Source organism: Lepidochelys olivacea, assembly GCF_965140295.1.
Source record: "Lepidochelys olivacea isolate rLepOli2 genome assembly, chromosome: 1".
Lineage (NCBI taxonomy): Eukaryota > Metazoa > Chordata > Testudines > Cheloniidae > Lepidochelys > Lepidochelys olivacea.
In genome coordinates this window covers 329,460,018-329,874,954 of record NC_140411.1, presented here as the reverse complement: position 1 = coordinate 329,874,954, position 414,937 = coordinate 329,460,018, and the positions used below count along the sequence as shown (strand labels likewise).

Here is a 414,937-nt window from a genome sequence, read left to right as displayed (position 1 = left end):
ACCTGGTTGTCTGTGATCCACTTCAAAGAGTTATTTTCTACCAGGGTGCGGTTAGATACCTGGTGAAAGGAAATGCCTTCCTTGCTGAAACTCAGGCAAAAGGCCCTTCTTTGGAAAGAGTCTTTTCAAGTGTAAATTGACTTACACCTCGGGAGGCATTAGTCAGAGCCAAGGTGGGCTTGCTGGTTCAGGCTGGCTTATCTTGTAAGCAGGTATATTTAGATTGCAGATGCACTAAAACCACACAAAGATAGGCCTCAGTGAACAGGCAGTCACTTGTTATGGCACCATTAATGTGACACTCTACCTTCTTTTCTGTTGTTTCTTAGTAGCCTAGTAGGAGGCAATGATGATGTGTCTTGTCCCTGGAGCCCTCCCCAGGGCTGGGGAGCAGCAAGAGGAACTCTTCGCTATGTGGGGCGCAGGCATGGAGAAGCAACAGCATACCTGGGAGTGGGTACCGTAAAACAGAGGCAGGCACAGGCATGCCAGGTAGAGAGGGGGAGACTTGGCCCTCAGCACGTCGCTTCATGGTGCTTTCAGGTCTGCATGTGCTGCCTTGCTTATGTGCCCTACACAGTCAGCAGCGGTGGAACAGAAAAAAAACTTCAAAAATTGACTAAAGGATTTACCACGTCATTGCGTCTGTAGGTGGAGCTGGACACGCAATGAAAGAGCAGCGGCTGAAGCTGCTGCCTGGAGTATGTGTAGGCAGCACAAGGGGATGCCAGAGATTCCGCTGCCTTCAGCAGTTTGGTGGGGAAAGTGCTATACAGGGAGTGGGGAGGGGTTACAGGGACTAGGAGTGGCTAGAGATGGGGATCATGGCAGTTACAGATACCCCAGTGCCTGCACTCAGAGCTGTTTAGTCCTTCCCCCTGCCCCCATCCCCTTCCCACCTGACCTCAGAAGTTCACACCCTTCCCCCCACCAAACCTTCCTTTACCCTGTCAAGCGTTGGCTGGAAATCACTCCCCTACCCAACCAGGGCCCTGCTTCTTCTTGAGTCAATAGTTGCAGAGGTGGCACTGGTAAAGCCAAGGTTGGTTACAATCCCCGCTCCCGCCACCCCATCTCTACTCCCCTGCTGCATCCTTGCTTCCACATCATCCTCCCACCCCCAGGGCCCTGCTTCCTTCATCAGCATGATGCCTCCCCATCCCCATGGATCCCTGATTCCTCCCCAGCATTACAACCTTTCCTCCCTTCCAAGTCCCTGCTTCCAGTCCCCACCATGCCCGCCCCTTGGGGGGTCCCAGCTTAGTACAACTACGGGTGCATCTAGGTGCCCTAGTTGTGGATCAGGACCCCAAAGCCAATCCTTGGCCTGAATAACAAAAAGGAGGTGGTAACAGCTAACTGGCCAGTCAGAAACTAATTTCAAACATCTGTGTTGTCAGCATCCCTTTAACAAGTAACTGTTCCCCTGCAGTGTGTGCTCCCCAGGTACTGCAGTGTTGGCTAGTGTATGGAAAACTTTATTCTGGTTGTAGGGACATGAGATGTAAACAAAGACCAACATAAAAAAATAAATTATGTACAGTCTGCGGTGGCTGTTTAGACTGTAAGCTCTTTGGAGCAAAGATTCGTTCTTACGGGTTATTGATCACCTAATACAACAGGGCTCTGCTTTTGGTTGAGGTCTCTATGTGCTGCCACAATACAAATGCAAAATAATAAAGTAAATTAAAATTTTAAAATCCTTTATCTGACTACAGAACAGTGGTGTTTGTACGAGAGGTACACAAGTTTGATTCTCAAAACTGAAATTTAATCTGAGGCCATCAAACCACATATTGAGTGCAGCCGGCGGAGAAAGGAAAAGGAGAGTTCTCAGCCCCACTGCTGTTCATAATTCACGATGCTCTGTCTGCGTGGGCATGTGCACTCTAAATCACCAGGATACGTTGTAAAGCCAGCCCCTGGTCTACTGCTTCCCCTTGTAAGTGCCATTGCTGATGCACAACAGGGTGACAATAGAGGGCCTGCATAGTATCACCCTGCATAGCACTTAATTAAAACCACATCAGTCATTGGTGTCCCCTTAATCTATGTATTTTTTTGTCTGGGAACAAGGGGTGTTGAGGTGGAGCAACACTGATAGTTTGAAATGGCAGGTGTATAAAATTAACAAAAGCATGCGATGGGGTTCAAATTCCTGAAGAAATTGTCAAAGCCCAGGCGTTCGTTAACTGTTTTAGTCAAAGGGGACACCTATTGTTTTGAGTCCCACTGCTTTGTTCCTTGATTGGTACTGTTCTAGGACCAGTCTTACAATTAGCTCCACACAGACCTATACTACCACAGGGATTTGCACTGACTTAAATGGAACGCCATGCAGCAGCAGAAGTGTATGGTACGTTTTGCAGGATCGACTCCATAGATTTTTCTGCTAATTTTTCAGTCTCTTTGGTTCCCTCTATCTTCCATTGCACTGGCTCTCTCAACTCTGTAATTTCATATCACTGAAGGTAAAAATCTCGCCCTTCATGTTTAAAATTATTTAGCCTCCTAAAGATCCAGCTAGGTGTCCAGAAGGATTTTCAAAAGTGTCTGTGCACATAACTCCCATCAGTGGTAGTTAGGCATCAAGGTGCCGAGTAGGATTTTCAAAAGCCCCAAGCTGTAGCTTTAATGATCTGGCCTTAAGTAACGTGGATAACTACATTTTTAGAATGAGAGGCCTGAATGTGCAATTAATTCAATGTATGTGCAAGTGACCATTTGAAGATACAAATACATTATTTGCATATGCAGTTGGGGGGGTGCTCATACCAATATTTGGCCTTGATATGAACTAATTCTGTGGGGTGCTGAATTCCCAAATTTTTGTGAGAGCTCAGGATGCTTCTCCCCTCATGGGGGCAAGCCCTAGTCAGACCCTCTCGATAAATAAGACCACCGCACAGCTTCTCTATTAGTTACATATCATGAAAGTATAAATACTGCTTTGCAAGCTGTACAAATGCTGCTCAGGCCTGGAAGATGATGAACTCATCTGAAATTTCACTAGATTGATTTAGCACCTGAAAGCTCACTAAACAAGCTAGCAATTTCATTTCTTTGCACAGTATTTGTGAATGTGGGCAGCAGTACTGCTGCTAAGAAGATTTGGAATAAACTCTTCACAATTCAACTTGAAAATCTGCTTTATTAAATGACTATTTTAGAAACAGGAACTTGCCATTTCATTTTTACACTCTCTGCTGAAGAAAACTTGAAACACAGAAGATGTTATGCAGCTTCTTTGTTTTCATTCCGGTACAAGGCTTTAGCTTTTTCAGGTCCCGTTTTGGGTTTCTTGTTATGGGGGAGTACACCTCCACCGCGATCATACCCAAGCCATGAAGGCGGGTCGGCATCATTATATTCGTGCTTCTCTAGCTTGGCTGAATATTTCAAAACAGCTTGTCTGAAACAAAAATGAAAATGAATACCGTTGCACAAGCAATTTCTACCAAGAACATTTGTAAAAAATATGAACCCTCAGGGCCAGATTCCCAGGGTGACCATATTTCCTACCCCACTATGCCTTTTGAGAAGCAGCAGTTGATATAATAATGGTCTTAGCCTCAAATTCTGTCCCAGGACAAAGTAACTGTTTCACTCTGTATGAAACATGCAGTACAGTGGGTGGCTCTATGGTTCATGCTGTCATTTGGACATCTCCAGATGAGTTGGGGGTGTTACTGGGAGGTCACAGTCTCAGCTGCTAGTGGGGAGCAGACCTGGGGTAGTGCCGTCACGCGACAGCTCTAGCGGATGCTGAGCTAGCCTGGATGGTTCCTTTCCTTGGCCACAGCGAAAATTCCAAGGACATGGCCTTTGGTTTGGGGTTATGGAAGGGGGGTGGGGGGTGGGAGGGAAAGGAATATGACATGCACCACTACATTTTTCAGTACAGGGTATAGACAGTTAGTCTGTATAGAAGGGTTGGCCAAACTTACTGACTCTCTGAACTGCATATGACATTCTTCAGATGTTTGAGAGCCGGGTCGCACCTGCCGCAGCTAGGAGCTTCAGCCTCGCAGGAGGTGCCTGCCGGGGCTCAGGGCTCCAGCCCTGCTCCTGCTGAAGCCCCGAGCCCTGGCAAGTGCACCCCACTGGGCAGAAGCCCCAAGACCCCCTGTCCCCAACCCACTGGGCAGAAGCCCCAAGACCCCCCACCCCATTGGGGAGAAGCCTCTATCCCACCACCCGCTGCAAGGCAGAGGTCCCAAGCAGGGACTGTCTCCTTGTAGAACGCCTTGCACATGGGGCCCCCAATATGATTGGGGTCTCTGAGTGCTCTCCCCATATTAAGATGTTTAACACAGAAGGCAGAACCATCTATGCCCAAAAGAGCATTGACTCTAAAGGGACAAACACAGGGAAATGTTTACGCCCTACAGGCAAAGAGATCAGGGCGGTGGTAGGCGGATTACATTATTTTGTTTGGTTTTCAGTTGAATACAGTAACCCCTCTCTCCTGCCCCATTCCTCACAACCACCTCCAGCTTTACATCCAGGATCCTTATGCCTTCGCCCACCATTTACATTTCTTCCCTCCCATATAAAAGAGCCATTCTCTCATACGATAAACAAGTATAATAAATAAGATGGTGATATAGGTGCATGTTTTTGTGTTAGGTTTTGGCTTCAGGCAGGATTTGAATGTGGAGAGGGCCAATGGGTTTCTTCACCAGCTCAGGGAAGGAATCCCATACATGGGGGGAAACATGGAAGGAAGTGGGAAGATGGCTGTGGAAGAAACAGGCAAATGCAGAATCGTGAGTGGTATCATTAGCAGCAGAAAAGGGAATGGGTGGCTGATGCAATAAGAGACGAGGTTGGCTAAGCAGGAAGAATTCCTTTCTGACCACAAAAGCAGATTTTAAAGATCCAACATTACATCATTTAGTTGTTAACACATTCCTGTTAACAAGATGAACACAATAGTTTACAAGTGTTTTTATACAAGCAAACCTATGATACAGATGAACCCATGTGCAGATGTATATGGTGGGTGATCGGCTATAGCTATCTAGTACAAATGCCACTTGTCCAGGTCTACTTTCCCTTTGCTTATGGAAAATTGCTTTCAATGGATAATGTCTAAAAAGTGGGTCTTATTGCACTATAGTAGCTATTACTACTTTTTTGGAGGCTTATGCTGCTCCGTGACTGGAGCCAAAATCGACCAGATTGCCAGAAGTGGCCATTATTTATCTGTCAGCATGTAAAAAACATATGGGTTAAGGAACGCTGCATTATATTACATTGTAGTTATATATCTAGAGCCTTGGAGCCAACACTCTGGGGAGGGGTAAGAGGACACTGCAAGAAAACAAATAATCAGCATTAATGCAATTAAAACAACTGGTATTCCTCAGTCAGAACGAAGCTTTTGACCTTAAGAAATGGGAGTGTGCAGCAAGGAGAGGGAGAGAAAGGGAAAGGTAAGAAGGAACCTAACCCAGCACACTGCAAACCTCCTCTATGATGTAAGAGCATTTGGGTTATATAAGCTCTCATCTTTTCTGAGCCTTGTCAGCTGCAAAGCTGTATTATTTTATGACTCTACAGCTCCTGCAAACATAGTCCCTGTGGGCTGAAACTTGGTGCTCAAGGAGCATCAGTCCAGAAATAAGCTTCTGTGTGCATCACATTTGAAAAACAGCAGTGTACAGTGGCTAGAAACAGATTTGTATGTTGTTAGATATTTTTAATTGCTTCTGAAACTGCAGACTTCTGCTTAATCCTTAATCCAGTTTATGTGATCACTTTGTGCTGCCTTGATTTTTGAGCCTCACGAATGTGTGGGAGGCCCAGGCCCCTCGTCCTGTCACTCATATGTACTAAACACACGGAAAATATTAATGAATGTTTCCTTTATACAAAACAGCATTAGTCCTAAGTGAATCACAGCTAATATCCCTATGCCGCCTATGCTGCCATACACTGAGGACTATTCCTCCTCTTTCACGTCCAGTAGTTGAAGCAGGCTGTACCAGTGTCACGCCTACATGGGGATTCTCTGGGGCACTCAGATGTGATTAGTTAACTGGTTGTTAATCTCTATATATGGCCCTATGCAGCAGGCCATATTTATTCCAAAGTATGGGTATTTTTATTTTAACATTTGCAGAAACCTGCATCATGTTATTAGACTGACAAATGTCATCTCTAACCGTATCTGAGATTGGAAAGGATGGACCCTCTATTTGCTTGTAACTGCTTACTAGAGAGCTCAACGGGTTTGTAGCTGTCAAGATTTCATGATTGGTTTGTTTTTTTTTAAATCTAACAATAAAAATAAAATTGTAAAAAGGATGTAACCTAGTGTCATAAAATGTGCCTGAATGTTTATATGGCTGGGTCTGACTGCTAAGTGAAGTCTGGTAGGCCCGGGCAGTGTTTAATAAATAACAGAGGAATTCTTTTAGCAGCATGAAGTGCACATGGCTTATAGATGTCCCTGGCATCTTTAAACTAAAACCATATTTCTTCTATTATTTATTTAATATTTGTAGAGTGTGCAGGAATAGCCTGTTTTGTTCTGTAGACTAATCTCACTTTACACAGACTCCATCCTCTCAAACGCTAGTAATAGTATTTGAAATGTGAACGTATCTAGGAAATGTAGAAAACAGACATCGCACACTTTGAAAAACAGCCAGGCTTTGCCCCTGTTTTTGTAAACATTGGGGTTGAATAAGCTCCTTAATGATAACAGTTGGTTAGTATGGAGAAAGAGAATTTGGGGCTATTTGTGAGTGGTATATTATGTATGACAAGTCTCTGCTTATTATTCCTTAGCTGAAATTATGGAAGTGGTGAATGAAATGCATGGAACCCTAAAAATAGTCCATGAAATTCAATGATAACACTATCATTCTTCCTACTGTCACTGCTGAAAATCTAAATTACGATTAATAAATGTAGAATCGTTGTTATATTGTGACTTCAACCCTGATGAAGCTTGGAAAGCCGAATGGAGTTCACAAGAAGTCACAAACAAACACCTTGTGAAAGATCCACCACAGAAAATCCCTGGCTTCAATCTTCTGCAAAGCTTATTTGCAACCCTAAACCACATTGGCACACGCCATGGCAGATGCGGATACTTGCTGCAAAAATGGAAATTAAAAACTCTCCAGTGTGTGACTGTGGTCACCCAGAACAGACCAGGGAAAATATAACAACTCAATGCCCAATTCACAAATACAAAGGATGCATCACAGCAAATACACTCAGCTACTCCAGATGCAATTATCTGGCATAACCATCTAAATGTCAAATTATAGTAGTTGATCTACATCTACATCAGCCATATGAAGAAGAATTGTTGTATACTCTAATGATGATTTTGCTGTGATTATTGCCTAGAAACTGAATGTAGCTTTTTGTCAGCTTCCCAGTACAGGTATTGAAATACAACATTAAGTTTAAAAAAAAAGTGGAACTATATTGTGACAGAGTGGGATATGTCTGTACCAAACTGTGAACTCAGTTTTGTTTCGTTACTTCCATTTTTATACTCTGTCCTCTATCCTGTCTTCCATTTTGTGTTCTGTGTTGAATAAATAAAACAACCTGACTTGGACAAGGTCATTCTCTTCCAGACCCTATCTTGCTAAGGGGTGTGTGGGACTCCTCAAAGAGGACTATCAAGATATGTCGTAAGGGCCATCAACTTGAGTGACTCTCAATGACTGGCCAATCTCAGGGGACAATAGTTATCTTCATGTGGGGCTTGCATGACAGGGGCTAGAATTTCCCAGCCTGCATATGGCAAAACAGGGTCAAAGACTAGAATAAAAAGGGGGCTTATCTGAGAAGGGAGGCCATCCACCACCACAAGCCAGAAGACCAGGCTGAAGAGAAAGCAGGAAGGCCTGCCTTGCCTGAAACGCTGATGAGACCTCTGAGTCACAGATGGGGTAAAATCAGACTAAGGGTGGACTTAGCAAAGAACTAACTCTCTAGTGGGTTCTTCAGCATAAAAATGACTGTGGTTACGAAATTCCTTGGCTAAGCCTGTATTCCTTGCTAGGCTGTCATGTTGTCCCTGAAAGTGTTAATCAAGAAGCTCAGAGTGCCCACAGTGAGGTGGGACTCTAAAGGAACATGTATACACACCTGGAGGCTCAGGAGGTCTGAATCATTGGTTTCAGGGTTGAAGGTGTCCGGGTTGTGGAGCCCCATGTTCCAAGGAAGGGTGGCAGACATGAGGTCTGGATCTGGGAGTGTGCTTCTGAGGCCTCAGAGCTAGGAACAAAGACATGGCTCTTCCCACGAGTGGTTGGGGCCACTCACACCAAACTGGTGTCCATCCAGAGGGGGAGTGGACCAGGTTGTAACATAGATCACTTTACATTTCAATTCCAATTTCATAAAACAACCCATGTTTTGGCCTACACTTAATTAAACTAGAGGTGACAATGATATTTGTACTCATTCAAAGTTTACACTGATCTCTCAAGTTTGGCCCAGGAAGCAACATCTTACTTGGTAATATTTCTGCAGTACAGCATCTTAAGAATCCGGAGTTGCGTACAACCTTTCGAAAGGTATTTTAGTGTTTTGTCAGTAAGACGTACACAGCCTGAGATATCCAAGAAGTGGAGATAATGGCAGACTCCAGACAAATACTGAATACATAAATCCGTCATCTGTAAATCCAGCAAAAGAAATACACATACAGAAGTTAGAAGATTGCTGGAGATTCCAAAGAAAAACCAAAACACAACAGCCTAACTCAAAATTTTGAAGTGTATCATTTCAGGAAGATTATGTTGAAAAGTACCACATAGGACATGAAATGTATGGAACAGATGAATTCTGACTATCCGAAATAGGAGACGAAAAAGACTGTGAGTAACAGTTAAATGTTGGGAGTATATTTGGTGTCAGTCAAATATGATTCCAGTACATTCCAAAGCATGTAGGGATGTTTCAGCTAATCATAAGTCTGAAATAGCTCAATACTCCCAACCCCATAATTTTGCATATAACATATCTCGTGTGGTAGGATTAACTGTTCTCAGATTATTCCATTTAAACTGTTAGACTGATCCATTTTAGAGTTAACTACAGGGAGAAAGAATTTTAATTTTAATAACACCTATTTCATATTTCGGTACTGTATCATAAATGTGTGTTGTCTTGTGACTGCTTTTGTTTATAGCCTAAGGTGTCTTTCAGTTTGTCCAAGACAGAACTATTCAGCGTCACTTTACAGTTCTATAGTCTGATCTGGAACTGATCACCAGTAATGCAAACTGAAGTTTGCTTTGGGCACCATATAAGGCCTCATTTCTGCAAGGTACTTAAGTGTGTGTGTAACTTTAAATATGTGAGTAGCCCCATTGACTTCAAAGGGAATACTTATGCCTAAAGTTATGTATGTGGCTAAGTACCTTGTTTAATTGGGGCCTAAAATCTAAAGGAAACTTGATGAACGCAAAAAAATCCTATCATAGGTATTCAATCAAGCCCAGATTATCCATGGCCCGAATGGAATGGAATGAGGAGTAGCCTTCCCCACCCTTGTACTTCTTGTGCAAGGGCCAGGAACAATCTCAGTCCCTGTGATCATGGGAGTCTAACAGGGGCAAGGAGGAGACGAGATTGTAACTGTCTCCCCTTCACATTGACAGTAGCCCACAAAGCTGGACAGCCAGTGCACTATCCCTTCGCACAGTCCCTCCTGGAGCTCCACCTGGAGAGATGCAGTTCTATAACAGGTTTCAGAGTAACAGCCGTGTTAGTCTGTATTCGCAAAAAGAAAAGGAGGACTTGTGGCACCTTAGAGACTAACCAATTTATTTGAGCATGAGCTTTCGTGAGCTACAGCTCACTTCATCGGATGCATACCGTGGAAACTGCAGCAGACTTTATATATACACAGAGAATATGAAACAATACCTCCTCCCACCCCACTGTCCTGCTGGTAATAGCTTATCTAAAGTGATCATCAGGTGGGCCATTTCCAGCACAAATCCAGGTTTTCTCACCCTCCACCCCCCCCCCACAAATTCACTCTCCTGCTGGTGATAGCCCATCCAAAGTGACAACTCTTTACACAATGCATGATAATCAAGTCTGGCTATTTCCTGCACAAATCCAGGTTTTCTCACATCCCCCCCACCCCCATACACACACAAACTCATTCTCCTGCTGGTAATAGCTCATCCAAACTGACCACTCTCCAAGTTTAAATCCAAGTTAAACCAGAACATCTGGGGGGGGGGGGTAGGAAAAAACACCTTTCCTCAGGGCTGTCATCAAGTCCTGTCATCAAGACTCAGAACAGGCCTGCTTCTGTATTGAAGTAAACAGAAGTTTGGCTAAATAGATGCAGGATCGAGCCCTATTCAAGGAAATCTATTTTAGTCACATACACCAATCCTGTTCATGTCAGAGGTCATCTTTCCATTGAATTGTATCTTTAGAAATTCATCATTTAACTGGATTAGTCATTCAATCAGCGATTCATTTTCAGCCCTCACTATTTTCTCTCATTCATGTGGTTTGCTGCCCACAACAATTACATTATTTCTTTCTTCAAATAAAACTATTTAACAATTATTTCTGGAATTGGCTTTATGAACTCACAAATTACACAGGAGGTGTGGTTGTGCTATGTGCAAACTGCATGCCGAGGTTTTTTGTGAAATGAGCGATGTTTGGAAGATGATTGCTCTACATGTCCTAGAAATGTGTGTATGGAGATATAGATGACAGGGAGCCCAACTGTGCTCTCACTAAAGTCTATGGTTTTTCAATATGAAAAGGATTACAGTGGTCAGCTGTGCTCGTTTTCTGGGAATGTCCGAATTTCCAGAGCACATCTCACAACACTTTTACTGGGAAGTGAATTTCCTAAATTATAGTTCCTATGTTTTCTCTTTATGGCCTTTTTGTTTATTCAGTTATTTTTATATAGCTGATATTGCAGGCCAAGACTCTGCCAGGCATACTAACTTGTCCCTTTTAGAACAGGAGATTAGATCTTGCTTTAGTCTTTTTCTGATCATTTTTAAATAGTGTCTGAGTGGAAAATATTTCCTACTTGGCAGCTAGATACACTGTATTTATGCTGAAGATTGCCAAAGGCCCCCCCAGCTGATAGGACTTTATAGAGTTTCAAACTGGGTTAAAGCCAACAGAAGCGCTTGCAAGATCCAGGATGGATTTGTCTGAAAGATTCTTGATGCTGGAGACCAAATATTCTAGACTGTGAACAGTTAGCAGATTTACTTCATAATCTTTTTAAGAAGATATATAGACACAGAGTGGGGAGAGGAGAAATGTGGTGGGATGCAAGTGTTTATCTTCACTTAGTATGGAAAGATCTCTTTGCCTGTAGATTGCCCTGTATAGCATTATTGTTCATTATTATTATTATTGAAAAGTTAATTGAACATTTAAAAGCAGGAAAGAAATGTGAGAGACCTCTGGAACTGACATTTTGGCCATTGCATTTAATTGCTAATGGCTGAGGGTGGCTTTTAAAAGGATTCAGCATCAACCATTGACTTCAGTGGGAGCAAAATTAGGCCAACATGAGTACTCTTAAAAATCTCACCCATAGAAGCAGGACTCTTTCTGCAGAGGGAAATATTTGCGGACACAAACTTTTTTTAAAATTTACATTTGCTAGAATGCAGTAAATAGTTCTTGTTATTACTCAAGCAAGCAAGCATATGTGATTGAACAGATACAGGGAGCAGATGTGCTAAGTAAGTAAGTACTGGGACAAATGAAAATGACCTAGGCATTTATGTTAGCAGTAAAATGGAAACGGAGCCCATGTTCAGTTGGTGCAAAACAGACAATTGCGATGCTAGGGTCTAACTAAAGAGGTACTATGTAAAAGATATGGAAAATTGTCACAACACCGTACAAGGTAATGATGAGGCTGAATGGCATTACATCAGTGATGAGTCATTATTTATTTAAACAAATTAGTAACTGGAAATAATTTTCATTAAAATGTGTAAATAACTAGAAATACAGAACAAAAGTAATTCAGCAACTTCACTGAAGCAAACGTCGATATCGGAGTACGTGTAACAACACACAACATTCCATTGTCAATGGATCAGATGCAACGGAGCCCACAACTGTAACACCTATGACTCCGGGGGGGTTCTGCGGGACTGTGTGCTCACAGAACACGACTCCCCCGCAGATTTCCTGGGTTGCCCTACGGAAAATGGCAGGGAGGCCCAGGGAAGCCGTGAGTGGGGTGGTGGTGATGGAGGGAGGGCCAGGGGTGACCATGGACGCAGTTTTTTGGGGGGAGGGATTGCCCCCCTCCAAACAGAGGTGAGGCATGGGGGGCACACGGGGTTACATGCCACTGCCCCCCCAATTCTGCAAGGGCAGAGCTGCCCAGCTGAAGGAGGCTGTCTCCACTCCGCTGACTCTGCAGCTGAACGCTGCCTCCTGGGTCCTAGTGCCAGTCGTGCTCCCCTTCTGCGTGCTGGGAGCCTTCCAGTTTTCTATCCTGTGCAACACACAGTGGAGCTGGGTATGGGGGGGGGGGGGGGAGATGAGGAAAATGGGGGAACGGGGGATGAGGGGGGAAGAGGCAGTGGGGAAGGAAGGGAGGTGGAAATGGGCAGGGGGAGGGGACTGTGGGAGTGAGGGGAGGGGAATGGAGAAGAAAAGGGGATAGGGGAATTGCGGGAGGAAGCAGGAGCCCAGCATGCGGCTTCCCCTCAGCAGCAGCTGGGGCTCCCCTGTTAAGCAGGCACATCAAGCTCTCACCCTGACAAGCCCTACCCCCCCTACACCTGGACCTCTAATGAGCCCCCCACACCAAGACCCCCACCCCACTGATCCCCAACCAGCTGCACCTGGACCCCCACCCCATCAAGCCCCACTCCCCCAGTACCTGTACCCAGCATCCAGCCCCCCACCCGAGCCCCAACCACCTTCCTGCATCCCCTGCAGAGTCCCATTGCCCCTGAACCCAGAATATCCCAGTTAGTCTCTGTGCATCCAGATCTCCCACTGAGCTGCCCACACTAAGACTGCCCCACACAGAAACCTCTTACCTCACACCTGGATCCCCCCACACTAAGTCCCTTCACACTTGGATCCTGCTGGGATGAGCCTGTCCACCCACACCTGGTACACCTGGTGCTGAGGGACAGCGCCCAGGGCATTTCTGGGGCAGGCCCAGCCCTTGCATTGTGTTAGGGTCAGGTGCAGCCTCACTGCCGAGTCTCTGTATCGGGGGAGGTGTGGGCTTCAGGGTGATCTCCCACCTCAATGCAGCCAGTGGCCTGTGCTCCCCACTGCCAAGCTTGAGCCACACTTATTTATTGACAAATAAAATTTGCAGAATTTTGCAGAATTTTAAAATATTGTGTGCATAATTGAAAATGTTTTGGCACAGAATTCCCTCACAAGTAACATATGCACACACAGATAATAATATACTAACTATACGTACATTTTTCAAAATGTTTAAGTGACTTAGGTGCCTATGTCCCATTTACAAATGTGACTTGGGCACTTGGGAGCTTAATTCGTATGGAAAATCAATGGGACCATGGCTCCTAAATCATTTAGGTGCATTTGAAAGTTTGTGACCAGATCAATATTCCAAAGGTCACTGTTAGTTCACTGGTTTTAATTATTGGTGATTATTATATATAACATAGTTAATTTTTTTAATGTTGAAGAATAAAGCTATAGGATGGTTGCAAAATGTGGACATCAGCAAGTCAAATGTCTCAATGATACATTATTTCATTTTATGTAATAGAATTTCTAGAACTACCCTTCCCAGCTCTTGTACCTACCTTGTGGCATCCAGCTATGTTGAGGGATGTAAGTTGGTGGCAGTTAAAGGCAAAAGCTTTGACAGTTTCATTTGTCAGCTGAAAGCAGTAAGAGACATCACAGTATTGTAGATCTTTTGCATCCTGGCAGAACCTCTGAAACACAGTTACAAACACCCAAATCAATCTCATGTACCTTTTTGGATGCTTACAGTTCTATAATACATTCACACTAATCTTCTGATTTACTTCAATCACTGTAACTGATTAATTTATTATTTTTCTCATATTGAACATGTGGAATAAGATACATATTATCAATGAGATTACTCAGTTGCATTCCATAACTCCCAACAAAAAAGGAGGAAATGCACCAGGTGACTATTTTTCATTTCTGACACTGGTAGATCACGAAGTGTGTTCTTCAGATCACACATAGCCTCTTTCATTTCATTTAAGTTTCATCGCACTTACTAAGATAGAAAAAAGACTGAGTTTGTGTCTTTTGCAATGAACATATCCAAACATTAAGGGTTACATTTCCAAGTGGGCCACAAAAATACTCTGTTCTCTATTGTGGCTTCAGATATCCTTGCTGTACATATTAAAAGGCATTTGGCAAGCAAAATAGGCAACAGTGTCTGGGCAGATTAATTGGAAGGGAGTATGGTCTAGGTGTTTGATCTGAAAACTGCAACTAAGGAGGTCTAGCTTCTTGCCCCAATTCTGCCACTAACCTGCGGTGTGACCTTGGGCAAGTCATGTAAAATCCAGCTTTTCAAAAGGCCCTCTTATTATGGGTGCCTTAGTTTTTTGAGGGTTCAACAAACTTACAGTCTGGTTTTCAGAGCTAGTGAACACCTGAAGATCCCATTCACTTCAATTTCAGCACCTCTGAAATTCAGATCTAGTTGTTTAAAGATGGGTTTCAGAGTAGCAGCCGTGTTAGTCTGTATTCGCAAAAAGAAAAGGAGGACTTGTGGCACCTTAGAGACTAACCAATTTATTAGAGCATAAGCTTTCGTGAGCTACAGCTCACTTCCTCAGATGCATATCGTGGTCAGTTTGGATGAGCTATTACCAGCAGGAGAGTGAGTTTCTGTGTGTATGGGGGTGGGGGGATGTGAGAACCTGGATTTATGCAGGAAATAGCCCAGCTTGATTGTCATGCACATTGTGTAAAGAGTTGTCACTTTGGATGGGCTATCACCAGCAGGAGAGTGAATTTGTGTGGGGGGGTGGAGGGTGAGAAAACCTGGATTTGTGCTGGAAATCACTTTAGATAAGCTATTACCAGCAGGACAGTGGGGTGGGAATAGGTATTGTTTCATATTCTCTGTGTATATATAAAGCCTGCTGCAGTTTCCACGATATGCATCTGAGGAAGTGAGCTGTAGCTCACGAAAGCTTATGCTCTAATAAATTGGTTAGTCTCTAAGGTGCCACAAGTCCTCCTTTTCTTTTTGTTTAAAGATGGACACCCATAAAAGGAAATATCCAAACTTAGAGGCCATTTTTTTAACATTTGGATGTTAGCCTCTCTGTGCCTTAGCTTTCTTAACTCAAAAATGAAAATGATGGTTGTGAGCCTATTAATTAATATTTAAGAACAGAACACAACATAAGAACATAAGAATGGCCATACTGGGACAGACCAAAGGTCCATCCAGCCCACTATCCTGTCTATCGACAGTGGCCAATGCCAGGTGCCCCAGAGGGAGTGAACCTAACAGGTAATGATCAAGTGATCTCTCTCCTGCCATCCATCTCCACCCTCTGACAAACAGAGGCTATGGGCACCATTCCTTACCCATCCTGGCTAATAGCCATTATTGGACTTAACTTCCATTAATTTATCTAGTCCTCTTTTAAACCCTTTTATAGTCCTAGCCTTCACAACCTCCTCAGGCAAGGAGATCCACAGGTTGACCGTACACTGGGTGAAGAAGAACTTCCTTTTGTTTTAAATCTGCTGCGCATTAATTTCATTTGGTGGCCCCTAGTTCTTATATTATGGGAACAAGTAAATAGCATTTCCTTATTCACTTTCTCCACACCACTCATGATTTTATATACCTCTATCATATCCCCCCTTAATCTCCTCTTTTCCAAGCTGAAAAGTCCTAGCCTCTTTAATCTCTCTTCATATGGGACCCGTTTCAAACCCCTAATCATTTTAGTTGCCCTTTTCTGAACCTTTTCTAATGCCAGTATATCTTTTTTGAGATGAGGAGACTACATCTGTACGCAGTATTCAAGATGTGGGCGTACCATGGATTTATATAAGGGCAATAAGATATTCTCCATCTTGTTCTCTATCCCTTTTTTAATGATTCCTAACATCCTGTTTGCTTTTTTGACTGCCGCTGCACACTGCATGGACGTCTTCAGAGAACTATCCACGATGACTTCAAGATCTTTTTCCTGATTAGTTGTAGCTAAATTAGCCCCCATTATATTGTATGTACAGTTGGGGTTATTATTTCCAATATGCATTACTTTACATTTATCCACATTAAATTTCATTTGCCATTTTGTTGCCCAATCACTTAGTTTTGTGAGATCTTTTTGAAGTTCTTCACAGTCTGTTTTGGTCTTAATTATCTTGAGCAGTTTAGTATCATCTGCAAACTTTGCCACCTCACTGTTTACCCCTTTCTCCACATCATTTATGAATAAGTTGAATAGGATGGGTCCTAGGACTGACCCTTGGGGAACACCACTGGTTAACCCTCTCCATTCCGAAAATGTACCATTTATTCCTACCCTTTGTTCCCTGTCTTTTAACCAGTTCTCAATCCATGAAAGGATCTTCCCTCTTATCCCATGACAACTTAATTTACGTAAGAGCCTTTGGTGAGGGATCTTGTCAGAGGCTTTCTGGAAATCTAAGTACACTATGTCCACTGGATCCCCCTTGTCCACATGTTTGTTGACCCCTTCAAAGAACTCTAATAGATTAGTAAGACATGATTTCCCTTTACAGAAACCATGTTGACTTTTGTCCAACAGTTTATGTTCTTCTATGTGTCTGACAATTTTATTCTTTACTATTGTTTCAACTAATTTTCCCGGTACTGACATTAGACTTACCAGTCTGTAATTGCCAGGATCACCTCTAGAGCCCTTTTTAAATATTGGCGTTACATTCCAGTCATTGGGTACAGTGCTTTGCAAAGTACTTTGGAGACTCCCAGATGGAACGTGGTATAGAAGAACAAAGTATTATTATTACTAATAATATAGTCTAGTTTGCTCGCAGGTTCTTGCAGTATCTGGACATTTTTGCAGGTACATGTGTTGCACTCTCCTTTGAAAATGGGGTCTGAAGAGACCAAAGAAAGAAACCTGACTAATTTAATGTAGTGTATACGACACCTTACATTTAACCTTTGCATCTACGATGGCCAAGAATGTGAACCAGAATGTCTGACAAGCTGCAGGTTAAATAATTAATTTAAAATAGACTGTGCTTCACAGCTGCCCAATTCACATAAAACCTTACTTTGCATGAAACAAGGTAAGATGGATCTACATACTGTGGCATGTTTGAGTCTTTGCAATGAAGCTGCTATAAACAGACAAACCAATTCAGAACCACAATATGACACTTTCCACCTTCCCCCTCTGCATCTTCAGAAATCCTTTGGCTTGAATCTTTTTCAGGGGTTAAAGCTGTTTATTTCAGAACCTCTCTCTCTCTCTAAAGGGAGATGGAGGATGTCCCAGCACCTCTATCAGTGCAGGCAACCAACTGGACGTTGCCAGCTTTTCTCCACCATTCAAGCCCCCAGCCCAACTCCTTTTTGGGATAGCTCATTGTGGAGCTAGTGTCCTCTCTGCAGGGCCCACAATACAAATGTAAATGACCTAAAATAATATTTTATACATCAAAATATCATGATTTTCATTTCCAGACAAGTGTCTCTGAATCTTTCATGGCTAGAAGAAAGTGCTTGGCCCTATTGGGAATCTCCCCTTTACAATGATTTGTAGCCCTGAAGGGTGGTAAGACATCAAATCTTAAACTTGTCACTGGTCCAGCCTTCCAGGACTGTTCAGCGTGGGCCTATCGCAAGTGTAATTTAGCATGGGATAGAGTGGCAATTCTACCTGTGTGAGGGAAACAAGAAAACATTTATGTGGCAGACTGAGTTAAAAAATGGTGGCTGCTTGAAGCTGCTCAAAGGTTTCTAGTAATAGAAATAGTCCTGAAATACAGGGATTAGTGAAAAGAGTGGCAGGTAAAGGTGCATGATGAATGCAATTAATCACAGAGATACCACCTCCATATATGTGGTACATACTATCAGTAATAAAACATATCACATATACAGCTGTCACCCTAAAAAACAGTATTTACCAATAATTACCTGATTATTGTATCTGAGACACAGCAGTATTCTGCTTAACTTAAAATATGAATTCACTGTAGTATCTCAGATGCTTTGATGTGGTAATTGCTGGTAAATGCTGACTTTTGGATGACCAATGTATGTAAGTGTGAACTGCATGTGTGTGTGGGTATATATACAGCCAGACCTGCACACACTTTATAATTTCAACTTTATTTCATTAACCAGCTTTTAAATCTTACCATCTGTGTCTAGCGCTGCAGTTTGCTTTTTGGATCAGTACGGTTATGATAGGTCAGCAACTGCTGTTTTTAAGTACAGTATATATCTGGCTGTGAATGTTTTACTTTAAGACACTTTTGTTTTACTTTAAGAATGGAAATACAGAAATTATAAATGTTAGCTAGTATGGCTTTCATATTTTAATGCCAGTTTTGCAGGGTGTTAACTGCAGTGCAGAAAACTTCTAAACCCCCAGTGACTAAATTTTTTTCTCCTCATGTAAGAGAAGCCTAATTATCTTCAGCATTAGATCCCCACATGTGATTAAGTCATTACTACATTCCCAGTGAGGGTATGTAGTACAGGCTGCAGCCAGGATTTCAGTGTTTGTGTGATATGCTTAGATCATTTTTACTGGAATTGTCAAGCTGCTACAGTCTGTCATATGTACAGATTTAAAATATCCATAAAAAATTAGGTACTGAAGCTGCTCCTACCATTAAAACTCCCCACTAACTGTGAATACCACCATTACCCCAAACATAGCTTTTTACAAGTTATCAGCTTAAGTCCTGAAAAATCATACAACAAAGTATTTTTATAACCTGTTGAGGAGTGCTGGGGAACTTAGTGCTGCCAAGAATTATTTTCTTTAATGAAAACAATAACTGGCATATAACATGAAAAATGGCATATAACAGAACATCTGAATATTTTGTTATGCGGTAATCCTTTGTGTAAATTACATTTTACTTTAATAGACTGAATCTTTTTTGGGAGATAATCTATACAAGGCCTCCAAGTCAACACAAAAGGCAAAACAACCTTGCCAGCATGCAATTCCCATTGAATTTCATATTCAGTGAGAGGACAAAAATAACTGATAATGATTAAAGCAAATTAAATGTGAGCTTGAAAGGTAATGTTGTGACAAAAAAATGCAGTTTTGGGCTGTATACACAGAGTTATCACGCCACAAACAAGGAAGGGGACAGTCCCATTTTAAATAGCACTGGTTGGATTGCAACTTGACTGAATTTTCTCTGGGCACTTCAGTGCAAACACCGTGTTAATACTAGAGCTGTACGAATCATCATTTTTTTAGTTTGCTGGCTGAACTGAAAAAAAATGTGCTTCACATCAAATGAAATGAAAACTTGTTTGGTTTCTTAGTGAAAGAAAAAATGATTTGGGTAAAATAAAATATTTTGTTTTGAGTGGGGGGATTTTAGCTGCTTTTTTATTAAAATAAAAGGAAATGTGGAATGCCATTCACAAAAACCACCGGACGAGGAGGTGATAGTGCCCCCGCCCCATGCCCCTGTGGTAGAGCACTTTCATGGGATATGGGAAGAGTCCTCACTCTGCCTAATTTGGAGCAGGAGTTTGAACAGAGATCTCCCATACTGCAAATGAGTGCCGGGCTATAGGGTATCCTTGGTGGATCTTTCTCAGTCTCGCCTCTTGAAGCTGTTCCTCTTCGTATAAATAATTAAATATTCACTGCACCATGGAGAGCACTCTAACATGGGGTTAGGACACTTGCCAAGGCGGGAGTGCCAGTCCCTGTGTCAAATGAATATTTAATTATTTATACAAAGTGGAACAGCTTCAACAGGAAATACTGAGAGAAAGCCACCCCACAACACCACATAACCCAAAACTGCAGCTTTCAGCAAATAAACTGTTATTCTGAAAACATTTGCCCAGCTCTAGTCAGCACATTGGAGGGAATTGAGAGAAGAGGAATGGTCTTAGGTGGAAAAGTACTATATATATAGTTTAGCACTAAGGAATGGGTAGGAAGGGGGAAATAGAATAACTGTCTACAAGTCAGTGATGAGCTGCCAAAACCTTAACAACCGGTTCCCTCCTCACCCCACGAGGGGGTTGTGGCTCACCCCGGCCCCCCGGGACTCTTGCCCCATCCAACCCCCCCATGTTCCTTGATGCCCCCCCGGGACCTTTGCCCCAACTACCCCCCTCCTCTGTCCCCTGACTACCCCCAAAACCAGGCAGGAGGGGCTCGTGGGCCACTGTAGTGGCTGCCCACCCCACCCCTAAGAGCCAGAGGCACCTGCCGGGGTGAGGTGGGGAGTCCTGGCGGTGCTTACCTGGGGCAGCTCCCAGGAAGCATCCGGAAGGTCCCTCTGGCTCCTAGGGGCAGGGGAGCGTAGCTGGGGGGGAGCAACAGGAGCGGCCACTCCCCCCACTGATCACATCAAAAGTGGCGCCTTAGGCGCCGACTCCCTGGGTGCTCCAGGGTTGGAGCACCCATGGGGAAAATTTGGTGGGTGCAGAGCACCCACCGGCGGCTCCCCGCCTCGCGCCAGGCCCCAGCTCACCTCCACTCCGCCTCCTCCCCTGAACGCGCCACCCCACTCTGCTTCTCTGCCCCCCCCTCCGGTTTCCCGCGAATCAGCTGTTCGTGCGGGAAGCCAGGGAGGGCTGAGACACAGGCTGCGGCTTCACGCTCAGGCCCAGGGAGGTGGAAGTGAGCTGGGGCGGGGAGCGGTCCTCCTGGGCCCCCCGCCGGGTTACCTGCTGTGGCGTGGGTGGCCCTCCTTGTGGACCCCCGCCCCAGCTCACCTCTGCTCCGCCTCCTTGGGCCTGAGCGCGAAGCCGCCACCTGCTTCTCAGCCCCCCGGCTTCCTGCGCAAACAGCTGATTCGCGGGAAGCTGGGCCGGGGGGGAGGACAGAGAAGCAGAGCGGGGCGGCGCGTTCAGGGGAGGAGGCGGAGGCGGAGTGGAGGTTAGCTGGGGCTGGGCGCGGGGTGGGGAGCTGCCAGTGGGTGCTCTGTATCCACCAAATTTTCCCCATGGGTGCTCCAGCCCCGGAGCACCCATGGAGTCGGCGCCTCGCAGGACAACCGGTTCTAAAAGGGCTTCTAAATTTAACAACCGGTTCTAGCCAACTGGTGCGAACCAGCTCCAGCTCACCACTGCTACAAGTATTTCATAATATGATAGGTCTAGATTCCCTAGATAGGAAAATCCTCTAACGGGGACAGGAAATTTCAATCTCTGCAATAATTTCTAGCCTGTCCACTTCACAATCATTCCTTTTTTCTTACCCCTCCAGCTTTCTTGGCAACATGGCTCCTATAGTTGCTATGTACCCAGGAGCTCCCTACTGGCAGCTGACCTACAGGGGAGTTTCTCATGGCATAATTGCAGAGGTAGTGAGAAAGTTTTTATTTTGAGTCAAGATGCTGATTTATCTTGTGAGCCATGTTCAATTTTAGGGAGCTGACTTTATATATGTAAGCAGTGTCAGGATGAGCTCCACCCTGACATCTGGTGGTGAGGTGTGGCAAGTTGTGGAAAAGAACTTCAGGGGCCGATCTCATTTGCATAGGCACACCCACCACGCCTAGAATGAGACCATAGCTGCCCAAATGGTCACTTTGGCTGCTGTGGGATCCCCAGTGTCTCTGTTATTGGGGCAGGAAGAATAAATTGCTATTACCCTGATTATGGGAACTGTGCTTGGAACTGTACGTGGCCTTTTGTTATGATGGAGGGATTCACCATCAACTAAGTAGCACTCGCTAGGCAAGGGTCATGGGTTCCAAAACTGTGTGAATGGAGAGAGGCTGGGGACAAGTATTAATACTTGGTGGCATGGGCCCCTTGGTGAGGGCCTTACATGCTGATTGCACTTCCTCCTCTCTCCACTGTGGAATATCAGAGCTAATTTTGATTTCATTAGAAGTCTAGTTATAGGCTGCTGAGCTCACTTTGGGCTGACAGTGCACCAGCACTGGGGCTCCCCTACTATAAGCTGAATTCACCTAAGAGCTGAAATCACTGAGTGTTGTGTTAAGTAGTGGGGGAGCCTGAAGATATATTGTGGAGCAATTTGCGGGACGGCTGGTGAAGCAGTTCGACGCGGAGCAGTGTGTGGATGGCAGGAGCTGCTTGTGGGCCGTGGAGCTGAGTGAAGGAGTTCATGGGGTGGCTGGCGGAGCGGAGTGCAGCTGAGTGAAGGAGTTCGTGGGGCGGCTGGCGGAGCGGAGCGCAGCTGAGCGAAGGAGTTCGTGGGGCGGCTGGCGGAGCGGAGCGCCGCTATGGAGCTATGGGGCGGTCAGCTTCAGATCACGTAAGGTGCCTCTTACCCCTGTCCCATTTCCACCCAGATTGGGAGGTAAAGCTCCGCCGATAAACTTTCGAACTCTGGGGCTGCCCTGACCAGGGACAGAGACTTTTGGGGCATTGGACTTTTGGGACTTTGGGTGATTTGGGGTTGCTGGACTCAAGAACCAAAGGGAAAAGGGCATGCCCCAATTTGCCTGGGGTGGGGTTGTTTTTGCTCATGGGTTGTGTTATGAATCCTGTTGGTGGTGTTTCCCCAACATAATGCCACATTGTTTCTCTCTGTTATTAAAAGACTTTTGCTACACTCAGACTATGTGCTTGCGAGAGGGGAAGTATTGCCTCTTGGAGGCGCCCAGCGGGGGTGGTATATATTGGTCCCAGGTCACTGGGTGGGGGCTCGAGCCGGTTTGCATTGTGTTATTGGAATGGAACCCCTAGATATTGAACCCGGCCCTTGTTGCTGCCAACTCTGACGGGCAGAAGGGTTACATTTTTGGGGGCTCGTCCGGGATCGCCTGGGTCAGTACCCCTCGCAAGCACCTGTTGAGTGATCCACTACATTGGGAAACAATTTATATTTTTTTTTGTTTGTGCTTATATTTTGAGGAAATTACTGTTTGTATAATGGCTAATATGTCAGGTTTGTTGGGCCCTGGCTCAGCAGCTTCTAGCTCAGAGGCTGCAGCCTCGGCTGATGATTGGACAAAAGCTCTGGGGCAAATATTGGAAAAGGTTGTGCTTCCCCATGCTGAGTCAGACTCTTGTCGTAAGTTAAGATTATTTGCTGGGGAGGAGGAGTTTGAACCCTGGTTAGAGCATACCACTGAAATGCTGCAAGAGTGGGCCGTACCAGATGCAGAAAAGTGAAGATGCCTTATAGAGAGCCTTGGCGGCCCAGCATTAGATGTGATTCGCACCCTGAAGCTCATTGACCCTGGGGTCAGTGTGAAGGACTGCCTAGAGGCCCTTGAACACAACTTTGGGAGCGTAGAGGGCCCTGAAGACAGCTACTGTAAGTTCCTTAATTCCCGACAACAAAAGGGCGAGAAGGCTTCAGCCTACATACAGAGACTGGAGAGACTGCTTCAGAGAGCTGTCATGAGGGGAGCAGTGACTGCTGAGCAGATGGATCAGACCAGACTGGCTCAAATTGTAAGAGGAACTCAGTATCAGAACCCGATTCTACTTCATCTCCGGCTAAGAGAACGACGGGAACATCCCCCAAGTTACTCCCAGCTGATAAAAGAGGTCCGAGAGGAGGAAGAAAGGCAGGCTGCCAGTGAGTTTTGGGAAGCCCAAACATCGGAGCCAGCCAGCACAACACCACTGCAAATGGCCAGTGTACTGATGGTGAGCACCAGAGAGGAACTTGCCCAACAAATGCAGGTCCTGACGGAACGGATAGCTGAGCTGCAAAGTACCGTTGACCGAGTTAAGACTTCTAGGAATAAGAAGCCTCAAACTGTGGCGATTGAGAAGCCCGCACTTAGAGCCACCATCCCCCCCAGGCGAAGGGGGAAAGGTCAATTCTTCTGCTACCGATGTGGTCAGGATGGACACAGTGCTGCCAAGTGCCGTAATGAAGAAAACCCCTCCTTAGTGTATGGAAAGCTGAGGATCAGTTGGGAGAGATCCGGTAGCTGCCAGAGGGTCTGGGGACGGGGACCCCCCAGGTCTGCAGGATTTGAAGATTCCCCCAGAAAAGACTGTCCAGCTGGGATCCCTGCAGGACTGATAGGGCCTCGAGCAGAGGTCATGGTGAGGATCGAAGGGGTGGAGTGTAAAGCAGTGCTTGACACTGGATCTCAAGTGACTATTATATTTCAGTCATTCTACCAACAGATGCTTAGGCACCTGCCTATACAGCCACTGACTGGCCTTGGCCTATGTGGCCTCAGCATGGATGAATACCCCTATCAAGGGTATGTCATAGTGCACCTGGAATTCCCAGAGGAGGTTGCTGGGGTAAGAGAAGAGGTAGACACAGCTGCCTTAATATGCCCTGACCCTAAAGGGACTTCTGATGTGTCTGTGCTGATAGGGACCAACTCCAGTCTCTTCAAGGTACTCGCGGATTACTGCAGAAGGCGGGCTGGGGACCAGTACCTGAATACCCTGATGATCCATACGCTTTGTGCTGAAGCCTATAGGAAAATTGAGAGCGCTAAAAGGGACACATCTGAGCTACCGCTTGGGGCACTGAAGTACGCGGGCACAACCCCCTTAGTAGTGCCTGCAAGGACGGAGCAAGAAGTGCTTGTCATGAGTACCTGTCTGAAAGGCAGTAAAGGGACGTTAGCAATGATAGAGCAGCCGATGGGAGGAGAGCTCCCTGAAGGAGTGCTGGTCCCCAGTGGAGTCATAACCCTACCTGCTGAAGCCCAGGAAAGGGTGACTATATTGATTGCTAATGAAACGAGTCGTGATATTTTTGTGAAGCAAGGACAAAAGATAGCAGACCTCTTTGAGCCTGAGTCGATTGTAAAACCCCAGTATGAAACTCCAGTTTCGGCAATAGACCCAGCAAAGTTTGACTTTGGAGATTCACCAGTGTCCGAGGACTGGAAAGATCGCCTGAGGAAGAAACTTTGTGAAAGATCCAAGGTGTTCTCACTGCATGAGTGGGATGTGGGATGTGCAAAAGGAGTAGAGCACAATATCAGACTACATGACTCTCGACCTTTCAGGGAGAGATCTAGGAAGATTGCTCTCTCTGAGATGGAAGATGTGCGACATCATCTTCAGGAGCTGGCTGCGAATGGCATCATTACAGAGTCCCGCAGCCCATACGCCTCACCCATTGTGGTAGTCCGCAAAAAGAATGGGAAAATCCGGATGTGTATTGACTACCGCACCCTAAACAGCCGTACTGTGGTCGACCAGTACACTATGCCTCGAGTGCAAGACGCCTTAGACTGTTTGCTGGGAAGCCAGTGGTTCTCTGTGTTGGATCTTCGAAGTGGATACTACCAGATCCCTCTGGGAGAAGAAGATAAGGAGAAGACAGCCTTCATCTGCCCATTAGGGTTTTATGAGTTTGAACGCATGCCCCAAGGGATTTCTGGAGCACCTGCCACCTTTCAACGTCTCATGGAGAAAGTTGTGGGAGACATGAATTTACTGCAAGTGTTAGTTTATTTGGATGACCTGATTGTGTTTGGAAGAACCTTAGAGGAGCATGAAGAAAGACTTCTTAAAGTGCTTGATAGGTTGGAGGATTATGGTCTGAAGCTTTCAATTGACAAATGCCAGTTCTGCAGAACCTCAGTGAAGTATGTGGGTCACATTGTGTCCCAAGAAGGTGTGAGTACTGATCCTGATAAAATAGAAGCACTCACTACATGGCCACGTCCAAGTAACTACAGAGAACTCAAGACCTTCCTTGGATTTAGTGGCTACTACCGCAGATTTGTGAAAAACTATGCTACGATTGTAAAGCCTCTGAATGATCTTACCAGGGGACATCAGTTCAGCAAGAACAAATCTAAGTCCAAGAATAAGGGGAGGTCCCCAAAGCCTCCTGTGCAGAGACACAATGGCCCCTTTGCACCATTTGGGCCACGGTGGGATGAGAGATGTGAAAGGGCTTTTCAAGAAATCATTACTTGCCTAACTCATGCTCCAGTCCTAGTTTTTGCTGACCCAAGCAAACCATTTATCCTGCATACTGATGCCAGTTTGGAGGGTCTGGGAGCAGTCCTGTACCAGGAAGTGGAAGGCAAATGTAAACCTGTAGCCTTTGCCAGCCGAGGATTGTCTGATAGTGAAACTCGCTATCCCACCCACAAGCTGGAGTTTTTGGCCTTGAAATGGGCCATCACTGAGAAATTTCGAGACTACTTGTATGGTGCTCAGTTCCAGGTGTGGACAGATAACAATCCACTGACTTATGTGTTAACAAGTGCTAAGCTGGATGCTACAGGGCAGAGATGGGTGGCCGCCTTGGCTAGCTATGAGTTCAGCATTCAGTACCGATCAGGGAGAAGCAATGTAGATGCAGATGCATTGTCCAGGCGTCCGCAGGCTCCAGAAGTTGCTGTGATACCCACAGATGGAGTGAGAGCTATTTGCAGTGTGAGTCGCCGAGAGCCAGAGGCCCGTGAAGACTTTCAGGGATGTGTTGCAGAAGCTTTGGGCCTGCCCCCTGAATGCATGCCTTCTGCTTCGGTGAACTATATTGCATTAGACCAATCTCCTTTGCCCATGCTCAATGCGGCTGACTGGCAAGAAGCCCAGCGGCAAGATATTGACATTCGTGATACACTACTTGCCAAAAGGGAGGGGCGAAGCCCAACTGCGGTTGTCCCACCTAACCCGGAGGGTAAACTACTATTGAGAGAATGGACCAAACTAAAACTGATTCAGGGAGTGCTACACCGAATGACCACTGACCCTTTACAAAAACAACGAGCACAACTAGTACTGCCAAAAAAGTACAGAGCCCTGGCCATGAGGGCCCTGCATGATGACTTTGGGCATTTAGGGATGGAGAGGACCCTGGAACTTATTCGTAGTAGGTTCTATTGGCCCCGAATGGCTGAAGATGTTCGCAGGAAATGTGAGACTTGCGCTCGATGTGTTCAAAGGAAAACTCTGCCCACGAGGGCTGCATATCTCAAGAACATCACCAGCAACAAACCTTTGGAGTTGGTATGCATTGATTTCTTGTCTGTAGAGGTAGACAAGAGGAATGTTGGAAACATTCTAGTAGTGACTGACCATTTTACACGGTATGCACAAGCATATCCCACACGTGATCAGAGGGCCACCACCGTTGCTCGAGTATTGTGGGACAAATATTTCTCAGTCTATGGATTCCCGGCTCGGATACACTCTGATCAGGGGCGGGATTTTGAGAGTCACCTTCTGAAGGAGGTGCTGAAGATAGCAGGAATTAAAAAGTCTAGGACAACGCCTTATCACCCCCAAGGTGATCCTCAGCCAGAGAGGTTCAATCGAACCCTATTAGATATGTTGGGAACTTTGCGACCAGAGCAGAAGGCAACCTGGAGCCAGCATGTCGCATTTCTGGTGCATGCCTACAATGCCACAAAGAACGATGCTACGGGAGTCACCCCATATCTCTTGATGTTTGGGCGAGAACCAAGATTACCCATAGACTTGTGCTTTGGTGTATCAGAGGACGGAGATAGCTATGAAACTCATCAGCAATATGTATCCCGACTAAGAGAAAAGCTGCGGGATGCTTATCGCTTAGCTACCGCTGCGGCTCGGAAGAACGCAGACCGCAACAAACATCGATATGATGCTAGAGTGCGTTCGCAGGAGCTCCAGCCGGGGGACAGAGTCCTGCTGCGAAATTTGGGTATTGCTGGCAAACACAAGATAGCTGACAGATGGAAGGCAATACCTTACCTGGTGATGGAAAAGCTGGGAGATCTGCCGGTCTACAAGATCAAACCTGAAGACGGTCCAGGGCAAATAAAGACGGTGCATAGAAACCTTTTGCTCCCTGTGGGGGAATTGGTAAGCACCCCTTGTGAGATGGGCCACGGCAGGGCCGCCGGGCAGAACAGAGGTGCTAGACCAAAGCCGCCATCCAACACAGACAGTGGGCCCCCTGCAGCTAACTTACCCCTATTCTGCACATCTGAGAGTGAGTCTGAGGAGGAAGACACAACCCTGGTGTATCCTGGGATGGAGACAAGATTTCAGTCTCGATCAGCTGAACCAAACGAGAGTTCTCCCTTTTCCGCCCTAAACCCATTGGCGGAACTATTTAGGCCCCTTTCTGATACCCCGGTGCTGCTGATGAGACCCCCCTGTGATGACAAACACAGGTTATTGGACAATGGGGACAGACAGGTAGAGGATGTCCTGGGCACCTTGGACCCTCCAGCGTTAGAACTAGGAGTGCAGGGGCCTACGCCAGTAGCCGAGGGACCCTCCAGGGAAGCCTCTCCATCCGTCACTCAAGAGGATGTTCCCCTTACTTCGGCAACAGAGATTCTCAATAGACGAGACAGGGTGATAAGACCAGTGAAACGGTTAACTTATGATGCACCTGGGGTGACTAGTGAGGAGCCAATACATTTAGCACACAGGCTTGTGGAAGCTAAAGTGGGCTTCCTGAGGCCCTTTGGAGGAAACCAATGAGTTGGTATAAAGGGAGTGTGATTTGTCGGGACGACAAAGTCTCGGCTGCGGGGAGGATGTAAGCAGTGTCAGGATGAGCTCCACCCTGACATCTGGTGGTGAGGTGTGGCAAGTTGTGGAAAAGAACTTCAGGGGCCGATCTCATTTGCATAGGCACACCCACCACGCCTAGAATGAGACCATAGCTGCCCAAATGGTCACTTTGGCTGCTGTGGGATCCCCAGTGTCTCTGTTATTGGGGCAGGAAGAATAAATTGCTATTACCCTGATTATGGGAACTGTGCTTGGAACTGTACGTGGCCTTTTGTTATGATGGAGGGATTCACCATCAACTAAGTAGCACTCGCTAGGCAAGGGTCATGGGTTCCAAAACTGTGTGAATGGAGAGAGGCTGGGGACAAGTATTAATACTTGGTGGCATGGGCCCCTTGGTGAGGGCCTTACATGCTGATTGCACTTCCTCCTCTCTCCACTGTGGAATATCAGAGCTAATTTTGATTTCATTAGAAGTCTAGTTATAGGCTGCTGAGCTCACTTTGGGCTGACAGTGCACCAGCACTGGGGCTCCCCTACTATAAGCTGAATTCACCTAAGAGCTGAAATCACTGAGTGTTGTGTTAAGTAGTGGGGGAGCCTGAAGATATATTGTGGAGCAATTTGCGGGACGGCTGGTGAAGCAGTTCGACGCGGAGCAGTGTGTGGATGGCAGGAGCTGCTTGTGGGCCGTGGAGCTGAGTGAAGGAGTTCATGGGGCGGCTGGCGGAGCGGAGCGCAGCTGAGTGAAGGAGTTCGTGGGGCGGCTGGCGGAGCGGAGCGCAGCTGAGCGAAGGAGTTCGTAGGGCGGCTGGCGGAGCGGAGCGCCGCTATGGAGCTATGGGGCGGTCAGCTTCAGATCACGTAAGGTGCCTCTTACCCCTGTCCCATTTCCACCCAGATTGGGAGGTAAAGCTCCGCCGATAAACTTTCGAACTCTGGGGCTGCCCTGACCAGGGACAGAGACTTTTGGGGCATTGGACTTTTGGGACTTTGGGTGATTTGGGGTTGCTGGACTCAAGAACCAAAGGGAAAAGGGCATGCCCCAATTTGCCTGGGGTGGGGTTGTTTTTGCTCATGGGTTGTGTTATGAATCCTGTTGGTGGTGTTTCCCCAACATAATGCCACATTGTTTCTCTCTGTTATTAAAAGACTTTTGCTACACTCAGACTATGTGCTTGCGAGAGGGGAAGTATTGCCTCTTGGAGGCGCCCAGCGGGGGTGGTATATATTGGTCCCAGGTCACTGGGTGGGGGCTCGAGCCGGTTTGCATTGTGTTATTGGAATGGAACCCCTAGATATTGAACCCGGCCCTTGTTGCTGCCAACTCTGACGGGCAGAAGGGTTACATATAGATGAGAAACTGAATATTTTGCACTGAAGACAAGCTTTGCGTCTAAACATCATGTGACAGTCCTCTTGATCCTTATATAAAAACCCAGATGGCTATATACTGGCTTTCATAAATTAGAAGAGATATTTCTGTTCTGACATTGTTTATGTTTCAATTACATGGAACATGTAAGAAAGTCCAATCAGAATTGTTCTCTAAGGCATCAGTTCTGCCAGTGGCTTGTCTGTAGATCTTTGTGTGTATGCAGAGTAAAAAAATTAAATCCAGATGCATCTCCTGGGGTGTAGTAGGGACTGACTCATTCCTATAATATATGGCTTTAAAGTTATGGATGTGGAGTCCTATAATGGAAAAAGCTGTGGGAGTCAAAGACTGGGGTTACACAATGGCAATGCCAACACCTGCAGCCATGGGGTCCCCCGCTGCTTATGGCATGAGTGTGATGATCGCCAGTGAATAGGAGATCTCAGCATTTCTCTGTCACATGTAGTCAGGAGTGTTTATCAGGTGCAGTTTAAAGTATAAACTGCAGCTGCTGTTTATATCCTACTCCAACTATTGTTCTCATTTGAAGTAAGATATAAATCCCACCTCATTGCCCACTGGCAATGAGAACAATCTTAAGTTCCTGATTAGTGTTGATTTATGTCATTGTGATATGGAAAGGAAATGTATGTCTCCATACTGATTTTTAGAAAATGTGGAGAAGGTAAATAACATGACATCTTTATAGTGTCAGCAAATCAAATATTATAGTAATCACATCACCTTCTTTATGATAAATGAATAAAACACAGGCCATTTTCTTTCCAATACAGGTGTTTGCTCGTTAACTAAATCTGGGATAGAGGTGAGCATGGGAGTTTGTCTTATTAAGAATTAAGGTCAATTTCAGAAGATCTCTATTTTCAAGCATCTCAATCCTGACACTCATCTCATCTGCACACCCAATGGCCCAATTTCTGTTGCAAATCCAGACACTTTCTCTCTGTTGTCTCTTTCATCAAATTCAAGCTCCTTCAAGACCTTCCACAAACAAGCTTCTTCCTACCTCTCTGGCCTTGTCACCTTTCACCTCCCCAAACTCTCTCTTTGCTTGATGCTCATCTAACTAACCTCTCTATTTCCTTCTCCCACACTCACATCAATACTACCGCTGGTCAAAAAAAATGGATTCCAATTATTTTTTGTAGAAAAATGCAGTGTTATTGAAATTGAAATGTTTCAGAAAATGTTTGATTTCAATGACATTTGATTTTTCAATACTTTTTTTAAACAAAACAAAATTTTCAATTCAAATTGAAACACATTTTTATTTCATTTCAATTTTTTTATAGGAAAACCGAAATTTTCTGTGAAAATTTTCAAATGAAATCATTGGCAATTTTTCACACAGGTAAAACTTGAGTTTTCAACCAGTCCTACTAGATAGCTTCTTTTATGCCTATCTGACTTGTCTGCCACACTTCCCCCCATCCTTCTTTAAATCCCGTCTCAAAATCATTTCTTCAGGGAAGCTTATCATCTTTAGATAGTTATATTAATAAATATATCAATACGGGGAAGAGGGATAACTTAGTGGTTTGAGCATTGGCCTGCTAAACCCAGGGTTGTGAGTTCAATCCTTGAGGGGGCCATTTAGGGATCTGGGGAAAAAATTGGGGATTGGTCCTGCTTTGAGCAGAGGGTTGGACTAGATGAGGTCCCTTCCAACCCTGATATTCTATGAAATCAATACAGCAACTCCATAATCTTATTGTCTTTGCCATTGTTCTCTCAGAATTTGTCATTTCCTCCTGTTTCTCTTGTCTTAATTTAGGGCCCAATTCAGCACATGATTAACCTTCAGAACAGTAATCCCATCCTACTCAGAAAAGCAGGTAAGCATGTTCTTGAAGTAAATAACATTTACTCATGTAATTAAGTATTTTGCAGAATTAGAGTGTTAGAGTCTACAGGCAGAGACTTAGGTGGAAACGTTTAAAGGTCTTTGTGGAAAAGTGTGATGCACTTTTGCATGTGCAAAATGCTCAGTGTGCACATGTAAATCATGCTTGAACATGTACAAAGATATTTGCTTGCACAAGTTATCCTCTATTTGTAATCGTACTTTAGGCGCTCTTCATGCACAACTTGTGAATGCATAAAAGTGTATGCACATATATAAAGTCGAGGCCTTAGTTGTGTATTGTTTCCAAAAGCACCATGAAGATCTACGATGCTATATCAATGACAATTAAAACAATAAAGACAGAAACAAAATGATAAATCAGAATTTCAATATGCAAGTAACCTTTACAGTCATACTGTCAATGTGACAAATCTTCAGCTGGAAAATAACATCACTGATAATAATTAAAAACAGATGCTGCATGCGTCAGTAAATCCGAAACTTAAAACAATTCATCAAACGTGCTGTTCCAGTGAAATACTGAGCTGAAATAAAGTATTTTTATGACAATTGCTAGACACTTTGAAGTAAAAATGTTTAATTACTGTATAACTTTATTTAGAGGTCAGAGTTTCCAATGAATGCAAATAGTTCCCTCTTTAGTAACTTCAAACTGCGGGTGGCTTCAAAACAAAGGTTGTTTCTATACCATGTAATTACTTTCCCTTTCTGATCGCATTGTAAAGATATAGCTGCTGTTAGATTGGTTGTTAACTGAGGACACCTTCTAAACAAAGATATTGGATATGTTTTCTTTCTAAACTACCACTACACAGAAACATATAAAGCAATATCTTAAAGAACACATCTCATGGTCACAACTGTAACCAAACAGCATCTTTATGTTGTATACAGCCCAACATTACAACTTCAAAAGTGCAGAATAAATCAATCATTTTAGAAAGGAAAACATTTATGACATAAAAATGTTTATGATGAAATTCACTAAGGTCGGATTGAGATGGAGAATAGGTGGAAATAGAGACAAGTTATAAGCAGGAGCAGAGTGATGAAGGTTTTTTGAAAGTGAGGCTTATGAATTTAAGACTGATACATAAAAGCCAGTGAAGGGACTCCATGAGTGGAGGAGTGTCACAGTTAATGCAATGTTACAGGAAGATATTTAGCTGCCGTATTTTGGATTGACAGAAGAGGAGAGTGGGGAGGCTAGAAAGGAGAAGGTTAGAATAATTGATATTTAGGAAGGTGAGTATTTTAGAGATAATATAGAGGGAGAAAATTTAAAATTCACTGATGGCCATAATATGCTGGGAAAAGGAAACAGAAAAATCAGTGATATCACCAATGCTGCAGGATTGGGTGATGGACAGTGATTGAGAGGGTTTTAAAGCAAAATAAGCTCAGTTTTTGACATTGTTAATTTGAGAAAGCAGAGGGACTTCTACGAGGACATCTGTCTATATCCCTATAAAAGGGTCTGGTTGATCTTACCTGAATTCCCATATCAGTGATCTTCCTACATTCAGATACAGAAAGTTCCTTCATTCTTCTAGTGTGGGCCAGGGCTGCCAAGCTCTGAAAACACATCAAATAAATTTCAACTTTATATTATAATAACACATCTGTGAAATAACATTTTGTTAAGATAGATGATAATAATGTCCTAAACTTACAGCATCTCGCACCTTCCATCTGAGGATTACACCTTTTAAAGACATTAACTAACTTACCCAAACAATACCTCTGTGAGATATTATCTCAGTTCTACAGAGTAAAGTGAGGCCCAGAGATGTTGAATTAGTGAGCTGCCTGAAGTCATATAAAGAGTTCAAGATAGAGTGAGGTCTCCTTCCTCTGTTCTATCCTCCAGAAAATGATCCCTTTATGTAGCCATCCTCACATGGTCCAAAGTAACATCATGTTGATTTGTACTCTTTTCTTTAGAGCTAGAAATAATTTTCATTACATACCAGCTCCTTAAATTAATTAAATTCAATTAATACTTCTGAGTTCCTTAGGGAGAACTGCCATCTGATGTGGATTTCCTATCTGTATCCACTCATGTTTGGAAATCAACAAATGTATGGCTTTTCTGCAGATCTCTTCACTCCAGCCAAGTTAGATAAAAATTGCTGTGTGGTCTTTTAAAAAATTGTTTGTTGAAAAAACAACAACCATGAACTTTTTCATATAAGTGAGAAAAGGAAGTAGAGAAAGCAGAGATGCATGGTATGTTTTCACTTCCAGTAAACAAATTAGCATTTTCATAAAGTGAACAATTTCACCGATTTGCTTCAAAATTTTGGACTGAAACAAGAGCTTTTCACAAACAAGTCTACATTAACTATGTGGGCAAAAAACAAATATTAGTTGCAGTTCTTCAACCAAGCTTTATATTCAATTATTTTACATTTAAATTATGCCTCAAATCAAGGGCCAAATGGTTCCTGTTAAGCACAAGCCAGAGGTAGTATACAGTCAGACTACCCTAGCAGGAGCTCCAGGGGACATTGTGCCTGCAGGGAGCAGTTCCTGTTTTCAGGAGTGCAACTATGGCAAGTCCCAATGTTGGGAATAGAAGATAGTTTGAATTTTCTTTTCCTTGTGCACTGGGGGCAAGGACCAGCACAAACTGACCATCGTTCTCAAGCCCTAAGGAGAATGAGAGTTTTGATGTTTAAAAGTTTATACTGATGCCAAATGTCTGGGGACTTGCACGCTTTACAGTAGTAAAACCAAAACAAAGTACAAAGTGAGCCTTCAGAAAACAAATTTTTCATTTTCTTCTATATGAGTGGTGTGTGAACATTTTGACCAGCAAATTATCTGCTATCTTTCAGAACAGCCATGCTGCTCAAGAAGGAAACGTGATAAAGAAAAATAAGAATGTGTAAAAATAGTCTGGGATCCAGATGTGGATACTATTGTGCTGATGACAGAAGCGTAGATTTTGCCAATTCTGGAAACCTAGACCACTGAAAAAAATAGGGTTGGCAGAATTCTTTTTGTGTGTGGTAAATTCGACAATTAATATTGATTATTATTTTTAATCTTTTTTTCTGGTTTTTATCGTTTAGAATAAATTTTCAGAGTTTCACAACGGGACTGCTGGATGCTTTCAGGTACAAGAGGCGGCAAAGGATGCAGTCCTGGCAGGGTACAGCAGATACTTCTAGCCAGAACCGCAAAGAGGAGGACTAGGCCTGGCTGCCTGGCCTGCTGAACAGTTCCTACCTGGAGGCAGCCCCTCACTCCCAACTGGTGAGTGAGCCTGCAGAGAGCTCCCTACACTGCCACGGAGTCAGTGACACTGGATCCCTGCAAGCACAAGGTGCAGGCCGGGCTGCGCTTGCCCACTGTTCATGTATTTTTTTTGTTGATTTCAGTGTGTCAGGTGAAATCAACATTTACTGAGTAACTATTTAAATCAAATCCTGCCACACCTAAAAATAGTAATGAAAAATATAAGATCCTTCATCCTGACCCCAGCTGAAGATAAAGAAGATTTAAAACAAACAAAGGGAAGTATTTCTTCACACAACGCACAGTCAACCTGTGGAACTCTTTGCCAGAGGATGTTGTGAAGGCCAAGACTATAACAGCGTTCAAAAAAGAACTGGATACGTTCATAAAGGATAGGTCCATCTGTGGCTATTAGCCAGGATGGGCAGGGATACAAACCCATGCTCTGAAGTGTCCCTCGCCTCTGTTTCCCAGAAGCTGGGAATGGATGACGGGGGATGAATCACTTGATGATTACCTGTTCTGTTCATTCTCTCTGAAGCATTGGCCACTGTAAGAAGAAGGCCTGGGTAGGGACCGTCGAATCGTGGAAGTCAATGAATGGCTATGCAGGTGGTGTCGGAGAGAAGGCTTTGGATTCTTTGACCACGGGATGGTGTTCCATGAAGGAGGAGTGCTAGGCAGAGACGGGCTCCACCTTACGAAGAGAGGAAAGAGCATCTTTGCGAGCAAGCTGGCTAACCTAGTGAGGAGGGCTTTAAACTAGGTTCACCGGGGAAGGAGACCAAAGCCCTGAGGTAAGTGGGAAAGCGGGGTACCGGGAGGAAGCACAGGCAGGAATGTCTGTGAGGGGAGGGCTCCTGCCTCATACTGAGAATGAGGGGCGATCAGCAGGTTATCTCAAGTGCTTATATACGAATGCACAAAGCCTTGGAAACAAGCAGGGAGAACTGGAGGTCCTGGTGATGTCACGGAATTATGACGTGATTGGAATAACAGAGACTTGGTGGGATAACTCACATGACTGGAGTACTGTCATGGATGGTTATAAACTGTTCAGGAAGGACAGGCAGGGCAGAAAAGGTGGGGGAGTAGCACTGTATGTAAGGGAGCAGTATGACTGCTCAGAGCTCCGGTACGAAACTGCAGAAAAACCTGAGTGTCTCTGGATTAAGTTTAGAAGTGTGAGCAACAAGAGTGATGTAGTGGTGGGAGTCTGCTATAGACCACCGGACCAGGGGGTTGAGGTGGATGAGGCTTTCTTCCGGCAGCTCGCAGAAGTTACTAGATCGCACGCCCTGGTTCTCATGGGTGACTTTAATTTTCCTGATATCTGCTGGGAGAGCAATACAGCGATGCACAGACAATCCAGGAAGTTTTTGGAAAGCGTAGGGGACAATTTCCTGGTGCAAGTGCTAGAGGAGCCAACTAGGGGGTGGGGAGCTTTTCTTGACCTGCTGCTCACAAACCTGGAAGAATTAGTAGGGGAAGCAAAAGTGGATGGGAATCTGGGAGGCAGTGACCATGAGTTGGTTGAGTTCAGGATCCTGACACAGGGAAGAAAGGTAAGCAGCAGGATACGGACCCTGGACTTCAGGAAAGCAGACTTCGACTCCCTCAGGGAATGGATGGGTAGGATCCCCTGGGGGACTAACATGAAGGGGAAAGGAGTCCAGGAGAGCTGGCTGTATTTCAAGGAATCCCTGTTGAGGTTACAGGGACAAACCATCCCGATGTGTCGAAAGAATAGTAAATATGGCAGGCGACCAGCTTGGCTTAATGGTGAAATCCTAGCGGATCTTAAACATAAAAAAGAAGCTTACAAGAACTGGAAGGTTGGACATATGACCAGGGAGGAGTATAAAAATATTGCTCGGGCATGTAGGAATGAAATCAGGAGGGCCAAATCGCACCTGGAGCTGCAGCTAGCCAGAGATGTTAAGAGTAACAAGAAGGGTTTCTTCAGGTATGTTGGCAACAAGAAGAAAGCCAAGGAAAGTGTGGGCCTCTTAATGAATGAGGGAGGCAACCTAGTGACAGAGGATGTGGAAAAAGCTAATGTACTCAATGCTTTTTTTGCCTCTGTCTTCACTAACAAGGTCAGCTCCCAGACTGCTGCGCTGGGCATCACAACATGGGGAATAGATGGCCAGCCCTCTGTAGAGAAAGAGGTGGTTAGGGACTATTTAGAAAAGCTGGACGTGCACAAGTCCATGGGGTCGGACGTGTTGCATCTGAGAGTGCTAAAGGAACTGGCGGCTGTGATTGCAGAGCCATTGGCCATTATCTTTGAAAACTCGTGGTGAATGGGGGAAGTCCCAGATGACTGGAAAAAGGCTAATGTAGTGCCAATCTTTAAAAAAGGGAAGAAGGAGGATCCTGGGAACTACAGGCCAGTCAGCCTCACTTCAGTCCCCGGAAAAATCATGGAGCAGGTCCTCAAAGAATCAATCCTGAAGCACTTACATGAGAGGAAAGTGATCAGGAACAGTCAGCATGGATTCACCAAGGGAAGGTCATGCCTGACTAATCTAATCGCCTTCTATGATGAGATTACTGGTTCTGTGGATGAAGGGAAAGCAGTGGATGTTTTGTTTCTTGACTTTAGCAAAGCTTTTGACATGGTCTCCCACAGTATTCTTGTCAGCAAATTAAAGAAGTACAGGCTGGATGAATGCACTATAAGGTGGGTAGAAAGTTGGCTAGATTGTCGGGCTCAACGGGTAGTGATCAATGGCTCCATGTCTAGTTGGCAGCCGGTATCAAGTGGAGTGCCCCAGGGGTCGGTCCTGGGGCCGGTTTTGTTCAATATCTTCATAAATGATCTGGAGGATGGTGTGGATTGTACTCTCAGCAAATTTGCGGATGATACTAAACTGGGAGGAGTGGTAGATACGCTGGAGGGCAGGGATACGATACAGAGGGACCTAGACAAATTGGAGGAAATCTGATAAGGTTCAATAAGGATAAGTGCAGGGTCCTGCACTTAGGACGGAAGAACCCAATGCACAGCTACAGACTAGGGACCGAATGGCTAGGCAGCAGTTCTGCAGAAAAGGACCTAGAGGTGACAGTGGACGAGAAGCTGGATATGAGTCAGCAGTGTGCCCTTGTTGCCAAGAAGGCCAATGGCATTTTGGGATGTATAAGTAGGGGCATAGCGAGCAGATCGAGGGACGTGATCGTCCCCCTCTATTCGACATTGGTGAGGCCTCATCTGGAGTACTGTGTCCAGTTTTGGGCCCCACACGACAAGAAGGATGTGGATAAATTGGAAAGAGTCCAGCAAAGGGCAACAAAAATGATTAGGGGTCTGGAACACATGACTTATGAGGAGAGGCTGAGGGAACTGGGCTTGTTTAGTCTGCAGAAGAGAAGAATGAGGGGGGATTTGATAGCTGCTTTCAACTACCTGAGAGGTGGTTCCAGAGAGGATGGTTCTAGACTATTCTCAGTGGTAGAAGAGGACAGGACAAGGAGTAATGGTCTCAAGTTGCAGTGGGGGAGGTTTAGGTTGGATATTAGGAAAAACTTTTTCACTAGGAGGGTGTGAAATACTGGAATGTGTTGCCTAGGGAGGTGGTGGAATCTCCTTCCTTAGAAGTTTTTAAGGTCAGGCTTGACAAAGCCCTGGCTGGGATGATTTAATTGGGGATTGGTCCTGCTTTTGAGCAGGGGGTTGGACTAGATGACCTCCTGAGGTCCCTTCCAACCCTGATATTCTATGATTCTATGATAAGACAGGATACTGGGGTAGATGGACTATTGGTCTGACCCAGTATGGCCATTCTTATGTTATGTAAAGAAATTGAATTTTCCCCAGTGGACATATCTATCTTTGAGGGTCAATCATTACTTTCAAGGGAGTCACAAACAGCTAGAAGGTTTCTCATTTTTGCTCACCAAAGCATCCCTTTTCAGGTCAGCACATAAGCATGTGTTTAAGGCCCAAGTGGACGTAAGCTTGTGCTTAAAGTTAAGGATATGTTAAGTGTTCTCCTGAAAAGGGGTGGCTTTAAGCATGTGCTTAAATGCTATCCTGAATCAGAGCCCAGGCGTTTGGTGGTAGGTTCAGACTTGTGGAGTGGCCTTTTTTTCAGTACCATTTCTATACTGCCATTTAGAACCAACATTAATCTACTTTACCCAGTAGTGAATTACTAACGTTCGTTAAAGATTTTTTACTAAACTATAACTAAAATTGGCATTACTTCATATCTAAACTACAACTATTTTGTACAACTACAGTAATATTGGGTCCTAGTATATAAACCACCCATTTACAAAATGAACACCAAAGTCTCAGGTACTATTCCTTATTGGGTTTTTTTACATCTGAAAACTTTATAATCCCTTCTAAAAATGTTACAAGTACCCATTAACCTAGAATAGATCATCCAAGATGCTCTGGATCTGAAATCTGATGAACACATCAGAGTCCACTATGTAAGAACTATTCTCTATTATTATTTTCACTACAATAGAGCCTAGGGATTGACAAGAATGAAGCCCCATTGTGCTAGGCACTTCATTAATAATATGTTTGGCAAAACAAGGAGCGCAGGCTATTTAGGGGGAAAGAATTTTGAGAGGCACTAAATCTCATAGTTACATAGCAAGACTATTATGCCTTCAGTTTGTAAAGCACAAGACTGTACAGCCAAGTTCCACTAGAGTAGCAATGCAGCAAGTCTAATCCACCTGAAGTGGTCCAAGAAGTCATTGGGAGTCACAGTTATTCTTACCACAATGTATAAAATAGCCTATACTCATAGGAATTTTTACATCTATTGGTAGATTTTGATTTTGTGGATGATTTGATTCTATAATATCACCTGGTGAGCAACTTGGAATAATTGGGAATATGATGAACCGGCTCCAGTCATACATGACAGAATGGTCCGTTAGTATCACTTGGTGAATCTTCATTGGTATAGTCTGGAATCATATATGGTGCTGTGCTCCCCAGAATTCTCTCCTGGCTCTGAATCTCCTCATTCTCTATATCAGGGCCCTGGAGATTTGTGGAAAATATGATCTAAACTATCATTGTCACGATGACAGAATCTACTCATCCACTTGTCGATATTTATCACAGTTCAATCACAATGCCTTGCTGCCATATGCATTTGAAAGAAATGCTGTTCTACATTGAAGTTGCTGCTTAGCATCTGCTTATCTTTTAATGGTGCCCACTATCCAACATGCTTATCTCATTCATAACTCTGAAGGGGATATGTGGTTTCAGAGCACCTTACTAAAAATACCTAACATGAAACTGGCTGAGATTAAACCTCAGTAAAACTAAAGCTGTGTTGATTGTATCAGGTAGGAGGTGTGAAAAGAACAACATATACTTTCACCTCCTAATCAATACTAGGGAACTCCTTAAGAGAGCTGCATTAGCCCGTTCTTCCAGCACCTCCATTCTACAAGGGGCAACAGTCTATGCATCTGTACTGGTGGATCTCCCAGTTTTCCCTTCCCCCAAACTCCACTGTGCAAGTCCAAGCAGGAATCTGCTGCAAAGTAGTGCTAGGCAGCATGCAGAGCATGTGCACCCACTGCCTGGGCTCTCGAAATTCTATCTGTCTTCTTACACAGTGAAATCATATCAGTTCCATTGTGTCTGGGAACCCCAATGGCCACAGAGAAGGGGCAGAATGTGTCCCCAAGTCTTTGGCACAGCATACGTATTAGTTAGCTCCCTTAGAGTTCATCTTTAAATCCTTCTTATTCTGTTCCAATCTATCACTGTGACCTAGATTTATTTTTTTAACCAATTTATTTTAGAAGGTTTTAAAAGAGTGTTTCATTTACTTTATTATTGGGATGGACAAGCATCTATTGAACACAGTTTATTATTGTTGTTTTGCACAGGCTTCTAGCAGAATAGAAAGTGACCATTTACTCTGATTATTGAGAGAGGATCTTCACTTGCTAGAGCCAAAAGTCATCTGAGGCTATAGCAGGAGGCAATACCAAAGGACAACTTTTTATTATGTATGCCCACACACTGGAAGTCTATGCCCTCAAATCCTTCAAATACAGGCTGATATGAGTTTACTGTTTCTCACTAATAATAACCATGTGCCACTTTATTTTCAACTTGTGCTGAGACTTTGATCCACATATCTCTTTATACGCTTAAAGGTCAACAGCTATAACGTATGTTGGTTTGCTTTTGTACAAATAGTATCTCTCATTTAGAATTTTGCTTTCCTACATTTTCTGGTGTGCTTTAAAATAAGTCAAAATATGTTCTGATTAGTCCAGAATTTCTACTGTTGCACAAAGCATTACTGTTAAAGTTCTAGAGCTTGATCTTACAAATCCTTACTCCTAAGAGTACCCCCATCAAAATCACACACACTGCCTGTGTGACTGAACAAGCCACTTAGACCAAAATTTTCAAACTGAAGTCAGATACCAAATTCCATATTTAAATAGTGACATGGCTTTTCAGAGATGCTGAAGTCAATGGAGATTGCAGGGGCTCAGCAATTCTAAAAGTCAGGCCACGTGTAATCCCTAAACATCGATTCAGGTGCCTAACAATAGGAAATGAAGTTTGAAATGTTTGGCCATTGTGTGATTAGCCTGAGGTTACAAAAAACATCTATTCTTTTATGTAGGTATAAACAAGTGTCAGAGTAGTTTTCCTCTAGTCGAAACCAGACTTACGAGCATGTCAACTATGTGATGATAAATTACTAAATACAGGTAATTCCTTTCCTGCTCTTGATGTTTTCTTTCTTTAGAATACCTAGGGAAAGTTATATTTTTTGCCTTAAATTATTATAGAAAATTTATACAATTAACTTTCATTGTACAATGCTCATGGTAATTGCTGCATTACAGAATCTCTGCTAATAATGAACCTGTTTAGAGATGGTTGCAGTATAACTATCTGCATATCATGCCAAAAAATAATCCTATTAGAATCATAGAATATCACGGTTGGAAGGGACCTCAGCAGTCATCTAGTCCAACCCCCTGCTCAAAGCAGGACCAATCACCAACTAAATCATCCCAGCCAGGGCTTTGTCAAGTCTGACCTTAAAAATATCTAAGGAAGGAGATTCCACCACCTCCCCAGGTAACGCATTCCAGTGTTTCACCACCCTCCTAGTGAAAAAGTTTTTCCTAATATCCAACCTAAACCTCCCCCACTGCAACTTGAGACTCCTCGTTCAGTCATCAGCTACCACTGAGAACAGTCTAGATCTATCCTCTTTGCAACCCCCTTTCAGGTAGTTGAAAGCAGCTATCAAATCCCCCCTCATTCTTCTCTTCTGCAGACTAAACAATCCCAGTTCCCTCAGCCTCTCCTCATAAATCATATGTTCCAGTCCCCTAATCATTTTTGTTGCCCTCCACTGGATGTTTTCCAATTTTTCCACATCCTTCTTGTAGTGTGGGGCCCAAAACTGGACACAGTACTCCAGGTGAGTCCTCATCAATGTTGAATAGAGGGGAACGATCATGTCTCTCGATCTGCTGGCAATGCCCCTACTTATACATCCCAAAATGCCATTGGCCTTCTTGGCAACAAGGGCACACTGCTGACTCATATCCAGCTTCTTGTCCACTGTAACCCCTAGGTCCTTTTCTGCAGAACTGCTGCCGAGCCATTCGGTCCCTACTCTGTAGCGGTGCATTGGGTTCTTCCGTCCTAAGTGCAGGACTCTGCACTTGTCCTTGTTGAACCTCATGAGATTTCTTTTGGCCCAATCCTCTAATTTGTCTAGGTCCCTCTGTATGCTATCCCTACCCTCCAGCGTATCTACCTCTCCTCCCAGTTTAGTGTCATCTGCAAACTTGCTGAGGGTGCAATCCACACCATCCTCCAGATTGTTTATGAAGATAGTGAACAAAACCGGCCCGAGGACCGACCTTGGGGCACTCCACTTGATACCGGCTGCCAACTAGACATGAAGCCATTGATCACTATTAATAGAGCCTAAATCTGAACCGTTACTAAATTACTCCCTTTTTCATACATTATCTAAATAAAAAATAATGATTAAACAACACATACAGGACTCAGTCAGTTATTACAGAGTGGTTGTTTATAACTTTTTTTTAAAGTAAAGGTTGTTTCATCTTTTCTATTCTCAGCTCCATTTTTAATAGATTTAAACTTCATCTGCAATAGTTTGCTCTGGGCAGAAAATTGGAAAACTAGGATTAATCACAAATTTTTATGAATATTAAGGTCAACAGGGACTGTAATGATTAGATAGTCTGCCCTCCTGTATATCACAGAGCAGAGACTGTCTCTCAATAATACCAGCACTAAACCCAATAAGTTATGGTTGGACTAAGCACAATTTGAGAAGCACATTTATTCTTGATGTCTAGTTGAGACAGCACAGTGTCTGTTGTAACAAAAAATTCTTGAAAAAACAAAACAAAAAAACTGGGCCCGACTTTCCAAGTTACTGAGTAACAGCAATGCTCATTGACTTCAGTAGGAATTGTAGGTGTTCAGCACTTCTGGACCTTTATGCACCTTTTCATAACTGTTCTTCTTTAAGATGTGTTATGTATGTCCATTACATAGCTGGGGTGTGTGCGCGGCCTGTACACCAGTGCCAAAGAGTTTTCCCTAGCGGTACCTGTAGGGGTGGCCCTGCCCACCTCCTATCTTCATGCTTCAAACAAGACCTTAAATGGTAAAGCTGCCCTGACCCTCCTTCAGCTCCTGTGCCTCAGAAGGGGAGAGATAGCTCAGTGGTTTGAGCATTGGCCTGCTAAACCCAGGGTTGTGAGCTCAATCCTTGAGGGGGCGATTTAGGGATCTTCGGCAAAAATTGGGGATTGGTCCTGCTTTGAGCAGAGGGTTGGACTAGATGACATCCTGAAGTTCCTTCCAACTCTGATATTCTATGATTCTAAGACAATGATAGACTATGATGCACTGGGTCATGTAGTGGACATATGCAATACATCTCAAAGAACAATAGTTGTAAGATGAGTAACCATTTTTCTTCTTCAAGTGCTTGCCTGTGTCCAAGCTATTACCCCAGGCAGTGGGGCTCAGAGTTCACCAGAAGTGCGACTGTAAGACTGCTTTTCCTGCATTTGCATCCTCCCTTGCTTCAGCAGTCCATGTATAATATCTGGCGAATGTATGAACTGAAGACCATGTCACTGCCCTGCATATGTCCACAATAGGGACATGTGCCACAAACACTACCTAGGCTGAAAGGGCTCTGGTCAAGTGCACTATCAGCTTGTCTAGAGGCTTTATTCCTTTTAGCAGCATAAATCATAGCGATACAGCTGGAGATCCATTTTGAGAGTCTCTGCCCTGGTCTATACTTAAAACTTAGGGTAACCTAGCTACATTGCTCAGGTGTGTGAAAATGAGTTAAGTTAAACCAAAGCCCTGATGTAGACAGTGCTGGGTTGACAGAAGAATAATTATGTTGATCTAGCTACCCCCTCTCGAGGGGGTGAATTTACTACAGCAACAGAAAAACCCCTTATATCGCTGTACTGAGCGTCTAGCACAGTAGCACTTTTAGGGCAGACATACCCTCTGTGTTATAACTGACTGTCCTCTCATACACTCTGCAAATGAAACAAAAAGAAACCCAAATGTCCTGTGCAAGTAAAACGCCAAAGCTAGGGTATCGAGCCCTTGCTCATACACATGAGCATGCAGCTTCAGAAGAAAAATCGGTAAGTATATAGACTGATTCAGGTGAAAAATCAGACACCCCATTTGAAAGACAAATTCAGACTGGAAATAAGGTGTAACTTTTTAATGGTGAGAGTAAACAATCGGAACAATTTACCAAGGGTTGTAGTGGACTCCATCACTGACAATTTTAAAATCAAGAATGGATGTTTTCCTAACATATGCCTTAAGAATTATTCTGAGGAAGTTCTATGGCCCATGTTATACAGGAGGTCAGACTAGATGATCACAATGGTCTCTTCTGGCCTTGGACTGTATAAATCTATGACTCATCCACCGGCTCAGAGATGATAACACTCCATCTGGGATACACACAAATTTGTTCTGATGGTAACTATGAGGATGACATACTGATTTCAGCCACATCTGCAGATGCAGTACTCTCAGGTGCAGCCTGGCATGAGGGCTCCCGTGCAGCCATGTGTGACCTAAGTGCCTCAGGCAATTCCTCACAGTGGTTTGTGGGTGATCCTTGAGGGACACACACAGATCTTGTACAGCCTGGAACTTGTAAAGAGGCAGAAATTCTGTCAGAGGTTGAATGCAGGACTTCCTCAATGAACTCTGCTCTTAGTAGAGGTGATAACATTGACTTTTCTTTGTTTATTTTCAGGCCCAGGAAGCTGAGCAGATGGAGAGTTTGATGGAAAGAAGCCTCCACCTGATGTCTGGATTGACCCTGAACCGACCAGTCACCCAGGTAAGGTGGACACCTCTTTGGCGGAGGTAGGCTACCATCACCACCATGTACTTGGTGAAAACTTGGTGCAAATGAAAAACCTAAGGGTGAATTGATAACCATCTTTTCCAATCATGAACCTTAGAAACTTCCTGTGACCAGGATGGATCTCCACATGGTAGTGTGCGTCCTGTAAGTTGAGGACAGCATACCAGTCCCCTAGACCTAGGGCAGGGATGATCATAGCAAGGGGCGCCATATGGAACTTTATCTTCTTGATGTACTTGTTCAAGTTCCAACAGTCGAGGATGAGCACCAGTCTGAGACCACCTCTGGCTCTGGGTATCTGGTAGTATCAGGAATAAAAACCTGTCTTGATGAAGAGATGGCACCTCTTCTATAGCTCATAAATAATATAGAGTCTACACTTCTCATCTTAGTGCAGACTCGTGAGAGGGGTCCTTGAAGAGGAACTGCGTAGAGAAGGGGAAGGGGGTGAGACAGAAAATGTGGGGTATATCCTGATTCCACCATGCTAAGCACTCATTTGTCCAAAGTAATAGACTGCCACACATGTAGGAAATGGGATTACTTGTCCTAAAAAGGGGGGAAAGGCCAATGAGATCATAGCTGGACTGCATACTGTCCTTGACATAAGAGTCAAATGGACTGCTTCAAAGCCTGGAGACACCTAGATGAAGGGCCTGAGGAAGTACAAGGTATAGGTCTCCCCCTCTGTGATCTCTACTTTCTCATATACTGGTCAGGCTGCCAGAAGGGCTAATATTGCTGCCTAGTCTGGTAATGAGGGTGATATTTTGTTCTCTTCGTAGCTGGAGTATAGAAGCCCAAGGACTTTAGAACCACTCTCAAGTCCTTTAGGGTGTGTAAAGTCTCATCAGTTTTGGATGAAAATAATTTACATACTTCAAAGGAAAGGTTCTCAATAGTCCGTTGCATCTCCATAGGAATCCCTGAATACTACAACCAGGAGGAAGGAGTGCATACTAACAGCCATCACCATAGCCCTGGCTGCAGAGTCCACTGCATCCAAGGAGGCCTGCAGAACCAAATGAGAGATGATGAAGTCGAAGAAGGTGGTACCTGGCTTATAGTTGATGGGTCCAGAATAGAGAGTCCCAGTGCAGACAATCTCAACACCTGCCAGTGCTAGATGACAATCTTCACCCAGCCTCCATCAAGTTGTAACAAAGGTGCTCTTCCCTCAGCCTTTTTGTCCTGGTCTGGAAGCTGAGACAAATGGAGCTCCTGTCTCTATGTCACTCTCACCTAAGCACTTGAGGCAGCATGAACGAGGGCCACTGACAGTCATGGGCTTCTGACAACCCAAGTAGGTTTGAAACCCAGGAAACTTGGCATAGGCTACCTGGTACCAGGCAAGGCCCAAAGGTCCATCTGACTGGAAAAAATGCAAACTTAAACAAAATGTAAAAAATAAAATATGAAACAAAGAAAAAAATAAAAGGAAAATTTTAATAGAAAACGATGAAAAAGAATATTACTAGGTGAATAACCTAGGAGTAATAAGATGGTTCACAGAGAACAAAGACACTGCAACTGCCAGCCACACAAGGAAAGAAGGAACTGAAGGAGGGGCAGGACGGCTCTGCCCTTTATATCCTCTTTGGAGCACAAGGAGCGAGGAGCTGGCCAGGGTCAACTCAATGGGCACTGCTAAGGAAAACTGTCTGGCACCAGAGCACAGGACACACACACCCCCACACAGTGTAAGGGACATATGCAAGCATTCTAAGAAGAACTGTCAGTTCTCTCTCTCCATCTGGATCTGGCATTCATTTAATTTCTTTTAACATTTCATCTTCTTGGAAATACATGTCTGTTGTGTAATCTGTCACGCACTTTCCTTTGAGATCACAGGGCCAAATGATTCATTTACAGTACATTTCTGATAATGTTTACTGGTTCTGTTAATAAAATTCTCTTCTCATCCCTTACAAGCCATGCTCTCTCTTTGGCCCCATTTTCTAACAGACTTTAAAAATGCAGCACCAGATCCTGATTTCAAATCATCATAAATTTAGAGTAACACCACTAAAGCCAAGGGAGTTGCTCTGGATAGAAACCTATGTAAATGAAATCAGAATCTGGCCTGTATTTTTTATCATAACCTCTTTAGCAATTTATTGTCACATTATTATTTATATTGCAGTAGGATCTTGTAGCCCCAGTCTGTTGTGTACAGACAATAGCAAGAGAAAGGAAGATTATATGATTACATGGGCAAGCTACTGTAATGCTCCTGATGGATACAAATCATCCTAGATTTGTAGGTGTTTTTATTTTTTAAATTGGCTACCCCTGACTGATACAATAAATTTGTCATCGGCTGGCTGACCAGCCAATTGGTAGGTACCACAGGAAAGGTGGCTCTTGTGGTGCAATTTGAAGGAGGAGAGAGCAGTAGCCTTACGGATTAGGTCAGGGAGTGTGTTCCATGCATAAGGGAATATGTGGGAGAAGTTGTGGAGACAACTGTAAGAGAAGTCTTCTTTTTATTCTCCATTTTGCTTTTATCTTTAATCTTTAAAATAGACTACAGTTCTTTTGTTCCAAGTCTTGAGGCACTTTACCTGTTTTGTACTCCAGATTGCTTTCTTGCCTTTCATCACCATACTACATGTATTTGGTCATATCCATTGGAATTATTTTAAGTTTCACAGAGTCTAAGTTGGGACATTCTTTGGTCCTATTGTTTTTATTGATAGATGGCATGTGTAACCCAGGAACAAATTAATTTCCTGTTGGATATTCCAGCTATTTTCCTTATATGCTTTTTCCCTCTGCCTGAATCCCACTTGCTTTCAGAAACGTCCTTCATTCTACCAAATCTTGGTGCACTGAATCTTAATAGCTTTATTTTTATGTTCCCTTAAGATGGGTGGTTCTCCACATATGCAGTAGCGCCCTGTGTAAGAATGATGAAAATCACGCAGCTGCATGTTTTCAGACTCTTAGACTTAGAACAGAGCTCCCAGAAGTACATTGAAGAGACATCAAAAAAAAATTGAGTCATTTTAACAAACTTGTGGGGAGCATGAGAGTGATGCTTAGGGCCAAATACTACTCATCTAACTCACATGAGCAGTTGCATTGACATCATTAGGACAGTTTGGGGGAGTTAGGTATGCTTACGCAACAGTGGCTACAGCAGCCACTCTTGCACCATAGCATACAGGCTTCCTATATTGATGCAAGTGGTTTTCCCATCAATGTAGTTAATACACATCTCTGAGAGGTGGTAGTTAGGTCAACAGAAGTATTCTTCCATCAACCTAGCTGTGTCTACAGTAGGGGTTAAGTTAACCTAACTACAGACCTGATTGAGGTAGCTAGGTCAATCTAATTTTTAGGTGTGTAGACCAGGACTTTTAGGCAAGTAGATTTTGGCCCTAAGTACACATGCTTCAGCTCAATAATGGAAGCTTGAAAGGCCTACAAATATTTTTCAAATGTATTTACAATCTTATCAAAAAGTATTTATTATTTTATCATCTTTGCAGTGCCAGAGGTGTGCATGATACTTTGCAAACATACAAAGAACAAGACCATCACTGCCCTGAAGACCTTATGAGAGCAAAAACACATGGAAGCTGATCAGTAGCAGAAGGCTAGCCCCCCAAAAGGAGTTTTTAAGGAAGATTTTTAAGATCATATTTTCAAGGACTGTGTATTTTTACAATATTGTTGTGTTTATCCATGTTTTAGAGGAATTAATGGCCACTGCCATAGTAAACTCTGAATAACCATTTCCATTTTAATCCCCTGGTTTCAGTTGTTTAAAAAAGATGGTTACTTACCTGTACTGTAACTGCGGTTCTTTAAGTTGTGCGTGCAGACATATTCCATTCAGGTGTGCGTGCACCAAAGCCAGAGAACTTTTCTTAGCAGTACCCATCAGGATGGTGCTCATGCCCTCTGATCCTCATAGCCCCTCCCATAAGGGTGACACCTCCCCAACCCCCCTTAGTTCCTTCGCACCAGAATCAGAAACTGAAGACTCCCATGTAGAGGGACACAGGGTGGATCATAGAATACCTGTCTGCACCCACATCTAAAAGAACAATCATTATTGTACAGGTAAGTAACCGTCTTATCTTCTTTGAGTGGTTGCAGAGATGTATTCCCTCACTCAGGTGATCCACAGGCAGTACTGGTAGGAGGTGGAACTCAGAGCCTGCTTAAATTATGACTGAAGAGCTGCTTCCCAAAAATTGTATCTGACCTAGCTACTGTGGCGAACACACAATTTTTGGCAGAAGTTTGTACAGAAGCCCATATAGCAGCCCTACAAATGTCCAAAACTGCAACATCGCTGAGAAATGTGATCAATATTGCTTGAGCCCTTGTTGAATGAGCCCATAAAGTCTGTGGGGGTGTGGTCTGAACTACTCCATAACCTGTGGTAATGCAGGAAATTATCCACCTAAAGATTGTTTGTGCAGATACTAGCTGACCTTTCATAAAGACAAAAAGCTGAGAACAAAATGATTTAGTTCTTTCCAGACAGAAAGCCGGGCACCACCTCACATCTAATGTCCGATGTTCCCGTTCATCTACATTCAAGTGTGGCTTAGGAAAGAATACAGGTAAGTAAATAACCTGGTTAAGGTGAAACTGTAGCCTCAAGGACACTTTGTCTTTGAACAGCTGAGTAAGGGGAGGCCCTGCCATAAGGTTCTTCACTTCGCTGACACTTTTTGTGGAAATTATAGCAACAAAAAAGGCTGTGTTTTGGGAAAGGAGAGACAACGAGCAAGTTGCTAGTGACTCAAACAGAAAACCCATGAGGGCAGCCAGTACAGTATTAAGGTCCCACAATTACAGGTGGAAGCAAGCAGACAATACCGTTCAGAAATCTCACTACCACAGAGTTTGGAAAAACTGATTGCCCTTGGACTGAAGGATGGAACACTGAGATTGCTGCCAAGTGAACCCTCGATCAGCTACGAGGCAGACCCAAGGACTTCAAATGTAACAATCTAAAATGTCCTGAACATAAGATAACATCAGTGGAATTACCTTAGATATTGACCAAATTGAAAAGCTTCCATTTGGCCTAACAGGTAGTCTTAGCAGATGGCTTCCGACTGTTAAATAGGACACTCCTATCTACTCCCAAACATTAACCTTCCTCTTCATCTAGCCACACACTATCCATGCCATGAGATATAGACTGCTCAGAGCTGGATGTGCAACTTGGCTGTGGTGCTGAATCAGTAGTTCGGGAAATAGAGGAAGAGATCTGGGAGGTCAAATAGACAAATTGAGAAGCTAAGAGAACCAACACTGTCTTGGCCTAGCCAGCGCAACAAGAACCAATTTGGCATGGTCCAACTTCTGCTTGAGGATAACCTGAAAGATGAGAGGAATAGGAAAAAAAGCATATATCCAATTCAGATGAGTGAGCACGTTCTTTCCATTTCTGGCCAAAGAGTTTTGTCATGGGATCGGCGCAGCGCATTTTCGGTCTGCCCAGCAGTCGCTTGTGGTCTCTGGGGATCCAGTCACTGAATGTGCTTTCCACCTATTGTCTTGCCTGCGGACTACTTGACCCGTCCATCTTTGCTTTGCATCGTACATCACCCGCACTACATTGGTCACCTCTGTACGGCTTCTGATCTCCTCATTCGGGATATGATCACGGAGCGATATCTTACACATTCGCCTTTCCATTGCTCTCTGGGTGACAACAAATGGGTTCACGGTGTTAAGGAAAAGTTAGCACATGTGACTCCATTTTGGTTTGGGGCCCACCATTGTTTAAATGCCAGCACATCATACACCAGGAGGAGTGATCCTTAGATACTGAATCCCTGTGAAAATCCTCCTCCTTGTCTCCAGCCTGCCTTGACTCCCAGTATCTGGTTTTTGTCAGTCTCTAACTCCCTGTCTCTTGGCCTTGATGTGAGGCCTCCCATCCTGATAATAAAGGTTACTGATGCATGGCTTTAGGACCATGCTGTGTAATTAACATACTGGTATAGCACGAGGAATGGACCAAGCAGGGATAGGTGGTAGATAACACAAGGGTTTGTTTATTGGCTAAGGTTTCCGATGCACGAAGGCAACATGCTTTGCTAAAAAGTATATAACCTTTGTATAATCTGTATTCAAGGTCCCCTCCTGGCTAGCAGGGGGGCACCACGCTTGAGCATAATAAACGTAGTGTCTTTTGGGAACTCTGCAGTTGTGGACTTTGTTTATGTGCCTCAGCCTAGATTCGAACTGTGCGTGACCTATCAGGTATAATTCGCAGCATTTGTGTGCATGTCCTACCAGGTGTAATTCGTAGCATTTGTATGCGTGTCCTATCAGGTATAATTTGCAGCATTGGTGTGCGTGTCCTACCAGGTGTAATTCGTAGCATTGGTGTGCGTGTCCTACCAGGTATAATTTGCAGCAGTTGTGTGCGTGTCCTACCAGGTGTAATTCGTAACAATGGTCACCTTTTAACTGTTGGGATATAAATCCTAAGGAGTGTAACGTGGCCCTGGAGTCCTTAAAAGAATGTAATGTCTCATCTTTCTTTTTAGAAAACAAAGACCATCCATCAAACAGTAAGTCTTCTATGGTCTGTTGCATATCCGGAGGAATGCCAGAGTTCTGCAGCCAAGAAGCCATCCTCGTTGTTATTGCCAAGGCCATAATCTGAAATGAGGTGTCCACCACATGGAGCGCTGACTGCACCGATGTCTATGCCACTAGACAGCCCTCTGCCAGGAAAGCCTTGAAGTCTTCCCTGAGATCCCCAGGTAACTTACCAAGTTATATTTAGACAAGAGTGCCTGCTGATCAGCAATGCACATCTGGAGGGAAGATGTAGAATAAACCTTCCTCCCCCTTAAATCCGATTTCTTGGCTTCTTTATCTTTAGGCGTGGATTTATATCTGCCTTGATACATTCTCTCATTAGCAGCAGTCACCACAAGCGAATTGGGAGTTGGATGTGAGTAGAAACACTTAAATCCTTGAACGGGGACATAGTGACATTTGTCAGTACATTTCAGTGTAGCAGGCACAGACACTGGTGTATGCCACAGGAACCTTGTCAGCTCCAAGACAACTTCATATATAGGGAAGGCTGCTCTTCCTGGGGCTGAAATCTGCAGAATGTCCAGCAATCCATGGGTGTTCTCTCAGACAAACTCAGTGTGGAGACCCTATGCTGCAGACATCCTCCTTAGAAAGTCCTGATAAGCCTTAAAGTCTTCCAGAACCAGGAAGGATGAGTCTGGGGCTAGGGAATCATCTGGTGAAGAGGATGACAGAGGTGGAGGAGCAAGAACCTCCTTCTGAGGCAGAAGTTGTTCCTCTTGCTGTACTGGAAATTCAGCAGGGGCAATATGGGTTGGGCCTCCCGTCTAGGCCGGGCAGGAGATGAAGCAACCAGACAATTCAGTGATCTTGGCCTAGAACGAGCAGTTGACTGGGGTCTTGAAGAATGTGAGACAGTCCACGGATCACAAGGAGGCCAATTTGGAAATGAGTAGGGTTCCAGAGGCCAATGAGCCAAGAACTCCTATCCTCCAGTCACTCTCATTATCAATAATGCTCCTTCATAGAAGATCTAAAAGATTTGCAACACCAGATCCTGGAAGGAGATAGGGAAGAAGCAGCTGATCCTGACCTCAAGTATGAAGAGTCCCCTGAATAGCTGCCAGTAATCAAGGGGCCAAACCTGCTAGGGCTACCAAACACTCTGCTCTGACTAAAGTCCAGTGCTGCATTGAGATCTCAGCCAGAACTGTAGCCACTGCCATCATATACTGGCAACTCGAAGCTGCAATAACATTCGTTATCAGGAAGCCCATCGTTACCAGAGTCAAAGCTGGTACTGAGGAAGAGGTTGGTGCTGGATCAGGAATTGATCCCAGGTTAGCAAAGGCTTGGGCAATGAAAATGGTATTGGCACTAAAAAAGGATGTTTCAGTCTGAATAACGGGACTGGGTTCACCTTTCTGGCACATCTCAATGAAGTAACTGAAACAGAGGAGAGTCCAGGACCAAAAGGGAGAGTAAATCAGATGCTTTCTGGTAAGCCAGTGGGTTCAAGACTGTCAGTATAAAAAGCAACGTCAGTACTGAATTCAGTGGCTCTTCAGCGGATGGTGCTGGAGTCGACGGTATAGTGCCAATCTGATCTTGCCTTGGTACTGGAAAGTTAGTCTCCTTTTTAAGCCCTTTCCGAACATCCTGACTGTTTTGGCAAACCTGGGCATTTGTCGTGTTTGGGCATAGTCCAATAGTTTCACCTCTGGTTCTGAGCCAAAAGTACTCACACACACTTGCACCCTCACACCTTGCTTTGCTGTCCAGATCGCAGCCCATACCCATTCCTTTTCCTCCCTGCCCTATCTCTGCTACTTGGCTCAGTTGGGAGCGTGGCAAACATTCAGAGGAAGCTTGGGCCAGCCCCATGTGTCCTGTTTTAGGTTTAGGGAAATATGGTCACCTAACGGAAAGTGGATAGACAACCTGGCTCTATCTAAGGCATTGAGAGAAACATGGTGGTGTTCCACCTTCCTCCTAGAAGAGAAGGGAGAGTCTCTCTGAGCTCTGGAATGGCTCCAATTAGTTTTATGAATCCTCTTCCTTGGGGAACCAGAGGAAGGGAACAGTCTGAATCTGGCAGCCTATCTGGGGTCAGCATCAGCTCCAAAGACTGATGGACCTGGCAATCTGCAGAGAGCCCCAGGGCTCAATCCAGCCTCATGGCCGTTCCATGAGGTGCTGTATTAAATGTAAGCCCCTGAGTCCTTTTCTTAAAGGAGCAGAAAATGGAGCACTTTTCTTTAATGTGCCCCTCTCTTAGACATAACAAACACCACGTGTGGAGGTCATTATTGGGGATACCCACCCCACAAAAAGGACTGTACTTAAACCCTAGTGAGGGCATATCCATGTTACACTATAAAGAGAACTAATTTCTAAACTAAGTACTAACTACAAAGGTACTACTTACTAACTTTACAGACAGTCTCACTGTTGTCATCAGAAACCGTGAGGTAAAATCTGTACAGGAAGTTCGGACCCAAGCTGCAAGCAGTGAGAAGGAATGAATCATAGAATCATAGAATATCAGCGTTGGAAGGGACCTCAGGAGGTCATCTAGTTCAACCCTCTGCTCAAAGCAGGACCAATCCCCAATTAAATCATCCCAGCCAGGGCTTTGTCAAGCCTGACCTTAAAAACTTCTAAGGAATGCAGGGGAGTCAGGGCAGCACCGCACTTATACGGACCAGCATGGCCCTTATATAGCCAGGGGAAGGGCTATGAGAGCCAGAGGGCACAAGTGCCACCCTGATGGGTACTACTCAGCAATGTTCTCCAGCTTCAGCCCACACACACCTGAGTGGAATACATGTCTGCAAACACTCAAAGAAGAACATTCCAAAACTTTAATCTTTAGGCTGAAATTTCTCAGACTTGCTTGCAGCCAGAAACTGCTGGAGAAATTTTTTGGAGAAATTATGAGCAACCATTTTGGAGTATGAGGGGAAGAACAACAACATCTTTGTTACAAAAACATTTTGTGACTTTTTAATACATGTTATTTATCAAAATCATTTTGATTATTAATAAATAAGGAAATTTATTCTGGAATGTAAAATTGAAAAGAGAAAGATTCCCCTCGGAGAGGTATTAGAATATAGGCTATGTCCTTGCTCATATCCCATTATTTTCAGAAGATTGTACAGTATATGTCTTTGGGCTGAGATATGTCTGAAACTTGCTTGTTCCTAGACAGATCAAAAATCGTTATATCCTTTTTAATGAAAACATTAGACACAAGAATGTTAGGTTATAGCTTATGTTTCCATTAAGTGTAGTTATGACCTGTGTATCAAGGCAATAAAAAGGTAGCATAGACATAATACTGGATCCCATCTCCCATGGATGGAAGGCAGGAGTAACAGAAATGAAGGGATTTACATTTTTAAAGTACAGCAGATGTACTTTGGAAATACTGCAGACAGGAAATTGCTTGAAAATGTGAGTATCAGGTACTTCCTTGTTACTATCATAGTACGTTTTAAGTCTTGTAAAAGGGGGATAAAACAATTTCCCAAAAGTAACATACACTGTAACTGAATGGAAAGTGTATTAAACATTAGTCAACTTGATGGTCTTCTATTAAATGAAAATAAGTGAATACACTCAAATTTTCCTTTGACATTAACAATATTTTTTGATGTTCCCAGTTTGGTGCCTGATCCTGCAAACCTTTATTCCTGCGCTAGGTTCCACTGCAGTCGGTGGCTCTATGGGAAAGAGTAAACACTATGGGCCTGATCCAATGTCCACTGAAGTCAATGGAAAGACTCCTATTGACTTAACTGAGTATTGGATTAGGCCCCATGAGAAAGCAAGGGCTTATAGGATCAGGCTCACAAAAACACAATAGGTACAGGGAATAGAAATTTCTCCTATCTGCTTTATAGAATCAAAACTGTAGTAAACCATCAGGAAATCTCAATTATTTCAGTTAAGTTTTTAATCACAAAATTATCTGGAGCTAGGTTCTGTCATTCTGTCTCAGGCTAACTAGAACTTCAAAAGTAATCCTATTGATTTCAATGGACCCAACTGCACCGTCCTTATTCATGTTAGTGAATACTTACTCATGCAGGTGGTCCCAACTGGACTACTCTTGTAAGTGCTCCATACTGTGACCAAGAGTAATACAGTTGGGCCTCAGGTGAGTGAGAGCAACAGTCTGAAACCTACTGAGCAAATTAAGATAAGTTCCATAGGAATGGTGCCACAATATCATTATGAAATGTAACAAAGCAAGCAAAGGTATCATATCAGCTTCTTGTATTCATAAATCCCATGTCCTCTTAATGGGAACAGGCTTGGGTTTTGTTCATCACGAATCTTGGGCCCTGATTCAGCAAGATACTTAAGCAAGGGTGAAACTGTAAGCATGTGTGGAATCAGGGCCCTATTCATGAGTTTACTTGCTGAGTTTTGTAACAAATTAAGTATTGTTTCCCTGCATAGAATACACATACTTTTGCTAAGAATAATACTGCTGCTTGAATATTTGCAATGATTATTTTTTGTTATATTTCCATTGGCACTCTTCTTTTGTTTTGACTAACTGGCCTAACATCTGGAAAGAAAAGCTTAGAAAGAAGCTTAGCCCCTTCAAGCACTACAAGGCAATGATTCTAAAACTGTCACAGGCATGGGACAGAGTGGAAATGAATTTGCTATGAGCACTACAATATTCATTACAGTTGGTCCAATGGGGATCCTGAAATATTCTTCTATATAAAATCTAATTCCAAGGGTCAACAAATTTATCCATACAAGCAACAGGTCAAGTGTCCTCTTTATCCAGAATGGCAATTTTTTTCTCTTAAAATTATGCTTCTATATCTATATTTAGGCAATGGAAGCTGTTGGGTGTTGCCAGTTTTGAAAACCAGGCAAATCCCTAAATATGGCAGTTGGTGTTTGAATTTAGGCTCCTATTTATGAAATCTCAGCCCAGTAATCCAATCAAAACATTTTGAGAGATTGCATATGATTTTTAACAACTATATAAAATGTATTATGTATGTATGCAGTGGAGCAATTTTAACCTCCATCATTAGGACAGCTAATGGCTCAGGCCCCAAATTTAAAACAAAATTCTCTTCTGCAGTGCAAAAGCATGTTGCATATTCGGCATGTTTCAAACCTACTGAACTCCCTCTGACAGAATACTTGAAAAATATGCAATAGAGATCCGCCGTGCAGAGTGCAGAAAAGAATTTGGCCTTCATGGTTTCTACTTGTTAGCACCATTTAATGGTGTTGGATCCACTGGGCTTGAAACCTGATGACCTTAACTACGGTATTCAAAACTAACTTCTGCACAGTACTTACAAAGTCTAAATTACAAGTGTAAATATCTATCTTCTTTGAACTTCATTTAAATTATTATAAAAAGTGCATAAAATAAGTTTATATTAATCCCTCTTTCATCAAAAACTCAAAGCACATACAAATTAAATAATAGATGGTTAGATGACTTTTCATATCATGTCTCAAGATGTAAGGATATGATGTATACTGTAGGTACAGTATATAGCACAGAGAATGACAGTGTAATGGCCACTGTTAGCAGTTAGTTCAGAAATTACTACAATGATGAATGACAAGATGGGTGAGATAATATATTTTATTAGCCCGATTTTTGTTGGTGAGAGAGACAAACTTTCAAGTTTGAACTCTGACGAGTAGCGCTTTAACGTGGCTGTGTAGCTGCGGCACCAGCGCTGAGAGAGAGCTCTCTCAGCACTGTAAAAACACCCACCCCCACAGGGGGAGTAGCTACCAGCGCTGGGAGCATGGCTACACTGCCACTTTACAGCACTGAAACTTGCATCACTCAGGGGGGTGTTTTTTCACACCCCTGAGTGAGAAAGTTTCAGTGCTGTAAAGTGGCAATGTAGACAAGGCCTGATTACATTTTCCAGACCTAAAGAAGGTCTGTGTAAGCTGAAAAGCTTGTGTCTCATCAACAGAAGTTGGTCTAATAAAAGTTATTACATCGCCCACCTTGTCTCTCTAATATTCTGAGACCAATGCAGCTACAATAACACTGTATACTACAATGATGAATGGTAAATTTCAGGGATAACTTATCTGTCTTGTGGGAGGAGGGAAAACTGAATGTCTGAAAAAAACACATGTCTGAATGCTGTTGTGTCAGCAACAGAGTTTGGATGATTGCCTGCAGCATGGGGCTCTGCTGCACGTAAATGAGAATAAGAAGCAACATACAGTATCTTAATTGGCTAACTGTGGTCAAAAAACAGGAGAAAATCTAAAGAAAATTCTTATACTTACATTCTTGGCCACTGTCAGAGGACAGGATACTAGGCTTGATGGACCTTTGGTCTGACCCTGTATGGTTGTTCTTATGTACTATTATAAAACTTTACAGTTTACAGTTCCAAGAATTCCAAATCTCACATAAAATATACTAAAAAAATACCAACAGTGATTAAATTATATTTTAAATTAAATTAAAATCCCTTGTTTCTCCCCCATTTGTGTTATCTGGGTTACTCTTTTCTTTTCTAGGCCTCCATCAAGGATAAGGAGTTTTTAATTGCTTTTGAACAAATACTGCTTTAGAGCCAAACACCGATTTTCTTGCTCACAGGTTTGCATAAGCAGGGTCTGAGTCAACACTGAAGGGCATATCTCCTATACTAAAACACACAGTAAGGAGTCCAGGGGAAAGAAATTGCTGCAGAGGTTTCTCTCGCAGTTTCTTCCAGACTTCTCTTTCAGGAGAGCAGGGTTTGGACTCCTATTGAAGAAGCAAATGACCTGGCTCCTAGCACTGTGGATCTTGGAGGATCTGCCAAGAGCCATGAACATCTGTGTCGAAGACCCACGTATCTAACTTGGCTCCAAGGCCCTCTACGGTTGTTTCCTGCTCCTGGCAACTTGACATCTTTGAAGCTACCTTGCCAGAGCTTCTTTCATTAGCAGCTATACCTTGGAGCACAATGTAAGGGGGCCTCTCTATTATAGCTGTTACAAATTTTTGTACATAAATGTGTTTTCAATGGAAAATGCAGTGTTCACACATTCAAAATTTCCTTTGGCAAATTTTGATTCTGTCTAATTTTTTAATTTTCCCTCAAGCTTAATCAACCTGAGTCAAAACATTTCCATTTGTCAAACCGTACTGAAACATTTTTGTTTTGGATCAGTTCAACATAAATCTGTGTGAGTTTGAGCTGCAGCCAAGCCTCATGGGAGTTGTATGTAGTTTGAGTGTCTCATGTCTCCATTCTCCTTCATGGGCTGGGTTCCCTGACTGGACTACATCTCCCATGATGCACAGTTTCCTCCACTGGTTGAACAACCATTAGTGCAGCATAGGAGCCATCTGATCATGTGTGTCTTGGGGAACACACTATGCCTGGGAAGCCTGGCAACTTAAGACATAACAGTTTAAATCAGTTCAACAATCAAAAATTAAATATTTTGATTTGGGAATATCAAAACTTTTCATTTCAATATGCAATGTCAAAATGAAATGTTCCAAATTGAAATTTTTTTGGCAACTTTCCATTCCATAAAACATTTCAACATTTTCAACTTTTTGTCTTGATTCAGGATGAAAAGAATTTTTACAATATTAGAATTTTCCACAGGATGAAAATTTTGATTTGCAGCCAGCTTAATTCTCCCTGGAAAAGGGCTACAGAATGAGAAATTCAACCCTGGTCTGTATTACCTTTACAGCAGAATTCCCTCCGGACCCTGGGCAATGTGTATATCCCTCATCCAGCTCCTGGCCTTCCCCTGGATGCTCCAGGGTCTGAATCAAAGAGGGTTGGGTGCTGAAGGGAGAAGGTCACTGCACAGCCCCTTAATAAGGCAGTTTGGGGGCAGGGCCACTGAGTTCACAATTATGTGGAAATTTCCAATGTCCCAGAAATCCTGCATGGCAGCTGCAGAGAGGCATGGCATGGAACAATGAATGTCAAGGGTCTGAATTACAACTCCTTGGCTTGCCTGCAAGTCAGGGGGTTGAATTCCAAACCCCCACAGAGATCCCTTCACAAAGCCCAATTACTACACTGCCCTTTCTTAAGCTAAAACACTACTGCGGTTATGAAACTGTTTTTGAAATGTATCAAATTCATCAGTACAAAATAGTCTGCAAAGCTTTATGGAATATTTTAAAGATATGGTAATTTCACTACTTAATATTTGTGTGATTTTTTTAAATGGGGGTGTGGGTTACAAAGGAAAAATATCTAGATAAGAAACGTATTGATTTTCTTTTATGGGGTTTTTACCATATCTGAGACAGTGGTTCCAGAAATATCAATAGACATCAATGAGGTCATGTTTCCCAGTGCCTCAATCCCAGCATCAGTCACACTTTCACAGTAACGAATATTCAGGTAGGTCAGATTTTGGCACCTAAATTAAAACACAGAAATGTGAGCTTTCCACTTCTTTATGGAAATGTTTTATGTTATGTACATTTTTTGTAATACCTTTGCTGGGATTTTCAAGGTAGCCTAAGAAATCAGGCACCCAGCTCCCATTCAGTTTCAGTAAGATTTGGGGACATGACTTGCTGAAAAATACAAAATTATGTATGAGCTACAAAAATTAGAAACCAACAAATACTACAACCAAAATATGAAGAACAAACAGCAATCAAACACTACCCAAAATCAGAAACTTGGACTGCAATTTATCTACTTACACTTGCTTACACGTCCAAATAAGAAATAGAACCTAATTCTGAAACACTTACTGCCAGGAATAGTGTTCAGTACTGTAAGTAGCTATTTTGTCCAATGGGGCTACTCACAATTCTAAACATTTACACAGAGAGTATGTTTGAAGATGAAATCTAATTATAGAACACACTGCCAATTTGGGGCACCTGAGGTAGGCATTCAAGGTTATGAGCTACTCCAGCCAGTGGCAATAAGATCATGTAATCAAGACATAAGATTATGTAATAATAGCCTCAAAATATCCAAACTCTACAGAATATTTACTATTCTACATAGTGTAGGTTTTTAATAAAAACATTGATCCAATGCAAAGGTTAAACTACCGACAATATCTGTTTCAAAACATATATTCTTAAATAACACTGTAGCCAAGTTTTCCTTATATTTGAACATCAAAACTACATGTCAGTTCTTTTGGGCCTAGCTCATCCTGATTCTGCACTATGGATGAAATCTACTATTTCATGCATGGTTTTTTTTTGGAAAAATAATTCTGTACATTTTAAACACATTAAATAAGAATAATCCAATAATTCTCTTTTTGAATAAACTATGTTGTGCTAGACCCCCTCTTTGCTTGGTAGGTGCATTACAAGAGAGAAAAGTATTAAGAGCTTCTTCCTCATATACAGTCAGCAGATAGGAACCCTTCTAGTGCTCAAAAGAGCAGTAGGGGTACACCCAGCTAGTGCCCTAGCCCACACTCCATGGCCTCAAAGGAGTCTTGTCTGCCAGCTAAAAGACACAGGCATCCCCCAGTCTGCTAACATGCATGTTACTGTTAGCAGCAAACACTGTCAAATCATGAAAGTTGCTCCTGCTCAGAGGAGTAACTAACAGTGGCCTGCATTATGCCATCTTGTCCTGCAACTGCAAGATGACTTTTTGGTAGATATACAGCAGGCACTCCTCCAGTCCCCTTCCCGGTGTTCCTATTGAAGGTTAGATTTATAACTTGATGTGGAGGGGGTTTGCCATGCAGCTCTCATTAGTTTGTGCAACCATGGTTATGCATATTTATTGAGTTAAGAAAAATTAAAGACAGCTCTGCCACCTGGCAACAAGCTTTTAACCAGTTATACTTTGCTGAACTTCACTTTCCAGTTTTTTGAATGAGTAGAGATGAACTCTCAGTCATAGCGATCATTTTCATAGATTTTGAAGGCCAGAAGGTACCAATAGATTAGTCTGACCCCTGTAAAAACACAAGCTACAGAATTTCACCCAGTTACCCTTGTGTTGAGCCCTATAACTTGCCAAATTAAATTTTCTAAAAAATAATATTTTAAGAGAATAATTGCTAATTACCACCAGATTAATACTGGTGTCACAATAATACAGTACCTTTGGGCTATTTTCATGAGAGAGGCATCAGTGACATGGATACAGTTAGTGAAGTTCAGTTCTCTTAGCTTTGTCCCTGAAGATCCTTCTAAAAATGGACGTAAACCTGCATCACTGATTCTAAAATATAAATACAAAAACATATTCACACACACACACACTTTCATAATCCACATGATTCAATATATAATTTGCATCTGATGACTGGCATTACAGATGAACAGTGACTGAAACTGGTAGTTGCCCAACATCATTTATTTTAGCCGAATTTGAATAAGTAGCCAGGGGAAGAATTTGACAGTTTGGCTTATGAAAAAGAAGCCCTCTAATGGCACAGGTGCAATGGTAGAATGTATGAGTGGATACTGCATTACCTATACCAGCAAAATAGTCCTCCAGCAACAGTCCCACAGTGCCACTATTCCAGCAACAATGACCGCTCTAAACTTTGCTGCCCAGGCATCAAACAGACTGGAAAGCTGACCCTCTTCCCCTCCTCCCTTTGGAAGACCCAAGCATATTTTTGAAGTGCCTCCCTTCCGGTTCGCCCCCATTGGCAAGCACACCTTTGTGACCACATAGTTATGGTTCTCCACAAAACTCCAGCTAAACTTCAAGCTGCTGCCTGGTTCAGGAAAGAAGTCCTGGATTTCCTCAGCTTTTGAAGAGAAGGAACAGTGCAGAAGCTCCAGTCCCCCTGGGCAGTGGCCCCAGCTTGGGCTGCAGCCATGTGCTGCCTGCCATCCCGGTGCTCTGGGACTGTGGGAGAGGCTGTGGCTGTGCACCGCCTGCCCTCCCAGCATTTCAGGGCTGGGGGCAGGGTGTGTGGCCATGCACCGCCTGCCCTTCTGGTGCTCCAGAATTGGGGGGGGCTAAGGCTGCGCTGCCAGCACTCTAGGGCTTGGGGAGCTAGCCTGGGGCAGGGACCAGTGGTTGCGGATGGGGGGGTCTCTGGCGGAGGGGGAATACGGAAGGGGTGTGGCCTCAGGTGGAAGGGGCGGGGCTGGGAGCTAGCCTCCCCCAGTCAATGGTTCATGTGCCACCCATGGTGGAGGGGACAGAAATGCATCTGTTGCACCGAGAGTCAAGGGAGACCAATAAAAAATCTAGGGCTAGCCCCTACATCTATCACTTCTATGCAGAGCCGGATGCCATACTTGATGGGGACACCACCTCCATCACCCCAGAAATTACCATGGACACCTCACAAGACCTGAAGGAAAGAACCCCAACAGTGACCAGCGATGGAGAGCTTGTTGAGGAGGGTGCATGTGAAGAATGCAGACAATGTGGAGAGCCAGGAGTGTAAACCAAATCTAACCCAGATGAGCCTGGAGGAAAAATTCACTGCTACCACTTGTTTCATGGCTTAAAAAATAAATTGCTCACATCTCGCAAAAATCCTTCCTACGCACACTCAAAATAGCATCCAAAAGTGCATGGGGAGGAACCAAAGGAATTGCATTTCAAAAATGTTGGTTTATTTTAACAACATGCACTGGCAGTCATATGCAAAAAGAGAGCAATGTCAATAAAAGCATTGCAAGCAGAAAAAGAAAAACACTGATCCTGAAATCTGAGCATTCAAATAAAAACACATAGAAAATTTCAAATAATTCTTGCAAGCAATCCAGGAACTGCTCATTCAGACTACCTGATTTTCTATGGCTAACAGTATACAGTAAACACGTATTTTAAACATCAAAACATGCAGAGCTTTGGTTTTCCAATCCAAGAGTCTAAGCCCAAAACAAATTATTTGCATGCTGTAATTGGATCCGGAGGTAGAAAGAGTTTGTTTTTGGCTCTGTGGATCTTGGCCTTTAATTAACCTGCACGGCTAAGGAGCAGTAACCACTCTCCTCCTCTTTTGGAGTGTTGTGTTGATCTTGTCACAGATCTCCCTGTTATCATCTGGCACAACCTTGATAAAGTTTTAAAGGAGTTATTTTTTAAGTTTTGCCTTGAGATTTCTTGGAAGGGTTGCTTTTGTTCTTCCCTGGTATAGGAAACTTTCCCATGCCACTCTTCAATGAATTCTGGCAGCACCATCACTGCAAAGAGGCTAGCAGCATAAGGGCCCAATGGCTTTGTGTTGCCTTGAGCAGTTGCCTTCTCTTGGCCTTTGACTACTTCATGAGTGATATTTTCAGCGAGAATCACCATTGCCTGTAATAAATGTTGCAATATTTACTGCACTATCTCTATATTTATTACCAAGACCATCACCCTCTCACTGCTATAGGCTCTGAAAAGTGCCCACATTATATTAATCATACTGGGAGCTGCTGAATTGTTCTAATACAAGCAGCCTGGAAAGTCTGACCCTGTTCATATTTTTATGAATTTTTAGGGGAACTTTTGAGGGAATTTTCTCATTTATCTTTTTCTGGAGGCCAAGCCTTTAATTCTAACAATGTCTGTCTGTCTTGTTGTTTATCAGTGACCTTACCTAAGGTATCCTTGAGAGGCACCCACACACACACCTGTTGAAAAGACTAACTTTGATCAAAAGGAAAAAGAAACAGTCACTGGAGGACATGTTCTCAGATCTCTTCAGGACCTCCAGGTTCAAGATCCACAAAACAAGGGAGTTTAGAGAAATCACTTGCTGGAGGAGAGGCAGAAGGACTAGGAGGTGCATAGTGAAGTCCACCAAGACATCATGCAGCTCCTGGAACAGCATATTCAGATAAAAAGCTCCCAAAAACTTTCACTCCAGCAGCCATTGCAATGCTTGGACAATTGTAGGGTTCCAGGACCTGGCCCATAGGATCCCCCCCCAGTCTCCCAGCATAGTGTGTCACACTATCCCTTCCACTCAACCCCAGTGAGTGAACCTACTCTGATAGGTGATTCATACAGGAAAACTCAGCACCTTTTTTTTAAATGGTTTTAAATGGGGTTTTGTTGAAGTGTTATTGTTTATAACCGTTCAGTAAAGTTTGGTTTGTGAAAATCAAGATTTATTTTGTCTTATAAGACATCCATGTGACCCGCAAACCAATATCCTCTCTCCAGATTCAAACAGTATATTAACAATTCATTTCTAATTATTCAGATACAAGCAAACTACAATTGAATTACAAAGTGATACAAATAAACACAAAGCAAAATACTGGCTTACTACAGAACATCATCTAAAATGTGCTCTTAAAGCCTCCTTCAACTTTCCAGCACTTTGGTGTGCTCTTGTAATTGCCCCTGGGTTTGGATGTTCAAAATCAGACAGATTTTCCAGTTCCCCTCCTCCATCTTGTTTGTAATGTTTCTCCATTTGCCTCACAAATATGATGTGTCACACATTGCAGCAATAATAGGAATATTTGGCTCACTGAGATCCAGTGTAGTTATGAGACAATTCCACCATCCTTTCCATCTACCAGATGCACATTCAACAATCATCTTGCACCCAGCTCAGAGGATAGTTATATCTTTTCTTACTGTTGTCCATGAGCCCAACATGTGGCTTCATAAGCCAGGGAAGCAAAGGGTAGATTGGGACCCCCAAGAATCACAGTTGGGATTGCAGTCTCGCCACTGTGAAGGTGCTGGTCCAGGAAAAATCTCTGTGAATGCAGCTTGTCATCAAAGTTGTGGTTCCTGAAAATGCAAGTATCATGCACCTTGCCAGACAGCCCAATGTTAATGTCAGTGAAGCATCCCCAGGGATCCACCAGTGTTTGCATAACCTGGAAAAGTATTCCTTTCTGTTTATATATTCAGAAGCAAGACAGAATCAGGATATGTCTCTCATAGTGCAGCCTGGGAAGCCCACAGCACTCAATCCATCTATTATTTCCTGCACATTGTGCAGAGTCACAATCCTGCGTAGCAGGACATTTTTAATGGTATTCCACACCTGGATGACAACAGCCCCTACTGCGGACTTCCCAACATGGAATTGATTGTCTATAAATGGATAGCAATCCAGTATTGCTAGCTTCCACAGCATGATTGCCACCTGTTTCCCCACTGTCAAAGCAGCTCTCATTTTGGTGTCTCTGTGCAGGAGGACTGGGATAAGATCTGCACACAATTCCAAAAATGTGGCCTTCTGCATTACACACTTACACTGGTACCCCAGATTTGCATCATGATGTGATCCCACAATTCAGTGCTCATTTCACGGGCCCAGAAGCACTACTCCACCATGTGCAACTGGTGAATGTCTGCAGTACCTGGCGATTTTTGTTCCCTGTCTGCAGCATCCACTCCTGCTCAAATTTCTCATTTTCACTGCTGCATGCCTGGCCACTGTAGTAGCTCTGGGGTTCTGCAAATACAGAAGAATCAGGCCCAGCTGCCCTATTCCTACAACAGACACAAGAACTCCAGCATTCTGTTCACCATTTATGCTTCTGCCAGTGAGATGGCAGAGAGATCGAAAACTGGTGCAAATAATTGTGGGAATTTTAAAAAATACAGCACAAAAATATAAGATCATGGGATGGAGACTGGAGTAGAGCAAATTGTGGGAACTTGAATCTAAGTTCCCATACGCTTTCTTGACAGGAATGCTGACATCCCACAATGCACTTTCTAAATGTCCCACAAGGCAATGTGCCAGATCATGCAGTGCACACTGGGAAACCTACCCACAGCAATGTGTGTCTTGCCAATACAACTTCTCACAGTGTAGACAGGAAGCACCAGCAAAGTGTGCACACAGCGCAGCAACGTTACAATGTCAACAGCCCTATGTAGGTAAAAATGTTACTGGTAAATCCTTCTAGTGTAGACATGGCGTAAATGTTAAAGCAGAAAATTCAGGCAGCTGTCTCCACTGTCATAATGTCATGCCACTACAGTAGCACATCTCAACACAACATAAATTATATTTACATGCATTGTTATCACATTGTGATGCAGCATCAACAAGCCCAAAAGTGATTTAATTGCTTGTGAATCATCATCACCATCATCATCATGTTCCCATTGTTTAGGGCCGTGATGAAGCTCTTCCACTCCTGTCTGTTTCTGGCAAGTCTTTCAATGGTTCCCCAGCAGTGCCCCAGGTTTTTCAGCTCAGCTTCCACAGTTCTTTGCCATGTTGTTTTCAGGTGGCTTTGTTTTCGCTTGCCTTCAGATGTCCATCTTATTGATATTCTGGTGATGGAATCAGTTTCCATCTGAAACACAAGGCCAATCCATCTCCAACGCCTCCTGGCAATGATGGTGCTCAGATCCTCTTGGCTGCCCTGTGTCGATAGATCTTGGTTTGAGATTGTTCTGGGCCAAAAGATACAGAGGATTTTTCTGAAATGAAGACAGTTTGGACATGTCATACTTTCTCATTCCCCAGCATTCTGCACTATAAAGTAGTGTTGAAAGTACGCAACTCTGATAGATCTTGAGTTTGGTTTTGGTGTTGTATTTTGATGATTTCCAGACTGTTTTTAACCTCCTAAAGGTGTTCCTGGTTTTACTAATTCTGTTCCGGATGTCCTGGCTTATTCCACCATCCTGGCTGATGGTGCTGCCCAAGTATGTGAACATTTCTACATTGGTGAAAACATGATCCTCTATCTGTACTGGTGATGAGGCAATATTAAAGGTAATGATATCTGTCTTATTGTGGTTGATCTTGTCCTCTGGTGTCCGTGCCTTGTCGTGGCAGGACAGCTTGCATGCTCTAACAATCCCCAGAGTCTGTGTTGGTGGGGGCTTTTTGCTCCTGGCAGGTTCAACCATGCTGGACTGGTCTGTGGGGGAGGGGCCAGACAAAACAGACACTCTGGTCCTCCAGGTTGGGGATTAGGCACAGGGCTAACAACCCTATCCTGTAAAAAACAAAATATGTTACGAAAACAGCAGCGGAGAAATCGACCATTCCTGTGTGTGATGGCCTTCAGGAGTCAATGACCTATATGATTGCCAGTGGTGAAAGCCAAAAGGAAGCCAGTGGCATGAAGGCTGACGTGCTCAACACTAAGACAAAAACCAAACTCATTTTTTGGAACATATGGACAATGTACGAAACAGGGAAGCTAGCTCAGGTCACAGCAGAGACGAGATGCTCCAGCTTACACATCCTGGGTGTCAGCGAGAGCAGATGGACAGGATCAGGAAGATTAACAACAGCCTTGGGAGAAACTTTACTGTATTCTGGACGGGATGATGGACAATACCATGAGAGCGTTGCCATCCTTTTGCTTGTGAATGTAGCCCCTTAAAATTAGGATGACCCTAGAAATCTCAAGATAAGTAGCAATCAAATTGCATGGCATTATTTAATGGGCCACTGCCAAGATTTAAATAATTTTTTGCACTCATCCCTCCTGACACATCCACTACACCACAAAACCTAGAATGGGGACAGTTTTAGGGTTCTTTTGTGCTGTTCTGGAGCATGGGCCAGGATCTGGTCCATAATCTATTTGTTATTTGGCTTTGTTTCTAATAACGTAATACAAATTTAAATTTGAAAACAGATTTTACATCAAATCTATTTTTCTGCAGTAACGCAACTTGCTGCTTTTATGCTGATAACTGTGAAAAAGAAGGTAATTTTGTTAATGTCCTAGTACTTCCTAGTCCGAATACATTATCTCCATCTTCAAGAAGCTAATAAAACAAGCTTAATCTCTAATTTCCCTGTCCCACTGTACATTCTATTCTGTTTCGTACTATCCTCACTATGGCCTGAATCCAGCAGAGTACTTAAGTACATGCCTGGGACTACTCATGTGCTTAGAGTTACATGCGTGCTTAAGTGCTCTGCTAGATATGGGTACTAATCAATATTTATATCCAATGTATTTTTCAAAACATGCTACAGAAAAAAACCCTATTTTTATTTGGTACATATTTGGTATATTTGGAACAAAAATGTACCAAATATGCAATACTTTAAAAAATAAATTAATACTATATTTATTAGCACAGTCAGAGCATTTAAATCTGAAAGCAATTCACCTTAAGAGGAATATAAATGATTTAACTAAAATAAATAGATCACAGAAAACTGGATGTAATTTATTACCTTACACAGTCTGCTAAATTCAATACAAGAATATACTTCAACGGAGAAATTGTCTTAAGACTGACATCTGTAATCTTCTGGCAATCAGCCATATAAATGTGCTTAATTTGTGGGCAGGATTTGCTCATCAACTGGAAACTTAAATCAGTAATCCGATTATTCCCTGTTGAATTACATGAAGGTATAAATCACATATTAGCCATGCATTAAGGACTTGATCCAAATCCCCACTGAAATTAATTGAAATGCTCCTACTGATTTCAAATGAGCCAGATCAGACTCTAAAAGCATAAATTAATAATTCTACTGAAATACTGTAAAGTCACTGACCTTCAATTCTGACCTTGACAAGTTTACATTCAGCAAGGGCTTTAAAAGCTACATCAGAAAGATGTGGAGAGTCCAGAAAAACAACAGACATAATCTGTTGGCATTTTTCAACTAAAGCCTTTGAAAAGAAAACAAAAAAAGGATGATTAAACAGAACATCCACATTTGTGGTATGTCACATAGCCAAAAACTAACTAATATTTTGTTCACTGATCTAATAACAACCATTGTGTTTTCTGTAGCTCACGAAAGCTTATGCTCAAATAAATTGGTTAGTCTCTAAGGTGCCACAAGTACTCCTTTTCTTTTTGCGAATACAGACTAACACAGCTGTTACTCTGAAACCAATGGTACAGATATTCAACTTAAAATCTTGTATTTTTTTATTATAATTTAAAACATAAGGGGGAAAATATCAGTGACCCGAGGGATGCTGGGAGGGCGGGGGGCAGAAACACAAGAGTATACATCTAGTATAACAATTAGATTTGCAGAAGCTTGAATTTTTTTTTACCATATCTGTGGCCCTATTGTACCTTCAGTTTTAATGCAGAACTCTTCATTGAAGTCAACAGGAAGTTCTCTGCAAAAAATCAGCAGCACAATATTGGCTTGATATTCTATACTAATGGCCAGCTAAACTTTGATTTAATACAAAATAAAGCCAAATAGGTCTTATTTATAAGATAGGAGATTATGCTTTGATTGTGCCAATGCACAGGTGGGAAAAGATGGAACAACTGTTGAAAGTTTCTGAGAGTAATCAAGTGTTAAAAGGACTTGTAAATCTGGTCTGGAATAAAATTGATCTAATTTGTTTGGTGATTTTTAAAAATATATATTCTTGTAAAAAGTGTTTAAAGGGTAAAATTCTCCTATTAGACTGCATGTGCGTAGCTCCCTTTGAAGTCAATGTGAAAGGTACACATGTATTCAATGGCAGAAATTTCCCCTAAATGCAAGGTTGTTTTCAATTTCTTACTTGAATACATTTGTCTGTAAGAGTTGGCATATCATTGATTACCAAGTGCTTAATCCCACTGCAGCTGTTAGCAATATATCTGAAGCCATCAACAGAGATCTAATTAAAAAAAAAAGAAATCAGATTTTATAAAGCATTTACAGGAAACTCAACAAAGAAAAAACAGTTACTAACCTTTCTGTAACTGTTGTTCTTCAAGATGTGTCGCACATGTCCATTCCAACGTAGGTGTATGTGCACCCCAAGCACACTTGCTGGAATTTTTTCCCTAGTGCAGTGATTCCCAAACTTGTTCCGTTGCTTGTGCAGGGAAAGCCCCTGGCGGGCCGGGCCGGTTTGTTTACCTGCCGCGTCTGCAGGTTCGGCCGACTGTGGCTCCCACTGGCCACAGTTTGCTGCTCCAGGCCAATGGGAGCTGCTGGAAGCGGCACCCAGGACGTCCCTCCACCCACGCCGCTTCCAGCAGCTCCCTTTGGCCTGGAGCAGCGAACCGCGGCCAGCGGGAGCCGCGATCGGCCAAACCTGCGGACGCGGCAGGTAAACAAACCAGCCCGGCCCGCCAGGGGCTTTCCCTGCACAAGCGGCGGAACAAGTTTGGGAACCACTGCCCTAGTGGTATCCATCAGGTCAGCTCTGACACCCTCTGGTGCTGCACTCATAGGGCCCTGCCAACCCCACTCCCCTTCAGTTTCTTCTTACTGACTGACTCAAAGAAGAGGGGATAGAGGGTGGGTTTTGGCATGGACATGTGCAACACATCTCAAAGAACAACAGTTAAAGAATGGTTAGTAACTGTTTTTTGTTCTTCAAGTGGTTGCACATGTCCATTCCAATGTAGGTGACTCACAAGCAGTTGTACAGGAGGTGGGCTTGGAGTTCATACAGCTGGCTATAAGACTGCGTGGCTGAAATTGGCATCATCTCTAGCTTGCTGGGTGATGGCATAGTGCAGAGATAGCAAAACGTACTGACCCTCCAAGCCGCATATGACAATCTTCAGAAGTTCGAGAGCTGGGCGCACCTTCCAGGGCTTGGGGCTTCTGCCCTGAGGTAGGGTGGTGGGGGTAGGGGCTTCAGCTGGCGCCTCCCCTGGGGCTGAAGCCCTGGAGACCCAGCAGGCACCTCTGTGGGGCTGAATCCCCTAGACCAGGAGATGGCAAACTTTTTGGCCCAAGGGCCACATCTGGGTGGGGAAACTGTATGCAGGGCCATGAATGTAGGGCTGGGGCAGGAGGTTGGGGTGCGGGAGGGAGTACGGGGTGTGGGAGGGGGTGCAGTGTGCAGGAAGGGACTCAGGGCAAGGGGTTGAGGTGCAGGAAGGGTGTGTGGTGTGGCAGGGGGCTCAGGGCAGGGGATTGGGGTGCGGGGTGCAGCAGGGGGTCGGGGTGCGAGCTCCAGCCTGGCACCACTTACCTCAAGTGGCTCCAGGGTGGCAACAGCACGCAGCAGAGCTAAGGCAGGCTCCCTGCCTTCCCTGGCCCCATGCCGCTCCCGGAAGTGGCCAGCATGTCCGGCAGTGGCTCCTAAGGGTGGGTGGGTTGCCACTTGCCTGAGGGTACCACTCCCATGCGCTGCCCTTGCCTGAGGATACCACCCCCGAAGCTCCCATTAGCCATGGTTCCCCATTCCCAGCCAATGGGTGCTGCGGGGGGCAGTGCCTGCAGGTGAAGGCAGTGCATGGAGCCCTCTGCCCCTCCCTCCCCCAGGGGCCGCAGGGACGTGGTGCAATCCCGTGGGCCGGACTGAAAAACCTGACTGGCTGGATCCAGCCTGCGGGCCGTAGTTTGCCCTCCCCTGCCCTAGACCCCCATCCCTGCTGGACAGAAGCCCCTTGCCCCACCATCTTGCTGCAGGGCAGAAGCCCTGAGTTCCCCTCCTCCCCCGTCACAATCTGGTAGGTGGAGAATGGGGAGACCTGGGGAGCTACATGAGCCACACTTTCACTGTAAAAGAGTTACAAGCTGCAAGCTGCTGTTTGGCCATTCCTGGCATAGTTCACTGAGAATGTGTGCACTGATGACCAGGTCACTGCTCTGCAGATGTCCTGAATAGGGACTTGCACTAGGAAAGCAGCCAAGGAGGCCTGCAATCTTGTGGAATGAGCAGCCAGGTTAGCTGGGGGAAGAAAACCTGCAAGTTCATAACACGCCTGAATGTATGAAGTAATCCAGGATGAAATTCTCCGGGTGAAGATGGAAAGGCCCTCGTCAAGGTTCCTCCCCCACTCTGAACTCTAGGGTACAGATGTGGGGACCTGCATGAAAAACCTCCTAAACTTATCTTTACCAGCTTAGGTCAAAACTTCCCCAAGATACAAAATATTCCACCCTTTGTCCTTGGACTGGCCGCTACCACCACCAAACTAATACTGGTTACTGGGGAAGAGCTGTTTGGACGCGTCTTTCCCCCCAAAATACTTCCCAAAACCTTGCACCCCACTTCCTGGACAAGGTTTGGTAAAAAGCCTCACCAATTTGCCTAGGTGACTACAGACCCAGACCCTTGGAACTTAAGAACAATGAACAATCCTCCCAACACTTGCACCCCCCCTTTCCTGGGAAATGTTGGATAAAAAGCCTCACCAATTTGCATAGGTGACCACAGACCCAAACCCTTGGATCTGAGAACAATGAAAAAGCATTCAGTTTTCTTACAAGAAGACTTTTAATAAAAATAGAAGTAAATAGAAATAAAGAAATCCCCCCTGTAAAATCAGGATGGTAGATACCTTACAGGGTAATTAGATTCAAAACATAAAGAACCCCTCTAGGCAAAACCTGAAGTTACAAAAAAGATACACAGACAGAAATAGTTATTCTATTCAGCACAGTTCTTTTCTCAGCCATTTAAAGAAATCATAATCTAACATGTACCTAGCTAGATTACTTACTAAAAGTTCTAAGACTCCATTCCTGGTCTATCCCCGGCAAAGACAGAATATAGACGGACACACAGACCCTTTGTTTCTCTCCCTCCTCCCAGCTTTTGAAAGTATCTTCTCTCCTCATTGCTCATTTTGGTCAGGTGCCAGCGAGGTTACCTTTAGCTTCTTAACCCTTTACAGGTGAGAGGAGCTTTCCCCTGGCCAGGAGGGATTTCAAAGGGGTTTACCCTTCCCTTTATATTTATGACAGCCCTTCATTCTCTCTGCTATCGCTATGAACAGCTGAGTTGATCTGCAGAATGGTTTGGCCCTTTGTACATAGAAAGCTAGAGCCTATGTAACATCCAAAGAGTGTAGGCACTGTTCCTCTCTGTTTGTATGCGATTTAGGGTAGAATACAAGCAGGAAGATTGGCACCCGCCCCCAAGGTCCCTGGTTGTGGTGGCCACCAATGAAAGAGATCAACAAGGTCAAGTGGGATCCATGCCCAAGGCGAAAGATCCAAAGAAATTGGACCTTTTCGGCAGAAAGGCCTACTCCATGGCGGGTGTGGTGGGGGGGGCGACGACACTACAGCTCCACATAGCGAACCAGCAAGCCTTGCTAGGCTGCTATGATTTTAGTATGTGGGAGTCCATGCTAAAATGTAAGGACTTGCTCCTCCAGGAGTCTAGACATGAGTTCTCTTCTTTAGTTGAGAAAGGGAAAACAGTGGCAAGGGCCTCCCTACAGGCAGCTCTGGATGCCGCTGATTCCATGGCCAGACCAATGGCCACAGCTGGTAACCATGCACAGTAGCTCGTGGTTGCAATCCTCGGGATTTCCTCATGAGGTGCAACCAATCTTCCAAGTCCTCCCCTTTGAAGGGTCCTTGCTCTTTTCAGAGAAAACAGATGCTAGGCTCCATGTTTTTAAAGACTCTATGACGACTTTAAAATCTCCAGGTTTGTATACCCCTGCAGTATCCAGAAAACACTAGAGGTCCCAACAGATTGGCTGCTACTTTGCCCCGCCAGCCAGGCAAGATCAACAGAGGAGGAAGATCGGGGGTTCAGGTGTAGCCTCCTCTGCCAACCTCTTCAACAGAACCATGCAGACTGATCCCAGATACTCAGGGAGCTCAAAGCACTCATTTTGACAAGATGCATGAGGTCGACCTTACAATCCCCTCAACACCTGATCCTGCTACTCCCTTGTTTTCCAACTGACATTCCCGCTTCCTCAATGCCTGGACCCACATTACCTCAGATCATTGGGTTGTAAGTACAGTAGAAGTGGGATACACCATCCAATTTTTGTCTACCCCAACTTCCCACCTGCTCTGTATGCTTCGCTGTAGGAGAGAGGGAGGCAGGGGTTTGCCACAGTGCCCTGGCTGGGTCAATAATGGTCTCACTGAGTGGTAAAGCCACCCTAGAGGGAACCGCTGCTGACAAAATATCTAGGAATCTATGAGTTGTCTCCTTGACAACCTCTGCCTGTATACCCAAGTTCAAAGCCACCCACTTTAACAAGTCCCAGTAGTCCTTGTGGTCAGGCTATGACTGGCTGAGGAGCTTCTGCCACTTCCTCTGTATCAGCAGAGACCTGCAGGACTTATTCCAGAGGCTCAGGACCGGGTTCGGTACCAGAGTCTGGGTCAGTGGTCTCTCGACACGGTACTGGGGGTGCTACTTTCCAAGGCCACAGAGTATGGTCACCTTGAGAGGGTGCCATGGCCAGCAGAAACCCCCATTGGTTCCAAAATGGCAATTGCATAGGAGCCGGTCCCCATGCACCTGGTGACCAAGCATTCAGCAGCTCCCCTGTATTTGGGGTCACAGTAGTATAGGAATGGCCTGTGGAACAGTGCAGGCAGCTATGACGACAGGAAGAATAAGACCCCATTTTGGACTCTGATGAAGAAGACGACCTGTGACGGGGAAACCAAGGCAGTGCCGTTCCCCTCCGTGCCGGTTCTTGGCATCATGGAGAAGATTGTGCAGATGCTACCAAAGTGGGTTTTCACCTTGAGGGCGGTTGCGGTGCCAGGCAAAGTCCTGGAGATGGCTCTCTGCCACTCAGCGGTACCAGCGGTGCTGAGTCTTGAATCTTCGGGGACACAGGTACTGGTAGGGAAAGTAAGTCCCTGGCCACTATAAATGTCTCCAGAGTCAACAGTACTGCAAACTGATCTGTATGCTGTCTGCCCGAAAAAGATGCCTTCTGTGCTGGCATCAGTGGAACTTGAGGAGGTACCGAAGCTGAAGGCAGCTGCTCTTGCAGTCCCAGGGAGGAAGAGTGGCTCAATGCAGGCTCTATCATGGTCCCCGTGCCTACTTGTCTTTGGCACTGGAGATTAACTCTTCTGCTGCTGCTTTCTATGTTTCTTCTTTGGCACCGGAGATGAAGATCAGTGCCAGGAATCATGACCGTTATGAGGAGGGCTCCGCACAGAAGCTGAGGTGCTTGGTGCCGAGTCCAAGAAACACAGTTCTGAAGTGGGACTTAGGGCTGCCTCCATGAAAAGGACCTTCAATCTTGCTCTCCGATCCTTCTTGGTACAGGGTTTGAAGATCTTGCAAATCTGGCAGCAGTCTTTCCTGTGAGATTCCCCAAGCACTTGAGACAACTCGAGTGCAAGTGACTTAATGGCATTGACTTGCCACAGAAAGTGCAAGGCTTGATGCCCAATGACTGAGGCATGCCCTGGCTCTGGGAAGGCAAACAACCTTGCTAACGAAGAGCGGAGGCGTCCGAAACAATCTATTAAAACTATTCAACTATTTGAACTAACTACTAACTATCAAACTACAGTAACTATTTACACTAAAGAAATAGAAAAAGCCACTAGGAGGAATTGCCTAAGCAATGAAAGGAGTTCCAGCCACTGTCCTGGGCGATAAGAAGGAAATGAAGGGGAACGGGTTCAGCAGAGCCCTTTATACCAGTGCTATGAATGCACAGCACCAGACAGTGCTGGAGCCGACCTGACAGATATCACTAGAGTAGAAAATTCCAGCGTCTGTGCTTGGGGCATGCAAAACCCCATACTGGAATGGACATGTGCAAGCACTCAAAGAAGAACAGTACGGTAAGAGCTAGAGGTATGTTCCAATATTGCAGAATTGCTTGTACCTCCATACTGAGTGAACTATAAAACATATCAATTCAAACTACTAAACAAGTAAAGAACATGTATATAGTATTAGTGTAACAGACTACTTATAACTGTAAAGGCTTGAGATGCTTGACTTGGCACTTTAAAGAACTAAACAGTGGTTCATCTAGCACAGGGGTGGGCAAACTTTTTGGCCCAAGGGCCACATCTGGGTACGGAAATTGTATGGCGGGCCATGATCGCTCATGAAATTGAGGTGTGGGGTGCAGGAGGGGGTGAGGGCTCTGGGGTGGGGCCAGAAATTAGGAGTTCAGGGTGTGGGAAGGGGCTTCGGTCTAAGGCAGGGGGCTGGGGTGCGGGAGGTGGGGGTGAGAGTTGCAGCTGGGGGTATGGGCTCTGGGGTGGGGCTGGGGGTGCAGGAGGGTGCTCTGGGCTGGGACCAAGGGGCTCAGAGGGCAGGCGGGGGATCAGGGCTATGGCAGGGAATTGGGGTGCAGGAGGGGGTCAGGGGTGCAGGCTCCAGGCGGTGCTTCCCTCAAGCAGCTCCCCAAAGCAGCAGCATGTCCCTCCTCTGGCTCCTACGTGTAGGGACAGCCAGGGGGCTCCACACGCTGCCCCGTCCGCAGGTGCTGCCTCTGCTGCTCCCACTGGCCGCGGTTCCTGGCCAATGGGAGCTGCGGGGATGGCGCTTGGGGCAGGGGCAGTGTGCAGAGCCCCTGGCTGCCCCTACACATAGGAGCCTGAGGTGGAACATAGAATCATAGAATATCAGGGTTGAAAGAGACCTCAGGAGGTCATCTAGTCCAACCCCCTGCTCAAAGCAGGACCAAACCCCAACTAAATCATCCCAGCCAGGGCTTTGTCAAGCCTGACCTTAAAAACTTCTAAGGAAGGAGATTCCACCACCTCCCTAGGTAACCCATTCCAGTGCTTCACCAACCTCCTAGTGAAAAAGTTTCTCTTAATATCCAACCTAAACCTCCCCCACTGCAACTTGAGACCACTACTCCTTGTTCTGTCATCTGCTACTAATGAGAACAGTCTAGATCCATCCTCTTTGGAATCCCCTTTCAGGTAGTTGAAAGCAGCTATCAAATCCCCCCTCATTCTTCTCTTTTGCAGACTAAATAATCCCAGTTCCCTCAGCCTCTCCTCATAAATCATGTGCTCCAGCCCCCTAATCATTTTTGTTGCCCTTCATTGGACTCTTTCCAATTTTTCCACATCCTTCTTGTAGTGTGGGGCCCAAAACTGGACATAGTACTCCAGATGAGGCCTCACCAATGCCGAATAGAGGGGAATGATCACATCCCTCGATCTGCTGGCAATGCTCCTACTTATACAGCCCAAAATGCTGTTAGCCTTCTTGGCAACAAAGGCACACTGTTGACTCATATCCAGCTTCTCATCCACTGTAACCCCTAGGTCCTTTTCTGCAGAATTGCTGCCTAGCCACTTGGTCCCTAGTCTGTAGCCGTGCATGGGATTCTTCCATCCTAAGTGCAGGACTCTGCACTGTCCTTGTTGAACCTCATCAGATTTCTTTTGGCCCGATCCTCTAATTTGTCTAGGTCCCTCTGTATCCTATCCCTACCCTCTAGCATATCTACCACTCCTCCCAATTTAGTGTCATCTGCAAACTTGCTGAGGGTGCAACCCACGCCATCCTCCGATCATTAATGAAGATATTGAACAAAACCGGCCCTAGGACCAACCCTTGGGGCACTCCGCTTGATACCGGCTGCCAACTAGACATGGAGCCATTGATCACTACCCACTGAGCCCGATGATGACATACCGCTGCTTCCAGGAGCTGTGCCGAGCCACGGCATGGGGCGGGGCAAGCCCCGGACTCTGCTCCCCAGCAGGAGCTTGAGGGCCGGATTAAAACATCTGAAGGGCTGGATGTGGCCCCTGGGCCGTAGTTTGCTCACCCCTGATCTAGCTCTTCAGCGGAGGGGTATTTCAAAATCTAAATCCTGGTATGAATTTTACAGCCTTCTCTTATCTCTACAATGGACCTAACCCAAGCCCTGAGACGCTTGGAATCCAGATCAAAATTTTATGGCTCAAGCCCATTTTTAAAATAAATATTTTTGAACAACATAAACCATTGTATAATAAACATGTTTTCAGTTTCTTCTGAATTTAAGTGCTGTCTTCTGAGAACTGGTTCATCTAATATTATAAATTAGAGAACTTCAAAAGAATTTGTAGTAGTGATGATAATAATACCTAGGTCTTATATAGTGCTTTACATCAGTAGATCTCAAAGTGCTTCACATTCTTTTTATATATTAATCCTCACAACACCCCTGAGGCAGGGCAGTGCTATTATCACCATTTTGACACATGGCGAACTCAGGCACAGAGAGGCTAAGTGACTTGCCCAAAATCACACAGGAAGCCAGTGGTGGAGCAGGGAATTGAACTGTACTTTATTAGTTCATGTAATTTCCAATGATGCTGGTTTTTCAGCCTGATGAGATTCTATCAAGGTAAAGTTAAAGTCATACATAATGATAAATCATGCCTTCCATGGGTACATCTACACAGCAAAGAAAAACCTGTGATGAGATCGCCCTCTCACTCATGATTCCGTAAGAGCAATGAAGAGTCTGGGTGATTTCCTAAAGAGTTTTGTTCTCTGAAAAAAGAACTCCAATGCTCAATGCACAGCCAATGAATGGAGTCTCTGTTCCTTCACGGTGCTCTGAGGCTTAAGAAAAAACACAGGCAAGCTTATGGACTGATTTATGTGGAAATAGGAATGTACAATGGGGACAAATTTAGGGTGGATATATAAAAAAATCTGATCCTTATGGAATACAGTTTATGGTGGGTCAGAATGATGCATTGTGCCTCAAAGTAGCACCCTGTAACCCCCATATTCATCATTTGTATATGGTTGTGATATTTCATACAAAGCATGTCTTGTAAGGTACCACATGAAGGTCATGATTTGCTGAAACTCATTGTTCTGTCAAAATGTGTATGTCGTTATTGTGTATGAAGTTATGAGCTTTTGTCATGTGATTGTTATTGAAATATGTTGTGATTCTGGGCGATGCCCACTCTCCAGTGGCAACAAAGGTGGTGACCCACACCCTGGTGGGCGTTAAATGACCACTGACCAGCAGGGGAATTGTAAATGAGATTTACAATTCAATAAGAGAGAGTTGAGCAAGCACCACACAAGGGGAATTGCTCAACTCTGTGATTGAGCAAGGTCCACCAGGACATGTCTGGGACAATATTTTTTCAGGCACATGGACTGAGGGTTTAATATAAGGGACAGTGGCACCATAAGAGCACCTCTCTCCTCCCACACCTACTCTGAAGGCAACAAGAACTAGGGAGATTGGTCCCAGGCTGAGAAGGAAATTCAGCCTGTGTATTAAGAACTGTAACCTGCCTGTAACATCCAGTAGGGTGAGAAAAGCTGTTTGATTCAAATCTTGCTTAGTCTGAAAGTTGAGGATTTAGAATGTGTGTTTAGTTTTTATTTTCTTAGGTAACTATCTCTGACCTTTATGTTTACTGCTTATAATCACTTAAAATCTATCTTTCTGTAGTTAATAAACTTATTTTAATGTTTTATCCTTACCAATGAATTTGCCTAAAGTGCTTGGAAAATCTACTCAGATTACAAAGATTGATGCATGTCCACTATCCTTTGACAAAGTGGCGAACTAATTAATGAGGTTGCATTGTTCAAGAGAAGGTCTTGAGCAGTGTAAGACAGTACATTTCTGGGATGACAGGCTGTGGGCTACAGAGATTTGCTGGTGTTTCCCTGTGTATGGTTCATGAATGTCTTAAAGAGCATTCATGCCACTTAGCATTTTGTTGACATAGGCTGATTGCTGCTAAATGAACCCAAGAGAGAAATACCTGATGATTTCAAGGTAAGTGAACAGTTTAAGATGGTAGGGATTCCTGTTTCCTCCTAGGACATGCAGTGAAGTCTAGCCCAATACTCCTGGGGCAATTCTGTGCCAGAATTTGCACAGAATTAATGTTCTGCACAGAATTTCATTTTCCCCCGCAGAATTGGACCTGACAGAGCCCGGCTCCCCAGCTCGCAGTGCACATGTGTGGGAGGCATGGGAGAGCTGCAGTTCTCGGATTTGCCAGCCCTGCTCGGTCACATGGTGTGGCTAGGCTGCCAGAGCTGGCAGGTTGTGCCCCGCAGGGAAAGGCAGGAGAAACAGCTCGGAGCTGTAGGGAGGGGAGACTGAGGGTAAGAGGGGGCTCTTGCCAAGGGGCGTTAATTGAGCTGTTCTGAGGGCAGCCAAATCTTTAATTTGCACCCCCCCAATATCAGCAGGTATGAATCATCTCTGCCCGGCAGGAAAGTAATGAAGCTGTGTGGAGCTTGGGGGGGCCCTCGGGGCCTGGGGGTACCCCGTGATTGGGCTGTGGGGAAAGGAGGTGCAGGTGTCTGGTCCCACAGCTGGGCTCTGGGGAAGAGGGGATGTAGGTGGTTGAGCTGGGTAGGCCTCACAGCTCCCTCCAGTATTCCCCCAAATATCCCCTCCAATACCCACCAACGGTACTCCCCATCCAGCCCCTCCTCCCCTTCCCCACCCCCAGCAGTGTCATCTGTTTGGAAACTTTAAATTTGGTAACCCTACAGGGGCAGGACAAAAAAACAAGAATCAACTAAAAGACCAGCGGAGCAGAGTTTTTCCCCAAGATGTGCCCAGCTGGCAACTGTGACACACCCAGACTGCAGCGCCCCCCAAAAGCATAATAGAGAAACAAGAACTGGGTTGTCATAGGGGTTTCTTTAACTCTCTACACAGGGAATCTTTTTGTTGTCAATATTGTTACACATATAGAATCACAGGACTGGAAGGGACCTCAAGACGTCATCTCCTCCTGTCCTCTGCATTCATGGCAGGGAAGGGAAGAACACCAACAGGGAAGGGAAGAATACTTGCTGACAGGTATTTTGAAATAAATTACCAAAATAATTGAAACTGGCATGATTCTACTGGGTTATTTTGACAAATAAAATATGCAGAATTTTGCAGAATTTTAAAATACACTGTATTGTGCGCAGAATTTTGGTGCAGAATTCCCACAGAAGTAGACCACATCAGGAGCCAGTGACAGACTGGGACAGGTATGGCCCAGATGAACAGTCATAGGAAGCTGAAGAACACATACATGACCCAGATCTCCTGCACACCTTTCACCATGCTTACTCTGAGAAATCAGGCCCCTAAGCAGCACCCTTGAGGTAGGGGTTCCTGTGAAGAATCAGGCCCCAGAGCAGAACTAATCTCCAGGCAGCCTGGTCTGTATCGCGGGCCTGCAGTAGGCTGCCTAATTGGCCATACCACCTGATTAGCTGTGGGGGCCAGCAGCAGTTCACTGGCTGCTCAATGCTAACATCCACCTCTGTGCCTGCTTTCTGTGCTACCTTGTTCTGGCTGCCCCTGCCTTGCTCCCGGACTTGCATCTGTCCTGCCCTTACTCTGAACCCCTGCTAGCCTGCTATCTTCTGTTACTGCTCTCTGGTTTGACCCTAGGCTTCAGCTTCTGACTACCGATTTCAGCTCGGACTCTAGTTGTCAATTCTTGATGCCCCTTCTCACCACTAGGCTAGACTGCTTTCAGCCAGATCAGCTGACACCCCCACATTAAAACAGAGATGGAATTTTCACCAATTACTGCCCTTCAGCAAAGAACTTCCACCTGCATGGAAGATATGAGCAGCGAAGGAAAGGGCCGGTGTCTGCCTTCATCCGTCACTGGCAGGAAGGGGGAAAGAGGATATTAGGAGAGGTGAACCTATTGTAGAGAAGTCAGAAAATCAGCTGGGCAATGAAGGTTTCGTAAGGACAGCAAAGGCTGATTTGGGGAAGAGCTGGAAAAGTGGTAAACTGACAAGCAGTCTCCCTTAAAGGATGAAGAGAGGCTATAGATGATGGACATAAGGACTGAAAACTCATACAGTACTGATGAAAACAGCAAGTGAAGAGGGTTGTAGCAACAAGGGATGTGCAGCAGCTGGGAAGGGACTGTGATTCAGAACAGGGTATGAAGGAGTGGAGAAAGTGCTGACCTGAGAAGTGGACACTAATGGTAAAGAGACACAAAAAGGATTGCAGAAATTAGGCATAGTCGTAAGGGGCATTCAAATTTAGCTGTGCAGATGGGTAGGAGCAGCATGGATGTAGCCCACAAATTTCTGGAGTTCAACAAACTTTTCACTAAATTAAACTATTACTGAAAAGACTTTTAATCTATTTCTCTGGAAAAACATTGTTTTCTGAACAAGGGCAAACTGATACTACAAATAGCAGCAGTTGAGTATACTACTCAATACAAAGCCAAAAACAATTATGCTGAGCCAGCCAATAAGATCACTGTCCAGAACTTTTTTTTTTTGGGGGGGGGCAAAATCTGACAAACTATATTTTTAACTGTGGAATAACAGCTCTAAGGCACAAAGCTGAGGAAATTCAGCTGTGAAACGGGCTTTAAAAGGAGATTAGAATAATTTAGTTAGTCCACTTTTAGGGCCTGCTGCAATATTATAATATATACTCCTTTTGCCTTATTTTCATAAATAAGTATGTCAGATTAATCTTATTTTTGGACAGTATCTGCCAACTATGTAGTGAAAAGGTACCTTTTATTACAGAAGAACCAAAATCTGGTGGTCACTCTTTAGAGACAGACCACTATGTGTGGGAAATGTTGTATAAAGAGTCACAGAACAATTGCATAGTCAATTTATTTTGAATTTCAATGTCTTTAATAGACCCCCTTATGTTGGAGATTCTTCAAGAGCCTGTAACTGGAACTTAATACTGCATTTCTTAGCTGCAGCTGCCATGCTGAGAATTCCCTTGTGGAAATGGTGGGAGTAGTAGAGGGGGAACTTGTGCAGCCAACTCTTAAGCCAACACGCTCACCCCCACCTTAGTGTGCAGCACAGCATGCTGGGGAAGGAAAGGATGATGTTGACTAATTCTCAGATGGCATATGATCTCTTAGGAACTACAGCCAACCACTGTAAGTTAAAACAACCCCTAGGCTGTTCTAACTTTCACTATGGATAAGGTAGTTGCAGTTTGAGAATCAATGAGTTATTCCTTGACATGCCACCTTCTTTTCCCCACATGCTGACCAGATCTTGGCAATTTCTTGAAAATCTTCTTGCCTCTTATTTAACTGAAAATATTTTTTCTGAGTTGGCTAGCTAAATCAATCTAATATGATAATTAATGACTTTCAGATCTTTTGTACATTGCCATTTCTGCAATACTGAGCCTGATAGTGAAAAATCTTCCTACCAAAAAACCACTGATTGGTTTGTGGGAGCAGCAGGGAGAAGAAATCTTTAGCTTCATGGACTCCTCATTTCTTGCTTTCTAAGCTCCAAAATACAGCTGTCAGCCACATGGAAGTCTTTGGACTGTGCCAAAACTATCCCAGGGTGACTGATCATCAGTCAGCCAGAAAAGAAATGCATCCAGTATTGCCCTGAGACTCAGTGAGTTTTCTGACTTCTTTTTCCATGACTTTATATCTGACAACCGGCCTGTATGGAATCTGTAATTTTGCTTGTGGGACAGGAGTAGTTTTGGGCAGTCACACAGTGCCTAAAACAGCAAAACAATACACTGCCAAGGGCATGTATCCCTAAGGAATGGGTGTATAATCCACAACTGCATAGCCAAGAGGCCCCAAAATGTTTTATAGGCTAGCAACCATTGAGTATGCTTTCTGTTAGCTCTCCCTTTTCTTAAGCAACAAATGTTCTGTATTGTAGCAAGAATTTGCTCTGTGATTTTTATGAAAGTGTAAAGATCCTCTGACGAAGATTTTTGTGTTATTTTGGATAGCTATTGAGAAACAATACATATTCCACTTATTATTCCCTCCCAAAAATAATTTGCTGTAGGATATTTCCATATCTTGTACAACAGATTTCCATTCTCTTCTCTATTTTTTTTTCATTTACAGTACTGCTGCTTTTTTAAGCTAACAGGTATCCAGTATGCGGTACATGCCATTTTGTAATGAATGAGTTTAACTTTTAGGTCAGTGGTAGATCTATTGGTGTTCTGCACAACTTGTTCCACAGTTTGCTGTTAGCAAGGCAGTCTTACTCTTTACTCCACGCTTCCCTTAATTTGCTTGGTGGACATTAGCTGATATAAGGAGAAAGCAACAGACTGTTATCTTTGTTAATATAGCAACATATACCATTAACAAAGTTTGGCTGGGAATGTCAGTTCATTAATTAGTGATGATCTGTTCTATTATTTGCCTTACTTGCAGATATTATTCTGGCTTCTTTCCCAACTGTGTCTTTTTGAACTTTGAAAATGAAAGAAAGCTTATTCTATGGAATAATTGATTTGTATACTTCATTCCTTTTATTATTTAATTGAGTGACAAGATTTTTCTCTAAAGAACATCAATTATATTTTATATTTATGTAAAGCCTCTTATCCCAAAGCAATTTATCAACTATATACATACAGGAACCTCTGGAGTGGGAGTCAGTGGAAACACAGAACAATGGGATGGAAGGACAAGTATTAATCAGGACACAACAACAACAAAACCCCTAAGCTTTTATTAAAAATACCATGAAATCTTTAAGATCCATATACAGGAGACAGGACCTTAGTTTTTAAGGTCTCATGCAGACACTCAGCTAGTAAACTGCAAGGAACTCAATTAATCCACCTCAGAAAGATGAAGGCCTCCATAAATCTTTCCAGGTTTCATGGATTCCAGAGTTAAGAAGCGACTATGTGAATGGATCAAATAAAGAGTCTCTAATTCATCAGTATCATTAAAAAAATACATTTTTTCTTGCCTAGAGAAAAGCAAGCAGTATTCCGTAATTAACTATTTAGCAAAATATCCAAGCCCCCTTCCTCAGTTCATAATCCTGGAATATCTGAGGTCTACAGCCACAACCTTCAAGTTTTTTCTAAGAGAGCAGGTTTTCTATAGAATTCTACTATCCCCTCACCAAATTTTCTTATAGTGTAACAGCAACCCACTTGCAGTTTCTCCTAATAACAAACCACAATCTCCAATATGTCTAATCTGTTATGTCTTCATTTAGGTCTGTATCAAAAAGATCTCATCTCAGGTTAAACATAATACACATTTGGGCTGATGCCACGTATTGCAGGAGCACCTCACACTAACCTCAGGAGGCCCATTTTACACTGCAAATGAGAAGGCCTATTTATGCCTCCAAATGAGGAGAAGAAAGAGAGAACTCTCCATACTCATACATGCTCACATAGGGAAGGTGGTTAGCACTCCTGTTTTCTTAAGCAAAACAAAACCAAATCCTCATAGTAATATGACTTTCCAGCTACCCTAGGGGAGGGAGAGAAAAGCAGGTCTTCGTCCTCCTCCTATCCCTCTCCAGGACTCCACTTTCAGGGATTCACCAACATCACCACAGTTCGTAATTACAAAGTATACCAAAGCGCAGTCCACAGATTCAATTCAACTGTCCCTAAAAGTAAACTTCTGCTCCATCTTTTATCCCAATATCAGAAAAAAATTTGGAGAAAGAGGAATTTATCCCTTCACATTTGGAATCTATGTATTTCAAACCTGTTATTTAGACTGCCCTGCAGTTCTAAAGACACTGAGTTCACAGTTTTCCCTAAAATGTTAAGGAAGGTGCAGGCAAGCCAATAAACAGTTTCTATGTGCACCCTGAGAGTAGATAAAATCTGGAATTGTTAAATTATTACTTTTGGTATTAATTTGGATGAAGTTAAGGTGAGTAGATAGATGCTTTCAGAGAAGGGAATATATAGGTGCAGAAATAAAAAATGTACACCATTCTTTTTAAGGTAATCCTGGAATTATCCCTAGTTGTGGTATTCCCAAGAAGAAATGAGTTAATTAGTTCTTCAGAAAGTGCTTTCCAAGTTTTCATAGTGCTTTTGATTAGGGTTGCCACGCATCCGGTTTTTGACTGGAACGTCTGGTCGAAAATGGACCCTGGGGGCTCCGGTCAGCACTGCCGACCAGGTCATTAAAAGTCCGCTCGGCAGTGCTGCGGGTCTAAGGCAGGTTAGTCCCTACCTGTCCTGGCTCTGCACTGTGCCCTCAAAGTGGCCAGCAGGTCCGGCTCCTAGGCAGGGGGGGCCAGGAGCACTGCCCCCACCCTGAGCACCAGGTCTGCACTCCCATTGGCCGGGAACCGCATCCAGCGGGAACTGGGGGGCGGGAGGGGCAGTGCCTGAGGGCGAGAGCAGCGCACAGAAATTTAAAATGCATTGATGGATCAGGGTCTGTGGTCTTTGGCACATTAAAAGTTTCAATCTGATAAATACAATCTATAGCGATATTTTGATATGGGTATTAATTCTGATTCAATGTAAGAATTTTACATTTTCTAAATCTAACTTTTTTTTAATAGTGCCTACTGCTTCAAGGCATATCATCTCCATTACCTACCTTTTTAATTAATTTTTCCCATCCTATAATTCCTTTGATATTACTATCTTGCCTTAAAGCTATGCCTGAGAGAACAGACAGTCTGGCTGTTATGGCAGTAGACTGGAAGATGTGGGTTTAATTCCTGGCACAAGCATCCTGTGTAATCTTGGACAAGTTACTTTCTGTCCCTCAGTTCTCCATTTGTAAAATGGGGACAATAATCTCCTGATTCACAAGCACATTATTTCTTAGACGCTACAGTGACGACGGCAATTTAAGTACCCAGATGGATAGATAGGATGGTTCTATTAAAATATTGAGCCATGAAGGAAAGAGTAGGCAACCACATCATATAGGGGAGAATTTATGTGAAGGCCCTTTGTTAAAATATTGGTGGTATATTACTGCTCCATCATCTAACATTTTACCATGCTTTAAGAAAAGATAATCAGGATATAGCATAAATTTGAAAGTGTTCGAAATACTCAGCACTTGGTACTAAAAATTTTAGTAGGAAAATAAAATAAACTCTCCAAGTTATTAGCCATTTTTAGATTGCAGAATTACACATTATTTTAATTTTCATTTGAAACTTACTTTGTAACTGTATTAGAAAGCTCACTGGTAGATTGATTTCCTTTTCAGGAAATTCTGTGCAAGCTCTCCCATAAAGATTTTTGTTTGTTGATATCTTGGTATAAACTGTATTTTCAAGGCTCTGGATTTTCAATTTCACATTGTATACATAGTAACACAACACAAATTAGTCTATTTTAAGTCTGCAAAAAACAATGCTTGTTTTCATTATGCAATTAAGTACTTTTTGTTTATAGACATGACACTATGCTGGACATGAGCCAAAGCCTATATTGCTAGTCCTCAGTAAAAATGTAAGCAGCTGTGGTCATGTAATTTAAAACCTCTGAAAAGTTTGCTGCAGAGCTTGTACTACTTTAGTATACCATGCGTGCTGGATGCAGCCAGTCATCGAAAGGATTCCTTTCCTCACAGCATGAAAGAGAAGTGAAATACAAACCTGAATGCAACCTGAAAGGTCTAAATAGATGAGCTTGTGACATCCTTTCCCAGATCCCAGGTACTGTAAACCTTTGTCGGTGAATTTTCTGCAGTAAGCTAAACTCAGATATTGTAAATTGGAGAAGCTCCTTTACAAAAGAGGGAGAAAAAACAGTTACTACAACAATAGGCTACAGAACACAGATACAATCAGATTCCACAGCTAACATCTTTCTAAAAATTCTGTGAAGAAGGGATGCTAGATTTTAACTGAGATTCTCTCCTTGTTGAAATTTAAAAGAATTTCATTTCCTTGTTTCAAGTATTGTAACTTGTTTGGAAATAGTACTATAGTACAGTATATCATGTCATCCTTAACTATATTCAAATAAATATTAATTTATGGATAATTTACTTAATTGCAAAAGCACACATTTTTGTAATAAGTTGGGACAGAATGTGTATATTTTGGAAGCCAAGAGACCTTTGAGGGCAAGGTTACAGGATTTACTTTGCCATTGATTTTACAAGCTGTCTCTCTTGGAAATGAAAACCAGAACTCTATCAAAGAATATTAAAAGCATATAGGGATTAAACATACTGTTAAACCTTCTGTGGTCATGTAATTGTTTCTATTCACATTTTTAAAACATGCTATTAAAACAAATTTAAAGTGGAAAGAGATACAAAACTAATGCATATCATAGAATTCAATCTTCTCTAAATGAAGTTTAAATCAGTTATTTTTTGAAAATACTTGATTATTTACACCAAATATTAGATAAAGGAACAGTGGCAAACTATGTACATGGAAAATTTAAAGTGTATTGTATGAATTTGTACTCTCTAAATCTATTCAAGTTTTTATTATGCAAACTTAGGCATATAATATATCAAAGACTCTAAATTATAGTGAACTAAATTTCTAACGGAAATAAATAAGTATTGCAATACCATAATTACCAGAAGTGAAAGCTTACAGAAAAAAACAAAACATATAATTAGGATTAGGGCATACTGCTCTGTAAGAGATTTAGATTTAGGGATATACTCAGGCCAGTTTGGCAAATCAGCAAAAACTAGGCATTTTGAAGGGAGGCAGGAATACCCACTCTGGAAGTGATTACTTAAGGAGTGGTTCACAGCATTGTTGTGGGAATTCACTTTATGCTTTGAATGTCTATTGAGAAAACATACTGTTAAATCAAACTGGGCAGAAAAAAGGGGGATAGGAAGTTGGAAAGCAACAGGAAAAATGATAATGTAATTGTTCAAAAACATTAAATACATGCTAAAATTAAATTTCATATTAAGAAAAAAGGCAAATAAAACAATCAAAAAGAGACAATAGAAATAAATTCAGAGATCTTTTTAAATGGAAGATATTTCTTTCTATATTTAATAAAGAAATGTAAGCATTGCCAAGTTACTTTCTAGAAGCACAAGCCTTTCTGCATTATATTGGAGTAATCTGCATCAGCAAGTAGATTAGATATGCTCAACATTGTTGATCAGCTTTTCAGAGGATACACTCCTAGGCATAGTCTTTATGAAACACACTGCAAGAAGAGAATGTTTTTGAAGTTCTCTGACAGTTTTGTTTTGATCCATCTATAGTGTTGGTTGCCTAAGGCAGAATGAGCTCAGACAGGCACAGAGAAAGCTTCCGCTCCATTGTATTTTGAAGACTGGGAATCAATGTCTTCAACGAGCAGGTAGCAGCTCAACACTTCTTGTAGGCACCCTAACTTTCTTTACAGATTGCTAGGTAACGCTTTCTCTGCCCTCTATTTTTATGATCTGTGTGTTTCCTGCTCTCTTCAGACATTTTCAAGGTGACAACTTTCTTAACAGCACAAAACTAAATCACAGATCTTTAACTTATAGCAGGGATTTACAGTTGCCTGTGTGCTGGATCCTATTTTATGGCTGAATCTGACATGGATCCTAAAATCTTGGCTTTTGTGACTTTGAGTCTATCATTTGGCATCAAGAACTTAACACAGTGATGTTTTAAAACAATTTGCCAGAATAATCCTTCATAGTTATTCTTGATAGACAGGCTTCATGTATATTGCAAGGTCTGTAAATAACTTCATCGAAGGAGAAATACCAAGTGGAATTCCATCTTGTCACAACATCTTAAATCAGCTGTGTAACTCAGAGGCTGAATTCTCTTGATAGAGTGAAAGAGTGGAAGAGGAACATGTGAAATGGCCAACCAGCTTCCAGCTCATCAAGAATACAGTCCCTTTTGATGTTTTTTCCAATAATGGATCCTTGATATGGAGCAGTAAGATGTATGGGAAGCACTGCAAGATGCATATATTTCCATCGCTAACAGTGCTTATGTTAGCTACATTGTCTCAGAGAACTACAAAGAAAGTATCTGTTGTGAGCTGCCACTTTTTGAGCATCCCTAGAAACACTGCTGAAATTTGAGTGCTATCAAAAGCCTCATGCTGTTAATCTCAGAAAGAACTATAGTATGCTTTACATCCACATGTCTTCAGCAAAAAAGTGTAGCATTTAGTAGTTTCATTCAGAATGATCATTTGCTACTGACATTTTTCAAACATTTTTGGAAAAACACCGTAAGCAAGGCAAGAGAAAGCCATTAATGAAACTCTAGTATTTTATTGACTCGAACAAAGAGGAAATTTTACCTTATTTGTAAATTTTGTTTCTCATATTGGAGACATCCACCAATTTGGCTGACCCATTCCTGTGTAGGTCTTGCCCACACATTAACAGAAGCAGTTGGCTCTAATTTTTTGGTGGCAACAGGAAACCAGGGTAGCCAGGATAACGTAGGCTGGCAGGCACTCCAGAAAAACCATTCCAAATTTAAACATGAAGAAATTGAAACTAAAAGAAGGCAAAAATTATGCCAATATGGAGAAAAAAACACACGCTTTTCCATAAATGATAGAAAGAATAATACTGGTGCAGGGATGCAGGATGGAAGACTACCTGAAGCAAGACTAGAATCTGGCACTGGACTGGTACATTCCCAAGACATCACTCTACTGCAGGGCAAATCCAAATGTCCAACATATACTATGCGAACAACAGAGAAAAACACACTCCAGGAATATGTGGCACTGCTGTGAAAAGTCAAATTTTGTTTTCTCAAGGGGGAGAAAAGTAGTGTACAACTACCATCAAAGAAGGAGACAGCTCTGTTGGAATAACTCAGCTTTCTTTTACTGCTTCTTTTGATAAGTGGACTGGACCTACCCAACAGTAGGTCCTCCAGCCCTCCAGTTTGGTGGATGAACACACATCTCCCACAACAGGAATGGATGTTCATCTAGAACTATTACAACACAGTTCACCTGGATAGTATGAATTCTTTGCATTTGCTTTCAAACCATCCTTTGGGCAGCTCTTTTTTTTTTTTTTTTAGTAGTTCTCCAAGAAATATTTGGTTCAGGAAATATGGCTACTTTAAATACACAATTCTCTGTGGTTTTTTGCGTATTGTCAGACAAAGTGCCTTATTTCTACATGTGTCTGCATGACTGTTGTAGACTAACGAGACCCAGAGTATGCTCAAGAGATCAATGGGAATTTGCAAACTTTGCTGGATTCAAGTCAAAAACTGAAAAAACCCCTCCCTCTGAACTTCTTTAAACCCACTACTATGCCATAAAGAAAGTCAAAACGGATAGCTTCAAGCAAAACCATGCCTTACTGACTGTTTTGAGGAAATATAGGACAAAACAGGAACTTGGTAGAGTAAGCAGGACAAATAATCACAACATTGCTTGACTGTGTATCTACTTTTTAAACCACTATCCAAGCAATTCTGAATACATCTCATTCAATAGATATGCATGTAGGGTGACCAGATGTCCTGATTTTATAGGGACAGTCCCAATTTTGGGCTCTTTTTCTTATATAGGCTCCTATTACCCCCCACTCCCATCCCGATTTTTCATATTTGCTGTCTGGTCACCCTATATACATACAGAACACATCTAAACTAAATATTAGTCCTCTGCCTAATTATAACTATCAACACTAGACTACAATGCTACTGAGGTATCGGAAACTTTACCCCCAAAAAATCTGTACCAAAAAAAAAAAATCTCTCCTCGGTGAATAGATAATTATAAAGAAAATGGTAGTCAGTATAATAAATTCACTTATAGTTCCTTCTTTTCTCCAGGAGTCTGTCATACATATTCAGAGCAGATAATCACCCCCTTTTAAAGCCACTGATACCCAAGACCTTACACCACAGTCATTAACCTTCCTGCTGAAGTGACAAGGCTGCTTTCAGAACCTGTCAACAACATAATCATCCAAAGTGGCTGGTGATATGCTACATGAAGGGCTGAATGCCTTTTGTCAGGAGGTGTGCATCTAATGCATTCACATTTGGCCTGGGAGGTGACAGCCCAAGATGAAAGCTTAAACTTTATTCTTCTACTTGCCATTGCAGTGCATCACCACTAAGCCATTGAGATGGGTGAAAAAACCGACTCCACACGGTGTACTGACAAATTCCTCTTTCATACACTGGCGGCAACTTTACCAGTTACTAGACTGCAAAGCACAAATCAGGGCTTATGCTTTAGCTCAAAACTGCACATTCAGTTTTGTGAGTTTTCCTCTCCAGCCAAAGAAAGCAAAGGCTTACTATACTTTATAAACCAGAAAGTTGCTGCTTTTCTGATTAGTGATCTACAGAGGGTGACCATATTTCCCTATGCTGAATACGGGACACATGGTAAAATTACTCATATTCAAGCAAGTTCAATGGCAATCCATCAGAACGATGCAGTACAAATGTTAAAATTAACATCAAGTTGACTGAGCCCCTCTTAAAAATAAATACTGTGTGGCTGAATTCTTTTTATTTACCTTCTTATCTTTAAGGTTTTAGTGTTCACATAGGGAGGGGTGACACACACACACACTCGCGTACACCTCTCTCACACAGGGAGTGTGACTGACCGAGCCGACCGTTCCTGCCTGGTGCTCTCTGCCCTCCTTGCCTAGCTGGGCCCCTGAGGTGGACCTGCCTCTCCTGGTACCTGGCGCTGCAACTTCCTGAGGCAATACATGGGGAGGCACGCAGGGTCACATGCCCCCCTCCCCAGATTCCTGTCAGAGTTCACACCAGAATGTGGCTAGCAGCAGCCTTTTGGCGCTGTGCAGGAGGGAAGGGACGGGAGCTGCTTCCAATCACAGAGGAGGTGGTGGAAGAGGGATGACCTGGCCCATGTCTTTGCAGAACTCATCTCTTCTCCCCTATTCCCCAGTGGCTGGAAGAAGCTTGTCCCTTCCTGCCCACACAGTGTCAAAAGACAGCTAACACCTCCAGGTTGTTCCTGGCCACTGACATAACCCAGCTGTCTCCTGTCTCCCGGGTACAGTGCGGGCAGGAAGGGGTTAAGTTCTAAGCATGCATTGTGCCCAGGGAACCTGACTGCAGGGGCTTCAGCAAACCTGGCCAGAAATGTGGCTCAGCAGTGGAGGGTGCCTACAGGATGGAGCAGCCCTGCGCTCCCTGGGGGCAGGACCCAGGTGGGGGAGGGTGGGTGAAGAGGGTGCTAAGCCCCTGCCCGGGAGGCTGCTGTGGAGCCTGCAGGGTCGGGACACAAACCAGCTGGAAATCGCTCCCCTCTGCTGCCACCCCAGAGCTTAACTGACAGGCAGAGAGGCTTCCCCATGCCAGCGCTGCATGGGGCTTTGGCACATGCAGGGCTTAGCTCCTCCTGGCCAGTGCCCCAGGCCGAAGGGTCTTGGCCTTTCCCAGGGCACTGGCCCAGCCAGAGGCAGTGGGGGAAGGAAGGAGACTGCCAGCCAGGCTGTTGGTGAGCTGAGCACTCCGACCAGGGGCTGGTTCTCTGCACAGCGCTGGGAGTGGGACGCGCCCTGCCGGGGGAGATACAGAGGAGCAGTAGGGCTGGGGCGATGGAGTGAAGGGGCAAAGCAGGGAGAGGACAGTGAGAGGGGGAGCACGTAAAGAACCAATGGGTGGGGAGCAGAGGCGACGTAACCAGCCGCTGCCCATATACACCGGTCTTCACAGCTCACAACACGCAGACAGTGCTGGCTGGAAACGGGATCAGGGGGGTGGGGCCCTGCTGGCACACAGCCAGCACACAGCGGGAGCTGCACTCAGCACCAGCAAGGGGAACGGCTGGCTCCACATGCTGCATCTTCACCCTGCCACTAGCCTTGCATACCCACCCCCACTGTCAGCCACTGGACCCCACACTCACTGCTGGTGGGCAGGTGGCTGGAGAGCAGGGATCCAGTCAGCAGCAAGACCTGCCAGTACTGATGCAGGGGAGACAGCAAATATGGGACAATTCGCCTGTTTTTAAGAAAAAGTCGAGACACCTGTGGGAGGGCTTAAATACGGGACTGTCCCTTTAAAAGCAGGATCACCCTAGATCTACATAATCATCGCAAACTTGCAAGTTAGTTGCACAACAATGAGCAACTGTGCTGCTTGTCCAAAGGAACTTTGTTTGACTAGCAAACTCACAAGTTTCTGTAAACTTAGCAAGACCTATAAACTAACCCAGTATAAATGTTTTACAACACTAAAAGACAAACAAAGGAGAAAAATCTTAAGAACAATATATATTGCTTTTTTCAGTTCTTTACAAAATAAAAGGAATCCTGTAAAATACTCAGAGAAAGTTATATTTTCTTGCAATGATAACTAAAACTCATATTTTCGTAGAGCACATATGACTTCTGTTCCTTACTAATCTAAATGTAGGAGGAGATATTTTTACCTTGATAACAGTTTTAGTGTTCCATTAGTAATATCTGTGTATGACAGATTTAAATAGAGAAGAGCTGGACAACCTTCTGATATAAGTCTCATTGATTCATCCTGAATAATAATAAAAAAATCACTTGTCAAAGTATGTCAAATTAGAATTTGTTTGTATTTTAGTGTACCTAAAACCTAAAGTTTCCTCTATACTATAGCAGAAAAACTGAATTAATTTAGTAAAAGTATTAAACACAAAAGTATTGATCAAAAACATTTTCTCTTAAAATGCTCTAAAGAAAATATTATATTATAATGTTTACGGAACTATTTTTGTTGATTGTAAACATGACTATTTCTATGCCCCCACTTCAGGAAGGCACTAAGAATCAAGTAGTCCTAATGAAGTCAATGGGACTATTCACATGCTTAAGTTCTTTGCTGAATTAAGACCTAAATTAGCAGATCTATAGACTATAATATAAGACAACTCTCTAAAATCCACGGAGTTTGCTTTATTAATTAGTCATACCAGTCCATCAATTATAGAATGCTCACTGTCCACAAGATTTCTTTTTAATTTGAGTCAGTTCCTTTCTTTAATATTCTTTGACAGTGGCACTATCTATCTTGTTCTATGTATCTATATGATAACTACATTAGAATAGACATATGGAGGCAAATCTTGAAACATTGGTGCAAGCGGCTGTTCCCGAAAAAGTATATGTAAATCCATTTGAGATGCAAAAACCCGCACTTTTGTATGCAAATCAAATAACTGTGTGGAAATCAGTATCTTATATTTTTGCCCAGATCCTCACCAGGTGTAAATTGGCATAACTCAACTAACTTCAAAGGAGCTATACCAATTCACACCTGCTGAGGAGCTGACCATTTTTGTTTACAAATGTCCATTTCCTTAGTCAAATGCAATGGACATGCTCACTCACATCGTTAGTTCTTACATCGTCATGAGAGTCTCCTGGTAGGGTTAAAAGGTGTTTTATAACTATTGCAGACACCAGGTTATCAAAATATTGATATTAATTTACATTTAAATCCAACAGCAGTGAAACTGAGAGAAGTCTGTAAAACTTATCACGTGCTTTTAAAATACATGATTACACCATATAATTTGAAAAATAGTAACAACAACAGTCTAGCCAGAGACTGTTCCACCACTGGAGACAACCACCCAGTTCAGTATTAGAGGGCTAGGAATGTTATCAAGTGTAATCAAGCAGTTCAATTAGCTGAATATTCCTTCATTGATCTCATTGTTTTATTATTCTATTCATATCTCTGCTATTCAGCTCACTTAAGAAATAGCTAGAATAAAATGAATATTTGCTTTTCCATCTCAAAGTATGTCTTAATGCAGCTGAGAGGTAACGATAGCAGTGTGCGCACATCTGAACTATTAGACTACACTGGTTTTCACCACTCTCAGATCCTCATTTTTCAGTGGAAATCTTTTAAAATAACTATTAAAGAGTAAAAAGATAAAAGTAAGCATCTTTACAACTCATGTCTTTAAAAAAAGGTAAAATCAGAGCTAAAGAAATTTTAAACCCTGAACTCCTAAAAAGAAGTAATTTTCATTGTTCTGTCAAGGTATTATACCTCATAGATTCACACTAACTAATATGTTGAGTAAGTACTTTCTCAAAGTTTCCAGAAATTTCTTCTTGTTGGAGTCAGGATTTCTCATAAATTATTACTTGTTAGTTACAAAATATCTGATGTTTTCGATCTAAGCCATCAGGAGGTACTCTAACTTTATAACCATAGTAAAAACAAACCTCTTGAGAGAAAACAGGTAGGTGAGTAAACACGAAACTAAAATGTTTTTACCACTAGGCTGCTCCTTTTGAAGAACACCAATTATACATTTCATACTAGTTTTCCAAAGGTAAATAATCCTGCATAAAATCCCTTCTCCTGAGTCTAATATTCCAAAACCAGAAAGATAATTCAATCTGACAAGATGTCAGGTTAGGTAAGGACCTGAATGTGCAATTGCATATTAAAGATAATAGTGTCAGTATGATTCTCTTACATGCAGCATGATTAGATATGCCATTGTCACAGGAAACTAAACCTAAGTGATATTTTTATGCTCCAACCAGTTAGTGTAACGAGACCTCTGCAGGATATTCTTAAAAGCAGGAGGAAGAGACTTCTCATATCACATGGTAGACTTCTCATATCATGTCAGAGAGGAATTTTGGAAGAATATACAAAATCAACGTCTTATAAAATTAAGAATTGAGGGGTTAAATTGCAAGAGCTCATATTTAATTCTAAAAATTAAGATTATTGATAGAAGAATAGGACCTTTTCAATGACAGACTTTGTACCACTGGTGATGATCAGTAAAGGATATTTTATAGTTGCAATCAGACCACTTCTAAGCGGTTCTTGTTTACAAATAAGACCAGATCCTCAGCTGCTGTACACAGGCATAGTTCCATGTAAATCAACTGAGCTACACCAATTCACACCATCTGTGGATGATGTGGCCCACAGATTACTTTATCCAATGCAAATGAAGTACTATAAGAAAACTTCACCTACACATACTAAAATATCTGTATAATACAGTATTAATAAACTATGCAATATACAGAAAATATTGGCCTTGTTTTCAAGATAAGAAAATACAAACTGGCATAAAAATAATCTTGTTTCAAACTCAATCTTATGCAGAAAGTATTTTTCCTCAGAATGGGGTATTGAAAATGTCTAACAGGAGCCAATTAGATTTGAAAATGATTTAGGAAAACTAAAAGACAAAATGTATTTCCCATGAACCACAAGGAATGCTCCTCCTCCAGACAACAGGAAAAAGAAGGGATTGCCTGGAGGCTAAGTAGTGTTTATATAATACACACACCTTTCCACTGGAGGGTTTCAGAAATGTTTAGAAACTTTAAGAGGACACTTCCAACTCCATGCAATAATGGAATAAGAATCTTAGAGAGAGTATCTATTCAGGATTACTTAATTTTGAAGAATATTAACTGTACTTATCTTGTCAATTTAGGCAAAACAATTATAAAAAATACCCACATGCATTATCCCGTAAATTATTAGAAAGCGTAGTTGTAAGTAAATATTTGGATACTACAAAATGGCTTGGCATTTCTTGCCAACTTTAAACACACAGTAAACCATGAACCTTTCCCATAACTGATAAAGATTTAAAAGCCATTGTTAAAAATAATCCATGTCTGATAAACCATTTTTTCTGGCACTGTATAAAACAAAATTAGAACCCTAATTTAGTCTGACTAAAATCTGACTATTATTGAAGTCCACAGTTGCATTTTCAAATGCACCTAAGTAAATTAGGAGCATAAGTCCCACAAAACTTGTATTCCTAATTCATTTAGGCACTTTTTTGAAAATCCCATCCCCACCTCTATATAATTTGAATTTTGTGACAAAAATTGGTAGTACTTACATTTAATCCCTGGCATTCAGAGACATTCAAGTCTTGCAAATTTTTACATTCACCTAAAATAAAAAATAAACTTAATATTAGAGTTAAAGATTAACAGTTGGAATTGTCTGGATCAGACCAGCAGTCCATCTACCTCAGTGTCCTGTCCCTGACAATGGCCAGTACCAGATAATTCAGGGGAAAGTCCAAGAAACCAGGCAGAAGACATTTATGGAATAACTTACTCATCAGAAAAGTTGTTTTCAGCCCCCTATCAGTTAGTGGCTGGCTTATGTCCTGAGGCATGATGATTCATGTCCCATACTACATTAAAATATCATGTTAAAAAATGATAAGCTTATAAAGTCAAGGACTCAAAAGTTAGGAAATGCCAGAATTAAGGTTACCTATCCAATCTTAATTCAGCTCTCTTGTGCATATGCATTATGATGCAATATTTAACTACATGATTATATACTATGTTTTCCACAGGAACATTGAGAGCACATGGAAATAGTCTCCCTGATCTCAGATCCTCAGACCGCAGCGGCCCCTGGCAGCCAAAAGGAGGAACTGCAGAAAAAGTCCTCCTCATCCCCTAAGGCATGTAATCTTCAGAAAATTTAGCTGCCAAACTCTAACAAATCTCTTCTAAGAATGTGTGAACTATGATTTTTTCAGAGGCTTAAAATTTGGCCAAAATCAGGTTGATTTTCACAGGAACAGCAAAAGGCACATCTCTGATATAAAGACAACTCTCCTGCCAAATTTCAAGTCCCTGCTCCAAAGCATGGAGTTGCTGGAGCTTCTCAATTAAATAGTTGTAAGATTTTTTTCAACAAGGGCAAACAATGTATTTTTCCTTGTTCTCATTCTCAGAAATGGCTGATCTGATTCTGATTTTTAAAATACATAAATAAATAAATTCAGCCTGAGGCAGACACTTGATGTGGGAGATTCAATATGAGATGTTTATATTGACCACAAAAATATTTTGAAAATCTTTTAAATAATTCTCACATAACACAACTGAAAAAGGGGCTACCAAACATATGCTTTTACCTGCGGTCAAAAATTAATCCAACATTACGTCTCTACATTCCTCTCTAGGAAAACAATGACTTCAACTAAAGTCTTGGTATACTATCTTACTCAAAGCCCTTTGAAAGAATAAAACACAATGCTGTTAAGAGGGACCTGCCAACTCAAAAAATTCCATCCAGTTAAAATTAGCTCCATGATTGCTAAGCTACAGGAATGTCATGCCACCTGTATGCCCCCCTATATCCCAATCCTAAAACCACAATACACCTCGCCTCTACAGATGGCCGGGGGAAAACAGAACCTGAATTAAGGTATGCTGATACTTCATATTAGTTGCCATCATTGGCTACAGAATCTATGCCTATATTTTAAAAATTAAATCTCTAGACTTTATGGTTGCAAAGAACCTTTTAAATGGGAATTGAGTGTAAACTGACGCAGTGACATCTCCTTGCGTCTGCAGACAGTTTGAAAAAAATAGCTCTGAGCAGTGTGAACTGCTCCATTTCATCTAAACAGAGTGTTAACTCCAGAGCCTAATTAAAACAATTAAAATGTCAACATTTGATATACAGGCCAAGAAAGATAAAACATCATGTCAGGAAGAGCTGCACAATCTATTGAGAATAGGATCTCATGTTGGTGCCATAACAGAGTGAAGTTTAGTATGTAGGCAGAGCTTAGTACCACTACAGACACTCTCCGACTTACGCAATCGTTCTGATTCAGAAAGTTTTGCATTACTCAAATTTTGCGTAAGTCAAAAACGTATACCTGAACGTTACGCAAAAAACAAAAACAAAAAAACCCTCCTACTTCTAGCTTACAGAACTTTTTCCATAAGTGTGAATTTGCATATGTCGGGTCTTGCGTAACCCGGGGAGAGTCTGTGCTGTTTTTCCCCAATTCAGCCCAAGGGGACTGAAGGGAAATAGACAGAGTACTCAGATAAATCACATTTCTTAGCTATCTTCTCCCAGATTCCTCTTTTGTCCATTTAGGACTTCCCTTGGATTTGCCAGTATCAGAGACCTTCTGGAGCTTGTGTAGCTCAGTTCCAAATAATACAGAGCATCCCAGTTGTAATAGCCATGATTAGAACAATCAGTCAGAGTTAGGGTTGCCAATGTTATATTTAAAAATACAGGACAGACTTCAGATGTCCCCAATCTTGACTTGAACCTCTGGGGACAAGTCCCTTTTCCTCCACCCCCAGGTTTCCTAGGGTTTCTCTCTCTCCAGCTCTGGATGCAGCAGAGAACCCAGGGCCTCCGGTGCTGAGCCAGCAGCTGCTGTGACTCCTGTTCAGGATCTGCTTGGGTGCCAGGAGCTGAGTTGGAGGCTGCAATTGCTGGTTTTTGCCTGCTACAGTGCTGTGCATCCTGTTGGGGACATTGGCAGAGACCCTGCCAGACAGAGCCCCTTCCTGATCCTGATTCCTGATCCTTCAGTACAGGTCCAGGGCACATATCCCCATCCACTTGCCCTGCCGGAGCTTGCACAGGGAAAGTAGATGGGGCTGCGCTCAAGAGCTGGAGTCGACAGAGGAACCTGTCCAGAAGGGGGCAGTACTCACGGTGCATCTTTCCACTCCCCTCCCAATCCTGGCCCTTGAGCATGGCCCCATCTGCTTTCCCCATGCAGCACTGAAGGGCCAGGGAGGAAAGTGGAAAGATGCACCCATGAGTACTGGCTCACCGCTGTTGAAATGTGGGATAAAAAGCGTTCCATACTGATTTAGTATGGGACAGGCAACTTTCTATTTAAATTAGGGACGTACCTTGTAATATGGGACTGCTGGCAACCCTAGTCAGAGTGAACAACATCTGATTCCCAAAAACTAATAAATAAAATTCCTTTTATTTTTCACAGAATGTAATGGACAAAAGCAGTAATAATAATTGGAGCCCTATGTATTTCGCAAATGCAAAATAAAGAAATAAAACAAAAATGAACATAAAAATGACATAAAATGAAACTCAGCCTGCAGTGGCAGCTCCTCCCCTATAGGGTTGCACCCAGCTCCCTCCTCCAGGTGCTGTGACCTGGCACACGGGGTCACAACGCTGCTCAGCTTTGGCGTGGCCACCCCTCCATCATAATGGGAGGGCAGGTTGGTCAGATTTGGAATTGCAGTGCCACTCACTCAAATTTGGCCCAGTTGCCCCTCTCTCATCAAGACAGAGGAGCCAAACGTGAGTGTACTGTAACCTCAAGGGCCAGCTGGAGTGGGGAGCCAGGTCCTGCCCTGCAGGATAGGAGCTGCTGTTCCAGTGTGAATGTGGGGCTGGCTTACTCTATAGCTTCCCCCCCAGGGCCTCCCACCCCTCAGGGGCAGGACCCTGACTTTCTCATGGAAGAGGCTAATGGTGGGAGGGTTGGGGCTCAGTGGGGAAGGAGAATAGGAGAGGTGTCCCTGGGACCAATGGGGGATGGGGTTATGGTGCACAATGGGTGAGGAGGAATATTTAAGGGATAATGGGGAGGGGTTTCTGGAGCTTGGGGAGATTGTGGTTCAATGGGAGAGGCGAAATATATAAGGGGCCATAGAGAATCCTCGGGATACAGAGGGGGATTGGGGTGGGGGGACTAGTGAAGGAAGTCATAGGGGTTGGGAAGATCCGGGGTGTTCCATGAGGTTTGTGTCAGTGAGTGGGCATGGAGAAGTTGGGTTATTTAGAAGCTGTAGTACTAGGTAAATTTCAAGAGAGGAACCCTAAGGAGCAGTCTGGGATATTTTGGGGTGGCTAGCTGTCATGGGGGTTGGTGAGTGTCTCAAGGCATGGAATAACGAGTAATGTTAATAAAATGTGTTGTATAGATAAACTGTGATTTATAAACTGTTTTGATTTATATATGGGTATGTGACTTTTTTATTAATGTAAATGTAATAAGAAATAAAACAAAATTTTTATTGGATAAAACAAAACAAGAAATTCACAAAAAAATGATAAAAAATAAAAAGAATGTCACAGGGATCTAGTTATAATGTTCATTTGTTAAAGATATTTATGTGTTTTACTAGAATGTTGATACGAGGAGTGAGCTGTCAGGTGCAGAAATAAAATGGAGAAGCTATTCAGAGGCTTTGCCAACAAAATAATTATATCCAGGAGCAACATAAATCTTTTTTATTTTAGCAAGAAACAACTAAATTATACTTTTAAAGACAACCTTTTTCATTTTCTATTATAAAACTAAGTTTTAAACTTTGGATTTCTGATCTAAATAAAGAAAAATTACAAATAAGTCAGTGATAATGAAACAGCCATTTATTCTACCCTTCAAAGATTGTACTTTTTGGGTGCATCCTCATTAGCAAAAAAGGAGAGTTCTTCACTCAAGTTAACTAGCACAAGGTAAAATCTTATTGAAGACCAGACTGTTTGTAGTTTTAACATGAGTTAGCAGGTCAAGGTACATTACAGGCTTTCCCATAGTCTTTATCTTCACCTGCTAACTCATGTATAAACTACAAACTGCCTTCAATAGAATTTTACCTCATGTTAGGTAACTTGTGTTAAGAACACTCCTTTTTCCTAGTGAAGACAAGGCCTTTGAGACCACAATGATGGATTGGTGGTACACAAAACTACTATACAATGGTATGTGTTGAAAACTGGGATTTGTTCAAAGTTCTCAGACCAAAAAGAACTCTGCATCCTGCAGAGACACCGTGCACAGGCCAAGGGAATCATGCATTGCCTGCAGCTGACTCATAAACAATACTGAACAGGATCCAGAGGAAGTCACATCCGGCCCTCTTTGGCCAGCAAACAGCTGGAATCATGTAAGAGGAGTAAACGGCAGATTTTGATAGAACCTCAGGGTTTAATGAGTCCCTGCCAAAACAGGATTTTACGACATTGTATACTCAGTACACAGCCCTGAGTAGGGACCATACAAAGCTGCATCACCCCAAAGGGAACTCTAGGAGGGATTATGCCTCCACAGAACACATGGGAAATTCACATGCTTTACCATCCCTTAAGAATGAGGGCATTCTCCACTCTCCCCAGCTGGCCAGTTCCTCTGGGATGATTTGCACTCCTTGTGTGCTAGGAGGGGAGAGTCCTTGCATGCCCATGACACCAGGGACTGGGACTGTGCTTTATTCTTCTGCAGAGGGCAAATGGGGCAAAGGAATCCTTGTGCCCTTCCCCTGAATCTGTATGTGCACCTAAACGAAAGCCAGCTAGAATCTAGCCTTGTATTTTGAAAGCTTGCTAAATTTAATCAAAGTGAATGAAAGTGGATCATAGAGAGCATGAAAACAATTAAACCATAAGAAGTGACCTTAATGTCCCTGTCTGAGAAATTTTCAAGTTCTGAGTGAATCAGGTGTAATGGTTTTGTAATGGTTCATTTTAAGTACCAGTGTCTGTGAAAATGTCTATTTTACACTTTCTAATATTCCTCTTTTCTTCCAACACAGGGATTCCACATACACCAGCTGTACCTCCTCGATTCGGAACAGTATTAGCTCCAAACTCAGATTTCAAAGGAATACTGTGACTGTTCCAGCTGTCACAGAAAGTAATTAGGGCCAGCTGGATGTCAGAATGAAAGTGGCTACTATTATACTACTCCTTTTATTTTGTAAAGCAGCCTACTTTAGGAAGACAAGGAACGGGAGTTTGAGAAACAAAGCAAATAATGGAAGGACAAACAGCTTAAGAAAAGCATCGAGTACTGTTAAGCGTTATGCCCCAGGCCTCCCCTGTGATGTGTATACTTATCTTCATGAGAAATACTTAGATTGCCAAGAAAGAAAACTGACTTTTGCGTCTCCTGATTGGCCTGAGGATTTAAGACACATGCTGCTAGCAAGAAACAGGATTCGCAAACTGAAGAATAATATGTTTTCCAAGTATAAAACACTAAAAAGTCTGGATTTACAACAGAATGATATATCAAAAATTGAAAGTGAGGCTTTTTTTGGTTTAAACAAACTTACCACACTCTTACTTCAGCATAACCAGATTCAGATTTTATCAGAGGAAGTTTTTATTTATATGCCCCTTCTAAACTACCTGCGTCTTTACGATAATCCTTGGCATTGCACCTGTGAGATGGAAACTCTTATTACAATGTTGCAGGTTCCAACAAACAGGAATTTGGGAAATTATGCCAAGTGTGTATACCCAATAGAACTGAAAGATCAAAAGCTAAAGCAGATAAAAGCTGAACGTCTATGTAGTGAAGAGGAAAGACTGGACCCCAAAAATATAGCAGCAGCAAAGCCTGAAGTTGTCAAACCAGAATTTGATTCCTCCCTCTGTCATATTTATGTATTTCCCAAACAAACATTGGATTGCAAAAGAAAAGGTTTGTTTACTTATTTTTAATTCAGTGACAAAGTTTAATGTTCTTGCTCCTTTGCTGTTATACTTCTTCTATAGTTAAGTAGGTTATAGAAAATCAGTACGGTTCTAGAAAGTTTTTGCTTTAATGTCCTTTAAATAGTACTAACAACTTCTTTGTTCTTGTGATTATAAAAAGAGTGTAATTAGAATTCTTGCAGTATTTCACCTCCATTTTATAGCCCAATTCTGCAAAAACTCCTGCATGTATTTAATTTTATCAGCATGAATACTCCAATTGAAATCAATAGGAGTGCTCCTAGTAACAAAGTTAAGCACATACTTAAATTATTGTAGCAGCAGAGCCTAGTTTTGACTGATTTTACTCCAGTAAAGCTACTTTTACATATGCCAATAAATCTATAAACAAAATTAGAGTGGTTTCAAAGCGACTGCACTGACAGAGGGAAGAGCACAGGGAGCTCTTCCCCCTCTTCCAGTGCACAAGGGTAGCCATAATTTGACAGCAGGGAACCTCCAGCAGCACTCAGAGGCCCCAAAAAGGGCCCGACTGGATGGAAAGGCATTGGCGTCCCACCCTCTGTGTACCAGCTTTCCTGCATAATGGAAAGTACCAGCTGTTCCTTTTGAACAGCTGTAGCAAGGGTACTCTCCCTGTTCTTCCTCCTAGTGCCCAGGAGGCATTTCAAAGTCATAATGCTTCCAGTTACTGCTACTCGAAAGAGTGCTTCCTCCCTTCCCCAAATACATCTTAGGAGCCATAAGTGAACCCTAAGAATAAATAATAGCCCATCTGGGAGATGCGAACATACAAGTCCAGGTTTGTCTATGCTTTTTATTTCCCATATTTTATCCCAAGAGAACTACCAAAGAAAAACTAAAAAAAAAAAAAATTCTGATGAGAACTGTTCTCTGGTTACACCCATTGCAAACTGCATTCAGTTCATACTTCAACTTTACAAAACATAAAACAAAAAACAGTACAAAGCTGTGGAAGTAGTCTACTTAGAGAGGATTTTGCCCAATTCTTGCAAATTACAACCTGTAGTGTGACCGTTGTACTATGTTAGCTATTTTTATCTTGTAACATGCTTGCCAAACTGCTGTGCTATTTTCTTCCATTTGCCTTACTGTGACTGTACATTTATATAACTGCTTTTATTGTGTTCCTGTCCCCTACCCTTGATTCCAGGGAGGCTCTGTCTTTGCTGCTCTCTGTGTCATCTAAAAGGAGGATAGACAAGCTCAGAAGTCAGTATAAGGAGACACGAAATGTACATAAATTAAAGGCTTCAGCCTGTGACCACATGGTGTACCCAATCTGTATGTCATGTGAGAAATCCTCTGTCCTCCCACTTCCTTTTCCCCAGTGCTCACTCCTGCTCTTCTTCCTCCTCCCTCCCCCACTCTTTCCCTATAAAGCTACTTCCTCCTTTTGATTTTCCCTATTACCCTTTCTTCCTGGCTCATTTTTATTCATTCTCACTTGCCCTTGCAGTATAAGATATCACAGAGTCTTAACTGTGCCATCATTACTCTTTATGGCTCCAGTAAACATTACTACTGAACAAAGACAGGCACCTGGTATAAATATACAAATATGAGGAAATCAGAGTGAATGCTGAACTTCCAGGCTGATACTTTAGGCCATAGCATCCTCTCTGTATAAGTCATGCAGAGGGGAGCAAATTTGATTTGAGATGATTTTATCTGAGTTGAGTATCTGCTTGAATGGACTCAAAATTCTTAGGAACAGGAGAATACAGGCACCATGGCACTGTGACTTCTTCCTTCAAGCTGCCTGAAGCCTCGCAGTATGGTCAACTCGTGGTTGGGGTTTTGTGGGCTTTTTTGGCTATTTAAAAATGTGTGTTATTATATCCGCCCCTCCATAAGCATGTAGCAGAAGTACACGGAGTTCTGTGGATTTCTACCCAAATGGTTAGTCAAATTCAGGGTTGTTCCAGTTAGGATGAGAAATTGCTAATAGAGTCAGGTATTTCTTTAATGCAGTCTTGTTTATTTATAAAGACTGTACATAGCCCTGCTTCTCTGGACACAGGAGGAACTAAACGATAAGGGTCAGTTTCTTTGCTGACGGTTCCAAGCCTCTTTATTCAGCACTTGACTCAGAAGCCGCCTCTGTAGGCTTCTTTCAGATTCAGACACGTTGCTCGTCTAGGCTCCAGCTGTGTCCTTCTCTGTGTAATGTTTCCTGCTTCTCTTATTTAAACACACACTTATACCTCTGGTCAGGCAATACCTAGCAAGCCCCTCTGCCCAGTTCATTGAAATTTCTGGGCAGCCATGCATTTCTCTTTATTTTAGTAGCAGACACCTGCCTATGATTTGGGTTTGGAGGCTGCTATTATTTCAGTCACTTTCTTACATTCATCCTAAATGAAAGACCGAAGTTACGCACAAACCCTAACGAGGTTTAACCCAAACAACTTACAACAGGTGGGTAGGCTGACTAGCAATGCCAGGAGTGCTCCACACCCCAAAGAAGGCATGAATACATTAGATGAGGCCTGGACAGGTCTCTGCCCCTTAGAAAAGTGCCTTAAGGCCATTGATGGAGGAAGCGCATGATGAAGACTTTGTAAAATGTGTATATAGTCAGGGTCTTTTTTCCTAAACAGACACTCACCAAATCAGTGATATACTGGATTTGTCAACTTTTCAGAGTATAAAACTGAGATTCCTCCTGGTTGCAGCAACATGTCATCCTATGTGATTTTGCATTATGTTATTGTAAAATAATCATGAGGTTCTTAGCTATCTAAGTATTTAAGTGGCCAGTATTACCCAAGTCTTTCCTTTAAAAAACAACAACAAACAAAACAAAACCCTTTGATGCATCAAGTCTCCAAATAAATTCTGTCTGTGGCTTCACATGAAAATCAGGAGTCTCCAGACTAAATTGGGAGTGTTTGTTTCTATATGCTGACCTACTAGATTATAAAGGCTCCAGGTTGTGTCTTGCTTACTGTCTTTAGTGTAAGTCATTTCACAAGAGAAGGAGTTGTGATATCACGCATAGACAAATTACTGGTATCTGAAAGGTACTGTCTTCAGGCAGCTTTTCAAACAATAAGAGAAAGGACCTCATTATCCTGCTATACCAGATGGAAATGGGCCTACTTCATTCTTAACATCCCAACACATTTTGGGTGCTTTTTGCAATACACAAACAGCTAGAAAGTCCAGACCCCTCCCTTTCTAACCTCTCTTCTTGCTGTTATATCCTCCTCTCCAAATTTCCCCCGACTCCATGCAAGGCTACTAGTAGGAGCAATATATTACTTTTTATCCTTAATTTTCATATTTAAAGTTGAAATTTCCCTCACAGGTATTGAGAAAAGGCTATATCATTACTTCACCCAAAGATCACAGAAAATAGCAGTCAGAGAAGGATTGACAGAGTCATATAAAAAAGGACTCTGAGGTTTACTTCAGATCAAATGGGTGTAGGTCATATCTGCAATAAATATGCACAATGCTGTTAGGGTTTTGTTTTTGTTTTTCACTCTCTTTATCTCACTGATTTTAAAGTTAGTGCTGTTGAACTCAGACACAAACTGGTTCAGTGTCAAAGTATGATAAGAAAACATTTTTCCATGTAGATGATCAAATTTCAGTGGAAATTTTGGAGATATTACAAAAACCCACTATAATATGGATCTTAAAATGTTGTTAGAAATAGTGATACTACAGTATCTCAATAGAACTAGATAAATAAGTCTGATATGATACAGTTCTTCCATTAAACACTCAAAAACAGTCTCTGGGAAACCATAAGAAGTAAGCTGAACCTCTGGGTTGATAAACCATTAAGAAAAGTAAGGACACTGGAGCAGATCCTTAGCTAGTTATACTGTCAGAGCTCCAAAGTCAATGGAACTCTAACAATTTACATCTGCTAAGGATCTGCCCCTAGGCATGCACAGTGGCTACTTCTTAAACAACGTCATCATGTCTGCCGAAATAAAATGTTTTTTCCCCAAAAATATATACAGAACCAGCTTTTGATAAAAAAAAAATCCAAAGTGCCTGCCAACAAAGGTATATATTTTAAAAGTGCATCCTCTAGCACTACTAGTTGTCTATGCCTCAAAGGCACATTGCTAAATCTTTTCTTGGGACACATTATTTCCTTCTCACTCTATGTAGTGTATTAGGTGTTAAAGCTATAGCTTTGGATCTTCCTTGCACAGCCTCCCCACAATTTTTTGGGGTACCATGTAGCCAGCCTATACTCCTTTGAAAGCAGGGTTTGAAATTCCACCTGCTCATTACGTGGGCTATGCAACAGCTCTTAAAAGAAGTCAGGGAGTAAGAAGTCTGTCTAAGCAGAATTTAGCTCATTGAAGAAAGGACACTCTAGTGCCTAGGGCACTAGCCCTGGACTTGGTAAATCCAAGTCCAATGTCCTTTTCTGACACAGCCTTTCTATGTGCCTTTGGGTAAATCACTTGGACTCTTTGTCACTTAGTTCCCAATCTGTAAAACAAGATTAATAGTACTTCCCAACCGCATAGTGGTGTTATGAGGATAAATGTATTAAAGATTGTGAGATGCTCAGGTAACATAGTAATGGTGAGCCATATATTTTGCATAGATAGATATAAAAAGCCTAGAAATGCCTCAGCACTTTACATAAGGGTAGTAACTACAGTATTTTCACTGCTGTTAATACTTAGAACACATCTACTTTTGGTAGCGTGGAACAAATGGTACAATACAGTATACTAGGGTCTGATTCTGGAACACTTTCTCAAAGTGGTGAACACCTACTCACACAAGTAGCCCCACTGGTTTAATTTAGGTGAGGAAGTGCACTACAATCAAGGCCTTAGTTTGTATGGCATTGTAACTGCATTATTTAGCTGTATACAAGTTAAAATAAAAATTTAAAGCATAGGAAGAGATATTACTATGTACTAACATAAAGAAGAGAAATTATTTCAGATGAAATGTAAAATAGACAGTCATGTTAGGCTCTTCCAGTCAACAGGAGCTGCATGAGAAATAACTTTCACATTAACAGTGTGAAAAGACTGAGACTGGATCGGGGGTGGTCAGTGCTAGATGAACAGAAGGAGCAGAAAAGGAAGTAGAAAGATGCAAGATATATGTGGTATTTCTGTTTTCCCAGATGCTTAGTAGGTACTTTCCAAATTTTATTCTTCTGAGAGTTACACCCCGATCTATCTTTAAATGCAAGGAACACAGGTCATCTTTACATCCTGGCACAAATTGCTCTTACAGTGACCTGCAAGCGGTAGAAATAATCTACAGATGATAAAACATCCATCTTTTAATTTTTTTTTTTAAGAGTTAAAGAAAGTTCCAGGTAACATACCTCCAGATATTGTTAAACTCGATTTATCTAACAACAAAATCAACCAACTACAAGCCAAGGAGTTTGAAGATGTTAATGAACTGAAGATATTAAACCTTAGCAGTAATGGAATAGTTTACATAGATCCTGGTAAGAACAACTTTATATATTTATACAAATAGTAAACTGTGTGCCTTATTAATTATTAGCATTGGCTACGTCTTTATCTTATATATAGATTTTTCTCATTTAGAAAAATCTAGAAGATCAGAAAACTTAACAGGTTGGGCCAAATTCTGCCCTCAGATGCATTGATTTTATAGAGCCAAACTGTGCGGACATGCATCTTGGGCAACCCCAATGAAGTCAATGTAGCGAGCATGGTTTTTGGTGTACTCTTAATTTTAAGCAGAAAAGGGGCAAAAAATAGAATTTTTGGGACTGAAGACTAATCAGTCCCCAAATGTTATGTAATTAAATATATCTTTAAACACTACTTGCCAAATCTGACCAAATTTGACTTAAGTTTATATGGCTGCTTTTAAATTATAGGAGTCACTATAATATAGAAACTGAAAAAGTTAATGAAATTTGATACTTTGTTATATTATTAGATCTCAAAATGGCTTTGATATAATGCAAAATATTGTAGGCTATTTGTTCAGTATGTGTGTATATTTTTATATGATGAAAACAGTCAGAATCAGGCAGGAGACAGAAGTAAGGAACACAAACAAAGAGTAGGCTGCTGTAGCATTCTGGAAGCTTAGTAAGAGTGAACAATAGTGACATCTATAAAATAGTGTTTAAGAGGTCAAAAATAATACATTGCTAGACTCCTTAAACTAAGACCTGTGCTATATAATGACCACAAAGTCGGTTTATTTAAAGGGTGGGCTTTTCTCTGAAATGTGCCTCTATAAAAATGGCCATGTTTATTGTCTCTAATTGGCTCCCTATCAAATTTACTCAGTTTATAAATAGTTTTTTTTTCCTAACTAGCAGCCTTGCAGACTTAACCTGGGTGGGAATTAGCAGTGAAATTAGATTATCTTTCTCATAATTATTACCAGTAATAGATAGGCCAAATCAGGCATTTACTGATATCTCCACAACTCTACTGTTTTGCCTGCCTACACACAAAAGTTGTACAGCTCTACTGGTATAAAGTGGTACAACTCCCCCTAGTGTGGGCAGAGTTATACCAGTATAAAAGTGTTTTGCTTATTTCCTTATGAAAAGGGGCATAAATTATACCAGCATAAAGCACCTTTATACCAGAACAACTGTGTCCACATTAGGAATGCTATTATAACCAGTATAGCTATTTCAGCCCCCAAAATATCATACTCCTAGCCAAAATAAGAACAGGAGTACTTGTGGCACATTAGAGACTAACAAATTTATTAGAGCATAAGCTGTAGCCCACGAAAGCTTATGCTTTAATAAATTTGTTAGTCTCTAAAGTGCCACCAGTACTCCTGTTCTTTTTGCGGATACAGACTAACACAGCTGCTACTCTGAAACCTAGCCAAAATAGTTATACCAGCACAAAATCTGTGTACAGACCAGTCTCCATTTCACTTGGGCAGCCCTGTTGCCAGTATAGTTAAAGCTGTACAACCTTGTGCGTAGTCAAGGCCTGAGTACAATTTGAAGACAATGGAGTTGCAGAGATGTCAGTGAATTTCTGATTTGGCCTGCAGAACCTATATTACTGGTAATAATGGATGTGGCACCGATCTAACTGATTACTGGAACAATTCTCTCATGATGCACAATTAGATTCCAGCTCACCGGCTCTTTGCTGTGTTATCTCTACTGTGCTAACAGGAGCAAACAAGCAGAGAAAATTTATATTTCTCAGTAAATTAAGTGCAAGTGACTTTGAATACACCAGAACCGTTGTGAAGGTTTACATGCCACTTCTCAGAGTGGATCCACACTTTTATGTTTCAATTTACAAGAAGCCTTTATTGTAGCCTTTTAATAAAAAATATAAACCAGTGATTTTTGACCAACGTATATAAGAATACTGTTTAATCCACATTAATATGAGAATGTTTTCCCTGTTACAAGCATATTTTTCTCTTTTATTCTATCAATTCTACATTTCAATAACTTGTTTTTTTAATTGACCAGCTGCTTTTTCAGGACTCTTTAACTTAGAGGAGCTTGATTTATCAAACAACACACTGCAAAATTTTGAATATGGAGTATTAGAAGACCTATACTTTTTGAAAATATTATGGCTGAGAGAGAACCCTTGGAGATGTGATTACAACATTCATTACCTTTTCTACTGGTTAGAGCATCACTACAATGTTCACTACACGGGCCTAGAATGCAAAATGCCCGAGGAATACAAAGGGTGGTATGTTGGAAAATATGTCCGAAGTTATTATGAGGAGTGCCCAAAAGACAAGCTGCCAATTTATCCAGAAACATTTGAGCAGGACAAAGATGATGAGGAATGGGAACGACACAAAGAACAATCAGTTCAAACAGTAAAGAAGCACGGTGTAATTGTCACTGTAATAGGTTAATTTGGGAATTTTTTTTTATTACTAGATTCAAATTTTTCATATTTTTATGTCAGAAAAAATCCTGTTTACATTTTTGTTACTTGTGTTGTTTGTCTATAAGGAAATATCTGCCTACATAGATTTTTTTAATTGAAGTTACTAACTACATGATGGTATCAGTTATACATCATCTTTTATAAAAAGAATTTACTGTTTCTTACCATTTGTTTTGGGTCCCCCTTGCTATGTGTTTGGGTAACTATTTGAACCTACAAAATATAAATGGATAGATATAGATCTATAATGGAAACAAGTCATCTTATGTACAGCAAGGCATGATCCTGCAGTTTGCTCAGCATGGGCAGACCCTGCATCTGCATGGAACTCAATGTGGGACTGGGCCCAAAGCTCCTCTGTATTGAATGTATTGCAATTTCTTTATATTTATTGGCTCCTTGAATTGTTCCCAGGAAAAGTTCTGTACATTTTATGCAGCAGTTTTCTTGTGTGCGATACTTATACCAAATAATCAAATTGCAAACTGAACTAGAACAGGGTACAAAGTCAATGGGAATTGCACATGGAGTAGAAAGAAAGGACACTCCAGTGATCAGGGTGCTAGCCTGGGCCTTAGGAGACCCAAGTCCAATATCCTGTTCTGACACAGACTTCTTGTGTGACATTGGGCAAGGACCACTTAGTCTCTCTGTGCCTCAGTTCCCCGTCTGTAATAGGAATAATAGCACTTCCCTACCTCACATGGATGTTATGAGGAAAAATACATTAAAGGCTGTGAGGTGTTCATATACTCTGGGAACAGCGGCCATATATGAACCTCAGATATATGGTCAGTACCCCTCAGGGCAAGGATCCTTACTGCCCAATATTCCCAATAAAGGGAATGATCCAACACTCATTTACATAGCAATACTCCCACTGACTGATAACATTTAGCATCTATCCAGTATTTCCTTTTTTAAAGTTTTCATCAGTTAATGAAATCAGTTAGCCAGTCTGAACACTTCCCCTTTGAGGTAGACATTAGCATCCTTTCTGGGGAAATGATGACAAAGAAGGGTTAAGTGAGTTGCCCAAGACCACACACCAGATTGGTGGCAGATCTGAGATCAGACTCAGATGTCCCAGCTCAAACTCCAGATCACTCTTTCTCTCATACATCACTGACAGTTGTGTAGGAAGCAGAATCAGGCTCTGCATTTGAAATGTCTGACAACACATGCAAGCAACTGACCATGGGAGAAGATCTGGAAGGCTGTATGGAGGAAAAAAAAATGTAGCTTTCAAACTTTACACAGCATTCTAGTGGCTGTGGATCCCTCCCTCCTGCCCAAAAGCTCACATATGTTGTTTTGCATTAAAAATGTAATCCAGAGCATTTGGTAACAGTTTTTTCTAATATAAAACATTAAATCAGAGAGAAATTCGGGACATGGTAAGAGTGTGAGGAAGTGCCAAAGAATCCTTTAGGAGAAAATGTGCTGTGATCGAAGGCATTCTTTCACACCCCAATTACTGTAATAAGTAATGACAGGTTTCAGAGTAACAGCCGTGTTAGTCTGTATTCGCAAAAAGAAAAGGAGTACTTGTGGCACCTTAGAGACTAACCAATTTATTTGAGCATGAGCTTTCGTGAGCAGTAGCTCACGAAAGCTCATGCTCAAATAAATTGGTTAGTCTCTAAGGTGCCACAAGTACTCCTTTTCTTTTTGTAAAAAGTAACTCACTTACAGCTGCTATATTGCCACACTGAAGAACTTAGACAGTTTTGCACACCCTCTGAAGAGTTGTGTAGCAAACCCACTGTTGCATTACTCATCACTATCCCCAGGCCCAGAATTATCTTAAACATTAAAGATTAGCTTGGGAGGTTGGAAGACCTTCTCACTGGGCCAACAAAATTTATTTTATCAGGTGGTACCTCTTAGAACATTTAAAAGCTCCAGAAAGAAAAAATCTCTTGCAGACAGTAGCCAGCATCAACTGAACTACCCCCTCTTCTCCAAATCTTGGGGCTTTTGCCAGCACAGAGATCCTCAGTATGGTAGGGAAGAGGACAACTAAGAACAGCAGAACTAATGAGAAGGGATGAAAAGGACAGATAATGGACCCATAAGAGAACAGCTGTTTTGGGCAGTAGAGCTAGTGAAGAAAAGCTGAGGAGGAAAAAGTGAGTTTATAAGCCACCCCGTGTCAACTGTTATGGACAAAAAGCCAGCACTGCACCTAGAGAGGCAGTATTTTAAAAAGAGCAGCTGGGAAAAGCCAGAATCAGGTCCAGAAGAGACAACTTACCAGCCAGGAGCAGAGCATAGGTGGGAGGCTGTGTCGAAGGTCTGTAACCACTAAGAGTTAGCATCTCAAGGAGCTGAGTGGGTGAGGTTAGAATCTGAGAAGTGGCTGAGTTGCTGCAGGTGACAAATCTAAAGGTTACAGTGATACTGAATCATCGAACTGTCATTCAAGTAATCACACCAGGGCCAAGGTCCTTGGGAGTAGCAGTGATACATGGAAAACAACTGATTAAGAGGCATTAACAGTTAGGTGGACCAGCCCTTCATGCTCTTCAAAGAAATAGTGGCATGAGAGTATGCTGCTGCTACAAAAGAGTTCCAGAGACTGGAAACTATCATAGAAGACAATTAAGAGTAAGAACTTCTTAAAGAGACAAAGCTGAATACACTGCCTATCCTTGAACACAGGAAGTAGAGCCCAGTAAAAAGAGGACATAACAAATTGAGGTTCAGGGGGATGTGGTTTGATAATTGCCCTGCAGGAGGAGACTTCAAGCACGGACACCACTACATTGAAGGAGATAAGAAAGACTCCTGAAACAGTACCAAAAGAAAGAAAGGAAACTTGCGGTGGAATCTATCCAGATCTCTGATACTGAAGGGGGGAGAAAAAGACTTTGCCCTCAAAAGAGGGATGGACTGGAAGGTGTACCCCAGGCCTGAAGAGTTTCTAAGAGCAGCATTAACAGTGTGCCTTTTCTTGGACTGCTTCAAGGGGTTTAAACTAGTAATTACAGCATGTATAACTAACTACAATAAGCTGTAATCCTTCATGCCTAGGGTAACTGCATTATTTTCCTTATGCCAATGGCACTAAAGAACCTTTATATAACAGACATGTGTGCAAGTGGTTATTGTGAACCCACAAGGTTCTAGAACTCTGGAAAAACTGACAATCTACCAGGAACATGTCAGAGTTTGATGTACCTTAATATTTGTAGTGACCCAAAAAGGGAGGTGGTGGGAAATAAAGGTTTGTTACAATAGTAAGAATAGAAATGGGGCTGGGGCTAAAAGGATCACAACAGTGTGGAACCAAACAACAGAAGAGGGCAGCCAAATTAAAAAGCGAGAGAAAGAAATGTATAGAAAAGAGAAAGGGATATACAAAAATGGAAGAGAAGAAATAGCAGATCAGGGAAAAAAAGAAAAGCTGTAGAATTATAGGGGAGTTGTTTATTTATTAAAAGAGTTGATCTGCCATTTGCTATAAATCAGAACATGTCCTCCATTGAAACACCACAACCAGAAACCACACTTGCATTTTGAAATTTCTTCTTCTGTACAATTTAATTACAAATGCCCCCAAGAGTATTTCTGAATCCAAATGATGTTAGAAAATTTTGGGCCAACCCTCCTAACTCCTACAGCCCCCTTACTCTCTTTTTTCCCCCTATAACCTCTCCCTTTTTATTACATTCCTTTCTCCTCCAACTCCAACAAACAGTTGTATCTGAGAGCTTTTCTCTTCCTCTTAATGAGTGTAGTGCTGGGGGGGGTCCCTAAAAACTGTAATTATTATTAAAAACAAAACTGTCACAACATGTGGATGCCTTCTAAAATGCATTGACCTCAGGAATCAGCAGAACACTCCTTGCCAAATCTTCAGTTCCAGTGCTGTGAATACTAATAGCAGCAAGCTCTACATGCAACTCCCAGGCACATTTGGAGGTCAAATAGTTCTCCAGGATCTCTCCCCTGTTACAGATCACTGGATGGGTGGACTAATACCACAAACAGTGAGTTATATTTTATCCCTCCAACATGCTTATTTTCCTTTTGGCACAAAGTCAGTTTGAGTTTGTCAGTTTGGAAGAATATTGTAACTGCAGAAACAAAAACAAACTGCTACAATATACATATCATGCACATACCTTACCCACCAAAGTAGTAATACATGAATGCATAAACGCAATTAAAACCCCAACATTTTGCAACTGATTCATTCAAGATAGCAAATACAAAACTTGTTTAGCCAGCCAACAAGCCCTAAAAAACAGCCAAGGTCAATGCTGTTCTATTAACAATAAACAATTAAAAAAAAAAAAAAAAGGTTGCCAGAAATCTATTAATCTTGGATTCATCTTGAATGAGATCAGAACTGTGGTTCATGGCAGTTAGAGTGGAAAGCTCATAACATCTTTAGGCCAGTGGTTTTCAAACTGCAGGTCATGACCCAGTACTAGGTCATGGATTGTAAGGCTCTAGGTCATGGCAGCTCTGATCAGCACCACTGACAGGGCCGTTAAAAATCCCGTTGGCAGTGCTGCCTGGCTAATGCAAGCTAGTCCCTACCAGTTCTGTCACCGCACAGAAGCGGCCAGCAGCAGGTCCGGCTCCGAGGCGGTGGGACCACAGGGCTCTGCACGCTGCCCCCACCCTGAGCACTGGCTCTGCACTCGCATTGGCTGAGAACCGGCCAATGGGAGCTTGGGGGCAGTGCCTGCAGGCGAAAGCCACACGGAGCCGCTTGCACACCTCTGCCTAGGAGCCAGACCTCCTACTGGCCGCTTCCGGGGCGCAGCACAGTCTGTGGTGTCAAGACAGGCAGGAAGCCTGCCTTAGCACCCCTGCTGTGCCGCTGACCAGGCGCTGCCTGAGGTAAGCCTACACCCCAACCCCATGTCCCAATCCCCTGCCCCAGCCCTGAGCCCTCCCCCACAAACCCAGAGCCTCTTCTTGCACCCCACTCTCCTCATCCCCAGCCCCACCCAAGAGCCTGCACCCCTAGCCCAGAGCCCTGACCCCCTCCCACACCCAACCCCCTGCCTGAGCCCTGAGCCCCCTCCAAACCCAGAGCCCCCTCCTGCACCCCAAACCCCTCATCCCCAGCCCCACCCACAGTCCTCACCCCAACGCGCCTCAGCCCTGAGCCCCTCCCAAACCCCTCATCCCCGGCTCCGTTGAGTCGCAGGTATCAACAATTTTCTTCAACTGGGTCACCAGAAAAAAAGTTTGTAAACCACTGCTTTAAGCTATACTTGAACAGACAATTCAATTCAGTTTGTTCAATTCAATTCAAGAAAAACCTCTGAGTGGCGGCGCTCTGATATGATCTTCAGCAATCTGAAAACAGCAGGATGGAAAAATAGGCCTGCAGTAATTTTAAAACCATTGTATCTTACTCTCTGCTTCAATCAAGCTTCCATAACAGTTCAAAGGTCATGCACAGGCAGGCTGCGTGCCCAATATCAGTGGATTTGTAACAGAATAAATTATTGCTACTAATTTGAATAGCAAAAAACCACTGATTGAAATGTCTTTCACTCTTAAAGTGGATCACTGAATATCCATAATTAGAACAAGCTGTTTCAGATATACACTTCTTTAAGATTCTTTGCAATCACACAGACACTTGAATCATGAATCACTTTTAACAAATGACAGTGAACAGTTAAAAATGGTTATAATCTTTGATTTTGAGCCCGCTCAAGATACAGAATTTCAGCAATTATAGAAAGATATATAGTTTGTAGATATAATGTGCGGTCATATAGAATAACATTTAGTGTCTTTGATGTGCAGGTTTAAGATAAACAAAAGTGCATTTTAACTTATAAGTTGCATTGATCTAGTTCTAGGTAATCAACACTATACATTAGTGGAAAATAGTATTTTTACAAAGAAGGTGAGTAAAAACAATTAAAGACATACAACTTTATGGGTAGGGGTAGCAGTAAGTATTCTTCATAAGGTTTCAGAGTGGTAGCTGTGTTAGTCTGTATCAGCAAAAAAAATGAGGAGTCCTTGTCGCACACCTTAGAGACTAACAAATTTATTTGGGCATAAGCTTTCATGGGCTAGAACCCACTTCATCAGATGCATGGAATGGAAAATACAGTAGCAGGTAAATATATATGTAAGCAGTGTCAGGATGAGCTCCACCCTGACATCTGGTGGTGAGGTGTGGCAAGTTGTGGAAAAGAACTTCAGGGGCCGATCTCATTTGCATAGGCACACCCACCACGCCTAGAATGAGGCCACAGCTGCCCAAATGGTCACTTTGGCTGCTGTGGGATCCCCAGTGTCTCTGTTATTGGGGCAGAAAAAATAAATTGTTATTACCCTGATTATGGGAACTGTGCTTGGAACTGTACGTGGCCTTTTGTTATGATGGAGGGACTCACCATCAACTAAGCAGCACTCGCTAGGCAAGGGTCATGGGTTCCAAAACTCTGAATTGAGAGAGGCTGGGGACAAGTATTAATACTTGGTGGCTTGGGCCCCTGGGTGAGGGCCTTACATGCTAATTGCACTTCCTCCTCTCTCCACTGTGGAATATCAGAGCTAATTTTGATTCCATTAAGAGTCTAGTTACAGGCTGCTGAGCTCACTTTGGGCTAATGGTGCACCAGCACTGAGGCTCCCCTACTACAAGCTGAAGTCACCAAAGAGCTGAACTGATTAAGAGCTGAAATCACTGAGCATTCTGTTAAGTAGTGGGGGGAGCCTGAAGATATATTGTGGAGCAGTTTGTGGGATGGCTGGAGTGCCTTGTGGACAGGCTGGTGGAGCAGTTCATAGGACGGCGGGAGCAGCTTGTGGGACGTGGAGCAGTTAGTGGACCAGCTGGTGGAGCAGTTTGTGGGACGGCGGGAGCTGCTCGTGGGGAGCGCAGCGGAGCAGTTCATGGGGCGGCTGGCAGAGCGGAGCGAAGGCCTATGGAGCTGTGGGGCGGTCAGCTTCAGATCATGTAAGGTGCCCCTTACCTCTCTTCCCCCCCACCCCCCATCTCCACCTGGGTTGGGAGGTAAAGCTCTGCAGATAAACTTTTGAACTCTGGGACTGCCCTGACCAGGGATAGAGACTTTTGGGGCATTGGACTTTTGGGACTTTGGGTGATTTTGGGTTGCTGAACTCAAGAACCAAAGGGAAAGGGCATGCCCCAATTTGCTTGGGGTGGGTTTTTTGCTCATGGGTTGTGTTACGAATCCTGTTGGTGGTGTTTCCCCAACATAATGACACATTGTTTCTCTCTGTTATTAAAAGGCTTTTTGCTACACTCAGACTATGTGCTTGCGAGAGAGGAAGCATTGCCTCTTGGAGGCGCCCAGCAGAGGTGGTATATATTTGTCCCAGGTCATTGGGTGGGGGCTCGAGCCAGTTTGCATTGTGTTATTGGAATGAATCCCCTAGATATTGAACCCGGCCCTTGTTGCTGCCAACTCTGATGAGCAGAAGGGTTACATATACGTAGTACGTGAAAAGATGGGAGTTGCCTTATGCATCTGATGAAGTGGGTCCTAGCTCAGGGAAGCTTATACCAAATAAATTTGTTAGTCTCCAAGGTGCCACAAGGACTTCTTATTGTTTTTATTCTTCATAAATATACTATTCAAAAAGGGCTCTCATTATTACTAAACAGGGAAGAACTGTTATAAATGATCTAATGCTTAACAGAGATATAAAGTTGCTTATTTGCCTGCAGAGCTGGATTTGGAATACAGCTTTTTAATATCACAAGGAAACAGTGCCCCAGTACCAGGAAGAGCAATGGATGGCACCCCCAAAATGGAAATATTGCAGAGGCTGATCTATGTTTTCACCCATGCTCAGCTCGGTTTCCCCTCCAATTTCACCCACACCATCCACTTCCAGTTACTGCTTCCCCATTAGCTGACTGTTTGGAAGCTGAGAGCCAATCAGGTTCTGGCCAGCTCCTACCCCTCGACCCACCAGTGGGCAGGGTGGGGCACACCTCCGCCAAAGGGGAGGCAGTAACTGTGTGCAAGTGGAGGGGAAGAGGTGAGAGCAGGACTCAGAAGGGCTAGCACAGCTGCCGTGGTGCCCAGGACAGGGCACTCCTACCCCTCTACCCCCACCTTCAAGGTGCACCTCTGCTGCAACCAAAAAGAAAAAGGAGTACTTGTGGCACCTTAGAGTTTTAACCAATTTATTTGAGCATAAGCTTTCGTGAGCTACAGCTCACTTCATCAGATGCATAAAAGTGGAAAAGGCCGTGAGGATGTTTTTATACACACAAACCATGAAAAAAATGGGTGTTTAACTTCAAAAGGTTTTCTCCCCCCACCCCACTCTCCTGCTGGTAATAGCTTATCTAAAGTGATCACTCTCCTTACAATGTGTATGATAATCAAGGTGGGCCATTTCCAGCACAAATCCAGGATTTAACAAGAACATCTGAGGAACGGGGGGGCAGTAGGAAAAAACAAGGGGAAATAGGCTTGAATAGAGACTGGGAGTGGTTAAGTCATTATGCAAGGTTACCTAAGTTAATTGTATCCAATTTGCAAATTAATTCCAATTCAGCAGTTTCTCACTGGAGTCTGGTTTTGAAGTTTGTTGTAAATATCAACTTTCATGTCTGTAATCGCGTGACCAGAGAGATGGAAGTGTTCTCCAACTGGTTTATGAATGTTATAATTCTTGACATCTGATTTGTGTCCATTTATTCTTTTACGGAGAGACTGTCCAGTTTGACCAATGTACATGGCAGAGGGGCATTGCTGGAACATGATGGCATATCACATTGGTAGATGTGCAGGTGAACAAGCCTCTGATAGGGTGGCTGATGTTATTAGGCCCTGTGATGGTGTCCCCTGAATAGATATGTGGGCACAGTTGGCAACAGGCTTTGTTGCAAGGATAGGTTCCTGGGTTAGTGGTTCTGTTGTGTGGTATGTAGTTGCTGGTGAGTATTTGCTTCAGGTTGGGGGGCTGTCTGTAGGCAAGGACTGGCCTGTCTCCCAAGATTTGTGAGAGTGATGGGTTGTCCTTCAGGATAGGTTGTAGATCCTTGATAATGAGTTGGAGAGGTTTTAGTTGGGGGCTGAAGGTGACGGCTAGTGGCGTTCTGTTATTTTCTTTGTTGGGTCTGTCCTGTAGTAGGTGACTTCTGGGTACTCTTCTGGCTCTATCAATCTGTTTCTTCACTTCCACAGGTGGTTATTGTAGTTGTAAGAATGCTTGATAGAGATCTTGTAGGTGTTTGTCTCTGTCAGAGGGGTTGGAGCAAATGCGGTTGTATTGTAGAGCTTAGCTGTAGACAATGGACTGTGCGGTGTGATCTGGGTGAAAGCTGGAGGCATGTAGGTAGGAATAGCGGTCAGTAGGTTTCCAGTATAGGGTGGTGTTTATGTGACCATCGCTTATTAGCACCATAGTGTCCAGGAAGTGGATCTTTTGTGTGGACTGGTCCAGGCTGAGGTTGCTGGTGGGATGGAAATTGTTGAAATCATGGTGGAATTCCTCAAGGGCTTCTTTTCCATGGGTCCAGATGAGGAAGATGTCATCAATATAGCGCAAGTAGAGTAGGGGTATTAGGGGACGAAAGCTGAAGAAGCGTTGTTCTAAGTCAGCCATAAAAATGTTGGCATACTGTGGGGCCATGCGGGGACCCATAGCAGTGCTGATGATTTGAAGGTATACATTGTCTCCCAATCTGAAATAGTTATGAGTGAGGACAAAGTCAAAGTTCAGCCACCAGGTTTGCCGTGACATTATTGGGGATAGTGTTCCTGATGGCTTGTAGTCCATCTTTGTGTGGAACGTTGGTGTAGAGGGCTTCTACATCCATAGTGGCCAGGATGGTATTTTCAGGAAGATCACCGATGGATTGTAGTTTCCTCACAAAGTCAGCGGTGTCTTGAAGATAGGTGGGAGTGCTGGTAGAGTATGGCCTGAGGAGGGAGTCTACATAACCAGACAATCCTGCTGTCAGGGTGCCAATGCTTGAGATGATGGGCGCCCAGGATTTCCAGGTTTATGGATCTTGGGTAGTAGATAGACTATCCCAGGTCGGCGTTCCAGGGGTGTGTCTGTGTGGATTTGATCTTGTGCTTTTTCAGGGAGTTTCTTGAGCGAATTCTGTAGTTTCTTTTGGTAACCCTCAGTGGGATCAGACTCTGAAGTCTGCTGCGACCACATATTTTAAAACTGTACCAAAACTAGAGAAATTTATATTAAAAGCTATGCACAGATAAAGACCCACAAAATATAGAAGTTGCTACTGTACTACGATTGACTGTAGGTGAAGCAATTGGCACTGTTAATGGGAAGTGTGGGGAACCTTCATAATAATCAGACCCTGTTTTCACTTGCTTATAACTTTGACAAACTAACCATTTAGGCTGAAATTTTCCATGCCAGGTGTCTGTCTCAGGCTGATGATTTTTTTTTTTTAAAATTTAAGTCAAAATGGTTCCGCTGATTCCGAGAACAAAGCCAGGGGAAAACACATTGGTATTTACTTATTATTATTAGGGCTGTTGATTAATTGCAGTTAACTCACACGATTAACTCAAAAAATCGAATTGCAATTAAGATTAAATCGCAGTCTTAATTGCACTGTTAAACAATGGAATACCAATTGAAATTTATTAAGTACTTTGAATTTTTCTCTACATTTTCATATATATTGTATTTCGGTGTTGTAATTGAAATCAAAGGGTATATTATTTTTGCTTATAAATATTTGCACTGTAAAAATGATAATAGTATTTTTCAATTCCCCTCATACAAGTACTGTAGTGTAATCTGTCATAAAAGTGCAACTGACAAATGTAGATTGTTACATAACTGCACTCAAACACAATGTAAAACTTTAGAGCCTACAAGTCCACTCAGTCCTACTTCTTGTTCAGCCAATCGCTAAGACAAACAAGTTTGTTTATATTTACAAGAGATAATGCTGCCCTCCTTATTTACAATGTCAATGTCACACCCCCCCCAGACGTTCTTGTTAAACCCTGGATTTGTGCTGGAGATGGCCCACCTTGATTATCATACACATTGTAAGGAGAGTGTGATCACTTTAGATAAGCTATTACCAGCAGGAGAGTGGCCGGGGGGGTGGGGGAGGAGGAAAACCTTTTGTAGTGGTAAACACCCATTTTTTCCATGGTTTGTGTGTATAAAAAGATCTTCTGTACTTTCCACAGTATGCATCCGATGAAGTGAGTTGTAGCTCATGAAAGCTTATGCTCAAATAAATTGGTTAGTCTCTAAGGTGCCACAAGTACCCCTTTTCTTTTTACCAGAAAGTGAGAACAGGCATTTGCATGTTACTTTTATAGCTGGTATTGGAAGGTATTTACAAGCCAGATATGCTAAACATTCGTATGCTCCTTCATGTTTCAGCCACCATTCCAGAGGACATGCTTCCATGCTGATGATGCTCGTTAAAAAAATAATGCATTAATTATATTTGTGACTAACCTCCTTGGGAGAGATTGTATGTCCCCTGCTCTGTTTTAGCCGCATTCTGCCATATATTTCATGTTATAGCAGTCTTGGATGATGACCCAGAACATGTTGTTCATTTAAAGAACACTTTCACTGCAGATTTCACAAAACAAAGAATGTACCAATGTGAGATTTCTAAAGAAAGCTACAGCACTCTACCCAAGGTTTAAGAATTTGAAATGCCTTCCAAAATCTGAGAGGAACAAGGTGTGGAGCATGCTTTCAGATGTCTTAAAAGAGCAACACTCTGATGCACAAACTACAGAACCTGAACCACCAAAAAAGAAAATCAACCTTCTGCTGGTGGCATCTGACTCAGATAATGAAAATGAACATGCATCGATCTGTACTGCTTTGGATTATCATCAAACAGAACCGGTCATCAGCACGGGCACATGTTCCCTGGAATGGTGGTTGAAGCATGAAGGGACATATGAATCTTTAGTGCATCTAGTGCATAAATATCTTGTGATGCTGACTACAATGGTGCCATGAGAATGCCTGTTCTCACTTTCAGGTGACATTGTAAACAAGAAGCCAACAACATTATCTCCTACAAATGTAAACGAACTTGTTTGTCTGAGCAATTGGCTGAACAAGAAGTAGGACAGAACTTGCAGGCTCTAAAATTTTACATTGTTTTATTTTTGAATGCAGGTTTTGTTGTACGTAATTCTACATTTGTAAGTTCAACTTTCATGATAAAGAGATTGCACTACAGTACTTGTATGAGGTGAATTGAAAAATACTCTCTCTTTTGCTCTTTTACAGTGAAAATACTTGTAATCAAAAATATAAAGTGAGCACTGTACACTTTGTATTCTGTGTTGTAACTGAAATCAATATATTTGAAAATGTAGAAAACATCCAAAAATATTTAAATGAATAGTATTCTATCATTGTTTAACCGTGCAATTAATCATAATTTTTTAAATTGCTTGACAGCCCTAATCATCATCATTATTGTTACTGAGCTGCGAAAAATGTTTCTCTGCAGTCTGGACCTTGACCATATCTTGACCAAGAAATTTGGACCTTGACAAAAAATAATTGACTACCCCTGATCTAAAGGTTCCAACCCTACAGTTGACTCATGTAGGTGTCAATATGATGTCACATGCAGGAATTTGTTTTTTCAGTTTGGTTTTTTTTTTTTTTCCCTTTTTAAAAAAACCTAAAAATTACACACAAAGGTTAGGAAATGCCAGAATTCAGGTTTCCCAGGCAACCTTAATTCAGTCCCCTTGTGTGTTCTTTAATTACATTATCAGGGCTGGCTTTAGGCCGATTCCCCCAAATCGGGCCCCTGTTAAGTTTTACTCACCTGGTGGCGCTCTGGATCTTTGGCAGCATGCAGTATTCAAGGTATGGGCATACTATATGGATTTATATGGTAGCATTATGATATTTTCTGTCTTATTATCTATCCCTTTCCAAATGGTTCCTAACATTGTTCGCTTTTTTGACCGCTGCTGTACACTGAGCAGATGTCTTCAGAGAACTATCCATGATGACTCCAAGTTCTCTCTCAAGTGGTAACAGCTAAATTAAAACTCCATCGTTTTGTATGTACAGTTGGGATTAAGTTTTCCAATGTGCAATACTTTGCACTTAATGAATTTCATCTGCCATTTTGTTGCCTAATCACCCAGTTGTGAGAGATCCCTTTGTAACTTAGTCAGTTTTGGACTTAACTATAAGTAATTGTGTATCATCTGCAAATTTTTCCACCTCATTGTTCACCTCTTTTTCCAGATCATTTATGAAAAATTAAACTGCACAGGTCCCAGTACATATCTTTGGGGATCCCTGCTATTTACTTTTCTCCATTGTGAAAACTGACAATTTATTCCTACCCTTTGTTTCCCCATCTTTTAACCAGTTACTAATCCATGCGAGGACCTTTCTCTCTTCTGCCATGACTCCTTACTTTGCTTAAGAACCTTTGGTATAAGACCTTGTCAAAGGCTTTCTGAAAGTCCAAGTACACTATTTCAACTGGATCACCCTTGACCACATGCTTGTTAACACACTTGGACAATTCTAATCTATTGGTGAGGCATGGTTTCCCCTCTACAAAAGCCATGTTGAATTTTGATTCAACCTATTGTGTTCATCCTATGTATCTGATAATTCTATTCTTTACTAGAGTTTCAACCAATTTGCCTTGTACTGAAGTTAGGCTTACTGGCCTGTAACTGCCAGGATTGCCTCTGGAACACTTTTTTTTTTTAAATCACCACATTAGCTATCCACCAATCATCTGATACAGAAGCTGATTTAAGCAACAGTTTACATACCACAGTTAGTTGTGCAATTTCATATCCGAGTTCTTTCAGAACTCTTGGGTAAATACCATCTGGTTCTGGGATCTTATTACTGTTTCATTTTGTTCCAAAACATCCTCTACTGACACCTCAATTTGGGACAGTTCCTTAGATCTGTCACCTAAAAAGACTTGCTCAGATACGCAAATCTCCCTCACATCATCTATAGAATTTACTTAGCTTCTCTGCAATGGATTTTTCTTCCATGAATGCTCCTTTAGCATCTTGAGCACCCAGTGGCACCACTGATTGCTTGTCAGTCTTCCTGCTTCTGATGTATTTTTAAAAACATTGCTGTTAGTTTTTGTGCCTTTTGCTATTTGCTCTTCAAAATTCTTTTTTGGCCTGCCTAATTATACTTTTACACTTGACTAGCCAGAGTTTATGCTTCTTTCTATTTTCCTCACTAGGATTTGACTTCCAATTTTTAAAAGGATGCCTTTTTACCTCTGTCTCTTTTACTCTGTTTAAACATAATGGCACTTTTTTGGTCCTTTTTTTTATTTGGGGTATACATTTAGTTTGAGCCACTATTATGGTGTTTTTAAATAGTTTCCACGTAGCTTGCAGACATTTCACTCTTGCGACTGTTCCTTTTAATTTCTGTTTAACTAGCTTCCTCAATTTTGTTCTCCTTTTTTAAGTTAAATGCTACTACAGAGGGTTTCTTTGGTATTTCCCCCCCATAGGATGTTAAATTTAATTACATTATGGTTGCTATTACTGAGCAGATCAGCTATATTCCCCTCTTCGGCCACATCCTGTGATGCACTTAGAATTAAACCAAGAACTGCCCCTCCCTTTGTGGGTTCCAGGACTAGCTGCTCCAAGAAGCAGCCTTTAATGGTATTTAGAAATTTTAACTCTGCATCCCTTCCTGAGGTGACGTATACCTGGTCAATATGGGGCTGGCTGAAATCCCACATTGTTATTGGGTTTTTTGTTTTTGTAGCCTCTTTAATCTCCCTGACCATTTCACAATCACCATCGCCATTCTGGTCAGTAGTATATTCCTGCTGCTATATTCTTATTATTCAAGCATGGAATTTCTATCCACAGAGATTCTATGGTACAGTTTGATTCATTTAAGATTTTTATTGTATTTGACTATATACTTTCTTTTAAATGCCACACCCATGAACACAACCTACTCTGTCATTCCTATATATTTCGTATTACTATGTCCATTGATTATTATCATTCCACCAAGTTTCAGTGATACCTATTATATCAAAATTCTCATTTAATATCAGGCAATCAAGTTCACCCATCTTAGTATTTAGACTTCTAGCACTTGTACGCAAACACTTATAAAATGAGTATTTAGTAAGTATTTAGTTGTGACGTAACTGAATGGGGCTGTTTTTTGTTCAACTGTTTCTCTTCAGTTCCTACCTGTACATCAACTTCTATCCTATCTTCTTTACTAATATACAGAGTCCCCCCTTCAGCAAATTCATCCCTATAAGATGTTTCCACCCAAACTGCATGCTCTTCCACATCTGTTGGCTTTCCCCCAGCCCTTAGTTTAAAATCTTCTCCGCAACCTTTAATTTTACATGTCAGTAATCTGATTCTGTTTTGGTTTAGGTGGAGCCCATCCTTTCTGTATAGGCTCCTCCTTTCCCAAAAGTTTCCCCAGTTCCTAATAAGCCTAAATTCCTCCTCCCAATACCATTGTCTCATCCATGCATTGAGACCCACACACAGGGTCAGTCAGACAGGCAGAACTGCAGGAACTGGAAGCATTTCATAGGATGCTACCATGGAGGACCTGGATTTTAATCTCTTACCTAACAGCCTAAATTTGGCCTCCGGGCCCCATGTCATTGTTACCTACATGTACCATGACCACGGGCTCTTCCTCAGCACTGCACATAAGATAATGTATGTATATAACTAATGCTGCAGTAACTACCGTAGCATAATTACTTGAGGTTTATAAGTATTAATTTGGTAATAATTGTACTTTGGGCTTATAAACAGAAACCAACCTTCAAGTTATCATCTATCTAGTTATTAAGGGGAAACCAGTTCCCAATTATCAAAACTCCAGTGGAATCCCTAGCTTCATTATACCTAAGGTTGCAGGAGACTGTGTCAAGTTTGGGAACTAAAGCTTTGGAACTATTTAAAAACTAGTATTCTATATAGCACCAATGACTTCACTAGCTCCTATTACTTGCTCTGCAGGGGAAACGGCCAGTGGATCTGCATAAAGACATTCCCAATAGCTAAGCCCCAATCCATGCTTGTCCCCCAAAATCGCACTGCACAGCAGCCCCCCACAGAACTAAATTCAGTGGCATGAATGGGTGTGGCTCCTATTTACAAGCTCCTCACCTCCTGCCCCCAGTACAATGGAACCACAATATTAAGCTGCTAATGAGGCCTTCCACAAATACGGATTAAGAGACAGGATCTAGATTCCCAGCATGAACAGGTTGGAGACAATTTATTGAAAATGTTCACTCAAAAATTGTATTATTAATTGTAAATACAGATCATACTGGATATACAAAATAAGATATATTATTAAATATCAGGTAATTACAATTGTTGCCCCCTTTTACCCAAGCAGTTAGCCATTAGTCAGAATCTTGTGGGCTGTTTCCACTAGGAGGAGAAATTAATGAAACGTCAAATATTTCCTTGACACAATCCTGTTTATTTACAAAGAATGTAGATAAAGTCCTGTTTCCCTGAACATAGTTGGAAACACACACACGATACAGTTTCCTTGTTCAATATTCTTACTTTTTCCAGCCACTACTCTACCCCAAAATCTCTGTCTTGTAGCTTTCTCTCAGGGTCAGGCTACAAGTGTTTCTCTGAGGGCTTGTCTTTACTGTAACCGTAGCTTAAGTTAGTACACTCAAGGTAGACTAAGTCTACACTAGACATCTTACTGTGGCACAGCTGTACCACTGCAGATGCACTGCTGTAAGGACTCCTGTGTAGCCACTCTACGGCAATTGACATAATTAAACCACCCCCAATGAGCAGTGGTAGCTATGTTGGCAGGAGAGCATCTCCTGCCAACATAGCACTGTCCACACAAGCACTTCTGTCAATATAACTTATGTCAGTCAGGGGTGTGTTATTTTTCACACCCCTGACCAACAAAAGTTTTACAGACAAAGTTGATAGTGATTATTTCACTCGAAACAGCCTAGCATGAGTGAGAGCAACTGCACATCGAAACAACACTGGATTTACACAGATTTCAGAGTAGCAGCCGTGTTAGTCTGTATTCGCAAAAAGAAAAGGAGGACTTGTGGCACCTTAGAGACTAACCGATTTATTAGAGCATAAGCTTTCGTGAGCTACAGCTCACTTCCTCAGATGCATATCGTGGAAACTGCAGCAGGCTTTATATATACACAGAGAATATGAAACAATACCTATTCCCACCCCACTGTCCTGCTGGTAATAGCTTATCTAAAGTGATTTCCAGCACAAATCCAGGTTTTCTCACCCTCCACCCCCCCACACAAATTCACTCTCCTGCTGGTGATAGCCCATCCAAAGTGACAACTCTTTACACAATGTGCATGACAATCAAGCTGGGCTATTTCCTGCATAAATCCAGGTTCTCACATCCCCCCCACCCCCATACACACACAAACTCACTCTCCTGCTGGTAATAGCTCATCCAAACTGACCACTCTTCAAGTTAAAATCCAAGTTAAACCAGAACATCTGGGGGGGGGTAGGAAAAAACAAGAGTGATTTGATTAGCAATGCAGAGTGCTTGGATTAATTGCTGATGGGTTGTAACATGAGCTGCTGTATGTACCAGAAAAAAGATAACAAAATCTTAAATAATGTGTTCTTTTAAGGACACTGATGTAAAGAGGAAAGATTCAGCTACTGTTGTACAAAACTAAATCACTTAAAATGCCGCCCAGAAGTTCCTAATGCAAGTGCCGACTACTAAGTTCAGGAGTTACTTACATCAGTCTACTCCCAGAGGCTTCAGGACACCTCCACGCACTTGTCTACACTCTGAGCTTCTAAAGACAAAGTAATCTTCATTCTAAATACTAAGTGTCATTATTATATCTCAAGCAGCACCCTCTATTCACTTTTTTTCTTATTGGGGCCATACAGTATCCTTTATTTCCTCTTAGATATAAAAACTATAAATATAAAAATGACCCAAAAGGCTTGAGAAGCTCAAAGGTTCCTGCCAAGTTGGTTTGGGCTCTATAGCATTTCACAGTCCCTTAATCATAGCAACAATACCTGGACATATAGCAAGTGACCCTGGCTTCAGTTACTGATGGGCTCTAAGATACCATATGATCATCAGACAAGTAATTTACATTGCAGTAATGTCTAGATGCCCCAGTCAGTGATTGGTTACTCAATGTTTGTTGCTAGGCACTGTATACAGATATGCAATAAATAAATAAATAAAATAAATGTGAAAAGAACATTAAGATTGCAAAGTCAAGCACTCAAAGGTTAGGAAATACAAAACTTAAGGGTGCCTGTCCATATCCATCATGATTAAGGGTACATATTATTCACGGGTATTTTTAGTAAGAGTCATGGACAGGTCACGGGCAGTAAACAAAAATTCACGACCTGTGACCTGTCCATGACTTTTACTATATACCACTGAATAAATCTTGGGGGGAGGGAGGGGTGGCCCAGGGTGCCGCAGGTACTTGGGGGATGGCCTGGGGGGGCACTGTAGGTGCTCAGGGGGAGGCGAGCAGTGGCATGCAGCCCAGGACCCCCGCTGGTGCTGGGAGTGTGGGTTGGCAGGCTCCCTACCTGGCTCTGCACCTCCCCAGAAGCAGCAACACCCCCTCCCTCAGCTCCTAGGCAGAGGTGCGGCCAGCAGCTCAGTGCACTGCCTTCGCCCTGAGTGCTGGGTACCACAGCCAATGGGAGCTGCGGGGGTGGTGCCTGCAGTCAGAGGCAGTGTGCAGAGCTGCCTGGGCACGCCTCCAGAGCGGAGGGAGAGGGATGTCACCACTTCTGGGGAGCCCCCCCGAGGTAAGGGTTCTGGGCAGCACTTACCCCCTCCTGTGCCCCAACCCCCAGCCTTGAGCCCCCTCCCACACCCAAACTCTTGCTGCTGCTGAGGGAGGGGGGCATGGTGGCCCAAGACTGACCCAGCAGTGGCTGGCTCAGGGACTGCCTGAAATGCTCAGGCAACCTCTGGGCCAACCGCACCAGCTGCTGCAGAAGTCACGGAGGTCCCGGAAAGTCATGGAATCCATGACCTCCATGACAAACTTGCAGCCTTAATCATGATACAAAACTTTAATTACAAGATCGCATACTAATTTTTCCACAGGATCCTACCTTATTCAGTGCATGGATACTTATTCATTACTTACTGTGACCTTAGACCATACGCCATCCAAACCCTACACTGAATACAGAAATAATAATTTCCTTCTGGGCATTCCTATGGTGCTTTCACCATAGTATCCAAGTACTTCACAAACAAATTCATTAATGTTCACAATACCCCTGTAAGAATAGGTGGCATTTTTATCCCCGTTTTACAGATGTGGAGCTGATTAAAGCCCAAATTGTCAAAAATGTCCACTAATTTTGGGTGTCCAACTCAAGTCACCTAGGACCTCATTTTTCAGAGTACCTAGCACTTTAAAGAGTAGCTCCAGTTGACTTCCATTGCAGTTGTGAGTGCTCAGCACTTCCACAAATCAGAAGAACATACAATTAGTGGCCATCACTGAAAGTACTGGTTTAAGCAACTTGCCTAGCATCTCACAGGAACTCTGATGCAGAGGAAGAAATAGAATCCATTTTCCAGCCTGACATTCAACTTCCCTAAACAAAAGGATCCTTTCTCTTTCTGTAATCCCCTCCTTAACCAATTACACACCTTCCAAATTCCTCAACAAATGAGACCATGATGCTATGGACAACAGCTTCATTCACTACACAGTCCTGATTTCTAGCTCTTCACAGTAGACAAAAGCACATACAATTTCCACTTTCCTAACTGAAGCTCCTCAGTCCAGGTGGGGACTGTGTGCTCAATTTTATTTTGGTCCCCCAGAAGGAGCTCCTGCAACTGAGGCCAAAATTACCTCACTCACTATAAATTTGAAAGATGGCAACTAAGTGTCATACAGACATTGGAGGTGGGCAAGGGGAATTCAAAAATCAAAAGAAATAATATTTTGTTTCTTGATCTACTTTTATCATGATTTTTGAGGGTCACTCATGATTTTTGCACTTTTGCAGTTAGCAATATTATACGTGGCCTGATTCAATTTTTCAAAATCTGTTCAGCAGAACAAAAACTGAAGCCCACCTTAAACTCAGAACATTGTTTTCATGGTCTTTTGTGTGTTTCTATATGTATCAGATATGGCAGTTTCCTGCTTATCCTTGGAAGACTTTACTGAATTAAGTTTAAGTATCTTGGTGGGCCATGAGGGGGAATGCAGGTGCAGTTGCCCTGCACTGTGGCACTAAAGAGCACCATAGCAAGAAATATTTGAACAGGCACTAAGGACGTTATGGTTTTATTTTGCATTATTGGCAGGCGTGCACGGTTATAGTTTTCCTTACAGTGTCCTAAACATAAAAAAACTGGACAAGTCTTCATTAGTGTGCTCCCTGCCTCCATTTTTAACTGTTTGATGCTAGAAATCAGGATTTCTCAGACATTGAATATTGTGACTTCAACTTTAAATGATAATACATCACAGTATTGTGTACATCTGAGTTTTGTTTTAATTACCTCAGTGCAGTTGGTTCTGGCATGTACATTTAAGCACAAGTTTGCATTCCAGCCTCATTTGTCAGACTATACTCACAGTATCTCAAAACATAATAAAAGTTATTCTATACAACTCTAGTACTGCTAAGCTATAAGGCTATTACAGTGCCTAGAAACTGGGAGTAGTGGCGAAAAGCAATTTAAAGGAGCCTACTGATCCCATATTCATTCTGTTTTGCCATGGCTGTAGTTGTAGGGAAGCTCATATGCTGCAGAGCAGAAAAAAAAAAAACCTAGTGACAGAGTGAGGCATCTGATAAAAAGAAAAAGATGCAAGAGAGGGAAAAGAAGAGATAGAAATAAAAGAAATATTAAAATACTTACTAATACTTTTAAAGCTTGGCCAGTGAAGAGAACAACCACGAAGATTCAAACGTACCACATAAGGACGCCATTTCTTCAGAATATTTATTACTGTTTTGTCCTGCATCTTGTGCTTTACTGAAGAAAAATCAATCTAAAGAAATTCAACAATTCAGATATCAGGTATCAAAGTTGTTATACAAACAAAATAGACAAAATTATTAAAAAGTACTAAGTGTTAGAAATTTGCTGTACAATCTAAGACTTTGACTATGCAAATGCTGAAACACATTCTCATCTTTACATACAAACTGTACTAGACTACTTAGTAAGAATACTCACATGCATGAAGTTAAATATGCACATAAGTGTTTGCAGGATTGAGGCCTAAACTTTATTATGCACAGGCTGGCATACTAACCAATCCACAGGGAGGAAACATACATAAGTGACCAACAAAGAAAAAAAAAAAAAAAAAACACCACACAGTATTGGCTTTTTCCATTTTTGATTTTTCCTTTATGTTGTCTAAAGACCTAAATTATTGTAAAGGATTTTTAAGATTATTTTTAACCTTAGATATATCAGGAATATAAAGTTTTGTCTTCCCTCTTTTGCTGAATGATTACAGACCTGGACCCAAGTTAAGCTAAAGAACTAGGCATGGATGAATCTTTAAACTTCCTTCCCTCCCATTCCCTGCAGAGTTAAAACTCTGAGTTAAATATGTGTTAACAAAAAGAAGAAAAAAAAAGTTTCAAAAACAGTCTAAGAAGTTTTCTAGCAAACATGGGAAAGTCAAGACCTGATCTCTAACAACAACAACAAAACACAAAACAAAAAACCCCATCTAAAAATCCCTCCTTTTTTAAGATAAAAAATGAACATGCAAGCCTTCTTCAAACTTGTTCTTCATAAAAAAACAAGAAAGATCACAAACATATCTTTCCTTCATAGGTCACCTTTAAAAGGGTAACTTATGTTACACCCACCATACTAAATCTATCCATTTTATGCCATATGTGCTCTACTTCAAATCATTATGAAGAGCAATCACCATTATTTTAATTCAGAAGGAGGGTGAGAGTAGGTCAGTCATTAGAGCACAAGATTGGGATTCTCACAGAGGGCCTGGTGATTCCTACACTGAAGTCAACTGAAGTTTTGCCACTAACTTCATTAAGAGCAGGATTTCACCCTAAGCAATCATGCTCAAGTCACTTAATTTTTCTGTGCATCAGTATAAAAGTAGACGCTACCACCTTACAGGGGTTTTGAGAGACTTTAATGTTTGGATGAAATGAAATGTGCAATACAGCATCAGTGCAAAAGTACTGTAACACATGTAGTAAATATATCATTTCATAGACTTCAAACTCAGAAGGAACCATTAGATCATTTAGTCTGACCTTCTGCATAACACAGATCACAGAATTTCATCCACTTATTCCTGTATTGAGCCCAATAACTTGTGTTAAAGAACATCTTCAAGAAAAGCACCCAGCCTTGATTTGAAACACATGTATTGCTATAAACTATATTTGAGATGGAGAAGGGACTCCCAACAAAAGGGAGTCACAACCAGTACAGAACCTGTCAACTCATTAACAATTTAGGCTAACAGCACAATAAATAAAGTGATAACAGGTTTCTTCAAATTTGATGGGCAGTTAAAAACAAACATCTTCTTTTGGAGATCTCCACATTTGACTATACTCCTACCTGGAGCAGTATGTTCATGTACTGGAGGCTCTCCTTCCAGTTAGGGCTGTTTTTTAAAAAACAAAGTTGACAAAGCCTATTCTAGCCACTATTTTACCAGGGAGTGCTCTAAAAATCTTCACACTTCTACCATTTTTGAAGACCGCAAAGCTACAGAAATCTCTTTATTGTAACATTTTAAATGCATTTAAAATTAAAAGGTTAAAAAAAATTTCCACTGGTGCTCCCACCAGTGCAGTTCCACCAGTGGTAGTTACATAAGGAGCACTAGTATATAGACTAGCTTTCTGCAATTTACCTGCCATGTCATCTACCTACCCCTGGTCAAGGCAGGTCCAGACAACATGGTGACTAAAACTCCATCAGCCATTTGTGCTATGTCCACAGCATGTCTGACTATTGTTTCCACCAGTGGAGATACAACAGTGGGAAATTTTAAGTCTAATGCAGACAAGGCCACAGGCTCAAGACAAGCTACATATTTTGTTCCTTTTCAATTTATGAAAGTATTAACCATACCAAAATAAAAAACAACTGAACGTTGAACAAACGTTAACAGGTAAACCACATCAAAGGGGTTCCAAGAAACTACCCCCTTGGACTCTCCTCGCCCACACATATAAGCTTTGCATGAGACAACCAAGGCTATATTGAAAACTGGATTATGTGCAGTTGCTATCATTGGCCTGGCATTGCTTCCTGTGGGAGTGTTGCCACCACTCCCAGAGGACATGACCCTCTTACTGCTAGATGCTGCTGAAGTGGTCTTGCCACGTACATCTTGGAGACAGCTTGCCTCTGCAGCCCAGTCAAAGGTGGTGTAGAATCATAGAATCATAGAATATCAGGGTTGGAAGGGACCCCAGCAGGTCATCTAGTCCAACCCCCTGCTCAAAGCAGGACCAATTCCCAGTTAAATCATCCCAGCCAGGGCTTTGTCAAGCCTGACCTTAAAAACCTCTAAGGAAGGAGATTCTACCACCTCCCTAGGTAACGCATTCCAGTGTTTCACCACCCTCTTAGTGAAAAAGTTTTTCCTAATATCCAATCTAAACCTCCCCCACTGCAACTTGAGACCATTACTCCTCGTTCTGTCATCTGCTACCATTGAGAACAGTCTAGAGCCATCCTCTTTGGAACCCCCTTTCAGGTAGTTGAAAGCAGCTATCAAATCCCCCCTCATTCTTCTCTTCTGCAGGCTAAACAATCCCAGCTCCCTCAGCCTCTCCTCATAACTCATGTGTTCCAGTCCCCTAATCATTTTTGTTGCCCTTCGCTGGACTCTCTCCAATTTATCCACATCCTTCTTGAAGTGTGGGGCCCAAAACTGGACACAGTACTCCAGATGAGGCCTCACCAATGTCGAATAGAGGGGAACGATCACATCCCTCGATCTGCTCGCTATGCCCCTACTTATACATCCCAAAATGCCATTGGCCTTCTTGGCAACAAGGGCACACTGCTGACTCATATCCAGCTTCTCGTCCACTGTCACCCCTAGGTCCTTTTCCGCAGAACTGCTGCCTAGCCATTCGGTCCCTAGTCTGTAGCTGTGCATTGGGTTCTTCCGTCCTAAGTGCAGGACCCTGCACTTATCCTTATTGAACCTCAGATTCCTTTTGGCCCAATCTTCCAATTGGTCTAGGTCCTTCTGTATCCTATCCCTCCCCTCCAGCGTATCTACCACTCCTCCCAGTTTAGTATCATCCGCAAATTTGCTGAGAGTGCAATCCACACCATCCTCCAGATCATTTATGAAGATATTGAATAAAACCGGCCCCAGGACCGACCCTTGGGGCACTCCACTTGATACCGGCTGCCAACTAGACATGGAGCCATTGATCACTACCCGTTGAGCCCGACAATCTAGCCAGCTTTCTACCCACCTTATAGTGCATTCATCCAGCCCATACTTCCTTAACTTGCTAACAAAAATACTGTGGGAGACCGTGTCAAAAGCTTTGCTAAAGTCAAGAAACAATACATCCACTGCTTTCCCTTCATCCACAGAACCAGTAATCTCATCATAAAAGGCGATTAGATTAGTCAGGCATGACCTTCCCTTGGTGAATCCATGCTGGCTGTTCCTGATCACTTTCCTCTCATGCAAGTGCTTCAGGATTGATTCTTTGAGGACCTGCTCCATGATTTTTCCAGGGACTGAGGTGAGGCTGACTGGCCTGTAGTTCCCAGGATCTTCCTTCTTCCCTTTTTTAAAGATTGGCACTACATTAGCCTTTTTCCAGTCATCCGGGACTTCCCCGGTTTGCCACGAGTTTTCAAAGATAATGGCCAGTGGCTCTGCAATCACAGCCGCCAATTCCTTCAGCACTCTCGGATGCAACTCGTCCGGCCCCATGGACTTGTGCACGTCCAGCTTTTCTAAATAGTCCCTAACCGCCTCTATCTCCACAGAGGGCTGGCCATCTCTTCCGCATTTTGTGATGCCCAGCGCAGCAGTCTGGGAGCTGACCTTGTTAGTGAAAACAGAGGCAAAAAAAGCATTGAGTACATTAGCTTTTTCCACATCCTCTGTCACTAGGTTGCCTCCCTCATTCAGTAAGGGGCCCACACATTCCTTGGCTTTCTTCTTGTTGCCAACATACCTGAAGAAACCCTTCTTGTTACTCTTGACATCTCTGGCTAGCTGCAGCTCCAGGTGCGATTTGGCCCTCCTGATAACATTCCTACATGCCCGAGCAATATTTTTATACTCTTCCCTGGTCATATGTCCAACCTTCCACTTCTTGTAAGCTTCTTTTTTATGTTTAAGATCCGCTAGGATTTCACCATTAAGCCAAGCTGGTCGCCTGCCATATTTACTATTCTTTCGACTCATCGGGATGGTTTGTCCCTGTAACCTCAACAGGGATTCCTTGAAATACAGCCAGCTCTCCTGGACTCCTGTCCCCTTCAAGTTAGTCCCCCAGGGGATCCTGGCCATCCGTTCCCTGAGGGAGTCGAAGTCTGCTTTCCTGAAGTCCAGGGTCCGTATCCTGCTGCTTACCTTTCTTCCCTGCGTCAGGATCCTGAAGTCAACCAACTCATGGTCACTGCCTCCCAGATTCCCATCCACTTTTGCTTCCCCCACTAATTCTACCCGGTTTGTGAGCAGCAGGTCAAGAAAAGCGCCCCCCCCCTAGTTGGCTCCTCTAGCACTTGCGCCAGGAAATTGTCCCCTACGCTTTCCAAAAACTTCCTGGATTGTCTATGCACCGCTGTATTGCTCTCCCAGCAGATATCAGGAAAATTAAAGTCACCCATGAGAATCAGGGCATGCGATCTAGTAGCTTCCGTGAGCTGCCGGAAGAAAGCCTCATCCACCTCATCCCCCTGGTCCGGTGGTCTATAGCAGACTCCCACCACTACATCACTCTTGTTGCACACACTTCTAAACTTAATCCAGAGACACTCAGGTTTTTCTGCAGTTTCTTACCGGAGCTCTGAGCAGTCATACTGCTCCCTTACATACAGTGCTACTCCCCCACCTTTTCTGCCCTGCCTGTCCTTCCTGAACAGTTTATAACCATCCATGACAGTACTCCAGTCATGTGAGTTATCCCACCAAGTCTCTGTTATTCTGATCACGTCATAGTTCCTTGACATCACCAGGACCTCCAGTTCTCCCTGCTTGTTTCCAAGGCTTTGTGCATTTGTATATAAGCACTTGAGATAACCTGTTGATCGCCCCTCATTGCCAGTATGAGGCAGGAGCCCTCCCCTCACAGACATTCCTGCCTGTGCTTCCTCCCGGTATCCCGCTTTCCCACTTACCTCAGGGCTTTGGTCTCCTTCCCCCGGTGAACCTAGTTTAAAGCCCTCCTCACTAGGTTAGCCAGCCTGCTGGCAAAAATGCTCTTCCCTCTCTTCGTAAGATGGAGCCCGTCTCTGCCCATAGATTTAAGCCATGCCTCCTGTTGTCATGTAAACCCTAATTCTCCTTTTCTCTAGAGAATCCTTGCTTCTGCCCTAGATGGGCATCCTCCTCCTCCACTGAACATATTGGTAAAATGAGTCTTTCTTCTATCACAGCAGGACCTGTGTAACTGGCTAACTTAGGTTCTTATTCACAATGTGTGCCCACATTTCCACACATATCCTCCATAGGATGCCAGTAGTAAAGGCCTTGATAGTACTCATCACCATGTATTTTTGACAGGTTTCAACACCCCTTTAGGATTTATGTCCTGCATTCCCACCCCGTTTCCATTGGTGCCAAAATTTGGTGCCGTCGGCCATTTTGAAAAAAATTTTGTGCGTGTTTGAATGGGGGAAGTGTGTTTGGATACATTGAGAGCAGTTTAAAGTTTGGGTAAGGTTTATTGAAAAAAGGTGTGTGTAAGGAGAGCTGTTGTTAAAGGGAAGGTTATTAAAGAAAAGAGGCTGGTAAAGGTATGCTATAAAAGAATAGAAAATGTGATACCCAAACATCTCACTCTAATCTTTCAGTGTAAGGTTATTGGAAGTGATTGAGTAAGGAGATTTGTTATTAAACAATAGAGAATCATAGAATATCAGGGTTGGAAGGGACCTCAGGAGGTCATCTAGTCCAACCCCCTGCTCAAAAGCAGGACCCATACCCAATTAAATCATCCCAGCCAGGGCTTTGTCAAGCCTGACCTTAAAACTTCTAAGGAAGGAGATTCCACCACCTCCCTAGGCAACACATTCCAGTGTTTCACCACCCTCCTAGTGAAAAAGTTTTTCCTGATATCCAACCTAAACCTCACCCACTGCAACTTGAGACCATTACTCCTTGTCCTGTCCTCTTCTACCACTGATAATAGTCTAGAACCATCCTCTCTGGAACCACCTCTCAGGTAGTTGAAAGCAGCTATCAAATCCCCCCTCATTCTTCTCTTCTGCAGACTAAACAATCCCAGTTCCCTCAGCCTCTCCTCAGAAGTCATGTGTTCCAGACCCCTAATCATTTTTGTTGTCCTTCGCTGGACTCTCTCCAATTTATCCACATCCTTCTTGTAGTGTGAGGCCCAAAACTGGACACAGTACTCCAGATGAGGCGTCACCAATGTCGAATAGAGGGGGGACGATCACGTCCCTCGATCTGCTCGCTATGCCCCTACTTATACATCCCAAAATGCCATTGGCCTTCTTGGCAACAAGGGCACACTGCTGACTCATATCCAGCTTCTCGTCCACTGTCACCCCTAGGTCCTTTTCCGCAGAACTGCTGCCGAGCCATTCGGTCCCTAGTCTGTAGCGGTGCATGGGGTTCTTCCATCCTAAGTGCAGGACTCTGCACTTGTCCTTGTTGAACCTCATCAGATTTCTTTTGGCCCAATCCTCTAGTTTGTCTAGGTCCCTCTGTATCCTATCCCTACGCTCCAGCATATCTACCTCTCCTCCCAGTTTAGTGTCATCTGCAAACTTGCTGAGGGTGCAATCCACACCATCCTCCAGATCATTTATGAAGATATTGAACAAAACCGGCCCCAGGACCGACCCCTGGGGCACTCCACTTGACACCGGCTGCCAACTAGACATGGAGCCATTGATCACTGCCCGTTGAGCCTGACAATCTAGCCAACTTTCTACCCACCTTATAGTGCATTCATCCAGCCCATACTTCCTTAACTTGCTGACAAGAATACTGTGGGAGACCGTGTCAAAAGCTTTGCTCAAGTCAAGATACAATACATCCACTGCTTTCCCTTCATCCACAGAACCAGTAATCTCATCATAGAAGGCGATTAGATTAGTCAGGCATGACCTTCCCTTGGTGAATCCATGCTGACTGTTCCTGATCACTTTCCTCTCATGCAAGTGCTTCAGGATTGATTCTTTGAGGACCTGCTCCATGATTTTTCTGGGGACTGAAGTGAGGCTTACTGGCCTGTAGTTCCCAGGATCCTCCTTCTTCCCTTTTTAAAGATTGGCACTACATTAGCCTTTTTCCAGTCATCTGGGACTTCCCCCATTCGCCACGAGTTTTCAAAGATAATGGCCAATGGCTCTGCAATCACAGCCGCCAGTTCCTTTAGCACTCTCGGATGCAACTCGTCCAGCCCCATGGACTTGTGCACGTCCAGCTTTTCTAAATAGTCCCTAACCACCTCTTTCTCCACAGAGGGCTGGCCATCTATTCCCCATGTTGTGATGCCCAGCGCAGCAGTCTGGGAGCTGACCTTGTTCGTGAAGACAGAGGCAAAAAAAGCATTGAGTACATTAGCTTTTTCCACATCCTCCGTCACTAGGTTGCCTCCCTCATTCATTAAGGGGCCCACACTTTCCTTGGCTTTCTTCTTGTTGCCAACGTACCTGAAGAAACCCTTCTTGTTACTCTTGACATCTCTGGCTAGCTGCAGCTCCAGGTGCTATTTGGCCCTCCTAATTTCATTCCTACATGCCCGAGCAATATTTTTATACTCTTCCCTGGTCATATGTCCAACCTTCCACTTCTTGTAAGCTTCTTTTTTATGCTTAAGATCTGCTAGGATTTCACCGTTAAGCCAAGCTGGTCGCCTGCCATATTTACTATTCTTTCGACACATCGGGATGGTTTGTCCCTGTGACCTCAACAGGGATTCCTTGAAATACAGCCAGCTCTCCTGGACTCCTTTCCCCTTCATGTTAGTCCCACAAGGGATCCTACCCATCCGTTCCCTGAGGGAGTCGAAGTCTAGAGTGTTTATGTTACTGAACACATGCAGAGCAAAACATCCTACTCCACTGACTGTTGGTAGGGAAATGACAGCTGTTCTGGACAGCGCTCCTGGGAGCTAGCCCCTCCTTTTGGTGGGCCAATCAGAGGCAGTTTTACAGCTAGGTCACAGAATGCTCTTGTTGAACCAATCCTGTAGTCTCAAAATTTAGAGAGGATCTTTACCTTACATTAAAAGCTATAAAAACAGGATTAAGAACGAAATTTAGGAAGCACATGATAAAAAAAGTGAATTAAAGCATTAAACAATATTAAAAACTAAGGCAAAACCTGTTGAGTAAGCACATGGCCAAAACCTGGCTTAAAAACATTAAAATCTAGGTTTAAAAAGTAACTTTAGTAAGCACATGATAAAAAAGTGAATAAAAAAAAAACATTCAGTATCAGGATAGGTTGAGAAAAAATGTTGAAAAAAAAAAGGGCAAGAAAAGGGAATTTAGTAATCACATAAAAAAAGTGACTAAAAAAAGCATTCAGTAATGGGAAAAATAGAGAGCACATGGCTAAATTGGAGAGAGAAAGATCTTTTCTTGCCCTGTTTTTAGGGAAGGTAAAGGGGGAAAATAGAGAGCACATGGCTGCAGAGCCTGTTTAGTAAGCACATGATAAAAAAAAAAGCATTCAGTAAGAGCATAGATTAAAAGAAAGAACAGAGGAAAGAGAGCACATGGTTTAATTGAAGACCAAGAGAGATTTTTACCTTGCCTATCTTTCTGTAAAATGAGGCAACTACACAGAAAGTTTAGTCCGAAACTTTCAGACTTGTTATTCCCACCTTTGGATTGGGCCAATCAGAGGTTGTTCTACAACGGTGTTGGAGTTTATTTTCCTGAACCGATTCTATAGGTTCAACACCTCCTCCCCTTTAACTGCCTTATTCTGATCTAAAGAAACAGACCCCCAGCATTTTACCCACCATGTAGCTTTTTAGAAGGGGGTTTTCATAAAAGTTAAAACCATAAGCTTTTAGTAACAAACAATTTTTAAAAGTTTTTTTTCCTAGGTTTTAGGCTAGCACTGGTTATTTTTTTCAGTAAGCCCAATATAAAACAGGCTTTCAGCTGATAGCTGTGATTAGAAAGAAGGTTGCTTTTTTTTACCTGCTTTAACAAACACAAGTTAGTTCCATTAAGCTTTGTAATGGAATAAAGCTCTGCTTTATATTGACTTGAAAAGACACAGCCCTTTATTTACAGGGGTGTTTCAATAAAATAGAGCAGGCAGAATTACCCCAAGTTTCTAGTAACAGTTTATATATTTCCCTTATTCTGTTAACTCCTGGATCAGAGAGAAGAAGCTTGTTTCTTTTTTCACTTTTTAACAAAAAGAGAGGTGAAAGTCTAGTAAAGGAATAAACCCTCGAAAAGATACCTTTTATTAAAACACTTATGCCAATGGGACTAAATAAAGGAGTGTAAGCCTGCAGAAACAGTTCAGGAATTAAAAACAAAAAGTTTTAGACTAACATGGTCAGTAATAACAATGTGAAAAAAGAAGCCATTGTGATCAGAAATAAGAAAGCCCAAGGTCTGCTTTTAAAACAAAATGATACCAAAGACTTGTACTAAAAAGAGTAACTTTAACTGTAAATAAGCTTACTATATAAAATAAAAACTTTTTAACCATTAAAGCTAAAGAATGTAGCTCCGAATTCCTGCCCCCCCTTTCCCCCCCCCTTTTTAAAAAAAAAAAAAAAAAAAGCGGCTGCTTGCTCTGCTCTCATCAAAACAAACAGTACCCTGTAACAAAAGGTGACCAACACACACACTATAAACAATTTAAAAAATGTGTTTATTTGTAAAGTAATGCCTAAAATCCCCTCTTTTCTAACTTATTAAACAAACACTTTAAAAAGAAAAACCCACCTAAAGACACATCCCTTTACTTACAGGGGTGTTCCAATAAAAAAGCATCCCAGAGCCTAAACCTTGACTAAGAAAGTTTTTCCCCAATGTTTTTAGTGAGAAAAACTTGCAACAGCCTTTTGAAGGTAGTGGATTAGAAAAGTCAGCCTTGTTTTTCAAAGAGGTCATCTGAAGACAATTTTTCATTTAACCCCCTTGGCATAGGTGTTTCAACAACACGTGAGTCTGCAGAAACAATCCAGGGTTAAAAAACACAGAAAACCTGTTATAAAAGTAATGTATAGCGATAAAAATGTTTTCCCCCTCTATTTTTTTTAGTAAGGACAGTTTGAAACAGCATGCTTTTGCAGCTGTTAGCAAAACCAGCCTCTGTAAACCAGTGGATCAGAGATAAGAAGGCTGCATCTTCACCTGCTTTTTAACAAATACAAGTGACAGTTATATTAAGTTTTGTAAATGAATAAACACTTTAAATAAAGGGATCTGTCTTTATAAAAATGTTTAAAAGACAAACCTATATGCAGACTTTTTCCTAGCTTTTTAAACGCTGCTAAAGTTTTAAAAATGGTGAGACTGCATTGAAAGATACTTTTGTGAAAGTTTTAACAAGTATTTTATTCCATTTACTGATTGTAAAAGACAAAAACCGTCGCTTTGTGACTGCATGAAGCTTAGAGATGGCCTATCTGAAGCCCTCCCCTTCCCCCCCACATTCTTTTCTATTGTTTAAAACCTAAACCAAGGATAAACAAATTTTAAAAAAAGCCACAGAGATCAGACCATGGGGGTAAGAAAGCAGTCCTGAGTTTTAGGGGGCATGTTGATAACTCTTTTAGTGAAACGGTTTTGTAGGCAGCCATTCTGTGTTAGTTGTTATGCTTTAGCATGGGCAAGCGTTTCTCATTCGGAAGCACTTTTCCACTTTGAGGTATTATCTCCCCTATCCTACGGCCTATTAGAAATATTAACAACAACAACAACAAAAATGTAAAGATACTTTGTAGCAGTGCCTGCAAAGCAACAATTACAATTTTGTTGATCGTTGTTTTGTCTAAGCCCCTAGAGAATATATTTTTGTAAAAAAACACTTATGCAAACTGTAACCCTAGATGATGTACATCATTAAATAATATGAAGCAGTAGACAAGAGACCTGAGACATTGTTGAAATCAGAGAGGCTATGATTAATTCCTAATGCAGAGGGCCTGGGGTGGAAAATGAAAAGGTACAGCCAAAGCGGAAGATGGTATGATTTAAGAGGGGTTCTGGGGCTGCTCTGCAATGGTCCATAGGGAGCCTATAACCCTCATGCATAAGTGCCCGGGCTAGGTGAGGTGGGTGGGCCTTTGTTAGAGGAACAGGCCGCTCATATACACCTCTTGTTGTTGTTGACAAACTGTACTCTGAAACCAGTTAGATTAACAGCCCTGTTAGTCTGTATTCGCAAAAAGAAAAGGAGTACTTGTGGCACCTTAGAGACTAACCAATTTATTTAAGCATAAACTTCCATGAGCGATGAAGTGAGCTGTAGCTCACGAAAGCTTATGCTCAAATCAATTGGTTAGTCTCTAAGGTACCACAAGTACTCCTTTTCTTTTTGTAATCTAACGGCATGTATACTACGGAGGCAACCTACTGACCCTTTGACAAACTCCACACCCCTTGAACTCCATAAAAACACGCTTTACACAGTTATTTTCAACTGACATTTTATTTTACAACACACCCCGTTTAGTTCCCAAAACATGCTCTAACTGTTAGTGTTGTTTTGTAGCAAGATTTTGTAATTTGCTGAACAAAAAAAGGCGTTCAACATTTTGCATTAAACATTCATCTGTCGGTTTGATGATTTCGTTTAAAACACTATTTGGGTCCTCGGCCTCTGTCACTTTGTCCACCACTTCTGCCCCTAGAGCTAAATGCAGGCATCACGGCTATTGGCTAAGAGTATCATGCACCCTCCCTCTAAGTAAAGAGGAGCTTCTATTTAAACTGTCTGATAATTAAAGTTTGCTTTTTTTATTCACTTTATCATGTGCTTCCTAAATTTCCTTCTTAATCCTGTTTTTATAGCTTTTAATGTAAGGTAAAGAGCCTCTCTAAATCTTGGGACTACAGGATTGGTTCAACAAGTGCATTCTGTGACCTAGCTGTCAAACAACCTCTGACTGATCCATCAAAAGGAGGGGCTAGCTCCCAGGAACGTTGCCCAGAACGACTATCGTTTCACTAACAGTCGGAGGGGTAGGATGTTTTGCTCTGCATGTGTTCAGTAACATAAACACTCTATTCTTTAATGACAGATCTCCTTACTCAATCACTTCCAATAACCTTACCCAAATGTCTCTCACTCTAATCTTTCAGTGTATCACATTTTCTATTCTTTTATAGCATATCTTTACCAGCCTCTCTTTTCTTTAATAACCTGCCCTTTAACAGCTCTCATTACTCAGTCACCTTTTTTCAAAAAAGCCTTACCCAAACTTTAAACTGCTCTCAATGTATCCAAACACAACACTTCCCCCATTCAAACACGCACAAAATTTTTTTCAAAATGGCCGATAGCGCGAAACTTAGGCGCCAATGGAAACAGGGTGAGAAGGCGGGACATAAGCCCTAAAGGGGTGTGGAAACCTGTCAAAATGCATGGTGATGAGTACTATCGTGGCCTTTACTACTGATGCTATTTAAATTGATTGGCCAATCGTGAAAGGGGAAAAGTCTAGACAAGGAAGAGGGAAATGGAGGGGCAACATGTACTTTGAACCCTTCATTCCACATGTCTATTGCAGGGAGTTCTGTAAGTTGTGACTCCTAAAGGAACAAGTAGAACATTTTGTAAAAACAAATGGAGCCAAGTGCCACCCAAAAAAGTCCCCTACTCCATACACTAGACCTGAACTCCCATAAGAAATTCAAAATACTCTGGTCAAAGTAAAATGTGTTCTTGTTGCATAACATAATGTTCTTGTAGCTATCTTTCAGTTTCACAAAAAGAAAGTCTAGTTCTCTTAAGTGGAATAATAACCTCAGTGAAATTTTCTTGAATTTTCTACGGAAGTGCTTGCTTCTGGACATAAGAGCAGTAATCAGTGAGACCTCCTAATGTTTCTGATACTAACATACAGCTTCACTAAAATTCTTCCTACAGTACTTATTATCTTACAGAAAGAAGAGATGCTAATGATGATTGTTTCTTAACTTTGATAGTTTGCTAACAATTAGACAAAATGAAATACACACATTACAAACATATTATCCCCATGTATTTTGTCAGACAATGACACTAAATACTCTTTGAAATAAATAACCTGATGTTCCTGAAATAACCAGAAGGTTCAGAATTGTGTGAGACAGTACAAATTCTCTATTTTGCAGTTTCCAGAATGTAGTAAGTGGTGTTTTACTGAAGAATAATGAAATCAGACTTCAGAGTTTGTTATTACTGTCAGTGTTCTACTGGCAGACAAGCAAAACTTTAAATTGTAATTTTCAACAACAACAAACACACTGTGCATCATGTTCATAACTTGACTATTCTTTTAGTTATGATAGTAACATACTTGATATATTTTATTTGGATTTTAGCCTTCAGTTTCTGGATTATTATTTTGGATTTCAGTGTTTAGTTTTCTTAAAACATACTTATTATATTTTGATAGTCAGTAGTAGAGGACTATTGCCGATTTTAAGATAAGTGTATAGATCAATGTCCTGAATGTAAGAAATTCAGAGAAACTCACTGAATGAATACAAATTGTACAAGAAAGTATAAGGATCTGATATTTGTATACCTACTATGAATTCAAGTTGTAAATATATACATAGTGTGATTCTCCTTTCACTTATACCAGTTTTATAGTGATGTAACACAACTGATTTCACTGGAGTTACTCCTAATTTATATTTATATAATTGAGAAAAGAGGTGAAATCCTGGGTACATTGAAATTAAAAGGAATTTTGCCATTTACTTCAGTGGCATTAGGATTTCACCCCAAGTTCTTATAACTTTTTAAAAAGTAACCTACTGGCTTGGTTTATCCTTTTTTTTAAAAATGAAGTTGAAGTAAAACATTAAACCTCTTATTATGTCATAGTTGCAAGCAGTCTTACTTACATCAGTCCATATTGAACTAGCCTGTGTTAGCAACATCCAGGTTCGGCTAACTTGAGCACATCTTGCCAGATCAATTAAGTTGATATAATGGAAGATCTAAGATAGAAAAACAGAATGTATGAAAATAGAAACTATTGCTTAATAAATACCACTAGACTAAAAAAAAAACCCCACAAAACAAAAACGACAAAATACATTCAAACCCAAAACAGACTTAAAATGCTTCTGTCAGCTATTTTATATGACAGAAGTATGTTATGCTGAAGTAGGATCTACTTTCCCCTCTAGAGCCATGTGATGTCAGATAAGGCATTATACACCCACTTATGATCAAGTGCCTGATATAGCAATCAAGGGATCAGTTTTCTCAGCTAACAGAGTCATGAGAGGAAGATTTTTAAAGGAGGAGTCACAGGAATGAGGATATCAGATCACCTTGTCTGTAGCACCTTTCACAGGACTAGCTCAGCTAGGGCAAAGTTTGCTATGAAATTTACCCCACAGATCTCTGTAAAGAGCCTGATATTGCTTGATGCACTGTGTTAGTAAGCTCCACAAGCTAAGTGATTTGGTCGCAATCTGTATCCTAGAAATATAATTGTGAATTTTCTTTTCCACATCCCTCTTACATTATTGCTTCCCAAAAATTACATCTCCACAAACATTTTGGGAGTAGCAACTTAGAATAATCTTTCAAGAAGCAGCTTGTCCTCTGCCTACAGTTAGTTACTTCTCCTAGAACATAAGGGAAATGGGATTAAACTGAATATATATTTCAGCCCTCGCATATTCTATTTTTAAATATGAAATGACATACTAGAACTGAAAACTTAAAAAGATTCCATATATACATAGATGGATTCATTACATTTCCCAGATCAATAGAGCTTTTTTCCTTTGATGGATTTTAAAATCCATTGCTAGGCACCCACTGTAGCAAATTAGTTTATTTTATCATCTGTTTATTCATGTGCTGTCTGTCCTGACCACTGGCTACATGTTGTGCATAAATCCTGAGAAGTACAAGAGGAACTACAAACAACCTATGAAAAATGGGGCACCCCAATATTCATGGGGTCTGGAAATACAGATAAGGGAAAAGAGGGTCGATATCTTCATGCACATACGCAGAATGTTAAGTGTAGTCAGAATCACAAAATAAAAGAGGGCTCCCTGGTTGGGTAAAATGGAATGCCTAGGGGCAAAACCCCAACAGGAATCATCCCTTTATTGATGATCAATAGGTGAGGAATCCATCAGGAACGAAGAATATTTTTGAGACTGTGAGTATGACTATATTTATAATTTGTGCATTGGTATTTGTAGGATTTATGTGCGCTTAGGTAATCATAATCTTGCTTGTGATTAATAAAACTTGTAAAACAGACTAGATGTACTTGTGAATGTATGTGTGGTCACTATTATTGGTCTTCGTGTGTTCCTAGAGTCTCTGCTACTTGTCTCAGATTTAGAGGTGACTTTCACCCTGTTGAATACTGAGGGAACTCCTGCTTGAGCCCCTCTGTTGATCTTTACGGTAGCAGTAAATCACAGAGAAAGAGGTGATCCCTCAGGTAACCCTGGTCCAAACCATTAAGGGCTTCACTGATAAAGTCAACTCCTTGAATCCTACTTTGAATTACCTTTATAGCAGTTTTTCAATTAAATTCTTTATAATCCCTTGAATTTAACAAGTTAGAAATCAAATCCTATTGTATTAAAGGCCTGATCCTGAGCACTTCCAACTCCCATTGATGTTAAAATGCGAGTTGAAAGTAGTCAGCATCTAGGAGAATCTAAAAACCTATTAAAACCCTAAAGAGATAACATTTCAAAAGAGCAAACAAAGAAACCCAGACAAGCAGTTCTGTATCTGAGACAATCATTAGTAAACTATAGACTGCAGGCATGGATCTTTCCAGCCCACCAAGTTTGCCCACAGTCCACTTAGAGCCAGATCTATCAAGCTTCAATTCAGGAAAACACTTAAGAATGTACTTAAGTCTATCCCCTATTCAGGGCAGTACTTATATGTATCGGGGGTAGCTGTGTTAGTCTGTATCCACAAAAACAAGGAATCCAGTGGTATCTTAATAAATTGCCCTGTTCTGTTCACTACCTCTGAAACATTTGGCACTGGCCATTGTCAGAAGACAGGACACTGGGTTAGATGGACCGTTGGTCTGACTCAGTATAGCCATTCTTACGTTATGATTGTCTTTGTAGGTGATGTGGGCATGGTAAGAACCCCTAACAGATAAGTGATGTCAGGACATTCTAGGGAAGCAAGACCCATTGGTCCTGAGAGTGCCTGCTTGGAGAGTAGACCTTACACAACTAGGCTTGCAGGCACTGCAAGTGAAGCCTTGCAAATGGGTTATGCAGGTACATGTGGCCGTATGACTTAGCAGTACCAGGTCATCACCTGAGGGCTGAGTCAAACCTGGCTGATAAGGTCACTCATTGCAAGGAACCTGTTTTCATGTAAGTAAGCTCTTATCTTCATTGAGTTCAGAGTCATTCCAATAAATTCCATATTTTCTGAATTTACCTGAAGTCCCAACGCATGAAATAGGTCAAGTGAGGAGGTGACCAGTGCTTGTACTTCCTGATACTACCATCCTGTGACCAACCAATCATCTAGGTAGAGAAATATGGGGCTGCCATGTCTGCAGAGGTATGCTGCTATCATGGACAATACGCTCATAAAAACCCTCAGGGCCATCGAGAGGCTGACAGGGAGCACTTTGTATTGAAAATGCTCTGGGCGCACCGTAAAATGTGGAAGTCTCCTGTCCACCGAGTGAATGTCTATATGAAAATAGGCATCCTTCAAATTGAGGAACGTAAACCAGTCACCTTCCTTCAGGGAAGGGATTTTTGAGGCAAGGGTGGTCATCTTTGTGGCATTATACTTCATAGTAATATTATTATGATAGGAGTATGGCATAATTATGATGTATTTTGTGCAAAATAAGACATGTGAGATATCACTGAAAAGTTTATGATTTACTGAATATGATTATCCTACCTGTAAGCATGTATCATTTTGGTATCTGAAGTTAGGAATATTGTCTATGCATCTATTAGAAGTGTTTACACACCTGGGGAATGCCCACTAGAGAGAATGCAATCAGTCTAGATGGCTGGCTGGGAAGGCCCATTAAGGAAAACAATAGGTCTTTGAAGTTGCTAATCTCCCACTGAGGAGCCTTCCTGGGAAGCCTTCTTGGGGCTGCTGCAAACAGCCTCTGAGTCATGGCTGCAGTGGCCCTACAGGGACATGGGACCAACTCACCTGTACTGGAGTCCATGATAATACTAGTGTTTCTCCACTGACCAGGTGTGGGAATCAAACTGAGAGACAAAGGATTCCTGACATATGCAAAAGCTATTTAAGGCAGGGGAGTGACATCATCATGGTTCATTCCTCACTGACTCCCTGTCCAAGAAAGGAGACTGCTGGAAACCCCTGAGAAACAAAAGACTGAACTAGGGTAGAAGGGCTGAACCCAGGCTAGAGGGTTGTCTAGTCTGTGAAAAGACTAACTGGAGTTTTAAGCTGCAAACAAGTGCAGTTTGCCTTCAAGAATTTCTGCAATCTGCTTAGAACAACATTTAGGGTGAGAATTTGCTACTTATACCTAATTTATTTAATATATTAAGCTTAGATAGCATTTTGTTTTATTTGCTAGGTAATCCTCTTAGATTTTAAGTGATTATAAGGGATAGCAAATAGATCAATCTTTTGTAGTTAATAAACTTGTTGTGTCTTGTCTAAGACCAGTGTGTGGAAATCATTACCGGTGGGGGGAGGGAGAAAGGAGGGGGCAAAAAGCTGTTGCCTATCTTCCTCCACATTGAGAGAGGTGGCAAATTTCATTAGCTTACGCTGTACAGATCTGTGTGCAGCGCAAGACCTTATAATTGTAGGTTTACACTCCGGGGGTGGGGGTTCTTAGGAACCGGAAAGTGCCTTAGCTGAGCTTTCCCATGCAGAGTTGATCTCAGCATGTGTGTGTGTGGCTGCAGCTGGGTGTGTCCCTACCTGTATGTGTGCTGGTGGGGGCCTGAGGGCCTGTCACACCAGTACAGCGTAAAGGGAGCACAGGCTGGTGGGCTCAGTGGTATCCCAGTTCCAAGTGGCACCGCAGGGGGGAACCAGTCACAGTGATCAGGGCGATTTGCACAGCTTGTTGCTATGAGACACTTGTGGTGATTTTAAGCAAGTTTTAAGTGTGTTCGCTAGAGATCAGTCAAAATGGTTACCAGTTTGTTATTTTCTGTTTTCTGTCCCTACTTTCCTTACCTGAAATAAGCAAAGTAACAAGATGAGTGAAAACAGTGAAACAATTGTGAAACTGAAGCTTTTGAGAATTCAGGCAGAAGAAAGAAGAAAAAAAGACACAGAATTAAAACAAATGGAGATTAATGCGCAAGAAGCTGCACACCGAAGAACCATAGAAGCAGAGAATGCCAGGCAAGAAGCTGCATGCCAGAGAGCTATGGAATTAAAACAGATAGGGGCTGACAAAGAAATTAAGATCCAGAAGTTAGTCATGTAGGAGAGAGAGAGAGCGCGAGCACACCAACTGGGCTTGCTAGAGAAGCAGAACCAGATGAAAGATCTAATGGGAAAAAGGATTGAAAGCTTTAAAGAAATGTTTGACCTTGTTGAGTATTATGCTGGCATTTGCTCCAGGGGGGAAGGGAACATTTTGCCTGTCTGAGAAAACTGTCCAGGTTCCTGGCTGACAGCAGCTTGCAGTTAAGCAAGGGACAGACCTCACTCTAGAATGTATAGGAGGATGTGTCCTAGGTGGAAGCCCAAAGGAGGGGGATGGAATCCGAGAGAGACCGAGGTGGGTGAGAGTTCCTTGGGCTCTGTAGCTGGAGACAAGCCCAATTCAAAGAGGGAGGAGGGTGTAGCGCTTACCAGTGACAGGACTGTTCTGGCTGTTAGCGGTGAGCCCATGGCCAAACAGGGTGTGTCTTAGAGGGGGGCCCAGAGAAGGAAGTTCAGAAGGAATTTGGGAGAGTACAGGAATGTCTCCTCACTGATTACAGATGTAACCCTTCTGCCCGTCAGAGTTGGCAGCAACAAGGGCCGGGTTCAATATCTAGGGGTTCCATTCCAATAACACAATGCAAACCGGCTCGAGCCCCCACCCAGTGACCTGGGACAAATATATACCACCCCCGCTGGGCGCCTCCAAGAGGCAATACTTCCCCTCTCGCAAGCACATAGTCTGAGTGTAGCAAAAGTCTTTTAATAACAGAGAGAAACAATGTGGCATTATGTTGGGGAAACACCACCAACCGGATTCATAACACAACCCATGAGCAAAAACAACCCCACCCCAGGCAAATTGGGGCATGCCCTTTTCCCTTTGGTTCTTGAGTCCAGCAACCCCAAAAGTCCAATGCCCCAAAAGTCTCTGTCCCTGGTCAGGGCAGCCCCAGAGTTCGAAAGTTTATCGGCGGAGCTTTACCTCCCAACCTGGGTGGAAATGGGACGGGGGTAAGAGGCACCTTACGTGATCTGAAGCTGACCGCCCCATAGCTCCATAGCGGCGCTCCGCTCCACTCCGCCAGCCGCCCCACAAAACTCCTTCGCGCAGCTGCACTCCGCTCCACCAGCCGCCCCACGAACTCCTTCGCTCAGCTGCGCTCCGCTCCACCAGCCGCCCCACGAACTCCTTCGCTCAGCTCCACGGCCCACAAGCAGCTCCTGCCATCCACACACTGCTCCATGTCGAACTGCTTCACCAGCCGTCCCGCAAACTGCTCCACAATATATCGTCAGGCTCCCCCACTACTTAACACAACACTCAGTGATTTCAGCTCTTAGGTGAATTCAGCTTATAGTAGGGGAGCCCCAGTGCTGGTGCACTGTCAGCCCAAAGTGAGCTCAGCAGCCTATAACTAGACTTCTAATGAAATCAAAATTAGCTCTGATATTCCACAGTGGAGAGAGGAGGAAGTGCAATCAGCATGTAAGGCCCTCACCAAGGGGCCCATGCCACCAAGTATTAATACTTGTCCCCAGCCTCTCTCCATTCACACAGTTTTGGAACCCATGACCCTTGCCTAGCGAGTGCTACTTAGATGATGGTGAATCCCTCCATCGTAACAAAAGGCCACGTACAGTTCCAAGCACAGTTCCCATAATCAGGGTAATAACAATTTATTCTTCCTGCCCCAATAACAGAGACACTGGGGATCCCACAGCAGCCAAAGTGACCATTTGGGCAGCTATGGTCTCATTCTAGGCGTGGTGGGTGTGCCTATGCAAATGAGATCTGCCCCTGAAGTTCTTTTCCACAACTTGCCACACCTCACCACCAGATATCAGGGTGGAGCTCATCCTGACACTGCTTACACAGAGAAGGGTTTGCCCAGAACTGAGCAGCTGTTCCAGCATCTGTGCTCCCAGGCACCCAACCTGTGACTCAGGTTTTAAGAGGGAACTGTGTAACTGACGTCCCGGAGGGGAGCAGTCATACAACGGACCTCTTGGGAACAGGGAGAGGGGTGGCAGACGATGCCCCAATCCAGGTCCCACTTTTGCAAAATGCTGTTCCTAATGTACATGTGAAAACTAATTCTGTCTCTTTAAGACAGAATGTGAATACTAAAGATATGAGTGTCATTGATAATACTGATGACATGCATAATTTTTGAAAAAAATTTGTACATGCTAGGAGTGGTATTCCTATAAGAATACTGCTTCTCAGCTAATACCTGTAAACGAGCTTAGAGCTTGGCACAGCAGAAAAAGCATAATAAACCTAGACTGCTGTGTGGAAGGGGAAACTGAGGTACTTCATCTCATGGCATTGGTGGCTACACTCTAGAGGATATTGATATTGGCACTGTGTTAACAATGCTGCACACTAGAATGCTTTCAGACAACTTGGAAAAAGAAACACAGAACTTCGCAAAAAAGCCTATGAACAACACTCACCTTACCACTCTTGTTACAGTGTGTATGGTAACACTCATTGTTTCGTGTTCTCTGTGTATATAAATCTCCCCACTGTATTTTCCACTGAATGCATCCGATGAAGTGAGCTGTAGCTCACGAAAACTTATGCTCAAATAAATTTGTTAGTCTCTAAGGTGCCACAAGTCCTCTTTTCTTACTACAATGCTTGTTAACACTTGGAAGTTGTGTAACCAAGACCTACGGAGGACATTAGGCACACTGACTTTGAATTAGTCAGTGAGTAACCCTCTGGCTGTAATCTAAGGGGAGAGGTGTGGCATTATGCCCCATATTCTCCACAGTAATATTATTATGAGTATTGCCTAATTATGATGTATTTTGTGCAAGATAAGGCATTTGAGATATCATTGGAAAGGTTATGATTTACTAAACATGATTATCCTACTTGTAGGCATGTATCATTTTTGTATCTGAAGTTAGGAATATTGTCTATGCATCCATTACAAGTGTGTTTACACCTGGGGAACACTCACCGGACAGAATGTAATCAGTCTAAATGGCTGGCCGGGAAGGGGCATTAGGAAAAATAGGTCTTTGAAGATGCTAATCTCCCACCAGGGAGCCTTCCTGGCAACTCTGTGAAACAGCCTTTGAGTTATGGCTGCAGGATCATGTGATCAACTCACCTGATACTGCACACCATGATAATACTAGTATTTTTCCACTGACTGGGGTGGGAATCACCCTGGAATACAAAGGATTCCTGCCATATGTAAAACCTATTTAAGGCATGGGAGTGACATAATCAGGGTTGGTTCTTCACAGAATCCTCACCGAAGAGGACAGCTGTAAACATCTAAGAAAAAAGATTGAATGAGGGGAGAACCAGGCTGGAAGGTTGTCTAGCCTGTGAATGAAGTATCTGAAGTTTTAAGCTGCAGGCAAGTGCAGCTGGCCTTTAAGAATCTCTGCCACCTGCCTAAAACAACATTTAGGGTGAGAAATTACTACTTGTAACCAGTTTCTTTAGTATTTTAAGCTTAGATTGAGCTTTCTTTTATTTGCTGGATAATCTGCTTTGAGCTGTTTGCTATCACTTATAATCACTTACAATCTCTCTTTTGAAGTTAATAAACTTTTTTGTTTGGTCTAAAACCCAGTGTGTGGAATTCATAACTGGGAGGCAAAAAGCTGTTGCAGATCTTTCTCTACATTGAGGGAGGAGGCTGTAGGGGCAAGGTTGCGGAAGATTGGCGAGGAGCTAAGTGGTGGACTGAGTATGTGACTGGATGTAAGCGGAGGATGCAGGCAGTTTTAATGAACTTTGTCCGACAGACCCTGCCAAAAGATATTGTAGCACAGCTCAGCATATTTTTGCCTGTAAACAAGTTAATGTAATAAGCATTAATCATACATATAAGAATATATTCTTACATATAAGAATATAGCACTGCAGAGGACTCCCCCCAGCAGAGTCCTGCCTGGTCAAATGTCCCAAATGGCCAGAGTCCCCTGCAGCCCTTCCACATGTCCTAGGGGCTCCCCACAAAGATTGGAGCATAAGTTCTTCCTTCCTTCAGTAAAGCATAGTTTACTATTCTTAGGCCTGAGCGTCCTCCTTTCGCTTGTATCTCCTCCCCAGCCCTTGCAGGCACAGAGGCAAATTTCATGAGCTTACATTATATAGTTCTCTGTGCAGCACAAGACAGTAGAATTATGGGTCTACCCTCTAGAGGCATGGACTTGAGTCCTGGGCAATTCCTTAGCTGAATCTTCCCATGCAGAGCTGATCACAGCATCTCTGTATGTTTCTGCAGCTGCATGTCCCCCTACTTGTATGTGTGCTGGTAAAGTGCAGTCTGAAGCCTGAGGGAAGGCTTGGCTGGCTTCCCTCAGCAATAGTGTGAAGGGAACCCAGGCTGGTGTGTCAAAGGGCTCAGTGGTACCCCAGTTCCAAGTGGCACCCCAGGGGTGAGAAGGCCATTTCACACACCCATAAGCATTTGTAGGCATGAGTCCTTAGATAATATGCTAAAACATATAGGCACTTACATATGTAGGGTGGCAAAATACCTTGTTCGCCTCAGTAGGCTCAGTCCTTTTTAGCCTTGGAGATTCAGGTTTGGGGCAAGGTGAATCCTTATAGGTGGCACAGGGTCCTGCTACTCCTCTCCTCAGTCAGTCCCTTGTGCTTGTTTTCCTTCCCTTCTGGGGAGCAAGTGCAGCCTCCCTACTAGGGAGGTTTGGTGTCTTGCTGTAAGCAGCCTACTAGTAACTTCCCTACTCCCCTCACTCCTACCAACCAGGGGAGGGTTTAAAAAGGTCCCAAGTAGTTGGAGTCAGCTGAACCTAATTGGTTCCCTAGCAACCCCTTTTCCAGCTGAACCTTATTGCCCCATGGTTGTCTCTCCTCAGTGGATAGGGAGGGGCCTTTTAATCCTCTGGGATTAATTACTACCCCCCTTTTGTAGCAGTTTGTCCTGGGTTTACCACAATAGGTATAAAAAACTAAAACACCCGCTACAAACCTGAAGACTTTTTTGAAGCACATGTAAATGAGACACAAAAACAGTCTAAAAGAACTAGACCACTAGTCCAAAAAGTCTTCAAGTCTCCTAAAGCAACTAGCACATGAGGAAGAGATAATGCCTGTTATGCACCTACTGTAATTGTGCAAAAATATACTAGATGCAAAAAAATGCATTCTAATTTCAACCAGAAGTATGCAATTACACCTAGAAGTATGATAATTGATAGGATAAATTAGAAAAGCTATCTATTGTAATGAAATATTCTGCTGTTATTTATATAAATGCCTCAGAAACCTATTACGGTATTCATCTCAATAATAAGCTCTGGGAGTGAATTCCAAAGACTAGTTATATGTTTCATAGAAAAATATTTCCATTTTATTCATTTACAATTTTCAGAAAACAATATACACAATACACTGTGTTTCATTAAGTATGACAAAGTGAGTGAGGTAATATCTTTTATCGGACCAATTTCTGTTGGTGAGAGAGACCAGCTTTCAAACTTACACAGAACTCTTCTGCAGGTCTGGGGAACATACTCAGAGTGTCACACCTAAATACAAGGAGGAAGAGATTGTTTTTCAGCATAAGTAGTTAACACACATTTCAAGGGACCATTCCAGGTAACATGGCATCAGTCAGAGGGGGGGACGGGAGAAAGGGTGGGGAGGCAGCTGGCAGGGAGTTGTTAGTGGGTTATACAGATTGTTATAAAAAGCCATAAATACAGTGGCTCTATTCAGTCCATGATTTTTAGTGTCTTGCAAAGTTATGAATTTAAGCTCCCAGGTTTATTTTCTCAAAGTGTTGTGTACGTTTCCTTTGAGGATAAAGACTGATCAATCACTCTATACCTGATCTCTTTGTGAAAAATGTTCACCCACAGATGATATGGTGTTTTTGGTTTTTATCGTTTTCCTGTATGAGTTCATTTGAGACCATAGAGATTGTCTAGTTTCACCAACATACTGTAGTTGTTATCGGGGCATTTAGTGCACTGGATGAAGTCACCACATGTTGTGATGAGCATGTGTAGGACCCATGGATCTTGAAAGGTGTATTGTGTGGGGTATTGATCATTGTAGCAGTGGAGATACATCTGCAGGTTTTGCATCTGTTGTTCTGGCAGAGTCTGGTGCTGCTTGGAGTTGGTGTGTCCTGGTCTGTGGGGAGCTTGCTTCTGATGCTTGGAGATGCTTCTCAGCTTGGAGATCACTCTATATCTGACCAATCAGTGCTCATCCTCAAAGGAAAGTTGCACAACACTTTCAAAAGTCAAGCCTGGCTGCTTAAATTCATAACTTTGCAAGACATTAAAAATCATGGACTGAATTGAGACACTGGATTTATGGCTTTTTATAACAATCTATTACTCACTAATAACCCAGCCAGCTGCCTTCCCCCACTCCACCCCCCACTTCCCTTCCCTCCTATGACCGAATGGGTATTAATGCACCACTTCACCATAAATGGTCCCTTGAAATATTTGTTAACTACTTATGCTAAACAATCTGTTCTACCTTGTATTTTGCTCTGACACTTTGAGTACGTTTCCCAGATCTGAAGAAGAGCGCTATGTAAAATCAAAAGCTTGTCTCTCTCACCAACAGAAGTAGGTCCAATAAAATGTATGACCTCACCTACCTTGTCTCTCTAATATCCTGGGACAGACAATAACTATAACAATATTGCATTAAGTATGTCATTATATGAAGTATGATTTCAGTTTGATATTAAGTATGTTCCAACAAGGTGTATGCATCCCCAAGTATTATAATTACATCTATAAAGGCAAGCATTCATAGAAGATAATTAACAAACTTATTAACATAATTTTTAAACTTGTGCCCCATTTTGATGTGAACACAGTGTGAACCCTAAAAAGGTTCGAAATCTGTCTTATTTTAAGACAGATTTTTGATCTGTTATAGCCAAATGAAATTGACATAAAACAGGCATAAAGATTAACAAGTCCTTGCTTGAGCAACTATTCCAAAAGTTCTCAATGCTGATTTGATTTGTGTGTTACCACCTAATAGACACAACCATTTAAAATTACTTAATCAGAAAATAAAATACACTCCTTAAATCAGTGGTCCCCAAACTGTGGGGCGTGCCTACCTAGGGGGGTATGGAGGAACATTTATGGATGGGTGCATGGCGGGGCCCAGGCCAGCCCCCACGGAGGGCAGGGAGGGAGCACCACCCAGCCCCACTCTGGCCCCAGCCACAGCTCCACTCTGCCCCCTGCTCTGCTCCCAGCCCAGCTTCAGCCCTAGCTCCGCTCCTCCCCCCAACCACAGCTCCATTCCACCCCCGCTCTGCCCCCAACCCAGCTCCAGTGTTAGCTCTGCTCTGCCCCAGAGCCAAAGCTCCACTCCTCAGCCCTCATTCCCTCTCCACACCCAGGCCAGCTCCACTTCTAGCCCCAGATCCATTACTGGTAAGGCAGGGCATGACAGGAAAAGTTTGGGCACCAATGCCTTAAATTGAATTTTGATAACTTGTTCATCACCAACTCCAGTGTTTGACACTTCTATATCATTTTAGTTATTGAAAATACAACATAATAGAGAAAAGATCTTCAATACACATTTTGCCAAAGAAACTAATATCAAACTGCATTCAAACTCTGTTATCAAACGTTTGATCAGAAAGTGTACAGAGAATACTTTATTTGTGAGAATAGGAAGTGTGTGGATTAGCAAAATGCAGATTAGCCAGGCTCTACTGTACTTTCTTTTATGGTAAAAGTAATAAAAGTCTAACAACAACAAAATAGAGAACTAGAATCAACTAGGCATGATTTAGCAATATGAGCTAGCTGTTCTTGTGGGGACAAAATCCATCCACTAAACTATAATTTTGCTTTTACAGCATAGGAAATTGTAGGATTAGTAGTTAGTGGTTGTGGAGTTTTTCACATCAGAAAAATTTATGTAACATTATTATTTAATACTTTATGGGAAAAAGAAGTGATATTCCTACTAAAGAGTAACATTGTACTTCCTACGGTATTAAACAATATAACAACTTTAAGTCTTCTTAATACAGCTGTATTTTTCATCCAGAAGAGAGTGCACGCTTGCCAAATTCATCAACACATGATTTCCTTCCGTTGTGTTTCCTGCCAGGACTACATGGAACAAAATCAATATCCAAGTTATCTGGCAGGGAACCTGAGTATCACACTTATTGCAAAGACCTTTGTCTGTGACTGCTAAGCTGATTATCTGTACCAGCTGGTAACTAAGAAGGCTTTGAAATTTACATATTACTTAACAGATACAATATACCCACTTAATTAGCCTGTTAAATAACGCCCTAATACTTTGTTTTCACAAGCTGATGTAACAATATAAAAATGCAGTAAATACAAACCTATAATTATATATCTAGTAAATTATGCCTAACATCAAATTGTCTCAATTTCCAAACTGCTGTTTCTAATTATATCTCTTGAAAACATTAGTCTGCTGAATTGTATAAATCTCAACATATTGCAAAGTAATTATTTCCAGGGTTCAAAAAATGAAATCTAGTAACATGTTGAAAAGTTAATCTAGCATTTGCCTTCCTTTAAAAACATCAGTAAATTCAGAAAAATAGTTAGACAGATAGGAAATACAGAAGTAACCTATCTGATGCATGATTTAATTGCATAAAAATATGCTATTAGCCATTTGAGTCAATAAACAGACATTCATATTTCAGAGTAATATAGGGTCCCAGGCTGGAAGAAGACCCAGCCTATGAAATTGCCTACAGATTATGGTGAGACAGACCCTTTTGCTTTTAAACCTATTCGCTTGTTAAAGTTAGGAAATAGCTTGCAATTTTACCTTTTTATTTCTTTTGTAACCAATTCTGACTTTTATGCCTTATCACTTGTACCACTTAAAATCACAGAATATCAGGGTTGGAAGGGACCTCAGGAGGTCATCTAGCCCAACCCATTAACTACAGAAGTCTCTCTTTCTGTAGTTAATAAACATGTTTTATTGTTTTACATAAACCAGTGTATGCTTGGACTGAAGTGTTTGGGAGTCTCTACTTGAGAAAACAAGGCTGGTGCACAATCATTTTCCTTTGATGGAATGATGGACTTTCTATGACCTTGTACTGTCCAGGAGGGTATTGAGCAGTATAAGATGCACATTTCTGGAAAGCAAGGCTGGGACTAAGAATATGCTGGTGTTACCCTATATGTAATTCATGAGTGGCTAGCGAGGAGCACTCATACTGGGAGCAAGTTACGTACTAGAGGCTGTGTGTGGACAGGACCTGGAGGGGTGGTTGTTCACGATCAAAGTAGCGTAAAGGGCATCCCAGGCTGGAGAGCTGAGGGGACACAGCTGTTCAACAGTCCAGATGCTACCCTGGGGAGTATCACAGGGGGACATGAAAAATCCTAGTTCCACTAATGAAAACATAAGAAATCGCTTAGACACTAGCCTCCTTCAAGCAGGCATAGATGCTATATTGTATGTTCAATGCTCTTTATCTTACAACTGCATAGCCTGGGGAAAAGAGAAAGCCACAGCTCTCTACTACAGGAAAACAAGACTGTTTATGGATGGTACCTTATTTTCAGTTAATTGCCACAGATCACTGAGGAAGGGAAGGTGAAATAAAGATTCAGTTTATTAAGTAGATGTGAATCTTTTAGAAGATCAAATCCCAAAAAACAGAATCAAAAGAACTGTAACCTCCTAGGAAAATCTTGCTGGCAAATTGTGCTCACAATCTGATAAGGGGCTGACTTTAGGTAATATGTGATAAAAAGATGTAACTATATAAAATAAGGATAAATACATGAAACTGATCATTTTTCTCACTATGGTATCATATTTGTATGTACCATGTTTCAGCAATAGGACCTGAAAGTTCCAAGAATCACCCAAGTTTCTATTTTTTTAGTTCAGCAGTCTATTGACTCCAACCCAGCAACAGAATCCTCACTTTGCACTCCATTCTTTCCATAAAAAGACAAAATTTACAAAGTGATGTAAGCAGTCTCTGTGCCAAGCCATCTCATGTCCCAGCTCCAGACCTCAGAGTTGGTATTTCTCTATAAATGGATGCATTCAGTAGCTGCTAAGTGTTAACTGTATTGGTGATCTATATATGCTATAAAATCAACAAAAACTGAATAAAGAGAAAAATTATACAATGGCTTTGTTTTATAACCAATGTATAATGAGATCTAAAACAAAAAGAACCATTATTTACCTTAAATTAACGGTGGTTCTTTGAGAGGTGTTGTCCACATGGATTCCTCTCTTGATGTGCATGCATACCATTTACATGATCTTAGATCTTTTGGCCAGCAATATCCATTGGAGCCATGCCTGCACTCTAAACATCCTCCCCAGCCCCACCACATACACACACCTGATCGGATAAAAGGCAGACTGATCCAAGTCTTCCACAGTTCCTTCACCAAAACAGAATTTCAGAGAAGCAAGACTCCACAGTACGGGGAAGAAGAGTGGGTCCTGGAATCTATGTAGACAACACCTCTCAGAGAACTTTAGTGACTGTAAGGTAAGTGACCATACTCTCTTCAAGACATGGGAGATGCTCTTGGGACAGGGCTGACAAGAGAGAAGGAAAGGGAGAGACAGTTGTACTGGAATACCAAGTTCAGAGGGCTCCCCAAAATGTCTAACAACTCTGTAAATAAAGTGAAATGGGAGGGGATGGAGGTGCAGAGCCTCCACTGGTGTGGTTTGATCTGGAAAGGACACTTCCAGAGCCAAATTACATCCTGACAAAGTGGAGATCATCTTGTTGACACAATATATAGCTTTGGTGTTCTGTCGTCACTTATGCTGTGAACCCCTGGAGAAGATGTAGACTGCTTTGCATGTCAAGCAGATGGCTATGTGCTGTAGGATGTTTATGTGACATCAAGCTTCCATCATTCCTGAAACTGGAGGTGACCTAAAGTAGCCCCCATTCCCGAGTGGAGGCATCTCTCACTCGAGTTTTGGTAGGAAGAAGTGCAGAGAATAGTACCCTGTTGCATACCTGAAGAGTCTTTCCAGCAGGAGAGGACTTTTTGTGGGACTCTGAGAAACATGTCCAGGCACTGTCTGCTGCATAGATGCAAATTTCAATACCCTTGCTGTCATGTACTCTTTGTACACAGTAGGTTATAGGGATACCGTAAGGAAGTGCAAGCAAATCAACTGTTCCTCTATCAGTTCCTCTTGATGTTCCTTTGGTAACTTGTTCACAAACTGAGACAACTTATCCCCCTGTTTAAGTAATCATACCTGGAGATGTTGGCCTGAGAATTAATCACATGCATTTAGAGAGTGGCAAAGGAGTACACCTTACATGCAAAGAGATCTAACTTCTTTGGGTTCTTCTCTCTGGTTAAGGATTTGTGAGTTCCTTGTTATTTTGACCTTTCCTGGACAGAAGCCACTAAAATCAAACAAGTGGGAATTAAGGTATTAAAATCTCCTGGAGGGGACCTAGTACATTCTGTCAACTTGTTTGGATGTGGCTGGAATACATGTTGGTGTGTACCACAGGTCTTTCACAGGCTCCGACAGTCCCTCATTTATAGGCAAAGCAAACCTGCCAGGTATGGAAGGCTATAAGATGTGCAGGAGTTTATGGTTTCTTCTTCCAGTCATATATCCAGGGTCTCTGCCATGTGCTTGACTAGGTCCTTCCTGGGACACTTTAATCCACTGAGGAAGGAATGGGAAAGTTCATGGAAAGATATCCTCTGGGAAGGATAAGGAGATTGCACCAGGGACCAGGTGTTCTTCCCCACGCAGCAGTTGGATCTTTTCCTCATTTTCCTCTTCCTGCCTTTCTAGGATCTGAGGCTGCATCAGCTGACACAGCTGCAATGGCCTGTACTGCCTCTTTGGGGAGAGGCACATAGATCTGGAGGCAGTTGATTATGCAGTACATTTCATCCAAGGGTGAGGCCATGTTATGTGGAGTGCCCTGCCTCTGAGTGGGAGAGGATAGTACTGGAGATACCCCCTTAATTTCTGGTACTGACAGTTCAAAAATTAGTAGCTTGGATATTACCACTTTCAGCCTCGCTAGGAGATATGACTCAAGTACTAGGCCCACAATTATAGTAATTTGGTACCATAAATCATTTGGATACTAATATAGCCAGTGCAGAGTTTACTGGATATGAAGGAACATGGGTCTGAGATGTCTAGTACACAGATGGCAGATACCAAGAACTGACGTACTTAGTATCAAGGCTCTAGGTACCAAGGACTTGGTGCAAAGTTCAGTACCAATATATGTGTTGGCCGTTGATTTTAGTGGGTCCAGTGGCATTCTTACTAATCGGTACCAGGGTACTTGAAGGGGTCTTGTCAGTCTTTTGACCCTTAGGAGACTGAGCCCAAGATGAGCCAGAAGTCTGACTCATGCCTTGACTTACTAGATATTGGAGAAAGTGACCTATGCCTTGGCCCAACCCTGGAGTAATTGTCTTTTCCCCCCCCATCATGTTATTGGCATTGGAATACAGGTAGAGAACTGTAAGCCTCTTAGAAGGAGGGGTCTGGGTGCTCAGGCTGAAATCTTGGCTCACTGGAGAAATAACAGAGGGACCGACCAGTGACATGGCCTAGCTCTGACCTTCCTCTCAATGTCTGAGGAGGCAAGCATTGAATCTTTGAGGAGGACAGGCTTCATGAGGCTCTCCAGCTCATGAGTTCACTTAGAGAAGGAACAATACATGGAGCATAGCTCAGAAAAAAAAGTGTCCCTCTCCTAGGCTGGGCAAGCAGTGGAAGTGCTGCTCACAGGCATCAATCATTCATCTGAGGGTCAGGTCTTGAATCCTGGAGATTTAGCTTCTGCCATGTTGCTAGCACAGTTGTACAGGAGTGGGAGTCTAGCCTAAATTGCAACTAAGAATTTATTCTTTTAGCCAATGGGGAATAACTATCTAACTATACAAAATAATAACTACACTAGCACAATATGCAGAGAAAGCAAACATAGTCAACTTTCCATCTCACTGCCTTGGGCCTAAGAAGGAAATGGATCTCCTCTGCTCTTTATGCCCTCGAGTGGGGAAGGACAGCACAAGGATATCTAGGGTTCAGACATGGCCCCAACAGACAGTGCAGGCCAAGAGCATCCAGTCTCCCATGCAGGGGAACCAAGAGTGAAATCCGTGTGGACAGTCACTCAAAGAGGAACTAAATGTTTGTTGTAGTTTTGATGGACAGGATCTAGAAATTAAGACCAGATCTAGCAAAGGCTTGCAGATGTGACTTCAGTGGGACTACTGCATAAATCTTTACAGGATCAGATGTTAAAATTGAAAACATGGTTACACTGTGAACTGTATTTATGTTTAAATGAGTGGACACCTGCATGCAAGAGAGAAAACAAGTTGTCCTACAAAAATACATGTTTATTTTTTTGTTGCGTAAAATGAGTGGATTCTGTACAGCAAAGCCAAACTAAAACTTTGTAAATGTGTCGGGAAAGGTCAAAACATTTTCAGCATCAGTTCAAGGGGATCCCTTGATGATAACAGTTTATAGCAGTGGGTCAATTTCTTAGCGTAAACTGCGTGTGACAGGTAGGGTTGCCAGATGTTCAGTTTTAGACCAGAAAGTCCAGTCGAAAAGGAGATTTGGAAGTGTTCAGTCTGCCCTCCATCCTCTGCCTCAATTTTCCTGCCCCAGCCCCTTACTCTGGGGACTAATCCCCCCTCCACCCTGCTGTGCCCTGATTGTCCCCGCCGTGGCCCCTCACTCTGGGGACTGATTCCCCTCTTCTGCCCCACTGTGCCCCCAATACCTCTCCCCATCCCCTTGCTGCAGGGACCGACGCCCCTCTCTGCTCCACTGTCTTCCAATGAGAGGAAGGTTCAAAGAAAAAAAATCACATTGCTCTTATGGGGTTCCCAAGTAGGGGCAACAATTAGAGGTTGGTTCATGCCCCAACTAAGGTTCATAGCCTTTTAGATATCCCCTCCACCAGGCTCCCAGAGACTTGCCACTCCACCAAGATGACCATGTCACTCATCTCCAACATGGCCATATCCCCCGCATGATGCAGGAGAGTGGAGCATGCTTTGAAGATGCAACTGAGAATGTCATTACAGCAATAAACCTAAGAAACTACAAAATCCAAAAAAATAACCCCCACAATGCATTTCTCCTACTAATTTGATCTGGAACATTTAATACAAGTTTGACTTTTCAGACAATGCCCAACTGCATTTTATTAATCCTCCTGATTTTTTAACCCAATTTAAAACCAGCTATCCTTACAGAATATGTAGAATTGTACTGAACTATGCATTGTGGTGCTCCCATTGTGCCAGATGAATACAAAGGCTGAGCAGGGGGCACAGTCTTCGAGAAAGAGGCAGACCAGGAGCAGGGCCTCAGGGGGAAGAGGTTGGGCAAGGGGTGGGGGCAAGGATGTCTGATTTTCAGCAGTTAGAGAGTTGACAACCCTAGATCACTCCTGGGCTCATAGCCAACATTTGCTGGGTCCCCAGTTATGTAAACAAAACAAAAGGTTTTCATTTGGCTGTTACCGCTTCAGATGGGCCACCACCTGCTGCCGTCTTACCCAGCAACAACAAGCAACGCATTGGTAGCAAATCACCACAATAGTCTTGCATCCTGCCTACCTTTCCTCAGGGAGGCCCTGACAGGCATCAGTCTCTCAAACAGGCTTCTCTCATGAAGTGAGAGCTGGAGTTCTGCTCTCCTTCCCTGCAGGCTGAGCTGGGCTCTCCATCTTTAACCCCTCCCTCCAATCCTGATGCCTCCTGCAGACTCAGCCCACAGCAGTTCATTAACCCTTTCCTAGTCAGTGTGAAGTTTGTATCTGCATCACACTGGGTTTTACTGGCAAAAAGTGCCACAATCACTAACAGATAATTCAGTCCTTTTCTTTAAACACTGTATCAAATAAAACACCATCAAGTACACAAATTTTTACCAACCTGTAGGATTGCTCTTTCAGGTATATTTGATATTTCATCTTTGACTGTTTCTGAGGTAGAAGAATATTGTACATCATCCTGTTTATCAAAATATTCTTCCTGGTCTCCTTTTACCAAACGCTGAAAAAAATAACACAACAGAAGTATCCTTATCCAGATTAAAGTGTCATCTTTTCTTGTAAACTGAATATGTTCTGAGATATATTAAAAAGACCCAACTAATATATCAACATTTCTAAATTAAATTAGTTTTTTTAATTCATGTAGATTTATAAATCTACTTAATAAAATAACAACAATGCATATTACTCCAACAATATCATGATGAAGTTCATGAAGTATTTTACAAATACGTGTACTGTGCATTTTAGAACACCTGTTTTACAATAGTTTGTACATACAGTTCAGTAGAAATATCGTTATTTGCTGTGTAAAAAAGAAGAAGAAGGGGAAGATGGAAGCAAGAGAAAGAGAAGGAAAATGGGAAAGGGAGATTAGGAAGAAGGAAAGAACAGGTGAAGAAAAGCAGCAGTTTTAGATTGTGCCTTTCCGCCATGAGCACAGTTATTTTTCAGGCAGCAGTTTGTGTATCTCTGGCTTTTTTAAATTATTTCCTATTATAATTTAAGACTTAAAGGAGCCCAGACTTACCAAAAGTGTGGTCTGAAAAAGGCTCCTGGCTAGGGCAGCCAAGAAGTCAGTTAACGAAGTATCTCACCCCAGGGATTCCCATCAGTGGAGCTACAATGGAAACTAACGCTGTCCACAAAGGATTCACACCTTCTGTCAATATTACCTAATGTTTGAACAAGACTGTCAAAAAATTGAGTTAGTTGACATAATGCTGACCACAACTTAGCAGTCAGTGAAGACTGGGACAAATCACATTCAGCATTGTATCATGGCTTAATTACGGTTAACTGATACAATGTCTGAGCATGATTTGTCCTGGTCTACAGTGACTGCTAAGTCATGGTCAGCATCATGTCAGTTAATTTGTATCTTCAGAATCGTGTTCAAACACAATAAAATATTGTAATGCAGACAAACATACTAAAACAGAGACAGAAACACTGTCTGTCCCTCTTGAAGTAATGGGTTTTGCTGGCAAAGAGGGGAGTACTTGACACCTCCCTGACCCTGCTTTGCTTAAATTGGCCTATACTTTTTAAAAAATATTAAGTTACCTTTTAATTGCAGTTGAAAAGTATTCTGTTGATGGAAAATTTCCCTTATGTTTATAATATCACAAACAATGGAAGCACTCAGAATATATTTTTAGAGCGGTGAAAGTCTGAGAACATAATTTTTAAGAATCACAAAAACTGCAACCCTGCAAAGCAACTCCAGCATTAACAGGGTTTCATGTTTAACAACTTTGCACAGTGCTCTGAAAATGCACAGTGTTACCTAAGTACTAAGTAACCACAGTGGTAGCAGTAGCATGGTAGAATGGCTCATTTTAATTTTATGTACCTAGGACTGCTTTCCCACCGCAGCTTCAGTTCACGGAGATCTATTGTTTAATCATTCAGCATGTAATATTTACAATTCTGTGTTCTGTACCTCAAAATATGCTTTTGTTTTTGCCGAACTCTGAGCCTCTGCATGCCACGCCCTTAGGATAGTTCTGGACAAATTGTCATTAAAGACCTTTTGTATCCTCATTGCTGCCACTAGAAAAAATTTATTCGATTACAAAAGTTATGAAAGCAAGGACCTCATTTCTGAATAAATGTTTCAGTTAAATGCCTCTGATGAAATGCAATTCTGTATACAACCAGCTCTACAGATTTATAACTGTCCACAACTATGTTCTTTATAATGAAACAAGCAGCAACAACACTCTCACAGTATATGTACTGGTTCATACAAATACACTAAGTTACCAGGAAAAGCAAAAAAAAGTGTTATATGATTTTATTTTAATAGCTATCTATAAAGGCATGATTAATCTGCAAGTTGGATCTGCCAAAAACCAGTAAGTTCACCAATTCTTAAATTCCAGAACAAGTAGCAAGTTTGAAGAGGCTGTCAGAGTGGAGAAAAAAATGTACGCTGTCCTCAGTGAAATGGAACAGGACATAACTCACTCGCTCATTTTACATGTAACATTTTGAGAGCGGGAAGGTTCAAGAATAATAAAGGCAAAATTAGTGTTTTCAATATACCGGTAATTCAAAAATGTAGTCTTAACTTAATCTCTATGAAAGTTTTGTTTTATATTTCATATTTTAAATGCTATAGTTCCTTGTCCAGTATGTCTGGTCTGTATTTTTGATTTAAAAGATCTGATTTTTAATAACTTGAACTAGTTTCAGAATGGAAATGGTTTAAAAAGGACTGTAGAACTACACATTATTATAAAACTGGTAGATTCCATCTCTGTATCATCATGATTACCCGCCAAAGAATTTTCTTAAAAGCTGTCACTTTCCTTTCCAACAAAAATTCTTGTATCTTTTATACTGGGTTTATATGCAGCTTATTATTTGGTGTATTTTTCCTTTAAAATTACATATTTTTCAAAGGATTTTAAATAATTTTTATACTTAAGACACTGTACAAATATATGAGCCAAATTCTGTTCTCTGGTTGGTATGGGTACCAACATAAGTTCCACCTGTATCTGAGAGCAGAATTTGGTATTTGATTTCCAACCCTGCAAACTCTAACTCACCCCAGTAGTTCTTGCTCATATGAGCAGTCACATTTAACTCAACAGGAGTATTTGTTTTAAGGAAAGACTAATCCTGCAAGAAGAATTCTCAATTGTACATTTTGATATTTTAAATATATCCTAAAAATGTCCACACTAAATTTATGTCACTGTTTTACACATACAAACTAAATAGTCTTGAAAATCAAAATGAATAAACTGAACAATTTAGAATACCTTTAAACTATTTACCTGGTCTTTGGGTCACAAGAACTCTGACAAATTAAACGTTTATAAATAACTCAATGACCTTTCAAAAGTCATGCAGATGTCACACAGCAGAATTTGATATGAACCTAAATTATACCAGCTCTGCAACCAGGATTTTGACGTTACTGTTTAAAAACAGATCTTCTATTATAGCAGTCCTGACACTAGACCTTAGAATTATATCTTTAAGAAAAAAGAAAAGGAGTACTTGTGGCACCTTAGAGACTAACCAATTTATTTGAGCATGAGCTTTCGTGAGCTACAGCTCACTTCATCGGATGCATGCTGTGGAAACTGCAGCAGACTTTATTTATACACAGAGAATATGAAAAAATACCTCCTCCCACCCCACTGTCCTGCTGGTAATAGCTTATCTAAAGTGATCATCAGGTGGGCCATTTCCAGCACAAATCCAGGTTCTCACCCTCCACCCCCCCACACAAATTCACTCTCCTGCTGGTGATAGCCCATCCAAAGTGACAACTCGTCACTTTGGATGGGCTATCACCAGCAGGAGAGTGATTTTGTGTGGGGGGGTGGAGGGTGAGAAAACCTGGATTTGTGCTGGAAATGGCCCACCTGATGATCACTTTAGATAAGCTATTACCAGCAGGACAGTGGGGTGGGAGGAGGTATTGTTTCATGATCTCTGTGTGTATATAATATCTGCTGCAGTTTCCACAGTATGCATCCGATGAAGTGAGCTGTAGCTCACGAAAGCTCATGCTCAAATAAATTGGTTAGTCTCTAAGGTGCCACAAGTACTCCTTTTCTTTTTGCGAATACAGACTAACACGGCTGTTACTCTGAAACCTATCTTTAAGGAACAATTTCATGTCTTATTTTTCACTAAACTCAAAACTCCAAAAATAATTTTATTCAAGAAAAAACCTATTTTCTCTGCATTGAGACATACAAGATCTACTTTTGTCCAGAGAAAATTGCAAATACTTACAATAATCTAAAACCCTGTGAATAACTGAGTATGCAAAGGTATTAATGAGCTGCATGCACAAAAGAGTTCAAAGACTCACCGCTCCTGTGTTGCTCAAATACTATTAAGCTTATAGTATATAAATTGTATTTTTGTTTATGCAAAGCAGCTTGCAAGACTTACATACTATTTGTTCCTTGCGAAACTGTGCCCAAGCTCTCCACTTCTGTACTACTACTCTCGTTATTCTGGTGTCATAATGGTCTGCTGCAACAGCCATCTTCTGCTTTATAAGTTCTCTACTGTTTTTTTGCAACAGACAATATTGCATCCATTCACTGCAATGTTAAGGCAAAGTTAATATTTGTATTAATGTGGTTTCTGACTTGGATGGAATAAAATGCACAAAACTCTGCAACTTAATACAAAGCACATGGAAGATAGTTTGAGCCTTTAAGTTTATGTTGATCAGTTTAAGTCACAGGATGGTGGTCATTTCAAGGGTGATGTATTTCAATAATAGTTCCTCCTAGCCGTACCAATTGGAATAAAGTTTCTGCCTTCGATTAATAGGTTACATCATCAGTTTGTAAAATATCTCACTGATCTGATTCTATTCATTACTTGCTCCAGCTAGTATGTGATTATTGAGGTCCTGATTCAAGAAAGTATCTAGTTCAAGAAAGGCACTTAAGCACATGAAAGCAATGGAACTTAAACACATGCTTAATGTTAAGCATGTGTATAAGCAATTTCCCAAATAGTGATGGATTTAAGCACATGCTTAAGTGCTTTCCTGAACTCGGGTTTAAAAATGTTATTTAAGTTTCTTTGGCAATGTGAATAAAAACTAAAATGAAAGAAGAATATAAATCAACATTTTAAATCTAAACCATTTTATCCTTCCACAAAAATATATTAAACATTGTTCTTGCTCTCTTAAGTGACACAGAAGTATTCAGAGCCCAAAGAGAAATATTTTCTCAAAGAATCACACATCATTTATTACAGGGTAACAAGGTAATCACCGGGTAACAAGCCTTGTGGATGCGGGGAAGCCATAGATGTGGTATATCTTGACTTTAGTAAGGCTTTTGATACTGTCTTGCATAACCTTCTCATAAACAAACTAAGGAAATACTACCTAGATGGAGCTACTATAAAGGTGAATGCATAACTCATTGGAAAATCATTCCCAGAGAGTAGTTATCGGTGGTTCACAGTCATGCTAGAAGGACCTAATGAGTGGGGTCCCACAGGGATCAGTTCTGTTCAATATCTTCATCAATGATTTAGATAATGGCATAGAGAGTACACTTATAAAGTTTGCGGATGATACCAAGCTGGGAGGGGTTGCAAGTGCTTTGGAGGATAGGATTAACATTCAAAATGATCTCGAAAAACTGGAGAAATGGTCTGAAGTAAATAGGATGAAATTCAATATGGACAAATGCAAAGTACTCCACTTAGGAAGGAACAATCAGCTCCACACATACAAAATGGGAAATGACTGCTTAAGAAGGAAAACTGTGGAAAGGGATCTGGGGATCATACAAGCTAAATACAAGTCAACAGCGTAATGCTATTGCAAAAAAAGCAAACATCATTGTGGGATGTATTAGCAGGAGTATTGTAAGCAAGACACGAAAAGTAATTCTTCCGCTCTATACCACGCTGATTAGGCCTCAACTGGAGGATTGTGTCCAGTTCTGGGTGCCACATTTCAGGAAAGATGTGGACAAATTGGAGAAAGTCCAGAGAAGAGCAACAAAAATGATTAAAGGGCTAGAACACATGACCTATGAGGGAAGATGGAAAAAACTGGGTTTGTTTAGTCTGGAGAAGAAAAGACACAGGGGATATGATAACAGTTTTCAAGTACATAAAAGGTTATTACAAGGAGGAGGGAGAAAAATTGTTCTTCTTAACCTCTGAGGATAGAGCAAGAAGCAGTGGGCTTAAAATGCAGCAAGGGAGGTTTAGGTTGGACATTAGGAAAAACTTCCTAACTGTCAGAGTGTTTAAGAACTGGAACAAATTGCCGAGGGAGGTGGTGGAATCTCCATCATTGGGGATTTTTAAGAGCGGGTTGGACAAACACCCATCAGGGATGGTCTACATAATAATTAGTCCTGCCTTGAGTGCAGGAGACTGGACTAGATGACCTCTCGAGGTCCCTTTGAGTTCTATGATTCTATATTGTTTATTAATTATAGTACAGTATTTTTATTTGTCAGAGCAACAAGAAAGATAACCACTTAAATGAGGCTTTCTGACAGCCCTTTTATTTGCCAAAAAATCCCCAATTTGGCAGCAAAATGTAATTTAATTGAACATAGCTGAGAGCAACTGTAAATGTAACATTTTATGGTTCTAATCCAACTCCCATTGTAAAGTCAGATAACAGTGAAACCTGAAATAATGGAGCAGCCTTATGATTTTTCCTAAGATGTTTAACCATTTTGATTATCATAATTATACATCAGACACATGCACTATTCTCCACTCAAAAAGTAATAACCTTATCTCCCCTAAATGTTAGTTCCAAAGGAAAACTTGGACATTTGAGATTCCTGGCCACAGTGAAGTGATTTTTGATTAACGACTAATTCATTCAGAATGCAGGTACCGTATATACTCGTTCATAAGCCAAATATTTTTGGTAAAAAAATGACGCATCAAAGAGCGGCGGTCAGCTTATAAAAGGGTCTACACCAACATTTGATCATTTTAATTCTATGGAACCATTGAATTGAATATCTAATACACTGTCGTTTTGTTTACCTGGAGCGTCTGCAGGCACGGAGCCCCTCAGCTCCCTGTGGCCGTGGTTCGCCCTTCCCAGCCAATGGGAGCTGCGGGAAGTGGCGTGCCACTGTTGTTCTTCTCTTCATTGGCAGGGAACGGCGAACCGCAGCCACTGGGAGCTGAGGGGATCCGTGCCTATGAACGTTCCAGGTAAACAAAACGTCCAGGCCCACTAGCGGCTTACCCTAATGGGCTTACCCTCATGGGCCAGGAACCAAAAAGTTTGCCAACCCCTGAAATATAGGGTCGGCTTATGAAAGGGTCATAGAGTTTTGCTATTTTTACCTATCCATCTTGGGGGGTCGGCTTCTAAACAACGGGCTAATGAACGAGTATATATGGTAAATATTTATATATATCTCCCTTTTACAGAGAGAGAAACTGAACCATGGAGAGAATGAGCCAACTGCCCGAAGTCACAAAGGAAATCTGAATAAGAGCCAGGAAGGGAACCCAGACCCTTGACTCCCAGTCCTGTACTTAACCCTATCCCAAAATATCCTGTCTCCATTGGGATTTAAGTACTCTGGCAAGATTAAGCTGTATGAGAGGCTGTTCAGGGAAGGCCTGGTCCAAAACCCACTGAAGTCAAAAGACTTCCACTGATTTCAATTAACTTTGGATTGGGCCTGGAATTTACAGGCACTCTGAGCTCACTACAATTTGAATACAAAACAACATTGCTAAAAAAGAGAAAAACCAAATAATTTAATTTGGTCATCTTGCTTCTGTTTGTGACGCTGGCAGTCCAGGTGCCAGCTCATGCCAAGGCCCCAGGCCTCACTGATCGTTGACAAATGCATAGCTGGAAACCAGTCTGGTTTACCTGTGGGTTAGTATCGTTAAAACAGATATTAGTGTTATAAAAATGCGTTTAGTGCTCAGACTTTACGAAATGCTTGTAGAATGCTGCATGCATTAATCCTACTTATATCTGTATCTCATGCTAAAAGGAAATCCTTAAGTATTTGCTCTATAACTGTAAAATGTTTGTTCTAAAACTATGTAACTCACCAACCAGGAAAAAAATTTCAAATAATGCAAAATCCTGGATTCCTGTAGAAGATGTTATCTCCCGCTCATCAGCAAGGACTATTGAATCCATACGAGCCACTGTGGAACAGACTTTGTTGATTGCTCCTCCCACCCACCCATGAAGAGGTTACGTGCAGAAGCGCTCGGCCCATCAGCCTGCACTCTAGAGAAATGGGGTTAAAAGTCCCTGACCAGAGGGAATTAGGGTCTCTTTATGCTTTCTGGACTCTGAGGGGCAAAGATTCCTAAACATAAACAAGAGATCCCCAAGATGCTTGTCTTGAATTAGACCCAAAGGACATAAAATCTCGCTTATTATAAAAGCTTCTATTCCCTTTTGAATTTAAGATTGTATTTCATTTGTGGGTGTATGCTTAAATGCTTTAGCCTTGTAAATAACTCTCATTTCTTTTTCATAGTTAATAAACTTTTAGTTATTTTTTTACAGGACTGCCTACAAGTGTTGTCTCTGGTATGAGACCGAAGGTGCAAACTGACCTGGAATAAGTGACTGGTCCTTTGGGACTGAGAGTAAACTGAATATGTTGTGATCTTTGATGTAAAGTGACTATCTGTCACAGAGTCAAGCTTGTCTGGGTGGCAAGATAGATCAGAATGCCCAAGGGGTCTGTGACTCCACATTAAGGCTGTATAGTGCCTGAGGAGTTTACAATTGTTATTTGGTTGGTGAAATCTAAGTATAGAACTCACAACCAGTTTGGGATGTGTGCCCTGCTTACCAGTCTGCCCTGAGGTTGGTATTCTTAGTCGTGAACCACTCCAGACAACGTTCAAGCTAATTACAATGAAAACCACCTTTTTCTGCAATAACACTAAATATTCTAGACAAAAAGGATTTTTTCCTAAAAATTCAGTATTCTCCATGTACAGTATGTATACTTACTGAAAGTACAGTTTCTTTAAGTTTTTGCTGTAAAAGTTCCATGCTTTGCCACATAACTCTTCAGTCATCTAAACAAATAATTTATTATATTAATACACAAATTTAAAAATGGTGTTGCATAGTGAATGCTTAAAAAATAGCCAAAAAAACCTGGCAGTTTTATTTTCCATATTGATCAATGCAAATTAAATGGTACAGTCCAAAGAAATGCATGTTCAGATACACAGAAAAATTTAATAGACAGAAAATTGTGTCTTTCTTCCCCTATCAACTTTTTTCAATATAAACCTGCTTTTACAGGCATAAAATCTGAAGGTAAAAACTAACTATAGAACTGAACTGTATGTACAAAGAAGGCATTAATCAAGCTCATTGTCAGCACTTCTTCCCCAAAATTCACTGTTTTACTGATAAAATATATTAAATTGCTAGAAACATTCTATCTTTTCTTTTAAATTCTTCTCTTTTACTTTGTGGCTTGCTAGAATTTAATAACCTTATTAGGGCTGTCAAGTGATTAAAAAAATTAATAGTGATTAATCATGCCGTTAAACAATAACAGAATACCGTTTATTTAAATATTTGTTGATGTTTTCTACGTTTTCAAATAGATTTCAATTACAACACAGAATTCAAAGTGTACAGTGCTCATTTTATACTTATTATTGATATTTTTATGGATCTATTTAAAATGCACTCTTCCAAAATCTTGGGTACATGTAAAGATTTTTTCTGTAATTTCATAAATTATACAGGACGACAGCCCAATTCTAAAAAACGTTCTTCATTTCCTTTGCCAATTACCTTAATGTTCTTATTTAGTAGAATCAGCCAAACCAAATAATACACAGAAAATCATGAAACTGAAACTGGGTCCAGATGCACTTGGAAAGATTGTAACATAGAAGTAAGTTCATTATATTGGTAATTCTGTCCAATTTTGATAAAGATGCTACCATTTTTGGTGATCTACCATATGCATGGACAACATGCCAATATGAAGATGTACATTTTGAAAGATCATAAAAACTAGCATATAGAAACAAATGCAAGGTACCAACATTCCTTCACATAAACTACAACAGAAATGGCAGAATCATGAAATAAACTTGAAGGCACAATTAAACCCTTCTGTAGTGAAAGATATTTTTAAAGTAAAGATTCAGTGAACTTGCTCAGTGATGGTTACCAGCTGTTCATCATTTAGTCCAAAAAGGATGTGCAAATATGTTTCTGAAATCCTCTTTAATTTTGGCCTGAAGGATGAATCAATACATGTATCCCTGCAAAACAAATAAACAAAAAAGCAAATCATGTAAACCACATTACTAACACTGAAGGAAAATTAATCTCCTCTCTACAGCTAAAAGAAAAGGAGTACTTGTGGCACCTTAGAGACTAACCAATTTATTTGAGCATAAGCTTTTGTGACCTTTAAGCTTTCGTACTCCTTTTCTTTTTGCAAATACAGACTAACACGGCTGTTACTCTGAAACCTGTCTCTACAGCTAATGAATTATTACAACATTACACATACCCTTACTACCTTCATTCCAACTGTGTTAACGAGCCAAAATTTTAAAATTATGTTCACCTACCACCTGTATATCAAAACAGATTACGTATGGTACTATGTTCAGAGATAGAGCTGAGTCATTTGGGGTCAAAATGTAAGCCATCTTTAAAAAGATATAACCTGATGGAAAATGCTCAAGTTACAAAATATTTTTCCACTCTTAATGCTGACTTTATTTTCAAACAGCCACTATTTATGTATGATTTACAGAACTTCATGCAATGTTTTCTGCTGCTGCAGAGCAGTCTGTGAGCATTCATAGGAAGTAAAAGTAATTAAAAAAAAACGTAATCCCATAGCCAAATGAACAAAACACAGCCATGTTGATTTATACTTCCATGACAAACACAGAAAAAAAAAATAGGGTTTGTCAGAAGATAAAGTCAATTGAAAAAGAAATTCTATTTTCAACCTTTTAAGAAGACATTGAAAATAACGGAAAGTAAACACAGAAGATCCCATAATTATGGGCCACTGTTACATTTAGCTTCCAGTGAACATTAGGGGTGTGCAGAGTCCTATAACCCCATAAAGCCATGGTCCCCTAACTGTGGGGGGTGGAAGAACTTTCGGGAGGGCGCGGCAGGGCCTGGGCCAGTCCACACGGGGGGTAGAGAAGAGAGCGCCACCCAGCCCTGCTCTGCCACCTGCTCCACTTTGACGCTGGTTCCAGCCCCAGCCACAGGCTCCTGGCCCTATTACCAGCTGTGGCTCCATACCTGGCACCAGCTGCAGTTCTGGCCCCAAACACGGCCCCGCTCTCGGATGTGGCCCCCAGCCCTGACCGTGGCCAGGTAAGGGGAAGCACGAACCAGGTAAGGGGAGGTACAGACAAAAAAGTTTGGGGACCACTGTCATAGAGAGCTCCAGGGGGGGTTTAGTATGCAGAGAGACTGCACAAACAGCACCATCCATTGGTATGGTGCAATCTGCTCTATAGGTCAACTGGCCCATTCCACGGGCTGGTACAGATGGAGGTACGGACACGGCCCCATCTCCTCCTCACGTCTCATCCCTTCAGAGTGAGGTGGGACCCTGATAGCATAGGGAAGCAGCAACTACTCCACGTGCTACTCCTGAGGGCATTCTGCTCCAAAAAATTAAAAATTCTGCACACAGTATTTTAAAGTTCTGCAAGTTCTATTTGTCAATAAATACATGCAGAGGTTCCAGCATGGCAGTGAGGAGCACAGGCCACTGGCGGCACCCTGCACTCCCCACACCCTCACCCCAGGACACGGACTCAGCAATGAGGCTGCACCAGACCCTGACACAGCACAAGGCCTGGGCTGCCCCAGAAACACCCTGGGGCCCTGCCCCTCTGTGCCAGGTGCACTAGATGTGGAGCAGGCAGGCTCAACCAGACAGGATCCAACTGTGAAGGGGTTCGATGTGGGGGGATCCAGGTGTGAAGTGAGAGGGTTCTGTGTGGGACAATCTGGGCGCAGGCAGCTCAGTGGGGGGTCTAGGTGTGAGGGGATCTGGATGCACAGAGGCTCGTGGGGGGGGGGGGGTCCAGATGCAGGGGCAATGGGACTTTGCAGGGGCTTCCTGGTGAAGGTGGTTGGGGCTCAGCGGAGGGGTCTGGGTGTGGGGGTCTCAGCTAGTGGAGTGGGTGTTGGTGGGGTGGGGTCTGGGTGCAGATAGTTGGGGGTCAGAGGTGTGGGTGTTTGGATGTGGGGAGGGGGTCTGGAGGCAGGGGGTCTGGGTGCAAGGGGCTCCAGATGCAGGGGTTTGGGTATGGAGGGCTGGGGGGGGGTTGGATGTATCGGGTGAGGCTTGGCAGGGGTGTCTAGGTATGGAAGGTCTGGATGCACAGGGGTTGGGAAGATGGGGGAGAAGCTCCCCATGCAGTGACCCCTCCCCCACCACAACTGAGGAGTGATGGGGGCAGGAAGCAGACCAGCCCCACAGTGATTTACCTCTCTGCCAGCTGCCTGAAATGTGGTACCTGTGCTGCTAGGGAGTGGTGTGTGACTGCTCTTGCAGCTTCCCTTTGCTTCCCTGTCAAAAAGTCATTTTTTTGCAGGGAAACAAAGAAATCTGCGAGGGACATGAATTCTGTACACATGCAGCGACAAAGAATTCCCCCAGCAGTAATGTGCAAAGACTACAATTGTGCATGACCCTTGCACAGGGAATGTAAGGAGAGAGGTTCCATTAATATTTCCCCTCCCGACTGTGTACCTGCACATGGGCCAGTCGCAGCCTGGCCCTATGAAATCAAAGCCACTTTTCTCCATTATCTTCTGCTCCCCCCTCTCCTTTTGCCATCTTTAGTCCCCTAACTTCCCTAGCTGCTGTCTAAATATGAGCACCAACGTTGTCTTTTTTGGCCTGATATGCGGAGGTGCTGAACACCTCCATTTCCCACTGACTTCACTGGGTGTTAGCATGCTCAGCACTTCACAGGAACAGTCCTTTAGTAAATAGGATGCATCAGTGACAGCAGATGCATTGAAGCAGAATCCTGAGAAACTGCATGTTATAGAGTCATCCGATCTGTCTACATAAGATAAACTTTAATACAAATTGATTTAAAACCAATCCAGCTCTCCTTCTTCAATAAAATTCCCACTGGCCTCCAGAATGTAAGCTTTTGTAGAGAGTGTTACTAACATCTTAGTCAACAAAAATGCTCATTTTCTCTTTTTTTCCCTACATCTGTTCTTTCTTTACACTATCATCTTAGAAGAGGGATACAATATCTGAGGCTTTCCTACAGATTATTTTATAGCTCAATTTAATCATTATGGTAGTTTAACATTCCAGGTTTCATTATTGCACTCATTATCTCAAGGAATGAAGCTGTACACCTGGAAAAGCTCTACTTGGTATAAAACACAGCAGCCCAGCTGCTCAGAAACACAGGTCACCAAGAGCACATCAGACTGCTTCTCTGCTCTCTGAATTGGCTCCCCAAAGAAAAGAGTCTAGTTGAAGATCTGTCCTAATATTCAAAGCCCATATAGATTGGACTTAAGTACCTCAGAGATCACCTCTTCACAAGCATGACTTCACATGAATTATACTGGAACCATGAAACTATTCACCTATAAGTGAAGGATCTTGAATGAGGAGACAGGACTTTCATAGGAGCTGGACCTACATTATGAATTTATTTTCACAAAAGGTAAGTACAGCTCTGGGGCCTCACCATGTTCAAAACTGAATACAAAACTCATCTTGTCGACTTGGCTTTCCCACAACAAGCTAATCATACACACATACACTCTCTGTCTCTCACACCACAAACTATAAACTAATCAAGATATTTCGCCTACACACTGGGAAGGAGAAAAGTAAAAGAGAGCAAGTCCGACTGTAATTGTGATTTCTATTTTGAAGTACTTGGAAGGCACTCAAATACTATAGTGACAGCTCCAATATATATTTAGATAGTTAGTTATTAGGGCCCAATCCCACCTCCAACAAAGTCAGTAGAAAAATTCCCTTTGGCTGCAGGGTGAATGAGATTAGCCCCTTAGCATGTAGTTTCTTTTCCCTTACTGTGATGCCTAAGTTTCAAAGAGAGAGAGAGGTGAGAAATAAAAAATGGAAAATAATTCTATGAGTAATTCAATACATTGAGAGCCACTTCCTTAGGTGGTGTAAATCAACACTGACTTCAATGAAGCTATGCCAATTTACACCAGCTGGGGATATAGCCCATAATAACAATGAGGAGTCCAGTGGCACCTTAAAGACTAGCAGATTTATTTGGGCATAAGCTTTTGTGGGTAAAAAACCCCACTTCTTCAGATACATGGAGTGAAAAATTACAGACACAGGCATAAATATACTGGCACAAGAAGAGAAGGGAGTTACCTTACAAGTCGAGAACCAATGCTGACAAGGCAAATTCAGTCAGGGTGGATGTGGTCCACTCCCAATAATTGATGAGGAGGTGTCAATACCAAAAGAGGGAAAATTGCTTTTGTAGTGAGCCAGCCACTCCCAATCCCTATTCAAGCCCAAATTAATGGTGTTAAGTTTGCAACTGAATTGTAGCTCTGCAGTTTCTCTTTGAAGTCTGTTTCTGAAGTTTTTTTGTTGAAGGAAGGCTACTTTTAAATCTGTTATTGAATGTCCAGGGAGACTGAAGTGTTCTCCTACTGGCTTTTGTATGTTACCATTCCTGATGTGGGATTTTGTCAATTTATTCTTTTAGGTAGAGACTGTCTTGTTTGGCCAAGGTACATGGCAGAGGGGCATTGCTGGCACATGATGGCATATATCACATTAGTAGATGTGCCCGTGAATCATAAAATCATAGAATATCAGGGTTGGAAGGGACCTCAGGAGGTCATCTAGTCCAACCCCCGGCTCAAAGCAGGACCAATCACCAACTAAATCATCCCAGCCAGGGCTTTGTCAAGTCTGACCTTAAAAATATCTAAGGAAGGAGATTCCACCACTTCCCTAGGTAACGCATTCCAGTATTTCACCACCCTCCTCGTGAAAAAGTTTTTCCTAATATCCAACCTAAACCTCCCCCACTGCAACTTGAGACTCCTCATTCAGTCATCAGCTACCACTGAGAACAGTCTAGATCCATCCTCTTTGGAACCCCCTTTCAGGTAGTTGAAAGCAGCTATCAAATTCCCCCTCATTCTTCTCTTCTGCAAACTAAACAATCCCAGTTCCCTCAGCCTCTCCTCATAAGTCATGTGTTCCAGTCCCCTAATCATTTTTGTTGCCCTCCGCTGGATGTTTTCCAATTTTTCCACATCCTTCTTGTAGTGTGGGGCCCAAAACTGGACACAGTACTCCAGGTGAGGCCTCACCAATGTTGAATAGAGGGCAATGATCACGTCCCTCGATCTGCTGGCAATGCCCCTAAGTATACATCCCAAAATGCCACTGGCCTTCTTGGCAACAAGGGCACACTGTTGACTCATATCCAGCTTCTTGTCCACTGTAACGACTAGGTCCTTTTCTGCAGAACTGCTGCCGAGCCATTCGGTCCCTAGTCTGTAGCGGTGCATGGGGTTCTTCCATCCTAAGTGCAGGACTCTGCACTTGTCCTTGTTGAACCTCATCAGATTTCTTTTGGCCCAATCCTCTAGTTTGTCTAGGTCCCTCTGTATCCTATCCCTACCCTCCAGCGTATCTACCTCTCCTCCCAGTTTAGTGTCATCTGCGAACTTGCTGAGGGTGCAATCCACACCATCCTCCAGATCATTTATGAAGCTATTGAACAAAACCAACCCCAGGACCTACCCTTGGGGCACTCCACTTGATACCAGCTGCCAACTAGACATGGAGCCATTGATCACTACTCGTTGAGCCCGACAATCTAGCCAACTTTCTATCCACCTTATAGTCCATTCATCCAGCCCATACTTCTTTAACTTGCTGGCAAGAATACTGTGGGAGACAGTGTCAAAAGCTTTGCTAAAGTCAAGGAACAACACATCCACCGCTTTCCCCTCATCCACAGAGCCAGTTATCTCGTCATAGAAGGCAATGAGATTAGTCAGGCATGACTTGCCCTTGGTGAATCCATGCTGACTGCGCCCCTGATGGGGTGGCTGATGTGGTTGGGTCCTCTAATGGTGTTGCTAGAGTAGATATGGGGACAGAGTAGGCAACAGGATTGGTTCCTGGGTTAGTGTTTCTGTGGTGTGTAGTTCTGGTGAGTATTTGCTTCAGGTTGGGGGGCTGCCTGTAAGTGAGGACTGGCCTGCCTCCCAAGGTCTGTGAGCGTGAGGGATCATTTTCCAGGATAGGTTGTAGATTGTTGATGATGTGCTGGAGAGGTATTAGCTGGGGGCTGTATGTGATGACTAGTGCTGTTTTGTTATTTTCCCTGCTGGGCACAACAAGTGGGGTTTTTTACCCACAAAAGCTTATGCTCAAATAAATCTGCTAGTCTTTAACGTGCCACCGGACTCCTCGTTGTTTTTGTGGATACAGACTAACACGGCTACCCCTCTGATACATAGCCCATAATGTTTATCTCAAAATAAAGAGCTCACTAAATATATATTATAAACAGAAATATAATATTAAATACATTTAGTAAAATACTCTGTGGACAATTCAAATAAAAATAGACAAAGGAAAAATATCTTGTATGTTTTTAGTACAAAAATCTCAATATTAATCAGTCCATTTGTAATGTGCTATTAATCTCTGGGCATGAGAGATATTTATTTTGCAGGTGATGGTAAATGCAACATTAGTGCTGTTTTAAAATTGACATTTCAATATTTTACAGCACATAGAACACACAAAAACATTTGATAAGTACCATAAAATATCATCCAGTTCCTTCTCCATTATTTCTCTGATCTTTTCTTCTAAAAACTTAAGTGGATCCTCTGGACACATAATAAATACACCACATAGTAGAGTCTGCAAAAAAGAAAGGACTAAATGAACATCTTTCATATGTCTGAAACGGTTATGCTAAACACAACTACCAAATCAACTTTAAATAATATAACATTTATACAATTCTTCTCTTTCTTTTATTTAATTCTTATTTTAAATGCCATAATGTATGTAACAGTATATTTCAAGTGGTAGCCCTCATGCCTCTGGTCATATCATAACAATAAAACATATGGCACTTCAATAGTACTTTCCACCCAAGGATCTCAAATTTCTTTAAAAGCATTACAAAATTATATCTCACAAATAACCTTGTAGGGTAGAGAAGATGTGGATTTGGGTCCTTCACCAGCAACTGATCCTATCATCAAATAGTTATAATGTTGCATTGCACTGAGGGGTGGGGGTGGTTGCTTTTCAGCAGTGAGTTATAGGACTGGCTAGTTCGTTTCTCACTTATGAATAATGAACATTTTTCATATGGCTGATGTAAATGTAGAACAACTATAATTTGACATTTAGATGGTTAAGCCAGATAATTGCGTCTGCAGTAACAGAGTGTATTGCTGTGATGCCTCCTTCGTATTTGTGAATGGGGCATTGAGTTATTTTGGTTCTACGGTCTATTCTGGGTGACCACAGTTGCACACTGGAGAGTCTTTAATTTTCCATTTGTGCAGCAAGTATCTGCATCTGCCATGGTTTGTGTGGATGCAGTTTAGGGTGGCCAATGAGCTTCGTTGGAGATCAAAGCCAGGGATCTTCTGCATTGAATCTTTCACAAGGTGTTTATTTGTGACTTCTTGTGAACGCCGTTCAGCTTTCCAAGCTTCATCAGGGTTGAAGTTGCATTGTTGAATGTTATATGCATGGGTCCAAAAGGGCTTCCACGATTTCAAGTGATAGTGAGAGACGTTTTTAAGCTCCTGGTGGATGGGAAGACGTTCATTTTCCATGATCCCCTGGAATTCTCAAAGGAACTAATTAATTATTCATTTTTTCACAGATTAAAAATGAACAAGGTTTTCTCAGTAGCACAGCCAAACAAGTACCTGATGAAGCAATGTATAGTTATCTGCCAAAATAAAGACATATTAGAGGACATACTAATGGACTCTGTCTTTAAGTATGGCATTGGCAAGAAAGATTAAATCAAACTCTATGAACTGATTACATTACGCACATGAGGACAAATTATGGCTATATGTACATAGCAATATTCCAGAACACCCATGAAAAGAGAGGAGCCCAGGGTAGAAATTTTCCATCATAACTGCACTCCTAAAACTGTAGGAGAGACCACCCTTCTGCAGATGACTATCCTAGGGCACAGTCTGCTCTTTATACAAATATTTCCCCAAGCCTGGCAGTGGAAAATATAGCTTTTGCCATTAAGAGGACAGGATTTGTCAACAGTCATCACACAGCAATAGCTGAAATACCAGAGATTTTTCTATGCTGAAAAATGGATACCCGGGTTTTCTAAGCTCTCCTCCTCTTTCCACTTGCTCCATCACTGTGGACAACACCATTCTCCATGTTATATAGGACTGTAATATGGATGTCATCTTTGACTCAACCCTGTCTCCATGTATAAATCTTGCCGCTTCATCCTATATAACATCTCTAAGAACTGACCTACCACCAAAACTCTCACTCAGGCTCTGCTAGTTTTGCATCCTGACTATTGCAGACCTCTGGCCTTGACCCCTGCAATCTCAGCTCCTTCAAGTCCATTCAAAATGCTATTGTTTAAATAATCTTTCTAGCTTGTCACTCTGATACCTCAAGCGCTTCTCCAGGCCCTTCTACTTACTTTCACTTAATCAGCACATCAGATACACATTTCTTGTCTTTACCTTTAAGAACCTTCTCCTTACATAGCTTCTCTGGTAACTTATCACAATGCCAGACACTGATATTCTCTGCCAATGTTCCTAATCTTTACTGCCCACCAGTCAGCTTCTTTCTCAAAGTTTCCTTCAAACATTTTCTTCCTTGAGCATGGGGAAAACTCAAAACAGCAAACAAACTTAAGGACTGTTTCTGTCACAATGCCTACAAAAGGCTGCCAGCTGACCAAAGATAGGCAGGTCATAAGCTGTGATTCTCTCTTTACTTTACTTTCATTTCCTATTTTATTCTTATATCTCATTCCTGCCATTCCTCTCACTCCAAAATAAAAAATAATAAAAACCCAACAAAACATGTAACTAACAAAACTGTGTCAATCATAACTATATTCACTTGCCTATATGCTATACCCAATCCTCACTATTTTGTCTTCTGGATTCTAAACTCTCCTGACCAGGGACTGTCTCCATCTGCCAGCACCTAGCACAATGGAGTCCTGATCCTGAGTGCAGCCTTTTGCCCACTATCATAACATAAATAACTAAAAATAAAATATCAATAATACTTAAAACAGGAAATAACTCTGGTAATGTTGATACTTGCTGACCAATGTCAATAGACAAACACACTATTCATTCATTCTCAAAATCAAAATAATCTTTACCAGGGAGGAGCAGGGTTGTATAAAGGGTCATTGCCAGTCAGAATATGGGTGTGCAATAGGACTGTTTTGTCAGCATAGATATAGTCTGCTTTTTAAGACATTTCCATAGGGAAGCAGAACTAAGGAATACAAGAAACAAAAGATAAGTAATGAAATATCTTTTTCTTTAATATATCAAACAACAAACAACGAACAACTTAAATTTACCCTGTTTGAATATTTTAGTAAAATAAATTATAAACTGATTCTAACTTAAGCTGCTACTGACCCTCACTAGTAAAAAGACAATCTCCAAGATGTATCCAGATGACAATAACTGGGTGCATGCAGCAATATCAACAAGTATTATAAATCCATCATTTATTATAATAATTACAATATAAATAATACGCTGTTAAGCAGAGTACTACATATGCGGACAATATAGTGACTCTCTTCATGTGTGATTTCACCTTAATACATTTTCCAAAAAGGACTTACGGCTGTTCAAATACTCCCTCTGCTGGACTGAGCCAACAACAGTCTGCTAAACCAATTGCATTTTTCATAGATTTGGAGCTCTTTTATAGCTTTGCTTTTTACTTGAATGTGCACTCCTTTTCTTTCAGTGGATCTTCTAGGCATAGTATATGTACAAAAATTTGACTAAAGAAAATGCAAAATATCTCACCAAAAATTTAGAGCTGGGAATTCTTTTTTAAAAAACTGTACAAGAAATAACCAATTTATTTGAGCATAAGCTTTCGTGAGCTACAGCTCACTTCATCGGATGCATACTGTGGAAACTGCAGAAGACATTATATACACAGAGACCATGAAACAATACCTCCTCCCACCCCACTCTCCTGCTGGTAATTTGTGGAAACTGCAGAAGACATTATATACACAGAGACCATGAAACAATACCTCCTCCCACCCCACTCTCCTGCTGGTAATTTCTTATTGTAAGGAGAGTGATCACTTTAGATAAGCTAAGGAGTACTTGTGGCACCTTAGAGACTAACCAATTTATTTGAGCATGAGCTTTCATGAGCTACAGCTACAGCTCACGAAAGCTCATGCTCAAATAAATTGGTTAGTCTCTAAGGTGCCACAAGTACTCCTTTTCTTTTTGCGAATTCAGACTAACACGGCTGTTACTCTGAAACCTGTACAAGAAATGGTGTTTTACGGCCTGATCCTGCAACCCTTACTCATGTGAGTAATCCTTAATGATGATAATGCCCAACACAGATGTGAGAAAAACTGGGCCTAAACAGTACAAAGGTTGGCTGGTTCTCGTTAATTTGCCCAAGGTTCCAAGTAATTCAGGGGAGACCCATTACTTAACCTAAAGAAATAAGACTCAAGATATTAATAAAGTTTATGTAAGCAGTGTCAGGATGAGCTCCACCCTGACATCTGGTGGTGAGGTGTGGCAAGTTGTGGAAAAGAACTTCAGAGGCCGATCTCATTTGCATAGGCACACCCACCACGCCTAGAATGAGACCATAGCTGCCCAAATGGTCACTTTGGTTGCTGTGGGATCCCCAGTGTCTCTGTTATTGGGGCAGGAAGAATAAATTGTTATTACCCTGATTATGGGAACTGTGCTTGGAACTGCACGTGGCCTTTTGTTATGATGGAGGGATTCACCATCAACTAAGTAGTACTCGCTAGGCAAGGGTCATGGGTTCCAAAACTGTGTGAATGGAGAGAGGCTGGGGACAAGTATTAATACTTGGTAGCATGGGCCCCTTGGTGAGAGCCTTACATGCTAATTGCACTTCCTCCTCTCTCCACTGTGGAATATCAGAGCTAATTTTGATTTCATTAGAAGTCTAGTTATAGGCTGCTGAGCTCACTTTGGGCTGACAGTGCACCAACACTGGGGCTCCCCTATTATAAGCTGAATTCACCTAAGAGCTGAAATCACTGAGTGTTGTGTTAAGTAGTGGGGGAGCCTGAAGATATATTGTGGAGCAGTTTGCGGGACGGCTGGTGAAGCAGTTCGATGCGGCGCAGTGTGTGGATGGCAGGAGCTGTTTGTGGGCCGTGGAGCTGAGTGAAGGAGTTCGTGGGGCGGCTGGCGGAGCGGAGCGCAGCTGAGCGAAGGAGTTTGTGGGGCGGCTGGCGGAGCGGAGCGCCGCTATGGAGCTATGGGGCGGTCAGCTTCAGATCACGTAAGGTGCCTCTTACCCCTGTCCCATTTCCACCCAGGTTGGGAGGTAAAGCTCCGCAGATAAACTTTCGAACTCTGGGGCTGCCCTGACCAGGGACAGAGACTTTTGGGGCATTGGACTTTTGGGACTTTGGGTGATTTGGGGTTGCTGGACTCAAGAACCAAAGGGAAAAGGGCATGCCCCAATTTGCCTGGGGTGGGTTTTTTTTGCTCATGGGTTGTGTTATGAATCCTGTTGGTGGTGTTTCCCCAACATAATGCCACATTGTTTCTCTCTGTTATTAAAAGACTTTTGCTACACTCAGACTATGTGCTTGCGAGAGGGGAAGTATTGCCTCTTGGAGGCGCCCAGCGGGGGTGGTATATATTTGTCCCAGGTCACTGGGTGGGGGCTCGAGCCTGTTTGCATTGTGTTATTGGAATGGAACCCCTAGATATTGAACCCGGCCCTTGTTGCTGCCAACTCTGACGGGCAGAAGGGTTACATTTTTGGGGGCTCGTCCGGGATCGCCTGGGTCAGTACCCCTCGCAAGCACCTGTTGAGTGCTCCACTACATTGGGAAACAATTTATATATTTTTTTGTTTGTGCTTATATTTTGAGGAAATTACTGTTTGTATAATGGCTAATATGTCAGGTTTGTTGGGCCCTGGCTCAGCAGCTTCTAGCTCGGAGGCTGCAGCCTCGGCTGATGATTGGACAAAAGCTCTGGGGCAAATATTGGAAAAGGTTGTGCTGCCCCATGCTGAGTCAGACTCTTGTCGTAAGTTAAGATTATTTGCTGGGGAGGAGGAGTTTGAACCCTGGTTAGAGCATACCACTGAAATGCTGCAAGAGTGGGCCGTACCAGATGCAGAAAAGCGAAAATGCCTTATAGAGAGCCTTGGCGGCCCAGCATTAGATATGATTCGCACCCTGAAGCTCATTGACCCTGGGGTCAGTGTGAAGGACTGCCTAGAGGCCCTTGAACACACCTTTGGGAGAGTAGAGGGCCCTGAAGACAGCTACTGTAAGTTCCTTAATTCCCGACAACAAAAGGGCGAGAAGGCTTCAGCCTACATACAGAGACTGGAGAGACTGCTTCAGAGAGCTGTCATGAGGGGAGCAGTGACTGCTGAGCAGATGGATCAGACCAGACTGGCTCAAATTGTAAGAGGAACTCAGTATCAGAACCCGATTCTACTTCATCTCCAGCTAAGAGAACGACGGGAACATCCCCCAAGTTACTCCCAGCTGATAAAAGAGGTCCGAGAGGAGGAAGAAAGGCAGGCTGCCAGTGAGTTTTGGGAAGCCCAAACATCGGAGCCAGCCAGCACAACACCACTGCAAACGGCCAGTGTACTGATGGTGAGCACCAGAGAGGAACTTGCCCAACAAATGCAGGTCCTGACGGAACGGATAGTTGAGCTGCAAAGTACCGTTGACCGAGTTAAGACTTCCAGGAATAAGAAGCCTCAAACTGTGGCGATTGAGAAGCCCGCACTTAGAGCCACCATCCCCCCCAGGCGAAGGGGGAAAGGTCAATTCTTCTGCTACCGATGTGGTCAGGATGGACACAGTGCTGCCAAGTGCCGTAATGAAGAAAACCCCTCCTTAGTGTATGGAAAGCTGAGGATCAGTTGGGAGAGATCCGGTAGCTGCCAGAGGGTCTGGGGATGGGGACCCCCCAGGTCTGCAGGATTTGAAGATTCCCCCAGAAAAGACTGTCCAGCTGGGATCCCTGCAGGACTGATAGGGCCTCGAGCAGAGGTCATGGTGAGGATCGAAGGGGTGGAGTGTAAAGCAGTGCTTGACACTGGATCTCAAGTGACTATTATATTTCAGTCATTCTACCAACAGATGCTTAGGCACCTGCCTATACAGCCACTGACTGGCCTTGGCCTGTGCGGCCTCAGCATGGATGAATACCCCTACCAAGGGTATGTCATAGTGCACCTGGAATTCCCAGAGGAGGTTGCTGGGGTAAGAGAAGAGGTAGACACAGCTGCCTTAATATGCCCTGACCCTAAAGGGACTTCTGATGTGTCTGTGCTGATAGGGACCAACTCCAGTCTCTTCAAGGTACTCGCGGATTACTGCAGAAGGTGGGCTAGGGACCAGTACCTGAATACCCTGATGATCCATACGCTTTGTGCTGAAGCCTATAGGAAAATTGAGAGCGCTAAAAGGGACACATCTGAGCTACCGCTTGGGGCACTGAAGTACGCGGGCACAACCCCCTTAGTAGTGCCTGCAAGGACGGAGCAAGAAGTGCTTGTCATGAGTACCTGTCTGAAAGGCAGTAAAGGGACGTTAGCAATGATAGAGCAGCCGATGGGAGGAGAGCTCCCTGAAGGAGTGCTGGTCCCCAGTGGAGTCATAACCCTACCTGCTGAAGCCCAGGAAAGGGTGACTATACTGATTGCTAATGAAACGAGTCGTGATATTTTTGTGAAGCAAGGACAAAAGATAGCAGACCTCTTTGAGCCTGAGTCGATTGTAAAACCCCAGTGTGAAACTCAAGTTCCGACAATAGACCCAGCAAAGTTTGACTTTGGAGATTCACCAGTGTCCGAGGACTGGAAAGATCGCCTGAGGAAGAAACTTTGTGAAAGATCCAAGGTGTTCTCACTGCATGAGTGGGATGTGGGATGTGCAAAAGGAGTAGAGCACAATATCAGACTACATGACTCTCGACCTTTCAGGGAGAGATCTAGGAAGATTGCTCTCTCTGAGATGGAAGATGTGCGACATCATCTTCAGGAGCTGGCTGCGAATGGCATCATTACAGAGTCCCGCAGCCCATACGCCTCACCCATTGTGGTAGTCCGCAAAAAGAATGGGAAAATCCGGATGTGTATTGACTACCGCACCCTAAACAGCCGTACTGTGGTCGACCAGTACACTATGCCTCGAGTGCAAGACGCCTTAGACTGTTTGCTGGGAAGCCAGTGGTTCTCTGTGTTGGATCTTCGAAGTGGATACTACCAGATCCCTCTGGGAGAAGAAGATAAGGAGAAGACAGCCTTCATCTGCCCATTAGGGTTTTATCAGTTCGAACGCATGCCCCAAGGGATTTCTGGAGCACCTGCCACCTTTCAACGTCTTATGGAGAAAGTTGTGGGAGACATGAATTTACTGCAAGTGTTAGTTTATTTGGATGACCTGATTGTGTTTGGAAGAACCTTAGAGGAGCATGAAGAAAGACTTCTTAAAGTGCTTGATAGGTTGGAGGATTATGGTCTGAAGCTTTCAATTGACAAATGCCAGTTCTGCAGAACCTCAGTGAAGTATGTGGGTCACATTGTGTCCCAAGAAGGTGTGAGTACTGATCCTGATAAAATAGAAGCACTCACTACATGGCCACGTCCAAGTAACTACAGAGAACTCAAGACCTTCCTTGGATTTAGTGGCTACTACCGCAGATTTGTGAAAAACTATGCTACGATTGTAAAGCCTCTGAATGATCTTACCAGGGGACATCAGTCCAGCAAGAACAAATCTAAGTCCAAGAATAAGGGGAGGTCCCCAAAGCCTCCTGTGCAGAGACACAATGGCCCCTTTGCACCATTTGGGCCACGGTGGGATGAGAGATGTGAAAGGGCTTTTCGAGAAATCATTACTTGCCTAACTCATGCTCCAGTCCTAGTTTTTGCTGACCCAAGCAAACCATTTATCCTGCATACTGATGCCAGTTTGGAGGGTCTGGGAGCAGTCCTGTATCAGGAAGTGGAAGGCAAATGTAAACCTGTAGCCTTTGCCAGCCGAGGATTGTCTGATAGTAAAACTCGCTATCCCACCCACAAGCTGGAATTTTTGGCCTTGAAATGGGCCATCACTGAGAAATTTTGAGACTACCTGTATGGTGCTCAGTTCCAGGTGTGGACAGACAACAATCCACTGACTTATGTGTTAACAAGTGCTAAGCTGGATGCTACAGGGCAGAGATGGGTGGCCGCCTTGGCTAGCTATGAGTTCAGCATTCAGTACCGATCAGGGAGAAGCAATGTAGATGCAGATGCATTGTCCAGGCGTCTGCAGGCTCCAGAAGTTGCTGTGATACCCACAGATGGAGTGAGAGCTATTTGCAATGTGAGTCGCCGAGAGCCAGAGGCCCGTGAGGGCTTTCAGGGATGTGTTGCAGAAGCTTTGGGCCTGCCCCCTGAATGCATGCCTTCTGCTTCGGTGAACTATATTGCATTAGACCAATCTCCTTTGCCCATGCTCAATGCGGCTGACTGGCAAGAAGCCCAGCGGCAAGATATTGACATTCGTGATACACTACTTGCCAAAAGGGAGGGGCGAAGCCCAGCTGTGGTTGTCCCACCTAACCCGGAGGGTAAACTACTATTGAGAGAATGGACCAAACTAAAACTGATTCAGGGAGTGCTACACCGAATGACCACTGACGCTTTACAAAAACAACGAGCACAACTAGTACTGCCAAAAAAGTACAGAGCCCTGGCCATGAGGGCCCTGCATGATGACTTTGGGCATTTAGGGATGGAGAGGACCCTGGAACTTATTCGTAGTAGGTTCTATTGGCCCCGAATGACTGAAGATGTTCGCAGGAAATGTGAGACTTGCGCTCGATGTGTTCAAAGGAAAACTCTGCCCACGAGGGCTGCATATCTCAAGAACATCACCAGCAACAAACCTTTGGAGTTGGTATGCATTGATTTCTTGTCTGTAGAGGTAGACAAGAGGAATGTTGGAAACATTCTAGTAGTGACTGACCATTTTACACGGTATGCACAAGCATATCCCACACGTGATCAGAGGGCCACCACCGTTGCTCGAGTATTGTGGGACAAATATTTCTCAGTCTATGGATTCCCGGCTCGGATACACTCTGATCAGGGGCGGGATTTTGAGAGTCACCTTCTGAAGGAGGTGCTGAAGATAGCAGGAATTAAAAAGTCTAGGACAACGCCTTATCACCCCCAAGGTGATCCTCAGCCCGAGAGGTTCAATCGAACCCTATTAGATATGTTGGGAACTTTGCGACCAGAGCAGAAGGCAACCTGGAGCCAGCATGTCGCATTTCTGGTGCATGCCTACAATGCCACAAAGAACGATGCTACAGGAGTCACCCCATATCTCTTGATGTTTGGGCGAGAACCAAGATTACCCATAGACTTGTGCTTTGGAGTATCAGAGGATGGAGATAGCTATGAAACTCATCAGCAATATGTATCCCGACTAAGAGAAAAGCTGCAGGATGCTTATCGCTTAGCTACCGCTGCGGCTCGGAAGAACGCAGACCGCAACAAACATCGATATGATGCTAGAGTGCGTTCGCAGGAGCTTCAGCCGGGGGACAGAGTCCTGCTGCGAAATTTGGGTATTGCTGGCAAACACAAGATAGCTGACAGATGGAAGGCAATACCTTACCTGGTGATGGAAAAGCTGGGAGATCTGCCGGTCTACAAGATCAAACCTGAAGACGGTCCAGGGCAAATAAAGACGGTACATAGAAACCTTTTGCTCCCTGTGGGGGAATTGGTAAGCACCCCTTGTGAGATGGGCCACGGCAGGGCCGCTGGGCAGAACAGAGGTGCTAGACCAAAGCCGCCATCCAACACAGACAGTGGGCCCCCTGCAGCTAACTTACCCCTATTCTGCACATCTGAGAGTGAGTCTGAGGAGGAAGACACAACCCTGGTGTATCCTGGGATGGAGACAAGATTTCAGTCTCGATCAGCTGAACCAAATGAGAGTTTTCCCTCTTCCGCCCTAAACCCAATGGCGGAACTATTTAGGCCCCTTTCTGATACCCCGGTGCTGCTGATGAGACCCCCCTGTGATGACACACACAGGTTATTGCACAATGGGGACAGACAGGTAGAGGATGTCCTGGGCACCTTGGACCCTCCAGCGTTAGAACTAGGAGTGCAGGGGCCTACGCCAGTAGCCGAGGGACCCTCCAGGGAAGCCTCTCCATCCGTCACTCAAGAGGATGTTCCCCCTACCTCGGCAACAGAGATTCTCAATAGACGAGACAGGGTGATAAGACCAGTGAAACGGTTAACTTATGATGCACCTGGGGTGACTAGTGAGGAGCCAATACATTTAGCACACAGGCTTGTGGAAGCTAAAGTGGGCTTCCTGAGGCCCTTTGGAGGAAACCAATGAGTTGGTATAAAGGGAGTGTGATTTGTCGGGACGACAAAGTCTCGGCTGGGGGGAGGATGTAAGCAGTGTCAGGATGAGCTCCACCCTGACATCTGGTGGTGAGGTGTGGCAAGTTGTGGAAAAGAACTTCAGGGGCCGATCTCATTTGCATAGGCACACCCACCACGCCTAGAATGAGACCATAGCTGCCCAAATGGTCACTTTGGCTGCTGTGGGATCCCCAGTGTCTCTGTTATTGGGGCAGGAAGAATAAATTGTTATTACCCTGATTATGGGAACTGTGCTTGGAACTGCACGTGGCCTTTTGTTATGATGGAGGGATTCACCATCAACTAAGTAGCACTCGCTAGGCAAGGGTCATGGGTTCCAAAACTGTGTGAATGGAGAGAGGCTGGGGACAAGTATTAATACTTGGTGGCATGGGCCCCTTGGTGAGGGCCTTACATGCTGATTGCACTTCCTCCTCTCTCCACTGTGGAATAACAGAGCTAATTTTGATTTCATTAGAAGTCTAGTTATAGGCTGCTGAGCTCACTTTGGGCTGACAGTGCACCAGCACTGGGGCTCCCCTATTATAAGCTGAATTCACCTAAGAGCTGAAATCACTGAGTGTTGTGTTAAGTAGTGGGGGAGCCTGAAGATATATTGTGGAGCAGTTTGCGGGACGGCTGGTGAAGCAGTTCGACGCGGCGCAGTGTGTGGATGGCAGGAGCTGCTTGTGGGCCGTGGAGCTGAGTGAAGGAGTTCGTGGGGCGGCTGGCAGAGCGAAGGAGTTTGTGGGGCGGCTGGCGGAGCGGAGCGCCGCTATGGAGCTATGGGGCAGTCAGCTTCAGATCACGTAAGGTGCCTCTTACCCCTGTCCCATTTCCACCCAGGTTGGGAGGTAAAGCTCCGCAGATAAACTTTCGAACTCTGGGGCTGCCCTGACCAGGGACAGAGACTTTTGGGGCATTGGACTTTTGGGACTTTGGGTGATTTGGGGTTGCTGGTCTCAAGAACCAAAGGGAAAAGGGCATGCCCCAATTTGCCTGGGGTGGGTTTTTTTTGCTCATGGGTTGTGTTATGAATCCTGTTGGTGGTGTTTCCCCAACATAATGCCACATTGTTTCTCTCTGTTATTAAAAGACTTTTGCTACACTCAGACTATGTGCTTGCGAGAGGGGAAGTATTGCCTCTTGGAGGCGCCCAGCGGGGGTGGTATATATTTGTCCCAGGTCACTGGGTGGGGGCTCGAGCCGGTTTGCATTGTGTTATTGGAATGGAACCCCTAGATATTGAACCCGGCCCTTGTTGCTGCCAACTCTGACGGGCAGAAGGGTTACATTTATAAATTAGGAAAGTTATCCCTAACTTTCAACAACTCAAATGAAAGCACAGTTACACATCATAAAACAGCTACCTCTCACTTCACATAACATTACCTAGCTAACAACAAAACAATCCAAAAGAAATCAAATTATCAAATTAAAATCAAGACAATGTCAAATAATCAGGCTAATTCTTATATAAACTCTATCTATTCAATAACCTAGAAAGGTGCCCATCTGTTGTTTAACTTAGTTCCACAAATTAAAGGTCTTTATTAATACCATCTAAACCTACGTTTTGTACATAGGGAAAAAGCCAGGAAAGAACAGCTGTTTTGCACGTGGCAAGCCTGGGAGGGAGGGGAGAGAATCGGAGCAGCGGTGGCGCGCTCAGGGGAGCAGGCGGAGGCGGAGTGGAGGCAAGCTGGGGCGGCGGGGGCACATTTCTAGGGGCGGCATGGCCGGCACCAGAATGCCACCCCTAGAAACGTGCCACCCCAAGCACCTGCTTGTTTTGCTGGTGCCTAGAGCTGGCTCTGCCCGTAGTGTAGACAAGCCCCCAGATTCAAGCCATTAAATTTAGACTACAATTCCAACATCAGTTAACCAAGGCCTCTTTTTTAAACTTCAGTTATAGTGTGGTGGACGATACTTTCCTTCACCCAAAATATACTCAGACAACACATATTACCAATACAATTAATAATAGACCCTTTACAATTACCTAATCTTAAGTAACAATTAATTTGTGCTTTTTTAGGATTACAACATTTGTTTTTAACATCTTGAAACAGTATAACACTCATTCATCTTTAAAGATGTTTGTGTAGGAACAGAGGAACCACTTCTCTAGGCTCCGTTTCTGTGTGTTCAGTAATTGTTCAAAAATTGCATACACACACTTATTCACTCATTTACATTTGTTAAATAGAATGATATTATTAATCAGCCAGGTCACCACCTGAACTGATAAAAAAAAAAAAAAAGATTTTGTACTTATGACCAGGTAGTTTGCTTGAAAACTCTTCAGCTCTAACTGTCTTCCAGATCATTGGGAAGACTAGTACTACAGACAGAGAAATAACTAGTGAGGGTTTTGCTAATGCTGAGGGAAATTTCTAAGGCACAAAAAACTAGTGCCTAGGGTGACCAGACAGCAAATGTGAAAAAAGGACAGGGGCGGGGGGTAATGGGAGCCTATATAAGAAAAAGACCCAAAAATTGGGACTGTCCCTATAAAATCCAGACATCTGGTCACCTTACTAGTGCCTAACTCCCATTTACTTTCCATGGGAATTAGAGGGCCTAATTTCCATTTTAGCCTTTGAAAATCTCTCTCTGCTAGCAGGTTCTGGCCAATAGGATACCAACTGTGTGCTTGTCTAGCCGGACAAGTCTTTTGTTCACCCTTCTTGAATAGGGTAATAGATCTCAGGGTTCCGGAACTTCAGTCTGTCCTTCAGATATCAGGTAGTTCAAAAGCAATGTTAACAGTTGCATGTCTCCATCATTCCACCCAATGGCATCATTTGACACAGTTCTAATGAGATTTGAATTCAGTAATAGTCCCAAACATCATGAGCGTTCTAGAATTAATACGTGCCATCTGGGGACCATGTTAGTGATGCCTATTCTCAAAATTGTAGTCTTGTGATAGTTGATGTTCTACTTCAAGCCCCAGCTGCTGGAATCAAGAGATCATTTTAAATAACGAAAGCCGAGATTCTAATGCATGTTTCTAGCCCTTAGGGCTACAGAGAAAAGCTTGAAAATGTGAACCAATTGTACCCTAAAATGTGTGTGTTTAAGAAACCAAGGGTATCATCAAATATAGCAGTTATATTAGGTCACTTCATACAACCTGCCTCAGAAAAATCCTCTGTACCTTTTGGCCCAGAACAATCTCAAACCAAGATCTATTGACACAGTGCAGCCAAGGGGATCTGAGCACCATCATTACCAGGAGGCGTTGGAGATGGATTGGTCATGTGCTTCGGATGGAAACTGATTCCATCACCAGAGTAGCAATAAGATGGACACCTGAAGGCAAGCGAAAATGAGGACGCCTGAAAACAAAATGGCGAAGAGCTGTGGTAGCCGAGCTGAAAAACCTGGGGCACAGCTGGGGAACCATTGACGGACGTGCCAGAAACAGACAAGAGTGGAGGAGCTTCATCACTGCCCTAAATGCCAGAGGTGTAATAGGAACATGATGATGGTGATGCCAGAGTTAGCGGGCTAAGGGAGTAGCTGCTCTACAGTTACTCTGATTGCTCAAAACCTCTTTACTAAAGTTTCCATGGCAATCCTGACTACAAGTTTGGTTTGAAGTAGATTATGAATACCCAGAAAAAGTGTCTCTCACTTTTATCATACATGGTGTCATTATTTTGTTTCTATTAAGGAAATTGAAATATGGCTTCTGCATAGTTTCAAATGATTTTCATAGGGAAAAAACTAACCAAAATAAAAAGGGTAGGAGAAAATCAGGTAACAATTCTAAAGCTAAAATTATATATTCATTTGACTATCCTTACAACATTCAAGACTTCAGATAAGTTTTCTCTCCCCTGCAATTCTTAGCACTATTATATGCAATTTCATTCACTAACACTAGGGATGGTGTCCCTAGCCTCTGTTTGCCAGAAGCTGGGAATGATCAACAGCGCTTGGATCACTTGATGATTACCTGTTCTGTTCATTCTCACTGGGGTACCTGGCATTGGCCACTGTTGGAAGACAGTACACTGGGCTAGATGGACCTTTGGTCTGACCCAGTATGGCCATTCTTATGTTCTTATCTCACCAGTTTAATAAAAGACCTCAAGTCCCTGTTTACTGTTGGGATGTCCAACAGATGACCCACCAAATTCTAACATGGTCAATGGCCACCTTCATCTTTGATATAACTATGTATGTGCCATACAAATATTACAGGACACGGCATGCATTGCCCCAACTTGAGATAAGCACCAGGCTGCCCAGCATGCTATACTCTTACACCTGAAGTCTTTAACAACTGCATTTCTATATTACAGATGTAGGAGCCTGCAATCTTCTCCATTTTATGCAAATTAGGGATGGTGCCAATGAAGTCTACAACTAGGTAAAGTTGGACACCATTGGGTTTGGTCTAAATACAGATAATGTAATTCAATTATTCTTTTTCTTTGAAGTATTAAAATTCACAAACTGTTTGAAATTTGCTACTTTAGTGCAGTGGTTCTCAACCAGGGGTTTGGGGCCCCCTGGGGGCCATGAGCAGGTTTCATGGGGTCCGCTGAGAAGGGTCAGTGGTAGACTCACTGGGGCCCAGGGCAGAAAATGCGGGGATGAAGCCCGGGGCATAGGCGTGACTCTGTGAGTGCTCCAGGGCTGGAGCACCCACAGGGAAAAATTAGTGGGTGCCCTGCACCCACTGGGAGCTAAGCTCCCCGCCCCGCCCCACCTTACCTCCTCCTCGGCCTCCTCCCGAGCACGCCGCGTCCCTGCTCCTCCGCCTACCTCCCAGCGCTTGCTGCCGCCAAACAGCTGTAGCAAGCTCCGGGAGGGAGGGGGGAGGAGCGGGAACGTGGCGCACTCAGGGGAGGAGGCGGGGAAGAGGTGGGGCCAGAGCGGGGATTTGGGGAAGGAGTCAGAATAAGGGCAGGGAGGAGGCAGAGTTGGGGTGGGGACTTTGGGGAAGGGGTTGGAAATGGGGCAGAGCCGGGGGGCAGAAGGGGGGGTCAAGCACACACCGGCGCCAACAGAAGTTGGCGCCTGTGGTCCAGGGCCCTGAACCTCTGGCATGGGGCCTCAGGCAATTGCCCTGCTTGCTATCCCCTAATGCTGGCCGACCCTGGATTTTATATGCAGAAAAACAGTTGTGGCAGTGGTGGGCTGTGGGATTTTTATAACATGTTGGCGGAGGGAAAAAGATTGAGAACCCCTGCTTTAGTGGAAGGGGCAGAAATGCTTATGGCTTTCCATGAACGCAGACACAGCACAACAAGAGGTCACAAATACCCTCCAGTTTTGGACAGAAAAACAAGTTAGTCAAATGCAAGGCCCAGTCCACACAGATTTTGGAGTGGTATAAGAATTGCTGTTCAGGATATGTCAGGGATCTGCAACCTTTGGCACGTGGCTCGCCAGAGGAAGCCCGCAGCCCCAGGCTGTTTACTTGCCGTCTCTGCAGGTTCGGTCAATCACGGCTCCCACTGGCCGCGGTTCACCACTCCAGGCCAATGGGGGCTGCGGGAAGCGGCGTCCAGCACGTCCCTCAGCCCACGCTGCTTCCCACAGCCCCCATTGGCCTGGAGCGGCGAACCATGGCCAGTGGGAGCTGCGACTGGCCGGACCTGTGGACGCAGCAGGTAAACAAACCAGCCCTGCCCGCCAGGGGGGCTTACCCTGGCGGGCCAAGTCTGCCAATTCCTGGGGTACGTTTTTCAACCAGAGTAGTTATAATGGGACAACCCCTAAGGTGGATGTAATTACAGGTAAGCACCCTCAAGTCCCACTGAAGTCAATGGGTGAGCCCCGGGCCCCGCTGGTGAACAGCCAAGTTCCCATCCCAATGATTTCAGAGGGCCCAGAACGGTAGCCTGGGTGAGCTGAAGTGGGCCAGCCCCGCTCCGGCCTGCGTTCGTGGCGGGACGTTACCGCTCCAGGGCCGGCGACTTCATCCTCTCCCGTGTCACCCTGCAAGCGGCAAACTCCGGCAGGCGGCGCCAGGGTGTCGGTCCCGCCCTGTGACAGACTCTGGGCGCTGCTGCAGGCCCAGCCGGCGCCAACGCGGGCTCAGCCCCACGCGGGTGCCGGCATCAGCGCTGCCCTGGGCCCGGCCCCCCGCGGGCCTCGGCCCCCCGTCACATTCAGCCAACACTGCTGCAAACCCCAGCGCCCGTCGGCAGGGCGGGGCCGGAAGGCAATGGAGGGGCAGCTCCGCCCTCCCCAACTCAGCCGGGAGCTGGAACCCCTAGCTCCGCGCCCAGCCGCGCCGCCATCTGCGCAGCGCGGCCCCTTTACCTCGTAGACATCGAGGAGCCTGTGGCGCTTGAAGTACGCCCGGAGCGCAGGGTCCGCGCTGCGCAGCGAGGCCATGGTCGAGCCGGGCCCCGCCGGGGCCTCGCAGTTCGCGGCCTCCTACGGCCAAGGCAGCGGCGCTCCCGGTCGCCTAGCAACCCGCTGCCACAGATCCAGCCACGCACCGCCCGCCCTCATTGGGCGCCTCAGCTCAGAGTACGGCGGGGTCCCACGGGGAGGGGAGTGTCCCGTCCCGCCCCCCACTCACCCCATCCCGACTCTGTACCCGCGCCCCGGTCACCCCCATCCCGACTCTACACCCCACGACCCCCACCACAAGTCCCACTCAGCCCATCCCAACTTTGTACCGCCCTGCCCAGCGTCCCATTCGCCCATCCCAATTCCATTCATACGCGCTGCTCCGAGCCCCCCTCACCCATCCCACTCTATATCCCCTGCCCTACCCCAAACCCCATTCATCCCCAGCCCAGCTCCATTCATCCCTCCAACCCCCATCCCAATTCCATTCATACGCGCTGCTCCGAGCCCCCCTCACCCATCCCACTCTATATCCCCTGCCCTACCCCAAACCCCATTCATCCCCAGCCCAGCTCCATTCATCCCTCCAACCCCCATCCCAATTCCATTCATACCCGCTGCTCCGAGCCCCCCTCACCCATCCCACTCTATATCCCCTGCCCTACCCCAAACCCCATTCATCCCCAGCCCAGCTCCATTCATCCCTCCAACCCCCATCCCAATTCCATTCATACCCGCTGCTCCGAGCCCCCCTCACCCATCCCACTCTATATCCCCTGCCCTACCCCAAACCCCATTCATCCCCAGCCCAGCTCCATTCATCCCTCCAACCCCCATCCCAATTCCATTCATACGCGCTGCTCCGAGCCCCCCTCACCCATCCCACTCTATATCCCCTGCCCTACCCCAAACCCCATTCATCCCCAGCCCAGCTCCATTCATCCCTCCAACCCCCATCCCAATTCCATTCATACCCGCTGCTCCGAGCCCCCCTCACCCATCCCACTCTATATCCCCTGCCCTACCCCAAACCCCATTCATCCCCAGCCCAGCTCCATTCATCCCTCCAACCCCCATCCCAATTCCATTCATACGCGCTGCTCCGAGCCCCCCTCACCCATCCCACTCTATATCCCCTGCCCTACCCCAAACCCCATTCATCCCCAGCCCAGCTCCATTCATCCCTCCAACCCCCATCCCAATTCCATTCATACGCGCTGCTCCGAGCCCCCCTCACCCATCCCACTCTATATCCCCTGCCCTACCCCAAACCCCATTCATCCCCAGCCCAGCTCCATTCATCCCTCCAACCCCCATCCCAATTCCATTCATACGCGCTGCTCCGAGCCCCCCTCACCCATCCCACTCTATATCCCCTGCCCTACCCCAAACCCCATTCATCCCCAGCCCAGCTCCATTCATCCCTCCAACCCCCATCCCAATTCCATTCATACCCGCTGCTCCGAGCCCCCCTCACCCATCCCACTCTATATCCCCTGCCCTACCCCAAACCCCATTCATCCCTAGCCCAGCTCCATTCATCCCTCCAACTCCCATCCCAATTCCATTCATACGCGCTGCTCCGAGCCCCCCTCACCCATCCCACTCTATATCCCCTGCCCTACCTCAAACCCCATTCATCCCCAGCCCAGCTCCATTCATCCCTCCAACCCCCATCCCAATTCCATTCATACCCGCTGCTCCGAGCCCCCCTCACCCATCCCACTCTATATCCCCTGCCCTACCCCAAACCCCATTCATCCCCAGCCCAGCTCCATTCATCCCTCCAACCCCCATCCCAATTCCATTCATACCCGCTGCTCCGAGCCCCCCTCACCCATCCCACTCTATATCCCCTGCCCTACCCCAAACCCCATTCATCCCCAGCCCAGCTCCATTCATCCCTCCAACCCCCATCCCAATTCCATTCATACCCGCTGCTCCGAGCCCCCCTCACCCATCCCACTCTATATCCCCTGCCCTACCCCAAACCCCATTCATCCCCAGCCCAGCTCCATTCATCCCTCCAACCCCCATCCCAATTCCATTCATACCCGCTGCTCCGAGCCCCCCTCACCCATCCCACTCTATATCCCCTGCCCTACCCCAAACCCCATTCATCCCCAGCCCAACTCCATTCATCCCTCCAACCCCCATCCCAATTCCATTCATACCCGCTGCTCCGAGCCCCCCTCACCCATCCCACTCTATATCCCCTGCCCTACCCCAAACCCCATTCATCCCCAGCCCAGCTCCATTCATCCCTCCAACCCCCATCCCAATTCCATTCATACCCGCTGCTCCGAGCCCCCCTCACCCATCCCACTCTATATCCCCTGCCCTACCCCAAACCCCATTCATCCCCAGCCCAGCTCCATTCATCCCTCCAACCCCCATCCCAATTCCATTCATACCCGCTGCTCCGAGCCCCCCTCACCCATCCCACTCTATATCTCCTGCCCTATCTCAAACCCCATTCATCCCCATCCCAACTCCATTCATTCCCCCACGCTGCTCTGAGCCCCCACTCACCCATCCAAAGTCTATATCCCCTGCCCCAAACCCAGCTCATTCCCATCTCAACTCCATTCATTACCCCACCCCATTCCAATTCCATTCATACCCACTGCTCAAAGCCCCCACTCACCGACCCCAACTCTATATGCCCTGTCCCAAACCCAACTCATTCCCATCCCAATTCCATTCATACCCGCTGCTCCGAGCCCCCCCTCACCCATCCAACTCTATATCCCCTGCCCTACCCCAAACCCCATTCATCCCCAGCCCAACTCCATTCATTCCCCCACTCCTCCATCCCAATTCCATTCATACCTGCAGCTCCGAGCCCCCACTCCTCCATCCTAGCTCTATATTCACTGCCCAGCTCCAAAGCCAACTCATTCCCCCCTCAACTCCATTCATCCCCCCTGCCCCAGGCTGCTCCACACCAAGCCCCCACTCATTCAACCCCCATCCCAACTCCATTCATAGCACCTGACCTCCTCTCACACCAAGCCCTGAATTTATAGCCATTCTAAATTATTTCATGCCCCCTGTCCATACCAGCCTCTCAAATTGCCCCTATTTCAACTCCATTCATACACCCAGCCTTGCACTACACCACACCCACCACTCACACGTCCATACCTACTCCCATCTATACCCCCAGCCCCACACCACACTAAGCTCCCCACCCAGACCCTCCCAAACACCATTCATACACCCAGTCTTGCACCTATACTGAGCCCCCTACCTCACCACACAGGCACCATTTATACTTCCTCAACAAGCCTATCCATACGTTCATCACTAGCCCCCAGTTGAGCCCCATTATTCCTCCATCTGTTCCCCCATGAGTAAGGCTATCTTTTAGTCACAGGTATTTTTAGTAAAAGTCATGGACAGGTCATGGGCAATTAACAAAAAGTCACGGCCCTGTGACCTGTCCATGACTTTTACTAAAAATACCTGTGACTAAATCTTACCTGCTGGGAGGTAAAGACTGAAGACTGCTGCTGATGGGGGGACGGGCAGCGTGGGGCAATGCTTCTGCTGGAGGGGTGCAGACCGGGGCCCTGCTGCAGCTGGAGGCGACCCAGGGACCCCTGCTGCTGGAGAGAGGAGCAGCTCGGGCCCCCCCTGCCGCTGCTGTGTGGGGCGACGGCCCACGGTCCTGCCACTGCTGGTCTGGGTAGGGGGCAGCCCAGGGCCGCCCTGCCGCTGCCGGTCTGGGCACAGGACAGCCCATGGCCCCACTGCTGCTCCGGGAGTGGAGGGGCAGCCAGGTCCCCCACTCGTCCAGGTTGGGGACAGCCCAGGGCCCCACCACCACCACTGCTGCTGGTCTGCGTAGGCACAGCCCAGGGCCCCTCCACTACTGATCTGGGTTGGGGAGCAGCCCGTGGCCCTGCTGCTTGTCTGGGAGGGGGGGCAGCCAGGGCACCCCCCAACCACCGCCGCTGGTCTGGATGGTCCAGGGCCCCACTGCCACCGCCGCCAGTCCGGGCGGGGAAGGCTCAGGGCCCTGCCATTGCCGGTCTGGGCAGGGCCCGCCACCACTGCCACTGGTCCCGGACTGCTGCTCCAGGGCAGCCCCAGGGACCAGCTGCTGGGGTGGTCCTGGGGTCAGCTGCACCAGCACTGCAAAATTCACTGAGGTCATGGAAAGTCATGGAAGCTGTGACTTCTGTGACCTCCGTGAATGATTCGCAGCCTTACCCATGAGCCTCCATACAGCTCTCATCCATACAGATCATTTCTAAGCAACACTGAATTCCTCATCCATACCACATTGCTTGGGCCCTCCCAAATTCACGGCCATGAAAAAGGCATCATGGACCAGGAAATCTGGTCTCCCCTGTGGGGAAATCTGGTCTTTTGTGTGCATTTACCCTATACTATACAGATTTCACAGGGGGAAACCAGCATTTCTCAAATTAGAGATCCTGACCCAAAAGGAAGTTGCAATGGGGATCGCGGTATTGCCACCCTTACTTCTGCACTGCCATTACAGATGTAGGAGCTGATGGTTTTAAGTTTTCTGAAAGCAGACATGTCTAACCATTTTTTGAAAAGCTATGGACAGAATTTTAATAGAAATACTCATAAAATTGCATCAGGTGTATGTGTAACTGCTACCCACATCCTTGCTTTGCCTCTGACTTCAGCTTATCTTTACTTATTAATTAATTACTATTGCTGTAAAAAAGTTGTGATTTTTTGGTTCAAAAGCTATGATCACCATTTGTTAAAGTTGCAGTTTTTTCAGTGCAAACACCATAAAAAAACAAACACCCCAAGAACAGAAACAGGATCTAAACTCCTATTTTGCAACTGACTAGATCAGTGGTTCTCAAACTTTTTTGTTCATGGACCACTTGCAAATTGCTGAGGGTCTCGGTGGACCACTTAATGATCTTTCCAAATGTTCTTTGTACCATTAGCTAACTCTGGTAAAGCACTTTGGATAAAAGCGCTATCTAAAAAAAAACTTAATAATAATTCACTTTTTTTTTGTTCCACAAATAAAAGCACACAACTCATATTTTAATATCAGTAGTCTTACCTTTCTAATGCAATGGATGTGCCCTCTCTTGCCTGCTGGGGCAGCCCCCAAGCTGGGGCTGGGAAGGAGGAGGGTCTCCCCTCACCCCAGCAGCCACAGAGCTGAGGCCAGGAAGGAGGGCCATCTCACCCTGGCAGCCACAGCCCTAGAGCTGGGGAAAGTCACCTCTTTCTCTGGCCACTGCAGCCCTTCACATTCCAAATTCTCCCCACCCCCTCCTCTCACCCCACTGCCCCCTCCCACCTACTCCCTATTCCCTCCAAGGCCACCACCTCACCTTAGATGTGCATCTTCTCCAGGGTGGAGGCACCTAATTAGTGGAGCCACACCTACACAGCTCCACTAATTAGGTGCATGGCCCGTTCATTCTCTTGTGTGCAGCCGCCCAGGAGCACACCTTAGAGGGAACTATCCACGGACCACCTGAATGGAGCTTGTGGACCACTGTTTGAGAACCTCTGACCTAGCTCCCAAGGCTATACTGCGGATTAATTAATTTTTTGTGAAGTGATAGGGGATTCTTAGCCAGAAGGTGTTCCTGTGGCCTACTGGATCCAGCATAGGATTGAGACTGAGAAAATTAGGATTGTAGTCCCAGTTTGGCTCCTGGGTGACCTAGGACAAGTCCCATTTCCCCATCTATAAAATGTGGATAATGATGCTGCCCTCCTTTGTAAGTGCTTTGAGATCCGTCAAAAATTGCTGTTCAGGAGCTGGTTATTACTATATAGTAGTATTAGTAGTTTTGTTCACATGCTGTTACAAGTTTTTAAAGTTTCTGCTTAGCTTCAGTTAGTTTTCATGTTTTTAAAAAGGGCTGAGTGAAAAATGAAGAGGTGATGGTGGAGTTGTTACTACCATTTTTCTCTCTTACATCTGATTGCAATGTCTCTCCCATGTGGAGATTATCTCCCACCCTCTTCTTTTGGGGAGATGATTATAGTTGGAGTTTTTAAGTAAGAGCTACCTTGAAAATGTTATTATTTGTATTGTGGTAGCACATAGGAGCCCCAGTCACTGATTAGGATCCCATTGTGCTGTGTAAAAAGAATAAAAAGAAGGTCCAGGCCCCAAATAATTTATAATCTGTGATGGGGGGCGGGCTGCACATGACTAGCCTTGAAATTAGATCAAATCAGATGCCCTCATGATATTTTGAGGGGGGTTGGTTTTAGTTTCCAATCATGCCGACGTTTTGGTGAGCATTTAAACATAATGGATCATGCCCACATCTGAGGTGCTTTTCCTGGTGTGCCGATTCGGCTGGGGAGAGGGACCATCACCTGGGCTGTGCAGTAGGCGGTAGGTTTTGGGTGTGAGCAGTGGCGGACTAGCCAAGGGGCCCCGGGCAATCGGGGCGCCCCCTCCGCGCGCCCGCCCGGCGCTCGTGCCGGGGACGGCGGGAAGCTCCAGCGCCCCGACCCCGCTCCCCGGCAGGAGCACCGAAGGGGAGAGACTGCATGGGGGAGGGGGCACAAACCCCGCGCGCTGGGTGTGGGCCGATCGCTGCAGCGCGTGACGGGCGGCGCGTGCGCGCCGGGGGCGCCTGCCTGTGACCGCCTCCGCGGCGCGAGCCGTGGGGGGGGGGGAGGGGCAGCACGTCAGCGTAGGGGGGCAGAGGTCAGAGGGGAGCTTTGCCGCCGAGCGGTTCCTCAGCGCAGTTGCGGGACGGGGAAGGACGTGTCCCGTTTCCGCCAGGCCGGGCTGAGGCGCGTCCCGCGGCGGTGAAACGGGCGCTTGGGCCGGCCTCAGCACCAGCGGGGCATGGGCGAGGCCAGGGGGGCGGCGAGAGCTGGGGCGGCGGCGGCGGGGCTGGTGCTGGGAGCTGGCGCGTGTTACTGTGTGTACAGGCTGACCGGGAGCAGGAGGGCGGGAGCCGCCGCCGGGACAGAAGGAGCCGCTAGCTCGGGGTCGGCCCCCGGGGGCGGTTGGCTGCCTCAGGTGTCCGGGCTGTCCAGCCTTGCCTGGCGGGGACCCTCCAGCCTCCGCTCAGGTGAGCTGCAGAGGGGCTCACGCCGGCAGGCTGTCTGCAGGCAGGCTGTGCCCCCCCGTCCAAAACACCCTTAGTTACTCTCACACACCAGGGGCGTTTGTAAACATTGGTATTGCCGACAAAATCTAGGCTTTGTAACAACGCTGCCTGATGCCTTAGCTGATGTGACCTTCCAGAGGTGGCATGAAAGAAGAGAGGGGAGAGTTGTGGGGGTAGGAAAGTGAGGTTATTTTGTTACTCTTTGGGGTTATTGTATGTTAGCATTTCCTGGTATCCTGACAGTAATGCAGCTAGCGAAGTCTCTGTTAGGGATCCAGCCGTGCTTTACATCTCTTTTCTCACCTAGTGTAGCATTTATTTTTACAGAAAAAGCACTTCTAGTTCATAGTCTTCTTCAGACTACTTGAATAGGTCAGTTTGATTAGAGCTGGATTTACTATCTGAAACTTTAGGCACCTAAATACCTTTGTAAATCTGGCCCTAATGGATGTAAAACTTACATCAGTGAGAGTCTGTTTGATTTTTAAAAGCTGACTAGACTCCCTTGAAATCATGAATCTTACCAGTTGCCTTATTGAAAGTGCTTTATTGGGTATCTTGCTTGCCCCCTGTTTTGTTGTTCATGATTTGTGTAGCCCTGTAACTGATAAAAGCACAGATCGGTATAGTAAGGAAAACATTAGCGTTTTTGCAGGCTAACTTTTGGATGTTATCTTCAACTTTTGTTTCAAATGAAAGAATGTTGAAGCATGTGTTGTTATGAGGGAGAGGAAGAATGCATGCACAGGTTTTGAAACCAATATTATAAAGAAGTTAACCAACTTCTGGATCTTCACAGTCTGACAACAGTCTTTTTAAGGGATTGATAATGTGAAAGAAACAGACTGAGACTGCATTGGACACCTGTAGAAAATGTTTTGCCACTTCTAATGTGAGTCTAGATTTGTCCAGCAGGATGGCAGTGGTTCAGTTTCCTGAGCTCTGTTTTTCATAAGAATTTCAGGTTACACTTTGGTCACAGTCTCAACTGAAATGCTAAACTATCTTGCCATTTTTGTAGTTTGATGCTGATGAGCCACTATTTGCAGATAGCATAACTGATATTGGTAAAAATGTAGGAAAATAGGGTTCAGAATAATTGCAGCCTAGTGAGAGTGTAACAAGGCAGTATTTGTTGTAAAATCTTTTTTGTGTGTGACTGTCAGTTTACACTGCCACCAGTCTGGCAAAAGTCAGTAGGATCTGTACATACTCAGTACTGAAAATCAGTGTCTTTTTTTTTTTAAGTGGCTAAAGCCCTGGTTCTGCTACTGAATCTACTTGGGCAGACACCTGACCTTGTGTGATGCCATTCAAGTCAATGGAGGTCCACAAATGCACAGGAATCCTCCATGGAGGTCTGATTGCATGATCAGGACCTATATCTGGAGTTAAATGCTTAACTTCATGCACTTAAGGTTGAAAATTTTAGAATTGTTCAAGACCTTTTAAAAAAAACCCAACCTTTGTCACATTCAATGGCTAACCATTGTGCATAAAGATTCAATAATGAGGAATAATGCTAATAAATCAAGAGAGAATCTCATGAAGAATAGGATCTGCTTCTGGGCAAGCTGGGGAGTTTCACAAAATCGTAGTATTTATTAGACTACCACTTCCTTTATCGCAGATCCTGGTCTTCATAAAACCATTTAGCCAGCTCAAGAGCTTCACTCCTGATCTGGCTGATCATGAACTTTGACATTAGTAGCGTTTGCTTTCATGAAGACCAGGTACTGTATGACACTCTTACGGTTAGCTGACTTAGGAGCAGAGCTCTTCAGTTGGCTGAGTGTCTTCATGAAGACCAGTAACCTTAACACAGCAGCTGTTTCTTTGTCAAAGATGCTCAGCTCAGCTCAGATGTCCCTGGACTAGCATATTCTTCATTCACCCTGTTAGTCCCCCAATTCTGGGAGGAATATTACTGGAGATAAGTCAAATTTCTACTCTCCTCCTAAATTGTCCAAAAAAAGTTGTCACATTCCATGTCAGAAATGGAAGTAGCAGACATTTAAAAAAAAAAAATCTCCATTGGATAACTGCAATGAATAAGGATCCAGTTATGATGAATAGTGCTAACAGAATTATTTCTTTGTTAATTAGCAAAATCATTACATAACCCCACATTCTTACAATTTTTTTATACTTTCTACACTTTTGTAGTTTTGAAACTAGAGGGGCTCAAAGTCATGCAACTCAGAAAGTAAGCTTTTTTTTAAATAATTTTTTGGCTAGAAATCAGAAACTACTTAATTTACTTAACCTAAAAAAAAAAAAACCACCCACCCACTCACCCCACCAGGCTTTACTCAGATTATATGCTGAAAAATTGGGGCAGATGCATTCTTTTAAAAATATGTGTATTGAAATCCTGTTTTAAATGCAAAATAGAACCCAGCCTTAACTGGTATTGCAGTGGCTCTGCCATAATATCATAGGTGGATCAGTGAATCCTGGGACTACAACTGACATGCTCTCCATAAGTATGTGGATATAACACAGCTCTGTAAAAGGTGTTATGTGCTTTGGTTCAGTGAAATGATTCAAAGTTGAATTTTTTTTTTAAATTTTTAAACCATGGCAGACACCGATCTTCCCAAATCACCCAGTAACTTGGACGCCAATCATCTACAGAAGCTTATTCATTTGCTTGAGTCCACAGATGATCCGTTAATTCAAGAACAAGCCTTGGTCACTCTGAGCAACAGTGCTGCCTTCTCTGTAAATCAAGTAAGTCATGTTCTAAAGAAAGCAATTATATTTCAAAGTGAGCCAGTATAGAAAATGAGACTGCATTTTGCTGAGGAGTAAGCATGAGATAGATCTAGAAACTCGTGTGTTCTCATCCTAATTTAGTGACTGTCACCCAGATCCTCAAAGGTATTTAGGTGCCTAACTCCCATGCATTTAAAAGGGAGTTAGGCACTTAATTTTGTGGATCTGGGCCTCGTTTCAGTCATTTAATCTCTCTGCCTTAATTTCCCCATTATTACAATGGATAGAAGAATAACTACTTTAGTGGGCTGTTATGAGCATAACTAATGTTGGTACAGAGCTTCATATTTTCAAAGTGCTATTTTATGTGGACATTATCACTAACAGTTTTGTAGTGTCAACTGAAGAGTTTGATTTGAGAGGTGCTGAGCACCTGCAACTTCCATTATCAGGCCTGAAATTTGCTATGTCTAACCCCTCTGCTATCAGGGTATTCCTTGGACTGGGAATTCAATATGACAAATTTCTTTGGGAGATACATGGGTACAGGAAAGCATAAAGGGTTAATTTTCAAGCTTTCACACTTCTCTTGTTGAGGTATTTCTCACAATTGTAACCATAGTTTCTCAGTTATTCTCTGGCCTCTAATGAGAAACTAAAAATATTATTTCTTACTAAAAAAATCTTTATTCTTTCCCCCCAGACCCCTACTAAGGTGACTGGGGTGTCATGAAGTTCTGAGATTTTTCATAAGGAGAATTAAAACAATTGTGTTGAGTTCAGTTTTGGGGAGGGGGAAGTAGGGTTTTGGCAGGAGGAGTAATATATTTTTAAGAGCATTTGAACTTTGTAAATTTAAAGGAAAATAAGCTAAATTTTAGAACCTGCTAACTAATTTTCAACCTGGTTCTGCAAACCTGCATGCTGAATTCCTGCTGAAATCCTACTGAATTCAAAGGGGAATTCTGACACAGAGGGCTTGAATAATAGAGATATTTTGCTCTTTTAAGATATTATGCCATATTCTAGCCTCAAATGTTTAAGTAGGGCTCCCACTGATTTCAATGAAAGTAGTGTAACCAAAGCCAAAATATGGCCTGTTGATGGCATATTTTACTACACTAAATGAAAAACACAGTAATTGTTTAAGTTGGATTAAACAAAAACATAACTGATGCTTCTTTCTATCTCGAAGTGAGCAAAGCTTTCTTAATTCGGATAGTTTTTACAAGATTTGAGAATTTTAGGAGTGACCCTGCAGAAACGTGCATCTGTCCTATTTGTTCTCATTTTATCTATGAAAAAATTTGGTGATAAACAAGGTACATACTATAAATTGGCATAAAAGTTTCACAATGAATGTTGTGCATATTTATTTTGTATAGGCTGGTATGTAAATAAAAAATATTAAACTGCTGATATTCTCTGTTTAAATATCAGACCAGATCCTGAAGGCTTTACTCCGGCAAAACTCTCATTTGGTTTAAGATTAACAGTAATATCTTATATATTTATCTGTTTATCTTTTAGGATATAATTCGAAATTTGGATGGCCTTTCTGTTATTGGAAAGATGCTCTCAAATTCCATTCCCAAAGTTAAAGAAAAAGCACTAAACACACTTAATAACTTGAGTATGAATGTTAAAAATCAAGAAGAGATAAAGGTAAGTGTACTAAAAGGCACCATAACTGAGGCAAAATTGAACAACAGAATGAAGTATGGACAGCTAGGAAGCAATAAAGACCTTTCAATATAGATGTTGATTAAAAGGATCGTACAGCAACATTTTGGAGAACATGAATATATACAAATCAGCAGATCCAAATGATCTTTAAACCCTAAGGCCAAGAGAAATAGCTAACAAATTTATTGAACCACTAGCAATTAGTTCTAAAGCATTTTAGAGAACCAGGCTGATTCCAGAGGACCAGAAAGAAAATTAACTTGATACCAATATTCAAGAGAGGAAAAAGATATCAGATGGAGTCAGGATTATTATTCTAAATTCAATCTCAAATATATATTATAAAATCCATTCGCAGTTAGTTCTGCTTTTTAAATAATACAAATGCAAAAATGTAAAGGGATAAGGTCGATTTCAGACTCACATTTTCCTAATATTCAAACCTATCCCTCTACAACTGAGAGCCCTTACAAAAGCTATGTTCCATTGTAAATGGAAACTATTGATCAGTAAGTGGAGATGGAGGATTTTCTCAGGAGCTGGACCTGAACTATGGAATCTGTTGCTACATGGTCATTCTTATCTCTTGTAACTAACCACTTTTGCAACTAAATGCAAAACTCATTTCTTCTGCCTAGCTTTGCCTCCATAAATTTATCACATATACAAATACACAAAACCCTATAAGCAATTCAATTCCAAGTGCCTATTTCTTGAAGTGAAGGAAGAGACATTTCAGTTCCAGTTTTTAAAATACTGGCGTAGGGGGTGTGTTCAGATACTATGGGATGGGAATATAATGCCTAGTCTGACAGAGCCATTCAGTGTTATTACTTTGGGCCTGTCCAAAAGGCCCTTTTAAATTTATGTAGAGCAGGTATTTTTTTTTGTTTAAATCAGAACATATTGTTTAAAAAGAAAAGGAGTACTTGTGGCACCTTAGAGACTAACCAATTTATTAGAGCATAAGCTTTCGTGAGCTACAGCTCACTTCATCGGATGCATACCATGGAAACTGCAGCAGACTTTATATATACACAGAGAATATGAAACAATACCTCCTCCCACCCCACTGTCCTGCTGGTAATAGCTTATCTAAAGTGATCATCAGGTGGGCCATTTCCAGCACAAATTCAGGTTTTCTCACCCTCCACCCCCCCACACACAAATTCACTCTCCTGCTGGTGATAGCCCATCCAAAGTGACAACTCTTTACACAATGTGCATGACAATCAAGTTGGGCTATTTCCTGCACAAATCCAGGTTTTCTCACTTCCCCCCCACCCCCATACACACACAAACTCACTCTCCTGCTGGTAATAGCTCATCCAAACTGACCACTCTCCAAGTTTAAATCCAAGTTAAACCAGAACATCTGGGGGGGGGGGGGGGTAGGGAAAAACAAGAGGACACAGGCTACCTTGCGAGGAGGTATTGTTTCATATTCTCTGTGTATATATAAAGTCTGCTGCAGTTTCCACGGTATGCATCCGATGAAGTGAGCTGTAGCTCACGAAAGCTTATGCTCAAATAAATTGGTTAGTCTCTAAGGTGCCACAAGTACTCCTTTTCTTTTTGCGAATACAGACTAACACGTCTGTTACTCTGAAACCTGTCATATTGTTTAAAGTAGCTCTATCAGAAAACTGATTTTTTTAAAAAACAAACAAACTAGTCTTTACAAAAAATTCAAATTGATAGTTTCTGCTAAAATTTAAGGTAGCTTATTTAGCTGCTAGTGTCTTACTTATGTGTTCTTGATCAAAGATGAGACTGATTATACATAGTTTTATTTATCCCCTTGCTGCTGGGAATCATGATTTTGAGCCATCGTGACTACTGACACTGGGATGTTAACTGAACTTCTTTGGCTGGAACAACAAATTGTAGAATCATAGAATATCAGGGTTGGAAGGGACATCAGGAGGTCATCTAGTCCAACCCCCTGCTCAAAAGCAGGACCAATCCCCAATTAAATCATCCCAGCCAGGGCTTTGTCAAGCCTGACCTTAAAAACTTCTAAGGAAGGAGATTCCACCACCTCCCTAGGCAATACATTCCAGTGTTTGACCACCCTCCTAGTGAAAAAGTTTTTCCTAATATCCAACCTAAACCTCCCCCACTGCAACTTGAGACCATTACTCCTTTTCCTGTCCTCTTCCACCACTGAGAATAGTCTAGAACCATCCTCTCTGGAACCACATTTGTACATTTAACCATTTCTTTTTTTTGTTCTTTAAGGTATACATTTTACAAGTCTGTAAGGAGATTGAGTTATCACCTTTGAACTCTGATCTGCAGCTAGCTGAACTTAGATTATTAACAAACATGTCTGTTACCAATGACTACCACCATATGATGACAGATGCAATTCCGTGCTTGCTTCATTTGCTTTCAGAAGGAAATGAAAGGACACAGGTACTGTTTATTGTACTATCATAACCAGATACCAAGGTATTTAACTTTGACTGACATGTCTTCTAGTTTAGATTTGCTTTCTTTATTTAAACCATCAGTTTCTAAGGTACTCTGTGGTGTGTGATTGATTTTATTTAAAGAAAAATAATTTTACAATTCAGTAACTATAACTAGTGGAGAACATGTAAAGGATTTGCAAAAATTGCCCAACTGTCCTCTCCGTGGAAATTCCTGCAGGAGGGAAGAGTCCTTCACAAGAATCTTCTTGCAGAGTTTCTCACCCCAAATCATTCCCATCGTGAGGTATTCCCCCTCTCTGGAGATGAAGCCTTGTTTTTGCCCCTGTATTGTTGGATGCTTTAGGAGACCAGAGCCATCCACACAGTAGTCCTCTGCCTTTGCACTGGCTCTAGAAACCCCACCACCCCCTTCCACTGTCTGACCTGTCAGGGAACATGGAGTCATGCTACCAGTGCCTCTCAGTTTCAACTGCCACATGGATCCCATTATAAAGGGGGTTGCCCCTGTACAGAGATGGGGAGAGCATGGAATATACAACACCACAAGCTTTATTACCTTTCCTAGCTAATCTCTGGTGCTGCTGTGGGAAATAAAGCTCCATTCAGCTCTTTTCTGCCTCTGGCCTGTAGGATCCCAGTAAGTAAATAGTGCCATGGAGGTAGGAGACGACCACCACCACCACTTCAGCACAGGGCAAAAGGAGATCTGCATGTGGAGGGTTCCACTGTTGCATGAATCTCTGGGGATAGCGAGCAAGAGTTTGCTCTCAGAATCACATAGTGATCTTAATGAATGTTCTTTATCTAACATCTGTTTATAATATGGCTCTCCTGGAAGTTGTATATGCAGGGAGAGTAGGTCATCACAGTCAACAGCCATCTTGTGAATCTGAGAGCTGAAATTTGCCCTTTGACTTACAGAAGACTCCTTATGTTGGGTATGTCTGTGACCATAATTACTAGGAATATAGGATCATCTGAATTTTTGTCAGAGTCCCACTACTAATAGAAGACCTGTGTGCACATGTACCGCTTCTTAGTGGTATTTGAAAAAAGGAAAATTGTATATTTGTAAATTACTATCAGAAATAATGGGAATCTTTTCTTCTCCTTATGATGCTTCCTGGGGGTACCCAGGGTTATGAGGCACCTCGCTACCAACTGCCCTTAGCATGAGGAAGTCTTGTCTGTGTCTGCTGTATCCCCAAATCCATAAGCCATGGGCAACACAAATACTCCCCTTCTAGGCTTATGCAAGCCTCACGGTCTCTCTACAGGTTAGTGATGGGCACTCTCCAACTTCTGAGCCCTCTGAGTATTCCCCTCGAGTGTCCAGCCCTTGTTCCACTAGACACTTGCAGTATTCCCAGGTTCACTGCTTCCAAAGAAGCAATACATCCTAGCTTACTAGTTTCATTCAGATCACTACTCTGCTTCACATGCGGCATGTAGATATGTTTATATTGAAAACAAGTAAGTTTATTGAACAAAGTATAATAAAAACAGTTCAAGTGAAAATAAGTAAAAGTATTGGAAATAAATGTTTACATATAAAATCATAACATGCACTCCAGAACCTAGACTTAACTCAACATTTTCATGTCCTAGAGCAATGCCCACCTAAAATCCTTCCAGTATTTTACAGCCAGCCTTGGCTGTGACTGTCCATTTATAAGACAAACACTGTTTGCCTCCTCAGTTGAAGGATTCAGGGTATGCCTTTGCATCCCCAGATATACCCCAAAAATCTATTCTCATTTATTTCTTACTGCAAATTTCCTCTTGAAGATTTTGCAATGTTTTGATTGTCATTTGGCTCAGTATGCAAACAGGCATCCATTGTGAGACATATAATGCCCAGTATACTCATGGCCAGACAGAGATCTGTCTGTTACCTCCTGCCTGAAAGGAACCTGTCCAAAACATGTCACCTGCTTTAAGGACAATTTTCTGTACAGATGTTACTACTTAAATATTATCCATACATACATTTTGCAGTGATTATGATGACCAGAGGGCTCTAGGCTCTTACTCTTGGTATAAACCTCACCTGACACCCTTTAGTGAATTATGCATATATCTGATCCAGCGGATCCTGGTAAAAAAAACTCTATGCATGCCCTATGCCCTCTGCCAGTTGGCACTATGAGGTTCCTGGGTCACACTCGTCCATTAGGGACAAAATTCAGAGCTAATCTAAGTTGGAGCAATTCTATTGACATCTGTACATCCACTCACACCAGCATTTAAATCTTGCTCACTCTTCTTATATAAATAGTTTCATTGATTGATCAGGGTTACTTACATGAGTTAGACAATCACATTTGGCCCTTAATGTAGTAGTACGTGCTTTAAAGTGACATGTCAGTGCTACAAGATGGCAATTCAAGAATATTAGCCTCAGAAATAAAAGGCTAGAGATGTGCCCATTATGCATTCAATCAGAGTTGAAAATGCAGTATTCAAATAATCTGTAGTTATGGCTAACACAAATCCAGCTTGCTTTATTCATTGCAAGTAGTCTCCCAGAGAGACTACTTGCATATGTAAGGCAAGTAGGATTTGGCCCTAAATATCTGACATCCCTTGTCTTTATCAAGGCAACAGCTGACTTTGAAGGTAGGGTCCTTTGATGCAGAAGCTACTGTCAAGTGCTCTGCAAAGGCTAAAGGGAGTTGCTGCCGTGTCTCCAATTATGGTGCTTACTGTAAATCACTGGATTAAATATCTTTCAACAAACAGGCTTTCCAAATCTCTCGCCTCTGTGATTTCACTCCCAGTAACCCGTTGGGCACCAGTCAGATTTCCTTGTTCACTTATCCAGCACACAGCAAGAATCTTAAATTGTTTTAGCTCTGTCGCCCCATATAATCAGAGTTCACTAAGTTTAAAAACTAAACCTTCTTCCTAAAATAGCCTGTTTTATTTGTATCTGTGACACTCCTTGGAGTGTTACTGTAGATGTTGGCTTAGTGAAATGTTGCACAGCACCTCACTGCAGGTACACACGTCTCTAATTTCATGAATTTAGATCTTTCATCCCAAATTCTGGGGATTTCATGAACCCCCTTCTCGTAATACCAAGGACTCTCAAATCCACTATTCCATAATAAGCTAGTCAGCCCAAAGTGTATCACTGATGTAATAACTCTCAATCCTTTCCTGTATAGCTCCTGTTAATAGCTCAGATACTGCACCTTAAATGTAGCATATCTGCATCGTCCCCCAAAAATACACAAAAACCAGATTGTAAAATAATCACGTTTATATTTCCACATAAATCATAAGCATGGACTTGGAAGGATTATATTTTAATCGGGAAATGTCATTAAAGGTAGATTTTTTTTTTTTTTACTGTATGTACACAGACTGATGCAAAAATATTTTCATCAGTGATACTTGAAATTTCTAGATAAATTCTCAAGCAGCATTTTTTTTACTTTGCCTAAGGATATTTATTTTGTATATTTTGACATGATGTTGACAATGTGTTAACAATTATGAAGCTTTAACTTTTTGAATCTTAATAATTAATGACAAATGTTAAGGCTGCAAGTCTTCCATGGAAGTCACGGATTCTGTGACTTTCTGGGACCTCTGTGATTTCTGCAGTTGCTGGTGCGGCTGACCCCAGGGCTGCCCAAGCAGCTGGGGTGGCCCCAAGGCCTGCTGCACCAGCCACTCCTTGAGCAGCCCCAGGGCCAGCCACACTGGCTGCTACTCGGCCGCCGGAGCAGCAGCGCCCCAAGCTACACACCCCCACCTCCCTATCCCAAGCACCTAAGATTTAGTCAGGGGTATTTATAGTACAAGTCATGGATAGGTCACGGGTCAATAATTTTTGTTTATTGCCTGTGACCTGTCCATAACTTTTACTAAAATACCCATGACTAAATCTTAACCTTAATTATGGTCTGCCACCCATCATAATTTCACAATTGAATTAATAAAAATAAAATTAAAAACAAACATGAATATTATCTCTCAGAATTATTTAAAACAAAAATAATTTCTGCAAAGCCTAGTTATGTGATGGGAAAGGAGAAAAGATCAGAGTTAAGCCTTATTTGGCATTTCCAGACACCTGTTTAGTTTTGTTTTTTAATACTACAACATTGTAACAAGACTGTAAATACATATTACTGAAGAAAAAGTTTTAAGCTGGGAATTATTTGTTATGCTCACTTCAGCATTAACTGAAGGGCAGTTCAGAACTGTACTGAAGGGTAGAGAAACACAGATGAGTAAGTACATCCTAAGACCTCCTGAAAATGCACTTCTTCTACAAAGCGTATTGATTCCTGTTTTAGCTGCCTTTCAGGGAGTTTGAGAGAATTTTAAAATATGGAATTAGGAGATATGTGCTGAACATCACTTAGTCACTGGCTTTTGTTGCATCCCATTCTTTTATCTGCTCATTGTCTACTTCGATTGTAAACAGAAGTCGGAGTTACTCCCCTCCCCCCAAAAGCCCAATTTGCATGGTTGCAATTTTAAAATACTAAGATAGCTGCAATCCTATATTTAACACTTGTCCTGTGCAAGGCTGGTGTCAGCGTCTGGTATGGCTTATAGCGGAGAGTGCCAGTCTCAGGGCAGACATGCCAAACTGGTGGTATATCCAAGAAGTAGATTTCTTCAAGCCAGTAGCAAACGTACACTGTATTAGTCTTGCCATGGAGCCACAGACAGTCTCCTTAAGTTCTCCAGCCCTTCTTTGCCACCCAGACAAACTGGACTTTATGATGATAGATTATTAAAACCAAGATTCACCACACATTAGGGTACTCCCAACCCCAAGAGGCCAGTCACTTACCCCTGGTCAGTGGATAATCTTGATCTGACCAAAGACAATGCTGTAGTCAATTTCTCTAATAAACTAAAAATTTATTAGCTAAGGAAAAAAATGAGTTATTGAGAGGTTAAAGCAGGTAAAATACATTACAGGTGAGTCTAAGTTTGTAGTCCAGTTGATAGCAGAGCTGTAGTATCTGCTAGTTCTCTAAGTTTCTCAGGGTTGCCCAAAATGGCTTTGGGGACCTCTGTCCAATTGCTCAGAATTCCACCCTGTCAGAATTCATCAGTCCAGAGATGGAGAATCGCTCCCAGGGTCCCTTCTTATAGTTGAAAAGAGTCTGGCAAGCGTTCTCAGCACAGCATGGACTCTTGTTTTGTTGACTACATACAAACATCTGTGAATTTTCCATTGTTGAACATTGAGACCCGTGTTCTGAAGTTAATGTTTCTTCATTTACAGTTTTGAGGCTTCAGACCCATTTAATGGACAATTTGAAGATAATGCATTTAGTTACAGCCATCCAGACAATCTTTCATAAATTATCAGGGAGTTTTACATATTAAATGAACTCATATCTAAAAGCTAATACATCCGTTTGATCTACAACTAAATAAGTACAAGGTAATTGTGACATAGTTCTGTCCTTGTCTCAGTGGGTCTTGCGTTTCCTGGTGGATTTTGGTAGCCTCGGAGGCTCACTGTGACCCTCCACGTAGCCCTTCTCTCTCTAGAGGCAAGGGTCACAGCCTATTGAGCCATTTGCATCATAAGCCAACAAGGGAGGTGCGGAGAAGCTACCCTCCCTTGCACAGTCTCTGCTGTCTCCCAGTCTCGGTGATTAATCAGGGGCAAAGCAGGGAAGCCCAGGCCTGCCTTCTACTCTGGGCTCCAGCCCAGGGACCCTAATAGTATCAGCTCTGGTAGCTGACTTTTTAAGAAACCGGACACATACAATTCCCTGGGCCACTTCCCCACAACAGCCCCTCCTCAAGATCCACTTCACCCTTACCTCAGGGCCTCCTTCCTTGTGCCTGATATGGTTTGTATTTGCTCAGTCTCTCCAACAGCACAACTTCTTCCTACAGCTCCTGACATGCACACCCACCTGATTAACTGGGAGGCTTTTAACTAGTTTCAGCCAACCCCTGATTGGCTTCAGGTGTCCCAATCAACCTAGCTGTCCTCCCTGCCTTTTGGAAAGATCTTAATTGGCCCCAGGTTTCTTAATTGACCTGGAGCAGCTGCCATTTGTTTAACCTGGTAACAGATATATTTGCACAGGCTAAACAAATCCCTGTCTCACATTACTTTACTATAGCCATCTGGCCTTGTCCCATCACAGTAATACATGATGTATGTAATGAGATATCTATAAATCTGTTGACTGCTAAGTGAAGACAATGCCATTAACATTACACTAATTTTCATGAATTTAGAGTAAATGTAATTACCGGGACATATGCCATGTAAATGTAATATGATAACATCCGCCTTTGTTCTGTTCTAACAAGTGAACTGGCTTGAACACACTATGATCTCTTAGCATTTCTTTGATATAAAGATACCAGTCAATTGCCTTATTGCTCTAATCTGAACCAGTCAGATAGCATCAGAGAGCTAGTAACCCGTTAGACAGCATCACAGCTGGTTTACTAAACAGTGGATTCATTTAATGCATAATCCTGCACTACTAAAATCAATGGAAGCTACATCACTGATTTCAGTGAGTGGAGGATCAAGCCCTTAAAGATGAAAGGCCAAGTTCTCCTCTGTTTCATTGTGTAAAAACCAGAGTAGCTCTACTGAACTCAGTAGAGAGAGCCCACTGGAGTTACTACAGATTGACACCAATGTAAATAAGAGTAGAATTTGCTCCTGCAGTATTTTTCCTCGTCAGCTGCTTTAGCTACAATTAATTAATTGTTAAAGGCTGACAATTTGCTTCTCTCTGTTCAAAAGCAGTAAATGAAGACAGTCCTGGTACCAAAGAGCTTTCAGATGTAGAGAAAGCAAGGACACACTGAGAAGCTTAGAGGTGGGTGGGAGGTGGCTCTTTTCTTGTGGACATCACTGAAGTTAATCTTTATGTGGAACTAGAGGGTAATAATGTGGCAAATTCTAGTAGGAAGACTGTTTCATGCAAAGCTGCGGGGAGGAGGGAAGACATGGGCGAAGGAGATAGTGAGTATTAAGATTCCCCTCCCCTTATTTTAAGTTTTTCCATGTGAACTATTATGTTCCTCATTTCAGATTCAAGTTCTGAAAGTACTTGTGAACTTATCTGCAAACCCAGCCATGACAAGACATCTTTTCAGTGTTCAAGTAAGACTTCTGCCATTTTCAAACTGCGTCAGTGGTGAACATTTTAGTACAAAAGTTCATGATGCTCTTATTAAATCTACACTTCAAATTGTATGATTCTTAGATAGCTGTACATTTAATGTTAGAATTTTACTTTACATAGCCAAAGCAGGCTGAAATCAAGAACGGTAGCTCTCCCAGGTAGTGCTATATCAGAGAGATCACATTCACATATGAAGATTCACCCAAGTGCATGGTTAACATGTTCACTATATGGCCACTGTTGATCATGCTTCCTGTATATAATGCAGAATGATAGTGGCAGTTTGCAGAAGTCCTTTCTCTCCATCCCTTCCCACCAAACAAGGGCATTGGTTGCTGCTCATACATGAGACATAAGATAACATACCCAATTGTCACTTTTCACCTATATTCATCTCCAAAGGGAACATATAGCCTGAGGATGTGCTGCAAATCATTTCAAATGCATCCAATGTTGCAAATTATCCTCACTTTCTCAACAACTGTTGTCTCAGCTGTCATAACTTTTTCAGCTGAGAAAGGTAGAAAATGCAATATACACAAAACATCTCTATCCACAGATGTACTGTTTTGATAAGACATCTTTATGAACACAGTACCACTCCCAATGCAGCTCCCAAGGCAAAGGCGGTTTATGGATTTGTGGGGCCCTGGGCCAGAGCAAGTGGGGGCCCCTTCCCACCCCTTCCACCTGCAGTCCCCTCCCCATCCCCGCCCTCCTCCTGGCGCTCCTGCCAGGGAAATGGGGCTGGGGCGCGGGGCCTTGCCCTGTTCTGCCCACCCAGCACTCCTGCAGGAGCACCAGGTGGGTAGACGGAGCTGGTCGGGGCATGGGGGCACTGTCCCAAGGTCTTTAATACATGAAGTACTTTACCTTCCAGCACCTGTTGGTGCCCTCAGTATGCAGGTTGTTGCATCCATTTCAGCTATATGCAAAACAATGTTGATATGGTAACAAATGAAATGTAAACCACTTCAAGTTGCCTTTTAGCTGTACTGTTTTTTACTCTCAAATGAGCTTCTCAAAACAAAATCAGACATCACAATATTTGGTTTCAGTACTCCTATTTTAAAACCCCTTTGTGGGAGTTGCAGGCACAAATAACCATTCTGCTGCCCTACAGATACCATGTCTTACCACAGCTCCAGGTCAAAGTGTAAAAAAAAAAAAAAAAAAAAAAAAAAGTGGACTTTTGTTCTCGATGAACTTCCACTTCATCTGACTATGGACTGCAGTTTTTTCAAGGGGCATTGTAAGGTCAAATATGAGCCAAAAATGAAGTAGATGTATAAACAAGCTTGTATAAAACCTGAGACCAATAAAAATGTTTCCATTCATTAAAAACAATGTTTACCTCCTTCCAACAAATAAATATTTGTATTCAGTGTTTGCCTCCCAAATGTTGTAACATGATCCTAATACCTTAGAACCTCAGAGAAAATTACTGTTTTTTAATCCAAAATGAAAAGGTCAAATAAGTGTAAAGCACGCTTGACTTTTCAAATAATCAGTTTAAATAATCTAAAGCATTCTTAACAACATAAGTAAGAATTTTTAAAAAAATTAAGCTGACTGTCCACTTAAGAACATCAGTATAATGTATGTGAAATGAATTTATCCATCTCAGTCCAGTCCCAATGGACATGCTCCATAAATCAACATAAATTAGCAACCTTGGTGACAGTCACAGTGGAAGTTATAGATGCTGACTTTCTAATGTGCCAGGGGGTGCTTCTCCCCACCTCGGCTCTGCTCCAGGTCCCACCCCCCTTTCCACCCCTTCCCCCAAGGCCCCTGCCTCTTCCTGCTCCACCTCTTCCTGCCCTGTTCTGACCCGTCCCTGATCACTGATCAGCAGGGCACTGATTGGTAGGGCCGCTATTGGATGCAAGGCGCTGGGGGGAGGGAAAGGTGCTGATAGGGGAGCTACCAGTGGGTGCTCAGCACCCACCATTTTGGAGTACCCCTGGGGTCAGCGCCTGTGGATTCGAGGGCTGTTCCTGTGATCCTCCAAAGACACATGTGCCTAACTTTAAGCATGTAAGTAGTCCCACTGAACTCAATGTGCATGTTTGTAGGATCAGAGCCTCAATGTCTAGATGACATCTCATTGGCAGGGGCAGGATGAAGAAACTGGCATTGCCACTGCCCATTCTGTGTCAGATCTGTTGATTAAGCACACTTCAGTGCGGAATTGTCAATCCAGTACCTTTTTGATAGTCCTGCAAATTAGGATAGTAGTATGTAGTTGTGATTACATGCTAAGGCTTAAGTTTTTGAAAACTAAATTAAAAAGTTAACTGTATTTAGTCTTGCCCCTGATTTTTACCTGAACCAATATTTAAGTAGCCAAGGTCAGTCTTTAGTATACCAAAATAGTATCTTTATCCTGTCTGCACTTTAAAACAGTTTCTAAATGCTTGACAAACATTCAGTCACTGTTCAAGGCAACTGAAATACCATTCAGAATGAAAACAGTATTCCAGCTCTTATAAATGAAAATGGGAATTTTCCAGACAACCACATTATAAAGATTCAGAGTACAAAGCATATGTCAGGTTGCAAAACACAAGCCAATCTTTTCCAAAAGGAAAAATGTGCAGTCCTTGCAAGTCTTTGACATGCTTTTATAGCACATGGTAGCTGTAATGTGTATATAGACGTAAGGTTTCTATTTTAGTGAGTTTTAGTTAGAAGCTGTCTGGTGTGTGGATCAATATTTATTTATTTATTTATTTTTAAAGAAATCATTGCTGTTTGGGGGGGTTACATCAGGAATTTTTCACACATTTACTTCTCAATTGATGATTAAGCATTACTTTTATGTATTTAATGTCATAGGCACCATCATTGCTTTCACTTTTTGACAACTGCATAAACAAAGATATTCTGCTTAGAGCCCTGACGTTTGCTGCAAATTTGAATGAGAATATGAAAAATGAAGAGGGCATCATTATCCAGGATCAATACAGTGAAGATTCAATTTTTTCTCTGCTCTGTGGGCATTCTACCCAATATGCTAAGAAATTGGTATGTTTATTGCATCACCATGATACAGAAGTGAAAGAACAAGTTGCCAAAACAATAACACAATTAAGAGGAGATACTAAGACCAGATACTCTGGTAAATTACAGTAATAGAAAGTGTTTATATTCAATGCTAAAATGAATTTCCTTTCATGAAAGAGTGAAGTTTAACCCACCACTCTTATTTTGCTGAGCACAATTACATTACTGTAAGCAAGACAGCTTACAATGCATTTAATACACAGTCTGTTAGAGATTCTTTCAGAGTAATGTAAAACAATGGTCTGTTTAGTACTGACAGTCTCCTGACAGCACAAAACTAGTGTGTGTACATGATAGAGGAAAGGCACTTTGGGGCATGGAAATATTTTCATTTCAAATTTACAGTAAGTTATGAAACAGTGAGCTCAACTTTTAAAAAAGTGAACCTTAAAGTGACCTGTTAATTTTGCAAACAGCATTTTCACTTATGCAGCTGTAAACATTCACTCTAGGCTGTAATGTGTGATAGATTTTGAGCAGTGAATTTGTCACTTTAAGAAAGGTTAGGCCATTTAAATTTTAGCAATGTAATTCTATTAATTTTACTATACACTTGCAGGGAAATACTGGAACATCTATTAAGTAAAATTAATCTCCACATTATTACTTGGATGAAAGCATAATGAGATTAGTCAAATTATATAAACATCTTTTGAAGGGAACTAGAAACAAATTTAACAAGTAGTTTATAAGCATTATATTACCCTCTTAATTGCAAAGTTTATCAACTCAAAAAACAAATGCAGACACTTTGAATATAGAATGTAGAACATATAGTAGAAAACATCTTGTACTGAAACTAAGCCACTAAAAATCCTTGAGCAAAGAATTATAGTGGCACAGTTATGTCACTATAGTTAAGGTTGCATCTCGACTTTTGTTTAAAGGTCAGCCTTTCTAAATTCTTTAAAATCAACATGCTTAGTTGGATTCCTCTGAAATTTGGTGTGCCTTGGACGATGAAGGGCAGGGTTATTGATGTGGAGATATAAGCCCCAGAAAAAGTTAGCATTTTTCAAAATGGTATTTTTGGTTTTTTGCACAGAGCTAGGGCTCAAACTGTTGATGTGGGTCAAAATAGTCTGAGTTTTACACAAGCTAGTGCATGGCACCCACTAAGTCTTAGGGGAGGCCAAAATGAGTGGTATTTAAGAATGTATATTTACAGTGCAAATGCAACCAATACAGAAAAATGTTTCTGCCATTTTATATGCTTTATAGCTCAACTATTGTAAGTGAGCTAAAATCAGAAAGGTTATTTGAATGGCTTTGAAATTTGCTGTGCTCATGGGGGCACAGAGTAGTGTTAGTGACCCTAACTTGGAGTCATTTGATCAAGGGGTTCCTGAGTTACAGACCCCCACCCCCAAATAATTGCTTTTGCTGCCATATTCTGTTAAACTGAGAGGTACTAATGACTGGATAACTCACAGACCTCATTGAGATTGATGGCTGTGCACTCCTCCTTCAATTAACATAGCCAAGGATAAGTAAATCACAAGCCCCCACCTAAGACAAATAAGAGATTGTTACAATTTCTGAGTCATGGATGGCAGGTTGTTGAGGGTTTTTTTTTTGGTGGGGGAGAATATAATCGTTTATCTTTGGATGTGGGCAGGGGGGAAGAAGTAGACATGTGAATGCTTCCTGGGAGGGGAGAGGTATTCAGGGGCAGTGGAATAGGGGGAGGGAGTTATATGGGGATGAGGGAAGTGTGGCACCCCCAAACTGCCAGTGCATCTCAATCTCCCTACATGCCACAACTCTGTCAGTGTGTCCCAACGTATGCACAAACTGCACACACCCACCATTTCAATTAGTCTGTGAGCTCTTTGGGGCAGGAGCACCATTGTACTTAAGGTTATGTCACATTTGTTTAAAGGTCAAACTTTCTAAGTCTTCTAAAATTGACATGCTTAGTCAGATTCCTCTGAAATCTGGTGTGCCCCAGAAGACTACAAAGTAGGGTTAGTAACCCAAATGTGGGGCCATTTGAGCTAGGGGATATAGCGATATAGGCCCTGAAAACAGCTATTTTTCAAAAATTTTAGATGGGTTTTTTTGGTGTGTTTTTGTTTTTTGCACAGAGCTAGTACCTGAATTATTGATGTGATGCAAATCAAAATAGTCTCTTTTGAGTCTTACCCAAGGTAGTGCATGACACCCACTAAATCTTTGAGGGACCCGAATTGAGAGTGGTATTTAGAAACATGTTCACCTTTTCACTTGTGTAGATGTGTAGTCTGGAAGGATTGCAAGGAGCGTACACCAAAAAAGAAAAAAATGTGATGGGGTTTCTATGCATCCACTTCACGTTTGCTTCAGTCATCAGAACGTGCCACTGCCATGGCCCTGGTGAACTACCCCCAACTGGTGGTTCCAGTCCAAACCTTTGTACACCTGTGTAATAAAGATTTAATAATTCATCTTGCTTGCTACAAGTTGCTCTTATGTTATTTTATGGGGAGGTTTAATTTGAACACAGCAGAATGGTCAGCAGGGAGTCTAGCCAAAAGTTTTTTTGTATTGGATGGGGAGGAACTGAAAAACCAAGGACTTCAGAGGGAGCAGGTATAAGGGTTGTGGCTGCAGAGGGGGCAGGAAATGAGGTGGGGTATAGGCAAGCCTTGTATTGGTTGTTAGGGAAACATCTATTTCAATAGCTCTGGTGTGGTGGGAGGGCAGATTTATGTAATGTCCCCAAAACCACACAGCATGGAGGTTTGGAACTGACAGCACAAATACCTTGCTTGATGAAGGAAGAGAAATGTGCATGTTGCCAGCATTTGGATTCTGGCTAATTACTGGATCACAAGGTTGCAGAAGTGTGCAGGAGAGCACAGAGGACATGTTCAGATGGGCTTGTTGACAGCAGACTGACTTGAGTGAAGAGAGGTGGTCTGTGCTGGCATTTTTCCTACTCTGCAGCATCTAACTACTGACTTTAGAGATTGTGAAGTGGTTCTTCAGTTGTCTGTGGTATTCTTTCTGGGGAGTTGGCTAAGTGTGAGTATGCAAAAGGACCTGATCCTATAGGGCCAGGGGACAACAAGGGTATATGCATACAGAGGCTCTGCATGAGAAGGGAAGAGAGAAGGTGGCAGGGATTATCTATGTTGATGGAAAAACCCCTTCTGTTGATGTAGGGAGGATCTGCACTATGCTGCTGCAGCACTGTAGCTGTGCCACAGACATGCCCTTGCTCTTCCTTACTGTTGCCACAGCCTTCAAATCTCTCTCCTGCTCTACATTCCCCAAAATATATTTTAGACAAGTGAAAAGTTCAGAAGGTGTAGCTACAGTGTATTAAACCACTAACAAGAAAAAAAGTGGGGGAAGTCCACCCTGAGACAGTCAACCTATGTAAAAATTTGTCAGAGGATGTTGTGAAGGCCAAGACTATAACAGGGTTCAAAAAGGAACGAGGTAAGTTCATGGAGGATATGTCCAGCAATGGCTATTAGCCAGAATGGGCAGGGACGGTGTCGCTAGCCTGTTAGCCAGAAGCTGGGAATGGATCACTTGCTGATTACCTGTTCTATTCATTCCCTCTGGGGCACCTGGCATTGGCCGCTGTCAGACAGGATACTGGGCTAGAGGCTCGATGGACCTTTGGTCTGACTCAGTAGGGCCATTCTTATGAATTTAATGTGCAATGCGCTCCCAGAACAAAAATATCCATACGCTGCAGTCAGACTTATGTTTTGGTATAACTAACAATCCTGTAAGTAGTATAGCAACTTTTTACAATGAAATGTGAGGGAAAGTTACAATTTTGCTGGCAATAACTTTATTTTGTAACTCAGTATGGCAGTTTGATACAGATGCATTTTGCCAAGTTTTACAATAGTGCACAAATTTAATCCCACAGCATGCTTAGTAAAACCATATGGAAGCTGTGAAAAGTCTTCCATTGCCTGTATTTGAGACAATGCCATCAGTACCCCTGGTTATTTGAAAAAAATAAAAAATACAGAAATAAAAGGCTAAATCATGACTTCAGATAGGAGCAAAATGAGTTTATATACTGTACCTGACAAGGAAAACCAATCTCAAAACAATAGAAATATTTATATCTATGATAAAGAGTAATTTTAAAATAATGAAAGAGCACAGATATCCTGGCCAGCAGTAATAATTATGCATTAATGATGCAAATCTTAAGTAATATAGCTCTTTAAAAAGGCACGTTTCTTTAGCTCATTTTTAGTTTCTCCTGAAATGCAAACATACAGGCATTTAGTAAGATCAGTATTTTACTTTAAACATGCTTTCACAACAGTTGGAAGACTCCACCCCATAAAACCATATATGAAAAAATTAAAATAAAGCTTTTTTTGGTTGATGTACATAGTTGAAACAAGGCATTTACAGACAATGTCTTGTACATTAGCCAGTGTTTAAATCATCTCTCAATATGCCATTCAGTTTATAAGCAATTGTGTGATCAAGCAGGTATACAATTTTTACCTCTGAAATTAACAAACCTGGAGTGTAAAAATCAGTACAAATTTTTAGAAAGTTTCATAACCCTATAATGAAATTATCAATCAAAACAAAGCTCAAAGAATTGGCAGATTTTAAATTATTCAAATCCATCATTGTTTATATTCAAGTCTCGTGATTCGCCATGGTGCAAGACAAAGAAATCCTCAGGTTTCAAGCCATATCTTTCAAGGGCTTCATTCAGTTTAACTGGAGGATCCAAGTAATACTGGGGATGGAGGGGAGAAAGAGATACAATACCAGCATTAGATAAAAGATGACTTTCAAGCTCTACACTAGTGGTTCTCAACCTATTTATATGGCCCACAATGTTATTTGGGCCACATCCAATAGTACCTCTGTGGGCCTGATGATGGCATGTGGGCTGCAGCTCTGTGTTGACTGGGCCACAGGTTGAGAACCACTGCTCTGTACAAACTGTTTACATTTTAGATATAATGGGCAATGTGTACCGGGTGTACATTTTCTGAGATTAGGTGAACATGAAAGTTTTGAGGCTTATTGGGAGTTTTTTTATTATTTAAAACACCCCACTGAAATTATACAATTAGTAACAGGCAACAGATGACCTATAATCTTTACAATACTAGCTAAATATGGATCTATCACTCAAAATCCATACTACCTCACACCCTATTTGATAAGAGTTCTTAAATAAACCAGGACCAGCTCACTCCTGGGTTGGGAATCATGGGGAAAAGTTAAATACTGGAGGAAGTGGAGTTGGTGATTCAGTAGATGGCACTTTCTTTCCCAATTTTAGAAAAATGCATTCCCTGTCATATCATTAACAAAAAATAAAGACTTCCCTCCCCCATTTAAAGGTTATTCAGTTTAATTGTTCAAGCAAGCAAATTGTCATTTCAGTGTTGTCTGCTGTGAAGTTGCCCCATTACATTTTTAAAAATAAATTTAGATATGAACTCTTCGTCTGAAGAAGGTATACTATGCACACAGCATTTCTAGGCAATGCTGTCTTGAATACAAAGCAAAGCATGTTAAAAAAAAAAAAAGGCTTAGGGGAGTATTCACATGTATTCAGAATAATGAAAAAAGCACTTCTTATACCTTGGATACTAAAGGCATAGACCAGGGGGTAGCCAACCTGTGGCTCTTCAGAAGTTAATATGCGGCTCCTTGTATAGGGACCGACTCTGGGGCTGGAGCTACAGGCGCCAATTTTCCAATGTGTTGGGGCGGTGCTCACTGCTCTGCCACAGGCCCTGCCCCCATTCCACCCCTTCCCACCTCCTCCCCTGAGCCTGCTATGCCCTTACTTCTCCCCTCCCCCCCGCCAAGAGTCTCCTGTACACCACAAAACAGCTGATCAAGAGGTGCACGAAGGGAGGGGGAGGCGCTGATCAGCAAGCTGCCAGTAGGCAGGAGGTGCTGGGAGGGGGTTGATGGGGGGCTGCTGAGGTATTACTGTGGCTCTTTGGCAATGTACATTGGTAAATTCTGGCTCCTTCTCAGGCTCAAGTTGGCCACCCCTGGCATAGACTATTCAAGCTAGCCTGGATGTGAAATGCTGTATTAAAGATACTGTGTTTACATATGTTGCAGCCTTAATAGCTCAGTAGCCAGGTTACTAATTACAAGATAAAATCCATATAGATGTTTTAACAATAATTTTCCCTAAACTACAATTTTACAAACAGTGGCAATATATTACCTATATTAGAAACTCGTTTATGAAGTTAAAAATTGAGCAGTATAACAGGATATGAAATTGTCAATAAAGTGTACCTCAAATAAACTATAAAAGGAACTGTTAATTCTGCAGGATTAGACAGTTAATCACATTTTACATGTTTAGTAAAGTGTTATATACACCTATAATATTCTAACTTCGGCCTGTCTGCAAATGATACAGCAATAAAAGCAAACTTAGCAGTACACGTGCATCTGAAGAAGTGGGGGCTTTTACCCACGAAAGCTTATGCCCAAATAAATCTGTTGGTCTTTAAGGTGCCACCGGACTCCTTGTTTTTGTGGCTACAGACTAATATAGTTACTCCTCTGATACTTAGCAGTACACATTTATTCACATTTCTGCTGTTCCTGATTTTAGTATACCTAAATTACTATCCATGTAACAGAACACTCCCATCCTCCATTCCAGAAAGTTATTTCACTGTGACTCAATTTCATCTATAATGGTAATAAAAACCATGATTATCTGTTTTAGTCTTGCTATCTAGCACATTTCTATAATATCTGATGATGTACTATTGTAAATATTTTCTTCCCAATTTGGGGCATTCAGATCTGAAGACCAATTGCAGAATTCTTTATCTTCTGTGTCAATTTCTCTTTCTGGATTTCTAACACAAGCTCTTCTTTGTCCTGTCATCTGATCTAGATTTGTGTCCCAAGTGTTTGATGATTCCAGGCATGGATGCAAAATTTCAAATGCTGGACTAGAATTATAGTCTCTCTCTTTCTGGGCTTCTCTTATTCTCTCCATCAACTCATTTGTCATGAATTCTATTACCTGTATGACTTATCTCTGGTCATTTACTACATAAGCAGTCTCATGTCAGGTTGATGCTAACCCAGTACCACAAATCTGATGACAAGACCTGCTCTTTTAACATGCAGCATTGATCTCTCCTGATCAAGCGTATTATGCCTGCCCCTTTTTCAGTGCACCAGTTCCTCTGCCAATGGAGCAAGTATTCCAAATCTGCCTGCATAACAAAATCTCCCAATGTGCTGATATTTTTTCACTGCCTTATCTTGAAGTATTTGACATTTACAAGAAATTCAGCTTTATTGAGAACAATTTTAGTTCAAGGTATAAAATATTAAGAAAACTGAACTAGTTTTTGTATTAAAAGATTGTAGAATTTAGTCTTAATTAAATACATACAATATGTAATTGGTTATGTAAGGATTAAGGCAAAGTAATCTTATAATTCTGAGCTCTAGATAATCCACTTATAGATGTTTGTTATAACATGAGATGATTAAGCTTAATTACTGTTTCCATACTTAGAAAATTTGAATGCATTCATGATCAGCCCAAACTCACCTCATTTGCTAAAGCAAAGGTTCCCCAATGAATCGCTATGGACTTCTTTGTCTGAACATCAATATGAATTCTTACAGCTTCTTCAGGATTCACATGCTGGTATTTCATAAACCACCTAACAAACACAAAATAACTTACATATCTAGTGTAACCTTTTGTATTCAAGGTATCTGTTCTTTATTAGGGTTTTTAAATAGGCAAGAGGTGTTAAGATATCCTCATTTAATAAAAAAAAAAAGTTTAACACCGTGAACAAGTTACAGAGACGGTAGAAATCTATTTGCTAGAAATGACAGTAGCATTCCCTCAGCTCAGGGGTGGCCAACCTGTGGATCTGGTGCCACATGTGGCTCTTCAGACGTTAATTTGTGGCTCCTTTTATAGGCACCGACTCCGGGGCTGGAGCTACAGGCGCCAACTTTCCAATGTGCCGGGGGGTGCTCACTGCTCAACCCTTGGCTCTGCTGCACGCCCTGCCCCCACTCCATCCCTTCCCGCCCCCTCCTCTGAGCCTGCCATGCCCTAGCTCCTTCCCCTCTCCCCCAGAGCCTCCTGCACGCCACAAAACAGCTGATCGGGAGGTTCGTGGAGGTGCTGATCAGCGGGGCTGCCAGTGGGCAGGAGGCGCTGGGAGCAGGACAGGGGAGCTGATGGGGGGTTACTGAGGTATTACTGTGGCTCTTTGGCAATGTACATTGGTAAATTTTGGCTACTTCTCAGGCTCAGGTTGGCCACCCCTGCTTCAGCTAATTACAATAGATATATACAACAGCACTCACATCCACAGAATTTGTAGGGCTATTAGTTCTGTTTATTAATTGGTATTCTTTATAGAGGTGGGAAGTTTTCCCAATATATTCAGCTTAAGGATTTATGCGCCATCTGCTCTGAAGCAAGTTCATGCTATCACCATAATCAATATGTTTGCAGAATCATAGGATACACCAAAAGAAACATGCTTCAGTAGATAGCACTCTTCTCTCTGAGTCGGTATTGAACGAACACTTTGCTTGCTACTGGCAGTGCAGTATTCTGAGTGAGATGTCAAGTCCCAGGGTATAAGGCACAGAATTAAAATTACATTGGTTCAACTTCTAGAATTTGCTATAATTGAATGCGGGCCAATGTCAAAAAGTATTACTAGTGTAGGGATCAGTGACAGGTCAAGTCTCTCTAAAGGGTAGCACAGAAGCAGATTTTGCACACCAATGAGAATGCTAGCATTTATTTCTGAAGTGGGTAGTTCATGAGAAATAGTGGACTTTAATCTCACCATTCTGATTTCTTTTTTGCTTCCCCAACCTACCCAGGCTTCATTTCTGACATTTTAGCAACTGTTATCTTGAGAACTGCTAAAGCTAAAAACCAAGGCTGTCAAGCGATTAAACAAATTATTCGGATTAAAAAATAATAGAATACCATTTATTTAAATATTTTTGGATGTTTTCTAGGTTTTCAAATATATTGATTTCAATTACAATACAGAATACAAAATGTACGGTGCTCACTTTATATTTTTTATTACAAATATTTTCACTGTAAAAAAAACAAAAGAAATAGTGTATTTCAGTTCCACCTAATACACATACTGGAGCGCAATCTCTTTATAATGAAAGTTGAACATACAAATGTAGAATTATGTACAAAAAATAACTGCATTCAAAAATAAAACAATAAAAAACTTTAGAACCTATAAGTCCACTCAGTCCTACTTCAGCCAAATCGCTCAGACAAACAAGTTTGGTTACAATTTGCAGGAGATAATGCTGCCCACATCTTGTTTACAATGTCACCTGAAAGTGAGAACAGGCGTTCGCATGGCACTGTTGTGGCTGGCATTGCAAGATATTTATGAGCCAGATATACTGAAGATTCATATGTCCCTTCATACTTCAACCACCATTCCAGAAGACATGGTGATGACGGGTTCTGCTCGATAACGATCCAAAGCAAAACGGACCGATGTTTGTTCATTTTCATCATCTGAGTCAGATGCCACCAGGAGAAGGTTGATTTTCCTTTTTGATGGTTCGGGTTCTATAGTTTCCACATTGGAGTGTTGCTCTTTTAAGACATCTGAAAGCATTCTCCACACCTCGTCCATCTCAGATTTTGGAAGGCACTTCAGATTCTTAAACCTGGGGTCGAGTACCGTATCTACCCTTAGAAATCTCACATTGGTACCTTCTTTGCATTTTGTCAAATCTGCTGTGAAAGTGTTCTTAAAACCAACACGTGCTGGGTCATCATCCAAGACAGCTATAAACATGAATATATGGTAGAATGCAGGTAAAACAAAACAGAAGACATACAATTCTCCCCCAAGAAATCCAGTCACAAATTTAATTAACGCATTTTTTTAAACGAGCATCAGCAGCGTGGAAGCATGTCTTCTGGAATGGTGGCCAAAGCATGAAGGGGCAAATGAATGTTTAGCATATCTGGCATGTAAATACCTTGCAATGCCCTCTATAAAAGTGCCATGTGAATGCCTGTTTTCACTTTCAGGTGACATTGTGAATAAGAAGCACTCAGGAGTATCTCACATAAATGTAAAAAAACTTGTTTGTCTTAGCAATTGGCTGAACAAGAAGTAGGACTTAGTGGACTTGTAGGTGCTAAAGTTTTACATTGTTTTGTTTTTGAGTGCAGCTATGTAAAAAAAAATTCTACATCTGTAAGTTACACTTTCACAATAAAGAGATTGCACTACAATACTTAGGAGGTTAACTGAAAAATACTATTTCTTATTTTTACAGTGCAAATATTTGTAATAAAATAATAATATAAAGTGAGCACTGTACACTTTGTATTCTGTGTTGTAACAGAAATCAATATATTTGAAAATCTAGAAAAACATCCACAAATATTTAATACATTTTCATTGGTATTCTATTGTTTAACAGTACAGTTAATCACAATTAATTTTTTAAATCACAGTTAATTTTTTTGAGTTAATCATGAGTTAACTGCAATTAATCGACACCCTACTAAAAACCAATGCTTTATCCCATCTGAAAGCTTAGATACCATGTGATGAGGAGGACATAGATGCCCAGACAAACACATTTTTCAAATGTTATAAAGCATTCACAATCATGTGAGAACTGAAATCGGGAAAGTAACATGGTAATTAGAATAATATAGGAGCACTGTAAATTGTGTGCATGTAAGAAAAGGGATTTCAGACTGGGTGATCTTTGTGGCCTTTCCTATTCCTACTTTCTTTTCATATTAAAATAATGCCAGGCTGTGTGTATTTTTTCAATAGTTTTTGGGGTAATGTCTGATAAAAAAAACCCACCACATTTCAGCTTCTTTCCCTCTCTTTTCTACATCTTGGCTCTGGTGTACACTTAAAATGTAGATTGACTTAGGTACATCACTCATGGGTATAAAAAAATTCACATCCCAGAGCACCGTAGTTAAGCCGACCTAACCCTCGGTGTAGACACAACTAGATCAACAGAAGAATTCTTCTGTCAGTCTAGCTTCCACCATTCAGGGAGGTGGATTATCTACATTGATGGAAAAACCCCTTCTGTTGATGTAGGCAGCATCTGCACTATGCTGCTGCAGCACTGCAGCTGTACCGCCCGTAGCACAGACATGCCCTTGCTCTCCCTTATTACTTCCACAGCCTTCAAATCTCTCTCCTGCTCTACATTCCCCAAAATATATTTTAGACAAGTGAAAAGTTCAGAAGCTGTAGATACGTTAGTATTAAACCACTAACAAGAAAAAACGTTATTTGAAGTCAGTATATCATTTCATTGATATAGTTTACATATCTTTTGGTCAAACCCTTTGAAATTTGCTTACCTTGGCTCATAAGCTCCAATGGGAATAGCTGCAAGATCAAAAGGTCCAAATCTTTTACCTATCTCTTCAAAAGCAACACAGTAACCAGTATCCCCTGCAAAGAAAAACCTATTCCAGGGCCCCAAGACAGACCAGCTGCCCCAAAGAATCTTGTTGTCATCTGTTGCAGTCCTCTTGCACCAGTGTTGAGAAGGAGTAAAGACAAAAGTAACTGCGTCATGACCAGGGACACAGTTCTCTTCCCACCAGTCCAGTTCAATCACATTTTCACAGCCACATTTCTGCATCCATTCTAAAAGACCCAGAGGCACAAACCATCTCAAGTCAGTGCCAAAGCGCTCGTTTAAACGCTCTACAGTATTATAGTCCAAATGGTCATAGTGAGTGTGGCTGATCATCACTGCATCTATTTTTGGCAGCTGATCTACTGTGCATGGAGGTCCTCGGAAACGTTTTGGACCCACAAACTGTGCTGGGGAAGCCCGCTGGCTGAAGATGGGGTCAGTAAGAATTACAAGTCCATCCATTTCCACCATAACTGAGGCATGTCCTAACCATGTGACTCGCATGCCAGTTCCAGTCTTACCAACTAGTTCAGGGTTTGGAATGAAGTAAGGGTTTAACACAGGAAGCTCTTTATCAAGTTCCTAGCAAAACAACAACAAAAAAGTTAGAAAGCAAAGCACACACAGAACAAAAAGCCCAGAAGGCACCAATCACCAAACAAGGCTTGTACTTCGTGTACATCTTTAATTTCTAGGAAACCTGCAAGTAGGTGCACAGAGATACCATTTCCAATGACTCCCATTCCCAATAGCTTCCTATTAAATTAAAATCATTAATCTTATTTTTAATAATCATTTAATCTTTCTTGTCTTTAGAACATGCTTTCGAGAGCAGGAGAATTAGGCCTGTGGCTCTACAAAGGAAACAATTCAAAGATGTGCTGAAAACAACTTGCAGACTTTTACTGGAATGAAATAGAATTGCTCAGAATTAGCAACAAATTCTGATATCTTGCCCCTATTGTCCTGGAAGAGAATTTTAGTGCTGCTGCTGCTGCTACTACCATCTCTTGGAGTTTGGCCTTCAGCTTAAATATTAGAGCTATAGCTTGTGGATCTCAGCAATATCCTTCCAGAGCCCCAGCACAGATAGATTTATTACAAGGTACTTATTAGATTGAAGAGACTTTAATCTGCTAGGCGGACCACTAATATGCTACCAGCAGAGTCAATAATTCAATGAATATTGCTGATAATTTTTTTTAAGGAGCTGCCAAGTAGAGAGGTATAATGCAGCACCACTGCTGCTACATTACTTATGGAGGGTTATCTTAAATGTGAAGTCCCATGGAAGCTTAGTTAAAAATTGAAATATGGATTTCAGTTCTACTGAAACTTTTTTGAAAGGTAATGATTAAGTGTAGTTCCCTTCAGATCAATATTCCAATCTGGAACTTCATTGGAGCTGTAGCTGGAATAAAGAACTCCGTTAAAAAGTGTTACAGAAACACCCTGAATGTATTTTTCTTAGAAGGGAGGTGATAAACATCGTATTATTTGCCATTAGACATTTATCTCCCTTTCACAATAACTATGGCAATGCTCTCTGAAAAGAAGATTAAACCATATTTGATGCACTTGACCACCTTCCAACTGATGAGGGTGCAGAAGAGAGCCCCCAAAATAATTTGAGAGCTGGAGAAAATGCCTTACAATGAGAGATTCAAAGAACTGTAGCTCACGAAAGCTTATGCTCAAATAAATTTGTTAGTCTCTAAGGTGCCACAAGTACTCCTTTCCTTTTTGCGAATACAGACTAACACGGCTGCTACTCTAAAAGAACTCAATGTGTTCAGTTTATCAAAAAGAAGATTGAGAGATGACTTGATTACTTTCATGGTATTATAGTGTTCTTTGATCTAGCAAAGAAAGGATAACGAGAACCAATAGCTGGCCATTGAATCCAGATGAATTCAAATTCGAAATAAGGCACAATTTTCTTTTTCTCTACCAAGGGAAGTGGTATCATCTCCATCAGTGATATCTTCAGATCAAGACTGAATGCCTTTCTGGGAGATATGCTTTAGCCAAATACAAGTTGTTGGGCTAAGTGCAGGGATAACGGACTGAAATTCTGTGACCTCTATTATATAGGAGGTCAGACTAGATGATCAAATGGTCCCTTCTGGTCTTAAAACCTATGAATTAATACAAAATTATGGAACGGCGTTAGGGCAAAGAATTTTCAGGTTTTCTTCATAAAACAGAATTTTGTTCTTTGATGTGTTGAAAAAATTTCTTCATGACTGTCTTTTTTAAATGTTCAAATTTTGTACTAAAAAAATAGGTTTTTCCAAGTCATTTCATTATTCAAATCACAAGTACTTAAAAAAAAAGAGTGTACACAACTTCTGTTGCCATATATTCCATACTAAATCATTTGACTTGCACAATGAGGTAAACAATGAGGTGGATAAAATACACAATCTTATCCAGATTTAGTATTAGCATACTAGTATTACTGTGGTGACATAGTTGCACGATAGATGTTTGGTTTTGTTCCAAGAGCAATGGCAGATGTTTGAAATATGACATTAATGACAAATTGGCTGTAGACAATGATATCTAGCGATAAATATTTACTACTCACTTATTTTCATTTCTGCATTAATGTGAAATCCCCACCTTCCCGCCCCAAATGCAAAGCAAGAAGAAATGCATGACTGGCTTTAGTAAGATTAGTTAATTAGCTTCAGACTTTGGAGCTCAATACATATTGATGCACCATCTGATTTTATTTTAACTGAGATTTGTGGAGCAACACAAATCAACAGTTTACATTTACAATACATGGTGATTAAAGCCATCTCAATGCCATTTAGAAAAGTCCTTAACAAAGCCAGTAACACACAGAAAGTCTGTGGTCTAGATTCCCAGTTAAAAATGGAGGTTTGTTGTAATAATTTAGCAATAGTCTGTAGTTTTTAACAATGAAGTACCTCATGGGTGTCATACAATTCCATATGCAAAATACTGACTGATAAGATGAACCAGTTAAGGGTGTCAGCTACTGAACATGTTCTTAAAATCAAGGGGTTGCAAACTAGAATGCAGAGGAAGCAGCAGGTTTGTATTAAAGACACGCTACAGCTGAGCAGTGTCAAGGGCAGCATGGAACCCTCAGCTTTAATTTTAAGTAGGCTCAGAAATACTTTACGATTTAATTCAGAGGTGATGCAGACAATGGTGAAGCAAGCAGTGAAATGCTGAGAAGCTCAGAAGGAGCTGAGAAGCAGGAGCTGAGAAGTCCAAATAATAATGCTTCATCTGTCTCTTTGCTGCTTCTGACTCACTTTAGTGACTCTCCTACTGTCTGCTAGTTCTTATTTCACCATCTGACGTGCAAACTAGGAAATCAGAGTTGGAATGTACAAATTGGGTCAGTTAGCTCTGCAACAGGCATAATGTAAATTCCTTCTTGACCTTCCCTTAAGTCAGGAATAGTGATCCTGCAGCTCAAATGAAACAATATTACAGCTCTCAGTTGCACACACACACACACACACACACACCCCCAAAGCACTGACCCATGTCATCAGTCATTAACCAGACTCACAGGCTGGTGGTCACCCTTTTAAGTACATACATCTCTTTGTCATAGGTGGGGTTGCTCCATAGCGTCTCTTGCAGGGCCATGTGTGGTGCTGTGGGAGCTCTCTGCCTTAGTCCACAAGTTGTGGCCATCTACTCAGAGCATTGTGGTCTAAGCTGTGAACTTGGAATCAGTCTTTAAAAAGTTAACTAAGGATAACAAAACTCAGAATTTGACTGGCTGTGCCTTTAAAGGCAAGTGCTTAGTTGTAGCGCTTGAGGCCAAAGCCCTGACCTGGTCCTAAGGATCTGGGCCAGCAGTGACCAGTTCCTGCTCTGTCCAAGTGTCACCCCAGACAGCTCTTTAGAAGAAGCAGGCAAACCTTTTAAACTGGCCTGCTGGCTCCCGATTGGTCAGTGTCTTCTCCTTCCTGGCCCTTCTAGGCCTCTGAAGGACTAAATCTTCTTGGTAGCCTGGTCTGAGTGGGTTTTCCTCGAGCAGCCAGGTGTCAGTGCAAGCCAGGATGTGAACTCCGCATAAAATAATGTGGCAAGCCAGAAGAAACAGCTTGAGCCTTTGCAGGGAGCGTGGCGCACACATACTGGCCAAATGCCCTGGGCGTGCATGTTGGATGTTGTGGGACTAGCAAATTTAAAATGGGTTAATTAATCCTGGAGAACAGTGCCCAAAGTGCTGTCAGACCAACTGTCTACAGATTTAATCTGTTCCTTAAATAGATTCCCTAGCCCGCTGAGATCAAACAACTCTGAGCCACTGCCACTAAAAACGCGATATACAGACTTATTTTCTCATCAGAAGAGCTGTCAATTAGCTATCTTCACAGTTCATTCATAGATCAAGCAATGAAAGTCTGCCACATGCTTCAGATTGTGAAGCATAAACTCTTATGATTGCCTCCTGGAGCAGAAAAGTTTTAGCAACTTGTACTGGCTCAGAAGTGCATCTCCAATCAGAGGCATTTAAGACCAGTATCCAGTCCTCTTTGTGGCAGGAACTATATTTTCTTTCTTTTGTTGGGGGGGGGGAGGGCAGGGGGAGGGTTTGTAGTTTTTTTTATTTTTAGGGTTTTTTTTTTACATTATGAGTGTATACAGTACTAGCACAATGAAGCCCTGAAACTGACTGAGACCTACAGGCACTGATGCAAGACAAATAAATAATAGTGTCTTTTCCCAATAATCTGACAGTGTCTTAGATAAATGTCGGCTCAAATTAGCCTCAGTACAAAAACTTACTCTCTCTGAGAGAATCTAACCTAAGGATTGTGGCTGGCAAAAAAAGAGAAAATTATCATTACAATTTAGTAGGTGTTTTATACCATCCCATAGCTATATAAAGTTTTCACCGCCATTCAAATCATACAGTAACATTTTTATAATTAAATGTCCCATGAGTAATAACTCCAGCTTGAATAATGTCGTGGATATCCTACAAATTGTACACATGTCCAATATCTATTGAAAGAGAAACATGCAATAACCTGTAACCATGCGAGTTCAGACAAATGGTGTTTTGGTATTTCCTGAAGTTTCTCTCAACATAACCTGAACTGGCTAGATTAATTTATTCCAAGTTTATAGGCATAACACACCAAATTAAAGATTTCACAAAGGTAGAAATGGATGGCTTTTGAAAAGAATAATAAAAAGAATTAAAAGATATGACAAAATAGTGACACTGGTGAGTCTCCAAAATCAGTCGAGAGCAGTGGTGGGCAACCTGCGGCCCATCAGGGTAATCCGCTGGCAGGCCACGAGACAGTTTGTTTACACTGACCGTCTGCAGGCACGGCCACCACTGCTGCTGGTAGCCATGGTTCGCTGTTCCTGGCCAATGGGAGCTGCAGGAAGTGGCACAGGCCACAGGGACGTGTTAGCCGCCACTTCCCGCAGCTGCCATTGGACAGGAACGGAGAACCGTGGCCACTGGAAGCTGCAGGCGGCGATGCCTGCGGACGGTCAATGTAAACAAACTGTCTAGCAGCCCACCAGCAGACTACCCTGGTGGGCTGCAGGTTGCCCACCACTGGTCTAGAGTCTCCAAAAGAGGCCTAAGAAGACTTAGAATCATAGAATATCAGGGTTGGAAGGGACCCCAGAAGGTCATCTAGTCCAACCCCCTGCTCGAAGCAGGACCAATTCCCAGTTAAATCATCCCAGCCAGGGCTTTGTCAAGCCTGACCTTAAAAACTTCGAAGGAAGGAGATTCTACCACCTCCCTAGGTAACGCATTCCAGTGTTTCACCACCCTCATAGTGAAAAAGTTTTTCCTAATATCCAATCTAAACCTCTCCCCCTGCAACTTGAGACCATTACTCCTCGTTCTGTCATCTGCTACCATTGAGAACAGTCTAGAGCCATCCTCTTTGGAACCCCCTTTCAGGTAGTTGAAAGCAGCTATCAAATCCCCCCTCATTCTTCTCTTCTGCAGGCTAAACAATCCCAGCTCCCTCAGCCTCTCCTCATAAGTCATGTGTTCTAGACCCCTAATCATTTTTGTTGCCCTTCGCTGGACTCTCTCCAATTTATCCACATCCTTCTTGTAGTGTGGGGCCCAAAACTGGACACAGTACTCCAGATGAGGCCTCACCAATGTCGAATAGAGGGGAAAGATCACGTCCCTCGATCTGCTCGCTATACCCCTACTTATACATCCCAAAATGCCATTGGCCTTCTTGGCAACAAGGGCACACTGCTGACTCATATCCAGCTTCTCATCCACTGTCACCCCTAGGTCCTTTTCCGCAGAACTGCTGCCTAGCCATTCGGCCCCTAGTCTGTAGCAGTGCATTGGATTCTTATTTTAAAATCCTCTTATTTTAAAGATAGGAATTGAGAGCTCTCAGTGCCCCACAGGATTAGGGCCTATATCTTGGAATAGTAAACATGCAAATAGTTACCTGCTTTGAAGATGGGATGTTGCTGTTATTTTTTTCCACGAGGGCCCATTTCAAAATATTTGGCAAGGATGGAGATTTCCATGTTGTCCAAGGGTTTACAAACTTTCCATCTTTCTCTCTCTTTGATTTAGTTACATCTTCCTCTAATCGGTAATCCAGTCTGAAGCTTTTTCTGGACGTCCTAGAGGAGTCACTGCCTCTGGAACCTCGACTTGAATTTTGTCGTTTCCTTACTGCCTCCTTAGGGTACTGGTTACATGCAGTCAAAGGTTGCTCTTCATCTGCCTTCTCATCCATGTCTTTTGGTGAAGAGCTAAAATATATTTTTTAAATTAATAAATCTTTTCTTTCACTAACATTAACATTCATAAAATTGAAAGCTTTCCACACCACCACAAAAATAAAGCTGCCCTTTCCATTTTGCAATTAAACTTACTTTTCCATACAACTTTACTTTTTAAAACAGTTACAATTACATAGAAAGCTTAAAAAACATGTCTTGGCAAGTAGTGTAGTTCAGGCAGAATCTTCCTTCCTGATATGCATAACTTCAGAACCCAGCCCTATGACATATGAGGTATAAAAGAGGGAGATGTTTTTTAATTTATCATTTTGGAAGAGTACCAAACTCAACCTTGAGATTCTTGAACTATGAAATATTTTATGACCTGACATCGTACCTTTGTTCTGTAATAAAAACTGCAGTATTATGTGGCAATAAAGATACTTCCGTTTAAAAGACGCATCAACAAATAATGCAGCTCTGTATAATATGAATAAAATGTACGAACCACAAGAGGTATTTGATGCCTCAAGATAGCTGTATTTTAGACAATACAGGTAGGCTGAAAATTCAATTAAGCTTAACTGATATACCTGTAATTAAAATAAAGTCAAATGTCTGAAGGACAATCCAAGTCCCATGAAACTTGTCATCCCAGGGATGAGCTGCAGAAGTCTGGTGTCCATTAAGTAGGCTGGTTCCTGGACTTGGGAGTTTAGAATAGGTCCAATGTTTATGTTTTATTTGCAGCATTTAGTATTTTAGATCTTCAAAGTGTTTTACAAACAGTAGCTTAATTTCAGCAGCACTGTGAGGTTAATAAATATCCTTATTTTGCAACAGGAGAAACAAATTAATTTCCCTACAGCTACAGTTTAAGTCCATTTCATAGCAGCAATCAGAATATGGGAGCCAAGAGCTCTTAACCCATGCTGCATTCACACTATTGTCAGGCTGAACATGCATCCTCTACAATTTAGGAATTTAGATAAAACAATCCAAACTCAACAGGATTCCAAGGTGGGTGGAAAACCCATGCAAAGTAATAAGCGAGCCCTGGTGTACACTACAGAGTTACAGGTTTCAGAGTAGCAGCCGTGTAATCTGTATCCGCAAAAAGAAAAGAAGGACTTGTGGCATCTTAGAGACTAACAAATTTATTTGAGCATAAGCTTTCGTGAGCAACAGCTCACTTCATCGGATCCAAAAGCTTAGGCTCAAATAAATTTGTTAGTCTCTAAGGTGCCACAAGTATTCCTTTTCTTCTTATTACAGAGTTAGGTCAAATTTAGCTGTGTGAGGTCAATTTTATAATGAATGCATCTACACAAGCAACCCCATTCTGTCGACCTAAAGAGCTCTTAAAATCGACTTCTGTACTCCTCCCCAGGAAGGGGAGTAGCACTAAAATCGACCGTACTGGCTCGAATTTGGGGTAGTGCGGACACAATTCGATGGTATTGGTCTCCAGGAGGTATCCCAGAGTGCTCCAAAGTGACTGCTCTGGACAGCACTTTGAACTCCGATGCACTAGCCATGTACACAGGAAAAGCCCCAGGAAACTTTGAATTTAATTTCCTTTTTGGTCAGCGTGGCAAGCTCAGCAGCACAGGTGACCATGCAGTCCCCCCAGAATTGCAAACGAGCTCCAGCATGGACCAAAAGAGAGACACTGGTCGATTGCTGTATGGGGAGAAGAATCTGTGCAGGCCAAACTCCGATCAAAAGGAAGAAATGCTAATATATATGACAAAATCGCACAGGGCATGATGGACAGAAGTTACAACAGGGACACACAGCAGTGCCGTGTGAGCGTCAAGGAGCTAAGGCAAGCCTACCAAAGACAAAGGAGGCAAATGGTCACTCTGGGTCAGAGCCCCATACATGCCGCTTCTATGATAGCTGCATGGCATTCTAGGGGGGGACCCTACCACTACCCCACCATTGTCCGTGGACACCTGCAAGAGGAGAGTCTCACGCAACACAGAGGAGGATTTTGTGGATGAGAAGGAGGAGAATGCGCAGCAGGCAAGCGGTGAATCTGTTCTCCCCGGCAGCCAGGACCTTTTTGTCACCCTGGAGCCAGTACCCTCCAAAGGCAGGATCCCCGACCCTGAAGCTGGAGAATGCACCTTTCGTGAGTGCACATTTGTAACTACAGTACAGGGTTTAAAAGCAATAGTGTTTAATGTTTGATTTGCCCTGAAGACTTGGGGTGCATTTGCGGCCAGTACAGCTACTGGAAAAGTCTGTTAATGTGTCTGGGGATGGAGCAGGAATCCTCCATGGACATCTCCATGAAGCTCTCCTGGAGGTACTCTGAAAGCCTTTGCAGAAGGTTTCTGGGGAGGGCTGCCTTATTTTGTCCTCCATGGTAGGACACTTTACCACACCAAGCCAGTAGCAAGTAGTCTGGAATCATTGCAGCACAAAGCATGGCAGCAAATGGTCCTGGGTTTTGGTCACATTCAAACAACATTTGGTCTTTATCTTTCTGTGTTAGCCTCAGAAGAGTGATATCATTCATGCTCACCTGGTTGAAATAGGAGAATTTTTGTAAGGGAACAGTAAAAGGACCCCGGTCATGCTGGGTTGTTTGCGCTTGGCTAAAAGGGATCATCCCATAGCCACGCGGTAGGGGAGGGGTGAAGGGATCATCCCAAATAGCCATGCGGAGGAGTGGGGAGAGGTATGTGCTGCACATCCACCTGAAAACCACAGCCCCTCCTTTTAAATGGCAAACCCAACCAGCATTGCTTGCTATGGGAAAGGAGGACGCTGCAGTTTGAAAACATTCCCACATACTATGAAGCCGTTAGAAGCCAAATCCGCATACCCTTTGGCTTACCATGGCTGCCTGGAAACCAAATTCTGTTGCCCAGCCGTGTGTGTGTGTCACCATGCTGGCAGGCAGTCAATATAAAAGGCAAAATATGACCTTGTACCTAAAGCACATGTGCTGTCTGCTGTGAATTGCTTGATTCACTGTGAAAGAGTCTCCCTTTTGTTCTCAGAAATGTATCGTCTTAAATTTTACTCTCCCTTTGTATCCCGTTGCAGGTACAAACGTTTCTATGTTCCCCCTATCATCTCCATCCCTGAGGTTATCGCAGATTAAAAGGAGAAAAAAACGCACTCGCGATGACATGTTTTCCAAGCTCATTCAGTCCTCCCACACTGATAGGGCACAGTTTAATGCATGGAGGCATTCAGTGGCAGAGTCCAGGAAAGCATTAAGTGAGTACAATGAGAAGAGGCAGGATGCAATGCTGAGGCTAATGGGGGAGCAAACGGACATGCTCAGGCATCTGGTGGAGCTGCAGGAAAGCCAACAACAGCACAGACCACCACTGTATCCACTGTACAACCCCCTGTCCTCCTCCCCAAGTTCCATATCCTCCTCACCCAGACGCCCAAGAACGCAGGGAGGGGAGGAGGCTCCGGGCACCCAGCCACTCCACTCCAGAGGATGGCCCAAGCAACAGAAGGCTGTCATTCAAACAGTTTTGATTTGTAGTGTGGCTACAATAAGCAATGTGCCCTTGCCCTTCCCTCCTCCCTGACCCCACCCGGGCTACCTTATCAGTTATCTCCCTTTTTTTTAATTAAGAAAGAATGCATGTTTTCAAAACAATAGTGACTTTATTTCCTTTGCCAGCTGTGATCAAAGGGGGGAGGGTGGTTGGCTTAAGGGAATTAACATCAACAAAGTGGCAGGTTTGCATCAAGGACAAACACACACAACTGTCACACCGCAGCCTGGGCAGTCATGAAACTGGTTTTCAAAGCCTCTCTGATATGCAGCGCACCTACCTGCGCTCTTCTAATCGCCCTGGTGTCTGGCTGTTCAAAATTGGCAGCCAGACGATTTGCGTCAACCTCCCACCCCACCATCAACATCTCCCTCTTATTCTCAGAGATATTATGGAGCACACAGAAAGCAGTAATAACAATGGGAATATTGGTTGCGCTGAGGTCGACCCTAGTCGGCAAACAGCGCCAGTGAACTTTTAAACGTCCAAAGGCACATTCCACCACCATTCTACGCTTGCTCAGCCTATAGTTGAACTGCTCCTTACTACTGTTCAGGCTGCCTGTGTATGGCTTCATGAGCCATGGGATCAAGGGGTAAGCTTGGTCTCCAAAGATAACTACTGGCATTTCAACATCCCCAACAGTAATTTTCTGGTCTGGGAAGTAAGTCCCTTCTTGCAGCTGCTCAAACAGCCTGGAGTTCCTAAAGATGCGAGTGTCATGCACCTTTCCCGGCCATCCCACGTTGATGTCGGTGAAACGTCCCTTGTGATCCACCAGTGCATGCAGCACCATTAAGAAGTACCTCTTGCGGTTTATGTACTGGTTGGCAAGGTGATACGGTGCCAAAATAGCCACTCGCTTCTCAACCGTCAGGGCAGCTCTCATCTTGGTATTCCTGTGTTTCAGGGTGGGGGAAAGCAACTCACAGAGTTCCAGAAAAGTGGCCTTATGCATGCCAAAGTTTTGCAGCCACTGGGAATCATCCCATACCAGCAACACTATGCAGTCTCACCAGTCTGTGCTTGTTTGCCAGGCCCAGAATCGGCGTTCCACTGTACCAACCAACCCCACTGCCACCATGATGTCCCAATTGCCACATCCCACGCTTTCAGGAATGTCTGTGTATGTCCTCCTCACAATCGTCCTTGTGCTGCCATCTCTTAGCCAGGTTCTGCACATACTGCAGTATAATGCACGAGGTGTTTACAATGCTCGCAACAGCAGGAGTGAGCTGAAGGGGCTCCATGCTTGCCGTGCTATGGTGTCTGCATGGGTAACCAGGAAAAAAGGAGCAACATGATTGTCTGCAGTTGCTTTCATGGAGGGAGGGAGGGGAGACTGATGATATATACCCAAAACCACCCGCAACAATATTTTTGCCTCATCAGCCATTGGGAACTTAACCCAGAATTCCAATGGGCAGCGGAGACTGCGGGAACTGTGGGATAGCTTCCCACAGTGCACTGCTCCGTGAGTTGATGCTAGCCACGATAGTGAAGACGCACTTTGCTGACTTAATGCGCTTAGTGGGGACATACACAATCGACTGTATAAAATAGATTTCTAAAAATCGACTTCTTTAAAATCAACCTAATTTCGTAGTGTAGACATACCCTGAGTGGCTTAACAGTTTTAGTTTAAGAAACTCTGTCATACACTTATTTTGAATTACATTTTTAGTCCTCAACCAATGTTAAGACAAATGTTGGTTTGGTGTCCAGTTATTTAAAACAGAAAAGTACTAAAGATTTCAGACCTTTACATGATTAAAAACAATAAGTGACCAGAGGCAGACAAGTAGCATTGTACATTGTTTAGAATCAGTGGAACACTGTTAAGAGAGATATGCAAACAAGAAAAAAATTAAATGGCCAGATGGAAATGGCATTTGTATTGGTCTTCAATATGTTTGGAAACATTCTTATAGGTTAATGTCTTGATTAGATACTTCAAAACAATGTGGGGGGAATTTTAGCATTCATGAATTAAGATTGATGGTACTGACTAGAAGTAACAATAGAGGTACCAGTATCCAGCATGCAAACTTCCCTTTACAGTTCCAGAGCTACTATACCTTTTATCACAGTCGAGAACCATTCCTACACATGGGCTGGGAATTGTACTGTTTAGTGATATGGAACAAGTCCTCCACACATTCTGGACTACATAAACTTTTCACCCAATTATCAAGCTTGACCTCAGGTATCCGTTAGAGATATACTTGTACATTAACTGATTTCCAAACTTTGTGTGTTCAAGGATCAGTTTCAAAAGGATGGTTTTAAATAAGGCCACTCACTTACAAGCAATTTAAAATAAAAATTTCTCCATTGTACTTAGCATGGTTTTAGTCAAATTAGTTAAGAGAGGTGTTGTTCCTTTGACAAAATGATTTTCAAGTACCCGAGTGGCTAGAATTCACTCTGCCCTTGTACAATTAAATACAAAAATCTATGTTAGAGTACCATTACAGCTGAGATTTTATACACAGAAAAAAGGAATGTAATGTTACTACAACCCATCAAAAATTTATGTATTGGTGGAGCTCTGACTTTAAAGGTAGATTCCTCTTTCCCTTCTATAGGAACAGCCATTTGAAAATTAGTGAGATTGCTTACCTGTGACATAACAGATAACATAGCTGATAAGGGTTGGAAATACACAGATGGTTCCCGCACCAATCATTACTCTGCCATCTTCCACAGACATAGACTATTAAGGCATTAAAGACAACACCATGTGGTAGCAGAAATATCTCCATACGTCCACAGCAGGGCAGGGTTACTGCTACTGGCTTTTAACTGTGTAAAATCTCAACCATAATGTTGGATTAAATTAAGTTTCTTTGCATTAATTTTCTTGTGGTTTTAGAGAGATCACCCAGTTTGTAAATTTGCTAATTAACAATCACATAGTCTAGTAAATGAATTCGTATATTAAACAACATTTAATACAAATTGTGTGCATTCTGAAACTATGCACGCCACTCTAGAAAAGTATGCAGAACTGTGGTATATAGAAGAACGAAGGGAGCACAAAGGAGAATTAAGGGTTGTGTGCAGATATATGCAATTACACAGTATGTCTTTCCAGATACTGAACTATGCAGTATACATGCTAGTGTTTGCACTCAGGGATAACCATTTTTTTAAAAAATTCCTCACAGAGGACTACATGCCAAGTCAGAAATTTTAATTACATATCATTTTTTAATTAAAGCATGCAAACAAACAGCATAAAACCACATCTGAAAAATTGCTAAAAGACGGTATGCAAAGGTAAAGTATCAAATTCTAGTAATTTAGGTACTTAATCCCAGTAAATTAATCAGTTACCATTTCAATAAACCACCCATTTCAATTTTCTTATTCAAATACATAATGACTGTGGTCCACATAAGCTACTGTAAAGTCAACATACTACCATTGTTACTACAAGCTAAGGGATGACTTGATCACAGTCTGTAAGTACCTACAAAGGGAACAGAAATTTGATAACAGGGCTCTTCAATCTAGCAAACAAAGGTATTACAAGATGCCATGGGTGAAAGTTGAAGCTAGACAAATTCAGACTAGAAATAAGGAGCAATTTTTTAAAGGGGATTAACCATTAGAACAATTTATTAAGGATTGTAGTGGATTCTCCATCACTGGAAATTTTTAAGTCAAGACTGGATTTTTAAAAAAATAATACGTTCTAATTCCAACAGGAGTGAATTCAGGGAAGTCCTATGGTCTGTGTTGTACAGTAGGAAAGACTACATTATCGTAAGGGTCCCATCTGGCTTTGGAATCTATGAAGTAATTTTACATTAAAAGAGCTCCAAAAGTGTCTGAGGCATTTTTAAAAGTTTTAGTTTATCTATTACATTCATCTCTCAAATGGGTGAGTTTGATTTTTGCTTAAATACACATTTGATCCTGCTCTGAAATTTTTATATTGAAACAAATTATCAGTGTAAGGGAAGAGGGAATGGTTGTACTGACAACAAAATGGGTGCCAAGGCATTTAAGGCACTGCAGGTATCCATCTGCCAATATGTTTTCCACCTGATGCACCTACATGGCTTTCATTAGCATTCCATAAGCATTTGAGGGGAGTACAGACCTCATCAGCCAGAACTGACTGAACTTAACCTTTTTACATACATAAAGAAAATTATGAATTTAGAAACAGTTAATCTAATCAAGTATTCTCTGAAATGTGTATTCCTTGAAAGTCTCTCTCTTGCCTCTTAATTTATGTTTCTCTTGGAAATATGTAGTGGGTATAACGCAGTGTGTCTGAAATGCAGCAATTTTGCTCTGTACAGCAGTTTGATACTGCTTAGGGTATAGCAAACGAAAGCTAATTTTTTTTCCTTAAGGTAAAGAGGAACATTTTTTAAAAATCCAGCATGCTTCAACTTTTGGCTTAAAATAAAACCTGGCAGGTTGTTTGTCTACAGAGGTTCTTGGTATTCTAAACAAGAAAGCTTCTAAATCTGAGATTTGGTATCTATATCTTGAATATTACAAAGTACTCAATCAGGGATGAGTCAACACTTCCTCCCATCCTCTAGAGCTCTCCTTGGGGGCAATTTTAATTTTCTAGCACCAAACAACCCCTTTTATTATTTTAAGCCATTGGATTGTCTGTCAATATGTATAAGTGAGCTAGATGTTGCAATCAACCAGCCTTCTGTTAAATCCTATCTGTGTGTGGGGAAGCAATAAACAGACTTTAAAAAAAATCCTGTGTAGACATCCTGCAATTGTAGACTTGCACAGGTAATCTTGTATGCTTGACCCTTTTAAACAAAAGTGAAGAATCTGCCCCTATATATGCAAAACATTAATCAAATGCTGGATGCTTTACTCACATAAGTTGTCTTACATCCAAAACCACATGCCAGTAGGCAAACGTGATATATTTCAAAAGCACAAAAGGGATGCAAATACTGTTTGACTGTTATGAACATTTAAAACAGAGCAGGAGGGCTTTTTCAAATTAAGAAATATTTTAATAGCCAGGTGCATTTAATCATAAAAAAAATTAATCATCATCAGTTTGTGGAAAAGTGACCTATAATTAGATCCTTGCTAATGTCTGATGAAAAGCTTTCTTTAGAAAAGAAATATGTTAGAAGCAGGGTTTGAAAAATCCACTCACATAGGTGAGCAGAAATCTCTCAGGCAAGTGCCAATAGCTTCTGCAGAAGTAAAGATTCTGTTTTAAAAAATTAAGTTCCTAGCCTTTATGCTTGCAAAGAAAACATTCATTGTACACCAAGTGTAATCAATGTAGTGATGTCTTCCTGAGTCTATACAGAGAACTCTAGTTCTGACACTGCAGGGGGTGTAGAGAGTAAAAAGCTACCACTGCTGTTATACAGGGGAGCCCTGGCCTCCAGGACATCTTAAGATGAGGAATGCCCTGGAGAAGTTGCCAACCTCATCCCTAGAGCAGGGAATACTGGAGAGGAGTTTTCGAGAGGGGTCGGTTCCCAACCAACCCAGCAGAGAAATCTGTCTGTGGAGGAGCCCCATTCACACTCTGCCAGGAGAGGATTCTAGAGCTAATACCCACAGCTGGCCCAGGTCAGCTGACTGAGGTTCAGGCTGCAGGGCTGAAAAACTGCTGTGTAGGACATTTGGGTTTAGGCTCTAGCCCAAGCTCTGGGACCCTGCGAGGAGAGAGGGTCCCAGAGCCTGGATCTCAGCCGAAGCCTGAACGTCTATACAGCAGTATTCAGCCCCGTTAGCCCAAGCCCTGCAAACCTGATTCAGCTGACCCCTGGCCAGCTGTGGATGTGCCTTGGGTCTTTTATTCCAGTGTAGACATACCCTCAGAGGGAAGAGAGGGGCAATATTAATTGATAAATATGTTGTGGTGGCCCAGCATTCATTTGGGACTCAGTTCATCCAGCAATATACCAAGGTTTTCAGGCCAAAGCAGTAGGAGGGGGGTGGTGGAAGGGACTTACCAGACAAGAGGGGTTGTGGCTCAGGAGGGGCATGGTTTGGAGAACCTGTGTATTTTGGCCTCACATTTAGTCTTTGAGCTATTAGGTGTTGGATCAATTTTGCAAGCCAAGTTCAAAGCTGATAAACAACTGAAAATGCACATGGTATAGTTTCATATTGGAATTAACCATTAACTTTTAGGAAAATAACAGTGAAGTGCTCAGTAAAATCTTAAAATGGATTTTACCTCACACCTTTTACAAGTGGACCTTAGAAATACAGAAGTGAAAAATTACAAATACACATTGTCATCAGTATTTCTCCTTAAAAATGCAATTTTAAACATTACAAAGTTTCAAGTGTGAAAGCGTTTCTTTTAACTTCAGTCAGGAGAATACAGGCAACAGAACATGGAATCTCTTATTAACGCTTGCATGTAGATAAAAACCTCCTCCCATCCACTACCCAGTACCACCATCCACTACCATACTGCATACAGGTATAACTCACCACCACACACACACTTTGGACATGCTAACATCTGAAGGAACGGAGCATTAATTTGTTGGGCCCCAAAAGATTTAATCTGAGAGCAGGGCTCCCGTTCTCTAGATCTTATGCACCAATCCAATTTAAACTTTTGACTATAACAGGATTCAAAAAAGGACTAGATTTGTTCATGGAGGATAGGTACACCAATGGCTATTAGCCAGGACGGGCAGGGATGTTGTCCCTAGCTTCTGTTTGCCAGAAGCTGGGAATGGGCGATAGAGGATGGATCACTTGATGATTACCTGTTCTATTCTTTCCCTCTGGGGCACTTGGCATTACATAGAAACTGAGAGAAATGGCACACAATAGCCAGTAAGGGGCCTGCTTGTTCTCTACCCCACTACCACTGCCCTAGTGGGCCCAAAATATCCGAGCTGAGGGAGTTCTACCACCTTTGTGCCAGGAAACATATAATTCAGCAGCTTTCCTTCAAGCATTCCACAAACACAAAAAAACAAAACAAAACAAAACATACCTTTGGGCTGAGCCTATGCATGAAAATTTTCAACTGAAAAGGAATTTATTTGCAAACATTAGAGAGTGTGGAAAGAAATGCCCCCTGCAGTCTTAACTATGGATAGTCATTGGCAGCTAGATTTTACTCACAGTGTTCTTTTCTTTCATTGTTCTTTAGCACTGAAATTGCTTAGGGCAACTATTGGATAGTTTGAGATTAGATGATTATGAATGCAGTTAAACTTTCATTATAAAGCACTTGAAGCTGTTCAAACCAATCAGAACAGCAGATTGGCTGAACACTCCTAGCCTTATGATTTTGCCTCAAGCTGTGGAACTAACCGGTCTTCAAAGAATTCTTTTAGTGTGTTGGACTGTTCCATTTTAAAACTGCACAGAAAGGGAGAAAAAAAACATTGCAAAATAATTTACTCACGCTATTTCATATTTTAGTGACTAGTGAGAAAATGTGTACAGTGCCCTTATGTCCGTATCACAACGTCTGAAGAACCTACCACACAATTTTCTGTCATACTTTGAAGCATACATTTTATATCATTCTGGTTTCCTACTAATGTGGATGGGAAACACAGTGTTTTGACTTTAAAATAATTGTTGTTCCACTATGAACACTGTAAAACAGGAGTAACTGAGTTGATTTCAGGAAATTTTATAAGTACTGAATGTACATCGTTAAGGCATGCAAAGGAAGAGGCTACAAATTGTTTACATCTACATCTGTTTCATTAATATGAATAACGTGAATTTCTGACGTTTATTATCAAAATAAATGTGCACCAGAAAACATATTGACCAGAAGCTATTTTCTCTTTTCTTTGTTATTATATACTGTATAGGGAACATTAAGTTACTGTACTAGGAACTTAAAGTATATTAATTTTAATGTCTAATTGGGACCATTTAAATGCTAACATTATTAAGCACTGACCATTTGGTTTTTAATAAAAACAAAATATTAATGAATGCTAAAGTAACATTTAAAAGCCACAAAAAGTCAGGAAATTCAGAGTTAAGGTTCTTATAGCAACATTAACTCGTTGCACATATGGAGTATTTTACTATTTTTTTGCCGAAGACCTAGATTGTCACTATGATCTACCCATTCTAAAGGACAGAATAGCTGATTCACCATCAGCTCAGGGTTAAACAAAGACTGTGAACGGCTAGCCAACTACAAAAGCAGTTTCTCCTCCCTTGGTGTTCACACCTCAACTGCTAGAAGAGGGCCCCATCCTCCCTGATTGAACTAACCTCCTTATCCCTAGCCTGATTCTTGCTTGCATATTTATACCTGCCTCTGGAAATTTCCACTATATGCATCCGAAGAAGTGGGCATTCACCCACGAAAGCTTATGCTCCAATACGTCTGTTAGTCTATAAGGTGCCACAGGATTCTTTGCCGCTTTTACAGAATAGTGATTCTGACTCAATCTGCCTCCTGATCTCCCCCTTGCTTTAAAAAGGAGCAGGATCCAACACAGCATACTTCCCCCCCAGTGCAGCTATGCTGGGTGGCATGCTGGGGGTGAGGGTTGTGGAGCCAAGGCTATACCAATTCCATTCCCTCTTGCCCACCAGCGCATAGAAGAGGGGGTGCAGCAGTTCTGGTTCGCTTCCCTGAGTCTGCTTCCTTATGCTCACTGTGTAGCTTGCACACGGGAGTACAGTCCTTTATACCCTGATACAGCCAAGCCAAAACTCAGTCCTAAATATGTAGATTAATGTGTTTTACTAAAACTATATGTTTTAATAATGATTTACACTTAACCAGAAAAATACAAATAGAAAACAGTACACATGAGCAACATAGACCAGCTAAGCTATCATTGCTGTTGGAATCGACCTGCAACTGAATCCGCATACATGAACCCTTGTACCAGCATGGAGTCCCAATAAAATCAATAGTGCTCTATACGACCATAAAAGTCGGTCCACACAGATCAAATGGTAAGATCTGGCCCTGAATTTTTAAATTTCCTGACTCTGACCCCAGGCCTACAGAGATTTACGCATATGAGCAGTCCCATTGAAGTCAACAGAATTACTCAGGTGAATATAGTTAAATACAAACATAAATCTTTCCAGGACTGCAGATTTTGGTACTTTTAACTGTCAAACTTTAATGGTGCATAAACATATATTAAATGCCTATGTGTATTATTTGATTAATAATCTCACATGGTTTTATTTTTATTTAATTATTATTATATATAATGTGATGTTAGGGTGCCCAGAGATTTTACTTAATTAGGCTTTATCTAATTAAAAATCTAAATAAATACAAAAGGTGGTGAATTTACAGGGTGCCATGAAGGTACTAAGATAACTGAAGGTACCTCAGTTTGTATTAATGGTTGCTCGATTAACTTTTTAGGTTATTTAGATGAGATTAGAAAGTAAATGGTTCTATCCCAGGTGAAATGGAATTAAGGGCTCCATCTATAGCATAAAATGAACCAGGTTAGTATACAGCTTTCTGCCACATTCTAACTTTTTTTCTTATCACTGTGAACAGAAAACATTGTTATATAACAGTGTCTTGGAAAGGTGCTGTAACCTAGGTCTACAGGTATCATTATACAGCAATATAGGAGCAGAAGCAGTCCATTTATGTTTAACTTCAGATCTTTTATGTCTAACTCTGCAATTGCCATCTCTAATTTATATTTTTATGCTTTAAAAAAAATCTTTTTTTGACAAAAGAGGACAAACACACTACCATGCAAACCTCTCCCATAGATAATCAGAGGAAGAAAAAGCCCTCCACCTATCAGAGTTTGTAAGAGCAGTCAGTTTTATGCCTGGGAATAGCTAATATTCCTTCAATTCATTAAATGTATGTTGTCACTCAATTTTTGCTTATATACGTTAATATTCAGATCTAGGGACTCCACCACTTCAGTTTGAAGTCCAATTCCACCTCTTCACTTCTCTCTATAATATACCTCCTTAAATTCTTCTGACTTGTTCTCTCTTAATTTAAACCTGTCCCCTAATTTCTGGTTTGTCCAACTAACTCAAATAGGTCACAGTTAATTTTATAAAAAACATTAGCTACTTTACATACTTCTACCATATAACCTCTTAATCACATTTGCATCCAAGTACAACCAATTTTGCCTTACTCCCCAGAAGAAATCCATCCATTTCTTTTATTTTAGTTTCACTATGCTGTCTTTTCTCCAGTGTAACCATTCAAAAAATCACATACAAATTTTTCATGAGAGTTACACTAGCAGATGCTCAACAGTGCTCTGTACTCCTCATACTCTTCCTGAACATGACAGTTTAATTTCTGAAACTCAGTGAAAAGCCAGTAAATGCAGAGATAAGGCTCTCCCATTTCTCCCTTACAGGAGCATCACATTTAAAACAAGTCACAATGATAAAAAAAACCCCAAGAAATGTAGACATGAAATGTCATTTCACATGCTGCACAACTATAGTTCTGCTCCCAAAAAGAAAGATACCAACTGGAACTTGGAACACCACAGTCCATTGCCCCTTCCTAATCAAACCTGCCATTTTCACTGTGTCGATCACTCCAAATCAGGATTGTTCTTCATACACTCCAGTGGGACCTTCAGTATGGTTTGGTTAACATCATTGAGTGGAGGAGTAGCACTTTTTCCACAGGACAACAAAGGCACATCGCTAACACCAAGGCGAACGAAACCAAATATTTATTTCACATGGTCGAACAATGTATTTTTCCCTAATTTCATTCTTGGAAATGGCGGTAGCATTTAGGCTGAATCACGTACACACACTCAGACCCCGAGCATGGGACATAAGCAACTGAAAACAGGGAAGTGTCAGGTAACCTTAAGTATAGATGGTGCTACGAGCTCCAGCTATAATAACTTACCCCTAATAACAAAAATCCTTTCATACATGAAAGGGGTAAACAGTGAGGTGGCAAAGTTTGCAGATGATACTAAACTGCTCAAGTTAGTTAAGAACAAAGGAGACTGTGAAGAACTTCAAAAAATCTCACAAAACTAAGTGATTGGATTGGGCAACAAAATGGCAAATGAAATGTAATGTGGATAAATGTAAAGTAATGCACACTGGAAAAAACAACCCCAACTAGACATATAATATGATGGGGGTTAATTAGCTAAAACTAATCAGGAGAAAGATCTTGGAGTCATCATGGATAGTTCTCTGAAGACGTCCGTGCAGTGTGCGGCGGCAGTCAAGAAAGCAAATGGGATGCTACGAATCATTAAAAAAGGGATAGAGAATAAGATGGAGAATATCTTATTTCCCTTATATAAATCCATAGTACACGCACATCTTGAATACTGTGTACAGATGTGGTCCCCTCATCTCAAAAAAGATATACTGGCATTAGAAAAGGTTCAGAAAAGGGCAACTAAAATGATTAGGGGTTTGGAACGGGTCCCATATGATGAGAGATTAAAGAGGCTAGGACTTTTCAGCTTGGAAAAGAGGAGACTAAGGGGGGATATAAAATCATGAGTAGTGTGGAGAAAGTGAATAAGGAAAAGTTATTTACTTGTTCTTATAATATAAGAACTAGGGGCCACCAAATGAAATTAATGGGAAGCAGGTTTAAAACAAATAAAAGGAAGTTCTTCACTCAGTGCACAGTCAGCCTGTGGAACTCCTTGCCTGAGGAGGTGGTGAAGGCTAGGACTATAACAGAGTTTAAAAGAGAACTAGATAAATTCATGGGAGGTTAGGTCTATCAATGGCCGTTAGCCAGGATGGGTAAGGAATGGTGTTCCTAGCATCTGTTTGTCAGAGGGGGGAGATGGATGGCAGGAGAGAGAGATCACTTGATCATTACCTGTTAGGTTCACTCCCTCTGGGGCACCTGGCATTGGCCACTGTCAGTAGACAGGATACTGGGCTGGATGGACCTTTGGTCTGACCCAGTATGGCCATTCTTATGTTCATGCCAACATCTTACTATTATTCTTTAATACAGTAGACTATGTGACTTCTTAAATGTACTGTACCCTATCAGCCTATTCTCTAGGCAGGGAAATGATGGCACATGTCCTAATACTGTATCTATCTGGATAACCCCTTCACCTTATTATTTTTTTGATTTATCCAAATCTTTCTGTAGCCTCTGTAGTGTCAGTCCATTTCTATTGTGTAGCTGTGTCCTTTTTATTTTATTATATGCTATTCACAGCCAAGACTATACCTTCCTATATATTTGTAGAGCACCTGGCATATTTTATGTGCTTCTGTAACACAAATAAGCAGTAAATAATATTCGCTTGTTATTCCTGTAATTTATTTTTCCAAGAAAATTCAGATCAAATGCAGTATATGTTTTTTAGTGAAATTCTTCTTTTTGCCCAATGCCTGCAACTACACTTAGGCGCACGCACCCAGACCCACAAAGCTATTTCCTAATGGAAGTTAGGAGCCTAAACAGCTTTGTGGATCTGGGCCAAGAGATTTACCAAGGCCATACTGTGAGCTGTGGGGATTAGAACTGGGACCCTGCTAGAATTCAGTGGTACCCTAAGCATACTACAGAGCTTCTCACTAACATTTGTTAACAAAAACAAAATAATGAAAACGCAAGACCAAGAATGATTTTATAGAAGACCAGAACAAAATAGAAAACAGTTACAGAAGGTGTTATGCATGAAGGTACTAACTGTTATTGCAGCACCTGGTGTTTATTAATCCCAAAACAATCTCCTAACCAGTTGCAGAAAGGGCAAGAATCTAAAAGTGATTCTGGGAGGCTCAGTCACTTAGCTTACTATGTATGGAGAAGTGCTAGAACACTAGATTTCTCTCTAGGCAATTCCAGAAAGTCTAGCTAGCTACCAATATCCAACAGTTGTATTAGGATATCAAAAATTTTGTGAAGGCTGTTGCTTATTCATCTGCAGTACATGCCTTTTGTTTTATTTAAACTAGGTTGAAATCCATCAGACAAAGCCCATAGCAGATTTAACCATTATTTCCCTTTCTGCAGTTCTACTCCATCCCACCTCCTTACATTCTTATGTCTCTGACCTTCCCTTCCACTTTTTCATACTCTGACAGTGGTTCTGAATGTAGAGATTATATTCCAGGGAAAGTCAAATTAGGCTTTTACACCTTCAGGCACTAAGATTAATATCAGGTGTTTGGATTTCAGAAAATTTCAGTACAAATGCATATCAGGTATTTCAGTTGTGGCTCATTTCTGGTACAATACTTTTTACGGAGCATCTCATCTGTTCAATAAATCAATCCCCAAACTTTACCCTTAACTGATGATCTATTAGACAAAAAAGTTAAGACAGCTCTCAGAAGTCTATTAGGGAAAAGACTCTCTAAAGGCCAGTCATTGCCTTAGCCCAATATGAAATTAGTCAGTCTTGTTTAGAACAAAATAAAACATATGAACAGAGAGCACTTTCTTGGCTGTGCTGCTGTGTCTGCTAGCCCATTTAAAAAAAAAATAGATTTTCTGTTTGCTGAGGGGCAGAGTACAAGTAATGTATTAGAATCACATTTCATTGATTTTAAGTTATCACATGAAAACTTATTTCCTGCTATTGTTTAAAAAGAGTTTAGTAGCATATAGTTAATCACATTTGACAAATACTTTGCTTAAATCTGTACTTGAGATAGTTACTGATCATCCAGATTATTTGGTTAAACAGACTATATTAAGACACTTTATTGATATTTTTCCTACTTCACATCTGAATTCTACAAAAGAAAGAAAAAAAGGTTTCTGTTTACAGTGCTTCTTTTTAATAGTGAAAATGTTAAATAAAATGACAATACTGTGAGGTATACAAATGTTTTTAGGAGATTATGTAACATGTTTTCCTGAATGACTCTGCAGCATATTACCATGTCAATGAAAAAGAAGAATAAAACTATAGCAACTGAGAAAACAGGACCTGCTCTTCCAGGATTTCATTCACCAGCCATAGATAGGACTCTTGGTCCCAATTTTTAAAAAATGGCACACTAATATGTGGTCTAATCAAGATTTTTCATTAACACAGAATCTGCAGTATCTTTTTTAGATGCAATCCATTTCAGTTTCTCTTAAGGAGCTGGCTTTCTGTACTAAACAGAACTAACAGCAAAATCATATATAAAATCAGAACGGACAAAGCACTTGAAAACACACTGTAGTAAACCGTGTTCTGGCAAGGAGACGGATTTAAGTGACTCAGTAGGTCTTAAACATCTCTAACTTTTTTTTTTGGACATCAGCAGGAAACAACTCATTTACTCATTGACACAGCGGCAAATCCTATAGATCACCCATCGTCATCTACTCCAGTGGTACAAGGTTCGCCCACACAAGCTGCAAGAACGAATAAATTATTTTGAACGGGTTTTTTAAACAACAACAACAACAACAAAAAACCTAAAAACCACCATACGCTCGCTCTTCTGCCTTCCTCCCGCAAGCCCTCTGCTCCTGATTTCTTAACTTTCAGGGTAGCAAGAGAGACCGACCAAGATTCTGTGCAGCTGCCAAGATGCTGTCTCTGCAGGGCACACGCTAGAGTGGTTCAGGAAAGTTAGAGAAGGTGGGGGAGGCAATCTCTCCTACTGGACTAACTTCTGCTGCTGGGAGACACAAGCTCGGACAGTCAGTGCTTCGTGGTGACCGTTTTTAAAAACCTCTCCCCCACCGCTTGAGCAAGCGCCTGAACTGAAACACTGCAGCGAGCAGGGGAGGCAGAAAGGTGGGCAGGGGAGGCGGGCCATCTAATGCACTTCGCTGCCTTTCTCAAAGCGCAGGGTTTGCCCTGGGTACTTTGTGTCAGAAGGGAGCCCTAGAGCCGCGGGGCGAGTCCCCACCCCTATGTCGGTCCCACGCCCCCTCTCCCAGCAGCTGCGCCCACTTGAGCTGGGGCCCGCAGCACAGCGAGACCCCAGGCAGGGCTCTCCTCACCGCCCGGGCTGCGGCTGGGCGCTCTCGTCGTCCTCCTCCTCCATGGCGCGGCGGCGGCTCCTCTCCCCCGGCTGCGCCGCGACTCCCGGGCAGGCGGAGTTACGCGGCGGCGGCTGCCTCCTACCTGACAAACCACCAGCCACTGAAGGCAGCGCCAAGAGCTCCAGGCAGCAGCTCCACAGCGCCCTGCTCCTCACCATGGTGGCGCCTGCGCGGCAACGGCAGCCCGGCTCCCCCTCCCGGGAGCCATCACCTACCCGACCCCCGCGTACAGCTCAGGGAACTCGCAGGACCCGCTACCGCCGCCTCCCTGCGCCATCGGGAACATGCAGGAGCCTGGCTTCCGCTACCACTTACCTTTACCAAGATGGCCCCCCGGAGGGTAGTTGGCGCCGCGGCCATCTTGGTAAAGGCCAAAGCATCCAGCCCGCCGCTGGCAGTGGACCAGCGGTTCAGTGAGATGGAGGAAGGCTGCGTGATGTGTCAGGGCTGCTCTGACATCGCCCGAAGCACCCACCGCCTGCCCCATGAACTCTGCACCAGGAGTCCTTGTGCCGGGCCTGGGACAAGCCCAGTTTCCATGGAGGAGCCCTTGGGAATCTGTGAGTGGGAGGAGGCGCAGCCACAGGGTGGCCCAACGTGGTCCCAGGGAAGTGCCCCTGTGAGGATGAAAGCAGCCTGCCTGGGCTCCAGGCCCTGTGGCAGGAAGGGGGTCCAGTCCAGCAGCAAATCAGTAAGCTAGGCAAAGCCCTTTGGTGCTGGGTGGTGACAGGCACGCAAGCCCCGGGGAAGAGGTGCAGCGCCCTCGGAAGTCACATAGCGGCTTAACTCTAACTCTCCTGTGGGGCCAGGGCGATTAGATTTTCTGGAGCCCCTGGGGGGCTGGAGTCGGGGAGTGGGCTCAGGGCTGGGGCAGGGGATTGGGATGCGGGTGGGTATGCAGCTCTAGCTGCGGGGGGTGCTCTGTGGTGGGGCTAGGGATGAGACCAGGGGGTTGGGTGCAGGTGGGCGGGGGTGGGGTCTGGGACGGAGTTTGAGTGCAGGAAGGGGCTCTGGGCTGGGGTAGGGTGCGGGGGGTGGGGTCTGGGAGGGAGTTTGGGTGCAGGAGGGGGCTCCAGGCTGGGATACAGGGTTGGGGTGGAGGCACTTACCTCAGGCGGCTCCTGGTCAGCGGTGCAACCGGGCTAAGGCAGGATCCCTGGCTCTGCGCTGCTCTTTTCCCTGAGGTGGCCAGCATGTCTAGCCCCTAGGCAGAGGGGCCCGGCTGCTCTGCAGAGTTCACACTGCCCATGCCTGCAGGCACTGTCTCCGCAGCTCCCATTGGCTGTGGTACGCGGCCAATGGGAGCTGCGGAGCCGTCACTTGGGGCGGGGGCAGTGCACAGAGATTCCCTGAAGGCTCCTCGCCTAGGGGCCGCAGGGGCACATTGGTGAGCCGGTGCTCGTGGCTCCAGCTCGGGGGGGTGGGCGCCAAGGCTCGGGAACTGGTGTCCGGCCCACAGCGCAGAGACTTGCCACAGGCCAGATGTAAAGAAGCAGTGGGCCACATCCAGCCTCGGTGGCCCCCCTTAGCCCGAGACTCTGGGCTGCAGCCCCTGCATTAATCCGGCCCTGCATGATACAGCCTAAGGCATGGCAGCACCCGGGAGGTGTATGGCTCAGACGTGACTAGGGACACTAGTATACACTGGCAGCTGCCCAGTTCATGCGGCCCAGTATTATCTTAGCGAACCTCTGCTGTAGGTGGAGCTATACTCCGTGTACACTACATATAAAGAGGCCAATTTTTGAAGGCCATAAATAAAGACAGTTGACATCTATGTCTGCAGTTTTTATTTTCCATGGAGAAACATCTCTTAGGTGTAAGAGCTGACAAAGGGGTTGGTTATTCATCATATTAACATGCAGCTAGGTATCTGTGTCCAATACTGCATGCACCATGCAACGTCAATCTGTGTAATAGCAGCATAAGAATGGCCATACTGCGTCAGACCAATGGTCCATCTAGCTCCATATCTTGTCTTCTGACAATGGCAGGTGCCAGATGCTTCAGAGGGAACGAACAAAACAGAGCAATTATCAAGTGATCCATTCTCTGTTGTCCAGTCCCAGCCAGGGGCACTGGAACAGGGAGAGTCAGGGCCCCATCACATTTAAAATTGATCACTTTTTACCGGCTATAGGGGTGAGCAATGGTGGTTAGGGGGTGGGATCTTGGGGGGAAGAGGCAGAACAGGGCCTGGGGGCAAAGGGCCACTTTTAGGGAGCTGCCACCACTCCTGATTCCAGCTTCTGCCATTTGAAGGTTTAGGGACACCCAGTGCATGAGGTTGCATCCCTAACCATTTTGGCTAATAGCCATTGATGGATCTACCTCCATGAACCTAATTCTTTCTTGAAACTAGTTATAATTTTTGCCTTCACAACATCCCCTGGCAATCACTTCCAGCAGCTAACTGTGCATTGTGTGAAGAAGTACTTCCTTATGTTTGTTTGAAACCTGCCAACTACTAATTTCATTATGGGACCCCAGGTTCTTGTGTTATGTGAAGGCGTAAATAACATTTCCCTATACACTTTCTCCACACCATTTATGATTTTTATAGACCTCTATTGTATCCTCCCTTCATCTTCTCTTTTCTAAACTGAATAGTCTCAGTCTTTTTAATCTCCTCATATGAACACCGTTCCATCCCCTTAATAATTTTTGATACCCTTCTTTGTACTTTTTCTAATTCTAATACATCTTTTTGAGATGGGGTGACCAGAACTTCACACAGTATTCAAGGTGAGAGCGTACTATGGATTTATATAGTGGCATGATGATATTTTCTGTTTTATTATCTTTCCCTTTTGTAATGGTTCCTAACATTGTGGTAGCTTTTTTGGCTGCCGCTGCACATTGAGCAAATGTTTTCACAGAAATATTCACAATGACTCCAAGATCACTTTCTTGAGTGGTAACAGCTAATTTAAACCCATCATTTTGTATGTATATTTGGGATTATGTTTTCCAATGTGCATTACTTTGCACTTACGAATATTGAATTTCATCTGCTATTTTGTTGCCCATTCAGCCAGTTTTGTGAGATCCCTTTGTAACTCTTCACAATCAGCTTTGGGTTTAACTATCTTGAATTTTGTGTTTTTGACTCCCTCATATTCACAAGTCCCAATCAATGAACAGAGAACTTTAAAATACTTTTCTGTATTTCCTGGAAGCTGAGTCCCCTGTTTCAAAGGGAGCCTCATATGGTCTCAGGCCAGCTTAGCTGTCCTGATCCTGCGAAGTCTTATGCACATGTTTACACACCAGAAATAGTCCCACTGAGTTCAATTAAAGTAATTCCATGTGTAAAGTTCCACATGTGCTTAAATGTTTGTGCAAACTTCTCCCTCTGCTGAGCTTTCAGGGAAGGGGTCCAGGAGACACCTGGATACCTCATGTTACAGCTAGCATGGTCAGTAGACTCCATGGAGTTGGGTCTAAGCAGTAACTGTCAATCAGGGGAAGTCTCCAAACCAGTATGTGAGGTGAAGATCTTGGTTGACATGAGCTCTGAGAAAGGGGGTTTTGTTGTCACTTTGCAACCTCCTTTTCTGTTACTGTCCAAAATGGGTCTAGATTGTCCTATTGGTAACTGGAAAGACTTGGGAGCTCCTTCTTCCTACAGATAGTCACAAGAACAGAGGAACAGTGGATCCGGGGTCCTCCATGGGGCAATGTATTTGTTTCATTTTCTCACAATAAACTCTAATTTAATAATTGAAACATGATAAACTTCATTTTCTTTTCTTTAAAAAAAAATCTCTGTGTTCAAAATGTGTTATTAATATTTCTGTTGAGTTTATTTATCATTTTGGTTCATTTGATTAATCACAGAGGTTTGGAAGGATTTGCTCCATAGCTGAGTCAATAGATAGTCCAGATAGTGTTTGAGCCCAGCCAGCTTGTGCACAACAACAAGCACCTCTATTATATTTGTAAGATCAGAGCCTCGGTAATAATACTCTTGTGTAATGGCATTACTCCCTCAGAGATAGTGGGAGTATTGCTGGTGGTGTAACAGATTATCCAGCCTGAGTACAAATTTCACATGCAGCTTGCCTAGATCAAGGCTTGACTGCCCCATACAGCAGCCCTTTGATTAGATCTACAAACTACAGTATTAATACTTGTTTATTCCGTGTAACTGAGTGGTTTGGCATATGCTGTGGGTGGGTACTGGTTCCATATTACCTAGGACAGCAAGTACGTTTTTATTTAAAACTAGGGAAAAGGTGATTTTTTTCAATCAAGCTAGCTCAGCTGAGCTATTCTAACTCAATTGAAAACCCTACTTAATGCCAGTGTAGACACATCTTTAGCAGCTGTTAAGTTATTGCCCAGAGTCCAGTAGGCATAGTGTACGCTAGAAAAAGTTTGCTGATATAGCTGTATCCTCCTAATGTAGTCACAGTTTATAGCTGCAAAAGAGTGTTTTTGCCAGCAAAGCTTATACCAGTTCCCCAAGCAAAATAAATGAAAAATACTTTTATGACAGTATAACTGTATCTATATTAGAGCTTTTACTTATATAGAAATGTTGCCAAAAAAACCAACCACATCCTTAACTGACATTGCTGTACTTATCCCATGGGCTAAGAGGGAAGGTGCTCTCATGGATCGGTAACTGGTTCAAAGATAGGAAACAAAGGGTAGGAATAAATGGTCAATTTTCAGAATGGAGAGAGGTAAATAGTGGTGTCCTCAAGGGGTCTGTTCTGGGACCAGTCCTATTCAACATATTCATAAATGATCTGGAAAAAGGGGTAAACAGTGAGGTGGCAAAATTTGTAGATGATACAAAATTATTAAAGATAGTTAAGAGCCAGGAAGACTGTGAAGAGCTACAAAAGAATCTCTCAAAACTGGGTGACTGGGCAACAAAATGTTGATAAATGTAAAGTAATGCACATTGGAAAGCTTAATCCCGACTATACATATAAAATGATGGGGTCTAAATTAGCTGTTACCACTCAAGAAAGAGATCTTGGAGTCATTGTGGATAGTTCTCTGGAAACATCCACTCAATGTGCAGCGGCAGTCAAAAAAGCAAACAGAATGCTGGGAATAATTAAGAAAGGGATAGATATAGGACAGAAAATATCATGTTGCCTTTATATAAATCCATGGTATGCCCACATCTTGAATACTGTGTGCAGATGTGGTTGCCCCATCTCAAAAAAGATATATTGGAATTGGAAAAGGTTCAGAAAAGGGCAACAAAAATGATTAGGGGTATGGAACGGCTTCCATATGAGGAGAGATTAATAAAACTGGGATTTTTCAGATTGGAAAAGAGACAGCTAAGGGGAGATATGATTGAGGTCTATAAAATCATGACTGGTGTAGAGAAAGTAGATAAGGAAGTGTTGTTTACTACTTCTCATAACACAAGAACTAGCGTAGGGGTCACCAAATGAAATTAATAGGCAGCAGATTTAAAACAAATAAAAGGAAGTATTTCTTCATACAACGCACAGTCAACCTGTGGAACTCCTTGCCAGAGGATGTTGTGAAGGCCAAGACCATAACAGAGTTCAAAAAAGAACTAGATAAATTCATGGAGGATAGGTCCATCAATGGAAGGAATGGTGTCCCTAGTCTCTGTTTGCCAGAAGCTGGGAATGAGCAACAGGGGATGGATCACTTGATGATTACCTGTTCTGTTCATTTCCTCTGCCCTTTGCACTTAAGCTTACAGTTAAAGACAAGATACAACGACAGGTATAACAAACAGTAGGAAGAAGCAAAGGAGGTAGGATATGGGAAACAGCAATAAGAAAATGTATTAATGTAGACCAGCTATTTGCACAGCGAGGTTGTTATGAATGTTTTAATTATGAGTTATAAATCATTCAACATTATACTGCTTTAACGGGGTGGGGGGGGGGAGAGATTATGAGAATTAAACCGCTTTGCTTTTGTCAGTGTATTACTGGAAGATGTCTCCCTTAGGTTTGTTATAAGCAAAATCTTATGTTAATTGTGCTTACAATAATCACATTTATTTAAGGGAGTATTTCTTGTGGATTGTGTGAATTCTTGACTGAGACTGTCTGTAACTATTATAACCTTAAATACATCCTTGAGGTTGGTATCCATGTCCCCCTTAAGGCCAAAGACCCAGACACAGATGGAAATCAAAATATTCCTGATTTAGGTTCAGGAACCAGGCAGCTATTCTGCCCTGACAAAGAGACAAGGGGCTGGAGGTCAGGTTCACTAACTGCTATGCAGTATGGCACTCTGAGCACCATATCAAAGTCTGACCTTAGGCTCTGATTCTGAAAGCATAGAGGGACATTCTTTATGCATTGATCAATCCCATTAAAATTCTAGATTATAGAGGTGAAATCCTGAGTCCATTTAAGTCAATGGGAGTTTTGCAATTGACTTAAGTGAAGCCAGAATTTCACCGTAGAATCAGTGGGACAACTCACCTGTCTAAAGATAATCACATCTGTAATTGTTTTTGGGATCAGAGCTGTCACAGTTATGGGGCTGATTGCACCTCTGTCCCCTTTCTGGTCTCTTTGAGAGACCCCCTCAAATGTTAGGCCTTGTAGTGTTTACCTGTCTTGGGGTGGATTATTGCAATTCTGTCTCTTTTAGACCAGGATCTGGGTATAATACGCTGTCCCATGTCAACCATGTATTACCATGCCAGTCTGACTGGACACCTTTCTTCCTTTCAGGACCTTGTGACTAGTACTATACAGAGACAATTGCCTTAGAACGGGTAGCTTTATGTAGCAAATGGAACTGAGCATTAGAGAAAAGGATTTTAAAACAAAACAGCTCACACCTCTTTAGAATCATTTGCTCTTATGCTTCACTACAAGCTAAGTTAGATGATCTTCCCTCTTGAGCTACAGGAATAGAACAGACTCAAATTTTAGCAAGTCCAGGAACCCTTGGGACCCAGCCTGAACAAAACAGTTTACCTTCCAGAGAGTTTTCTAGTCTGTTTCCCCCTTTCAGGGAAACTCTCCTTTCTCAAAGTGCCACCCCCCTCTGTATGAACCTAAGTCTCATTTCCATATTGCTCAAAGGCCTTTGTTACAGATCCTAGGTGTGAAGTCTTCCTTGGGACTCCATATGTCTTCACTGCACAGTTAACCTGACCAGTGTTGCTTACCCATCTGGGGGTGTAGGTTAGAAACCTGGCTCCACTTTCACTCAGGATGCAAGCTATCTACTTTGCAGTGAGGGCACAGGCAAAAAATCACTTGTATGCTGATAGCCCTCCAATGCCTTCCCACAATTTGCCCTTAGAAACAGACCAGTTCTTCTGCAGTTGACACACTTGACTAGAAAAAGAATCCAAAAGCATCTCAGCACAAAAATATAGGGTATGCCCTCACACATACATTGCGTGAATACAGAAAGAGTGAGGACCCAGTAACTCAGGTCTTTGCAGTGGGGATGCTCACACTCAGGTGAAGCTAAGCCAGGTGCTCAATGCCAGGTGCTGATCAGTTGAGTTAACTGTGCAGTGTAGGCACACCCTCAAACTATTTTTTCCCAGTTGACCAGCCACCTCATCTAAAATAATGCCCCTGTAATGGTTGCTCAGACACATTCAGCTGGTATGGCTTGTAATCATTGGCCCTCTGACTATGGAAGGGTGTGCTAGAACTGTCTGGTCCCCTTGACCATGGGCGGAGGAGCCCCAGGACATCTGAAGCCATGAGCACCCCTCCCACCAACAGAAGAGCCCTGGGCCAGGTAGATCCCTGAGACGCTCACCCCCTGTGGCCAGAGGAGCCCCTGGACAACTGGAGCGCCCCCCAGCCGCGCTGCGCCTCCCCGGACACCAAGCCACCCTGTGGGAAAAGCTCTTTTTTCTTCTGGGAGAAGAACCAGAGCTTTCGATATGCGCCATTCAGGTTCTAAGGCAGCTGAGGAGATGGTATGTGTTACTCAGCTTCCTAAATTCATCAGTAATCTCCCTGGAATCTAGGGAGATTACTGATGAACCCAGGAAGCTGTATAGCAGATACCACATTCTCGGCCATCCCAGAACCTGCATGGGGCATAATAATAAGCAAAACCTTCCCCCCAAACCCACAACAGCATTCAGTGGCAGCGGCTACACTTGGCCTATTATACCCACTGCCCATGCCCCTGACATTACCAACATACTGTAACCGTTCTGCCAGGTGAAGCCAGCAGCAACAAGGGCCAGGATCAATATCTATCTGCTTTCCTGTATTCCTACAATAATTACAACATTGGTACCCATATTTCACTACCCCTGCATTCAGTACAAAGGTGATTTGTACCCAACACCAGCCAAAGGTGATCACTTTTTGCTGAATATGTAAGCAGAGCAGGAGCAAACTATATTTACATAAACTGTATTTACATAAACACACCCACATCTCTCCTCCTCCCAGCTAGCAGTCAGGGAAGCATTCATTCAGATCCTGCTTACAATACTATCTGCGAAATTTTATACATAGACCATTTTTTAACGTACTCTTCCATATTCACCACCAAACACTGATTCCCCCGCTCCCAACGCATCACAAGATTAAACTGTAAACTCTTTAGGTCAGTGTCCTTGGGCCTGATTCTCCTGTCTCTTATATCAATGTAAATCAAGGGTAATATCTTTGAAGTCAATGGAATTATACCAAGGTAAAACCAGTGGAAGTGTGAGTAGAATGAGGTTCTTTGTCTTATATGCTTGTAAAGCACCATGTAAAATCAATAATAATACTCCATGGACTTGGTCTTGCTTTATGCCAGGTGGGTATATACTGTCACATATTAAAAAAAACAGCTACTGTAGGCAGGATTAAGTGCTAATTTTCATGTTTTTAAAACACTACAGCTTTTGGATTGTAGTAAACAGCATGTTGCTAAATTAAAAAGACTGAAAACTTACTGTAAAGGAGCCACTGTGAAAAAGAAAAGGAGGACTTGTGGCACCTTAGAGACTAACCAATTTAATTGAGCATAAGCTTTCGTGAGCTACAGCTCACTTCATCGGATGCATTGACTGAATGCATCCGATGAAGTGAGCTGTAGCTCACGAAAGCTTGTGCTCAAATAAATTTGTTAGTCTCTAAGGTGTCACAAGTCCTCCTTTACTTTTTGCGAATATAAACTAACATGGCTGCTACTCTGAAACCTTCCATAAATAGTGTATCCCAAATGCGTTGCAGGAGTTAGATAATGAAATGACGAAGTTAAATAAGAAAAGATAATAGAAGCAGGCAAGAGTAATTAAGAGGAATAGGCAAGGGAGAAAAATTTAAATAAAACAGAGAAATTGCAGGAAGGTTTCCAGACAGATGGAACTTTAAAGGCACAATTACACTAAAAGCCAGACTGCATTCACAGAGAAGAATTCAGTGCAGTGTAAATTAAGAAAGCAGAGTGTGGTATAGAGATTTGGTACCAGATTCTGGTTCACAAGGTTTATGAAGTAATCTGGGAGCTTTTGGAAGCTGGGAAGGCAATTTTAAACTGGATTCTGAAGTGAATGGAGAGCCAGTGACCTGCAAACAAGTTTGCGCCATATTTGGTTCTTCCTGTTATGTACAAGTAATAGAGGGTTTTCTTTAAAATAAAATAAATAATAATAAAAACTGTGTTTCATCTTGGAAATATCAGGAATTTCAAGTGTGGTTTACTTTAGTTTTGCTGGGGGACTTATTGGAGGCCCAGAAATGTAGATTATGAGAATTCTCAGAGTTTAATTGAAGGAAGTGAGGAGTTGAATTTAAAAAAACAAGCAAACAAACTTCTTATCTGCACAAGTGTTAGTCAGTTGTTTAAGTTAAATGTGTTAACAAAAACGACATCATCCAAATAAAATTAACTTCCATCTTCAATTATGTTTCATTTTCTCTTTACCTGAAATATCATCATCTTGCTACCTCCCAAGTCATCAAAACTGCTTCTGGGGAAAACAAGACCTGAATTTCAAATGTAAAAACAAGCAGAAAAAAACCCAAACCCCTTAGACTGTTTATACAACATAAAGAGGACAAAAGGGCACAAACCCTGGTTTTCCTTCTTTGCACTGCACTTTTAAGGATGGGGTATTGTGGTTACATCTCTGTACACATGGGAAAGCAAGCAGCAGGACTGAGTATAAATTGGAGTCTGCAGAACTTGAGATTGGGAAAGCTATAAAGAGGAGACTGCAGTAGGTAAGGTGAGAGATGAGATCATGGATGAGGGTTTCAGCAGAAGTGGAGCTGAAGCATATCTGGGAAATGTTGTGAAGGTAGCAATAGGCATTTTGCAGATATACAGCAGAAGTATGAGGGTTACAAGAGTTCAGGGCGCAAGGACACACCAAGAATGTTATTACAATATTTTTTACATGTAAATTGTTATAGATATTCATGACATTTTTAAAAATACTGAAAAAGAGATGGTTCTTGCCTTAAGACGGTAAAATACAAGGGTTAAACCATGCCTTTTAGTCACCATCACACATTTGAGGCAACACAGAATCTTCTCTTCTAAGGGTGCTCAGGAAGAGATCAGGTGCGTCATTGACAATCCCTTGCTGAGGTTTGCAGTATGTAGATTGCCTGCAACATCCTTTAGGGTGGAGCAGCCTGCTCTCTGTAGATCAGGGGTTCTCAAACTGGGGGTCGGGACCCTTCAGGGGGTCAGGAGGTTATTACATGGGGGGGGTCACGAGCTGTCAGCCTCCACCCCAAACCCTGCTTTGCCTCCAGCATTTATAATGGTGTTAAATATATAAAAAAGTGTTTTTAATTTATAAGGCGGGGGGTTGCCCTCAGAGGCTTGAAATGTGAAAGGGGTCACCAGTACAAAAGTTTAAGAACCACTGCTCTAGATGCATCTGGACCACCGTGGGTGTGCGGGGGAGGCAGGTGAAGGGTCATGAATCTACCTCTCCAACCCTCCCTGCCCTGTTGAACAACATGTACTCTTGGGAAGCATATGGAAGGGACAGTCCTTGTTCACCATCAAATGCAAGGTCTGCGGCTGTCCTTGGTCCTTACACAGAGTGTGCACCTTAACGAGGATGAAGGGGATTTTCCATCTCTTGGACTCTTAAAATAAGATTGGGTGTCTCTTTCTAAATGCTATGCTCTAGGTCAACCAGAAGTTATGGGCTTGATACAGAAGTATCAGCCTGCGATATGCAGGAGGTCAGACTAGATCAGCAGTTCTCAAACTGGGGTCAGGACCCCAAAGTGCATCGTGACCCCATTTTAATGGGGTTGCCAGAACAGGCTTAGACTTGCTGGGACTCGGGGCCAAAGCCCAAGCTCGAGGGCTTCAGCCCTGGGCTGCAGGGCTCAGGTTACAGGCCCCCTGCCTGGGACTGAAGCCCTTGGGCTTTGGCTTTGGGCCCCTGGCATGGGGAGATGGGGCTTTGGCTTTGCCCCACCCCCAAGGTGGTGGAGCTTGGGCGGGCTCAGGCTTCGGTCCCCCCTCCTGGGGTCTGGTAGTAATTTTTGTTGTCAGAAGGGGGTCGCAGTGCAATGAAGTTTGAGAACCCCTGCACTAGATTATCATAGTTGTCTATTCTGTCCTTAAAATCTAATTTAATAGTGGAGGAAGTCAGCGTGGTTGCAGGACTTTCACCACTGACACTCGCGGTATGAGCGCAGGAGCTGAAAGCAGATGGTAGGGATGAGCCCAGGCTGCTGTTTCTACTAAAATAATCACATAATTGAAAATGGAATGAATTGTAACACTCTCATTTACTTTACAGAGCATTGTGATCCAGTCTATTAAACAGCTGACTCAGAGACAGGAAAACTATGTTCTATTTCTGTCCACCTTCACCTTTAGCACGTCACTTTGTCTCTCTAGAGGCCTGAGCCAAAGCCACTGAAGTAAACAGGAGGGTGTTTTGGTTTTTTTTTTTTCTGTTGACTTCTGTGGGCTTTGGATCAAGCCCTATGTCTCACTATCCTTGTGTGTAAACTGTGGATAAGAATTCCTACCCACAGGAGTAAATCATGTAGGACCCTGATCCAGCACTGCAAACGATGTGGGAGGACATCTTCATCCATGCAGATCTCCCTTGACGTGAGTGGGGCTTCATGTAGATGGGATCTACCCATACAATTTTCAGCAAAGGATCAGGGCCTTAGAGAACTATCGACGAAAAAACTGGATGCAAGTGCCAAGTATTATTTTCTTCATTCAGTCAGGGAGTGCTGTAATCTTGTAATATAATTGAAAAGAACAGTTTATAAAACTTGTGGGAGTTTAGAGGTGATTAATAAACCCTTGGTGATTATATATATCTACAATTATAGTAAATACTTGCCTCTAGGGCTCAAATTGTTATTGCAAAACAAAAGACGACGTGTAAATGGTGTGACTGATAGAAAGCCAAGAACGGAAACAATGGAATATTCTTGCAGAAAAATTGTGGGAAAGTCACAAAGCAAAACTGAGATTTGGCATAGCACACAGCTGGCAGGAAGTTCTAAAAGTATTCTGGTTTAATTATTATCCCTGCCTGGGACAAAATGTTGCAAAATAAAATAAATACATTACATAAAATGGAAAGGGTAGACGTGTCAAGATAAACAGACTGTCAGTGTGATTGATAGCCATATACGGGTTAATAGAATCACATGCAGCTGCAATCATTTTCAGTGCAGTAACTGAAGTCAATCAGAAAGTAGGAACCAATAAACTGAATTTGCTGAACCTACTTAACAGATTATATGGATTCCTATCCCTCTCTATTTGTTTGGCACACACTGTAGCTCATCAGATACAAAAAAAAGACAAAGTAGAGTTCCAAAACGGGCAATTCCTGTGTAGGCAGAGAGACATATTATCACCAAAATTCTTCCTTGTATGTATGTTTGGTCAGGATTTTCACACAAAGAAATATACACAGAGGACAAGTATAATAGTTTTGGCTACTGTGGTTGGTTATGTATATGGTAAATTACATAAAACATTATATTTGTCTGTTGTGGGCTTTGCTCAGCGGCCAGCAGGCCTAGTGGTGGTCAGGCCTCAGTGAAGCAGTCTCTGGATTGCTCTTCTGGGCAGCTCAAATCAGTCCAGTTGCTAAGTCACAGTTCATCCCCTGCCTCCTCCCCAGAACCCTATGGGATCTCTCAGGCAGCTGGTGGGTAGGAACAGAATGGGGCCCCAGCCCCTCTCTCTCACCCAGGTCCAGATCCAGAGCCCAAGAGGAGAGAGTCAAGGGATGGCTCAGTCCTTTCTGGCTGCTACCTCAGCCTCCCCTAGGCTGCTTCTACCTTCCTTGTTTTCCTTTTAGTTTGGGGCCTGGCCCCTGCCCTCTGTTTACCCAGTCCAGGGGGAGAGGATGGAAAAAGAATCTTCCCAGCTCACTCTGAGTCCAGTTGTTCCCTCTGGTTGGGAAGAAGGGAAAGAAATGGAGGGGGATGTCAGACTTCCTAGCCAAGTTTTGCTCTCAGTCCTTGTCCTTCCCATGTAGATCTCTCTGTCCCAATGGCCTTCTTGCAGCCAGTCCCTCCTTCATTCTCCCCCCTTCTTGACTGCCCGAGCTCCCATTTAATCAGGTCCTCAACAGGGAGCATGTACAGCAGCTGCTGAGGGGCGAGGTCTTCTTGGCCCAATACTACTCTACCACTCCTTTTTAAGCTTAGTGTAAACCCCATCACACACCTTTCCCCTCAGGCTGGGTGCCACAGGGTTGGTCTGCATGTATGGGTCTCCCATGAAAAGAAGTCTGTGTTCTTGCAGCCGCATCCCAGTCAAACTTGTATGGCAGTGAGAGATATCAGCACATAATCTGCATGTTATGGTCTTTCATAGGGTTGCTGACTTTGGTTGGCTGAATTCCTGGAGGTTTCATCACATGACATTACCTTTAATTAAAAATTAATCTTTAATTCCTGGAGTCTCCAGGACAATCCTGGGATGGTTGGCAACTCTAGTCTTTCGTGGTGTTCAAGGGGAGCATGATCTGTAACAAGATGGAATGGCTGTCCCCATAAGTAATAGGGGAGTGCTTCAATGGCTCATTTTACTGCCAAGGCCTCCTTCTCCATTAATGAGTGTGCCACTTTTCTGGGGAACAATTTCCAGCTGACGAAGGATTGGGTGCTTTTCTCCCTGCACCTTTTGGGACAACACGGTCCCCAGACAGACATTGGAGGTATCCGTCTGCAGGAAGAAAGATTTCAAAAAAATCAGGGTGGGCTCCTGAGTCAGTTAAGTTTTCAATTTCTTGAAGGCTGTGGCGCAGTCCCCAGACCACTGGACCGTCATGGGGGTTGCATTTTTCACCAGGTCCGTCAGCAGGGCTGCAACTGTGACAAAATCCAGAATAAACTGCCTATAATAGCCTGCCTCTTGGTGGTGGGTTTTGGGCATTCCGATAGAGGTTGGCCCTTTCCCACCAATAGGAGCAGTCATCCTCACTGCACTATATACCCCAAGTACATCACCTCTTGATTGGCTAGCACACTTGGTGGGGTTAGTCCTGCAAGATCGCTGCAACATGTTTTAAATGCTCATTCCAGGACTTGCTATAGATGACAATGTCATCAATCTATGTGGCTGCATACTGGTTGTGAGGCCGAAGCACCTTGTCCATTGACCTTTGAAAGGTGTCTGCCACACCATGTAGGCCAAACAGCATAGTCTTAAATTAGTGTAAGCCAAATTGTATGTAGAAGGCAGTCTTTATTTGGAACTTTGGGATCAAGGAGATTTGCCAGTAAACTATAGTTAGGTCACAGGTGGTGATAAGCCAGGTGGCCTCTAACTTCTCTAACAATTTGTCATCCCTTGGCATTGGGTAGGCATTGAATCTGGACACTGCCTTGACCTTTTGGAAGTCTATGCAGAATCTGATACACCAGTCCTGTTTAGGTACAACACTATAGGGATCTAGCACTTGTTATGTGACCTCTTGAATACCCTGAGATCTAACTTAGCTTGCAGTTCCTGTAGTACCATTTCCCAAGTAGTTTTGGGAATGGCCAAAAGTTTTCTCTCACCTTTTTCTCTGGTTTAGTCTCTGTGATTAAACACCAGGTGAGTCTGGCCTGGAACTGCAGAAAAAGAATACCAAGAAGGACTGGACAAAATTTTGATCTGCTGCTTTTCTTCTGCCTGCAGGTTTTCTCCCACTGGCACTTGGTTGGAGCTGGGGGCTACGGGCGCCTGGGTCCCTGAGTTCCAGTTATGAGGGAACTGTGTAGCCTTTCGAAGATAAGAGCCTTAAGAATATCAGTGTGCCATTCCCAATCAGACAGGCTGGGAGAGAGATTTAATGATACCTTGCAAAGTGTGGTGCAGAATTTCATAGCCTCGGGATACCATGCGGCATAGTCATAGGGCTACTCCCATGCAGATCTCCTTATTGTGGTTCTGCACAATCAGTTGCACCGTTTTATGGGATAAGGGCGCATATCCCCATGGATGGACTGCAAATAGATGCTGCCCAGGGGAACCATTTCAGGCCCCACCAGACTCTTCCTCACCAGAGTCTGGCAGCACCCTGAGTCTGACCATCCTTGTGCCTCCATGGCATTTACCCATAAGGGCACTAGTAGTTTCATTGGCCCCTTCTTATCGGCCCTGGATTCAGTCACCCATACTTGGCTGTAGAGGCAGTACCCATGTGGGCAGTCATGGTGAACATGTCCTAGCTCCCTACACACAAACCAAGCCCCCATCACTGAGATGGGCCTTATGGGAAACAGGTAATTCTCAGCCAAGGTTATGGCCTCAGAGAGGGTTTGGGGACAGTGGCGTGTCACCCACTCCCATCCTCTGGGCTGCGAGAATCTGTATGAAGTGTTCTAGGACAATTCTTTCAGCTACTTGGGCTTCCGTCTTTTCATTGGGCTGGAGACACCACCACCAATGTTCTCTCAAGCACTGGGCCACTGTCCGTGGTCATGCCCCAGGTGTGAACCTTTCTTGTCACAACTGCTGGCAGTATGTCTCAATGGAAATATCAAAGACGTCTAGGATGGCTGCCTTAAGTTGAGGGTAGTCTTGTGCAGCTATCACGTTGAGATTCTGGTACACAGTCTGGGCTGTTCCTATCAAATAGGGCACTAACAGAGTGGCCCAGCCAGCTGCCATGGCAACCCTTTCAAAGGTTACCAGGAACACCTCTGAGTCGTCCTCTGGCCCCATTTTTGTTAGCTTCAGTTGAAGACTTGGGGCTGGGCCCAGGCCTATGCCGCCCACTGCCAAACTCCCTGGCGTACTCTGGACTGAAACAATCTGCTGCACTAGTTGTTGCTGGTGATCTCTTTTCTGGGCTGCTAACTCCCTGAGGAGTTGCTGCTAATGTTGCTGCTTCATTATTTGCTCGTGTTGCTGGGTGGTGAACTGCTGGAGCGATTGGGTCTGCTGCTGTTGTTGCTGTTGATCCATAACCCATTTCAGCAGCTTGTCTAAATCCATCTTTAGCTTGCGCTCCTTTTTTTTCCCTAGGTTGCCTGCATTCTCCACTGCTTTGAAGTGGACTTTGCTTGGAGGCCAGCAGGCCTCGTTGTCAGGCCACGGTAGGTTTGCCAACCCTCCAGGATTGTCCTGGAGTCCTCAGGAATTAAAGATTAATCTTTAATTAAAGATTTTCATGGGATGAAATCTCCAGAAATACTTCCAGTCAAAACTGTCAACCCTAGGCCATGGCCAAGATGTCTTTCAAAGACTTGGGATGGCTCTTCTGGGCAGAACAGAGAGGGCCCAATGGCCAAGTCACAGTTCACCGACCGCCCTTCCAAAGTCCTCCGAGGTCTCAGATCAGGCAGCAGGGGTGAGGAGAAAAGGGAGGAGGACCCAGGCCCTCTCTCTCCACCAGGTCCTGGCCCAGGGACCAACAGGGAAAAGAGATGAGGGATGGCTCAGTCCCTTCTGGCCACCAATCCAGATCAGCCTCCCCTGGACTGCTTCCTACCTTCCCTGTTTTCCTTTCAGTTTGGAGCTTGGCCCCAGACCTGTGCTTACACAGTGTCAGTAATTCAAAGACTCAGCTGGGAGGGGGCTTCCCAGCTCACTCTCAGGGTCAAGTTGTTCCCCCGGGTCAGGGAGAAGCTGCAGGGGAGGGGGGAAATGGAGGTGGGTATATGTGTCAGGCCTCCCAGATGCGTCTTACTCATTTAGATCTCTCTGTCTCAGCACCTATAGCCTGTCTGTCTTCTTGCAGCCAGTCTCTTCTTCACTGCCCCCCCTGCTTGACTGCCAAAGGTCTCTTTTAATCAGGTCCTCCATAGGGACCAGGCCCGGCAGCTGCTAAGGGTGGGGCCTTCTTGGCCCAATATTGCTCCACTATTCCTTTTAATCCTAGTGTTGGGGCTGTAAACCCCATCACATCATCTATTACCTATAGGATACAACTAACGTTATAAGTAGACTACCAGGTCTGCTACAGCTAAGGTTTACATTTAAAAAAATAACTACTACTCTCTGTCAAGGCAAGGCATATAAAATGAGTTCAAAATAAAGAAAAAACCCTCTTCTTGTTTGACTACATTGGGATGATGATTGTTTGTGGGTGACATTATTCAGGGCACCATGTATTCCGTGGCAACAGAATTTGCCATGGAAACTACCTTTCAACACAGAATTATGCAACAAAACTAATCTTTCATTTACAAAGAATATTTCTGTCCCTTATTGTTTTGAAGAAAACCTTGAAAACATGTACATAAAGACCCTGGAATCAGTCTGAAATAAAAACCTTGAGAGAGATGAACTATCAAATTCATTTCGTTAGGGTGTAAACTGTGAAATTTAAAGATGACAATTTAAATATCAACATTAATGATTTCACTGATGATGGTCTGAGCAGAAACATTCAGCTAATGTTGTTATGCCACATTCCTAAACACCCTCCCATGGCTTCTAAGGTTACAAAAGTCTGAGCTACTATCTAGACAACTATCAACACCCCTAGCTTCCCCACTTGAAGTTATGCATTTCCAGTACCAAAAAAAAAAAAATCAGTGCAAAATACAAATGATACACTGTTGAAAACTAGGTTTGTGGGACCATCATAAAATAAACTGACTTGTTATAAAAATTAGTAACACACGGGATACTCTGCTGGTTATTTATGTTCATATTTAATTCATGAAAAAACTCAGTTTTTAAATTTACAGTAAGCTGCTGCAGAGTTTTCCATCTGCTGCACTATAATGCTGTAGAATCCAGGCAGGGATCATGCAGAATTTAAATCCAGCCTGCTGTGAAATACATGGCCTATAGTTTTTTTTTTGACTGATGAGAGCCTTGAAATTTGGATTACTAGTGGAATACAACAGGGCTATTAAAATGATTAAATTAATTCATTACAGGATGGAGATTGGCCACCTACAAAATCTTATGATTGAACACCAAGTCTAAGTTATCAGAGATAACGTGATTTTCGGAACAATACCAGTAAAGACTTAACCTTCGTGGTGAATATCTGATCAAGAAGCAGAGGGTACAACAGAAACAGCAAAATTCATCCCAGTGGAGAAAAGCCACATTAGACCCTTTGGTAGGGTGCTCAAAGGGCCTGGCAGCCTAGTGGTTAGCACACCCAACTTCTGACCCTTTGATTCTATGACCAGGCAGCAGAAGTGCTTGGTTCCTGAGCTTTGGTGGGTGGAGACCAAAAGATTCCCTGTATCCAGGCCTCAGCCCTGACAAAGATTGGTCGTGGGACCCAGGCCCTCCCTCTCCACTGGGTCCCAATCCAGGACCCTGTGAGAAGCAACAATGGCAGGTCCTCCAGGAAGAGAACCTAGTTCCACTGCCCTGGGCTTCTTCGTGTCTAGGTCCCTGCAGTTTAGGACATGGCCCCTATAGTTCAAACAGTCTGTAGTGGCTTGCCTGGAGTAGCAACCTGTTGTAGCATCCTGCTGTGACCTCAGCTCCTTTGGGATGGGGCTGATGTAAGGCTGAAGGAACCTAGCTGCACAATGTCCTTTATGTCAATAATAAAGTCCACTCACTGCTGTGTGCTCCCTGGTTTTCTCAATGTTCTCTCAGTCAGGGACACAGTGCTGCTCCTCTGGCAGCTGTCCTGGCTGTCAGGCTTGTACTGACATTCCCTTCATGAAGAGAAGGAGAGCCACCCCCTCCTCTTCACCATTCAGCCCTGATCTGAGCCAGATTCTCTCCTTTTCTTCTCCTTCCAGGTCTGGCAATGACCGCAGGTATAACAAGGCAGGGCTTGCTGGGCTCAGAGGTCTCTTTAACCTTCTTTTGTCCCAGCCTGCTCATTTGGCAACCCAGCAAGCTTACCTGGAACCAGTGAGTCCCCTCCAAATGATTGCACTTCCAGATTGGACAGGGGAGCCAGTAGTTTGCTACTTGATCGTTGCAACAGCAACAGCAGCAGCACGGCAGCTGCTCAATGCACACCACGCCCACAAACACAATTACCCTGCTCTCACTTCTGCTTCCTGCTCCAGCCTGCAACACCAAATACTGAGGTTGTGCCGCAGCTCCACCATGGCATGACTTTTTGGCCACTTTAACTCTAGGAATCTGATTTTCAGCTATTTCGAGTGGCCGACATTACAAAAATATATTACAGACTATGTTAGGGTGTCTGACCTCTGCACTGACACTAACAGGCTGTACACGAGACCAGTGGGCCTTCTCCAGATCCTTCCCATGCTCTTGGTCCACCCTTTTCAATGGACTTCGTTTTGGGACTGCCTTGCTCCCAAAGGCGCTTGGTGATCCTGGCCTCTGTGGACCTCTTGACAAAAATGGCTCATTCATCCCCTGCCATACCTCCCAGGAATCTGTGAGATGGCCCAGCTCTTCTTGGAACATGTCTTCCGGTACCTTGGCATGCCGGAACATATCATTTCTGATCAAGGCCCCGCATTTGTCTCCCAGTTCTGGTAGGAATTCCTCTGCCATCTCACCATCAAACCCCTCATTTCAACTGCCTACCACCATTAGACTGATAGCCAGACAAAAGGGTCAGCCAGACATTGGAACAGTACCAGTTTCCTGAATTTTCACCAAGATGACTGGGTTTCCCTATTATCTTTGGCCAAATTCACCTACAACAACTCAATCCACACATCTACCCAGCTCAGGCTGTTTTTTGTGAACTTTGGTTTTCACCCCCTTGTTTCACCCTGAACTAGCCGAAGAGCCTTGTTCCTCTATCTCCTCCAAATTCATCAGGCGCTTATGGAACATTTGGCCACTGCCAAGGAATGCGATAATAGCTATGCCGATTGACATTGGCAAACTACCCTTGACTTCAACGTAGCTCACGGCCCAGAATTTTAAGTCAACCCTTCCCTCTGCCAAGCTTTACTACAAGTACTTCAGCCCCGTCTGGGTCACCCAGAAGATAAATCCAGTGGCCTTTAAGCTCCAGCTCCCCAAGTCCCTCAAAATCTACCCCATCTTCCATATCTGCTTTCTCAAGCCATTCTTGGCAACCCCTTTCCTGGGCAGATGGATTCACTACTACCACTCAAAATAGTCCAGGGGCAGGAAGAGTATGAGGTCCATAAAATCCTTGATTCCCAAAGGGAAAGGGGTAAGCTCCAGTACCTAATGGATTGGAAGGGGTACGGGCCAGAGGGGAAATCCTGGAAGCCTTTAGAATACATCCATGCTCCCATCCTGTTACAAGAATTCCATCAATTCTCCAATAAACCAGCACCAGTGGTCCCTAGGAGGAGCCCTGAGGGAGGGAGTATTGTCAGGGGCACAGATGACTCCCAGCTTGGTCACTAGGCAACCCAACAAGCTCATCTGGAACCAATGAGCCCCCTCCAAAAGGTCTCGCTTCCTGATTGGGCAGAGGAGCCATCAGTTTGCTATTTGAGCCTTGCAGCTGTACAGCAGCTGCTCATTGGAGCACCACACCAGCAGCTGCACTTACCCTGCTCTCACTTCCACTTCCGGCTCCAGCATGTCTCCAGCCTTAGTCTAAGCCCTGCTCCTGCCTTACTCCCAACCCCTTTCCTGTTCCTGCTCCAGCCCCAACCTATACCTGCTGTATTCTGGTTTCTGACATCTGGTTCCAATTCTTGACTTCGTACCTGACCACAACTCCATCTTACCCTTCAGCTTAGGCTTTGACTTCTGACTCCTGGCTCTGATCTGTGGTTCATCTCTGACTATGACTCCAGCTTACCCTTTGGCTTAGGCTTTGACATCTAATTTGGGTTCTGACCTTTGTCTTGGCCCCTGGACCCTGACCTCAGCTTCACCCTTGGACCAGTGCCTTATTCTTGGAGCTATGCTTGTCATTATCCAAACTGCCACCTCCTCCATCAGGCAAGATCCTGCTCCATCCACTAGATAGGCTGCCCATGTCCCAACAGTTTACACTTTTCAGTTGGTGTGAAGTTTCTTTGCTCCATCACACACACACACACCCTTTATGACTCCATTTGGGGTACGTCTCTCCCCCAGCTCACAAAAAAAAATCCATGTTCAGGTGGGCTCTTCCAGTCTGGTGTTGGACATGGAAGGAGAAAGGCTATAGGACCAGGTACTACTTCGTAATTTGAGGGTTAATGTCCTTCCCAGCATGAAGCCAGCGTAGAGGGGCGTGATCCATGACTAAGGTGAAGCAAGTGCCCAGGAGGTAGCATCAAAGTGAGTCTATAGCCCATTTCACTACTCCACATAGCAGTGCTGCATGTTCGTTGTGAGAAGGTCTCTGTCATGCTGCTGGCCAAGATCCATAAGAACAGCGACCTGCCTTTGTACACAGACTTCTTCAACCACCCATCACCTAGCCTGTTTTCTAGATGCCCTGTATGTTTATTTATGCCAGCACCAGGACATGATGGTGGAATCTGCTTAGTACTATGAGTGGTCAGCATCAATAATCATTAGTCACTCTCTTGTCACTGACCCAACCATCAGTCCACCAGGTTTTGATCTGCCAAGCCACCATGGTCACCTCTGAACTGGTTTCGAACAAGTCAGGGCAACTGCATGGCCAATCTCTTTAAATGGGTTTTTTCTAATGTCCCATGATGCAACTGCGGTCAACTTCGGACTATGTCACATATCCTTGACGAGTACCACCTAGTTATTTTGATGGTGGGCTACCGGCTCTCCACCTGTCTGATGATAACGCCATCAAATGGCTGGGCACATTGTACATATGCTGAGAGATTTCACTGCCAGAGCCTCCTTTTCAATTATGGAATAAGCCTTCTCCCTTGGGAACAACTTCCAGATAATGTAGAGGATGAAGTACTCATCACCTTCCACTTCCTAGGATAAGATGACCCCTGATCCTGCGTCCAAGGCATCCATCTGTAGGAGGAATTCCCTGGTGAAGTCAGGGCTATATAAGACTGATTCTCGGCTGAGCTTGTTACCTGCACAAAATTCTCTGTTACTCACACAATCTAGGGACACCCACCTTTACCCCATTCCTAGGGCTCAGGCATAACCCTGTCAATTTAGGCACCCACCCTCACCCTTCTGTGGGCATAACCTTACACTCTGAGGTTTGCGGGCTCTTTTACCAGTGAAAGAGCCTTACACAGTAATATCCTACTTAACCCCTATTTATTAACAATCACCAAAAACGATGCACACGCTACACATACAATGCTCACCACTCCCAATAAGACAGATGAAGTTTTCCCTGCTGGCCAGTCAGGATCAGGTCCATCTCAGGGACGCCAGTTTCTGCATGGTGTCATTGGCAGAGTGTTGAGGTCTGGCAGCTCTGTTCTTGGGGTTGTGTCCTGGAGTTGGTTTCCCCAAAGAACTTTATTTTGGGCCCAGTTTATATAGTGAGCCCTGCTTAGCTATACCTTAACCAATCATTATACTACAATTTTACTAACCAATCCTGACATATTGTAACAAAATTAATTAAGGTGGTGGGGTAGGATTGGTTAATTAATTTACACCTAGCAAAATTAATTATGTAACAGACAGAAACAATCAAAGAACCGGACAGAGATCATACAGACAAACAATAGGGAAGTGGGGACCTTAATGACAAAACAATAAAGAAATGAGGATTTCACAACCACAACTATTGATAAGTGATTTCTTGCCAGACAGAATGCTATCAAACTAAGTTTTCTTTAACCATCTTAAGATCTGTTTCTTTATTTGGTGATAGTGGGTGCCATTAGGACAGGGTCTCCTTCTTAACAGCCCAATATTACATTGTTTAATGTAATTTAGATGGAATGTGAGGATGTGACTTCCTGCTTCTCAGATAATGGCTGCTGCTCTTCTAATCTGGCTGCAGACAAAGGCCTTAGGCTTTAGGCCTTACAATATGGCTACAGGCCTTACAATATGGCTACAGGAAAAGGCATTATCCTTACAAGCTGGGCCTTCAGGGTTTGAAAAGCCCCTTCACGAGCCTTGGTCCTCTGCATCTTCTTTGGGCTATAATTTTTGAGGAGATCTGTAAGAGGGGCCAGAATGGTCAAGAACTCAGGAATAAGCCATCGGTAATATCCTGCCAGCCCTAAAGAACAGTGTACCTGTTTCCTTGAGAGGGCATGGGGCACATCAAGAGGGCCTGGACCTTACTCACCAAGGGTTGCACTGTGCCCTTGTCCCAGGTGTACCTGAGACAGGTTGTCTCGTTCTTGCCCAGGTGACCGTTAGCGGAGTTTGCTGTCTGATTGGCTCCCTTGAGTCAGGTTTTGCCAGTTTCAACTGTAGATTACAATGTTGTCTAGATATGCGACAGCATAACAGTTATGGGGTCATGTTGGGCTTTCTATGGTTTTTAAAAACTCACATAGTACATTTATTGAAGCTTTTGCACATACAGTTCCTGGATTTCATAATTCACTGGCCCCTTCCATTGTATCACCTCATATGGCCCCTGCCAGTGGGCTAACAGCTTTGATTTGGAACTGGGAACTAGGAGAACCAGATCACCGGGTTGAACCACCCAGAGGTGGGACTTTTTATTATAGGCTGCTACCTGGGTATTCTGGTCATATAAGATGTTCTCTCTGGTGAACAAGCCCAAAGCTTTATGCTCCTCTCACAGGTTAAGGATGTACTGTAGCATGTTATTGGCTCAAGGGGTTTGTTCTTCCCACATTTCTCAATTGAGGTCCAAAATCCCTTGTGCCGCCCATATAACGGCTCAAACAGCTAGAAGCCAGTGGAGGCCTGTGGTACCTCTCTTACGGCAAACAGGAAGGGAGGGAGCAACTGGTCCCAGTGTTGGACATCTGTAACAACAGATCTCCTGAGCATAGTTTTTAGTATTCTATCGGGCTGTCTGTTTGAGGATGTGCACCGCCAACCCCAGGAGGGTAGTGTGGACATGCACCACTGCAGTAATTAGTCGATGGGTATTGTTTGGTGGAGATATGTGTTTCTTTCTGTGAGCAGACCCAGAGGCAGCAATGAGCCAAGGAGACAGCCAGAACAAACACAGGATGTGTGGGTCTGAGAAAAAGTCTAGAGAGAGCTTTTGGGGCACTGGGGCAGAGTTTTGCTTACAATATCCTTTTGTTTGATTCCTGCTGTTTGAGAAAACAGGGCCTTTGTATGTTTTTTCAGAATAAACCCGATTGCATCAAAGAAATACCTGACTCCATCACCAGTTTTCTCCTTCTAACTGAAACAACCTGCAAAACCCTAAGTATTGGCTAACCACTTGGATCAAAAAAGGATAACATTATTAACAAAACCCTGTTGGCTACAGTTCATGCTTCAACAATCCACCAAAAGGCAAATGGGGAGAAATGGAGATTAGGCTCTAAGAGACTGAGAATGCAGAGCTTAAGAAATGGGATGAGAGATAAGACTTTAAGAGAACAGAAGAGACCTTGCCAAAATGTCTTGTTTGTCTGGATATTGGACTAGTACTGTACTATACATTTACTCTACTGGGAGGTTGTCATAACTGGCATTAACAGCCTTTACATCCAAGGGAAGTCCTGTCTTCACTATAGAATCTTTCAGGAAAGGATGCTGACTGCTCTGCTGTTGAGAATCCTTTACTGGTTGAACAGAGAAAAAAGAATAACGTCTGTCTTGAGGAAGACTGTGGTTCAAATTCTGATCTCACATTAGTGTAAATCTTGAGTAACTTGATTGACGTCAGTGGAGATACACTAGGGACAATTTTCAGAGTAACAGTCGTGTTAGTCTGTCTTTGCAAAAAGAAAAGGAGTACTTGTGGCACCTTAGAGACTAACCAATTTATTTGAGCATGAGCTTTCGTGAGCTACAGCTCACTTCATCAGATGCATCCGATGAAGTGAAATGTAGCTCACGAAAGCTTATGCACAAATAAATTGGTTAGTCTCTAAGGTGCCACAAGTCCTCCTTTTCTTTTTACTAGGGACAATGTGTTTCTTTTCTGGAGGGAAACGTTCCTGTAAAGGGATTAGCAATAGGCTCCTAAAAATGCTGCTTTGCATGTGCTTGGAGGTATCGACATTCACTGTCAAAATCAGAATAACTACATGGAATTGTGCACCAAAATGTTACTCTAGATAGAGGTAAGAAAAAAGCACTTTACACGGATGCTCCCTTAAAGAAAAGCTCATTTCTAGTATGATTATTTTACAGCAAGCCCTGTAAATGCCATGGGGAAATCTATTTGTTTTTATGAAACATATGAACTTCCGCATAGTGTTTCAGCTGCTGCATCAGAATGAGTCTTTTCATTTCCCTCTTTTTTTCTTAGGAAAAGAACTACTTCTATTAGCACCTAGCAGGTACTGAACTGTTTGGTGCTTAATATGACAGGTTTCTTTTTATATTATGTGGCTTGCTAATATCCATGAGAAAAAGAGGAGGGTGAAGACAGTGCAGTTTAATACTCCCTAAAGGAAATTCCTAATCACCAGCTTCAAATGAGTAATTTGAATTTCAATTAATGAGTAACAGAAATGGCATTATAGGCAGAGCCAACAGTCTTTATCTTTTACTTAACCAGACTTCCTTACAATCCAAGAGTACAATGGATCAATGTCAATTGCCTATAGGCCTATGCAGTTGCTGCCCTGTGATTAACCACGGGAAAGAAAAACTATTTGCAATTTAATTATCTGGAGGACAACCTATAAATAAAAAATTGAATTAATGGAGGCTAATGAACAGCTGTGCAAAGAAATGTAAAGTTACACAACACAATTTCCATAAAGCATAATGATATATACATTCAGTAGGCCACTTTATTCCCATAAAACTCTTCTGCAATAAACTCTCATTTGTTCAACCTGTGTTTTTAGACTCATTTGAACATTGCTTGTTTTGCTCAGTCCAAGGCAATTTCAGGTAGAGGTATTTCACCATACTTATTAAGTACAATGATATATCATTGCTTTAATAATATATAGCAGATTATTGCTGTATTATTATAGCTGTGTTGGTCCTACAATATGAGAGAGATGCGATGGGTGAGGTAGTATCTTTTACTGGACCAACTTCTGTTGAGGAAACAGTCTCTCATCCATCTTGTCTCCCTCATGTCCTGGGTTGTAAGTAAACATCCATCATGGTGACTGTATAAAAAGCAAAGATACGAACAGATTTAAAAATGTTATTAAAGCTAATGTTAAAATCATATAATACACAGGTTAAGAAAAGCATGTCTGTACATCTGGGTGTAGTGCTTAGATTATCCAAAGTACAAAATTACTAAACAGTATCTTAGCCAAAGGGAATTTAAATCTTGAAAGCATTTACTGGGTGCTGTCTTCAGCACTTTTCTATTCTTTTTGGCTGACCAGTGTTGTTTTGATTCCGTGCTGCACTCTGGGGTGATATTAACCTGTCACCCCCACAGGATTAAATCTCTGGCTTTACTGCAGGGCAGTATGTCTTACAGATAAGAACTTTATTTTTATTTTGGAAGAAACTTCTTTAGGTAGTTACAACATTTAAAGAAAAATCCTCTGTATTTGATCATAATTTGCCAATATCAAGACTGCTGTTCTAGTTTACAGTGACTGTATTTACAGCAGTTCTAGTCTGTTAGCCAATCCCCAGATTTGAACATATTTGTGCACGCATGCTTGTGTTCTCTGGTGTGCTTTGCAAGAGAGATCTGGACTGCTTTATTTTTTCCACTTTTAGCCTTTAAACCTTTACTAAACGGGATTTATAAAAAGTGCAAATAATAATCCCTGAATAAAACCCCCATAATTTGGGCCATATTTTACCACTGATTTTTAGCAGAATTCCTGACTTTAATGGGGATTTCTGCTTTAAAAAATTGAAATGATAATCTGACCCTTTTCCATCAACCAATCTAACAGGGAGACTAATCTCAAATAGTTGCTACCATACTTAGGGTGAAATCCTGGCCTCAGTGAAATCACAGGCAATTTTGTCATTTACTTCAAAAAAGTCTGGATTTCACCCTTAGAATCTCATCTATGTGGGCACTGTATCTGAGACGGCTACATGGTCTAAGTGCTTATGAATGCAATATAAAGACTAGGGAAGTGTATAGAACTCCCAAGTGTTAATCCCAGTCCTTCCATAACATTCCTGTGTGACACTGGGTGAGTAAAAACCTCTTTGACCTCTTTTCTTTTTGCGAATACAAACTAACAGGGCTGCTACTCTGAAATCTCTTTGACTCAGTTTCCTCATCTGTAAATTGCAGATAATATTATTTACCTAGTTTAAAGGAATTAAGTGAGAATTCATTGTTTTCATAGTCTTTTAAGACTATAAAGTTTCTCAAATAATCTTTTAGAAAAATAGTGTTACATAGGTAAATACCTGTTCACAAGCAAATACTCCCTCTTATGATATCTTCAGTTTTTATTGTTACAGCACAAGTATTCCTTTCATTTTATCGCACTTCTTGCTAGATAACTACATATCTTGACTTAAACTTTCATCTAATTTTTCTGATGACTTGTGCTGCAAGCTACATCTGAGAATATGTTTACATATGAGACACTGCTGTTTTGTTAAGTAGGAGACAAGCTATGACGATAATCAGTTTATCTTGAGCTTTAACGCTGTGTCCAGCAAGCATTCAAATTTCGGGGCTGGCTGATGGCTTAGTGGAGTCTGGTAATATGCCTTGAGGATAAACCCCAGTATAATGAAATAATTTAGACCCACCAGTACAAAAGAAAGATTTACTTTGTTTTAATTTTAAAATTCTACCTTGCACAGTTCAGATGTGATTTCTACTTTTTGGTTATGTCCGCAGAAATATATTTAAAATTGGACATGCTAGAATGTAAATGGCTCTTTTTAATTTGCTTTCTTAAACTGTAAAGAAAGAAAAATAGCTTCATATGAGGCTATATTTGTATTGCATCTACATTATTTTATAGGAATTAATTTTCTTAGATTGTAAGGTCTTTGTAGCAGGGATTGTGTCTGCACACTACCTAGCATACTGGATGTCTGGCAATAACAGCAACAATAATTCCATTTCAACCTATGAAGTCCATACATAGCAACAGTTAAAGGATCATCAACAAACTGAAAATTAAGCATCAGCCTTTGTTGATTGTCAGTATCTTAAAGATATAATGTTTGCAGTCCACTTTTGAAATGTATGCAATTTCTCATGCATTTGCTTATACAGTATTGTGTTATTTTCATGTGAATGTAGTGTGTGTGAAAGACGCTGATTAGAAGCTCTGGAAAATGAAAACCTCGTTTTCATCCACAATGCAAGTGCAGAACATGTGGACTGCCAAAAAACTTCCACCCTGAGCAGGAAAAAAAAAGCCTTTATGGTTAAGGGCTTGTCTATACATTAAAGTTATTCTCCAGGATAAGGTAGAATGTGAATTTAAAGCAGAATAACTATTCCTGAATAACTCCATGTGGGGACATTCTTATTTCTGATTAAATTTAGGGAAAGACACTAAAGGCCCAATCCAACTCCTATTAACATCAGTGGAAAGACTTCCATGAATTTTAATGGGAACTAAAATAGTGAGAACTGAGTCTCTTGAACCAAGACTCTCAGATACTACAGTGATGGGCTTGGCATGAAACCTAAATAGGCCAATGTAGAAATAGTCATATAAGTGCTGAAGTCATTGAAGGGAAAACTGCTGGCATAATTTCATATTTTGCCCATAAATGCTTATCAGCCTAAATGACTTGCCAGTATGAGTTTTCTCAAAGCTTCAGCCTATGAATAAGATTCACAGGGACCTTTGAAAACAAGACAAATAGAAGACTAATACAGTGAAAGACATTCCCACAAGTAATGTGGTACCGCCGCTCCTCAGACAAAGGGTTCTGCCAGACAGTGTTATCTATTCAAACCACAAAATCATTACACATCCCTGTTTGTCATGCTTTTCTGAATTATGTCTACAGTAGTCTTCTTTTCTGTGTCTCTGTTCACATTCTTTAAATCAACTAAGCATTGATGTTTCATTCCAAACTACAGAAAGGGCCTAAAAGGACTGAACTAAAAGGGTTACGTATAGTTGAAATTACTACTTAATATATTTTTTAAATGTTCATAATACATGATAAAAATAAATATTAAGTATTTTCATAATAGTACAATATATTAACTCTCTTATAATATAGACTGTTGCCCAAGTCGGCCATACCTTGATCTAATGACCAGGACACTGGAGTGGGAGTAAGGCATCCTGGTTCTTTTACTGGCTCTGCTACTGAGCTACTATGTGACCTAGGGCAAGTCACTTTACCTTTCTGTGCCTCTGTTTTATCTCCAATTCTTTGGTCTTTTTAGAGCTAGGCTTTTCAAGGCAGGGACTGTCTTTCAATATGCATCTGTAGAGTGCCCAGCACAACGGGGCACCAGTCTCAGCTGGTCCTCTGGGGGCTACTAAATCACAAATATTAAAATAAATATAAAAAAAAATTGGGGCTTCTTGTAGGTGCCAGGGCATGTCTGTGCAGATCTGATTGTAGGAGTGGGACCTATGTAATTAAGTTCCCTAATCAGGGCCAGATCCTAAGAGGACCAGAGAAGCCTCAGCTCACATTGAAATCTGTGGACATTGAGAGGACACAGTCTTCTTTAATTCTGCAAGGAATGGCCAAAAGAGACTCCCCAGTTTATGTGCTCTAAGAGGCTCTCTGATAATTTAGGACCATTGCAGGCATTCCAATAGAGTATTTAGTTTAAAACATGCTTTCAATGCCCAGTATTTTAATTACTTTAAAAACCCTTAAATTCCATTTTCTGTTTCTCCTTCATAACTACATCACTAGAGATATTTGAAGCTGCACCTCCATTCAAATGTGTGTGACCTTTCTCCTTAATTGGTCCTAATTTCTTATCTACACATTTACATAATTTAGATTTTGCTTCAATCAGTTTTGCTGTCACAAAAATATGTAGCCTTTATCATAAGATTCAATCTCCATTCTCCAGGATCAATGTTTTTATAACCTCCTTGTATTTAATGATGCCTTCTCCTTACATGTGATATCCATCAGGAGAGTCCATTGCCCCGTTTGGGGTATGAAATGTTCCCCTTTCCTTTCTTTTTTTTATATCTGTGGGGTGTGTGTGTGTCCTTTCAATGGTGAAGATTATTTGTGTGTTTGAGGTTTTTTTTACTGTTATATGGCTCAGTATCTATGTATTTTAAGAGACTGTCCAATTAGGGTGACCAGATAGGAAGTGTGAAAAATTGGGCCTTTTTTTTTCTTGGGAGGATGAGGGGGTATAGTTGGCTATATAAGACAAAGTCCCTAATATTGGGATGGTTCTGATAATATTGGCACATCTGGTCATCCTATGTTCAATATAGGTATAAGCTCTACAAACTAGGAAGGTGTTGTGGTAATAAAAAATGTTATGGTCAAAGGAGATGGGAGAATATAAAAAACTCGAAAGGACATGGTCAAAGAAGCGTTCTTACAACTACAATACCCACCTGCTGAAGTGAAGAAACAGACTGACAGAGCCAGAAGAGTACCCAGAAGTTACTTACTACAGGACAGGCCCAACAAAGGAAATAATAGAACGCCACTAGCCATCACCTTCAGCCCCCAACTAAAACCTCTCCAACACATCATCAAGGATCTACAACCTATCCTGATGGACGACCCATCACTTTCACAGATCTTGGGAGACAGGCCAGTCCTTGCTTACAGACAGCCCCCCAACCTGAAGCAAATACTCACCAGCAACCACACACCACACAACAAAAGCACTAACGCAGGAACCTATCTTTGCAACAAAGCCCATTGCCAACCTTGTCCACATATCTATTCAGGGGACACCATCATAGGGCCTAATAACATCAGCCACACTATCAGAGGCTCGTTCACCTGCACATCTACCAATGTGATATATGCCATCATGTGCCAGCAATGCCCCTCTACCATGTACATTGGTCAAACTGGACAGTCTCTACGTAAAAGAATAAATGGACATAAATCAGACTTCAAGAATTATAACATTCAAAAACCAGTTGGAGAACACTTCAATCTCTTTGGTCACCCGATTACAGACCTAAAAGTTGCAATTCTTCAACAAAAAAACTTCAAAAACTATACTCCAACGAGAGACTGCTGAATTGGAATTAATCTGCAAACTGGATACAATTAATTTAGGCTTCAATAAAGACTGGGAGTGGATAGGTCATTACACAAAGTAAAACTATTTCCCCATGTTTATTACCCCCCACGGTTCCTCAGGCGTTTTTGTCAACTGCTGGAAATGGCCCACCTTGATTATCACTACAAAAGGTGTCCCCCCCTCACCCCCCGTTCTCCTGCTGGTAATAGCTCACCTTACCTGATCACTCTCGTTACAGTGTGTATGGTAACACCCATTGTTTCATGTTCTCTGTGTATATAAATCTCTCCACTGTATTTTCCACTGAATGCATCCGATGAAGTGAGCTGTAGCTCACGAAAGCTTATGCTCAAATAAATTCGTTAGTCTCTAAGATGCCACAAGTACTTCTTTTCTTTTTGCAGATACAGACTATAGGCTGTTACTCTGAAACCCTCCTGTATTAAAAACCTCCATATGATACCTTTGTTATAATCATTTGGTACCGCATGGCCTTGATATAGATAGAAGAATGGATTCCAATGAACCTAAAGAACCCACTGGACTTGCTAGTTTCATAGATTCATAGATATTAAGGTCAGAAGGGACCATTATGATCATCTAGTCTGACTTCCTGCAGAACGCAGGCCACAGAATCTCACCCACCCACTGTCAACATCCGTGAAAGCTGTTCCCTAGATCACTTTCCAAAAAGAAAAAGGAACTCAACTGACATCCAGAGAGGAAGTGCACCTAGCTGTTCTTGTCCAATCTAAGATATTACCTCACCCACCTTGTCTCTTTAATATTCTGGGACCAACATGTCTACAACAATACTGCATATAAGTCTGTCATGTACACATATACCCTGAATATAGCACTCCCATAATAGTAAATGGCTCAAATGAGCACTAATTCATTTGTAAGTGCTTATGTCAGTAAAAGTCACCATCTAGCAATTGTTACTGCACAATTACCCCCAAATACATTCTATTAAATATTGGGGGTAGTAGGGAGGGATGTTAACTCTTGGCAAATGATGGCTTTTTGATGGCAACTTTTGTGCTTGTATTTTCAATCTCACTTAACAAGTAAAAGACTCATGGTTTTAACACAGAGGTTTTCAAATGGTGGGGTGCGCAGTAATGCGGGGGGGCATGGAGGAATGTTCAGGGGACGTGATGCTTAAGGCATTTTTTACTTTTTAAAATTATTATTACATAACAGAAACATGACATTGAAATAGTATGAGTAAACATTTTGTGACTGATTTACTCAGAATGGACTTTTTTGGCCAATACAAGGCTGCTGGTGCATTACACAGGAGTGTGTTAAAATTTACATTAACAGATTATTTCATTATCAGTCGATCATCATTTCTATAGCAACAACTGCCTTTCCTGCCTTCTGGTTCAGTAAATCATATTCTGCCAATACAACAAGCAGTTCTTCAGTGCTTATTCTGCTGGTGAGTTTGATTTTTTTTGTGAAAAATGGATCAGTACTTATTGCCAAAAGATGGTCGTGCCAAAACAAAAGGCAGCAGCTGAAATGGCTAAAGTCAAAACAGAGAAAAATCTGCAAAAGCAAGAAAATATGATGATCCATATTTGGACTTTGGTTTCACTTCCATTCCAGTTAAGGAAGAAGAAATTAGGCCTCAATGTGTAAAGTGTGCAGTAACGTTAGCAAACTCTTAGCCAGCAAAATTAAGATGCTATTTAGAAACAAAACATGGCGATCTGGTAGGAAAGAATAGAGATTTTTTTCAAACAAAAGCTACAAGAAATTAACAAACATAAAAACAATGAAAAATGTGGTATCCACTCCTGCAAGTGCTTTAAAAGCATTATATCAAGTTGCATACCACATTGCTAAAAATAAAAAGCCTTACACAACTGGAGAAAACCTGATTCTCTCAGCAGCAACTGACATTTTCAGGACAAAGTCTGGTGATAGTGTGGCAGAAAAGTTTTAAATGACCTTGCTGTCAGACAACACAGTCAGCTGCCAAATCTTTGACAAGGCATAAAATATCAATGCACAGCTGATCTCCATTGCCATCCAGTTTATTTGCAATCCAGTTGGATGAAGCAATGGATATCTCGAAAGAAGCTAATTTAATTGCTTATCTTCAGTAGTCTCATGAAACAGCAGTACTAGAAGATTTTTTGTTCTGCAAGGCAGTTAAGATGCATGCAACTGGATCTGAACTGGTTAACATTTTAAATGACTTCCTAACTTCTCACAAGTTGAAGTGGGAAGCCTGCATCAGAATCAGCATGGAGGGACCCCCTTCTATATCTAGTGGGTTTGAAATTACTCCACATATATCGTGGATTCATTGTATGATACGCTGTGAAGCCCTTGCAATTGGAAACATGGATCAGGATATTCTGAGTTCTGCTATTAAAATTGTAAACTTTATCAAGACACAGCCCACAAAGTCTCTTTGTAATGCAGTGCAGAAATGGGAGTGGAGCACAATATTTTGTTGTTTCACATGAAAGTCAGGTGGCTATCGGGGGGAAAGTGTTGCAACACGTTATGAACTGAGAAACAAAGTTTGACTTTTTTCTAGTGAATTTGAATTTCAGCCACGCAGAGACGCTGTGTGATCCCTGCTGGTTGTACTTTTGGCTTATCTTGCTGATATTTTTGACAACTGAATTCTCTAAATGTCTCATTGCAAGGAGCAGAAAGTACTATTTTTGTCCCATACAAGAAGATATTGTCATTCAAGAGAAAGCTAGATCTCTGGAAAATAAAGATCGAAACTGGTTTAACCGTTCCAGTCCCCTTGTTACCTGATGCTATTGACAAAACAGAATCTGAACTATTGAGTGTTGTAGAGCCAATCAAGAATCACTTGTCTTCTGGAGTACTTCACAGCACATTTTTGTAAACTGCTTATTCCATGTTTATTGGCCTCACTGCAGGGATTACAGAAGACTAGACTATTGGGTTGATCATTTTTCTTCACATTAACAGACTGAGTTTAGAATGGCAGCAGCTAACCATAAGGGTACCCAGGCTAGTGAATGATGCTTCATGGAAAACTTTTCAACGTTAAAGCAGATTCTTGTTTATGGAAGGTACTTTAGAAATTGAGGACTGAAAGTCCCATTGAAAGTCAATGGAATATGTGCTCCTAAATCCCCGAGATGTTTTTCAAAGTCTCCCCCATAGCCCCAATGTCTTTCCTCAAGACACACCCTGTATCAACAAGCTGTGCACTTGGTTGGCCCATGGAGACAGAATTCTCTCTCCTGACTGGAGACTATGAAGCCAATAAAATAGAGCATCTCCGTAGCCTCTGTATGCTTCCTCTGTAGTAGTGGCAGATCATTTTCCCTGCCCCACTTGTAGTAGAGTTAGGGAAATATACATATTAGGGCAAGTGAGTTACTGTGGAGTACAGTTCCACTGGCAGATAAGGAGTGTAGACTTTCACAGACACTTGTTGAACTTCAGAGGCTTCTGTAGCCTCCACATGAGTGAGACGATTTGGCCTATTGATGCACATATGTCAAGTGGTTTTGTTCCCTCTTTCTTTGTCTCTGAAATATTTCGGAAAAGCTGGTCTTTGTTTTGAAGAGCTTGTCTTTTGTTCACTGCTCACATCACAGCATCATACAGAATCCTAGTACACTGTTAGAAAAGGAAAAGATCGATTGTTCCATCAGCAAATGGTGGGACTGGATAGGCTTCATCTTAGACTACAAAGAACTAAAACATAGAACTGGTCAAAAAAAATTCGATGGGACAGTTTTCCTTTGGAATATGGTGTTCTGACAAAATCAAAATGTTTCACAGGAATGTGTCAATTTCGACATAGTTTCCAGTGGAAAAGTTTTGAAACTATTCAAAATGAAAAACTGAGTATTTTGTTTTGTTCTGACTTTTTCATTTCATCCTGTCTTTGATAATATATTAATTTTAATATTAAATTTACTATGTATATATTTAGTATATATTTAATATTTTATATCAATGTACTGACATTCTCAAATAAAAATGTTTTGAGATAGATGCTTTGATGTTTCAAAATAAAAATATTTCAGCATTTCCATTCTGCCAGATATTTGAAGATTTTAACTTTTTGTCCCAATGCGGGACAAAAAAATAAATCTGAAAATGGCCAGAATGTCCCACAAGATGGAAATTCTGTATTCTGACCAACTCTAATCTTAAATTACAAATACCCTGGCACCTAAAACTGATGCTGCCAGATGAATGGCAGTGTAGCTGTCCTGACCAGGCAATTATTATATTTGGTTCATTACAATGGCTCTTTGTATCCATGCCCACTGCTGATTATTTTAATTTTTTTTTCCTGAGAACTGGATGTTATGTTACATGGTATGTTATAAAAAAAGAATCCTACAAAAAATGGAGACTCGGTCAAATTTTGGATGAATGGATGAATATAAACAAATAACACAAGTATGTAGGGACAAAATTAGAAAAGCCAAGGCAAAAAATGAGAACAAACTAGCTAGGGACAGAAAAGGAAACAAGAAAACATTCTACAAATACATTAGAAGCAAGAGGAAGACCAAGGACAGAGTAGGCCCGTTATTCAATGAGGTGGGAAAGACAGTAACAGAAAATGTGGAAATCGCAGAGGTGCTTAATGCCTTCTTTGTTTCGGTTTTTCAGCAAGAAGGTTGGTGGCAACTGGACGTCTAACATAGTGAATGTCAGTGAAAATGAGGTAGGATCAAAGTCTAAAATAGGGAAAGAACAAGTCAAAAATTATGTAGACAAGTTAGATGTCTTCAAATCACCAGGGCCTGATAAAATGCATCCTAGAATACTCAAGGAGCTGACTGAGGAGATATCTGAGCCATTAGTGATTATCTTTGAAAAGTCATGGAAGATGGGAGACATTCCAGAAGACTGGAAAAGGGCAAATATAGTGGCCATCTATAAAAAGGGAAATAAGCACAATCCAGGAAATTATAGGCCAGTCAGTTTAACTTTTGTACCTGGAAAGATAATGGAGCACATAATTAAGCAATCAATTTACAAACACCTAGAAGATAATAAGGTGATAAATAAGTCAGCATGGACTTGTCAAGAACAAGTCATGTCAAACCAACCCGATATCTTTCTTTGACAGGGTAACAAGCCTTGTGGATAGGGGAGAAGCGGTAGATGTGGTATATCTTGACTTCAGTAAGGCTTTTGATACTGTCCTGCATGACCTTCTCATAAACAAACTAGGGAAATACAACCTAGATGAAGCTACTACAAGGTGGATGCATAACTCGTTGGAAAATCGTTCCCAGAGAGTAGTCATCAGTGGTTCACAGTCATGCTGGAAGGGCATAACAAGTGGGGTCCCGCAGGGATCAGTTCTGGGTCTACTTCTGTTCAATATCTTCATCAATGATTTAGATAATGACAGAGAGAGTACACTTATAAAGTTTGTGGACGATACTAACCTGGGAGGGGTTGCAAGTGCTTTGGAGAATAGGATTAAAATTCAAAATGATCTGGACAAACTGGAGAAATGGTCTGAAGTAAATAGGATGAAATTTAATAAGGACAAATGCCAAGTACTCCACTTAGGAAGGAACAATCAGTTGCGCACATACAAAATGGGAAATGACGGCCTAGGAAGGAGTACTGCGGAAATGGGTCTGGGGGTCATAGTGGATCACAAGCTAAATATGAGTCAACAGTGTAATGCTGTTGCAAAAAAATCAAACATCATTCTGGGATGTATTAGCAGGAGTATTGTAAGCAAGACATGAAAAGTAATTCTTCTGCTCTACTCTGTGCTGATTAGGCCTCAACTGGAGCATTGTGTCCAGTTCTAGGCGCCACGTTTCAGGAAAGATGTGGACAAATTGGAGAAAGTCCAGAGAAGAGCAACAAAAATGATTAAAGGTCTAGAAAACAAGACCTGTGAGGGAAGATTGAAAAAATTGTGTTTGTTTAGTCTGCAGAAGAGAAGACTGAACAGGGATGTGATAACAGTTTTCAAGTACATAAAAGGTTGTTACAAGGAGGAGGGAGAAAAATTGTTCTTCTTAACCTGTGAGGATAGTACAAGAAGCAATGGGCTTAAATTGCACCAAGGGTGGTTTATGTTGGACATTAGGAAAAACTTCCTAACTGTCGGAGTGGTTAAGCACTGGAATAAATTGCCTAGGGAGGTTGTGGAATCTCCATCCTTGGGGATTTTTAAGAGCAGGTTGGACAAACACCTGTCAGGGATCGTCTAGATCTTAGATAATACTTGAGTGCAGGGGACTGGACTAGATGACCTCTCGAGGTCCCTTCCAGTTCTATGATTCTATAACTTTCTAGAGTAAACAAGCCCCTGCTCACCAATACTCATGGACCTTTATATTGACAATAAAGTCAGGCTCTTGTTAAGGGGGAAGAGAGATTGCCTCTCCACAGGAGAAATGACACTCAGATACTTGGCACTCAGATGAAGACCCATAAGTGTGGCCGTGGGATCAATTCCCTCACTTCATCAGTATCTTCCAAACTATCAAGGGAAGTGGTGGTTTCTCCATCTTTTGATGTCCTCATAAGATGCTTTTCCGGAGTGTGCTTTGGTCAAAAACTAGCTACTGTGCTATACAGGAAGCCTGTGATATACAGGAGTGTCAGATTAGATGATCTAACAGTCTCTTCTGGCCAAACTGTCTACAAATCTATGAAAAGCTGAGTGTGGCATGTTGAACAGCCTCTGATGTTTTCATGTGTAGCCTGCTTGATCCCCAGAACTAACACTGAGTGGGGTGACACAGGGGGAGCAGCTCAAACATCCAAAGGGGCTGCCCAGGGGTCAGACATTAGCCCTGTAGTGAAATCACAAGGGCCTTTTCAAAGGAGGTCAGGAGGTGGTGACCTCAGAGAGAGACTCTGACAATGGCCAGGCAGGAAAGGCTGCAGAATCCCTCTCAGAGACCCCCATGGCTTTGCTATAGCAAGTCTCTTCTCAAGGACTCTCCTTGAGGACTGAGAGAGAGTTCAGGTTCCCGTATGTGAACATGAGGAGGAGCCTCCTTCGAGTTTTCTCCTTTCCCAGTACTAATTTTGCTAGAAAACAGATGTCCCTGTTGGGAAGGTAAGAGCTTCAGAGAGGTTTGGAACCTATTCAGCCTGATCCATCTGGTGCCGGCCAAATTCTAGGCACGGAAATCACTAGGTTAAGGGGGCAGAATTTTTTCCCAGATAGGCCTTTTTCTCTTAGAATCACTGAGGACATTGGGATTTGTCTTTTTTGGTTTCCCTTTTCCCTATTTCCCTCCCTCCCTCACTGTTTGGGTTGACAAAACTTCGTAGTGTAGACAAGGCCTAAGGCTATGTCGACAAAACTTTTGGCTTCCAGAGGTGTTAAACCCCGCCCCGTGAAAGACAAAGTTTTGCAGCAACAAGTGCCAGTGTGAACAGTGCATTGTTGGCAGGAGCACTCTCCTGCCAACAATGCAAACGCTGCTCGTTGGGGGTAGAAGTTTTTTTGTCAGCAGGAGAGCCAACAAACAGCAGCTACCCTGCGTGATTTTTAGTGGCATGGCTGTGATGACACAGCCATGTCACTAAAAGCTGTGTAGTGTAGACATAGCCTGAGATAATGAGTTTGCTTCAAATGCTACCTAAAGAACTACTTAAGCAGTAGATGCTTATGCTTTCAGTACAAGAGATCCCGGGGTTCAATTCCCTACAGACAGCTTAGAGTTGTTGATCATCAAAACTTGAGCCCTGTCACATGAATACATGCTTACTTTATGGGAACAGTATAACCTCAAGATCATATAGAAAATCTCAGTATAAAAGCAGGACTCCTTACACATGATTGGAGGAAATACATGGCAGGGGGAGAGAAGAAAGAAGGGGGAAAAAAGAACTAAATCCCAATTTCAAAACTCTTTGAATGCAGAGGTCTGGAAAAGTAACCCAGTGAAGTGACTCAGCCTTGCTAAGTTATTAATTTGCTCAACTGCTTTCTGCCAAATTTTGGAGAACATTTTTGGTCTATTTTCTTTACAGTAAATAGTGTTCTTACGGCAGAAGACTGTGTCCTTTCATTGCCAAGATTAATTCCTTCACCATCAGCCCATCAAAGCAGCTTTTAAAAACCACAGTTATTTATATAAAGGTACAAAGTACCTGTACTCAAGGCATGCCATAAAATGACTGCTTTGTGTGATGTTATCTGATTAAAATATGACTATGTAGAGTAGATCATTATTGCTACCACTGTTATATAATTGCAACAAATCTTATACAAAGTGTAGCATGTAAGGAGTCAATAGAAATGTTATGATTTGCTGATGGGAAGGCGGCTCCTCTCTGCTGAGCCAGGGCACCGCTTTTTGGCAACCCCAAACCACTTGGCGCCCTAGGCAACTGCCTAGTTTGCCTAGTGGTTGCACTAGCCCTGTGTACCTGTATTTCAAATATGTTTGCTTCTTGGTAACACCAACAAGATATTTAGCCAGCACATTGTGAAGGAACTATTCAAGTTGAATGGCCCATCAAAGAACACTTAACTCACAATGGACCATGGAAGACGCCTATCTACACTTAATGGGCTTTCCTGTGAATGTGCTAACTAGAATATGGGTCTACTATGATTAAGCAAAGCATGCATAGACATGTGACTTGCCAAACACCATCTTGTTACTAAAAAAGAAAAGGAGTACTTGTAGCACCTTAGAGACTAACCAATTTATTAGAGCATGAGCTTTGATGCATCTGATGAAGTGAGCTGTAGCTCACAAAAGCTTATGCTCTAATAAATTGGTTAGTCTCTAAAGGTGCCACAAGTACTCCTTTTCTTTTTGCGAATACAGACTAACACGGCTGTTACTCTGAAACCTGTCATCTTGTTACTGTAGTTTTCCACTGTGAGAATAATGGGTTTCCCTTCACTTGGCAGAAGTGTGATGTCCTGAAAACATCTCCATTTTGCCTCTTTCCCGCTTACACCTCTGGACTATGGACTTATACTAATTGGAGCATTCTAACCAAAGGACTGAGGACCTTCCAATGATTTGGAAGCAACCAGAGACTTAACAAGCCAGCAATTTATTCCATCACTGCTACAAGTCTGATCCAAAATCTTTGCAATTATTGTATGTATTTGATTCCTTTAGCCAATTTTAACTTTTCTTTCTTTCTTTCTTTCTAAAATAAAACTTTAGATTTTAGATACTAAAGGATTGGCAACAGCATGATTATTGAATGAGATCTGAGTTATACATTGACTTGGGTATGTGGCTGGTCCTTTAGGATCAGAAGAACACTTTTGTTTGATGAAATTGGTTTTAAATAACCACTCATCATTAAGTCTAGTGTCTGGATGTTGAATCCAGGACTGGAATACGTAAGGAGGCTGCATTTCTGACTTCTTGTTAGCCAGTGTGGTGAGACAGAAGTTTACTTTTGTTGCTGGTTTGGTATATCTCATGGAAGAATAACCACCAGTTTTGGGGTGTGTCTGCTTTTTTTCCCAGCAGCTTGTCCTGAATTTGGTATTCTCAGTTGTGACTCATGGAGGCATGGTGACAATTTGGTGTAAGGATACAATTCATAGTAAGTATTTTATTAATATAAAAAATTCCAGTACCTTCCAGTGACAATTCCTTACAATTCCAAAACATATGTTAACTTCCCAGAATTGGTTTTGCATCTCTAGCACTCGTAGAATAAATGATTTTACCTTTAACATATTGCAAGAGGAAAAGTCACTTCTGATGATGTTGTTGCATTGGACTGGTCTTGGAATCTACTGTCTACTGCAAGATTATTACTATACTAATATCCCTTGTGGTATTGGTTTCTAAGCTTTTTAGACATTTACCAGTAATGGCACTCCAGGGGCCTGCAACTCTTCCTACCCATAATGAGACTGAGGTTTGACTTAACTCCATTTTTTTTCAAGTTCAAAGATAGCGTGTTCAGTTTGAGCATTGTATGATGGTTCATGTAAAAACAACGGTCTTATCCCTAATTCTGAAGCAAAATTACTACAGCTTTTTTAGCTTCTTAGCATTGTCTAGTACAGCACTGAATACATTGTCAGCATTTAAGGCATGATAATAAAATAAGTAGAGCTACTGTACCAATGATATGTTCCTACTCTACCATATACTTGCTTCATTAGATGAAGACAGCTTTCCCCTCCCCCTCAAACTGAACAAAAAAGTGCAATGCAGAGCTTTGAAACCACTCATGATTATGGCCAATGACCAGAGCACACAACCAGTAAGACCATGTGCACACTGTGTCACTAATTTATACAATATAGATTGCACTGTGGCTAGTCATGTGTAGATGGCTTTTGTCCATGGTCCTCCAAGAACAACAGAACCAAATATGTAGCTAGTTGGATACGCTTCTTTCAGGTGCTTTACTTCCTTCCTTTGCTGCTCTTCAAATGCTTCTCTCTTCATTAAACAAGGTAGCAAATTTTCTGTGTTGGACAGTGCAGGACGGACAGCTCTGGAGGCTGAAGTGCTCTGTTTCTCCCTAGAGCATATTTACCATGGGTTATAACTGTACAAGCTTCCATTTGCTCCTCAGCCCTGACCTAGAGTGACCTAGTGGTGATAAGGGTAGTTCAGCATCCATGTGCACACAGCCTTTGACTCCTTCAGAAGACAGCCAACAACAGTGCCAATTATTGGAATTTTTTCTGGATTTTGTTTGTTTATTATATAGACATCTGCTCATGAGGATCTAGACTGAAACTATCAATCCATTCACATGGGCCAACAACTGTTCCATTGTTCCTGGCCTAGTTTGACCAATGTATATGGAAAGGTTTCCATGTGTTACAGTTTATTTTCTTTTTTAAACAGTAAAGTATAAACTAGAGCATATGTTTTTTCATGGATGGCATGGCTCCCAAGTCATGAAGGTCTAGCAGTGTCCCGGGCCCTTAGTTACCACTCATTACAAGCCTTTTTCACTTTTCCACAACTGTCATCGAAAGGACATGTGGAGAAATGGGAAACAAATATGTATTATATATAAGGCCCTACCAAATTCATGGTCCATTCTGGTCAATTTCACGGACATAGGAAATCTGATTTAAATCTGAAATTTCATGGTGTTGTAATTGTAGAGGTCCTGACCCAAACAGAGTTGTGGGGAGGTCATAAGGTTATTGTAGAGGGGGTTGTGGTACTGCTACCCTTCTGTGCTGCTGCTGACTGCGGAGCTGCCTTCAGAGCTGGGAAGCTGGAGAGCAACGGCTGCTGGCTGCGATCCTAGCTCTGAAGGCAGAGCCACCGCCAGCAGGAATGCAGAAATAAGGCTGGCATGGTATGGTATTGCCACCCTGACATCTGCACTGCTACCTGCAGAGCTGGGCCCTCAGTCAGCAGCCGCCACTTTCCAGCCATCCAGCTCTGAAGGCAGCAGCGCCGAAGTAAGGCTGACATGGTATGATATTGCCACTCTTACTTCGGCACTGCTGCTGGTGGGGTGCTGCCTTCAGAGCTAAGTGTCCGGCTCTGAAGGCAGCATAGAAGTAAGGGTGGCTATACTGTGATCCCCCTAAAATAATCCTGCAACCCCCCTGCAACTCTCTTTTGGGTCAGGACCCCTAATTTGAGAAACGCTGGTCTCCCCCCGTGAAATCTGTATAGTATAGGGTAAAAGTATACAAAAGACCAGATTTCACGGTCCATGATGCATTTTTCATGGATGTGAATTTGGTAGGGCCCTAATTATATATTTATGTGTAAGCAGGGTCTGAATGAACTCTCCCTTGACAGCTAGTTCAGGAGGGGGAGAGACTTCAGGAGTAAACTGTATTTACATGAACACACCTACTCTGTGTAGGTATCTAGCAAACAGGAGTTGTGTAGCTCCAAGTGATCAGCTTTGGCTCATGTTGGATTATAAATCACTTCAGTACTGAATGCAAGGGTAGTGAAATGCTGTTATCAATGTTGTTGTCTGTATTGTATGAATAAAGGGGAGCAGAACTGTGCTTAACCTGGCCCAAAGGAGGGGGTCACCCTCAGCTGAAAGGACCTCATTAAGCCAGGGGCTTGAATGCCAGAGCTCTGTGAAAGTAAGAGGGGTGAGGACAGGTGTTCAAGCCAGGAGGTGAAGCCTCTCCCCAAAGCTCCTGGTCTGGTTTAACCTGTTCCTCCCCACTGTTCAAATGTAGAGCTAAATAGGCTCCATTAGGAGCCTTTCTTATTTTAAAGGGCTCAAATAGGAACTGAAATCACTTATGAAGGAGCAGTGTTTCTGCCCAGCCTGCAAAGAGATGAAAATCTGCAGAGGTCACAGCAGACAGGCAGGTGGCAGCAGAAGTCACAGCAGACAGGTAGATGGCAGAGAAGGTGACTGACAGTCAGCTGACAAGCAGTTGGCTGCCAAGCCAGTGGCTGGCGAGGCAGCCATCGGAATGAGCGGCTGGCAGGGTGGCAAGGAGTGAGGAAAGAGAGGCTGGCAGGGTGGCCAGGAGTGAGGAACCACGGCTGGCAAGGTGGTCAGTGGAGAGGAACTGTGGCTGGCGGGGCAGCCAGCAAAGAAGAACCACGATTGGCAGGGTGGCCAGCCAGAGCAAGCGCTCAGATGGCAGATCAAGCAAGGTTCCTTCTTTCCTGTGTGGGAGGTGAACTCACACAGATGCATCTCTGGACCCCGGGCCCTCACTGATCAAGGAAAACCACTATGAGTGGGGTATGGTGAGGGAACAGAGGGGGGCACAGTAAAGGAATGTTTGGCTGTAGGACTCAGGAGCATGAGGCAGAAGACACTGCCCCACACACTCCAGGGCGGGTGTCCTGCTCACAGTTTTATGTTTATGAATCCTGCTTGTGGCATTTTACCTAATTAATGTCAGGTGACTTCTCTCCTTTCATTAAAAGTTTCTTTTCTACACTCAGACTCTGCTTGCAAGTGGGGAAGTATTACCTCTCAGAGGCACCTGGGGTGGTGTGTAGTTTTCCCAGGTTACTGTGAAAAGCTTGAGCCAGTTTTGTGTTGTACTGTTGAAAAGGAACCCCTAGATATTGATCCCAGCCCTGGTTGCTGCTGGCTTCACCTGGCAGAAGGGTTACATATGTAATAAAATAAATTGGATGGATCTCTGTGGCTGTGATGAGAAGTCAAGATTCCAGACAAGCAGGTTACAGCAGTTACAATTTAAAAAACAAACATTCCCGTTTTTGTTATTACATTTCTGAAGGCCGTTCAATGCGAAAGAGAAATCCTCTTCATCCGCTGTCATTTTCCCGCCTTCTGCTGCACTGCACCCCTCACATATGATGCATCAATCTCCTTATTCATATGCTTCCTTAAAACTGATCTCTTTGGCATGGCTCTTGAACATTAGCTCATTAAAGTGCTATCAAGACCTTTAGTTATCATTAAAACAAAAAGAAAAGGAGTACTTGTGGCACCTTAGAGACTAACCAATTTATTTGAGCATGAGCTTTCATGAGCTACAGCTCACTTCATCGGATGCATACTGTGGAAACTGCAGCAGATATTATATACACACAGAGAACATGAAACAATACCTCCTCCCACCCCACTGTCCTGCTGGTAATAGCTTATCTAAAGTGATCATCAAGTTGGGCCATTTCCAGCACAAATCCAGGTTTTCTCACCCTCCACCCCCCTACACACAAACTCACTCTCCTGCTGGTAATAGCCCATCCAAAGTGACAACTCTCTTCACAATGTGCATGATAATCAAGGTGGGCCATTTCCTGCACAAATCCAGGTTCTCTCACCCCCCTCCAAAAACACACAAACTCACTCTCCTGCTGGTAATAGCTCATCCAAAGTGACCACTCTCCCTACAATGTGCATGATAATCAAGGTGGGCCATTTCCAGCACAAATCCAGATTTTCTCACCCCCCCCCCCACACACAAACTCACTCTCCTGCTGGTAATAGCTCATCCAAAATGACCTATTTGGGGGGGGGGTAGGAAAAAACAAGGGGAAATAGGCTACCTTGCATAATGACTTAGCCACTCCCAGTCTCTATTTAAATAGAGACTTAAATAGGCTTAAATAGAGACTGGGAGTGGCTAAGTCATTATGCAAGGTAGCCTATTTCCCCTTGTTTTTTCCTACCCCCCCAGATGTTCTGGTTAAACTTGGATTTAAACTTGGAGAGTGGTCAGTTTGGATGAGCTATTGCCAGCAGGAGAGTGAGTTTCTGTGTGTGTGTGTCCCCGGGGGGAAGGGCGGGGGTGAGAGAGCCTGGATTTGTGCTGGACATGGCCCACCTTGGATTACCATGCACATTGTAGGGAGAGTGGTCATTTTGGATGAGCTATTACCAGCAGGAGAGTGAGTTTGTGTGTGTATGGGGGTAGGGGGGTGAGAAAACCTGGATTTGTGCTGGAAATGGCCCACCTTGATTACCATGCACATTGTAGGGAGAGTGGTCACTTTGGATGAGCTATTACCAGCAGGAGAGCGAGCTTGTGTGTGTGGTTTTTGGAGGGGGGTGAGGGGGTGAGAGAACCTGGATTTGTGCAGGAAATGGCCCACCTTGATTATCATGCACATTGTGAAGAGAGTTGTCACTTTGGATGGGCTATTACCAGCAGGAGAGTGAGTTTGTGTGTAAGGGGGTGGAGGGTGAGAAAACCTGGATTTGTGCTGGAAATGGCCCAACTTGATGATCACTTTAGATAAGCTATTACCAGCAGGGCAGTGGGGTGGGAGGAGGTATTGTTTCATGATCTCTGTGTGTATATAATATCTGCTGCAGTTTCCACGGTATGCATCCGATGAAGTGAGCTGTAGCTCATGAAAGCTCATGCTCAAATAAATTGGTTAGTCTCTAAGGTGCCACAAGTACTCCTTTTCTTTTTGCGAATACAGACTAACACGGCTGTTACTCTGAAACCTGTCATTAAAACAAAAGTTAGTGTAAAAGTTCAAGGACTTGAATACCCACTTTCAACAACCGGGACAGCCAATGAATGAAATTCACTCATGGTGCAGAGGATTGGTGTGCAAGGTCCTCCTATTTAAGCCCCCGCAAGGCCTAAGTGGATGTCTACTATCAATTGTACAGAGGAACATGCACAGCTCTTCAGAAACAATCTCTGTGGCAGCAACACATACCCCATTGTGGAAAGCTACAAGAGAGGTGGATCAGCTTATGCGTGGGTTTCAGTATCCCACACAACTAGCACAGGGAGACTAATGTATGTAAGGGAAGAACTAGAAAAAGTGTCCCCAATGACAAAAACAAACAAACAAAAAATCTTTAGGCTTTGATCCAGCAAATATCATGGGTGAAATCCTGGTTCCACTGAAGTCAATGACAAAACTGCCATGGACTTCAATGGGAACAAGAATTCACCCTATGGGCTTAGGGTTGCCAAACCCCCAGGAATTAAAGATGAATCTTTAATTAAAGACTATGTCATGTGATGAAACCTCCAGGAATACATCCAATCCAAATTGGCAACCCTAGGTTTAATGTTATTGATGTGATTAAGTAAAGTTTGCAGGCTCGTGCCCTTATTTTTTTGCACTTAGTGCATATATAGAACTGCCATTTAAACCCTACACTGCTGAATTCATAGCTATCACGTGCAACATGAATGCGAATCCCACATCCAGAACAATTATATTCCACCCTTAGGTTGAAATCCTAGCTCCCCTGAAGTCAATGGGAAAATCCTCCCATTGGAAGGATTGGAGCTAGGACTTTGCCCTCAGTGTTTACCCAAGACTTCTATGTGATGCCAAGAAGAGTTTCATTTAAGGGTAGCAAATACAGGCTGTCATCTTGCTGTCATTCCAAGAGAAAAATTCCTACTGGACACTTGAAACACAGAGGACCTTAAGTTATGATGACAAGAAAAGTTATTGAAAAGAGTTAGAATAAAACTGAGTATCCTTGCCCACCCCACAGAAGAAAGTGAAGAGTTTTCAGAGATAATCTGCAGATCAAGTGCATCAGGAAATAAACTATCTACTGCCTGATATACAAGATACTTCAGAGACAAAGTCAAATAGTTCTAATAAAATTTACAAATAATTTAAAATGCTACGGTCAAGTTCTGCTCCCAGTTCAGAAGAGTCCAGTGGAGTTACACTGGATTTAAAACCAGTGTGAATAAGAGTGGAATTCAGTTCCCTGTTTGAGAGAGCACCACCCAAAGCCTTGTGAAACTGAAATGGGTAAGTTGTGTTATTAAAAAGCTACTGTTTTCCATTTTGATGGTGGGAAAAAACAAAAATATACATTGTGCATAGAATCCAACCTACATTAATATTGTGGTAAATATTTCTAAACGCCTAGACCACCAACATATGTCTGCTCTCTTCCTAGGCTTGGGTCAACAGAGTAAAGTACAATAAAACCTTCAGACCTAAAGTATAATGGGTTAATCCATAGCTATACTGTATGTCACCAGAGACTATGAGTTTGCTAAAATATTATGGGCCCCTTCTGAGGTTTAGAAGAATTGGACTCCTTTAAACTGTCATCCAAAGGCAGATTTATTCTTGAATTTTGTGCACAGACTCTGTAACTTATATATAATTGGGCTTTTTGTTCTAATCATGAACATTCAAGGCTTAACTGTTATCATTTTGTGTTTGCAGAGTTTGAAAGAACTTTAATGGTAAGCTGAGAAAGATAATTTCTCTTTCGACCCTGCCTTATGCATTTTTAAATGTTTTTTCCTGATTCCATAATAACCTATTTAAGCTTAGCATCCCATTTCAAAGCACATAAATAACCAAAAGCAAGTAAATGATCCTGTGAGTGAGTCATGCATACCCCTTTCTCATGCAAGTAACCCAAGGATTACTCAAGTGAATAAAGACTATTTGTATTAATAAAATTTTGCAGCATTATCTGAATTCTATTTTAAAAATAAAGAGCCTGATCCTGCAATCAATCTGAAATCAAAACTTCCATGTCACTTCTGTAGAAGACAATGTATTTCTTGTTACTGTTCACTGTATTTAGGAGTCTATTTTTTTAACATTTTGAGTAATATTAAGATCAAAACTCCTTTGCCTTACTTGTACAAATAGCCCCACTGAAGACATGCTTGTTTACTAAATTTGCAGGACTGAGTCGCATAGCTGTCATTAATTATTAAACCAGAAAATAAATGGCCTCATCATGAGCTTCAGATATTTTTCATATTTTAATAATAATACTAGTTATTAAAAGGACATTGTCAACCACTTAGGCTCATTTAAATTTTGTAAAATAAAGTGCTGTCCTGAGAGAATTGGAGGGTGGAGGTATGGGGGTGTGTGAAATTTACAAAACTTGATCTGAATATAAATGCAAAAGAAGCCAGTGAAAGCAATTTTGTGTTGCTTATTTTAACATACGTAATTAATTCCCCGAGGCTTAAGTTGTGTGCTGACAGAGGCTTTTATAAGTCTACAGAGAGAATGCTGCAATATATCTGGCCCATCACGTACGCACTCTACTAGCAAACTAGAGACAGTACGGATTACAAACACAGCTCTGCTGCTAAAAGCCAGATTTTCCAAGAGAAGGTTTTAACGCAACAGTAAATTCATTCTGCTTTGTCCTCTCAATTCGGGGTCACGCCGATCCTAATTCTTCTTCCGCCACCACTGACCCCCGCAGCCCAACGGTTCGGGCCTTCTGGTCCCACTAGTCGTGGGGCACCGGCTAACACGGGCAGCGCAGACCACTGCGCCACCAACCCGCACACACCGGCCCTGCAAACACCCTCCTTCCAGGGCCGGCCTCCCTCCCGCGCCTGCCCACATCCCTCCCCCTCCCGTGCCCGCCCCGCCCCGCGCCTGCCCACGCCCCTCCCCCTCCTGTGCCCGTCCCGCCCCTCTCCTGCGCCTGCCCACGCCCCTCCCCCTCCTGTGCCCGTCCCGCCCCTCTCCTGCGCCTGTCCACGCCCCTCCCCCTCCTGTGCCCGTCCCGCCCCTCTCCTGCGCCTGCCCACTTCCCTCCTCCTCCTCCTGTGCCCGTCCCACCCCTCCCCCGCGCCTGCCCACGCCCCTCCCCCTCCTGTGCCCGTCCCGCCCCTCTCCTGCGCCTGTCCACGCCCCTCCCCCTCCTGTGCCCGCCCCGCCCCGCGCCTGCCCACGTCCCTCCCCCTCCTGTGCCCGTCCCGCCCCTCTCCTGCACCTGTCCACGCCCCTCCCCCTCCTGTGCCCGTCCCGCCCCTCTCCTGCGCCTGTCCACGCCCCTCCCCCTCCTGTGCCCGTCCCGCCCCTCTCCTGCACCTGTCCACGCCCCTCCCCCTCCTGTGCCCGTCCCACCCCTCCCCCGCGCCTGCCCACGCCCCTCCCCCTCCTGTGCCCTTCCCGCCCCTCTCCTGCGCCTGTCCACTTCCCTCCTCCTCCTGTGCCCGCCCCGCCCCGCGCCTGCCCACGCCCCTCCCCCTCCTGTGCCCGTCCCGCCCCTCTCCTGCGCCTGTCCACGCCCCTCCCCCTCCTGTGCCCGTCCCGCCCCTCTCCTGCACCTGTCCACTTCCCTCCCCCTCCTGTGCCCGCCCCGCCCCTCCCCCGCGCCTGCCCACGCCCCTCCCCCTCCTGTGCCCGCCCCCGCCTCTCCCCAATCTGCCATGGCGCGCGCCCCGCCCCCTCCTCGGACGCTCCCGCCGGAAGTCGAGACGCGCGGCCACCCCGGCTCTTATCTAAGATGGCGGCGGCGGTGCTGACTGCAGGTTCTGTGGCGGCCCGACGGCTCCTCTGGGCCTGGCCTGGCCGCCACCTGGTGCGGGGCTCGGCCCCAGCGAACCGGGTGAGTGACGGGGATCGGGGCGCTGGGGAGATGCTGAGTGGGTTCCCAACCCCCTGGCCGGGCCACAGGCTGCCGGCAATTAAAAGGCAATGGGCTGCCTCCAGCGCGGTGCATGCTGGGAGCTGTAGTCGCAGCTCCTTGTGGTTTTCATGGGGCCGCTGGGAGTTGTAGTCCCAGCTGAAAGAAAAGGAGTACTTGTGGCACCTTAGAGACTAACCAATTTATTTGAGCATGAGCTTTCGTGAGCTACAGCTCACTTCATCGGATGCATACCATGGAAACTGCAGCAGACTTTATATATACACAGAGAATATGAAACAATACCTCCTCCCACCCCACTGTCCTGCTGGTAATAGCTTATCTAAAGTGATCATCAGGTGGGCCATTTCCAGCACAAATCCAGGTTTTCTAACCCTCCACTCCCCCACACAAATTCACTCTCCTGCTGGTGATAGCCCATCCAAAGTGACAACTCTTTACACAATGTGCATGACAATCAAGTTGGGCTATTTCCTGCACAAATCCAGGTTTTCTCACATCCCCCCCACCCCCATACACACACAAACTCACTCTCCTGCTGGTAATAGCTCAGGACAGTGGGGTGGGAGGATGTATTGTTTCATATTCTTTGTGTATATATAAAGTCTGCTGCAGTTTCCACGGTATGCATCCGATGAAGTGAGCTGTAGCTCACGAAAGCTTATGCTCAAATAAATTGGTTAGTCTCTAAGGTGCCACAAGTACTCCTTTTCTTTTTGCGAATACATACTAACACAGCTGTTACTCTGAAACCAGTCTCAGCTGAGGTTATTGTCACGGGGTCGCACTGCGCCCCGGGACCTGCCCAGACTCTCCCACCCCGTGCCCCCACCCTAAGCTTTGTAGTCGCCCAGCTGTGCGGGATCTGTGCAAGCCACAGTGCGTGTGGCCCTGCAATTTTTGGCTGAAGCTGGAACAGCCTACTTAATTCTGTAGGCTATATGGGATGGTATTGCAGGCTGAGCTCTGGGTTCCTTGGATAAAAACATGGATCTGTTCAGACTGAGGAGCTGTAGACGTTGGCCCTTCTGGGACTAGTTCAGGTACTAACATGGACCCTTATTGTAATATCTAAGCCCCTCATAATCTTTAATGCTTTTACTATTATCCCCATTTTACACATGGGGAACTGAGGAACAAAAAGATTAAGTGGCTTGAGCTGAACCCAAGTTTCTCACAGCCATTGAATTAAAAGGGGTCAGCTGTAGACTGGTCCATTTTATGCTCCTTCATGCCTCCTTTCTGGGCAGAGTTGGTGTATTTCTGAGGAGAAGAGCAGTGGCCACCAAATCAATGCTAATTTTACAAAACAAAAATAAATAATTCATACTTCTAAGTTCAGGAACGTGCTGTCCTGACAAGCACCATGTAATTTATGGCTTTTCTTTACAGTCCATACAACTTGGGACAAGCAGATTCAGATCCACCAAGGCAGCACCGCAAATAGTCTTAAATGTTCCTGAGACTAAAGTGTGTTCTCTGGAAAATGGGCTGAGAGTAGCTTCTGAAGATTCTGGACTCTCAACATGCACAGTAGGTAACTTGTGAATGAATTTTTTACTTAACTATCTACATGTATTTTCATTACATTGTGAAATTAGATGTACTATTATCGGTAAGAGTATTTAGCAGAAGTAGTTAACAACAATTTGTAAATAATGAACACAAGTTTGTGTGAAGGTAGGGCTAAGCCTTTCAAAAGTGACTAGTGATTTTGGATGCCAAACATGAAACACTGTAAAGGGGTCTGATTTTTCAGAGCATGGGTGCTCAGCACTTTCAGAAAATTGTGCCCCTTTAACTGCAAATTAGTTTACCCCAAAATTGAGGCACCCAAATCACTAGTTACTTTTGAAAACCCATATATAATCTATTTATAAAAAGTAAAATCTTAGCCAAAGTAAGAACCAGCAAAACAATGCCAATGCTATCTTCTATTAGATAGTAAGATTAATATTTGTATTTAATAAGGTTGGTCTTTGGATTGATGCTGGAAGCAGGTATGAAAATGAGAAGAACAACGGAACGGCTCACTTTCTGGAGCATATGGCTTTCAAGGTAAGTATTAAAACTAGTTTTCAGATGGTTTTTAAAATTAAAGTTGTTTACTGATCTTTAAGGATAACTATGTAGACTCTTTACAACTGATTTCAGTCAATCACTTTTCAAAATCACCAGGAAAACGCAAGCAATTTGGATTTTTGTCCAAAATAAAAATCAAGGATGCAATCCTCGCCTCATTGAAGTTGATGGCAAAGTTGCTGTTGACTTCAGTGGAGTCAGGATTTCACCTCAGATCTGTATGGCTTCACCTGTACATTTGCATGTGCTGCTCTAGCCTTGCCTGAAAGAAAAATTTCATGTTCGATCTATTAGAAACGAAAAACAAACAAAAAATGGCTGACAGAAGGAATTCAAGAATGATAGATCTGTTAGTTTCAGGAATTAGTTCTGCATGTTGTTTCAGCATTTGAAAGTTAACAATTTGAGTACTTACTGAGGTGCAGTCAAAACAACACTGGTCTGAGTCAGGTGTTGTGTAACCTTCCTTCCATATTTCTGCTGCTATGTTTAAATCCTGAACTGATCCACTCCTGCTGATACCTGAGATTGGTAGAGTTGAGTCATGCTGAATTTAACTAATCTTTGTAGGAGACAAATAGGTACTCTGTCCTCAAGTTAATTTTCACTTGGGATTTGTGCAGGCTTTAAACTTAGTTTTCCAGTGGGGAAAGACTGATGTGCCAGCCTTCCCCGCCTCAGACCAGTTGTTTCTCTTGTGCTCAAATCAGCTTTTTAAAAAAAATAAAAATAAATAAACCCTTACTATTCCCTATGTGTAAAAGCTGCTTTGTGGGTAGGTACCTTCTGGAGTGGAAGTAAATATTTTTTTCACTTTAATTTCAGGGGACAAAAAAGAGGTCTCAATTAGACTTGGAACTAGAGATTGAAAACATGGGCGCTCATCTTAATGCCTACACGTCCAGAGAACAAACTGTGTATTATGCAAAGGCTTTCTCAAAGGACTTGCCAAGAGGTAACTGCTTCTGTCCTACAGAATTTCTGAAGGAGCATCCTTCCTAAAGATTTTGAGGAGGGGAACAACAAGGAATTAAATGAGCTGACAGCCCTCTAAAGAAGCAGAAATGGGAGAACAGTGCCTCTGCAGTGTGCTTCCCACCTCCTTTCCTTGGCAATCCCCCTGTTGAAACTCCATGGGGATGAGGCTTAGCAGGTTTGGAGAAGAGCATTTCAGCATTGTGTCCCATGCTTGCCACTTGGTCCCCAGGAGGGGTGCCTCTCCTTTGGGGCTAAAGATGTGAAATTCATCTCTCTGAGATCTGCAGGGGAGTAAGCGGAGTTTTCAGACCATGTTCCCTGCCCCTACTTTGGCTCCCTTGTCCTCCTAAGGGAACTTTTTTCAAACACACTGGGAGGTTCACTTTAGAATCTTGAGCATTCTGTGCCCCTTCAGTGTGTTTGATCTTGGGAAGGTATGATAGGGCCCTGGATATTTGTGTTGTGGTTAATTTAAGCTGTTTGTTTCTCTCTTCTTGGAAGCTTGTTTTTCACAATATGTTTAGAGACAAAGGGCTGCCAGTTGAAGAACAAGCTATATTTTTGTTTAGTTTTCTCAAATTGTTCGTTCTTGGTATGTCTAAGTGAATTGTCTTACGCCATAGTGTTCATCTGAAATAAAATAATGCATATTGACAATTCCTTGATGAGAAGTTTTAGAAATCCCTGAAGAACACACATTCTCTCCAAGAAGGGCACTAAAATTTTCCTAAAACGAATATTACAAAATAAGATTACACTATGTAGAAGTTTATTTTCAATTTTCTGTTGGATCTTCCTGTAAGCTTTGCTAACAGTTCTGCCCACTTATTATATGTATTTGAGCTGCTTATTTGATTACAATATAGTGAGCTGAAAGTTTCAATATTGCCGAAGCACACTTGCCCCCCATTCCTTTGTGTTTTCAACTAGCTGTGGAGATTCTTGCTGACATCATACAGAACAGTACACTGGGGGAAGCAGAGATCGAGCGGGAGCGAGGAGTTATCCTTCGAGAGATGCAGGAAGTTGAAACCAATTTGCAGGAAGTTGTCTTTGATTATCTTCATGCCACAGCCTATCAGAACACTACATTGGGACGGACAATATTAGGACCCACAGAAAACATCAAGTAAATCCAGCTTCTGTTTCTCCTTTGTCTTAATTTCATGGTTACTTTCCAGTATTAGAAAACCACACTTAAAGATAAATGGAACAATTTCTGTTCTCTTTTTGCCTTATGAAGTGTTTGGGGTTGCCCAAGGTGGAATTGAAAGAGGAAATTCCTCTGAATGCTTTACACTCAGTCGTACATGTTTGGAATAGTGTCCAAAGCAATGTGAAACTTCTGTTTCGTAGAACTTGTCTACACTTAAAACGCTGCAGTGGCACAGCTGCATCGCTCCAACGCTGCAGTGTAGACACTACCTATGCTGACAGGAGGTGTAGTAATTTTTTCTTTACCAGTACAGATCCATAAATCGCAATGACTTGGTGGAGTACATAACAACACATTATAAAGGACCCAGAATAGTGCTGGCTGCTGCTGGAGGTTAGTGTGAGACATGCATCGCTGCAAGCACTTGAAAATAAGGTTAAAAACACAGCACTTTAACTTTGAGAGGGTACAAAGATCAGATGCAGAAATATGACTTATCCACTACTTAATAGGTCATAGAAGTCTATTAGCCCTCAAAGTTCTGTATATCTGCATCTCATCTGTTTTCCCCTCAGTAATCTTTCAGGGACATCCTTAAATGTATCTTTAGGCAAGGAGGGTGCTTGGCTTTCAACTGAGAGGCTGTTACGAGTGTAAGAGGACAGTGTGACGGAAAGCACAAAGCCACAAATGTAGGAAGGAGATGGTGTTCAAAATGGGAGAGGGAATAGGATAAAATAGAAAGGTGGGGTGAGATTATGTAGGGCCTTGAAGTTGAGAACAAGGAGCTTGTGTTTGGTGCTGTATAAGATAGAGGAGGCAAGAAAGGTGGTGAGGAAGATGATTTTAGCAATGGCATTTAATGAAGTGGAATGGGTGGGGAGGAAATCAGAAATGTACAGTAATCAAGTTGGGAGAGAACCAACAGTTATGATGGATTGTTGTAACTCTGGCATCTTGGTTGGAGCTTTTTAACTTCTGTGAAAAATGATCTTAGATGATACGTTTTTTAAAACTGCTTTATATGAAACTCTCTTGTTCAGGAGTCTCTCATGATGAATTGCTTGATTTAGCAAATTATCATTTTGGTAACTTACCGTCTACTCAGGAAGGAGGAATGCCGGCCCTGCCCCCTTGCAGATTCACAGGTAGTGAGGTAAGCAGTAAGATTGCTTTTTGCCTTTTCAGGTTAATCAGATCAACAAGCAACACTGATTAATATTAACCAATTGTCTGGTTTGATCTGAGTTTCTAGTGTTAACTTTCAATGCTAAGCACCCATCACTCCCATTAAAGTTAATAGGAGCAGCTGATGCTCACCATCCTTGAAAATCAGCCTGTTCACTTGATATATTTCTGGGCAGGGGTTTTTAAAGGTTACAGCAGAGGAACTTGGGACTCCTGGGTTCTGTTCCCAGCTCTGTCCTGACTCTGACAAATCACTTAGCCATTCTATGTCTTCACTTAATCATCTGCAAAATGACTATTATAATGACTTCCTTACACACAGCTTTAGGTTTACACAGACAGTTAAGAGTATTATTGAGTAAAGTTTTTTACACTTTGCATTAGATTTTATTTGAAAGTTCCTAGTTTCCTTTATTTGAATGAATAAATGTACACGCTACAGTATGTTCGCTGCATTACATTTGGAGTTAACATTTTTGTGATTCAGATTCGTATAAGAGATGACAAGATGCCTTTGGCACACATCGCAATAGCTGTCGAAGCAGTTGGCTGGTCTCACCCAGATACAATTCCCCTTATGGTAGCAAATACTCTGATAGGCAATTGGGATCGTTCCTTTGGAGGAGGTGTGGTGAGTGAACCTCAGGGCACTTTGGTGAGGGTTGATTATACCAGTAAGGGGTGTTGAATTCAGTTATTTGCCAGCATCAGTACACTTCACAAATTCTACCTTGTCTGAGATGGAATTGAGTTACCTGGATATTTCTATCAGCATTAAAAAAAATCAAAATCTAGCCCAATGGTCTCTGAGTGCATTCTGTTGCCGTGTGACGTGACATGAGAATTTGGGTGCAGGTGCATTTTGGGAATGGCACACTGAATAACCCAAGTGGAGGAGCCCTCATACAGCCTAGCAACCTATAGTGAAAACAAGTGGGGGAAAAACTAAATAGGCTCCAAAGCTGTAGGCATTGAATATCCCAGTGCCTGTTCCCTCTCTTGGAATCTTACTAGCTATTTTTGTAGGACTTTTTAAAAACAAAACCAAAAAAAAAAAAACCTTTGCAGTTTAAAACTGACAAGTTCAAGGTGTCACTTGGAGAGTGAAATATTAGCTTCAGAAGAGGAAGCTGCTTGTTCTATACAAAAGCATCTGGTGCATACTCCTAGCAGTATTGTTGGCTGTGGAGGAAGCTACCAATCTGTCACACTTGAAATAGCAATGGGTGAGCTTAGTGGGGGGGGCGGGGGAAGAGAAATTTTAGGATTTCGGGGTTTTGGTTTTTTTAAATATTATCTTCTTGTGTAAACAGAACTTATCCAGCAAGCTTGCCCAAATCACTTGCCATGGCAACCTGTGTCATAGCTTCCAGTCTTTCAACACCTGTTACACTGATACTGGACTGTGGGGGCTGTACATGGTTTGTGAACCATCCACTGTACAGGATATGATGCACTTCGTTCAGAGAGAGTGGTAAGAAAACACATTTTCTCCAAGTAGCTTGTTTTGGGTTGAGGAGTGGCTATTTAAAAATAGCCGCTTTTTCAAAAATGTGTTCTGTGTTTATCACTGCCCAAATTATTTGGGAAAGAACAAGTAGACTAAATTCAGAAGCTTGTGATGTTTGTTTCTCCCACCCTTGCTTCACTCTGACTGTACCTTACACTGGAAGTAGCTCAAATGAAAGCAGTGGGTGTACTTGAAGAGTAAGGTACTACTTGGAAGAGTAAGAGTGGCAAAATCTGGCTCAAAACAGTAGTAATAGCCATTTGATTTACAAATTACATTACCCTTCCCATCCCTCCTGCCAGAAAATGTAATCTTCTGTGGAGTAAGATGCAAACTAAATAAGGTCTGTTATATCTTCTCTAACTTGATTGGAGGGTTTATAAACTGCAGACTCGGTGGCATTTAGTTTACATTTCAGAGAAGCACATTCAATTCCTTAACTTACTAACACAGTAACGGCATGGATGATGGCTAATTGCACAAGCAAATAACCAATTAGACATTTTATCTGGCACTTAACTGTAGTTCTGGTGATTGCCAGTGAAGATGTAGACACAAGGTGGGTGAGGTAGTATCTTCTATTGGACCCACTTCTGATGAAATTATAGTAAGTACATTGTAACTAAATGAAATTGTAGGGGTGTGATTGTGCAAGGATTTCTCTGAAAATTAGGCTGGGGAATGGTGTAACTTAGGGCCTATTTTGAGTCATCTCGACACCAGAGTACCCACCTTCTGAACTGGCTGAGTACAGTTGGACTACATGAGCCACAGATAAAATTCAAGTCAGATAAGAACGTTTCTTGGACATTTTGCAAGGGGCTTTTTGTCCTTCCATAGGATGGGCTACATCCTGAAGAGGTTTCTGTGGCCCATCTCCCCTCCTGTTCTTCCCAAATCTAGTTACGTGATGTTTATGGCAAGTACAGCAATTGATTAAATGTAGTTTTTTGTTTGCTTAATGGAATTGAGCATTGTTGGGGGAGGGGGTAGGCTAGCCCTGTGTGACCAGCCAGCATGGTGTAGCCCAGAGTTTGGAAACCTCTGTTTTAATACATCTCCCTGCACTTGCAGTTAAGAGTTGTTTCCCTGTGCAGGGGCTCTCAACCTTTCCAGACTGCCAGACCCCTTTTAGGAGTGTGATATTTGTCTTGTGTACCCCTAAATTTCACCTCACTTAAACTACGTGCTTACAAAATCAGACATAAAAATACAAGTCTCTCAGCACACAACTACTGAATAAAAGCTTACTTTCTCATTTTTTGCCCTGTAATAAAATCAATTGGAATATAAACATCATACTTTTCAGTGTACAGTATATAGAACAATATAAACAAGTCATTGTGTGAAATTTTAGTTTGTACTGACTTTGCTAGTGCTTTTTCTGTAGGCTGATATAAAAATAGGCAAATATCCAGGTTAGTTGATGTACCCCTGGTTGAGAACTGCTGCCCTAGTGTAGTATTTTGGTTTAGTTCTAAACATCTCAATGATATGGCTTTCCCAATCTTCCTGTGGAGACTAACAACTTTAAGTGGTTTGTGCCATTAGAAAGCTTCCTCAGATTCAACCTACATTTACCCTTTAGTCCTACTACTTGTATGGAAGAAGTTTGATACAGGGATAAATCTCTAATCCTCCACTTACATATGCTGAGAATACCACCAACCTTGCTTTCTCTAGAAATGACATTCTAGTATTGGTGTATTAATATGCATGATGTCTTAGCAATGTGCATATGAAATATGGCACCCTACCTCAGGTAACTAATGCCATTCTTGCTTGCTTAAATTTGTAAAATTTCCTACTAGCACTTCAAACTGTCTTTCAGGATACGACTCTGCACAAGTGTTACTGAAAGTGAAGTATCTCGAGCCACGAACCTTTTAAAAACAAATATGCTGTTACAGCTTGATGGTAAGGATAAAATTGGGATTTTTATTCTTATTCTACTCGTATGTTGATAACTAGAGTATTTTTTGCCTTCATTAGGGTCCACCCCCATCTGCGAGGACATTGGGAGACAGATGTTGTGTTACAATCGTAGAATTCCAATTCCTGAACTTGAAGCAAGAATTGAGGTAAGTAATGCATGCGTTGTGTATTTTTAAATGAAGAATGTTAATGTAGCAGCTAGCATGCGGTATAGAACAGGGGTGCCAAACCGTGGCTCGTGAGCCACATGTGGCTCTTTTACAATTGAAGTGTGGCTGGTGTAGCTCCCCCTATTCTGCCTACTGGGGGAGAATGGGGGGAGCTCAGGGATTTTTCTCTGCAGCTGGGTGGTGGGGCGTAAATCCTGAGGCCCCCCTTCCCATGGGGCTGAAGTCTCAAGTCCCAGCAGGTGGTCCAGGCTCTCAAACTTTTTGAAGATTATCATATGCTGTTCAAAGTTTAGCCACCCCTGGTACAGAGGATGAAAGGTTGTCTGAAACTTTGCTAGCCCTCTAGAACAATGGTTCTCCACCTACTTACCATTGTGGGCCACATCCACACAATATATATACCATCTCTGTATGGCCTTGAGTATGTGTCACAGGTCACAGCTGTGTGCTGATGGGCCCATGAGTTGAGAACTGCTGCTCTAGAAAGACATGGCAGCTAACTTACCAGTTGATTAGCTGTAGAGCCATTTTATTATAATCAGCTCTTGGCTCTAATAGACTTTGTCCAAGAAAATATTAACTTACCTTTCTTAAAACACTTTTCAGGCTATTGATGCCCAGAGCATAAGAGAGATTTGCACAAAGTACATTTATGATAAGTGCCCTGCCATTGCTGCTGTGGGTAAGCTTATTCTCGTTCACTGTTTCATCACTATGCCAAACTGCAGCTTAAATGGATGTCTTGACTGACTTTTTTTTAATTTCCAGGTCCAATTGAACAACTTCCAGATTATAACAGAATCCATAGTGGCATGTACTGGCTACGTGATTAAGAACACATGATAAATGTTTTAATGAAACTACTAGATTTCTAAAGCAGTTGTCACAAGGCATATAGACAAACACATTTGATTTCTCTGAACCCCCTGCCCCTCAAGTTCAGTACCAAAAGCCCTACCATGGGAAACTGTGTCCAAAAATTACACAAACGTCACTTACGGGGAAGTCACCTTGACAGTTATTCTCAGTCCTTACCCTTGTGTAGTTGGAGAAACTAATTTCAGAAAGTTAACATTTATTCATGTGATTTGTCTAAAGAATAAAAACATGTACAGTATTTGCATTTTATTATAAAACAGAACATAAAGATTGTCACTGAGTCTCATTTCTTTGCTTTAGCAGCATTCAACACTTGTTCTTGGGCAGCTTTCTTTGCTTTAACCATTTCAACAAGTTCCTGTAGAGTAAAAGAAACAAATTTGTATATTTAACCACTTAAATTCAGACAACTAATCATATAGTGACTGAACTCTGCCAACCAAAATAGGATTTTGGATAGCCAAGGGCCTGCCTTTGGAAAATACAAGTATTCAGTTGCATGCATAATTCTTAGAAAGCAGAGGCTGAATATCTAAAGCCAAGATGTGATATTACTAGTCAGTTATGCTCCCTTTCCTAGTAACTGTACAGCTTAGACGGCTAACTTCCTTCTTTCACTATTGTGTTAATGCTTTGTCATGTTTGTTAACCTTAATTTGAGACAAGATTTAAAAAAATTACCTCATTTGGACCAACTTCTGTTGGTGGAAGGGATGAGCATCGGAGCTCTTCTTTAGAGAAAGGTAACCAGAGTGTCGAAGGGCATGGCTACACTGAAAACTTCAAAGCAGCAGCACAGTCACATGCAAGCACTAGGAGAGAGCTCTCCCAGCACTCCTGGTAATCCACCTCCACAAGGGGATTGGCTCCCAGTGCTCGGAGGCTATTTACACTAGAGCTTTGAAGTGCTCTGACTTACTGCGCTCAGGTGGGTGATTTTTCAGCCCCCTGAGCCAGCAAGTTAGAGCACTATGAAAAGTAAGTGTAGCCAAACCTTAAGTCAAACCCCTCCTTCCCCTCCCTGGCATCCAGTGCTAGGTCCGTGGGAGAGTTCTTCTAACTGCTGCCTCATGGAGAGGCAGATTAATGACAGTGACAGGAGAACCCCTCCTATTGCTGTAGTGAGTGTCTATACTGAAGCACTGCAGCTGTAGTGTTAAGTGTAGACATAGCTTAAGCTGAATACAAGCTGTAGGAGACTGCTTAAAATTAAGTGGGAAATAAAGGTATGTTACAATATGGTGTCATAATGGCTCATAATTTGTATCATCATATTGCCTGCTAACCCTTAACTGACCACTTAATTTTAAGCACTCTCCTTCAGCATGTATGAACCCCTTGTTTCACAGTAACAACGAGGAATCTGGTGGTACCATAAAGACTAACATTTGGACATAAGCAAGCTTATGTCCAAATAAATCTGTCAGTCCTTATGGTGTCACTGGACTCATTGTTTTTTGTGGATACAGACTACCATGGCTACCCCTGATACAATTTGGAATAGATTATGAAACAAGTATTTAGCATAGACATACTGGTTACTTTCCCCAGACTTGAATGAAAGCTTGGTGAAGCTCAAAAGCTTATCCCTCCCACAACAGAAGTTGGTCCAGTGAAGGATTACCACCTCACCTACCTTGTGTCTCTCATATCCTGGGACCAACTAATTTTTACCACTTGTTTTTCTTGAAGAAACAGCAGCTCTGACAGTTGTGGAGACTAGGTATTGCAGCAGGCTAACCATATAATCATAGGATGAAGACACAACAGCATTTCCTACCTTGTAGCGCTTCATGCAGTCTTTTTTTGACCGCCCTGGGACAGCAGCTGCTATTTTTTCCCATCTTTCAGGAGTATTTACTGGATATGTCTTCAAAGCCTGTTCTAAAAGTTTTTGCTCTTCTGTAGTCCAAGGGGCTGAATCTGTGACTAGTCCTGTTTTATAAAAAGCCATTGATAAATGAGAATAGTGATGAAATATTAAATATTTAGCCAAAAGTCCTCTAATTATATAAAACTTTACCCCTGTAGTGGGATGAGCTAGCCTGAATGCTCCTAGGAAACTTGTGCCTTTTAAACCACTTAAGAAGCCTATAACTGCTTCCTTTCACATTTCAGTAAGGAAGTGATCATCTGCGCCTTGGGGAGGGAAGTGTCCAGTGCAGATCTTGGGGTTCTGTGCAAAGCCAAGTTTATCTGTGGAGAGGGCCCATAGCTTCTCTGCCCCTATAATGGATCTCCTGAACCCCACAGTTCCTGACAGTGTGGCTCTAGTGGCTGGGGTTGCTTCTGGGGAAATGAGAAGGATCTATAGGAGAGACAAGGGAGCCCCCCAGATTGCATTAAATCGGACAGCTGCCTCAAATGGATAAGTGTCCTGGGCCAACATGTTCTTCAGCCATATTCTGCACTCACTGAACTATGGTTCTTATTGCACCTGCAGGCAGCTCCTGCAGAGGAATCCGGGCCACTATCTTTTATCAAGCATAACTATAGGCATAGAATTGTTTGTGAAGGGCTGAAAATAGTTCTCTTACAGCCTTACCTTCAAATCGCTCTGATGGTGCAGCACTCTCTGTCTGAGGTACCACTCCATGCTCTTTTTTAAACTTATCAAAAGCTTTCTTGTTTATGTCATCCTTTTGATGAGGGTCTGAGGACAATACAGATTCATTTAGTTGACAAGACCAGAAACCACAATGGGAAGTTTAAAAAGCCATACATAATGTCTAACACATCATATAGCAAGTTAGCCTAAAGCTAGCATTCAGATATTTTGAAGATGAATGTAATGTTTCATTTCAAAGGTTAGCAATAAAGGTTGTTAGATGAAAACTAGGTGAGATTTATATTGATCCAAAAGCGACAGATCCAAAAGCTTCAATCCCATTCTAATGTTTACACTGTACCATAAAAGCGGTTTTCCAGGTCCCCTGGGGTCTGATCCTGCAGCCCTAATCACATGCTTAGTTCCACTGTAGCCAAGTGGGATTATTCCCAGGAGTGATGACTGCAGGATGAGGCTCTAAATCAGTTAAGCATTAGTGTGGATACCTAGCTCTATCAGCAGGTAATCAGGATATTGTCCCTCGTTTTACGTATTTTTCTTATTCCAGCAAGTAGCTTGGTACAAAGTGACTGAGAAACTCCTTTAAATAATGCACTCTCTCTCTAGTGGAACACTGAGCTGGAAGAAAGGAATGTCTTGGTCTTCTTAGAGATTTTATTTTCAGTAATGATTAATACAGATAGCATCGTGATGGTTCAGTCTTAAACTGAACTGCATCTCAACACAGCATGGTGGTTTAGCCGTTGCACAAGGCCTGTTTGTATTTCGTGGTAAAATCTCTTCACCACAGCAGCACTGATCTAAAAATTCATCTTGACAAGGATGATTTCCACTCAGAATGAGCAAAAACCAGTGGTTGTGCTAATAATGACATTTTACTTCCTCTATCTGCTTTCACTCACTGAAGATAGAAACCGTTTCCATGAATGGACAATGAATGTTTTGTTTTGCATTTAAAGAAAAATAAATTACACAAATAATATAGAAGCACGCAGACCATCTTACAAAGATAATAAAGATACCAAGTTTCTGGAGGCTCTTTGCTTTATTGATGACATCTTTTGCTGTTCGTTTTATTCCAGTAGTAGAATGCAAGTTCATATAATTGGCAATAACTTCCCACCTACACCAAGAATGGAAAAACAAACAATGCAAAATAGCATAGGGTAGAATAGCAGTGAGAGATGTTTAATTTCTTAGCTGTTTTATACCCAAATTATAGTGAGGTCTATGCTTGCAATAGCATGGCTCTAATCCTTAGCACTCTCATTTCTTTAAACCAAATATGCTACTTTACAGCCACAGTAAGTGGAGTACAGAATGTTTCTATTAAATTGCACTGAGTTTGGGTTGGCCTGTTACTGACTAAGGTCTCTGCCCTGCACTGAGATAAAATGAAAGGATTCTCTAAAGCATACAGGGAGGGACATTGTAGGGGCCCTACAGCAAAATTTTGTTTCAGGTGCTCTGAAGTCTCACAAGGAATGCCACAAGTTGCAATTTTTTATTTTATTTTTTTTAATTGTCTTTTACATTTAAAACATGAAAAAGTACCTTGAGTTAGTCCCAGCGGGGAAGAGGTTCACAGCTTTAATCAATAACTGTAAGTCATCTTCTGACCAGTTTTTACTTCCACCTCCACCACCACTTGTTGACCTCTCTGAACTCTTCATCGCTTGGCGCAAACGAGCCTCTGCTTCTTCTCTTTCTCGCTTGATCTGTTCATTTATTTCTTCTATCTAGGTGAATAAAAATGTGCATCAATTAATTTTAACATTTTCTTCCACAAATCCAAAACTGAAGTCCCTTCTACATTTTCAGCTACTGGAATTGCTTCAGGGGTTCAACTTTCACTGGTTTTCTTATTCTGTACATCACACTTGGGGAAAGAGAGTCTACCTGTTCTACCATTACTTCCCCAGCAGATGACAGAGATATAGCTATATGCAGACATACTCATGGACACGTCAAAAAACTGATCCATAACGAGTGCAAACTCATTATGAAATTAAACTAGACACTTTTCCAATATTTGAGCAACAATATTGTAGGGGAAATCTAGACTGATTGCTGACTCTTGGTCATTAGCACAGAGCCTAGATTTTGTTTGCATACTGAAGATAAGCAAAGACCAGGCCATTTTCCCCAGAGTAATTCACTATTGCTGAGGAATATGAACTTCCTTATCTAAAATTTTATGGGATATTACACCAGTTACTGACTGTCATGATTAGGTACTGTACTAATCTAAAATGCATAAACTTTTACTCTGCTGGCACCAGCTCATTAGACTAACCCAGAACTATGCTATTTATTGTGGAAGCAGCAGCAAAGTCTCTTTTCTTTGTGTTATGAAACACAGGTCTTGGTGGCCATTCTTACCATGTAAAGAACTCAATCAAAGATGCATATCTTAAGTTAATATCCAACTTGTTTAGATGCTGTCAGACAGGTAAGCTTAGTTAATCTAAATATTTTCATTACATTGATTTGACACCATGTAGAATTACCTGTTTTTCTACAGCAGCCTTTCCTCCTTCCCTTGTCGTGGATGTAAGTGCTTCATTCAAGCATTGCAGGCTAAAAATAAATTGTTAAGTTATATTGGAGATCTAGTAGAGAGATGGATATCAAAATGTAGAGCAAAGAGGGTCAGGAAAATGTACCTTGCTAGTTCAAGACGATCACAAAGCTTTTCCACCTCTTCCATCATTTTAACACACTCTGCCTCATTATCAGAAAAGTAATTCCAGTTCTGAAAGCAGAAATACAGGTTTTCCATTGAAGGTATAGGACAATGAAATTCAAAGAGCATCTCAAAACACACACATTCCTCTGTTATTACTATAACTGTAGCTGAATAGCCTTAAAATAAATTGGATGTTTTTCATGTAACTGAAATTGGAGTATGGGTGTGTACTTTTATATTTTGCTTTTTAGTTGATAGTCTTCATAAAGCTACATTGGTTTGCCTTTACAGACCAAAGCATCTCTTCATGTTGTGAATCTGTATTAAAAAAATAAAATAAAAAAATCTATAATGACATTTATTCTGATACATGGAGAAAATACACTTTTACTTAATGGACACTATTTCCACCCTCCACCTTGATTTATAAGGATAAACATACATGAGTGATTTGGCATGAAAGGAAAAGTTCTAGTCTAACCGGGTGTGACAATTTCCTTAATACAGTCTATATTCAGCTACAGTGACATATATACCTTGCATGTTGTTCTCAATTTTTGCCTTTCCTTCTTAATTGCTTTTTTCTGTATATCTTTTTCTTTTTTTGCCAGCAATGCTTGTTGTCTAACTTCTTCCTCTTCCTTCTCTTTAGCTAACCGTGCTGCTTCTAATTCTGCTTGTCTTTGCTGCAATCAAAGGGGAAAAAATTAGTAGGTCTTCTGGTGTAAGATGCACAAGATGTGCTACTTTAACAAGGTGAATAAAACTATCAGTACTTAAATGCTTGGAAGATTGGCCATTGAAGAAATAAACAAAAGAATGTGCAAGCACAAACACACACACTGCCTGGCATTGATTAACAAATACCTCACTAGCACTGAAGATACCCAGTTTCTGAGGGCTGGTCTACACTACTCAGTTAAGTCAACTTTAATAAGGTAGCTTATGTTGACCTAATTATGTCAGCATCTACACCATAGCCTTCCACCCACCGATGAAAGTGCCCTACTACACTGCCATAACAACTCCATCTCCACGAGAGGCATAAGACTTAGGTTGGTGTAGTTAGGGCGATCCATTATCTGTGTAGAAACAGTGTCCCTCACATCCACTGTTGGCTGTCTTGTCAATTTCACATCTCCTGTCATGAAATTCACAAGACAGCCTGGCAGCTAGAACCCAGCGGCCCCCATTCCTCTGGACAGCTGGACAGCTTGAGAAGCCCTGGCAGCTCCTCCCCTCACTCGGAGCCAGGGCTTCTGGATGAGCAGTAAAAATAACAAGGCTGCCTGGCTCCTGCAGTAGGAGGGGGAGAGCCAAGGCAGCTGGACCCCGCTCCCTGGGGGTGAGAAGCCTCAGGTGCCTTCCCCAACTCCTGGCAGGGAATGGGGAGTAAAGGGGGGGGAAGCCCATTGGGAGCCTGTGGGGCAACCAGGCTCCCGGCAGGGAGCTGTCAGCAGAGCTGAGAAACTGGATTCTCAGCTCCCCACACTGCCCTTCTCAGGTTGGTGGAAGCGCTCCTGGTGAGGATCTGCCCCACTGACCCAAGGAGGGTAGTGTGGACACGAACAACTGCAGATTTACATTTTAGAAGAAATCTTATTCTTGTTCCAGGACCAGTCCTTAGAAAAATCTAATGGTTCTTTAAGCATTTGTACTGTTCTTCTGAGGTGCTATTGCTGGCGGACTGCAAAATAGGATTTTTAATATCATACCATTTGGATTAGCATCTTTTACTTCCCAACCTCTTCAATCACACTAAGATTTTAGCAGCAGCTATCTCACAGATTGCTAGCATTAGCAAGTGCATGCTGCTGCTCATCTTCAAAGGGATTTACACATAATGACCAATCAGTCCATAGAGCACTCCCATAAAGTAAGCAATTATTTCAATTTACAGAGGGGCAACTAAGCCACAAATGTTAACGGGACTTTCTTGAGGCAATAAAGAAAGTCTGCACTGAACAGGGATTTGATTTTAGAAGTTCCTGGCTGCCAGGGCTGTGTTCTGCCCACATCTTACTCTCAGTCTTAAAAGGGTCACTGGTCATTCAATATAGCAGTGCCTTTTTGGCACTAGAACAAGACGGAAAATAGCAAGTCTCAGGCCTCGGTGTAATTTTCAGTGTGTGGCCTCTATCAGATCTGGAAGCTGAAGCAGGCGATCAGATACATTTAAGTCTCGGAGTTTCTCAACCCATATAAATAATTTACAAACTTACTCTTTCTTTGGCTTCCTGTTCTTTTCGTTTTGCTTCTACCTTTGCTTTCTTTTCTGCTTCTTTCTTTGCCTTTTCTTCTTCCTTGAATTTCTTTATTCTAGGATCACAGCTGTATGCAGTGTCTAGCAGAGGAAACAAAGCATTGTGTCCATGAAAGGGGACACTAAACGTTTTCACTGCTAGTTATCAAACGCCTCTTCTTAAAAAGGCAGAATTTATACTTACCAACTAATGTCCTTATCCTGTTCATCTCTTCTTTTTTCCTCAGTGCTCTGGCTGCTCTGTTCTGTTTTTCTATCCACCTCCTCTCATCTCGACTACAAATTGGAAGGCATGGTGTTAGTTCAGCTCTGCCAATCACCAGCATTGTTAATGGTCTGTCAGGAATTCCATTACAAGAACCAATTTGCAGACGTTTCACATTTCAACTGTAGTAAAAGCAGACTTAAAAGCGTAAGCTGTTGGCCCACAAAGCTCAAGTGCAAACCCCAAACCCTTGCACAACAGCTCAACCACACTACATAGTCTAACATAAAAGACAGTTCAGCAATCATAGGCTCATAGAAGTGAAGGACTGGAAAGGACCTCAATAGGTCACCTAGTCTAGGCCCCTGCATTCAAGGAAGGACTAACTAGACCATTCCTGACAGGTGTTTGTCTAACCTGTTCTTAAAAACCTCCACCGATGGAGATTCTACAGTCTCCCTAGGCAATTTATTCTAGTGCTTAACCATCCTGACAGTTAGGAAGTTTTTCCTAATGTCCAACCTAAACCTCCCTTGCTGCAATTTATGCCCATTGCTTCTTGTCCTATCCTCAGGGGTTAAGGAGAACCATTTTTCACCTCCTTGTAACAGCCTTATATGTACTTGAAAACTATTATGTTCCCCCTCAGTCTTCTGTTCTCCAGACTAAACAAAAACAGTTTTTTCACTCATTCCTCACAGGCCATGTTTTCTAGACCTTTAATCATCATCATCATTTTGGCTCTCTTCTGGACTTTCTCCAATTTGTCCATATCTTTCCTGAAATGTGGCACCTAGAACTGGATACATCTTATCAGATGGAGTACTTCTCATGTATTGCTTACAACACTCCTGCTTATATGTCCCAGAATGATGTTTTGGTTTTTTGAAACAATGTTACACTGCTGACTCATATTTAACTTGTGAATCCACTATACCTCCAGATCCTTTCCACAGTACTCCTTCCTAGGCAGTCATTTACCATTTTGTATATGGGCAATTGTTTGTTCCTTCCTAAACTTTGCATTTGTCCTTTATTGAATTTCACCCTATTTATTTCAGACCATTTCTGCAGTCCAGATGATTTTAAATTGTAATCCTATCTTCCAGAGCACTTGCAACCCCTCCCAGCCTGGTATCATCCACAAACTATATACATGTACTCTCTATGCCATTATCTAAATTTTTTATGAAGCTATTGAACAGAACCAGGACCAGGACTGATCCCTGTGGGACCCCACTCAATATCCTCTTTCAACTTGACTGTGAACCACTGATAACTACTGTATAGGAACAGTTTTCCCAACCAGATATACACCTATATTATAGTTAGGGCTCCGTATCTGTCACAGAGGTCGTGGAAGTAACAGATTTCGTGACTTTCTGCAACCTCTGTGACATCTGCAGTGGCTGGTGTGGCCGACCCCAGGGCCAGCTGCTCAGACTGCCCCAGGAACAGCCGCACCGGCCGCTGCTAGACTGTCTCCGCATCCAGCCGCTCGGGCAGCCCCACAGCTAGCTGCACCAGCCTTTGCTCAGGTGGCCCCAGGTAGCTGGCCCGGGGACTGCCTGAGCAATGGCTGGTGTGGCTGGCCCTGGGGACCACCTGAGCATGTTGCCACTTCCAGGGAGCCGCCTAGAGCCTTCACCCTCTGTTGATACTCGCACCTTCTTGTCAACTGTTGTGAATGGGCCACATCCACCATGACTGAATTGGCCTTGTTAGCACTACAAAAAGTAATCTCCCCTCTGTTGATATTCACCCCTTCTTGTCAATTGTTGGAAATGGGCCACATCTACCCTAACTGAATTGGCCTCGTTAGCACTGACCCCCCACTCGGTAAAGCAACTCCCATCTTTTCATGTGCTGTGTATTTATACCTGCCTACTGTATTTTCCACTCCATGCATCTGATGAGGTGGGTTATAGCCCATGAAAGCTTATGCCCAAATAAATTTGTTAGTGACTAAGGTGCCACAAAGACTCCTCGTTTCTTTTTGTTGGTTTTTTTGCTGATACAGACTAACACAGTTACCCCTCTGAAACCTATTTCATTTTTTGACAAGTTTACAAGTTTGGTTGATAAAGGTGACTGTGTAAATATAATAGAGACAAGGTGGGTAAGGTAATATACTTAGACTTTTGTAAGGCAATTGACTTAGTACAGTACAATGTTCTGACTAAAAATATAGCACTATACAATATTAAAGCACACTTTAAATGGATTAAGAACTAAATAACTCAGTGATCTCAAAAATTAGTAATCAATGAAGAATCATCATCAAATGGGGGTGCTTCTAGTGGGGTTTCGCAGGGATCGGTCATAGGCCAGACACTATTAAACATTTTCATCAATGCTCAGGAAGCAAATATAAAATCAGTGCTGATAAAATTTATGAATGACACAAAGATTGGTGGAATGGTTATTAAGGATTAGGGTAGGGCAGTCATACAGAATGATGTGAATGCCTTCACATCAAGACTGGATGCCTTTCTGGAAGATACGCTTTAGCCAAACACAAATTACTGGGCTCAATACAAGAGTAAGTCGGTAAAATTTAATGGCCTGCGATATATAGGAGATCAGACTATATGATCTAAGAGTCCCTTCTAGCCTTAAACTCTGTGAATCTATGAATTACAACTACAGGAAGGTTAAAGAAGGTAGAATGTAATTAACAATTGGCACTTGGTCAGGACAATTCAGTAATATCACTACTCCTGTGAATGTCATGGGATCTTTAAAAAAAAGGAGTACTTGTGGCACCTTAGAGACTAACCAATTTATTTTATAAATTTTATAATTTTATAATAAATTGGTTAGTCTCTAAGATGCCAGAAGTCCTCCTTTTCTTTTTTGCGAATACAGACTAACACGGCTGCTACTCTGAAACATGGGATCTTTAGTGGCATCAAGATGCCAACAGCTTGCTGTCTAAATACAAACAGTATTACTTCCATCCTCAGAGCAGAGTATTAAATCAGTGCTGATTCAGAGAGGAGAGTGATACCTACTGAATCATCACTACCACCCTTGCCCAGTTCTGCTTTTGAGCTCTGTTGAGATCAGAGCTTGAAGTTACACAAATGTACAAGAAATAAACACTTGACACCAGAAGATCTCAGAGCACTTCATAAACACACCTGTAACGTAGGCAAGAATTATTCCCATTTTACCAATGAGGAAACAGAGACACAGAGTGTGACTTGTCCAAGATCACACAGCAAGCCTGTGGCAGAGCCTGGAATAAAACTCAGAACTCCTCACTTCCAGTCCCACACTCTAATAACTAGACTCTCCTTCCTTCCTTCCCCTGATTTACAGCCTAACTACAAGGTGAAAAGTCTTGCTGTAATAATCAGTTAGTCCCTTATCAAAGACTTTTTACTTACATACCATTCTGCTTTTTCTTTTTCTTCTTCATCTAAATAAGAAAACTCTCTCCAAGAATCAAAATTATACCTATAGTAAATGCAAAATTAAAACAATGCAGGTGAGAGACACAATTTCTGATAAAATAAAAAGATAAAGCCATTTTTAAAATGTCTGCATTTTTAATGCTAGGTTTTAGTATAGTTAGACCAACATTGTTGCCTTCTGTCAACTTGCCAAATTCAAGAAAAGCTATTTGTAAATATTATAGAAATAAAAGCTGTCAGTCCAGTTGCGAAGCATTGTTTTTAAATTTGTTTAAATGTATTGTAGCTGTTTACTTAGATGCCAGAGACCCTCTGAGTTAACTAGCGTCTGTGGTTTTCTTAAGTCTTCTTCCATTTATAGAAACTGCCTATCCACCCAGTCTTATGTCAATGTTTTAGCCTTTGTTTTATGAAGAAAACACTAGTTGTAGCAGAGTATTTGTTCTTAGTAATATCTCTCTATTGTGCCTTTCAATCAAAGATCTCAAAGCAATTGGTAAGCAAACAATTATCATTATCCCTGTTTTACAGAGAGGAAGTTCAAGGCCACACAGGGAATCTTGGCAAAGCCAGAAATAGAAGCCAGGTCTCCTTACACTGGGGTCTTTGCTTTAGCAACGAGACATCCCTTCCCCTGCTGAAGTGTCATACACAAACTGACAAAGAGTAAAGATGAAAGCAACCTAGAAATGAAGTACTAGATTTATTTCACCTAGAACAGAGGACAGAAGAAGAAATCATTGGATGTTCACATCAGGGGAACAGGTTAGGGGAAAGACACAGAGTTGACTGTGTATAAACTGACTGGTACTGCAATTTGTTACTTTTTTTTCAAGTGCCAGTCAACTTTAGCTCAAACTAGATTACAGGGTGTATGTTGCAAATTGCTGTTAATTAATCCTTTCTACAAATCTGACTCAGCATTACTTCTTGAAATTGTTATTACAGAGCCAGTGTGTGTAAGCGGGGTGGCTCTCCCTCGAAGAGCACAGGGTGGAGTTGCCTGTAGTAATTCACAGACTGGATTTTCTAGGGGTGGGAAGGTAGCCTCGTCTCCACATTCATTCAAACCCTGGCCATTCTGGTCAGATTGCCAACAAGGGTGCCAAATGTGTGGTGGTTTTATGTGGAAGACATATTAACTATGAACTAGAGTGAAACCAATTCATTTCATATAAGGCATCAAAGAGCCACTGGGTCACTTTAGACCACTACCAGCCCAGAGGAGACTTCAACCAAGGATGAACATCCACTATACCACATTTTTAAAGTGACAGTACCTTATCTATAAACCGAAGCGTTAACTTACTTACCAGAATGAATAAAATGCATCCACATCTTCAAATGAAGAGTTCATGTCCCCCAGTTTAGGAACATTTTTCTTATTTGACCATCTGTAACAATGAACTGAACCTTGTTTAAAATGAAAGTTGTAAAGGCCGTAAAACTGAGTCATATAGAATACAAGTGAATTAAACTGAGTCTAGGTTCCTATTTGCTAGTTAACTATTACATGGGTTTTTTTGGAATACACATAGAGACAGTGTCACAATGCAACAGCAACCTTGCAGAGAGAAGCAACTGATTAATAAGCCAACAAAGGAAATCACCAGCTATGCTTAAATTCTGGGCGAAAGGGAAGCGTGTCACTCTGCTGAGAGAATGAGGAGGTGCGACACCAGCTACAACAGTGCCATGCAAACGCCTTTTCTCACTTTTAGGTGACACTGTAATTAAGAAGCAAGCAGCATTATCTCCTGTAAATGTAAACAAAGTTGTTTCTCTTAGCGATTGACTGAACAAGAAGGAGGACTGAATGGTCTTGTAGGCTCTGAAGTTTTACATGGTTTTGTTTTTGAGTGCAGTTATGTAACAGAAAACCCTACATTTGTAAGTTGCACTTTCATGATAAAGAGATTGCACTACAGTACTTGAATGAGGTGAATTGAAAAATACTATTTCATTTATCAATTTTACAATGCAAATATTTGTTATAAAAAATAAAGTGAGCACTGCATACTTTGTATTCTGTGCTGTAACTGAAATTGATATATTTGAAAATGTAGAAAAACATCCAAAAATATTTAATAAATTTCACTTGGTATTCTATTGCTTAACAATGCAATTAATCAAAATTATTTTTTTAATTAATTGTGGGAGTTAACTGCGATTGATCAACAGCCCTAATTGCAATCTCATGCAATATATTTGGGGACCACAGTGTATTAAATTTATGTATCACTATGGGCCAGGGATTATACACAATTTCAGGAGGGAGGCTTACCACAACTCCTCCAGGAACCAAAAACAGTGGGGGCTGATTAAGGCAAATCACTCAGGTTGTAAACACTTCAAGATAGATACAACCCCCTGGTAGAATTGCATATACTGGTTCAAATTAAGTTTTCCAGAGACCAACAAACAAAGAAAGGACTTTTGATAGAAAAAGGCTGTGTTTATACTGACTCAGGGCCTTCTTTCTGATCCAAACAGACAATACCTTATACCCAAAAGAGGCCCCAACCTTTGTGGAAGTGTTGGAAAGACTTTGGCCTATGAGGGCCCCATAAGACCGATGGGTGACTCTCGCTTTGTTTAGTCTGTATTTAAATCTGTTTATTATTTTTTATATACTTTCTCTGTAATGCTTTTACCATAACAATAAATGTGCTTACTTAGAAAGAGCTCTATGGTATCTTGTCACTGCTGGCAATAATACACTGTTCATAGCCCTCAGAAAGAAGAGAAAAGAAAAGCACAGGTGCTGGCTTTCAAGCAGACTGGTTTGCTGGGGATATCAGTGTAAGGCAGGGAACTGTTCAGCCTTAAAACCCTGGTCAAGAGGGAGAGAGACGGGGGTCTCCACCCGAGAAGTGACGGCTGGGAGATGGAAACCTTAAGTTGGTTCCCTTGAGGAAACCACGGAGGAGGAATACAGGAGCCGTTATCCTGAGACATAATTATAATAAACTCTTGCTAAATTGTTATGCTTCCTAGCCACACTTAAAATCTTGGGGAAAGAACCCACTAGTTACAAACATAATGCCATATGGAACTGCAAATGGCCGATTCCCATGCAATGGTGATGGGAGCCTGAATGACTGTGACATAGCTCACCTGGCATTCCTTTCAAAAACTGGTGAAAACACTTCAAAGAAATTTTCCTTTGCTTCACTTTTAGAAGGTACAGAGTTATCAAAAGTAGGATCTATGCTGTTAAATGCTCGTCTCTTCACAGGATCAGACAAAATTTCATAAGCTGGAGAAAAAAGGTTAAAGGCCATAAAACACCAGGTTGGAGATGAAGGTACATACAGGAGCTTCTTGGAGGAAATGTTATAGATAAAATTCTGAACATTTAACAACAAAAAAATCACCATACTTTAGACCTCTGTGCTTCTAACATTTTTGTTGTTGTGATTGCAAGAACTTTGCTGTCAGCTCCTGCAAATGGTGAATAACAAAACACTGAAAAGGAGGAAAAAGCTTATAAAAAATAGCCAACAAATTGAACCCTTAAAGTACAGCTATAAATGGCAAAACTAATTATATGTTAAACGAACTGTGTAATGATAAACTCAGTCCAGTGCACTGGGAGTTCAGGTGAATCTCCGTTAGGCCTCAATTCTGCAACCACATCCATGTAGACAGGCCCTTGTGCCTGTGTGGTGCCCCATGGACTTCCCTAGGAATTGCCTGTGTGATTCTGATTACAGGATCAGAGGCAATAACAAGAGCTATTGACCGGAGTACTTATGTCTTCTGCTGCAAGTGTGTCACTGAGACTTCAAAATGGAGCATAAAGCAGCATTCTAACATGGCCATTAAAATCTAGGGGGTCATTCATTTTGCAGCTTATGTAGACAGGGGCTTGGAGCATCCCTCCATTCTACCCCACAGCCTTCCTACATGCCACCCTCTCATCCCCCTCCATTTTAGGGACTACCCGCAACTGCCCCACCACTTCCTTATGCCTGGGGCCATGTGTCTCCCTCTTGTTCCCCCCCAACCATTTCCCTCATCCCTGCAGCCTACATTGTATTCCCTCCTGTCAGAGTCTGTGTGCCCCCCCTCCTCTGTCCACTCTTCTCCCAGCTTCCACACCCATCAGCCCAGCTCCCCTGCTCCACGTCCCTGCTTCCCTCATCACCATCTACCCCCACTCCTATTCCCTTTGGCTCCCTGCTTTGTCACCCCACCACCACCACCACTCACCCCCAGGTCCCTTCTTCATTTCCCCCTTCCCCACAGGTCCCCACTTCTCCCACAGACACTGCCCTATCCCTGTGGCCTCTGCTCCCCGCCCCACCCTTTGGTCCTGCTTCTGCTCTACAAACCCTCCCTCTTAGGCTTTGTTATTTCTACTAGACTGCAAGATATGGACAATCTCCCCATACAGCAGCACCACGCTGTCTGGGACTGTAGTTTCCCCCTGAATCAGGCTTTTCCAGTATTCCATTTTGCACCAAAATCAGTAGAGTCATATTGCTGCATGGGAAACAATGTTCCTATCCCACAAAAAATTCTGAGATGTCAGAAATTTTTCCCCATCTCAAACTGGGATGAGAAATCAAAACTTCAATAAGTTTTCACAATCAAAAAAAAAAAAATCACTTGAGGTCAAAACATTTTGTTAGGTAATTCTTAAAGTTTCATTTGAATTTTGACATTTAACAGAAGTTTGTACTGTAATTAACTTAAATTTCAAAATGAAAGTTATTTTGAACCAGAAAAACAAGATTTTTTGTTTTCAAAATGGGATGTTCATGACATTTCAAAACTTTTTTCAAAATTTTCAAGTACAGAAATTTGTCAGGACTGATTCTTTCCCGTGAAGAGTTTCAGATTTAGTGAATTGGCATTTTTTGACTAAAAACATTTTGCTGAAAAACTCCTGACCAGCTTGACAAGGTTATGCCTATTAATGCCTAGACTATTCCCTGGAAGTTTTGAATTGATCAGATGCCGTATTCCAAAGTTATCTATCATGTTATAGACACAGAAATACTATTGAATTGAGTACAAGACCTTGCTTTGCTTGACAACTATGGGTAATAGATAACAGTGTCTGCTGACTTGAGCTAGGGTATCGGCTTCTTTAGCTCAGCTGGCAGAGCAGATGCACGAGAAGTCAGGTCCTAGTACTGCTAGTGACTTCTCCCCTTTAAATTGGTCTATTACCTTGCATAGTAGTATGCCAGTTTATTTTAGGAGATTCATGGCTACTTTTATTGGTTCATGTTAGTATATACTGCTATAAGAATCTACTTTAACTGCCTTCTCCTATCACTTCGCGTGAAATGGGAAATTGATGCTCTGTAGGTCAGCTGTGAAATAAGAGGAGCTATTCTAGAATTGTTTCCAACAGAAGGAAAGCTATTTTAATTTGATTCTACTTCTTGAAACAACTTGATAAAATGGTAAACTACATTTTTTCTGGTTTTACAGCTAACGATCAAACTGTGCAAAGAGGAAGAACTACAGTTAAAGCACTGTAAAAACACTTCACATCAGATTAAACGAGCACTGTTACATTTTCCTCCAACTCTCTTACCTTTAGTTATACAGGTAAAATAGTCATTGTCACCTTCACCTATCTGCTCCCCTGCAGCTTTTCGCTTGTCTGGATGATGTTTCAAAACCATGGCTTTATCTAGCAACAAATAAGTTGAGTTCAGACACGTTACACCACCTACGTTTCACTTTGTAATTAGGAAAATAAACAAAACAGCACCGTAGTCACGATCTGCATTTCTTTATTCAGATTTTTTTTTTAAGTATCAGAAAGGAAACCAAAATGAGAAAATAGACCCTCCTGAATATAATAATATCACTGAAAATTAGAATTTAGTGTTAGTTAAAAAATGTTTAGTATCCATCCTATGCCAGGACACAAAATAATAATAACTACAGACTATCTTTACCTCTCTCTTTCCAATCAATTGGAACCAGCACCACTTTCTCTGGGACTTCTAACATTCCAAACCCCTGGCATCTTCCAAATGATTGCAGCCCTAAACCTGCAATGAGTACTGCAGGGGCACAGGGGTCTGCATGGAGTAACTTGCAGGACTGGGCTCTTACTGACTACAGAGGAAAAACTATAAAACAAACTTTGTACAAAGTGCTGTCAAATGCAAAAAAATCAAAAACTGCTAAAATAAATACAAAAATTCTTTAATTTACAATATTAGGTTTTATTTGTAACTAGAGTAGGTAAAAATAATTTAGACAGAATGTGACTTTTAAACCAACGGTGCCCCTTAATAGGAGTCTCATTGCAGAACTTTACAGATTCAGTTTTTAAGGAAAATAACTAAGGCCACGATCCTGAAAAGACTTAGGTATATGCTTAATTTTATTCACAGTGCATGAAGTTGAGCATGTGTGCCAGCCTTTTCAGGATCAAGGCCTAAACTGAGAGAGCACTAAATTCTAAGTTGTGTCTTTCACATACGAAATATTTACTGAAGTTGAAGACCAAAGGACTGTAGTGGAGACTTCCAGGAGGAAACCGTATTTAGTTATTTTAACAGCTCTGCTACAAGCTCTAGCTGCAGCCTCCCTTCAGTGGTAGAACTCTGCAGCATTCAAAGTTGTACTGGAACCAGCCCAGGAAATGCATTTTACCCCATTTATCAGATATATGAAGCAGTACTGGAGTGATTACATAAATCTACGGCTTGTGAAAGGAACCAGATTAAAGCCTCTAATTCACAGAACAGGAACAGTGCATGACTCAAGAGTGAAAGCTCTCTCATTTTCAATCCAATATGCCCTAACTCTGTTTTGACAGGACCACCTCTGAGGAGAGGGTATTGCAGGCTCCTTGGACTATTTAGTCCTTGGCCTTTCTGTCAAAACAGCTAATGGTAATTAGCGTTAATTGGGATGGTGGTTCACGTAATGTGAACATAACCACTGCGAACATAACTAACATTTACACTCGTGAGTAGGGCTGGCTCAGGGCACCAGCGAATCAAGCAGGTGCTTGGGGCGGCACATTTCTAGGGGCGGCATTCCGGAGCCCCCTAGAAATGTGCCCCCGCTGCCCCAGCTTGCCTCCGCTCCACCTGCTCCCCTCAGTGCACCACCGCCACTTGGCTTCTCTTCCCTCCCTCCCAGGCTTGCCACATGCGAAACAGCTCTTTCGCGCAGCAAGCCTGGCAGGGAGGGAGGAAGGAGAAGCCGAGTGGCGGCGCGCTCAGGGAAGGCGGCGGTGGTGAGCTGGGACGGGGAGCGGTTCCTCTACCCGCCCCCGTCACTTCTTGCGCTTCCCCCCACCCTCGCTCACCTCCACTCCGCCTGCTCCCCTGAACGCGCCGCCTCTCCCTCGCCTGAGAGGGATGGTGGAGAAGTGGAGTGGTGGCGCGTTCAGGGGAGCAGGCAGAGCGGAGGTGAGCTAGGACGGCAGGTTGTGGGGGAGAGCCGCAGGAAGCAATTGGGGGGGAAAATGCAGCACGCCTGGGGGAGGAGGCGGGGATTTGGGGAAGGGGTTGGGAAGGGGCGGAGCCAGGGGCATGGGGGGGAGGGGGGGCACGAAAAAAAACCGGGGGCGGCCAAAAAATTTTTTGCTTGGGGCAGCAAAAATCCTAGAGCTGGCCCTGTTCAGGAGTAAATTGTCTTAACCCACATGAGACAATGAGTTTATTCACATGCATAAGTGTTTGCAGGATCTACCCCTAAATCCATCAATTTATTTCACAAAGGTCATTAACTAGTTATCATAACAGTTTTAAATACTGTTCAGCTAAATATTTTACTATTTGTCCTGCAAAGTTCTCTCTTTACTATATTACTTTAAAGCACTAATTACTATTTTAGAGTATGACAGATACTGCTTTTTAAATTGCTAAATGTATAAATGCCATAAAACATCCCAGAACATGGACTTGTACAGATTAATCACACTTCATGCCTTATGATATGTTTGTGTCATGTCACTAAGCAGCGTAACTGCTTGTCTTATTGCTTAATTAACTGTAATATTAAGAAGACTGTAACATCAGTTTAGCATATGAGAATTTAAAGGTTGTTAACTACATTGCTCTATCCCTGAGACCCAGACCTCAGGAACCAAACACTTTTTGAGCTGACAACACAGTAAACACCCCTTTTATGTCCAAATCAGGGAAAAGCAAACTTCTCAATAATCTAAATTATCACAAAATCAAATAATATGTAACAGAACTTTTGATTACATGCTACTTCAGTAGTTACAGCCTTATTCCTATGTGACATTAATTTAAACGACTGGAATAATAAGAGCAGTAACTAGATTTTTCTGATAACATTCAGTAATTAAACAAACAGTTAACCAGTGTTACAATGTAGGTACTCATAAATAGGCTTCAAAGGTAAGATCCTCCCCCCCATTCAGCTGAAGTGGACCAGATCTTGTTTCTCTAAGTGCTATTCTCTCAGCTAGGCTGATTATGTCTTTTTGAGTCTGCAGAGTGAGTTGGATTATATTGTCAAGGTTGTCTCTGAAAAGCAAGGCTAGATCAGAAAGCTGAGAGTCTGAAGATTTCTGTCTGAGGTGTTTGGAATTCACTAAACTTTCAGACCTGCAGGTTTTAGATGTCTGAGATGAATGAAAAAGTCGGTAAGTGAAACAAATTCAGCTTTACAGTGAGCACTCTGAAGTGAAATGAATATACTCTTGGTCCTTAAAGTGTACATATTTGTATTTACAATATGGAATTGTATACACAAGATAAAAAACTCTGTTCTAACATGACTAATAAGAAATGCAATTACTTACGGGCTGCTTTGATTTGTTTCTGAGCGGCCCTGTATCTTGTGTGTCCTAGTCCAAGAACTGCATAGTGATCCTGATTCTGATAAAGAAATATAAACATTAATAACCATAGCTACCTGTAATCTAGTAGAATTCTCTTATGGATTTTAAAAGCAAGACCACATATGCAGACCAATATAATTATTTGAAAGGTTTCTTTCCATAGCTTCTTTCGTGAGGAGCAGAGAGAGGCAGCAATCTCCTCTCTGTGTGTAAAGATTAGAAAAAGGCAATTTGAACAATTCTCCCACAGACTATAGCAATTTCTAACTACAAATTGAGTAGTTACAAAATAAGCCATTGTTATAAAAATGCATCCAGCTTAACACAAATTCATATAGCTATAGGATTTTACAAAACACAGATGAGTGCGTACCTCAATTTGTCAAGAAATGTTATGTTGAAAAGGTGCCTGGATTCCCCAGAAGAAGAAAAACGACATTTTCTTACTGAGTGCCACTTGATTTTAGTGGGTTTAGGACTGGATCTCAAGCCAATCAGTTCACTAATTGCACACCCAGTTAAGCAGGAAATAGAGCGTCAAGGCTAAGAGCTCCTTCTGATGTGCATTTATTAGGGTGTGTCTACATTAGAAATGCTACAGCAGCACAGTTGCGTCATGGTAGTATAGTGACTACAGCGACAGAAGAGGTTCTTCTGTCACTGAAGTATAGCCACCTTTCTGAGAAGTGGTTGCTAGGTTGATGGAAGAAGTCTTCATTTGACTTAGGAGTGTCTACACTGGGGCTTAGGTCAGTATATTTACATTGCGCAGGGCTTGAAAGTTTTTACAGCCGTGAGCGATCTAGTTAAGCCAACCTAATAATGTAGTATGAACCAGGCCTCAGTCTATTTAATAGGTAAGTTACTGACACTTTGTAAAACTGTCCTCATTTAGGTTATGTTTACACTTAAACTGTTGCATTTGCATTGCTGTAGTACGTCAGTGTAGTCACTACCTACACCGACAGGAGGGGTTCTCCTGTCAGTGCAGGTAATCCACCTCCCTGAGAGGTGGCAAGTAGGTCAATGGAATAATTCTTCCGTCAACCCAGCACTGTCTAAACTAGTGGTTAGGTCAGCATAGTTACATCTCTTAGTGGTTTGGATTATTCACGCCCCATTGAGACATAGCTATGCTGATGTAAGTTCCCAGGCCTTAGTCACCTGACTACCTGTGGAATACAAAAAGGAAGCTATAAGGCTAAAGAACTTGGAAAATCCAGATGAGAAAAGGAAAAGGAACAAGTATTTAGATAAATTTGTGGTGATGCTTCTAGCAAAAGAACTAACTCAATGTTCCCGTTAGTTGTATACCTTCCAGTCCTTTGGATCAAGTGTTTTTAACATAGGAAATTCCTCAAGCTGCAATTCTTCATCCCCTGACTCTTCAGAGAGCTCTTTCTCATCCTCCAGTTCCTGGAAAGAGGCAGAAACATTTATGTTTCGCCTCTTAATAAATGCTTCAAACCATCTTCCCACAGGTTCAACTTGACAGAGCACAGAAGCTGTAAACAAAAGTGTAAGAGAAACTTAGCTTCATTCTGGTTTAGAATTTTCTTTCCATCCTGAATCCAGAATTATTTCACCAAATGTCTAATCAGGTACCACAGCCAGGAGACATTTTAATTCACATTTAATAAAACTTGTATCAAAGGTTGTATCAACTTGCAAAATAGTCCACTACTTTGTTTATGCCAAGTACGTTATTGTGTTTTCAAATGTTGAAATGTCATCAAATTAAAAGGACATGTCTATTTTTAAACAACATTCTTTCCTTTTTCATGAAGGGGGGGGGTTTGCTAGTAGTAAAATACTGAAGTTTAGATTAACTCTTATCATTTATGTTGTTAACTCTTTACACATAACTCCCTTGTGACAATGAAATCAGATTGGTTAACTTCACACTCTGGCCCTCACTGTCATAATAATGCAGTATTTGCATTAAAACCACTAAAGGGTAATGTTCAAATACAACAAAACCAAATAAAATAGGGCACTTCATGAGCTAAATGCTTTTCTATGTATATAACATAGCTTTTCAAAATCTTCATTTTAAGCCTCAACTATATAATAGTGACTTTTAAATCCTCTTCTTTCTTTTAGACATTAAATTGCTCAGAATTAAACAGATAAAGGCTCTGATCCAGAAAATACTTAAACATGTGCTTAGTTTTGGATTTCAGTGGGATTACTTGCAGAAGTAAAGTTAAATGTGTGTAACTGTTTGCAGGATCATGTCCTAAAGTCAGCCAGCAAACAAAAGCATTCCTCATCCCATAAAAGCAATAGCTATGAGAAATGGGAGGGCTGCTTACTGTGCAGCATGCCCAAATTAAACTACCAGTTTAAATACTCGCTTTTGACTATCTTAAAATACTGTATTAGATGTTCTATGTACAGTATTTCACTACTTATTCATTAATTCCCTAAAAATACCAATGGTTTGGCACTGACAGCACATATTTAAGTTTAGCAGTGTCCTGCTTCCCGTTAAAGGAGTGGCTTGGACAATCATTGCTTAAAATCTAGCACAGTCAGTCTAATAGGACTTTTCCAAAAACAGAACCCTATGCTTGCTGCAAGTTTGTTACAGTTGTAAGAACCCTAAAAATCACCCTTGCCCCTTAAGGATCCTACAATTGTTTACATGAAGTCAAAGGCAATAAAGTGAAGCGCATGCCTAAGTGTCTACAGGATGGTGGCCACAGGTGGTAGCATATCTCAGGATGGAGGAGTCTGTGTGTGTTGGAGGACGGGGCATGTGTCTGGCTGGCACCCGGGGCATTTGAGTGCTGGACTGTGCTTGGCGCTGTACACGGACACAGTCCTGTCCCAAGGATTTCTACATTTCGCGGAGGTACGGATACCGTGGCTCGGACAAGCGGAGCTGTGGGCGCTCCGGGTACAGCTGCTGGGCGCGGGGCGTAACCCAAGCAGCGGCTCAGTCACACACAGGGTCCCCCGGAGCCGCGGGCGTGGAGCCGGCGGGCGTGAGCAGGGAGCTGGCAGGGAAAGCCGGAGCGGTGCCGCACGGTCACTCCCCGGCCCGAGCCCCCCGGCGGCGGGACCCGGCGCTGCGCCGCTGGCCGGGAACGCGGAAGATGACGCGAGGCGGGGGCCCCCCGCTCCTTCCGGCAGGTCCGGGGCGGGGGGAGGCCGGGGCAGCGGCGGGGGCGGTGCCCGTGGGGAGCGGGGCAGGGAAGGCACCTACCCGCGGACAGGGCTCTGGTGACTGCGGTGACCTGCCCGTCCTCTGCCCCCCTCAGCATCGTGGCGGGCGGGGGCTGCTCCCAGCTGCGCCCGGGCCGGAGGCTCCGAACTCGCTCGCACCCTCTCGGTAGTTGCCAGGAGCCGGCGCATGGAGAGATACCCGGCAACCACTTCCGGGTCCCCGCGCGTGTCACGCGCTAACCGGCCCCCCGGCCCCCAGCCCTGGAGCGGAACTGGCCCCGCTTGGCGACGTTCCCGCGCTGCAGCTCGGGCAGCCCCCGGCTGGGCAGTCGCTCTGCGCCCCACCTCTCCCATGCGCTGGAAGCGGCCTCCCTCTGGCGGCTCAGGGCACAGCGCACAATTAGCGGCCGTGGCCGGCCCGCAGGAGCCATCCCAAAGCCGGGGCCGTTGCGGCCTGCGAAGCGCCTTCTTCCTGCGGCGGGTCAAGCCACGAGGCTGACCCAGCGCGGCACGTTGTCACAGTCTTCCCTCGGTCAGCAGGGTGACGGAGACGAAACCCCTCTCCTCCCCCCGCGCCCGCCCCCGCCGAGCCAGGCCTGGCTGGGGCACTCCTGCGGGAAGTCCGCCCTGAAAAGTTCTGTGCCCGCAAAATACCCATTCTGTGGAGAATATCTTAAAATTCTGCATGGTTTTGTTAATGAATAAATGTGGAGGCTGCAGCATGGCAACGGGCTGCACGGAGGTGGCAGATCGCCTTGCGGCTCCCCCACCCCAGCCCAGCAGACAGGCGCTCAGGCGGCACTTGACGCAGCGCAAGAGCTGGGGTCTGCCCCAGAAACACGCCTGGGCCCTGCCCCCCTGTGCCAGGCACAACAAGATGACAAGCCAGAGGGACAGAGTCTGGCTTGCACGTCCGATCCAGGTGTGGCGCAGGCAGGCTCAGCCCCGCAAGATCCAAGTGTGGAGGAGATTAGTGTGGGGGGGGGGGGAATCCAGGTGTGGGATGAGTGGGTTCTATGTGGGGCAATCTGGGTGCAGGCATCTTGGTGGATGGTCTGGGTGCAGGGGGCATCTGGATGCATAGGGGTTTGTTGGGGGGTTTTGGGTGTAAGGGGAATTGGAGCCTACAGGTGGGTCCAGGTGAAGATGGCTGGAGCTCAACAAGGGGGGTCTGGGTGTGGGTGGATGGGGCTTGGTGAAGGATGTCTGGATGTGGGGGCTCAGCAGCTCTGGTGCTGGAACTAATGGTACTGGTGGTGCTGCTGCACCCCCTGCCTTAAAGTAGTAATAACAAACACCAAAATACATGATTTCCATCATCAGCACCCCCCCTATAAAAATTGTTCCGGCACTGCTGCTCAGCAGGAGGTCTGGGTGCTGGGGGAGTGGGGCTTGGTGGGATGGGAATCTGGGTGAAGCTGGTTGGGGCTCAGTGGGGTGGGAGTTCCAGTGCAGAGGGCTCTGGGGTGTGTGGTCTGCATGCAGGGATGAGGCACAATGGGGGTCCTGATGTGTGGGGGGGTGGGGCTTGGCAGGGGATCTGGATACAGGGAGCTCCAGATACAGGGGGTGAGGCTTGGTGAGCTGGGGCTTCTGGTGAGGAGGCTTGGTTGGGGGGGGGCGGTTTCTGGGTGCTGAGGGGTGAGGCTCAGCGGACTGGGGTCTGGGTATGGGGGTCTGGATGCATGGTGGTTGGGCAAACAGAGAGCGATGGGGGCAGAAATAGGGGTGTGGGTGTGCAGAGCTTCCTGCAGCCAGGGGAGGTTTGTAGGGGTAGGTCTGACCCAGCCACATCCACTCCTTGCAGGGCAAGAGCAAGTTCCGTCCTCCCCAGTCCAGCTGGGCCGGGACTAGGAGCTGAGCCTGGCACAGGGTGTGAACCAGTCACAGCCTCCATAGCCCTGCCTCCCTCGCTGCTCCAGGTACTTGAAATGACACACCCATGCTGCTGAGGACGGGGGCGTTACCGCGCTTGCTGCTTCCATATCAGAAGTCATTTTTCTGCAGGGAAGCAAAGAAATCTGTGGGGGACATGAAATCTGCATGCGTGCATGGCATAGAATTCCCCCAAGAGTAAGGGGACATGCTGACAGAGCCAGTAATGGTGCTGGGAGAAACAATCCATGCATTCTCAGTGAGCCCAGTGGGGAAGGAGCTTAGCTGATGCAGAGTGGCTTGGGACAACCTGTGCCCCAAGAAGCTGTCTTCTCTGTTCATGTAGTATTGTCAACTTCAAGCCATCAAAAATTATGAATCAGACCCCCCAAAATCATGATTAGTCCAAAAAATCATGAGATTTAAAAATAAATATTGCTTTAGGTCAGTCTCTTGATTTTTGAACTCCCCCTGCCCCACCCCCAAAGGGTGTGTGCATGTGGCAATCAGTAGAGCCCTGCACAAATACAAAATTTGTATCCGTATCTGATCTGCAAAAATGTTCCATGGATATCAAGTGGATATTTGTGGATTTGCAGGGCTCTAACAACTAGTGTTGCCCACTCTCCCACGTGTACTGGATAAAGTGATATTGATCCTGTTGCAGGAACTCTCACCCCCACATCTGCCCATCTCCTGCCCAGCAATTGATCCTGTCCTCCAGTTCCTCCTCACTTCTATCCCCACCCAACCACTCTCAATTTGGCTCCCCCTCACTTCAGCCCCGCAGCCCGCATAATTACTAACCCATCAGTTCATCCCCCCTACCTCATTGACCCCCACTGCCCTCAGTTCACCCTCCTAGCCTTCACCCCCATCTGCTCAGAACCAACCATCATATACCCCCCACCCCATCAGCCCCCACTCCTCACTTCAGCCCCGCTGCCATACTTTGGCCTCCCAGTTGGTGGAAGCCTGTGGGCCCAGTGGCTAATTTGCCACTGATTGTGTTGAGGTTATTGGTACTGGATCTCCTTTTAAAAGTCCAGTGTCTAAATTCTCTTGAGGTTTTCCACTTTTCTCACTAGGACTATCATGGCTATTATGCTGTGGCTGAGGCAGTTGTTGGTCTTTGAACCTTTGATCACATGAACACTTTATGCAAAGCTTTTGTCTTTAAGTTGTTTATGTGGTGAACTAGTCCATGTAGTTCAGAACATCTCCAGAGCTAGTCAAGGCTGGGTCAGTTGATTTCAGCTCTGAAAGGAGAATTGTATGTTTCTTTTGATACGACTATTCTGTCTGCTTCTGAGTAGACTTTAAAGTCAATGTTTCCATGAACATTCATTTTCTCTCTCCATGCAGGCTCTGTGTCATCACTTGTGATAGATCTGAGAAACAATGGATATTGGTTGCCTGCAACAGTCAATTGCCTAATTGCCAAATAAGAGAAACAGTTGCAAAGCATCCATATTTTGAATGCTTGTTGCATATTTCACCTTTAGCTGGACACACATCTCTTGAGCTATGAAATTTTCCACATCTTGTGCATTTAGCTTGAAAGCATTTGTAGTCTGCCTGGAATTTGTCCTTATCCTCAGGGCTTTTATGGTAATGGTTTCTAGCACTCCTGGTGTGACTGCTTACAGCTTCTAAGCTTATTTCACATTTTTCAAATTGCTCTTGTCTCTTGTTCTGCTGTCTGACTAGTTTTGACCACATTGCTATCTGTGTAGCAGTGGTTAGATTTAAGTCTGTCTTTAATTGTGGTTGCTGTGAGAGGTTCTTGTGTGTTAACTCAGTAACCAGCCTGTTTCTGATATTTTCTTGTTTTGCAGCCAAAAAAACAAAGTTTTCAGCCAATGCAAGAAAAGCTCTTATAAAAGTCAACATTTCTTTTGGTTCCTGAATTCTCTGGTGCAAACGTACTCTTTCATAAACCACATTTCTCTGAGGTATAAACTATGCATCAAACATAGGCAAAACTCTTTGACTGTCTTCAGTAAAGGTAAAAGATTTTTTTTAATGTGCTGTGCTTCCCCATAGCATAAATTAAAGATGATACCTGAATATCTCCAGTTTCCTTATGGAGTTTTGTAGTAATGCGAAATCTTGCAAAATGTTGCTTCTATGTCACCTTCTGGATGAACAATCAAAGCTGAAGTTCTCTGGGGCAGTGAAGAATGTTTATTTCTGTTTTCCTTCTCCTATGGCATTAGCTTACTCTTGACACCATGTCATGTATGTCTTCTTCACTGTAGGTTGCAGGACTGCTATTAGCAGGTCAGGCTTCTGCACTAGATATGGACTGGCTACAGATCTTCCTTCCCAAAGAGAGACACTAGAGATGTGTCTTCTATGACAGAGGTTCTCAACAGGTGGGTGTGGCCCCATAGGGGTCCGCAAACCCTTTCAGGTGGGCTGCAGTGCCCCACGGCTAAAACCCAGAGCCTGGTCTTCGGTGCCCCCCATGGGGTTGAAGCCCTGATCCCCAGTGCCTCCTGCTGGGCTGAAGCCAGGAGCAGCAGGGTTGAATTCCAGAGCCCTGGTGCTCCCCACAGAGCAGAAGCTCTGGGTTATGGGCAGAGTTGGGAGGACACGTGGGTGTTGCCCTCTCACCCTAAAGTACAGTGCAAGAGCAGGGCATCTCCAACCCCCCCCCTTCTCTCCCTGCCCCCTGGTCAGCTCGGAGGTGGGAAGCCAGAGCCTGGCAGTGCGGGACAGCTGCTGCTCTGGCTGGTGCCATGGAACAGGCAACCGTGGTGTTCCCTCATCTGCTGCTGCTGGTGCTAGGGGTTGAAGCTGTTCCTCGGTTCCCAGCCCTCTTTGTTCATGCAGCCAGTAAAGCCACTTGGGTGCGGGGGGGAACCCAGCTCTGTGGCTGGCAGAGCCCTCAGGGAATAAGGACTACAGGGGAGCCCTCCCAGCACACAGCTTCTAGCTACCCCCCTCCCTGCACCCTGAGCTACCCCTCTGCCTGCACACAGTCCCTAGCTACCCCCTCCCTGCATCCTGTTTTCAAACTTTCTGAGCTGAGCACCCCACCTTTGAGTTATAATTTTTGATTATGCTCCTACCTGCACACAGAACGCAGACAGGTGGGTGGGCTGCTGAGGTGAGTCGGGGTGGAGGTGATGCTCCCTCCCCAGACCCCACCATGCAGAGCTGGCTTGAGCCCTGCTGGCCCCTGCCCCTGCCCTAGAAGTCAAACTACACCTATGCCCAAAACCCTCAGCCCAGAGCCCTGAGTTCCTCCCACAACCCACGCTGGGCCCTGGAGTTTTTATAGCATGTTATGGGGGGCCTCAGAAAGAAAAAGGTTGAGAACCCCTGTTCTATAAGATCCTTTAATACACTGCCAGGTAATTGTTGTGAGCTTAAATAAGGTATGTTACACATGGTGCCAGCTAGTGGTTGATCATAATATAGTTTAGCATTCTATTACACAAAGTACTTTGTCAAGCTAATAAAAATTGTTTAGAAAACATAATGAAACGTATTTTTTTTAAAAAGCCCTCAAACCCCCACAAACACTTAAACATTGCAGTCACAAGATAAAGTTGCATCAAATGCTGTCTCTGTGCAGCTTGAGGCCCTACTCAACTGCTGTAGTTTTTGGTCAAGAAGATTACATGTGGTAGCCCCACAAATTCCCCGAAGAGGCATAGTGGGTGATAGCCTAGCCTGGTCAGTTGTGCACCCAGCGTTCTCATAAAATAATAATGCTGCGCTGCTTGTGACACAAACTGTGGTGATTGTGTGTGTGACCAATAAATATTTCAGGCCTGAAAACCTTCTAGATGCAGAATTCAAAAACAGCTTTGTCAAGTACAAAACAGTTGCAGCTGGAGTTGGTGGGATACTGAATCGAAGCATGAAGTTCAGCGTTGCCCACTGTCATGCCTTACAATATTTGGTGTTTTGCTTAAAGTCCCAGCTCCTGGAGTCACGTGATTACAGGAGAATCTCAGCTTTCACTACCCAAAATAAAAAAAATCCAGATGTCCGGGGCGGGGCGGCGGGGCGGGGCTTGAAAAGGCAAAAGCTCCCTGCACCTGAGGGCTCAGAGCAGAAGGCAAAAGAAAAGATCCCAATATGCATTTTTAAAATGCTCATGGTTTTTAAGCCAAGCTGCAGCTGGGGTCCCTGAGGGGCCACACTGGGAGCTGCACATTAGAGGCCCCCTGCAGGCCTAATGCTGGTGCCTTGTTTTCCTGCAGCCCTGCTTCCCGTGAGGGGCTGGAGCGGGGACCAGGGCACGAGGAGAGCAAGCAGGGCAGGCTGCCTCGTGTGGGGCGTGGACATCCAGGCACAGGAACCCCGCTAGTTGGGACTCGAGAGCGGGGGAAGAAAGCCCTGTGGCACCACTCCCTCTCTGCCGGAAGCGATGCTGGGGGAACAGAACTCGCTTGCACGAGAGCCGCTTCCGTCTTCCGGCTGGTTGCACCGAATACTGCCCCCCGCAGGGCTGCTTTCTGGGACTGGACCTGTGGCCCCGGCTCAGCGCGGCCGGAGCGGAAGCCGGGTGAGGTGCTGTGTAATGCATCCGGAGGCGGGGCGGCGCCTGCGCAGTGTGTCGGGACCGGGAGGAGACGCTTGAGGGGATCCGTGTGGCCGCCGGGATGCCGGACTATCTGGGCGCCGATCAGCGCAAAACCAAGGAGGAGGAGAAGGAGGATAAACCCATCCGCGGTGAGGCGCCGGGCGGCCTCGTATCCCCTTCGCCCCAGCCCAGGCTGCGGGGCATCCGGGGGCCTCTATCCCGCCCCCGCCCCTTCTGCCCGGGCCCTTCTCCCGGTGCCCCCCCCCCCGGGCTTCGCTGCGCCGGAGACACCCGCAGCCGCGCGGGGCCTCGAGCTGGCAGGTTGTGCGGCCGTGCCGGGCCGTCTCTAGCCCCGCCGAGCGCCCCGGGGCCTGCGAGGTGGGCAGGGAGCCGAGCCGCGGAGCGAGCCTGTGACTTCCTTCGGCTCGCGCAGGCAGCGCCCGGGACTCCGGGTCCCACTTGACTTCTGAAGGGCCAGGAGCTGCCTGCCCAGCCTTCCCCAGGCTCCCGTGTGACTTGCCAGCCCCCCGGGGCAGCTCGCTCGGGTCCGTCTACGCTGCGGCTGGCCCGGGCTCACTGGGCTTGGGCTCCGGGGCTGAAAAAAGGTGGTGTAGACGTGGGAGCGGAGGGTCCCAGGGCTGGGGCTCTAGCCTGAGCCCCAGCGTCTACCCAGCAATTTTTAGACCCGCAACTTGAGTCCCGGAGCCGGAGTCAGCTGGTTTGTGCCAGGGTAGCTGTGCCGCAGGGCTTTTATCCCCATGTCGACGTACCCTCAAGGGTGGGATCTTCAAAGGGAGTTGGGCATCGCAGTGTGGAGAAAATCACTGAACTCTACGAAGCTCGAGTTTGGGTCCTACTCTCGTTATACTATGAGCAGGGGGAGGGACGTGGCTATGAATGCGACACACAAACTCGGCATGCTAGGCAGATTGCTGCCTAAGTCAATGGGAGACACTAACCAGAGAGCATGACCTTAAACCCCACCACTCTCAAAGGTAGGCGCTTAAGTCCCGGCTGGGGGAAAAGTACTTAGCAAAGTGGACCCAGCAATGTGTTAGGTGTCTGCCTCACTCCACAAAACAGGGGGTTGTGTGCACCTTATAACTTTTAGCTCAGTATTAGCACTCTCCTGAAAGGTGGGATACCCCTGTTCCAATCTCATCTTTCTGGTGGGTGCGCTAACCACTGAGCTACTGGATATGCTCATGTGGGGCTCTGTCAGTCTCTCCAGTTGAAGGTGTTCCAGTGTGGCTAAAGGAGTCATTGGAATGGGGGCGGGGCTGAACCCTAGAATTCCCATTTTCTGTGTGGGTGCCCTAACGACTGGACTTTCTCTAACCCAGTGACTATTTCATGATTTATCTATGTATTGAGAAGGTGGGCTGCAGCACTACCAGCTCCTCCTCCTTCTCTGGCCAGATTTTGAGTGGGACCTGATCCGGTAGGTGTGCTCAGAGGCTGCTTCGTGGATTGGGACTCTCATGTGAGATAAGGCCAAATGCCTATCATTCCCCGGTTCATGATTTGCTCTGGAGCTTAGGTGCGTGCAGGATTTGATGGGAGTTCCTTGGGACTTAGGTGCCTAAATCTAGGGTTTAGGAACCCAAATACCTTTGTGGATCCCACCCTTAATCTGTCCAGGCCTCCATTCCCTTGCCATAAAACAGGGGTAATAGCACTTCCCTACCTCCCAGGCGTATTGGGAGGATAACTACATTAACGGTTGTGAAGCACTTGGAGATCTGCTGATGGAAAAAGCAGTATGTGAGTAAACATCAGCCCCCAGTGCTGTCTGCAGTGAGGACCGCTCAGAAATGTGAGCGTCGTGTAGCAAACATGTTTGTGGCTGTGCTCACGCACCAACACCATCTACTTTGCTGTCAAGCACTGAATAAACTGGGAGGGAATCATGCTTTTGGGGGGACCTCTATATCTCACCAGCAAAACCTTTGTGTCATGTCATGCCCTCTAACAATCAAATTATTGTATTGATGTAAAGACTCCTACTCCTTGTTTGTTGGTAACTTCAGCACAAGAGTGTCTTAGATTTTGAGATAGGGTCCTGTTCTTCCCACCCCTGAAATCCAGCGTTATGCTGGTAATCAATTACTTGGTGTTCAAGTATGCATTTAGGTATGTACAGTTGTACAAGTATCTATGAGAGGTTAGTGTCAGAACAAATGACATCTGGATTTTGGACAGTTGTTGAGACTGTCAAGAAGCAGAACTTGATCAGTTTGCTTATTTGTTACTTCCTTTTCTCCAATCCCTTGTTTATATATAGACTCTTTAGCTCATAAACTCTTTTGGACAGACTGCTTTCATGTTGGTCATTGAGATATCTAACTCACTGTGGGTGTGTGATAAATAACAATGCAGTACTACTTCATCCCTGCAAGTAGCTGAAGAACTTGTCTAACTCTTGCTTGTCCTTGGATATCTAGCTTTATGGCACAGTACTCTGGTTTAGTGTTTAAAAAAAACAAAATAACACCAACCCTTCCTCCTCCCCATATCAAAGGGGTTCTATGGGTGCATGAATTCATATCTTTAGAAACAAATTAGATACATTTAATTTTGTTCTTACAACTGAAAGCTAATTCTTGTGTATCTTGTTTCAGCATTGGATGAAGGGGATATTGCCTTGCTGAAAACCTATGTAAGTACCCTACATTACTAGAATGGTAAAGAAAATCATGAAAATCTAATTAACTGAATCAAGGCAAAACAGTATCTTCGAAACTGATCTTCTTTGGAAAAAAATCAGTAAATCTGTTTCCCTCTTCCTCCTTAAAATTTACTCCATCTCTGCAACCTCTCTCCCCTAAAGCATTCTCTCCTGACCCCAGAAACAACAAAACCCCTACAGATTTAAATATTACTGGTCTGTGAAGGAACTATGACCAAATAACTTAAGTTTGCAATTTCTTGTATTTCTATTTTAAAATATCTGACTATCAGTGGCCTGAATTTCATTTATACTTCTAGAGAATTTTATGTGCCTTAGTGTAAATGAAATGGGCCTGAATGTGAGAATTAAATTAATATAATTTACGTCTATTTTGGCTCGTGTATGTAACAATGGACCATTTGACTCTGTGTTTTAATATCAGTACTGTTTTTCAAGCCAAATACTGACTTAAAAAACTACAGATCAAGGTCAAGTTAATCTCTGAGGTTAACCATTAACTATATTGACCATCTCAACAGAACATAGTAACCGTCTAATATACATAAATATGTGTACATGTTTTTCTTAAGTTACTGAAGTGCACACAATTATTCTTCTGTTCCAGGGCCAGAGCACATACTCAAGGCAGATTAAGCAGGTAGAAGATGATATTCAGCAGCTACTTAAGAAAATTAATGAGCTCACTGGTAAGTGCTCATCTTTCCATTAAATTTTACTTTAAGAAAATCAAAACCAGGTAAACAACTGTGATTTTTTTATTTCAAAAGAGCAGACTTTGGGAAATTAAGTGAAAGGGTTAAAGAAGTCCCCAGACTGAAGGGCTCAAGCACTTAAATGCAGAAGAGGCTTTGAGTTTTTTCAAGTCAACTAAACAAAAACTATCTAAAATTTGCATCCCAAGAAAGGGGAAAATAAACTTGTATGGAAATGTTCAAGACCCAGCTGGATGAATAACCATATCAAAAAGGTTATTAGGAGTAAGCAGAGAGCCTATAGGGAATGGAAAAAGGGGTGATTAGCAAAGAAAGCTACATCCTGGAGGTTAGTAAATGCAGGAATAAAGTGAGAATTGCTAAAAGCCAAGCTGAATTAGTTTTTGTTAAGGAAATTATAAAAAAACCCTCTTCTTATTTATTTTGTGTTATAAATAAAAAGTACAAGGAAGGATGAGATTGGGCCACTATGCACTGTGGGATAGGAGATTAAAGATAATTTATGTATGTCCCAAAAACTAAATGAATATTTTACCTCAGTTTTCAATAACAATGCTAATATGAAATGTGCATAAAGGCAATATAGCTGATGGAAATGAGCGTCTAGAAATGGAAATTTTCACATCTGAGGTGGAAGAAGAATGTAAAGAGTTTAATGTACTCAGTTTGGGGGGACCAGACAGTTTCCATCTCAGAATACTGAAAGAACTGGCATACATTACTGCTTTCCAGTAGCAAGAATTTTTAATAAATCTATCCGGGGATCATACTGGAGTATAATCAACATCATACATGTATTTAGGAAACGGGGGAAAAAGGTGATCTGGGAAATACAGACCTGTTAATCTGACCTCAGTAGTATTCAAGGTTTTAGAACAAATCATGAAGGAAAGAATAGTTAAATTCAGAGGTAACTGGTAAAGAGGAGTTAATGCAGCATGCTTTTACCAAAGGTAGATCATGCCAGACTAAACTGATTTCCTTCTTTGAGAAAATAACCAATTTTTTTTTTAGATAAGGGAAGTGCATTTGACACAGCACCACATGGGAAAGTATTAGTTAAATGAGGGAAGAGGGGATCAATACAACATTGTAAGGTAGATAAGGAATTGGCTAGATGGGAGTAGGTAGCAGGTTGTGCTGAAAGGTGAATTATTGAACTGGAGTTATGTTATTAGTGGAGTTCCTCAGGGATCAATCTTGGGACCAATCTTATTTAATATTTTTAGTAATGACCTCAAGCAGAATGCCACGGGCCAGGCACCGCCGGTGAGTAGAGCCCTGTGCAGTTGTATCTGCATTTGATCCACTAACCGCAAAAATGGTCCACGGGTATCCGTGGATTTGCAGGGCTCTACTCATCAGTAGGAAGTGACAGAAGAGGAGGGAGACCTGGGTGTGTGGGTTAATCACAGGATGACTATGAGCCGCCAGTGTGATGAAGCTATGAAAAAGGCAAATGTGATCCTAAGAAGTGTGATTAGGCAAGGCATTTCCAGGAGAGAGAGAGAGAGATTAATGCCACGATAGAAGGCCCTAGTAAGACCTCATTTGGAACGCTGTGTACAATTTTGGTCACCTATGTTTACGCAAGATGAATTTAAACTGGAATAGGAGCAGAGAATAGCTACTAGGATGATTGGGGAATGGAGAGCCTATATTATGAGAGGAGACTAGAAGAGCTTGGCTTGTGTAGTCTCATAAAAAGAAGGCTGAGTGGGGTATGATTTTTTTCTATAAATACATTGGGGTAAATACCAGGAAGGGTGGAGAGGTGGAAGAGCAAATGGGTATAAACTGGCCATGAGCAAATTCAGGCTGGAAATTAGAAGTTTTCTGACCATCAGAGGGGTAAGGTTCTAGAACAGTCTCCTAATAGGAGGTGTAGGGGCAAACAACTTAACTCATTTTAAGAGACAGCTGGACAAATTTATGAGTGCAGTTGTATGACCCGCTTGGTTGTGATGGTAGTGGGTATGGCTCAACATCCCTGGGGCTCACTTCCAGTTTGTCTTATGGTCCTAAAACTAGTCCTTCAGGGTTTCAGCCAATCAAAGGCAGGGGACAGGGAGAAATTCCAACTCCCTCCCCAACGTGTTCTGTGAAAGTTTTTTTTAAATCATCTTCTGAAGCATCAGGGATGGTCACAGCTGGGGATGACCTTGAACGGGGAGGGCAAGTGGCTCTGAGGTGGCACCAAGCATTCTCTATCTCAGGTGCTTGGCTGGCTTGTTCTTGCTCACATGCTTATGGTCCAAGTGTAGTGTCAGGCCAAGTGTCAGGCTCATGGCCAAGTGTAGTGTCAGGAAAGAATTTTCCTCAGGTCAGATTGGCAGTGACCATAGGTGTTTTTCTCCTTTGTCTGCAGCGTGTTGGTGCAGGTCAATTGCCAGTATTATTTGGGTGTATATCATGTAATCATTTCTCTGCCATTGCAGGGACTCAGGCACTGGTACACTTCAGTCCTTCCAAATCTCTGCCTGTGGCACAGGATAGTCTAGTCTCCTGTGGGCTGTAGTACATTGGTCTAATTTTGGTGGTTGGGTTTAGTGTGCAGGTGCTGGGCGGTGTTAATGGCCTATGATATACAGGAGGTCAGCCTAGATGATTTAGTGGTCCCTTCTGGCCTTAAACTCTGAGACTCTATGTGCATTATAACTAAGTTCACCATGTTATGCTTTCATTAAATCACATCTTCTATGAAGCAAAATATTCTGTCATGGATCTCTTACATGTTAAGGGCCTATTTCTGATTTCTTGATTGAATGTCCATCACCTGTAAAACTGGATACTATGCTTGTGTTTCATATATACTTCGTATCTAAGCTCCAGATTTGGCTTTAAGACTCTTAAAGGTGATCTGCAAAGGGGAGGTGGGAAATCTGGATTTATGCCCTCTTCTGCTGCTTTATGGTATGTAAAGAAGCCAGAAAAGTCACTAAAAACACCCTCCCCCCCTTTTTTAAAATACATTAAAAATACCAGGAATATTGAGTTTTATCTTCCCTGTTTTTATGTTGGATGTGGTGGTGGGCTCGGATGTGTGTTTGTGAGCTCTCAGTTCTGACTTGACGGGCTGAGTGTTAAATCTGAAAAAGGTTTCTTCTTCCAAGTACTTACTTACAAGGTAGTTGAATTATAAATTTTACAATACTTTGAATAAAAATCACTTTCCCTCTAAATCAGGATTAACTTCTCTGGTATGTTTACTGTCATTGTACTAGTTCTCCAGTTGTCTATAAAGTCTGCCAAGCAAGAACAAGGTAGACAAGACCTGAGTTTCTAATACAAAAAATATATATAGGGGTGGGAGCTTTTTAGCCTCTGTTTCTGGAACATCATGAAATAAACTGGCATAAATCCCGCAGTTTTCCCTTTGCAGGTCACATTTAAAGTACCTGTAAAAGCTTCCTCTCAGCATATGCCCTTTTCTCTGATGTGACTGGTGGGTAATGTTTGTAGAACACTGAGAGTGAAGTATCGTTGATGTGATCAGTGAACTGGCTTTTCCTTCTAACTGTGCTATCTTCTATGTAGGGATCAAGGAGTCAGACACAGGCCTGGCCCCTCCTGCCCTCTGGGATCTGGCTGCAGATAAGCAAACTCTCCAAAGTGAGCAGCCACTACAGGTAGCCAGGTGTGTATGTTCTGTGGATCCTGTCATTTGAGCTACGTGGTATTATAAAATACATAGTATTTATAATTCTGTTTGCAGCACCTGTCTTCTTCCCACATGACACCTGGTAAAAACTTAAATTGATTCTTATGTATTTCTAAGGTGCCACTCGTGGTATCTAAATGCTCAGATGTTAACCTTTGTGAAATATGAGAAGTATGCCATAGTTGGAATAGTGATAGAATTAGGAGTTACAGCACTACAACAATAAAATCACAAACATACTAGCTATATGTAAGGCTACGATTTGGTCATGGAATCCGTGACTTTCACAGACCTCCGTGACTTCAGCCCACAGCTGCTGGGAGCTGCAGGGTACCCCTACCTCCCGTAGTGGCCAGGAGCTGTGGGGTACCCCTGCCACCATCAGAGGTGGGGGGAATCCCCTGGCAGCTACCCAGCTGCCGTGGGCGGTGGAGGGGAATGTCCTCGCAGCTACCCAGTCCCCGTGGATGCGGGGGACCCCCGCAGCTCCCAGCCACAGCAGGGCAAGGTGCTGGACCCTCCTCCCTCCCCGTTTTGTCATGGACATTTTTAGTAAAAGTCACAGACAGGTCACAGCTTCCGTGAATTTTTGTTAATTGCCTGTGACCTGTCTGTGACTTTTACTAAAAATATCTATGACAAAATAGTAGCCGTAGCTATATGATTTCATAAAGGCACTTAGAGTACAAACCAAGCATCTTTAATAACTGATGCTTGTGGAAGTAACAAGAAGCTTCATTTGTCTAACTTGTGGCCTGCATTAGTTAACTGTCTTTTGCTAGGTGTACGAAGATAATCAATGCAGATTCCGAGGATCCCAAGTACATTATCAATGTCAAACAATTTGCCAAATTTGTGGTGGACCTTAGCGATCAGGTAGCACCTACTGACATTGAAGAGGGGATGAGAGTTGGGTAAGTAAAGACATAGACTTCTAAGATAAGTAAGTCTAACTGTAGACAGAAGCTTCCTTTCCTTTAAGGTGTAATGATTTAGTCTCATGGTTTAGTTTTCTGCAAACAATCCTATTCAATCCTGGTTAAGTGTAATCTGATATCACTAAAATGTAATTGTATACACAGTAGTAGAGTTAATGGGAAACTTTTCTGATGATTTCCATTGGAAAACGCTGATTTGTCAAAATTGGAATGTTCTGCAGGATGAAATTCTGACGGAAACCAGGCAGGGTTCAGATGGAAACTTGCCTGCCAGGCAGGTTTCAAAACTATTAGTTTCCTGCCAGCTTGCCTGCCCACCTCTTGGCGGCCCGGGCTTTCAGGTTCCAAATACTTCAGCAGGCTGATAGAGAGCAGAGAACTCCAGGCTTGCGGCTCCTTGGCACTTGGGGTTCCAGGCTTGTGACTTCTCAGCAGCCTGGAAGCCATGGATGCCTAGGCTTCCCAACTGCCTGCTTGGTGATCTGCTGCGGCTCTGGGCAGCTTGGAACTGTTTCCAAATGTCCAAAATGCTGTTTCTACTTTTTCAAAACAGACTTTGGAATTCCTTTCCATGGGAAATCTTAGTTTTGTAGGGATGGGCTCAGGCTGATGCTGGAGAAAAGAGAACCAGCAGGATTTTATCATTACAGAGGGTTTTTGTTTAAATTATAGTTCAGTTGTGTTCATGTGAGGAGTATTAAAATGAAAATAATGCTGCTCTTACACCCTCCCACCAGTGTGGACAGAAACAAGTATCAGATCCATATCCCCTTGCCTCCAAAGATTGACCCAACTGTTACTATGATGCAGGTGAGAACTTCCTTGGCTTATTATGCTTTTTCAAACTTGCTTAACTTAAAGTGTTGACTTCTCTGGCTGAATTCTGCTATTGCAATAGCAAGTTGTTCAAATGTGCACGTATCTGTTTGTTATGCAGGTAGAGGAAAAACCTGATGTCACTTACAGCGATGTTGGTGGTTGCAAAGAACAGATTGAAAAGCTGAGAGAGGTGGTTGAAACCCCTCTGCTTCATGTAAGTAACTCGTAGATTGCGACTCAGTGTTTTGATAACATTTTCTTCATATGATGACTTGTCATGCCTTTCCAAGTACTGAGATGTCTGAATGTAAATATCCCAGCAAAACTAAAAGTAGCTTTTCAGTGAAAATGGACTGGTTTATTTTTTATTTTATTCGCAAAACTGATTTATCACCGATCTTCACATAAAGATTCTATCTCCTGTTTCTTCCCTTCGCAGCCTGAGAGGTTTGTTAACCTTGGGATTGAGCCTCCCAAAGGAGTACTTCTCTTTGGACCACCTGGTACAGGCAAAACCCTCTGTGCCCGTGCTGTTGCTAATAGGACTGATGCCTGCTTCATCAGAGTGATTGGATCTGAATTGGTGCAGAAGTATGTAGGAGAGGTAATACCAAATACTATGTAAAAGGTGGAGCAAACTGCAGACTCCTAGTGGTGGAGGCCAAGCATTTTAATAGACATTGCGGCTGAATGAACTAAGTTTCGTAGACTCAAGGAGGCATAAAAACTATCAAACAAATAATTGCAGATAATAGTCTGGCAACCCTAAAATAGTGAAATCTCAAAATCTTGGTTACTCTACATCTGAAATTTTCAAAAACATTTATTGGCGTTGGGTCAGCGCTGAATGGTTTGAAAATCCCACCCTGAATTATCATTAGCTTCTCACAGAAGTGACTCAAACCCACTGTGGCCTCACACAGTTCTAGTGAATGGAGTACTCTTAAAATTTGTGACACCTGTAGCGGTTTGGGGGGGGTTTTTGGGTGTGTGGTCTTCACATATAACCAGGTTGCTGCTCCACACTCTCAAACTGTGCACCAGTTCATGGCAGCACTGGATAAAGTAGGTGTATGCCACTGTGTAGACCAGAGGTGGGCAAACTACAGCCTGCGGGTCACATCCGGCCCATGGGACTGTCCTGCCCAGGCCCTGAGCTCCTGACCTGGGAGGCTAGCCCCCGGCCCCACCCCGCCACAGGTATGTCGCGTGTGGGCAGCACTCTGGGCAGCGGGGCTGCCTGCTCATGCAGGGCAGTGTGTCTGGCGCTGGCCGGGCGGCGCAGCAGCCAGATATGCTGCTCTGAGCGACATGGTAAGGGAACCCGGGGGGGCAGTCAGGGGACAGAGGGCAGTTGGATGGGGTGGAGATTTGGGGGGGGGGAGGGGGTCCTGGGAGGGGGTGGTAAGGGTACAAGGAGGGGGGGGGTTGGATGGGTCGGAGTTTTGAGGGGGGGCGAGAAGTGGGAGGGAGCGGGTAGGGGGCAGAGGCCAGGTTGTTAGGGGAGGCACAGCCCTCCATACCGTTTCGCACCACTATGTGGCCCTTGGGCCAAAAAGTTTGCCCACCCCTGGTGTAGACTGTACAAGGGTAACCAGATAGGTGAGAGGTTTTGTGATTACATATGATGCTTTTGCTCCAAGGTCATGTTGGAAGCCAAAAGTTATCATTTGGCAGTTGGTCAGTAGCCTGTATGAAAGAGATGACAACGTCCCTATCAAAAACGACCATGATAGCTGGCTCATAGTAGCAGCTAAGAGAGGATAGATATCAAACTTGAACTACCTGCCCCACCCATGTAGGTGGTCTCTGTAGTTCAGGGTTGAGTTGTATGTGGCATAATGGACAGAACGCTGGCCTGGGACATGAAAGGACCTGGGTTCTATTTCTGCTTCTGGCTGCTGGGCGACCTTGGACAAATCACTTCACCTCCCTGTGCCTCCACTTCTCCAGCTGTAAAATTGGCATAATGATACTGATCACCTTTGCAAAGCATATTGAGATCCGTGGATGAAAAGCACTGTATTAGAGTGAAACATTATTGTTGGCAGCTTGTACTACTACTGGTTGAAGTTCAAAAGTAGTGACCTTTATTTTACAGGGCAGCTGGTTTGGAAGTGTCCACCAGCACAAAACTCGTAAGAACTTAAAAAAAAAAAATCTAAAATCGCTGTGTTGGTGCTTGTGTAAGCCCAGGGTAAAGTATCCTGGGGGCACCCAAACCTGCCAGAGTTGCACAGATATGTGCAAATCAAAAAGTAGGAGTTGTTTCATAATTGGAAACTTACGATTACCACTTGGAAAGCTTCACTGTTTGCTTTAAAATCTTGAGCCAGCCTGTCTGTAACAAAATCTTATCCTCTCTATTAGGGAGCTCGAATGGTTCGTGAACTCTTTGAAATGGCCAGAACTAAGAAAGCTTGTCTTATATTCTTTGATGAAATCGATGCCATTGGAGGTATGCTTGCAGCATGCATAGTTTTTAATCTTTAAACTTTAAAAAATTACATGCCAGTTCCTTGATTTTATGATTCTCTTTTCACCCTGTAATTCCTTGTTATTAGGACTTGCATTCCATAAATCACAGCTTTGTAAATCATTAAAACTTAGGAAAACTGTTACTTTAACCTCAGTTCAAGTATATATACTGCAGAAGGAACTATCAAGAAATAGTTAATAAAATCTGAACACATTTAATCCTGAACTGAAGTCATTTATTTCTATAATCAAAATACAAAGTGACTAAACTTAAGGCAGGATCTCTTACAAATACGGTACAAGCAAGTTACTGTACAATTTAATTCTTAAACATTTTTCTTAAACGTTTAACAAAAAATTAAACTGAATGTAAACTTTGCTTTGGGGAAAATTATATGGATTTTGTAAACCTAAGAAAAGTAGATGTGTTCCTCATCAAGGATAGCAATAACCATCTCTCTGACAAGGGATAAAAATATTTTGCCTGCTTATCTTCCTCTTAGCTGAAGATGATGCATTCCAGATAAGAATGGATAAACCATTTTGTTTTGGTAATTGTCTTGCATTCATATACAGCTGTGACTGTTGATATAACATATCCTTCATTTGTTTCTTGGTAACTGCAATGGGATTTATCCTCACTACAGAAGTGCCTTTTCCACATCTTGATGTGCAATGGTTTCTCTGCAGGTGCTCGTTTTGATGATGGGGCTGGAGGAGACAATGAAGTGCAACGTACTATGCTGGAGCTGATCAACCAGCTGGATGGATTTGATCCAAGAGGCAATATTAAAGTGCTGATGGCAACAAACAGACCTGATACTTTGGATCCAGCACTGATGAGGCCCGGGAGACTGGACAGGAAGATTGAATTTAGCTTACCTGATCTTGAGGTTAGAACTGCTTGTTTTCAGTGCTAAGCAAACAGAGAGCAAAGCAGTAGTTGTTTCAGACTTTAATATTCTGCTGCAGTTTAGAGAGTGAGAATGCCACCACCTCTCCAGGAGCTGTACACTTGAAGTTCAAATGTGCAAAAAAAGCATGAGAGTCCATCCCCATAGGCAAAGCCCCGAACAGTAGCTGTGCTTTGCAGTGTACTCCCAACTCAACAAATCCAGACTCTATTGGACCAAGTCAGGAAGTAGGTTATAAAGTTCTAGCCCCCTCCTCTCTTGATTTGCAGTATGAGAGAGGAGATCTCTTGTGATGACTTGTCAGAGCACTTCTAATTAGTTTCTTTACTGTGCGCCACAAACTGTTTGCTTTCTATTACTCAAATAGGCCAGTTCAGAAAGAGTGTTATGGTTTCCTACCAGTAGGTGGAGTAGGAAACAAGACTGTCTCCCCGTCTGAGGGGTATTCCACAGGCTGAGTACTCTACTTCAGTGCTTCTCAAGCTATCTGATGTGTGGGACCGGCAATTTGTTTTTCCAATGTGTGTGCAGACTGGCAGCCAATGGCTCGCGGACCGGCACTGGTCCACGGACCACCACTTTGAGTAGCACTGCTCTATCTCCTCTCTCGCACCCTCAAATTTCTGTTTTTTTTAGGGACGAACTCACATATTCAAGATTCATGCTCGTTCAATGAGTGTTGAAAGAGACATACGATTTGAGTTGTTGGCTCGACTGTGTCCTAATAGCACAGGTAAGTTGAATCCTATGACTTGTACGCTGTTTGTAAGTGTGCAATGGGCAGGTGTTAAATCCATCTGTCCTCTTCTTTGAAAGGTGCTGAAATTCGCAGCGTCTGTACAGAGGCCGGCATGTTTGCCATCAGAGCACGTCGAAAAATTGCTACAGAGAAAGACTTCTTAGAAGCTGTGAACAAAGTCATTAAGTCGTATGCCAAATTCAGTGCTACGCCCAGATACATGACCTACAACTAAGTTGCTGAAATTAAAGGAAAATATGTTCCTATTGTTAATCTTGGTATTAAACAAAAAACCTGAATAACTGTTCAGGGTGTGTTTGCTGTCTAATCGCGTTCTGAGTCTAGAAATAAAATACATCATTCCAAATGACAGGCTAGTAGCTAGTTATTTTTCTTTTTAAGTGTGTTCAACACTGACTAATTGCTTCTATAGTGGAAAATGATGCAAGACTCATTCAGTCAGGGATGGTTATGACCCTGAAAAACCTGCTACAAACTAAACAGTAAAACCAAATAGATTTTAAGGTTTTAATATGCAATCCAAATCCACTAGTTTTAAACATTTTCTTACTGTCAAGCTTCTGGTTTCTGGTGGTGCCCCCCTATCATTACAACTTAACCCAAACCAAGTCACTTGGAGGGTGTAACATAAAAATGTGGTGCTCGAATACTATCTAAATGTCAGCAACGCAGAGCAGTGTCCCAGCTTTTAGGTGAGGAGTAGGCTAGTTAAGTACATCCCAAGGAGCTAGTTTTGAGGCCTAAGAGTGGTCAGAGGTCTCCCCATCCCCGGCAGCTGTATTTTTAAAGGGAAAGTCTAAAATCTGGCTGCTTGGAGTGATACAGTAGAAGAGGCTGCTTCAAGGGTAGTGGAAGAGTGTCATGTACCCAGCCTGTGCTTACTACTAACCCCTAATGCTGCTATAGCAGGCAAACTGTAAACTCAGTTGTTGAAAGGTGGGTTCCTAAAATGTCATCTTAGTACCTTTCCCATCAGCATTCATGGTTATAACGGGAGACAGACAGACAATTAGTCCAAAGAAAAAGGCCTCCTGCCATAACGCAAGGACACAGATCGTGGCTGGCAAACAAAAGGAATGTGGGACTGAAAGTCAGTGGGCAAAATAAAGAGTTGGGCTACTCTGCCCATCACACTTTTGACATTCTTAAAGTTAATGATAATGGCTGTCAGGGCTACAGGTGGCTGGGAAGGAGTGAGAGCTTCACCATGTTCGGAAGGATCTACTGTTACACTGCTGGGCCTCTCTCCTTATCCTGAGATGTCCTGACCAAAGTGAGGGACCCAGTGCCATTGCCACCACCTCTTAGATCTTGCTATCACACACCTTGTGTGTGCTGCTTCTTCCCCCCCTTATTTCTTCTTTCCTGTCCCTCTCCTTTTACCTTCTGATGAATAAGTGCCTGGCTGAACTAGCAAGACTGTGTAGTTTAAAACAGAGGTTCTCAAAATGTATCCTGAGGGGGTGTGAGAAGGCAGAGCGGAGAGGTAAGGATGGTACTGCCACCCTTCTCTGCTGCTGCCAGAGCACAACCTTCAGAACTTGGCAGCCAGAGCACTATACGCTTAAATGGCTCTGCCTGAATCAATGCCGTACTGTTTTTAATATTTAGCGAGTTGCATAATTTTATCAGTAAATGTACTTGTCATGGTGTGGGGCATAAACTACTACAGACATAAAGAAGGGTGGCGGGGTCAAGTAAGTTTGAAAACCATATATTTGAAACACTGCTTGTGAGCATGTGACCCAGGAGGCAGCTTAAAGCAGCACTGTAAGTCACCTGATGGGGACAAGTTTGGCAGATCTTGGGATTAAGAAGATTGTGCTGTGCTTGTGTTCCTCAAGTACTGAGGTTACAAATGAGTCAACCTCAGACACACAAGCTGCATTTGCTAACTGCTGCTTTTGCCTTTGAGGCTGGTTTCTCTGAGACACAGAGTAACAGCAGCAACAAAAACAGCTCCAGCTTGCTGCAACTAACCTTTTCCTCTTCCCCCAAAAAGAGAGTTCTTTCATACCAGCTAAGAGTGTCAAAGGGCCATTATCCTAAAAACTCTTGCAGCTGAAGCAAATAAGGGATATGAAATATTAATTTTCTTTTTTTCTGTATCCTGTATCCATTTTTAAGGGTGCTTTTGCCAGAGGATTTAGCAGACCATGGTCTCTGTATTTTTAAAATACTGAAGTGTTGTACAGTGATAAGGTAACTAATACCTTGTCTTCTGGACCCATTCTTTCCCTTGAAACTAACATGCTTTGTTTCTGGGAAGTTAGCTCCTGCCAGTTTTAGACTAAAGGCTGTTTTCAAACAGTACAGCCTCTTCTGACCATATTCCTTGCTCTCCAGCAGTAGTCTTGCCCTCTACACTGTAGTCCTTCCCCATTATTCTTGCTATAGAGCAGAAGCAGTGGTATCCCAATAGGAAGCAGACGCAAGTGTGGGTAAAAGAGAAAATGCAGTTTGTGTTTTTTGTTTTTTTTTTAAAGTAACCCTCCTCCCCTGGACTAGCTGTTGTAAATCTCTCCCCTCTTGCTGTGTAAAAGCGGGTAGAAGGGAACAATGGTCTCTTGCCAAGCTGTCTGAGTACACCATGAAATAGCAATTGCTTGATTTATGCTTTGTAGGGGCTGACAGGGGATAAGATTTGACACAGCCTGAGAACCAATGACCACTGCTTGCCTACTAGAGAAGCATAAGAGCAAAGTAGCAAGACTCTAAACTGGTCTGCTTTGATAATCATCATGGTCAGTTCCAGCTTTAGGCTAAAGTCTTGTCATAGTTTATCAATTTAATCTCAGTGGCAGCAGGCGGCATAAACCTAAGAATAAAAATCATGGCTAGTACACCATTTAAAAAAGCTTAAAAGCAGAAAACTGGTTCTAATACTGACTAGTAGACTTAAATAGTCTTAACATGGAATCCACTTGGGTTTGCTGTGTTAGCAGAGGCAGCTTCACTGTAAGGAATGCATGGCTTAGGGAAACTAAAGCAGTCATTATCCCCGCAGCTTCTCCCCTTCCCTTCCCAGTGGCACATCAGCACCATGGTAGTTATCCTTTTTTAAAGTGAGTGGTTTTCTCAGTCCATTATTTAGGACAGATGTTTTAGAAGAGCTTAGGTTATGTTCCTACTGCATCCTTTCAGAAGAGTTATAGCCAAGCTTTATGGCTTCTTAAATTTCTGGTTCAGATTGTCCAACATGACTATAGAGATTTGAACACCCAACATGGCACCTGTTAAAGGCAATTAACCTTCAGAAAGTTCTTGAGCTCCTGCCCACTGATTGCAGGACCCCTGTTAGAGCAAGGCACCTAAAGTCACTAGTCACTTTTGGAACCATGGCCATGATAAAGATTCTTTATGTGTATCTCCTAACACACTGCTCCAGGGTTAAGAAAAACAAGTCATTGAACCCCTCTTTATTTGGGATGTTGAAGACAGACAATTTTGACATTAACTGAAGAAACTGTACAGCTAAAAAAATATACTGCATGTTGATACAAAAGGATGGTTGCTAGATTAAAACTACAAAATCTACCCTGGCACTAAAATGCTCCTGTGATACATTAAGTACATTCACTTAATCCTTTTAATTTCCAGTCATGGCTTCATTGCCGATGCCAAATTTTGCCCATCTGTGTTGCCAGCTGGATCAGAGGCAAGGCACTTACCTCCACATGGCTCATGTATAAAGCCAACTAAATACAGACCTAACCGTACTTTGTATTGCCCTAGAGCACAGAACTTTTGTTATAATGGAACTAAATGAAGGGTCATTTTATGGTTAAGGAAAAACTGAAAACTTGACTGTCCTTAAATCAGAAATTTTGTGCAAGAGTTTCAACAATGCTTGAGTCTAGCTCTAAAAATACAAAAGCTGGGTCAAGGCAGGTTCTTTCTGCTAGGTTTACAATTTTCACTTCAGCTACAGCAATTAAAATTAGAGTGAAAAGAGAGCAGGGAGTTTCACTTTAAGTAACATCAGTGCCTTAGGAGGGTTGCCCTTGGTGTCACGGAATATTTAAATCTGAACAAGTTTTCATCGATTTAAGTATACATACTAGGTTTTGCAAAACTTCATGTTATAAAAGCATTTAAAAGCAGGATCAGGGACAAGCCTGCATGGGGAGCAGGAAGGTGTAGATGACTGAATAGGTCTCTTCTTCCACATTTAATTATGTATTGGGCCTTGACTACCTGCCTGTAGCAGTTTAAAAAGGGACTGCAGAAGGTTCATCTGTCTCAGAAAGTCTGGTCACACCCCATTTAACCAGATTATTCTCAATCATTTACGATTTGGTAATTCTTTGCTATTTTCTAGTAGGTGTGACTCAACTGTAGCACTGGAATGGTTTAGTAGGAACTGTAATATACTAATTATGTTTGGTTTGAAATTCAGCCAAAATGGGGAGAATATTTTGAGAACCAAGTGGTCACTGTTGAGACAGGTTAAATATAAAAATAGGAACCTGGTCTGTACCATCCAGCTCAAGAAAACAGCAGTTAATGACAGCAGCATGAAATGTCACAAATCCAGCTAGTAGATTTCTTGTTCACAACTATGCCTATATACACACTGGCAGCAGTTTAAGAAAACCCTTTAAGACAGTGGTACACTGCATTGCATTGGCAATTGCAGAAAAGGCATTTTCTGCAAGATCCCACTTTGCTGGAAACAGTGTGCAACATATCAATTTGTCCATTACTTTCACTCCAGGTGTTTCAATATTTTATCCAAAGTGAACTAATACACAGCTTAGCGCAATATCCTCTAATGCCATGTTTCTAAAAACTTAACCCACCCCGATCAGAATGCTCTAATATCCTGTCCGCAGCAAAATACATTATTTTCAACAACATACAACTAAAATGTTTGCATGTTGGTTTAAGTTACACCTGGATTCAGGTAAGGAAGAGCACAGTTCAAAAATATTAAGGCGGCAAACTTTGTTCATTATTCCTGTAGCAAATAAACTATCCCATCTCTATAGAGTATACCCGTAGAGGTGCATAGTCTTATGCTCTGTTTATACTGTGCAAATTACGTGTTCGTAGAGTCTCGCTTTCTCATGGAATTATGCAGATTTCAGTTCTCCATGTGTGTTTGTGAAGTAGTAACAAAGAGGTCTGAGGCAGTTTGTGGAACAGACCCAACCTTCAGCTGGCAGGAGAGAACAGCATCGTGAACACTGTGAAACAGCAAATCTCTGGTGGTGGATTTTTCAAAAAAATTAAGTCGAGTCAGATCATCCATAACAGGGCCTGTAAAGCAAATATATTAAACTATCGCCAGGACATACACGTATCTCATGCCTTGTATTTTTGTTTAGATTAACTAAGGGGGAGGGAAGATAGCCTGTAGCTTTCCCAACCTCAAGTTTTCCTGTTCAAGACAGATTTGAGACAAAAAGATGCAAGCCAAATAATGCTACAGGCAAAATACACAAGATTTAAATGTACAGCTGAGCAGATTTCTAGTTAAAGATGTATTTGTGTGTATACTAGCACATCTTCATCCTGTCATAATATACTGATGATCAGTCTCAGGGGACAATGATAAACTTCCAAATGTCAGGAAACATTCTGGCACCTGATTCTCCTCACACGATGGTGTGACTCCACTAACTGACTATAACAGAGTGAGTTAGGCCTGATTCAGCAAGGTACTTAAGCATGCTCCTAACTTGAAGCATATATGAGGTGTCCCAGTGAAGTCACATGTTTAGGGCTATTCAAGTCAGTGGCAGCAGGATCAAGCCTCTGAAGAACTTGCTAAATCAGGGTTTTACTCTGGCACCAGTCATGGCCTGGTGGACTAGGGCCTGATTCTCCTCTCAAACCAATTTTTTCTTTAAAATGTGGAAGGCGCTCAGACCCTACAATGATAGCTGGCAATACGAAATCCATGGATGGATGCCAACCCCACCAAAATCCCCCCAAAACTCTACAACTTACCACTGCACCCGGCTATACGCACAAAAACACCAACTTCTTTATATTCTTCTATAACCTGCAGAAGTTTAAATGGAGGTTTAATCTGTAGAAATACCTTTGTACATATCACAATTTCATTGGTATAAGACAATATACATAATGCATTTTTTAAAAAGCCGTTCAGCTGCTTAATGGTTATTTCTCTTTTAAAATGGCTCTTGCACAGCATTAATCTTCTGCCTCTTCCATCCCTATATGTTTTACACATACACACACACACACACAGAGTAGCTTAACTTGACTTGAGAGTTGCACAAGGTGATTACACGTTCCCCAGTATAGCAGCAAGAACTTAGCATCAAAGGTGAAAGTTAAAACCTGTCATAATTAGAGTCTGATGTAAGATCATCTTGATTGGCCCTCTTAGTGTCCTACAAAAACATGACATGTATTTTGGTGGAGGGAATGTGAAAGATACCACTTACTGATTTTAACGTTTTTGCTCCAACTGAATCCACAAAGTTCACTGGTGTAAAGTCCAAAATTATATAGTGAACGTTTGTCATTGGCTCCATAAAGTGTTCAAGTTCATCAGGAGATGTGTCTTGTGCATTAGCATCTGCAGATTTTCCATTTAGGGGAAGCTCATCATTTATTACCTCGTGTTTTACGCTTGTTTCCATGTCACTAGTCTATAGGAGAAGATAAAATCCAAGAGCTTAATGACAAATACGTACATTTGCAATAACGATTTTTCCACAAGCTTCGTTCAGCCTCCAATAAGGTTTATGGCTTCAAACCACCCTCCCACGCCCCCAAATTTTTATGTTCACAGGATTTATACCTGAACTTAGACCTAGCCCTCCCCCCACTTCTCCATATGCGCCAATTGTATGTAGCAAGTTCAAGTAGATCTACGACATGACCTTGCTGTGAATTACCGTTTGCATTTAAAAACTTACATCAGCATTTTCGCCTCTCTCTGGCAATGGAAATAACCAGACTGGCCTAGCAGAGCCACGAGCAGCTCATTCTGCTGTAACATACGTATTCAAGAATAAAAATCCCTTGGACCAAAATCTTGAAAAATAAGAGCCTACAAGTAGGCTCTTGATCCCATAGTTAGGCACCTGCCTGATTTTCAAAAGCACTGAGTATCTAACAGCTCCCACAGAGAATAGGCACATAAATGTGCACAAGTTTCAGATAGTCCTTGTCATCACACCTAGCAGATCCCCCTTTTTCTGTTAACCAAATCAATAAGTTGTTCTTGTGTGCAGAAATGGAAATATTTATATTTAACAGGATTATTACTTTGAGTTAATTTCAGATTAGTCCACATTAGGTCAGATAACTCCAAATATGCCAACTGTGAAATTTCTACACCTTCCTCTAAAGCCTCTGGCCATTGTCAGACAGGAGACTGGACTAGATGGATCTTCGGTCTTATCCAGCATGGCTAGATCTCACTAAGCCTTGTTTTAGACAATTCTCTAAAACAAGTCTTCTGAGTGACATTCCCTTTTTTGATGTCGTTTTCTAACAAAAACGGTCTGTGCTGCACAACACACATTTCTAAGCCTTCCTCTTTCAAGTAACTTTCTTGTACGAACGCTGCATAAAGAGCCAATACAATAAGCTAGTTTGCTAGATGGGGAAAAAAAGAAAAATAAGGCAAGAATTTACTCTGGCACTCACATGCTTCAAGACTGCTTTCTCCCTGTGTTCATTTGTCTGCTGAAGTTCCTTGGCATGCCTTTTCTCAGCTTTTTTCTTTGCTGCCAATACAGCACATGGATCAACTCCAGTCTACCACATAAGGCAAGGCATAATCAAATGAGGTTCAACTTGTTAGGACTATCATGTTACTTATTCAAAGGTCAAATTCATCACCTTAACATACTATAACATAAGATTACACTATACAGCTTTCCTTAAAGGGGAAATGTACAAAGAAAGAAGCAGTAATCTTTGGAATCAGCATGTTAATACAATGATGAGGTGGAAATTTGAACCACAATTCTTTTCTAAATCAAATAGTGACAGTTTCAGCAGAAACACTGATTGAGTGAGAGATTTATAGGGGGGGAAATGCTTTCGGATATAAATCATCAATGCCATTTGCTTCGTGAAAACAAACACCACCCACCTCAACTGTACAAGATTCATCAGGGAAGCTACAGAAAAATGTTTGAGAGATTAGTATGTGTGTCATTCCCTGCCAATGCAGTCTTGTCCCCTAGACATACATGTTACTGGTGCTAACCCCCTGACCACCAAATATGATGGCATGTTGGTGGTGGGTGAAGTAATGTGTATATGTAGATAATTTGTATGCAGTGCTCTTCACAGAATCAAACAACAAGTACATTTCATATTCACCCCACAATTCATATAAGGATGGAAGAGGCTTTACCAATGGAGCTGAAAGATGATGCACAAAAGGATTAACCTTAAAGCTTTTCAGAGACCAGTTCACTAATTCAAGAGGGGAGAGAATACTAAGGAATTGGTTTTACTCACCTTTTTCTTCAGGGCACTTGTGTACAATTCACTATTGGCAAAATAGAGGGAGGCATTGGCCTGGAATATTTTTATTCCAGGATATTCTTTCACCTAAGGAAAGAAACATTATAATACATGAAATTAAGTGCTATTTATTCTGGAAGAAAAGCACACATTTATATTTCTGCCACATACACGGTCACAAGACTGATCACAAATATCCATTGCCCGAACCACAGAATACACAACATAAGCCAACTTCCCACTGCACATGTGGATGTCACGGAATGATACCCATACCAATGGCATTGTTGTCTCTAGAACAGCCACGAAACAGAGTGAATGATGGTCATAGCATGCTGAAAACAAAGGGAAATATACTCCCACCTACTACTGTATGGAAAGTAAATTAGAAGGACCTTCCCATAGTCATCATACAATAAAATATTGAATGAGATCAATATCGCATAATATTTGCATTTATATTTTTAACAATGAAAGAAAATAATTTAAAATCAAATTAAATCTGATGTTCTTATGAATGCTAGGTATTATTTAATATAAGGAAATCGTGCAGTTCTAGAAATGCTTCTCTTTTTCCTCCATACTGATTTTATCAATACTTTTCCAAAAAATTTTTATTTCTTCCATTCTTGACCTGCTTTATGATGTCCTCAGTGACAAAAATGGAAAACACAGTAACCTGATCTCAGATTTGTACAGTTTTAAGCACTTTGTTTTTAACTGTTCCTACAGAAATACTTCCTTCCCCCTAGTCTGGTTACTGCGCTGATATTGTTAATAAAATCCCCTTGAAAGCAGATTTACAACTGTTTACACAGGCCCCTGAAATGAAGGTTACTCACTTGTAACCATTCTTTGAGGTGACCCTGCATATTCCCACTTATGGATAAAGCGCCGTTTGGTGCTGCCTAATGGTAGAATCTTCTCCAAACAGTGCCTGTTAGAGCACACGTAACCCACAACTCCCTGCAACGCTTCTTAATGTTCTGAGGGGAGGTTATATGAGGGGGTATTTTTTGATCTGAATGGCGTAGCTCAGTGGTTCTTTGGACTTGACGATGGTCCTGAAACAAGAGGAAGGAGCTGGCCCCACAGACTTGGGGAGTACTGGATTCAGAGAAATACTCTGCTCTGCACCTCTGGTCTTCAAAGGGGAAAACAGAACTGACTTGGGTTTCAGAGACAGAACTGCAGAGGCCATGTCAGAATTGGATAGATCCAAATAGTCTGATATCTGGCACTGCTAACAGTGTTCTCCAGAACAGATACATTTGGTGCTGACGTGGCTCTAAGTTTCTTAGTAGGCAGCTGGCCTTTTTTCACGAACAGTGCCACTGAAGCCTTGACAGCTTTAACAGAAGGAGCCAGCACCGATAAAGATCCTAGTCTTGGAACCATTAGACAGCCTAGAAGTATCTACAGTCGGTTCTGTTTCTCCTAGTACGCTCTGGGCAGGACAGAACACTCTGGCAAACAGAACTCCCAGGAGCGTGGCCTTACCCCAAGCACCTAAGGTGTCTAAAATGGTTCTCTGATGCCAGGAAGACAGTTGGGCACAAAGCACATCTCTGAAAACCCAGCCTCTTCTTTGGTTCCCCATTACACAGAACCAACCTTACAAGATAGACTGAACTACCTAGATTTAAAAACTACTTTGTACTAAAAACAATACTAAAGTCAGAATATTTGGAATCGCTTGAGGGAAGAGGAGAGGGGGATGTATGTGTGCTCTAATGGGCAATGCTTGACGAAGCAGTTAGGTAGCACCAGGTGACAAGTTACCCATAATGGGAATATGCAGACCCACTAATAGAAGACTCTCCGACACTTTAAACTGAAATGCTCTGGCCCAAAGCAGAGGTCTGGCATGCCATACGCTGCCCAAGCACACGCTTACAACAGAGTTAGAGACCCTGGGGGAAGGAATACCCAAGACATTTAGTACAGCAGTGATACGGAACTGCTCTAGTCTGTGTGGGTGTCAGCATACCCACAGACATCTTCTTGTCACTCTGTTCAAAGCAGAACAACTTCTGGTGGGAACAATGCTTTAGGATTCCAGCATCATTCTGTTCAATGCAGATTTGTAAGAAAGACAGCCACTTAGTGATCTGGGCATATGGACCTTTCAAAAGCAGCTCCCCTGATGAGAACAGGGCAAAGATTGCAAAAATTCCTGGCCAGTGTTTGAATACAAAACAGTGAATTTATATCCCCTTCTTGCCAACAAAATGGTGTTCCTAAACATGTTTATGAAAAGGAAACAAAAAAAGTGATGCTAGCACTTGTGCAAATACATAAATAATGCACCAGGACTAGCTCCAGGAGCGTTTGTGCAACCACCTTGAAAGCTCCTTGTGAGTTTGGGAGGCATTCCCCAAGAGCAGAAGGAATACCATGCAACTTCGGTGACTTCATACAGCATGAACAGCAGATACAAAACAGCCTTGAGAGTAAGCCAGAGAGTGACGTTATGCTCACAGAAATTATTCATCAAATAATAAATATGTTTGTGAAAAGAAGACTGGTCATGGACAACTGGAAAAGAGAGAGGTGGAGTTCATAGAATAAAGTTCTCCATTGTGACCCACTTGCCCAGCTCTACTAAAAATAGACTAAATTAGGTCTTTGGTTCTGTAGGTTTTCATTAATATAGCTAAAGCGACTCGTGGAGCTCACCCTGAATGGGTTCATACACAGTTCTGGTATTAGTAATGGTACTTTTATAAACCCTAGCATCTTAAACTAAGCAATCAATTATAGGTGGTCTTTGCACCAGAACTTGTCATGCAATACCCTGCAATACAAACCCACCATCCACATGGGAACATGCATATTTATTATAAAAACACTAAAATCTGAAACAAAATGATTAAAGCAAAGTAAGTTTGCTTCCCCACAGTGTAACCTTAGCATAGAAGAATGTAAGAGCGGCTAGTTTCACCGCAGGAGGCTCTCACCACTATGCATACAATTACAGAATTAAGAATGTTCAGCCATTCCAGGAATCTGACTATGCTCTATAACAGCAATTTAACAACAACTTAATACAGGAAAACACATTCCTACCTCTTCATACTCTTCCACGTCACAGTAAATGTCTGTGTTGGGAATTTGACCCAGGATTCTGTACTGTGGACTGGAGAGAAATGGATGCATAAGGTCTCAATATTACAGTTCACAGACTTGAGAAGAATGCACATTAAAAAACAGCTTTGAACCTACACCAGATATGGCTACTGTACGTTAGCACGGTGTCTGTACGGACTAATCAAAACACGCTTTGAGGAAGTTTACAGCAAGAACATAGTAGCGGTGCCATGTGGTGATTAAGCCATGAATCAAACAAAGTCTGTTTTAATAAAAAGGGAATTTGGAAAATATCCGGCCTGTTTGATGACCAACAACTGATGGGCAAAAACTGGGTGAGCCAACTGCTGCAACTGCCCAGCAAAAGCTACAGGGCCAAATTCTCTTCTGGTGTAAGTTGACACAGCTTCATTGACTACAATGGAGCTATGCCAGCTCACACCAGCAGAGAACGTGGGCCACAGTTTCAAAGAAGCATCCTGCTTCTCAGAGGGAAGAGCCTGATTCTGTAAGATGCTGAACACTCAGCTCCCAGAGAATTAACTGTATATTATGTGGGTTCAGAATTGACCTAACATTGGATTAGAATTGACCCAACATTGCCCCCACTGGGACATCTCCCATCAAATGCTAACACATGACAGTGACTTCTGCTTAATTGGGCCAGTCTTAGCATAAATTCCACTTAACAGTAATGCACTTGACAGGCATTAAACAAGTTTGAAATTCTGAGCTCTAGGGCTTTAATAAAAAATGATCAAATACAGATTAAAAATGAAAGAGAATCTGCATATTCCTGGAGTTTCATTTAGAACAGAATTTATAGACTTTACCTGCTGTCTTTTATGTACATTCTGTGGTTGAAGCAACAGAACTGGGCCCTGAATTGGGACACTGGGACACCCCCTGGATAACCCAATTAAGCAGATTCTACTGTACTCATGAAATGGGACTTCTGTTTATTTCATTCCCTTTTAAAAAGGGAACAAAAACCCACCACAAAGCTCTGATTCTGAGAAAGAGGAGAAAAAAGTCTGACCTTTGTGTTCTGTAAATAATGGTTATCATTGCAAACGCCACAGCAGTAAGCAAGCCGTAGTCTAGTCCCAGGAGAACAGAGGCCACAAAAGCTACAATCCAGATGGCCTAAACATCAAACAAAAGCTACATATTAAAATGCATCCAGTTTTTTTTTTTTGTTAACATGGCTCAGGCCCACATATATACACTACCACAGTTCAAGGGGAGGTCACATTGTAACATTTCTCCTTGATATACTGCAAGGCAATACCCTCTGAGACAGATACGTTGGAGTGTTTTATAATTTGACATGTGAGTTGTAAAAAGAGCATTAACTGTAGAACATGTTTTACTATGTGTTAGAGATTCAACCTCCTATGAAGCTGGTCCTGTAAAGACAAACAGTGCAAGGGGAATTACAAGTAGCCTGATTGTATATTATCATTATATTGAGCAGAAGATTCACCATACATTGATTACACAGCAAAATACCAGTAGTGCTGATGTTTGGTATCATCCAACACACCTAGGGTTACCAAATTTGGCTGGATGAATTCCTAGAAGTTTCATCACATGACATTATCTTTAATTAAAGATGAATCTTTTATTCCAGGAGACTCTAGGACAATTCTGGAGGGTTGGCAACCCTAAACACACTCAGGTAGCAGAATGGGCACAAGAACTCAGTACAGGCATCTCAGTGAAGCCCTCAAGAGGTGATGAATTATGGTGCTATCTGAGTGGGAGGGAATCAGGAAAGTGCAGAGGGACTGGGGAGATTAAACAAGGCACAGCAGGCTTGCAGCTTGTTATGGAAAAAAGGGAGTTCCTGCTATTTGGAGGATGGTAGGGCCTGCGTCTCTACATACAGAGGCCCAGTGGCATGTTTGAGCCAGCAGGACCAGGGCTCAGCAGTTTCTCAGGTCTCATGTGGCAGTGAAGGTCAGATGGTGGTTCCATGGGTGAAGGCCTTGTCCAGGTGACTTCAGGAGTCTCAACCCCAGGGTTACTCCGTATATACAATAGTGGTTGCTACCCAGTCTTGCAGCCCCAGCTCCTGCCCAGCAGGTAACCAGTGTCTGTGGGCATTTCTATGGTTCAAAAGGTCTTGCGCACATTTTCAACTCCCTCGATAGACAAGTGGGGCACTACCCCAGCAGCTGTTGCTGCAAGCCCCAACAGTGAACCAGGTAACAACTTAACCTGCTACCATGGAATCACAAAGAGTAAGTGATGCCTCTTCAGGGGGAGGGATAGCTCAATGGTTTGAGCATTGGCCTGCTAAACCCAGGGTTGTGAGCTCAATCCTTGAGGGGGCCATTTGGGATCTGGGGCAAAAATTGGGGATTGGTCCTGCTTTGAGCAGGGGGTTGGACCAGATGACCTCCTGAGTTCCCTTCCAACCCTGATATTCTATGTCTATGTCACTCTTGGCCTGGGCCCACTGTCAGGCTAACCATTCCTTGGCAGTAAAGGAGGAGAGCACAAGGGGATTTGTTTTTCATGTTACTTAGGGACACCTGTAGGATCCAAAGGCTTTTGCACATTCAGCCGACCTCGAGCATGTTTTCTATAACATAACTGAAAAACAGTCCTGCTTCCACCTGCAACCAAACTACTTTCAACACTAGCTGAGCAGGAATCTGCTGTTCACAACTATTGTCAGCAACAGGTCATTTTCCTAGCGTAGCTGGACCTTTGTACTGTAACTTCTTCATCTGATACAACAATACACTTATAATTGCCTGGAAAGCTTCCGCTCTTTTGTAGATTCTTGGGGAATGTTGAACTGTTGATTTAAAAAAAGTAGGAAAAAAAGGAATTAATTTACACTATGATAGCATTTTCACTTACCAATTCGATCTTACTGGTTCTCCAGAAATGTGTTATATCTCCAAACTGTTTAAACATTCCTTTCAGATTCACCATTACGATCGCAGCTAGCACAGTCTAGGAACAAATTATGACATTTTTATTTTACCCTTGAAAACTATGTCACTCAGAAATAGCTTTCCAAAGCATCATTAAAATGGCCATGTTTATGCACTTTATACTATTGATGGGAACTAACCTGCAAGCCTGTTAAATGCACATTCCCTTTAAACCACAACTTTTCAGGCTACACATTAAGATACTGTGCCTATTAAAGCTTTAGGGATTGCATATTATCTTGCATACATTACAACAGAAACATAGATACAATTATCCAAGAGAATAAAAGAAGCAAATACAGTATAAATTTGTGTGCTAATCATCACTTCCCTCCCCGCTGATCGATTTCAATAACCTCTTTCTCCCTTAATATCCCATTCAAGAATTCTTAGTTCCGTACACAGTGTACATATTTAGGGTGATCTTATTTTCATTTCTCAGAAGGAACAAAACTTCTAACATGGCTAGTATTAAACACAAGAGGAGTGCTCTGACTCCTTCGCTATACTCTGCTTTCTAAGTTAACTTAAAAAAACTCCAAAAGCCCACCAACCCAGGGCCCAATCCTGGAAGGCGTTGAGTGCCCTCCTCAGTCCCGTTGACCTCAGTGGGTGTTAAGGGCATTCAGCACTTTTTAGGATTGGGCCCTAAGCTGTTAATTCATTTAGATACAGATTTTGTGATAGTTAAGCAAAGCTAGTTGACTTTTGCCCATACACACAATATCCAAAGGCAAAGTTCCCATACCTGAGGTAGTGGTTCAAAGAGGTAACCAATAGCCACAATGACTAACAGAACCATGATTGAGGACAGCGTACCTGCAATCTGAACAAAAAGGTACAAGAAATCACATTTCTGAAGAATAAAAACTGCTGAAGGCAACAAGACAGAATGCAAACGTTACTGGTTGGCCTGCATTGCGCTTTCTGAAATACTGGAGGTTCAGTGATTTTCTGATCCGTCATTCCAGCTCCATTAGTTTCATATTGATACATCCTCTGTGCTTCTACTTTGGCCTTGGCTAGGCTACAATACCATGAGAAATGTTGTTCACTGTCTCTGGACCAACCAGAGGCCAGAAGACCTGGAAATCTTATCAAGCAACAGGCTCCAAAATCTGCAGTTCCAGAAAGTAAATATTTCCTGGCCTAAACATTTGGATAGACACACCTGAGTTTTCCCTCCAGTGCTCTCCTGAACAAGACTCCGAGACATTGAGCAAGTGATCGAGAAGGTTTGGAAGAAGGATCCTGCGGAATTACATATTCCCAAGGCAATAAGTTCCTGTTTCAGATGAGAAATCAAAAGAATCATGCAGAACAATTCTACAAATACAGATGTAGGCTACTTCTACATATTACTTTAACAGCTGCTTCTAATTTACATAATTTCCAACAGGGCATTATCTCCTGTGCTAGCAGCGCACACACTAGTTGGCTCATATTGAATCATACATTAAACCTAGTATTTGGTGGTGTGGAGGGACTGTTTCCCCGTCTTTCCACAGCAATGATTCATGGGTTGAATTCTGAAATGTAAAACACAGAATTATATAAAATTGTCCATTTTCAGGCTTAACTTGGGGTTAACTTTATGATTCTAGTATTCAAATTATATGCAACATCTTCCTCTACCCCTAGTTAGTTTGCCCTGTTGTGTGTAGTTAAAAAAAACAGTTGTCATGTGTTATCACAGAGATGGCTGCATTTCTGTGGTGGGTGAAGGAATTATTTATTGTGTGTGTGTATATAAATAATATTTGAAAAATAAAAGCAAATGTATATATAAGGCACACTGCTTCACCAGGGAGCTGTTAACATGACATACAAAACGTGAATAAGATTTATGGGCCTAGATCTTCCGCTGGTGTAAACGGATGTAGCTCCACAGAAGACAAAGGAACTGTGCCCAATAACACCAGCCCAGAATTTGGGCCACGGTCTCTCTGGGTGAAAGAAGAAAACCATAAAACCACAAACTGATGGGCTTAATCATGCTCCCAAAGTCAGTAGTGAAACTCGCATTGACTTCAATAGGTGCAGGACAAGGCCTACCATGGTGAAGGGCAAAGACCTGACCAAATACAGAAGCCTGGTATTGTGCTCTGGAGTGGTGGAATCCTAGCCCCACTGAAGTCAGTGGCAAAACTCCCACCGACTCAAATGGGGCCAGAATTTCACCTGGGGAACCGTCACAGTGAGACGCAGGACACCTCTACTAACAGCACTCTCCTGCCAGTTCCAAAGATTTTACCGTAAGGAACTGACAGCAAGGGAGAGCAGACAGAGGATAACCCGGGTGAGATTCTGTGCTGCATCTCTAAGGAGCTCAGCACTGAACTTGCAGCTCAGGGGGAGATGATCCTAAAGCCTTGTCTCCACTACAAAGTTTGTTCAACATAAAGCTGCCTTTTGTTGACAAAACAGTGGATGCGTACACACTGCAATGCGACTTTTGAAAGCAAAAAATGCCCTATTTTGGTGACAAAGTAAAACCACCTCAACGAGAGACATAAGGCTTTTTGCGCAAAATTTTTGTCCACAAAATAACAGTGAAGACACCACGCTTGATTTTATTGCTTTAACTGGCCTCTAGGAGGTTCCCACAATGCCAATCACGACTGCTCTGGTCAGCAGTTTGAACTCCACTTCTCTGCAGCCAGGTAAACCACCATCCGCCCCTCCCACTTCGAAGGCCCAGGAATTTCTGAAATTCCATTTCCTGCTGGCTGCGCGTGGAGAGGTCTCATCGCATCTTCCCAGGTGACGGCGGCAGGTTATCGCAGCAAACGCTCTCCTGCTTGGACCACTGCGGAGCTGCTCAGTATATGGGGAGAGGAGGCTGTGCAGTCCCAGCTGTGCTTGAGCCATAGGAATTTTGATACCTCTCGGCAGATTTCTCAAGGACTGTGCAAAAAGGGCTATGGTTAGGACATGCTGCAGTGCAGAGCGAAGATAAAGGAGCTGAGGCAGGCGTACCATAAGGTGAGGGAGGTAAACCCTCGCTCCGGTGCTGCACCTAAGACCTGTCAGTTCTATAAGGAGCTGGATGCTATTCTTGGTGGTGACGCCAACTCCATCGCCAAGAGCCCCTTGGATACTTCAGCGGGCCTGGAGGCACTGGAAAGAGGATCAAACCTGGAGGACAAAGTCATTGATGAAGAGGTGGAGTTAGACAATGATGTGGAGCTCCTGGCAGGATCGACCGGTGGGGCAGGAAGCCAGGAACTGTCCTCCACTCCAGTGGTGTCTAGCCAGCCTCAGCAGTTGCTCTCCAGCGAGCAAGAAGGAGGAGAGGAAAAGTGGCTGCGGTTTGTGTCATGTGAGGGTGGGTTCAGGGTATAGAAATGTGGGAGGCTGGTTGTGTTTTTGTGTGCTGGACATTTCCCTGTGTAGCTATTCATTACAGTGGAACAGGGCATTGATGCATGCTGAGATCTCATGGGAATCCTCTAGCTAGAATTCCAGGAAAGTTTCCTGGAGGTACTCGGTAATCCTCTGCTGAAGATTCCTTGGCAGAGCAGCTTTGTTCCTTCCCACATTGTAGGAAACTTTCCAGCATCATCTTTAATTTGTTTCCTACAAATTGAGATAGCAGGCACTACCAATACATATACAGGCAGTTTCATCATTTGCTTACTGGAATGTAAGGCCTCAAATGTCACCATTGCTTCCTAGGAAAACTACATTTAACGTAACATAGCAGCACCAATCACAGAGATATACATTACTGGTTCTCATTTTCAAAGTTTTGCCTCAAAGACTTCCTGATTTGAATTGGCCCCCAACTAGACTCCTCTGATAGCTCTGGTATCTGGCTGCTCAAAATCAGCAGCCAAGCGGTCTGACTCAACACTCCACCCCTGAGCAAACCTTTCACCCTTAGCTTCACAAACATTATGCAACGTACAACATGCAGCTATGACCATGGGTATTATTACCCGCATTGAGGTCTAACCTGCCATAAAGGCATCGCCAGCAGCCCTCTAATCTGCCAAAGGCACATTCCACTGTCATCCGGCACCTACTCAGCAAGTTGTTGAACTGCTCCTTACTGCTATCCAGGTTTCCTGTGTAAGGTTTTATGAGCCACAGCTGTAAGGGGTACATCGGGTCTTCCAGGATCACTATGGGCATTTCAACATCCTCCACTGGTCTGGAAAGAAAGTCCCCATTTGTAGCTTTCTATACAGGCTGGTGTTCCTGAAGATGCGTGTCACGCACCTTCCCAGACCACCCCACATTGATGTCAGTGAAATGCCCATGCTGATCCACAAACGCCTCCAACACCATGGAGAAGCACCCCTTCCTATTGATGTACTCTGTCACAAGGTGGTTTGGGGCCAAATTGGAATGTGTGTGACATCTATCACCCCTCCACAGTTAGAGACGCCCATTTCTGCCAAAACGTTCACTATTTCATGCACATTTCCCAGAGTCATGGTCCTTCGTAGCAGGATGCAATTAATTGCCCTGCATGCTTGCATTATTGCAGGCCCAACGGTAAATTTCCTGACTCCAAATTGATTCGTGACCGACTGGTAGTAGCCTGGAGTTGCCATCTTCCACACAGCAATTGCCACATGGTTCTCTACCGATAGGGCAGTTCTCATTCTGTTGTCCTTGTGCTGCAGTGCTGGAGCGAGCTCCGCACACAGTTTCAAGAAGATGGCTTTCGGCATCCGAAAATTCTGTAGCCACTGCTCATCATCTTCCACTTGCATGACGATACGATCCCACCATTCAGTGCTTGTTTCCTGAGCCCCAAAGTGACAGTCTACCCTCTGCAACTGTTCTGTGAATGCCAAAAGCAATCTAAAAAGTTGCTCCTATCCAGATCACACAGCATGTCAGGCAACTGGGAGTCTTCTTCAGTTAGGAACGTTGTGATTAACTGCACTGCCATCCATGATGTGTTCATGACAGAGAGAGATCTATCCCTTCTTACAAAGATGCTGGTGTGCACAGCAAAGGGCTGTTGAAAAATGCCATGAAAGAAAGGCAGAAGCCCATGGAATGCTGGGACAGAAAGCAATGCATCACAGGACACTGAGCCTGGTCCCAAGATGTGCCATGATCCGCTCTGCCTTCCCACAAGATCTAGCGGCAGAAGGTGTTGAGCTAGACTGTGGGATAGGTATCCACACTGCACTGCTCATACTGTTGATGCTAGGACCCCAAGTGTGGACACGCTCTGCTGACAGAGGGAGTGAGTGTGAACATGCAATACCAATTTTTATTATAGCACTTTTTGAGTGTCAACATAACTTTTGTAGACAAAACTCTGTAGTGTAGACAAGGCTTAAAGCAGCTTAAAGCCACCCTGTGCTCTCCTAATCCTGGGATTTTCTATGGCTGGAGAGACCCCAGTGTAATTTAGACAGCCCTGGGGGCTTAAGTTACAGCAACCTCCCTGGGCTACTGCCTGGGGCTCAGCACTGCCCAGAAATTATGCAGTGCTGTGGCCCTGTCCCCGATACATCCCTCTCATTCCCACAGCATGTGAGGGGGACCTCAGAGGATGACCTTACACTATTGTCTTCTAGAGGGCCTGTACTAGGGACTGGGGCTTTTAGGGTCCCTTTATGCCACTTTGACCCAATTACCAAGCATACAGAGGCTGGAGTGAGAGGGATGATCTTATCCCCGTCAATGAGACATATGGCTCAGAAGGGATTACAGAACAAAGGACAGATGTTAGCCACATTGGTAATGCACTACTGGAAAGTGCTTCAGACGCTACAGTGACAAGCACAATATAAGAACCTATGCAGAATAGAACAGAACATGAGAGGTGATTTTTCAGATAACTGGGTGATAGATCATTAAAGGCTTGATCTAATGTCCGCTGAATTAAGTGTAACGACTACCACTGACTGACGCTGGCATTAGATCAGGTTCTTGGGGTTTACATTTTCATAGGCCAACATATAAAAAAAAAATCCAAAGCTAGGTTACCTGATTTCCATCAATAGTGTAGCCATGTTTAAGTGCAAAGATTTTGGCCATTGATACAGCCATGGAAAAGCCAACAATTGCTATTGCTAATGCGTCTACAAACACTGCTGAGAGGAGATTTATATCAGGTACTTTTGGAGCAAGTAATCTACAAGATGAAATGATAAAGAGTTACTATAACAATATACCCGCCACATTGGAAAAAAAAGAGTATAGCTTGAATAAGGATATACTCCATTCACTGTCCTTACCCTTTAGGGATATCCCCAACAATATCCACTTCATATGTGTTGGACAGATTCATTCCAGCTGAAACTCCAGTAGCTACTATTACCTAAAAGCACACATGTAAACTTGTTTAGAAGAGTACGGATTATTTAGGGCGCTTGCACCCATTTGAAAAAAGTGCTGAAAAGAGAAAGAGAGCGCGCAATTTGAGGGGAAAACCTTGGTTAGAACCAATGCTAAGAATGGACATTAAGTGGATGTGATGGAAATTATTAGTCAGTTAGCTTCTGGAAACACAGTCTCACATCTCTCAGTCAGACTGCCACTGCTTACCCAAACCCTGGACGTTGTTCATGAACCCTAACATGCTAAAGAAAAAAATATCCAAGTGTACGCTAACAAGATACATACTAATACTAGCACTTATCATACAACTCAAAGCACTTTCTAAAAAGGTAGCCAAGCAGTATTACCCCCATTTTACAAATAAGGGCCCCAACGTTAAACACAAGACTGTCCCTGAGATGTGAAACAACCTAACGAAAGAAAGTGGCTGGAACCAGTCCCATATGGGATTATTAGTCAAAAAGGGCAAGGCCTGATGGGTCCTCTTCCATAAAATGGATTGATTTCAGTGCTTTGGTCCAGATGGAAATGGTGTTTTGAACTATTAATGTAGAACAACATAGTGTTTTTTTGTAAATCAAGACAGTGAGGGTGTGACGGGATCCCCGGGGTGCAGTCTGGGACTGTGGGACCGCTGTGCCCCCTTAACTCTCCAGCCTGGGCTGTCTCTCACAATGCTTTGCTCGTGTCAAGCAGCAAACCCCTCCAAGCACTGTTATCACTCAGCACAACCGCATGTGGAGCCCCACGCCCAGCTAGATTGCATGAACGCTCCCAGAGCCACTCATCAATCACATAGAGAAAGGCACCAGCCAAATCCCTACAGCTCCCAGCCTTGTACCTCAGGAATACACCGTCTTGCACTGCTCAAGATGAGCAGTTATTAATTGGTTCACCACTTCATCAATGGAAAGTGGATATATCACCAGCCTTTGAAAACCTGAGCAGATTTACCAAACACTTCAGGCAAACTCACTGGTAAAGATAAACAGGATAAAAGCCAAGTTTACGGATTACAAAAGATAGACTTTAAGTGATTATAAGTATTGGGCAAAAAGTTAGAGTGGTTACCAAAAATAAAATAAAACATAAGCACGCAGTCTAAACTCTCAACCCTATGAGACTGGGTATCATAGAGGGCTTGTCTACACTGGCACTTTACAGCGCTGCAACTTTCTCGCTCAGGGATGTGAAAAACACCCCCGAGTGCAGCAAGTTTCAGCGCTGTAAAGCGCCAGTGTAGACATTGCACCAACGCTGGTAGCTATGCTCCTTGAGGAGGCGGTTTTTTTAGAGCGCTGGGAGAGAGCTCTGCCGCGACTACACAAGCCATGTTAAAGCACGGCTACAGCAGCGCTTTAACATTGCCAGTGTAGACTAGCCCTTAGATTAAGCAGTTTCTCTCACCCCACTGAATATTGCAGGTCATGGTACACAGGTTTCACCCTGGAAACCTGGGCCAGTCTACTCTGTTGGAGTCTTCAGTCTTCTGAGCATTCTTGTTGTTTGCAGCGTAGGTGGGGGGAGGAGAAAAGGCCAAGCATGTGGCCACTGTGTTCTGTTTTATACCCTTAGTCCATGTGCTTGGAGAACAAGTCCAGGCATGTCTGGTGGGCATTGCTGAGTCACAAAGTGAAGCAATACCCCAGTGTGTCTTCTGTGAGTGAGTCATTGACTTGTAACTCCTCTGCTGGACGATGACTGGTAACGTCTATTCAGCATTGGTTACCTCCCCTTGTCAAGGTCAAATCCAAGACTTCATTGCAAATCTACATGGTCAAAATTACCCTTCTGATGACAGTCTAACGTTCAACTCCTACTAACTCTAGGAAGGGTTTGTTCTATATTGTTTATACATTACTGCCTTCGGAATCCCAAGAGATACTTTTATGCAAGAGTCCTAGAGGTATTAACTCAATAAGGTACTATAGAAATTACTCTCAATTAGGGCTGTCGATTAATTGCAGTTAACTCATGCGATTAACTCAAAAAAATTAATCGTGATTAATCGCAGGTTTAAACAATAGAAATTTATTAAATATTTTGGATGTTTTTCCTACACTTTCAAATATATTGATTTCAATTACAACAGAGAATACAAAGTGTACAATGCTCATTTTATATTATTTTTATTACAAATATTTGCACTGTAAAAGTGATAAACAAAAGAAATAGTATTATTCAATTTACCTCATACAAGTACCATGATGCAATCTCTTTATCATGAAAGCACAACTTACAAATGTAGATTTTTTTCTGGTTACATAACTGCACTCAAAAACAAAACAATATAAAACATTAGAGCAGGGGTGGGCAAACTTTTTGGCCCGAGGGCCACATCGGGGTTCCAAAACTGTATGGAGGGCCGGGTAGGGAACGCTGTGCCTCCCCAAACAGCCTGGCCCACTCCCACTTCCTACCCCCTGACTGCCCCCTTCAGAACCCCTGACCCATCCAACCCCCTCTGCTCCTTGTCCCCTGACCACCACCTCCCGGGACTCCCGCCCCAATTGCCCCCCGGGATCCCACCCCCTACCCACCCACCCCTGTCCCCTGACTGCCCCAACCCCTATCCACACCCCTGCCCCCTGACAGCCCCCCCCCCAGGACTCCCATGTCTATCCAACTGCCCCCTGTTCCCCATCCCCTGACCCCCCCAGAAACTCCGCCCCATCCAACCACCCCCTCCCCTAACCGCCCCCCCCCCGGGACCCCGTCCTCTATCCAACTGTCCCTTGCTCCCTGTCCCCTGAGTGCCCCGACCCCTATCTACACCTCCACCCCCTGACAGCTCCCCCGGGACCCCCCCCCAGTCCAACCGCCCCACTCCCTGACTGCCCCCCAGGACTCCCTGCCCCTTATCCAACCCCCCTGCTCCCCGCCCCCTTACCATGCCGCTCAGAGCAGCAGGAGCTCACAGTCACGCCGCCCACTAGGAGCAGCGGGCCAGAGCGCGGTTGGTGCGGTGCGCTGAGGCTGCAGGGGAAGGAGGGACAGGGCTGAGGGCTAGCCTCCCTGACTGGTAGCTCAGGGGCCAGGCCGGACAGCCCTCAGGACCGTAATTTGGCCACCTCTGCTTTAGAGCCTACAAGTCCACTCAGTCCTAATTCTTGTTCAGCCAATTGCTCAGACAAAAACAAGTCTGTTTACATTTGCAGGAGATAATGCTGCCCGCTTTTTATTTACAATATCATCGGAAAGTGAGAACAGACTTTCGCTTGTGATTTTTGTAGCCGGCATTGCAAGGTATTTACATGTCAGATATGCTAAACATTCATATGCCCCTTCATGCTTCAACCACCATTCCAGAGGACATGGTTCCATGTGTTAATTCAATTTGTGACAGAACTCCTTGGGGGAAGAATTGTATGTCTCCTGCGCTGGGTTTTACCCACATTCTACCATATATTTCATGTTATAGCAGTCTCAGATGATGACACAGTATGTTGTTCGTTTTAAGAATGCTTCCATGGCAGATTTGACAAAATGCAACGACGGTACCAAGGTGAGATTTCTAAAGATAACTACAGCACTCGACCAGAGGTTTAAGAATCTGAAGTGCCTTCCAAAATCTGAGAAGGACGGGGTGTGGAGCATGCTTTCAGAAGTCTTAAAAGAGCAACACTCTGATGAGGAAATTACAGAACCCGAACCACCAAAAAAAGAAAAATTAACCTTCTGCCAGTGGCATCTGACTCCGATGATAAAAATGAACATGTGTTGGTCTGCATGGTTTTGGACAGTTATCGAGCAGAACCCATCATTGGCATGGATGCATGTCCTCTGAAATGGTGGTGGAAGTATGAAGGGACATATGAATCTTTAGTGCATCTGGCATGTAAATATCTTGCAACGCCATCTACAACAGTGCCATGCGAATACCTGTTCTCACTTTCAGGTGACATTGTAAACAAGAAGTGGGCAGCATTATCTCCTGCAAATGTAAACAAACTTGCTCATCTGAGCGATTGGCTAAACAAGAAGTAGGACTGAGTGGACTTGTAGATTCTAATATTTTACATTTTGTTTTGTTTTTCAATGCAGTTTTTTGTACATAATTCTACATTTGTAAGTTCAACTTTCATGATAAAGAGATTGCACTACAGTACTTGTATTAAGAGAATTGAAAAATACTATTTTTATTTGTACAGTGCAAATATTTATAATAAAAATACATATAAAGTGAGCACTGTACACTTTGTATTCTGTGTTGTGATTGAAATCAATATATTTGAAAATGTGGAGAACATCCAAAATATTAATATAAATGGTATTCTATTATTATCAGCACAATTAATAGAGATTAATTTTTTTAATCACTTGACAGTCCCATTCTCAATACCTATAGGATTTAATAAAAAATGAAATATTTTCTATAGGCTTTTGAGAACCATCCTATAGAATGTATAGCAGGGATATACGTCACTATTAAATTTTACAGGATTTTTCCATGTATGCGTCACAGGTGAAATATTCTGTGTACATGCACAAAATGTAAAACTATTCACAACTGACTTACCACAATGATCTCCATAGGAATAGGAACTGGCAGTTTCTTCTTAAACCGGTCATTAATTTCTTTCCCACTCAGCAGCAAAACAATGCATGTTAATCCAACAACTAAGGTTGCAATGTTGGTTTTTGTGATATTTGAAAGTACAGCAATTAAACTCTGCAACATAATAAAATTCTGATAGTTATTCCATGATGATTTTATTTGTCCAAAGATATTTGTATTCAGTTGCTTAATAGTCTCTGTCCAGTAAGCTGCCCCGGGAAGCCAAGATGTGTGTTGCTATCTGGGTTTTTGCTTCTCTCCAGAGTATGAAAGCACCTCACAAATTGTAGAGAAAATACATACGATTTCCTCCACCTAGACTTTTTACTCCTAACAGTAAATATCTGAGTAAGGAGAATACGTTATTAGAGCAACTACTGGCCCAAAAACACAGGACATATTAAGCTGCTTTTGTGGCATTAATGTACATCTTTTTATGGCCAAAAGATGCAATACTAGAGTTTGTCAAGAATCGGGCACAAAATTTGAACAAAAGTCTTTTTCAGAGGGAAAAAATAAGTCTAAACACCGAGTTAAACCATACTTCAATAGTCTCAAGCAAGTCAAATCTGTTTAAAGCTGCATAAACAGTTTTAAAGCTGCTGGACACAATCAGCGAGGGTATCGTGGCAATGGATTATTTTTGGCTGGGTGACAGTAATCTTCCATATCGGCTGTTAAACTGACCAAAAAACCTAAAAGTTCTTTAAGTTAAAAACGTCTTAAAAAGAAACATTGCCCTGTAGCGTTAATAGAAGCAGTTACAAAAAGAAACCCACTAGGAACACAAATCCAAAGCCTTGCTGCAGACAGCTATGTAATTATAAAAGGGGATACACTATGACGGTTAAACAGCATGCTTGGAAAATATTATCCTTTTTCCTCCTAACTGCTTCAAGTGCTAATTCACCACTGGCTTTTTGATAGGTCACCTAAGCATCAAAGCTGAAAAGTTATCAGTGTCGTATCCCCAGTTTCTGGAAGGCTGGTTACGTTTACACAAATGGATAATTAAATCTATCTTAGGTTTTCTATAGCTCATTATACCATTGTAATTTTTAAGTGCTGCAACTTTTCTACTGGTGTGCCATTAACCAGTCCAAAGGATTGGGTCTCCTAAGAGATCAGAGGCTTCCAATATTCCTCTGCTCAGACTTCCTTGCTCTGGTCTTAAAGGCAGATACTGAATTACAGCAAAAACTGGTTTTCCAAAACTAGTGGGAGAGAGAGATTCTAATATATTTCAACTATCTGCCTGTTTATGAGAACAGACAAAGGGGCAACATGATGTGCAACGTGCATACAGAAACACAGCTGATAAAGGGACATGCTCATTTAGACTTACAATTTATAACGCAGTGCACATATCATCTGATTTTTCAAAGCTCAGCTGTGTAGATCCATACACAATGGCTTAGCATACATTTAAAGTTACAATAATTAAATCAGAGCTTTTGAATATTTTCGAAACTGGAGTGCGGTGTCAGAGACATGTGGAGATTGGAAAAGCAGCTCAGGCTATATTGTTCATGTGTAGTACATGGGTAGTAGAAAATGGGAAATGACTGCCTGGGAAGGAGTACTGCAGAAAGGAATCTGGGGGTCATATGCTTTTAAGATAGTTACTTACTTACATATACAACTGAAAGGGCTCCACTGTAGCGCTTCGTCTTGATTCCAAGCAGATACTTTAACTGGGAGGTAAAGACATGAACTGCCGCGGCAGTAGTGAACCCTCGTACCAGTGGCTCCGTTAGATAGATGGCTACAAAACCAAACCGAAGGAGACCTAAAGACAACTATTGAAGAACAATAGGGTCAAATTATGCAACTTACCAGTGCACTCAATTGTAACATAAAAGTCAGCGCTGTAAAGAACAGAGCAGACCAGATTCCTGCCAACCCTGACTTCAAGCAAACCAGAGACAGTCCAAGCAAATCTAGGCTTTCCTTCAGAACCAATTCTACTTCCCCCTTTCTGCAGGAATAAAGTTTCAGTGAGCAACCTTCTCACTGACCCAGGCCAGTCTGAGGGGGTTCAGTACCATCAGTGCTAGGATGGAGTCGGGGTATAGGTCACACATATATAGACCTAGTATCCTATGGTTTATGGAAGGCTTTAAAGGAATAGTGAAAAGAGGTTTCCTGTCAGACCGGAGGTGGTAGTGGTGAAGGAGGAAGAGGATCTCTCTGATGTGCCTCAGCCAAAGCTGAGATGTCTGGAGAAATTCCCTGTTTCCAAGTTCTCCCTTAATCTTAGGTACATAGTTAGCATGATGCAGCTCATATCCCCCAGAACTGTGTTGGGGCATGAGCACTAGCATTTTACTGTAGGGTCTGGGCAGGCTCCATAACCTGGGACCCCCTATCACTGCAAGTTTGAGAGAATTGCCTGAACTTGCCCTACAGCAAGCTACAAGCATATTACCTGTATGATCCCTGAAAGCAAGGTGACGGCCACAGCTACCTTTACCCTCATGGCATCTCTGGCTTTATAGTTTTCAAGGAGATCAGTGCTATTGGTGGAATTAGATTCCATAATATTAAACATTTCATCAGGAGCTTCTCTGACAGCCACTCCACCAATCATCAGACTGATCACCGCAAACGTGCCTCAAATAAAAGACAGAGGAAAAATAGGTGCAAATTCTGCATGTCAGTTAGGACAAACTTACTTGCTTGTTAACTAGGGTTCCTTATACAATGGATTATCTCATGTTTTTACACTTTTGTGGAATTAAACATTTATCTCCAAACTATTTCAGAGTTTTCAATCTACAAAGTTGCATTTTTAGTAGTGAAATTTGCCCTTATACTCAGGACCAATACAGTGGTTTATACATTGAATAAACACTCCTGTGGCAGGTAAATATAATTATTTTACAGATGCAGAGAAATTAAATAAATTTGTCCAAGACCACATAGCTAGTTGGCAGCAAAGCTGGACTTCCTGGTTTTCATGCTCATGTCTACTCCACTAGCTACTGTTGCTTCTATTCCTTCTTAAATATATTAGATAAGATGACAGCAAACACAGCCTGCTGGCCTTTGAGACTATGGAAAGTACCTAAGAATTTCAAGTTTAATGACGAAAAATAATCAGAAAGTTTGTCCTATTTATTTATTTTTACAAAGTATTATTTGAAAAGAAAACACTTCAATTGTACATAAAGAAAGATACCTATTGATATGTGTCTAGAGGTCCCAAAAAAGGTATATAGAAAAACAGGATAAAATGAAGAATATAGGCCAAATACCGGGGGAACAGCTGCCAGCAAAGCGTAGGCTAATCCTAGAAAACACAATCAGGGAGAAAGGGAGCCACGTTAGGAAAAAACAGAAAGGGTCTGTTTCAAGATAAAAACCACATCATCCCCTTAATTATATAAGAACTATTAAATACATGTAGCAAACATTTCATTTCACATATCCAAAGAGACATGAGGAAAGAACATTCTTCAACTGCACATTTAAATTTAGGGCCTGATTCCGCAACGCAGAGTGATCCTATTGAGGAAACAAGAAGCCTGCAATGACAGGCTTTGGGGGGTGCATGTATTTTTTAATGGACCATACCTTCAATCATCACTCCCTCAAGAAGCTTCGCAGAATAATAAAAGACAAAAGACTAGGACTTACCCGCTGAAGCATCCCATATTTGCTTTCCTTCCTTTGCGAAATGTGTGTGCCAGTCTTTACTGATTTACACTCAAACCACCACACTGGAATCATTGGTGTTGCACACTAGTGCAAGTCAACACAAATTTGGCTCAAATGTAGAATACAAGGGAAGGACCAAGCTGTAATCTCTTGACCTTATCACTGCCACTAGTAAATGAAGTAAAAGAACAGAAGCTTCTATTCTGTTGGTAAAGGAAAAGATCAGGAGTGTTCCTAGGAGCACTTGTAAATGCCAAAAGAATCATATTTAAAAAAAAAAAAGGAAGCCACAAAATGAAGAGCAAAGTTCACTGTTGCTCACCTATAAACCATGAGGCAGATAAGGCTGCTGCAGTTTGTGTTTCCAACACATAACAGACATATAATACCTTTGGCTAGAATATCTGAATGCTTTGTGCAGCTAGTGTCTCATTTGAAGTATTTTGAATGTTTATCATTAAATGTAAGTAAAGCTACAGATTTTATTTGATATGCTAAAAATAAAAAGGCTGCACCCAATGTAAAAATCCTTAAGCTAAACTGAGAAATGCACAAAACCAACAGAGTGCATACCCAGAAAAGGAATAAAAGCCTCTCTGACAACCTAGGGTTTGAACCTTCTATTACGTAGAAGCGATGACACCTGTAAAAGCTTCAGACAGAGTTAACCCTTTTTCCTTGTTCCTAGATTTGTCTCTATTCAAAGAGGGAAGAGTGATCTGGCAGCGTGATCTCAAACCAAAGATAAGGGAAGTCGCTTTTACTTGCTAACAACAGTGGTACTGGTAGTCTTGCAGAAGCACCCAAAGTACCAACCAGAATCAGGGTCCCATGGGGCTGGGCTCTACACAATCTCACACACCCGAAAAGCTATGCCTACACTAGACTTCCTTGGGAAGCCTCCCACTGCAGCAATCCCATTGGTGGCAGCAATGACCTGCATACTAGCATAGACAGTAGGTTAGTATTTTTACTTCTAAGCAGGTCTGAAAGACCTGGTGGCAAAACGCTGGTGGCCAGCTGAGTCTAGGCTACATGAGTGTTCCCACTGGTGCTGAAGTACCAGTGCTAGTGTAACAGCAAATACGGACCCCCTCCAAAACACACCTTCTACTAGAGTGGACAAAACATGGTTCCTGCCCTGAAGACTTTACTCCACTTGCAGGGAAGTGGAGTAAGACTTCCAAGTTATTTCAGTGCATTTCAATGGATTTTCACTCCTATCATCAAGCTTCTCTCCCTTAGTCTCCATGAAACACAGGAATCACCACTGACTACTCTGCACTGGCTGAGCACGGGAGAAGAAAAGGAGTCACAACTATGTCATGAAGGAAAAGATAAGGACCAATCTCTGGCACCTGATCTTGCTGAAAAGTTGCTCCAAGCAGAGGAGTCAAGCCCATCTTGCACTCCTCTGGCATTCCAGAGATGCTCTAGCTGCCAGTGACCTATACAAGTGTAGTGGAGAAGAGGAGACTTGCCACTACTCTTGGGATGAATAGGTGAGGAGGGAGTAATAATTAAGGTCTTTTATCAACATGGTATTTAAGCACATGCCTACCTTTAAGGCAGGTGAGTAGTTTCACTGACTTCAACAAGACTACTCACATGCTGACACACTTTGCACATATTTGATAATGGGCTCTTCAGTCTACAGAGAAAAGTGTAACATGATCCAATGGCTTGAAGCTTAAGGTAGACAAATTCAGACCGGAAATGCAGTGTAAACTTTTAACAGTGAGGGTAATTAACTGTTGAAACAATTTACCAAGCCTTTGTGGTGGATTCCCATCACTGGCAATTTTAAAATCAAGTCTGGTTGTTCTTCTAAGAAGATCTGCTCTAGAAATTATCCCGAGGAAGGTCTCGGGCCTGTGTTACACAGGAGATCTGACTAGATGATCACAGTGGTCCCTTCTGGCCTTGGAAACTGTGAATTGGGGTCAAGTTCTTTGGATTGGGTGCTCAGAGAGGAGGATTTCACTTGTTACCACTGTCTAACAAGATGTACAGCAGCACTTTAAATGTCAGCCTTTTCAACTGCTTTTCAGCATGTTGTGAAACACTACCACACAATCATCCAGGAGATCACTGCCACAACAAGACACACATGATGGTCTAAGAACGATAATAAAATTACAGACAGTTCTACTCACCTTGAGGAAGCTGCATAACCCCAGTGCTTATACCTGAGACTATGTCTCCTAACAAATATTCCTTCACTGGATAACGGGGCAGCCATTTTAAAACTGGTAAAAAACTGTAGAGATGAGACTTGGCTTTCTTGGAAGAACAACTGAAAATACAAAAAGGAAAAGAAGTGAGATCATAGAGGGAAATTAAAAAGATTATAGAGCCCACCCCCTTGCTATCAAGTTCTTGCAGACCATTGGGGTGGGTGTGTGTGAGAGAGAGAGACAGACAGACACCAGGTATGCAGATTAACTAAGTAAGAATTTGTAAGGCACTAGCAGATATAAAACTCATACCGACAAGAACGTGCTATCTTCTGGCCAAGAGACTGAGACATCTTTTCCTTCTTGTGCAGCTGTCCTTGTAAGAACTCTTGGTTATATACCGGTCTCTCCACCCAGTACATCTGGGTTTGCCCAAGGCCCTCGTCATGTTCTTGAACATGTTCCATTGTACATTTCAATTATCAGAAACGGAAGAACCACCACTCCAAAGTCTCTACAAAAAAACCCCTAGACACACATAAATGTACAGTTTAGCTTATTACTGTTATTTCTTAAACATCTAGTTTGGGGTTTTCTTTCAAGAAGCTTTAAGGACCACAGTTTGACTACTCAGATACTACAGTGATGAGTAAGGTAATAAATGCATTGATCAGACAGCTTGTATAGTGGCTGTAAAATCACAGTTGTGGTCTTTATTACACAGAAGTGAATATTTCTACATTTCTTTTTCAGGCAAAAATCTCCTGCATCAATTATTTTGTAAGTATGGAAACTCAAATTTAACATAGAGGGTTAAAGTCACTTTCAGCTGTTCTTCCCCTTTCCCTCACCACAGTCTTTCTAAAGAGGACTGCAATAGTTTAAGGAGATGTGTTATTTCTGAGTTATTTCCTGCTACCTCTCCTTATAAATGGTCATTGTTAATAGGACTGGGAGCTGAAACTCAAATACAAATACAGATTCCCCTTTAAAATTCAGAAATTCACTTCTCTTTACTCCAAGCAGTCAGTCACTTTATTTGCCTGTCCATCTGCCTCCTTCCTCTAAAAATTTACCCTCTCTTATTTCAGCTAGTCTGACAATACTGTCTCAGGCAAGTAGGGGATGGAAGTAGGCACAATCCCCATTAACTTCAAAAGGCTAGTCTCCCAATGTCTGTGCCAGGTATTATTAATTCCCAATCTTGTGCTCACTGAAATCAATAGGAGTTAATTCCGAATGACAAAAGGTGTCTACAACCAACTAAAAATACCTGACTTCCAAGTTTCTTAATACCTTACAGGCATACAGTGCTCATCCTGTCTGTTGCTCTGCATAGCTTGTTTGTGCAAATATGGGTAAAAAAAAATTCCACTCTCATTCATGAGCAATGAGACAGAGCCATTAAACTATTAAGTAAATAGGACCTGGTCAATGTTAACATGTCAGATTGCAGAAAGGGAACTTGGATGGACAGGATAAAGCCTAAAAAAAGCAGCACTTTTTCCACATTCGTTTTTAAAAGTAAACAGCATGCATTTGCTTCACCTCAGTAACCTGAAAGTTGAAGAAATAGGATAGCACTGATTGCCATGAATGATGAAATGTTACAACACATTACGGTTAGATTCCCTGATCTGGCCAAGCTGTACCATGGGGGTGGGGAAAGAGTGGTTTTCAGCTGCTCTGGTCTCAGGGCTACCAGAGACCAGCATAGGCCCTGGTTCAAGTTAGGCCCCAAAGACCTAGTCCAGCGAGCAGGGATCACTGGATACATTTGTTTCAGGATTTCCCTTTGGTTGGGCCATGCCCCAGACACCAGTGACCAGAACAGACAGTAGTGTAGGAGTTCCTATGGAAGCCTCATCAAATTTTAGATTACAATTGGGCATTACTTTTCTTGTATGTCTAATTTTTAGGGTGAATGTATTTTAACTGTACAAACTAAGGCCCCAATCTCCCTCCGCCACACGCACACTTAGCTTTCTCCACACCAGTACTCCTACTGGCTTCAATGGGACTTCTCATACACGTAGAGTGACACATGTGACTAACTATTTGCAGGATCAAGGCCTAAGATGGTCAGCAAAAGAATCTACTGTTGAGGTACAGACAGATACATCATTAGAGCGAGACATGGTGAGGGAGAAGGAATAATCATTTTAGTCATAAAATGACCTTCCTTCCTCACCAATTCCCCTGCTGAGGATACAAACCACAAAAGAATATACTGGTTTTTATGGAACTTTCTAAACCACTCTCTTTAAATTTACAGAGCCCCCAATCAAAGCAAAGATACACCAGAGGTGGAGAGAAAAAGACTGATAGCAATGCAGAGGGAATTGTAACCACCATCAGGTACTAATCTAGGAGGATTATGAGTCACAGCTCATTATGGATGGTGGCCAGGTCCTAGAGAAGACACATTGCTTCTGACAATCTAAGGGCTGGACTCGTATCACATTTACATTATCGTAAATCTGGAGCAACTCCACTAACATCAAGGATGTTATATTTTACTTTATTTCTGACTTAATCAGGAGACAAATGAATTAAAGTGACATTTTGTATGCATCCTTATTTATATTTAACTTTTTTTATAGCATGGAAACTAATTTACTACCCAATAAGCTAGGCTCAAAGACTGCTAGTGACACTCATGTATAAAATGCTGTTCATTCATGCAGAAGACTTAGACCGAGAGAGGACATGTTACAATTACTTCCCTTGCCACTGAAATGTGAATATATATGCTATATACTGCACAGCAGGTTCAAACCCTAAGAAGCAAGTACACTGACAATGAGGGGACATGGAACAAATCTGTTAAATTCCAGCCTAAAATGTTCAAATGTGGATACAGGATCTCATTTAGTGTATAATCCAAAGCCTACTAGAGTCAGTGGAAAGGTACCCACTGACTTCAATGAACTTTGGATCAGGCTCTTAGTCCCCAATGCAGCAAAGTATTTAAGCACATGCTTATCTTTAAGCATAAGAGTAGTCCCACCGCAGTCAATGAATCTGATCATCACATGCTTGAAGTTAAATTATACTTAAATGTTTTGCTGGATCAGGGCATAAATGCATAGACTAAACAATTTACCAGCCAGACACACCCACAAAGCTAAAAAGGATTTGATTAGCTGAATACATGTTCTAACAGGATTTAACTATCCAGCATACACAAGTGCCACGATTGTCTCCAGTGTTAACCATTTTGAGTGCTAAGCAGTGCTTCATGTACTGGGAAGCGGAGTCCCTTAAACCAGCGGTTCTCAACCTTTCCAGACTACTGTATCTCTGTTTTGTCTTGTGTACTCCAAGTTTCACCTGATTTAAAAACTACTTTCTTACGAAATCGGACAAAAATATACAAAAAAGTGTCACAGCACACTATTAGTGAAAAATGGCTTACGTTCTCATTTTTAACCATATAATTATAAAATAAATCAATTGGAATATAAATATTGTACTTACATTACAGTGTATAGTATATAGAGCAGTATAAACAAGTCATCGTATGAAATTGTAGTTTGTACTGACTTCACAAGTGCTTTTTATGTAAGCTGTTGTAAAACTAGGCAAATACCTAGATGAGTTGATGTACCCCCTGGAAGACCTCTGTACGCATACCCCTGATTGAGAACCACTGCCTTAAATGATCTCTTTCACAGAGCTGCCCACAGAATTTCAAGGACCAAGAATCTTGCCATAACATCACACAGACAGACAATTAGCATCTCCCCACTACACCCACAAAATAATCAGTAGCACTGTTACCTGTTGAAATCTCTCTGTGGTTGAGTGGCAGCTCTTTACACTGTCCTGCAAAGGAGTGTGTGGATATCAAGATCTCTCTCTTCCCCTGGAGGAGAGGGAGTTCCTTACATCACCACACTCTGGTGACTCCCTTGCAGTTGCCTGTTGATAGAGAAGCAGTGGGCCCTGTTTCAGAGGAAAGATCATAAGGGGTGGGGGTGGGGGAAGAGAATAATCTTTGGGATTTTATAGGTCCAAACTATACATAATGAAAGGCTGCTCTCAGATAATATGTGCTTAACAACAAAGACTGAATTACTATGCAATAAGAAAAAAAGGAGGACTTGTGGCACCTTAGAGACTAACAAATTTTTTTGAGCATAAGCTTTCGTGAGCTACAGCTCACTTCATCGGATGCATTCAGTGGAAAATACAGTGTGGAGATTTATATACACGGAGAACATGAAACAATGGGTGTTACCATACACACTGTAATAAGGAGAGTGATCACTTAAGGTGAGCTATTACCAGCAGGAGAGCGGGGGGGGGGGGGAGGAGGGGAAGGGAAGGTTTTGTAGTGATAATCAAGGTGGGCCATTTCCAGCAGTTGACAAGAGCGCCTGAGGAACAGCAGGGAGAGGGGAATAAACATGGGGAAATAGTTTTACTTTGTGTAATGACTCATCCACTCCCAGTCTTTATTCAAGCCTAAATTAATTGTATCCAGTTTGCAAATTAATTCCAACTCAGCAGTCTCTCGTTGGAGTCTGTTTTTGAAGTTTTTTTGTTGAAGAATTGCCACTTTTAGGTCTGTAATCGAGTGACCAAAGAGATTGAAGTGTTCACTACAAAAGGCTCCCCCTCTTCCCGCCTCCCCCCACCCCCCCCCCAGCTCTCCTGCTGGTAATAGCTCACCTTAAGTGATCACTCATTACAGTGTGTATGGTAACACCCATTGTTTCATGTTCTCTATGTGTATAAATCTCCCCACTGTATTTTCCACTGAATGCATCTGATGAAGTGAGCTGTAGCTCACGAAAGCTTATGCTCTAATAAATGCCCAACTTGATTATCATACACATTGTAAGGAGAGTGATCACTTTAGATAAGCTATTACCAGCAGGAGAGTAGGGTGGGGGGAGACAAAACCTTTTGTAGTGGTAAACACCCATTTTTTCATGCTTTGTGTGTATAAAAAGATCTTCTGTATTTTTCACAGTATGCATCTGATGAAGTGAGCTGTAGCTCACGAAAGCTTATGCTCAAATAAATTGGTTAGTCTCTAAGGTGCCACAAGTCCTCCTTTTCTTTTTGCGAATACAGACTAACACGGCTGTTACTCTGAAACTTAAAAGGTAGTGGTTCTTTATCTGACTGAGAAAGGCCTGCTCTGGATGCTATTATTAACCTGAAGGTGTCAGAAGAAGTAGGACTCATGCCACATTAACACCACGTGGCGAGAATGCTCTAAGGCTATCTCTACACCGCGTACCTTAAAGCGGCGCGGCTGTGCAGCTGCAGGTGCACAGTTGTAAGGCACACCGTGTAGCCGCTCTTTACTGCCAGGAGAGAGTTCTCCTGGTGACAAAATAAAACCACCTCAAATGAGGGGCAGTAGCTTCACCGCCGGAAGTGCGGCTCCTGCCGATGACGCGCTGTCCACACTAGCGCCTTTCGTCATTAAAATTTGTCGTTCAGGGGATATTTTTTCATACCAGAGCAACAAAAGTTTTTACGATGAAAGTGCTAGTGTACACAAAGCTTAAGTCAGTGACTCTCAGCCTTTCCAGACTACTGTACCCCTTTCAGGAGTCTGATTTGTCTTGTGTACCTCCAAGTTTCACCTCACTTAAAAACTACTTGCTTACAAAATCAGACATGAAAATACAAAAGCGTCCCAGCACACCATTACGGAAACATTGCTTACTTATTCATTTTTACCATATAATTATAAAATAAATCAATCTGAATATAAATATTGTACTTGCATTTCAGTGTATAGTATACAGAGCAGTATAAACAAGTCATTGTATGAAATGGTAGTTTGTACTGACTTTGATAGTGCTTTTTATGTAGCCTGTTATAAAATTTGGCAAATATCTAGGTGAGTTGATGTACCCCTTGGAAGACCTCTGCTTACCCCCCTGGGTATGCTCTAAGTGATCCATGTTTTAAATCTCAGATGCTCCACCACGAAGCTTCAAACAATCTACACTGGCTTCTGGAAATTGCATTACAGACCAAATCCTGGTCTGGTTGAAGTTTGTGAGAAAACTCCATTGATTTCACTGGACCAGGATTTGGCCTTGTGTGAATGTTTTTAACTGTACAGATATATTGGATGGACACGAGTGGTGGAGCAGCTCATCCCTCATAGCCAAAACACAGCACACAGTGAAGAGTAACAGAGGCAGAAGTGTGAAATTATGTAGATTTCAGATATTTAATAGCTACACTTTTTTTTTTTAAAGTGTCACAATAGGATAGTTTTGTTTCTTTTTTTCAGAACCACATATTCTGTCACCATCCAGTGGCACTGCTGGATTAGCCAACCTAAGAGGCACAGAAACAGCTCCCCTACAAGTCTTCACACACCTTTTGACTGCGTTAAACACAGCAAACATATTAACTCTACCAACACAATAAGCCTTCTTCTCCCAGAAGTACAGGTAGGTTTAATACGTTACACTAAATATACAGGAATGCTTTTCTGTTGGACAAATCCAAGTTAAACTTGGACTACAGCTCTTTGAAGTGTTATCTTTTAGTTTATAGGGGTGAAGGTCATGGCTATCAGCCTATGGACTAGGGGAAACATGCTGTAGCTCAAGACAACAAATGCCCCATTAAACCATTTATAGTTAATAAGAGATTGCAAAGGCTGTAAATCCCACATCTATTTAGGAAACAAAGTTATTTAAAGAAATACCTTAACTTTGTTACTATTTACTCTTTTTCAACCCCCTTTTCTTCTCTCCTCAGGTCTGATTCTCCCTTGCCCTACTTGTGCAGTTATCACACCTGTGCATAGTCTGTAAAATGCTAAAAACCAGTAATCACTTTTTACAGCAGCGCAAAAAGGGTGTAAGTGCTCAGACAAGGTGCTAGGCCATAGAGAATCAGGTCCCTTGTGTTCCTCGGGGTACTCTCCGTGGTCCCCCTCCTTAACTCGCTCTGCAGTTTAACTCATTTCCCAAATGGCTTCATTTATTCTGTGCAGATGACTCTCAAACCTACTTCTAACCACTCACATTTCATCCTGGATGTCCTGCAGTCCACTGCAATACAGCAAGGCAAAAATCTTTCCTGTCTCCCATGCTTGGAGTCACGTTTAACTCCTCTCCCCAATTCCACATTTTAAAAACCAGTTGGTTTCAAAAAATCCATTTGTTCACTTACAGCCCTGTACTAAAGCACCCAGCTACACCCCTATCTCCCCCACTTGCCTCTCTGCCCCACACACCAGTTCATCCAAAGTCACTTTCCTCATGCACTGCCCAGATCATATCACTCCCCTCTTTGAAACCATTTGTGATTTCTTAACCTCCATAATATAGTTCAAGCTTCTCACCCTCATCTTTAAGGCTCTGCATAAATCTGTTCCTGCCTACAGCATCACCCTCATTTCATCCTACTCCCTGTACTCATTCCCTCTGTTCCACCCAAGTCTCCTGACTAAACATGATTTCCTTTCCCCCCACTATCTCCTCTGTACATTCTATCATGTTGCTCCCTCTTGTCAGAAACCCCTCTCCTTCCAGCTACCAACCAGCAGCCTCTCTTCATGCCAATCTCTCTAACACACACACCTTCTGCAATGCCTACCCATGTCAAATCCACCAATGAGTGACCAGGGCTAAGAGGTGTGAAAAAAGTGGGGGTGACGTCTACCACTCCCATATCCGCCCACCCCCGTCCAGCAATTACTTCTGCCCTAAACCAACCCTCTGAACTCTGTCCAAGCTGTCTACATGTTTCTTAAAATGTGGTACCCAAAACTGGGCACAATATTCAAGCTGAGGCCTCACCAGTGCTGACTAGAGTGGAACAATGAACTCAGCAGATGAGCTCTGTAATGAATCAATGGGATCTGACCATGCAGAATTATTGCAAGGGCCCTGAATTTCAACTCAGCCCTTACTTAGGTAAAACTCCCACTGAAGGAACCCTGTAAGGACCTCAAGATTTGTTCCTACGTGTTTGTATTTCCTCTCTGAGGTCCAGATTGTGATACTACTCAGTCTAAGGGCAGCTTATACCACAGGTAGTGTCATTGACTCCAGTGGGACTTCTTGTAGAGTAGGCTGATATTCAGTGTAAGTAAGGGTTTCATAACTTGATTATTTGAGAGATGCCCTAATTGTTTTGCTACATGTGGTGCTGTGCATTTGCATTGTACATCACAAACTGAAACTGCATGAAAAAAACATACAGGAAAATCCCTAGAGTGATTCAACATAAAATTCATGGACGTACAGGATTAACTTCTCTGTATAATTTCTAACCTATGATCTCTTGGATGAAGGACAATAGTGACATTTACCTCAGAAAATACAACCACCTTTGATCTTTCTGCAGCCACTGCACTTTACTATTTTTTTAAATACACTCGATCATATAATTGATGAGGTATGAAATATCAATCATTTCCCATGTCAAAGATTTTAGCTTCTAAAGATTTGTTCCATGCCACCAAATTCATTAGCCCTTTAATACGCTATTTTGCGTTCAATAACTGCTGTTTGTTTTCTTCATGACAACCCATTATAGGTCACTAATACCCATTTTTGAAACGTGATACTTATGCCACGTTGATAAGACTGTTCAAATCACGGCTCACTTTAAAAAGCAAAGTACCCCAGGCCCTCCCCCACAAAGTTCAGCTAAGAGGGGGCTCTTGTTTCCAGCATAACCAACCCTATCACAGCAAAAACAAAGGGAGATTTAATCATTTGGCCATTTGTATTCCTCTCTTTTGCAGCTCTGGGCCTGATCTTGCCACCCTTCCTTCATCACTGCTCTCTCGTTAAACTCAGCGACAGCTTTGCCCTAGTAAGGAATGTGGGATCACGCAATAGGAGTAAAACCATTAAAAATGTTCAATCAAATCTCATAATATTTGGGTGGGGGAAATCAGGGTCATAGTTTGACCCATATCCACTTCATCGTGCTGAAATGGGTTGGTCAGGATTTGGCAGGGGCATGAAATTATGGGCCAAATTCATCTCCCCAGAGACAATAATCCCTGGGTTGATTGCATCAGTGGCCCAAACCCAAGGCCACTGATGCAATCATTCTGAAGTCAGACCCCTTGACACTGACTAGGAGGGAGAGAACATAAATCTAGGTCTCACACTCCACAAACAATCCCAAAATACTTTTCCAGAGTCCGTGTGACATACAGACAAGTGAATTTACAATTTAAAGGGGCTGGAGTTCAGAAGTTTTAGCTCACACTAGCCAGCCCCTAGCATCTTTTATACATTTTTTGCAAGGAGAGTGGAAAAACAACCAGGTGCATGACTGTGTGTATGAGGTTTTGTTTTAACAGGCTCTGACATTAAGACCTATTATCAAGAAAAGTGCGAGAGAGACAGACTTATCAGCCTTTTTATGCATTGTGGATGGAGATTAAAAAAAAAGTCACAGCTAGACTTCCCCATCCTTTATTCTTGTGCCCATTACAGCATTTATTTAATCAATCAATATAACAAGTGAGCAGGTCAGATGAGGTGCTCTCCCCTCATGGTAAAACCTGAGAGGAGTGGAAATCTCTCCAAGGATTCCTTAGCATAGTTTCTCACTAATTGTTCTATTGTGGAGGTGGGCTTTCCTATGCAGCAGAACAGGCTGCATAGTCTGCCCCAAACCTCAGGTGTGGGGGATCCCTGAGAGACTCATTTCTGGCCTAGCTGCTGAAAACTTTATTCTATGGAAGATTATTTCTGGGAGAAGTAGTAGCAACTACGTCTACAGTGTGTGAACTGATTTTATTATTTATCCAACGGAGCCCCTCTCCCTCTTCAAAACCATTCAACTCTCCAGTCATGGAAATAATCTACATTTACACTGAAAACAAAAGAAATGGGCAATATTCAGCCCTTGCTTACTGCTCCCCCCCCCCCTTTTTTTTTAAACTTCTAATGTAGATTTTTGTGCAATACACCTTACACTGAATTCCAATTGCCCTACTCATATGAGTAATATCATCAACCTCAATGACTCCATGAGCGGGATTTGGTTTATGACAGGTTCTGCTCTCATTCATGCACTTGATATTTATCTAAGATTACGTTATCTAACTTCCTGTTTGCTCAGGAGTGGCCCCTGGCGTGTTCCTCATTGGGAGGATCATCCAATGGAAATCAGCTTCCTCAAAAACACACTGTCAAGGTTACACAAGGAGGGGATGAGTTTGAATGCAAACTGTTTTACTTTTGGCACCTTAGAGACTAACCAATTCATTTGAGCATGAGCTTTCGTGAGCTACAGCTCACTTCATCGGATGCATACCGTGGAAACTGCAGAAGACATTATATACACAGAGACCATGAAACAATACCTCCTCCCACCCCACTCTCCTGCTGATAATAGTTTATCTAAAGTGATCATCAAGTTGGGCCATTTCCAGCACAAATCCAGGTTTTCTCACCCTCCGCCCCCCCCCCCCAACTCACTCTTCTGCTGGTAATATGAATATAGACGAACACAGCTGTTACTCTGAAACCTGTTTTACTTTATTTCTCTAGAAGCATTGAGGATTCCTGCTTAATGGAACTAAGCAGCAGACCTGAAGCTCCCCAGGGAAGGCAAGGAAGCTGATGTAAAATGTATTTATTTGCAGGTTAATTTGTATTTAATTCACATTCCGCGTCTGGCATTTCCCCTCTTACCGCTGATGACATCACTAACAAGGAAAGCAGTGCAAGGGTTGATGCTCCTGGACTAGCTTTAAGTGTCACCTTCAGTGTCAGCTGTTGTAGGATAAAAACCGTGAGCCAGAAGTAACCCTCAGGCCTTGCAGAAATAAAACCATAATTGAGCAACAATACAACTACACCAGAGGATGCTGTGAGTAGACAACACAGAGGAGTTGCTTTGGATTTCCACCAGTTATTGGTTTAAACTGAAACCCAGAAACCCGAGACATATGCGAGGGTAAGAGATTGCTGAAGCAACTTGCGGATTTCCTGACAGTCAACTCTTGTTTCAATTTCATTAGTTTTTTAAATGTAACGTTGGAGAGTGGGAGTCTCAGTGCCTAAGCCACTTAGGCATTTTTGAAAGTTCCAGTCTTTAATATCGCCAATTACAACAAAAGCAGGATACCATGTAAATCAATATACAAGCATAGCTAATACATTTGTGTCAGCTATGCCCAAAGACTTTTACACTTCCTAATTTAAATGGTCAAGTCCATGTATACAGTACACCTTCCCAAAGTATGCTAGAAACAATGAGTGTGTCAGTAATTGGGGTCTGTGACAATTAAAGGCATGATCCTGAAAGATAGTGAGGACCTTTCTTGCAGGAGATGCCGCTGCCCCTTGCACGATCAGACAGTCTAATTTCTGAGGTCCAACAACTTCTTTGAGTTCTGGGCATATCAGCAGTTGAGGGGAATTGTTACCACCATCTACTTGTGTCTGATTGCAACACCCACACTCCCAAAAAATTTACAGCTTCCCAAATTAGTTACTTTGGAAGAGGAAGTGTAGCCTAGACTGGGAAGCCCAAGACTGGGAAGCAGTAGAGCTGTTCCTACCTGTCTCAAGGCTCATCTTCACTGCACAATTAACTCAGGTTATAACGTGAATGTTGTCTTTATCTCTACTCCTGTCCACACACAAAAACCGTTAACTTAAATGAAGTGGTGCTTTTAACTTGAGCTGACTGACCTGAGAGGGGATATAAGCTACATCTCAAGCAGTCACAACCTGTTTGCTATGACATTCTGCAGTGTGGACTCAAACTATCTTCTTTTGAGTACTGGTAGTCCTCCAATACCTTCCTAAAGTTCCCAGAAAGGACCAGGCAAATTCACCCACAATACACCAAGGAAGAATTCATACTGCGGCTCCGCTTATTGCAGTGCTAAGAACTGCCAGATATGCCCCCAGAAATCTTAGCACTAGACAAGCAAGTGTTATTTTAGCATGGCTGCTCTCACACAGGCTAGGCTAACTCAAACCAAGATAACTAGAGTTAACTGCAGCAAAGACATACCCTCACAGACTTGTTATGTGAAGCTGGGCAAGTGATTGCCTCACTTTCTCATTTGTAAAACGGGGTTAGTAATACAGCATAAATTTACTTAGCCAAATCCCACTGTTTACCTAAAACAGAACCCTGTTCCCTAAGGATTTCAGATAAGCAAGCCTTAGATACACTTATAGCAGACTATATTTGTACACACAAGCATTGAAAGGGACCTTCTGACAATTTTTTCTCCCTTTTGTTGAAAACAATACCAAAAAATTAAGTGGCTGAAATGAAACCCCCTTCTTAAGAAAGCCAGCCAGCTTTCCCAGTGCAAGCCAGTTCGCTCTAAATGTGATGAGGTCAAGCATCAGTGCACACGGGTGTGAAGAGTTATGATCAGAAGCCCTGCTGAGTAAGAGCTGTATTATAGCAGACATGACAGAAAATGTTTCCCCCACCAGTGAATTACATGAATGTTCATATCAAGGCCTGCTGCAATGGCTCATTTGACCACCTAGAGGTTTTATATGTTCCTCCAAGCCTGGCATAGCCAGGGTCCTAAGGTACCGACACACTGTGCAGGAGTGTTGGGAAACTTAACTGGTGAAAAGAAAAGGAGGACTTGTGGCACCTTAGAAACTAACAAATTTATTTGAGCATAAGCTTTCGTGAGCTACAGCTCACTTCATTGGATGCATTCAGTGGAAAATACAGTGGGGAGATTTATATACACAGAGAACATGAAACAATGGGTGTTACCATACACACTGTAAGGAGAGTGATCAGGTAAGGTGAGCTATTACCAGCAGGAGGGGGGGGGGGGCTTTTGTAGTGATAATCAAGGTGGGCCATTTCCAGCAGTTGACAAGAAGGCCTGAGGAACAGCGGCGGGAGGGGAATAAACATGGGGAAATAGTTTTACTTTGTGTAATGACCCATCCACTCCCAGTTTTTATTCAAGCCTGAGTTAATTGTATCCAGTTTGCAAATTAATTCCAATTCAGCAGTCTCTCATTGGAGTCTGTTTTTGAAGTTTTTTTTGTTGAAGAGACTGAGATCCCTGGCTGGAAGTCACCTCTGAAGGGCAGAGTTTTGGTATTAGTACTGGCCACCTTCCTCCCTTCAGCGCAGAAAGACTGTAGTCTTGCGACATGTAAAGTCACTAGGTCCCATTGCCAGGAAGGGACTGACCCTGTGTCACAACAGTCGCCCGGCTTCCCCTTTCACACTCACCCAGCCGGGGGCTGTTTGGAGCACAGCGATGTTTGCAGGGTGCGAGAGCAGTTAGTGGCCCCATCTAACGGGGCGCACACACCGGCCCGCCCAGGAACCGGCGGGCATCGGCGGGCAGCAGGGGCAGCCCGGGTCCGGCTCCCGCCGCTAGCGGCACGCACCCCCGGGAGCCCGGCAGCAGGGCCGGGCAGGGAGCTAAGGCTGGAGGGCGGCGATCCGCTAGGACAGAGCGGCGAGCGGCGCCGCAAGGCTGGGAGAGCCAGGAGCCCGCACCTGCGCCCCAGCCGCCCCCGGAGCCGGGTCACTTGCAGCAGCCCCGGCGCCCCCCCGGAGGCTTCCGGCTGGCCCGGCAGCGGAGCCCAGGGGACGGAAGCCCCGGCCCCGCTGGCCGCCACGCTCAGTGAGTGGAGACCGACAGGGCTGCACTCACCTCCGGCCGCCTTCCCCAGCCAGTCTCCGCTTCCAACGCTAGCGCCGTGACAGCGTCACCCCGCCCCCAGCCCGGCGCCGGAGGCGCCCTTCCCTGGGAGCCGGCAGCAGCAGCAGCCGGCCGGCACCGCCCCTCGCAGCGCCCGCGCCCACGCCGCCCGCCGCCCCGAGCGCGGCTGGGAGTCGTAGTCCCCCTTCCCATTGGCCCTCCGCTCCCCCTGCACCAATGAGCTGCCGCGGGCCCCGGAACGCTGGCGCTGGCGCGTTCCAGGGGAGCGCGCGGTCCCCGGCGGGTGTCCGCGCCCCGCCTGCTGCCGGCCCCAGAGTCAGCGTTCGGCCGTGGGCTCTGCGAATGGCTGCGTGGGGGCCCCCAGCCGGGCAGCGTGGCGCACTGCAGCCTTGTGACGCTGGGCCCGGGCCAGGCACGTGTCGGGCGGCGCCTGGGGACGGTTCTGCCACTTACTTTAGGTTGATGTCTGCGGAGTGCTTTGGCCCTCAAAGCGCGGTGTGAGTGCGCGGCGTGGTTGTCTTTATTACTGCTGGATGGATTGATTGCAGAGCTTAGGAGTACAAATCTCTTGGAATAAATATTAGTGTGAATGAAAAAGGGTGAGTCACCTCCGCCCTCCCGGCCCAAAAAACCCCTTCTTCGCAGTTCTTTGCCTCTTCTGCTGCTGAACAGGAATGGATACTATTGCCATTATTGCAATGAGCCCTGCTTTCAGGCTACTTACTGCTGGGGGTAGCTCCAAAGCTCATCTCGCTCACCAACAGAAGTTGACCCAGTAGAAGATATCACCTCACTCACATTGTCACCCACTGGGACGGACACAGGGGTACAACAACACTGCACAGGCTGAGGTCAGCTACGTTCAGAAGGCAGACAGGGGTTGGGTTCACAGGCTGTTGGTCTTCATACAACCACCACAACAGTAAAACACTGGGGTTGCACACTTCAATATACCTGCTAGTTCTAATGCGAATGCACCATCCCTCTGAAGTCAATTGGAGCCACTCCATTCCCTTTGCCCTGGTCTACACTAGGACTTTAGGTCGAATTTAGCAGCATTAAATCGATGTAAACCTGCACCCGTCCACATGATGAAGCCCTTTATTTCGACTTAAAGGGCTCTTAAAATCGATTTCCTTATTCCACCCCTGACAAGTGGATTAGTGCTTAAATCGGCCTTGCCGGCTCGAATTTGGGGTACTGTGGACACAATTCGACGGTATTGGCCTCTGGGAGCTATCCCAGAGTGCTCCATTGTGACCGCTCTGGACAGCACTCTCAACTCAGATGCACTGGCCAGGTAGACAGGAAAAGAACCGTAAACTTTTGAATCTCATTTCCTGTTTGGCCAGCGTGGCAAGCTGCAGGTGACCATGCAGAGCTCATCAGCAGAGGTGACCATGATGGAGTCCCAGAATCGCAAAAGAGCTCCAGCATGGACCGAACGGGAGGTACGGGATCTGATCGCTGTTTGGGGAGAGGAATCCGTGCTATCAGAACTCCGTTCCAGTTTTCGAAATGCCAAAACCTTTGTCAAAATCTCCCAGGGCATGAAGGACAGAGGCCATAACAGGGACCCGAAGCAGTGCCGCGTGAAACTGAAGGAGCTGAGGCAAGCCTACCAGAAAACCAGAGAGGCGAACGGCCACTCCGGGTCAGAGCCCCAAACATGCCGCTTCTATGATGAGCTGCATGTCATTTTAGGGGGTTCAGCCACCACTACCCCAGCCGTGTTGTTTGACTCCTTCAATGGAGATGGAGGCAACACGGAAGCAGGTTTTGGGGACGAAGAAGAAGATGATGAGGAGGAGGAGGTTGTAGATAGCTCACAGCAAGCAAGTGGAGAAACCGGTTTTCCCGACAGCCAGGAACTGTTTCTCACCCTGGACCTGGAGCCAGTACCCCTCGAACCTACCCAAGGCTGCCTCCTGGACCCAGCAGGCGGAGAAGGGACCTCTGGTGAGTGTACCTTTTAAAATACTATACATGGTTCAAAAGCAAGCATGTGAAAGGATTACTTTGCCCTGGCATTCGCGGTTCTCCTAGATGTACTCCCAAAGCCTTTGCAAAAGGTTTCTGGGGAGGGCAGCCTTATTGCGTCCTTCATGGTAGGACACTTTACCACTCCAGGCCAGTAACACGTACTCGGGAATCATTGTAGAACAAAGCATTGCAGTGTATGTTTGCTGGCATTCAAACAACATCTGTTCTTTATCTCTCTGTGTTATCCTCAGGAGAGTGAGATATAATTCATGGTCACCTGGTTGAAACAGAGTGCTTTTCTTCAGGGGACTCTCAGAGGAGCCCATTCCTGCTGGGCTGTTTGCCTGTGGCTAAACAGAAATGTTCCCCGCTGTTAGCCACAGGGAGGGGGGAAGGTTGAGGGAGTAGTCACGCGGTGGGGGGAGGCAGAATGCGACCTTGTAACGAAAGCACATGTGCTATGTATGTAATGTTAACAGCAAGGTTTACCCTGAAAGAGTGTAACCACTGTTTTATAAAATGTGTCTTTTTAAATACCGCTGTCCCTTTTTTTTTCTCCACCAGCTGCATGTGTTTCAATGATCACAGGATCTTCTCCTTCCCAGAGGCTAGTGAAGCTTAGAAAGAAAAAAAAAACGCACTCGCGATGACATGTTCTCCGAGCTCATGCTGTCCTCCCACACTGACAGAGCACAGACGAATGCATGGAGGCAAATAATGTCAGAGTGCAGGAAAGCACAAAATGACCGGGAGGAGAGGTGGCGGGCTGAAGAGAGTAAGTGGCGGGCTGAAGAGAGTAAGTGGCAGGCTGAAGACAGGGCTGAAGCTCAAATGTGGCGGCAGCATGATGAGAGGAGGCAGGATTCAATGCTGAGCCTGCTGGAGGACCAAACAAGTATGCTCCAGTGTATGGTTGAGCTGCAACAAAGGCAGCTGGAGCACAGACTGCCACTACAGCCCCTGTGTAACCAACCACCCTCCTCCCCAAGTTCCATAGCCTCCACACCCAGATGCTCAAGAACGCGGTGGGGGGGCCACCGGCCAACCAGCCACTCCACCAGAGAGGATTGCCCAAAAAAAAGAAGGCTGTCATTCAATAAATTTTAAAGTTGTAAACTTTTAAAGTGCTGTGCTTAAAGTGCTGTGTGGCATTTTCCTTCCCTCCTCCACCACCCCTCCTGGGCTACCTTGGTAGTCATCCCCCTATTTGTGTGATGAATGAATAAAGAATGCATGAATGTGAAGCAACAATGACTTTATTGCCTCTGCAAGCGGTGATTGAAGAGAGGAGGGGCGGGTGGTTAGCTTATAGGGAAGTAGAGTGAACCAAGGGGCGGGGGTTTCATCAAGGAGAAACAAACAGAACTTTCACACCGTAGCCTGGCCAGTCATGAAACTGGTTTTCAAAGCTTCTCTGATGCGTACCGCGCCCTCCTGTGCTCTTCTAACCGCCCTGGTGTCTGGCTGCGCGTAACCAGCAGCCAGGCGATTTGCCTCAACCTCCCACCCCGCCATAAACGTCTCCCCCTTACTCTCACAGATATTGTGGAGCACACAGCAAGCAGTAATAACAGTGGGAATATTGGTTTCGCTGAGGTCTAAGCGAGTCAGTAAACTGCGCCAGCGCACCTTTAAACGTCCAAATGCACATTCTACCACCATTCTGCACTTGCTCAGCCTGTAGTTGAACAGCTCCTGACTACTGTCCAGGCTGCCTGAGTACGGCTTCATGAGCCATGGCATTAAGGAGTAGGCTGGGTCGCCAAGGATACATATAGGCATTTCAACATCCCCAACAGTTATTTTCTGGTATAAAGTCCCTTCCTGCAGCTTTTGAAACAGACCAGAGTTCCTGAAGATGCGAGCGTCATGTACCTTTCCCGGCCATCCCACGTTGATGTTGGTGAAACGTCCTTTGTGATCCACCAGAGCTTGCAGCACTATCGAAAAGTACCCCTTGCGGTTTATGTACTCGGCGGCTTGGTGCTCCGGTGCCAAGATAGGGATATGGGTTCCGTCTATGGCCCCACCACAGTTAGGGAATCCCATTGCAGCAAAGCCATCCACTATGACCTGCACATTTCCCAGGGTCACTACCCTTGATATCAGCAGATTTTTGATTGCGTGGGCTACTTGCATCACAGCAGCCCCCACAGTAGATTTGCCCACTCCAAATTGATTCCCAACTGACCGGTAGCTGTCTGGCGTTGCAAGCTTCCACAGGGCTATCGCCACTCACTTCTCAACTATGAGGGCTGCTCTCATCTTGATATTCATGCGCCTCAGGGCAGGGGAAAGCAAGTCACAAAGTTCCATGAACGTGCCCTTACGCATGCGAAAGTTTCGCAGCCACTGGGAATCGTCCCAGACCTGCAACACTATGCGATCCCACCAGTCTGTGCTTGTTTCCCGAGCCCAGAATTGGCATTCCACAGCATGAACCTGCCCCATTAGCACCATTAGCAGGGCCCATGCTTTCAGAGAAATCTGTGTCCATGTCCTGATCACTCACGTGACCGCGCTGATGTCGCCTCCTCGCCCGGTATCGCTTTGCCAGGTTCTGGTGCTGCATATACTGCTGGATAATGCGTGTGGTGTTTAATGTGCTCCTAATTGCCAAAGTGAGCTGAGCGGCCTCCATGCTTGCCTTGGTATGGCATCCGCACAGAAAAAAGGCACGGAATGATTGTCTGCCGTTGCTCTGACGGAGGGAGGGGCGACTGACGACACGGCTTACAGGGTTGGCTTCAGGGAGCTAAAATCAACAAAGGGGGTGTCTTTACATCAAGGAGTATTTCAGGCAGGACTTCACGGAGGGTTCCAATAAGAAATGGTGCACCTAAGTTATTGTTCTTATTAGAACAAGGAGGTTAGCCTGGCCTCTGATTGATACATGGCTAGATTTACCTCGCAGCACCTTCTCTGTGAGTGACTGCAGTGTGACCTAGAAGAATGAGTCCCCTAGACGGGGGAGGGGGGGAAGCAAATGAATACAGAACAAATCTGGTATATTTCTTGTTTTGATCCACTCCATCTATCTTTTACATCTTTGGCTGGCAGCAGACAGTGCAGAAGGACTGCATGCCATCCACATCTCATGGCTGCTCGGCAGAAGATGGTACAGAATGACTGCTAGTCATCCTCATCTCTTGCCTGCCCGGCAGAAGATGGTACAGTACGACTGCTAGCAATCCGTATCGCCTGCCTGCTCACCATAAGACGGTTCAATAGGACTGACTGCAGGACTAAAGAGAATGACCTGGTCAAGTCACTCCAAATTTAGTCCCTGCGCCCATGTCTGCCCAGGCGCTCCCAGCCGACGTGGCCAGGAGCACCTCGGACATGACGATGACAGCTACCATTCGTACTGTACCGTCTGCTGCCACAAGGCAAGGGGTTGCTGCTACTGTGTAGCAATGCCGTACCGCGTCTGCCAGCACCCAGGAGACATAGGGTGACGGTTACCTGAGCGGGCTCCATGCTTGCCGTGGTATGGCGTCTGCACAGGTAACTCAGGAAAAAAGGCACGAAACGATTGTCTGCCCTTGCTTTCACGGAGGGAGGGAGGGAACGGGGGCCTGACGATATGTACCCAGAACCACCCGCGACAATGTTTTAGCCCCATCAGGCATTGGGATCTCAACCCAGAATTCCAATGGGCAGCAGAGACTGCGGGAACTGTGGGATAGCTACCCACAGTGCAATGCTCCGGAAGTCGACTCTAGCCTCGGTTCTGTGGAAGCACTACGCTGAGTTAATGCACTTAATGCACTTAGAGCATTTTCTGTGGGGACACACACACTTGAATATATAAAATTGATTTCTAAAAAACCGACTTCTATAAATTCGACCTTATTCCGTAGTGTGGACATACCCTTTGTTGCTGGCACCCAGTGCCGAGAGGCTAAACAACAGCAGGGGTTGGTTCGCTACCCGGTGTGCTACACCCAATAATCACAACGGGGTGGAGAAGCAGAAAA

General features: G+C 43.0%; 9 protein-coding genes across 21 annotated transcripts; 5 read left to right on the top strand and 4 right to left on the bottom strand.

Annotated features, from left to right (window-relative positions):
* Positions 1-3,131: 3,131 nt before the first annotated feature.
* FBXL13 (F-box and leucine rich repeat protein 13) lies at positions 3,132-200,956 on the bottom strand. Of its 4 annotated transcripts, XM_084630203.1 has the most exons (21): positions 200,738-200,956; positions 183,546-183,649; positions 176,903-176,996; positions 175,714-175,781; positions 171,150-171,304; positions 168,670-168,779; positions 167,104-167,223; positions 147,651-147,746; positions 133,284-133,416; positions 98,123-98,175; positions 94,676-94,776; positions 87,931-88,060; positions 70,462-70,560; positions 69,480-69,597; positions 69,150-69,312; positions 62,165-62,284; positions 60,365-60,491; positions 33,364-33,447; positions 13,803-13,937; positions 8,491-8,654; positions 3,132-3,412 (listed from the first exon to the last, which is right to left on the bottom strand). In XM_084630203.1, the coding sequence occupies exons 1-21, from the start codon at positions 200,810-200,812 to the stop codon at positions 3,235-3,237; spliced, it is 2,427 nt and encodes an 808-aa protein (XP_084486329.1). In that variant the 5' UTR covers positions 200,813-200,956; the 3' UTR covers positions 3,132-3,234. The 4 variants fall into 4 exon arrangements, with proteins under 4 accessions (XP_084486329.1, XP_084486331.1, XP_084486330.1 ...); XM_084630205.1 differs by lacking the exon at positions 8,491-8,654; XM_084630204.1 differs by lacking the exon at positions 70,462-70,560.
* Positions 87,857-113,987, top strand: LRRC17 (leucine rich repeat containing 17). 2 transcript variants are annotated; one of them, XM_084630282.1, is made up of 5 exons: positions 87,857-87,990; positions 98,594-98,704; positions 103,581-104,473; positions 109,808-109,963; positions 111,956-113,987. In XM_084630282.1, exons 3-5 carry the CDS (start codon positions 103,708-103,710, stop codon positions 112,357-112,359), a joined length of 1,326 nt encoding a protein of 441 aa, XP_084486408.1. In that variant the 5' UTR covers positions 87,857-87,990; positions 98,594-98,704; positions 103,581-103,707; the 3' UTR covers positions 112,360-113,987. The 2 variants fall into 2 exon arrangements, with proteins under 2 accessions (XP_084486408.1, XP_084486407.1); XM_084630281.1 differs by lacking the exon at positions 98,594-98,704 and having other exon boundaries at positions 87,866-87,990.
* Positions 200,957-207,442: 6,486 nt separating the features above from the next.
* On the top strand, positions 207,443-227,349 carry ARMC10 (armadillo repeat containing 10). The gene is made up of 6 exons (XM_084630299.1): positions 207,443-207,831; positions 210,458-210,603; positions 212,119-212,253; positions 214,516-214,692; positions 221,761-221,832; positions 224,696-227,349. Exons 1-6 carry the CDS (start codon positions 207,603-207,605, stop codon positions 224,990-224,992), a joined length of 1,056 nt encoding a protein of 351 aa, XP_084486425.1. The 5' UTR covers positions 207,443-207,602; the 3' UTR covers positions 224,993-227,349.
* Positions 227,350-228,696: 1,347 nt separating this feature from the next.
* NAPEPLD (N-acyl phosphatidylethanolamine phospholipase D) lies at positions 228,697-262,774 on the bottom strand. Of its 4 annotated transcripts, none has more exons than XM_084630248.1 (5): positions 262,657-262,774; positions 242,803-243,115; positions 236,286-236,932; positions 232,464-232,578; positions 228,697-229,637 (listed from the first exon to the last, which is right to left on the bottom strand). In XM_084630248.1, the coding sequence occupies exons 1-5, from the start codon at positions 262,740-262,742 to the stop codon at positions 229,509-229,511; spliced, it is 1,290 nt and encodes a 429-aa protein (XP_084486374.1). In that variant the 5' UTR covers positions 262,743-262,774; the 3' UTR covers positions 228,697-229,508. The 4 variants fall into 4 exon arrangements, with proteins under 4 accessions (XP_084486374.1, XP_084486376.1, XP_084486373.1 ...); XM_084630250.1 differs by lacking the exon at positions 262,657-262,774 and adding an exon at positions 261,863-262,322; XM_084630247.1 differs by lacking the exon at positions 262,657-262,774 and adding an exon at positions 261,506-261,813.
* Positions 262,775-311,530: 48,756 nt separating this feature from the next.
* Positions 311,531-321,891, top strand: PMPCB (peptidase, mitochondrial processing subunit beta). The gene is made up of 13 exons (XM_084622925.1): positions 311,531-311,678; positions 313,110-313,250; positions 313,689-313,775; positions 314,625-314,754; positions 315,708-315,906; positions 316,247-316,326; positions 316,977-317,089; positions 317,609-317,752; positions 318,435-318,595; positions 320,463-320,548; positions 320,624-320,712; positions 321,343-321,418; positions 321,505-321,891. The coding sequence occupies exons 1-13, from the start codon at positions 311,577-311,579 to the stop codon at positions 321,567-321,569; spliced, it is 1,473 nt and encodes a 490-aa protein (XP_084479051.1). The 5' UTR covers positions 311,531-311,576; the 3' UTR covers positions 321,570-321,891.
* On the bottom strand, positions 321,847-344,959 carry DNAJC2 (DnaJ heat shock protein family (Hsp40) member C2). Of its 3 annotated transcripts, none has more exons than XM_084622903.1 (17): positions 344,775-344,957; positions 342,878-343,068; positions 341,525-341,600; positions 338,315-338,413; positions 335,878-336,019; positions 334,074-334,154; positions 332,738-332,803; positions 329,321-329,412; positions 329,096-329,217; positions 327,410-327,559; positions 326,851-326,939; positions 326,695-326,764; positions 325,739-325,923; positions 325,207-325,307; positions 324,161-324,268; positions 323,396-323,550; positions 321,847-321,973 (listed from the first exon to the last, which is right to left on the bottom strand). In XM_084622903.1, the coding sequence occupies exons 1-17, from the start codon at positions 344,830-344,832 to the stop codon at positions 321,899-321,901; spliced, it is 1,860 nt and encodes a 619-aa protein (XP_084479029.1). In that variant the 5' UTR covers positions 344,833-344,957; the 3' UTR covers positions 321,847-321,898. The 3 variants fall into 3 exon arrangements, 2 of the variants coding, with proteins under 2 accessions (XP_084479029.1, XP_084479030.1); XM_084622904.1 differs by lacking the exon at positions 344,775-344,957 and adding an exon at positions 344,431-344,450; XR_014710789.1 differs by lacking the exon at positions 321,847-321,973 and having other exon boundaries at positions 323,412-323,550; positions 325,190-325,307; positions 344,775-344,959.
* Positions 344,960-351,076: 6,117 nt separating this feature from the next.
* On the top strand, positions 351,077-364,476 carry PSMC2 (proteasome 26S subunit, ATPase 2). Its single transcript, XM_084622938.1, has 12 exons — positions 351,077-351,301; positions 353,774-353,811; positions 354,449-354,530; positions 358,095-358,194; positions 359,001-359,132; positions 359,894-359,966; positions 360,094-360,189; positions 360,415-360,579; positions 362,346-362,433; positions 363,144-363,346; positions 364,004-364,100; positions 364,184-364,476. The coding sequence occupies exons 1-12, from the start codon at positions 351,232-351,234 to the stop codon at positions 364,339-364,341; spliced, it is 1,302 nt and encodes a 433-aa protein (XP_084479064.1). The 5' UTR covers positions 351,077-351,231; the 3' UTR covers positions 364,342-364,476.
* A 114-nt stretch (positions 364,477-364,590) lies between these two features.
* Positions 364,591-409,104, bottom strand: SLC26A5 (solute carrier family 26 member 5). 4 transcript variants are annotated; one of them, XM_084622862.1, is made up of 20 exons: positions 408,966-409,104; positions 399,122-399,262; positions 395,651-395,866; positions 395,318-395,457; positions 392,683-392,793; positions 391,930-392,114; positions 391,136-391,300; positions 389,463-389,615; positions 384,841-384,923; positions 384,590-384,737; positions 379,803-379,916; positions 379,380-379,457; positions 378,555-378,650; positions 376,720-376,826; positions 375,660-375,729; positions 372,585-372,677; positions 371,760-371,870; positions 370,547-370,753; positions 370,083-370,137; positions 364,591-369,389 (listed from the first exon to the last, which is right to left on the bottom strand). In XM_084622862.1, the coding sequence occupies exons 3-20, from the start codon at positions 395,803-395,805 to the stop codon at positions 369,214-369,216; spliced, it is 2,247 nt and encodes a 748-aa protein (XP_084478988.1). In that variant the 5' UTR covers positions 395,806-395,866; positions 399,122-399,262; positions 408,966-409,104; the 3' UTR covers positions 364,591-369,213. The 4 variants fall into 4 exon arrangements, with proteins under 4 accessions (XP_084478988.1, XP_084478989.1, XP_084478990.1 ...); XM_084622863.1 differs by having other exon boundaries at positions 399,122-399,286; positions 408,966-409,069; XM_084622864.1 differs by lacking the exon at positions 408,966-409,104 and adding an exon at positions 408,536-408,737.
* Positions 409,105-410,524: 1,420 nt separating this feature from the next.
* Positions 410,525-412,167, top strand: LOC311524706 (uncharacterized protein; the record flags this gene model as incomplete). Its single annotated transcript, XM_084636070.1, has 2 exons — positions 410,525-410,933; positions 411,522-412,167. The coding sequence occupies 2 exons, from the start codon at positions 410,525-410,527 to the stop codon at positions 411,605-411,607; spliced, it is 495 nt and encodes a 164-aa protein (XP_084492196.1). The 3' UTR covers positions 411,608-412,167.
* Positions 412,168-414,937: the final 2,770 nt, after the last annotated feature.

What these genes read in the sequence shown, in the direction of transcription:
- LRRC17 (XM_084630282.1), top strand. Translation starts at nt 103,708, where the DNA reads ATGAAAGTGGCTACTATTATACTACTCCTTTTATTTTGTAAAGCAGCC. An exon ending in ATTGGATTGCAAAAGAAAAG is followed by an intron (nt 104,474 to 109,807) that starts GTTTGTTTACTT and finishes TTTTTTTTTAAG; the next exon opens with AGTTAAAGAAAGTTCCAGGT. An exon ending in AATAGTTTACATAGATCCTG is followed by an intron (nt 109,964 to 111,955) that starts GTAAGAACAACT and finishes TTAATTGACCAG; the next exon opens with CTGCTTTTTCAGGACTCTTT.
- FBXL13 (XM_084630203.1), bottom strand. Translation starts at nt 200,812, where the DNA reads ATGGCCTCGCTGCGCAGCGCGGACCCTGCGCTCCGGGCGTACTTCAAG. An exon ending in TGTCAAGGTCAGAATTGAAG is followed by an intron (nt 69,313 to 69,479) that starts GTCAGTGACTTT and finishes GTAATTCAACAG; the next exon opens with GGAATAATCGGATTACTGAT. An exon ending in TCACTGATATGGGAATTCAG is followed by an intron (nt 13,938 to 33,363) that starts GTAAGATCAACC and finishes ACTGTGTTTCAG; the next exon opens with AGGTTCTGCCAGGATGCAAA.
- ARMC10 (XM_084630299.1), top strand. Translation starts at nt 207,603, where the DNA reads ATGGGCGAGGCCAGGGGGGCGGCGAGAGCTGGGGCGGCGGCGGCGGGG. An exon ending in ACCCTCCAGCCTCCGCTCAG is followed by an intron (nt 207,832 to 210,457) that starts GTGAGCTGCAGA and finishes AAACCATGGCAG; the next exon opens with ACACCGATCTTCCCAAATCA. An exon ending in AAAATCAAGAAGAGATAAAG is followed by an intron (nt 212,254 to 214,515) that starts GTAAGTGTACTA and finishes TTGTTCTTTAAG; the next exon opens with GTATACATTTTACAAGTCTG.
- NAPEPLD (XM_084630247.1), bottom strand. Translation starts at nt 261,705, where the DNA reads ATGGTGAGGAGCAGGGCGCTGTGGAGCTGCTGCCTGGAGCTCTTGGCG. An exon ending in GCCCAGCCGCAGCCCGGGCG is followed by an intron (nt 243,116 to 261,505) that starts GTGAGGAGAGCC and finishes AATATATTTTAG; the next exon opens with CTCTTCACCAAAAGACATGG. An exon ending in ATTGGAGCTTATGAGCCAAG is followed by an intron (nt 232,579 to 236,285) that starts GTAAGCAAATTT and finishes TGTGTTTGTTAG; the next exon opens with GTGGTTTATGAAATACCAGC.
- PMPCB (XM_084622925.1), top strand. Translation starts at nt 311,577, where the DNA reads ATGGCGGCGGCGGTGCTGACTGCAGGTTCTGTGGCGGCCCGACGGCTC. An exon ending in CACTTCGTTCAGAGAGAGTG is followed by an intron (nt 318,596 to 320,462) that starts GTAAGAAAACAC and finishes ACTGTCTTTCAG; the next exon opens with GATACGACTCTGCACAAGTG. An exon ending in CCCTGCCATTGCTGCTGTGG is followed by an intron (nt 321,419 to 321,504) that starts GTAAGCTTATTC and finishes TTTAATTTCCAG; the next exon opens with GTCCAATTGAACAACTTCCA.
- DNAJC2 (XM_084622903.1), bottom strand. Translation starts at nt 344,832, where the DNA reads ATGCTGAGGGGGGCAGAGGACGGGCAGGTCACCGCAGTCACCAGAGCC. An exon ending in TTGATCCAAAGGACTGGAAG is followed by an intron (nt 341,601 to 342,877) that starts GTATACAACTAA and finishes TTTCTTTATCAG; the next exon opens with AATCAGGATCACTATGCAGT. An exon ending in ACCATCAGAGCGATTTGAAG is followed by an intron (nt 323,551 to 324,160) that starts GTAAGGCTGTAA and finishes TTTATAAAACAG; the next exon opens with GACTAGTCACAGATTCAGCC.
- PSMC2 (XM_084622938.1), top strand. Translation starts at nt 351,232, where the DNA reads ATGCCGGACTATCTGGGCGCCGATCAGCGCAAAACCAAGGAGGAGGAG. An exon ending in GAAGAGGGGATGAGAGTTGG is followed by an intron (nt 359,133 to 359,893) that starts GTAAGTAAAGAC and finishes CCCTCCCACCAG; the next exon opens with TGTGGACAGAAACAAGTATC. An exon ending in ACTGTGTCCTAATAGCACAG is followed by an intron (nt 364,101 to 364,183) that starts GTAAGTTGAATC and finishes CTTCTTTGAAAG; the next exon opens with GTGCTGAAATTCGCAGCGTC.
- SLC26A5 (XM_084622862.1), bottom strand. Translation starts at nt 395,805, where the DNA reads ATGGAACATGTTCAAGAACATGACGAGGGCCTTGGGCAAACCCAGATG. An exon ending in GAGCCCTTTCAGTTGTATAT is followed by an intron (nt 389,616 to 391,135) that starts GTAAGTAAGTAA and finishes ATTATGTTGCAG; the next exon opens with AGTTTAATTGCTGTACTTTC. An exon ending in GCGTATAGCCGGGTGCAGTG is followed by an intron (nt 369,390 to 370,082) that starts GTAAGTTGTAGA and finishes TTTGCTTTACAG; the next exon opens with GCCCTGTTATGGATGATCTG.